This window comes from Homo sapiens, chromosome 1 (assembly GCF_000001405.40).
Source record: "Homo sapiens chromosome 1, GRCh38.p14 Primary Assembly".
NCBI classification, from domain to species: domain Eukaryota; kingdom Metazoa; phylum Chordata; class Mammalia; order Primates; family Hominidae; genus Homo; species Homo sapiens.
Window position 1 is genome coordinate 229,921,478 of NC_000001.11, and position 568,381 is coordinate 230,489,858.

The window sequence follows — 568,381 nt, forward strand, 5'->3', positions numbered from 1 at the left end:
AGTGCTAGCTACTAAAAAATGTAAATTAAATGCATAAAAGTCTGTGTTAGGAATTTTTAAAGAAAACAGAAGAAAGAAAAGGAAATAGTAGAGAATGAAGGCCAAACAGACCTAATGCTGACAATGAAGAACATTCTATACAAAAATGTAGTAGAAAGGTAGGACTGATGGAAGAGGAGAATGTGCCTGTCATTTCTCAGCTGGGGAAATGATGCTTTGCGGCACCTCGCCTGGTCTCTGCCTACCCTCGCCTGGGAGAAAAGACTGGTAGAGAACACGTTTGAGATACACATTTTCCAAAGGTAGGTGAGGCCTGGCGTGAGTTGTGTAACTCCCTGGGCATCAAAGTAACCTGGAGCCCCGGGGCAGAAGCCACTGTCCTAATGGGCTAATTCTTCCATCAGTGCAGTTCGCAGGATGCTGTGCCAAGTGCACTGAATCAGCAATGCCAAGTTCAAGCCCCAAGTCAGCTCCAAGGCTCCTCAGGGACCTTGGAATTGTGACCTGTTTTTAATCCTTTTTGCTTATTCACCTTTTGTGACTTCCGCACCATGGACATAACTTACCTGTAAAAATTTTTTGAAGTTATTTTTGAAGGAGAGACGTTCTTTGATTTTATTTATCATATACTTAAATACTACTAACCCTATGTCTGGCCATAGTCTAAGCACATTTCACACACAAACTCAAGCTTCACATTTCACACACAAAGTCAGTCTTCACTCTTAAGGAGCCATTATTTTTGCCCCCATTTTACAGAAGAGGAAAATGAAGCACAGGGAGATGAAATGATTTGCCCACGGTCACTCAGCTAGTAAGTCAGACTATGAATAGAGCTGTCTGGCTTCAGAGTCTTTGCTTCTAAACTGTAAGTCACGCTGCCTTCCATGTGAAAAGACTGATAACACTGGCTAAAAGGTTAATGGAGTAAAAAGATTTTCAAGAGATTGTAACAAATGAGTGAATTAGAGCCAAAGCAGAAAGAGCACGTGGAGCATTTTATATCACAGCACGCTGGTGAAAAGCAGTCTGGAATGGCACGGGGCATCTGCCCGCTATCAGGTGTGGTCAGGAGAAGACACAGCAGCGCACAGGCTGTTGGGCACCAAGAGAGAAAACATTTGGTGCAAATTGGCAAAAGTGATGAACAGTAGAGAACATGGCCAGGTGAAATACTGTTTCCCAAAGAAAAGGACAATAGAAGGACCCCATCAGGATATGGGCCTCGAAACAGTTGGGGATGTGTCCTGTGAAGAGCTGGGAGGGCCGGTAATGAGAAAACAGGCTGGAGAAGAGGATAGAAAAGAAGAGAATATAATGAAGATTTAATTTTGGTGTTCATGAGGAATAAATGCAACCAAGTCTGAAAATGTGTGCTTTGATCTGGAAGTTGTTTATAATCTCGTTCAACTTCTGAGTATTGTCAGGATTCGACTCTATAAGGATCATTGAGTTCACAGCAGCAAAGCCCTTCCAGCTACTGAAGTGACGAAACAGGAGAATATGACCTTCATTAACTCTTCCCAGGGAGAATGGTGCCTGGGCACTCTTAATAGCACTGGGAAGGCCCGCCTGGTAAATGAATTAGACGCCACTGAGCATTCACCAGAATAAATTTCTTTTTTTTCTTTTTTCTTTTTTTTTTTTTTTTGAGATGGAGTCTTGCTCTGTCACCCAGGCTGGAGTACAGTGGCATGATCTCAGCTCACTGCAACCTCCACCTCCTGGGTTCAAGCCATTCTCCTGCCTCAGCCTCCCAAGTAGCTGGGATTACAGGTGCCCACCACCACGCCTAGCTAATTTTTGTGTTTTTAGTAGAGACGGGGTTTCACCATGTTGGCCAGGCTGGTCTTGAACTCCTGACCTCGTGATCCACCCACCTCGGCCTCCCAAAGTGCTGGGATTACAGGCGTGAGCCACCACGCATGGCCCAGAACAAATTTCTTTTGCCATGGCTTCCACCAAACGTTTTTCATGGCCCCTGTATCCCTCCCTTTCCTCCCTAGTCTTAGGGTCACTACAGTAGATGAGTCATTAAATCTTTTCCAGTAGGAAGTTAAAGGAATAATCGATTCTTCATTTCCACTCATTAAGGCAATACTATGTTATATTATAAGGACTAAATGAGGACATTTGCAAGCCTGTTGGAATGCCTTCATCTCATGCTCCCTTTTTGGTTGTTAGCAGTTTTTCCTGGAGTTTTTGCTTCCCTTGTCCTTGCCAACTTCCATTTATTCCTTTTTATTCTTTGTCATGTTATAGCTGAGTTTGGGGACTTAGGTTATTCACATATATTTTTAAATCAATATATGGTTTTCTGCTCTAAACAATATCAAAAAATAGATTTATCTTTTGGCAAGAGAACAAAATGTGATTTAGTACTGGCGCTTGATAAACTACATACGTTTGGCCATAAAGGATAACATCTATGATGTTCTTGGCTAATAATTTGTCTCAAGTGGAATTCACAGCTTTTGATAAATTAATAATCTTGTTTGACAGATTAATTATATTGCCACCCCTGAGCTCACAGAAAAACAGGTTTATCCAAATGCTTCCAGTGTCCTTTGTGGTTCTTACAAACCAACAATTTCCTTCTTTCCTTTTTCTGGAAGAAAAAGCAAACTCTTGGGGAAGGCAATATATATCTCTGACCTTTGGATCCTAGCAGCCCTTACACTCAGGAGGAACTGAGTGGCAATGCAGGTGACAGACACAAGGCTGGGTTATAAGGATTAGCATCTCAGATTGTTGGGGAAATATCTGTGAATCTAATCCTTGGTTAGGAGACCACGGGTGCTCCCATGCCAAACCCTCAGAAGAAGAGGCAAAAAAATAAAGAGCAGAAGAAAACAGAGACAAGACCATCATAACTTTCAGACAAATGCTCTATGGCCTCCTGGGTTAGTTCAACATCGAAAGATGGTACTGGGAGGATGTCTGAACCTTCACCATATTGGATAGCAAGAAAGCAAATGCATGCCCAAGCAGACAGTCCAGAGGCCTTCCACACTCCTCTATTGTCACAGAACTGCCGTAAGTGCCACTACCATCCCCAAACCACTCACCGCCAAGTACCACCACAGTCTAGAAACCCAGAGGAATAAAACACATGAAAAGAGAGCTGCCAGCTTTGCTGGAAGACATGCTTAACCTAGCTACGGGGGTTACGATGAGTATTCAAGAAATCCAGCATAGTTGGATTTAATTAATACCTCCATTTAACTCAATTTGAAAACATCTTACTGGGCTCCAACTATATACCAGGCACTGAAGGTCTAGGGGAAGGAGATGAACTACGCAGGTGTTTGCCTCACATCCTCCACAAGTGTAGAGTCACTGCGGGGGTTTATACTCGCATGCTGTTTGTCTGCCCCCTCCCTTCCCCTTGAGGGAAGGCCACAGGATCCGGGCAGCCGCCTTCAGAGTCTTCCCTGAGGTTTCAGAAGGGCAAGGTCTCACATCCTTTTGAGTCCCAAGCAGTAATAATGTCGACCTGGAGCTGCCGGGAGACAGCTTTCAAGAGCAAGAGCATGAGAGAACAAGACAGCGAGGAAGAGAGAAAGACTAGAATCACACACACACACACACACACACAGAGAGAGAAAGACTAGGAATAGAGACACACACACATAGAGGGTGGGGAGGGTGGGGTGTGGAGAGAGAGAAAGAGAGAGGAGAAAGAAAGACTATTTGGGCCTCTGGATTAAGCTTTTCCAAGCCAGATACACATTCTGGATTTGCCAGTAACTTGAGCTGGTGTAACCTAAGTTTGTAAAAAAAACCACATACATAGTCCTGACTGCTGTAGTCACTGAGTTTCAAGAGACAGACAAGACCATTATGAACTCATGAGTGGAGCTCATGAGAAATACTCTGGGCTTTCCAGGGAAGAAAGGAGGAGCGTGAAGATTTCATTTGTAGGGAAAAGCAAAGGAAAATGTAAAGAACAGCAAGCTAAGAAAGGAAAGATCGGTACCAGGAGCTCTGGATGTATGCTGGCTGCGACGCATTTTTTTTTTTTTTTTTTTTTTTACGGTGTCTTACTCTGTTGCCCAGGCTGGAGTGCAGTGGCATGATCTCAGCTCACTGCAACCTCTGCCTCCTGGGTTCAAGCAATTCTCCTGCCTCAGCCTTTTGAATAGCTGGGATTACAGGCATCCACCACCATGCCCACCTAATTTTTGTATTTTTAGTAGAGATGGGATTTCATCATGTTGTCCAGGCTGGTCTCGAACTCCCGACCTCGTGATCCACCCACCTCAGACTCCCAAAGTGCTGGGATTATAGGCATGAACTACCATGCCTGGCTGACTGCGGTGCTTTTTTTTCTTTTTTTCTTTTTTAGGAGAAAAGGCATATAAAGTTATTAACATGCACAGGGGTAGGGTCTGAATCACAAAGTGATGACTTTACTTATGCACTGGGGTACAGATGCTTATATACCCTTCTTCTTAGAGGAAAGGGAGATGGGGAAGTGTGGATGATTTTAGGCGGCTAGTAAATGACTTTTAGGGGAATTCAATGGGCTTTAAAATCATACAGTGGCCTGGGACACAGTCTGCTGGGCCCACAGAGCAGATGATAGTTTGTGACAAGTCTGTGCTGGTATGCTGACAGACTGCAGCCTTTCTTCCTGCAATGTGAGTCCAGCTTATGAAAACTCAGAGGAGGAACCAGAGCTTATGAAAACTCAGAGGAGGGACAGGTCTGGACTTCAGGCACAAAGAGACTTTCAGGGAACATCTTCATCTTATGCTTTGAGAGAGACAGAGGATTGAGAAGCAGGAGGTGGTGCATGCCAGAGAGACCTTGTGGCTGCTTCTTCATGTCAGCCATACGTGGGGGTAATAGTTTCTGAGCCCCATTTCAATCTTACTATTCTGCTTCAATGAATTACCTTACATGTGAATCACTGCACACATATTCAACTCTATTTGTAAAGTAAATGTTTTGTTTAGAAATAAAAATTGAATGAGTTAGCAAAACTATGATCCTTTAGACCCAGTGAAATATTTGGAGCTGTTTTCCTGTTTAATTTTGATTTTTCATCAATCTGGAGCTAGATTCATCTATGTTTAAAACCAGTTTTTGAGTGATGTATGTGTTAGTATTTATTTATCATTTAACTTCCAGGATACTAGAGTAGAAATAAAGATACAGCAAGAGGAACATGCCTGTAGTCCTTCCCTGAGAGGCAGGAGTACAGTGAAAAGACTTGGCCTTGGCACACAACATGCCCCAACTGTTGGGGTCACCCACGTGGTGTTGAGGCTCGATAACTCCAAATTTGGGATATCTTTACTATCCTTCTAATAGTCTACTCTTCTTCTATTAGCCTCTCATCCTATTATTCTATTATTGTGTTTTGTCCAGACCCCAGAGACTAAAGATATCCTTCTTTTAAAATTTTTTGATACATTGTATTTGTACATATTTATGGGGTGCATGTGTAATGTGAAATTACATGCATAGAATGTGTAATGGTCCAGTCAGAGCATTTAGGGTATCTATCGCCTGAGTATTTATCATTTCTCTGTGTTGGGTTATATTTCAAACCTTCTCTTCCAGCAATTTTGAAAACTGCAATATGTTGTTGTTAACTCTAGTCACCCCACTCTGCTATCAAACATTAGAACATTCCTCCCAACTGTATATTCATATCTATTAATCAAACCTGTCTTCATCCTCTCCCTCTCACCCCTATAACCTTCCCAGCCTCTGGTATCTATCATGCCACTTTCTACCTCTATGTGATCAACATTTTTAGCTCCTAAATATGGGTGAGAATGCACAATATTTTTCTTTCTTTGTCTTGCTTATTTCACTTCACATAATGATGAAGATGCTTTGGCACCTTATGCCAAGATCCCCAAATCCCACCCTGAGATGTCAGTGTGTTGATGCCAACCCCCAAGTGAGGCTTTCCAGCCCATCCTTTTACCTCAGAATATATCTGACATTACAGAAATTCAGATGTAAGTTCTGACTCAGACCCCCAAGATCTGGTGACATTGAAAAACCAGATGAGGACTTTGTATACACGTGTATACACGTGGCCATGCCTGACTATCCGTTTAGTCAAAAACGCACACTGGTGGTTTAATTGAATTGACCTTTTGGTTATATGACAAAGTTAATTGGGGTTACAGACAATCCAATTATACATATTGACACAGCCTATAATGAACTCTATTTTCTGTGGTGGTAAGGAGAATTTCAAATAAGTTACCTAATTCTTCTTGGCTCCATTTTTGTTTTCTAGATCTGGAAAGGCAAACAAAAAATATCCGGCACAATCAGAAGAGTATACAAGGATGTTCCAAGTAGCATTTTGTATAATGGCAAAATATTGTTAATAACCTAAATCTGTATCAAAAAGATTGAATGAAATATAGTACATTCAGAAGCAGCATTAAAAAAGATACACTTTATACACTGTCCACCATTCATATTTATGGGTTCCAAATTTGTGGATTCAATTAACATAGCTCAAAAATATTTTTAAAAAACAATACAAAAATAAAATATTACAAGTATGAAAACAATACAATATAACGACTATTTACATACCATTTAGATTGTATTAGGTATTATAAGTCATCTAGATATGATTTAAAGTAAATGGGAGGGTATGTGTAGGTTATATGCAAATACTATACCATTTTATATAAGGGACTTAATCCGTGGATTTTGGTATGTATGGGGAGTCCTGGAACCAATTCCCCACAGGTACCAAGAGATGATTGTATTGGCATGGAAAGCTGTCCATGATATATCTGTGAAATGGGAAGAGAACTAGGTTTTATGACAACAAGTACATCAGAATTTCATTTTCTATGTATATGTGTAAATATACATTACAAACTCATAGAAGGATGCACCCAGTGGTTAATGAGGCTATCTATGGTTACATGTGAGGATGGAGAGAAGAGACTAATTACAGGAGCATTTTTACCTTGTATTTATATGTATTTCTGTATTGCTTTATTTTTGTTCTATAGCCAGCATGTGTTATTTTTATAATTAAGAAATCCAATAAATATATTTCCATTTTAGAAAAAAACATAACTTTATTTGTTTTTTGTGAAAATAATATACATAAAGCCCTTATCAAAGGTCTGGACCATAGAAAGTGTTCATTCATGGTACTATATTACTGTTTCTACTATAAAACACTTGACAACTCTTTCCTCCATGTTTCATTTCCTAAGCTTCATCATGTCTTTATATAAATGTTACCTTTTTAGTAAAGCGTTCCCTGAGCTTCCCATCTCAATTGTCACCCTGTTCCACTACAAATACACACATGCACTCACTCTCTACCCTATTTGCCTTTTGCCTTTACACCACTTCTGTCTTATATGCTCTATTATTTACTTGTTTGCCTGGTGTATGCTCTTTCCTCCCACTGTAACATCAGCTGTAAGAAGGCAGCGGACGTTAGTCAACTTTGCTGTAGTCAACTTTGTTTACAGATGTATTCCCAGCACCAAAGATAGTTTGGCATACAGGAAGCCGTCAACAAATATTTGTGAAACGAACAAATGAATAACGATGCCAATCTTAAAATGTTATTGCAACTTTGGGATAGGCTTATGTATGCAGATTTCATGGACCACAGAAGCAGCAGAACTTAGTGATTCTTAAACGTATGTCTCTGGCACGGAACTGCCCACATGGGTTCACGAGTCTGCTTATTATAAGTTGAATTATCCTGCGGAAGTTACTTAGTCTCTCTAAGTCTTGGATTCGTTATCTATAAAGTGAAGATAAAAAGTAAAACAATGATTTCTGTTCCTCACTAAAATGGATTAACAGAGACCAGGTTTACCCTTCCAAAAGTGGAATATATATACCAATCGCCATCAGGCACCAAAGGGCAGTCATCCCTGAGAGACAGGAAACAATTGAGGGAAACCCTACAATTGCCCCAGCTTACAGCCTGGAGAGGTTGATAGGGTGTGGCACGTGAAGGTAGAACCCAAGCAGAGCCTGGTGGATTTCCTGAATCGAGGAGCAGAAGTTGAGAGTAGGAGCCCACAGTGGCCAGAGTTACAGGACAGAGTACCAAAGAGGAGAGAGAGCCACACGGAGGGAGAGCTCTGGAGTCCTGCAGAGGCTGCCCCACAAGTATTCAGCAGAGCACTGATCATGCAAGGGAAAAACACCTGAGAAGACTAGGGAGCGCAGTGCCCATGCTCACATGGGGTAGGGAACAGTGTTTATTCCCACACATCAAACTGGAAACCTCATGATTCACAGGGCATCAGATAGAGAATGCAGTCTTGCCCTTTTTGTGGAGAAAATAGGCCTACACTGAGCACCACTCCAGTCCTGCCTAACAAATATTAAAAGCAAGACCTGAAAGGATCCTACTGTTTCCAAGTAACTTACCTGTATTCCAGAACTCATCTTAGAAATATTTCTAGAAATCCAAATTTATCCAGCACCCAATAAGGTAAAATTTACGATGTCTATCATCCAGTAAAAGATAATCAGATATGCACAGAAGCAAGAAAATATGATTCACAACAAAGAGAAAAATCAATCAAAACTGATCCAGAACTGACGGATTTTAGAAATAGCAGGCAAGGACATTAAAACTGTTATTATAATTCTAACCCACATGTTCAAAGTTAAGTAGAGATATAAAAGATATTTAAAATAATCAAATCAAATTTTATTGTATTTTTCAACAAACTACATCTCAGAGTTTATAAAACAAGCAAAATGACACCAAGTTGCCTCTTAATCGAACTGCAAGAAACTAGTAATAAAAGGAAAGTTCTAAAAGTAGTCAGAGGAAAGACAGATGGTATGTACAGAAGAACAAAGAGAAGGATGACAGCAGTTTTCTCATCAGAAAAAGCACAAACAAAAAGACAATGGAACAACGTGTTAAAAGAAAAAATTTCAAACTAGAATTCTAGGCCAAGCAAAAGTATCTTTCAAAAATGAAGGCAAAATAAGGACTTTTTCAGAAATACAAAAGGTGAAAGATTTCATCACCAGCAGACGTGCACTACAAAAAATATTAAAGGAGTCATTCAGGCAGAAAGAAGTAATGCCAGATGGAAATAAGGATCTACACAAAGGAAGAATAGTGGAAGTGGTAATTGTAGGAATAATTATGTAAGAACTTGTAAAAATTTTATTTAGAATTTTTTTTTTTTTTTTTTTTTTTTGAGACGGAGTCTCGCTCTGTCGCCCAGGCCGGAGTGCAGTGGCACGATCTTGGCTCACTGCAAGCTCTGCTTCCTGGGTTCACGCCATTCTCCTGCCTCAGCCTCCCGAGTAGCTGAGAGTACAGGCGCCCGCCACCTCGCCTGGCTAATTTATTGTATTTTTAGTAGAGACGTGGTTTCACCATGTTAGCCAGAATGGTCTCCATCTCCTGACCTCATGATCCGCCCGTCTTGGCCCCGCAAAGTGCTGGGATTACAGGCGTGAGCCACTGTGCACGGCCAGAAATTTTTAAAAGATAATTGATTGTTTGAACAAAACTAACCACAATGTAGCATAGAGTTAAAAACATTTGACAAAGTAAAACGCATGACAACAATGGCATAGAGATTGGGAGGGGAAAAATAGAAGTACACTCATTCTTATACTACAGGTAAAGTGAATAAGGTCACTTCAAGTTAGGCTGTAATAAGTTACAGATGTATACCTTGAACTCTAAATCTACCACTAAAGTGACCAAAGAGTAATTTTTTGTTTTGTTTTTTTTTTTTGTTTTTTTTTTTTTTTTATCTTTGAAGGCCATTTAATTATCTTTTTCTTTTAACTGTCTTTTCATGTGTGTTTCCCCGTTTTCTATCAGGGGAAATTCTATCCTCTATTTTTTTTTTTTTTTTATTGATCATTCTTGAGTGTTTCTCGCAGAGGGGGATTTGGCAGGGTCATAGGACAATAGTGGAGGGAAGGTCAGCAGATAAACAAGTGAACAAAGGTCTCTGGTTTTCCTAGGCAGAGGACCCTGCGGCCTTCTGCAGTGTTTGTGTCCCTGGGTACTTGAGATTAGGGAGTGGTGATGACTCTTAAGGAGCATGCTGCCTTCAAGCATCCGTTTAACAAAGCACATCTTGCACCGCCCTTAATCCATTTAACCCTGAGTGGACACAGCACATGCTTCAGAGAGCACAGGGTTGGGGGTAAGGTTATAGATCAACAGGATCCCAAGGCAGAAGAATTTTTCTTAGTACAGAACAAAATGAAGTCTCCCATGTCTACCTCTTGCCACACAGACACAGCAACAATCTGATTTCTCTATCCTTTCCCCACCTTTCCCCCTTCTCTATTCCACAAAACCGCCATCGTCATCATGGCCCGTTCTCAATGAGCTGTTGGGTACACCTCCCAGACGGGGTGGTGGCCGGGCAGAGGGGCTCCTCACTTCCCAGAAGGGGCGGCTGCCGGGCGGAGGGGCTCCTCACTTCTCAGACGGGGCGGCTGCCGGGCGGAGGGGCTCCTCACTTCTCAGATGGGGCGGCTGCTGGACGGAGGGGCTCCTCACTTCTCAGATGGGGCGGCTGGGCAGAGACGCTCCTCACTTCCTAGACGGGATGGTGGCAGGGAAGAGGCGCTCCTCACTTCCCAGACTGGGTGGCTGGGCAGAGGGGCTCCTCACATCCCAGACGATGGGCGGCCAGGCAGAGACGCTCCTCACTTCCCAGAGGGGGTGGCGGCCGGGCAGAGGCTGCAATCTTGGCACTTTGGGAGGCCAAGGCAGGCGGCTGGGAGGTGGAGGTTGTAGCAAGCCGAGATCACGCCACTGCACTCCAGCCTGGGCACCATTGAGCACTGAGTGAACGAGACTCCATCTGCAATCCCGGCACCTCGGGAGGCCGAGGCTGGCGGATCACTCGCGGTTAGGAGCTGGAGACCAGCCCGGCCAACACAGCGAAACCCCGTCTCCACCAAAAAATACGAAAACCAGTCAGGCGTGGCGGCGCGCGCCTGCAATCGCAGGCACTCGGCAGGCTGAGGCAGGAGAATCAGGCAGGGAGGTTGCAGTGAGCCGAGATGGTGGCAGTACAGTCCAGCTTCGGCTCGGCATCAGAGGGAGACCGTGAAAAGAGAGGGAGAGGGAGATGGTGGGGAGACAGAGAGGGAGAGGGAGGGAGAGAGGGAGAGGGAGGGGGAGAGGGAGAGGGACAGGGAGAGGGGGAGTAATTGTTAATAAGCCAAAAAGGAACTTAAAATAAATAACAAAATTATTCAATTAATCCCAAAGAAGGCAGGAAAAGAATGAAGAGGAACAAAGGACAGTTAGGACAAATAAATAAAAGGTAAGATGATATATTTAAAGTTAACCATATAAATAATTACATTAACTGTAGTGTAAACGGTTTAAACACCCCAATTAAAAGGTAGAGATTGTCATATTGGCCCAACTATATGCTGCATACATGAAATACAATTAAATAATAATACACAAATAGGTTAACTGAATGAGAAGAGATAAACTGTGATAACACTGATTAAAGGAAAGATGGAGTACCTATCTCAATATCATTAATATAACACAAAGTATATTTCAGAGGAAATAATATTATCAGGGATAGAAAGATTGTTTCATAATGATAAAGGAATCAATTCATCAAGAGAATATAACAATACTAAATATATATGCACCTAATAAAAGATCTTCAAAGCATACAAATCAAAGATTGATGGAACAACAAGAAGAAATAGAGAAATTCACAATGATAGTTTACTATCCCATTTTTATCTTTGATAAAACAATAGAAAGAAAATCAGTTAGGATATAGAATAGATTATGCAAACACTATCAACCAACTTGACCTAATTGACATCTAACACTCCATCCAAGAATAACAGAATATACATTCTTTTCAATGCACACAAAACATTTACCAAGATAAGTCATATTCTGGGCCATAAAATAAGTCTCAATAAATGTAAAAGGATTTGTTATAAAAAATGTATTCTCTGGTCACAGTGGAATTAAAACATAAATCAATTACTGAAAGATCACTGGCAAATCTCCAAATATTTGAAAACTAACATATTTCTAAATAACCCTGGAGGTCAAAGAAGAAATCATAAGGGAAATTAGAAAAGTATTTGAACTGAATAAAAGTGGAAACATAACATATCAAAATTTGTGAGATGCTGCTAAATAATACTTCAGAGGAATTTTATTGCCCTAAACTAAAACATTAGAAAAGAACAAAGGTCTCCAGTCAGTAACCTCCATTCTTACATTAAGAAACGAGAAAAAAAGAGAAAATTAAGCATACAATAGTAGAAGAGAGAAAACAATGCACATTAGGGTGGAAATCAATGAAATAGAAGAGCAAAGCAAAAGAGACAAATCAATGAAACCAAAAGCTGTTTCTTTGAGAAGATCAATAAAGTTGATCAATTTCAAGCCAGACTGATCAGGAAAATAGAAACAGAAGACACAAATTACTAATATCAGGAGTAAGAGAGGTGACATCCCTGCAGATTCTACTACTATTAAAAGGATAATAAGGGACTAGTACTGTATTAATTTCCTAGGGCTGCTGTAACTAAGTACCATAAACGTATAGCTTAAACAACAGAAATTTATTCTCTCACACTTCTGGAGCTAGAAGTCCAAGATCAAGGTGTCAGCGAGTCATTTTTCCTCTGAGACTCTGGGTAGAATCCTTCCTTGCCTTTTTCTGTCTTCTGGTAGGGGCTAGAAATTCATGGCATTACTTGGCCTGCAGCTGCTTCACTCCAATCTCTGCCTCTGTTGTCTGTGGGTTTATGTCTCTGTGTCCATATTTCTCTCTTCTTATAAGGACACCAACTATATTAGGTGTAGGGCCCACCCTAATCCAGTATTACCTCGTCTTGATTAATTATATCTGCAAAGACCCTATTTCTAAATAAGGTCACATTCTGAGGTGCTGGTTGACATGAATTGTTGGGAGACACTACTCAACCTAGTACAATTATGAACAACCTATACCAATAGATTCAACAATTTCGAAGAGCTGGTCAAATTTCTTAAAAGATGCAAACTAGTGAATTTCACTCAAAAAGAAATACATAACCTGTCTCACGAAGAAATAAATACCTGAGTAGTCTCATATCTATTAGAGAAATTAAAGTCATAGTTTAAAATCTTTCCACCAGGAAAACAAAAACAAAAACAAAAAACCACTCAGGACCAGATGGCTTCACTGATGAATTCTTCCTTGAGGAAGAAATAATATTGATTTTACAAATTCTTCCAGAATGCCAATTGTACCAATTCTGCAAATTGAAGACAAATGAATACTTCCCTCTACTCATTCTATGAAGCCAGTCCTGATACTAAGCCCTAATACCAAAAACAGGTAAAGAAAAGAAAGCTACAGAAAAGTATCTCTCATGACTATGATGCAAACTTCTTAACAAAATTTTAGTTAATCGAATCCAAAATATCTAGAAAAGATCATTCATCACAACCTAGAGAGGGTTCTGGGAATGCATGATTGGTTTAACATTTGGAAAATGAATTGATGTGATTTACCATACTAACAAACTAAAAAAAGGGAAAATAGTCATATCATCTCAAGAGACATAAAAAGCATTTTCCAATATTTGACATCCATTCCCAATAAAAAGTGTCAGCAAACTAGAAATAGAAGGGAACTTTTTCAATCTGATAAAGGGCACTTAATGAAAAAATCTACAGCTAACTTCATACTTAAAGGTGAAAGACCAGCCTGACCAACAAGGAGAAACCTCATCTCTACTAAAAATATAAAATTAGCTGGGTGTGGTGGCGCAGGCATGTAATCTCAGCTACTCAGAAGGCTGAGGCAGGAGAATCGTTTGAACCCAGGAGGTGGAGTTTGCGGTGAGCCGAGATTGCGCCACTGCAATCCAGTCTGGTCAACAAGAGTGAAACTCTGTCTCAAAAAAAAAAAAAAAAAAAAAAGACTGTTTTCTCCCTAAGATCTGGAACAAGATAAGTAAGACTTTCTGCTCTCACTACTTTTATTCAACATGGTGCTGGAAATTCTAACCGATGTAATTGATCAATAAAAAGAAACAAAAAGCATCCACATTGATAAAGAAGAAACAAAATTGGTTTTATTCACAGGTGACATCATCTATGCAAATATGATGCTATATGTAAAAACAAGGAAACAGAAACACAATTACTACAACTAATAAGTCAGTTTATTAAGGACATGAAACACAAGGTCAATTTAAAAATCAATTGTATTTCTAAATCCTAGCAACAAACATCAGAAATATTAAAATAACATTGACAATAGCATAAAAATATGAAATTCTTAAAAATAAGCCTAAGGAAATGCAAAATATACACACTAAAACTACAAAATGTTGCTGAAATAAATTAAAGAATAAATAAATAGAGAGACATACCTTTGTGGGTTGGAAGAATTAATTTTAAGATGTCAATTTTCCTCAAATAGATGTATGTACTTAATGCAATCTCTATAAAAATAGAAATTGACAAGCTGATTCTAAAATTTATATGGAAATGCCAAGTACCTGAAGTAGCAAAAATAATTTTGAAAAAGAACAAATTTGGTATTGGCGTAAAGATAGATAGATCAATGGAATAGAATAGTCAGAAAAATTCACACACGTGAAAAACTGATTTTTAATCAAAATAGAATCGTAATTCAGTAGAGAAAGCATAGTCTTAGGAACTAAATAGTGTCAGAACAGTTACTGTGCAAAAAAACCCTCAATTCAATATTTCATACTATATATAAAAATTAAATGGTTCACAAATCTAAATGAAAAACCTACAACTATAACAATTCTGGAAGACAATGGAGAAGAAAATTTTTGTTACCTTAGGTTAGGTAAAGGTATTTTAGATATGACATCAAAAACAAAGTGTATATGAGAACAAATTGATAAACTAAACCATCAAAATTAAAAACGTTTTCTTTTCCAAAGACATTGTTAAGAGAAAGATAAGTCACAGATTGGAAGAAAATATTTGCCAATCATATATGTGATAAAGGACTAGTATCCGGAATATATTGAGAACTCTCTAAACTTAATAGTAAGAAAACAAACAACTTAAGTCTTAAAAGTGGGCGAAAGATTTGAATAGGAACTTCACCAAAGAAGACACATGTGTAGCAAAATGCAAAGATGCTCAACATCATTAGTTATAAGGGAAAGGCACAGTAGAACCACAATAAAATATCACTGTGTATGCTCCTTGATTTGCAATGGGGTCACAACCTAATAAGCGCAACCGAAGTTATTTATTTATGTATTTATTTATTTATTGAGACGGAGTCTCACTCTGTTGCCCAGGCTGGAGTGCAGTGGTGTAATCTTGGCTCACCGCAACCTCCACCTCCTGGGTTCAAGCAGTTCTCCTGCCTCAGCCTCCTGAGTACCTGGGATTACAGGCATGTGCCGCCACACCTGGCTAATTTTTGTATTTTTAGTAGAGACGGAGTTTCGCCATGTTGGCCAGGCTGGTCTTGAACTCCTGACTTCAGGTAATCTGCCCACCTTGGCCTCTCAAAGTGCTGGGATTAAAGGCATGAGCCACCGCACCCGTCCATAAGTTTAAAATATTGTAATTCAAAAATGCATTTAATACCCTGATAGATATATCATAAAGTTGAAAATTTATAAGTTGAACAGTCTTAAGTCTGGATGTCACTTGATTTACAATGGAGTTGCATCCTGATAAATCCATTGTAAAGTTGAACATTTCTAAATTGAACCATTGTAAAGCAGGGACTGTCTGTACATACCTGTTAGGATGGTTAAAATTCAAAGGACTGACTATATCAAATGTTGACAAAGATGTGCAGAAACTGGATCTCTCATATACCACTGTTGGAAATGCAAAATGGTACATCCAGTTTGGAAAAAAATTGTGCAGTTTCTTCAGCATACATCTATCATATGATCCAGCCATCCTAATTCTAGGCATTCACTCAAGAGAAATGTATATATTTATATAGAGATGTGTATAAAGATGTTCTAAGCTACTTTATTTGTAATAGCCTCAAGCTGGAAACCACTGAAATGTCCATCAACAGTTGAATGGATAAATGATGGCATATCCGTATAATTGAATACTTTTCAGCAATTAAAAGGAATGACCATTTATATAAAACTTGAGAAGCTGGGTACAGCAGCACGTGCCTATAGTGCCAGCTACGTGGGAGGCTGAGGGAGTAGGGTTGCTTGAGGCCAGGAGTTTGAGGCTGCAGTGCACTATGATCACATCTATGGATACTGCACTTCAGCCTGGGCAATATTTCGAGACCCCTTTTCTAAAAAAAGAATAAATAAATAAATTAGAAAATGCAAACCAACGTATAGTGCCAGAAAGCAGATCAGTGGTTGCCCGGGGATGGAGAAGGAAGCAGGGAGGGACAGAAGTAAGACGTGGGTTACAAAAGGGGCATGAGGAAATTTCTGGGGTGACAGAAATCTTCATTATCTTCATGGCCATGATGGTTTTATAGGTGTTTACATAGGTCAACTTATTAAATTATATTCATTAAATATATGCAGTTTATTTTGTCAGTTATACTTCAATTTAGCTATTTTAAAAAAAAATCAGAATCTTAGGATTATTATTAAGTGAGATTTTATATATACATATAAAGTTCTAGAGCATAAGTGGTTTTAAAATGCTAGTTATTATGTCAATAGATAGTGCATTTGGCTTTTTTAACCTTCATCTTTGTTTTCTCTTAACCTATTTGCAGAGGAGGGGATGTAACTTACATACCGTAAATTGTACAGATACTAAGTATATAACCTGATAAATTTTTGCATATATTTCCAGAACCCCAAGAAGTACCCCATGTCCCCCGCCGGTTAATAATCTCCACAACACAACCATTCTCCTGACAGCCACCACCATAGATTTGTTTTGCTTGTTTCTTTGCTTGACATAAGTGGAATCATAGTGTGTGCTCTTGTGCCTGCCTTCCTTCACAAAACATTACGGCTGTGAGACTCATCCTTGTTGCATGTGATCATTGTTAAATCTTGTTCCTTACTGTGTCATATTCCACTGTGTGAATATACTATGGATCATTTATTTATTGTACTGCTGCTGGTGGACATGTAGGTTGTTTCCAGTTCATGGCTACTAAGCTGCTATGAATGATCTCATATGTGTCTTTTGGGGAGACAGAGGCACCTGCATCTATCTGATTGACAAGCGTGGTCCCTAGTTGCAAAAGAAGTTGGGAAAGCGAGCGGCTCACACTTTCCAAGGGGGAAGTTTGGCTCAGCTTGCTGCCAAGACTCCTTCAGTGGGGATTTCCCCAAGACCAGGAAAGGGGTTCAGCTGCTGTGCGGCCAAAAAGAATGACAAATGTCCTCCATCTGTTTCTTGGTGGCTTATTCCAGCAGAGTTTATAAGAAGCAGTAATTAGAAGGGCCACACCTCCTAACAATCTCCCTACCCACCTCAGTTCCAATTAAGTCAGCAAAGTCCAACTCCTAACTCCATCAAACCTACCTGTTGTAGCAGTGCCTACACTTAAATTATATGGAGGATCGTCTGAACCACCACTCCCTGAAAAAGAAAGGAGCCCGAGGTTCAATAATTTGGGGATTACTGCATCCTCTCCCCCCACTGAAGATGTACAACCTACATTAGTATGTTAGAGATTATGCAAAGTCCCATAGGAATAAAACTGTTTTATTCTAGCATTTCTTTTTTCTTTTTTTTTTTTTGAGATGGAGTCTCGCTCTGTCACCCAGGCTGGAGTGCAGTGGCCTGATCTTGGCTCACTGCAAGGTCTGCCTCCCAGGTTCATGCCATTCTCCTACCTCAACCTCCCCAGTAGCTGGGACTACAGGTGCCCACTACCACACCCAGCTAATTTTTTTTTTTTGTATTTTTTTAGTAGAGACGGGGTTTCACTGTGTTAGCCAGGATGGTCTCGATCTCCTGACCTGGTGATCCACCCGCCTCGGCCTTCCAAAGTGCTAGGATTACAGGTGTGAGCCACCGTGCCCAGCCTTATTCTAGCATTTCTAAAACTTATTTTCAGGTTCCAGCCACAGCTTTCTGCGGAGCCAGTGTCTCTGGGAGTGTGGCATAGGAAACAGTCCTTCTTGAGATTGTGGAAACCCTTTCCCGTGTTCTTCAGGTTTTCCTTCTTACTATGTAACAGCCAGACCATCCCACCGGCCAGCACATGTGGGATCTGAGTAATCTGGGAATACTTTTGCCCCAGATGCTTGCTCAGGGATATCTGAAAATCTGCTTTCAGAGATTAGTCTGCTTTTAAAAGCACAGCTTTCACACTGAGGTCTTCTCAGAAAAATCAATATTTTTTGACTGGGTAACAAAATCCCAGCTCCTCAGCTTTGAGACACTGTAGCAGGTAGATAGAGGGTAAAGAACGGAGAGAGGGAATCTTTCAAGAAGAGGGAATCTGGCACTGAAGGCAAACCCCTTGTGCCAGGTAGCTGCCGGAGACCATGAAGAGGAGCAGAGCCTTTGGCAGCTCTTGAACACAGGTACTGGGACAAGAGGGGATCTTTTAGGAGTGGTATTAAGACCTGGGGAGGCTCAAGGGGAGGTGGGGGGGAAGTCAAATCCACATAGGAATTCATTTGTTGTGAGGCTGAAAACAAAATCTGGTTTGTACCGTATTTACTCTTAAACTCATGATGCTAAAGCTTCATGACCCACACTTGCAGGACCTCTCCCAAGACACTGGACATGAAGTTATCATCTTCAGGACTGTATTTTTCTTATAGAGAATCCATAATTTTGTTGTTGTTGTTGTTTTGTAGAGACAGGGTTTCGCCATGTTTCCCAGGTTGGTCTCGAGCTCCTGGTTTCAAGTGATCCACCCACCTCAGCCTCCCAAAGTGCTGGGATTACAGGCATGAGCCACGGCACCCAGCCTGAGAGCCCATAACATTTGGATCTGCCCAGTCTAGGTATTTGTACTAAAGACATTGTTTCCTTGATATACCTTTTCCTCCTTTTTCTATCCTTTTCTGACCTTTGCGTCCCCATCCACTTGGGCAAAGCACTGTGTATGCGTGTGCACGTGTGCACACGTGTATTGTGTGTGCATGTGGTCTGTGTGCACCTGTGTAAATTTGTGAGTGCATGCTTATGTGTGTGGGTGCACGTGTGTGTATGTGCCAGAGGGTCTCTGTTTTCATTGAAATTGCACACATTTTCAGGGCCTCACGTTGTTCTAAATGCTTTTTCTTCCAACTCGAGAAAGTCCAACCGTATAGCACAAAGCTCTCAGCCCATTTCCCCAGAACGGCTGAAACTTATTGCAGTCATGCTGAAAATGGCTCTAAACATAATTAAGGCGCTTTTTTTTTCAGCACCCTGAACATTTTTCTCTCTCCAGATAATGTCTTGGAAATGGCCCAGAACCCTATGGAGTTGTAAAGGCAACAGGATCTTTGGTATGGTTACATTCCAAAGATGCCTACACGGGTTTATCACATCAAGAGGGGAAGAAATAAAACCTCATTTCTGCAGCCCCCTCCCTATCACAAGCTCCTCCATGGACGGTGTCATGCAAAGCTGGAATGAGGCCTGAAGTAACTACAGCAACACAAATGCCCTCTCTCCAGGCAGGCTCAGGGTCTATCCTCATATTTATTTGGGGGCAACATTTTAAATAACTTTCCCTACAGCAAAATCATTCCAGCATTCCTGGTTTGTTAAAATACACTTCATCCCAGGTTACCTTTTACCAAATGAGAGCCGATGAAGGGTGTTTCAAAATGGTCAATTCAAGTGTATTTCTGCTGTGGCAGGCCCCTCTCTGGCCGCTATTGTTGGGGTAATGGAAGCGTGAGCCTGTAAATCCAAGATTAGCCCTGCTTGTGCTCACCTTGACGCAGTCTTTGAGTCTAATTCTGCTGGGCTGGGAACTGATAAGAGGAAAAAAGCTTTGCTCACGGGTTTAGTTCCTGACTCTGAAGGACTGGAAAATGTGACGGATATGAAAGTAAAAGTGTCCCTGAAAATGTCTCAAGGATGGGGCACAGCCTCGTTGGTAGGGACTGATGGAGAGGGGTTGAATGGGCAAGCTCAGGGCCTTGGTGCAGGGCACAGGTGGGGACGGAGAGGTTAGACATGACCACTGGGAAGAGGAGTCAAGAGGAGAGAGCAAGGGGTGCTCCATGGCTCACCCATTTTCTGTAACTACCACCCACAAGGATTTGAAGTGGCTTCCAGTAAAATTTGGTTGACAAACCTGCAAAACTAAAGAAGTAAAAACGTTGCTTGTGTGACAAAAGGGGTAGGGGATCATTACATCCAAAAATCAACCATAGGGGAAGCTACTAAAAATAAAAACAAACTTCAGCTCTGAGCTTCCAGAAATGCTGGGGGGGAAGGGAAGCATCAAGTGTCACATAGTTTTTTGCTTAGCAGGACACCGTGGGAGCAAGCAGCATACCTGAACCCCCGGAGGCTAGCACAGTGCCCAGCACATAGTACGCTCCTGGAAAGTATTTGTTGATTGAATAAATGGGCCAAGAAGCCTGCAGATTGCGCCTACGGGGAGCCTGCCAAAATTGTCATTGATGGCTGGCAAACAAAGCAGTGTTGGGGAAAGCGAAAAATAAGAGAGTCCTCAAAGGGACTGGCTGCAGAATTGCAACTAGCACGACTTCTTTCCACTTAAAAACACGTCATGAAATATAACATAGAAAAAGAAAAGTGCACAAAACATATGCGGTCAATTATAACCAGCAGGCAGATTAAAAAGTAGAATAGAGGCAGTCTCTGACTCACGATGCCTTGACTTACGATTTTTTGATGGTGTGATCAATGGGGTTACAATACTTACAGTGGGGTTACAACACAATCAAGGAACGTTTGTGTTACCACGATGGCAAAAGCCCCCAAGACATCCTTCCCATCCAGAGCGATTCATTGTCTTGTTATTCAGCCCAATAATTTCCTTGCTTTTCTTTGTATGTTTGCCACCTATGTATTTCAAACCTAAAAATATGGCTCTGTGTTTTCTGTTTTAGGATGAATGGAATTACACCAATGTATTCTTTTTTCCTGATTCTCTCACTCAGGATAATGTTTGTGAGTCTCTCATGTTTGCACAGCTGCAGTTTGGCCATTATTGTTGGATTGTGTGAATTACACTTTATCCACACATGCTCCTGTCAGTGGACATTTGGGTTTTATTCCAGTCTTTGGCAGCCTGCGTGGGCTTTCAGGCCAAATCTGAGGTACATACCCATGAGCTCTCACTTCTGGTTGACATGTGCTCAAGCTCTTTTGGCCAGCAGGCCATAGCTGCCCCATGAAAAACACCTTGGTTGCTGCCCAGCAACTCCAGGGCTCTTGTGAGGCTCTAAGTCCCCACCTGTCCCAGAAATCTGTGTTCTGGGAACCCAGTGACTGTCCTATGGCCCCACACCTGCAGCTGTCTTTCTGGCTCAGACACTGAATTCTCTTTCACTCAAGTTTTACTCTATTTTCTTGTGTCTGGATTTCACCTCTGCTGTGTTTTCTAACTCATGGGCTAATGCTATCCAGCCCACCTGACAACAGTGGCTGGGTTGCCTTCCCCTAAATTTGAAAGGGAATTCCAATTGTTGCCCCAGTGCCCGCTATCCGCCTGGGCTCTCTGAATCTGATCAAACATGTTTATTGGTTTTGAGGACATGAACAGTGTCTACTGCATCTTTACAGCCAACTGAGGAATGACCAATCGGCCAGCTTCAATGAATCCAAAGTCAAGGGATACAAATGTAAAACTCTCCCACTATTTGATGCAGCCACTGTCTCTCAATTATTTCATTAAATGAGTTACAAATACTGTTTTATCTCAACCCAAATTGAATAATGAAGGAAATCAGATTCATCAATTCAATTAACCAACATTATTGTGTACTTAGCATGGCCCAGACACCCTTGTTGAGTGCTTTGAATTTAATAATAAGACAAAAAAAGACAAAATGCTGGGGAAAGTGTCGTTTTTAAAGTGCAGCCTGTCCCTGTACTGTAACGGTGGCACTACAGCTCATATTTAGAATGTCCAGTAAGGGCTTTTTGCTTGTGCAAAGGTATGGCAGAGAGTGGTGGGGGGCGGCGATCATAACAGAGGGTGGGGAGCACCCTTAGCAGGAGAGTGGCCGTCTGCATCACCAGGGGAGGGAGGGCTTATAGGGCAGACTTGTTTGGCTGGAGCAGATCTGCCAGCCAGAATTAAGAAGACTGATGGCCAAAGGAAGACCCCGGACAGAGAGAAGGTGGGAGGACGTGGGGAGTGGCTTTTCTGAAGCTTTCTCTTTCTAAGTTGTTATTCACCCCATGTTACCCTCAACCTTTCGTAAAACTTTGTTGGACAGTGTGGTTTACTGTTGGTGGGGCTGGGTAGCAACAAAGATTGTGCCTGATGGGGACAAGGGACAGGGCAGCCCCACTGGTGCGAACTCGCCCAGAGCAGCTGTGGGAGGAGGAGGGAAGGGGCCTGTGAGAGAGGAAGAGCAATGGGGCCCTGCCTTTCTCCGTCACACCAGCAAGGGCTTGGGTCAGGGGAGTTGACGTTCCCGAAGCGGTTAACCCAGGAGTGCGGAGAGCTTGGGACCTCTGGGTTAAACATAATGAACATGGTGGAGTCCCTGCTCTCAAGGCATTCCGATCCAGATAGAGGAACCAGTCTGCGCACTGATGTGTAAAGCACCATGTTGAGCTCCTGGAGGAAGAGGAAGTTGCACCTGGGGAAGGCTTCCTGGAGGAGGCAGTCTAGAGGCCTTGAAGAACAAGACATCTGGAGGCCAGGCCGTGTGCAGGTCGTTGTGACGGGTGGCACCTAGGGCGTATGGGAACAGCAGCAGTGGGAGACAGGTGAGCATGTCAGTGCCAGGCCACTGGTTCTCTGATTGCCCGGGTTCTGTGTTTCTCCTTCTCTCACTGTTCCTTGCTTCACGGCTTCTCACGGTGCTGCCCCAGAGGATTCGCACAGGGAGCAAAACTGGAATCCCTGGGCTCAGCGCCAAATGTGCAGCCCCAGGGAGCTGCTGAGCGGTGCCAGGGGCCCACCTTGGCCCAGGAACGTCTTTGAACCATGTGAGGCCATGTGTGTGTCCGGCGTCCCGCTCGCCTGCGGTAGCCACGTAGACTCCGCGTCCCCCCCAGGCTGGATCCTCTCCAGGCTGCAGTGGGCTTGTTCTGGCAGTGCTGTCCCATAGGCTGCCCTTAAAGAGGAGGCCTCTGAGCCGGCCCTGACCAAGTCACCAACCCCAGCTGGAAGACCCACCAGGTGCGGTCGGCTGGTGCCCGCCCTGTTGCTCATGGAGGCAGCAGCTTCCTCACTGCTCCTCTTCTAATCGGTCAATGATTTCCAGAGGCAACAATAACTCATGTTTTTACTGCTTGCTTGAAAGCCTGAGCCTCCCCTTCCCCATGAGCGAGACTATGACGTAACGGAGGCACGATTGAAAGGAAAGTTCGGTGAAATACAGCCTTCCCTGTATTTCAGTGTCCTCATATTTTCAAAGAGAATAGAAATGGAAGTTTTTAAAGTTGGCCATTCATTTCACGCTGCAATGGGGAGTCACGAGTCCTTAATTTTTGCATAAACTCTGTTAGAATTTAGTGTTTTCAATTTAGACAGGTCAACTCATCTTTTTTTTTAAACTTAATTTTCCCTTTTATAAAATACAGTATTGTCGTTCCCAACCTCTTTCCCTAAAAGGATGTTAAAATCCAAACGTTTGGTCAGCTTCACCCCTCCTCACCCCAATTCCCCATTTCTTGACATACATGTTTCAGACAATGATGTTAAGGCTCCCCTGGGCACCAGCCTGGGGGCCATCTTTGACTCTTTCCCATCTCCTGTCATCTGCATTCCATCAACCGCAAGTCCCATCCACTCTTTCCGCCTCCCACTGCCCAACCACCCATGCCCTCCCCAGGGGCAGCTAGCCTCTATTCCCCATCTGCTTCCTCCCGGGCTATCGAATTCACCTCCCGAGCAGTCACCTCCTCAGCATGTGTCTCCTCCAGCCACCTACATACTGCTGCCGGGTCAGCTTCCCAAAATGTCCTTCTCCACAGATGGTCCTCTATATCAGTGGTTCCCCACCAGCGCGATTCTGCCTCCAGAGATGTGATGGTGTCAGGAGATGCTTGTGGGTGTCACGCGGGCTTGTGTGCTGCTCCTGGCACGTGGAGGGTAAGAGGCCAGGGATGCTTCTGGACATCCTGGAATGCATGTTGCACACAGCCCCTTCCACAAAGAATGAGCTGTCCCAGAATGTCAGTAGCGTCACGGCTGAAAACCCTGCTCTAAGCGAAACCCTTTCATTGGCTTCCTAGAACTGATTAAAAAAAAAAAAAAATTACCCTGGAATCAAGGCCCTGAGCAATCAGCCTTCCAACCTGGCTCCAACTTTATCTTCTTTTAGCTCCCAACATCCATGTCCTGCAAGACAAATACTCAGGTTGAGACTAATGGGTTCTTGAAGACTCCCCAGGTCCCCACTATCACCCCCACCCTCAGCTCACAGAGAATGTGAAATGCTTTGTGTCTGTCTCTGCCACCTGAGCAAACTATGCATTCCCTTGGATTGCTGATTGCCTTTCCACCTGTAATGAAGACACTATGAATGGCCTCCTTGGGGTCAGAAACACTCTCACTACCCCAGAGACTCAGTGACTGCTGAGGAAGAAATTCCTAGAAAGAGGAATGAGGCCGGGCGCGGTGGCTCACGCCTATAATCCCAGCACTTTGGGAGGCCGAGGCAGGTGGATGGCTTGACGTCAGGAGTTTGAGACCAGCCTGGCCAACATGGTGAAACCTCATCTCTACTAAAAATACAAAAATTAGCCAGGCATGGAGGTGGGTGCCTGTAATCCCAGCTACTCTAGAGGCTGAGGCAGGAGAATCGCTTGAACCAGGGAGGCAGAAGTTGCAGTGAGCCGAGATCGCGCCATTACACTCCAGCCTGGGCAACAGAGCGAGACTCTGTCTCAAAAAGGAAAAGGAATGAGCCCTCTGGAAGAACATGCTATTTGAGTCCAAGACACTGTGCTCAAAAGAGCTCTTGAGCTCCTAGCAGCACTTGGTATACATTAACAATGAGACCACCCAGCTCTGCAGACCCCAGACACACTTTGGGATACACCACAGTGTCCTGTATTTCTCATCCAAGACCACCCTGGCGCCTGTACAGAGCACTGGGTCTGAGTGTATGTTCCCAGCACTCTGGGAAGACAGGCACTTGAGATAGATCCCTCTTGGGGGCACAAGCCCACCAGTCAGATGTCCACACATTCCTTTGCATGCTTCCTTGCTGCACTTCATGGAATGATAGACTGTAGACAAGATTCAAGTCCAATCTTATTTTACATATCAGGAATTTCTTTGAACTAGAGAGAAGTGGGGTCATTTAACCCAATATCCTGCCCTTGGACAGCATCATCATTGTCATCATCATCATTACCATCATTGTTGTCTTTACAAAAATCATTAATACAATCTTTCGTGGTGCACAACAGAACTAGGACTGATACAACTAAACAACCCTTGTTTCCTTGGCGCTTATAATCTAGGGCACACATGGATACTTAGGACTTCCAGAAGGCAGAAAAAGCTTAGTATATGGCTAAAATAAGCCTAGGACAAGGCATTTATGTGTGTAGTCAATCAACAAGAATTTATTGAGCTCAGAAGAATACAGGGTCATGTTGGAGCATAAAAAGAGAAATGAGATATGACAATAAAAAAGCCACTGATTTTAAAAAATAAATATCAAACTATGTCATCAAATTGACTGTTACCTTTCAAAATAGTCACCTTAAAATGGATTCCAACATTACTGTTATTTTTTTAAATGCTTGCAGGTTGCCTGCTTTAGGACTTTGTTTAACGCAAATTTTTAATAATCTGTATGATTCTAAAACCCTGCAAAAATTTGCATCATCTAACTTAATCACTCATATTAGGCACCTCAGATCTCCAGACAACTTAGCAGTTCCCCAGAATCAAAGCCATTCCTCAAGGAAGATTTGTCACTGTACGATTTTGGAATATTTTTGGATGCAAGTGACAGAAAATCTCACCTATAGCGGCCTTAAAAAATACAGGTTTCTTTTTCTTGATAGCAAGTCTGGAGCTAGGTCGTTGCTGGTATTCATGCCATATTCACTCCCTAAGTGAGGCCAGAACCAGAATCTCTGTGATTATCTTAACCCTTTTCTCATGTTGGCAAGAGGGTTGGTCTGTGCCCCAGGCTCAAATCTATGTTCGAGGAAGGAAGAAGGAGGGACGTGAGAAGCTGCAAATAGCCACTTTCAGCAGGAACATAATGATTTTCCCAGAATATCCCTCAGAATAATCCTACATATATTTCACTGGTCAGAACTATACCCCATGGCATTTATAGCCTCTTTAATAGAGATTGTCAAGAAAGAAAAGATTAGGAAGCAGTGCTGGGTAGCAATTTACAGGGTTACAGTGCCAGAGCGCTTCTGAAAATAGGTGAGACCTTGCCAGAAGCTCCCAAATGAGGTCTAATGGTAATTTAAAATGTAGGATTCAGATCTGTACTTTGTTTTAGAAGCTGGTTTGCCTAAAGACTGTTTGGTAAATCAGAATGACATACACATACACACATCCATACAGCACTGCATATGTTTTATTAATAATAATACGTCAAGGGTTCTTTTCATCAGGCAGTGGGAACATGAGTCACTCTTGTCCTCTCAAGAAGACTGGACTTGCTTGCTAAGCAAACCGGAATGTCTATAGGCAATGCTAGAGACAGAAAGAGAGATGAGGAGGGCAGCAGGGCTGCCTGCCTGTCCCTTTACTGGATTTTCTCTGTGTCGTTGTTTCTTGGATTACCTTATAAAAATAATACAGCACAGATTTCTAGGCTGTGTGACCAACAGCATATAGCAGAAGTAATGGTAAGTCACTTCTGGTATTGGATTCTTAAAATCTGTCACTACCAACTAGGGTGCTCCCCCCATCCCACTCTCCGTCCTGTCTCACTCCAGGGAAAACCTGCTACCACACGTGAGCAGCCCTGGAGAGGGCTGCATGCCACCGAAGCCTCCAGCCAGCAGCAATAAGCTAAGACTTGCAACAGCAATGTGAGTGAGCGTGGAAGCCGACTCTTCCACCCCAGATGAGTCTTGCGATGACTGATGACTGCAGGCCTGGCCACCAGCTTGACTGCACCCTCCTGAGAAGCCATGAGCCAAAGCTATCCAGCCAAGCCACTCGCAGACCCCCCACCCTTAGACGCTATGAAAGATAATAAATGTTTCTCGTTTTAAGAGGCTGAGTTATGAGGGTCATTTGTTACACAGCAATAATTAACTAAAATACAACTCTAAAGAAGAAAAATCATGTAATCATTATGGTAGAGGCAGAAAAAGCATGTAATAATATTTAGCACATACTTATAATTTTTTTTAAAAAGCCTCCCAGTCAGCTAGAAGAAGACAATGTCCATATCTATGAGAGCCTCCTCACCACAGAAAACTAAAAAGCTATACTTAGCAGTGAAATGTTAAAACCTTTTCCTCTCAAATTAGAAACAACACAAGGATGCTTGCTATTGCCATTTTAATTCAACATTTTATCAGAGGACCTATTCAGTGAAGTAAGGAAAGAAAAAGAAATAAAAGAAGGATTGAATGGAAAGAATTAAGCTGTCATTATTTGCAGATGCCATGCTTGTGTTCACAGAAAATCCAAGAGTCTACACAAATAAACTATTTGAATATTTAGCAACGTCTGGATAAAATGTTAATAAAAATCATTGTATTCCTATATACCAGTAACAAAAAGTAGAAAAAGAAATTTAAAATTTATAGCATCTATAATAGCATTTAAAAATCAAACACCTGACAATAAATCTAGCAAAAGATTTGCAAGACCTTTCCACACAATGAATTATAAAACATTATTGAAAGAATTTAAAGAAGACATACATACATATGTGGGTCATGTTTATGTATTAGAAGGTGCATGTTAGTTTTCCACAAATGGATCTATAAATTCAACACATGCCGGTTAAGATCCCAGCAGGAATTTTTGAGAGACTTGATAAGTCAATGATAAAATGTACCTGGAAACACGAATGGCTATGAGCAAGGCAATTTTGGAGAAAGAGAAAAGTGGGAGAACTTAACGACCCAAAATAAAGACTTCTTATAAAACTGCAGTAATTTAGATGACTCATGGTGAAAGGATAGACATATGAACAATGGAACAGAAGAGAGAGCCTAGAAAGAGACCCACATGTTTAACACTTGATATAACAAAGATAACAGTACACACCAGTGTAGAAACGACAGCCTTTTCAACAAATTATACTAGATCAATTGGTCACCCATATGGAAATACACAAAATTGACCCCTTCCTCAAGTTACACATACAACTCAATTCTAGATGGGTTTTAGATGTGCATGTGAATGGTAAAATAATAAGTCTAGAACAGCACTATCCAATAGAAACATAATACAAGCACAAATCCGAGCCACATATCATTTTAAGTACTCTTGTCACATTTTAAAAATAAGAAACAGACTAAATCTTAATTACATTTTGTATTTAACTCAATATATCCAAAATATTATCATTTCAACATGTAACCAATATAAACATTACTGAGATATTTTACTTACATTGTCTTTGAATTCTAGTGTATATTTTACAATTACAACCCATCTCAATTTGTGTATTTATTTCAATAGCCTTTGGGTACAAGTGGTTTTTGGTTACATGGATGAATTACATAGTGGTGAATTCTGAGATTTTACTGCAGCGCTCACCCGAGTAGTGTACATTGTACCTAATGTGTAGTTTTTTTTATCCCCGGCCCCCTCTCACCCTCCCGCTTCTGAGTCTCTACAGTCCATTATATCACTCTGTATGCTTTTGTATACTCATAGCTTAGTTGTCACTTATAAGTGAGAAGATACGGTTTTTGGTTTTCCACTCCTGTGTTACTTCACTCAGAATACTGGTCTCCAGTTCCATCCAACTTGCTGCAAAAGACATTATTTCATTCCCTTTAATGGCCAAGTAGTATTCCATGATGTGTATACACCACATTTTCTTTATCCACTCATTAGTTGATGAGCACTTAGGTTGGCTTCACATGTTTGCAGTTGTGAATTGTGCTGCTATAAATGTATGTGTGCAAGTGTCTTTTTCATGTAATGACTTCTCTTCCTTTGGGTAGATACCCAGTAGTGAGATTGCTGGATAGACTGGTAGCTCTATTTTTACCTCTTTAAGGAAACTCCACACTGTTTCCATAGAGGTTGTACTAATTCACATTCCCACCAGCAGTGTATAAGCATTCCCTTTTCCCCATATCCACACCAACATCTATTATTTTTTGACTTTTGAATAATGGCCATTCTTGCAGGAGAAAGGTGGTATCTCACTGTGGTTTTAATTTGCATTTCCCTGGTGATTAGTGATGTTGAACATTTTTTCATGTTCATTTCTTTTGAGAAATGTCTATTCATTTCCTTTGCCCAGTTTTTAATAGGATTATTTGTTTTTTTCTTGCTGATTTGTTTGTGTTCCTTAAAGATTCTGGATACTAGTCCTTTGTTGGATGCATAGTTTGCAAATATTTTGTCCCATTCTGTGGGTTGTCTGTTTACTCTGTTGATTATTTCTTTCGCTGTGCAGAAGCTTTTTAGTTTAATTAGGTCCCATTTGTTTATTTTTGTTTTCATTGTGTTTGCCTTTGGGGTCTTAGTCATGAATTCTTTGCCTAGGCCTATGTCTAGAAGAGTTTTTCCAACACAACCCATCTCAATTTGGACCTGGCATATTTCAAGTGATCAACAGACACATGTGGCTAGTGGCTTCTGTAATAGTGCAGTTCTAGAATACAATTAGGATAATATCTTCATAACATTTGAGTAGGCAGAGGCTTCATAAACAGGACACACACACAGAGTTTAAATATTAGTGGATCTAGATTAAAAGGAAGGTTAGTTTATCAACTTGTATGGCTTAAACAACATTTATATCTCACAGTTCTGGAAGGTGGGAAGTCTAAGATCAAGGTGCCAGCAAATTTCATGTCTGGTGAGGTGTCTCATACTGGCTTGCAGGTGATGTCTTCTTAGTGTGTCCTCATATGATGAAGAGAGAAGAAGGGAGGAAGGGAGGAAAAGAGGGAGGGAAGAAGGAAAAGAGATATCTTGTCTCTTCTTACAAGGGTGTTAATCCCATCATGGGGGTTCCATAGTAACCTCTTCTATACCTAAATATGTCTCAAAGGCTCCAACTCCAAATACTATCACATTGGGAGTTAGGGTTTCAACATATGAATTTGGGGGGTGGGAGGTGCTATGGTTTGAATGTGTCCCCCAGATTTCATATGTTGGAAACTTAATCCTCAAATTCATACATTGATTGGGGGTGGCCCTTTGGGAGGTAATTGGGATTAGATGACATCCTCAGAGTAGGGCCCCCATGATGGAACTGGAGGATTTATGAGGAGAGAGAGACCTGAGCTCACACTCTTGCCCCTGCTCTCTTTGTCTTGTGATGTTGTCTGCCATGTAATGATACAGCAAGAAGACACTCACCAGATGTTGGTGCCATGCTTTTGGACTACTCAGTTTCCAAAACCACAAGTCAGATAAACTTCTGTTCCTGATAAGTTACATAGTCTGTAGTATTGTCTGTTTTGTTTTTGAGACAGGGCCTTGCTCTGTTGCGCAGACTGGAGTGCAGTAGCACAATCATAGCTTACTGCAGTCTCAGTCTCCTGGGCTCAAGCAATCTTCTCACCTCAGCCTCCCAGGTAGCTAAGACTACACATGTACACTACCAACCCTGGCTAATTTTTTAAGTTTTTTCTTTTTCAGACACAGGGTTTTGCTTTGTCCTGACTAGTCTCAAGCTCCTGGCCTCAAGTGATCTGCCTACCTTGGCCTCATAAAGTACTGGCATTACAGGCATGAGTCACTGCACCTGGCCTAGTCTGAAGCAGTCTGTTATAGCAATAGAAGATGGAATAAAAATGAGGAGAACACAAACATTCAGTCCATAACAAGGATTCGCAGAATTGGAAGCATGTGAGTGAGAAATGAGTGCTATACCTTTATTTCAATTTCGGTAATTGAGATCTTAGGTGAAATATAAAGTTAAGTGAGAAAATTTACTAGAATGTCTATAGCACTGTCCATTATCCATAATAGTAAAAACCAAAAATAATTCAATGTCCATTGACAATGGAGTAGATGAATTACTTGTTGTACATCCATGCAGTAAGAATGAACACTCCACTACAAGGACAAAATAGATAAATCTCTCAAGCATCATGTTGAGCAAGAGGAGCTAGACACAAAGAGTACATTCTGTATGATTATTTTTATACAAAGTTCAAAACAGGCAGAACAAACCTATTGTGTAAGAGGAAGAGGACAGTGATTACTTCCAGGGAGAAGGGAGGGAACAGTGATTGGAAAGGGGCATGAAGGGAGTCAGGGGGTACTAGTAGAGTCCGTTTCTTGTCTTGACCAGTGGTGGCATGGTGTGTGTAATTTATGATAATCTATTGAGCTGTATATTTATGATTTGTACATTTTTCTAAATGTTTATTTAAAATAACACATATTTATACTTCTCTTCTGAGAATCTCCTTAAAAGCATAACCTAATTTAGCTAAAGTCAGGAACTGGCAGTCTTCCTCTGAGTAATCAGAGGAAACTCTAGCATTTGGCATTTGCTTAACCACAGTAATGCCCATTCATGATTGCTGTAGGTCCTGCAGCTTTACAGTGAGTCCATCTGTCAATAGACGTTTATTAAACACCATCCTATACCCCATTCTCGTGGCCTTCAGGTCCAGTCAGCAGTTAGACAGCAACCTGGTCAAACAGCAGTGTGTAGAGCTTTCAGCTGCTAAAGCCAGGGAAGACATTCTACGGCTGTCCCAGATACCCCTTCAGAGATCTTTCTCATCATGGACCTCTACCCTGAAATGGACTCTAGAGTAATGAAGTCCATTCCCCCTCTGGGGAGGGGAATGAAGCAAAATATCCAGAGGAAAGGCAGAGGCTAGAGAAGGAATCTTACAGGATTCCAGAGGAGAAAGACAAGTTACGTGTAAGGAAAGAGATTCAGATTGGCCTCAGATTTCCTATCTTGCCTAGAGACTAGAATATTGTAATTTAACAACTGTAGACTGTGAAGAGAAAAACGCTTTGACCCAGGAATGCTCTTGTCAGCCAAGATATTATTCTCTGATTAATACAAAAGAAATATCCTTGAGAATTTGGAATATAATCACCCATACACCTAGAGCTGCCATATTGTACACACTCCAACAGTCAAACCCACATTTACCTTGTATAACCAGAAACAGCTGAGAGTCCACTAACAAAAAAAAAAAAAAAAAAAAAAAACAGAATCAAAACAAACACCTCAGTTTTGGGAATAGAAAAACAAAAGTGAGCAAGATTTGCCAAGGCTTATGTCTTTTCTCATTGGTCATGATAGAAATCTTAAAAAAGAAAAAGTAGAATTTTTACAAGCCATTTAATCTAGTCACAAGTCAATAAAACTAGAAAAAAATGAAGAGCAAGAAGGAAGCAAAAAAAAAAAAAAAACACCCTTACCTATTATAAAAAATTAAGAAGCACACCCATGGATCAAAGAGAAAACCAAAAGTGAAACTACAAATTGTCTAGAAAGCAATAGAGAAGAGTATATCTTCTGTCAATTCTATGCGCATAGCAAAAGCTATTTATGATTTCCAATGCCCTCTTTTAAAAGAAAAAAGAAATCTAAAACTGGATGTTGTATTTATCTATTTAAGAGATGGAAAAGTATAGAAAAATAATCTAAAACAGAAAGAAGGAATTAAAAACAGTACAAACAAAAATTTTGAATGGATAAATACTTTCCAGTGTTAGTCTTTGAAAAGACCAAAAAATGGCTAACTCTTATTAACCTGGTTTAAGAGGAAGCAAGGAAGGAAGGAAAGAAGGAAGCAATTAAAGAATTATAATACTTTGACAACAAATTTGAATCCCTAGGGGAAATGGGTGATTTTCTGTGAAATATGTATTAACAAAATTAACCAAGAAGCAGAAAAGTTGAATGGATGAATTACTGTAGTAGAGATAGGAAAGGCAAGTAAAAATCTACCACTAAAACATCACTGAAAACGAATTTTTAAAAATTCATTTTATTTTTATTTTTCCATAGGTTATTGGGGTACAGGAGGTATTTGGTTACATAAGTTCTTTAGTGGTGATTTGTGGGATTTTGTTACACTCATCACCCAAGTAGTATACACTGCACCATATTTGTGGTCTTTTTTCCCTCACCCTCCTCCCACCCTTCCTCCCAAGTCTCCAAAGTCCATTGTAACATTCTTATGCCTTTGTGTCCTCATAGCTTAGCTCCCATATATCAGTGAAAACATATGGTGTTTGGTTTTCCATTCATGAGTTACTTCACTTAGAATAATAGTCTGCAATCTCATCCAGGTCGCTGCAAATGCCATTAATTCATTTCTTTTTATGGCTGAGTAGTATTCCATCATATAAATATACCACAGTTTCTTTATCCACTTGCTGATTGATGGGCATTTGATTTGGTTCCACAATTTTGCAATTGTGAATTGTGCTGCTATAAACATGTGTGTGCAAGTATCTTTTTTGAATAATGACTTCTTTTTCTCTGGGTAGATACCCAGTAGTGGGATTGCTGAATCAAATGGTAGTTCTACTTTTAGTTCTTTAAGGAATCTCCACATTGTTTTCCACAGTGGTTGTACTGGTTTACATTCCCACCAGCAGTGTAGAAGTGTTCCCTGTTCACTGCATCCGCATCAACATCTACTGTTTTTTTATTTTTGATTATGACCATTCTTGTAGGATGAGGTGGTATTGCATTGGGATTTTGATTTGCATTTCCCTGATCATTAGTGATGTTGAGCGTTTTTTCATATGTTTGTTGGCCATTCGTATATATTCTTTTGAGAATTGTCTTTTCATGTCCTTAGCCTACTTTTTGATGCTTTTTTCTTACTGATTTGTTTGGGTTTGTTGTAGATTCTGGATATTAGTCCTTTGTCAGAGGTATAGATTGTGAAGATTTTCTCCCACTCTGTGGGTTGTCTGTTTACTCTGCTGACTGTTCCTTTTGCCATGCAAAAGCTCTTTAGTTTAATTAAGTCCAACTATTTATCTTCGTTTTTAGCTTTGCATTTGTTTTTAGCTTTGCATTTGCTTTTAGGTGCTTGGTCATGAAATCCTTGCCTAAGCCAATGTCTAGAAAGGTTTTTCCAATGTTATTTTCTAGAATTTTTATAGTTTTGGGTCTTAGATTTAAGTCCTTAATCCATCTTGAGTTGATTTTTGTATAAGGTGAGAGATGAGGATCCAGTTTCATTCTCCTACATGTGGCTAGCCAATTATCCCAGCACCATTTGTTGAAAAGGGTGTCCTTTCCCCACTTTTTGTTTGTGTTTGCCTTGTCAAAGATCAGTTGGCTGTAAGTATTTGGGCTTATTTCTGGGTTCTCTATTCTGTTCCATTGGTCTATGTGCCTATTTTTTATACTGGTACCAAGCTGTTTTGGTGACTATGGCCTTATAGTACATTTTGAAATCAGGTAGTGTGATGCCTCCAGATTTGTTCTTTTTGCTTAGCCTTGCTTTGGCTATGTGGGCACTTTTTTGGTTACATATGAATTGTAGAATTGTTTTTTCTAATTCTGTGAAGAATGATGGTGGTATTTTGATGGGGATGACGTTGAATTTGTAGATTGCTTTGGCAGCATGGTGATTTTCACAATATTGATTCTACCCATCCATGAGTATGGGATATGTTTCCATTTGTGTCGTCTGTGATTTCTTTCAGCAGTTTTTTGTAGTTTTCCTTGTAGAAGTCTTTTGACTCCTTGGTTAGGTATATTCCTAAGTATTTTAGTTTTAATGCAGCTATTGTAAAAGTGGTTGAGTTATTGATTTGATTCTCCGCTTGGTCACTGTTGGTGTATAGAAGAGCTACTGATTTGTGTACAATAATCTTGTATCCAGAAATTTTGCTGAATTCTTCTATCAGTTCTAGGAGCTTTCTAGAGGAGTCTTTAGGGTTTTCAAGGTAAACAACCATATCATCAGCAAACAGTGACAGTTTGACTTCCTCTTTACCAATTTGAATGCCTTCTCTTTCTTTCTCCTGTCTGATTGCTCTGACTAGGATTTCCAGTACTATGTTGAAGAGGAGTGGTGACAGTGGGAACCTTGTTTTGTTCCAGTTCTCAGAGGGAATGCTTTCAACTTTTCCCCATTCAGTATTATGTTGGCTGTAGGTTTGTCATAGATGGCTTTTGTTACATTGAGGTATGTCCCTTGTATGCCAATTTTGTTGAGAGTTTTACTGAAAAAGGAATGCTGGATCTTATTGTGTGCTTTTTCTGCATCTATTGAGATAATCATGTGATTTTTGTTTTTAATTCTGTTTAGGTGGTGTATTACATTTATTGACTTGTGTATGTTAAACCATCCCTGCATCCCTGGTATGTAACCCACTTGATCATGGGGGATTATCTTTTTGATACGTTGTTGGATTCAGTTAGCTAGTATTTTGTTAAGGATTTTAGCATCTAGGTTTATCAAGGATATTGGTCTGTAGTTTTCTTTTTTGGATATGTCCTTTCCTGCTTTTGGTATTAGGGTGATGGTGGCTTCATAGAATGAATTATGGAGGGTTCCCTCTTTCTCTATCTTGTGGCATAGTGTCAAAAGGATTGGTACCAATTCTTCTTTGAATGTCTGCTAGAATTCTGCTGTGAATCCATCTGGTCCTGGACTTCTTTTGTTGGTAATTTTTAAATTACCATTTCAATCTCACTGCTTGTTATTGGTCTGTTCAGGGTATCTAGTTCTTCCTGATTTAAGCTAGGAGAGTTGTATTTTTCCAGGAATTTACCCATCTCTTCTAGGTTTTCTAGTTTATGCATGTGAAGGTGTTCGTAGTAGCCTTGAATGATCTTTTGTATTTCAGTGGTGTCAGTTGTAATATCTCCCCTTTCATTTCTTAGGTTATTTGGATTTTCTCTCTTCTTTTCTTGGTTAATCTTGCTAATAGTCTATCAATTTTATTTATCTTTTCAAAGAACTAGCTTTTTGTTTCATTTATCTTTTGTATTTTTTTTTGTTTCAATGTTTCAATTTCATTTAGTTCTGCTCTGATCTCTGTTATTTCCTTTCTTCTGCTGGGTTTGGGTTTGGTTTGTTCTTGTTTCTCTAGTTACTTGAGGTGTGACCTCAGAATGTCAGTTTGTGCTCTTTCAGTCTTTTTGATGTAGGCATTTAGGGCTATGAATTTTCCTCTTAATGCCGCCTTGCTGTATCCCAGAAGTTTTGATAGGTTGTGTCATTATTGTCGTTCAGTTCAAAGAATTTTTTAATTTCCATCTTGATTTTGTTTTTGATCCAGTGTTCATTCAGGAGCAGGTTATTTAATTTCCATGTATGTGCATGGTTTTGAAGATTCCTTTTGGAGTTGATTTCCAGTTTTATTCCACTGTGGTCTGAGAGAGAGTGCTTGATATAATTTCAATTTTCGTAAATTTATTGGGGCTTGTTTTATGGCCTATCACATGGTCTATCTTGGAGAAAGTTCCACACGTTGTTGAATAGAATGTGTATTCTGTTGTTGTTGGATGAAATGTTCTATATATATCTGTTAAGTCCATTTGTTCCAAGGTATAGTTTAAATCCATTGCTACTTTGTTGACTTTCTGTCTTGACGACCTGTCTAGTGCTGTGGGTGGAGTATTGAAGTCCTCCACTATTATTGTGCTGCTGTCTACCTCATTTCTTAGGTCTATTAATAATTGTTTTATAAATTTGGGAGCTCCAGTGTTAGGTGCATATATATTTAGGATTGTGATATTTTCCTGTTGGATAAGGCCTTTTACCATATATAATGTCCCTCTTTGTCTGTTTTAACTGCTGTTGCTTTAAAGTGTGTTTTGTCTGATATAAGAATAGCTACCCCTGCTTGCTTTTGGTGTCCATTTGCATGAAATGCCTTTTTCTGTCCTTTTACTTTAAGTTTACATGAGTCCTTATGTGTTAGGTAAGTCTTCTGAAGGCAGCAGATGGTTGGTGAGCTCCTATCCATTCTGCAGTTCTATATCTTTTAAGTGAAGCATTTAGGCCATTTACATTCAATGTTAGTATTGAGATGTGAGGTACCATTGCATTCATTGTGCTATTTGTTTCCTGTGTACCTTGGATTTTGTTTTTGCTTTTTAACTAGTATTTTTGTTTTATAGGTCCTGTGTGATTTATGCTTTAAAGGGGTTTGAGAACAAATGGTTTTAGTATTTGGTTTCATCCACACTTTAAAGAACAAATAATTCCAAACTATAGGAAAAGTTGTCCTAATTTATTTTATACAGCTAAGACAGAAACTTGATATAGTATAAAAGGAAAAATATAGCCTAATTGCATTTATGAATATGAAAATAAAAATTCTGATAGAATATCAGCAAATAAAATACAGTAATGCATCAAAAGAAATATACTATGACCAAGGAACTTTTATTCTAGAAATGCCAGGTGGTCCTAGTATAAGGAAATCTATATGAAATTGATTATGACAACAGATTAAAATAGAAAATCCATGTGGTCACATTTATAGATATTGAAAAAGCACTTAATAATGTTCAGTAGCCAGTTTTCAAAAGAATTCTAAATAAGATAAGAATAAGAATCAACTGAAATATGTTACAAGCTGATTACAAAGTTTCATTGGCCAATATCATTCTAAATAGCCAATAGCTAAAGCATTTCAATTATTCTCAGAAACTAAGCAAGAATGTCAGCTCTGCCATTTTTCTTGAACAGTATCTTTCTTGGAAGTATTAGCAAATGCAATTAGACAAAAAAGTAAAACAATTGGCATAATTATTAATAAAAAAATTCTCTTGCTAATGATATAATTTTATGTCAAGAAAAACAATTTAGCAAAATGACTAGATGTAAGATAAATATACAAAAATCAATAGTTTTTCTTTATGCTGTTTGTCACGTAGAGGAAAAAGTGACTTAAAAATACTTTCATAATAGTGACAAAAACTATTGGTGTAAAATTTATGTGAATATAATAGTGAAAGCATGCTACGTATACAAAGAAAACTTTTTAAATGTACTTAAAAGATACAAAATGAGTTCTGAATAAAAGAAAAGATACGGGCAGGCATAGTGGCTCATGCCTATAATCTTAGCACTTTGAGAGGCCAAAGTGGGGTGATTTCTTGAGTTCAGGAGTTCAAGACCAGCCTGGGCATAAGAGCAAGAGCCCATCTTTACAAAAAAAAAAAATGAGCCAGGTATGGTGGTGCACGCCTGTAGTCCCAGCTACTTGGGAGGCTGAGACAGGAGGATTGCTTAAGCCTGGGAGATTGAGGCTGCAGTGAGCTATGATTATGTCACTGTACTCCAGCCTGGGTAACAAAGTAAGACCCTGTCTCAAAAAAATAAATAAATAATAAAATAATAAAAGTATGTCTTTTTATGGATGAGAAGACAATATTATAAAAATTAATTTCTCTTCAAATTATTATGCATTGTGTAAAGTTAATGGAATTTCTATTAGAATGTTGGCAGAATTTTCTTCACCTTAAATATGACTAAAATTATCTTAAAGTTCATTTGGAAAAATAACAAAGAGGAAGTTGTAAACACAAAGGACTTGTTTATACCAACTATTCAAACATACTTAAAAGCTACTGTAATGAAATCAATTGTATTGGCGTAAGAATAAGCAAATACAGTTGTCCCTCGATATCCACTAAGGATTAGTTCCAGGAACTCTGAGGCTACCAAAACTCATGGATAATCAAGTCCCTGACATAAAATGGTAAGGCATTTACATATAACCTACACACATCCTTCCTTGTAATTTAAATCATCTTTAGATTGCTTATAATACCTAATACAATATAAACATTATGTAAATAGTTGTTATATTATATTGGTTTTTTAATTTGTATTATTTTTTCTTGTTACAGTGGTTTTTTTTTTCAAATATTTTCAGTCCGTGATTGGTTGAATGGAAGGCTGAGTGCAGATCTATTAAACAGAACACATGGTCTAGAAATAGACTTTATTTTGAAGTAAGAATTTAATGTATAACAAAGTTACTATGTCAACGATCATGAATTTTTTTTAAAAAAGAAGATTCTCAAGTTGTTAACATGAGTTATCATTGGAAGATTGGGTGGGAAAAATAGGACACACAGTCGAAATGGGAAAAAAGACAGGGAGGGATAAGAAAAAGCAAATATAACAATAATAGTAACAACTAACACTTACTTAGCCCATACTAGGTCTCAGATGCTGTTTATATATGTATATACCAAAGATACCAAAATCTGAGAATGCTCAAGTCTCTTACATAAAATGATGAAGTGTTTGCATATAATTTACACACATCCTTCAGTATACTTTACACAATCTCTAGATTACTTATAATACCTAATATAATGCATACACATAACTTCCTGTGAATTCAACATAGTACTCTCTATGTGGTAAATTCAAGTTTTGTTTTTCCCCATATATTTTCAGTCTGAGGTTGGTTGAATTCACAGATGTGGAGCTCACAGATACAGAGGGTTGACTGGATTCTCTCTACATGTACTCTGTATATTACGTACCTATATATGAGCACACACACACACATATATATATATATGTATTTTGTATACACACACACACATAGTATGTGAATATTCCCCCCTTCTCTCCGTAGACATACATAAAAATTGATCTAATTCCTGTAGCAAACCAATAGGATAGATACTGTCACTAACCCAATTTTGCCAGATGCTGTAACAGGAGCACAGAGAGCAAAGTTGCCTGGATTTGCACAGCTAATGAGTGGTAGACTAAGGATTCCAAACTAGACTGTCTCATTCCAGAGTCTGTGCTTTTAACTACTATAACACACTGGCTCCTAAAAAAGCAGGGGCTTGGGGAGGGTTTGCCTAAATGACAGAAAGTATGATAAGGTCCTGTTCACTGGGGCATGACCCTGACAGTGAGTGCCTCCTTAAATTTTGTGCCTAGGCACCCTGCTTGCCCACCCCAGACTCAGTTATTACATTTACATAAACACTTATATATGCATATGTGCAAAAGGAATTACCAAAAAAGATAGAATTAGATCTGTATTCATGCACCTGTAGAAATACACATGATGTTGACAAATGAAAAGGGCAAGTTATAGCATAATAATTCTATTTCAGTGAGAACAGATACATGCAACAAAATGTTAAATGAGGTGCTTTGTCGCATACTTTCAAATGATAGATATTAGAGGACAAGAACCAGTTAGGTAACAAATTCACAAGGAAGATATTTTTTAAAGTTATAGAACTCATAGAAGGGGAATATTTAAGTTATTTCTTTGGAGAAGGCTGCTGTCTCTGTGAGTCCCACCTCCCCATTTCAAGGGGAGGACATGAAAGTGTCACTTTGTCTTCATCACTCCTAAAGAAAGGCAGCTTCAACAGCCCTCAGGGAGCCTGAATATCTGCCCATGGAGATAGAGAGGCACATTGGACTGGCCCAACAGACACCTGAGCAGATTGGCTGCATCGCATAGGGACAGGGAACACCATTCCCATAATATATTATGTGAGTAGTGCCTCTCTACTTGAGACCTTGGCCATCTGCCTGAAGGAGATAGGAGAGAAAAACAGACACACACAGAAAGAGAGAGAAAGAAAGAGACTGAGAAGAGAGATCCTGAGTTGGGAAGTAACTGCATTCCCCTATAACAAAGACAAGGGTACTACAAGAAACCCAGGGATTTCTTGGGTTTGAAGCCTGCAAGGAGAATATCAGCCTGGAATTTTTAAAACAGGAAACCTGTCCAAGAGTGTATTTCTGAACTGAGTGGTCCTTGTTGCAAACAATCTGTGTGATGGATGGCTAGCAAACTTACCTGAGGGGGAACTGGGAACAGCCAGCCCGGGACGGAGGCCATGGGGCTCACAGTCCAAGGCAGCAGGGAGGCCTCGGATGAACCTACAGACATGCACAGGAAAGAAGCCACTTTCAACACCCGCCAGAGCAAGGGAACACATAGCTGTCTCACAACAGCACCAGCCAAGTTAAGAACTTTGCCCTCCTGACTCCCACCCTAGAAGGGTCAGTAGCAGCAGCTAGGAGTGGAGGGAGGAATGGAGAAGGAATGAGAAGAAGTGCCATCGCCCCCTCCTCCTGAGGACAGACATCCCACCCACAGGCTGGAGGGAAGGCGGGGGTGATAAATGGAATGAGTAGAAATCTGAATGTTGAATGAAAATGTATTAAATAGGATATTCTCATTTTTGAATAGAAGCTGAGTTTTTCTATGAAAAATGACTAAGACTTTCTATTTCTATGTGAGACAAGCACAGCCCTGCAGCCTGCTGGAGTCTGCATCCAGACAGTGGTAGGGGACAAAATTCCCTCACTGAACATATTGGGAAGGGACAGTGGGATACTAAAATGAATACACTTGGACTATATCCCACAGGTCATGCTTGCACAGCATATCAGTTGCACAAGCAGGACCCTGCCCTGTTCATCTCCCTTAAGATGTGCCTATGTCCATGTGTTGTGTAAACAAGGAGAGAGGTGGGCAGATATACGAAAAGCTGGTAAAATCAGTTACCTTAGTGGGTGGTGGGACAGGAGCACCTGAGAGCAGGGTGCTGGGTGTGGGTGGAGAGCTCCAAGCAGAGAGCAAAAGGTGGGTGAGCTCTTCAGAAGACACACTGAAACCGTGTCACAGTTTTGCCCAGGTTCCTGTCAGTATTTCTGGAACCGCTGATAGCCCTAAAGGCTTGCAGGAGAGCTGGGGTCCTGACATTTGCCCAACAGCTCCCCAGTCTCTGTTGTCAGCCTCAGCCCAATACAAAGACTACTGGGTACACAGGGCCTCAGCCCTTGTCGGGTAGAATGAGATGATACCGGGTCATGGCCATATTGCACATCCAGTCTTCCTGTCTGTAATCCTGGTAAGGGCAGACCAAAAAAGTCTCTAAATGTCCTCTTGCGCCCCTCAGCACTTTGATTGCTAACGTAGACAGCACTTTCCATATTTTATTAAAATGTTGTGTTTTTATGTCTGTTTCTTAGAAACAGAAAGCAAGTCCCTTAAGGTAAGGACCAATTCATATGCATCTTTGCATACTCAGTAGTTAGCTTGCAGGTACTAATAAATGTTATTTGTACTGGACTATACACATACAGGTTCCTTGTTGAAAGATTCTTAACTCACTCAGTGACAGACAACAGTGACGATCATTGTTTGTGGCTGAACTTTCTGGAACAAGTAACAAGAACATAGTGCTTTGCTCTTCCATGAAGTCAGAATATCCCAGGGCCATGTGGGCATTTGCCTAGTGCCTGTGCTGTTTATTTTGGGTTGTCTCTCCTTTCCACTGGAATATAAGTCTAATAACATTGCCTGATTTGTCTACCACTATCCCTAGTACTCAGAATACTGTATAACGGAGTTGAATGAATGAACAAAAGAAAGGATCCATTCTTTCAGGTGAATGGTTTGTTCATTGCTAGCCCTGGTTACCAGGGCCTGTGTAAGGTGTTGGGGATTCAGGAAGAGATAAGATGTAATCCAATCCATAGCCTCAAAAATCTCACCTTCTGGGGTAGGAAAAAAAGATGGAGACAGACAGCTAAACAAATAATTCAAATAATTATGGAACTGCGTAGAGTCTTCTGACAGTAGAGGCTTTAAGAAAGAGGGATGTAAGCATCTTTGTCTCCAGGGTGGCAGGGCACACAGGGAAGGAGAGGTCTCAGGTAGGCTGCAGCATGGTGGCTGACTGATAAATCCTGCCTCATTTCCTCCAGTTCTATGCCCAGGGCCATGCAGATTTGAGGGCCTGCTCTGGACAGAGGTGGCAGCTCTGTGCTGTGATTTGAGCGTGCTACCAGAATCCAAAGCATCTCACTTCTGGACTGCCACACAGCCACAGATTCCTGCCATCCTTGCTCATTTCTGTGGTCAAGACAAGAAAACTCTGTTGCAACAGTCATTCCATCTGAGAAGGCAGATAGAACAGAGGCAAATTCTGCAGAATTGGAAACCCAAACCAATCAACATGTTGGTAGTTTCTGAGGAAAGTTCAATGCTAAAACTCTCAAATCCATAGCTGCACTATTCTCCTTATTCTTCGTCAGTCAAACAATAAAGGAATATATATTTATTTGTATATGTAATACATATATTTTAATCTTCGTGCTTGGTTGATAGTTTGGCTAATATACATGGAAATGATTTTCCTCCAAATTTTGAAAGCACTGCTTTACTGTCTTACAGCTCCTGGTGTTTTCATTGAGATTTCCAATTTCCAGTGTTTTGAATGTGGCCAAGTTATCTCCTCCCATCCTGGAAATGTATAAGTTCTTCTGTCTCCAGTGTTTTGAAATGTGACACAAATACCCCTTGATGAGTGTTCACTTTCATTCATTTTTCTGGGCACTTGGTGGCCCCTTTGAATCCAAAATGTATATTTCCATCTCTCTTTTTCTCCATCTTCCATGATATTTCCACAAGTAGATCTTCCAGTCTTTTTATTGAGTTTTTAATTTCTGCTACCATTTACTTTGGTTTGTTGTTTTAATTCTCAGAGCTTTTTGTTTCCTGAGTGCTCTTTCTTTTACTTTATTTATATTTTTTAAAGTTTTTTGCGAATCTTGTTTTTACTTCAGTTTCAATATATTCTCTACTATCTCTCAGGATACTAAAGATAATTTTTTGAAGATTTTTCCCACTCTGAAGTCTGTCTCTTTCAAGTTATATGGTATGTGTTTCCTTGGTTTCACACTTATTCATGGCTTGTAATACAAGTTTTCCTTGGGCATCTGGTACTCGTTGGCTGTGTGCTTGCATTTAAGAACAAGGACTACAAGTCTGATTGGAAACTTTGGGCACATAGTGAGCATACCCTCAGTGGGTTCACTCCTTCCCTCCAGGGTGTTCTGGCAGAGTCATTTCATTAGGAAAGACACTTCATTGGGGAAAAAAACCTTTAGCGTTCTGCTAGCGTTGAAGAGGGCAGGTATGTGACTGAACAAAAAGTTGCAAAAGGTTTGTAGGACTTTAATTGCTTCTTAATTGGTGCTTAACCAATATACCTTACATTAGCATCTCATGTTAACCACACTACCAGGAGTGCTTGGAATCAATTCTCACACTTTAATCTATGCTGGGTTATTTTCTCAACTTTTCCCATTATTGGTTTAAGAATTAGCCTTTTCTAGATCAGCAAACCCTTTACCCATCATCCTTCCAGCTTCCAAAATTTTGTTGCCATTGCCTTCTCTACAGTACTCTCTCTCCTTTCAGAGAATTATGCTTATTTATAATTCCAGACTCTTACTTTCCAACTATAATTGGCAGAAGAATGACCCCCTAAAGATGTGCATATCCCAGTCCCTAGAACCTGTGAATTCACAAGTTACATGGCAAAGGGAACTATGGTTGCAGATGGAATTAACTTTGCTACTCAGCTCCCCTTAAAATAGGGAGATTATCCCGGGTTGTCCAAGTGGCCCCAGTGTAATTGCAAGGGGCCCAAAAAGTGGAAGAGAGAGGCAGAAGAGGGGGCCAATGTGGTGCAATGTCAGAAGGAATCAACCTGCTATCGCTGGCTTTGAAGGTGGAGAAAGGGAGTCCACAAAGGGTGGGAGCAGCCTCTAAAAGCTGGAAAATACAAGAAAAGGGATTCTACTCAGAGCCTCCAGAAACAAATGCAGCCCAGCTGACACCTTTAGGTTAATCCAGTAAGACCCACGTTGAACTTCTAACCCACAGAACTGTAAGAATAAATTTGGGTTGTTGGTGTTTGCTCCACTCTTTGTGGTAATTTGTACAGAAGCAATAGCAAACTAATACACAAACCATGAAAAATTAATTTACCCTCCATCTGTAAATAGCTAGAAACTGAACACAATATATGAAACAACTGTTTTTAGATGTTGGCAATGGCAGCATAGGGCTGTGATCCTCAAAACATGGTACACAAACAAAGTGAGCCCTGTGAGTGTCCCCACTTTTTGTCTGGAGACAATTTATAGGCTTCAGTGCACAGAAGGAAACTCAACAGAGCCCAGTAGTTTCACAAAGGTGAAAAGTCAGAGATCTTAGTTTAGGGAGGCCAAGGAGACTAGAATTTCTAGGACTGAGTACTAGAGAGTTCAGGAGCTACACAGAGAAAGAGTCTAGGAATCAGCATGGGGATCCCTTTTAGTGTTTTTAAGAATATCAATCTGCACATAAATAGGGTTAAATCCCATTACACCCTGCCAAATCAACTTTTGGAGAAAAATAATTTCTGGGAAGCTGTAACTGAACAATTCCCAGAGCTCATACAGGAATCACACAGGCAATAATCATCATTAAGTTCCCATAAGGAGGGAGACCTAAGAAGACACAAGACTCTGAAAATAAAATTCTTTAGTAGTGGGACTAAACTAGTCCTGGAATAAAAAATTTTCTAGACCTACTCAAAAACAAAAACTTAAAAATAAAACTCAAAATGATCCAATACTTTCTTACCTACAGGGTAGAACTAAGTCCAAAACCTTTAAAAGAATATTATACACAAGCATAAAACTCATAGGCACAGCATTCAATAACAATAATTAGACATGTGAGGAAGCAGGAATGTGCAATCCAAAACCAGGGGAAATGATCAGTCGATAGAGATATATCCAGAAATAAAAGAGAGGATGGAAATAGCAAGACTAAACTTTGTTATTTATATGTTTTACATACATAAAAGAAGGTTTAGAAAAACCATAAGCATATTGAAGACAGAAATTAAAGATGTTAAAAAGTAAAAACCAGATTGAATTTTTAGAGTTGAAAAATAGAGTGTCTGAAATAAAAAAATTCACTGCCAAAATTAACAGAAGATTAGATACGGTAGAAGAAAAGATTAGTGGACTTGAAGTAATAACAATAGAAAACCACCCAATGAAACATGCAGAGAAAAAAAAAACTGAAAGCAATGAACAAATTATCAGTGACATAGGAAAATTAGTATAACATACAAGTAATTCAAGTCCCATTCAGAGAGGAGTAGGAAGGAACGGAAAAAAATGCCAAAAAAATTTCAAATTGATGAGTTATAAGCCCACAGATTCAAGAAGAGCAAGAAAACTCAAGCAAGATAAACACAAAGAAAACCACACAGAGACACACCATAATCAAGTGGCTGAAAACCTGTGATAAAGGGAAAACGTTAAAACCAACCAGAGAAAAAAGATACATTATGTACTAAGCAATAAAGGTAAGAATGACTACAGACATTTTTGTCAAAAATTGTGCAAATCAGAAGACAATGAGAAAACATGTGTAGAGTGATTAAGGAAAATATTGTCAAATAGAATTCTCTTCTCAGAAAAAACTTGTAAAAGTGCAGGTGGAATCAAAATTTTTCAGATGATAAACAAAATCTGCACTATTTCTTTGCCAACAGACTCACTACAAGAAATGTAAAAGGGTCTGTTCAAATGTAAAAGGAAGTTCTTCAAGCTGAAAAAAATACTTATCAGCTTGAAGAAAATATTTATCCAAATATTATTGTGTTGGGATCAACACAAAAGAGAGTAGGAAGGATGCCTTAAAATCTGGACTGAGAAAACATTGGAAGGTGGTAAACATGTTCATTACTTTGATTATGATGATGGATATAATCATACTATGATTTTAGTTTAAAAAGTAAAAACCAGAATACAAAATACAAAATTAGCGAGGTGTGGTGGCACATGTCTGCAGTCCCAGTTACTCGGGAGACTAAAGCAGGAGAATCACCTGAAACTGGGACTTGGAGGTTGCAGTGAGCCAATATTGTGCCACTGCACTCCAGCCTGGGTGACAGAGTGAGACTCTGTCTCAAAAAGTAATAATAAGAAGAAGAAGACAAAACAACAAAACAACCAATTTAACAATGGGCGAAAGATAAATAGACATTTTACAAAAGAGGATGTACAGGTGGCAAATAAGCACATGAAAAATGTTCAACGTCATCAATCATCAGAGAAATGATAATTAAAACCACAATAATATATCACTACACACCCACTAAAATGGCTGAAATTTAAGAGACTAGACTTACCAAGTGTCAGTGATGATGTGAAGCAATTGGAATTCTTGTTCACTGCTGGTACAACTGTTTGGGAAAGAATTGTGCTGTTTCTTTGAAAGTCATACATACACTTACCATATGACCCAGCAATTCCAGTTAGGTGAAGGAAAACTTATATTCACATAAATACTTGCACATAAATGCTTATAGCAGTCTTATTCTTAGAGCCAAAAAATTGGAGACAATGTAAGTGTCTAGCAACAGGTAAATGGATTAAACAAATTGTCATCTATCCATAGTATGATATACTGTTCAGCATTAAAAAAGAAGAAACTGTTGATATATGCAACAACTTATGTGAATCTCAAAATATTATACTGAGCAAAAGTTAGAGCCAAAAGACTTTATACTGTATGTTTCCTTTTTTATGAAATTATTGAAAGCACAAAACTAATCTATAATGACAGAACACAGATTAGTGGCTTCCCGGGAACAGAGTTGTTAGTGGATTGCCTGTCAAGAGACATCTTGGGTAATGGAATTATGTAATATCTTGATTGTGATGGTGGTTACATCAATATACAAATTTATGAAAACTCATCAAACTTTGTCTGTAAAATGGGTGCATTTGATTGAATTTAAATTATACCTTAGGGAGGTTACAAAGAGATAAACTTGTTGTTTTTTTTTAAAAAAAAACCTCTCTATTGTCTGTTTAGTCAGATTTATGGAGGGAATGAAATTATATGTGTGTTTTCAATCTATCATCTTGACTAACAAGTTTTTGGTAATTTTTGAAGCATCCCTACAGGGCTTGGCTGCATGTCACGTACTCAAGAACTTACATAACAGCTAATATTTTTATACTACTTCATAATTTACAAGGAATTTCACACATATCATATCTCATTTTATCTTAAAAAAATACCTCAAGAGATCTGGCAATGATTTCTTGGATACGACACCAAACCAAAGGAAACAATAGTAAAAATAGATAAATTGGACTACACCAAATTAAAAACTTCTGTGCATCAAAGCACACAATCAATAGAATAAAAAGACAATCTATGGAATAGGAGAAAATATTTGCAAATCATATATCTGTTAAGGGGTTAATATCCAGAATATACAAAACACTCCCACAACACAACAACAACAGAAAAATAATCCAACTAAAAAACGAGCAAAGGACTTGAATTGACATTTCTCCAAATAAGTTACACAAATGGTTAATAAGCACACAAAAAGATGTTCAATATCACTAATAATTAGGACAATGTAAATCAAAGCCATAATGTTATCTCATACTCATTAGAATAGGTACTATTTTAAAAAATAATAAAAAATAACAAAAATTAGTGTTGGTAAGGATGTAGAGAAATTGGAACCCTTGTGTGCTGTTGGTGGGAATATAGATGGTGCATCCTCTTAAAACAATATGGCAGTTTCTTAAAAAACTAAAAATAGAATCGCCACATGATCCAGACATTCTACTTCTGGGTATGCACGCAAAAGAATTGAAAGCAGGGACTCAAAGAGATATTTGCACACTCATGCTCATAATAGCATCATTCACAATAACCCAAAGGCAAAAGCAACCCAAGTGTACATGGACAAATGAGTGAACAAACAAAAGGTGGATCGTCCATACAATCGAATATTATCTAACTTTCAAAAAGGAGGAAGTTCTCTCACAGGCCAACGTGGATGAAACTTCACTTACGTTAAGTGAAATAAGCCAGTCACAAAAGGGCAAATACTGTACGATTTCATTTAGGTGAGGTTCCTAGAGGAGTCCGATTTCTAGAGACGGAAAGAAGTGGTTGCCAGGGGCTGGGGCAGGGGAGAGATGGGGAGATGTTGCTGAATGGATACAGGGTTTCAGTTTGGGAAGATAAAAAGAATTTTGTGGATGGATGGTCGCATAACATTGAGAATGTCCTTAACACTACTGAATTGTGCACTTAAAAATGGTTAGGATGGTAAATTCTATGTTATGTGTATTTTACTACAATTTTAAAAGCACCACGAGAGGCAGATCTTTATCTCCACTGTACAAATGAAAAAAACTGTGGTTCGGAGAGGTTAAAGAACTTGCTGAACGTCCCATACCAAACTGGTAGTGGGGCCTGAATATGAACCGAGATCTTCTTACCATGAACTCTGTGTCATTTCCACTTCCTATCAAGTTGGCTTTTTTTAAAAAAAAAGATTGATTGATTGCAGAATGGCTGAGCTCTGGCATACCTTTCCCAGGCGTGCTAATCGCTAGCTTTGCCTTTCATTCTCTTCCTCCCACACTCTTCAAAACAGCCCCGAGTGAGCTCTCCGCACCCACTTGAAGAACATTCATGCAGTGATTCACTCTTCATCAACAACAAAGTGTCCTTCCAGGGGCCACAGACCACACTCAAAGCGTCTGGATTAGAGGTCCCCAAATCAGGAGGCTGAATCTAACGGTGGGTCTGGCCAGGCTAGTGGAGGAGAGGAGGCTCCCAGCCAGGGCAATTGCCCGTTTTCTCTGTCCCCTGAGTGCTACGTCTCGGTGGTTCTCTCTCCTTCCACGGATGTGTTGCAGGTGCCTTAGTAAAAGCCCTAAGGACTCGCCTCCTTGCCAGCGGGACTGTTCAGGTCCTGATTCAGAGCACCTCACCCTGTACCCCAGTGTCTAAATCCCACACTGACTTCCCGCCCTTCTGAGCAGTCCTGCCTGCTTCCCGGCGTCACCCTGGATCTTCCTGATTCTGTTCTGCAGCCCCCACACTGTGCAAGCGGAGGCCAATCCCAGGTGCCCAGGCCTTTCACCCACACCCAAATGCTGCCTAGGTCTGGCCCGCGCCAGTTCTTTCTTGTCTAGAGGGAAGAAGCCATCTCCTGGCTCCCGGCTGGCGTTCCAGGAACAGCACCGGCTTTCCCCGTCCTCCTCTCCTGGGTCTTTCTGCCAGCATTTCCCACCTTGAGGATCTGGGAAAACGACAAGACACTTTTGCTCATAAAATGCTGAGGCCCTTTCTCCAGAACCCAGACTCCCTTCCTGTGTCTTCAGTGACATCCACAAAATGCCCCTCCCTGCTCTGTGTCGGCCTAGGACACACACACACCAGACACACATATGTGCATGCACAGCCCCCCACATTACATCCATACCACACACAACACACGCATGACCCCCACACAAATATACAAATCACACACACACACACGCATACACACACGCATACACACACACCTCACACACATACAGCCACACCCCCTCCACACATAACTCATACATGCTAACTCCCCCCACACTGCACACATATACCACACACACATGCATACACACACCTCACAACCCCACATATGCATACACGCACACACCCCACCATGTACATACACACAGCCCACAAACATACACACACCCCATCCACATACATACATCCCACTCACATGTACATACACTCCACCCACATACACACAGGCACCTCATACACATACATACATATACTCCCCATGAGTACAGACATGTACCTCATGCATATACACACACATGCATGGACCCCCCCACACTACATATATACATGCATACACATGCCCCACACATATGCACAACCCACATACCTGCATATACATACACCCCACCCACATACATACACACCTCATACACACACATACATGCACACACTCTATGCACACATTATATATATGTACCCTGTGCATGCACCCCACATACTACCTGTGTGCGTGCATGCACACACCGCACACATCTACACACACCTACACACCCATACATACACAATTCACACACATATATACATACATACCACATACACATACATAATGCATACAACCCACACCCATACACATATACCACACATGTGAGCACACACATACCGTGCATGCATGCATACATGCACACAGCATGCTAAACACACACACTCACACACACACCCTCCTCTCACTTCATCACCTGCCTGCTAGTTCCAGAACTTGCCACAGCCTGGAAAGGCTGACAAGCACTTGTACGTCAGACTTCTCTCCCCTTCTATCAGTCCCTTTGAGACTTCCTAGCATGAGGGCTCAGGCCTAACAACTAGCTTGTATTTCAAAAACACACCAGTCTCCACAGGAGAAAGAACATGAAACATTTTTATTACCGCAGCACCTATTTGGTAGGGGCGTGACACAACTTACAGCCAGCACCCAGCACGGGCCCTTATCACACAGCCTCAGAAGCCATTGCTGAGACAGCGCTGCCTTTTCCAGGCCACATCCTCCACTCAGAATTTGAGGCCTGAATGATCATGCAAAGCTCCTTGAAGGAAGTCTGTTCCCTACCCAAAGGCCAGGGCCTGCAACCTACTGTGTCCTCAGACAGGAAATTGTTTTTCTGTCCCAATGAATAAATAACAAACTCAACCTTCCTCCGAGCAATCAAAATTGATTAACTTTGGAATTGCAGAGGGGGCTAGGATGGCAAGCCCTGAAATTGCCCAGTCCTCCTGCTCCAGGGCCAGCATCAAGGACTAGGAGCTTCCAGAGGGTGCTGCTGCTGCTGCGGTCTCCTGGGAAAGGCTCTCAGCCCCCACTTCCAGCAGGGGGCAGCTGTCCTGGCCCCACAAATCCTCCAGGTGACAATGCTACAAACTCCCCAAACTGCCCGCAGGGCCCCTCTGAGACTTCAAGCCTTGCCGGGGTGCCCTGGGCCTGTAGTCTTCCTCTCCTGTGCTCATGCAGTCCCCACACCTCTTAAGCTGTGTGTTTGTCACATTCCTAGTAGGCACCAACTCCTTCCTGGCAGTTCACACTAAGGAAGAAATCGCCATCCCACTGCATAGGGATTGGCTGGCCACCTCCTCAGTGCTCCCTCACTCCACGCTGCAGGAGGACATGGGTGCTTGGAAGCCTCTGTGTTTACTGAGTTTTGCCTTCCGGAGACCCCAGGAAGGCTGCACAGTCACAAATTCCTCCTCACGTCTTATCTCTGTCTCCCTAATTCCCAACCAAGGGCACAAGAATGTGTGCCCAATCAGGACCTAGCTGGCGCTGGCTATTCCAGAACTCCCCAGGCTGAACGCTACTAGTGCCCAGCACGCTACCAATCTCCCAGGGGCTGCAGAACCTGACTCAGGAAAGTCACCAGCTCCAAGCACAGCAATCTTTCCCGATGCTGTAGGCTTTCATAGTTTTTCTTGCTTGTCTTTTCAACAAGCAACATCAAGATCATTTAAAACACACATTTTTAATATTCCAGTGCCTTGCTACAACACACAGAGCAACAGTTCCAAAATAACTCAGCATCTGTAATCCATAATTTATCATCCAAATTTGTTGTGTTCAATTATTCATATCCTGCAACAGTGTGTCCCCAAAGAAGCAAACAAATTCAAAAGAAATCTCAAAAAATGCAGAAGATGAAAAAATAAACCAAGTGTTGCAAGGAAGGTATCAGGATGGGGTGGGGAAGGGCTGCGGGAAATGCAGGCGTGATTGGAAGGAATTTCACAGAAGACTTTTCTTCAAGACCTGACAACACTGGTGTTTGTTGCCATATTCTCTTTATCGGGAGAGGAGTAGTGGTGGTCATACACCATTTTTTATTCCTAGCACAGATATCACCAATGTTTCTTCCAACCATTTTGGGGGAAGAGAATTCAGTCCACATTTCTACAAACATATATTTGTTTGTTTGTTTGTTTGTTTGTTTTAGAGTGGGGGTCTTGCTACTTTGCCCATGCTGGTCTTGAACTCCTGGCCTCAAGCGATTCTCCTACCTTTTGGCCTCCCAAAGAGCTGGGATTACAGGTGTGAGTCACCACACCCAGACTCTACAAATATCTATTAATCATCTATGATGTGCTAGGCACTGTGCTTGGCACACACACACACACAAAAGGTGAATAAGACACAGCTTTTGACCTTGAAGAACCTTCATTCTCACCGGGAAGGCAGAAAGGAAAGAAGTTCCACCCACAGGAGTCTGGTAAATGCTAGAAGAGAGTGACCTGAACTCAAGATGAGGGATCCATTGGTCCTGCCAGCAGGAGGGTGTCAGACAGCTTCACACACAGAGAGAGAACTTTTCATCAAGGCTTGAAGGTGAGAGTTTTTGGTTGGATAAAGTCAGGATGGATCATTGGGTAAGGGAGAAGGATAACCTAACAGAAACCCAGGGCAAAGAAATACAGAATTTCTGTTGGTTTCCACTTTAGATTACATAATCCATGTACTTGAATTGAACTAATTTCTTTTGCCAAGCTGTTATAGCCTAAGAACCAGACTGAACTACTTGAGTATTGGCTGTGTTCATTAAAGTGTTTTTATATTAAAAATATAGAGGCAACTTAATGTTAAACAACAGGGAAGAAATTAGTGAAGCAATCCATGCATTTAGTGGAAAATAAAATAGCATCAAAACTAACAGCATCTAAATTATTCATTTCATTCATTCAGCAAATCTTTGTTGAGCCCAAGGAGCACAGCATTGAGCAAACCAGCACAGTCGGGAGCTTGTACTCTACCAAAATAGAAAGCCAATAAACCACTAAGTACACTATACATTATCAGACAGTGATGGACAGATATGGTGGTCAGGGAAGTCTTTGGAGAGGCAACATTTCCGCATAGACCCGAACACAGCATATTCAGTGCAGACAGCACAGTAGGTGCAAAGGCCCTGTGGCTGGAATGTGCCTAAAAGGACCATAGCAAAGCAAGGGGGGCTGGGAAGAAGAAAGTTCAGGCTGATAGGCAGGGACCGGAGGACCTTGAAAGGAATTTGATTCATTCTGAGTGCCAAAAGAAACTTGAGTTTAAAGAAACTCAAGAATATGACATTCTCTTAGGTTTTTAAAAGATCATTCTAGATACCATGAGGAGACTTTACTGTAGGGGACAAGCGTAGAAAACAGGGGACTAGTGAAGAGGCTGACTCTGTGGTCTAGATGAGAGCTAATGGTGACTGGACCAGGAAGGAGATGTGAAGGTGGTAAGACATGATCAGATTCAATATGTAATTTAAAGGTACAGCTGTAATTTTTGCTGCTGGTGTGAATGTGGGGTGTGAGGGAAAGAGAGGGGTCAAAGTGACTCACGGGATCTGGGCCTGAACATTTGGGTGAACGATGGTGCCATTTACTAAAAAGGAAACAACGGGGGCAGATCCGATTCTGGCATGAAATTAAGAACTTTGTTTTAAATGTGTTAAGTTTGAGCCATTTATTAGTCATCCACGTGGAGATGTTGAGGTGGCCTTTGTGTATAGGAATCAGAGCGTCTGGAGAGAAGTCAGGGCTGGAGATAGAAATTTCTAAGTGGCCAATTTATAGATGGTATTTAAAGCCCTGTGAATAATTGAGATGACCTAGGAACTGAAAGTATTTGAGAACTGAGATTTGGACACGTCCCATATGTGCAGGAAACAAAGAACAGGAATATTCCACCAGTTGTCTGTCCTCTTTCGAGATTTCCTAAAAGTATCATCCAACAACTCAGTAAGTTCCACTTTCAGCTCATATGGGGCCACACTTAGCTGCAAGGGAGGCTGGGCAATGAAGTCTTGTACCTGATAAAATCAAGAAAGAAGGAGGCTAGATATTGTGCAGGTACCTAACATTGTCTCCCCTTCACCAACAGGACTCTGCCCACCCCCTGTTCAGACCCATTCTCCAGCCCCAAGCAGGGATTCCACACTGTAGGAGGAGAGATTGATGACCCAGAGGGCAAGAAAAGAAAGTGTTTCAGAAGACTCTCAAAATGCTCTGCCCTGAAAACGAGGGGTTATGATGGAATAGATTCAGTGCCTGGCTCATTGTGGGATATCAACAAAGAGCTGAAGAAGGAAGGAAAGAAGAAAGAAAGGGGAACAGACAAGAGATAGGGACACAGGGAAAGAGGAACTCAGCAACAATATAATTTTCCCAAATTTATCAGCAAAAGAGCACCTGGAGTTTGGAGTCTGGAGATTATCGTTCACCTACCACACGTAGGTTGCCCACTTAATCCACCTGAGCCTCTTTTTACGAATCCAAAGGCAGAATATTTCCAACACAGATTTGGTAATAAACTGGGTGCTCTGACATATGGTTAGCAGTATTGTGAATTGGTACATCTCACTGGAAAAGCAATTTATCAGTACAAATCAAGAGTATACAAAAATATGCACACTTTTGACTGAGTTCTGAGTTTCTGTTCTACAAAATAATTCCCATATATTAAAAAAAAAAACACTTGTACAAATATTAAAATAGCCTGAGTCCCTGATGACATTGTGGTCTCTGAACTGTTTTATATGGGAGAATAAAGCATTAGTTGTTTAACTACTGTAGTCTGGTCTCTATTACTAGTGTCTGGACACAATTCCTAACTGATACCAAGCAGGGGAGAGTCTGATTGATTGGGGCTGACCTGGAAGTCAGGTTACTTCTGGTGGTGACAGAGGGAAGTAGGAAAATAGCATGCAATAAACACTGAAATTAGTCCTGCTGATCTTTTAGGGGGAAGCGGATGATCCATTCTAATTTTGGTTTCAAGTGTGTGATTGATATAGATGCAGTATATATAGATACATATAGATGCCAGAGAATGACTATCTTTCCTGGAATATAAGGTGCTTTTAAATGCTACAGCAAACGCTAGTAAGAACTCTTTGGTGTAATACTGTAAACAAAAAAAGCAGGCCAATGTATATAGTATTCATTCTGATTATAGCTCTGCAAAGATGTGATTTTTTAACTTTTGAGACTTTTACTATGTTTTTATTAAGCTATAATTTATGTGAGGAGAAATTTGCTTGTTTTAGAGTACAGTTCTGTAGGTTTTGTGACAAATGCCTGTAGTCATGTAACCATTACATGTATAATCAAGACATAGCATTGTTCCCTCACCCCATAAGATACCGTCATATCCCACTGTGATCAGTTCTCTGCCCCATCCCAACCCCAGGCAACCAATGATCTGTTTCTTCCCCTGTAGTTTTTCTTTTTCCAGAACATCAGAACATCCTGTAAATGGAATCACACAGTATATAGTCTTTTGAGTCTGGCTTTCCTCATTTAGCATAATGTGTTGAGATTCACCCACATTCTCCAATGTATCAATAGTTTGTTCTTTTTATTGCTGTGTGGTATTCCATTGTATAAATGGACTGCAGTTTGTTCATCCATTGAGGAACATTTCTGTTGTTTCTAGTTTTGAAAATGAATAAACAATAAACATTTAGTGTAGGTTTTTACATTTGGTAAATGTAGGTTTAATTTTAAAAGAAACTGCCAAAAACTTTTCCAAAGTGGCTGTATCATTATCCACTCCCACCAGCAGTGAATGGGAGTTCCAGTTGCTCCAAATCCTCTCCAACACTTAATATTGTCTTGTTGTTGGTTGTGTTAACCATTCTAAAAGCTGTGTGGTGGTATCTCAATGAGTTTTAATTTGCATTTCCTTAATGACTAACAATGTTGAGCATCTTGTCATGCTGGTACCAGCTTTACTCAAATACCAAACCAGACAAAGACATTATAACAATGGAAAACTGCAAAGCAATATCTCTCATGAAAATAGATGCAAAAGTCTTCAAAAAAAATTAGCAAATCAAATGCAACAATACATGAAAAGAATTATACACCACAACCAAATGGGATTTATTCCAGGCCTGGTTAAACATTTGAAAATCAATATAATCTATTCAATGCAGTATAATTCATATAACAACAAGCCAAAGAAAAAAATCATATGATCACATCAATAGTTGCAGAAAAAGCATTTGACAAAATCCAACACCTATTCATGATTTTTAAAAAAACCAAAAACGTCTCAGCAAACTAAGATTAAAGAGGAAACTTCCTCAACTTGATAAATAATATTTACAAAAAATCCATAGCTGACATCATACTTAATGGTGGGAAACTAAATGCTCTCCCACTAACATTAGGAACTAGGCAAGAATGTTCATTCACTCTTCCCACTCCTATTCAACAATATACTGGAAGTCTTAGCTAATGCAATAAAACAAGAAAATAAAATGTATACTGGTTGTGAAAAAAGAAAATTACTTATGTTTATAAATAACATAATTGTCTATGTAGAAAATCCCAAAGAACCAACAAGAAAACCTCCTGAAACTAGTAAGTAGTTATAACAATGTTCCAGACACAAGATTAATATACAAAAGTCTATTGCTTTCTTATGTACCAGCGATGAACAATTAGAATTTGAAATTAAAAGCACAATGCCATTTACATTAGCATAAAAAATGAAATAGGTATAAATGTAACAAAATATTACAAGATCTATATGAGGAAAAGTATAAAACACCAATGAAAGAAACCCAAGAAGATGTAACTAAATGGAGAGATATTCTATGTGTGTGGATAAGAAGACTCAATATTATCAAGATATCAGTTCTTCTCAATTTGATCTATAGATTCAATGCAATCCTAGTCAAAAATCTAAGGAAATTGCTTTGTGAGTATGAACAAACTGATTCTAAAGTTTATATGGAGAGGCAAAAGACCAGGAAAAGCCAACACAATATTGAAGGAGAAGAATAAAATCAGAAAACTGACACAGCCTGACTTTTATTACTACTGCTACTTCTACTAATTCTAATTCTACTATAATCAAGACAGTGTGTTATTGGCAAAAGAATTGACCCAAAAAACATCAGTGGGATAGAATACAGATGCCAAAACTAAACTCACACCAATCTAGTCAACTGATTTTTGACAAATAAGCAAAGGCAACACAATGGAGAAAGGCCAGTTTTTTCATCAAATATTCCTGGAACAATTTGACATCCATATGCAAAAAAAAAAAAAAAATGAAACTAGACACAGATCTTTTGCCCTTCACAAAAATTAACTCAAAATGGATCATAGACCTAAATGTAAAATGTAAAATTATAAAAATCCTAGAAGATAACATAGAAGACCATCTAGGGGACCTTAGTTTTGGTGAAGACTTTCTAGATACAACATCAAAAGTTCAATCCATGACAAAAATAATTGAAGTTAGATTTCATTAAAATTAAAAACTACTGCTCAACGAAAGACACTGTTAAAAAAATAAGACAAACCAGACAGGGAGAAAATTCTTGCAAAACACACATGTAATAAAGGACTAGTATGCAAAATATACAAAAAAAATTCTTAAAACTCATCAATAAGAAAACAAACAACCCAATTTTTTAAATGGGCAAAAAATCTGAACACACACCTCACTGAAGAAGATGTATGCATGTCCTGGGCAAATAAGCATATGAAAAAATACTCATGATATGTTGTCAGAGAATTGCAAATTAAAACAACAATGAGATACCACTACACACCTATTAGAATGGTTAAAGACCAAAACACTGACAACACCAAACACCAGTCAGGACCTGGAACAACATTGCTGGTGGGAATGGGAATGTAAAATGGTACAGCCACTTTGGAAGACAGTTTCTTACAAAACTAAACATAATCTTTATACAGTCCAGCAATCGCACTCCTTGGTATTTACCCAAGGAGTTGAAAACTTATGTCCACACAAAAACCTGCACACAGATGTTTATAGCAGCTTTAGTCATAATTGCCAAACCTCAGAAGCAACCAAGATGTCCTTTAGAAGGTGAATGAGTAAACAGACTGTGGTACATCCAGACAATAGAATTATTCAGCAATGAGTAAACAGACTGTGGTACATCCAGACAATAGACTTATTCAGCAATAAAAATAGTTCAGCTATTATGCCTCAAAATAACGTGGAGGGGGCTTAAATGCATATTGCTAAGTGAGAGAAGCCAACTTGAAAAAGCTACATACTGTGAAATTCCAACTATATGACATTCTGGAAAAGGCAAAACTGTGGAGACAGTAAGAAGAGCAGTGGTTTCCCAGGGTTAAAGCGAGGGAGGGATGAGTGCATGAAGCACAGTGGATTTTTATGGCAGTGAAACTACTCTGTAGGATACTGAAGTAGTAGACACATGTAAACCTAAAACTAAACTGCTCTAAAAAATAATGTCAATGAATTTTTTTAACAAGATGGAATGACCACTTCAAACAAATTTCCTTAAAAGAGAGACCCCATCCTAGAATGACTTAGTCACAAAGACCTAAAAAAGGATCTAATTCACCATCTTCATTTTATCTATGAAAAACTGATATTTTTATGAACGTAGGAATTGTTTGTCCCAGATTACATACATTTGGATCTGCCAAGATGAATTCAGATAAGTGGTGGAGAAGGGTCTGGACTGGGCAGAGGACATTCCATTTCTAATTAGGGCTCAGCCACAGTCTAGCTGTGCATTTCGGGTTTTGACATCAGAATCTGATTGCAGGATTCCATATATGTGCTAACTGAAGAGCCACGTTCCTTTCTCTGGGAAGGTCATCTTCGACTGACGCATATGGATGCACGTGTATGATGCATGAAACAGAGAGGGTATCAGTGGGCAGTACTGGATTCAGGATCATTGCCGTCAAACCCAGTTTGCAGTTTCATTCTATTATCCATTCTCTGGTGTACTAAATATTTATAGAGATCTGGGAATACACTCTATCTGACTCTATGGAAATTTCCTAGAGGCAGAGCTAAGACCAAAACTCATGTGTTCTGGCTCTTAGCCTAATTTATTTCACATAAAATGTTTCAATTTGCATGTTGGATGTTTACACGGGTTTTTATGAACTATACCTGCATTCAGGGTTCCAAGTTGCAAGAAATAGTGAGGAACTCCATAGCTTCAGCCCCTTCTCTTCTTCTCACTTTGATAGCTTGTGGGCCATTTGAACACTGCAAGGTCTAGATGGACAGCTCAGCCTTCTGCACTCCCTGCACCATGTACACCAACATTTGCCAAATACAACCACATTTGGGTCTGCCAAGATGAATTCAGATAAGTGGTAGAGAAGGGTCTGGACTGGGCAGAGGACATTCCATTTATAATTAGGGCTCAGCCACTGTCTAGCTGTGCACTTCGGGTTTTGACATCAGAATCTGATTGCAGGATTCCATATATATGTTAACCGAAGAGGTACATTCCTTTCTCTGGGAAGGTCATCTTTGACTGACGTGTATGGATGCATGCGTATGATGCATGAAATGGAGAGGGTATCAGTGGGGACCGCTGGATTCAAGATCATTGCCTTCAAACCCAGTTTGCAGTTTCATGCTATTATCCATTCTCTGGTTTACTAAATATTTATAGAGATCTGGGAATACACTATATCTGATTGTATGGAAAGTTCTAAATAGTTCTCAAACATTTATAATCTGGATTAAAAACCCTTAGTAATCACCCACAGTGCTATTCACAAAGCAGGTTGCTGAAGGTTGGATTCCTCAGGCAGCAGTTGCTGAGTGGGAGTTTCGCATGTGGGATGTTTTTAAAGAAGTGCCCTGGGTATCATGCGATGAGATGATGGATGAGAGGGGAAGGAAACAGCATGGGGCAGAGGAAAAAATCAGGCAGTGATTCAAGTCCAATGACAAACTCAACCAATCCTACAGGGAGTTCTGGAACTAAAATGACTCTTTGGATTCGTCCCACATTGGGGCAAAATGGCCAGGCCTTCATACACCCAAACTCCATCCATCACCATATGTGGCTGCCCTGGGAAGGAGCATGATTTTGGGAGAGGTGGTTTTCTGCAGCTGAGGGGATGCTGAAGAGGCTGACAGCTGCAGGTATCTGTTGATGACCCACCCCCAGCCCCAGACCCATCCACAGACCTTTCATGGAATGAGGGATCTGGGCATGCATCACAGTGCCTGCCACACAGGCACCCAATGGGTACATATGGAAGAGATGTTGGATACTTTTCCACTTTGCAGAGTAATTCACAAATCTGCCACTCTGCCAGTCAGTCACCACTCTCTAAAACAGAGATCCTTTTCCAACCCCAAAATATGTCTCTGTCCTTCCTTTGGAGGGCCTATGTGTTAGTCCATTTTGTGTTCCTGGAATACCTGAGACTGGTATAAAGTAAAGAGGTTTATTTGGGTCACGGTTCTGCAGGTTTTACAAGAAGCATGGCACCAGCGTCCGCTTCTGGTAAGGGCCTCAGGGAGCTTCCAAACATGGCAGAAAGTGAAGGGGGAGCAGGCGTGTCACATAGTGAGAGAGGGGTCAAGAGACAGTGGAGGAGGTGCCGGGCTCTTTTTAACATGTGAACTAATAGAGTGAGAGCTCACTCATTACCACGGGGAGGGCAACAAGCCATTCATGAGGGATCTGTCCCCATGACCGAAACACCTCCCCACCTCCAACACTGGCAATCAAATTTCAACATGAGATTTAGAGAGGACAAAATCCAAATGACATCAGCCTACCTGGGGATTCTAAAATCTCTCAACTAAAGACACAGTTCTCAATGTGCCTTTGGCCTGGAGACCAACAAGTCAATCCATCACACTAACTTTATCATACAACCTGCCTTAAAGCCAAATGCTCTCTCCGGTTTTGATTTATTCACCAAGAAAACTGTCCTCTAGTGATTAACTGACAGCATGTTGTTGAGCCCTAGGCCTTATCTGTTTGATCTCCAAGACCAAAACCACGGTCAAATAAATCCCCTGAGTCCCCTGAGGATTCCCAAAGGGAAGGAGGTGGGAAACCTGGGACTGTAATTAGAACTTTGTTGTTCCCATGACCCCACCACCCTATTCCACTCCTGGTTGTCTAAGAAAGACGGCAGGGAATCAGGAGAACATTCTGAAAGACTCCGAACATTTGCATGAATGCAATGGCTTTTGGAGGAATAGTGGAATTTATAAGCCTAATGATGGGGATGGACTCTTCCAAGCAGAGGAAGAGCTTGAGCAAAGTTGGGAGGACAGAAAACATAGGGCAGGCCAGGGAAGGTCATTAGTTCAGCTCTGTCAAGGCACTTACAGCATAGAGAATGTTTATGGCAAAAGGACTTTGAATGCTATGCTGAAAACATTTATTCTGGAAGCAGTAGGAACACATATACCAGATAAGTGATGAGGGTAAGAGATATTTTCTACAGTCGTGAACACCAGGAATGACTGGCTGCCCCTTGAGCGCTGGATGACAGGCTTTGCAATGAACCCCAAGGGCAACAAAAGTGGAAGCTCCCTTTGGTTAAAAATAAAAAAAATCAAAGGGTTGACAACAGAAAAGCAAGGGTACAGTTGGGCCTCCTGTATCCATAGGTTTTGTGTCAACGGATTCAACCAACCTTGGAAGATACATCGAAAAAATGGATATTTCCATCTGTACTGAAAGTGTACAGACTTTTTCCCTTCTAATTATTCCCTAAACAATACAATATAACAACTATTTACGTAGCATCTACATTGTATTAGGTATTATAAGTAATCTAGAGATGATTTAAAGTATATGGGTGTATGTGCATATGGTATATGCAAATACTACACCATTTTATATCAGGGACTTGAGCTTCCATGGGTTTTGGTATCCAAGGGGATTGTGGGGTCCTGGAACTGATCCCCCACAGATACCAAAGGATGACTGTATTTTCTAGGCAGAAGAATTATTAGTACCAGAACTGATAAATACCAAGCCACAAAAGCCAGCTTTGAAGTCTAGACAAGCTATTTCCTTCTTCTACTGGTTTCTATTTATAATACTTCTCCTGCAGGAGGGTTTTCTGCTCTCTGATAGCTATATGATGGCACAAACATGCACACACACACACACACACATCCCACCTTGGAACTCCATCCAAAAAGCCTGTGGCAGTAGTGGCTCCACCTCAGCAGGCTAGAGCTGCCACCACCAAGACCTCTTCCCCTAGGGCTGATCCTTCCCGCTGTCAGCCCCACATAGCGGCATTTCCCTAACAGCCTCTCATCATCCCATCGGTGGCTGAAAGCAAGTCACCAAGCTGCTGTGTAAGCTGCACAGGGAGTGCTACTTGTCCCTGTGGATTCAGTTTCTGTTTCTTCTGTTTGTGGTTGCTCCTTAGGATGCTTTGCTCTCTTGTGTAGCCTGAGATATGAAGAACAAATGCGGGGCTCATTCTCCACTCCCCTCCTGCACAGCCCCTTAGCCCAGCCAGAGGAGCCCATCACCACCCCCAGGACTCATGCTTGCTCTGTGCCTCCTGCCTTCACTTGCTGTCTTCTCTCCCCACTGGCCCATTCTTCAGAACCCTTCCCTGCTCCCCCAGGTCTACCTCGAGTAAGGCCAGCAATTCAGAGCACATGTCTAGTCTTTACAGGGGCCTGGAGCAACGATGATCAACACAACCCACTGGACTTTGTGCAGGACCAGGGCAGAAGCTCAGTCCTCAAGCTGATCAGCAGGAGGGGCAGGAGCACTGTGAATTCAGGCAACTCGGACGCCTGGGGTTGATGAAGATCCAACCCCTGCTCATAGCCAAGGGCAGATCCCAGTGTTTGTGGTGCAATTTTGAGAGCCTAAGAAAAAGAACACGGAAATATCTGTGTTTGCAATTGTACAAAAACACGTGATCATATGAACACACTGCTGTGACCCCTCTCAAAGCCAGAGAAGGGTCTGAAGCTCAGTCTTCAGTCCTTCCCAGAAAATGCACCTCTCTTCATAGCACTAGCCACCCCACCCCCACAGCACCTGTGCTTGGCAGGAACAGAAGTATTAGGTAGGGAGAAGGCAGAGTCCGTGGGTCATCACTGGACCGAGAGTAGCCATTCACTCATTCATTCACCACCATGTCACTCACAGCCAGGCTGTGCTACCCACTCCTGCTCCTGCTCCTTGCCCAGGCACGGTGTGCACATAGTGCCTACAGTGAAGGATACCTCCATGTGTCCCTTCAGGCAGCACATACAACTTGGCACGTGAAGCCTGACCTGGATTTCAGCCCCAATTCGCCCCCTCCCCCTCCACCATGTTCAAGCTCAACCCTACTCATAGCCTCCTAATGCACACCTGCTGCCATCCGCTGGGTCTGGAATGCCTCCCACGCCCACCTGGCAAACTCTTTCGAGACTGGGGCCAGACCTTTTTTCTCCAGGGAGGCTTTCTCTGACCTACCTAAGCAGTTAAAACATGACTTCCATGTATCCTTGTATGTGCCTATCATCCTACCTCCTGTGCGACATCACTGTGATTTGTACTGCTTTCTGCCTCTCATTCACTCTTGGACACCTGAACATACCATGGACTCATGCAAACGTCCCTTGTTGAACGTGCATTCTATGTCAGACGCTTCTAAGGCTTTGCACAACATCCCACATGCATTGGAAGTGAACAGGGCTAGGGTTATTTATACACTTCCTGCCTGTCAGAATTGACTCCAGGCCTGGAGTGGGACTGAAACTGCAGTCAGGAATCAGAGAGCTGGGGAAGGCAGAGACGGGGCGGTGGGTGGGAACCAGTGTATCTTCGGCATTTACCACTTACTGCTTCATATGCTCTATCCATATGATGTGTTCCTTTGGATGCACAAGCTACATACAGGCAGTGGCTGTGTCACACAATTCATTATGTAAATATTCTTTCATAAACAGCATGGGCCTTGCACACAATGTTTGGTAAATAAATATTGTGGCATGCTTGGTTGTCATGATTCAAAACTGGACAGTATCTACTGAATCACATAGCTGAGAATTTGCTTTGTCCGTCTTACCACCTTCAAGCAACTGTGCAAAGATGGCTCAGTTTGGCCTTCAGTTCTCTAATGAGACTCCCCAGCATTCATTAGAACTCCATCCCGCCAAGAGATACTCACCTACAGATCTTCTGAATGAAATGACTGTTGCAGCACAACTTCCTATGATCTTCTACGCAAAACCAAGTGTCTGGCCTCATGTTCGAAGTCACCCTTAGATTTGACACAAGTAACATTTGATTCTAGTAAACATATACCTCTCTACAACTTCATGTAATCTACAATCTGCAAGCATAAAATGAAAAGTACTTGGAATTGAGTATTAAAGAAAATGTACATGCATATTCTAAATTGTGCCTTCAGAGAGATTATGCTTTAATAAAAAGAATTCTGGGGTGAGTTCAGGACTGGTTCCATGGACAATTGGAAACTCCACACTTAGTAGAATTGATGAAGTGCTGCAGGCTTTATGTGCATTGTTAACTAACGAGTAGTAAATTCAGTTAACTTGATAAAACAATTGGAACACTAACTGCACCTTCTTTGTAAATAATGTCTTTATCCTTCCAGTAGTAGTTAAGCTCACCCTCCTGCTAAATTCCACAATACTGTGTATCTTTCTTGTGTCTCCCTGTCTTTTCCTTTAGATTCATTCAACAAATCAAGCTGAACATCTGTTACTGCTTGCCACTGCTCTGAATGCTAGCAATACTGCAGGGAACAAGCCAGATCAGTCCTGCCCTCTTGGAACTTATGTTGTGGTGATGAAGACACACAGGACACAGATACAAGAGTGTGTTTCCTCTGCCCCAGGACTGAAAGCTCCTTGAAGATAGAAACCACGTCTGAAAAATAAAAAAAAAAGTAATAGAAAAGTCTTTGAAATCTTGGCTCCTGCTATACAGTTTGCTTATCTGGTGGAATTTGCAAGTTCTAGCAGCTAAGATGTTGTGCCCACACCCTGTAACATCTGTCTGGTGTCTCCATCACACACCCCAGATGTCACACCCAGTCGTACCATGCACCAGGTAGCCCAAGCTGTTCCCAGCACTTACGCTCCTCCCCTGCCCTAAGATGAGAACATCCAAGGCTGAATTAACAGGGCAGAAAGAAAGGAGCTGGGGGACATAAAAGTAACTTGTTCACTGGCCTATTAATATCTAAAATCTTCCTGTCATTTACATGAAAATAATTAAGGTTTGGGGAAAATATCAACAAGCTTAAATGTCATCACATGGGCTGTTACCTCTTCTAATAGGCACCAAAAATAAGAATAACTCTCCCCTCGCTCCCATCTTTTTCAACTTCCACTCTTTAAGGAATCCACCAATAACGTCGCTGGCCCCAACTAGTGAGTTTGGGACCCCAAGGTGGATGGCAACTCACAGTGTCATGATAAAGGTGGGGCAGCCAGAAACCAGAGCCGGCAGGGCTTTGCCTCCTAAATACCCCCTTGTGCTTTGTTGGGAGTTCTTTCAGCTCTAGAGAAGAAAAAAGGAAGACAATGGGCTCTAGGACATTCCCGCTGGCGCAGAACCTGGGCCCACTCCCGGGGCTCCCAAGGGGTGGGTCCCAGAAATCTTTCTGTGAATCCCCTCTGCCTAGAAGTCTTCCTCCGTAAGACAAGGCAGCTCTGTTTAGGATCTGACTAGCCCTTTCTTCTGTGGGAATCATAGAGCACCTGCTAGCAGCACAAATCCTTCCAGACTAATCCTCTGCATGCATTGTCCAAAAGCCTCTCAGAACAGATTATATATAGTGCTCCTCTAGGGAAACTCCTGGTTCTGAGCTCATCTAGAACCTTCCTTCCCAAATATCCACCAACGTGGGGGGGAGCTTCTTGCTTTGCGAAATTTGAATGTGAAGTTTTTCATCCCTTGAGCATCGTGAAGATGTGGAGGATGAGCCTGTTTAAGGATTCTGCCACGGAAAAGAGTTTCATAAATGTTCCACCTTGTGAGCACCTAGGGGTATGGTAATTAAGAGTTATTTAACCTTCTGACTCTCTCAGTACCGTTTTTCATTTCCTCCAAGCATTAACGTCTGCTATTGAAGACACTGGGGACCCCTCTACAGCTATTCTAGTTTTCCAAATGTCCTCTTTTTTAGCTGGTTGAAATCCCTGAGGCTCCAGAAAACCATGATTTGTTTTTGTTTTTGTTTTTTTTCATTTGTGAATTCTTTTCTCTCTCTTGCCTGGATCACTAATCCCAGCCTCAGCTGGCAATGAATGTTGGGGTCTCAAGCAGATTGCCCTCCCTTTTGGACAGCAAAACACGGCTGCTCAGGGCTTCCTCTAGAACCCATTAGAGCCCAATTCCTCCATAGACTGCGAAACTCCACCCACGAAACTTTGGTTCCCTGGCCTCCTCCTACCTTCCCAGTGCCCTCAGGAAACCCTCTGTTACCTCAGTTGGCATATCTGTATAATGGGGATAAAAACATAGTACCTAGCTTCTGGATAATTGTGTGATTACATGAGATAATACGTATGAAGCACTTTACCCAGAGCCTGGGATGTAGCTCTCAATAAATGTTAGCTATTACTTTTATGGCTGATTGGTATCGATTCATGTTGGCTCACGGCATGCCACTCAAATAGGTTTGTTCCTGTTCAGCAAGAAGTCAGTACACATTCCTAAGGTGCCCAGTGCTCCCTGAAGAGGGGTATTCTTGATTGTAACTTGAGATTGTGCGAGACATGCATAAAACACGGAGCTCCTCTTACCTTATAAATAGACAGTGTCTATTTCCCTTGCAGTTTTTCCATATGTTCTTTTTTGAGTTTGTTTTATTTCCCTCTTTTAAAGTCTAGAAGAGCTGGATGCACAAAATACATTTTGGAACTCACTTATCAGAAGAAAGCCCATCAGAAAGACAGCATTTGCTTTCCTATTATTGATACTGATATTAATAAATAGTGAAATAGCGCTTGGCACTTAGAAAACAATGCTTTCCACCTCCAATAGCATTTGCAAGCATTAAGGAGTTCTTCTAAGCATTGCTTCTATAAGGTAGGAAAGCACTCACTCTCTTCCATTCATCAAAATATCACACACATCTACTACAAGAACCTATGTTCTATTGTTCTTTTTTGTTGTTGTTTGATTTTAACACAGAAGAGTTACTTCTTGGCCATTGTATATAGTCAACATTAAAAATTTGATTTTTTTTTTTTGAGATGGAGTCTCACTCTGTCACCTAGGCTGGAGTGCAGTGGTGCAATCTCGGCTCACTGCAACCTCCGCTTCCTGGATTCAAGCAATTCTCCTGCCTCAGCCTCCTGAGTAGCTGGGGTTACAGGCGCACACCTCCATGCCCGGCTAATTTTTGTATTTTTAGTAGACACGGGGTTTCACTATGTTGGTCAGGCTGGTCTCAAACTCCTGACCTTGTGATCTGCCCACCTCGGCCTCCCAAAGTGCTGGGATTACCAGTGTGAGCCACTGCGCCTGGCCAAAATTTGATTATTTTTAACCATTGAGTCTCCCTACTTAGGAGAGAGACTTCCTATTTCCCTATTTAGGAAATATTAGTTAAATCTGAGACAGAGAAGTCTGACTCTAGCACTCTCGGCCCTTTGATGGGAAGGGGAAATGTTTTTTCTGTTTTGTTTCCACACAGAGCACCAAGCAAAACCCCAACGCTGAGCTGTCTGATGGAACTTTCCACAGTGATAGAACCGTTCTACAAGGTGCATTCTTGAGCATAGCAGCCACCAGCCACATGTGGCAAATGAGCACTGGAAATATGGCTAGTGTTATTGAGACACTGGATTTTTAAGTTAGTTTAATATTAATGATTTTGAATTTACATTTTTGGTTTTTAAGAGACAGAGTCCCTCTTTGTCAACCAGGCTGGAATGCAGTGACATGATCAAAGTTCATTGTAGCCTCAAATTCCTGGGCTCAAACAATCCTCCCACCTCAGCATCCCAAGTAGCTGAGACTATACCATCACACCTGGCTGATTTAAAAAAAAAAAAATTTTTTTAAAGACCAGCTATGTTGCCCAGGCTTGTCTCAAACTCTTAGCCTTGCACAGTCCTCCTGCCTCAGGCTTCCAAGTACCTGAGAGTAGCTGGGACTACAGGCTGAGCTATGGCACCTAGTTATTTTTTTTGTTTGTTTATTTATTTTGAGACAGAGTCTCTCTCTGTTGCTTAGGCTGGAGTGCAGTGGTGCCGTCTCAACTCACTGCAGCCTCAGCATTCCCAACTCAAGTAATCCTCTCACCTCAGCCTCCCAAGTAGCTGGGACTACGGTTATATGCTACCACGCCCAGCTAATTTTGTTTATTTTTTGTAGAGACAAGGTTGCATTATGTTCTCCAGGCTGGCCTTGAACTCCTGCCCTCAAGCGATCCCCTGCCTAGGCCTCCCAAAGTGCTGGGTTTGCAGGTGTTCCAGCTCCTGAATTTAGATTGGAATCGACACACGTGGCTGGTGGCTACCCTATCAGACAGCACAGCTCTCACACCGCAGGAAAATGTTGTCTCTGCATGCAAGAGGGATTGCGGCCATGAGGAAAACATTCATATGGCCCTATTTTAAAACTTGGCCTTTGAAATGAGTTTTTAGATTTTTAAAATAGAAATATCTGGCTACTCTGACAAGTCTCTAGAAAAGTCAGGCTTGAAAACTGCCAGCACCCTGGTAGCGTGGTTCATCGCTCATCAATCTTTAATGCTCTGTTCAAAGTAACCTCTATATCAAGGTTGCTTGAGTGAAGGGAGTGTGTGGATATTGACAAGCAGGCTGCCACGGGCTCCTGAGAAAACTGTGGGCACATTCCTCTTTTGCATGAGGCTCTTCTATAACTGAGATTTTTTTTTAACTGCAGAATGTGGCTGTAAATTAATAGCTTTCTTGACAAAAGAGCCTCCCAATGCCAACTACTGATTTTCTGTTCTCTATCCATTTTTTGTTAAGCTAGACACATTCGCATAGAACACCAAGGACAGCTCAATGCAGAGGAGACCAGAAAGGGCAGGTCTTGGGCCGGAGAAGTGGGTCAGGTAGGAACAAAACAAAACGAAATGTTTGTCCCATTTGGAAAGGAAACAGTCACAAGCAATTTGTGCCACTGCCAGAACGCAAGTCCAGAAATGCTTGTACCCAAAATACATGTTCCACTGAATACAGCCCTTAGAATAAGGATGGAAGCTCCTCTTGGCCCCCGGCACTTACATCCAAGGAGGCAAACTGACGCCTGCTGTCAGATCAGGGGAAGTCAGGAGGTTAATAGTCTTGATCCCAAACCTCCTGGGAAAGCTGAAAAGTTGAATCCAGCTGCAACAAACAGCTTGGGACTCAGGAGTGATATGCGGCTGTCTGTCACTCACAGACTGTACGCAGGCATGCCAGTAACGTCTCCTTAAAGCAGAAGAGGGAAAATGAGAACCACAGCAAACAATTACCAATAACAGTGAAAGCTGAGATAGAAAGCACCATTACTTTTGTAATTCCTTTTGTGTCAAGGTGTGTGTATTTATAGCTCGCTCTCTATTAAACCATTTAAGAGTTAGCAGTTATGCTTTGCACATTGATGAATATAGTAATTATCTATCACTGCATAACAAATCACCCCAAAACTTAGTGGCTTAAAACAACAATCACCATTTTTTTTACCTCTCACTGTTTCTGAAAGCTGCGATTCAGGAGTAGCTCAGCCAGGTACTTTGGGTGTAGGGCTTCTCCTGAGATTGCAGGCGATGTCAGCTGGGGCCACAGTCATCGGAATGCTTGACAGAGTTGAAGAATCCACTTTGGAAGTGGCTCACTCACACAGCTGGTGAGCTGGTGTTGCCTAGTTGCTTTTTGGTACATGGGTCTCTGGACAGAGAGTCTTCATGATAAAGCAGCTGGCTCCCCCTAAAGCAATTGGTCCAAGCACAGGTGGTGCCTGGCCCTGGAAGTCATACACATCACTCCTGCTGAGCTCTGTCGGGTACACAGGCCAGCTCCGATTCACTGTGGGAGAAGAACACACCAGGGAGGCCTGGGGCCTCATGAGCCATCTTGGAGGCCGGCCACCACTGTGGAAAGTGTATTTTTAGAGTAGAAGTATAATTGACCCTAAATTGAAACAACAATGATATGTCACTTTTTATTCTTCACATAAGTATAAAATTTAAAAAAAATATATCCTGCCCCAGAGGGGAACTGGGGAGAAGGGTCATCTCCATTGTGGCTTGTGATAAAATAAATTAGCACCATCTACCTGGAAAACAAAGTAACTATCAACATTTTCAGTGTGTGTGACATTCAATCCTTCTGCTCTTTTATCTCCGTCCTAGAGAAGGACCAAGTATGTGTACAAAGAGGCAAAACCCAGAATGTTTGCTGCAGCTCTCAGGGGTGGGGGTAACAGTAACAGACGAGAAGTAACCCAAGTTGTTTCTTCGAGGTAACTGGTTAGAAAGCTATGGTCCTGTGTGATGGTTGTGCATCTCTGAATATACTGAAAAAAAAAACCCTCTGAATTATATACTTTAAGTGCATGAAGTTTATGGTAAGTGAATTATATCTTAATCAAGCTGTTAGAGCAAACAAAAAACAACTATGGTACATTCACAGAAGGGACTACATATAATGCAGTTGTAAAAAAGATAATAATAAAGAATAAGCTTTCTAGGATTTCATTAGTGAAAAAACAGAGAATAGTGTATTCAACGTGCTACCTTTGGGAAGGGTGCAAAATAATGATATGCATTTATATTTGCTTATATCTGCAAGAAGACAGGCTAGAAGGATACCCAAGAAACAAAGCTGAGGGTGGGGCAGATGGGGAGGAAGGAGGTAGACGGGACAGAGGCATACGCAGGCTTCTCAGTATATATCTTTGTTATATCATTCTGATGTTTGAACCATGTATATTACCTAATGAGAAATACGATAAAGTAATAAAATACAGTAAAAAATTCTACACATTCTAGTTCTAACTCAATTACTACAATTAACTCTGTAGTTATAGAGATATAATTGTACTTTTTTTTTGAGGTGAGGTTTTGCTGTGTTACCCAAATTGGTCTTGAACTCCAGTGCTCAAGTGATCCTCCCACTCCAGCCCCCCAAGTAGGTGGGATTATAGGTGTACATCACTGTGCCTGACTTTCATTTTCCTTTTCTGAGTTTCAGTTCTCTCTTCTCTCAAATGGATTCATTGTTCTTTGATCTCTTGGTGTCTCTGAAAGTCATTATATATGACTTTGTATAAATTCATTATATATGAATATATGTCTATATTCATTGTTGTTTGAATATATGTCTATATTCATATATAATGTGTATGTATATGTGTATGTCTATATATGTATGTATGTCTATATACATACACATATACATTCATACATGTTTTAAAAGAGGGAAGGAAAAAGCTTAATTGATTAGATGGTATTCCAGCCTGTGTTTCCTTAGTTATATGTGTGTAAAAAATGCTTTGCCTGGTTGTGCCCCACAGCCACACTTCACCTATTACCTGAATTATGGGTCTAAGAGATGACGGAAGCTCTTGGAGAACTTAATTCATAACCCACATCTCCATGGAATGTTCCCACCATGTGACCACAAAGTGGAGAGAGACATCGATAACTAAGAACAAGCAATGTCTGATCCTATAGATAAAATGAACAGGAATGGATACTGGGGCAGGAAACCCAAGTTTTCAACAGAGAAGTGGTTAGAACAGGGGTAGAACCAAGACAACTGGAATATTAGAATGATGAGACAGTGATATGCAGGCATCTTTTTTCATCATCTCAAATTCAGAATTTATTGTAGATATGGACACTGTACTAGAACTGCAGGTGCCCTCTCCGGCTCTTCCACAGCCCAGTGTCCCCTCCAGTTGCATGCCACCAGCAGATGACATTCTCACCATCACAGCAACCATTGGATTTACTACCAGAAGACGCCAGTTAACAACATATGTAGAAGTGCAGTGATACATCAATCCACTAGCACTCCTGAACACATCAGCCTGGCGTGAGCAGAGCCCTGTAGAGCCCTGACATGGAAGAAAACAGGCCCCTGAATGAAATGAACAAAAAGATGTGGAAGCAAAGAGAGGAAGCCTAGGTAGGCACTGCCATAAGGGCAGCTGGGAGGTAGAAGAAGGCTCTGGCCTCCCAGGAGGAGTTTGGGGAGCCTGTCTGACACTGTGGATATACTTGCCTTCAAGTGCTTGCAAAGCTGTCACGTTGATGAAAGCATTGAGTTTTATTTTTCGAGACGGCATTCTGAACTGGTGGCAATTCAAGTGAGAAGGACCGTGGCTCCAAGGAAAGAGCTTTCTACTAGGGGCTTCCTATCACTCAGCTCATGCAGCCTGGACCACTGTCTTCCATCCAAGATGCTGGAACATTAGTGTCCACACCCAGATACAAATAGAATCACACAGAGCAGCTTGTTCCAAATCAGCTTCTCAGGCCTCATCCCAGACACTCAGAGTTAGCAAGTCAAAGGAGGACCCCAACTTTGGGTTCCCAACAAGCACCCCAGGTGACTCTGATACAGCAGCATGTGAAATGAAATTTGGAAGCCACTTAGATAAATAATCTAAAAATGGTTCAACTCAAGTTTCATGTTATCCAGAGTCTGGCCTGCCCCCAAAGAGAGGTAAATTATAATAATCCTTTCTATTTCTTTCCAAGAAAGAAAAAGTCTTGGTTCTGCAACCTTGTTGTCTTGGCAACATTTCTTGTTGAAGTCTGTATTTCATCACTCAAATCCTTGCACCACAAGAAAATACAAGGCACCTTTAGAATTCTGCGGCAGGGAGAACATTGTAATCCCCCCGGGGACAGGCTGCGACACTATGTTAATGGGCTGTGTGGAACAGTGCTCAACCTGGAAAGGACACCTGTTCCCTGAAAGGGGGCCTGTCACTGCCCCCAGGCATCTGGAGACAAGGTCAGCAGGGTGAAAACACACCCTGCTGGGGTTGAGGGGATAATGGTTCACATCTTTTGTGGCCTGACCCTGGGCATATCACCTGACGATCTTGAGCCTAGTTTTCCATCTGTAAACTGTTGGCTACAATGTTCAGATGCATTTTAATTAATTCTGAAACTATATAGTAACTGTCACTTATGGAAGACCTACTGATATGGTTTGGATATTTGTCCCCTCCAAATCTCGTGTTGAAAAGTGACTCCCAGTGTTGGAGGTGGGAGGTGTTTGGATCACGGAGGTGGCTCCCTCATGCATGGCTTAGCACCATCCTCTTGGTGATAAGTGAGTTCTTGCTCATTTAGTTCACCCAGTGTCTGATTGTTTTAAAAAGGCTGGGCCCTCCTCCTTGCTCTCTTGTTCCTGCTCTCACTATGTGATGTGCCTGCTCCTGCTTCACCTTCTACCATGATTATAAGCTTCCTGGGGTCCTCAGCAGAAGCCAAGCTGATGGTGGTGCCATGTTTGTACAGCTTGCAGAAACATGAGCCAAATAAACCTTTTTTCTTTATAAATCATCCAGCCTCAGGTATTTCTTTACAGAAATGCAAAAACAACCTAACACACCTACGAGAAGCAAAGTGTGGAAGTGTTCTCTCTAATATACGTGTGTGTGCACATGGTAGAAGGACCACTACTTATACCTATGAGTAAAAGCTTCTGAGTCCTCCATGAAGCTGAGCAGATGCTGGTACCATGCTTGTACAGCCTGCAGAACTGTGAGCCAAACAAACCTCTTTCTTTATAAATAACTCAGCCCCAGGTATTCCTTTACAGCAATGCAAAATGAACTAATACAATGCTCATACATGTAAGTATGCATACATGCGTGTGTATACACATATGAATGTGTGTGTGTGTTTTTCTCATCCTTACAATAGCCTCAAGGTTGTTGTTATTCCCATTTTTCTGGTATAGAAAGTGAGGCTCCAAGAAGGTAGGTATCTTCAGGCAGGTCTCAGTTCAAGGGGAGCTATTTGCCAGTATCTGTCCATGCATGTACTCTTTGACTCAGCTATTCTACTTGTAAGTAATCAGCAGTGCTCTAGTTTTCTATTGCTTCTGTAACAGATTGCCACAAATTTCGTGTTTAAAAAACCACAAAGTTATTATCTCACATTTCTATGGCTCAGAAAGCCAAATGGCTCAGCTGGTTTCTCTGCTTTGGATCCCACAAGGCTAAAGTCAAGGTGTTGGCTGACCAGGGCTCTTATCTAGAGGCCCTGTGAGGAATCCAGTTGCAGACTCATTCAGGTTATTGATAAAACTTGGTTCCAAGCAATCATAGCACTGAGGTCCCTGATCCCTTGCTGCTGCCAGCCAGGACTGTTTCTCAGTATCTGGAGGCTTCCCACACTCCCTGGCTCAAGGATCCTTCTTTTTCAAAGCCAGCCATGGTGAGTTGTCTTTCTCATGATTCAAATCTCTCTGGCATTCCCTCATCCCTCCTGCCTCCAGCTGGAGAAAGCTCTGTGCTTTGAAGGGCTGTCTTAGTCTGTCTGGGCTGATATAACAAAATACCTGAGACTTGGTAAAATAATTTGTAAACAACAGAAATTTATTGCTCACAGTTCTGGAGGCTGGGCAGTCCAAGGTCTTCCTTACCAGCAGATTCAGTGACTGGCCAGGGCCTGTTCCTCAGAAATGGTATCTTCTGTGTGTCCTCACGTGGTGGGAGGGGCAACCAAGTTCCCTCAGGCCTTTTTTTTTTTTTTTTTGAGACAGAGTCTCGCTCTGTCACCCAGGCTGGAGTGCAGTGGCCTGATCTCGGCTCACTGCAACCTCCACCTCCTGGGTTCAAGCGATTCTCCTGCCTCAGCCAGCTGGGACTACAGGCACATGCCACCAAGCCCAGCTAATTTTTTGTATTTTTACTAGAGAGGGGGTTTCACCATGTTGGTCAGAATGGTCTTGATCTCCTGACCTGGTGATCCACCCGCCTCGGCCTCTCAGTGCTGGGATTACAGGCATGAGCCACTGCGCCCAGCCGTCTCAGGCCTCTTTTACGAGGGCACTAACCCCAAGAGTGCTCTACCCTCATGACATCATCATATCCCAAAGGCTCCGCCTCTTAATACCATCACCTTGGGGAGTAGGTTTCAACATACGATTTAGGGGCCATGCGTATATTTAGACCATAACAAAGGCTCATGTTATGAGGCTGTTCATCCAGATAATCCTGGGTAACCTTGGTTTCTTAAGGTCTATAACCTTGATTCCATCTACATAATCCTTTTTGTCATATAACATAACATACTCAAAAGTTCCAGGGATTAGAACGTGAATATCTTTGGGGCAGTCATTTTGTACAAACTGCACTTAATGCAAAATGATATATCTACAAGAATAGTCATTGCTGTATTCATTGTAATAGTAAAATAATGAAAATAACCTAAATATGCATCAGGAAGTGAGTTTATACATTATGGTTTATATGACGGAATATACTATGCAGTTGTTAAAAAGAATGTGGCAGCTCTATATGAGTTTATATAAAAGGATCATGTTATTGGCTGGATGTGGTGGCTCACGTCTGTAATCCCAGCACTTTGGGAGGCCAAGGCAGGTGGATCACTTGAGGTCAGGAGTTCAAGACCAGCCTGGCCGACATGGCAAAACCCCATCTCTACTAAAAAAACACACACACACACGCACAAAAACTAGCCGGGCATGGTTGTGTGGGTGCCTGTAATCCAGCTACTTGGGAGGCTGAGGCGGGAGAATTGCATGAACTTGGAAGGCGCAGGTTGCAGTAAGCCAAGATTGCAACACTGCACTCCAGCCCAGGTGATGGAGTGAGACTCTGTTTCAAAAAAATAAATTATGTCATTGTATTTGGTGCAAAAAGGAAGAGTATAAATGCTACAATTTGTATTTGTGTCTATTTATATGCATCAATGCCATGCAACATTTTTGGAAAAGATGCACAAAAGACTATTGACCCCAGTAGCCTCCCAGGAGGGCAGATGGGAGACAGAGCTATCAAGCTAGAGGACAGAGCTATCAGGGCAAGGTACTGACGCTGGAGCCAGGCTGCCTCGCTCAGCTCCGCACTGTAGTGTGAGTTTGGGAAGGTGATCTCTTTGTGCATTAAACTCTTAATCTGTTAGTTTCACAATGTCTTTGTGCCTCAGTGTCCTCATCTGCAAATGGGAATGTTAATACCACTACTTGTTGTAAGGTTAAAAAAAAATTCATGCATATATGCAAAGGTTTAGTGTACAGCCTGACACAGAGTAAATGCCATAAAAGTATTTGCTATCATGATCTGTCCAAGAACACATAAGTGAATTATGGAGGGCTGAGGGGAGGTGGTGCCACATTGCTATGACCAGCGACTATCATGCAGAACTTTTGAGCCCTCCCTACTGTGAGGGTCCAGAGAGAAGGGGCAGTTACTCGCCCGAGTCACTCTGAGAAGTAGAGGTTAGGCCTTGGAAGCCAGGCCAGGCTGAGCAGGGTCTCCTGGCTTTAGATCTAGTGGTTCCTTTTTGAGACAGAGTTTCACTCTCTCACCTAGGCTGGAGGACAATGGTGCAATCATAGCTTACTGCAGCCCTGAACTCCTGGGCTCAAGTGATCCTCCTGCCTCAGCCTCCCAAAACGCTGGGATTAAAGGACCGAGCCACTGTGCCCAGCCGGGTCTAGTGGCTCTTCCATGGCCCCATCAGTGGCAAGAGTGGTCACCAGGGAAGCAGCACATCTCTGCCCTGTTGCTTGCTCACCAATAAGGTGAGAAATAAAGGCTTTAATAGGTGCGATAACAATTTTTAGGAGATGCCACCTCAACCCAGGGTCTGTTTTCTGTTCCTTCCCTATGTACTCCCCTTAAATCTCCAGACCCCATGATACGTGAGCTAGAGCTATTTGAATTGGGCCTTTAACCTCAGTTCATCTCTTGTTTTGCAGCTGTGAAATAGGAGAATTAATATTACCCAGTTTCCCTGAAAGAGGCCTGAGTCACTTTGGTTATGCACCATTTTCCAACGCTCTGAGAAGCAGCCTCAAAGAACTACAAGAACCTTTTTAGAAGCAGTTGCAACTGACTGCCAAGGAAAGTTCTGGGCCATAATTCTTTAACGAAAACATTCAGACCTTTCCATGATTAATCAAAAGGGAAATAAGGAAAAGGGAAATCATGAATTCGTACTAAATCGCTACACTTGGAGCAGACGCTGCCTCTTGGCAATTCTTTCTCAGCACTTGTTCTGCCAAAGGGAGAAAAGGAAATAATGCACTGAGAATTTCTTCCCCTCTCTTCTGTCTCCTGATCTCTTATTTTTTTTCTTCTAAAGGTCAAATGTATTTGCTGAGCTGCCTCGACAAATACCTGCCCTCCACTCAGAGGCTGAAATGTCATTGCTGAAAATGAGGAAATGGAGTGACAGTGGAAGAGCCGTGGAGTGCGGGCTCCTAGTGACCGGCCCCTGCTGGGACACCCACCCCATGCAGACTTTACTACAGCCTTCGCAGAAGCTAACACTGTAATCAAGGCTGCAGGATTTCTGCTCCCTTGCTTTCCCTCTCTTTTGACTACATATTTTATTTCAGCCCCGTGGTGAATTATTTATTCGGAGGGGAGGTGGGAGAAAGTGAGGAGAACTCAGCCCTTTGGGAATAATAAGAATATAAGAAGACACAGCGGCCTTTCTCAGCCGGGAAACAGGAAGCACAGGTCTCCTTTTTAAATCTAACTAAGGAACTGGTAGAGTCGGCGGATGCTTGTTGAGTGTGGCTTTTGTGATGCTTCCAGTATGTAGCAGCAATGTTCCCAGATGTAGCCAAGGCCCAAACCTGGGGGAACCGCATGCCAGTCAGAGGGGAGGCTCAACCTCCCTCACTGGACGGGAATGCCTCCTTTGTGAAACCCACTTGGTAGGGCTAAGGAAAGGCTTGGACTTTGCTGATGTGGTCACTTCTCAGCTCCCAAACAGAGTGGGATGTAGCATCTGAGTAAAGGCTTACCCTGGCTTCAGAGGAGCTAGATAGAGATTCAACCCAGGGCCAGGCTTGTTTCTAATTAAAGTGGGCTTACCTGTCCCCAGCACCTGCACAGGTAATGAGACTCACCCAACATGCCCACCACTGCTATATCAGGTACCTCTGTAATGCTCCATCAGAATAGTCTACAAGAGTTCACAGGTTGGGCATGGTGGCTCACACCTGTAATCCCAGCGCTTTGGGAGGCCAAAGTGGGACGATAGCTTGAGGCCAGAAGTTCAAGACCAACCTGAGGAACATAGCAAGACCCTGTCTCCATAAAAACTTAAAACTTAACTGGCATTATGGCATACACCTATAATCTCAGCTATTTGGGAAGCTGAGGTGGAAAGGATCGCTTGAGCCCAGAAGTTCAAAGTTAAAATGGGCTATGATTGCGTCGCTACACTCCAGCCAGAGCAACAGAGTGAGAATGTCAAAAAACAAAAAAAAAGAGTAACACAACTTCCAGAAACTCATATGCCTTAGGAGCCATGAGAGAAACTGCTTCCATTTGACACATGAGCAATGTCCAGTGCTACTTTGGGTCCCATTGCCAATGTTTGCCTAACATTAGTAAATCATTCCTGTTTACACCGGGGTTTTGCAGTTATTTTCTCTGGAAGTTCTGTGTTGTGGATTAGCTGGAAGGCAGCGGAGGATTGAGTCTGGGGAGCTCCTTATGAGACGCAAATAGCTGAAAGAGTGGGCAGACAGCCACAAAGCCCTCCTGCTCCTCCAGGGCTCGTTGGCCAAAGAAAAGTCATGTTCTGGCTACAAGTGACATCCAGAGAGCAATTTTACTTTTATTTCTACATTTTTACAATGTTCATTTTTTATTGACTAGGGAGATACAGTTTATGATTAAACAATATTGACTTGCCATAGAGTCATTCTGGTTGCATTCATTTTGGCATTGGATTACCTGGGATCAAATTCCCGCTCAGACATTTGCTAACTCTGCCATCTTCAGCACTTAATGTACATGAGCTCTCTAAACGTCCTAGCAACCCTGCAAGGCAGGCACAATGAGTATCCCCATTGCACAGACTGGACAACTAAAGCTTAGAATAAGTAAATGCATGAGCAGGCATTTGATCCTAGGCAGTCTGGTTCCAAAATGAACATAACCAGAATGGGTACTGAAATAGTTATGATTCTAAACACTCCCTGTGTCAGCCAGCTCCAGCTGCCATAACAAAGTGCCACAGATTGGGTGGCTTAAACAACAGACATTTATTTTTTCACAGTTCCAGAGGCTGGAAGTCTGAGATCAAGGTGTTGGCAGGGTTGGTTTCTCCTGAGGTCTCTCTCCTTGGCTCGCAGATGGCTGTCTTCTCCCTGTGTCCTCACGTGGTCTTCCCTCTGAATGTGTGAGCATCCCTGGGGGCTCTTTGTGTGTCCCCATCTTCTTACAAGGACACCAGACATACTGGACTAGGGCCCACTCCAATGATCTCATTTTAACTTGGTTACCTTTTTAAAGATCTTGTCTCCAAATATGGTCACATTCTGAGGTGCTGTATGTTGGGGCTTCAACACGTGAATTTTGGAGGGACATGATTCAGCCCCTCACACCCCCATTTCTCAGATGAGGAAACTGAGGCACGGAGCAGTTAGAGCATGCAGAACGTCAAAGGTAGAGCCAGCATTTAGACCTTGGGCAGACCAGTCCGAGGGTCCTGCTGCCAACTTCTACACCACAGTTTCCCAGGCTCGAGTGCAGGGGTCAGACCATTGCTTTACATCTTGAGACCATGATGCTGGCTGTTAGGAAACGAAGGTGCTGGGATTCAGGAGAGCTGGTAGAGTGCTAGCATCAGCGCCCTATGTCCAAGGCAAGAAAATAAAGGTAAATTGGAGATTGAGTGTCTGATCTCAGGTCTTGCAATACATCTGCAGAGAGAAGAGAAGTTTCTAGAAGGCAAGCCCTCTGGCTCTGATCCCTCCAAGGGAGCCTCTGCACTCTGGCCCTAAAACCTGGTCCCATTAAGTGCTCAGGCCTGGAGTCAGACAGAATGGGCTTCTATGTGCCTTGGGTAAACCACTTAACAATTTGAACCTCTGTTTCCTCAGTGAGAAACATACACAAGGCTGATGGTGAGTTTTCTGAGACGAGACATGTTTCCAGCACTCCCCACAACACCTGGCACATAGCAGGCTGTCCGTAACTGCAATCATGATTGGGGTCCCACCTCCCAGGCCCCCCTGCAGGTGCAGCAGGAGGAGCAAGGACACAGGTCATGCCCAGTCTGTGAGGAGGTGGCACCAGGCTGCAGCCATGAGTCTTAAGCTGAGCTACAATCTCCCCAGGAACAAGGAGATTGGAGCTCGATTCTACTCCTCCAGGTTGCAGGCAGAGCCAAATACACTGAGAGGCTTAACATTCCAGATTAATTCTTCCCTCCAGTGGTTTGCAAAAGCTGTGAGTTTGAAAAGAAACAAACTCAAACTTTGAGAGTAAGAGTAGGGAAGTGGGAGATGGTACTGTTTCAGACAAGGGTGGGGTTGGTGGACATTTCGCAACAAAGCCCCAGTGGCACAGGCTGTATTTGGGCTTTCCTGCTGCATTGAGAGGTCAGCAAGATTGCCTTGGCTGGGAACCAAACTCATCCTGGTTTCCTGTCTTGGGATCTCAAGGGGCTAGAATGAGCTGCTATTCCAAGGGAGAGAAGAAAGCAACCCCAGGAAGCCTGGCCCCGAAGACTGTGAGGTATGGTGGGGCCTTGCTGTGCTCTGGACTGGACAAGAGGCACCCTGGGCTCTGGACACAGCCAGATCTTCAGCCAATTGCATCTCCGGCCCAGGGCAGGCCCTTTATCTTATAGCCCAGTGGTGCCTCTCTCCTCACCTAGGAAACAAAGCCAACAGGATCTGCACCACCTCTGCCTCCCGGACATTGGAAGGACTAAATAAGATCAGGTACGTGCAAAGAGTTGCAAAAATAACCAAAAGGTAGGTGCTGCGTGGAATCCAAGCTGCTCATGTTATTGTGCGTTTGGCATCCTCCAGGAAAGCAGCCAGGCAGCGGGGCCATCTCGTGTGCCCCAGTGCAGGTGACAGAGCTCTAAACAATTCACACCATCTGAAATATGCAGAAAACATAACTGCAGAAAGCTCACGACAATAGATTTCCCCTCATTCTTTTTTTGTAGAAGGTGTAAAAATAATGATATGTGATTATTATAATCACAAACTCCATGAAATTAACAATTTAGCCAACATTTATTGAGAAGTGACGAGGTGGAAGACCATGCTGGCTACTGTGGAAGCGTTCAGGGTAACCAAGCATATTTCTTATTTCCAAGATGTTTATAGACGAGAGGCGGAAGAGCAGTTTTCACTGTATCTGTGTGCTCGCTCTTCCTTTTATTCAATCAGTAAGCATCTATTTAATGCGTATCGTCAAGCACTATGCCAAGTTCTAGGGGTTCACACAATATAAAAATACATGAACATCATAAATGGTTTGATAGAACAAAGTATACAGGGAGCATAGGGAAGGAAAGGTTAATCCTGACTTAAGAAATCAGAGAAAGCTTCCTGGAGGAGGCAACATATGAGCTGTCTTTAACTGATGGCTGAACTTCTAGTGCTTCGAGATGGGAGAAGAGCCCTGAAGAGAAAAGGAGGTAAGAATGCAGGCAACAACTCAGGGGGGCCCCTGCTGGCCTCAGTGTGGGTGGGTGCTTGTCTCGGTGTAGCTGGAGTGAACGCAAGAGTGGTCCCAGCTCAGAGCCGTCGGAGGGCCTAAGCTCCCCACCCAAGCCCCAGAGCTGGCCCCCCGTCTCTCTTTCCCATGATTCGGCTTTGCCCTGTTTCCCACAGCAAACCAGAGGTGAAGATGGGAATTCTTAACCACAGTCACTTTCCAGCTCGCCACCACTGCTTTCAGGTGGGGACCCTGGGACCCTCTTGCTGGACTTTCACTGCAGACCCCGACTCGCCTTTGCATCAACACCCACCAGGCACTGCGCCCCTCACTTCCCTGAGCTCCTCCCCCAGCTAGCTCTCCCATTCTCCCTTAGGTGTCTCTGAGTGGAACAGGGACAAGATAACGTATGTTTCTACTACAGCATAATCTCAGGGCAGTATTGTGCAAAGGGCTAGGAGTTTCTTTCCTTCCTCTTGCCAAACTTTCCGACAGGGGTGGTGCGGAAGGTGCTGGAGATGCGGGGATCACTGCTCAATTCCGAATCCTCGACTGCAGAGCCGTTGAAAGGGTCAGAGCTGGGCAGCTGTACTGTCTTTTTTTTTTTTTTTTTTTTTTTTTTGAGATGGAGTCTCTCTCTGTCACCAGGCTGAAGTACAGTGGCGCAATCTTGGCTCACTGCAACCTCTGCCTCCCAGGTTCAAGTGATTCTCCTGCCTCAGACTCCCAAGCAGCTGGGACTACAGGCGTGTACCACCATGCCCAGCTAATCTTTTTGTATTTTTAGTAGAGACAGGGTTTCACCATGTTGGCCAGGATGGTCTGTATGTCTTGACTTCGTGATCCACCCGCCTCAGCCTACCAAAGTGCTGGGATTACAGGTGTGAGCCACTGTGCCCGGCCCGGGCAGCTGTACTTTCTGAAAGAGACTCTTGGGTCAAGGGCACAGGGATGTGGGAGAGGAACCAGGCAGCAGCCAAGTCTGGAGGCTATGGGGCAATGTCAGAGAGATACAGGGAAGACCTGGACTCCGGATGAGCCAAATGGAATGGAAGAAGTGAAGACATGTGAGAGAAGTTGTCAAAGAGACCCAACAGAATTTGCCAGTGGCCTGCAATTGGCAGGCTTGAGTGAGGCAAGAGGGACAGACTGTGTGGAGGTCTTGAGGCGGGTGACCAGGAAGATGACTGTCCAGTACTCCCAGCTGAGGAAGGAAGGAAAGAAAAGCCATTCTGCAGGCTGCGGGGTTGGGGGTGTGAGGGGGGCAAGCTCAGCTGGGAGCCTCTGAGTGGAGCAGCGCTGAGTACCTCTGTGTGGCCCGAGGAGACATTGACAGGCTGGACGCTCACCTCGGGCCACCTGGAGGGCATCAGCCCCCAACACTCAGCACAGGGCCCAGCCACGGGCCAGGGAGGGAGGAGGACATGAGGCCCACCTCACAGGCTTCAGCAATAGCAGCAGAGTGTCCTGTCGGCGCTGCCTGCAGGCCTCCTTCTGCCCTCCCATCATGAGGAAAGCCCCTAGGAAAGTCCTGGCAGCAGTAAAGAGCGCTCCAACGTGCTGTGTTCTCAGACTAGAACCATTTCTGCCCATTGTAGATACTTGTCCTGTAGGTAATCCTATTAAACATTCTGGGATTTTCCCACAGGCTCTAGCATGAAACCACAATCTCAGAGGCAGTGAAATTTAGCTCAGGGAGATTCTTTGGAAAAATAATGATCACAAGAGTTTTTCACATGGTGTGGGGACCAAAACTCACCCCAAATCCTACAAGAAGGCAGACTGCAGGCAGATAAAATACTAACTTAAAAAAATTGTATTTCCATAGGTTTTTGGGGGAACAGGTGGTGTTTGGTTACATGAATAAGTTCTTTAGTGGTGATTTGTGAGATGCTGGTGTACCCATCTCCTGAGCAGTAAACACTGTACCCAAAGGGTCGTCTTTTATCCCTCCCCACCTTCCCACCCTTTCCCCCAGAGTCCCCAAAGTCCATTGTATCATTTTCATGCTTTCGTATCTTCATAATTCAGCTCCCACTTAGGAGTGAGAACATCCAATGTTTGGTTTTCAATTCCTGAGTTACTTCACCTAGAATCATGGTCTCCAATCCCATCCAGGTTGCTGCAAATGCCATTAATTCATTTCTTTTTATGGCTGAGTAGTATTCCATCGAAAATACTGACTTATGCCAAAAGTAAGGCTAAGCATGACAGGAGTTCATATTTCCTTCCAGTGGCTGGTGTCCTGTCTCCATCCTGCCTGGGATAACACTGAAAATCGCCTTAACTTCCTACGTCCTGGTATGAGCAGATGGCCTGCAGGAGACTTGAAGGAGCTTAGCTTTCTTTTCTATCTTGAACACACATGCAGACAGGTGAATCGAAGTGAGAGGAGGCAAAAATGTCTCCCCCGACTCCCGTGGAGAAGCGGAGCTGTCCTGGTTGGACTAGGCATAGTTATCATCAGTTGCCAGTCCCTGGGCATCTGCCTGAAGGCCCCAGCCTTCCTGGAGGAGTCTTTTTCCTCACTACGTGTCCCCACCATAATCCATGTCCCTTGTATTAGTTTGCTAGGACTGCTGTGTAACAAAGGACCACAGCCTCGCTGGCTTAACCCACATAAACTTATCATCTCTCAGTTCTGGAGGCTGGAAGTCTGAGATCAAGGTGCTGGCAGGGTTGGTTCCTTCTCAAGGCAGTGAGAAGGCATCTGCTCCACACCTCTCCCCTAGCGTGTGATGGTTTGCTGGCCATCTTTGGCATTCTGTGGCTCATGGAAGCAGCACCCTCATCTCTGTCTTCATCTTCACATGATGTTCCCCTGCATGCGTGTCTGCCTCCAAATTCCCCCTTTTTATAAGGTCTCCCTTTATAAGGACTCCAGAATGACAGTATCTTAGCTAATCAAATCTGCAACAACCCTATTTCCAAATAAAGGTCTCATTAAGAGGTGCTGGGAATTAGGACTTGAACATGTCGGTAAGAGGGTGGTACACAATTCAGCCCATCCCATTCCTCCTCTCTCTCTCTCTTCAAAAACCTTTCACAGAGACCTCATTCCTAGATGGAACGAGGAATGGTAGCGACCACGATCCTCCCCTCCCAGGATCTGCGCCACAAGGGAAGATCAGAACCTTCAGCTGCCAGAAGCACTGTGGCGGAAATGTAGGTCCCCATCCAGGCTGATCTGAGCTTGGCTTTCTGGAGCACGCAAACCTCGATGCACTGAACTGCTGCCGGACCTCACCTTGCCAGGCCCACTGTGCTCACACTCACACATCGCTCCATCCACTGGAGGCTGCAGAGGCAAGATCCACCAAGAAGATGGTCTTCCTGTCCAGGATGCCCTTCCCTGAGAGAAGTGTATTTAATCTTAAATTCAGATGTTTGTTTGTCTACCCACTTAAAACACCCTGTTGAATAAAAATTACTCAAGGAACACATGGAGGCTTTGTCCATGTAAAAGAACAAATATCATTCTCTTCCTGGAGCTGTCTCCTCATAAAATTGTCTTCCCTTGCTCTTCTAAATTGCCTTCCCCACTTTGCACCCTTCTCTGACCTCTTACCCATGAGACTTTGGAAGGACCCCGTGGTTCAAGGCCGGGAGCTTGTGTCTGGCTGCAGCAGTCATCTTAGGCTCCCAGAGGCTACCTGCAGAAAAGTGGAGTATGTGATGCCTGCAGCCCGAGGGGCCATCCCCAGGGGAGTCACAACCAGGAGTGTTTGATGCCTGCCACTGAACCCACAGTTCTTTTAAAGGGAGCTTCAGATTATCTATGGGGAAGGGGAATCTTTGAGTGGTATTAGGGCCGGAAGGGGAGAGCTGGGAATTCATCTGGAAGCCAGATTTGCATAGCAAACACAATGGCTTTGCAGGAAGCATATCCTCATTTAGATGACATTTGATTACAAAAGGTGTTCAATGCTTATACACTGTTGGCGGGAATGAAAATTAGTTCAGCCACTGTGGAAAGCAGTTTGGAGATTTCTTAAAGAACTAAAAATAGACCTACCATTTGAGCCAGCAATCCCATTACTGGGTATATACCCAAAGGAAAATAAGTCATTCTACCAAAAAGACACCTACACTCGTATGTTTATTGCAGCACGATACACAATGGCAAAGACATGGAAGCAACCTAGGTGTCATCAACGGAGGATTGGATAAACAATAAGCAGTACATATACAACATGGAAAACTATGTAGCCATCAAAAAGAAGGAAGTCATGTCCTCTGCAGCAACATGGATACAGCTGGAGGCCATTATCCTAAGCAAATTAATGCAGAAACAGAAAAATGAATGATCACATATTCTCACTTAATGAGTGGGAGCTAACCCCTGGGTACACATGGATGTAAAGGCGGGAACAAAAGACACTGGGGACTCCAAACGGAGGCGGGAGAAGGAGGGGCAAGGGCTGGAAACCTTCCTATGGGTGCCCTGTTCACTATCTGGGTGACGGGATCAATGGAAGTGCTGCACCAAACCTCAGCACTATGAAACATACCCTTGTAACAAACCTGCGCATGCACCTCTTGAATCTAAAATTTAAATTTAAAATTTTTTAAAGATTTTTTTTTATTTGTAAGTTACTAACTAACTTGAGAAGGGGTCCGTAGCCCACATCCGCTCTAGTGGGCTCCCAACCCCTCCTCAAGTTAGTACCCCAGTCCTGGGTTCTAGCTCTTCCCTGAGCCATCCCCTTCTCCATTCTTCTTTGTCTTGGTCTATTTGGGCTGCTGTAACAAATTACCATAGATTCGGCGGCTTAAACAACAGAAATTTATTCCTCTGGGTTCTGGAGGCTGAAAATCCCACATCAAGGCATCGGCAGATTTGGTGCTTCATGAGGGCTGCTTCCTGATGGCCATCTTCTCATTGTATCCTCCCAAAGGGGGAAGAGAGATGGAGAGCCGTCCCCTGTTTCTCTTCTTTTAAAGGCACTAATCCCATTCACAAGGACCCTGCCCTCATGACCCAATCACTGTCTAAAGGCCCCACCTCCTAACACCATCCGCTTGGAGGTTAGAATTTCAACACGTGAAATCCTGGGTGGACACAAACATTCCATGTAATGCCTGTCTCCATGGCCAGGCTGGTCAACTGTATCTCCTCTTGCTTCCTGATAAGAAATACCTTCTAGCCACGTGCAGTGGCTCACACCTGTAATCTCAGCAATTTGGGAAGCCAAGGCAGGTGGATCGGTTGAGCCCAAGTGTTTGAGGCCAGTCTAGGCAAACCAGTCTGGGCAACATAGTAAGACCCTGTCTCTACAAAGAAGAATTTTTTTAATTAGCCAGGTATGCTGATGCAGGCCTTTAGTCTCAGCTACCCAGGAGGATGAGGTGGGAGGATCTCTTGATCCCTGGAGATCAAGGCTGCAGTGAGCCATGGTTGCTCCACTGCACTCCAGCCTAAGTGACAATGCAAGACCCTGCCAAAAAAAAAAAAAAAAAAAAAAAAAAAAAAAGGAAGTATCTTCTTCTACCTCTTTACCCCTTGATTCCCAAACTGCTTGACTCTTTGCATCTTGATATCTTGGTCTTGTTTTGCCCAGTTTAGATTTGTTCATCTGGCTCTGTACAAGTCACCTGATTTCTGCTGCTCTGGAAAGCCTGCAGGACTGTGAACACCATAGCCTATAATCAAGGGCCCAAGGAGCATGAGCTGGCCCTGTCAGAAGCAAGGACTCTGCCTATTTGTCAACCCAGTTCCCTGAGACCTGGACTTAGGGACCCCCAGCTATCTCTGTTCTCTCAAGTGTAAAATGAGGGTCCAAATGATCCACTTTGCAGATTGCTAGGATGATGACACGAGGCAGCCATGCAAATCCCCCAGCACAACGCCTGACATCTCCCCTAATCTCTTAACCATTACTGCTGCCATCAGTGAGGCTCCTACCCTCAATGTGGCCTCACCTGAGCCTTAGGGCAGGGTGGCTTTCAGGAACCTGTGGTTCTGAAGAGGTGGCTGAGTTTGGGTTCCCTGCAAGGTAGGTATCTGAGTGAAGTAGTTTATGTGGGTGCTGATCCTGGAAGCATGAGGGAGGGAGCGGGGCAAGGAGACGGAGAAGAGTGTGCTGTCAAGATCATCACTTCGGAAAAGGAGGGCGGGACCTCACCAGGTCCTCTGAGAAGGGTGCAGGACTCCTTGCAGCGCTGCTTTGAAGGGTGGGGCTGAGGCCTTTATCCCTACACTTCATCACCATTAGTGATTGCTCCTGAGAGGCTGCATCTCCTGTCCTTCTCAGGTGTCAGACTCAAGGGACATCAGTAAAGGCCCTGGGGTAGACAGTGAAAGGACACAGGCTTGTGGCAAGTGCTAGTTGCTGGAAGGGAGTTAAGTTCACATGGACTGGCCCATGAGGCTGCAGTGAAATTCAGAGGTGGGCGCAGGAGGTGTGGCCCCCACCCTAGGGGCATCTGCTCCAGGGAGTGAGACCAGAGAGTGAGGTAGTCACCGTACTCATAGAGGCTGTGTATATGTATGTTTTAACTTCTTTATTTTAGTGCATTTGCTTTATTTTGTTTTACAAAGGTAATATATGCTCATGGTAAAATTCAAATAATTCATAATGTTGACAAGTGAAAAGTAAATAAAAGATAGTTTTCTCCCCTAAACCTTTATTCCCACTCTCCAGAAGTAACTTCATTTTATAGTTTCCTGAACTTCTTTCTCAATATTCTATCCACATATACGCACAAATACCTATTTCTACCTTTGTTTTGTTTTACCCAAAATGGATTCCAACCATACATAACTTACATAACTGCTTTTTTTTTTTCCCACAAAGTAACATCCCCCCGAGATAGGTAGATGTAAATCTAGCCTGTTCTTCTTAACAAATGAATAATAATCATTGTGTGGTTGTACCATAATGTGTAATTGTCTGCTATTAGTGGCGATTTAAGTTGTTTCCAGTCCTTGCTATCACAAGCAATGCTGCAAGGACCATGTGTGTACATGTATCTTTTGCATGCTGCTTCAAGTATCTCTGCAGAGTAAAATCCTTGAAGTGCTTCATCAAAGCTACGTTCATGTAAAATTTTGACAGAGATTGCTAAATTGCTCTCCAAACACATTGCATCAGTTCACACTCCCACCAACAGACAAGAGTGTGGGTTTCCTCTTATCCTGCCACGCTCAGAATTATCCAGTGTTTAAGTCTTTGCTAATTGTTGTGCAAAAACAATTACATCTGGTTGCTTCAATTCTTTATTAGTGAGGATAAACATCTTTCCATGTAGCTACTGACCATTGCATTTCTTTTAAGGAAATCACTTTTGTCTATGTTTCTGTGGGGTGCTTCATATTTTTCTTATTGATTTGGAAGAGTTCTTCATGTGCCGATAGGGTTTTAATGATTGAATCACCACAGTGAGAATTCTTTTCGGGCTCCTTATATCAGATTTCCCCTGACCTGGTTTATCATCCGAATCATCTGGGAAGGTTCACAAAGTACACATTCCTGGACCCCATCCCAGAATTCCTGACTCAGTTTGTCTGCAGTGGAGCCAAATATCCGCATCCTTGTATTTTTTAAAGCTCCCTAGGTGATTCTGGTGACCAGAATCCTCAGTGGCTGGCTTAAGGGACAGCAGAATTTACCACTTTCAGGCTGCCCTTTGTGTAAGACAGGTTCCCATCTTCTTAGGGCAAGTGAGAAGAGCCTGCAGTATCAGGTGTCTGCTACTTTCTCACAAGGTTTCAGAGGACAAAGAGAGCAGAGACTGAAATCAGGGCCAGGTTGAGCATGGTTGACTCTGACTCACTAGGCCTTAAACCCTTCTCCCCCAGAGGGAAGCATTGCCCAAAACCAAGAGAGGCAGCTAGCCTCCTGCTTCAGACCTCCCAAAAGGGAAATAGCAGGTTGCTTGCTTAGGGTCGTTCAGGATGTGGCTCACCCTTTTTGTTTGGGTAGATTGTTTCCTTAGGGCACCGGTTGCTGGCTCTGGTCCTCCATCAGTGTATTGGTCACTTTCAGGGCAAGTGCTGTGAGCTTCTTCCCATCCCCCACCCAGAGCCAAGTTCAGCCTCCCAGATGAGGCTGAGTATTCTGGGGGTTGAGAGCAGAGCTTCTTTCCTTGAACAAAGCAGGGTGTCTTCTTTCTGGTCCTATGTCATTGTCATTCTCTTTGGCATCCCTCCCATGTGGATGTGACTTGCAAAATTGGATTAAAGTCGGCTGTTTGTAACTCAGAATTCACTTTTCCATGGAGACTCTGTTTGGATGGAAGTTAACTGCCAGCGTGGTTGGTGAAAGTCCACTTCACCCGCGAGGTGGGTGGGTGTGAGTCCCAAGGGTGCCATCCCTCTCCCTGGCTCTGTCCTCAGCCAAGCATAGGGGTGACCCTCACCTTCCTCAACCACAGTAGTGGCCTGGAAGGCAGGGCAGGGGAGCCCCCATTGTAGAAAATTCTTTAGAAATATTCTTTATAAATCAGACAACTCTAAGTTATACAAGTTGGGGACCTCTGATATTGCACAATTGTTCTGCTTTACTGTCCAAAGAACACCAGGGAAGCTTGGCCTATTTTATAAAAATAATAGAAAGAAGAATAGATCAAGTTCAAGTTCATAAATAAAACTGATTTATAGATTGTAAAATCCACTTCTTAAAAACTCTGGCACTAAAACAAATTTACAGCTGGCTGCAGCCTGTAAAATCTGTTTCTTACTTTCCCTCAAAAGAGTTTGATTTAAACTCATTTCTTCCCAAACCCTTCCAAGCACTCAATTCTGATAACACTCCGAATTACTGAGACTCTCTCAGTGTAATGGTGCTAGGTTCATTGCCTGATGCACAGTGAGTCAATATACTGAGACACCGAAGTTTGCAGCAGAGAAAGAGTTGAATAATTGTAGGGTAGCTGAATGAGGAGATGGGAGGAAACCTCAGTTCCAACTCCCTGACAGGTTTGGGGATGGGTTTTTTCAGGGGTCTGGAGGGTTGAAGGAGTAGGATGTGGAAGTGGTTGATTGGTTGATAAGTGAAGGGGGACATTGATGATGAAACCACATTTCTGTGCTGAGTCAGTTCTTTGGTGGGGGTCCTCAGACCGATTGGCGTCAATCGTTCTGCTGGAATTCAGAATCTGAAGAACACCTTAAGCAATTCTCCAGTATAAAGGTCCAGCGTCAGAAATTCTATCTATAGGAATGGCAGGGAGCAGGTGGCCAGCATGCTACATAGCTCTTGGTTAGTTAGCAGCTGCGGGGAAGGAGGTTGAAGGGCACAAGTGCTCCCTGGTCAATGCTTAACTATAATTCTGCCTAAAGCCTGGCTTGTAATTCTCATTAACCCTGTGAGGGCAATTTCCTCAGTCCCAAGGACCCCTGCTCAGTTAGATTGTCATATTTTCCCTAAAGCTGTGAGTTACAAGATTGGCTGCAAGCAACCCTCTACCCCAAATTGCCCAATGGTGATTTCTTTTTCTTCCCATGACTTTGCCACTTGCACTGACCTTCACAGATTGTCCCTCTTGGAAGAAGTCAGGGATGGTCACTCATAGGATCATGCCTTTCTCATTTATCAGATATATATATATGATATATATATTTCTCATTTATTTTATATATATATATATCAGCATGACTTTATGTATGTAAAGTTACTTTGGATTAGAAAGAAAAGGGGAAGAAAAGGCAGCCCTTCTTCCAAGATGGTGAAGGCAGAGATGAGAACAGAGAGTCTCTACACCCAAACCTCAGGGTACCTACATTGCAGCTATGAAAGTTCAATTATCCATTTAGTTGTCTAGACTCACACTGTAAGGGCAGAGCTTTATTTATTCCTGTCCTCCCTTCCAACCCTCCTTATCCCCCGCCCCTGCTTCATTTTTCTCCACTGCATGTGTCATTATATGGCATACTAAATAGTTTACTTATTTATTTATAAACTTCATAAAAGCAGGCATTTAAAACATTTTTTTTTAAATTCACCACTATATTACCAGCATGTAAAACCATTGCTGGCACATTTTGAATGCTTGATAAATATTGGTTGAATGGATGAAGGTTGAGAATATTGCTCAAACCCTATCTAGGTTTGTTTTAAACTGTCAACATCTCTGTAGATTTACTCCTGTGTTTATGAATTTCCTTCTTCACCCTCCTTCCTTGCAGCCCACTCTTTCCTTCTGGGTTCAGTCTCCTTACTCCTGAAATACACACTTAGTAGTTCTTTCAGTGTGGTTCTGCTAGCCAAAAATTATTTTAATCCTTGTTTGAAAATACATTTGTTTTCCTCTGATTCTTGAATAATGTTTATATTGCCATAGAATTCTAGGATATCATTTATTTTGAAATGAAATTCCAGTGTATCTAATAGCATTTACTTTTTATGCCATCTTTTTCTCTGTGGTTGTTTTTAAGATCTTTCTTTTGAGTATTCTGTAGGTTCACTGATGAATCTACATGTGGGTTTACTTTTATTCATGTTTCTTGGGATGCATTGCACTTCATGAATCTGAAGATTTGTGTCTGAAATCCATTCTAGAAAGTTCTTAGCCATTTTCCTTCAAATATTAATCTTCTCCCATTCTCTCTATTCTGTACTGGAACTTCCATTAATAGATAAGGTGGATTCTCATAATTTTCAGTAGTTATGTTCCATAAAGCCACCTCAGATATTGAATCAAGAAATACAGAAACATGCTCCTGGTGGAAATATAGGGTTAGATTTCTACAAATCTTCAGTGACAACATTTTCACCAACCGATCAATACATAACCTTGTTCTGTGTGTGTTTTTTGGTTTGACTGCACAGTCATGAGCTATGTAATGACATTTCAGCCAACGATGGACCATATATATGACAGTGTCCCATAACATTATAATAGAGCTGAGAAATTCCTATTGCCCCATGACATCACCCTGAGCAATTGACTACTGAGGAGTTGTTGGAGCTGGAACAGGAACACATATCTGAAGAAAAGTCAAGTAAAAGGAATCAGTAGAAGAACAAGAAGGAAAACACCCACAAAAATTCAGTGCAGGGTTTAGCAGAAGCATTTGCAGATCCCAACAAGCTCCTTAAAAAGTTGAAAACATTAACCCCAACACTGGAAAGTTTTCATTAGTAGACAGGAATGTTCATGATGCACTATCTCCTTACAAGCAAATCTATGATTAAGAAAGAAAGCAAGAAACCAAGCAAATCACCATGGCCATATATGTCTGAAAAGCGTGACATCCCAATAAAAGCCTCAGGCAGGTCCTCCAGGAAATGTTCCAAAAGGAGGCCTTGTTACCATAGGAGATAGTATTATGTTATTGCCCCTGAAGCACTTCCAGTGGGACAAGATGTGGAGGTGGAAGGCAGGGATATTGATGATCTTCACCTTGTGTGGGCCTAGGCTAATGTGTGTGTCTGTGTCTTAGTTTTTTTGTTTGTTTGTTTTTGTTTTTTTGAGACACAGTCTCGCCCTGTTGCCCAGGCTGGAGTACAGTGGCATGATCTCAGCTCACTGCAACCTCTACTTCCTGGGTTCAAGCGATTCTCATGCCTCAGCCTTCCAAGTAGCTGGGACTACAGGTGCCTGCCACCATGCCTGGCTAATTTTTGTATTTTTAGTAGAGATGGGGTTTCACCATGTTGGCCAGGCTTGTCTCGAACTTCTGACCTCAGGTGATTCACCTGTCTCGGCCTCCCAGAGTGCTGAGATTACAGGCATGAGCCACCACATCCGGCCCAGTTTTTAACATAATTTTTTTAAAGTTTTTAAAAATTTTAAATAGAAATAATCTTATAGAATAAGTATATAAAAGATTTTGTACAACTGTACAGTGTGTTTGTGTTTTCAGTTGTGTTATTACAAAAGATTCAAAAAGTTTAAAAATTTGGAAGTTTCCAAAGTAAAAAACTTACAGTAAGCTGAGGTTAATTTATTATTGAAGAAAGAAAAGTTTTTAAAATATAAATTTAGTGTAGCCTAAATATAAAGGGTTTATAAAGTCTACAGTAGTGTGTGGTAGTGTCCTGGGCCTTCCCATTCACTCACCACTCACTCACGGACTCATTCAGGGCAACTTCCAGTCCCACAAGCTCCATTCATGGTAAGTGCCCTAGACAGCGTACTATTTTTCATCTTTTATAGCCATATTTTTACTGTACCTTTCCCATGTTTAGATATACAAATATTTACCATGGTGTTACAGTTGCCTACAGTGTTCAGTAAAGTCACACTACACAGATTTGGAGGCTGGGAGCGATAGGCTATACCATATAGCCTAGGTATGTAGTAGGCTGCACTGTCTAGCTTGGTGTAAGTACACTCTGTGCTGTTCATACAACAAAAGCACATCTAAAAGCACATTTCTCAGAACGTATCTTCATCATTAAGCAATGCACATCATTAAGCGATATACTTTTGATGTTATTTTTGATTTTTTACCACCGAATTCAGAGCCAATGGCACTACACCTTATGCATAAAGGAAACTTCTCTACCGTGTATTTTCTCCACAAGGCACATCACAGCCTTGCAGTGCATAGGAAAGCTGGACAGCACTTCAACACTATCCTTGGAGGCCATTTCAACAGCAAAGTCACAAACAAAAAGCACAGAAATGTGGAAAGCGTGGCATTAAATACACCACCACAAGAACGCTTGTTTGCAGCCTGAAAGCTGAAACAAGAAGGCAGATTATTGCCTCATTCCACCTCAGCTGGAAGCTTCTCATCCGGCCACTGAGATTTTTCACCACTCTGTGCATGGCTGCTAATGACTGTGAAAGTACTGCAAGTAATTAATCTTGGGGTTACAAATCAATTTTAGCAAGTAGGCAAATGAGCAACATGGAATCTGTGAGTAACGAGGGATAACTATCACTATTTGTTTTTGCTGCTGAGGAGTGTCCTTACTTTCTTAAAAGCTTAGCTGTGCATTTCAAAAAATCAATTGTTACATGTTGATCATTACTTCTAGGTATTCTACAAACAAGAAAGTTTTCAGGTTATCTAATCCAGAATAGTGCCAGAAAAGAAAGTCCTTGTCACAAGTGAGAAATGAATAAATGAGTTGGTAGTTTGTGGGTCGAGGGTGTCTTGGTTTTGCTGTACATATTTCTTTTTTCTTTTTTTTTCCTTTTTTATTTATTTATTCATTTATTATTTGAGACAGGGTCACAATTTGTTGCCCAGGCTGGAGTGGAGTAGCATGATCATGGCTCACTGCAGCCTTGAACTCCTGGGCTCAAGCAATCTTCCCACCTCAGCCTCCCTAGTGGCTGGGACCACAGGCCTCACCATACCTGGCTAATTTTTGTACCTTTTGTACAAATGGGGTTTTGCCGTGTTGCCTAGGCTGGTCTCGAATTCCTGGGCTCATGCAATCCACCTGCCTTGGCCTCCAAAAATGCTGGGATTACGCATGAGCCACCATGCCCAGCCTGGTTTTTAAAAAAATATTTAAAAATTTTTTAAATTGACGAATAATTTTTTTAACTTTTATTTTAGGTTTGGGGGCACATGTGAAGGTTTGTTACACAGGTAAACTCATTTCACAGGGATTTGTTGTACAGATTGTTTCATCACCCAGGTATTAAGCCCAGTAGCCAATAGTTATCTTTTCTGCTCCTCTCCCCCCTCCCGCCCTCCAGCCTCAGGTAGGCCCCAGTGTCTGCTGTTTCCTTTTTTGTGTTCATAAGTTCTCATCATTTAGCTCCCATTTGTAAGGGAGAATACGAGGTATTTCGTTTTCTGTTCCTCTGTTAGTTTGCTAAGGATAACGGCCTCCAGCTCCATCCGTGTTCCTGCAAAGGTTAGGATCTCATTCTCTTTTATGGCTGCATAGTACTCCATGGTGTATATATACCACATTTTATTTATCCAATCTGTCATTAATGGACACTTAGGTAGATTGCATGTCTTTGCTTTCATGAATAGTGCTGCAATGAACATAAACGTGCATGGGTCTTTACGGAAGAATGATTTTTATTCCTCTGGGTATATACCCAGTAATGAAATTGCTGGGTTGAATGGTGTTTCTGCCTTTAGGTCTTTGAGGAATTGCCATACTGTCTTCCACAACAGCTGAATGAACTTCCCTCCCAGTAACAGTGTAAAAGCGTTCAATTTTCTCCTCAACCTCACCAGCATATGTTGTTTTTTGACTTTTTAATAATAGCAATTCTGAATGGTTTAAGGTATCTCATTGTGGTTTCAATTTGCATTGCTCTAATGATCAGTGATATTGAGCTTTCCTTTATATGCTTGTGGGCTGCGTGTATGTCTTCCTTTGAGAAGTATCTGTTCATGCATTTTGCCTACTTTTTAATAGGGTTGTTTGTTTTTCTCTTATAAATTTGTTTAAGTTCCTTATAGATGCTGGATATTAGACCTTTGTCAGATACATAGTTTCCCAATATTTTCTCCCATTCTGTAGGTTATCTGTTTACTTTGATAGTTTCTTTTGCTGTGCAGAAGCTCCTAAATCTAATTGGATCCCACTTGTCAATTTTCGCTTTTGTTGTGATTGCTTTTGTTGTGTCTTTGTCATGAAATCCTTGCCCACTCCTATGTTCCGGAATGGTATTGTCAGGCCTCTGAGCCCAAGCTAAGCCATCATATCCCCTGTGACCTGCACGTACACATCCAGATGGCCAGTTCCTGCCTTAACTGATGACATTCCACCACAAAAGAAGTGAAAATGGCCTGTTCCTGCCTTAACTGAAGACATTGTCTTGTGAAATTCCTTCTCCTGGCTCATCCTGGCTCAAAAGCTCCCCCACTGAGTACCTTGTGACCCCCACGCCTGCCCGCCAGAGAACAACCCCCCTTTTCCCTTTACCTTCCCAAATCCTATAAAACAGCCCCAGCCCATCTCCCTTCGCTGACTCTCTTTTCGGACTCAGCCCGCCTGCACCCAGGTGAAGTAAACAGCCATGTTGCTCACACAAAGCCTCTTTGGTGGTCTCTTCACACGGACACACATGAAAGGTATTGCCTAGGTTGTCTTTCAGGGTTTTTATAGTTTTGGATTTTACATTTAAATCTTGAATCCATCTTGAGTTGATTTTCTTATATGGTATAAGGAAGGGTCCAGCTCCAATCTTCCACATATGGCTAGCCAGTTATCCCAGCACCATTTATTGAATAGGAAGTCTTTTCTCCATTGCTTGTCTTTGTCAGCCTTGTCAAAGATCAGATGGTTGTAGGTGTGTGGCCTTATTTCTGGGCTCTCTATTCTGTTCCATTGGTCTGTGTGCCTGTTTTTGTACCAGTACCATGCTGTTTTGGTTTAACTGACAAATAATAATTGTACATATTCATGGAGTACATAGTGATGTTTCGATACACTCAATGTATAGCGGTAGATCAGGATAATTAGCATATCCATCACCTAAAACAGTTATCATTTCTTTGCTTGGGGAACATACAAAATTATAGCTAGATAGGAGAAATAAGTTCTGGTGTCCTATACCACTGTCAGATGACTATAGTTAATAAATGGTTTCAAATAGCTAGGAGTATGACATTGTACGTTGTACACATTTCTTAACAAGCAGCACAGGAAAGTGTCTTGCAAGTCACGTGAGCCCAGCAAAAAAATAATTGCAGTCCAGTCCCCCACCTCTTCGGGTTGCATCCATACCTCAATCCTGCATGAATTCCAACAAATATTTGTGGAGTATCTACTATATGCCAGGTGCTGAACTAGGAACTAAGAAAACAAAGGTGGAAAGAAATGCTCTGCACCCTCTGGGTCTTCACAGCCTAGCTGCCAACTTGTCGTGCAGACAAAGGTGAACCAAATCACTTGGGGAACACGAGGCATGAGCAATTTACTTGGTGACACTCGGGGAAGCTTAGCAGCATTTGTCACATATGAACTTGGTGCATCAAGGCAAGTGTTCAACACCTACTTTGTGCCAGATGTTCTCCTGGACCTGTACAATCTTCTTTCTCCTTCTGCCCCCTTAGAAGTGAATATTTCTTGTCTACTTTCATGACCCCAGCTACCATCTATTTCCTTAAAATTTTCCAAACCTCAGTGTATTACCTGGAAGCTGTGGACACATTATTAAAACAGGCAGGCAAGGTCTCTACCTCCAAGATGCTTCTGGTCCAACGGGCGACCAGTAGGTGTGATCCATGTAGGAACTGCCGTGTCAGAAGTATCTTCACATCTCTTGGCACCAGCATCTCCTGAGCCTTGTGCAGCTTGCTTCACCTCTGCCACTGCCATGGCCAGCTGGACCCTCTTAGGCCCATGCAGTTCTGCTCCTGGGGCTGACCTGTCACCTGTCCTGAGAATGTGGGTGTCTGTCCTCTGGCTGCCAGCCAGCCACGTGCTCTGAGTGGATGTCTCCTGTAGACATTTCCAGACTTTAGTTAAAATGCCGTCATTCTGGTCTTGACATCCGACTTCCAAGGGGTGAGCTAACAAAACCCAGGGAGTGAAGCAGAGCAGGAGAGGAGACACATGCCCTCTGCTTCCCTGTGATTGTTCTCTGCAGTCATCTCAGGGAATCCTGTCCAAGCTGTGCCAGGTGGCGTGTGGACGCTCCTGCCCGGTGACCAGCTGTGTCCCTCGAAGCACATGAGGAAGCAGGAGCCAACAGAGCAGCCCATCACTGTGCACAACGACTCCTCTCTCCCCATCATGCAGGTCAGACCTCCTGAATAAAGCACTGGCACTAGATCCTTGCATCACTTTGTTTTGTAGGGAACCACAGCTGACATGACAATTATAAAGTATGAGTCGTTCTTTGAAAGAAACCAATGGAAAACCCTTCCCTGACCATTGCCTTCCCCAAGGAGATGCTCTCTAGGCTGAGTCTTGAAGGAGGAGAGGATGTCACCAAGAGTCCTAGCAAGGTTGAAGAGCTCTCCTAATGCTGGAGGTGCCATGTTCAAAGATCCAGAGGATCGAGCAGCCTGGTAGGCTCCTGGAACCATCAAGCCAGTGTGACTGGAGCAGGGAGAAGATGCCCTGTGGTCTTGCTGTCCTTGGTGTGCTGGTGAGCGTAGGGTGAAATGAGACCAGGCAAGGCCTCCAGTACCAAACTTGTTCCCTAGAATCCCACCTTGTTGTGGATCTTCCTACTCTTTACCCCAACCCACCCCTGCATCCCCCCATAAAAGTTCTATGATCTTCGTCCCACTGCTTGCCTGCTCTCTGATTTCTAGTGTAAATTCATCCAGGTTAGTTTCTTGTTGGATAAAATTATGTTACTATAACATCTAATTCCAGGAGACACAGCCATCATTTCATTCAAATAGTACGTATTTATTAAACACACAGTGAAAGAGGGCTGTGTTACACAGATACAAGGCAATAGAAGACTTTCCAGGAAAAAGCCATTGAATTCAAAAGAGCAACCTCAATGGGAGAATATGAGCCATTGGAGCAGATACTTTGGAGGAAAACAGCCACATACTCACATATGCTGAGTCTGCCCCAAAAACCTCTGTGCCCCACTCATTCCTGCATTCTTCCAAGGCCCAGTCTTGTCCCCTGGTTGTTATGGATTTTCTATATCTTACTTATCTCCTTTATTTAAAAAAACAAAACCAAACTCTGTAGACTCTTGATTTTGTTTCTAGACAACTTGGACCAAAAGTTGACTGCCTGGTTTGGGTATCATGGGGTCTCCTGTCTTTTCTTCTTGTTCAGATCATGAATAGCCTCTTGGCCCTGCAGAGAGATTTGGATTTTATATTGACCCAAGTTAGAATAGAATATGTTGCAGGAGACAGTGATGAGGCCTCAAAGGAGGCAGGTGCAGTGTAGATAAAAGGAAGTTGCCTTTGTAATCACATGTATGATGGAAGCATTCATTAACAGATAAAAATATTGGCTGGGTGCAGTAGCTCACACCTGTAATCCCAGCAATTTGGGAGGCTGAGGCAGGTGAATCACGAGGTCAAGAGTTCAAGACCAGCCTGGCCAACATGGCAAAACCCTGTCTTTACTAAAAATACAAAAATTAGCCGGATGTGGTAGTACATGTCTATACTATTCCAGCTACTCGGGAGGCTGAAGTCAAGAATCACTTGAACCTGGAAGGCAGAGGTTGCAGTGAGCTAAGCACTCCAGCTTGGGTGGCAGAGACCATCTTAAAAAAAAAAAGAAAAGAAAAGAAAAAAAGAAACCACTTTAAAATAAATTACCTGGCCTCAAGCATTCTGTTACAGCAATACAAAATGGGCTAAGACAGAAAATACTTAAAGAAGAGGGTACTGATTGAGGTTGAAGTGCTTGATAGACATTTGATTGAAGATTTAGTAAGCAGTGAGCAGTTTGAGCCTTGCGTTCTATAAGAAGGTTCCAGGTAATACACTGAGGTTTGGAAAACTGTAAGGAAATAGATGGTAGCTGGGGTCATGAAGGTAGACAAGAAATATTCACTTCTAAGAGGTAGAGGATAAAGAAGATTGTGCAGAGAATTCCAGGAAGGAACAGCTCATAAATGAGAGGAAAAGGAGGATGGCTGTGGCCTGGGAGCTGGAAGAGATGTTCTCTGGAATAGTAAGCAAAAAAAAAGAAAATCAAAACTACATTGGATTTAACAACTGGAGGGCACCAAGAACCTTGGGTAGGACCATTTTAGAGGAATGTCCAAAGGCAGAGTACTATGGGCTGGTGAGGAGCAGATGTGGACCGAGCAAGAGCAAAGGATAGCAGATGTGGTCACTTTTCCATCTGGAAGGCGGAGAGGAAGGGAAGGAAGGGGAGAGTGCATGCTATGGGCAGACTAACAGGATCAGAGGGTTATTTTCCAATGATACTGGAGAGATTTCTCTAGCATAGGGCAGAGTTTTCTTTCTTTCTACTATGCCCTGGGGATGTACTGAATCCATCCTCATGCCAAGCAAGGATAATAAAAAAGGAATCTTTGATAAAATAGAGAGAAATACAGCCTCAATGAATAAAATTACACTACGAATATGAAGGAAAGAAAACTTGGTTTCTCTTGCAGCTGTTTTCTTTTGGGGCTGGACCATGAGGGGCCATTTTCCTCTGTTGTCTCCCTCCCTCCTGCTTACCAACTGGCAGGAAGGGGAGGAGGTGGCCATACCAAGGCAGGGCAGGAGATAATCCACAGCTCAGGCTCCCAAGGTGGCAAGAGAAAGAGGGGTCAGAGCTAGACCGGAGGACACCATGCCCTGAGGCAGGAAAGGAGACCAAGTGGGGGGCTGGTTTCTTTGGGGAGCCAAGGGAAGGAGGATGCTGCTTGCAAACAGGCTCTGCTTTCTTTATGGAGTAAGAGGCAAGGCTGTTCTGTGAAGGTAGCAGAAGGAGGTTTGAGAAACGTGATGAAGTCTGGAAATACGGATGGGAAGGTGCTAGAGGAATGATTAGAAACAGGAAGAGCAGGCCTCTCAAAATCTGATAAGGCACTGTTTCATTTTAGCTTGAGTCCTTTTCCCCAGCAGTGCACAGTGGCACTGGGATAAAGCCTTTGGTCCCCCAGGCAGGGCAGGTGAACAGCAGATAGGAAGGGAGGTGAGAGCAAAAAGGACAGGGTAGAGAAGCGTGGCTTCAATAATGGATCACGTTGGGAGAAGGAAGAGGCCGGTGGAGGAAGGGGAGGGGCTGGGCAAGCATGGACCACACATGGGTGAGAGCTTGAAAAGGGAAAACTGGAATCAAAGCCTGAGAGGAGGCCAGAGTCTAAAACTTCCCCTCTCACTCTCATTTCCATAAAACATTCTTATGGTAGAAGTTTCTGGAATTTTCAGTTTAGTGTCTGGGCAATCCATGTAATTGCTTCATTTACAACTTTATGGAGACATGCTGAAATTTGGGAATTAATGGCTTGTATTTCAGCATCCTCACAGACTAAAGATTTAGCTATTTCCTGTAAAATTTCCCTCCTTTGTTGATTTCCTTCTTCCATGGAGACAGGAGATCAATTCTGCTTCACTTGCCTTAGGGATGATAACAATCAGGTATGAACCAGGCCTGGCATTTAAAAAGTCAGTGATGGATTTCAGGACATCAGGGTGAGGGGGCCAGTCTCCTGAGGGCCCTAACTTTCCAACTTTCATCCAGCCAACAGCCATTTCTAGCAACATCCCCATTCAACCTTAGGTGGGAGGAGTTAGTGAGTTGAGTAGGGGGTTGCCAGAGAGGTGAAGCCAATACCATCAAAATTCCAGAGTGGGATTTTAAATTTACATACGCCTACTACCTTGGTCTATTCAGGCTGTTATAACAAAATATCATAGACTGGCAACTTATCAACAACAGATATTTCTTACTGGAGGCTGAGAAGCCCTAGATCAAAGTGCCAGCAGATTCAGTGTCTGGTGAGGACCACTTCCCGGTTCATGGATGGTACCTTCCTGCTGTGTCTTCACATGGTGGAAGAGCTCTCTGAGGTCCCTTTTATAAGGGCACTAATCCCACTCATGAGGGCTCCACCCTCCTGTCCTAGTAAACTCCCGAAGACCTTACCTCCTAATACTGTCACTGATATGGTTTAGATGTTTTGCCCCGTCCAAATCTCATGTTGAAATGTGATCTCCGATTTGGCAGGTGGGCCTAACAGGAGATGTCTGGGTCATGAGGGCGGATCCCTCGTAAACAGCTGGGTGCTTTCCCCACAGTAATGAGTGAGTTCTCATTCTATGAGTTTATGTGAAATCTGGTTGCTTAAAAGAGCCTGGCACCTCCTTTCTCTCTCTTTCCCTTCCCTCTTGCTCTCGCTCTCCCTCTCTCTCTCGCCATGTGATATATTAGCTCCTCTTCCCCTTCCACTATGATTGTAAGCTTCCTGAAGCCTCACCAGCAGCAGATGCTGCACTATGCTTTCTATACAGCCTACAGAACTGTGAGCTAAATAAGCCCCTTTGCTTTATAAATTACCTAGGTATTCTTTATAACAATGCAAATGGACTAATACAATGACCTTGGGGCGTAGGATTTCAACATGTGACTTTTGGGGGCACATGATCATTCAGTCCATATACTTAACTTTCCATTTCCCCTAGGAAGCTGATGTAGCTATCTGCTAACACCCACCTTCCAGGTGAGGACCACAGCTCTAATCCCAAAACATTCAGTTTATAAGCGAGTGAACCGAGATTCAGACAGACCAAGTGACTTCTCAAAGTCCTATGACCAGCCAGTAAGAGAGCAGCAATAGAAACCAGGCCACCAGATTCCCTGCCAGCCTCAGGCCATCTCTACCATCACACAGTTCATGCAACCAACCTTCTACCCAGCAGTATGTGGGGAGGATGAAAACATAATAAAGGCTTGGGTTTGTAATCATCTTCCTTGCGCACTCAGAACACATTGGAAGCAAGTGTGATGAAAGCCCCTCCTCCACATCACTGGCTCCTTAGCTGCAGGTGACACTCCCTGGCCCAGCCATCCATCAGGGCCTTGTGTTTTGCCTCACAACAAAGTGGCTCCCCTATGGACCTCTCCCAGGATGGATGCATTTTATTCCCAGGAATCTTCTGCATCCTAAGGGGCTTTGAACAGTCAAAGGCTTCAGGGAGCTAGGAATAGGACTTCCCTGCATGTAAAGGAACTGCGGGTCATAGAGGCAGGGACCAGGTTTGAGCCAGCCATGTCCTTTTGTAATTCAGATGCCTGGAACTGGCACAGCTCTGGAAGCTCACAGGCTCCTAGAACTTAAAAAGCATCTCTGATCTGGGCAGTCTGCTGTTCAATGCCTCCTAATCTGCTCCTTAAATATGGCTCCATTCATAAGGTGAGCATCCACTGAAAACAGAGGGAAAGACTTATTCATTCTCCTTGGTCTGTCTTCAAGGGCAGTGACTCTGCACCTACTGAATAAAGCCATGCTTTCATGCAGAGCATGCCGCAATCTGGCCACAGCATGCCTTTAGCTCACTCTCTCACTTTCTCTCTCCTCTCCTCCCCTTTGCCTTTCTCTCTGTCTCTCTTTTTCTTTCCTTTCCAAGCTCTATTCAGAGGCTTCAAGTATGCACTGCATATTCTTTCCTTGAGGCATTTGCTTCTATGCCTGATACAGATCAAACACACAATAGGCATGTGTTGGGCAAATAATTTTGAAAATGAATGAATGAATGGTGTGATTCTGTCTGCCTAGAAGATTTCCCTCCTTGTCCTCACTAATTCCAAATCCTTACTCTCCTCTTACTTCATCGAGCTCTTCTCAGAACTCACACAACACTCATTGCCCAAACCTCTCCTTTGACCTCTTTCCTGTGTTACTACACACACCACCAAGTGTGTCCTCGTATGTCCTTGTGTTCCCTGTGCTTTGCTGGCATGATATAAGTTGTTGATTAGTTTATTCCACTATTTTCTACAATTGTTTACTATGTAATTCGTCTCAATAAATATAACATCTATGCCTTGCTTTACAGCTTATAGTGTTCTTGGCCTTGTGTTACCCCAAGTGGTACCTATAACAATGATGATGAGTTAGAGATCGGGACCCCATTGACCCAACAAGACAACCAAGGCTCCCACAAGGAGCTGTAGATGATGAAACAGACCTCCAGAGGCAAAATCCACTGCCCCTTCCACTGGTCCAGTGCTGCCAGATCAAGCCTGTTAAGGACAGACGGTCACTGTGATGATTAATTCTGCATCAACTTGACTGGGCCAAAGGGTGCCCAGATAGCTGGTAAAACATTATTTCTGGGTGTGTCTGTGAGGGTATTTCTGGAAGAAGTTAGCATTTCAATTGGTGGACTTGTTACAATAGGTATTTAGGCAGACATAAGCAGGGCAGGAGAGTCTCCCCCCAACAACCAGGAATGTTAGGCAACCATCAGGTGATGGCCAGACAGTTGTTAACTGTCTCTCTAAAATAACTTTTGGGCATGGCTGGCACCAGGGAAAAGCAGTCTCCCAATAAGTAGAAAACACCTGAAGCTGGTGATCAGCCACTTCCTGACAAGATCTCAGGAGGTGGGCGAGTAGGCTAAGCATGCACACCAAGAGGAAAAATGGTGGAGTTTAACTGCTATGTGACCTTCCTCTAGGAACACTCAACTGGTAAGGGAAGAATGCCTCAAGCAAGCATGTGTACAACTTCAGTAAACACACTGCACATGAGGCCCCTCCCAGTGCTGGCAGGCCATCGCTCATGCGAGATAGCTCACCCCAAGGGAAGAATCCCAGGAGAACTGACGCAGACCACAGAAGTGTACCAACATACCAAACCCCAAGCCAAAGGTCAAACCGGGCACTTGAATCTCTCAAGTCACTTGCTTGGCCCTCTTCCAAGTGTTCTTTATATCCTTTTGTTCCTGCTCTAAAACTTGCCTCAGTCTCTCACTCTGCCTTACGCCCCTCGGTCAGTCTTTCTTCTGAGGAGGCAAGAACTGAGGTTGCTGCAGACCGTATGGATTTGCCGCCACTAACAGACTGAATGAAAAAGATCGCCCTCACCCATGTGGGCAGGCATCCTCCAATCCTTGAGGTCCCAGATCCAACAAAAAGGCAGGGGAAGAGTGAATTTGCTCTCTCTGCTTGAGCTGGGACATCCTTCCTTTCCTGCCTTCAGACATCAGCACTCCTGGTATAGGACCAGGACTTCACCATCAGCCCCCTGGCTCTTAGGCTCTCAGACTCGGGCTGCAACTACACCACCAGCTTTCCTGGTTGTCCAGCTTGCAGACAGCAGATCAAGGGACTTCTCGCCTCTGTAATCACATGAATCGGTCCCTCATCATACATCTCTTTTTATATATCTGTATGTCTATCCTATTGGTTCTGTTTCTCTGGAGAACCCTGAGTATCTCAGTCCCCCTAGACCCAGGCTCAGTGACCTTGCCAGAGTTTTGCCTTCCCTCCAGGCCTGCCTGAGCCAGGGGTTCTCAGCAGTGAGTAGATGCCTCATGGTTCCCAGACAACTGGGTCATCAATAGCACATTCTTGATCTGTCCCCTGAGTTAATTCCACCTTCCCTTCTCTCCAAGGGTTTGCTCCCAGCTGGGTGTAATTATTAGACACTTTGAAACTAGTAATTATTCTAGTAAATATATTTTATTCTTATTTGTACATGAAGCAGAGGGTGGAAATCCTGGATTCCCATATTGTATTAATTGCTTCACCTGATTAAGTTTTAAATTAGATGACGTTTTGCACTAGTTGGATGGAAGGCAGAAATAAATGTGCCTCAGATGTTCAGGTTTGATTATAGCTGGATGGAGAGAAGGAGAAAGAAAAGGGCATAAAAAATGACATTCATTTATACTGGCTTTAGTGAGCCTCTCAGAAAAGGGGCTCCCAGTCATTTTTATCTAGAATCATCCTAGGTCACAAAGGAGTTGGAGCAGCAGCTCAGGAATCCTGGTCTTTCTTCAGTTTGGTACATGAGAGTACTGGGTGCCTTGGGGGTTTGGGTGATAAGGGGAGTCTGAACCATAGAATGATTAAGAACCGGACCCCAATTAAGCTTCACTTTTTTTTAGGTCTGGCTTCTTCTTCTTCAGTGTTTTCATTTGTGCCTAGAGAGGTGAGGGGAAATGTCACTTTGTGCTCATGTCTCTTCCAGAAGCAACCTGAAACAGTGCCTGGCTTGCTCAGTTTGTATCCACCTGTGTCTTACTGGAGCTCAACATGCATGGACCTTGCCTCTAGAGAAAGCCTACTTCTCTAGAAGGTTCCATGTGTATTCAACCCATTCTATTTACCTGTCTCTCCCTCTAGCTTTCAAGGCCTCCAGAGTAGAAGGGGAAGAAATCAGACTTTCTTCCCTGCCCTGGGTGTCCCAGAGTGCTGATGATTTTGTCAGCAAATGAACAGAATGGAGGTATCATTCCCTGGGAACTTCCAGGGGCTCCCAAGTGCTGGATCTGGAAACAAGGGTCACCAATTTGATCTTTATTTACGTATTTAATTATTTTGAGACAGGGTCTTGTTCTGTTGCCCAGGCTGGATTGCAATGGTGTGATTATAGCTCAGTGCAACCTCCAACTCCTGGGCTCAAGTGATCCTCTTGCCTCAGCCTTCCTTCCAAGTAGCTGAGACGGCAGGCACACGCCACCATGTCTGGCTATTCTTTTTTTTTTTTTTTCTGGTAGAGATGAGGTCTCACTGTGTTGCCAGGCTGGTCTCAAACTCCTGGGCTCAAGAAATCCTCCTGCCGAATGGCGGGAACCCGGGAGGCGGAGCTAGCAGTGAGCCGAGATGGCGTCACTGCGCTGCAGCCTGGGAGACAGAACTAGACCCTGTCTCAAAAAAAAAAAAAAAAAAAAAAGAGATCCTCCTGCCTTAGCCTCCCAGAGTGCTGGGATTATAGGCATGAGCCACTTCACCTGACCACAGGTCTCCAGTTTTAAAAGCCTATGCCCAGCAGGGGGTTTATCTTCTTTTTCACCTGTCACTCAACATGCAACTAGCCTTGTTTTCTCAGAGTCAACTTCACACCACAGTAATTTAAGGAAATCTGACAGTGACATATTCATCATCAGAAGAAACAAGACCCAGGCCTTCTAAGGCCGCTTCAGGGCTGGGCCCCATCCCTGCATCTCCCACCCTTGTCAGTGGGACAAGTGTCCTACATTGTATTCATAGCAGTGTTGCGAGATTTTTCCTTAGTTCAGCTAAAGACGGGGTCCTTGTCCCACGGCCACGAAAGATTAGGCTCGCAGACAATTTTAAGGGTGAGTAAGGCAGGGTTTTATTGGGTGAAAAATGAAATAAAGGGGAAAAAGAGACTCTTAGCGAAGCCAGACTCCCTGTCAGTGTGCTTCCCACCTCGCAAACTGAATCGCAGGTGCCACACAGGAAGGGGAGGGGCCGGGCTCCTCCCCGTCAAACAGCACAAACTTCTGTGGCTCCACTCCAGGGTGCACTCCTTCCAGTGTGCAGGCTGGTTAGAGTTTCTCTGGGGACCCCTTCCCACCTGGCTGTCTCCGCAGTGAGCATTTCTTTTTGCTTGGGTGTTTTCACTCACCTTTCTGTTTGGTTTTCTCCTGTTCTGATAAATCTTTCCATTTCCCTATTGAGATGGTGACTAGCCTGGTATAAGCACACGTATCACATCACTCACAGATCTCCATTTGTGGGGTGTGCCTTCTCACCAGGAATGGACCTCTGGGCGTGGGGTGGTCCTCCTGCTTGGAGATCATGTGCGTTTACTTTGCAATGCACTACAAGTAATCCAGGAAACTCTAAACCCCTGGGGAGCCTTTGGGTTGCTAAAGTCTTTCATTGGCCGGGCCTGATTAATCTCAGATCCAATCCCTGATTTCTACTGGGCTCATCCTTTGCTTACAGAACACCTTATGGCTCTTTTTTTTTTGAAACCCCCTTCTGAACCTGAACATTGCCTTAGAATCCTTCCCAGAACTCTGACTATTACAAATTGATTGATGTTGGCCTGGAAATTGAAACCTGTTCACCTCCGTTAATGTAGCCCATTTAATAGTGGAAGGGCTCAATCACCATGGTTGGAAAAATTGATTTTAGCGCTATGTGGTATAAAACAGTAATTTTTGCAGTGAGGCAATATGTTATCCAGAAGGAAGGTAAAGGCAGATTAACGTTAGCTTTTGATACATTAGAAGCATATGTTGTGATTCTTAGGGTATTCACTGAAAGAACCAAAACAGATTGCTGCCAAAAACAAAATTTCAACAAACTGAGTTTAAACATCTAATTGGCTTTTATTAATGATTCATGAATTGGGCAGCATCCTGTCTAAAAAAATAGAAAGAGCTCCACTAGGCCTAGCAGAACAGTCAGTTTTTGTAAGGTAACTTGAACAGAAACAAGGAAACAGCTTAATACAGAAAAAGAGGATTGGTTAACATCAGGTTACTTCAGGTTACTTTCTTTAAAGGGCTAAAGCAGAGGAGACTTCCTTATCATGCCAGCTCAGATTGACTGGGCCCTTATAGATTGGTCGTCCTAAATCTTCTGTTTTTTTGGAAAAAACTGGCCAGCTTGGGGATTTTTTCTGTTTTTTTTAAAGTTTCAGTTTGATTATGTGGCACTTAACACAAGTGACTCCATTTTGGTTGGTCTGTAGGGGCTTGGCACAAGAGCTTAGCTCAAAACAATGGCCTCCCATACATTTTATTTAACACTGTATACCCCCAACTAAGAGAGGGAAATTGTGAAAGCCTGAGCATAGGAGAGTAAGCTCAGGTGGGGCCAGAGGTCAGAATGTGAGTAGGCAAACAGGACCATGGGTGGCCCTGTTGTTCTTTGGGATTGAGCGAAGAGTTCTAGGGAACCGCAAAATGTCACTGGACAACCACAGCTTCCCTCGTGCCTGTGTATATGCTTGATCTCCTCTTTGGATGCTGCCCTCAGAGCCCAAGCTCCTATTCCTGTAGCCCAAGGTACCTTCGGCAGGGCAGGTGGGTTGAAGTTGGCATCAGAGGGAGTGTGTGTTCCCAGAACAGTCTGACATCTGGAGAAATTTTAAAGAATTGTCTGCCAGAGGGCTTTTCCCTTGTATTTCCCCCAAGATTTACCAATATCTTCATTTTTTGACCCAGAGATTAGAGCTTAGCCATTACCTCTACCACTCTCACTCCCATCACCATCTCAAACAAGACTAGTCTTAGGCAATAATCCCTAATCATACCAGTTAATAACCAGAGAGAGTCTACATAGCTTTATGAGCAGATACAAAAGAGGAAACCACTCAACAAATGTCTAGTGACCCAGCATGAGTCATGAGTGCCTGCATTTCACTCAGCTAACATTTCCTCAGTGCCTACTATGTCACCTTTGATTACTAGCATTTATTGAGCACTTACTGTCATCCAGACATATTACTCATGTTTTTTTTTTTTTGAGACAGCGTCTTGCTATTGACCCAGCTGAAGTACAGTGGTGCTATCATAGCTCACTGCTACCTCGAACTCCTGGGCTCACGGGATCCTCCTCCCTCAGCCTCCCAAGTGGCTGAGACTACAGCTGCATGCCACCACACTCGGCTAATATTTGTAGGGGCTTTTTTGGTTTTGTGTTTTTGTGTTGTGTTTGTTTGTTTGTTTGTAAAGACTGGGTCCTACAAAATGTTGGACCTGTTAGTCTTGAACCAACCAATGTTGCCCTGACTGGTCTTGAACTCCTGAACTCAACCAATCCTTCCACCTTGGCCTCCCAAAGTGTAGGGCTTATAGGCATAAGCCACTGCGCCTGGCCTATATATGTCTTTGATCCTTCCAATAATCCCGCAGAGTAGTTCCCAATATAATGTCCACTTTACAGGTGAAAAAAACATGACACAGAGGAGTGAAACAACTTTCAGGAGCTAGAAATGGGGCCAGTAAAGGAACAGAGCTGGATATTACACATGCTCTATCTGGCTTCACCTCACAACAATACGTGACAGTTCCCAGGACAGCCTCAGCCCTCAGTGGGCTTTTGGTTTAGTAAGGAAGTAAACAGGTACACTCAAGACTCCAAAACAGGACAGATAGGATGAACAACATAAAAGAATGACAAGCGGTGGAAGAGAAGACGGAGAGACCAGGCAATGATGAGGAAGGGAGTGGTTGTGGAAGGATAGGAAGAATTTGTTTCATCCGTTTCATCAAGAAAGACAGCCACAAAGTTAGTCATGTGAAAAGATGGGACAAGTATGCCAAGAGTAGAAAATAGTGTGAGCAAAGACGTAGATTTAGAAATGAAGTTAAGCTTGGGAAATGGATAGAAAGACTGGTTTGCCTGGAGTGTAATAGTAACACTTATAGTAACAACAACAGTAATGATGATGATGTGTTTTCATACATTGGTGCTGGGAGAATTAAGTGCTGTCTGTACCACTGCACCAGTGAAGAATAACTAGGAGCTCCTGCTGGTTTCTCCTGGACTCTGCCATATGTGTCTTTTGCTTTACTCATTTTAACCTGTATCTTTTCACTGCAACAAACTACAACCATGACTATAACAACAACAACAAAAAGATGATGATGATGACGATGAAAGTAATTAATACTTCCATTGTACCAGGCACAAATCTGAGCACTTTATGTATATTCAGCAATTGAATCCTCACCACAGCCCTATGAGGTGAGTACTATTATTATGCACATTTTACAGATGAGGAAATGAATGCAGACAAGGACAATTACTTGCGTGAAGTCACAGGCTAGATTCAAATCACTGAGATTCAAATCCGGGCAGACTGTCTTGAGCCTGTGTGATCTAAACCACGATGCTTCTGTTGCAGTTAGACAGAACATTAGTGAAACCCACTAAGGAAAAGAATACAGGCTTTGCACACCGGGATTAAAATAACCATTTATTAGTGATGTGACCTTGGGCAAGTTTTTGAACCTCTCTCAATATCAATTTCCGCATTTATCAAATGAACACAACACTACCTACATCAGGGCACTGTGAGGAGTAGAGATATATGTTATCTCTACCAGTGTATACCAGATACACACTTATATACCTGTATACCAGATATATAGGTATATCTGGTATATACTTATATACCAGATAGTACCTGGTATATAAGTGGAAAAAGGATGTAGGAATGACAGATGAAGAAATAAATATCTGATTCAGGAGATGCTGTTAAAGGCCTTCAGCAAGTAACAGGATTGCAGCTGAGCTATAAGAACTATCTGAAAGGAGTTTATTGGAGGAACAGGTTCTTGACTGGAATGCCCAAGACATTCTAGGGAATGTCAAAGTCCTAGGTTTATCTCCTCAGAAATTATAAGTATATCATCTAGGAATTCATCCTATGAAAACAGAGATGTACTAAAGATAAATATATAAGTATGCGTTATTTAAATGCAAACAAATAGAAACAACTGAGATTTTTATTAGATTTTTATTTATTTATTTATTTTTTGAGATGGAGTCTTGCTCTGTTGCCCAGGCTGGAGTGCAGTGGCATGATCTCAGCTCACCGCAACCTCCACCTCCTGGGTTGAAGCAATTCTCCTGCCTCAGCCTCCCGAGTAGCTGGGATTACAACTGTGCGCCACCACGCCTGGCTAATTTTTGTATTTTTAGTAGAGACGGGGTTTCACCATGTTGGCCAGGCTGGTCTTGAACTCCTGACCTCGTGATCCGCCTACCTTGGCCTCCCAAAGTGCTGGAATTACAGGTGTGACCCACCACACCTGGCTAATTAGATCTGGGTTATATAAATGATGCAACGCATATGATAGAATGCTACAAAAAGCATTAAAAATACTATTTTGGAGGACAATCTGATGACTAAATGCTCATAGTAAATTATTAAAAGTAGAAAAAGAAGCAGCCTATAAAAGAGTGTATACAGTATGTTCTTATAAATATACCTAATCTGTGTCCATATGCATTAAAAAAAAGCTATTAAAAAACTGCTAACAGTAATTCTTGGCCAGTGGAATTATGGGTAATATTAGTTACCTTCTTCATCTGTTCTCTATTTTCCAAAATTTTAGAGTGGCTTTATATGTATTACTTTCTATATACAAATTTTTAATTTTAAAATATATTTTAAAATATTGGATATATAGCTTTAAGTGGAAAATTTTAGTAACAATAATAAGTCCACCAGAGAGCTAATGATTGTGAAACATGTTATATCTGGTCAATATGGCAGGTTACTAGATGTTTGGTTTGGTTTGGTTTCCATGTTATTACATGTTAGTTGATTTTGCTTTTAAAATATGGATCCAGAATTTAAAATAAATTAGACCAACTGGAAATACTGAAATCCTTTTTCTTTGCTAAACATTTTAAGAACTGGGGCCTTTATCCTGCTTAGCAAGAGGAGACAGGCATCCCCAGTCAGGGCGCTGGTGTGAAGAGACATCTATAGCCAGGCATCGTTAAGAATGGCAGGAGAATCGCTTGAACCCAGGAGGCGGAGGTTTCAGTGAGCCGAGATTACGCCACTGCGCTCCAGCCTGGGCAACAGAGTGAGACTCCATCTCAACAACAACAGCAAAAAGAATGGCAGGAGAGACATTAGTTCTGCTGCCATGAAAATGGAGGAAGATGTAGGCTTTATCTTACTGCTGGCTTTCTCTCTCTCTCAGAAAATCTTAGTGTCACAGCAGAAAAAAAATATTAAATTATTAAAGTCTGTGCTTAAGAAGCTGAGGTGTTTTATGAACACGACTGTGACCATTAAATCCATTTTACTGTGGTCTGTGATTTTGTTTTCTTAAATTCATGGTGACATGCTACTCTGAATCATGGAGGATGGCAGGCACATTGCTTTAAAAGGTAGTTTCCTTGGTTTGAAAAGTAGCCTAGAACCTTCAGGAGAATGAACAGCAAAGGGAGGATCACCTATCTGGAAAATTACCCCAAAAAGTGGATTTTGGATTTTGTCTCAGTGCCATAGACCTGCACACTTAAACATAGTTAACATGGTAAATTTCATGTTTATGTATATTTTAACACATGCAAAAGTGTTTTTCATAGAGTTTGGATTAAAATCTTTTATCAGATACATGTTTCACAAGTATCCTTTCCCAGACTGTGGCTTGCCTTACCTTATCAGTGTTTTTTAAAGAGAAATATCTTACATTTTGATGATGTCCAATTTATCAGCTTATCATTTTATAGTTGATAGGACAGCGCTTTGTGTCCTATCAAAAGATATTTCGTGCAACATGAGTCACAATCTATTCCTACTTTTTCTTCTAAAAGTTTCTTCTATGGCTTCAGGTCTTAAGTTTAGGTCTATGGTCCAATTTGAGTTAATTTTTATATATGGTCTAAGGTTCATTTTTAGAATGAACTTAGTCCATTTATTAAACAGGCAATCCATTCCCCATTGAATTACCTTAGTATCTTTGCCAAAAATCAATTGACCATATATGTTATGGTCTCTTTCTGGACTCTCCATTTTGTACCTTAGGACTAATTATTGATTTATGTAATTGTCTTTTAAATCAGTTAAGAGGAAAAGGGGCTAAAACAAAAAATACATTTATACTTTATTTTATATTTACCTATGGAGTTAACTTAATTGGTGTTCTTTATCTATCACATGGATTCAAGTCACTGTCTAGTGGTCTTGCATTCTAGCCTTAAGTACTCCCTTTAGTATTTTTTGTAGGACAAGTATGCTAGAAAGAAATTCTCTCAGTTTTTGTTTGTCTGGGAATGTCTTAATTTCTCTTTCATTGAAGGAATGTTTTTGCTGGATATAGAATTCTTGATTGACAGTCATTTTTATTTCAGTACTTTGAATATATCACCCCACTGCTTCTGGCCTTTCTGGTTTACAATGAGAAGTCAGCTGCTACTCTTATTGAGGTATTCTTGTACCTGATGTGTTGCTTGTTTCTTACTGCTTTCAAAATTCTGTCTTTTTGTTTGACTTTCAACAGTTTGATTATGATGTGTCTAGATGTGGCTCTCTCTGCATTTATTCTACTTGGAATTTGTTAAACTCCTTGGATGTGTAGATTAATGTTTTTCATCAAATTTGGGGAGATTTTCTTTTTTTGTTTGTTTGTTTGTTTGTTTTGAGACAGAGTCTCGTACTGTCACCCAGGCTGGAGTGCAGTGGCGTGATCTTGCCTCCCAAGTTCGAGCAATTCTCCTTCCTTAGCCTCCCTAGTAGCTGGGACCACAGGCGTGCACCACCACACCTGACTAAATTTTCTTTTCTTTTTTTTTGTATTTTTAGTAGAGAGGGGTTTCACCATGTTGGCCAGGCTGGTCTGGAACTCCTGACCTCAGGTGATCCACCCACCTCGGCCTCCCAAAGTGTTGAAATTACAGGCATGAGCTACCACGCCTGGCCCAAATTTGGGGAGTTTTCAGCCATTATTTCTTCAAATATTCTTTCTGCCCATTTCTCTCTATCCTCTCCTTATCTGACTCTCATTGTGAGTATCTTGATAATTTTGATTGAATCCCACAGGTCTCCAAGGCCTACCGTTACTGTGGGCCATTTTGTTGTTGTTGTTGTTGTTGTTTTCAAGGTTATTGCAGACATGGCTAGACGGGATGGGAATAGGGAAAGTTAAAACATCACAAAGCTCAATGTTCTTACTGAGATTCAGATGTTTTTCTTGATTGCTATTGAGATGAAGCAAGGACCCCCTCTTAGGGGCCTGGGAGCCCCCTCACCTCCACCCCCCTCAAGCATGGAAATTAAGGAAAATCTTGAGTTCCTTTAAGGGAAATTCCAGGTACCTAGCTAGCCTTGAAAAGTAAATAATAACTTGATAAGCAAGAAAATGATAGTAGCTTGAAAACAATAGCCAAAGAAGTTAGAATCCAGAGATGTTTGGTTCCCTGTGGAAACTAAAGCTAACATCTTAACGTGTGTCTGTTGAGTTGCTTTTCAGAAACCTAGACCCCCACCAAATAGTTCCACTGGCACATGGACCTCAGATGAGAGGAAACCAAGGACTGAACTCTGACCTCTGCTGTTTGTTCTAAATTTCTTCAGGAGGGGCCTGGAGGGAGTCACACCCACAAGCCAGTTAACATTCTTTACTGCTGATTCCAAATTTTTGGACAAAGCTTTGCTTTCTTAACCAATTGCAAATCAGAAAACCTTTGTATCTGTCTATGACCTGTAAGTCCCCACTTCAAGATATCCTGCCCTTTTTGGCCAAAACCAATGTATAACCTCTATGTATTGATTTACAAATTTGCCTGTGACTTTGCTATCCTGAAATCTACCCCTGCCTTTAAAAACTGTCACCTGCAAGCCGTAGAGGAGGTCAGGATTTGAGCACTAGCTGCCTGGTTCTCCTTGCTTGGCACTGTGCAAATAAATGCCTTCCTTTCTACCACTGCAAAACCTCAGTGTGCATATCTGGTTTTGCTGCACTGAGGAAATGGATCCCAGTTTGGTTCTATAACACTACAAGCTTTTGGTTAACTTCCAGAACTGAAAAAGTTGTTCTGACAAATTTTGTCAGCACAGACAACCCCTGATATATAATGGTTCAACTTAAGATTTTTCAGTTTTACAGTGGTGTGAAAGCAATACGCATTCAGTAGAAACCACACGTGGAGTACCCAAGTAACCATTCTGTTTTTCATTTTCAGTACACTCTTCAACAAATTACATGAAATATTCAACACTTTATTATAAAATAGGCTTTGTCTTAGATGATTTTGCCCAACTGTAGGCTACTATAAGTGTTCTGAGCATGTTTAAGGTAGGTTAGGCTAAGCTATGATGTTTGGTAGGTTAGGTGTGTTAAATGCATTTTTGACTTACATTTTCAACTTACAATGGATTTATCAGGACGTAACCCCATCATAAGTCAAGCAGTCATCTCATTGTCCTGGAGGAAAGAATTTTCAGAGGCGCTTACTCTGCCATTCTGGCTGACATCCTGTCCCTTTGATCTATATGTCTATCTCTACACAAATACCTTTCCTGAATATTGCATAGCAAATCTTAAATTAGATAGTGTAAGTATTCCAACTTGGTTCTTATTTTTCAAAATTGTTTTGTCTATTCTAGGTTATTTGCATTTCCATGAAAATTTTAGGAATGGCTTGCTATTCTAGGCCAGGTGCAGTGGCTCATGCCTATAATCCCAGCTCAAGACCAGAATGATATAGTGAGACCTCATCTCCACAAAAAAAGAAAAAGAAAGAAGAAGGAAGGAAGGAAGGAAGGAAGGAAGGAAGGAAGGAAAGAAAGAAAGAAAGAAAGAAAGAAAGAAAGAAAGAAAGAAGGAAGGAAGGAAAGAAGGAAAGAGAAAGAAAAGAGAGAGAGAAAGAGAGAGAGAAAGAAAGAGAGAAAGGAAGAAAGAAAGAAGAAAAAGAAAGAAAGAAAGAAAGAAAGAAAGAAAGAAAGAAAGAAAGAAAGAAAAGAAAAGAAAAGAAAAGAAAGAGAACAAGGGTTTGCTATTCTAAATGTCTACCCAGGGAATCTGCTGGGATTGTGATTCTTGTGATTCAGATTCTACAAATAAATTTGGCAAGAAATGACATCAAAAACTACTGAGTCTTCCAACCTATGAAATATCTCTTCATTTGTTGACATCATCTTTAATTTTTCTCAGCACTCTTTTGTATGAAATAGTTTTCAGTGTACAGGTCATGTACATATTTTGTGAAATATATCACAATATTTTGTTCTTTTGATGCAATTGTAAATATATTGTATATATTTTATATGTATATATTTATATGTATATATTTTAATCTAATTTTCGAATTGTTCATTGCTAGTAGATAAAAATGCAACTCATTTTTATATATTGGCATTGCTAAGCTCACCTATTCTGCTACCATTTTTGTAAATTCATTACTATTTTATACATATATAATCATGTCACATCATTTGTGAATATAATCAGTTTTATTTTTCACTTTTACATTTATGCATATGACTTCTTTTTCTGGTCTTATTTCACTGATGAAGACCTCTGGTACAAAATGAAATAGAAAGGGCAAAAGCAAATATCCCTCCCTTGCTCCAGATCTTAGAGGTGGAACATTCTGTCTTTCATCACTAAGCATGTATCTATCAGGCTGAGAAAAAATTACCTTCTATTTTTATTCCATTTCCCTTCTATTTGTTGAGTGTTTTTAATCATAAATGGGTATTAAATTTCATTAAATGGTCTTTCTATAGAGATGACTATATTTCCTGTCTTTCCTTCCTTCCTTCCTTCCTTCCTTCCTTCCTTCCTTCCTTCCTTCCTTCTTTCTTTCCTTCTTTCTTTCAGACAGGGTCTCACTTTGTCACCTAGGCTGGAATGCAGTAGCATGATCATTGCTCATTGCAACCTCAAACTGCTGGGCTCAAGCAATCCTCTGGCCTCGGCCTCCTGAGTTGCTAGGACTGAAGGTGTACACCACCACACCCAGTTAATTTTTTCATTTTTGTAGAGACAGGGTCTCACTATGTTGCTCAGGCTGGCCTCAAACTCCTGGCCTCAAGAGATCCTCCTGCCTCAGCCTCCCAAAATGCTGGGATTACAAGCATAAACCACCACCATACTCAGCCTAGTTTTTCTTTTTAAATCTGTTAATGTGATGAATTACATTAATTTTTCACATGTTAAACCAACCTTACATTCCTGGTAGAGATCCTACTTCATAATCATGTATTCTGGATTATATTACTAAATTTGATTTGCTAAACTTTTTGTCAAGAATTTTCATTAACTATGTTCTTGAAAGATGTTGGTATGTAATTTTCTTTTCTTCTACTGTCTTTGTATAGTTTTGGTATCAGAACAATATTGTCCTCAAAGAATGAGTTGAAAAAGTTCCCTCCTCTTCTATTTCTGGAAGAGTTTGTGTAGAATTGACATTATTTATATTTTAAATATTTGATAGAATTTAGCTGTGAAGCCATCTGGGCCTGGAGTTCTCTCTCTCTCTCTGTCTCTCTCTCTCTCTCTCTCTCTCTCTCTCTCTCTTTGTGTGTGTGTGTGTGTGTATGTGTGTGTGTGTGTGTTTCAGTAAACTTTTTATCATAGGATAGTTTTAGATTTACAGGAAAGATGTGAAGATAGTATCAAGAGTTTCCATATACTTCATACTTGGTTTCCCCACCATTGATATTTTGCATTGTATATTTGTCACAACTATGACCTGATACTGATGAATTATTATTATTATTATGTTTTTAATTGAGATAGAGTCTCGCTCTGTCCCCCAGGCTGGAGTACAGTGGTGCGATCTTGGCTCATTGCAACCTCCGCTGCCCAGGTTCAAGTGATTCTTCTGCCTCAGCCTACTGAGTAACTGGGACTACAGGTGCACACCACCACACCCGGCTAATTTGTTTGCATTTTTAGTAGAAATGGTTTTTTGTCATGTTGGCCAGACTGGTCTCGAACTCCTGACCTCAAGTGATCCACCTGCCTTGGCCTCCCAAAGTGCTGAGATTACAAGCGTGAGCCACGGAGCCAGGCCTGATGCATTATTATTGACGAAAGTCCATATTTCATTCACCTTTTCTTTTTACTGAATGTCTTTTTTTCTGTTGGGATCGCATCCTGGGTAGCACATTACCTCTGGTCATCACGTCTCTTTTGATTCCCCTTGGTCGTGACAGTTTCCTCACACTTTCCTTGTTTTCGATGACCTTGACAGTTTTGAGGAATATGGGTTAGGAATTTTGTAGAATGTCCATCAGTTGGGCTTTGTTTGATGTTTTCTGAAACTATACTGGGACGATGGGTTTTTGAGAGGAAGACTACAGAGGTAAAGCGCCATTGCCATCACATCACACCACGGTATGCACTATCAACTGGAATCACTGTTGATACTAAGTTTCTCCTGCTGAGGTCAGGCTTGCCAGGTTCCTCCACTGTAAAATTACTCTCTTTATTCTAAGGAAGTTTTAAACTATGTATTTAATTTCCCTAATAAATACAGGGCTATTGATAACATTTCTTCCCAAGTGAGGTTTGTGTCTTTCAAGACATTTTTTCATTTTATTCCATTTGCTGAATTTATTGACATAAATTGTCCACCCCTTTCCCTTATATCTTCTTAATATTTATCAAAGGTGAAGTGGTGGCCCTTCTCTTATTCCTAATATTAGTAACTTGTGTCTTCTCTCTTTATAAATTTTTTTCTTTATCTTTTCATCTCTTATCTTTTTTATGTCTTATTAGTTTCACAGGGGAAGGGTCTTATAAATTTTATTTATCCTCTAACAAAACTAGCTTTTAGGTTTTTGTGGGTTTTGTTTGTTTGTTTGTTTGTTTTGAGACGGAGTCTCACTCTGTCACCCAGGGTGGAGTGCAGTGGCACGATCTCGGCTCACTGCAACCGCCTCCCATGTTCAAGCAATTCTCCTGTCTCAGCCTCCAAAGTAGCTGGGTGCACACCGGCACACCTGCCTCATTTTTTGTATTTTTAGTATAGACGGGGTTTCCCCATGTTGGCCAGGCTGGTTTCGAACTCCTGACCTCAGGTGATCCACCCGCCTTGGCCTCCCAAAGTGCTGGGATTACAGGCATGAGCCATCAGGTCCAGCCAGCTTTTACTATCATTGATCGTTCTTTATTGTTGTTATGTTTCCTATTTCGTTAGTTTCTTTTTAACTATTTACTATTTTGTTTCTTCTGATTAACTTAGCCTTAATTTGCTAAGACTAAGTTTTAAGCTATAAATTTAGTTTCCCTAATACATATAGGGCTATGTGGAGAGCTAGTTCATTCATTTTCAAGCTATCTACCTACATTCGCATAACATGCTACAGATTTCTAAGTACTGTTTTAGCTGCAGCCAACAAATGTTTACATGTTACGTTTTCATTTTGTTCACCCTCAGAGATTCTTCTTTGTTTATTGTATATATTTAAGGTGCAAATAATTTCATTTTTATTTAGTTCAAATATTTTCTAATTTCTCTTGTCATTTCTTGTTTGACTCATGGGGTTATTTAGAAGTATGTAGTTTAATTTCCAAACATTTGGGAGGATTTTTAAGGTATCTTTCTGTAAGTGATTTCTAGTTTAATTCCTTTGTGGTCAGAAAACATACTTCGTATGACTTAAATCCTTTTAAATTCATTGAGACTTATACTATGATCCAGAATATGGTCTATTTTGTTAAATGATTCATATGCACTTAAAAATAATGTATATTGTGCTATTCTGAGATGGAGTGTTACATAAATGACAAGTTGGTTGATAGTGTTGTTCAAATATTCTATATTTTTACTAATTTTATTTCTTCCTGTTCCATCAGTCATTGAGAGAGATGTTGAAATCTCTAACTATAACTGTGAACTTGATTACTTCTTCTTTCAGTTCTATCAGTTTTAATTTCTTTTGAAGCTGGGATATCAGGTTAATACATATTTAGCATTTTGATATCCTCTTGATTACTTGATCTCTTTATTATTATGAAATTATCCCTTTTATCCCACTTAATGTTTTACTGTATTTATATTTTAGATATTGTATTCTTCATCTTTATAAGCTTCACTCATGTCTTTTTATTCTTTCATTTATTGCTTCATTGTATCCTTTTCCTCTACTTTCTTATACAATGGAACTTATTTGTAACCATTTTAATATTCTGATCTGCTAATTCTGTCATCTCTATCATCTCTTTCATTTCTGGGTGTTTCTATTGGTTACTTTGTCTCCTGATAATGGTTCAAATTTTCTTGCTTTTTGCATTTCTAGTAATTTTTTATTGGATCATGAATATTTTGGGATTTACATTTTGGGGGTGCTGAATCTTTTGATTCCTTTAAAAAGTGTTGGACTTAGTTCTGGTAGACAATTAAGTTATTTGGAATCAGTTTGCTCCTTTCAAGCCTGCTATCAAGCATTTCGGGGGCATGTCTGAGTCAGCCTTCAGTCTAAGGCTAATAATTTATCCCAACTAGTAAGATGGTATTTTCCTGTCTTGTGTATTTATTGCAAGGTCTGTCCATTTGGCTAGTGGGAACACAAATTATTCCTGCTTATGTGCGAGCACCAGGAATGTTTAGCCTACTGCCTTGCAGAGTAGTTACCCAGGTCCAGGTAGTTCCCTTTCACACGTGGGCAGGTCAGTGTTCGTCTAAAGGTGTGCCTGGTTTCCTCCACAGGTTTCTTGAGCTATTTCTTGGTGCAGCTCCTTCTTTTTTTCTTCAGTATTCTGTTCCACAAATTCTAACCACTTTGGCTTCCTCCCTCCCACTTCTGATCTCTTTCTCCTGAGCTCAGTGTAATCCTCAGACAGTGTGGGAACTGCTTCCTGCGCTACAGCCTGGAAATTGCCTCCTGGCACTTAGCTGGGGCAACTGTAGGGCTATCTTGTTTGTCACCCTCGCTCAGCAGTCTCAATCTTGTACTGCCTATTGTCCAATTTCTGAAGAAAAAAAACATGATTTCTTATCATTTTGTCCAGTTTTCAAGTTGTGTAAAGTGGGAGGGTAATTCCGGCCCCAGTAGTCCTTCATGGGCAAAAGTGGAAGTCTCAGATGCTCTTTTAACAAGTTTTGTGATAGAGAGCAAGAGAGAAGTAGCTTGAAGGTCAGGCAGAATCAAGTGAATCTTTTTCTTTAAGTTGGAAAAGAGATTTTCTTCTGTAGACAAGAGAGAATGAGCAAAGAATAAATGCCATTAGAACTAAAGTTTGTGATACTTGGTAGAAAGCTTCAAAAAGCTCATTTCTGGTGACATTTATGTTTTGTATATTGTGGGAGGTACAGTCATCCAGTAAAAATGGCATGTGACAAAAGAAAATGGTGAAAGTTTAAAGATCAGCTGGAGGAGGCAGGGAGGGTAAAGTAGAGCTGATTAGGGAAGAAAAAAAAAACACTGGTGACCAGGTGAGAGGGGACATATTGTAAGCCGTAGGTTAGTCATGATGTCCCTCAAAGAAATACGTAACTTGAATGGCAGCACTAAACATGTCTGAAATGATGCCCTTGACCATGAGACCTATAAGACCATGTTCTATAAAACCCAAGGTTCACAGACATTGAGCACTGTTGAAAAGTCATTCCTCTGGGCAGTCTCTAAATATCATTAGAGCAAGGTGCTGCATTTCCAGTCCTGTTCCCAGGTCTGGCTGTAAAGGCTTCCTTAGATCCTTGGCTCTTGTTACTCTATTAAAAACAGAGAAGAGGCTGGGCGTGGTGGCTCACGCCTGTAATCCCAGCACTTTGGGAGGTTGAGGTGGGTGGATCGCCTGAGGTCAGGAGTTCGAGACCAGCCTGGCCAACATGGTGAAACCCTGTCTCTACTAAAAATACAAAAATTAGGGTGGGCTCGGTGGCTTATGCCTGTAATCCCAGCACTTTGGGAGGCCAAGGTGAGCAGATCACCTGAAGTCAGGCATTCGAGACCAACCTGACCGACATGGAGAATCCCAGTCTCTACTAAAAATACAAAATTACCCAGGCGTGGTGGCACATGACTGTAATCCCAGCTCCTCGGGAGGCTAAGGCAGGAGAATTACTTGAACTTGGGAGGCAGAGGTTGCAGTGAGCAGAGATCATGCCATTGCACTCTAGCCTGGGAGACAAGAGCGGAACTCCATCTCAAAAAAAAAACCGAAAAACAAAAATAAAAACAAACAAAGAAGAGGTCACACATGGTCAGATGTGTAGGTCAAAACCACGCCGTCAACCCTTATGAAAGAGTACCCAAGGGCGGAGACTTGGAGCTTTCAAAGAGGCACTGTTAGGACAGTTGACTTCACCTGGGCTGACTAGACCTGAGTCCTTTTCTCTGTGTCTCGTTTGGCTGCCAGCCCTTGCCAGCTTGGGATTTTTGGATTTGCCTACAGTGTCAGTTTCTTACCCATGTTTTGCCCAAATTTTGCATGGCGAGTGTGCTGAAAGACCCCAGCCAGATCCCCCTGTTCCTTTCACTTCACAAGCTAGCGTTTGGCATCCAGCGCATCTGGGTCCCTGTCAGACTTTGTGTGAATTAGTAAAAGCTTCCTTTTATGTGTAGTCCCATGTGAGGGCTTCTAGCCTGGCAGATGGAACCTAGGTTAGATTTTAGCCCTTGCTCACCCCCTTGACCCGCTCCCCGTATAGCGTACAACCCACATGACTGTACACAGCTGGCACAGTGCCCTTCATTTCCTTGCCTTGACTCCCTACCTTCTCTCTTGGCATTAGCAATTAATAGTGACTTTGTCTGCCAGGCAGGCTCCTGACCTCTTAATTCACTGCTTTTTATGTCAGTACAGGTGTCCTTCCAGGTGGTCTCAGTCCCACCCAGGTGTCTGCAATGGTGCCTGACAGCTATCCGCTTCACACTGTTAAGCCCTGAGCCAAGGATGATGATGACACACTGTGTATTAGGAGAAACATCCTCTCTATTGGGGGCATAGAATCTACTGCCACTGTCTTCTATCCAGATTTGCCTGAGGTGACTTGAGTTTCCGGAGCCCCTCATGGGAACAGAGTTGTGGCTTTCCCACACACCCCATCGAGGGCTGTCAGTCTACACAACCAGTCAGGCCTTCTCTCCCGCCATGTCCCTGCGAATCACTCTCATTTCCACCAGAGTCTGGGCCATGATGCCCTGGGAACCCCACACTGATCATCTGTAGCCTTGTTCTGACCCCTTGTCTAGACAGTGCTGGACTTTTCCCTTAATGCGAGGCCTGACTTGCAGGGTCTTTTCAAACTTTACAGTGGTTCTGTTAGAAAGTCTTGGGAGGAGGCCGGGCGCGGTGGCTCACACCTGTAATCCCAGCACTTTGGGAGGCCGAGGCGGGCAGATCACGAGGTCAGGAGATTGAGACCATCCTGGCTAACACGGTGAAACCCCGTCTCTACTAAAAATGCAAAAATTAGCTGGGCATGGTGGCGGGCGTCTGTAGTCCCAGCTATTCGGGAGGCTGAGGCAGGAGAATGGCGTGAACCCAGGAGGCGGAGCTTGCAGTGAGCTGAGATTGCACCACTGCACTCCAGCCTGGGCGACAGAGTGAGATTCCATCTCAAAAAAAAAGTCTTGGGAGGGGAAGAGTCTGAAAGTGGTGGCCAAATTGAAACCTGAAAATGAGGCAGGGCAGTGTTTCTTAAATTGTGTGCTAGGAAATGCTAGTTCCACAGGATGTTTTCTGGAGTAAAAAAGAAAATTGTCTGGCCAAATATGTTTGAGAAATCTGGGCTTAGCAGCAGTTAAACAGGTTCTTCTATTGCAGGACTTCTCAGGGCTTTTGACACGCCAAAATCTCTAATGTACCTGTAAGGGGATTTAGAGTGTATAACGTTTCCCAAACGTATTTGATTACAGAGCATCTCATGATTCAGGTGCTCCACAGAATACTCTTGGGAAAAGTTGGGGTGTGGACCTTTCTGTTCCGTTTCCCGGTATGGTGCTGCTTTCTCAGGTTATTGGGAGGACTGCGGGAGCTCCTCCCTCCTGGGCATCCACTCGCGTTTCTCAGGTGAGGAGTTGCTACCTGGGCCTCTCTGTAATCATGTCAGCTGCAAAGGAAGCTGAGAAACAATCAAGGAAAACGCCTGCTGCGGATGTCTCTGAGTTCCAAGCCCCCTGCACTAGGATCTGATTGATCTCCTCTGTTTAACTTACAGTGTTTGATTTCTCGTGCTTTTGAGCTCTCAAGGCTGCTTTAACAATGCTGTTCTTGAAATATGCTGATAATTTCCTTTGAGACAACTGGCCTGCTCATTTCAAAATGACAGGTTTTCTCTTTCAGTACTTTAACTGTGAGCTCTCTTTGATTGAAGAAGAAAAGTTATCTTCTCAATTCTCATCCCCACATGAAAGAACATGATGGGAAGAAGCCTTTGAATAATGAGCCATGACTTCTACTTCAAACTGCTTGCTCTGTTGATCCAAGTGGAGAACCTCTTTCCATATCAGAAGCCAGTCTTGGCCATCCCCCTACCTAACCTCACTCAGCCTTTAATAAGCAGGTAATGGCATCTGCTTCCAGGGAGGAAGATGCTCCGTGATGACTGGTCTTTAAGGACAGAAGAGTGGGCCAACGTGTTGATGTTTTAGACCATTTGTGTTACTATCAAGGCATACCTGAGGCTGGGTAATTTATAAAGTAAATAGGTTCAATTGGCTCGTGATTCTGCCGACTGGAAGATTAGGCATGTGGTGAAAGCCTCTGGCTGCTTCCACTCATGATGGAAGCTGAGGGGCAGCCAGCCTGTGCAGAGATCGTAAGGCAAGAGAGAACGCAAGAGGTGCGGGGGGAGATGCCAGGCTCTTTTTTACAACCAGCTTTGTGGGAACTCATACAGCAAGGACTTACTCATTACCTCGAGGATGGCACCAAGACATTCCTGAGGGATCCGCCCCCAAGACCCAAACACCTCCCATTGGTCTCCACCTCCAACACGGAGATCAAATTTCAACAGGAGGTTTGAGAGGACAGACATACAACAATAAGGTGAAGATTACTTGGAGAAAGCTGGAGGCCTGAGTCCTCAGCACTGTGCAACTGACAAAGAAGGAGGGGGAGAAGGAGAAAGAGGAAGACGAAGAAGAAAAGAAGAAGAGACGGAGATGTTTGTATTTTTGTAGTCCAAGTTCTTACAGAACAGAGTTCCTGGTTAGGCAAGGCTTTAAACACCCTGAAATCAAGGACTGGTCATTCAGTAACGCTGTCTGCAATGCCTGTGATGCTGGGTATGAGGTTGCATGCAACCATAGTTTGCTGGAGAACAAGAGAGAGATGTATGAGGCAGGGCTTTAGCCCTTCATGACCTTACAGGATAGTAGGAGTGACGGATGGGTACAAGAGTCATTACCATGTAATAAGATATGGGATCTATGTGTGCATGGTGTACTCAATAGTAGAGCAACACTTAGTGGAGAGAGTTTCTGTGGGCTGGGTCTGCAGAAGGCTTTATGCTAGTGGTCATCTTTGAGCGAAACCTTAAGGTTTTACAGATAGTAAAAGCAAGATGTATGTCATGACATTCACTGTGATCTCACCAGTGTCTGTTTCCTTCCACCTCTCCATTGCCTAACAGAAAACCAATTTTAATTCTGGCATCTACCTCTTTCCATCACAGGCTAAGCACTTTTGGAAATGCTTGACTGACCTTAAGCCAGTCAGCACTGTCCATTCCTCTGGCCATTTCATTATTTTGGTGAGAGTACTATATTAATTGTATTTTCTTATTTTCTGTATTCTTGATGCTCTGACATCTAGGTCCTCACTGACTGGAGAGAGACTGCCTCTTCCAGGGCTCAGAGATAGAGTAGCAAAAGGTCCACCCAGGTCTTTCATAGGCAAACTAACAAATCCAGAGCTCATACTCTGAGCCACCTCTCCTATCTGGCTCTTGCACTCCAGGAAGCAATATTCCTGTGCCTTAAATCATCCCAGGGCCTGGTACAGCCAACCTGGGCCAGCCCCTACACTCCAGAGCCCATTGAAATTATTCATACTAGCCAGTCCTAAGCCTGCTTACTGTGCCTTGCCTAACCTTTCCTGTGGAAACCACAGTAAAGGGTCCTGGTCATGCTTTTCCCTCTCTCCCATTGCCCTGAGATCCAATTTGGTGTTTCCGCCTGCACCAGCAGGGATTGCTTCATCTCAGGAACTGTGAGTAACAAACTATCTTTTCAGTGGTGGTCATTGCATGACCTGTTGGCCTCATCATACCTGAATAATAATAAAGCCTACACTTTAAAACAAGTATGACTTAAGTCCGTGCAATCAGGGTAAATTTCTGGGGTCTGCTTGGAATTATGACCCAGAAGCACTCTCTCTCTTCCACTGGATATCAGTGAGGAAAGGTTATGGCCCTTGTTGTACATGGCAGGCATCCAAAAACCACAAGAGGAGCCACCTGAGCTGGACAGAAGACTAGAGAGGCAGACACAGCCTTCTAGGACATCACTGAACCTCCAAGCCACTGACCAACTACACCTGAAGTCCGCCTGTCTTGTCAGTCAACAGAGCTCCCTTTAGGTAGTTTAAAGCCTGTAATACAATAAAGACTATTCAGAGGCTCAGAGAATGGTGGGAAGTAGTCTCTGGGCTGCATTTACAGGGACAGCTTCCAGCTCTTCTTTGCAGAACTGATGTGAAATGGAAACTGTTGCTGCCATCAACCTGAGCAGCCTCTGCTTGGGCCAACGCAATGGATGCCCCTGGCCCTTGTCTTTTATAGCTGGCTTCAAATAGAGTGATCAACTCAGCTCAGGTTACCCAGGACTTTGCCAATTTTAGCACAGAAAGTCTCACATTCAAGACTCCCTCAGTGCCAGGCAAACCAGAATGGTTGGTCACCCTACTTCCCAATAGAAGTTATAGGAGAGTGCAACTGAGTGATAGAATCTATTTCCCCAGCAGCAAGAGGGACTGGGTCTTTTCATTGGAAAGGAGGAATTTACAATGTGGGGAATGACCAGAAATGTGGAGAGGATGTTTAAGCAATTTTGAGCAGTCAAGAATGACAAATGTATTTAATACAATAAAGCATCATACCTAGACTTTCCAGGTCCATGAGCAAGATGAGGCACTTGCAATTGGGCTTGCAACCAGAGCTCCCTACTTGATACAGAGGCTTTCAGCAGCTTCTACTAGAGAGCTGCTGTGCTGAACTGAGAGCGAGTACCCTGGTGTTATTCACAAGAGAATGAGGTCCGATGTCTAGGGCTTTTCTCATAGGATTGCAGATTTACCATATTTTACCTTGTGGTGCCAGGGACAAAGACATGAAAAATAAGCAAATAGATAGGAAGGGGGGCAATAAAATCTACTGTTTATTAAATGAAAGAATGAATTTAATTTTTTAACCCTTGATGACAATGAGCTATGCCACCTTCTTGAGAATGTGGCACCAAAGTCCAGAGGACAAAGTAATAAGACTAGAAGTCCCTGAATACATATCTGAATGAAGTAATGAGGGAGAGGCATAGAAGATGGTGTTTCACGAGTCGTTTATCAAACTGTCTGCACTGCAGCATTCAGCATCTGGACCAGCTCTGTCAACATCACTTGCAGTTGTTGTTGAATCACATGTGACATGACAAGTCCCCAACAGGTCTGGGCTGACAGCCAGCCTGCCTCCACTGCAGTGACACCTAGTGCAAAGCCTGTATTTGGGACTCAGCCTATAAAAGAGGACCACCCACCCCTGTCCACCACCACCACAGTTGCCTGCCACCATTGTAGAACAAACTACAGGAGAATGTCACACATACCCTAGGGGATACGTTCACTCTGCTCTTTGAAAAGTCTTTGCATACACTGTGTTTCAGGTGAGCCCCTCCTATGTCACCTGGAGAGATAGGCAGGATAGGCATTGTGATGTCCATGTTAGAGAAAAGCAAGCTCAGATCCCAAGAGAGTACGACACGCCTGCTGTGATACCGTTTGTCACAGGTAGCTCTTTGCCTTTGATGGGTGAGAGAGGCAAAGAAGGTGGCAAGACTAGTCTCATCTGTTAAATGTCAGTCATCAAAACCAAAGCTGAGGCCAGGTGCTGTCACTCACACCCATAATCCCAGCATTTTGGGAAGCCAAGGTGGGAGGATTGCTTAAGCCCAGGAATTCCAGACCAGCCTGGGCAACATGGTGAGACCCTCATCTCTACAAAAAAAAAAAAAAAAAAAATAGCCAGGTGCAGTGGTGTGTGTCTGTGGTCCCAGCCACTTAGGAGGCTGAGATGAGAGGATGGCTTGAGCCTGGGAGGCTGAAGCTGCAGTAAGCCCTGATTATTCTACTGTACTCCAGCCTGGGTAATAGAGCCAGACTCTGTCTCAAAAAAAAAAAAAAAAATGACAACAACAACAAAAAACCAAAGTTGATACTTTTAAAATATCAACTTTGATATCAACTTTTAAATATTTTAAATATTTTTAAAATATCGACTTTTAAATATCTTAAAAATATTTCTAAATATTCCCCAACTTTGGGCAGATTCATTTCATTCTGTAGCAAATTGGTTTCTGCATTTGGGCTGAACCACTTGATAGACATATACTCTGCAGTTATATATATAATATATATTTTACACTCTATAGTAAGTTGCCTGAAGTGCCCAATATATTCTAAGAACATGAAAGAAACGATACCAAAATAAATTATTTCCATCAGCCCCTTGAAAGTGTCTGAGACCTCACTTATTTCTCTATTGTTCTGCCTCATTCTGTGTAATTGCACTGGATAAAACATTACCTGGTCTAAATTGTCTTGTCAATAGAACTTTCACTTTCTCTTTTTTGTGCCTCTGCTTCTCATACTCCTATAGCCATTCAGACCCTGGCTTTGTTTTCTCTCATCTCTCCTGAGCCCTCGGCTTATGTCCACAGGGACTGGCTCTCTGTGGAGGAGAAAGGACTGGCTCTCTGTGTGGAGATTTCTGGCTCTCTCTTCAAGCTCCCAACTCTGCTCTGTTCTACTCACCCCAGCCCTCACCTTCCAGCAGTGCATCTAGAATGGGCCCTTCTGCCATATTTGCATTCCACGGCTCTCTCATTCAGTCCCCCACTGACCTCCCCCAGCCTTCACTATTTGAAGCAGGGTAGGCATTTTCCTTGATTCCGCCAAGCAGATTTTCAATTCCTAGGATTCTGTAGTTGAGCCTCAGGGATCATTCCTAAAATCTTTTAGGTGGTGAGAGTGAGAAGCCACCTGAGACCAGGCCTGGGAGGGCCAAGGTTGACCTTGTCAGGGCTGCAGTGGAGAAAGCCAGATGTTTTAGATGGCCATGAAGCCAAGGGAAAGAGATCGGGAGGCTCTGAGAGGCCGCGTGGGAACCTGGTTCTTGTGGAGATCCCAGTTCTGGGAACCAGCCCTTTGGAACCTGACCAACTTTCCTGTACTTGCCCTATTTTGCTTAAGCTGGGGAGTTCTGTTTCTTGTACCTCTAATCATGGCTGCCTCCAATCTCACCTTTAATTTGCTGGGAAGCTTTAGCTAACGGCACCTGCCCCACCTTCACTGCAGCTTTATTCTGCCTCTAACTTTACCATGTCAGGAAGAAATCTGATCTAATCTCATCTCTCTGTATTATGGGCTGAACCGTCTCCCTCTAAAAATTCACATGTTGCAGTCCTAACCTCCAGGACCTCAGAATGCAACTGTATTTGAAGATAGGACCTCTAAAGAGGTAAGCAAGTTAGAATAGAATGAGCTCATTAGGGAGGGCCCTACTGCAATATGAATGCTGTCCTTACAAGAAGAGAAGCCCGGGACAAAGATGCACTCCAAGGGAGGACCATGTGAGGACACAGAGAGAAGATGGCCATCTGCAAGCCAAGGAGAGAGACCTCAGGAGAAACCAACCCTGCTGACACCTCAATCTTGAACTTCCAGTCTCCGGAATTGTGAACAAGTAATATAGCTGAGAGCAGCCACCAACTTTTCATTGCTCAGGGAAAAATCTTGGAACCAAACTTACCTCCTTCTTTCTCCCAAACCCTACCTCCCACCCATCAGGAAATACTGCTGGTTCCACCCTCACTGCTGGCTCTTCTCTTCTGCTTGCTCCCACACTGGTCTCAGCACCAGCAAGCGGAAGAGTTTCCCAAAAGGTCGGAAAGACTGCTTCTGCCCCTGCCTTGTGTAATCAAACTCAACACAGCAGCCAGCATCAGATGTGTTTGCTCTTCTGCCCAAAACCCTCCACTCAGAGTAGAAGCTAATCCTGAAAGCACCCTGCAGGATCCTACATTCTCCAACTCACTGTGACCTTCTGACCCAGCTCCGACCTCTTCCTTCTTATTCTCAATTCACCATGCAGGCTGGACAAGCTCTGCCTCAGAGACTTCGCCTGACTGCTTTAGCTCCTGCATGGAAGGCCCTTCTCCCAGGTGCCTGCTTGGCTGATTCTCTCACCTCCCTCTAGTCTGGGCTCAGATAACCCCTGCTCACCATATCCAGGGTGGCCACTGAGTCCGCACTCACTGTCACTCTCCCCTTCCCTGCTCCACCTGTCCTTGTGTGCAGTGTACATGTGACCTTCTAACACACTACAGGGGACCCTTGAACAACATGGGGGTTAGGGCACTGACCCCCTTCGTGGTCAAAAATCCACGTATAACTTTTGACTCCCCCAAGACTTACCTACTAATAGCCTACTGTTGACTAGAAGACTTACTGATAACATAAACAATTACCACATACTGTGTATATGTCTTAAATACTGTGTCCATACAATACAGTAAGCCGGAGAAAAGAAATTATTAAGAAAATCATGAGGAAGAGAAAATACATTTCCTATTCATTAATTGGAAATGGATGATCATAAAGGTCTTCATTCTCATTGTCTTCATGTTGAGTAGGCTGAAGTAAAGGAGGAAAAGAGGAGTTCTTCTTGCTGTCTCAAGGGTGGCAGAAGATCCACATATGAGTAGACCTCATGTGGTTCAAGGGCCAATTTGTATTTACTCTACCTACTCATTGTGTTGAATGCTTACTGCCAGTCCCTCCCTTCCCCATCCACCACTGCACTACAGTAGGAACCCCAGGAGGGCAGGGACCTAAGTCTGGTTTTTTTTTGTTTGTTTTGTTTTGTTTTTGGAGACAGAGTTTCGCTCTTGTTGCCCAGGCTGGAGTGCAGTGGTGTGATCTCGGCTCACTGCAACCTTAGCCTCCCAGGTTCAAACGATTCTCCTGCCTCAGCCTCCTGAGTAGCTGGGATCACAGGCATGTGCCACCATGCCCGGCTAATTTTGTATTTTTAGTAGAGACGGGGTTTCTCCATATTGGTCAGGCTGGTCTCGAACTCCCAACCTCAGGTGATCCACCCACCTCGGCCTCCCAAAGTGCTGGGAATTACAGGCATCAGCCACTGTGCCCGGCCTGGTTTTTTTTGAGACAGAGTCCACCCTCTCACCCAGGCTGTAGTACCAAGGCACAATCTCAGCTCACTACAACTTCCACCTCCCAGGTTCAAGTGATTCTCGTGCCTCAGCCTCCTGAGTAGCTGGGATTACAGGGGTGTACCACAACACCCGGCTATTTTTTTTTTTTTTTTTTGTATTTTTAGTAGAGATAGGGTTTCAGCATGTTGGCCAGGCTGGCCTTGAACTCCTGACCTCAGGTGATCCACCTGCCTTGGCCTCCCAAAGTGTTGGGATTACAGGCGTGAGCCACCGCACCCAGTCTAAGTCTGTTTTGTTCCCTGATGTAACCCAAGTTTCTAGAACAGTGCCTGGCACAAAGCAAGCGCCTAATAGAGAATGGCTGATGGAATAAATAGAACTTCTCACTAAAGTCCACCCATTTCCTTAAGTCTGGGGCTATGGGGGCGTCTTTAACCATGAGTCTCCTTTCCTGCCTAAACCTTCCCACTCAAGTCCAGCTGCTGCTGCTTCCCAGCCAGCTCTTGTTTGATTCCTCCCTGCTCCCTCAGAGACCTGACTGGAGCTCAGATCTGCCCCACCCCATCCAGCTGCAGAGCATGGACTCGTCCCCTTACCCCAACAGGTCCTGAAATCACCTATTAATCTTTTAAAATGTTGCTTTTATCCTACCACTCCCTTGCTCTAAAAAACCCACCACCCCTCTGTCAGCTGTTGGATCAAGTTCAGGTATAGCAGCCTGAGAGCCAAGCTCTCAGATCCAGGGCCTATCCTCCTCCACCACAGCTGTCTGCGGTCGAGAACGCCTCCCAGAATGCTCACCCTCATGTCTGAACCATACCCATCCTCCAAAGCCCAACTCAAACCCTCCCCTCGACCCTTCCTTGGAACTCCAGCCCACACCGATGGGTCCATTCTCTGACTTCTCCCCACAACAATTGAGGGCAGCTCCTGATTTAAAAGTTGGATTAATGCAGCAGGAGATTAAGGACAATAAACCTTTTATCATTTGGAAATCCCCAAGAGATTTTGATAGCAACTAGACTTGCTCCCCGCCATATATATTACATTTAAAATTTTCTGTTAACCTCTTAAGTGTCCATATCCAGCATTTGCCACTTTATTTATTGCCTTACTATCTATTTCACATGTGCGTGCTCTGTTTGTCAAACAAGGGAATAAGTTCCTTGAGGGTAAAGGCTGGTTTATACAGTGATACGTTGATTAGAAATTCCTTGGGAACAAGGCTCATTTATTCAAAATCGACTATGCTCAAAAATAAAAACAAAACATCTTCATAAGTCATTCTAAGCAGAGCTGCCAGCTTACAGCTGCATGTCAGAAATATTTCAATGCACAGTTTCTGTTTGTCTCTACCGATTCTGAAGTTAACGAGACCCGTCTTGGGGAGAATCTGCAGTCTGAGAAGTTTGCTCTTGGCATGCAGAGCCTCCTCATTTCCAACTTGAGCTTCCGCAGCACCATTGTCAGGCCCCTGAAAAGCGCACATCTCCACCTCCCCACCTCGCCAACCTCCTGCAGAGTGGATAGACCTAGGAGACTGCCCTTTATCTTCATGGATGCATTGAAACTGACTCCCTCTGGACTGTGTGCACTGCACTCACTCTTAGAAGGTGTGAGATTTTTCTGAAGGCAGAGATGTTCTTCACCTTCTTCATCCGTGCACTCCAGTAATCTAGAATAGAGCTTGGCAAAACGTAAATACTCAATAAATATTTGTGGAATCGGTGATTGTTATCTCAATGGGCATTTATACTTTCAACCTTTTATCTCCAGTTGTTTCATAAATTGTTGAGGACTTGTCAATTACCTACATGGGAGAAATGTTCTCCCTCCCCACACCTTCTTAAGCAAAAATGCCCCTGATGTTTCAATTAGGCTGGTCAATCTGACCTGTAGCTGGCCTAGCCTCCCTCAGGAGGAGGTGATTCATGGAGACTTTCCCATTGTCTTTCCAGCTCACTGCCTGGTTCTTGAAGAGGACAAGCTATGGTGGGATCCCTTTCTCATGGCCCATCGTCATCATGTCTACAGACTCATCCAGCCCCTCTTTTGAGCCCCCTTCTCTCCAGGGCTCTCCTCTATCACTTACCTCTGCAAAGGTCAAGCATTCATCCTTAACAATGACCTAATTCTGCCCTCCCGTCCCCTCCCTAGGACTTCCAAATGCACCATTTTATGTTGCTCTATTTGGGATCTGATTTAAGGACTTTTCTTAGTAAAAACCTCTCTTTTCCGACATCCTGAAGAGTCCCATATCATTTCTCTTCCTGGTTCAGAAGTTTCTAACAAAGATAATCTGCCTGGTAAAGAAACCTGCTTGCTAACGGAGCTATAATTTGGGGTGCTTTAAAAAAACCTCCTAGTGAATTATATCCAGGACAAAAAATCTTCATGGAGCTAAATTTAATCATTAGCAGCTCAAGGACAGGAACCCATAGTGTACATTTTCATTTTTTTTTCTCACTGTTTGTAGAAGTCCTAGGCCCAGCACAGACCTGTAATAAACACCTGTTGAATAATTGTTGAATAACTGATTGATTGACAGCCTGCTGAGCATGCCAGATGTTTCTGTCTGGCTACAATGTCTGGGTTTTTCTTTTCTTCTATAAAAATTGTTATGATTTTCAATGCAATTATTCACCAGATTTTCCTCATGTGCCTTTATTTTTCTTTTTCTCCCAGCTTTTCATTTTGAAAAGTTTAAGTTACAGATACAAGTTGAAAGAACAGAATAATAACCCCATTATGCTCTCTACCTGGATCCAACAATGAGTGTTTTCCCACATTTGTTTTTATCTCTTGCTATATCTATGCCTATATTTGTATAACTCTCTACAATATAAATACTTTCATTGCTAGGTCATTTGAAATTAAGTTGTAGACATCAAGAACTTTACCCATAAATACTCCAGCACACAGCTCCTAAGAATGAGGACATTTTTCTAAGTAACCACAATAGCAATATCACAGCTAAAAAATTAATAATAACTCCAAAATATAATCTAATACCCCTTCATTTATTCTTAAATTAGAAAAGCTTGCCTTTTGATCAGACAATGACTTTGCTTTCCAAAGTGGAATTGTGGTCCTAGTTCCCTACAGATCCATTAGGATTTATAGGTATAGTCAAGATGTACAGTTCACATAAGATAGTTGCATTCTCTGGTTCTGGGATGACAAAGGGATGTTCAGGCCCCCAGAATGGGCTGTTTCTAGGGTAGACCAGGTCCATCATCAAGTGGGACCAGGGAGATGTTGCTTTGGGACTCTGAGGGTTGCCATGAGCCCTACATACCTGTTAGAGTTTTTAACCCCACAGCTCCACAATGTATGCTTGCTCTGTCTCTTTCTAAAATCCCTGTTTCTACTCTCCTTTGTCTACTTGCATTGGCAAATGGAAACACTATACACTAGTCAGCTCCACTCTTGGCAGTTCTGATTCAGTAGGTCTGGGATGGGAATCTCGAGAAATTTTATTTTTAAAAAGCTCTCCAAGATCTGCAATCTGGCAGGGGGAGGGGGGAATGGAAAATCCCTCATGAGTTACGTGGTCTGCCTACACAGCTCTGCACATCTTATGTATATGTGTTTGTGGGTTTCTGTAAAATGTCTCCAATTATCTTTGGAAGTGAGTGGAGTATAAACTATAAATAAACGAGAGACTTTCTCAGAACATCTATGTGCGGTGGGACCAGTCTTGGGGACTCTGCAGCTGAAGGTGGGGGACGGTGGAGAGAGACTGTGAACTTGAAGGGAGATGACTGGCTGGGTCTGTGTTTGGTGCTGCCATTGGCTAATTACATGGATGGTTTTGGACAAGTTGCCTGACTTTTCTGAGCCTCAGTTTGTCATCCTCTAAGATGAGCAGAGTAATATGCACCTCATGAGACCTTGAGGTCGTGCATGTGAAAGTGCTTTGTAAACTACCTGCAGGAGTCTAAGTTGAGCCAGAGATAAGTTCACCCAAGAGCCCGGATCTGCCTGGGGGCAGGGGCAGGCACACAAGGAACTGGCTACCGGAGGAGCTGCGGGGCGTCTTGAGAAGAAGCTTACCCTAAAGGAAGGTAGCAACCACAGGCAGGAGGGGTAGGAAATGGGAAGGGGCATTGCTGGGGTTAGGTAAGTGTCGTCCGGGGCTAGGAGGATTCCGCTGGCTCCTTTCCCCAGGACGAAGGGAGGAAAGGGCTCTGATACAAGAGTGTACACGAACGAAAAGCACTGGCTGGAGATCATCTATGTGGAATGTGGACAGGGCAAGGTGCCCGTAGCCCCTATGGCTGACAGAGTAAGTAGAACTTCTCACTAAAGTACACGTATGTCCTTAAGTCTGGGGCTATGGGGGCGTCTTTAACCATGAGTCTCCTTTCCTAGCACTCCTGACACTGGCCTCCTCCTTCCTAGGCCCAACTCTCAGGCTCACTCAGGGGCAGCCTGGGCTGGTGAAGCATCAGCAGAGGCCGTAGTGCTATGAGTGCTGGCTGGCGGCACGGCGACATATTCCCTGGGAGCCTGAGATGAGAGGGTTACACAGCGGGGAAGGTGGGAACAAGAAGACTGCCTTTCAGCAGAATGTCCCCAGGATCCCCTAAGCCCCCGTGATGCTGTGCTCGGTCGCTTTCCTGCCCCACCCTCTCCAGATAGCTGCTGTCCTGCCTAATGGGAAGATTCCTTTCCCCCACCGGCAAGTGTGCCAAGTGCCTCCTAGTGACTCAGTCTCCCTGACTCTGCTACTCGCTGAGCTGCCTTGGGCAAGGCACTTAACAGCACCCTGCTATAAAACTGAAATAGTGAGAGCATTTACTTGATAGGACTGTTGCGAAGATTTAATAAAATAATACACAAACAGTGCCTGGCATATGGTAAGCACATCATTAATGTTTATATGTTCAGGGCAATCGATTCCTTTAACCTAAATCACATTTGATAAACTATTTCTCAGTCACAATTCAAGCCAAGCAATTTCTGGGAAGACAGCAGCAGGTGGTTAACACTGTCCCCGGGGTGTGGGGATTTTGAGCTTAGTGTCACTAAGAGCTGCTCACTGAGGATAGAACTGTAGTACTTCAAAGTGTCCCCTCTCATTAAAGACAGCCCATTGTGGGTCCTGGGAGTATGACAGGGCCTGGGCAAGCTCTTCCATATCTTCTTTTTATAATAACCTCCATAGAAATGTGCTTTCAGTTTGGTGGGAGGGGCGTGCGAACGAGTTCCCATTATCCAATTTCAGTGTTTAATATTTTGTTCCTTTTAAGCAGTCATAATTTTGTTTCTCCTTTTCTCCTGATTGGGTATTGTCCCCCTTTAAAGTATTTTAGAAAAAAGGAAATTGGACAATCAGATTATAAGAAAGGTTCTATTGTGCAAAGTCACAATGTATCATTAAATTGTACAGGGCTCCCGACAACTCTGACAACAGTAACTGGTACAGTGAATTGGCAGCAGAAACGCTGAAGCTGTATTTATGTGCTGCTACAAATATGTAGCTATTCTTACTGTACTATACAGTCAGGAAAAAGCCCTAAGGGCTTCTGGCATGAAAATGTTACATTGATAAATGACAGCCACGGTGCTGAACAGTACTAGGGGCTGACAAAAGGCAAGTCAATGTATATAGAGTTTCCTACTCATTACCTTACCTGTAAACACTAGAAGTCATGCACAAGTGTTTGAAAGTGTCTGTGGAGATGTGTTAGGAAAGTAAATGAAGGTAGAAGAAAGACAAGGAGCGGGTGTTTATATGCCAGCCGTCTAGGGAAGCAAGTTGTAGTATCTTTTAGACGCTTGGGCTGTGGGGTTGTTGCAATGGAATGTTTTTAGGTTTCTGCCTTTTATCTAATCAGCAGAATGAAACTTCAGGGTCACCATATTGCATGTAAAACCACTTTTAAAGAAAACGATTTCAAACTTACCAAAAAAGTTGCAAAAATAGTGCAGAGAATTCACCTATGTCCTTTACCCAGACTCGCCATTTTAAAATATTTTGCCACTTTTTTTTATCATTCTCTCTCTATATTTTTCTTGAATCTTTTGAAAGCAGCTCGTGTATGTCATGCCCCCTTAACCCTTGATACTTTAGTTTATATTTCCTAACAAATATCATATTTCCTAACATTCTTCTAAGCAACTATAGTACAGTTAGCAAAATCAGAAAATTGGACATTATACTATTTACCATAGTGTACCATGGTATATCAGACTATGCTATAGTCCGTAGTCCTGTTTTATTCATTGTCCTACTCATGTTCTCCATAGTATTTTTACTTTCCACTACAGGGGCTTTATTGCATTTAGATATCATGTCTCTTCAGGTCCATTAATCTGGGACATTTCCTTACTCTTTCTTTGTCTTTCACAATAGCCAAAGTGACATTTCTGAAGAATACAAACCACTTACTTTACAGAATGTTCCCCATTTTTTTCCTGATATTTATTCACATCCTTGGCCAGAATACATATTTTCATTTGAATATATTCTCCCTTGGACACCTTGTAATTATTCTTTGTTTCTGGGATAGTTTTTGTCATTATTTTCAATTTCCTTCTTGAATTTGCTCAACCCTTGTTTATATACATCCTTGGCCAGAATACAAAAACCATGATGCTGTCACCTTCTCAGAGTCTCTCCGCAGACTCAGGATATCCATCTGACCCTCATAAGTGATGCTAGTTTTGGTCACCTGGCCAAGGTGCTGCCTATTTCTCCACCAGCTACTAAATCCCCCATCCCCTCACCACCACCACCCCCACCCAGCAGTGAATAATATGTCTATTATCCAACTAAGAAATGTCTGTTGAAAGACATTTGAAGACCTTGTAAATCTCCTCCTTTTCATCAAACTCTTCCTCCCCTAACCACTTCAGCATCCATTCAGGTGTCTTCTCCAAACAAACCTTTACTGCGATGGTTGTAAGATGGTGATCCACTCTTCCCTGAATGTCTATCAGTTGGCATTCTACTCAAAGAGTTCTCCTTTTGTCCATTTATTTATTATCATTGTGTATGCCTAGATTTCTACTTTATTCAGTGTTTATTTTGATGCATATATGGTCTTAGATTTAGCCAGTGGGGCCCCTTCAAGCTGGCTCCTATGTCCTTTTAACATTGTGCTCTCTCTCTCCTCTGCTTCTCTCTTTCTCTCTCTCTCGCTCTTTCTGCCCTTCCTTACTTTCTAGTACAACAAGATGCTCCAGGCTCATTTAATACCCTCTCAACCCCAGTCCTGGAATCAATAATTTCTCCAGTGAACTCTTACAGTGGAGAATGGTATTTAGAAACCAAGATCTGGGTGCAAGGGGTGCTCATTGCTACTGGGATATTATTAATCGGGGCCCTTTAAGTGGACAGATCTAGGAAATATGTATGTATATTTGTTTAAATATGCATACATATGAGCATAGATGTGTGTGTGTGTGTGTGTGTGTGTGTGTGTGTCTGTATGAAATAATGAGTTCATACCGCTATCTCTAATTACAAATCTACTCCACAGGAATCTTTCTTGCCTTCTTCCATCCCATTCTGTATCTCCCTTCTTCCATAGTGAAAAGCCTAGCTCCCCAAAACAATGTATTTCCTGATTTGCTCAATTGCATACCATGCATAAAATAATACAATTGCTATACCCATAACACTATGAAAAAAATAAAGGGCTTTAAAATTCTTTCCAGTTCTAGGCTGAGAGCACATAGCTGGCATACTTTGTTTAAAGTTATGAATATTTTTTTAAGCTTTATATTATTCATTTATAATATAATTGGATTCAGATATTTCTGTTTGGATTCAGTTTTTATTCCTCTCCCCTCAGCTTTCTTGATTTTATTTTGTTTTTTTAATATAGAGAACACTATCATGTTTCCAAAATTTAAGCCTGGAAAAACAGTATACTCAGAGAAGCATCAATTCTTCTCCTATCCCTTCTACCTTTCCCTCCCACCCCTTCTAGGTAACCAACTCAATTGTTTTCTGGTTTACCACTATTGTGTATGTGAGTGTGTATGTGTGTTTTGCCAAAATATGCAGATACATGTGTCTTTTCTTTTCTGCATGGAGTGCTTTCCAGTGAAAACCAGCAAACCTTCTACACAAGTTCTAAAAGAGCTATAACACTTACATGTATGTTTTCTTCTAGTCCCTTCTTTGTTACAGATAAAGTAGCAGATGATACATACCCTATTGCAACTTCCTTTTTTCATTTAACAAAATATCCTGGATATTACGCTATATGTGTTCACGGACGTCTTCCTTATTTATTTATTTATTTTTGTAGTCTTGCCAACAGAATGTTTTGTCAAACTTTTGATTTTTTACCGGTTTGATGGGAGGATAAATAGTATGTTTGTAGTTTTAATTTACAACTCTATTAAGAGCAAAGTTTAATGTCTTTCCATATGTTTATGGACTCTTTGTAGATCTTTACTATGAATTGTCTGTTTATGCTTTTCGCCATTTTTTATAGGAGATTTGGGGTTTTTCCTTAATGTTAAGTACTTTATATGTCAGAGATATTACCTTTTTATCTATAATGTTGTGGAAATAATTTCTCCCAACTTGTCATTTGTAGTTTTTTCAAATTGTGATGAAATATACATCACATTAAATTTACCATCATAACCATTTTAAGTGTATAATTCTGTGCCATTAAGTACATTTACCATCCATCTCCAGAATGTTATCATCTCAAACCGAAACTCCGAACTCATAAATAATAATGGGAACTCCTAATTCCTCTCTTCCTCAAGCCCCTGGTGACTGCCATTTTACTTTTTGCCTCTATGATTTTGGTTACTGTAGGAAACTCATATAAGTGAAATCATTTGGTATTTGTCTTTTTGTGTCTCGCTCATTTCATCTAGCATATTGTCCTCAACGTTCATCCATGTTCTGGTATGTGTTAGAATTTTCTTCTTTTTTAGGGCTGAATAATATTCCATTGCATGGATATACCACATTCTGCTTGTCCATTTATCTGTTGATAGATATTTGTGTTGTCCCACCCTTTGGCCACTGTAAATAACACTGCTATGAATGTGGATATACAAATATCCGTTTGAGTCGCTGCTTTCAATTCCTTTATGTATACAACCAGAAATGGAATTGCTGGATCATATAGTAGTTCTAAATTTAATTTTTTGAGGAACCACTATACCATTTTCAACAGCAGTGCGTAAGGGTTCCAATTTCTCTACATCCTCACCAACACTTGTTATTTATTTATTTATTTATTTTAAAAATGTTTTATAGGCTGGGCGCGGTGGCTCACACCTGTAATCCCAGCACTTTGGGAGGCTGAGGCAGGTGGATCATGAGGTCAGGAGTTTGCGACCAGCCTGGCCAATATGGTGAAACCCTGTCTCTACTAGAAATACAAAAATTAGCAGGGCATGGTGGTACATGCCTGTAGGCCCAGCTGCTTAGGAGTCTGAGGCAGGAGAATGGCTTGACCCCAGGAGGTGGAGGTTGCAGTGAGCCGAGATTGTGCCACTGCACTTTAGCCTCGGCGACAGAGCAAGTGTCCACCAAAAAAAAAAAAAAAAATTTTATATAATAGCTATCCTAATGGATATGAAGTGGTATCTCACTGTGGGTTTTTGTTGTGTTTTGTTTTTTATTTCCATAATCAACACTGGAGGTACATTACAGTTTGTCCTCATGAATTCTAGTTGTTCTCATGAGGTACATTTTGTCCTTGCAGTTTTGACTTTGTCTTTGAAATGCCCCATGTCACATCTAGCTATTCTTCTGATTCCCAGGTCTAGAAACTACAGTGACTTCAGACCTGCCCCATGTACAATGGAAAGACTTCCATAACCTTTTTTCTTCTACCTCTAACATTGTCTAAAGTTTAATCTCTATCATACATCGCTTATTCCATCAAACTAATAATGATTTTACTTTGCAGATCAAATCCTAATGATATACAATTGATAAGTGTTTAGGAAGGGAAGTTTTGGGCTATAAATTGTCCCTCTTCATCTCATTTAATGCTTTTTGGCCTACTCTGTTTTGTTTGATATCAGAATCACAGCACCTGCTTTTTCAGAGTTGGGGTTTCCGTTATGCCTACATTTGAAAATCTTTTATTTTAAAGGGTGAACTGAGCCCACTTATAAATTGTTATATCTGATGTGGGTTGGTCTCAGCTGTGTCATATTGTTTCCTATTATAACTACTGCATCACTGTGCCACACTTACTGTGTTTCTTTCATTATTTGGTATGTATTCTTTGCTATTTTTAGAACTTTTGGGGTTTTGGAATAGGGTTTCCAATATTTGGGAATACATATATTTTGTTGTAGTGATTTTTATTTATATTTTTAATATATTACCCTTAATTCCTATATTTTGTTTCTAACCTTTTAACATCTGGTCTGTCTGTTTTATATGGTATCCTTTCACTACTACCTGCTACTGATATTGCAGACAATGATATTATTCTATTTTCCCTTCGCTCTTCCCCTTCTCCTCCAGTTGTCTTTAGTTGCACCTGTTCTAAGTTTATCAGAAAGTATAATGTATATACACTAGTCTTTCACCTTCTGAATATACAAAATGCTCTCCATTAGTCACTCTGCTGGCTTCCTCAGCTGTCTCTTGGTTGGAGGAAGCTCATTCTCTAAGATTCCTCATGAAAGGCCCATGTGAGTCACGTTCTCTGAATTTTTGCATTCAGGTCATATCTGTTTGCCTACAACCTTGACACTTGAGGGCTGGGTATAAAAATCACTGCCTGGTACTTTTTTGTGTGTGTGTCATGGAGTCTCGCTCTGTCACCCAGGCTGGAGTGCAATGGCATGATCTCAGCTCACTGCAACCTCTGCCTCCCGGGTTCAAATGATTCTTCCACCTCAGCCTCTCGAGTAGCTGCGATTACAGGCACCTGCCGGCTAAGTTTCATATTTTTTTTAGTGATGGGGTTTCACCACTTTGGCCAGGCTGGTCTTGAACTCCTGACCTCAGGTGATCCACCCACTCTGGCCTCCCAAAGTGCTGGGATTACAGGCATGAGCCACTATGCCCAGCCTGCCTGGCACTTTTGTTCCTTGTTAATGCTGCTCCACTGTTGCCTGGCTTTGCATGTTGCTGTTCAGAAGTCTGATGCCAGCATAAATTTTTATCTCTATAAGCAATTTGATCTTTTTTGCCTTTAAAATCTAATCGTTTTACTAAAATATATTTAGGAGTTGATAATTCCAGATCATTTCCCAAGGTACATGGAAGTCACTTTTGACATGTACATTTAAATTTTCCCTTATTCCTGGATTATTTTCTGGGGTTATAGTTTTAATATTAATTAGGTTTTATTGTTTAATGTTTGTACTTTAGGGACTCCACTTAACATGTATTTTGGTCTTCCTTTCCTGGCTTTTATTTTAACCTCTTCTCTCTGAACCTTTTTACTTCTATCTTTATATTATTTTCAATTTCTTGATTGTTTTCTTGCCATTCTTCAGTGTCCTTTTACATATTTTCATTTGAATATATTTTCCCTTGGACACCTTGTAATTATTCTTTGTTTCTGGGATAGTTTTTGTCATTACTTTCAATTTCCTTCTTGAATTTGCTCAACCCTTGTTGCATTTCTTCCTAATTTTTGTCTAGTCTGTCTTCAGTTCTTGAAATTTCTTATCCTAGATATGTGTGTGTGTGTGTATGTGTATACAAATACGTGACACTTTGTTCAGTTTGACATGTGGTATTACAATTTTCTTATGCTTCATGGTTTTTATTGTGGGGGTTTTCATCAGCGAAAATGTTATGATTTATTTTTTATCATCAGAAATGTGATTTCTGTTTTCTTTTTGCAGAATCTTTAAATGCAGTTGATTTGATGTTTTTCTGTTACTAGGCATTTTGAGGCAGGGTTCCCGGTTCAAGAGTGTTTTCTTTTATCTGTGTACTGAAATGCAGTTTTTAATAGATAATGTTGGTGTTTGGGGAGGGGACTGGCTGTCTTCTCTTTCATTTCTGCAGGATTTGTAATTTTCCCTTCTGACTTCCTTCTTTCCCTTCATTGTCAGGCCTCTGAAGGACATTATCTTCTTTTCGTATTTATCTGACTTTTTCCCAGAAACAAGGCTCCTTCAAGCCTCTCACCTCTTGTCCCATTTTCTTTCAAATCTCTTCCCTTGATCAATAAGGCACCTGACCTCTGTTCAGTTTTTAGTTCTTGGTGTTGGACTTTCTATTTATAAAGAGGTGACAACCCTGTACTTCACTTAAGTCCTTGGCAATAGTGGAGGGAGCTCAGTTGGAATTTGGTATCTTTTCTTTCTTCTACTTAAGTAATTTAATGTTCAGTTCATGGCATTCTCTCTAAGTAATGCTGAAGGCTTGTTTTTGTTTCGTTGAGGATATGGGTACGGACTTATATCAGGCAGCTGCCATTATCCTCTGACCGAGAAGCTCCTGAAAACATTTAATATATCAAGTTCTAAGTAAAATTTCTGTCTTTCTTAGGAACACTGGAAGCTTTGCGTGTTGCAAGGGCATCACCAAGGTTACATAGATTATGTTACAAGACAGATCGTTTTCTTGTATCGTTAAAGATGCTTAATGTGCTTTTTAAAGAACGCAACGAATGAGAAAGAAAAGATTTTAAACAATATATTATTGCTTTCCTTCTTCCTCATTTTGTGTTTATTGAAAAGAACAACTCTACCATTGATAGCTCTGTCACCCACAGAAAAATGTTCTTTTGAAAATTACCTTCTCAGTTCCTACCAACTCAAAACCTCCACATCTGCCTATATAGATAAATAAAATCGATACCAGCGGGTCAGGAATGTTTTGCTGCAAGATTAGTGAGAAAACTGCAGCAAGCAGCAGCAAAGTCGGGTTCAAGCGGGCGGTTTGCACCAAAAACTCAGGTCAGTTGGCCAATAAGAGCAAGCCCGTTAAGGGTCTGAGGTGGCCCCAAAGACCAAGGCTGAAGAGGTGACAGTCTGGGCAGGAAGCACCGAGGCCACTACCGCCCCCGTAATCGAGAGGCCCCGTGTGCGTGAGCAAGGCTCTTTGCCCACGTGTGCGCGCGCTCCAGTCGGGTCCCGGGGCAGCCACCTGTCACTCACGGGGGAGGGGGCGGCCGGCGGGGGGAGCACGCTGAGGGGCGGGCGGCCGGGGGCGGGGCGGCGCCCAGGCCCTCACGGCGGAGCCCGGCGTGCTGCAGCCATGGAGACGCGGCAGTCCCCTCCCGCGGCCCGCGCCCCGGCCCCCGCAGCCGCCGCCGATTGGTCGCCCTTTGCTCCCTGACCCCCCTCGCCGCCTCCGAGGCCGCTGCTTCCTGCTCTGGTGCCGCGCGGCGCCGCCGGCCCGGGGCGGAGCTCGGGCGCCGAGTGCGCGCCGCCGCCGAGCAGTAGCACCGCGCGGGAGGAGGAGCCGCCGCCGCGCCCTTCCCCTTCCTCCGCTCCTCCCCCGGCCCCCACCGCGCCCGCGGCCGGCCCAGGCAGCACTCGCGAGCAGCGGCGGCCCCGCCGGCGGCCGAGTTGGGAGAATGCGGCGGCGCTCGCGGATGCTGCTCTGCTTCGCCTTCCTGTGGGTGCTGGGCATCGCCTACTACATGTACTCGGGGGGCGGCTCTGCGCTGGCCGGGGGCGCGGGCGGCGGCGCCGGCAGGAAGGTGAGTGGAGCGCCCTGCCGCGGCCGGGCCCCTGCGCCCACCCCCCACCCTGCGCCCCTGTCCCCTGCCCTCTCCGCGCCGCCCCTGCGCTCCTCCGCCCGGACCTCCGCTCGCGTCGCCCGCCCTCGTCCCGGGCCTCCGCGCCGAGTGCCCAGGGCAGGGGTGCACCCGGCCCCTCTGCGCACGCCGGGCTCCGAAAGGGCGGCCCCCGCAGCCTTTCTCTGCCCCCTCTCGTGGACGTCGCCCCTCTCTCTGCTCGTCGTAATTCGAGTCTTGTCCGGCCGCCGGGAGCCCCATCCCCTGCGGTTGGAAGTTTAGGGATGGGGGTGTTGGGAAACACAAAGGGGGTGGGGAGGAGAGGAGAGAGAGGCGACCGCTTTTCCAACGCGTCATGTACAGCAGGAGAGAGGAGTCCAAGTTTCTTTTCAGCCCTTTGATACCAGCGGCTGCAAATCCTCGTCCCTTTCCCCCTGTCACTCCGCGGGGCGTGGGTTCCGTGTTTCTGCCACCTTCTTTGCCCTTTACCTTTGGGGGGCAGGGGCGGCCGCTCCCGTGCCAAGTAAAGCCCCAGGGCCCGTGCGAGCCAGGGGCCAGTGCGCCCCTGCGCCCCGAGCGAGGCCAGTCCCGGCCGTTCCCTTGCGGCCCCAGCGTTACCCTCTGCCCAACCCGGCCCCCGGCCCTCCCGCGCGAGCCGGACGTGGCCTCCTGCGCTTGCATTTTCCATCCCCACTCCCCGCTTCAGGGAGAATCCCTCTTCTGTGGCTGTGTTTTTAACATGCTCCAGGGGCCGAGTGATCTGGCTGTGGGGACCGTGTGAGCCGCTCTGCGGTTCCGCGTCCTCGTGCCGCCGCTCCGGACGGCCGGGCCCTGGGCATTCGGGAGGATGGTGAGCGCCGAGAGGAGCCGGGACAGCGCGGTCCTGCGGCCGAGCGCCGGCCGGGAGAGCAGGGCGTCGGGCTGTGTGCTGGAGCATGCCGGCAGGGGACGTTTGTAGTGTTTTACTGGCTCCTCGGCTTTGAAAGCAGCGTTATCTTTTCCGAATTCCTGTAACCCTCGTTACTGTGACATTTAGTGTCACCGCAAACCCAGAAAATTCTGAGTTAATGGAGATGGACTACGGGTGGTTGGGTTGGAACAAGAGAGTGGTATCCTGAAACAAGCCAGAGGGAACTAACTAGATGAACAGACTTCAGTTCTGAAGTCAGACCCCTAAATGTCCACGCCGGGGTTTGGCTGCTTCAGAGGTTTTTTCTTTGCTTCATTCATTCATTCATAGCCGAAGATGTTAGGTGGAATGGGTGCCTTATGTGGTTTCTGGTAAATTACGTGGATTTGTTTTATCTAGAAGGGCAGAAATAAAGCCCTCTTTCCACGTGCTGAATCGGCCTAGCTTCTGAGCTGACATTGTACTCTTAGCGTTGTTTTTGTAAAAAATGGTATAGGTAGTATATGTACGCGAAGACTTGGTTTATTCTTGAACAGCAAAGAGCATGCAGGCAGCAAAAGCCGTGCAGTCCATTCAGAGATATAATCGTGTAAAACTGGAATGATTTTTAAAACTTTGCTTCCCGGTAAACTGTGCCTTGGCCACTCTGCATAGCCTGGTGTGCTGGTGAGACCTGGCAAAGCTTTCTGCCTTTCATGCAAAGAAAACCAAACACATAAGCCACCCTTGGCGTTTCTCTTTCCTTAGTCTGCCACTTTCATTAGTACACGTGATTAGAAAGAGCAAGCGTGCTCGTTCGCCTCCCGGAGGCTGATTCCTCACTCTGGTGGGCTTCAGTTCCTGGATGGTGTGAGGGGTCTTCCATGCAGAAGTCTTCAGACACTCCTGAAGTGTGTGATTCTTAGTTTGTTTTTTTTTGTTTTGTTTTGTTTTGTTTTGTTTTTTTTAAAGAATTCCTGGTGGCAATATAGACAGGTACGGAGACCAGGTAGAAAAAGTGGGGGAAATGAACAATTAATTACACATGGATTGGTGATTTGGGATTCTATTCTTTCTGTCAACGAACCATAAAATTTAATGCTACCCCTTAGGATGCTTTAGTGATTTGTCGGTTGAGGAAGAGGTGTGTAAATGCAATAGCTTTTGAAATTGCAGTGGAAGACTCATTAACTTCGTGTGGTGGACCCAGGGTTAAAGAGAAGCCTTAAGATGGTTTCTGAAGGAGGTAAATAGAGCCCTGCTGTCACGAATGCCTGATGTATAGGAAAATCGTGTAGTCTTCTTTCTTCCCCAATTGTTTCCATGGATTTAGACACTAGAAGTGTCTCTAAATTTATTTCATTCTCATACCAAAAAAAAAATGTGGTTTGTTTGGCTTGTAAAGTATGGACATAAAAAAAGATAGCGGGCCATGCACAGAAAGGCAGAATTTAAAAGCTAGCTATAGTTTTTTTAGAGATAAGTGGACCTATATTTTTTCTCTTGCCTCATACTGTTCAAGTCAGGGCTTTTATTCCATATTTAGCCAGTTTCTGCACATCCTGACGTTTTTCATAGGGTACTAGGCTGCAGTATTGGGCTTTAGGGATCGTCTGAGGGGAGTCCAACTAGGATTTCTGCTGCTTCAGCAGCCCAGCCCAGGCTTGTCATTGTGTGCCCTGCCTGTTAAGTAACTCATCACAGAACTGTTATTCTCCACTTGGCAAAACCCAGAGAGCCAGCTCACCTCAGATTGCAGGTTTAGTAAACTAAGCAGGAGGGAGTGCTGAAGACCAATCTCAGGCACTGCCGCACAACTCGGGACTCAACACCCAGGCTCAGGACATGTATGTTAAAGCAGTTTATTCAAAATATTGTTTAAAATTATGTTTCATTTACATTTGTGTCCATACCCTTTCCCCCCATATTTTGCTCTTTCCCCCTAAATTGATGATTTGCACTTCAAGCGTGCCTTTCCTTTGAGCTTCTTAAATGCTTTAAAATTTTAACCATGTTAAGTCTCCCCTGGGCTTTGGTACGTTGGCAGTGGATGGAGCCGCAGAAGAGAGGAAGGGATTTCTCTGGAAATGAAGCTGCCTGTGGGTGAAGTGTGGCTGTTTAGGGTGGAAAGGGAAGGGTTTTCTCTCTGCTGTAAGAGTGTGTGGAGCCTGAGACCCCTTGCCTGTGTGCCTGCATGCTGGGAGGTAAGGGACGGTGTTAGTTGAGGGACATGATCCGGAGCCCTGGGAGCCTGTCCACTTTGCACAGTAGCATCACCCTTATTCCCTGAGCTGGCACGAGTCCTGTGGCCCTTGCCCGAGAGTCCAAGGGTGGGGGACTTTGGGTGGGATCTTCTAGGAATCATGCGGGGAGGCGGGCAGGTTATTTCTTGGAACAGTGAAGGACCTTGCCGGGCTAGACCATGGTACACATGGAGGGGAACGTTAGGGTGTAAAGTTGGAGAAATTCAGAACTAAATTGTAACGGGCTTCAAATGCCAAGCTGAACCATTTGGGAACTAGTAATGTTTTTGAGCTAGTAGTAGACATTAAAGGGAAATGGCACAAATCCACTTATTGGCATTGAGTGAGACCTAGCTGTTTACCTCTTTGTGCTTAGTGACCTTCACTGATGCATTGAACCTCTCTGACCCTCAGTTTCCTCATCTTTGCAGTGGGAGTAATCATTCTTACCTCATGGCCTTGTTCGGAGAGTTAAATACTGTTAGTGGGTGCTGAATAACTGCTATCTCTAAAAGAGGAAAATGAAAAAATAAAAGCCTAAATATCCCCTTGAAAGTGTAGTGAACCAGGAATCTTAAGTTCACGGTATTCCTGATACAATTCTTGATTTCTGGAAAATAGTCGTCTTTCTTTTTTTTATCCGTTACCCCCACCTCTGAGATTGATCTGACTGGTTCATTTGGGGTTTGGGCTATGAATCTTAAATGCTGTTAGAGACGGACTTTTTGGGAAGTTGTCCAGACACCATGCCAGCTCTCTTGTACCCAATTGTGGTGTCAGAATGGGGATCCCAGTAGTGGGCAGCCATCGGGAATGTGGGTGGAGGGTGCAGCTTGCCTTGGCGGTTAGGCAGTTGTAGTGTCCAACAGTGGACAGACGTGTCCCTGAACGAGGGGTTCCTGTGGTGGGATCCCAGGTTCTGAGCTCCACTGCTCTCCCTCTGTAGCCCTGCCCCTCTTGTTAGAAGGGCAGGTCGCTGTGATCCCTGGAAGCATGCATGACTTGAGGTGGAGCATGGGGCCCTCACGTGGTTTAATGGGTGCCAAAAATCTGTGAGCATCTTGGTGGATGCGGAGGGGAACACCCATACCACTCCTTGCCACCTATCATCAGTTTGGAGTTTAAAGAAAGTCCACTTCAAATGAGAGTTTGAAGTTGACACAGGGAGGACAGTAGCAGGGAAAACCACTGTATAGCCAGATAATCCGACAGTGGCACTGTAACATAAACTTCTCTCTTTAAAGAAAATAAAGTTTCCCAATTCTGGAGTGAAGCTGTGGCTGCCTCTGGGTCAGCAAACATAATGGAAACAGATTGTGTGACTGCTGAACAGTGCAAAAGTAACGAGCTCTTCCCTAGACCCTTGAGCAAAAATGAAAAAGCAACTGCTTTACCCAGCACTGAGTGGGGTCAGCTTGCCCAGGCTCTGTTGGACCTTGGGGTGGGGGACACCTGGGAGGCTGGTGAAGGTTTTATGAGTCTTCAGACCCGCTGTCAGTTTCCCCACCCTAGCTCCTGTTTGGATGAATGATGGGTGAGTGGTTGGTCTCCTGTTTGGAACAGAGGAAGAGGTGGTCAGAAAAATGATGGGAGAGGGGGTGGGGGAGATTGGGTTGGGGAAGACATAATTTCTTCTTGCTACTGCTCATGTTTCTTAGGGCTTTGGGGAGAGGGAAGTCAGTTTGGGAAGATACTGATTTTAGTGTCAAAGCAGGCAAGGCCACTGTCCTGCCTAACTTCTAGCAAGTCCAGAGGCAGTGGGCTTAGTGAAAGCAGGTGTGGTGGGGCGGGGGTGGCGGGGGGTGCGGTGAGGCTGCCTGGGACAGAGACACAGGTGTAAGCAGGAGTCGACTGTGAGGCTCTGGCTGAGATCCCAGGAAGGGAAGCTAGGTATTCCTGGGAAAAGCCTGTGAAGTCTCCTGGAGTGCCCAGCAGAATTCACGTGATGAGAAAACACACAAACCTGGCCAAGTCTATGCTCCCTGTTGGTTTTTGTGCTTTTGTCCTTGTGAAGCCTCTTCTGGAAGCTCTGCATGGGTGATGCTGAGCCGTACAAGTCAGTGGATATCCAGATGGAAACACACTGGCTTAGCCATGCCACTCACATGTAACAGTGGGGCACTTCCATGCTGGTTGTTAAATATGCTCTGCCTTGAGACCCCCTGAGTGCCCTCCGGTTCCTAGCTGCCCTGGTCTTTCCTTGGGATCTCTTTCCCATGTTCAGCAATCAAAGGGTTGAATCCTGACACTTGAGGGGCCTCTTGGACCCACTTCTGTGCCTGTGCCATAGTGAACATGCTGATTGTCACCCCTGCAAATGTGCCACTTGGATAGAAGGAGGCCTAGCCCCACTTCCATGATGGGAACAATCCCTTTTCCCTCTGAGTAAGTCTTGATTCACTGTTACTGTTGAGAGTTCTGGTTCCACCATTGTAATCTTGTGGCCTTGCCTCTAGACTGCCTTATGGGTGAGGTGTTTTTAAGGAGGAGGGATGTCTTGGTACTTCCATATGCAAACCCCCCTGAATGGGTCTGGGATAGGCTGGGCCTGGCGGGGAACTCTCCTCTATGGAGAATTACATTGAATTCATTGATGTGTGCTCACCAGTGATCACTCCTGTCCTTAGAGTGGAACTTGACCTTGTTCTCTTAACAGTGTGAAGATTCCTTTACCTTGGCCCTGTGCTTGATCTTCATGATGAACCCAGTATGGAGTTGGCAGGAAAGCTGTCTTCAGATTACCTGCCCAGTCCAGAAAGCCTCTCCCACCTTTCTCTATTGTAAACCATGGAAATAAAAGGGGCTCAAGACACTAATCCATCTTCCCTGATGGGCCCCCACCTTTCTAGGGTTCCCTGCTCTAAGCAGGTGGCACTGTGCTCCTGCCTGGCTCTTGCCTCCTGCAGCACAGGGTGAAACACTGGCATTTTTGCACTTAGTCATGTCTACTAGTATGGGCCCCAGAAGCATGGGGTGTTTTATATGGATTAGGTTTCTTAGCATGCTGAAATGTAGATGACAGTGATTCATCAGGGCCGGATTTGGAGATAAACAAAAACTGTCACATAGAGTCTCACTCATAGGCTTACATTTAAAAAGCTTTCCCAGGCTATGGGAGTTATATGAGCCCCTTGTCTCACTGAGGCGGGCTGTCACAAAGAAGCAGTTAAGGGCTGGCTGCCTGGGGGCTGGGAAATGGGCCGATCCCTCATGGCTCAGCCTGCCCTTGCTGGCTGCTTGCCCTGGTCAACTGTCCCTTCTGCCGCAGCCTTCCAGGAGCTCCCCATGGAACAGAGAGTCTCTCCTAGGCCACTCTGCTGACCACCTCCTCCTGCCCATGGCTGGCAGTTTTCTGTCCCTAACTCTTAGGGAAGAGGAATGGCCAGGAGGGTTGGGGGTAGAGTTACTGAATTTCCAGAGTTCAGGTCAGGACATGCATTTGGGCAGGGACAAGGGTACTTTCGGGACTGTGGTTGCTCTGGTTCAGTTTCTTAACTCTGGCACCATTGACATTTTTGGCTGGCTTTTTTTTTTTTTTAAGACAGTTGTACTCTGCCACCCAGGTTAGAGCTCAGTGGTACAACCAGAGCTAACTGTAGCCTCAAACTCCTGGGCTCAGGTGATCCTTTCACCTCACCCTACCGAGTAGCTAAGACTATAGGCATGTGTCACCACAGCAGGCTAATTTTTAAATTTTTTGTAGGGACAGGGTTTCACTATGTTGCCCAGGCTGGGCTCAAGCGGTCCTCCTGCCTTGGCCTCCCAAAGCATTGGGATTCCAGGTGTGAGCGACTGCACTGGGCTGGATCATTCTTTGTTGTGCAAGGCTGTCCTCTGCATTGTATGATGTGTAGCAGCTTCCCCAGCCTCTCCCCACTAGATGCCAGTAGTTCTCCCACCCCTGATCTTCCAAGTTGTAACAACCAAAAATGTGCAGACATTGCCAAGTGTCCTGGCGAGGGTGGGAGGTGGGCAGAATTGCCCTTGGTAGAGAACCACTGCCTTAGTCCGTTAATTTTGATTTCATTCCTTCTGTCTGAGCCATTATGGTTAGACCTTCTTGTAATGAGACTGCCTTTCTGTGTGGTCTGGGGTGAACCACTGTGGGGAGGGCTAATATATTAATACGTTTTAATTTTCAAAATTTAATAAACACTTTCATGGCACTCACTGTGCATAGAAATAAAAGGGCTGCATTTCATCTCAGCCCTTTTATTTCTTCTAGTGTACTGATGAAACTGAAGCACAGAAAGGTTAAGTGACTTTCCCAAGGTCACAGAGCTCACAGGTGGCAGACCCAGGGTTGTCTGGTGGAAGAGATCTCCTCAGGGCCTCTGGAGGCAGTGGGGTTTTTCTGCAACTCCTGGCCGAGGGTTTCTGCCAGCCAGCAGTGAACCTGGCTTGCTCCTGCTCCCTGGGCCTCCCATGCCCCTTCCTTGCATTGGCAGTGCCCTCATACTGCGGCCTCATTTGGAAAGTTCCTGGAAGGCATCTTGGAGCAGATGCACACTTGATAATGCTTTGATAGTAGTGCTGGTCTGTTTTGCTTTTTTTTTTTTTTTTTTTTTTGAGACAAAGTCTCACTCTGTCGCCCAGGCTGGAGTGCAGTGGCACAATCTCGGCTCACTGCAACCTCCGCCTCCCGGGTTCAAGCGATTCTTGTGCCTCAGCCTCCTGAGTGGCTAGGATTACAGGCACCTACCACCATGCCCAGCTGATTTTTGTATTTTTAATAGAGACAGGGTTTCACCACCCAGGCTGGTCTCAAACTCCTGACCTCAAGTGATCCACCCACCTCGGCCTCCCAAAGTGCTGGGATTACAGGCGTGAGCCACCGTGCCCGGCTGCTCTTTTCTTCATTTTTACCTTTTGCTCCATGGAATTTGTGTTCCTACCCTCCAGGCCTCTGCCTGTCCTGAAGGCCGCAATCCTCAGCTGCCCCTCCGGAAGGAGCAGAGATGAAAACTGGCTCTGGTTCTTTTCATTTATTCTTTCAGTGAGTATCTCTTGAGACCCTCCTATGTGCCAGGCACTGCTTGAGTGTTTGGGAGTACACCAGTTGTTGTAGCAGACACGGAATCCTTGTGGTCTTGGAGCTTTCATTCTAGTGGGGGGCTGCGGGGAGCCAGACAGTAGACATGAAGTCAGTTACGTCGTGTGCAGAAAGGTGCTGTGTGCTGTGGAAAAAATAGAGCAGTGTATGGGGATTAGGGATGAGGGCGGAAGGATAGTTGCAGTATTAAAGTGGTGATCACGTAGGCTCATGGGGAAGGCAGGATTGGAGCTGAGACTAAGAGGGAGCCATTGTGGTTCCCTCTGCTTCAGAGGTAGCCCCTGGTTTCATCTTCGTCCAGCCTCTTTTTCGGTGATCTCTCTACTCCTTGGTTTCTTTTGCTAAACAAATGAGCCAGTTTTCTTTCCCGAAGGATGTTGCCTTTGGTTGGCTAGTGGTGGAGTTTCCCTCCATGCTGTAGACATCTTGGTCACCTGTTCTTGTTCTGGTCTCCTCGATGAGGCATGAATGCATCCTGGTTAAAAGGTTGTGTGTACTCTCATAATCGCTTCCCTTACTACAGACCTGCAGCTGCTCGAGGCAGTTTTAATTTAGACTGCTCCAGCAGTTTAATTTGCTGATCAGCTTCGTGGGATATGCTTGTGGAACAATCTCATTTCTTGATTCCTGAGCTGACTTCTGTGAAGCACCAAGCATCGGGTAAGTCATTCATTGTTAGGTGCACCATTGAAGAACAGTACACATTCTTAAAGTGCTTTCTGCACATATTGCTGTTTAACGAGAAATCCCCCTGGGTCCCTGTGCACCTTTTCCAGCACAGGATTTCCGCTGTGATGTGATCTTTGGGAGTTGCTGCGGGTGGGAGTGGGGTTTGTTGATTCATATTTGCAGGAAACCAGAGATCAGATGCCTGCCTGATACCCAGGCTTTGGAGAGGGGGGTTATTCTTGGCAATGTGGGTAACACTGAGCTTCTGTGATAGATAGTATTGTACTTGGGGACAGTAAAATGGAGATGTGACTTCATGGCCAATCTCAGGGAGGCGGAACTGTGGGAAGTTGTGGCTGGTCCTGGTTCTCAAGGTGAGGGCATGCAGGTGCTTTTCATAGAGGCCATTCTCATTTATGAAGGGTCATTAGATATTTTATCGGATTGGTAGGTACCAATCCCATAAAACCATTGGGATGGTTAGGCACCGTGCGTCCAGTGTACTTCTGGATAAAACAACTGGAGCATTTACATGGCGGGAAAAAGAACAGGTAATTTGAGAGGCCTTCACATTCAAGAGTGGCCATCAAGGTTTCTTCCTCTCTGCGTCAGAGACCAGTCCAGGGAGTGAACTCTTTTCTTTCTGACAGGCTGCTGCCCTAGAAAAATGACGCACTTCAAATGAAGGGTCTTTCTTAGCTAAATTGCCCTGTGAGAGCTTGAGGAGCCGGTGCAAATTAAAGGCCTGTGTTTTGGAGATGCCCATGAATTAAGTACTCTGTTATCAGTATTTGGGTAAGTGTAGATGACTGTTGGGTAGGGGCATTTGTATGGCTGTCCTGGATGATGAGAGGGTTGGCCCAGTGTGGGATGCCTCCCAGTCTCATTGTTTCCTCCTTGCTGCCTCTGGGGCTTTCCCCTTGACCTAGATGTTGAGCTTTTGCTCTGTGACCTTCAAAAGGCCTGCCCTGCCGCACTCTCCTTCCCCTCCTGCCCTTGTCCTGCCCCATCCCCTGTGCCAGGGAGCTCACTTAGTTGTCTTCCTGTCTCACTTTTGATCATCACTAATTTCCCCTGTGTCTGGAATACAACTTTTTCATCAATTCCGAGAGGCCATTATTTGTCAAACATGCCATTATTTTGTGGACCACTAGGAAAGAAAAAACACTGTCCATTGACCTGTGACACAACGGGTTCTTATCAGTTGGCATTCTTATTTTCTACTTATTGAAAGAGCTCTTTCAGACCGAGACATCAATTTTTCCATATATCACTCTCGGGCATAGATAGATACAAAGGAAAATACAAGTGAAATACATTGAGCAAAGTGTTCTAAAAGTTTTTCAGAGTCCAAGCACTCTGAGTCACTTTTTGACTCAGATGTTAGTGCCTATTTTCTTCAAACAGAGTCATCCACTGTGCCACCAAAAGCGCTGGTGATGTAGCATTTCCTAAGGAAAAAAATCCATAAAAATACTAAGAGCCATTGGTTCTGGACTTTGAAGACAGCTTGGCAATGAAGTCGAGGTAGCCAGCCTTTGACTCTTCTGGGAATTTTGCCTAACTCCTCAATTCACCATCCATTCCTATCCCACCATGATTTGGTTTTTAGGGATTAAGAGTGCTTGCTTCATTGTCGTTTCTTGGATTTTCTTCTAAGCCATTGACGTATATGTCCTGCAGATGTGGATGATTGAGCATGGGCTGGTAAGAATGCATCATGGGCCTTGCCCAGCCCATAGCATTGCCGACGTCATTGATTGTGAGCTGCATTCCAGTCGGGGGTGGTGGAGGAAAGGGCATCTTAGAATTGACCAATTACAGCCTTTCTTTTTCTCGTGTGTCACATTGCAGTTGGGCCTTCATATCTGCGGGTTGCACATCTGCAATTAAGGCAATTCCTACTTTATTAGTGGTTATATTATTAAAAATCCTTATTTTTTGAAGAACAATACAAACTGTGGATACAATGTGTCGTATTTGGGGGGGGATCATGGAAGAAGCCAGATGTGCTGTTGAAGTTGACCAGTGGGTTCATGGAGTTCATTCTACTGTTTTATTTTTGTGTACTTTTGAAAAGTTCATTTAAAAAATTTAAAAAGATATTTACTCATGTATGCAGCATAAATTAAAGAAGCAGCTGAAAACTAGTATTTTTGTAAAAAGCAGCTCAAAGGGTTTGTGATCGTATTAGTCCAGAGGTGCTTCTGCCTCACAGCTCTTCTGTAGTTTGGGATATTCCACAGTGATTCTTTTCATAGGGAGCATCAGAGATCACGTTAGATCCTGACTTAGTACCTGTATCACCAGGGAAGCATTCTTACATTGGTTGCTGTTTCTTCTGTGAGGAGTATCTACATTCTTTGGAAATTGCTAATCCTGGTGCAGTTTCTGGTGGTAGAGGATGAGCTCAGGCGGTCTGTGAGGTCATTTCTGCCTAAGCAGACTGCCCGGTGGACCAAAGACCCTGTTACCCACCAGAGTTCACTGTAGATGTTTTATTTTATTTTATTTATTTATTTTTAGAGTCAGGGTCTCACCCTATCACCCAGGCTGGAGTATAGTGGCATGATCATGATCATAGCTCACTGCAGCCTCAAACTCCTGGGCTCAGGCGATTCTCCACTTCAGCCTCCCAAGTAGCTGGGACAACAGGCATGAGCCACTGCGTCCAGCCAGATGTTTTATTATCTTGACTACACCCTTCTCATTTGCCAGGCACCTCTTTATGTTCAGTCTTTCTGCCAGATTTTTCACTCATGCTAGGCAGCTTTGCTTGTGGTTATAAGCTATCCATCAGGAGCTGTGGATGACTTGGGAAGCTGAGTGGGAGACCGTTAATAAATATGTGTTAGTCCTTTTGGTTCTCCCAACAAGATATTGATGCTAAAGGCTATTTTACGTGGTATTTGTCAATAAGAGATTTTGGCAAATTATGATACTGCGTATCTTCTGTAAGGTATAATTCCTGGTACTTCAAATTTATGTCAGCTTTGTCTCTGAGATGTCTGAAATGCTTTAGAGCCATTGCTCATTTGTCTTGCTTTTCAGCATGCCTGGGAGAATGAACAGCTGGGGAGAAAGAACAGCTTTTCTTCCCACATTCACACACAGTTTCTGATGGACCCACAGGTTACTAGCCTGCCCCACGGGTCATGCAGTAGCAAAGTTGGGACTAGAATTTCAGTGTTCCTCCACCTGCCTAAAGTACGGCTCTGGAGAAAGTCAGCCCTGGCTGTCCTGGTCTTAGTAAAGCTATAGTTCGTGAAACATCAGGTTACAAATAGCAGGTTTCCCTCTTGCTGACGCAGAGCTGCAGCTTCAGGCTTGGAAGGTGCTGATTACTGGGGCTGGTGATCTACTAACCCTTTATTGAAACTGCTGATGTGGATGATCGAGAAGCAGAGAGCCGGGAGGAGAATGTAATTCAAGTCTGGGTTCTTGGATGGTCTAAGCTCCAGGCCTGAGGCTGGCCGTCATGAAAGGAACATAACTGTGGCTGTCCAGGCCTCATAATTGGGCTCATGGAGGCAGACGGGCTCATGAGGAATGTCCCTATGGAGAGGGTTGCTGAGGCTCAGCCTCCATCTGCACTTCAGTAACTTAGGAGCTCACACATTCTTATGGGTCAAGAAGTAATCTGGGTCACTAAGCATTTGCCTAGGAAGATGTGAATTTGGCGTCCTTTGTTTTAGAAAGAAAAGGGATAGAGGTAAAGTTTCCCCTCTTCCTGGTAATAAATGTGACTTGGCATATGTCATAATTGCAGTAGTGTTTGTACTTAAGACATAGGTTTTAGTTTAGAGGATTTTTCTCCCTAACTGGCAGTGGAGAGTGTGTGGAGTCATTTTCCTTGTACTGGCCCTGGAAGGATATTTTTGGTGATCTAATTTTTTTATTCCAGTGTTGCAAAGCGCCGACATCATTATCAAATGTGCCATAGTTGTTTGGAAGCGAAGCTCTCATCAGCTATGTAAGTTTTTATTTTAGGTTACTGTGGAGAAGGGGAGGCCTCGGTGGAGGACTGATGTGTGTTCAGAGTCGGAGCTTTCTGCAGAAATTCGAGTCCTGTTGACCCAGGGAGCAGGCCTTGACATCAGGCCCCGTGCATGAAGCAGTGTGATGTCCCAAGCAGTGGTGCTCTGACCACTTGCCATTTAGGTCCTGGTGCCAGCGGGAAGGTCTAGCATCAGCAGGTTGCCAGGGTGACTCTGTAAATCCATACTGGGGGCTTTGGAAACAGTTTTGCCTGTTTCTGGCCCTAGCCTCGTTTGACAGCAGAAGCCCAGGAGGCTTGTGCATGGGAGCTCTTGGTGGACAGCTAGCTCTGGGTGTCTTTCTGGGGCTGCTGTGACATGGCAGAGAGGATGCATAGCACAGGGGCCACTGGCCTGGGCTCCGGAGCAGACTCTGGGTGTGCATTCTGGCTTATCCAGTTAGCTCTGTGGCCTCAGGCAAGTCACTTAACCCTTCAGTGCCTCAGTTTCCCCATTCACCTATCATCAGGTTGTTCAATGATGAATAAATTAGTTTATGTAAAATGCTCAGAATGGTGCCTGGTACATACATAGTAAGTGCTTAAAAGTGTTAACTGCTGTTGCTAATGTCAACTGTCACTTTGAAGGCGGGGAGGTGTTGACACGGGTTCTTGGGGAAGCTGCATCAGTGTGCTCTCACATCACATGTGACACGTCGCAGGCATTCACGAGCCCAGAGGCTCCTGTTCCCCAGCCAGAGCCAGCCTCCTCTGCCAGGTTTGAAGTGAACCAACCTACTTTCCTCGAAAGCGCCTCCAGCCTCCGCAGACCATGCCTGAAACTGTCATTCCTAGGTAGGTGGGTTGTTTTGGAAGGAGTGTGAGGATGAAGGGGCTCCTGCAGCCCTTTGCTTCTTCCTTGGGTGGGGAATCTGAGCCCCAGACAGCATGAGGAAGCTGGTCAGGGTCCCCCCCAGCTGGTGTGAGGACCGAGTGGCCCCTGGGGTTCTGCAGGTAGCTTCAGGCCAGAACCCTTTCCCCATCCAGTGTTCAGTGGCCAGGAGATTATTTCCCAATTCCACCCTTAATCTTTTCCAGCTTGTCTTTGAAAAATTATACCGAGATATGGTTTTAAGTGCGTGCTGTTTAATTTTTTAATACTCTTATTGGCAATTGGATTTTTCAACATCTTGAGCTGTTACTATCTGAATATAGCGTGTTAATTTGAAAACTTTTCTGCAAGGTTTTAATTAGGAAATGTTCTTTCATTAGTTCAGTTTCTGGCTTGCTTTTGAAACTGCAGATGAGTGACAAGTGGAAGACAAATTAATAATTGTGGCAATGCAACAAAGCCCCCCTGTGAGGGCTGAGGACTAGTTCTGTCAATTAGAAAAGTGCTCACGTGGCTTTGCTGATGGCTCTAATTAAGACAACTCACAACTGGATTGCAGATCAATAGATACACTCTGTGATGATTTTAAGGAGGAATGACCTGTGTGAAAACCCACGTTTGGTCATGCTAACCATGACGAGGAAGGATGGCACAGTGGTTGGGAGCCTGGCCTGTCATGTTAGACCTGGTTCAGATCCTGCTGTTACTACGGAGTAGCTGTGGGACATTGGCTTGCGTTTCCTTGTCTGGAAAAGAGAGTTAGTGAGTTGATGAAGATGATGCTGACGAGCTTAGTGAGGACGTTTATTTGTGCTTGCTCTCCCTTCCTGCAGGTACTTCTGGGGCTGGTCTGGCTTGACTTCTCTGACCCAGGACGGGTCTTGCTTAGAGCAGACCTGCAGGTCAGTGGTGACATCAGGTGTGAATTTTTGGACTAGGAGTGTCAGTCGGGGTGCAGAGGCACCTGGTGAGGCAGGCTTTTCCATCCTTCTTCTCTAGTCCGTGTCCCTCCTTTGGGCAATGTGGAGTTGCCTTCAATCTGGGAAGGTCTCTGTTTCTTTGTGTAAGGTGAAGCTGTGGTGCTGAATGAAGCAGGTGTCACATTTGGGTTACATTTTTAAGGTTCTCTAATCGGTCAAAGTGCTGTGTAAGTTTCCAGGGGCACCGTAGAACAAAGCAGGCTTAATGGATTAATGGACATGATTGAGTGAGCTGATGGGTTGGTGATTTCATAGGTGTCTGGCTTTAAGCCCTGCCTTGCCTTTGCAGTTCCACAGCCATTCAGGCTGGTCATCTCTTCCTAGGGCCTCTGGAGTTGGCCTACCTTGGAGAGATCTCCAATGTGCCATTCCTCCTGCAGCCGACTCTCCTTATCCCTACTTCCTCAGTGCTGAGCCAGAGGAGAGTACCTTTTATCACTTCTGTATCATTTATTTATTTCGGGAAGGGAGTGTAGTGGCTGCCAGGAGAGGGAGGCACACATATAAATTGTGGACAAAGCCTAGAAACCTAGGCATTGCCCCTGCTCATAGGAAGTCATATGCATGGAACATACGCACTGGAGTGCTAGTTAGACAGCTGGGATGATAGAGCAGGGGATCCAGGCTGATACATCAGGGGAACTTGCAGAGAGAATAGGGGATCCAGGATGATAGAGCAGGATAAGGACAGCTGTGGATGGAGCAGGACGACTGGATAATGGAGCATGGAGCCAGGATGATGGAACAAGCAGCCAGGATGATGGACAGGGAGCTGGGATGATGGAGCCGGGAGCTGGGATGATGGAGCAGAGCAGCTGGGATGATGGAGCAGGGCAGCTGGGATGAAACAGCAGGGAGCTGGAATGATAGAGCACGGCAGTTGGGATGATGGAGGAGGGAAGCTGGGATGATGGAGCAGGGAAGCCGGGATGATGGAGCAGGGAAGCCGGGATGATGGAGCAGGGAGCCAGGATGATGGAGCAGGGAGCCTAGATGATGGAGCTGGCAGCTGGGATGACAGAGTGGGGAGCAGGATGATGGAGCAGGGAGCCAGGATGATGGAGCGGGGGGGCCAGGATGATGGAGCGGGGAGCTGGGATGATGGAGCAGGCAGCCAGGATGATGGAGTGGGGAGCCCAGATGTTGGAGCAGGCAGCCAGGATGATGGAGTGGGGAGCGAGGATGATGGAGCAGGGGAGCCGGGATGAGGGAGCAGGCAGCTGGGATGACGGAGCAGGGAGTGGGATGATGGAGCAGGGAGCGGGATGATGGAGCGGGGAGCCAAGATGATGGAGCAGGGAGCTGGGATGTTGGAGCAGACAGTTGGGATGATGGAGCAGGGGGCTGGGATGATGGAGCTGGGGGGCCCAATGATGGAACAAGAAGCCAGACTGATAGAACAGAGGAAATGATCTGAGAAACAACTTTGAAAGGTCACCTGCAGCCCCCTGATGCTTGCATTATGTTAAAATGTTTGAAAATTTAGAATCCTCATTTTAAGGCATTGATCTTTCCTTCAGAAAGCTGTCCTTGCTGTTAAACGGTGTCCGGAGAGTAAGGAGATGGTCAGCACTGAGCATTTAGTTTCTTCAGAGGAATGACAGTGGGGGTTACTCTGTTTTTACTTGGAGTATCTGGATTGTTCAGGACCAAGTAAAACTCTGTAAGAAAGGGTTGGAAATCCTGGTGGGCCTCTGTTAGCCCTTCCAATAGAAGGGGGCCGGAGGGGGCCCACTGTCTGTGTCCTTGGACCTGCATGCAAGCTGAAGGAAATGGTGCCTGCTGCACATGGAGGAGCTGGAGCCGTGGACAGGCCTGAGCTCATCTCCATCAGCACCCGGATGTTGGCGTACATGCCTGTGAAGGTGAGGGTCTGCACTTCCAGCAGCCCTCCCCCTTTGTATGTCACTTTGGACACCCGAGATTTCCCTGATTTGCCTGGAGCCTCTGTGTAATTTTTAATTTGATCCCCTGCGTCCCAGTGGACTGTGAGTGTCTTGAGGCCAGCACAGGCTTGGCCCCTCCCACAGCAGGGAGACAGTGGGGAGCCAGGCTAACATGGGCCCAGGGATGTATATTCTGGAAGGAGGGCAGGCTGGGGGACGGTCACGCCAATATCAGAGTGTGAAGTGGGGCTCCATGAGAGGTGAGTCCTCATCAGGAAGGGCCGAGGAGGGGACCTGTGGGCGAGGCCTGTTGACCAGAATGATCCAGTGTGGCAGAAGGCTGTCTGGGCTTGGAGAAGATCCTGTGCAGAGATCCTGGGGCCAGAATGAACTTGGCATGTCTGGGCAACCAAAGGAGGAGGGCAAGCTGGTGAATGGGACGTGAGGTCAGAGAGACAGCCGGGGGATGGTGAGCATTTAGGATCTGATTTTGTCTGCCCTGGCACTTCCTGTGTCTGGCTCAGCACCGAGACGTTGCTAGGTGAGGGAGATGAGGCTGAGACTGGTGGGCTCGGGGGAGAATGGCTGAGAGCCAGGGTTGTGGAGGGTCTGCCACATGGGGGACCATGCCTCACAGGTTCAAGGCATCCCTGGCCCCTGGCTCCCTCCTACTCTCCTTCAGCTGTTTGCCTGCTGGGTGACTCAGCTATGGGCTACCAAGTCATTTTGCCCTTTTCTGCTGGGATCTGCGTGCTGAGTCTCTGACTGGTAACATGCTGTGGTTTGGCAGCATGCTTGGGAGTTGACATCATTTCTGGGTGCAAGTCTGGCTTTTTCTCCCTGGTGCAGGGTGAACATGGGATTAGGGGAGACAAGAATGTCTGCTTTTTCGTCCAGACATGCTGCCTTGCTCTTGCAGCTGAACAGACCCCAGCTGTATTTGTAAGTTAAGCCCTTAAATCCTGTGCCCTAAAGGTGGAGGTGCCATTTCATCTCCGAGAAGTGGAGAAAGATTGTGCAGTGATGCTGAGGTACAGGAGAGAGCTGATGAGGAATAGAATGATCAGTTGTTTGTAAGCAATCTCCTCTCTTCTGGCTCTCTTTAGCAAAAGTTTTTATTATTAACTCTCCTTTCACCACTGCGGATGGCAGACATACCTGACGGCAAAACTGAAGCATACCCTGACAGTGACCCTGTGGGGCAGACACACCTGAATGTGTGTTTGGAGTTTTGAGCTAAGGAATCCGGGAGTGGCCAACCTGGAGATTCATTCCTTGTTTATGAGGAACATCTGAGCCCCTATCCTGTCCCGTGGAACACTGGGCATACAGATGAGCGAGGCCCTTTGTTTTGGGTTAAATGAAGGTTGCCCCGTGGAGGCTGTTAGAGGATGCTAGGTGGAAACTCTATTTATAAACCACAGGCTTCAAGCAGTTGCAGTTTTCCTGCCCAGTCCACTGCCACTGGGCCATCCCTGTGTACAGGTTTCCCACTCGTAAGCCCCTGTGTCTCATTTGCTGGCTCTGGGTCTCCTTCAGCTTCTTGGACCTGGTGCCGTCCCTGTAGGAGTTCATTAGGGGTCTGGCATGATCCAGTTCATCACTGGAAAATGGTTCTGAATGTAGGCGGTAATGTTTGTGATTGTCTAGGTTGAAGTCCGGGGCAGTCTACCTGTTTAGGCAAGATGCAGGATTAGGCATCTGAGGTTCTCTTATTCATTGCATTTTGGATCTTCTGGAGCTCCTCCTGGCTGGTTATTTTAATGCTCTATACCTTAGCCAACCACTTACAGAACTGTTTTGATAGGCCACTGACTTCTGGTGTAGACGTTGGGGGTGAAGGATGTTTGACAGATGGGACGGAGATGGATTTATGTTTGTGAAATGTTGGGGAAACCCGAGGCAATACCTGGAGCCCAGAAGAGTGGGCTCACCGTATGTCCACAGCTCTATCAGTGCCCCTAAGGTGATTGGAAACTGCTTGCTGACCTGCCTGGTTAAGGAACGAACTCGGGTTCCACCAGAAACGTGCTGAGAGATTTCCGTCCACCTTCATGGAATTCACAGAACAAATGACAAGATTTTAATCCAGGTCTTGGTATTCCTAGGGTGCCAGAGGTGAAACTGAGAAAATTTTGCTCTCAATTATTTGGCGAGTTTGTAGGTAGAGAATAATACGAGCTCCTGGAGGGCTGGAATCTGGAGGCATTTCAGCAAGGGTTTAGAAAGGGTGGGTGATGGTGACTAGGGATACAGCACGTTGCTCAGCTCTGGGCTGAGAGGTGGTTAGTTCAGCCTGACGACCCAGCAGAGCACCTCCTGGTCATTCTGCCGGCCCTTTATCTGGTGAGGTAGGGCAAGGAGGGAGTTGGAGTGAGGAAAAATGCCTAAGTCAAGGGAATAGAGGGAGGGCAAGATAAGAGATGGCCCTTGTGCGAGAACTGTCTGCATTGCTCACTCTTTGGAGATTGATGCTTTCTCCATTTTACAGTTTTTAGGGGGATGTTCTTACTGGCAAAGGAGGAAAACAGCTGTAAAGTGAGCAGTTTTTTTTTCCCCCGTGTGTTAAGGGAATTTATTTTCCTTTTCATTCTTTGTTCCTCCTTGGCTCACCCCTGCTCAGGACATAACTTTTGCAGAAATGAGGATTTTGCTGCAGCCTGAATCTCCTGGGTTGGATCTCTTAGAGCAATTAATAACTTGTTATTCATGTGTTCGGGGCACAGCCCTTTGTACTCAGTGGTGCGTCCGTCATGCTGTTTGTGCTATTGGGGACCACTAAGAGTGCTCTAGAAAGTTGGTGTGGGCAGTGCTGAGCTTTGGAGTCATGGAGTGGCTCAGGTGTCAGCCCTGCCACTTACCTGTGTGCCCTTAGACAAGTACCTTTCTATGTCTCTGTTACTCCTCTACGAGATGGAGTTTATCACAGGGTTTACTGCATGAAGCTGTCACAAGGGTTCAACAAGATGTTGCCTGGTGAGCACTTAACCCACACCAGGCACGTAGGGAGAAAGAGCTCAGTAGAGTGTGTGTGGGAGGGGTCTTCTTCCATCCCAGGGAGGGAGGTATTTCACCTGGGAAGGTCCTGGCTGGGAGCTGTCTTCTACCCCTTCTTTATGCAGCGGGCTCTAAGCCAGCATCTGGCACCGCCCTTTCCAAACCAGTGCACACTCTCCCCATAGGGAAGGGGCCTGGCCTGCTGGGGCATGCTTAGTTTCTGTATTTTAAGAGCTCCCTCATCTGATGACCGGTACTAATTACCGAATTTCACAAATGAAATATGTGCAGGGTGAAGGAATATGCCTGTTGATTGCACTCGAATTACTGCAGTAAAATTAAATTTCAAGGACTGCAGGAGCCTAAGATCCTTCTGCTGTCCTCCACTTCCCCCATCTTAATTGGTTTTCCTTGCCATCTGTCTTTCTTGCCTTTACTCCCCCATAACTGCCAGCCCGCACTGTTAACCAGCGGTTTTCAATCTGGCTGTACGTTAGGAACACCTGGGGAAAACTTTGAGCTGTAGATGCCTATCACCCACCCTAGACTGATTCAGTCAGAATGTCTGGCTGTGGGGCCCAAGTGTGTTTTAGAAAAAGCTCCCCATGTGTGAATGACTCTCACGCAGTCAGGTCTGGGGACAGCTGGTTAGGAAGGCGTCGCTGAGAGTCTCCATCTTTTGGGAGTAACTGCTGATGGTCATGGAGCCCTTGAATATCTGTTTGGACTTTTTGAGGGCTCTGAGCTTGAGCTTGGTCTTCTCTTTTGGAATACTTGGGTGTTTGCTTTAATATTCAGAGTTAAATATTGATGGGCATATAATGAAATGCCTACTGGATTACTGGACGATGCTTTTAGCTATGAGTACTTACTCTGGAAGCTCTGAGAATAATAAAAACGATGAACAGCAGATATTAAGTGACAGTTTAGAACAGAAGAAAAATACAAGTTTTCTTACAGGCTCTTGGCTAAATGAATATGGGGGTGGACTGGGGTATTCAGTAGTTGAGCAATCCTGGATTCTATTTTTCCATATTTGCATCTCCCCCCGCCCCCAATGTTTTTGCTTTATTTAACAATTTTTGGGGTAAAAACCATGTAACATAAAGTTTACTGTCTTAACCATTTTTAAGTGTACAGTTTTGTAGTGTTAAGTGTAGTCCTGTTGTGAAACTTTGTCATCTTGCAGATCTGGAACTCTGTATCCATTAAACAGTAACTCCCATTCTCACCAGCCCCTGGCACCCACCATTCTGCTTTCTGCCTCTGTGCACTTGACACCTCTAGGTGCTTCATGTAAGTGGAATCTTGTAATATTTGTCCTTTTCTGATTGGCTTGTTTTCACTAGCATGATGTCTTCAAGATTCATCTCTGTTGTTCTGTGTGACAGGGTTTTTTTTTTAATTCATTTTTATTGAGGTGAAATTCATGTAACATAAAATTAGCCATTGTAAAGTATACAGTTCAGTGACATTTACTACAGTTGTACAGCTACCACTTCTGTCTAGTTTTTTTTTTTTTTTCTTTGAGACAGAGTCTTGCTCTGTCACCCAGGCTGGAGTGCAGTGGCGCTATCTCGGCTCAGTGCAAGCTCCGCTACCCAGGTTCACCCCATTCTCCTGCCTCAGCCTCCCAAGTGGCTGGGACTATAGGGGCCTGCCACCATGCCTGGCTAATTTTTCATAGTTTTAGTACAGACGGGGTTTCATTGTGTTGGCCAGGCTGGTCTTGATCTCCTGACCTCATGATCCACCTGCCTCAGCCTTCCAAAGTGCTGGGATTACAGGTGTGAGCCACCGCGCCCGGCCACTTCTGTCTAGTTTTAAAACATTTTCATCCAAATGGAAACCCTATGCCCATTAAGCAGTTGTTCCCCATTTCCTCATCTCCCCAGTCCCTGGCAACCACTAGTGTACTTTCTGCGTCTGTGGATTTATCCATTCTAGATATTTCGTATAAATTGACTCAAGCACTGTGTGTCCTTTAGTGTCTGAGTTCTTCCACTTGCCATAGTTTTTGAGGTTCATTCAGGTAGTGGCATGTATCAACTTTCCCCCCCGACAGTTTTTATTATGGTAAAATACATATAACAAAACTGACCATTTTAACCATTTCTTTCTTTCTTTTTTTTTTTTTTTGAGATGGAGTCGCTCTGTGGCCCAGGATGGAGTGCAATGGTGTGATCTCGCCTCACAGCAACCTCCGCCTCCCGGGTTCAAGCGATTCTTCTGCCTTAGCCTCCTGAGTAGCTGGGACTACAGGTGCACACCACCATGCCCGGCTGTTTTTTGCGTGTGTGTGTGTGTGTTTTTAGTGGAGATGGGGTTTCGCCATGTTGGCCAGGCTGGTCTTGACCTCAAGTGATGTGCCCACCTCGGCCTCCCAAAGTGCTGGGATTACAGGTGTGAGCCGCAGTGCCCATAACCATTTCTAAGTGAACAGTTCAGTGACATTGTGTTCACATTGTTACCACCATCCGTCTTTAGAACTCTTTTCATCTAGCAAAACTGATACTCTGTACCCAAAAAACAGTAACTCTCCATTCTCCCTCCCTGCAGCCACTGGCGGCCAGGGTTCTACCTTCTGTCTCTGTGAATTTGACTCTTCTAGGTAGCTCATGTAAGTGGAGTCATTCAGTATTTATCCTTTTGAATTGGCTTATTTCACTTAGCATAATACCTACAAGGTTTATCCATGTAGCATGTGACAGGATTTCCTTTCTTTTTAAAGCTGGGTAATAGTTCATTCTATGGACATACAACGTTGTGTTTATACATTACGCTGCTAACACGTGCAACACATTTGCTATTCATCCTACTGTGAACACAGGTGTGCACATTTCCCTTCGAGACCCTGCTTTTCATTCTTTTGGGAGTACACCTGGTGGAACTGCTGGATCATATGGGAGTTCTGTTTTTTAATATACTGAGGAACCTCCATACTGCTTTCCACAGTGACTACACCAATTTTACATTCCCACCAACTGTACACAAGGGTTCCAGTTTCTCCACATCCTCACCAATACTTGTTATTTTCTGTTGTTTGATAGTAGCCATCCTAATGGATATGAAGTGGTATCTTGTGATTTTGATTATCATCTTTTTTTTGGATGAGGGAAAGTTTGACCCCATATGTGGGTGTCTGTCACCAAGATAGAATGAATGTAATTTCCAAGGAAAAATAATCCCAGGCAACCTCTTCTGGATTATGTCCCAACTGATTGGAAATGCTGGGAACTTTCTGTGGTTGAAGGACCTTGACATTTGTTGTCAAACTGCCTGTGAGTCACTTATCTTCTGGGGGAAAATAAACATAACCGTGTCTTCCAGTCTGAAGTGGGGTGGGTGGGTGATATGAAGCATTGCACACAGCAGAGCCTGCTGCCCCTCCACAGCCTCTGCAAATGCCGTGTGAAGGTGGTGGACCTGCTACCAGAACTGGTGTCCTGCTGTCTCTGTAGTTAACTCTTAGGAGAAATAACGGTTGTGTGTGTGGAGGTGAAGAATGGGAAGGGAAGGAGGGGTGGGGAGGGCTGGTGCTTCTGAGGTTCCCAAAGTTCCTGGACTCGAATTTTCTGTTGGCAAATAAGCTGGTCAGAACTTAGGAATGTGGTAAGTTGATCCAGGAAGAAGTTGAAGGTTTCTATCTGTGTTTTTCTGTGCGGTTGTGTATGTGTAACACGTTTGCAGAAATAGTTGAAGCTTATTATTTTCTTCAAAAGATCTTATTTTCTAGTGTGTAAATCACAGGTAATTAAATATGAGTTAAAGTAAGAGAGAGACCCTTGGGCTATCTCAGACTTAGCTTTGAGAGAGAGAATGATCATGGGTCTAAGGCATCACTCTTGGTTTTATAGGTTTGGAAACTCAATGTTATTAGTTCCATCTAGGAGTTATCAATGGGGGATTGGGGTTTACATGCATCAGAATTGTAAGATACTGCTAAGAATGACAGTTCATTAATTGATGAGAACTGTGCCTCGCTGAGAAAGCCAGCACTCCTGGGGTGTGTGTACTCCGCAGACCTTTTCTTTTGTTTGTTTCTTTCTTTCTTTTTTTTTTTGAGACGGAATCTCTGTTGCCCAGGCTGGAGTACAGTGGCACGATCTCAGCTCACTGCAGCCTCCGCCTCCTGGGTTCAATCTATTCTCCTGCCTCAGCCTCCCAAGTAGCTGGGATTACAGGTGTGTGTCACCACATACTAATTTTTTGTATTTTTTTTTTTTTTAGTAGAGACAGGGTTTCACCGTGTTGGCCAGGATGGTCTTGATCTCCTGACCTTGTGATACGGCCACCTTGGCCTCCCAAAGTGCTGGGATTACAGGTGTGAGCCATTGTGCCCGGTCCTCAGCAAACCTTTTCTATCGGCCTATTTCTATCTATTTTCTATCGGCCACCTTTTCTATTGGCCTATTTCCATCTGTCTGAGGAATCTTGATGCATCGGCCTTCTCGTTCTGGGGATCTTTCTGTGTATAGAATCAATACCCTCTCCTTAGGGTAGTGATGGAGATTGATTTTTCAAAAATCCCAACATGTAATTTATGAAATTATTGTTTCAGCTCCAGACTCTGTGCTCTGTTCTGCAGTGTTGGAGCTAGGACCGCACATCCCAGCTGCTTTGCCAGTGGCTTCCGGGCCACCTCCATCAGCAGGAGGCGGTAGAAGCACCAGCAAGATGGGGCTTTGGTCCTTCCTGTTGGCTTCCTGTTGCCCCAGCTGTAGCTGTTGAATTCAGTCTTCAGTTATCCCAGCACTGGCCAGCCAGCCTCATCGTCCACACTCCCTGCAGATCCCACCACTCCTCCAAGGAAGTCTCTACCTCAGGGCCCTTTGGCTACGCTTCTAAGGTTAAGTCTAACCGGTTCCCTCAGGCCTAGGGGTGGTGGCTGCTTCCTGTCGTTGCTACTTCCCTGATATCTAGAATTTTCCTTTTTCTACCCAGTTACCTGGTTACTGACTTTCTACCCAGTTAACAATTTATATTAAAGCCCTTCTGTTCAAAAAGCTTATGTAGTTTCTGCGTTCTAATTGGATCCTGACTAATACATCTGACTTTCAACATTCTTTAGTAATCAGTCAGCAAAATGATTTCATGAGATAGACGTATTATATTTAATTGGATTACAGTTCACCTTATATTCCTTTAGTTTTTTTTTTTTTTTTTTTTGCACTGATCTTTCTGATTTTCGTTAGGCTCGTCTATGTAATTTGAGACATAACTCCTCTCATTAGCTACTTTCTAAATCATCAGACTTGAGTTCTTTCCTGGAAAGATCACCACAGATGGCTAATGTCATTCATTTTGTTGGCTCTTTTGGCTTTATAGTAGAGGGTGACAATTCTTTTGTTTTTGGTTTTTTTTTTTGAGCTGGGGTCTTGCATGACCTCACTGCAACCTCTGCCTCCCGGGTTCAAATGATTCTTCTGCCTCAGCCTCCTAAGTAGCTGGGATTACAGGCACGCGCCACCAAGCCTGGCTAGTTTTTGTATTTTTAGTAGAGATGGGGTTTCACCATGTTGGCCAGGCTGATCTCGAACTCCTGACCTCAGGTGATCTGCCTGCCTCGGCCTCCCAAAGTGCTGGGATTACAGGTGTGAGCCACCGCACCTGGCCAAGGGTGACATTTCTAAACCTTATCTCTAAATTCTGTGTCCATTATTCAGTATTCCTTTAACTTGTAGAGCATGGCTATTACGTGTTTAAGCAACATATATCTCTAAAAAGATTCGAGGCCGCTTATAAGAGAAAGTATATTATGTGTAAGCACAGATTCATTAAAATAAGAGTTTAAAAATCTGGGGTCAAATTTAGGGGGTAGAGGGGATGAGGGATAAAAAGGTGAAGGAAAAAAGAAGTGGATGGAGAATTAAAGAATGAAGGAGAATTAACACTGAACACCCACCCCCATGGAGCCGGATCCTGGCTAGGTGTTTGCCATCTGTGTTTAGTTTAATGCTCAGCATAATCCTGCGTGGCAGGTATGTTACCCCCATCTATAGGTCAAGAACCTGAAACCCAAAGTGCTGGCCGATTGTGCTCTAGTCCCCCTATACATTTCAGCTTACGTCTACTGACACTAAGCCAAGGGGAGCTCCTTCAGTTGAACGTGCAATTGTATCTTGGTAGCCAAAGCAAGAAAGGAAGCATGTTGGGTTGCATAGTTCTCATTTGATAATACAATGAAACATTTTCTTGAGAGAGAGAAACATTTTCTTAGCCTTCAAGCTTGATAAGAATCTAGTGGATATTAACTTAAAGGGCACTGAACATGATAATAGTGTCCGTCAGGGGGAGAAATAACAGAAACCAAAAGCAGAGATGCACACGTGGCCGTTTATTTAAATCAAACCTGAAGCAGAAGGAGGAGCATTAGATCACAGTTGTGTAAAGGCAATTCTAGGAGAAAACGATGGACTGTAGCTAGCTTTCTGCAGTCCTGACCTGGCCAAGGGTAAAACTAGATCGGCTGCGGGCTGTGTTCCCTGGGCTTCCTGCTGCTTCACTCCTGGGAGGCAGCACAGAGTGGTTGTTACGGGGAAGGTTTTCATAAGTGCTGTGAATCCACCCTGGGCCGTTTACTGGCCTTGCACATGTGGGCAAGGTACGGTCAAGCTCAGCATGATGACATTTTAGCCAATGACAGATCGAATACCCAATGGTGGTCTCATAAGATTATATACTGTATTTTTACTGTACCTCTGTGTTTAGATACACAAATACTATTATGTTATAGTTGCATACAGTATTCAGTACAGTAACAAGCAGTCCAGGTTTGCAGCCTAGGTGTGTAGTAGGCTATACCACCTCGTTTTGTGTAAGTGCATGCTATCATGTTGCCACAATAATGAAATCACCTAAGGGCACATTTCTCAGAAGGTATCCCTGTCATTAAGCAACACATGACAGTACTTAATCTCTCTAAGCCTTAGCTTCATCCCTTCTTAAATGAGGGTAATAATACTGTTTCGTCCACCTGTGTGTGTGTGTTTGAGATAGGGTCTCGCTCTGTTGCCCAGGCTGGAATGCAGTGGCACAAACATCACTGCAACCTCGATCTCCTGGGCTCAAGCAATCCTCCTGCCTCAGCATCCTGAGTAGCTAAGAATACAGGTGTGTGCCACCATGCTGGCTAATTTTTTTTTTTTTTTTTTTTTTTTTTTGGTAGAGATTGGGTTTTGCTATGTTGCTCAGGGTGGTGTCAAACTCCTGGCTTCAAGTGATCCTCCCACCTTGGCCTCTTAAAATGCTGGGATTACAGGCATGAGCCACCATGCCTGGCCTTATTTTTATATATTTAAGAACATATGCTTTCGGCCGGGGTGGCAGCTCATGCCTGTAATCCCAGCACTTTGGGAGGTCGAGGCGGGTGGGAGGCGGGTGGATTACCTGAGCTCAGGAGTTTGAGACCAGCCTGGCCAACATAGTGAAACCCCCCTCTCTACTAAAAATACAAAAAAATTAGCCAGGCGTGGTAGCAGGCACCTGTAATCCCAGCTACTTGGGAGGCTGAGGCAGGAGAATCACTTGAACCCGGGAGGCGGAGGTTGCAGTGAGCTGAGACTGCATCACTGCACTCCAGCCTGGGCAACAAGAATGAAACTCCGTCTCAAACAAAAACAAAAACACCATATGCTTTCCCAACACATCTGGACAGCTGATATTAAAAAAGGGTGTATGTAGTAGAATTAAAACTATTACAAGAGAAACAGAGCCAGACAGTTTGGGGAAGGGAGAAAACAGAGAGGTTGTGGGGGCACTTACCTTGAATCTTCTTAGGTCCCTTGTGTGTTGTTTTGCCTAATCCTTCCCACACGTCTGCAAAGAGGATGATCTCCCCACGTAGAGACAGGAAGCGGATTCCGATACCTCGCCTTCCCTGTGTTAGATGTGCCGTAGCTCCTACTGAGGGTGAGGATTAATTGGAGATGATGCAAGTGGACCTCTAAGCACGGGCCGCGATGATGTCGTAGTTCACGGTCACAGGACTGTCACTGCTGTTACAAACTGGCCCTTCTGCTCCGAGTCTGCTGGTCCTCATACGGTTCCTTTCTGTCTCTGGTTGTGTTGGTTAAGACAGAGTAGCTGCAATCAGGGAGAGTGTCGACCCTGACCCCAACAAGCAGGGAGAGCTAGTGCAGAATGTGGGCAGTGGCAGCAGACCCGCGGGGCTGTGACACTGTCCTTTCTGTGGCTTGGGTGGACTTCAGGGTGACCCATCTAGCAGAGTAAAAATAGTAACCCCACATGCTGACCATGTACCCCCTGCTTTCACGCACTTTTATGGGTGAATTCACCTATCCGTTATAGAAACTCCATGAGGCGTTTTTATTATCCCCATTTTACAGATGAAGCTGTCAGGGAGAGAGGTTGAGTTGCCGGCAGTCTCACATGTAGAAGTGGTGAAGTGGGAATTCAGACCCACCCCTGCGGGCTCCTCAGCCAGGCCTGCTCTTAGCATCCCAGTGTGCTGCTCTGTGACGAGCCCCAGTATTGGGATCCACTCTCCAGATGAGGTTTGAAGAGTTCCGAAGTGGAACGTCTTTCTGGGTTGGCTGGCTGTAGAGGGGTTGGTGACTCCAGTGTCCTGTGGTGGTAGACAGTCTCCAGCCAAGGGCATGTACTTCTCACCTCCCTGCCTCGTGAATCTGGTCAGTCTGGTGTCAAACTTGAACCAGTAGACTGCTGTGGATGTGACACTGGGCGTGGTGCAGGCTCTGTCCTTGAGGGGCCTGGTAGCCCCACCTGGGTCCCCTGGGGCCCAACTGCCATGCTAGAAGACGTCCAGGCTGCTCTGCTGGAGAAAGAAACCGTGTGGGGTTGCCTGGAGGGTGAGACATGTTGGAGGGGAGGGAGGGAGAGGCCAAGGCCTCAGACAGGTGAGAGAGCCCCAGCCGCGAGGCACCTGTGGTCTCACCATGGGACATAAGAACTTGTTTAAGCCATGACGTTTTGGGAGGGCTTTTGTGCAGGAATGGCACCCGGAACTCCTGCTTCCCATGAACCCAGGGCTGTGGGCCTGGCTGCTGGGAGTGAGCCATTTGCTGGGCCAGGGATTTGCCCTGCTGCAGGGACTTTTCTAACCCAGCCGGGCCAGGCTCACCTGGGGGCCCTTTTGATTTTGAGAGGACGCATACCTCAGCCTGCATTTTGGTGTCCTCTTGCTAGCACCTGCCAGCTGAGGTTGAGCCATGGTGGACAATTTTTCCTTTTAAGACGATTCTAGTTACTGAACCAAAGATATTAATTATGTGCTTATCTGTGGTAATTACAACTAAAGCATTCTTTATCACTGCAGCTTAGTCATTTGCTTACGTGATTTAAATGTGATATATGTTAATATGCATATCTCGTCAAAGGGAGTCATGGGGGTGGCATGGTTAGAGCATGCTGGCTGAGGGCAGGAGGCCAGAGGTGTCTGCGTCTCCCTCGTCCATCTCGTTCTCCCCTCCCGCCTTCCTTCCCCTTTCCCCTCTCTCCCTTCTTTCTGTCCCACCAGGATTTCTTTAAGGTTTGTGTTTCATCACCATCATCCTGTTTGAAAGTTTTTTTTTGTTGTTAATCCATCAGTCTTTCTCAATTCATAATTAATTTCTTCCAACCTCCCTCCCTGCTCCCATCCTTGGCAGCCTGGGGGCAGCAGGTTGGGAACTACCACCAATGTTGCACCTTCTTAATATTCTTTTATGTATCTCTTCTCAAAGATAGAATTAGTTTGGTCTGAATTATACATACAATCATAGAATCAAAGTGACTTGAAACTTAGAAGGTGCATTTTCTTTTAGGGTTTAATTCACTCAGAGGTCCTCCAACCCAGCCTCTCATTCAGTAAAGACTTCCCTTCAGCAACAGATGGTAAATAGATTCTGCAGAATGAGTAATTCCTTCATTTCTGTCTGAATGGTTTGTTTAGAAGCAAACACAATGATTCCCTCTCCTTATTAAATTTGTTGGGAGAACATCAGGATCATACTAAGTTACTGTCCAAAGCTACAACTGTGAAGAGGGGGTGCACGGTGACAAAAAAGAGAAATGTCGCTTGACATTTCAGAATTCAGGCCCAGTATCATCGGTGCCCTCATAACATTACACGCCAAACCCTTTAATAAAACTGTCAATCCAGATTGTTAAAACACTGAGCGGTTTGCTCAGGAGATAGAATATTTATCATACTGAGGTTCCCAGTTTTTAATGAGCCAAATATATTTCCTTATTTTTTTCATGATCTTTAATTTATCAACTTAACCATTTTTAAGTGTACAGGTAAGTGGTATTAAGTACATTCATATTATTGTGCAGCCATGTCCACCGTACATCCACGGAGCTCTTTCAACTTGCAGAACTGAGACTCTGTGCCCATTAAACACAACTCCCACTCCCCACTCTCCCAGCTCCTGGCAACCACCATTCTACTTTCTGTCTCCGAATCTGACTACTCTAGATACTTCTATTAGTGGAATCATACAGTATTTGTCCTTTTGTGACTGGCTCATTTCACTTAACATAATGTCCTCAAGATTCATCCCTGTTAGAGCGTGTGTCGGAATTGCCTTTTGAAGGCTGAGTAATATTCCATTTTGGAGGCTGAGTAATATGTACATGTGCACATTTTGTATATCCATTTATCTGTCAGCTGACTTTTGGGTTGTTTCCGCTTTCTGGATATCATGACTAGTAATGCTGTTCCTCACATTTTAACATTCAAATGACACATCATAATTTCATTTATTCTTGATATCTCAGGAAAATTTTAAATACCGTTTAATAGTGGAGAATTATGGTAACACGCACCAAATGTACATTATATTTTTAATTGCTTGGCAATTTGGGACAACTTACAAATTCTGTCTTTAGGTTTGGTCGCTATACAACAGATAATGCTGCTATTTCTGCTTTAGTTTCAGGGATCAAAATGAGTTAATACGTATGAATGTCCTTTGTAAAGAGAGAATGTAAATGTTTGTCGATAGAACCAGAATACATTCTGAACTTTCTTGCTTGTATTCTGGGTAGGTAGACATTTAAAGTAGAGATTTGGCATAACTTAGTTCTTCCAGAAACTTCAAGCACTTTACACTCACTCTTTTTAGCCCAGGTTTGAATTATGTGGGGTCATTCATGGGGTTTATGAGGTTTGAAGACATACTTAAATAACATGTGGGTTCTCTAGAATGAATGTGGAAGGAAACATTGTACTCCTGTGGAATGCTGGCACCCTAACAGGAGTGACTTTCTCTTTTCTCTCTCTTTTCTCCTTTTGGTCAACTCTGTTTGTATGTAGTGTGAGCTCTATACTGTGGGATAGCATTCTTTTTAGAATGCATGCATGTGAATTGTGTAGTGCAGAGATTTGCTATATCCATTTCCAGAATGTACATATTGAACACTGTTTTGCGAAAGGCAGGTCTATGCAAACTACCCCAAAGTCCGAGGAAGCTGAGAGGCTGAAGGAAGAGCCTGACAAATCCCGTTTCTTAGAAAGAAACATTTAATAGAGACCTACAAGCAGAAGCCGCATCTGTGTCTAGGGCAGCGGTAAGACGAGATGGGGGAGCCCCACGCCATTACCCCCCAGACCCAGGGCTTCTATGCCATAGCGGGGAGGGAGGAGTGGTTCCAAAGGGATACGTAGGACAATTGAAGTAAGATAACATCAAGGTTGTTTGATCTGAGGGCAGGATTTACTGTAAGCACCTGCTCTTACACAGGAATAGTAGATAAATGGGAAGTCTTAGAGGCCTTCTTGGATAGGGGGTTAATCAGAAGCCAACGTGGCAGATTAGCATCCAAGATGGAGTTGCTTTAGCCTCCACAAGCACTGACTGTATGCCAGGAGTTGACCATGATGTGTTATGAGGCACTGGGGAATTCATTCCTATATGAATCTGGGTGATTGACAAGAAATTCTAGTGGAAGTGACATGTAGGTTGAGCTGTGCATTGAGCGGGCTGGTCACGTGCCCCCCTTTAGATGTTCCCGATCGCGCGGAATCACGACATGAGAGGATGAGATCAGAGTTCTGTCAGCTTCATGTAGCCAAGGACTTTCAAGTTCTTCCTTGAGGAGTTGGCCCTCCCTAGTCTCCTCTGTTACACCAGTCATTGCTACGTTAGCAGCTTTGCAAAGTAGGTATCACGCTCCATGTGCTCTGTGCCTGCTGTTGGCCTGAAGCATTGTCATGGCCTTGCCCAGGTTTGCTTTCCTTAAGGGCACCATTTGGTCCCTTTTGTCAAACCCATTTGCTTACACAGGCTGCTGCACTATTTCTATGATTGCAATTCCAGAGTTTCCGAGTCCCGGGATGGGGGTGTCTGATGTTAGTAGCATGCCATGGTCAGATGTCTTGGGGAATCTGGGGGTAAGCATAGTTGAATACACTCTCTGCTGCAAGTTTCTCAAAAATGTGAATACACCAATGGTGTTTCATGAATCCACCAAGACCATACAGCACTATAGCTTTGCCTGGAGAGTTTTCTCTCCTCAGCAAAGCTCTCCACCTGTCCCAAGCTGTGATTCCCAAGAAATGCCAGCTGGGAAGCCTGGTTTGAGGGTAGCATATGCTCCATTGCCATGGCCAAGTCAGTACAAGCCTTTTAGCAATGGTGCGTTCCCTCAGAAGGTTTGCTGTGGCCCATTTAGCCATATTTTGGCTTTGGTTCCTGGAAGGGAGGTGTCTGCCTTCTTCCTAGTGGTGTGCTGCCCACCAGGCATGCCCAGTGGCTCATCTGTCTCTGCAGATAGCTTGGCTGAACCCAAAAGGGCTCAGTCCTTCCTGTGGGCTTGATGCCTGTAGGAAGGGCCAGTCTTGTCCCCATGTCTGCAGTGTGCCACAGCCTCCTTTCCAATTTGTTTCCATTATAGGATTATGAGACCTCCTGACTCTAAGGAACTGTTTTATCTGGGGCTTGGTGTTGCGGGCACAGCACCTGTGAATAGTTAATGACATTTTTTATTCCCAACCAAGACCTAGGCTCCTTTAGGGCAAGGGCCAGTGTTGATCTGAGGATATATTCCCAGCTTCTCACACAGTCTGTGGTGCAGACTAGGAGTTCCATAGATCGTTGAATGAATGGTTTAAAAAATGAAGGGATCAAGTCCTGGAAGTGGTTTTAATTTGCTGTGACTCCAGGTAGCTTGCTTAAACACTCTATGTTTTCTAAATTTTAAAATAGAGCTAATATTTCTCAAATGGCTCCATAGGACATTGGTGACACTCAGTTCTGCACCAGCTCTTTGCCTGGTAATGTGCAGGATGGGGGATGCCCAGGGTATCTTTTTATTCCTTTTTTTTTTTTTTTTTTTTTTTTTTGAGATGGAGTCTCGCTCTGTTGCCCAGGCTCCCAGGCTGGAGTGCAATGGCGCGACCTCGGCTCACTGCAAACTCCGCCTCCGGGTTCAAGTGATTCTCCTGCCTCAGCTTCCCGAGTAGCTGGGATTACAGGCACCTGCCACCACACCCGGCTAATTTTTGTATTTTTAGTAGAGACAGGGTTTCACCATGCTAGTCAGGCTGGTCTCGAACTCGCCACCTCAGGCGATCTGCCCGCCTCGGCCTCCCAAAGTGCTGGGATTACAGGCGTGAGCCACAGCACCCGGCGTTTTTATTCTTAAAATAATCCTGTGAGGCGTATGTAGTGTTCACCTGATTTTGTAAATGTGTAGGCACAGGGAACCGAATAACTTGCTCAAGATCACAAAGGCTTTAAGTTTGAGAAGTGCAGTGAAAATGCGGGGCTGCTTCACTCCAAAGTCGATGTGTGTATATGTACATATAAGTGTATATGCATGTGTACATGTACATATAAACAAAAGTACACATTTAGGAAGTGTATGGGAAATATACATGTACACATGCGTATACAGTCATAAGGACGTTTCAGTTAACAGTAGACTGCATATATCACAGTGGTCCCGTAAGATTATAATCTTGTATTTTTACTGTATCTTTTCTATTTTAGATAACAAATACCATTGTGTTACCTACAGTATTCAGGACAGTCACATGCTATACAGGTTTGTAGCCTAGAAGCAGTAGGCTGTACCATCTAGCCTAGGTGTGGAGAAGGCTGTACCATTTAGTTTTGTGTAAGTACACTCTGATCACACGAGCAAGAAATAGCATAATGATGCATTTCTTAGACCAGATCTCCATTGTTAAGTGATGCATGACTGGATATACACATACACATATGTGTATGCCTGTATAGATGCGTGTATTCTACATACTCCTAAATGTGTCATATGGCAAGGGTGCCTCATTGTAATTCTGGCTTTTTCCATAAATGTTAAACAAGCATCTTCTCCCACCGCCAGTCCTTTTCTTCCTTCAAGGGGACAGGGCCTCTGGAGCTTATGCCCAGCTCCTGTCGGATGCCCCCGTGTTCTGGTCACTCGTGTGCCCGTCTCTTCACACTCAGTTTTCCCACCCCTGAGCACCTCAGGTGCCAAGGTGTGTTTGTTGAACTGAAATTCTTAAGCCTGCTGAGTACATTCTCAGTTTGTCAAGACAGATAAACAAATACCTTTTTTAGATGATTTAAAAGATTCTTGACACAGTCCCAGTGGTGTTTTAACAACTTTTCAGGTCCTGATCAGCCAAACTCTGGGCCAAAAGTAAATGTTTAATAAACAACATAAGAGTGATGGAGGAAAAATGTATCTTAAGTGGAACTGTGTGTTCTGTAAATCTATGACAGATTACTGTTCCTGCTTTTGTTGTGTATAATTATTCTTGTTCCTCCTGAGAATTGCCCTCTCTTTCATCATGAAACGTATAAGATGGCCTCCTCCTCTGGTAATTTGGAGCAATTGGCCTGGGAGAGGATTGATGTGTAGTAAGGACAGTCCGTAGGAGAGATTTAGTGGGGGCAGTTTCCTTATCTTCTATTCTGTCCCTTTGCCAGACAGAAGCACAAAAAGTAGTTGGACTGAAAATGCTGCTTCCTAAAATTAGCTCTCCTCTTTGTTTTCCGAATGGTTTTACTGGTTGATGCGGGCACAATTTGCCCTTCTTGGGGAGCCTTCTGCATTGTGTAAAGTGCAAAGACACATCTATCAGAGAAGCTAATTTTAGGTGCTAGTAAGTTTTAAGGGCATGCAAAGCTCAAAACTTTGCCTGTTCTCTTGGAAGAAGATTTTTCCCTCCTGAAAAACAAGCTTCCTTTCAAAGTCAGAAAAGGGGAGCTTAGACGAAGCCCCAGGAGGGCAGGTATGTCTTGTTCACTGCAGTCTCCAGTGCCTTGCGAGGGCCCGGCATGCTGAGCGCTCAGTAACCCTTGGCCTAATGTACAGTTTTTCATTCTGTGAATCAGGAATAGAGCAACATAAGGGGAGCTTCTGCTTGAGACAGCAATGGCAGCATCAAAATAAACGTGGCAATTTTGGTCTTCAAGAGTGAAGTTGTGTCTCTGAAATTGTAAGCCCAAATGGATCATTTCCTTTTTTAGGTTTTAGAATTCCAGGTTTATTTTCTGGAAGAGCTTGCAGCAGATGGGCTTCTGTAGGGGAACGTTTATACCTTGGGGGTTCCGTTTCGAGAGTCCTTGATTTATTATTGTTTACAAATGGTGGTTGGAAATTGTTCATTGATTTGACATAAAGCTGCCCAGGCTTATTGTAAAAACACCTCTGCATCCAATTAGAATGACAGACACTTAGTGTGATGACTCAGGACAGTTGATGGCCTTAAAAAAAAAGCGAACAGATTAAATCACTCTCTGTTTTTTCATAGCCATTGATGGAAACAGATTCTGTGGGGTAAATAACAGAGTCTTGGGTGGTGGAAAGGTTGAAGATGTCCAGTAGTTGTGGCAGGGCAAGGATGGAGGACTTTTTCTTTGCAGGGGCAGTGGAGAGGCGGGGCCATGGGTGAAGACTGGAGAATACTCAGAAGGTAGCATGGACGAGAGTGTTGTTTGATGACTCTGCATGTGACCAGTAGTGACATTTTACTCACTGAGGCTCATATTGAGGTTAAGCCCGAGGTCCATTGGCCTTGCTGAGATCGTGTTTAGAACACAGCACTGTGCAGTAAGAGACTCCTATAACTCTATCAAATTTGCATTTGGAGGAATTGTAAAGAGCCTCTGTTACCTCCTAGGTGAGGCAGTCCAGGAAAACAGTTGCTAGAAGGAGCTATCTGCAGAAATAGACAGTTGTGGTCCTTTCATGTTTTAATAATTGTTCCCTGGATTTCAAGGAGTCAGTCCAAAATCCCCGTAATAGATTTTAGTAACGTTCATGGAATCTCAGTTTGCACATCATGAGACCTTTAGTGTGGTGTTTACTGTCTTCACCTTAATATACTTTGTATCCATGAGCAACCTTGCTACAGTCATGCAAAGATGATTATTTTTTATTCAGCAATAATTAGCCACAGTGTTGAGCACCCAGATGCCTTCCTGCAGCAGCCCCCCTTTTCTCCCCAGCCAACATCTGCAACTGTGAACAGATTTCCATCTTCAGCCTTGGTGGTTGGAAAGAAATGTAAGTCACCTTTTTTTCTGGTTGGTTCTGGGGCAGATGCCACCAGGCTGCAGAGGCAGTCTGTGTCTGTGGGGCTCACCAGGGCATGAGTTCTGCTCCCAGGAAAGAGATTCTTGCAGGATTTTGTCTGTGGTTCTAAGGAGACAAGTAGGTGGCACACAAAAACAGAAAATGAAAGAACCCATCCCTCCAAAACCACACACACAAAGCCAAAAGGAAAAAAAAAAAGCACATAATTATCATGTAGGCACTGTTGCAGCTAACCCTGATTTTGGCCTCAATTCTGAAACAAGTTAGCTGGTTTAGACAAACCCCTTATTAGGTAATGGATTGTTATTCATTCCTCCCCTTCTCCTAGTCATTTACTCCGTGAGAGCTGCTCCTACCTGACCTTCCACTGATTTTGGTAGCAGCATCTCCCAGAGCGACTGTTTCCTTCTTCAGCAGTGTTCCTTACTCAGGGTGTAAGATCTTAACCCCACAGAGCCCCGTATCAGGTTTAATTAACTAATTGATTCAGCTTGTGCTTACTGAGTGCGAGGCAGTCATGTGCTTCTGTTTGGTAAATGGCTTCATTTTCCCTCTAACTCCTGAGCGTCCTGAAGCTTCTCTTATGGTTCTCTCCAAAGGAGTCAGCAGGCTGGCTCTGCAAGGGTCAGTAGGTTCTGGGGTGGTGGGGGGCCGAGGGAGGCAGGGAGGTTGGCTCTGTCTTTATTTGGCATAGAGCTCCCCGAACAGGGTCTCTCCTCCTTTCTCCAAAGGTTAATGGAACCACTATCTTAAAAAGCTGAAATCTTATCTTCTGGGGTATTTGGGTAGAGAAGGCTAGGGAATCCCTTTTCCATGGTGGTGCAGTAGGTTCTCAGAACCAGCTGGTGGGCCTCAAAGAGAGGCGGCTGTATTTTAGCCTGATAATCTTGATTCCTGGTTTCCTGGCTCTGTAGCATCAGAAATGGGAAGCTTTAAAAGCCGTGCCTTGTTGGATGCACCGAGTCATAAAATAAATGTGATGTGCTGGGTGGGGGAAATGCGGGAGGAGGGAAACAGGTGGTTGGAGCTGCTTCGTGATGGCCGCCCACCCTGGCTCTCCTTTCTTAATAGGCTTCAGAAATCCTGGAATGCGTAATTCACCAGCTCACAGAGTTCCACCCATGTCCCCAGTGGCTTCAAAATGTAAATGACATTTGCAGTGCTGGGAGGTAGGAGGGCGATCCCGTTCCTTCCCTGGATCTCAGTCGCAGAGGTGCTGGCTCATGTGCCTGAGTGCAGCGGCTGGCCCGTCATTACTGGTCTTTGCAGGAAGCCACTCTGAAGGCACCTGGGCCCTTGCCAGGCTGAGTCACAGCTGACTTAGGGAAATGCCACACAGGACGCTTGCAGTCCCCCCGTTCTAAGCGTAGGTTTTGCAACTGCATACTCGGAAAATGAATCAGAGTGGGGGAAAGTGTCAGAGAAACAGCAGAAATGGAATGTAGGCAGGAGGGCCACAGTGGCGCTGTGGATTCAGACCACACCTTCGGCTCTGTTTGGGGCCCTTCCTGTAAGGAGCGTACTGATGCCAGAGGCTGGGGGTGTGGAAGGGAAGCTGCTGTGCTGTTAGATCCATTCTGCTATTTAGCCAGCCTTCCTTTTCCCAGCTGGCACAGACAGGATGTGTTAGAGAGGTGCTCAGACCTCCTTTCAGAGCAACTGAATCATTCTCCAGGAGGGACAGGGAGTCTGAAATGCAAACAGGTTCCCAGGGTTATTGAAGAGCAGCCAAACTGAACACCCACTGCTCTGTGGACTCAAGCTGGTTTTAGACATTGTTTGGTCAGGACCAGAGCCGAGCTCTGGGGCCCACTGGGGGCTCTTGTCGCACCATATCATTGATTCTACAATGCACATTTCCCCCGCCTCTCATGTTTTAACATGTCTGAAATCAGGATGCATCTTCCATGGATGGTGTTTCAGGGTTTCATTGATCGTGTTTTTCTTCCTGAGTGGCACACAAAATTAATGGTGCTCCCTAGAGTTGATGGTCCCTGCGGTTCAGTGAACCGTGTTGCTCTTGTGTAAGCTCCTGTGGGAACATAGAGTCTCTGTGTCCCACCTTCTTCCTCGCAGTGGTCAGCACGGATGAGGTGGGAGTTGCATAAATGTCAGCATTCGAAAGTGAGGGCGTCTGTCGGTGCTGTCTCACTGTGGGGCTTCAGAGAACGTGAGCACCTGTGTTTGCATTCTCCATCAAGGTTCATGTCCTGTTGGCTCATAAGCATGATTATATCCATTATACAAACTGGGGCACAGGCACCCAGAGAGAAGTCAAAAGACTTGTTCAAGATGGACAACTAGGAAGTGGTGGGGACAGACCAGTCCTGTCTGATGCCAGATCCAGCGCTGTATCTGCCAGTCAGCATGCACACTTTCATCTCTCCAGCCTCTTCCCACTCACCTTTACTCAACATTTCTGGGCCTCCATAGTGATTGTAGTAATTCGGTAAAGATGATTCATTTCTTTAGTCCGGTCTTCGGACTTGACTTCTTAGAAGCAGGTCTTGTGCAATAGTTGCATATTAACCACTTGGTGACACAGTGCATGAGGGTATGCCAACTCTTTTTGCTCATGGCCGTGCAGTGCAGAATTTCCAGGCATTGTCCGCTCTGTTTCCTGGACTTCGGAGTGATAGCAAAGTTTTGTATTCCCTGATCAGCTGTGTATCTCTGAGCAGCAAGTTGATCTCTCTGTATAAGGGTGACTGTGCCCATGGAGGATGGCATGCAATTGCCTAAAGATTTCAGTCTGAGAATCTGAGAAACGATACTGAATGGAGATGACAGGCTTAGTGCCTGCTTCCAGGAGCCATGCCTCCTCCTGGCCTGGAATGAATACCTAAACACCTGAGGCTCTGAGTTCCGGCAGTGTGCTGAAACTGCTGTTGGTCTGGCCCACTGACCCGGAAACCCAGCCACCTGAGGTTGTGACTTTAGGGCTTCTAGTTTTGTATTTAGCTTTAATTCCATCTGTGAGGCAGTGGAGACTGTTCATTTTATTTTACATCAAAGGCTTTTGGAGGTTGAGATGGGAACAGGATGATAGAACAGTAATGCATAATTATGGAGCATTTGCTGTATGGCAGGCATTCGTAAGAGTGCATTTGTTGATATTATTGTTTGGCCTCTCCTGTCATTAGCCCTAAGCAGCTACACTTGCTAAGCTCTGTGCTAAGGCTGCAGTAAGCAGGCAGGCAGTGCGTGCTGGTGAGCTTGGGCAGTGCTGGAGTGTGTCTTGCCCAGTGTGGGGATGAACATACACCCTTTCATGCTCACAGGTGCCTTAGCCTGGATGATAATGTTTAAGTTCATTCTGTTTATATGCACCGTGTCATTAAACAATGCTGTGAAAAGGGCACTATTATTTCCCCCATATTTTCAGTGATAAGGCAGAGGCCCATGGGCTCCTTGTAGCAATGGAGGCATTCCTTGAGGATCCAGGCAATCTGACTCCCGAGTCCCGGGGCTGGACAGAAGGAAGCTGGCTCCGAGAGCTAGACTGCAGTGCAGAGGAATTCCACGCTCCGCAGGTGCTGTCTTCAGAAGTTGCATCTCGTCAGCAGGATGAGTGCTTTTGGAATAGACAATCTTAAATGTCATAGTGAGGTGACTTGCAGAGATAAGGAAGGACGCCAGCCTCAGGCACTGACTGATGAATCCAGATGGTGACTTCCTCCTTGCAGGAGAATCAGCCACTTACACAGACTGGGAGGGATTCTACTGAGGGAAAAAATGAATTCGCAGCCAGGGACAGTGGCTCATGCCTGTAATTCCAGCACTTTAGGAGGCTGAGGAGGCAGGAGGATCACTTGAGCCCAGGAGTTCGAGACCAGCCTGGGCAACAGAGCAAGATCCTGTCTCTACAAAAACAGAACAAACCAACAATTAGCCAAGTGTGGTGGCACACACCTGTAGTCCCACCTACTCGGGAGGCTGAGACGGGAGCATTGCTTAAGCCTAGGAGTTTGAGGCTGCAGTGAGCTATGATTGTGCCACTGTACTCCAACCTGGGTGACAGAGCAAGAATGTTAAAAAAAAAAAATTCTCATTTCTTCTCATGGACTTTGTGTGTGTGTGTGTGTGTGTGTGTGTGTGTGTGGTTGGTTGGTTGGTTTAAGCCATGGATTAAAGAAAGGAGAACTATTTCCTGTGACTAAAAGTGGTTTACATATTGGTGCTTTAGCAGGAATTTTGGAGGGTGGCTTAAGTGAATAATTAAAACAGAAATCTTCCTAGACGATGTTTATCACACTCAAGACATTAAAAATTAGAGTCAAGGGACTGCTAAGACTTGGGGTGCTGGTGGGTGAGGCTGCCTTTCAGGGAGGCCATGCTGTGAGTTGAGAATCCTAGGCCACCTTGCCTGCACTGCCAGCTTTGCAGCTGTGGGCACATCTGGATCCCCATTTCTGTGCGGGTGCAGACAGGTGAATGTTACCTGCGTGCATCATAAAATGCTGTGAAAGGGGTCACAGGTATTGCCCAGGCTTGGGCAGACTCATTCATAGGGCTCACTGGCTTGCATGAGAAGGGATGCTGGGCACGGTAAACACAGAAGGAGAAGGCAGGCTCTGCTGCCAGGAGCTTGCACCCTGAGCCACGTGGAACTGGTTTGCCTGTGAAGCAATAGGCACAGTCCTGAAAGAGCACAGTCCTGAAAGAGCACTTCTAATTGGGCATACAAGCAAGCTCATAATAAAGTTCTCCTAGGAAGTTTTCCTCATGTTTTGAAGATGATACACTTAGTCCCTGACTGGGGATGGTTTCGCTTACACTTTTTCAACTTTACGATGGTGTGAAAGTGATACACGTTCAGTACGTTCCTCAATTAACAATGAAGCTATGTCCCGATAAACCCATCATAAGTTGAAAATATCCTAAGTCCATAATGCACTTCTGATATAATGGTATTTTCAACTTACAGTGGCTTTACCAAGATGTGGCGCATTGTAAGTCGAGGAGCATCCATCCCTGATGGGATATATAAGGATGAGATTTATGCACAGATGTTCCTCAGCTTATGATGGGATCATGTCCCAGTAAAGACACTGTAAGTTGGAAACATCTGAAGTCGAAAATGCATTTGATATACCTAAGCTATCAAGCATCATAGCTTAGCCTCACCTGCCTTCATTGTGCTCAGAGCACTTAAACGTTAGCCTGCAATTGGGCAAGTCATATCCAAACAATGCTGACAGCACCGCACACTGTAGGGTATCAGTTGTTTAACTTCGTGACCGTGTGGCTGACTGAGAGCTGTGAATCACTGACATTGCCCGGCATTGTCAGAGACTATCCGACCGCATATCGCTAGCCCAGGATAAGAGCAGAATTCCAGATTTGAAGTACAGTTTCTACTGAAGGCATATTGCTTTCGCACCATCGTGAAGTCAGAATTGTTAAGTCGAGCCATGGTAAGTTGGAGACCATCTGAATAACAGGATGAGATGTAGAGCAGGATATATATGTTAGAAACAAAGTTTCGCGAACAGTGCAAACGTTTTCTAGATGGACTATCCTACTCTTCTCTATCTCATTAAACACTTTGCTGGCAGCAACTCACTGAGTTGAATTCCCGCTCCACCAGTAGCCTCCCCTGGGCGTTGGAAGGCTCTGCCCTCTGATGGGGGTCTCCCTGGGAGCTGCGGCTGCGGACCCCCGTAGATGGGATGCAGCTGCCCAGTGTGGTCCTTGCCTTTGCAGGTGAGCGGGTGCAGGGAGGTGCGGGGTGGGGTGGCGGCTGCAGCAGTGGTGGTTGGGGGCCCTGCAGGCTCCCTCGGGGTGTAGCAGGGACATGGTGTGGTGGTTAACAGGAGTAGGCCACTCATGTGGGACGTCAGGACTAGTGCCACAAAGGCAGCCCTGTCACACGAACAGGTTCTTGGGGGACAGAGGTCTGTCTGGGACTGGCTAATGACCTGGAAAGACTGGAGAGGCACCATTGTCCACCACCAGATGTATGGCTGCAGGGTAGGAGTAGACTTAAGAAGGAACACTGTTGGCTGGGCGCAGTGGCTCACGCATGTAATCCCAGCACTTCGGGAGGCCGAGGCAGGTGGATCACCTGAGGTCAGAAGTTCAAGAACAGCCTGGTCAACATGGTGAAACCCCATCTCTACTAAATATACAAAAATTAGCTGGGCGTGGTGGCAGGTGCCTGTAATCCCAGCTACTCTGGAGGCTGAGGCAGAAGAATCACTTGAACCTGGGAGGCGGAGGTCGCAGTGAGTTGAGAGATCACGCCATTGCCCTCCAGCCTGGGCAACAAGAGCGAAACTTCGTCTCCAAAAAAAAAAAAAAGAAGGAACACTGTTAGGGAGGCAGTCAGTGAGCCTCAAGTCAGAAAGACAAACAAGCTCATTTTATGCATTTGCTAACATTTGACCTCTTCTGGGACGCGTAGGTCTCTCAAGTTCTGTTTCTGTTTCCTGTCACGCAGATCAGAGATGTGAAACAGACCTGGTGTACACCCGTCTGGGGTAGCACTGGGAGCCACGGCGTCCTGGCAGAGCAGGTGTGCCTCCCACAGGCTGATGCAGCCGTTCTCTGTGCAGAGGCTGAGCCATCCTAGGAGCAGCTGTGGGGTGAAAGTGTCCTTCCTTAAACTTAGTGCTCCTGCTCATTCTCTCAGTATGGCTAATAGCTCATTTAAATATACTATGGTGGTTTTTAATTTTTGTGACTCATTCCCTCCCCTCCTCACCTGTGTTTTTCCTGTGTGTCAGGGACATTTTAGGGGGACCAAAAGGATCTCTGTCTCTGCTCTGTGCTTGCTCTGAGGTTGAATAGAGAATGTTCAGGGCTGTTCTTATTTGAGTCACTGGAGCTGTTGTGAGCTCTGACGGCCTGGGAGCCCCACTACTGTCACATGAGGACAGGGCGTGGGGTGGCTCAAGCATGGCCGCTTGGGGTTGGGTCCTAGTGCTGTCATGTTGGAGGTGTCTGACCTTTGCACTAAGTTTCCCCACTTACACTAAATGGGGATAATCAAAGCTTTGTGTGGGGATTAAGTGAGTTAATGTAACCAGAACACTTAGAATGGTGTGCTGCATACAGTGATAATGCAGAACTACTCACTGCTGCTGGAGTGCGCTGTTATATTCTTTATTAGGTCCTCAGACTTTTTCTATGCCTAAGCCTTGAGGGTCTCTCTCAGCTGTGCTTTTCTGTTTTTTTTTTTTTTGTCTTCAATAGATTTTTCTAGGGTCTTTTCTGGTAAAAAGAGACTGGGAATGCAAATACATTGAGCATGAGTTGAGAGGAGTTTGGACATCAGCCTGACCGTGGAAAACTGGGGAGGCGTGGAGTATATAGTTTCCTCTGGGTGGGTTACTGACAGACCATGGGAGTTCTGGGGAAAATGTATGCTCTTCTCTTTAAGTACAAGCCACCATTGCCAGGCAGAAGCTGATAAAGTAATTAGAATTGTTGTTCATACCTGACTTGCAGGAATGTGTGTGCGTGTGTCTGCATGCGTGTGTACGTATATATACTGTGCATGCATATTTGTGTGTGTGTACATACATATGTACACACTGCATGTGTCTGCATTTATGTACATATGGGCATGTGGCATGGGCATATGGCACATGCGTATCTGTGCATGCACACATGTACACAGCACACATGCACACATGCAGTGCATAGTATGCCTGCATGTACATGTGCGTACCATGCATGCATGTACCTACACGTGTGCATACTAATTTGTGCACACGTGCACACTGCAATGTGTACTTACATGCAAGCCTACGATATGTGTTTGCAGGCACATACATGTTCACACACTGCCCATGCACATTTGCATACACATGTGTGCATGGAACATATGCAGTACAACACAAGTGTGTTTGCATACATGTACAAACACACATGTGTATTTACCTACATTTCAAGGTGAACCCTCCCCAGAAGGCTCTGCTCAATGAGACTCTGAAAGTGTTCAAAAGCATGGTCTGAGAAAGCATCCCTCCTTCAGGGCATGTACCCAAGTAGTCTTTCTCTTGCTGGCTGAAATCATCAGGGATTGTTTCCAAGTTTTAACTTCTGATTTTCACTCTTTTAAATCCCAGAGCCGATACTTGAACAGAAGTAAGTTTGCTGTTACACCTCTCACTTTGATTAGCTTGTTGCGTTAAATTAATTGTCAGATTGCCTGAAACCAAAGCTTCTTAAAATGAACACTGGTTCACTCGGGAAATTTTTGCAAGATCAAAAATGGAAGACTGTGTCACTGATGAAAGGGAGAGATAGCCAGAATACAAAATCTAGAGCTTTGGACCTGAAATCTGGCTGCAAGATGGTTTTTTCCTGTCTTACCTAAGAAGTGGCCCCCAGGATTCACATACCAGTAGCCTCTTTTTGTTATTCTTTTTTTTTTTTTTAAACATATCCCCTTGTTAAAGATCCTCTTGATTGCAAGCAAAAGCAGCCTACTGTGCAGGCTGGCTTAAGCAGAAAAGGGAATTTATTGTGGGGACATGGTGGGGAGGTGTCTCATTACTGAGAGGAAGAAGGCTGGCTGGCCTCAGAAGGCATGAGAACTGGGACCTGGGTCCAGCCCAGTCCATGGTGGCCACAGCTGGATCTCAGCTCTGCTCCTCCAGGCCAGGTGGCTGCTTTCTCCTCTCTCTGCAGTGGGATTTTCTCTGCCCAGGACTCATGTGTCTACCTGTGGGTCTAATCTCCTAGCATAGGCTGAGCCTGCACCTCCTTGAGAAAACAGATTAGCTTAGCTTAGTCTGAGTGTTCACTCCAGGCGCACCCTGAGAGGGAGTGCAGCCTGCACATGGGGTGGGTAGTTCTTAAAGGGAGCCTGCCTCCAGAGGCGCCGGGGGAGGGGGGGGGCCTGCATTTAGAGTGTGTGCGTGGAGCATGTAGCTTGTTCCTGTTTTCATGGAGTCGCAGAGATCAGAAAGCATTTATGCCTGTTTCTGACAGAGATGCACACAGCTGGTCTGAATGGGCAGGATTGGGGTGAGGGCAGTGGAGGAGGGATCTGGCCACACAGGCAGTCTGCTGTGAGGGCCACTTCAAGCCACTCTTCCCTTGCTGAGCTGTGATTCGTTCTTTTCCAAGTGACTTAAACAGAGGCCTTTTCTCTTGTTTGTGGGGATGAGGATGGCGAAGGGAGGAGGAGGGAGAGGGTGGCTGAGTGGAGGAAGCGCAGTTGTGCTGCGGAGATTCCTGCTCTGCAGCTTGTCTGCTGTGGATTGGCCCAGGGGGTAGGTGGCACAGTGTGTGTGGCAGGGGGGTGGGGGGGACCAGGCCTGGCTCCGCTGGTCCACTCTTGGGCTGTGAGCCAGGACAAAATCTTATACCAAGCAAGCATCTTTTCCAGTAAAATAGAGTGTCTCCATGCCCTTAGGAACTGCCTGGGACAGCCTCATTCTGTCCTGGATTTTGTTCTGGGCTCTGCTGCCTGTTGAGCGTGGACCAGTGACCTCGTAACTGTGGCAGAGGTGAAGGTCTCAGCACCTTCTGTGTGCCCTCTTGCATGTGTGTTTGCCAGCATGCTTGGGGCTTTCTTCAGGTGTTTCTGGCCTGAGGAAGTGTCTTACCCCCATGTTATTTGTGTGGCTGCACAGCATCTGGAGGGAGGGATAGAGCCCCAGCGCTGGGCACATCGGATCTGTGCTCTGAACAGCTCTGTTGATGCCAGAGCTGCCTGACTTGCTCTGTGTGGTGCTGTGAAGGTCAGGCTTGGAGAGTGAGGAGCTGCTGAAAAAGGGTGAGTTTTGTTCTCTTCTTCCAGGGCTCAGTCTTCCTTGTACCAGTTTCTTTCTCTGTTCTTCTCTCCTTGACTCAGGAATCCAGTTTGCGCAGCACTTACATGGCGGGCAAACTCCAGTTTATACCTGGAGCTGCAGGGCGGAGCTGCTGTCAGCTGGGAGCTGTTATTGAGGAACAGCTGTGGTAGAGGTGGATAAGAAGAAGACCTGACCCCACCTGCTGGGGCAAGAAGCCTGCATAGCACAGCTAAACAGCCATGTGGGACAACGGCTGAGCAATGACAGTGGAACCCAGTGTCCCATGCAAAGTGCTCAAGAAGTGGACGGGATGGATCGCTGCTGAGTGGCTCTTGAGGAGCTCAGAGTATCTTGGGGCTGATGTTGCCTGTTGGGACTTTCCCCAGCACAGACAGCGTGCGGGATTTCAGATGCTCTTCTCCTTGCCTTCAGAAGCCCAGGGAGTGTTGGCAGCTTGTTTGCACCTGATCAGATAAAAGAGGTCATGATCTCTGTGAAGGTCTTTTCGGGGAAGGGGTCACTGGCCTTGCCAAATGTGGGAAGCGAGGCCTCTTCCCAGTTCTGCCTGTGACTCAATGGCTGTGGCTCAGGGCAAGTCATTGGATTTGTTTTTTGTTTTTTTTTTCAGAATAACGTCAGCATGTGCTGAGCATCTGACTCACGGGGTGAGGCAGTGAATGAAGGACTTCATCTCCGTGAAGTGCTTGACGTGATAGAATGAAAACCCTTGCGTTCCCAGCCTTGGCTGTCAGAGTCTCATTTTAAGGAAAGCCGTTTTTGACGTGTGTTTCCTTTCAGTTCGGAGCTGGCTTCTGTTAGGACAGGGGGTTTCTGCCCACTTAGCTGTGTCTCTGGTAATCTGAGATTCTTGGAAACGGGCCACAGTGATTCCTCTGGCCACATTCAGGGTCAGGTTTTCAGTTCGTCTTCCTGGTGTTTCCGCGCCTCATTCTAGGGGGAGGTTTAGTCGTTCCTTTCTCTGCTGTCCCCCAGTAGCTTCCGGCCATTCCTTGTGAAGGAATCTTCCTAAGTCAATTTTCCCTGGTGAAGACTGAGCCCTGGAAGAAGAGAACAAATCTCATCCTTTGTCACTTGGGAATTTCACTGGCGAAATTCAGTGAGGCACTTGAGGTTTGTAAATGGGCAGACGTTTCCCACACGATTACGTCTGTATGTTGGAAAGATATTTCTAAGTTGTAGTGAGGTAGGAGGGATTCTCAGCGAGAGGAGGGGCTTGGGCTGAACCCGGCACTGCTGGGACATGAACAGGGGAAACAGCGTTGGCGGTGGAGCAGGTAGACATTCCCTTGACCTCGTAAGTCCTGGATGCCACCCGGCGAACTGGCCTGCGGGCTGGAAATGATGCAGCTGACCCAGTAAACGCACTCAGCTCACCTTTTAGTCTGGTCCAGAACGCTGAATTGAGCTCTTGGATCTTGGTGCTAAATACGTGGTGTGGCATTAATGGCAGTAAAGATGGATGGTTATGTACCATGTAGAACGTGCAAATCTGTTTTCAATAGGCTTTATTTTTTAGAGCAGTTTTGGGTTCACAGCAAAATTGAGCAGAAGGTACAGAGAGTGCCTGTATACCTGCTACCCCAACATCCAGCTTCCCCTATTAGTTTCCCTTCGCAAGAGTTATAGTCCACAAACCTACACTGACACATCCTTAAGTCTCCCAAGTCCACAGCTTACATTAGGGTTCACTCTTTTTTTTTTTTTTTTTAAGATGGAGTCTCACTCTGTCACCCAGGCTGGAGTGCAGTGGCATGATCTCGGCTCATTGCAACCTCTGCCACCCGGGTTCAAGCGATTCTCCTGCCTCAGCCTCCTAAGTAGGTGGGATTACAAGCTCCTGCCACCACACCCAGCTAATTTTTGTATTTTTAGTAGAGACAGGGTTTTACTATCTTGGCCATGCCGGTCTTGAACTCCTGACCTTGTGATCCACCTGCCTCGGCCTCCCAGAGTGCTGGGATTACAGGAGGGTTCACTCTTGCTTTTGTACATTCTATGGGTTTGGACAAATGTACAGACACACGTCTGAGAAAATTGTGGGTTTGATTTCAGGCCATCACATAAAGCAAATACGGCAGTAAAGCAAGTCACACACAGTTTTTGGTTTCCTAGTGCATACAAAGTTATGTTTACACTGTATTGCCGTCTGTGAATAGGGCAGTAGCCTTATGCCTAAACAATGTACGGATCTTAATTTTAAAATATTTTATTACTGAAAAATGCTAAGGATCATCTGAGTTTTTAGCAAGTCGAGTCATAGTCTTTTTGCCCAGATGTTGATGGCTGCTGACTGATGACGGTGGTGGTGGTTGAAGGTTGAGGTGGTGGCTGCGACAGTTTCTTAAAAGAAGACAACAATGAAATTTGCCACATTGATGGACTCTTCCTTTCACAAAAGATTTCTTTGTAGCATGCGTTGCTGTTTAGCATTTTGCCCACAGTAGGACTTCTTTCAGAATAGGAGTCAGTTCCCTCAAACCCTGCCACGTCTTTGTCAATTAAGTTTATTCTGAATCCTTTGTTGTAATTTTGACATGCTCACAGCATGTTCCCTAGGAATAGATTCCATCTCAGGAAACCACTTTCTTTGCTCTTCCATGTCTTTTTCCAGGTTCTATCATGAGTTTGCAGCAATTCAGTCACATCTGTCGTCTCCACTTCTAGTTCTCTTGGTGTTTCCACCACAACTGCAGTTCCTTCTCCACTCTAGTCTTGAACCCCTCAAAGTCATCCATGAAGGTTGGAATCAGCTTCTTCCACGCTCTGGTTAGTGTTGATATTTTGATCTTTTCTGTGAATCACGAATGTTCTTAATGGCAACTGTAAGGGTGAATTCTTTCCAGAAGGATTTCACTTGACTTTGCCCAGATCTATAAGAGGAGTCACTATCTATGGCAGTTATAGTTTTACAAAACATCTTTCTTTTTTTTTTTGAGACAGAGTCTCGCTATGTCACCAGGCTGGAGTGCAGTGGCACGATCTCGGCTCACTGCAACCTCTGCATCCCAGGTTCAAGGAATTCTCCCGCCTCAGCCTCCTGAGTAGCTGGGATTGCAGGCACACACCACCACGCCCAACTAATTTTTGTATTTTTAGTAGAGACGGGGTTTCACCATGTTGGGCAGGATGGTCTCGATCTCCTGATCTCGTGATCTACCTGCCTCGGCCTCCCAAAGTGCTGAGATTACAGGCGTGAGCCACTGTGCCTGGCCACAAAATGTATTTCTTAAACAAGACTTAAAGGTTGAAATTACTGCTTGATCCATGGGCTGCAGAATGGCTGTTGTGTTACCAGGCATGGAAACAGTATTCACCTCCTTGTGCATCTCCATCAGAGCTCTTGGGTGACCAGGTGTGTCATCAGTGATCAGTAGTAGTCTTTTGACAGGAGTATATATTTTTTTTCCGAGCAGTCTCAACACGGACTTAAAATCTTCAGTAAACCGTGCTGTAAACAGATGTGCTGTCATCCATGTTCTGTTGTTCCATTTATAGAGCACAGGCAGAGTAGATTTAACATCATTCTTAAGGGTGCTAGGAGTTTCGGAATGGTAAATGAGCATTGGCATCAATGTAAAGTCACCAGCTGTATTAGCCTCTTACAGGAGAATCAGACTGTCCTTTGAGGCTTTGAAGCCAAGCATTGGCATCTCCTCCCTAGCAATGATAGTCCTAGATGGCATCTTCTTCCAATAGAAGGCTGCTGTAGGGTAGCCACCTTCATCAGGGATCTCAGTTAGATCTTCTGGGTAACTTGCTGCAGCTTCTCCATCAGCACTTGCTGCTTCACCTTGCACGTTTATGGTATGGAGGTGGCTTCTTCCCTTAAACCTCATGAGTCAACCTCTCCTAGCTTTCAGCTCCTCTTCTGCAGCTTCCTCACACACGGTTAGCTTTCATAGAATTGAGGAGAGTAAGGGCCTTGCTCTGGATTAGGCTTTGGCTTAAGGGAATGCTGCAGCTCATTTGATCTTCTATCCAGACTGCTCACACCTTCTCCGTATCAGCAATAAGGCTGTTTGGCTTTCTTATCGTTCATGTGTTCACTGGAGTAGCACTTTTAATTTCCTTCAAGAACTTTTCCTTTGCATTCACACTCAGCTAACTGGCCTTCCTCACTAAGCTTAATCATTATCAGCTTTTGATTTAAGGTGAGAGATGTGCCGCTCCTCCTTTCACTTGAACACTCAGAGGCCATTGTAAGGTTACCAATTGGCCTAATTTCAGTATCGTGGTATCGCAGGGAATAGGGAGGCTTGAGGAGAGGGAGGGAGATGGCAGAACAGCCAGTGAGTGGGGGAGTCAGAACACACACCATGTTTATCCATTAAGTTTGCCATTTTGTATGGTTCATGGTGCTCCAAAATGATTAGTATCATCAAAGACCACTGATCACAGATCACCATAAGATATAATAGTGACAAAGTTTGAAATATTGTGAGAATGGCCAAAATGTGACATATAGACATGAAGTGAGCACACGCTGTTAGAAAAAATGGCAGTGATAGACTTGCTCGATGTAGGGTTGCCACAGACCTTCAGTTTGTAAAAAACACAGTATCTGAAGCATATCAGTGTGAAGTGCAGTGAAGCAAGATATACGTGTCTGATGAAAGCATCCGCCTCACTCTGTTCTGGGCAGTGTCATATGGAATAGCTTCGCTGCCCTTGGAATTGTCTGTGTGCTCCCTGTTCATCCCTCCCAACCCCGATAACCACTGATCTTTTTACTGTCTCCATCACTTTGCCTATCCCAGAATGTTGGAATCATTCAGTATGTAGCCTTTTCAAATTGGCTTCTTTCACTTAGTCCTATGTATTTAAGGTTCTTCCATGTCTTTTCATGACTGGAGAGCTCATTTCTTTTTAGCACTGAATACTGTTCCGTTGTCTGGATATACCACAGTTAATCCATTTGCCTAGATGTGTCCATCATGACAAAGGACATCTTGGTTGTTTCACATTGTAGCAATTATGAATAAAGGTGTTAGGAACATTTGTATGCAGGTTTTTGTGTGGACATAAGTTTTCAACTCCTTTGGATAAATTCCAACGAGTGCGCTCACTGGACTGTATAGAAAGTGTATGTTTAGTTTTGTAAGATCCTGCCAAACTGTCTTCCAAAGTGTGCAAGCCTATTTTTTGACCAGGGCGGTTAGTCACACATAGCAGCCACATCTGTTGTGGTGCCTTCCTGGGAGGCCCCTCTCTTTTATAGTCCCATCAGTGCCACCATCTGCAGGGTCACCAGAGTCCCTGTAGGGCCAGAAGCACAAGTATGGCTGGTTCCTTATCTCCCTGGAGCCCTGGCTTCTTCCCACCTCTCTCCAGCCTCAACTATTTTTTGCCTTTGCCCTACGGGGACTGGCTGTCGGTTCTTCCCCGCGTGGCTCCTCCCCGCACTGTCTCGGTGGGAGCATCGTCCGGCCTTCATGCCCTGTAAGATGCGGTTCAGATGGCACCTCCTCTGTGACGCCCTTCCTCTCATCCTACTAGCCCAATTAAAAAAAGTTATTATAGTAAAGTTCAAATATATGTAAGTAGACTCAATAGTATAATGAACTCTGCCTGCCCCTCACCCTGCCTTTATCCGATCAGCCTATGGTCAGCCCTGTCCTGTCCATGACCACCCTGGAAATGGGCCCCAGAAATCATCTTATTTTACCTATAAATATTTTAGTGTGTGTCTCTAAAAGATAGTTTGAACTCACAGTACCATAAATCATACTTAAAAACAATTAACAAGTTCCTTAAGGGCATCCATATTTAATTATCGCTCAAATCTCCATTTGGTTCCTAAATGTTATACCTGTATTTATAATTTTTCTTAATTCAGGATTTATATAAAGTTACCGACTGTGGTTGATTCATACAACCTCTGGTTCTTGGAAAATCGGAGTTTTCTTTTTTCCCTCTGCTTTTGGTCATTTCATTGACTTGTGCGTACAGGTTTTTGTGAAGGGAGCTGGGAATCGCCTTACTGTTTTCCAGCCTGGATTTTGTGGCTTGCGTCTCCGTGGGGTAGTTTTCCATGTTCCTCCGTGCTCTGTTTCCTGCAAATGTGAAGTCGGGTGTAGAGCCTTGATGAGATTCCCATTTGATTTGTTTCTTCCTCTTTGAGGGATGGGCGAGGCTGCTCGCCACGTGGGGTCTGTGCTGCACTCTTGGACCTGGAGGCACAGGGCACTGGGTTTCTGTGGTGGAGGCAACCATTGATACTCAGTGTCTGTATCTCCTAGTTCTTTAGGCTTTCAACATTGTAACATTTTAATTCTATCTGCGAGTGTAATTTCTTTGCTAGGCTGTTTGTATAAAGAGAACTCCCCCCACCCCCACTATTTGTTTACCTGGTGGTACTGTCCATGGGGGAAAGATAACACCCATGTCAGTTTCTTCCTTTTATTTATCAGTTTCTAGTCAGTGGTAACCAGATAGGGCTTTTTGCTTGTTTGGTTTTATGGCATTATGTGGACTTACACATTTGCATTTCAGCTTATTCCAGTTATTATTATTAGGGTTCACATTTTCCCAGCTTTGGTCAGTGAAAGCTGCTTGAGGTGGGCCCTACATCCCATTGGCGTGATTGTCATGGCCTTTGAGGACCGTGTTGCTGTATACTGTGGTAAGATTCCCGGGGTCACATTGTCTGTTCCTGCCCCAGACCTGGAGTCAGCCTTTCCCAGAGAGCCCTGGTTCTCTGTGCTGGGAAGCGTTTGCGGTTCGCTATTGGGCTCAGGGCGGCCTGCTTTCCTGTTCCTCCCCTGTGCCCTCGGCACCTGGCCGGAGCATCTCCAAGCGTCTGCCACCATACACTGCAGTCCTCACTAGCCTCTTGCATGCGTTGGGGGTGGGGGTGGGGGTGAGTGGGCGGTGTTAAAGGCTACACCTGGGATTCTCCAGGCCTCAGCAGCTGGTGTTGTAAGGTTACATAGTAACAGTGTTAACCAGCTTGCCCTGTCTTTTCTCAAAGTTCCACCCATTCAGTTCCAGGGGTCCAGGACGTGCCTATCAGGAACAGCCCTTGGATGCCCTTGGATGCCTGCCTTGTGGATGTCATCTGCTCCCATGTCAGCCATCTCCAGGGCTCTTCCCGAGAAGAGGGCAGTCCCCGCCAAGGGTGTTGCCTCTCAAACCTGCCAAACTACAAACCCTCTTGGTACCTCCACACATCCCTGGAGTCGGCTTTGGGGAACACTGTGTTCCATGTCTAAGTGGAGTCCCGGGCCTCTCCCCTCCAGTGTCGCCTGTGCCAGCTGGACACGAAGCAGCAGATCAGTCATGAAAATGGCTGCTCAGCTCCGATCTGCCCTTCCTTCCGCAGGACTCAGGGACGCACAGCTCCCCAGGGCTGGTCACCCAAACAACAGCATTCCTTTCTCCTCGGCCTCTCCCCAGGCTGCTTGGGAGAGAAAACTTCCCTCATCCTCCTCCGCACACACTAAATGCCCTGCCGGTATCTTCTTTCCAGTGACTGTGGCCCCAGGTCGTCACACATGGCCAGACACAGCTGAATCTCAGGCTAGATCATGTTGGCACTGCTTCCACCCCTTGGATAAAATAAAATTCCCAGTGACTTCCTTAATATTTTGATAGGCTGAGTGGCTTATATGCAAACTTTGATGTAAACACTAGGCCAGAAATTGGTTAACTGTGGTTTAGGACTCCTAATCTTTCTCCGGATTTATTGAAAACATGTCTTAGAATGGTACGCACCAAGTGGTTCTCCCTGGTACTGCATCCTGCTGGCCACGTACCCTTTCCTGATGCTCCTCTGAAGGGAGGATGTTTAACGCAATGATCTCCAGCCAGTGTCCAAATGGCATAGAGCCACTTCCTTGTTGACATTCCCTGGGATCTGGAGGTCACTTCCAGCTCTTTCCTCTTTTCTGCAAGAGCCATGGTGCTGCACCTGCCTGCTGTGTGCTGGCACATGCCTGTGGGGTTGTGAAGGCTTTGTATGGGTCCCTGGACCACACCTGAGGAGGCGCTGTCTTAGTCCCGTGGCGGGCGGTGGGGCAGGCTCCCTGCACTGGAGGAAGCACCAGCAGGCTTTTGTGCGTGAACAGACAACTCTGTTGGCTTTCCTGCCCTCCCCTGTTTGCCTTCTTGATTTTTCCCTTCTCTTTTTGTTTCTGTCTCCATCCTGGTTGCATTCCCTCACTCCCCTCTTCTTTGTCCCTGCCAGGTTTCTGATGGGTTACTTCTTTGAGGAGGAGAACCCTACCACCATTCCAGAATACTCAAGGCAAGGTTTGAGGGGAGAATTAGGCGGATGTCCATTTCACAAGGCTTTGTTTTTGCCGAGGAGAACATCAGTGTCTGCCTTTAGTAGGTTGCCATCATCATAAGCAATAATAGCTGACTGTAACTCAGGGACTGTGCTGGGAACTTTCCATGCCCACGGAGTCAGTCCCTTCAGCAGCCCCAGGAGGATGAGTGCTTTTGCATACCCCACTTTGCATAGATCCCAAAAAGGGGACATTGGGACATTGGGAGCATCAGTAACTTGCTCGAGGTCACACAGCTAGAAGAGGGGAGGAGGGATTTAGAATGTATTTATTTATCTTATAACGTTTATTTTTTGATATATAAATTTATATTTCCCTTTGTAGTTTATTTAAATACTGTTATGCTTTTTTTTTTTTTTTTTTTCAAGGGACAGGGTCTTACTCTGTTGCCCAGGCTAGCCTTGAACTCTTGGGCTCAACCATTCAAGCCTCAGCCTCCCGACTAGCTGGGACTGTGGGTTTAGAATTTGAATCCAGTGTTCACCCTTCCTCCTGAGCGGTGCTGTACATTATGAACAGGTTGTTTGCCAGGAACTGGGATAATGCCATTTTCCTCATAAACCTTTGCCCCGCAAGCATGGGTAGACAGACAGCTGGTGCTTTCCTTGGTTATATTTGGCAAACTATATAACCAAACCAAACTTGATTATATTTGGCTAGTGGACCAGTTCTTTTGTAGTTGGTTAGAAAAGAAAAGATATCGCTTTCCCTTGAAAGAATTCATTCTCCATGAGATTGAGGTTCAGAAAATCTGTTAAATAAATCCCAAGCCCTGAGGCCTCCAAATCAGTGGCTGCTCCGCTGCTCCTCTCTCTCCCTCGACCTGGTCTCTCAGTGACCCCCTCATCTTTTCAAATCATAGCATGTTGGGACAAGTGTTCCAGGGAAGGCCTCTGTCAGTGTTTAGCTTACATTTCTTGGGTGTATCTTTTTGACAAAATTTTCCCCCCAGGGATAAGGAAACCAGAAAACCACAGTGGATCAGCGTGCAGGAATGCATAAGGGTGGCTCTGTGTGTGTGTGTGTGTGCATGTACATACGTGTGTGTGTGTGTTCATCCGTGTGTGTGTGTTTTCCTTCAGAGCATTTTAAAGGTCTCAGCTATTATTAACATGAATTTATTATCTATATTTAGGATAAGCCCACTAAGGATGATTTGGGATGAGCTGTGAATCTGTGGTGTATATATAGATCTCTGCACACGCGTATAGTGCATATTTATGTCTGCACGTACTCCTGGGCGTTGACATCTGCCTGTGGAATGCAGACATCTCTGTGCAGGGTTGTGGCCTGTCGTCTCTTGATTGGCAGTTGAAGTGTCCCGCATCCCCTTGTTATTAATAACTTGCTTGGGGCTACATTGAGTTGGGGATGTGCAGTAGTGATTTATCAAGACATTGTTATAAAGACACAAGGCTGGTTGTAATAGTCTAATCAGAACAAGTGTATTCAAAGTGGCGAGTTTCAAGCATGCTGTTTAGGAGACTTCACACTTATTTTCAGCGTTCAGAACATTGTTGAACCTCTGCTTTTGGCATCGTGGTCACAGCTAGTCTATGAGCCTTAGGAGAAATTATACTTGCCATTTGGTGCCCACTGTGAGTTTCTGACCAAGAACAAAATTTCCAAGCTTGATCACCTGCCTTATTCGTGACGCTTGGCTCCAAGTGGTTGTTAGCTGTTTCCAAAAAACAAATGTGCTTTAGAGGATGAACATTATGCTGTTGTCTCTGGGGGCCAACCCGTTAGGGGAGTTCCAGAAATATTTTGAATGATGACAGCATCATGGGAATACCAAGGGTCTCCCCAGGGGACTACTTTGAAGAGGGGCACATGCAGGTTGGTCATGTCTTTGTGTGAGTTCCAGGGTTCGAAAATAACTGACGTATACTGGTTGTGTATGTCTGTGTGTGTGTTGCCCGCACAGCTAAGTTTAGACACCGAGCTTTGGAGACCTCTGAGAGCCGACTCCACCTTTGATTTTCAGTTGTCTTTCATTTTGTACCCATTTGGTATTGTCTTGCTTGAGCCTTTGTGGAAATAGACCTTGACTTCATTTCTTAAGTCTTTTTTACTTTCTACGATTATGGAAAGGAAAAATATATATTTTATTTAGAAGGCAACAGGTGTACTTATGTTCTTCTCCTATATGATGGGTAGTGGAAATGTTTTAATTGCCTTCTTTTGTCTACTTTAACCTCATGATCATTGCCTTTGTTTGCTAGTCTCTCAGCATGCGTGGTTTTGAAAATGACCTGCACACTTAGCAGATGTGATACAGAAACCAAACCCCCGAACCACACTGTCAGGGGACTCTAAAAATGTGAAAACACCTGGTTTTGGTTTCTTAGTCATTCTGTTTATTTGGTGAACTCTGTAGCTTCAAACGTACAGCTTTGACCACTTAATGAAAGCATGTGGATAGTGACGTGAGGATGACCTGAAGATATGACTCCCTGTCCTTTGGACTAAGTGGCCTTTAAACCAGTCACGTGCCTGGCTCAACTTTAAAAAGAAGTAAAGACATTGTCATTAGATCTATACAATGTCAAGAATATTACCCGGCCTGGATTTAGGTGGAAATGAATTAAGTGCAAGTACTGATAGGTACTTTCTGGGGGTTAATTTTATTATTTTCTTCTCTTTAATTTTGATGTAGACATGGAGACAGCAGAGGGAGAGACACCAATTCTTAAGCATGTTGTGTGCTGGTGTGTTGCAAAACATTGCTGCAAGAGCTGTCTATCACCCGCAAGAGCCCTTCTGACCTGATCTGTGGTCGTACTGGACTTGTGGCAAGCTGGAATGTCCCCTTGTCACCAGTGGCGTGTTAATGTTACTAAAAAGCAAGGAAAATATAATTGAGTTCTCCCTAAATCTACCTGTGGCATGAAAAAATCTCTCAGGTTGCATCATGTCCAGAAATAACTATGGTGGGGCCTAATGGGAGTAATTCCCTGGCTCCAGGTATTTGGAGGAGGCAGGCAGCACTTCTCATTGGAGTGATTTGGAACCAAGGCAGTACATTTTCCTGCTGTTCCTGAACAATCTGAAGTTTTGCAGATCCTTGGAGAAATAAAAGCCACAGTCTTGGAACCTCCCACCTTCTTTTGGCCTGAGTCCTTCTCATGAATTCAGCAACCAAAATGGAGTCATGGGGACGGGTGGGACCTGCCGTGATGGTCCCACCTGCATTACCCCCATGGCAGACTAGGGTGGTGTGGCCTGTCTGGGAATGTGGTCTTTCTCTCTGAGAACCCAGCTATGTGGTTAGTAACTCAGGATTGTGGCCCTGTGGTTACTGTGCACTAATCAGCCCTCCAAACACTGGAGGAGCACACCCTGGTGTCTGCACCGCTGGCTGTTTTCAAGAGTGTTGTTCTCTTCCACCAAACAGCCTACACTCAGCCCTGCACTCAGATTTTGCTTTATTTGTTGATGAAGCTGGAAAGAGTCCATTTGACGTGTAACCTGGTCTCCGCTAAGCGGTTGTTCTCTATTCTTGTCAAATGTGAAGGCTTCCCAAGCCTGGTTATGCATTGTTGGCTGCCAAAGAGGGCCAAGTGTTTGAAAGTGAATACCAGATTAGAGAATTCATAAATGAAGATGCAATAACCCATCACACAATTAGAGTGCAGGATCCCTTTCCCACAATCAGAGTAACAGAGATGGGACTAAGGAAGTTGTACAGGCCAGAGAAGGGAGGGGGCTGTGGGGAGAAAGAAGGAATAGCTGGTTAGAATGTCCCTGTGTTTCTCAAATTCTGCAGTTTCCTAGCGACCCCTCCCTCAGGAGTGTAGCGAGGCCTGGCTGGTGTTTGACAGCGTCACATATTTTAAATTAAAGGCAGAGTGAATAAGGAGAGATGAAAGGTTTACTGCGTTTGGATCGTGAGTCTTTCAGCCAAGATCGTGTCTTAAATTTTGTATCTTGTAATATCGTATCTGTGGGATTTCGTCAATAATGCTGACAAAATCTGAAGTTGTACAAAGGGATAGTGGGAGTTTCTCATCAGAGGTCATAGATTTTGGTGGGTAAGAGTGCTGCTTGCTTAGAGGGGTTTTGGCAGCTGCCTTCAGGCAGTGAGAAACTGTTAAGGTAGGAAGGAGAACAGACAACTTCGGCTTAGATGAGAAATTGTGAGCACTTTCCAACAGTGACATCCCAGTACTCTGTTTAAGTGAAAAGCTGAACTCTCTTAAAACTCTCTTGCCATGCCTCATGTCATCATTTCTCCAGGATTGGAATGTGTGCCACTCCTAGAAAGGATTATTGGCAGAGTTTCAATGTCTCTCTCCTGTCTTTCTTTTCCTCTCTTCATTCCATGTGAATATACGAAGGAAGGTGGCTCCCCACCCAGTGCTCAGAGGTTGGGTGGAGGCAGCACACAGACAGGTAGTGACCCTTCAAGCATGGGGAGGCCAGAGTTCAGAGGACGGTGTGTGGGCTACAGCCAAAGAGGAGCGAGGAGCAGGGAGGCCTTTTGGAACAGAAACCCTGAGCCACACTTGAAGAATGATGAGGTTCCCTAGATGAGTGTGTGGGGGCAGGGGTGTGGGGGCAACCCCAGCAGAGCTGTGGAGATGGTGATGGGAACTTCCCAGAGCAGGAGTGTGGGGTTGCTGTGCTAGGAGAGGGCTGTAGGAACACCCAGAGTGGAGACACAGGCAGGGCCAGTTCGGCGGGGGCAGGCACCCCTCTGCAGAATGTGGAAAGGGCCTGGTGATGAGTATAGCTGAGAGAGGGCAGCCATGCACTTTTTGGGGCCCGCTGGGGTGCTCTGAGAGGGAGGGATGGAAGGTTGCAAGCCTGGATTCTTGAGACCTGGAGACCAGGGAACAGAGTGACCTTTGTCTTATATCATAAGGGGGTTGCAGTTGAGGACTAACGGATGCCGATGCCTCGAGAGGGTTTGGGGTGTGGGAAGAGAGGCCCCCGCCTCCATCCTGCCTCGCGGGTAGAAACATGAGCGGGAATGAGAGTGGTTCAGAAGGCCATCCTCCCGCAGGCAGCCTCACTCACGTACCTCAGTCTCTCCTCGGAAAAGTGTGTGCATGGGATTGTAATATCGCATCTATGGGAAATGTCAATGTTGACAAAATCTAAAGTTGTACAAAGGGATGGTGGGAGTTTCTCATTGGAGGTCATAGATTTTGGTGGGTAAGAGTGTTCCAGCCCGTATAACCCCACGTGCACACTTTGCTGAGGAGAGACTGAGGCACGCCAAGGAGTGACTGCACCCAGCGCAGGTTCAGCAGTGGCCAGGACGATAGTCCCCTTCAGGATTTGGAGTGAGGAGAAAAGGATTTATGGGGCTGACATTTGTTTTCAGACCTAAACCATTCCTGTAAAATTGCAACCTAATTGCTCAGTCTGGCGGTTTCCTCTTCCTGGTAGTGGGTGAATGGAGGTGGGGGGAGCGTCTCCCCTCTTTTTTGGATAGATGTTAATATTTTGCACTGCTTTTAGCACCTGGGGAAAACCCATTAAACAAACGTCCCCCCCTCCCATTGCTGCCTGAGGCAGGGGCATGTGACCCACACACCCTACTTTACTCGGAAACAGTGACTTTGCAGCAACCCTAAATCCTGCTGTGAGCCCCGCCTGCGCTGGTGCTGTGTGATAAACTGACACCTCCCCCTTCTTCTCTGTGGAAGACTCTCTTAATGCTGTGAGCCCCGCCTGAGCTGGTGCTGTGTGATAAACTGACACCTCCCCCTTCATCCCTGTGGAAGACTCTCTTAATAGTGTAGTTTGATTTCAAATTCATTATGAATAGATTTTTTTTTTTGAGTTGGAGTATCGCACTCTCACCAGGCAGGAGTGCAGTGGCGCAATCTTGCCTCACTGCAACCTCCGCCTCCTGGGTTCAAGTGATTCTCCTGCCTCAGCCTCCCAAGCAGCTGGGACTACAGGCATGCGGCACCATGCGCAGCTAATTTTTGTATTTTTCGTAGAGGCAGGGTTTCACCATGTTAGCCAGGATGGTTTCGATCTCTTGACCTCGTGATCCACCCACCTCGGCCTCCCAAAATGTTGGGATTACAGATGTGAGCCACTGTGCCGGCCGAGGGTTTTTTTTTTTAATTTTAAAGAGCTGGATCTATGTGAGCCCCTCGCGGTGGTGGTTGCTGTAATCCTCCTCAGTGATACGCTCCCGTGCTCAGTTCATCAGAACACTCCTGGGTGCGTGAACTCTTTTGAGGTGTGAATTGTTGCACTGTAACTCATTCCTCATTACCACGGTATTGCTGACGTGGCATGTAAGATGGGATGTCTTACAGGCCAAGACGGAACCTCCCCTCAGTCCTCCCTGTGAAGCCAGCCGCTGTGGCCCTTGGTGCCCTCTGAGGAGCCATCTATCCCAGCGGCCCCCAAGGGCTGTGTGGGGGATGCAGGCACAGACTGAATGGGATGATTTGTCCCAAATGCAGCTTTTCTTTCCTTCTCTAGAGTTTCTCATCACCAGCTGGGTGGCTGCAGGAAGGGTGTCTGAATCCTTACCAATACCCATGAGGCCAGGGATGGTCAGGCCCCCAGAAGGCCTCTTAGTACTCTTCTGGCCATCTGGGGCCATCTGTCCTATAGCATAGCCTCTCTGTCACATCGCACTCACCATGTGCAGGTACTTCTAAATGCAAGTGCGCTGGAGAATGTGTGTGTGTGTGTGTGTGGTTATGAAGGAAAACAGGACCTTCGCTTGTCGTGGTGTGTACAAGGGCAGGCGTGTGTTCTCCGATGTTATATGGATTTTGTGGCCCTGAAGCCGTCAGCCACTTGGAGTTTTGGGGGGCTCTGCCTCTTCCCCGAAGCTCTGTTCTGTGGAGGCCACAGAGCCCAGCGTCTGCATGGCTGCTTATTAAATTCAGTGGGCCACTTGGGTCTTGTGCACCAGGGATGGAGCCACTGGCTTCTGGGTTGCCTCTGGAGTTGCTGGCTTTTGGATAGGGAGGTAAGGGAGAAAGTAAAACAGGAATGATCTTAGAGAAGGGACTTTCATAAGGGTGTGTGTGTGGCGGGGGCGGGGGTGGTTGGGGGGAGGTAGGCTTTCCTTTTTTCCCCCAAGCTAGTCTCTCCTGAGTGTCACAAGAGCCTGAGTGTTGGCTGGGAGGCATCTGTCTTCAGGGCCTTCCTTGCTCCAGTCTCCTCTTCTCTTGGAAGTTCCTCTTTCTGCCAGAGCATCAGCTCAGGACAGCCTTCCTAAGCCCCCATCTTCCTATATGTGGGGTGCCCCGAGCCCCATCCAGGGCACCTGCGCTTTCTGGTTCGGGGACATCTCATGCCTCAGCACTGTTGAGAGCAGCTCAGCCTGGCACTTTGTGGATGTTTGAGTCAGTGGAGAGGATTTTCTGGATTATCAGCAATACTTCCACCAGCTCCTTCTTCCTGAAGCCCCCGCGACACTTGTGAAGCACACACCCTGCTTTTACTCAGTGGCCAAATGCCGCCGCTAGCGACGCATCAGTCATTCGGTGTATTTCGGGCTCTCTCATAATTTTATGATGAGTTTGCTGTTCGTTTGTAGTCTGTTTCTAATCTGGCTCATTAGGAATTAGCAAAACTTGTCTCTTGCTCAAAATAGATTGTGTTGCCAGGATTCAAAGCCAAATTCTGACTGCAGATATGCTGCGAATTTTTCTGTTTCTTTAGACTTTTTTCTTTCCTGTCCTATAACCTGTTTGTTAGTGGGGTAGAAAATCCACAAATTTAACTCTTACTATTTTATTTTTTAGAGATGAGATCTTGCTCTGTCACCCAGGCTAGAATGCAGAGGCGTGATCGTAGCACCCTGAGGCTTCAAACTCCTGGGCTCAAGTGATCCTCCCTCCTCAGCCTCCTAAGTAGCTGTGACTATAGGTGTTTGCCACCATGTCTGGCTAACTTTTTAATTTTTTTTGTAAAGATGGGGTCTTGCTGTATTGCCCAGGCTGGTCTTGAGCTTCTGACCTCAAGTGATCTTCCCCTCTCGGCCTACCAAAGTCCTGGTGTTATAGAAGTGAACCACTGCACCTGGCTCACAAATTTAACTCTTTCAAGAGGAAACAATACACCCAAGGGTCCTTACTTTTTTTCCCCCCAAAATTCTGTCACTTAAAAATAAAAGTTCAGCTTTCGTTTTAGACTCAGGGTGCATGTGCAGGTTTGTTCATGGGTATTCTGCATGCTGCTGGGGGTTGGCCGAGTGTCCTTCTGCTGTGACTGGTTGACCTGACACTGAAAAGGCTGCTGAGTTCTGTTAGTCACTCAGCATCAGTGCATTGGATCTGAAAGGACCACAGGTTGTCCCCAGGCCAAGCTCCTGGCTCCGCAGAGCAGGCATTGCTTCTGCAGCTTCCTGTGGACAGGCATCACCCGTCTGCTGAAGTACGCTGAACGGGCACAATTGCAGGATTACTGCCTTGAGATCTGCATGACCTCCATGTTCTTACTTGTAGAACGTGGAGCCCAAGTCTACCATCCCTGCAGTCCTCTCTTGTCTCTGAAGCTTTGAGTGAGCTGATGCCCATCACTGTGGAACTTTGTAGTCCTAATACCTCTTGCACATGAAAATCTCTCTGCTATTTGAAGACCTTTCTCATCCCGCCTTCTACTACCATCCATATCTTTCTTCTGTAAGCTAAACCTCTCTAATTGCCTCACATGATAAGATTTTGAGGGATTTCTTCACCTACCCACAGCGCTGCCGCAGCCAGGCCTCATGATACCTTAGCTCATAATAGCCACCGAGTGGCTTGGGAGAAGCACTTAGCATGGGGTCTGGCACTTAGAAAGCACTCACTAGATGCTCGTTTCTGGACACTGCTGGGCACTGGCTGATGTTAAGGACTCCCTGTGCTCAGCCGGTTGTGAAGGGTTTGGGAGCCTGGTGTTTACCCCCACTGTTGGATGAGGTGCTTCAAGGAACACCAGTTTGATACAGAGGCAGTTTGGGGTTTACTAGGGAGTCAGCCAGCGTGAGTCACGTGGTATCAGGAACACCGGGCCCTGGGGACCGACCCCTGTGTCTCCCCTAAGTAGGATGCTCCCATGCAGGAGCAGAAGGACAAGCAGCCCGGAGCTGCTGCCCGGCTGTGCCCAAAGTGGGATTTCTGCTGATCAAGAGTCTGGAATTTACACTCCAGCAGGTTTGGAAGTCTCGGCGACAGCTCCTGTATGTTCAGTCAAGCTTGGCTGACCATGGCTAAACCACTTTAATGAGTTTATGGGACACCAGCGAAGCTGCAAACTGGGTCGGGATGAAAGCTGAGTGGGCGGGTGGGGGCTTAAATGGGAAAGCACTGGGAGGGCTGGCCCACACCCGTGACTGCCCTGCGTCTCATGGGAGCAGAAAGGTGGAGGCTGAGCCTGAGACAGGGTAGGAACCCCTCTTAGGAGCCTGTCAGGCACCCTCCAACATAAAAATTTTAAAAATTTAAGTATTAAAAAAACTAGGCATCTCGCTAGCCTTGAGAAAGAAATCAACAACCTAATAAACAAGATAGCTTAAAACAGTATCTAAAAAGCTAGGCACAAAACGTTTGTTTTTTTTTTATAAAAATTAAATACCTTAACATATGTCCCTGAGTCGTTTTTTAGAAACCTGGACCCCCACCAAATAATAAATGCTGTCTGCAGCACATAGACCTCGGGTAACAGAAAACTGAGGACACAACTCTGACCGCCAGTTTTAATTTCTTTCTGAGAGGCCTGGAGGAAGACACTTCCACAGGCCAGATGCTAACATTCATTTCTGCTGATCCCAAATTCCTAGACAAAGCTTTGCTTCCTTAACCAATAGCAAATCAAAAAACCTTTGAATCCACCTTTGACCTGTGGGCCCTGCTTTGAGACATCCCACCTTTCTAGGTCAATCCCATGCAGAGCTTTCATGTATTGATTTATGACTTTGCCTGTAACCTCTGCCTCCCCGCCTTTAAAAACCCTTACCTGTAAGCCATCTGGGAGTTAGGTCTTAAGCACTAGCCACCCAATTCTCCTTGCTTGGCACCCTGCAATTTAAACCTCGCACTGTCTCGCTGCTATCCTGATGTCAGCGTTTAGCTCCGCTGCACCAGCCAAGTAGACCGAAGTTCGGTTTGGTAACAAGCCCTGGAGAGATAAGGCAGGGGCTTGGCTGGTCCAGGTATGGGGTCCTGTTGGAGGCCGAAGAGTGAGGGTCGTGATCAACTCAGTATACCACTGGAGGCTATGTAAGTAAGCAGCGAACTGTTTCTCATAAATGCAGAATGTTGGCAAACTGACAAACTGCGTCTGCCACCCAGAAGTGATGCTGAGGGCAGTTATGACCCAGACGCAAGTGTTTCTTATGATTAGGCATCATTGAAGCCTGTTAGTAACAGTATGAACCTGTGATCAATTAAGCAGCTGACCAATCGTTACCTCCTTCCTGCTCTTGTTACCCAATAAATAGGAAGGGCTGTAGAAGCTTAGGGGGGCTGCCTTTGCTCACTAGAAGCAGGGTGCCTTTTTCCTCTTCTTCTTCTCTCTTCTTCCCCATGCTAGCCTTCCCTTAAAATAGTTACTTTTGTTTTTTGTTATTTCTACATTCATCCCTTCAATCAGTCTCGTAATGACGGTCTCAAGTAGCAGTAACAGTAGTAACTGTGGCGGTCAGCAACAGGGTCCTGGGAGTAACTCTCTTCTGATTTGGTTTTCACTGCCCCGAAATAGATAGGGGTAGGGGAGACCAGGACGTCCAGCCTGAGAACTGTTAAATCACCCAGATTTCCTAAGGGAAGAACACACCAGACTCCTTTTCTGTCCAGGGGCTTGGTGGCCATCTCTCCAGCTGATACTGGGAGCGTCACAGTGGGATGAGGCTGCCTTCCATCACAGCTCCTTGAACCCTGTGAAAGCCCGCAGAGGCTGAGTCCTGCACCCCCTCTAGTTGGGTCTGTCTCTTCCTTTGGTTTTCCTGCAGGGCCAGGCCTTGCTGAGAATGTGAGATTGGGAGCCATGAGGAAGGGACTGTACTAGAGAGGTGACATGCAGACTGTCTTGGAACTTGCTTGGGAAGAGGTGGAAGATAGTGGTACATAAATGGAAAAGGTGATCTGTGCATTTCTTGAAGCAGGTACAAACCAGTGGTTGAAAGAATTAAAACAGCCATTTAAAAAAATGTGACTATTTTGTTGCAAAATAAAGGACTGCTATATTAGTTGTTTCTCTTCTTTCTGAATTCCTGTAAGAATATCCGAGTGTCTATTGTGCTGTGTTCCTTTTGCCCTGGAATTGTGTTTCTTGAGCGTGGGATGAGAGGGTAACATTCTTCCTCTGTCATCCTCCACCCTATTATAGAACTGATGCATATTAATTATAAAAATACAGCCTAGCATAAGGAAGCAGGAAGAAGGAACACATAATTCATGCCGCGTAAGCATCCCCACCACGGTGCCTTCTAGGCTTTATTCTGTTTGGTTTTTTAATATACTCGTGGTAACAATGTGTTGCAGTTTGGTTTTTTTCCCTGCCTTGAAAGTTTTAACACTATATTGTATTTTTACATGATCTAAAAAGCTTTTATTAACATTGTATGGATATGTCCAATCTACCTAGCTAGTTTGGTTTTGTAACTTATGATGAACCTTTTTATGTAAACCTTTGCAATACATTCTTTACTATGTCCTTGGAATAGATTTCTAAAAGTGGAATTACCGGGTCAGAGAGTTTGAACATTTTTAAGGCTTTTGATAGATGTTCTCAGCTCTTTTCCAGAAAGGTTGTACAAGTTTACACTCAGACCAGAAGACTCTTTTGTACCTTTGCCACATCGTTAATATTTGCAAATAAAATCTTTGTTTATTGCCTAGGTGGTAGTTGACGTTTCTGTTTCGATTTCTTTTTTCTTTTTTTTTTTTTTTGAGACAGAGTCTCACTCTGTCGACCAGGCTGGAGGCTGGAGTGCAGTGGCATGATCTCAGCTCACTGCAACCTCCACCTCCCGGGTTCAAGCAATTCTCCTGCCTCAGCCTCCAGATTAGCTGGGATTATAGGCGCCCGCCACCGCGCCCAGCTAATTTTTTGTGTTTTTGGTAGAGATGAGGTTTCTCCATGTTGGCCAGGCTGGTCTCGAACTCCTGACCTCAGGTGATCCGCCTGTCTTGGCCTCCTAAAGTGCTGGGATTACAGGCATTAGCGCCACACCTGGCCTTAATTTTGATTTCTTTAGTTCCCTTGAACTGAAAAGTGTCTCATGTGTTACCTGATCCCGTAGCCTGCTTTTCTCATACTTTGTGTTAGCTGTTTAATAAATATTACAAATTGCAACCCTTTGTCTATTTTTAGGTAATATTTTCCCCACACTTTTCCTTTTTTTTAAATAGAGAGGAGACTTAACTTTATGTAGTTAAATTCTCATCCTTTTGCTTTCTGGTTTCCTCCATTTCTTTTAAGCTTAGAAATGCTTGTCTCAACCAGAGATCAGGTAAGTAATACTTAATTACATATTACTCTGATACTTGGTTGGTTTGCTTGATTTTGATATTTAACTCTTCATCCACCTGAATCTGTTTTTTTTTTTTTTTTTGGCAGAGTCTCACTCTGTCACCAGGCTGGAATGCAGTGGCGCAATCTCAGCTCACTGCAAGCTCTGCCTCCCGGGTTCACGCCATTCTCCTGCCTCAGCCTCCCGAATAGCTGGGACTACAGGCTCATGCCACCATGCCCAGCTAATTTTTGTATTTTTAGTAGAGACGGGGTTTCACCACGTTAGCCAGGGTGGTCTCAATCTCCTGACCTCATGATCCGCCCGCCTTGGCCTCCCAAAGTGCTGGGATTACAGGTGTGAGCCACTGCACCTGGCCTATTTGGTATTTTTGAGAAGTGCAGCTCTAAGTTGGTTTTATCCCCTTCCCCCAATTCCTAACCAGTTGTTCAGGTGAGACAACCATTTGTTATTTCTTTGGTTTCAGAGAAGCTGTATCTATCTATCTGTGGTGTATCCCTCTCAAACCTCCCCTCATTCTGGGTTGGGCCCAGGAGGAGGGTATCCAACCCAGACCTGGTGGAGAGGAGCAGCTTTTTTTAAGGCCAGTAGTGCTCAATATTTATAAACTCCTTCTGTATCAGCTCATGAGACATTTCACAGTTGTACTCTTCGCCTGCTTGGCTGTGTGACTGAGAGGAGCTGGGCGTGGGGTGATACAGCAGCGAGCAGGTGAGGTATCGGGGCAAGCCCACCAGCATCTCTCCCGTGTCATCTGCACTTCAGTATTGGATTCCTCCCCGTGGACCCAGTGCTCAGAAAATCCAAGGCCAGTCTTGGTGCTACCACTTGCTTAGACAAATCACTGAGTTGTCTGTGTCAGCCAGTTTCTCCGCTGTATTTAAGTATGATCAGTGTGAACTAAAAACCTATTTGGCCTGCCTGTTGTGAGGCTTAAATGAGAGGAAGTATCTGAGAGTGTTTCAAATCATCTAAAGCATTGCCCTCACATAATTTCAAAGCAATATTAATGTATTAATTTGAGCCTTTAGGTGCTAAGGGTTGTAAGATGCACCATCATTTTGTCAATTTTAAGATGCATTCCCCATTTCAGAGATGTCGGAACAGGAAAAGCCATGCATCCTGGAATTGGTGTTTGGTCCTGACTCTCATGGGGGGTGAGAAATGGTAGAGACAGTGTCCTAGACTCGGGGGTGGGGATGCGAGGGGTGTAGAGGAAGACAGTCATGGATACCCATATTTTATTCTCTAATGATACAGAATCTTCATTTTGGGCCGATTCCTGTGGCTCTATTTTCTCTTTGTAATTCTACTTTGCGATGCATGTTTCAGAAGAGAAACCATTTTCCAGCTTTCTTCATCTCATTTCCGTTGTGCTAACAGAGAAACTCTGAATTCATCTGAGGTGCTTTTTACTTTTCTTTCGGTGAATTGTCAGGCATGAGCCACAGAAGCCATCCGAATCAGGTTTCTGTGTGGAAATCACACGGCGGGGAGGTGGAGGCACAAAATGATCTTAATGACATGCACATCTTCCTGCTCCCTTGTGGAGCTGAGTGTGGGGGGCCCTTTGCAGTCTGGCAGGCTCGGCTCTGGATTTGAATTCAGTCTCTGCCATTTATCACTTGAGGGATCTCAGATGAATGCTCTTTCCCTTTCCCTTTCCTTGAGACACAGTCTCCCTGTGTCACCCAGGCTGGAGTGCAGTGGTGTGGCAGCCTCGACCTCCTGGGTTCAAGCAATCCTCTTGCTTCACCCTCCTAAGTAGCTGGGACTACAGGTGTGCACCACCACGCCTGGCTAACTTTTTCATTTTTTTTTTTTTTATAGATGGGGGTCTCACTGTGTTGCCCAGGCTGGTCCTGAACTCCTGGTCTCAGGCGAGCTCCCCACCTCCGCCTCCCAAAGTGTTAGGATTACAGGCGTGAGCTGCTGTACCTGGCCAAGTGCTCTCTTTCTGATCCTTAGTTTTCTCTTCTGTAAAGTGAGGATAAAAGGATATATTCTGGAGCGTTGTCAGGAGAATTGAATGAGCTGCATGTGTAAGCCCTAGCAGAGTTTCCTGGGTATAGAGGAGGCACTTAGTCAGCGTCACCTCCTTCCCATCTTCTCAGGAGTTGGAGGGTGACAGAGCAGAGGAAATTTAGGTTTTCACTCTTCTGGGGGTGGGTCAGGTAACTATGATCGAACCTGCACGCATTGTTTTAGTGCCACGTTGATTGGGTCGCGCCTGATCATTTGCTTCTGGTCTGACTGTCCCAGATCCCTGTCAGCACATGTCTGGCACCAGCCATCCTCTGATAACCCTGCCATAGAGCTCCAGGAGAGAGTGGGGCCTGTTCCTGGTGGCCTGAGTTGTTGAATTGTACTCTTTAGACATCGAACCTAATGTTTCAAAACACACATTCATTCGTGAGGCCTGTCTGCCGCGCTTTCTCTCCCGGATGTGAGTTCCAGCACATGCATGCACCCCCTCACTGCCCCCCATCCAGAGCCACAGCCTGCCCTGTCGGAATATGTCCAGCCCTAATGAGGGAGGCGTTGTCTTCAGATCACACACTCCGCAGCGGCTCTGCTCTGCCGCGCCCCTTCAGGAGCGCTGGGTCTGAGAGAGGACTTCAGAAATAACGGGGGCAACGTTCCGCTTTGATGCTATTATTAGAATTTTCCAAACACCGCTTGTTTGTAGCTTCACAGGGACTTGGAGAGAGGCGAGTGGGAAGAGGTTGCTGCTAGTGCCATTGTACGGGAAGCTCAATGGCATTTATCTGGTCCAAGGTCATTCAACAAGAACAGGTTGAAATCACCCTCAGACCGAAGAGCCGGCCGTCTGTGCATTTTGCTTTTCCCGCAGTTCAGCCGGGACTCTGCTTCACGGATGCTTTCACCTCACGGACAGCGAAGCCAGACACACAGGCCCTGCGTGGTTGGGGGCGAGAGCATTTTTCCATAGTCAGTGGGCTATTCCGAAGCTAAGAGACCGTTTCCTTGAACCAAAAGGCTGATTCTTTCCTGCTGGAGCTCCTGTTTTCATACTCATTTCCCTGGGGAGTGGAGCTGAGGCGTGTGGACTGTTCCCACCCCCGCCTGCACCCAATAAGCTTTGGGGGAGCCAAATAGTGCTTTTCACTGGAGCCTGAGTGGATGCAGGGAGGCACACATGCTTCATAGAAGGGAATCAGTGATCTGTCCCGCTGCTCTGGGGCTCCAGCATGGAGCTTCACGTAGGCTGGGGTGGGGTTGGTTCTGTGTGACAGCCTGCACAGAGGTGGTGGATATGGCCGAAGCCACTTCTGCTTCATGCTGTGTTTGGGCCAGATGTCCTTGGTGGCTGGGAGGGTCTGCTGTGGAGGTGCCCATGGTCAGAGAGCCTGCAGGCTGCAGTGGCTGACCTCTCCCCTCCCCACCTGGCTTTGCTGAGAGGGTGCTTGCTGGGTGTTCTCAGCTGGGCAGCCAGCCGAGGCTGTCACAGTGACAAGGGAGGAATTATTTTCTCTTCAAGGGGTGGATGTGAATTACTTAATTATTTGCAGAAGTTTCATTGCTTTTTACTTACATTCTCCTGATTCCTCCCCAGTGGAAGCATCAAGACCCCACTGCAACAGGCTCGTCAGCATCTTGTCACAGCTGTGGATGTTTGCCAGGCTTTCTGGACGAGTCCAGCTCTAGATTGCAACCTGGTTTAGCTACACACGTTGAAAAGGAGAAGAAAAAAGTAGAGATAAGATAGGATTTGGCTCAGGATTGATGTTGTATAGGGTTTGACTTTTATTATCTTTCACTCTTGAAAAGTGAAATATATTCTCCTTTGATTTCTGTTGACGTTGTTGGAAATAGAGATTTCCTTCAAGTCTTTAAACAGCATTATTATCGTTTCCTAGGTTCTTAGTTTTGATTTGTTTTACAAGCAGTAGTGCTTCATTCTAATCCTCCTGCATCCATTTTACCTTTTTCTCCTTGGAATTTGTTCAGTGATGACTTAATAGAAAAAACACCTTGCATGTCGTTGCGTGCGTCTTTTCCAGACCTCTGTCTGTGGCCTCTTCTCCTTTCATCTGCCATTGCCCAAGTGTTACTGGAAAGGGGTCCTCATCCAGACCCCAAAGGACGGTTCTTGGATCTTGCACAAGAAAGAATTCAGGGTGAGTCCATGGAGTAAAGTGAAAGCGAGTTTATTAAGAAAATAAACAGGGCCAGGCATGGTGGCTCAGAGCGCCTGTATTCCCAGCACCTTGGGAGGCCAAGATGGGCGGATCACCTGAGGTCAGGAGTAAGAGACCAGCCTGGTCAACATGGTGAAACCCCATCTCTACTAAAAACACAAAAATTAGCCAGGCATGGTGGTGCGTGCCTGTAATCCCAGCTACTTGGGAGGCTGAGGCAGGAGAATCGCTTGAACCCAGGAGGTGGAGGTTGCAGTGAGCTGAGATCACGCCTCTGCACCCCAGCCTGGGCGATGCAGCGAGACTCTGTCTCAAAAAAAAAAAAAAAAAAAATGAAACAGAAGAAAGAATGGCCACTCCATAGGCAGAGCAGTGGCATGGGCAGCTTGACTGAGTATACTTATGGTTATTTCTTGATCATATGCTAAATAAGAGGTGGGCTTTTTATGAGTTTCGTGGGAAAGGGGCAGGGATTTTCCTGGAACTGAAGGTTCCTCCCTCTTTTAGACCATCTACGGTAACTTCTTGACGTTGCCATGGCATTTGTAAACTGTCATGGCACTGATGGGAGCGTCTTTTAGCTATTGTGTTATAATTAGCATATAATGAGCAGTGAGGATGACCAGGTGTGGCTTTTGTAGCCATCTTGGTTTTGGTGGGTTTTGGCAGCTTCTTCACTGCATCCTGTTTTGTTTATCAGTGGGTTCTTTATGACCTGTATCTCATGCTGACCTCTTGTCTTATCCTGTGACTGAGAACGCCTAACCTCCTGGGAATGCAGCCAGTAGGTCTCAGCCTCATTTTACCCTATTCAAGATGGAGTCACTCTGGTTCAAACACATCTGACATGAGCACTCAGTGTCTACCCTCACGGGGGTTATGGTGTGAGGAGACCAACAAGAGCTTCTGGCTTTTTCTAGCTGCTACTTCCTGTTGACCATTGACAGCCACTTTACCCGGCTTTGGTCCCCTCACCTTACTGTTTGAAAGGTATCTAATAATCCCCATTTCAGAGATTTATATTTAAATGAAGACATTTAGATGAGAACAATCAGGGTCCTCTTGCTAAATCTGAAGAATCCCGATGTTATCGTTGAAGCCAAGTGCTCCTTCCTGGCCACATGTGTCCCTTCTGATGAGAAGTTTATCCCTCTCGGTTCCCTGCCACAACTTCCAAGCTGCATGGGACACACCAAGACCCCTCTTCTAGGCTAAGACAGCACAGTGCAGCCTGGAGTTCAGGGTCTCAGCCTCTGCCTTCAGCAACGCCTCACTCCTCCTGCCCCATGAAGGGAGGACGGTTATTCTGCAGCAGGGCTGCTGGCACTGGGCCTGGAGGGGAGCCACTGTAAGCCTATCAGGCAGTCCAGAACCAGCACCTGTTCCACTGACAACAGCTAGAATTGTAAGAAAATGGCCACCAATGGAAAGAGCAGTAGAATAGTAAGGGATTTTTTGTTTTTTGGTAAAATTCCAAGGAAAATACAAGCAAAGCACTGCGAGCGTAATAATTTGCCGTTGCATGGACTAAGGGGTAAGGAAGGATGAACTGGTGTATTAAAGGAAATCCAGTTTCGTTCCCACCTATGAAGATTACTCAGGTTTATGGAGAGTTGTTTTGCTTTGGGCTGTTGCGGAAATAATCTACTTGGAATGAAGTTCTTTCAGCTCCTGGGAACCTTTAATTGTCCTGTGGGCTGGTCATTCAGGTTGTACATCCACAGACTCACAGAATTGCGTAGCCCTGGGAGGAAGGGACCATAAAGATGAATCAGCCCAGCCTTCCTCAGACATCCTGCGACCACCCCAGGCCCAGAGAGGCTGTGCCTGGTCCAGGCTGCCGGGTCCCTGCGTCAGCTGTACTGGAACTGTCTGCTGAGTGCGCCCTCCCCCACGGGGCTTCTGTCTGCTTCTTGGACACCCCTTTCTTCCCCTTGGGGGTCGGCTTTTTAATGGCCAGCTCACCTCTGCCTGAGAGGAGGAATGAATCCCAAGGCTTGGGTTTAGGGGATGGCTCACCTCTGCCAGCCTGTGCTTCATGTTTGGAGACAGGTGATGGTTAACCAGGCAACAGTCCCTGCCAGTAGTGTGTACACAGACAGTAGTGTGGCTGGTAGGTTTGGCCAAGGCCTGGAGTTGGATTCCTACCCCTGCCACTGCCTGGCTCCACTGCCCTGGGCCAAGTCCCTGCCCTTCCCAGTGCCCCAGCCCCTGGACAGCAGTGCCTAGGTGACAGAGAGTGGTCCCTGTCCTACTGAGGGGATGGGAGCACAGTGGAGCGTGACTTCCCGTGAAGCTGCTGTCCGTTGCTATAGAAATCCAGCCTCGGAACCGGGAGTACTGTCAGTGGTGCTCGGGAAACTTCCCCCTTCCTCCAGCCTGTGCTTCCTGGAGTGACGCGCTGCCACAGCTGGAGGCTTCTCTGCAAACGTGTATTATGGTTTTATCTTCTCCCCTCCCACAATGAGTTCTGTCTGTGTCAAGTGTTTAGAGATCATTCGAACCTTTCTCCTCACCCCTCCCTTCCCCTTTTCCTCAGGGAAAAGCTTGTGCATAACTCAGTAGTAAATGAATTGTCTAAATCATGTAGCAAAACACAAAATAATGTGACTCCCAGTAGTATATGCCATTATACAACCCAGCTGTACAGTATTTCAGTGTATTCAGAGGACCTCTTTTCCATTACCAAGTGATAGTGTGGAAGGGAAGATACGTATCCTTTCTAGTTCTGAAATAGCTATATTCTTATTTTCTCTGCTTTTGTGTCATCATTGAAAAATTCCAGCATTCGTTGCAAATGTGTGTCTATTTTGAAACAAATGACAAACGAAACAAGAATGCATAGATCTGTAGGTAACCATGCTTAAAGACATTCTGTTTCTTCAAGGGGAATGTGAGTGAATGTGAATTGGATCACCCCACAGGAGATTAGTAGGAACTGATTTATTTTGTTGGCAACATTTGTTGACAGTGTGTCCTGGAGTCTTAATATTACAGCTGAAAGGAGAGATCCTGCCCATCTTAACACTGCGCAGAAGGGACTCGTACAGGCTCTGGCTCCAGACCCGGGCTGGGTTCCTTACTTTGTTTTTAATCCTTAAAAGTTGGTAAAATACATACATCATAAAATTTGCTGTCTTAACCATCCTTAAATTTACAGCTCAGTATCCTCACGCATCCACAGAACTCTTTCATCTTGCAAAACTGAAACTCTGTCTCATTAAACACTGACTCCCTTCTCCCCTCCCCTCCCCCTGGCAACCACCATTCTACTTTCTGTCTTCATGAATTTGACTCCTCTAGGTCCCTCATGTTAGTGGAATCATCCAGTATTTATCCTTTTGTGACTGGCTTATTTCACTTAGCATAATGTCCTCAGGGTTCATCCATGTTGTAGCGCGCGTCAGAGTTTTCTCCCTATTTAGGGCTGAATATTCCATTTTATGGTTAGGCCACATTTTGTTGATCTAGTCACCCATTGATGGACACGTGGGTCCTTATGGCTATTGTGAATAGTGCTGCTGTGAAATATGGGTATACAGATATCTCTTCAAGACCCCGCTTTCTTTTGTTTTCCTTTTTTTTTTTTTTTTTTTTTTGAGACAGGGTCTCGCTCTATTGTCCAGGCTGAAGTGCGTGCCACAATCATATCTCACTGCAGCATCAAACGCCTGGGCTTATTTTCCCGCCTCTGCCTCCCAAGTAGCTAGGATGACAAGTGCTTACCACCATGCCAGGCAAATTTTTTGTTTGTTTTTTTGTTAGAGACGAGAGCCTCACTGTGTTGCCCAGGCTGGTCTTGAACTCCTGGCCTCAAGTGATCTTCCTGCCTTGGCCTCCCAAAGTGCTGGGATTACAGGTTTGAGCTACCACCCCTGGCCGAGACCTTGCCACCACACTGCTTAATAAAAGGCTGGGCTGCATTTTGGGATTAGGACCTCCTGTGGAGGTGGGGGGAGGGTGGGGAAGGAGAACGGTGGCATCCCAGCCAGGAAGCATGAGGGATGGCATCCGTCCACCAGGCCACAGGAAGCATAAGGGATGGCCTCCATCCACCCGGCCACTTCTTTCCACATCAGCATTCTTCCGCACTTGGGCCACACAGGGTCTGCGAGAACTCCAGGTGGCTCTTAGAGTGGCACTGACCAAGTAGTCTGTGTAGGGGGACTCACTGTGCCCCCCATGCTCAGAGGCTGTATGGTGAAGTCGTTAAGGGCCCGGGCTTATATCCAGCCCCGCCAGCTGATCACTCTTGATCTGGGGCAAGTAACTTAACCTCTGTGTGCCTCTGTTTCCTCCTTTGTAAAATGGGGAAAAAAGTAGTACCTACCTCCTAGGGCTCTTCTGAGGGTGACCTGGGTTAATATAATTAAATATACCTAGTACGTGCATAGTAAGCACCATTTAAGTGTCTAGAACATTATGGGTAAAAATACGCCTGTGCTTTGGTGAGTCTGGAAGTCTAAAGTGTAACTTTCCTAAGCTGGTCGTTGCCTGCTCTGTTCACCTAAGTTCGCATGCTCATTTGCTGAATGCTGTCTGCATACTTGCTGGTCAGCTACTTCTTGTCCTCTGTCTTACTGTGGGGCCTGCGTGGGAAGGCTGGGTTTTTCTGAACACTTGCTTATAAATTATCCTCCTTCTGTTCATTTAAAGCCAGATGCTCTCTATGTGAGAATTGGCCCGTACCCTGGGAGAAGGTTTGAGCTCTCCTGGGTCCTGGGGGCCAGCAATTCCAGGAGAGCCATTTCCTTCCTGTGGCTGCTCTTCAGAGCAGCAGCCTGCAGGCTGGGCCCATCCCTGGTTCAAACTGTTTTTAGGGGAGTGGGCTGGAGAGCTGCCCAAGTCCATGTCTGAGCAGCTGGTGAAGAGAATGGTGCTGGCTCCTCTAGGCTTCTGGTACTCCTGGAGCCTGAGTCCAGAGACTGAACCTCCTAGTCCTTCCCTTGCAGTGGATTCTGGGAATTGGGGTACTGGGCACTGTCAGCCCCATTCCCTGTGAGCATCTGGGCTTTGGGCAGGGTCCTCACTCTCTCTGGCTTTCAGTTTCTGCGTGTGAAAAATCAGGGGAATCCGCAGCCTGAGAGCTTCTCTGGAAGGTGTAGTTAGTTTTTGGTAAGAGATGTCCAGTTGTTTGCAGCAGCTGCTAGGAATGAAATGCAGAACTGGAGACATTCGAGAGCAGAAGAGCAGAAGCAGCAACAAGGTGTGGTGTGTGCAGGTTCCACAGTCACACAGCACCGCTGCCCATCCTTCATGGGGTCCTGAAGTCCCATGCAGAACTGCGGGGTGGTCCTGCTGAAGTTCTTGTGGATGCTGCTGCTGACCTGTAAAGAGGCATGGCAGGTGCAGTAGGGGCCAAGGAGAAAGAGGTCGTCTGTCGGCCTGAACACTTCCTTGGTTTTTTCTTGGCTTTACGCAGCATGTTGCTTTTCACATGGGAAAGTGTCAGCCCCACGCTCTTATTAAAGCATTGAGTTCTTCCAGGCCTCTGTTGCTGCTCTGATAACTGAAAGGGTATTGTGCTTGTCTTTATCTGCCACACGCACGTGGGTGACATTGATGCGCCAACCAGATGCCCCCAGCTGTGACAGGCAGAATTTAACTGTCGCCCTGCTCAGCGATCACCAGCTCATCTTGTTTGTCCTGATGATGGTCCCTCCTGTTATTTGGCTGTTTGTCAGATATCAAGAATTTTCTTTGTAATTAGGCTTTAATTGCTAACTTTTAAATTCTAATCACTTTCAAAATAGCACTCTTTTAAATGGAGGTGACACATCTTAGGACATTCAGAACGATACCTCCTATATTTGCCAGAACATATTCCACTTACAAAAGCAGCACCTGCGAGTGCTTGACAGCTGTGTCGTGGGAGGTGGCTTGATGCAGATCCTCCTGGCCACACCTGGATCGGGAGGCAGAGCAGGTTGGGGTAGGAGACGTCTCCGTGCTGCCTTCTGGGCCACATGTCAAAGAGTTGACACTGTTATTTCACAACCCTCTCCCTGTATCTAGAGTGACCATGCTATTTAGTGTCCAGACCTGAGTGCTTTTGAGAATGAAAGGGGAAATGTTAATAATTACATGGAGACAGTAGTTAGTATCCAGAACATTTGTCCTGTTTTGTGCCTGAAACCAAGAAAGACTACTACACTCGGCTTCTCTATAACCAGAGGATCACAGAGCCAGCGTCACCCGCAGCACCAAATGATAAAAGCTCAGAGTAGCCGGTGCCTGCATGTGAAGGGCGGTTTGTGTTCCTCGCTACTGGAAGTAGGATTATGGTTGTAATAATTATGTCGACTTCAGTATTTTTTCCTTAAGAAAGTTTTATTGTGCCAACATCTGCAACAATAGACGCTGTATACTCTTAGGTACCAAGCACCCACCAGGATTTCGCCATGCTTATTTTGTCTTTTCCTGTTTATGCCTGTGTGTGTGTGGTGGGGAGTTAGGGGTGGTAGTGGTGTGTTTTAAAGCAAATCTCGGATGTTATTTTTCTTCTTGTGATGCTTACTTCAAAGTAAGTACCACTAACCTTGTGCCAGTGTTCTTATGTGGGGTGAGGATTAATTAAAGACTAAGGGATTTGAAGAGCAACTATAAAGTATTAAAAAGCCTGGGAGTAGGTGGTTGATTTGGGGCAGAGGTTATGGTGTTGCTGATACAGTGGCTTCTAAGCTTCTTGTGGGAAGGATGAGTTTATCTTTGGCAGCCTTCAGTGATCTCCCCGCAGGCCTTGAGGTGAGATGTGTAGTGATGTCAGGCTCCTCTCTTGCTTGGTAACCTACAAACCAAGCAAGGTGAGAGGCCCGGCGGAGCATCCCAAGGGTCTCCCGATGGCCACTCCAGAGCTGCGTCATCTGTTTTCTGCTGCAGCATCTGCAGGCTCTCACTCATCCCGTTACACTTAGAGCGACCCATGTGCCTGTGGGCCCCTCCTGCCTCAGTACCAAGACTGTCCTTGGCACCCCCTCCCCAACCCCATTCTCAGATCGCCCCCTGTGTTGCTTGTTAGCAGGCAGGTTCCAGTGCAGACTGGCCGAATCTGAATTTCTCAGTGAGCGTCTCAGAAATCTGCACTGTCAGCTCCCCTGACCCCTAAGTTTGTGGGGTTTCCTGGCCAGGCCTCAGACTCTGGCAGTCGGGCCTGGGCCTTCTGAGGGGGTTTGTCCTGGAAATCCTGTCTTCCCCCAAGGGAAGCTCCCCCAAAGGAACCCTTTTAGGTGTCTGGTGTTTGAAGCCAGTCCCCCATTTCCCTCTGTTTTTGTTGTTATCACATACTGTAGGGATGGTTGTAATAAATACAGACTTTTAGAGAATGCAGCCAACTTGGTGGTTCTCTGGGGATTCCTCCGCTGAGGTCGGGGCTTAGACATTTACACGGTTTTCTTTTGCCTTTTGAGATTCTTATCCACAGCTAGTTGGTTGAAAGCCACCCACCTTGGCATAGTGCCAATGGGGGCCTTGCCCCGTGTGGTGCCTGATGCAGCACAGCAGGACGTCAGGCAAGCCCAGACGTCAGGCAGGCCCAGAACGTCACCTGTCTTCTTGGTGGCAGTGGTTCCATCTGGACTTGGAAATACCATGTTTGAAACAAGGTCCCTGTAATTACTTAATTGTAAAGAAATGAGAGGTAGCATTTCGGCTTGCTTGCCTGCCTGCCCAGCCCCTCTGGGAAGTGTGCCTTTCAAAGATGCTCGCCGCTTGCATTTTTATTATCCTGTGATTAAGAGAGAAGACGTTGGTCCACTCCTTGTCCAGGCTGCTTTGGGCTGTAGTGGACCTGCTTCTGGTGTTCCTTGAGGTTCTGCTTTCTTGTGAGGGTTCTTTTTTCTCTCTGCTTCTTATTAATCTGTAGCTGCTTATGTTTTTTGGCTTGGCTAAAAATAAGCACTTTTCCTTCTTCCTCCTGGGTTAGGAGTGAAAAAGACAGTCTTTGTATTTCTGCTGTTTGGAGTTGGATGTGAGAAATTGATAAGCTAAAAGACTGTAGTTATTTTTCCCCTCCCTTTTCATGTATCTCGTTAGGGAGCCCTGGAGGAGGAAGCTTTGGGAGGAGTCCCGCGCCTTCTCTCCCGCACCAGGTCTGAGAACTTGTTCGCAGCTATTCATGTCTTATGTGTGCCTGGTCACCCCTCTTCCTCTTTCAGTTTTGTTTTTTTGTTAATAGCTAAATCACATTTCTGGTTATTTCCTTAATATGGACAGTATTTTCATTTCCTCTGGAGGTGTTGATCGGAGGCCACTGCCTGCCTCCCTTCCTGACCCGGTTGGAGTGAAGCAGGTGTGGGCTCAGAAAAGCCTGCTTGGGAAGCACTCCTGTGTTCATTTACAACTCAGCCACCTTATACCAACCATACACTGCACACTCAGTATTAGATGAGAAAGGAGCAAACTCGGCTCTCAGGGAGCTGGGGCATTTAGGAAAAGGAAACAAATTAGTATAGTAAGATGCATTAATGAAACGGCATTGGGACTAACCTGGAGGGATGGCCCAGGTTGCAGGGGGAGGGGTGGGAAGGAGAGAGGGCATAGGGTGGGTGTCGTGCATGTAAGTGAAATGGCATGCCAGGGGCTGCACGCACCTCAGAGCGGCCCCACGTGTTGGCGGGGAGGCGTTATGCTGGAAACGTGACCTGTGAGGAGGTTAGGTAAGAACCACGCAGGGTCCTGTATGCTGCAGTCCAGAGCTGGCTACCGCCTGCACTGTCAGATCTCGGTGTCTGTCCCGCTGGCCGCACTGTGTGGGAGTCGTGGCAGGGGACAGACAGGAGGCAGGTGGGCCACTAGAGCCCAGGTGAGAAGGGAAGCAGGCCTTCAGCTGTGGCAGGGTGAATTGGGAAGGAGGGGCCAGAGTTAGAGAAACAGGAGGCAGTGTCTGCATATCTGGCCAGCTGGTGAGATGTTGGGGATGAGGGGTGGGCAGTGCCAAGCTGGGGGAGATTTCAGACCATGATTCTCAAAAGAATGCTCTCTGATTTGACAGCATCCTCAATTTGGAGGAATTACCTTTGTGTTCCTTCCAAGATGTTGTCCCTGGACTGATGAACTGAAACCCTTTCCTCTGGCATTTTCTAGTTTCCAAGATCGACCGTGAATTATAAAGACTTCATTTTATTCAACATTCATTGTGTTCAAACCTTCTAGCTGAAAGCCGCCTACTTTGGGGTTAAGGTGTGGGTTTGCCTATATTCACTTTGCTGTCCTTGACTCTTGGCCAACATTCCTAGAGCCCCTGCCACGGGACTGCTGTGGGCTGAGACTGGTGTCGCCTCTCCCTTGAAAGCATGGCCTGCTCTGCCGTGTGCCTGGCTTGGCCACTGGTTCTCCTTTCCTGGTCCCGCGGGGGCTTTTCTTTTCTTCTCTGTTGTAAAATAATCTCAGGCCAGGGCCACTCCTGGCCTACTCTTCGATTCTGCGAACAGTGGCTGGCTAGTGGTGTGGCCACATTCCCCTGCAGTGGTTGAGGCTAAACAGTCACTGTTGAGAGAAGCTGCCTTCCTCCTCCAAGAGTCCCTCCTTCCTGCCCTGTTGCCCTCTTCCCGTTGAAGGAGAGCTTCTGTCTCCTGAGTGAGGGCCTCAGCTCTGCCTGTGGGTCACCTCTGGCTCCCAGCCTGGAAGGCATTGCAGGCTTCATGAAGAGAGCTCGTCTTTAGCTGCTATTTCTAAGCATGATTGCTTGTTGGAGGTTGGCAGTGGTAGATGCTCCTAGCACACGTCCACACCTTCAGGGCAAACGCTCTGTCCCCAGACACTGTCCCTGTTTAGTTAGTTTCCTAAACTATGATCACTCAGCAACCTCGAGGATAGTCACTGTATTATTACATACAGGTGCAGCCCTCTTACATACCTGTGTGTGTGTCCAGCCCCACTGGACACATGCCTCCCACTTGCCCACACTCTTCCCCATCCCGCTTTAAAGCTTCAAATCTGAAAAGACAGTGGCGCTGCGTGGCTGAGAGCCACGAGGTGGACTTTAGGTGAAGGGCTGCCCACCGGCACAACCAGATCAGTGGCCAGCTCGGGGCGTGCACAGTGCACTCAGAGGGAGAGCCCTGTGGCACTGCGTTATTTTCCTCCTAGAGCTGAAGCCAGAAACCTGATAGGGAAAGGGGGCGTTTTCAGGGCTGGAGTAGTTCAGCACAGTCCCTTCCTCACTGTGGACTCCTTTTCTAAATCTGCAAGTCACAGGTAACCTGGGTGCATCCAACAGGTCCCACAGCCCTGGAAAGCCCTCGTTTAACACAAGTGCTCTCTGTCCTTGCTGCAGAGGCGGCTCCACGCCTTGCTTCTAGCGGTCCCTCACTCGCCTTCCGGAGTTAACTCCAGGGTGTGGGTCAGCCTTTTCAAGGGGTTTTGTTTTCTTTTTTTTTCTTTCTTTCTATTTTTGTTTTTGAGACAAGGTTTGTTGCCCAGGCTGGAGTGCAGTGGTGTGATCACAGCTCACTGCAGCCTTGATGTCCCTGGGCTCAGGTGATCCTCCCACCTCAGCCTTCCGAGTAGCTGGGACTACAGGTGTGCACCACTATGCCCAGCTAATTTTTGTATTTTTAGTAGAGACAGGGTTTCGCTCTATTGCCCAGGCTGGTCTCAAACTCCTGGGCCCAAGAGATCCACCCACCTCACCCTCCCAAAGTGTTGGGATTACAGGCATAAGCCACCATACCCAGCCCCACTCCTCCCCACCTTTTTTTTAAACAGGGCCTCGCCCTGTCACCCAGGCTGGAGTGATCACAGCTCATTGCAGCCTTGACCTCCTGGGCTCAAATGATTCTCCTGCCTCAGCCATCTGACTAGCTGGGACCACAGGCACGTACCACCACGCCCAGCTAATTTTTGCATTTTTTGTAGAGACGGCGTTTCTCCATATTGCCCAGGCTGGTCTCGAACTCCTGGGCTCAGGCAGTCCACCTGCCTCAGCCTCCCAAAGTGCTGAGATTACAGGCGTGAGCCACTGAGCCTAGCCTACTTGTTTAATTCTTGATTGCTTGATTTCAGAAGGTGCTGCTTCTGCTTTTATGGCTCCTGAAGTCATTTTATGGTCTTGACCTTGTCTCTCCTGGAGCGGGTGGGAGGACATTGCGAGGCCACCTAGATTGGACTTGTGTGGTTGAGCACTGGGTTCAGGAACATCCCTGGAGGGTGGGTGATGGTTGCTGCCTGCTTGCTGTTTTATAGGGTGTTTCTCTTACAGGCTGCCAATAGCTTGGTGGTTTGAGCATCCTATTATTGCAGTGATTCTTAGGTCTGGCGTTGAGGGCAGCAAGATTTCTGCCTAAACATAGTCCTTCTCTGTAGTAGTGATTCTAGGATGAGCCACTGTAGACAGGGGCATGTATTGAGTGCAACAAGCGGTTGAGGGACCTTAGATTTTGAGGGTTTTTAAAAACCGCCTGATTGGTTTGTGTGCGTCCTGCCACAGTGTTACCTAGGTGGGCTTAATGAGGTGGGAGTGGGCTTTTTGTTTTGTTGTTTTATGCCTCAGCCATGTAAATATAAACAGATACATTGAATCATTCAATGTCCAGAGTGGGAAATTACAGCCAAGCCCTCCTCACTTTTAGAATAGCATGGCGTGAATAACTGCAAAACCTCCCTCTGGTCTTTCCTGCCTCTTTAAGAGTTCTGTCTCCAGAGACTGGCAGAGCCGTCTCTGGGCAGATTTGCCGAATTGTTTCAGCAGGGCTTCTCCGGTGGCCATCAGATCAATTGATCTTGACACATGGGGTGCCTCTGAGGGCTTCTCACTCTTGATTTAATTCTCAGAAACGCTTCTCAACACCGTTGGTGTCTTTCTTAATTATACCATAATAGAGGTTGACAGCCACACAGTATGATGGACCCCAGGGTGAGGATGGCTGGGTGGGCTTGTGGGGCTGCTGAGGCAGAGACCTAGGAGGGTGCTCTCCATTCCTGGATGCGGAGCCCATGAGTGGCTTAAAAGACATGCACTGGCTCCGCCCTGGGGCCAGGAGAGCCATCGCCTGCTTGGTGACTGCAAAGCTGCCTACCTCCGTGTGCTGCCGTTTTTCTGTACCGAAGCTTCCCTCTTTACCTCACCATAGGAAGCCTGAGATGTAACACTCAGAAGAGGCTTGACAGGCTTGGAATCAAAGGCATGACTTCATACATCACCCAAGGTGTCATATTTCTTCTCAGAAACTTATATTTGGATAAAACAAAAATCCTTTTTCAACCTTTGAAACGGTTTCCAACAGCTGCTTTAAAAAGACATAGTACAACAACTCCTTCCACTTCCTCTTTCTGCCCGCTTTGTTTTTGTCCGCAACCTTTGCAGAGAAGTGAATGTCTCTGTTAGAGTTGGAGTTGGAAATTGGGGAGGGATGTGTGACTTGATTCTGAAAGGAAAGTCTCATCTCTTTGGTAGAGCATTTTTGTTTTGTTTGTTTGTTTTTAGACCTTAAGCTCTACTTATAATTCTGTCTAAGACACCTTTGTGGAGCAGTTGGAGTGCCTGGCTCCTCATTAGAGAATGCGCTGCGACATTCAGCCTCTCCTTGGCCTTCTAGGATGGCGGGAGGCACAGACACACACTCCTTTTCCCACCCAGGGATTTGGCGTTCAGAATGGGGGCTTTGACTGCTTGGCCCTGACTGTGCAGTTTTCTGGATGGAAGCCTGCTGTCTTCTGAGCACAAAGGAATCCATCGTTTTCTTTGCTTCCCTAAGGAATCTATTTTCCCAGTGGCAGAGCAACTTAGAGAATTCCCAGCCAGGGCCACCATTCTCAACTCCTCAGGACGAGGCTGGTGCACCCGGCATGCAGGTGTCTGTAACTTTGTGTGACTTGTTGAACTCTTTCCTATTTAAGGTGCACTACCTGGGTTGCCTGGAGCACAATATTCTTCCTCTTGTGGAAATATGTTCAGGATCTTGTGTGGTGTCCTGGGTTTGATTTTATAGCTTTGCCAACATAATGATTACAGTTGACGATCACCGTGGCCACCGTTGTCTTTTCCCTCCATTCCCCTGCAGCTTTCTGGACCTCCGGGATGTCCTCCTGGAGGGAAGGCCCCTGGAGAAGTGTCCCAGTAGAACGCACTGTTGTGTCACTTGCTCTGACCACCGTTGACATCGCAGCACAGCGCTGCACACCCGTGACAGGGTGATGGTAGAAGATGAGGGTCGGATTGTCCACGTAGTGCCTCCAGGAAGCTCAGGATGATGGCCAAGCCAGATATGTAAGGTGGCTTTGGGGCACAGGATGATGCCCTCGAAGTAATGCATGGTCTAGTTGTTTTGTAAACAGTGCTGTTTCCTGAAGAAGCAATGATTTTCTGACTACCCGGCCTCCCCAAGATAGCCCTGGGAGGAGAATTTCTGATTCTCTCTACAGCAGTGCCTTCTTCTGTAGGATCTCCCCACATGTCCCTGTGCCCACCACGTAAGCTAAGGAAGGAAAGCAGAGCTCCTCAGTTCATTGATGGCTTCAACTACAGATGAACCAGTGTTACAGGAAAGGGGTCCCGATCCAGACCCCAAGAGAGGGTTCTTGGATCTCGCTCAAGAAAGAATTCAGAGCAAGTCCGTAGTGCAAAGTGAAAAGTTTATTACAAAAGTAAAGGAATAAAAGAATGGCTGTTCCATAGACAGAGCAGCCTCGAGAGCTGCTGGTCGCCCATTTCTATGGCTATTTCTTGATGATATGCTAAACAAGGGGTGGATTATTCATGCCTCTCCTTTTTAGACCATATAGGGTAACTTCCTGACATTGCCATGGCATTTGTGAATTATCATGGTGCTGGTGGAAGTGTAGCAGTGAGGACGACCAGAGGTCATTCCTGTGGCCATCTTGGTTTTGGTGGGTTTTGGCCGGCTCCTTTACTGTAGCCTGTCTTATCAGCAAGGTCTTTATGACCTTATTTTGTGCCGATCTCCTATCTCATCCTGTGACTTAGAATGCCTTAACTGTCTGGGAATGCAGCCCAGTAGGTTTTAGCCTCATTTTACCCAACTCCTATTCAAGATGGAGTTGCTTTGGCTCACATGCCTCTGACAAAAGTAAAGCTCTCAGGGGGCTCAGGCTGATGGGTTCCCTTTTACTTCTTTGAATCCCCAGTCGGGCTTGGAACCATGGCCTGTAAGCGCATCCGACACTTGGCTAGAATCTCGAACCTGACTCTTTCAAAGATGAGGGCAAGGTTTTTCAAATTGTAAGTTGTGACTCAGTAGATCATGAAACTAATAGAGGAGAATAACATCAGTATTCATGATGAATAATTAAATAGAAAATACTGGAGCACATCATACATGTAAGAGTAGGTACCCTTTTATGACACCGTATGTGGATGGATGGGCGTGCATGTATTTATATAACGTATATATTTAAATACATGGTTTGGGGGATGGATGTCTACATCAAATTTATTTGTTACTATGGGTTTTGGCAAAAAAGTTTGAAAGCTGCTAGGATAGTGCATAGCCAGGAGGGAAATAAGAAGAAGCTATGAGAGAACTAGATAATCCTTCTCCTACACAGACTCGTGTTTTGTGTGAGTGGGACACTCCTCAGCCTGCGTCCACTCTCAGGTAGCTTCCTCTTTGAACCGCTTGTCATTGTGAGGCAGTGACCATCTGCGCCAGCCCTGTCCTTGGCTCTAACGTGATGTTCATTTGCTCACCTTTCTTGGACTTCCTTTGCTTCCTCAGGCTTTAGCTTCTTGCCCTGCTGCCTGTATCTATGGCCTTCTCTCTGGCTGTGGTTTAGGGAAAATCACTCCATCTTTCTGTGCCTTCAGTGTGTTTGTCCACTGTGAGTGAAGCATAATCAATACTTGGTGACTTGGCTAAACTGCGTTCAGTCCTTCTGAATACTTATTTACATTTTATTTATTATTTTTATTTTTAGAGATGAGGTCTTACCGTGTTGTCCAGGCTGGAGTGCAGTGGCGTGATCATGGCTCACTGTAATCTCAAACTCTTGTGCTCAAGCGATCTTCTTATCTCAGTCTGTGGAGTAGCTGAGACTATAGGCCTGAGCCACTGCCCCTGGCCTGAATACATTTAAATGAGATAAAATTAAATGAGAGAATGAAAATGAATAGGCCCATTGCCATGCCTGAGACAAACTCAGATGTCTGCTAATGATCGGTTCTTTTCTCCTTACATGCGGGAGTGTTTCTGTAGTCAGACTGGACACCTACACACTTAAACAGTCATTGATGGGGGGTCAGCCTTCAACATTTTAAGGGTCTCTTTGCGTTTTTAGTTTTATTTTTAATCACAGTAAGCACATTTTCATGTATTAGAGAAAAAGAAAAAACACCCATAATGCTTTCTGTGTAGAAGCAAGCATTACAGTGGCCTTGGTGGTGTTTTTTGAAAGGGCTGGGGAATTAATTCATCGAGAACATCTGAGGACGCCTTCCAGATTCACCAATCATCAGGCCCCTAAGTACCCTTCCAGCCCCACGCCCCTGAGTTCTTTTCATGATTCCAACCCAGAGGTCTCAGTTGTGAAAAGTTTCTTTTGTCAGACACAGTGAGCTCAGTCTGTCTGGCCGAGGCCACTCCGCTCTTGGAGATGGATTACAGCCTTTGTTCCCACTCCTGGGCCTCCTGGCGTGGCCTCGGGGGCCCCTGGTTGGTGGCACTCACCATTCACTCTGTGGAGGGGTCTGGTGGAACTGATATGTTCATAAAAGCTACTGGTAAAAACAAAACAACAACAAAAAAGCTACTGGTGCCCAGTGCCTCTTACAAACTCTCATGCAGATTTATCGTGTGGGTCTGTCTGCGTGGGTGTCTACCTTATAAAGACTCAGAAATGGTTTCTCTTTTCACCCATTGTTTGGAGAATAATAAGTCTCTGTCAGATTAGCTTCTTGGGGCCTCAGTGCTTTTTGAAAAGAGCTTGCATAATCAGTGTCTGGTGAGCTGTGAGGCCAAGAGCATATTGCCATTGTGCAACGGGGATGTGGATTTTGTACATTTTCAATATTTCACCATTCAGTCTTGTCAGAAGTCAAGCTGCCGTCCACCCTGCACTTGCAGTGGAGACATAGGCCCTTCGTCCACAGTGGATAAGTTTTTCTCCACGTGGGCCACATTCTTACTAGAAAAGAAACCCCGGCCCTTTAGCTCATCACCCTCTGCTCTGGCTTTCCCCGAGTTGGTACAGAGCTGATGCCGTTGGTATTTTTAAGAAATAATCTTGAGTCAGAAGGAATGTGCCAAACCGGCACAGGTGAGAGATCTCTGGACCCCCTTATATTTGCCTATTCTGCCCCTTCTGAGAAATTTCTGGGAGAGAAGGTAGTATTATGGGACAATGAAGCCCTAACCCCCAGGACCTCAGAATGTCACTTTATTTGGAGATAAGATCTTTATAGATATAATCAAATTAAAATGTGGTCGTCAGCATGGGCTCTAGTATGACTGGTGTCCTTATGAAATGGGGGATTCAGACAGAGCCAGACACACGTGGAGGGAAGACAGTGACAAGAGAATAGACAACAGGCACCACCTCTAAGCCAAGGAGAGAGGCCTGGAACAGCATCTTCCCCCATGGCCCTCGGAAGGAACAAACCCTGTCGCCCCTTGAGCGCAGACTTCCAGAACTGTGAGAAAGTGTGTTTCTGTTCCTGAAGCCTCCCAGTTTGTAGTACTTTATTATGGCAGCCCTGGCATACTTACTCAGGTAGTCTCTGTCAGGTTATTTATAACTCACCTTATCACATTGGTAACTTGTGGTTTTATCATTTGGCATGACATCCAAGGCCCCTTGCAGTTCTAATATTTACGTACTAGCACTTAAAAAGACTTTCTCTGACCACAGGGTCTTTGCTGGATGGGGTCTTGGTCTGGGGCTGGGGCTTTGGTTTCCAAACATCAGGGTCCTCCCAGATGAGGCTGCCCCGCGCCGCATGCACCCCCCACCCCGTTTCCGCGTGCAGTTTTCTGCGGAAGTATTTCCCAGGTCCTCGGTTTCCCTTCTGTGTGAGAGCGTCACTTTCTCTCACATCTGTGGAGCGGAAGTCCTGAGGCAGTCACCGTTTGGGGCCTGCATGGGGTTGTGAGAGCCCTTGTGCTGGCTCCTGCCCGCCCTGTTCTTCGTTGGCTGCCTAGGGCTCCCTGCAGGTTTTCGCTCGGAGGTGGGCCCTGCCTGCAGCCGCTGACCTCCGGGAGAGACCGGCCTCTCCCTAATTATAGCTCATCTCTTAATCCCGGTCATCATTTCAGCTGGCTGTCCTTGAACTGAAAATTGGAATACAATTCAACCTGTAGCTGTTTTAAAAACTGCCTTATTCAGAGAGGGTCAAGATAAAGAAATTTTAGCTTCTTTCAGGATCTTCCAAAACAGATCAGGAATGACTGAATCAGGACAGGGTCTCCTCCTTTGGGGCTGGGAGGGACAGGGCAGGACTCTCCCAGGACAGTCCCATGGGCAGAGCTAGGTTTTGTGAGGACTGGAGCTTTTGTCATTTGAAGACCATTTCTAAGAGAAAGAGTGATTATAACCCCAAAACTGGGCTCCCAAGTGCATAGCACAAAGGACCCCACAGAAGATCACAAATGGCCCATCCTGACTGGAAGAGAGAGATTAGATTGAGGGCCAGGTCGTGAGGGCACTCTGAGGGTCGCTAAGACATTCGGCGTCAACCTCCAGTTCACTCAGGAGTTCTGAGTGGAGGACAAAAGCCTTGCTTTAAAAGGACTAATTCTGTAGTGATTTTGCCACATGGAGAGGGGAGGGAACTATTGTGTCAGATCAGGAAAACCATGGGATCAGTGCTAAGGGCCTGTGTGGTGGGCTCTGTCTGGGTGGGAGAGACTGTGTCCTGGTCATGGGGCTCAGTCTGTGGGTGGGTGATAGAAGAGTAAAGCTTTTGTGTTTTTAGGGTGGGGAAGAGAAGAGAGAGTCATTGATTTTAGATACAAGTGGAATACCACGTAGACCTGGCCTCTGGGTGGTGATGACCTTCTGGGGTTGATGTCTGGAGACGGTGCGGTTTTGGGATGGGGGAGCAGACGAGGGAGAGAGAGAGAGAGAGAGAGAAAGAGAGAGAGAGTGTGTGTGTGTGTGTGTGTGTGTTTTACAGCAAAGACCTGGATCCTGAATCTTGGGGAGAAAACTCCTTGCATTGTACATATTGGGCTGGTTACATGGCTGAAGTTCACCGTGTCATTTTAGGCCTGTTTCTGGCTTCCACACTGGTTTGCAATGTCATCCTAGGGAAGTCAGCTTGTCCTTGGTAGGATATATTCATTGGTGAGTTCACTCAAGAGACTCCTTTTTGCGTTTCTTTACCTTCAACGTTCGTTTCCTAAAATTGATTATTCCTTCATAAAGTTGCCAGCATTTTCAACATGCTTCCTAGATGCTGGATATTTTATTATCGTTTGTCACGGATCAATTTATTTTTTTGGCCCTTAAACTATCACATTTTCTGCAGTTAAATTTGCTTAACTTTCTAATGCAGGGGCAGAATGTAACCTGCAGGTTGTGGCTTTAGAAAGCAATGTGGAACTCGGGGCCATGGTAAGCAAGTTGGTGGTGGTTTTTTTTAATAGCACATCTCATCCTTTGATGTCAGAACACTGTCTACACACTCTGATTCATTTCAGTCAGTCCCTAAAATGTGAAGATGAAATGTTGGGGAGACAGATCCTCTGGCCTGAGGAAGCTAGCCGTCTTGTTTGGGAGATAAGAAACATCAACTGTTTTGAAAATACTTTGGTTCTATCATTAGAGAGCTGATCAAGTGCAGTAAGAGGCAAGGTCAGACTGGGCTGTATTATGTTTTGATTTGGAGAAACTATCACGAAAGAGGTAACATTGAGTCAGAGCCTGAGAGAATTGTGGAGAATCCCTGCAGGAGTAAATAAGACCATCCCAGGAGGGCTCTCATTTAAGGCCTCGTGTACTGTGGTCATTTGACCTTGGTTCAGATGCCACTTCAGTTTAGATGCATTTAAAAGCAGAGAAAACATTGGAACTTACTGTGTAGTATTGAGTGAGCATTAATTGAGATGTGTGTGAACCATTGAGCATGATACCTGGCGTGTCGTAAGCACCATTATAGCAAACTTATAGAAAGCTGCATTATGTCACTATACACCTAGGGGAGTGGCTTTGGGGGGAAAAAAAGCAAAAATGCCACCAAGTACTGGCAAGGACATAGAGCAGCTGGAACTCTTATCCCTTGCCAGTGGGAATGCAAAATGGTACAACCACTTTGGAAAATAGTTGAGCAGTTTCTTATAAAGCTAAACACATGTTCTCATACAACGCAGTAATCCCACCCTTAGATATTATCCAAGGGAAATGGAAATTTATGTGCTCTTGGGATTCATAATGGCATTATTCATATTTGCCAAAACTGGAAACTACGTAACTGTCCCACGACTGGGGAATGGATGAACAAGCTGTGGTTTGCGTACATGGTGGAATGCAGCATGTGGCGGGATACCTCCTGCAGTGGAAAGGAGACAAGCACGGTTCACACAATGTGGATGGATCTCTGTACATTATGTGCATTAAGAAGCCAGGTCCAAAGGCTACATACTGTATACTTCTATTCATATGACATTCTGGAAAAGGCAAAACTACAGAGAAAGCAGATCAAGGATTGCCAGGGGCTGGAGAAGAGAGTTAACTACAAATGTACTCAGGGGAGTTTTGGAGGATGGTGGCACTGTTCTATATCTTGATTGTGGTGGTGGTTGCATGACTATATGCAGATGTCAAAGCTCCCAGATCTGGATACTAAGAAGAGTGAATTTTACTGTATGTAAATTATACTTTTAATTTAAAAGCAGAGAAAAAAAATCATAAGCCAAGTCAGGGAAGTGAGAAGGATCTTGTTGTATGTGGAGAACCGTCATGGAACAGGCCAGAACTGAGCACAGATCAGGTTGAATGGGTAGGATGAACTGTGACTCCAGAGGCATTGAAAGGGAAATGTTTGCATGGGGCGTGGTGGAACACAGAGAGCCCTCGGGAGGCCCGGGTAGCAGGGGGGCAGGATGAAGGGGGCATTTCGTGTTGTGTGAGGGATGAGTAGCGTGGGGAGATGAGGCCAGAGGTTCCAGCCAGGAACTAGTGCAGTTCTCTAGTCTGTAGATAAGGCCTGAACACAGCAGTTGGTTGTAGGATTCTGGAGAGACTGGAGCTTAGACCTGATTACATTATATATGCACTGTCTTTTCTCAGAGATGGGGAAACTAAGGCATGAAAACATTAACTTTTATTTTGGAAAAAAGCTAAACATAGAAGTAAGAGGGAGGCCTCCTGAGGCACTTTGCCAAACTTTATGCACAGCAACTATGACCTGCAAAATCTTTTTAGCCTGGGCTCCCTCTCTTGACCTGAGACTCTTCCAGGGAGCCTGGTATCCACAAGAGTGGAAGCAGCTGGTCAGGGCCACGGAACTGGAGATGCCCCATGGGACAGAAGGCCTGGGGCTCTGGCAAAGTGTCTTGTAAGTGTTCCTGTCATTTCCCTCCACGTAAACCAAGTCAGGCTTGCAAATCAGCAGCCTTTCAGGTCCTTTCTCTCCTTCTGGAAGCTCTTGCATGTTGCAACCCCCTACCCACCCCGCCACCTCCCATCACAGATAAAGATTTTGTACCATCAGCCTGCAAGTGAGTTGGATGAATGCCATCTGAAAGGCTTTGTTCGTTTGCACACGAGGTCGTGAATAGCTGGCAACAAAGAGGATTGAACCTTGGACCTAGTGTGTCTGAGCAGTGCCCCAGCCCCCATGCCGCTTTGGATTTCAGTGGCCTCTGCAGCAATTTATTATTCTTACATCAGATGTTTGAAGTAGGTGAAGGGGCAGGTGGCATGTGTCTGGTGAGGTTGCTGACACTGCTTTTGGATGAGAGAGAGAGTAGTGGTTGAAACAGAGCATTCAAAAAAGCGTACACTTTAACCTGTAATCCGCAAACATTCCTTTGAGTTTACCCAGCCGTGGGAAAGGACGCTGTACCCCTGCCCTATTGGCTGCACCCTTTGCTGTTGATGTGAGGCTTTATTTACCTGGGAATTGACAGGGTTTTGGTCCATGATTGCTCCTTTCTCCGCAATCACATTTAATGCCCATGATATCTCATCTTTGCACACGAAGGCAAAGCCTTCTACTGCTTTTTCTCTTAAAGTGTTCAGCACTCCCCTGAGTTTATTAGAAGGATCAGAAGAAAGAGACCCTGAGTGTGAGGCTAGGTCAACCGGAGAAATTCACCCAATTATTTCGTTTCTTTGTTTGGATCCCTGCTTTTCATTTCTACCTATTCTGAAAGAGAGGCTTAAAACTAAAGTCCGGTTAGTTGAGGATCAGATGTGTCATACTTTTCTCAGAGGGGAGGGGACGGTCACTTTGCTCTAAGTTTGGGCCATGAGGTCCACACTGAGCCTACATGGGGTAGGGGGAAACCGTGAAGTGTGCAGTGACCTGAGGGTGCCAGATCACCCCGAGCCGTTGTGGTTCCCACTGGGCAGGCTGTACGTGGTGAAGGTGATAGACTGCATGTCTCATGCAGGCCAAGTGCCTGTCGGTCAGCTTGAGGGAGAAGATACCTTGTCTACCTCCCCCCACCTGCAGGCTGGCTGGCTTTGGGTGCAATGACCCTCCTCTTCCTTGAATCGCTGTTTCATTGTGGACCTGTTGGAAGTGCCAGCTTGGCTGGCCTTTGGCTGGATCCCTGTTTGCTAGAGCTTTGTTCCTACTCTGGAGGAGTCAGCTGCTGTGCCTTCTGGGACTGCCAAGAGTTGCCAAGGGGAGTGGGGAGTCCTCTCTGTGGGGTGTCGTCTGAATCCAGCAGCCGCACCACCCAGGTGCTTCCCTCCTCCCCACTCCTAGGCCAATGTCCTTAGTTTCTGCTCACTGATCAGACGATTATCCTTCTCCAGGATGACCACCATCATCTCATAGTCCTTCCTCACTCCCTTCCATGAAGTGCTTCTCCAACCCATTGTCTCTGTCATAGTGAAATGATTCTACTGTTAGTATCAAGATTTTCCACTAGTGCTAATAACAATCCCTGATGTTATCAAACATGTAGGATGGGCCAGGCATTGTACCAGGTGTCTACAGAAATCCTTTGTGCTGACTGTTGACCACTATCCCCATTCTGTAGGCGAGAGTGAGCCTTAGGAAGGGCGTTGGACGTGGCCAGGATCACACACCATGCCTTGCACTCACCTCTGATCTCTGAGGGCCAGGGCCTCCCTGTATACAATGATCTCTGCATCTCTTCTTCCTAGCAGAAGACTCAAAAGAACTTTCAGATGTGGGAGGCCAAGGCAGGTGGATCACCTGAGGTCAGGAGTTTGAGACCACCCTGGCCAACATGGTGAAACCCCGTCTCTACTAAAAATATAAAAAAATTAGCCGGTCGTGGTAGTGGGCGCCTGTAATCCCAGCTACTCAGGAAGCTGAGGCAGGAGAATTGCTTAAACCCAGGAGATGGAGGTTGCGGTGAGCCAACATGGTCCCACTGCACTCCAGCCTGGGTGACTGAGTGAGACTCCATCTAAAAAAAAAAACACGAAACTTTCAGATGAATAAGTTGGTTCTATCAGAGATGGCTCTTAAAGCTCAAAAGCTGTTTTAAAAAGCCCTGTGGATGCGCAGGCTCTCTTAGACCCTTTTTCTGTGTTACAGAAGGGGATATAATACCCCAAATAGGGTTTTTTTTGGTACAAACTGTGGATAGTACTAGATTTTGCTCCATACAGAGTCCTGTTGACTGAACTGCCCTTTCATGTTGTGTCTCCAGTGTTTTTATGGGCAACAGCCATATACAGTCTACTTCCTATCTATTGTGAAGTTGTTGTTGAGGATTTCCTGTATTATTTCACTCTGCATTCATGTCTCAGTTACCTTTGATCCCTAGCAAACTGTCCCAAGTGGAATGGCCTAACCCAGGAATGATGTATTATTTCTTACAGTCCTGTGACTGTCTGGGCGGTCCTTTTGCTAACTTCCCCAGGGCTCACGTGTGCCTTGTGGTCAAGTGATAGCAGCGTTGGCTGGCTGGTCCAAGGTGGCCTCACGTGTCCTATAGTATTTGCTAGCTATTGTCTGGGGCTCCTCAACTCTCCACATGCCCCAGTAGCATAGACCAGCTTCCTTACACCATGGTGGTCTCAGGGCAGCATTCTAAGAGGGCATGTCCAATGTGCAGGTGTGTATTAAGCCCCTCCTTGCCTCGTGGTTGCTGGCATCCAATTGGCCAAAGCAAATCACATGGCCTAGTCCAGAGGCCGACTCCAGCTGTCTGTGCAGACGTGGCAAAGAAATATGGCCACTTCCAATCCACTGCAGTCCAGTCCCCAAAATCCATTCTTTTCATGGCACATTTTGGAATCTAGCAGCTGAATTTCAGTCTCTCTTAAGATACTCATGACTTTATTTGGATGGTGAGCATATGGTTGGTTGGAGCACAGGCTTCAAAGTCCAGCCTGAATTGAGATTCTGACTTGCTCTCTGACCATTGTGCCTTTGGCGGGTGACTCACATCCATTTCTTCATCTGTGAAATGGATATGATGATACTTGCCTTCCTGAGATTGTTGTGAAGTTAATTGAGACTATACATGAAGTCTCTGGGCCATAACTGATCTCATTACACCTTAATTCTTGTTTCTATTACTTATTTTACTTCTGTCTCTGGGAAGTTCAGAGTTTAAAAATTCAACTTGACCACAGCATCTTTACTTGGTCATTTCTGCAACCACCATGTTCCATTTCTTTTGTGTTTCTATTTAGATCTTTTGTTTTAAGCTACCCAATCCTTTTTGGAATAATATGGGGTATTATTAAAGTAAGACTAACCAGCAAAATTCTGTAAAAATTAAAAAAAAAATCTTGGCGCTTCCAGTTCATTGGTTTTGCTGGTAAGATTCAGGATTATAGTACTGTTGAACAAGCTTGTATAGACGTGAATGAGTTTCCACATTCTTATAGATTTGACTCAAGTGATCTTTGCAGATTTTCACAAGCACTGAAGACTAACCAGCCTTCCTTTAAGTCTCCCAGCACTTAATTCATCTGGTCCAACACATGCCGGGTTCTTCAGGGTGTTAGGATGAAGCTCCTGTATCTGATCACCTACCATATTCCACACATTTTCCATACACTCTTTCTCATCCTCTGAGAATTTAGCATTCCGGGTGATGCTACTAAGATGGATGAATAATTTATAAAGTTTTAGAATTCTAAATATAGTTCTTTCTAGTTTCCCTTAGGGTTCAGAAAACAATATCCCAAAATGAAGGCCTCAGAAGCAAAAGTTTTTCACTTTCTCCTGCCCTCCAGCTGCCAGTCTCCTTCTCCCCAAGGCTGCCCTTAGAAGCTAGATTCCCTCCATAGAAGCTAGAATCCCTCTTCCCTAAAACAGGTCCTAGGAACCAGAACTTGCTTTCCCCAAAGCCAGCCATCAACCCTGAAAATGCAGCTCTAACTTTCCCTCTGCCTTGCTATGTAAATACTGTTTATAAAAACAGTATGTGACTTAACTGTTTGACTGTAGGTCATAAGACCCACCCCTCCACTCCATTCCAGAGAGGGTCTTGCCCCAACCCAGAATGAAGGAATGCTGCTCAGAGAGGCTGAGAAGAATCTAGATGGACAGGCCTTGCTGGGCTTCCCCACTCGGTCTGTTGGCATTGGAACCTACCATTTTTGTCCAGTCACATTTCCACATGACTGTCCATACTGTGTTGAACTTAAGCATGAGAATGGACAATTTCCCCTGTAACTTTGGGTCTTCATTCTGATGGCTCCTGTGTGTACACATTAAATCAATGTGTATGCCTTTTCTCTAATTAATCTGACTTTTTCGAGTTGAGTTTTCAGTGAACCTTCAGAGGGTGATGGGGAAAGTTCTCCTTGACCCCTGCATTTCTAAGTCAGTGGACACGTGAATCTTTGGCTTACAGAAAGATAAGAATCAGCTAAACATGTTCTTTGAAACTCCGCATTAAAACAACAACAACAACAACAACAACAAACTTTTGTCAAAGGAATTGTTAAATCCCCCAACCTTCATGTGCAGTGAGGTGAGATCCAGGCCCCACTTGGAACAAGTTCCATGGAGTGCGCACATCTTGTGGGCCACTGGCCACTCCTGAATTCCATGGACTCCGTGGGGCTGAGGTGCAGTGGAAAGATGAGCAGTGACTGTTCCCAGTGCTGTTGCTCATCAGAGAGCATGGGATGAGGTCACTCCGGCGATCTCTCATGCTTTAGCGTTTCCAGCTGTATGAGGGAGGTGTGGTGTAACTTCTCAGGCGGTTGTGTGGCTCTGGGCTCAGTTTTTGTTGAGAGCCTTCTGTGTGTCAGACACTGCTAGCATCATCATGTATGTCCTTTTATTTAATTCCTCCACATCACAGTGGATAGAAAACATGGTTCCTATTGCTACGAGCTCCAGAGCAGGAATTTGAATTTGCCTTCGAAGCCCGAGCTGCTCACAGCAGCTCACTGTCTTTTCAGCTTTCCCATCAGGATCAAATGAGACGAAGTGTGTGGAAAGGAGAAGCAACCTTTAAAAGTAGATCTTGGTAAAATTACTGTTTTCTGAAGTTGGACCAGGGAAGCTAAGAGGAAAGAGGGACAGTCCCCACTGACTGTCTTGGCTGCTGTGGGCCAGGCCTGTGCCAGTCACTTGGTGTCAGTGAGCTTATTGGATTTAGCTTTCCCAACCACATGGACACGGGGTCAGTCTGTCTGTCCCAGAACTGGCCGGGGGTGGTGGATGGAGCCTGGACTCTGGGCCAGTCACAGCCTGATGTGACACTGGATACACTGCCTGTTAGCTGTGTGCTCTTGACTTTGTTTTTTTTGGGAGGGTCTCAGTTTTGTCATCTTTTTTTTAATAAAAGGGGTATTAAATACCATACCTCAAAGATACTGTGAAGAACACATACGTAACTGCAATCGCACACGTGTAGCTCCTCTACAATGCCTGGCACTTGGAAAATCCCTGGTAAATGCCAGTTCTGTGAGGGTGGCATCACTGTTGCTGTTATTTCCATGTTCTGGGTTGGGGGCAGAAGGGCCGTCGGGCCCATGGGGAAGTACCCAGTAGAGGCCGGTGCTTTGCTTTCTCTCCTTGTGTGTGTGATTGCCCGTACATGCACTGTCAGCACCCGAGTTCCCTGTACACATTTACTGCTAACAGCGGTGATAAGCGCACAAGATCACTTTGGTGTTTGACCCGTTTCTTGGAGAAAGCAAAGATTCAGTAGGGAAAGTGATGTACATAGAGGAGATGAGCCTCTCAGCAGGCTTGGCGGACTGCATCCGATCATGTGATCTCTTTCTTGCCCAGGACAGCACGGTCTCTGGGCCCTTTTTCTTTTTTTTTTTTTTAGACGGAGTCACTCTGTCGCCCAGGCTGGAGTCCAGTGGTGCGATCTCGGCTCACTGTAACCTCTGCCTCCCAGGTTCAAGCGATTCTTCTCCCTCAGCCTCCTGAGTAGCTGGGACTACAGGCGCCCGCCACCACGCCTGGCTAATTTTTTGTAGTTTTAGTAGAGAGGTTTCACCATGCTAGCCAGGATGGTCTCGATCTCCTGACCTTGTGATCCACCTGCCTAGGCCTACCAAAGTGCTGGGATTACAGGTGTGAGCCAGCACGCCTGGCCTCTCAGCCCTCTTTCTAATTCCAAGGGAGAAGGGAGGCTACCTGAGATTCTACAGTAGTGCCTGGACCCCAAACCTTAAAAGCAGAGGTCAGCTCACACCTGTTTCTAGAAACAGCTTTTGTGTCCCCTGCCCCATAGGTTCCTGTAGTGGCTTTGGGCAGCATTTGGAACCACTGGCCAGATAAGATCCCTTAATGATGTGAAATACTGCATAAGGTCGAAGTTCCAACTTTAACATATCTGGGCTAAATTTTTAAAACTATTCAACAATTCATGAAGATAATTAAAGAACATGTGAAAGTCTGAGAAGGAGAGCCAACACTCATCATTCTCCACTCTTAACACAATCATTTTTATTCCAGTGCCTTTCATTCCAGGCTAATCCATATGGATACAGATTTTTATATAGTTGTTTCATTGTGTACATAAAACTTTGTCTCCTGCTTTTTCATTTAACGTAAGCATTTTGCATGTGGCTCTGTGATCTTTATAATTTTAATGGGCGCATAGTATTCTTTGAAGGGGCTGTTAACAGAAATTAACGTTGTATTGGTGAATGTTCTAAGTTTCTTCTGTTTTTTCTCTTATAAATAATGCTGCAGTATTTGTGCATAAGATTTATTCCTTATTTTAGGTTAGTTCACTGGGATAAATTTACAGAAGTGAGATTTCTTGGCTTAAAGATTTTCAGTCGCTTTCTAGTTCTTGATGTTGGATGCCAAGCCAAGTTGCTTTCCGATAAGGTTTAATTTACACTGTGTCCTTTTGCTTTTAAAATAAGGTAGTGAGACATCTGCAGCCTGGTTGTGATGCCAAGTATTGAGATAGTATGGAGAATGTCCCAGCTGTTGAAGGCAGAGAATGGACTTACAAATAAGTGGCGCCAGAGGTAGGGGATCTCACAGCTTGTCCCTGGGTGGCACTGGTCAACCTGTCCCAGGGCAGCACTCGAGAGGGAGGGAGGCCCTCGGAGTAGCCAGAGCCCCTGGAGAGGGCTGATAGATGCCCCACAGGGCTGGAGGTTTCTGTATGGAGTCCTGCTGTAGGTCACTCATATTAGGCATGATGTGAATGTGCTCCACTCAGCTACTGTGATCTGATTGAAATAACCTTTTAAGAAAAGAGCTTGCAACTGTGGAAAGACCACTGTTTTGGATCAGGTTGACATGGAGTCTGGGCTTTGATGGGACTGTATGAACCGCCTTAACCCCTGTGTTTACCTGTCTTTAAAGTGGTCTAATAAGCCATGACAGTGTCCTCTGCACAAATCCTTTGTGAAAGAACAATTTGTAATTAATAAAAAAAAAAGACCTTTTGAAAAAAATAGATTAAGACAATCCTTATAGGGTTTTGGGGTAATAGTCACACAGCTAATAGCTGCTGAACCTTGAGCAAAGAAAATGTTAATGAGAAAATGTACATTTTAAATGAATAAAAAGAAACATACAGTCCCTATGTATTTCTTGTTTGTTAGGAACTTTTTCAGGCACTCCTCCCCGCAGCGTCACTCATGAGTTTCTTTTTCTTGGGTGCAGATAGCACACATTTTGCATGGTGTGCCTCACACGGTGTTTCTCATCTCTAGCTACTTTCACCATCTTTCTAAATATCCCACGTGGGTCATATCATTTTACCAACTTTGAAAGGATTTGTCAGGCCTTTTTCAAATGCCTGCTTTATCAGTCCTGAGGCTGCACAGCCTTGGCCTTGCCATGGAGAGATGGCAGCAGGACAGTGGACTCCGGGGATTCAGTGAGCACGCGGACATGTCTTGTCTCTGCCTTCTTGCTGTGACCAGTGGGTGTGATGTGCTGGTCTCTGCCATCTGCTGTCTCCCAGGGCAGCTTGGGAAAGCCTCTCCTTTCCCCCAACTTCCTTGCTTTCTTCCCTTTTCCCAAAATCCAGATCTAATTCTAATGGTACCCAAAGAGAAGTCAACTGAAGTTTGAGGTTTCTCCCTTTGAAGATAAGGGGTAATTGCTGTACAGAGAACCTCAGAATGGGGGAGAATTGCTGTAGTGGGGGAGTCATGAGGAGTAAAAGAGAGAACATGCTAGTGCTAGGCCTGGGGTGGATGTTGAATAAACATTAGTCCCTCTCACTCACACTTGGGTTGGCTGTACCTGGGCTGTACTGCCAAGAATTTCCAACTCTGTAATGATTTGTGATGAGATAAGTCAGGGGAGAAGCTTAATTACAAATTTTCCATTTCGTTTGTAACCCTCAGCCCTCTTGGGGCTCTTTGCATATCATTCTGAGACTCTTTTTTTTTTTTCTTGGAGATGCTCTTCAAAACAGAGTCAAGTGTTTTATTTTTTTGGTGGTGGGGGGTGACAGAGGGTCTCTTACTCTGTTGCCCAGGCTGGAGTGCGATGATGCGATCCTGGCTCACTGCAGCCTCAAACTCCTGGGCTCAGGTGATTCTCCTGCCTCAGCCTCCCAAGTAGCTGGGACTACAGCTGTGCATCCCCACACCTGGCTAATTTTTAAAATTTTTTGTAGAAGCAGGGTCTCACCACGTTGCCCAGGCTGGTCTTGAGCTCCTGGGCTCAAGTTGTCCTCCCACCTTGGCCTCCCAAAGTGCTAGGATTACAGTCGTGAGCCACCACTCCCAGCATGGAGCCAGTTCTGACTCAGTGGTTACAGAGCAGGCCTAGGAAGGAACCAGTTGTATGGAAGTTAGGCCCTCATGGGAAGGATTTAACCAGGTGGTCATGGGAGATGGTGGCACCTACTGGTGACAAGGAGCATTGCACTTTAGTTCTGTGAGACCTGCTTGTGGGCTGAGGTGAAGTGGGGAGGAAAGCAGCCTTGCGGGGATATTGACATGGAGGTCAGGGAACTGCCGAGCGTGGAGGAGCGCCGTGGTGATGGGAGGAAGGGGCGGTGGAGCAGCACGGGTGTGAAATGTGCAGGGCTGCAGCCTGGCCGGCTGACGAGGCTGCCTCCTGCTGGCCTCCCTGCGGCTGCTCCACTGTGGCCCTTGGGCCCCGCTCATCACCAAGTGCTGCCTGAGGGCTTCACCTCTCTCCTCCCACCTTTTTTTCTTACCTATTGGCAATGATTATTTTTAAATTTTTAAAATGCAATTGATTTTTACATAAATCACATGGGAAATAATTTTCTAAAATACCCCCCCCTTTTTTTTGTAAAGAGACATTTTCTAGTCCAGTGTGCAGAAATTCTTCATTTTTCTAAAGTAAAAGAACCTGCTTCAGCTGTGGTTGGGAAACCCAGAACAAGAAGTGAGCTGCAGTTGAGAGAGGGCTTTGTGTGCCACCCCCTGACTGGGGAGGCGGTGGACTCGGAGCAAGTGTTAGAAAATGGAGCCATAAAAGACTCCTTAAAGTGTCGGGCGCTCAGCTAACTTAGGGCTAGAATTATATATCATCTCTTAAAGGACCTGCTGTTCTTGCCTTCAGGAATGGGAAGTTATCACCAGGAGCTAAGAGCTGACCTGCTTCATAAACTCTTACTTAGACCTAGGAATGAGGAAAAGCTGCATGCGAGTGGCATCCCTTGTGCTCGCTTTCTCTGGGCTAAAACGTTTAGGATGGTCTGGCAGCTCTTGAAGAGAGGATGGTGGCGTGGAATAGATTCCTCTGAGGCCTTGCCCCTCCTGTCCCCGGAGCTGAGCTGATTATTCTCATTGGAAGATTGGCTTTCGAGCATTTATCAAGAGATTTGTACCTGAGTTTTCTTGAACGAAGAGGGAGGCAAGAGGGCTTAAAATTTCCATTAAAAATGAACAGGCACCCAGGAAATACATGATTGACGGATGTTGGCCCAGGAGTTTTCAGTGTAGTTGCTTTCCCTTTAGGTAAATAGGATTATGCGCACATTTTTGTAATTTTTTACAATTTTATTTTTTTCTAGAACAGTTTTAGACTTACAGAAACATGGGGAACATTGTGCAGAAAGTTCCTATATATATCATACCAAGTTTCCCTGTTATTAAAATCTTACATCAGTATGATTCATTTATTGTAAAGAACCAGTATTGATATGTTATTAACTAAAGTTCTCTCTTTATTCAGATTTTTTACAACATCCCCTTGTGTTCTTTTTCTGTTTTAATATGTTATCCAGAATACCACATTCCAGTTAGTGATTATGTCTTCTTACTGTGACATTTTTTTAGACTTTCCTTTTTTGTTATGACCTTGACGGTTTTGAGGAGGCTTGGTCAGGGATTTTTTAGAATATTCCTCGTCTGGGGTTTGTTTGATGTTTTTTCTCATGATTAGATGAGAGTTATGGGTTTGGGAGAGGAAGACCACAGAAGTAAAATATGCATAAATTTGTAAACAAGTTGTTGAATGAGTTAATTATGGAGAGAAAGGGAAGTTTAGTACCCCTGAATAGTAACTGGAAGAGGAGTAAAGGCTGGACCCCCAGATTGGAAGAAGGCAAGTTTAATGTTCTTAATGATGGGACTTAATGTCTAACTTGTGTCATGCCTTATAGTTCAAAGGGGATGGGATAGAGTGGTTCTTACATTTTCATGTTATATCTTGGGAAACTGAGGCTCAGAGAAGCAGCCTGAGTTGCCTAAGGTCATAGAGATAGACCAGGATTTACTGGATATGCCAGTGCATTTGCAAACTATTCCTAGTTGCATTTTCTATGCCCAGAGGTTCTAGACTCAACTGGCTGGGTCACCGATGGCCATTTCATCTGTGCGTAGCTATAGGGATTTAAATAGGAGGATTTTTGTTAAATGAAGACAATTGACCGACTGTGCGTGGAATCAATGTGCAGGATGATTCACCAGGCTTTCTGCCTGTTAGAGAAGTTAAATGGTTGAGAATTAATAATTATGCGATTGTAGTTCACGACTTCAGCACAAGTCATTGTTACAGTTCTCAAATGTTGAGCAGCCCCACGTTATTCCCCACCAGTGTGTTTTTCTCTGAGGTTACACAGTAAAATAAGTGAAGTGCTGACCTTTATCATAACATATTTTTTATTTGTGAGCAAGTGGAGTATGTATAAAGCAGTTTGTGACTTTGAATCCAAAATAGAAATTTGCCCTCCTCTCATTTTCGCAGCATTGAGTTTCATAAACTAAGTTGGAGCAGTGAAAGTGAAACTGGAAATGCATGGATGAAGCCAGTGGTTCTGAACACTGAGAACTGCCTGGGAGCTTCTAGAAAAACCCCCAAGGCTGGGTCCCATTCCCTAAAGTTGTAATTATATTGGCCAGGGCAGGAACAGGCCTTGGGAAATCCAAAACTTGGCCTTTCTGTCTTGTTCCTCACTCTGTACTCTACCCAGGTCTTCATTCTTAAACCTTTCATATCTTTTGATTCTTGCCTAAGTAGAGGTTTTGGGAGCTGTTGGGCTGGAGCTTTCAAAGCTTGCAGTAGGCTGATCTTACTTCTCTACCTATATTTTACCTGTTCTCCCTAGGTGATGAAACTAGGAGGGCCCATGGCTACTTCTGCTACATGGGGCACAAAACATGCTTCAGAAATATTTGAGAGACTGAATGAAGCCTGTCTCTGGTCTCTAGGGTATATTACGTTCCCTTTCTATTCTAATGATGAGTAGGAGGAAAGATACCACTCTTTCTTGTAAACCAAACTGTTCTTGCTTTCAATGGGGATTTTTATTAAGAAGCAAAAACTGATCTCTTTTATAAATGCATAGATACCAGTGTTTTACACAGTACAGGCTTCTGGTTTTAAGAGAACTTTTGCCATGGTTCAGAGTGATCTTACTAGCCTAGTATATTGGTTTGTTTTACATTGCTATAAAGGAATACCTGAGACTGGGTAATTTAGAAAGAAAAAAGGTTTATTTGGCTCACGGTTCTGTAGGCTGTACAAGAAACATGGCAACAGAATCTGCTTCTGGTGAGGACTTCAGGAAACTTTTCATCATGGTAGAAGGTGAAGGGGAGCAGGTGTGTCACATGGCAAGAGAGTGAGCAAGAGAGAGAGGGGAGGAGGTGCCAGGTTCTTTTAAACAATCAAATCTGTGTGAACTCTTTCCTTTACCATGGGGAGAGCACAAAGCCATGCATGAGGGATCCACCCCCATGACGCAAACACCCCCACCAGGCCTCACCTCCAACATTGGGGATCACATTTCAACATCAGATTTGGAGGAGACAGCTATCCAGATGAAATCACCTAGTTAACTCTGGTGTTCTTTTTTCAGGACCCTTTCCCAGTGAGTTAAAATTAAATTTGTGAGTTTATTAATAGGTCACACAGCCTATTTGGAAAGTAAGTTTTTTTGCCTTCTTGTGAGAAGACCTGAAGATTATTCCTCTACACTACCCTGGTGGAACGCCAACCTTGAAGAATTAGAAATAAGTCCTTCTGCTTCTCCCATGGGTCACTTTATAGGGAAAATGCTTGATCAGGGGAGGTCTTGGTCTTTAGCGGGAAACTAAGTCTACTCTGTAAAAATTTGCTTTCGAGTGAACAGTATTTTAGTTAGTTTGTAATGTCTTAGCTTTGCAGCTTAGCTTAGTCTTACCTTTTGAGAAATGGGCTGTGAAATATAAATTATTACATCATTTAAAAATTTCTGGCAACCTGTTTTTTTCCCCAAAACTTGAGGGTTGCTGTGTGGATTGGCTGTAGTGGTAATTACTGAAAAGTCATCAAATAACAGTGAAAACTAGACAACTGATTAGAAGGGAATCAAGTAGTCATTCAGATGGTATTTTCGGTAATTTAATCTGCCTCTGACCATATGTTCTAGTCAGCTGAAATAATTTAACAGTGACAACATATATTTCAGCAAGCAGAGATTAAAAACAGCCCATTTATTTTCTGTTTTCTCCCGCAGTAATATTTTTATGTCTCCGTTAACAAATATGATGTTCGCCATTTAAATTATATGGAAGCAGCTTTGGATGATTTAGCAATATACATAACATTTATTCTTTGTTATTATCTAGTTTTATGTATGTAAGCATGTTTATTTTAGTGGTGTTTCATAATTCAAAAATGTTACCAGAGGTGGTAATTGTATTTATATTGGACATGGGTAAGACATCAGCGTGAGATGAAGCCACATTTTTGCTGCTTTTGTGACTCAATTCTTGGGCTTCCAACACCTCACAGCCCCTGCCCCCCACCCCTGTCCCACACAAATGACTGGCTGGGTGCAGCAGTCTCTGCCACTAGCAAGCCTTATGGCATTGATAAATGTAGTGGTTTTAGAATATTCTAAATATTAACCAATTTTTTTTATTATCCTCCTCTCAAAACTGGAGGCTAGTCTCAGCTCCACCAAACCCGATTTCACGTGAGCTGGACATGGTGACATGGTTCATTATTTCTTATGAACAGACTGTGACAGGGCAACAGTGAGTGATTTCCAAGACTAGGCCATAAAAGGCATCACCGTGTTTCCCTTGCTCTTGTATGTGCCCTCTTCCTCATATTCACTGGGGAAGCCAGCCGCCTCTTGGGAGGACACTTAAGCAGCCCTACTGGATGGGCCCCAGTGAGGAACTGGGGCCTCCTGGCCACGTGAGTTACCCATCTTGGAAGCAGACCCCAGCCCTAGGCAAACCTTCAGAGAACAGCAGCCCTGGCCGAAATCTTTGCAGCCCCATTAGAAATCGTGGGCCAGAACCATTCAGATTCCTGACCCTCAGACACTGTGTGAGGTAATAAACATTTATTGTTTTAAGCTACTGAGTTTTGCAGCAGTTGATAAGTCAGGTAGCCCTTCTGGATCCTTTTTGCCAATCCTCTGGGAAACGAATGGTTGGACTGCACAGTGCCCTGCACGCATAGATTCGATCAATAGTGCCTAAGGGGCTTGCTCATCTTCCAGCCACTGTACCTCCTCATCCCCACGGCGCCTTTCCTCCTCCACTCCCCTGACCACTTGCCTTTGGCAACTGAGCCAAGAACACTTCTTATTTTTTTCTTATTTGGATCAGAGACAGATTATACTGGGAATATTCTATTAACAACGAAACCTATATTTACACTTAATTAGTTTCCATAACTATTTAATAAACTCACCTATTGGGTTTACTGCTTCTGAAAATAGTGTCATAGTATTTAGATGTCATTGCTATTTTATGTACTTAGAGATAGGATGAATTTGAGCTGCTGTGCTCTCTGATTATGGCAGGTAAGTAGACGTCGCTCAGCCATGGATTCCCGTCTGATTACACTCATGGCCCTGGTTTAATTCCATTTGTGCCTCTGTTGTGTGCATTTGTAAGAACAATTTGGGAGATACATATTTTGAGGTTTTAGGATACATAATTTTGAACCAGATTAAAATGTCTAATAACAATAATCACTACCATCTGGGGTAAGTTAGTAAGTAGGAGAAGACTTAGAGTTCTCTTTCTCTGGCCCAGATGCCATTTACAAAGGGAGCGAAGACCACAGCGCTGTACTTTAGGGCATCTAGGTCTTTCCAGAGGCTGCGTGTGGATGCATCCAATACTCTAGACCAAGGGGTGATGCCAGGCAGGGCAGCAGCGTTCTCCTGTCCCATGTTTCTCATTTGGTTGGCAGGGCATCCTAGACCTCTGGTTAAACTTCCCTGATGGAATGCAGTATTTGGTCAGAGCTGCTGAGCCCTCCCTTGTCTACACTTTCCTGAAGCACCATCTGTCTGTGGGGTAATCATTCTGCATTCACTGTCAACATCCCTCCTTTGAGGGTGGTGGAAACAAAGCAGAGATGGGTCTGCATCCTGGGAAATCAAAGCGGGCTTACAAGATCACAGGCTTTGAATTCTCTGCAACTTTTGACCCAGCATAAACCACATCATGACTTGTCTAATCTCAGTAGTTTATACTTGTCACTAAAAAGAGGACCTGTCTGTCACTGCATCAGTTTCCCCTTAAAAGGGAGAAAACACACAGATCTGTTGGTAGCACAGCCAGGATACCAGTGGCTACTGGGCGCAAGAGCCTTCTTCATACATTTGCATTCAGTACATTTCCATTTTTGAGCGGCACTGATGCTAGTGTAAATAAGTCTTATAATGTATGTAAATGTATGGGAGGGGGATTGTAACGAAAAACTTCCACTGCAGAGTAGGCGAAGCCAGTACAATCAATCTGAGTAAGTAGGGCGAGGATTTTTTTTTTTCAGCTGCATTTATTATTGAGCAACTATTGTAAGGCCACCAGCGCACTTGGTACCATAAGGATACAGAAGGAATATGACAGCTTTCCTTACCCTCAAAGAACCTGAAATCTTTTTGGATATCAAACATGGGCGAAGCAGGTAGCAAATGTAAAAGACCCCCAAGTGCTAACTGAATGTATCACCTACACAAGAACACTGGGCAGGCAGGGACCCGCTGTGCAAGAGGCATTGAGCCCAGCCTCCTAATCTTAGAGAAGTTAGACTCCAACACCCACTGCCATTGGCAGAGGCGTGGCTGGAACCCAAGGCTCTGGCTCCGAGGCCAGTGCTGCTCCCCACGTGTCATGCGGGGTCTCCTCCTTTCCTACTTGTCCCTGCAGCATTGGCCTCTCCTCTCCCCTGCACTGACACCTCACCTTCCCTGAGTGGTCTCCCTCCTGCTCACCAGTAGCTTTAATTACCCGGGGCCTTTTCACAACCCCAGATTTGTGCCTCCATCTGTTTGCAGATGCCTCCTCTTGGTATCTCACAGTAGCTTCATCATTTCCAAACCAAACTCCTCTATATTTCCTAGCACTGCTTCTTACCCTCCCCAGCAACTGTCTTGCATTTCTTCTCGGTGGACATCACACCTGTGTAGGAAGTGCTGCAGTCAGAAACCTGGGGCCGTCTTTGATTCTTCTTCCCCTTCGCACTCCTCCTGCTGCATTGCCAGCCCCTCCTAGCTGCACCTGTCTCCGCTCTGTCCCTCCGGGACCTGGACTGGGTCCAGCATGCCATCTTCCCATTGCTGCATTACTGAAATGGCCTCCTGGGCTCTCTTGTGCCCTCTAGTCTGCCCCCACCTTATAGCCATAGTGATATTTCTAGAATACAGGTCTCAGACTATCCTGCCGCTTCCGTGCCCTCCTGTTTTTGATCTTTCCCTTGTTCCATCTGTCTGGTACACCCACCACCGCTAGTCCCCATTGTTCCTTCTTGCCTCCCTTAGGTCTCCACCGAGGTACCACTTCCGTGTACAGCCTTCCTGGGGGCCCTGTTCTACGCGGGGCCTGTGCCTCTGGGCCGTTGTTCCCCACGCTTGTCTGTGGGTGTCTTTGCACAGCACAGGCCAAGATGCCTGGCCCCTGCTGTGTCTCTAGGAGCTGACTTTCTTAATACCAGGCCAAGGCCTTCGGTAGGGGTGGAGAGAAGAGAGTGGGACAAGACAAGCATCTACAGACCAGTGGTGGGTTGAGTGTGGGTGCTCCATCAGCCAGTGAACCTAGTCAGCCATCTTTGTAGGAATTTATTTCTAGTGACCAGACATATTCTGAGATGAATGGTTAGTACAATGTCTTAATTGAACTTTGGCTATTTAGTTGAGGGAGGGAGGAAGCTATCTTATCTAGAGGCAGTACAGCTAAATGACTGAGACCATAAACTCCAGCCCTGAGCTCCCCAGGGTGTGGATCCAGCCTCATACGAACACTAAATGTTCAGTGCCTTGGCTTCCTCACCTGTAAAATTGGAATAGTAATAGCATTGCAGGAAGATGAGCATATGTGCAGTGTCCAGAGTGGGGCTTGGCACCTCGTAAATACTGTGTTAGGCAGCAGTCACCATGGTGGTTCCTCCTTTTCATTGTCCTCCCCTCCCCCTCCTTCCCCTCCTCCTCTGCCTCCTCCCCTCCTCGTCCCCTCCTCGTCCTCCTCCTCCCCCTCCCTCTCCCCTCCTCCTCCTTTCCCTCTCCCCCTCCTCCTCCTCACTGTCCTCCCCCTCCTTCTCCTTGGGGGCTCCTCTTCCCCTTCCCCATTTTTACTGTAGGAGCAGGTATTTAAGATGATAATCTGCAGGTTTTGGCCTGGGAGTCCAGAACAAAACAGTCCTATGTGAGTGACCTCCTAGAAATGTATTCTTGGGTTTTTATGACATTTTGAGAATCAGGCTCTTATAATTTAGTTTAAATCGAGCCCTAGCCTGTCATTCCCACTCTGACTTACATAAAGGGCCAGATTTAGCTTTTTACCAGCTGCGTAACCTGGACAAATTGCTTAGCCTATCTTATGTGTCCTCATTGTAAGACAGGAATTATAAAATGCAGGAATGAGAGAGGGTCAATGCACAATGCTTGGCGCATAGTAGGTATTCGTAAATGGCAGGGCTTGTTCCATCTGCTTGGTACCTTGTCATGCCCTAATTATATGGGCATGAACTCACCCTGCACTAGTTTTATAGTAGGCATCGTTGATTGGAAGGAAGAAGGGAGGTTGAGGAGTGCTCACCCTGCACTAGTTTTATAGTAGGCATCATTGATTGGAAGGAAGAAGGGAGGGTGAGGAGTGTTACCTGTGGGCAAATCAATCTTATTTGTGGGCACAAAAAAAAAGTTTATTTTCTGGGAAAACACTGATGGTTGACCTGCAAATGTCAGATAATGACTACAGATGATGACTTTATTTTTACATGTAGAAAATATGCTAGAGTCACCAGCCCCACTGGCAGTGTTCACTTTTGATTTTATTCAGCTACAAGTTTAAATGATTTGATCCATTAGCTGGTGTACATAGAAGGCCAGATGCTGGGGTGGGGGTTGAGAGGTGGGAATTATCAGCCACAATGCTACAATCAAGCCTCAAAATAAAAATTAATGCGTAATTAAAAGTCTGCAGAGTGTGACTGTGGTAATTTCATTACTTGCTGATTTCGTATTCACATGTATCTCCTTACTTTGTAAAGCCAGTTGGTGGGTTAAATTCTCTCACCGTTGCCTATCTGCCAGGGTTCCCGCAAAATCAGTGCCAGTAGTAAATTGAAAGTTTCTTTATAGCCAAGTAATCTCAAAAGCCAAGTTATAAATATATCTTTTCAAAACTTTTTTGCAGTAAAAATTATTTAAATTGGGATACAGCTGCATTCTAATACATTTGTTGCAGCGTGGGGTAAGACTTGCAAAAGTACATGGGGCACTTAAAGGCCAGGAAGGTGTTCTGCTGGGTGGGTGGGGCTTGGACCCCCGGCTGCAGAATGGTTTCTCTCACCAGCCCGCCAAGGCTACAGTTCCTCCCTTCCTGCCATTTTCACGGCAGCCCTGATGTGATAAACCCAGCTGTATCGCCTCATTAGAGAAGCAACGGAAGCAAAAGCTAGCCAAGAGATGGGGGAGTCTTAGGCACAGTTTCTGTCTAATTACCGCACCTCTTGAGTAAAAATGCAGATTATTGGCAAAGCAAGTTGCATTTGGAAAAAATGTGTCATTTGGCCCAGGCCCTGAGGTTTACCCTTCTGCAGATCTCACTTTACGTTTTAAGTAAAGAACCAAAACGTCTCCAGTGGTGAACGTGCGTGCAGCACACAGTCCGCACTGGTCCAGAGGAGTGCTGGTGGAATAAACCCGGGGAGAGCTGGGTTCCCCGCCCCGCAGGGAGGGATTACTGTTGCGTATCCGCCTAATCGCATCTGCTCAGGAAAATGGCCAGCTGACAATGCTTGGCTCACAGGAGTCTGGTGGGAAAATTACTAGCCATGGCTTATTTCTGATTTGGGTTATATACAGAAACCTTTCTTATTTTAGTCACAGAAATCAGATTCCCAGTGGTGGAAAATATATATTTAGCTCTGTGGTCGTGCAGTTGTTATTTAGTCTGATTTAATGTTGATAAATTAGAGTAAATTGTTTGCCCAGATGAGTTGAATAAATTCTGCCAGAGCTTATATCTTATTCTGTTTTCACATTGAGTCCTTAATATGTATCTCTGTTTCATTGGCAGTCCTATTAGAGTAAGTCCTAGAAAAAGCTTGGTGGCCCTACCCCCTGCTCCTGTGTTAGTCAGTGGAATTAAATCATTTAACACTCTCTGAGGGGAGCTCAAAGGAGCCCTTAGGGAGAATCTGGTCCTAAGATGTCCATAAACCACCTAAGATGTCTGGAGAGCTACCTTCATTTTAATGGCTTTAATTTAACCACTCTAGAATTATTTCATTTAATCCACTTTCCCTATCTCGCTTCCCCACCCTCACAAATCCCCAAAGCCCTGGGAGTTTTTGGAGTATTTCCTTCCCACAGATAAGCAATACAAATATAAAATGAAGAGAGAAATGCAAACCCTTGGGAAAGGTCATGCCCATACTTTTCTCCCCTTGCATCTTGACTCCCTAACAATTTCTGGTGTGTGGGGTCTTTAAGATGTGCCCTCCCTCCTGCTCATCAGTGCATCCCCAGGGCCAAGTGTTAACTCTCCTAAGACTCGGTATGTATTGAACTGATGAATGAAGGTGTGCTTGAAGAACAAGTCAACTCATTCAGTGTCTTTGTTCCCCTAGGAGGACTGGAATGAAATTGACCCCATTAAAAAGAAAGACCTTCATCACAGCAATGGAGAAGAGAAAGCACAAAGCATGGAGACCCTCCCTCCAGGTACTGCCAGGGGCCAGGAAGCCATCTTGCTTTGAGCACGTGATTGGGAGTGGACTGAGCATGGCTCTTGGAGCAGGTGGTCTGTGGGGAGAGGCTGGATTCCATAGGTCAGCAGGAGACACCGCCCTAAAGCACTGCTTTGCCAACTTCCATCGGACCCATTAGTGGGTGGTCAAGTTAAAACTTTTATAGGAGGTGACCAAAATGTGTTGAAAAGAAAATAAAAATAGACTAAAGTAGAAAGTATATATTAGTATATATTAGTTCATGAAATATTTTTAATAGACTTTATTTTTTAGGGCAGTTTTAGCTTCAGAACAAAACTGAGGGGAAGGTACAGAGAATTCCTGTATACCTCCTGCACCCCCACCCCCAACACACATACAACCTCCTCCATTGTCAGTATCCCCCAACAGAGTGGTACATTTGTTACAATCCATGAACCTGCATTGACACGTCATCATCACCCGAAGTCTGTAGTTGACATTAGGGTTCACTCTCGATGTTACACATTCTGTGGGTTTGGACAAATGCATAATGGCGTTTAGCCGCCATTGTAGTATCATACAGAGTCGTTTCACTGCCTTAAGAGTCCTCCGTGCTCTGCCCATTCATCCTTTGCTCCCCCCAGCCCCTGGCAACCAGCGATCCTTTTGTTGCCTCTGAAGTTTTGCTTTTCTAGAATGTCAGGCAGTTGGAATCATAGGGTATGTCAGCTTTTCAGATTAGCTTCTTTCACTGAGTAATATATATTTAATATATATTTATTTTAATATATTAATATTTAATATATATTTAAGGTTCCTCCATGTCTTTTCATGGCTGGATAGCTCATTTCTTAATGAATTAACATTCCATTGTCTGGGTGTATTAGTTTGTTTATTCACCTAGTGAAGGACATCTTGGTTGCTTCCAAGTTTTGGCAATTATGATTAAAGCTACTATAAATATCTATGTACCAGTTTTCGTGTAGACATAAGTTTTCAGCTCATTTGGGTAAATACCAAAGGGTATGATTGCTGGATCATATGGTAAGAGTATGCTGAGTTTTGTAAGAAACTGCTAAGTTGTTTTCCAAAGTGGCTGTTCCATTTTCCATTCCCACCACAGTGAGTGAGGGTTCCTGTTTCTCTACATCCTCACCAGCATTTGGTGTTGCCAGTGTTCTGGATTTAGGCCACTCTAATAGGTGTGGAGTAGTATTTCACTTTTGTTTTTATTTCCAATTCTCTAATGACATATGATGTTGAGCATCTTTTCATAGGCTTATTTGCCATCTGTATATTTTCTTTTCTGAGGTGTTCACTCCTTTTGCGCATTTTTAATCCAGTGGTTCATTTTCTTATTGTTGAGTTTTAAGAGTCTGTATACATTTAGGATAATCGTCCTTTATCAGATATGGGTTTTGTAAATGTTTCTCCTAGTCTGTGGCCTGTCTTCTCATTGTCTTGATAGTGTCCTAGAAGATTTTAATTGATTAAAATCTGGCTTATCAATTATTTCCTTCATTGTCACGCCTTTGGTGTTTTCTCTAAAAAGTCTTCACCATGACAAAAAGGTCACCTAGATTTTCTTCTATGTTATCTTCTATGAGTTTTATACTTTGGTGTATTTACTTATTTATTTGAGACAGAGTCTCACTCTGTTGCCCAAGCTGGAGTGCAGTGGTGAAATCTCAGCTCATTGCAACCTCCACCTCCCAGGTTCAAGCGATTCTCCTGTTTAAGCCTCCCAGTAGCTGGGATTACAGGCATCTGCCACCAAGCCCAGCTAATTTTTGTATTTTTAGTAGAGACAGCGTTTTGCCATGTTGGCCAGGCTGGTCTCAAACTCCTGACCTCAGGTGATCCGCCCGCCTCGGCCTCCCAAAGTGCTGGAATTACAGCGGGAGCCACCACGCCTGGCCTACTTTGGTGTTTTACATTTAGGTCTGTGATTCATTTGGAGTTAATTTTGTGAAAAGTGTAAGAGCTGTGTCTAGGTTCTTTTTTTTTTTTTTTTTTTTTTTTTTGGCATGTGAGTGTCCAGGTCTTCCAGAAACATTTGCTGAAGAGACTCTCTTCTCTCCGCTTTATTGCCTTTGCTCCTTTGTCAGAGATCAGTTGGCAATATTCGTATGGTTCTATATTGGAGCTCTTTATTTGCTTCCATTGGTCTATTTTTCTGTTATTTTGCCACTACCACACTGCCTTGATTACCATGACTTCATGTAAAGTCTTGAAGCCGAGTAGTGTTAGTCACCTTTGTTTTCTTTCAAGGTAGTTTTAGCTATTCCAGATCTTTTGCTGTTCCATATAAATTTGTAAATTTTAGAATCAGTTTGTTAATATCCACAAAACAACTTGCTGGGATTTTGGCTCTAATTGCATTGAATCTATAGATCAAGTTGAGATTAACTGACATTTTGACCATATTGTCTTACTCCCCATGAATGTCAAATATTTTTTCATTTAATTCTTTTGATACCTTTTATCAGAATTTTGTAGTTTTCCTCATACAGAATTTATACATATTTTGTCAGATTTGTACCTAAGTTTTTCATTTTGGGAGTTTCTAATGTAAATGGTCTTGTGATTTTCACTTCACATTCCACTCCTTTGTTACTGGTATATAGGAAAGCAGTTGACTTTTGTATATTGACCTCACATCTTGTAACCTTGCTGTAATTGTTTATTAGTCCTAGGAAATTTTTGTTCATTGTTTCAGGTTTTCTGCACAGACAATCATGTGATCTATGAACAAATAGGATTTTATTTATTTTCTTCCAATCTTTATACTTTTTTTTTTGTCTTATTTCATTAGCTAGGACTTCCAGCACAGTGTTGAAGAAGAGTGGTGAGGGGTCATCTTTGCCTTGTTCCTGATCTTAGTGGGAAAGTTTCCAGTTTTTCACCATTAAGTATGATGTTAGCTGCAGGATTTTTGTAGGTATTCTATATCAAGTTGAGGAAGTTCTCATACATTCCTAGTTTGAGAATTTGTAACATGAATGGGTGTTGGATTTTGTCAAGTGGTTTTTTTGCATCTATTGATATGATCATGTGATTTTTCTTGCTTAGCTAGTGGACATGATGGATTACGTTAATGGGTTTTCATTTGTTGAGCCACTGTTGCATAACTGGCATAAATCCTACTTGATCATGGTGTATAATTCTCTTTATACATTGTTGAATTTGATTTGCTTTATTTTGTTGAGAATTCCTGCATATGGTCATATGAGAGCTATTAATCAGTACCTTTCGTTTCCTTTTTTTTTTTTTAGAGACAGGGTTTCACCATGTTGGCCAGGCTGATCTTGAACTCCTGACCCCAGGTGATCTGCCTGCCTCAGCCCTCCCAAAGCGCTGGGATTACAGGCGTGAGCCAGCACACCCAGCCATACCTTTCTTTTCTTAAATGTCTTTGTCTGGTTTTTGGTATTAGGGTAATGCTGGCCTCATAGAATGAGTTAGGAAGTATTTCTTCTGCTTCTGTCTTCTGGAAGAGATTGTAGAGAATTGGTATAATTTCTTTCTTTAAATGTGGGTCAGAATTCATCAGTGAACACACCTAGGCCAGGTGCTTTCTGTTTGGGAAGATTATTAATTATTGATTCAATTTCTTTAATAGATATGACCAGTTCAAATTGTCTATTTCTTCTTATGTGAATTTTGGCAGAGTATGTCTTTGGAGGAATTGGTCCATTTAATCCAGCTTATTGAATTTATGGGAATAGAGTTGTTCATACTATTCCGTATTGTCCTTTTCATATCCATGGGATCTGTAGTTATATCCCCACTTTCATTTCTGATATTGGTAAAATGTGCCTTTTTTCCTTTTCACTTAGTCTGGTTAGAGATTCATTGATTTTATTGATATTTTGAGAGAACCAGTTTTTGTTTTTGTTTTTTTCTGTATTGATTTTCTGTTTTCAATTTTATTGATTTCTGTAATAATTTTTAGTATGTCTTCTACTTACTTTGGATTTAACTTTCTCCTTTTTCTAGTTTTTTCAAGTAGAATCTTAGATGATTGCTTTTAGATCTTTCTTATTTTCTAATGTATGCACTCAGTACTATAAATTTCTTTGGAAGCACTGCTTTTGCTGCATCTCACAAATTTTCATAAGTTTTGTTTTCATTTTTATTTACTTTGGAAATTTAAAATCATTTTTTCTTGAGATTTCTTCTTTGACCCCTGTGTCATTTAGAAGTGCGTTGTTTAGTCTCCATGTACTTTGGGATTTCCCAGCTAGCTATCTTTCTGTTATTGAATCTAGTTTAATTGTATTGTGTTCTGAGAGCACACAGTCTGATTTCTGTTCTTTTCAATTTGTTAAGGTATGCTTTGTGGCCCAGAATGTGGCCTCTTTTGGTGAATGTTCCATGTGAGTTTGAGAAGAATGTGTACTCTGCTGTTTTTGACTGAATTAGTCTATAGATATCAATTATATCTAGTTGATTGATGGTGTTGTTGAGTTCAACTCTGTCCTTATTGAGCTTCCTCTTGCAGGATCTGCCCATTTTTGACAGAGGACTATTGAGGTCTCAAACTATAACAGTGAGTTCATTTATTTCTCCTTGCAGTTCTATCTATCATGAACTGCATGGACATTTTTATGCCTCATGCATTTTTATGCTCCTTTTAGGCACATACACATTAAGGATTGTTGTATCTTTTTGGAAAACAGACTTTTAAAAAATCATTGTGTAGTTCTGTCTTGATCCCTTAAAAATTCCTATGATCTAAAGTCTACATTGTCAGAAATTAATATAGCTATTCTTACTTTCTTTTGATTAGTGTTAGCATGATAGATCTAACTTTTCTTGGTAAAGGCCATTCTTTATCATTTTACTTTTAATCTATGTGTGTTGTTTTATTTATAGTGGATTTGTTGTAGACAACATATAATTGGGACTTATTTTTCGATTCTCACAATCTTGGTATTTTCTTTGGTGTATTTAGACCATCGATGTACACAGTGATTGTTGATATATTTAAATTCATATTTACTATATTTGTTATTGTTTTTTATTTATTGCCCTTATTCTGTGTTTGTACTTTTACCTTTCACACTTTTTCTGCCTTTTGTCGTTTTAATTGAGCTTTCTGTATGATCCCATTTTCTCTCTCTTCTCAGCATATCTATTATGTGTCTTAAAAAAAAATTAGTTGGTCTTCTTTCAGATAACACTATACTTTTTCACAGGTAGTGCACGTATCTTATAACAACAAAGTATTCTTGATTCCTCCCTCCCATCACTTATATCATTGCTGTCATTCATTTTACATCCACATAAGCATATGTATATAATATATAAAAGAATACATGATGGAATATATTGTTGCTATTATTATTTCAAACAACCCATTATATGATAGTTCAATTAAGAATAAGAAAAATAGGCGAGGAGCAGTGGCTCATGCCTGTAATCCCAGCACTTTGGGAGGCCGAGGCAGGCAGATCACCTGAAGTCAGGAGTTCAAGACCAGCCTGGCCAACATGGTGAAACCCTGTCTCTACAAAAAATACAAAAATTAGCCAGGTGTGGTGGTGCGTGCCTGTAATTCCAGCCACCTGGGAGGCTGAGGCAGGAGAATCGCTGGAACCTGGGAGGCGGAGGCTGCAGTGAGCCGAGATCGTACCACTATTCTGAGCCTGGGTGACAGAGCAAGACTACAACTCAAAAAAAAAAAAGGAAAAGTTTTTATTTTACCTTCACTTATTCCTTCTTTGATGCATCCTTTCTTCATGTAGATCCAGGTTTCTGATCGATGTTATTTTCTTATGTTAAAAGAGCTGCTTTTAACATTTTTTGCAAGGCAGGTCTACTGGCAACAAATTCCCTCAACTTGTGTTTGAGGAAGTCTCTATCCCTTCTTCATCTTTGAAGATCAATCTTTTTTTTTTTTTTTGCGACAGAGTCTCGCTCTATTACCCAGGCTAGAGTGCAGTGGTGCTATCTCAGCTCACTGCAAGCTCTGCCTTCTAGGTTCATGCCATTCTCCTGCCTCAGCCTCCCGAGTAGCTGGGACTACAGGCGCCCAACCACACCCAGCTAATTTTTTTGTATTTTTTTAGTAGAGATGGGGTTTCACCACATTAGGCAGGATGGTCTCGATCTCCTGACCTCGTGATCCACCCACCTTGGCCTCTCAGAGTGCTGGGATTACAGGCGTGAGCCACCGCGCCTGGCCTGAAGATCAATCTTAAATGGTACAGAATTCTAGGTGGTCATTTTTTTTTTCTCTGAGCCCTTTAAATATTTCCCTCTCCTCTCTTCTTTCCTGCATGGTTTCTGAGAAGACATTAGTTATAATCCTTCTCTTTGCTCCTCTATTGATAGGTAAGGTGTTTCTTTCAATTTTTTTTCTTTATCTTTGATTTTCTGCAATTTGAATATGATATGCCTCAGTGTAGTTTTTGGAGCCTTTATACTATTCTGTGTGTTCTCTAAGTTTCCTTAATTTGCGTTTTGGTGTTCAACATTAATTTGGGGAAATTCTTAGTCATTATTGCTTCCAGTATTTCTCCTGTTCCTTTCTCTCTTTCTTCTCCTTCCGATATTCCCATCATGCATATTTACACCACTGTAATTGTTCCACAGTTCTTGGATATTATTTCAATTTTTTTCATCTTTTTTGTCTTTGCATTTGAGTTTTAGAAGTTTCTAATGTCATGTCCTAAAGTTTAGAGATTTTTTTCCTCAGCATGTCATGTCTGCTAATGAGCCCATTAAAGACATTCCTCATTCTCTACAGTGTTTTTGATCTCTAGCATTTCCTTTTGATTCTTTCTCATAATTTCCATTTCGCTGCTTACATTATCTGTCTGTTCTTGTGTGTTACCTACTTTTTCCATTAGAGTCCCTAGCATATTAATTATAGTTGTTTTAAATTCCTGATCTGATCATTCCAACATTGTTCTATATCTGAGTCTGGTTCTGATACTTGCTGTGTCTCTTTAAACTGTGCGTGCGTGCGTGTGTGTGTGTGTGTGTGTGTGTGTGTGCGCGCGTGTGTGTGTGTGTTTAACCTCTTAGTGTGCCTTGTAATTTTATGTTGAAAGCTGGATGTGATGGACTTGGTGCACGGAACCCTGGTAAACAGGCCTTTAGTTGTGTGGTGTTAAGGTGTAGTGGGAGGGGAAGCTTGCTATAGTCCTATGATTTGGTCTCATTCTTTTAGGGAACCTTTGTGTCTGGGCTGTGAGCCTCACATTTGCTTCTCAGCTTCCCCCTCTCCACATCCTTAGGTGATACTAAAGTCTAGCAGAGGCTGGTTATTTCCTGTTCCTCAGATTGGACAGGCTCTGATAAATGCTAGCAGTTTAGTCCCTGTTTAAATAGTTTCTCCCGATGGCAGGCCTTATTAATAAGAACACAGTGCCCTGGCTTCTTTCAAAATGGTTATTTTCCCCTCTCACTGTTGTAAGCATGAGGGGATATTTCTTCAATATTCACTGTGAGGATCTGGTAGAGCTCCAGGAGGTAAAACTCACACAAATATAGCTGCCACACCCCCATGACTGGGTCCCCCTGGAGTTTTTAATCTCTTAGGCTTGTCCACAGTGAGCCTCCAGGAATTTTCCACTACAGTTTAGGTTTTCCTACCCCCGTAGTGGATCTTCAGGGGTTTCTACTTACAGGCTTCTGCTCCAGTGAATTGTGATTCCTTGTATTCACCTGTCCAATTTGGGGGGCTGTGGCTTGTGACATTTCTCCAACAGATCCAAGGCAGATCTCTAAGAAGTGCTGATTTTTCATTTTATTCAGCTTTTTACTGTTAGGACGGAATAACGACTTTCAAGCTCCTTACATGCCTATTGGGAACTGGACGTCCGTTTATGAAGTGTTTGCTTTGCTGGCAAGAGTGTTTGCTGGTGAGAGTGTTTGCTGGTGAGAGTGTTTGCACGTTGTGTTCTTGACTGTGGTTGGACAAGCGTCACCCCAGGGAGTCCAAGCCCCTCCTTTGTGCCCTCCCCATGCGTTGTCCCACCTACACCAGATGCAGGTATGTCACTGTCTCCTCCAGGAACTCTGACTGGACGCATGCATGCAGTCAATTTGTGTGTTAAGTCGGCCTCCCTGTCATCTTTCCAGCTCCTGGATGAGTCATGAAGCCCTGAGCCACAGTTCTTTCATATGTAAAGTAAACATTACCCACACAATGGGGAGCATCTGAATAGAATAGTTAATATTCCTTTATTATAATAATAGGAAGCTAGGATACACACTTCTGTTGTGTGGATTAATGAGAGACTTCCTATGGATTATCTTCTATTAAAAACATACAAGTGTTCTGATGGTTTTCAGGCAAATAGAGAGAGGGAGGGAAAAGCCATCTTCAGGTCATAGGCTGGATTTGACCATTGAGAGTCATACCTTACTTAAAATCATTTGAGTGCTCACATTGACTCTGCCTTTCATATCCTTAACTATTGCATACAGTTGGTTTTCTTATCTTCAAAGAGATCAGAATGTACTGATTTGCCTCTCTTTTGAGTTATTAGTAGTAATTTTTGATAAATGCACAATGTCTTTTTATTTTGCCAAAGGGCTTTCTTTCCTTTTTATGTTGAAACCATTTTTCTTACTAAACCAACATACACATAATTTTTTTGTTGTTAGAAATTATTTTCTTGTGATTGAAAAATACATTTTCCCTAAGCATGAGGAACACAGCTAAAGTTTTATGGTTTGCAAGAAACCGCTGGCCATGGCACTTCCCAGTGTGTCAGTGGTGTGTTCAGGAAGCTCAGTGGCTTCCTGTGTTCTGTGTGTTGGGCATGTAGCAGTTGTAGACAGATGGGCGGGAAGACATGACACCAAGCTGGATGCTTTTATGGCCACAGAACCCACTGACAGATGAAGGAGCCAGATCTAACAGGGCAGAGCAGTGATGTTCCAGGCCAACAGTCTCCAATTTTCTGATCGCACACTCTATGAACAGACGTATATTTAGACCACCTCCCACACACATATGTATTAAAATGCTTACTTAGGAATTACATGCATATTGCCGTACAGATTTATTGATACATTCTAAATGAAATGGGATAGTTCCCTTGACCCCTTCACAGGACTCAGCCCACAGCTCTCAGCCCCTCATGGGAGGAGCAGCATGCAGGTGAGTGGGTGCAGGGGCTGGGGTGAGTGCTTTTGGGCATCGGCAGGAGTAGAACTCTGTGCAGCCCCCCGGCAGCATCTGGGTGGGGCTACCTGTGACCCCTGGAGCCCTAGAGGGCATATGTTACAGTGTGCTCTTAGATTTGCTGTCCACAGATGACTTAAGTGTTAGCTCAGTGCAAGGTCAGTGTGACAGCCTTTTGCATCCACCCTCTTGGTACCTGAATTCTCGTCCGGTGTCCAGGAAGAATCAAGTTGTGCAAACAAATTGAAGGATGGTGAATGTGGAGGACTTTATTGAGCACTGGAAGTGGCTCTCAGTGGGATGGGAAGCTAGAAAGGGGGTTAAGTGGGAAGATGGTCTTCCCCTGGAGTCCTGCTGTCCCCAGCCAAACTCTTCTCCAAAGTCCTGCTGTCAAGCTGTCCCTCTGAAATCAAGCTGATTCTCTCCAACATCCGGCTGTTTCTTCTCTCCTTCTCTATTGCTTTGCTGGTAGGGCCTGGGGTTTTTATGGGTACAAGATGGAGGGTGGGGCGGGCCGGGGTGGTTTTGGAAAAGGCAACATTCGGGCAGGAAAACAGAAATGCATGTTCTCACTTTGGGCCCTACGGTTCCAGGCTTGAGGGTGTGGCGTTTGCTAGGGACCACTCTCTCCTACCCAGTATTTCCCTGCCTCCTGTTTGTATCATAAAGTGTATTTAAAATAAGCTATTATAAAGGATGAGGAAAATACTTGACAATGTCTGTCATTTTCTTTCTTTGCCCCAGAAGATTGTCTTATGTGGCCCCACTTTGGAGACTACCACTCTTGGGGCTGCCGTGGTCACAAAAACCCAGATTATTGTTTTAACTCTATTTCTTGCCTTGGTTCATCGTACTTTGGGGAAGAATCTGGAATTTGTATAAAGTATACCACCCAAGTGGCAGTCCCAGCTGGAAGTCATGGAATGGGGGCAAGAACAATAACCTGGGAGCACGGGATCTGGGTTCGGAACAAGGATGATGGCCGGGAGCTCTAGGCTCAGCTGTGCCACCAGTCCTGTGGCCTTAGACAAGTTAAGGAGTATTTGGGTTTTGTTTTCCTTGTCTGTAAAATTTAGATACATTCTTGCTCTAAAACTCTTTGATTCTGTTAACTGTGTCTTACCATTTCCCTTTAATCTCTATTCTCAGATTGGAATCACCAATTTTATTTTCTTTTACATGCTGTAAAAATATATCTCTGTAGTTCCCCCCACCCTCATACCACATTTCAGGTCTACTGTGGATGAGTTTTTGCCCATAAACTCTGTGACCCTTGCTTCTATTTCAGCATCATGCTTTCTACTTGGAACCACTGAATTTTTTTTTTCAGTGTTGGTTTTTAAAATATTGTCTTCAAATAGAGTATGTATATTAGTCAATATTTTGTATTTTGGAAATCTATCTGATAGAGAAGAATGTCATTTTTTCCCCTTGGTGTGGAAAAACTTCTGGATTGAAAAATAAGTTTCTCCCTGTAATTGTCTCTGAATCTGACCAGCCAGCCAGCTGGCAGAAGGACTGGCAAAGGAGCGGGGGCCGGAAGAGGAGCAGGGGCCAGTAGAGGAGTGGGGCCGGAAGAGGAGCAGGGGCAGCTGTAGGGGCTAGAAGGCCGAGGTCTGCCTCTGAGGACAGCTGTTGATGAGGTTCTTGTTGGAGATCTCTCACCCTTTGGTCAACGTGGCCTTTTGGAGCAGATTTTCTCTTTGCCTTTATGAGACCTTAGTGTCATTCTTGTATTCCTTAGTAACCTTGTGTAAAGGGCTGAGGCTTAGGAGAGACGAGGGTAGGGAGAGAGTTCAGAAAGGAGAGTCCTAAGGCCGTCTGGATTCTCCTTGAGCCCCCTCCCCATCCTGGTCCTGGGCTGTGTCTTCATCACAGCCACCCCTCCCCGATGTGCTGTTGGTTCAGTTACCCCAGACAGTGGATTTCTCAGAACAGAAATTGCTAATGTTCACGTAAAGATGAATGAAATGGGAATGATGAAATGTGTTAAGAGAACTTAAATCCAGGGTGTGAATTGCCACTGATCCTAACAGAGACGTTTTAGCTTTTCTACTTCCCACCTGCCGGAAGAAAGATGAGATAAACCACTTGTGTTATTTGTTCAGCATTGCTGCAGCATCAGAGAGGAGTGTTCCCCGACCCTTTGTTTTTCTAGGTGACTTAATGGGTTCTGGCATTGTGCATTTATCTTTTTAATTGTGGTAAAAGATGCGTAACACTAAAGTTGCCATTTTAAGCGTTGTTAAGCATACAGGTCCGTGGCATTAAGCGCATTCACAGTGTTGTGCAGTCATCACCACCATCAATTAGAGCTGTTTTCATCTTGCAAAATGGAAACTGTACCCATGTAGTACCAATGTCCCATTCCTCCCTCTCCCAGGCCCTGGTATTCCTGTTTCTATGAATTTGGTTCCTCTGGGTCCCTCATATGAGTGCAGCCTTACAGTACTTGTCCTTTATTTCTGGCTTGTTCACTTAGCATAACTCCTCCAGGTTCACCCATGTTGTGGGTCAGAATTCCCTTCCTGTGTCTCTGTGAACCATGTGCCCTGTGATACATGTCGTGTGAGGTGGAACCGTGTGACACTTGTGGGGAGCGAAGTCTACGTAGTTCTTCATGAGCCAGGCCTGAGGCCAGTGATCTGCACAGTGTTGTCATAAGGAAAATAAGTGGCTGTCAGTGTCTTTAGGGAAGCATCTTTTAAAAAGCAAGCAATGTGTGTATTGTACGTTTTAGAAATTCAGATAAGCAAAAATAAGAAAATTATATTCATACATAATTCTACCATCCAGAAACAACCACCATTCCTCTCCCACTGCGTGTTCCTCCATACTTGCCCTGGGCGTATACCCAGGTGGGTGTGCTGCCCCCATAGCTGAGACGAAGGGGTCTCCTCTGCATGGGATGCGCCAAGACCCACGCACTTGAAGCCTCAGGCCTTGCACAGTTTCTTAGAGTTGGCTCCTGGGACCAAATGCTCCTGAAGCATCTGGCCTCTCTGACAACAGGTCCTGAGTTTTATCCCACATTCAAAGTTCAATCTTTTCGTGAATTTCTATGAAAATTCAGGTCATCCACAAGGTGACTAGCATTTCAGTAGATTTGGGGGATTTGCTGAGACGTCTCTCCACACACGCCCATCTCTCTTTCAGAGCCCCCTCTGGGCTCTGACTCCCTGATCGGGGGCCACCCTCCTCTCTCTTCTCTCCTGAAACGGGGCCTTTTTCTATGGGCAGTTCCCTACCATCTGCTTACAGCTAGATTTTTACAAATACAGCACTGTGGTGTACCATCTCTGCTTGGGCGATATATCGGGAACTCCTTTTCACATCCATAAACATCTCCTATAGCATTTTAATGGCAGCAACATCTCGACCGCCATCGGCTCATTGAACTTATTTTTTGTTGTGGGACATAAAGAGGGGTTCCAGCCAGTATCCTGAGAGGTAAATCTTTGTTTAAGTCCATGATTATTTTCTTGAAATGAATTCCTAAAAGTGAAATTGCAGGGTCAATGGCAATGCATGCATTTTTTAATATTAGTTGCCATTTTATCTTCCACAGGGGGCCTATTTTCTTACTCTAGCCAACATTAAAAAATCTTCATTGTCCTTCTCCTGTTCCAACAAGCAAGAAAGTGGAGACCAAGGGCTGAGATCAGTAGCCAGAAATGTAATGGAGCTGTTTAAAAATAGTTATCTTAAGCTTTATTAGTCGAAATACAGTGTCTAGAAGCAGTCACGTGACATCCAGTGTTCTCTGGGCTCCCACCCCATAGCTGAAGTGTTTAGTTCTCTTCAGAGCACAGAGTGTTCAGGGATGCTGATAAACTAGAGTTAGTCCGGCTGACAGTGACTCAGATTTTGAGGAAGCGGAAGCAGTGTCCGATGAGGAACATGTGCAGTAACTGTGGATGTTTTTACAGAAGGGCTTCCAAGGGGAAGTGGGATCATGATGTCTGAATATTTGAAAGGCTACCATATAAAAGAGGCTGAAGACTTTTTTTCTCTTTTTATTTGAGACTTCTGTTTCTTTTATTTGAGCAGAAATTAGAGGGAAGCATTTTTTTGTTTCTGTTGTTGTTTTGAGACAGGGTCTCACCAACCCAGGTTGGAGTGCAGTAGTGCAATCATAGCTCACTGCAGCCTCAAAGTCCTGGGCTTAAGCAGTCCTCCTGCTTCAGCCTCCCACACAGCTAGGACTACGGGTATGTGCCACTATGCCAGACACATTTTTAAAATTTTTTGCAGAGACAGCATCTCGCTATGTTCCCCAGGCTGATCTCAAACTCCTGAGCCCAAGTGATCCCTATTCCTTGGCCTCCCAAAGTGCTGGGATCATAGGCGTGAGCCACCGTGCCCATTCAGGAAGCAGCGTTTGTTTTTATCTGAGGAAGCCCCCACCAACAGTTCTCGCTGTCCAGTGAAACAGCTGCCTTTTGAAACGGGGGGCTCCCCATGCTCAGCACCTCTTCAGCTGTGGCTGGACATTAGGGACTGTAATGGAAAGATTTTCACACCTGGAGAGATGATGTCCACAGTTCCTTCTGAGTCCAACAACAGGTGATGCCAGTGTTTCAGAGACAGGAACACCTGCTCTCAAAGTCAGAGACTCAGTCACTCCAGGGTGGAGACAGGACTGGCACTGCCACCTGAAAGGGGGCTGGGCAGCTGAGAACTGCACAGGCATGCAGGGTTGCTTTTTGGTGTTTCGCTTCAATTTTCCCCACTTAAAAGTGAGTTGTCGGGTGCAGTGGAGGGAACACAGACTGGGCATAATTAGGACCTGGGTTTGAGTTGTGGTTCCATCGTCTTACAGCTGTGATATGTTGGATAAGTTTAACTTCTGTGCCTTAGTTTCCTAACTTGTAAAGCAGAAACCCTCATATTTGACATGGTTATGGTATGGTGTGGACAAGGTCTTGTATGAAGTAGCAGACCAAGTAGTCACTGGTTAACAGATGCTGTCTTTCTCTCCTTCTGTCTTTTTCATCTGTTGGCTGGGATTCTGGGCAGTAGATTCACTTTGATATTATTACTGATATTTAGGATGAAAAAGAAGATTGGTCAAGACCATGTACAATAGGCTAAATTTATTATGGTTAGGTAGTACAACATATAACGAAAAATGAAGAATTTTCATTTCAAATTTGAAGAAGAGATATAGGATGATTCATACATGAAGATTTATTGCACTTTATCAATTTGATACTGTTTTGTGGTATATTTTTAGTTGTTTTGATAGCACAGATAATTTTAAACAAATGAAAACTATTTCCTCTATAACATCTGATATTTTCTTAGGTTTTCTTTTAAATAGCTTTTTATCACTTCTTTGGATTTCCTGGTTTTTTTGTCCTTAATCATGGATGTGTGGGATTCCCTATTTCAAGAGACGGTTTCTCACAGGTGAAGAAAATTTCCTGTGATACCACATATCCAGTGACAAATAATAAAACATAATTTATGGGCCTTTGTAATTGAAATGGATCTATTTGTTTGTAATCCTGGCCTTGTCCTCGTCTTTTCTTTCATGGTGTAGCATTATGACCTTCTAGAGGAAGAATATTAGGATTTTTTTTCTTTTAAGCACAGTAAAATTACATTCAATTTGAGATCAACCAAATAAATCTGAGAGCCTTGTCCTTTGATATTAAATACATTCTGTTTCCCTTCCTTGGCTGCTTTCCCAGCGGTTGCTCTGTTTTACGTGGGGTAGCTTTAGATTTGTTTAAGCTGTCTTTCCTGGGGAGGATTTGAATGAAGAGTTGCAGTACAGCAGTGAATACCTGTATAGAATCCTGAAGCCTCCTGCAGCCTGAATCCACTGAGACTCTCAGTTTCCTGCACAACGGGACCTGCATCCAGGAAGATACCTCCCCTCCCCTTGTACACCTGCGGGTGGTAGATGACAGCTCTTTGCCCAAGAGCATATGTCCTGATCTGCTGCTGAAGGACAGTCGCAACTGAGAGTCCTCTAAAGACCGCATTTGTGCATGTGCCTGTGCGTGAGCCTCTGTGTGCTGGGGTTTGCATGCGCCTCTCTGTGCTGGGGTGTGCGTGCGCCTCTGTGTGCTGGGGTCTTCATGTGCTTTGTGATGTTAATTCTTTGAAGGGTCAGTTTTATAGGTTTCTGTCATCTTTTTTTTTTCAAATATAAGGTTTAGTAAAAACAAAAATTTTAAGAAAGAAGTGGCATTGTTTGGAAAGGTAGCATTATTTTAAACCAACATTTATTTGAACAAGTCATCCAAATGCAAGTAGTCCCCTGATGACAAAAGCGTCTTTTTCAAAAAGTTCACTTGAAGATTGGTTATTAGGATCCCAGAATGAACTGTCCCATGGAAATGGTGTCCTGAGTGGCACTTAGGAGCGCTGTCTGGCTGTGTCTCTGGCTGCAGCCAGGTCCTAGAGTGTCAGCCACAGAGCTGATGCTGGCGGGGCCCCGAGCAGCCTTCCCGGGGCCTCAGTGCCTATGCTCAGCCTCCACTCCCAGGCACCATGGACCGTTACAGTCGCCAGCCACTCTCTGCTCAAGGGACACTGTCCTGCTCTCCAGCCTCGATAAGATGGGGAGAAAAGTTCCCAAAACTAAACCAGGAAAAAACAGATTCTGAAAAGGTAGCTATAACTCAGAGCCTGGTGGATGGGTTACGGGAGGGAGAAGAAATTCTGTACCCAAGGAAGTAGCAAAGCACAAAACCTTGTGCCCTGAATGATAGCGGGTGTGATGAAGAGTATCAGTGGGGAGGCATGCCGACTAAGTCAAAGATGGGGAAGAGAAAAAAGAAAAAGTTGCTGGGCCTGAAGTCTGTGTAACCCAGGGAGCAGTGGCCGGGTAGTGGCTAGTCAGGACAGTGGGCAGGGATGCGTCCTGCAGAATGGACCGGCAGACAGAAGTGGTGGGAAGTTCACCTCCCACACCAGCCTTAGGGCCCCCTTCTCCTGCAGGGGTCCAGAGCCAGGACTTGTCAGGCCACCGTAGGTCTGCTCTGTCTCTCCAGGTCCTGGCCCTTCTCTCCCAGAGGCAGAAGAATTAACCTGGGCCCATCCCCTCTCTGACTGTACACATTGTTTTTCATGGCTACAGGGATAAGAAGGGAAGGCCTTAGGGCCATCAGTCCAAAGGTAATGGACAAGGAATCTCCCTTCCTCTTGCGGTTAGCCCAGCCCTTCAAATGGACTGGCCTCCATTTGCCATCAGACATCAGATGCAGCTGCGAGGTGGCCAGGAGGGGAGGGACACTCTCCCCACAGTGCCACAGGCCTCTGGGAACAGTGTCAGAACAAGTTGCAGGAACGCCTGTAGGGCTTAGCAGGATGTTCATTTTCATTACTGAAGTGCACTGCTTAGCAGCTTCCGGGCTGGGCCCCCATCCACCATAGAGGGGAGCAGAGAGAGCTGTGGCAGCCTATTCCAGTGCGTGCGGAGGGGTCAGTGCTGAAGATGACAAGCATAGGTCTGTGGACACGAGGGGAGGAGAGAGAGCAAGAAGAGCATCCCAGCTCTGCGGGGAGAAGAAGTGGAGCCTGCCCGTTCCCATTGGGCCTCCATCTTCTCTGTCCAGACTTGATCTCCAAACTGAAAAGGGTACAGCAAACAAGGTTAGAAGGGTATTGAAGTCTGAGTCAGGTGGAGAGAGACAGGACTCATTTTAAACGGCTTTCAGTGAATGTGTCTCCAAGTCCGGACCAAGGTCAAGACAGGGAGGGCACAGCCAGAACCCGAGAGGTGGCTATAATTTCTGGGGAGTGACTTGGGAGTCACTGAGGTGCCGGCAGAGCAGGAACAAACACCATTGTCTCTGTGTTTGTTGCTGTGTTCAGTGGCAGTTAGATGTGGTTAAACTTGAGCTCTAGCCTTGGTGGAATTTCAAGTTATTAGACAGAAGAGTGGAAGCACTTATAAGGCCCCCTGGCAAGAGGGTTTTAGAAAAGCTGTGGTTGGGATAGAGCTCTGCGTGAGGGGGCAGGAAGAGGCTTGCAGAGAGAGGAGAAAGAAAAGAGAGAGGGTGCAGAGAGGCAGCAGCTAGGGACCCCAGGGAGGGCTCCTGGAGGAGGTAGCCACATTGAGAGGCAGCTCAGCTGGCAGGAGGGGTAGACACATACATCGCAGTGGCCCTGCCTTATCTGTAAGTATGCACAGCATCAGCGGTGCGGGCATGGCTAGGAAGACCAGCTTTAGTAAGAGTTCCCAGGTACACCTTCTGGGGTTGCCGATGGGACTGACAAAACAGTAATGAAGTATTAGCCAGGTTAGTGGAAGCATGGCAGCCTTCCTGAGAGGTGCTGTGCCCGCACCGCCACAGATTCCACCGTGGCTCCTCCTGGAGGAGGAGGGAGCGCTGGGGAGGCACCACTGGCCACACAAGCCGGAGGTGAGCAGAGACCTGGACGTGAGTTTGGGGCTTGCAGGGGCTGGGCTGGCTTGGAGGTGACATGGCATTTGGCTGGGGACAATCCTCAGATAGGGGCAGGGCCTTCCTGAGCAGGGGGCAGATGTGCACTAGGCTGTACACACTTGCACCAGGGTCGTCAGCCTCCTCACTTTCGTCTCCTGTCTGAGCATCCTTCGTTCCACAGCCAGAGGCACATTCCTGGAGTGCAAAGTGGATCAGCACTCATTTACTCCAAATATCCTGTGCACTCTAGAATGTGGGGAGTAAGGTTCAAGTACTTCAGCCCAGGCTAGAGGATTTGCAGCCACTGGGCACAGGGCCCCCTCACCTCCTGCCTGCCGTCCCTCCCTACTGGGTCTCTTCTGTCTCTGGGTGTCTTCTGTTACATGCCTCCTGCATCTGGCAGGCTCCTGCTCACGCTTCAAGACCCAGCCCAAGTGCCCTTTCTCCGGGGCTTTCTTGGAACCTTGGCTTGGTTATGGAGCTATCCCATCTCCTCCTCACTTTTGGATGGCGGGTCTTTCCAGTGAGGTGTTTGTTAATTTCCGTACATTTGCTTGGGCTTGGCATTTTCACTGTACTGGGCTGTTCTGATCAACTTGGGGAAAATAGAGGGTGGTGGACTGTTTTTCTCCAAAATTAAGACCCAAAATAAAATGTCTGTCTTATGAGGTCACCCATACATTCCTCAGGACGGCAAGTGCGAGACGTCCCTTTAGTATTCTTCCAACCCTAGGATTGAGAGAGGGTGGGTGTGGGTCTTGACAGGAGATGGGAAGGTACAGCTCCACCTGGGGACACAGGCTTCTGCATTCTTGCCCCGTCCAGCACACAAGCTGCTGTCAGCAGGCAGGCCCCGCTTCTCCTCATCCCATCCCCACTGAGCAGGAGAAGTTCCGCATCTGAGTGGGAGCCCCCAGAGGCTTTGTGGCCCTCAATAGCCCTCTGGGTGATGCAGAGAGCAGGAGAAAATGGTAAAGGAAGGTGCCCATGGCATGCACAGGTGAGGGGCAGAGGGCTGGTGCTTCCCGTCTCTGCACAGTCCTGAGAACTGGGTTTCTCAGACCCAGTACCGCCAAGGAATGTGAAAAACAGCTTAAGTGGAAAACCTAGGGACCTAACTGATCATGATATGGCTGATAGTAAAACTAATTTTCTCTTAGAGTAGGCCCCTGGCACTTCCATTTTGTAGTGGGCTGTGTCTGGACTATTCCTCTTTCAAGCACTAACACCCCTGGCTTCAGAGCAAGCCTCTCTTCCTCCACACTCCACCTGACATGGGACCTGTCTCGCATCTCCCCCTGCCTGAAACAAGCAGAGAATGACATTGAGTTGTTATTTCCAGGTGTTTCTTGGGAGCAGCAGATGGAAATGAAAGGATACAAGTGTAGACGTAGGTGAAATCATCCACTGGCCCCGCCTTCTCACTTCTCACAGCGCTATGGGGAGGGCGGGAGGTACTCGTGGGTAACAGCAGGGCATGAATTCAGTGCATCCGCAGGTCTGTACCCCTGCTCGCCTGGGCAGTGCCCACAGGACCCCCATAAAGAAAGCAGGGATTCCCTCTATGCTTCCTGCTCGCCCCCCCGGGGTCAGTTGCAGAGTGGGACACCCCTCATGGGTGTCACAGAGGGCCTGGTGGCTGGGTGGTTCCCAGCAGCCCTTTCTGGGTGAGGGCATAGGGGGTTACATCAGAGAGGCAGGGACATTCTGTTTGTGTTCGGTCATTTCTGCCTGTAAATATCAGTTAATTTTATAGTTAGTAGTGTAGGACTTTTGCTGTGATCATCTCATTTAGTTGTTATAACAACCCCAGAAGTGGAATATTATTTCCATTTTATACAAACCAGAGTGTCAGAGGGAGTCAGTGAGCCAGGCTCACCCTCATGCTTGGATTTTGTGCTCTGTGTGTGTGTGTGCATGCGTGCGTACATGCGTGCGTGTGTGTGTTCTGCTGCTCCTCTGCTCAAGTCCTTGAATCCTTATCAGTGACACAGCATTGGCCTGGACCCCTGTTGGCCAGCTCTGCACCCTCTGTTCCCCCGTGCTCCAGCCAGCGATCTGACTGATGGGGCAGGCAGGCTCGGGAGGGCTGACAGGCTTTGCGGTGGAACACATTTAAAAAATGCCTGCAAACGAGCGAAAGAGGCGTAGGAGTAAGCGTCCGGCGCAAGACCACAGCACGTCTCATATGCGGCTGTATCGGCACGCAGCGATGAGATGTGTAAGAACTAACACGAAGCTGCGTTCCTCCCAGTCACGCGCAGGATTGGATTCCTTTTCACGGTCAGCCTCCGGTACCTTCGACCCAGGACGAGACCCTCAGTAGTAAAGCCCTTAACAGGTGCTTGTGGACTGCGCATGTGGGATGCTGAGGTGCTGCGGGCGAGGCTGAGTCTGTGAGGTGAGGAGCTCCATCTTCACCTGGGTAGGAAAGGGAGCCTGGAGCAATACGAGGAGTGGCGCGGGCAGGACAGCAGCCCAGGAGAGTACGAGGAGTGGCAGGGGCAGGACCAGCAGCCCAGGAGCGTACGAGGAGTGGCAGGGGCAGGACAGCAGCCCAGGAGAGTACGAGGAGTGGCAGGGGCAGGACAGCAGCCCAGGAGCGTACGAGGAGTGGCAGGGGCAGGACAGCAGCCCAGGAGCGTACGAGGAGTGGCAGGGGCAGGACAGCAGCCCAGGAGAGTGAGACCCTTGTGGGCCCAGTGCTTCTCAGAGGACATGGCCATGCATGTGTGGAGCAGGGCAGTCTGTGGGACCACCTGAGGGTTTGACTGGGACTAGCGCAGACCTCATTCCAGCCCAGGTAGGTCGGCATGGGGTCGCAGACAGGTGACTTGTTCTGTCTGCGGAATAATCAGCTGTAAGCTTCTCATTTTTACTGAATCAGGGGTTTCAAGGCTGGTAAGGTCAAACAATTCCTTCTTTGGTTTCAAAGACCACATCTAAGAGAAGTCTATCTTCTGGAAAGAAATTTCCTCAAAAATATTTTCATAACCTTATTTAATAAGCAAACTTTTCGCAGCCCTTTTTAGGATAATGCTCTCTTTCTTTTCTCATGTTATTTAAATACCTTTCTCATGTTATTTAAATGTATGTTTTATTTTCCTGTCATCTTTGGTGATGAAGCTAGTTTCTGCCTCCTCATGTAAAATGTTATATCTTTGAAGTATTTTCCGTCAGCTGCTTCTGCTTAGCCAAGTCCACTTTCCCGAGATTCTCATATATTTTTATTTTCTAAAGCTGTTTAATTTCCAGAACTATTTTTAAAGATTTTTAAAAAGATGATAAAAGCACAAGATGATGTATGGATGACATGTCATATTTTTAGGAAGGCAATATATTCAGACGTTTTGTTGGTTGTTTTGTGGCTGTTTCTCTCTAACCTCTGACTCATACCCTACTCTGTGTACCTCTCGCCATGTCCCTGTTTGCGTGGGGTTGGGCTGGGACGCGTGTGCCCTCTGCAAACCTTGTTCTCCATGGATTTTCCTGCCTTTGCCTCTGGGGGTAGCTTCAAACCTAGCAATTCTATATAGTACAGAAATAACCAATTTTAGTAATGGTTCTTTAGCTTAGCGTTTTCCAAATTATGGGTTGTGACCCATCATTAGGTGGTGAAGCCAGTTTCGAGAGATACCTAAAACAAAAATAGAATAGATCTGTTCCTCGCATATAGTGAGGGTAAGTTTGGTATTGTGAGACTTTTGTATCAGTTGGGTGTGTATGTTTGCATTGTGACACCTGGGTCACAGTGTTAAAAGTGTGTCATTGTCAAGCAAACTTGAAAGCCCCTGTAGTATTCCAGTACTGCTAAGCTTTTATGAAAGAAATACTGTTGATAGTCTGTCTCTAGTAAAACAGCTGTGTGTCTCAGGGAGATTGCCACAAGACAAGGCAGGGCCCACACCAGGGTCCTGTTGAAGACGCTCCTGTGTCAAAGGAGGCGGCAGGGCAGGGTACCGCTCAGTAGGCTCATGTAGTCTTTGGGTGCTGAAGAAAGATGATATTTTTGTGAAGTTTCAAGGGCTTCTCCAAGTTCATTTTTACTCATGATTCAAATCTCAGTTCAGATATTCTTTCTGCAGGGAAGCCGCCCCTGGTTTCCCAGTCTAGATAAGATTGCTCCATTAGATGCTTCATTCTTCACCCTCAGAGCACTTAGCTCAGTTTTTATTGATACATTTATTAGTATGGTCATTTAATTCTTTTTTTTCTTTTTTTTTTTTTTTTTTGAGATGGAGTCTTGCACTGTTGCCCAGGCTGGAGTGCAGTGGTGCAATCTCGGCTCACTGCAACCTCCGCCTCCCAGGTTCAAACGATTCTCCTGCCTCAGCCTCCTGAGTAGCTGGGATTACAGGCGCCTGCCACCACGTCTGGCTAATTTTTTGTATTTTTAGTAGAGATGGGGTTTCACCATGTTGGCCAGGCTGGTCTCGAACGCCTGGCCTCGTGATCCACCTGCCTCGGCCTCCCCAAAGTGCTGGGATTACAGGCGTGAGCCAGTGCGCCCGGCCTAGTACAGTCATTTGATTCTTGTCTGTCTCCCTCTACCTCCTAGAACATGAAGTCCACAGCATGGGTCACGGGCCTGTGTGTGCTTATTCTCCCTGCAGGATCTAGCATGACACCTCATGTGGAGTCACCTAGTATGCACCGCAGGCCAGGGTCTGAGCTGCCCTGTGAATGACTGGCATTAGACATCTTGCAAACCCTGTGCTGTGATGGTCTTATTCCAGAAGGGCTGTGGGGGTGTGAGAGCACAAAGAGATGTATGGGTGGAAATGGGATTGAAGCTTCTAGAGCTGTGCAGAGGCCTTATCCCATGGCCACTGCTCTCCTTGCACACAGGCCCACACCAACCAGAGTCCTCAGACTTTGCTGTCCCCAGCACGCCGGTGAGAAGCAAGTAGGCTGTAAGCAGAGTTACATGGTAGGATGAAACCTCTCTCGGGTGGTGGTCTCTTCTCTGGCTGCGCATGGGACTCCGTCATGGTTCTTTATTCCATAGTTCAAAGTTCCGTGGTGCAGGGTATTCAGGACATTAAATACGTTTGTTAGAACCAGCTCATTGGAATTCTGCCGTAGGTGCTGCTGGTTTAGATTTTAACAAAAGCTTCAAAGCCTCTTTTGTATTAGTCCGTGAAAGGATAAACTCACTGGTGAGGAGTAGAAGCTGCTCGCTCTTGAGCGCAGGTAGGTGTTATTTTTCTTCTCATCCTTGAAAATATATGAGGGTGAAGGCAGGAAGATGAGGAGAGAGTGGAGGATCAGTAAGTATTTTTAGGATGGTCTTTGCACGGAAAACATGTTTCCAGTAACATGTTTTGGAAACATTTTATTTGCGGCATAAGAAGATGCTGACACCTTGGCCGGCTCCCACAGGCAGCTGTTTATTGGGGCCGTGGTATCATCGCTGTAGCCAGGCTCGTGGGTTTTGGAACTGATTTTCGATTTGAGAGGCCAGACTTCTGTGACACCCCCCAAGCATCATTTCCACGGCAACCAGCTGTGATGAGATGGGGGTTCTGACCTCGCAGGACCATTGCAACAAGAAGCAGATGAGCTTTTAGATAGAAAATTTACTCTTCTGTCTTGAACAAATTACATGTAACTGATTCTCAGTTTCCTCATCTCTGAAATAGAGAAAGGAACACAATGGCCCTTCAATTGTGTAATGAGGGATTTCTGTTGGGAAAGTAGATATGGAGGTACACATGCTATTATCATACCGTGTTTTCAAGGTCAACTGCACGACCCAAGGGTTGACACGCTGCAAAAGAGCTGTCTCCCCCTTGCTGCCCTGTTTCGTGTAGCTGCCGGCAGCCCTGCCTTCCCCTCTCCAACCTTGGCTCTGACGGCCAGGCTCTTGCTTGCTCCTTAGTCACACTGGCCTCCTGGCTGGTTCCTGAATGGGCATGCTCATGTCGACACTAGGACCTTTGCACTGCGGTGCCCTATTCTCCCGGAGAGTTGCATGCCCACACCCTGCCTTTGTTCAGTTATCTGCTCAAAATCATCTTGCTAGGCCTTACCAGACCACCCCATAAAGAACAGGAACCCTGTACTCCCTGCCCCCATAACAGCCTTATGTTTCTTCATGGCAGTTCCAACCACTGGAAATTGTATGAGTTTCATGTGAGCAGGGTTGTTGGTGGTGTTTATTATTATTTTTTAGTTTGTCATATCTATGAAGTGGAACATTGTAGGCCATTAAGTCCTCGTGAAGAACCTTTTGTTATTCTATTTACTTATTTTGTAGGAAACTTAATTTCAAACAATGAATAGCGTATCCGAGATCATATAGGTGGCAAATGGCGAATGGTGCTTGATTGAAACCCAGGTTGACACAGAATCATAAATGTTCTCCTTGCTTCAAGTCTGCCTCTCCTTCCACCTGTCTTCTGCTGTTTGAGCATCCTGCCTTTGTGCATTTCTCTGGCTCTGCCTTTATTACACCTGGGCTCATCCTGACTTCACTCGCCTAGCAGTGCTCTCCTCTCAATGCTCCTTGGTCGCCAACACTGCCTCTGCCCTAGGGTAGAGCTCCTCAGTGCAGTGGTGTGTTCTTGGAGAACCTTGTGCCTGGCATTCTAGGGTTCAGGCCAATGCCAGGGGACAGGCAGGCTGCCTTGGCTTCCTTTCTTCCAGGAAGAGAACAGGTATGATGTGTGTGTTAGGAATGGCCAGGCCCCTGCTGTGCATATGAGGACACCTCTGAGAGCCACATCCTTCACTTTCTCCCCGTGGGGTCAGGCATACTAACAGCTGCAAAAAGGACCCCTTGACAAGGTCTCACCAAAGGGTATTTTGATATCCTGTTCTTTAGGGGTTATTTTTTGTATAAACATTTATTTTTGTGTTACCTGATGTTACATGATGGAATACCTTATGTGCAGTTTATACATGATCTTCTTCACCCTACCTGAGATAATGTCAACATTATAATCCCTGGAAAGGTGGGACAAGCTGAGAACATCTCCTTTTATAGAAAACATGAATGATGCCACAGTTACAGGTACTTTGATCTTACTTTGTTCACTGGACAGATGCCTGTACACCAGGCCTTTAACTTTCATGCTGTAAATGGCAAACCTGCAGTTTCCTATTCTCTGGGTTGTAGACAGGATGATGCTTGCTTGTGCTGTTTTCAGCTAGTTTGTTGTTTAAAATGGCCACTATATAAAGAAGCCATGGATGTGATTTCTGGAGTTAACACTTACTGCAGTCTCTGTGATGAGCACTTGGTCACATTTTCCCTCATCCCTACCCTCTGCTCTGCTCTTTTTAGGGAAAGTACGGTGGCCAGACTTTAACCAGGAAGCTTATGTTGGAGGGACGATGGTCCGCTCCGGGCAGGACCCTTACGCCCGCAACAAGTTCAACCAGGTGGAGAGTGATAAGCTTCGAATGGACAGAGCCATCCCTGACACCCGGCATGACCAGTAAGTACCCCACTAAGCACCTGCTGCAGCTTCATTTGCTTTCACACAAACCAGTACGTCGCTTTCACCTGTGACACTAGAACTTCTCCATTACTCTGGGAAATTGAATGTGTGTTGTAAAACTAGGAAAAATCCTGAGGTATATGGCAATGGAACTTCATCCATAGGCAGTGGAAGGATGGTTCTAGATTCAGCTCTAGTCTTTAGGTGCCCTGTGGCAGTGTGCAGAGGCTGTGGGTTTCTGGCCAGAGCGTGGAAGTCAGAAAGAGAGTTGTGTGACTGGCTTTATATTTAGTGATCACTTGTTATTTTTATGATCCATTCACAAAAATGCAAAATTTGTCATTGTTCCCAACCTTGGAGGAAGAAAATCTAAATTCCTGCTTATTGTGACAGCTTATATTGGAAATGTTCTAAAGATTAGAAAGGAGAAATGAACTACCCAGCACAATAGATGTTAAATTGAGCAGAAACACAGGAGGGACAGGTGCCACATCTCCACACCCTGTACTAAAGGAAGGGCTCTTGTCCACATCTTTCTTTCTATTTTTAGAGATAGGGTCTCCCTCTATCACCCAGGTTGGAATGCAGTGGTGCGATCATAGCTCACTGTAACCTCAAACTCTTGGGCTCAAGCAATCCTCCCATCTCAGCCTCCTGAGTAGCTAGGACTACAGGCATTCACCACTACATCCAGATAATATTTATTTAAAATTTTTTATTTTTATTTTTTGGTAGAGGTGAAGTCTCTCCATTTGCTCAGGCTGGTTTTGAACTCCTGGCCTTAAGTGATCCTCCCGCCTTAGCCTCCCAAAGTGCTGGAATCACAAACATGAACCACTGCTCTCCTGACCTCCTTCTTTTTCTTTTTCTTTTTCTTTTTTTTTTTGGAGACTGAGTCTTGCTCTGTTGCCTAGGCTGGAATATAGTGATGTGATCTTGGCTCACTGCAACCTCTACTCCTCTACTTCCCAGGTTCAAGCAATTTGTGGCTCAGCCTCCCGAGTATCTGGAATTACAGCTGCCTGCCACCACACCTGACTAATTTTTGTATTTTTAGTAGAGATGGGATTTCACCATGTTGGCCAGGCTGGTCTCAAACTCCAGACCTCAAGTGATCCGCCCGCCTCGGCCTCCCAAAGTGCTGGGATTACAGGCATGCTCCACCTTGCCCACCCCTTTTTATTCTTCAAAGATCTTGAGAGTGGAGGGTACTTTGGGGTCTATGAAGCTCAGCTCAGGAGGTTGGTAGGCATTTTAAAAAGAGTATTTGTCACCACTTATCAGGAAAGTGATATGCATAACCCTCATTGTTATCCCATACCTGTAAGTTTGCTGATAAGAACCTTGATTGGGAGGTCTTTCACATTGGAATTCTCAGTGAATTAGTCTTGTTTCAGATTATTAAAAAATAAGGAGCTGCATTTTGAAGGCAGCTGTTTTCCTGGGTGCTTGGTATATCTTCCTGCTAAGTTAGAGTCATTCATTCATCAGTGAATGGAATATAGATTACACATCTACCATATGTCAGACTCTGTGCTCGGATCCTAGCATTTCACCCAGAAAAATCTGGTCCCATTCCAGCTGCTAGGGGTGGCAGGTGCACCAGGAAGTGAGGTCGTGTAGCTCCATGGGTTGGGCAGTCTACTTTGCATGAATACTTTTGAGGCACTCAGGAGGGTGGGAGGGTCAGGACAGGTCCCAAGAGCGGTGAATTGGGTGGGGACACCCAGGAAGAAGGAAGTGCAGAAGCCCTGCCAGGAAAGCATGGGGCTCCCAGAGAGCCAGCAAGTGTCTAATTTCACGGGCTGGAGTTTCAGGGATTGATGGGGGAGGGAGAGCTGGAGAGAGACAAATGGCCAGTGAAACTACATTCACACACACTGCATACAGTGAAAGAAGATTTTTCTCTCTTACTCTCAAGGACTTTATGGACAGTGTAGGTGCCAGTTAACTGCCAGGAGCTTCCTTTCTTAACAGCTTTCTTTGGGTTCTAGTCAGCTCTGTTCACCTATTCCAGCTCATATTTAAGAAATATGTAGCTTTACAGTTTTTTTAGGGCCATGGAAAAGTGTGTGTGTGTGTTTGTGTGTTAATATCTGATACATATGAGTATATGTAAACATACATATCTTATATAATAGTAAGAATCTCATCATTTTCCTAACTCCACTCCAAAAGATTGTCTTTGATTAATGTTTCCTGTCATCCATTAATTTCTTTTCTAAAGCCAGCTCTACTCAGTCCTTATGCTGTCCTGGTTAAAGTCAGCTTGACTAACTGTTTAGTACTGTATCTAAAATAAGGGGTGACAACCTGGGGTCCAAGGACCTCCAGGGAGCCATGCATGGGCTTTGGGATGTTGTGAAAGTGTTGAGGCCGAAGCTGTGTGCAAGATCGCAAGTGTATATGTAGGTGCGTTTCTGGGGACAGGGTCCTTCACTTTTTCCAGAGGGTCCCAGGTGTGTACTTCCCCACCACCAGCCCATCCCCAGGCTAACCAGGCCAAGCAGCCCATGCCAGGTGCTTCTCCGGCCCCCACCCACGTAATCCACACAACCCTTTAAGATAGGCTTGAAGCTTATCTTCATACACAGAGAGGAAACGGAGGTGCCCGGAATGTTGATAACTTGCCCAGTGATTAAGAGCTACTGACTGAAGACCAGAAAGCGTCCGTGTAGCTTTTAAGAAGGGCTTGGCCTAAACTCAGGGGAATAAAGTCTAGCAGAATCTAGTGCAGAAATCTTCCCTGATGACTTCAGTCGACTGCTTGGCATGACATCTCCATGAGATGGTCTGAATTTCTTTTCACCATGTGGGTTAAGAGCTAGTTTTCCCACAAGATTTTATCTTTACATACTTAACTTACCCTGTGAGCTGAGAGAAGAATGGTGTTCTTTCTCATGGCTCATCAGCATGTGGGCTGGCTTTCTCATCTGCCTCCCTTGCAAGTCCCTACAAAGTCCCCAAAACTATATGTACGTATATTTTTTTTCAAAGTTTTTGAAATATGAGTTTGTCCAAACAGATGTTTGAATATTCATCCCACAGTGTGGGATGCATTTTAGGTGGGTTTAATTTTAGTTCCAGCCAGTGTGTCATGTTCATTTGCATGTGTTAAAGGGGCAGCTGGGATGCCTTCCACATTTGTTGGATTTGGGCTAAATTAAAGTCTATCCATAGTCAATTGGATGCCTAGAGCTGAGCCGATTTAATGTCTCAAAGTGTAAGCTCTAGAATTACCATTCTTGTTGAATGTCAGGTTAAGAAGATTGGGTTACCTCTTTGAATTTCTCTCCCAATATATCTAATGGGGAGCTATTTCAGAATTTGACCTTTCTGTATAAAATGTTTTTTGTCTCTGCAGTATCTACCTTCGTGTTGATCAATAGAAATTCTTGCACAGTAGAATTCAGTCTTTAGTTTTGATAAATCTGAAAGCAGTACAGGTGGAGGGTAATTAAGAATGAGGTGTTTGGAGTCCTACAGACCTGGGTTGAAAATCTCAGACCCTCCAGTTCTTAATTCTGTGACCTTTATCATCTATAAGATGATAGAACATTACTCCATCTGTAACCTATGAAGATTAAGCAACATGTTTACATGGGCTGGTTGCCCCTCCCCTGAGCCACCTCAGTGAGGTATCCCTTGACCATCTTCCCTAGGAGTTCAACCCCCTGACCCCCACTCCAAAACTTCCCGTCCCCCTTTCCTGCTTGATTTTTCTCCACAGTTCCTCTCACCACCCACACACTGTGTATTTTACTTATTTTTTTCTTCCGAATAGTGAGTTATTGTATCCAGGGTTGTTATTCAGACACCTCCGGGCACTCAGTAAATTCAATAAGTATTTGCTGAGTGAGTGAATTGTTTAGCAGAGTGCCTGGCATATATTGAGTGCCCAATAAATCATGCAAGATATGAAGAATCATAAAAGAATACAGGAGAAGGAAAGGGGGATATTTAAGTATAAAGGTCCTGTGAACTCAAGATGGGCCACACACAAATAACCTCATTGTGTTTGTGTTCTCCCAGGACTGGAAAACTGCGATTATAATCCACCCCTTATTACCCTGAAGGATAGATACAAGGAATAAGGCTTCAGAGCCTCCCAAACAAACAGACAAACAAAAAACTCTGGGCTATGCTTTATTTACCTTTCTAGATGTATATATTGTACCAAGAAGAAATATTTACATGGAATCAGGAAGCACACAAAAGCCAGCTGTGAGTGAAATACTAAATACTATGTATAAGATATATTAGGTCCTCTTAGATATTAGAAAGATGATAGCCCATCTTATTTTTTTTTTCTTTTCTTTCTGCAAGGTCTCACTCTGTCACCCAGGCTGCAGTGGTACAATTTTGGCTCACTGTAGCCTTTCCCTCTTGGGCTCAAGTGATTCTCCTGCCCCAGCCTCCTGAGTAGCTGGGACCGTGGGTGCGCATCATGACGCTAGGCTAAGTTTTTGTAGAGATGGGGTCTTACTGTGTTGCCCAGGCTGGTCTCAAACTCCTGGCCTCAAGCAATTCTCCCGCCTTGGCCTCCCAAAATGCTGAGATAGTAAGTGTGAGCCACGGCATTCAGCCCCATCCTAGTTTTGAAAGCACCATTTCTTTTCTTTTTATTTTTAAATTGATATATCATAGTTGTTATCTATCTTGGCGGTACATGTGAGATTTTGATACCTGTCTACAATGTGTAATGATCAAGTCAGGGTAATTGGGATATCCCTCACCTCTAACAGTGATCTCTGCATGGTTTCTCAATTTAAAAAAATAATCTTCTTGCTTGGAAATTTCAAATAAATTATCAAGACTTAAAAGCAAATTAAACCAATGGGAATTCTGAAGTTTCTTTTTTGTAGTAAGTGTTTGTTTTTTCTCTCTCTCTCTGCGTTGGGAAGCTGTTCTTACTGTCCAGGCAGAAGGTAATGGAAAGTAGCATTGGTGGTGGTGAGAAGTGGTCTGGTGGGCTATATTCTGAAGGTGGGGCCAACAGGATGTGCTAATGGACTGGAGGGGGGTATGGCTTGGAAGAGGGTGCCAAGGATTGTGGCTGGCACAAGGGAAGACCTGCAGTCTCCTCAGCTGAGATATAGGGAGGCTGTGAGTGGAGCAGGTGTAGGGAAATGTGGACATGTTAATGCTGCTCAGTGTAGGTGGACCTGTTTTGTAGGTGGTGGGATATGTGTCTGGTGTTCAGGAGGAAGGTCTTAGCGGGAATGTAAATTTGGAAATGTTCAGCGTATGGATGGTATTTAAAACCGTGAGGCTGGGTGTTAAGCCCAAGGGAATGGATGCAGACAGAAGAGGCCCAAGGCCTGAGCCCTGGACGATTCCAACATTGAGATCTTTAGCTGTGAATCTGGAGCCAACGGCTGACACTTGAGGACAGTCTAACACTGTAGATTGCGTACTATTTTAGGCTGTGTTCCCGTGATCAGGAGATATAATTTTATGAAGCTATGCGACTGTGAAGCTAAAAGGAGCCTCAGGGGAGTGTCTAATTCAGTGGTTCTCAGCCTTGAGCTGTGCCACCCACCCAGAGCGAAGATGGAAATGTGGGGGTGGAGGATCGGGGGTTGTTAGAATACCCGTGGGGTGCTCCTGGCATTTACCACCAGGGCCCAATGAAGCCACATATTTCGTATAGCCCAGGTTGGTCTGGCACATTGAAGAGACTGTCCTACCCAAATGGCCACAGGGCTTCCTGTCAAGCCCTCATTTACTTATTTCCCCCCATTAGTTAAAAAAAAAAAAGCATGTTGAAGTTGTTTTTTTGTTTTTTCTGTTATTGCTCTGAGTCATACCTGCCTTCTCCATCAGCCAGCCCTCAAAAGCAGGTTGAAAGCCATCACCTCCTGAGCCTTGTAGCCCATACAGGCCCCACAGGAAGTCTCTGTCCCTCTGACTAGCAGCCGCATGGAAGTATGAGTGTGTTGTGGACTGAATTGTGCCCCCTCAAGTTTCTTACGTTGAAGTCCCAAACCCCAGAGTGACTGTATTTGGAGACAGGTCCTTTGTGGAGGTGATTAAGGTTAGAGGAGGTCCTAAAGGGTGGCGCCCTGATCCACCTGTCCTACAGGACAGGTGTCCTTATAGGAGGAGGAAGATGGAAAGAGAGATTTTTTTCCCTACCATGTGAGCACACAGCAGAACAGGGCCACCTGCAAGCCAGGAAGAGGCCTCACCAGGAACCAGATCTGCTGGTACCTTGAGCTGAGCTTCCAGCCTCCAGAGCTGTGAGAAATACAAATCTATTGTTGGGCCAGGTGCAGTGGCTCATGCCTGTAATCCCAGCACTTTGGGAGGCCAAGGCGGGTGAATCGCTTGAGTCCAGGAGTTTGAGACCAGCCTGGGCAACATAGCGAAACCCCATCTCTACAAGAAAATACAAAAATTAGCTGGGCATAGTGGCTCACACTTGTGGTCCCAGCTACAAGGGAGGCTGAAGTGGGAGGATGGCTTGAGCCTAGGAGGCTGAGCCTGCACTGCACTTCAGCCTGGGTGGCAGAGCAAGACCTTGTCTCAAAAAAAAAAAAAAAGTCTATTGTTTAAGGTCCCGTCTGTGGTATTGTCAGCCCAGGCTGACTAATACAGAGTGGAAACGATACAGCATGACCGGCAGGCCAGTGGGAGGACCGGCCAGCCAGATCCTGAAATGACTTGGGTAACACTTGCCTTCATTTTCTCTTAAGCTCTTCTGAAGCCTCTCCCCAGTGTTGTCTGGTTCAGAGGTTCCTGGGGTAACATCCCCTTGATGCCTTCTTTAGAGTGTGCTGCGCTTAGGAAGTGAGTGTCGTCAGGCTGGAGCGTTTCCGGGATCCAAACTCCTTTCCAGGAGGGTTTTGATTGTTTTTGCCTGGAAATGCATCTGATAAGAAAATAAAGTAGAGGAACCCAGGAAGTTTATGAAATCTCTTTCTCTCTACTAGGGAAAACTTGGGACAGTTTACATTGAAATTATTTACAGATGTAAAATGAAATCAACCTTTAGGGGGGAAACCATTTTCTTTGTTTTCTTCTTTCCCCTGTCAACTAGACACCGTTCCTTTTGACTTGTTTCATTAAATCCTTTAAAAACAAGAACTGCTTGTTAAAGAAACAGGTTTCCTTTGGGTTTCAAACGTTTAGTTATTAGAAAGCTTTTCTCTGCCTTGCCACCACTACATTTAAAATGTGGGGTTTTGAAACATTTTTGTGTCTCACGCTGAAATACCACTGCCTGAACCATTTCCCTACAAAGGAACCTTCTTTGAGAGGAGTGTGTCCAAGTTGTACATCTAATCGGTTTATCTTTAAGTCAAGAATATGTTGTTTTTACTCTAGTTACAGATTATAGTGGCTCACCCTTTGTTTAGAAGAATTACTAAAGAACTCTATTTTGACCACTTTTGAAATGTCTGCCTTTAACACAGCCAAAACATAGGTCAAAGCTCTTAAGGGTGTATTCTTTTATTTATTTTTTAGGGGCATTTAAAGAGGGCAGACATTGAAGGCCTGGGTTGTGCTGTTTACTCTCACTGGAATGTCAGTATTGATATCAGTTGTTTTAAGAGTGGCTAATCAGGATTAAGGATTGTGGGGAAAGATAAAATCCAAACTTCCCATTCTTATTCTGGAAGAACAAACATTGCTGAAGCCAAGTGAAGGTTTTCAGCATTAAGTCAGCCAGCTTGGAGGGAGGCTTTGGCTAAGGCAACTATTAGGGGACTCAGAGTTTTCTTTTTAGGGGGGCAGAAGATCTAGGGAAATCCACACAGCTCCCCAGTGGGAGTGTGATTGGAGACCCAGGCAGGGCTGGAGCTTTGTCCTTATGTTGTACTTCTCGGCAGCTCGCGGCGTCTCATAAACATGCGCCGCTGGCCTCCTGAGATTCTTGTGACGGAACCGCTGCTCCATGGTAGAGCTGGCCCGAGCACCCACTCCTCCCGCATCAATTTGCTGCCCAACTCCAACTCTGTATGCCGCACCACAGGGTCCTGGTGGAGGAGATGGGAGGCCACACGGGGTGTCACAGGTGGGGACAGGCGCTTCTCTAGGCTTAGCTGTTCTGGCTTTGTTGGCATTTGTGGCCGTGGGGCAGGTGGAGTTTGGGTGTGGTGTAACAGTGAATGTTTAAAAGCTTGTTCAATAATCACAGTAACAAAGCAGTTCATTGAACATTTTTTGGTATCAAGGCCCATGCTCAGCCTTTTGTGTGCATTAATTTTATTTAAGGCTGGGCACAGTGGCTCACACCTGTAATTTCAGCTCTTTGAGAGGCTGAAGCAGGAGGATAGCTTGAGACCAACCTGGGCAATATAGTGAGACCCCATCTTAAAAAACAATTACTCTAGTGTGGTGGTGTGCACCTGTACTCCCAGCCGCTTGGGAGGCTGAAAGGGGAGGGTCACTCGAGCCCAGAAGTTTGTGGTTGCAGTGAGCTATGATCATGCTATTGCACTCTAGCCTGGGCAACAGAGTGAGACTCTATCTCTAAAAATAAAAAATTTTATTTACTCTGCATCACACTCCTGTAAAGTGGGTAGGGATGCTATACTTCTGATGATGTCGTATACCAGTTCCCAGAAGGCTCGGAACTCAGACCCCACTTCCAGAAAGTAGAAGAGTTGCACACAGGAGTCAGGTTCGGCAGGATGTGAGCTCAGTTTGCAGAGCAGAGGTTGTTTTTCTCATTTTTCACATTGTCGGTTGGAACATGTTTGGGGAGAGGCAGGCAGCTAGGATATCCCGGGGCCTCATAAGGCACCACCTTGTATCTAGAGAGCCTTAGTCCCCAGGGATTTTACAGTTACTAAGCCATGAAGTTTTATCACTTGTCTATGAGGCAGACGAGAAAGGTGAGCCACTTGCCTGAGTTCTAACAGGGCTCACTGGTGGAGGAATTGGAGCACTCTGTATCCTGGGCTCAGGGTTCTGTCTAACAGTTGTGGCTCCCTTACTGTCCGCTCTTCAGAGGGTCTTTCATACTCCCGGCTTTTAGGCATGAGTCTTGGCATGAGGCCTGAATGCACCTAAAAAATGGAAGAGATGGGTGTTGGTAACTTGCAGCCAAACAACCTCCTAAGGGAAGCTGGCCACACGTTGATGGGATGCTGAGAAATGGAGAAGAAATGGGGTTGTTTTTCTTTTTCCAGCTTCAGATTCTCGAAGAAAATGTATTGGAAGAGTGCACTCTATTTCTGTTCCCTTGGAACATTGCTGATGCCGTTCAGGAAGTGAGACTGCTTGTGTGTTCAGTCAGTGTGACATCTCTGCCTGTCAGTGTGACATCTCTGCCTGCTGTTGGAAGGGTGCTGGCAGGCTCAGCGAGATATACGAGATGTGGGGAGTGGGAAGTGGCCAGCAATAATGGCTCCTTGCTTAACGGGTCCCCCACCAACTCATCCCAGGTTGTAACTTGCATCTGATATGCACAGTTCACACCAAAGCCATGTCATTATTCATCAGCGTGCTTGTTTATGTTTTGTTTTTATTTTTTGTGTCTTTATAAAACCAACTTCTGGTTTCAACCACAGACCGTTCTTTTTCTTCCCTTGATATGTTTCCTCTTTTTTTTTGGTCTATTTCAGGCCTTCTCTCTGTCTGAATTAAAGAATGCATTGAGACTGGTATAAGTAGACTGTATTGATTTGACTGTAGAGATTTCGTTTGTGTCGATGTTGGCATCTCTGAAGGGCCCGTTTCAAGTCTCCTTTTCAAAGATCATTAGCAAACGTATTCTCAAAGCTTAACCCCTGAGTGGCTGCCCACATGTGTGGCTCAGTTTCCCCATCTGTAACTCTGGGTTATGGTTTGGGCAAAAGCACAATGATGCTAAATGAGTTGTGTGATTTGCTTTCTTTACTCTTTAGTCTTTTCTTTCTGCCATCATCCTGGGAATGCAGTGATGACCATGAGGATCGTCTTTGTTGTCAAGAAACTGTAGTCTTCCCGGAGAGGCAGACAAGGAAACAGGCAATTACGTAGCCTAGTAAGGATAACCTAACCACCTCTAGACCATTTACAACAGAGCTCTGTTCTTTCTATTTTAGACCTGTTTGTGAGTTTCTGTTATTTTCTTAGTAGACTGGCCCTTTTATCATTATGAAATGCACTTCTTGTCAGTGGTAATGCTTCTTGTTTTACAATATCAGTAGAGCTGCACCATCTTTCTTTGGTTTCATGTTTTTGCATGGTATACATTTTCCCATGCTTTCACTTTCAAACTTTTTATGTCCTTATATTTAAAGTGTATCTTCTGTAAGTAGCCTATAGTTGGATTTTGGACTTTCATCTGCTGTGACAATCTTTATCTTTTATATGGTGTATTTAGTTCTTTTACATTTAATGTAAGTACTAGTTTATTGGGGTTTAACACCAACATCTCACTGGTTGTGTTCTCTTAGTTCCACCTGCTTTGTGTTTCTTTTTCCCTTGCATCCTCCTACGTTTTTTCTTCTCTGTTGGTTTGCTAAATTCTTGACTAGTAAGTCCACATGTAGAGCCTAATGTAAATGAATAATTTTATTACTTCTTAGACAATGCACAGACCTTCTAATAATTTACCTTCCACTTACCTTCAGCCCTTTGTGCTCTTGTTGTCATTTAGCTTAATTCTTTCTTTATAAACTCTATAGGATATCTTTTATTGTTTTATGCAGTAAATATCCTTTTGATTTATTCACATATTTATATTCCCATTGCTCCTCATTTCTTATATTTCTATTTTTCTACCTAAGACCATATTCCTTCTGTATTTCATTAGTATTTCTATTAGTCCCAGTATGTTGGCAATGAATTGTATCCTTTTGTTTGTCTGAAAACATCTTAACTTTACTTTTTTTTTTTTTTGAGACGGAGTCTCGCTCATGTTGCCCAGGCTGGAGTGCAGTGGTGTGATCTAAGCTCACTGCAACCTCCGCCTCCCCAGTTCAAGTGATTCTCCTGCCTCAGCTTCCCAAGTAACTGGGATTACAGGCACCCACCACCATACCTGGCCAATTTTGTATTTTTAGTAGAGACTAGGCTTCACCATGTTGGCCAGGCCGGTCTTGAACTCCTGACCTCAAGCCATCTGCCCACCCCAGCCTCCCAAAGTGCTGGGATTACAGGTGTGAGCCACCACGCCCGGCTTACTTTTGTTTTTGAAGAGTCTTTTCACTGACTGTGAAATTCTGGGTTGACAGTGACTGTCAGCACCTTTACGTTGTCTTTCAGTTGTCTTCTGTTTTTTGTTGTTTCTGGCGAAATGTCTACCGTTAGTCTTGTTCTTTTTGAAGACATTTGACTTTTCCTTCCAGCTGCCTTTTCAGATATTTCTTTTTTTCAGCAATTTTGCCATAATATGCCTAGCAGTTGTTTTCCTTGTGCTGAACCTGTTTGGGATTTGTGGAATTTCCTGACTCTTGAGCTTCATGCCTTGTCAGTTTTGCCATGCTGCAGTTCTGTCTCCTCTTCCTCTGAGACCCTAATTTCATCTTTGTTAGATAATTCTGCGTTTCCTCTGTCCCTCATAAGCTCTTTTCTGTACTTTTTATTCTTTTTGATTCCCTGTGTCTCAGTCTGGATATATTTCTGTTGGCCTGCTTCCTGTTCATTGATCCTTTCCTCTGCTCTGTCTAGTCTGCTTTTAAATCCACTGCTGAATTCTTCATTTCAGTGATTGTGTTTTGTTGTGTATGAATAAATACCGAGATATTTCAGGGCTCTCACTGACTTTTTCCTCCAAAGAGGATTTAGTTTTGTTCTCTGGCAGGCAGTTAAAATAGGGCAGGTCACCTTAATCAAGTCTGGAATTGAGCTGGTATAAAGCTGGGTTTCGGTCTTTTGTGAGAGAGCTGGTGAGTTTCCAGTTCTCTTTTGCCACTAGGAAGTAGCCCTGTGGGATTCGACCTGGAAGTCTGGGATATGTATCAGAGCCCAGTTTCCTCAGCAAGCCCTGAAGTCCATTTCTGGCCTCCACAGCTCCACAGCACCTCCAGAAGCTTTCACTTGGCTCTGCACCTACAAGACCATCGCTTCTGCTCGGCTCAGTCGGCCGTTTGGCTCTATGCCGTTTGAGGGGAAGAGGATCAGAGAATGTTGGCCTTCCTCTCTAGGTGCTTCTCCTTTCTGGAAACCTGACCTCACACCTGGCTGCTTTGCTAGCTCTCTAGTGCCTTCAAATAGATTCTTCAGTGTATTTCATCCCGAATTTCTGGTTGCTTTTAGTGAGTAGGTTGGTCTACAGCAAGGAACTTTACTGTCACTGGAAGCAGGAAAAACACCTGAGTGTTTTATTTGGAATTCAAATCCACTCTGAATTTGGCAGTTTATAAATTTTGCCCTGAGCAATAATGTCTATCTCGAAGGAGAGTAAATGGAAATACAGGCTTGAAGTTGGGATGTGTTGCTTTTATTAATAGCTCAACCAGCTGTTAGCTCCCAGACTGAGGTTAAAATAATCTCTGTAAACCCTGGGTTTCTTATCTGTAAAACAATAATCATGCTTGCCTGGCCTGTCTTACAGCATTTTTATTAGGCTCAGATGTACACATAAACTACATACATTAATTACACAAATTCAGGACATTAATATAGTGACTAGTGGCTTGTATATATATCAGCTTTAAGTAAAGAATGAACTGTTATTTTGTTACACTTTGCTCTCAAAATGTGTGTGACATGGCTGGCAGACTTTCAGCTTCCAGTATGTGAATGCCTCTGTCACACTGAGATGGTATTGGATTGTTTTATCATAGAACCAAAAACAGTTGTGGAAATAGCTGTGAAGCAGTGATCCTACCTATTTCAGAAAGAAATTAGACCAGGAAAAATGGAGTCAACAGAGTTTTGCTTGATAAATGAGATCAATCTTCGAGTCCTAACAAACTGTCCTACTTCAACTATCCATTTAAAACCCATCACTTTGCCCCCCGTCGTGGAACCATGAAACTGAAAGAACAACTTTCTTTTTCAGTGGAAGGGTTTTGTATATTTTAGGAAACAGTCAAAATACTGTAAAATTTATTTTAACTTTTTTTGTCATTTAGGCTACGTATTTCACTTGAATATGGTTTCGGAGATTACTTGTGATGTTTCTAATGAACTTAAAAGAAGCAGCATTGTCAGTTTATGGTACATTCATTATTAAGTCAAAACACCGATCTGTTCACTGGTGTAACTGACAATTCACATATACTTTGGAGTTGTCTCACCCCGTTGCCCAAGCTGGAGTACAGAGATGTGATCATAGCTCACCGTAACAAACTCCTGGGCTCAAGCCATCCCCCTGAGTAGCTAAGACTACAGGTGTGCGCCACTGTACTCAGCTGATTTAAAAAATTGTTTAGTAGAGATGGGGTGTTGCTATGTTGCCCACACTGGCCTCAAACCCCTGACCTCAAGTGATCCTCTTGCCTTTACCTCCCAAAGTGCTGGGTTTACAGGCATGAGCCACCATGCCTGGCCTGTACTCTGGAGTTGTTAAATGTTAATGGTAGAACCTATGAGGGCCCATAATCTCCACTGCCATCTGTAAAATTTAAAGTTCAGACTTTTATAGTAACGACTATCTTAACTATATTGAATAAGCCATGATTTTCTTCATCTGACAATAATGTGAGAAAATCCACACCTCTTTGGAAATTCAAGTTATTTAAAAAAGGAAATATCCCAATAGGAATATTGTACTTGGATTTAAAGTTTTATATTCACTGAAGATTTATTTTTATTCTTGGATTTATGCATTTATTTAGCAAAGATTTGAGTGCTAACTACATGACAGGTGTTTTTCTGGTCACTGGGGAAACAGCTGTGAACAAAACATTAAAAAAAAACTCTGCCGTCATAGAGCTCACATTAAGAGGATGGGGGAGAAAACAATAAAATAAATCATTAATTATGTGGTTTTTAAAAAGCATGTTAAATACAGAAGAGAAAAAAAAAGCGGTGGAGGTTAGGAGTGTGAAAGAGTCAAGGGTTTTAGTACTAAACAGGTGATCAGGGAAGATCTCACTGACAGGAAGGTGTTTAGGCAAAGACCTGAGGGAAGGGACGAGGGAGTGTGCGTTTGAATAACTGGGAAGAGAGTTCTCATCAGGGGAGGTGGCAAGGGCAAAGGCCCCAAAGAGGTAGTGTGCCAGGCCTATCTAAAGGACAGCAGGAAGCCAGAGTCGCTAGGCAGGTGGCCATGAGGAAGAGTAGAAAGAGGTGAGGTCTGAGAGGAGTCAAGGCACCAAGCCCTAGGAGCCTGGAGGCGCATGGTAAGGGCATTGGCTTTGTCTCTGTCATAGTCCGTTTTGTGCTGCTATAACAAAATACCTGAGACTGGGTAACTTACAAAGAACAGAAGTTTACTTCTTATAGTATGGAGGTTGGGAAGTCCAAGATCTTTAAGCTGGCAGGGCTCACATTGTCTGGTGAGAATCTGGTTTCTGCTTTCAAGATGGCGCCAAGAACAGTGGATCTTCCAGAGGGGACAAATGCTGTATCCTCACATGGCAGAAGGCAGAAAGGCAAAAAAGGGACAAACTCCCTTCATTAAGCCCTTTTAAAGGGTCTTCATTCCTTTCACAAAGGAAAAGCCCTCATTATCTAATCACCTCTTAAAGGTTCTGTCACCACTACATTGGCTGTTAAGTTGCAACACCTGAATTTTGGAAGAGACTCATTCAAACTGTAGCAGCCATTGAGTGAGATGGAAGCCATTGTAGGTTTGGGAGCAGAGGAACAGCATGACCTGAATTAGGCCTCTAAAGGGTCAGTTTTTTAAAAGGTTGCTGTGATAAGACCAGGTTTACTGGGGGTGGGGTGGGAAATACAAGGCCAGAAGCAGAGAAACCTGTTGCCGTGATCCAGCCAAGATGACAGTGGCTAAGAACAGGGGACTAACAATGGAGGTGGTGAGAGGTGGTTGGATTCTGGATGCCTTTGGAAGGTAGAGATGACAAGATATGCTGAATCGGATGTGGAATGTGAAGAAGAGAGGGCTGAAGGATGCCACTGAGTTTCTTAACCAAGCAACTTGAAGAATGGACTTGTCCTTTGCTGAGCAGGGAGCAGTACAACCTCCTGGTTAAGGTGTGGATGCTGGCACCAGGTCTCCCATGTTGGAATCCCAGTTATCCCTTTAGCAGCTGCACGATCTTGGCGTGTCAGTTAGCTCCTTCGTGATATAAGTTAAGGGTGATGATAATACTCATCTTATGGGCTGCCGTGTGAGGACTAAATGGGTTAACACCTGTAAGTGACTTAGCACAGTGGCTGGCACATAGTCAGTACTAAACGAATACTAGCTGCTATTCAGGAAGCATTGCTGGAAAGATTAGGAGGGAAGTTTTCATCCAAGTGGAACTGTCCAGTAGGTGGATGAAGATATACAAAAATCTGGAATTCAGGAGGCAAGCCTGGGGAGAAGTTACACAGTTGAGATTGTCAATGTTTATGGATGGTTTTAAAATCACTTTGTTATCTATCCCTGAATGTGTATTTTTAAATGTGGAGGTATTTCTGGTTACCAAAATAGGCTTAAAGCAGGAGTCCCCAACCCCTAAGCCGTGGACCAGTGGTGACACATGGCCTGTTAGGAACCAGGCCACGCAGCAGGACGTGAGCAGTGGATGAGCAAACATTACCGCCTGAGCTCCGCCTCCTGTCAGATCAGCATGGGCATTAGATTCTCATAGGAGCACGAACCCTATTGTGAACTGCACATGCAAGGGATCTGGGTTGTGTGCTCCTTATTAGAATCTAATGCCTGATGATCTGAGGTGGAACAGTTTCATCCCAAACCATCTCCCCTCTCCACCATCTGTAGAAAAATTGTCTTCCATGAAACTGTTCCTTGGTGCCAAAAAGGTTGGGGACCGCTGGCTTAAGGGACACTGGGTTTGTTATCTGTTGCCTCTTCTTTATGATGATGATTGAATTTCCTCTGGCATCTTTGCCATGGCCCTTTAAACCAAATCTTTTTTATTCTTGGTAATTCTTTAAGTGCAAAGGCCAAGGTACTTGTTCTTGATATTCACATATAAGTGTCACCTGTTGAAGTTGGAAAATTCCCCGTATGTTGCTCTGGGCTAGAATAAAGCAATGCCCTGGTTGCCTAATTCTGCTTGGCCAACGTGTACTGGCGCGTGGGACCATGAGCTGCCCAAGTGGCCTTGGTGGCTTTCTGTTCTGGCATCCCTCTCAAATTAACCCCTTCCTCTCATTGCCACTCTTGGTCCAGTCCCTTGTCCTCCCTTCTGAGTCACTGGACCTGCCTACTCAGATCTCTCAGTACCTCTCCCAGGCTTGTATTCTGCATGCCCCTCCCACACAAGAACTAACCTATGGTGAGGACACCTGGATCCCCCTCCTGGGCCCTGCATAGATGGCCTGCAGTAGCCGGTCCTGCCTCCGCCACCCACTTACCTTTCTTGAGACTTCTGACGTGGATGCATTCCAGATGTGGGGGCATTCTTTGCAAAGTGCTTGTGGCTGTCTTCATTCATGGTATTCTCCACTGCCCTTCTAAACCTTTCTAAATGGGTGTGTCCCTTAAAACACAATTTGCCTAGATTCTTCCAAAGAACTGCTTCTGACTGGCCCCCTGCCATGGGATTGCTGCCCTTGCTTGAGACCTTGCCACCCCCAACCAGAGCCTCTGTGCCTGGGCTTTCTTGTTTTGTAGCTGTGCATGATTTCTCCAGGTATTTCGTAAGTTGCTTTGGGACAGAGACTATCTGTAATTAGACAGTTCTCTAATTCCTCACTTAAATTCTTAGGGAATTCAGATTGTTAAAAAAATATCTAGAGAGCTATTAATGACATATACACAATTTGTGAAATAATGTTTTTAATCTTGAGACAGTACCTTGTACTCAAACACACTAATGTTTTTGCAGCAGAACATGAATATGCATACCAAGTGGGATAAATCAGGAGAACAGTCATCAGGTCAGGTTTTACTGCCACATAATTCAGATCATGGCAGGCTTTGCCACCAAATATGATACAGATTTTTTTCCAAGGTGTTTTTGTTTTTTTTTTTAATGTTGGAATCAAAGATTAGGAATTATGGACCCTCGCTAGGTAAATAAAGAAGAATACCATTGATTCTGCTGCCACATGATAAACAGCCCACTCCGGAGGCACCAGAGCCTACTTTTGGGTTGCTATGCTGTAGATGAGGGGAGCAGGGCATAAAGGGAGTTGAAACTCCCGGGATGGTCTTCAGCTTGATATCCTGCAGGGCCTCTGGTGCACAGGTTGCCCTTGAGATTGGTTAGCACCCAGCGTAGCTCCTGGTAGGCTTTGCCACTCCCTCACTGTCACCACGTGCTGGGTGGGCTGAACTAGATCTCTCTCGGTAGCTGCTTTTATGGAATCACTCAGTTAACCCAGTTGACTGTAGAATCCTGTCTGCAAAGAGGCATCCCCTGGAGGCCAGCGCATGGTGGTGCCATCAAACGAAGGTACTTTTGTTAGGGTTGGTCCATTCTTGGGCTTAATCAGACCCGCCCTAAGGAAATCATGGTATGATGTGACGGTGATGCTAATGATCTGCCTTCTATTGTTGGCAAACCTTATCTTGGCCAAATATTAGCTAAAATCTCTGAATTGGTCTGTGTTTCACCTAGATACTAATGGTCTACGCAGTGGGCTGTTAGCAAGCTTGTATCATGAACTCCCCAAGTTCTCCTTTCTTTAAATACACCGAATTACTCAAAACTGGTTTTTTCTTTAAAGAAAAAGCTTTTTAAAAGTAGATACGTGTTTGTTGCACACAGGAAGAAAAGTCTGAAAGCTTCACATTGTCTCTGGTGAACATCCTTCCTAATTTGTCTCATACCCTCTGATGTTCGATGTATGTCATTTTCTATAAATACAATGACAGTAAAATGACACTGTATTTGCTGTTTGCCTGCCTACTTTTTTTTCATTCAGTAATACATAGGAAATATTTTCTAGGACTGTTAAATATATAACTTTCCCTTATAAAAGCTGTATATATCCCATTTTATGTTTATTTAGCTAGCTCTCTGGTAATGGACTGCTAGATTCTTTTCCTTTTTAATGCTAACGTTGGGATGAATATTTTCGAATAACCTCCTTGCTTACTCATTTAAAAGGAGATGCTATTTGAGATGACAGTGTGTTATTTGGTTCTGAAAATGTACCAGAATTTACTCAATATATTGCTGAGTTTGGCTACTGCTTTATTTTAGGTTTTGAATGAAGATTCATAGCTGAAAGTGTCTGTGGCCAGCCAGCCTGCCTGCCTTCTTTTCCTCCTCTCTCCCGTCTTCCTTCCTTCATCTAGCTTTGGCTTCAAGATTATGTTAACTTTGTAAAATGAATTTAGAACAAATTCCTAAATTTCTTTAGATGCTTCAGAAAAACTGATTTGTAAAGGAGTTATTTGTTTCTTGGAGCTCACCTTTCAAAGTCATCTAAACTTAGAGCTATTTTTATTTTCATTACAGTAATCCTTTGATAACCTTTTAAAATTCTTCCATGAATATTGACATGTGTTCAGTTTTTCTATGCTTTACTTGAATTAATTTGATTTATATCTTCCCAGAAGAATAAATTTCCCTTGGATTTTCAAATTTATTGGCATAGTGTTATATGTATATGCACTTAAATCTTTATTAATTATAAACTTTTCATTTTTTTCTTCTTTAAAAATGCCAGTGATGTGTCTCTGGTTTCTCCTCCTTACTTCTGTCTTCTTTTCATCCTTGACATCAAGTGCTGGGATTTTATATACATTTCACTGCTTTTCTCTTTTTTTTTTTTTGAGACAGAGTCTTGCTCTGTCACCCAGGCTGGAGTGCAGTGGTGCGATCTCAGCTCACTGCAAGCTCTGCCTGCCGGGTTCACGCCATTCTCCTGTCTCAGCCTCCTGAGTAGCTGGGACTACAGGCGTCCACCACCACGCCCGGCTAATTTTTTGTATTTTTAGTAGAGACGGGGTTTCACCATGTTAGCCAGAATGGTCTCGATCTCCTGACCTCGTGATCCGCCCGCCTCGGCCTCCCTGCTTTTCTCTTTAATGCATTCATGTCTGCCTGTTGCCTCTGCTTTCCTCTGCACTCCCCCTGCCCCATGAGAGTTGAATGTTGAATGTTTACTTTATGTCTACTTAATTGGTTTCTGAGTGCAGCTTTGGCTGAGTCTCATAATACGAAATATAGTGTGATAATTTTGGTTATTTTTAAACCTACTTGTAAATGACCGCTATTATTATTTCTCACCACTCTGGAATTCTGTTTTTGGTTTCTTTTTTGGTACGTTGCTTATTTAGGAAAGAGTTTCAAAATCGTAAGAAACTGATTTTTTTTTCTTTTTATCTTTTTAAACTTAGGTCATTGGAGATTTTTTTCTCCTGACTTTATTGCTGTGGAGTCAGACATTACAACTTTATAATTTTACTATTTTGCATATATGGAGGGTTTTACTTTGGGCATGAGATGTAGCTACCTTTAATTGAGATTTTCGTTCCAGGTGCTATGCTAAGCAATTTACACACATTACTCATTTAATTCTCACAGCAACCCTATGAGGCATAGGTACTGTTGTTATTGTTACTAAGATTTGATAGTTAGAGAAACAGAACTTGCCCCATTAACCAGGCTGTGGTGAGGTCTAAACAACAGCCTGCCCCCAGAGGCTGCAATCTTTACTTCTCATTTCTATGAATATTTGATGGGTATTTTTTAAAAGCTAGTAACATCTATACTCATTTCCAAATTCAAATATACATGTTCAACCAACCTGATCGATTACATTCAAAACCTTTGTTATTGATAAAAGCATTTGAAACTCAACATTACAGTGCTAGGAGTTTCTGCTTATTTCTAAGCATGAGGGGCTTAGAAGATATATATTCATGGATTATACCCTTATTGACATAAAATTACCCCACTTTATTTGTTTTTCTTTTCTTTTTTTTTTTTTTTAATAGAGATGGGCTCTCACTGTGTTGCCCAGGCTGTCCTTGAACAAGTTTTCCTTTTTTGCCATACATTTTGCTTTGCATAAATGTTAATCTCCTACTTTATTTCACTTACTCTTGATACATTTTTGTATCTTACTGATTTTTTTTCTTTTTTGGATGCCATTTTGTCTTAGGTTTATCTTTTGTAACACATATATTTTGATTTTTAAGCCAACCTGATGGTCTAAAGTTTAATAGACTCTTAGCCATTTTTTTTTTAATTTTATTCATTTACTTTTTTTGAGATGGAGTCTTACTCTGTCACCCAGGCTGGAGTACAGTGGTGTGATCTCGGCTTACTGCAGCCTCCGCCTCCCAGGTTCAAGCGATTCTCTCCTGCCTCAGCCTCCCGAGTAGCTGGGACTACAGGCACCCGCCATCACACCGGGTAAATTTTTGTATTTTTAGTAGAGACAGGGTTTCGCCATATTGGCCAGGCTGGTCTTGAACTCCTGACCTCAGGTGATCCTCCTGCCTCGGCCTCCCAAAGTGCTGGGATTGTAGGCGTGAGCCACTGTGCCTAGCCGAAAAGTTCGTCTTTTTAACCACAGGCCAAAACAGAGCAATTCAGTGTATCTGAAAAGAGTGGTGTCCTAAAATGTCACCCTCCACAGAACTTAAGCTTTTCTCCTGTCCACTTGGGACAATCAGAACTGCTCAGGGGTCCCACAGACTCCATTATCTGGCCCAGCTTTTGTGGGGAGAACTGCAAGAGTAGGGTAGGAAAGAAAACCAACTGCCTGAATAACCTCTAAGAAGGGTGCTCTAAAGGATTCACCACTTTGAGACAGGCAGAGCAGATAAAAATGAAAGCACATCTCTTCATGGAACAATGGAAGTAAAAACTAAACCCTCAGCTTGGAAACCAGAACTCACGTATCCAAGAGGACGATGGTGGGCACCAGGAGGCAGAGGGAGTTACTGGAGTTACTCTAGCAGGACCAAGGGTGCCACTTGTCCCAGGGGAGTAGCAAGAGGGAAGAAATGGAATGTGCAGTGTTCACATTGTCTGATGAGCAGTGTGAGCTTCCATCCAGAAAAGGCAGCTTGTCCCCTGGCATCGGGAGGAATGAAAGTTTAAAGGACAATAATAATTTAGTCTCTCTGAAATGACTCTAGCCTTAAATGGTGAGTGGGACCTGGCAGCTGAAGTGCAGCCCTCGGAGGGCATGACGAGAGAGTTCAGACGGCTTCATCCAGGGCTGTTATTTTCTCAACTTTCAATAGCTCTTGACTCTTGAAAAGTTTTCAGCTAAAATGTAGTGTCTGTAAAACTGGAGGCACTAAAGGGCAAATGGTGCTCTTTGAATGAAAAAACATTTTTATTCCATCAAACAGTGGCTTGCTGAAAGCTTCAAGGGGAAACCTAATGTTTTTCCCCTTCTGTTGGAGAATACTCACGTATTCTGGGCAGCATTTTCTGTGGCCGGTGCCGAAGCGTGGAGTGTTTGGTGAGCGAAGAGTGTGTTTTTGGATTCTCCGCTTGGCCTGAGTGTGTGTGCATGTTTTTTGCCTCTGGAACCCTTGGCTTTTCAATGAGATTAGAGGACTTCAAAGGGAGTACAGTAAATACGATAGGCTTGAGTTTCCTGTGTCACAGGGAGGATAAACATTTTGTTTTAGAACATGCTTCCGACTCCTATACGTTGCAGAATGCAGAAGCCTGCGGTATTCAAGAAAGCTATTTTAGACGAATAATTTCGAAGTGAGACAAACCTAAAGTTATTAATTGAGCTAATTCAAATCTCCTGTTGACCAGATTTTTAAGAAGCTTGATTTCACAGAGGTCCTGCAGAGGTTTTTTAATGTCTTAGGATTTGGTTCTGTTTAGTTTTGAAAGACCTCTATAGAAATAAACTCTGTAGCTATTAGGACTAATCAGAAATTAGTGGATTTGGTGGAATATTATGCCATTATGACTGTTTGGAGGATTATTAAGGGTATGTTTTAATTAAATGAACATTATACAACAGCTAATGAACTTTTTTCCATTTTCCTTTTTTTGGCTTCCATTTCCAGTTTACATTCTATCCAGTAGCCTGCCTAGACTTTCTGTAGACACCATAGCAACACATCTTGAAAATGTGAAGCTGAACATCTTGTTTGGGATGGGCCCTAGTGGAAGTGCCCTGAGGTTGAGAGATGCATCCGCAGCCCAGTTTGGGGTTGGACTGAGGAGGGCCTGTTTCCCGTGGCCCCTTCTGCCTTGTGGTGGATCCAGTCTCCAGCTTGGGCTAGATCTTTTCAGCCTGGTCATGTTGGGCCTTATTCCCAGTGGCTTAGGCTTGACTCTCTCTGTGTTAGGCTTCATAGTCATGGTAGACTTTGAGGAACACAGCGTGGGCTGGGCCACTTCATGTATGGTGACCACAGGGGGTCAGATTGTGGTAGAGAGGAGGAATGGGAAATCAAAATCTGGAGGAGGCAGAGTTTTTTTGTTTTTTTTTTTTTAACCTCTGTGCTATATGGTCCATACCAGAGTTCCAGGTCTAAATTCAAGTTATCCAGATGAGTCTAATTATGGCTCCACATTAGAGAACTGTTTCACTAATAACACCTCTCACTTTTCTGTGTGTTTCTTAAAATGAAGTCTAAGAGCAACCTGTATAAGCCTTGCCTTCAGGGGCCTTTTCGAATTCAGATTCCCAGGTATCACCCAGACCTACTTATTCAGAATGGGATGGGAGAAGCAGTCAGGGCCTAGGCATGTTCATTTTCATAAGCTCCATGAATGAGTCTTATGCTCACTAAACTGTCAGAGCTTTGTGATAATCAGAAGTCTGTGGCCTTAAAGCAACTGCCCTTACCGCAGAAGCAAATCAGAGTCCTGAATGAGGAGCATGCGCCCAGCCTGCGGTTGGCTCTAGCCTGGCTGGAGCCCCACCTTCACAGCAGAGGCATATATGGACATTCTGTGTCCATTCTGTGTCCATGGGCAGCTGCATCAGGCTGCCAGGATGGTCAGTGAAACAACAGACCTTCCTGCCCTTTTCTTTCCCTTGAAATGGGAATGGCGTAAGCATTTTCTGTGGATGAGGGCAAGGAAACAGAAGGCATTCACCGCCTCTATTGCATCACCAGCTGTGTCCAGAGCCTTGATTCCAGCATCCTGAGGTGCTAACACCCTCCCCCTGCCACCGAATATCTGTATATGAATGGAGAAATGGGCTAGCAAGCAACAGACTGTATTTTAATATGTTCCTTTGATTTTTCAAACTTCTGGCCCTGCTGGCTAATTTAACGCCCCCACAGGCTCTCTCGGCTCATCTCACCTGGCTGATGGGTGCACATGGAGACTCGCAGACTTTCAGGTGCTGTGTTGGCTGGAGAAGGAAAGGTCCACGTGGCTGCAGGGCTCCCTGGGCTGCTCCATCTTTCCGAACACATGCGGAGGCAGGTGCCTTGACCTGGCTCAGAGGCAGGGGCCTCGCCACTCTCTCCCAAAGTTAGGGGAGCCAGTCATCGCACCCGCGGACATTTCTCCCCCTCCCCATTTCACTCACCCATCTCATGGTTGAGAAAACTGCCTGTGTTTCTCCAGCTGTAGAATTTGCTTGGATTTTTAACCATTTTTCCTTATGTAGGGTAGCTGAAATCAATCACTCTGTGACTGAAGAAGGTGGAAAAAACTGCAGGGTGTAAACCTAAAGAAAGCAGAAGGAAGGAAATAAGGAAGGTAAAAGAAGAAATTAATGAACTAAAAATCCAGTGGAGAGTATATATAAAGCTTCATCTTTAAAAAATATAAATCTCTAAAAATGCTGATTAACAAAAATAGAGAAGAAACATTAATATTAGGTGTAAAAAAGCAGATATAACTAAGATCATAAGAAAATTAAAAGTATACTTTTATGTAAATAAATTTGAAACTTACATGAAATTGATAATTTTCTAGGGATATTTAAGTTACCAAAGTCTCTTAAGAAATAAAAAAATGAATAAGTGCAAACCATCAAAAGAAATTTTCAGCAATAAAAAATTTGCCTTCCCAAAATTTCACAAAGCTCAAATGGGTTTGCGTAAAACCCAGACTGTTTCAGAGAATAGAAAAGGAGGAAAGCTACCCTATTTCCTTCAGTAGTATCTAGCTATGAAACCAGAAAAAGAAAGTATAAGAACAGCAAATTGTTCAATTTATGGTTATAGACTCAGAAAATCCTAAACCAAATACTAGCAAATCTAATACAGCTATATATATATATGCTATATAATACAGCTATATATATATATGCTATATAATATAGCTATATATGCTATATAATACAGCTATATATGCTATATAATACAGCTATATATATATATGCTATATAATACAGCCATATATATATATATACAAGAAGAGTTTGTTTTAGGAATGTAAAAATGATTGAATATCAGAAAATAATGTAATATATCTTCTCAGTGAATTAAAGGAGAATAGCTGTAGGTCATATTAATGGATGCAGGAGGGAAAGCAGTGAAATTCAGCACTTGTGAGGGAGTTTCCTTCACCTGATGAAAGGCATCTGTAAAACATCTATGGCAAACACAAAGCTTAATGATAAAAATCTGCTTGTGTTCAATTTAAAGATAGGATCAAGGCAAGGTTGTTTTTTACCACTTTTAAAAATTGTATATTGTGTTGCAGGCCATAATCACTGCCATCTTAAGAATTGCAAGATGTGTAACGAATGGAAAGACAGGGACAGAATGTAGATGTATTGATTTGTGGAAAATCTAAGAGAACCTGCAAACTGACTATCAGAACAAATAAGAGAGCACAGTGAGGTGTTGAATACAGAGTCCACATACAAAAACCGGTATCAGTAACGGCCAATTCAAAAATGTAATAGGAAAAGAGACTCCTTTCACTGTAGCAAGCAGAACTGTCAGATATGGAGGAATAAATGCAACCAAAGATGTGCAAGACTTTCATGGAGAAAATTGTAAAACATAACTGAAGGATATTTTAAAATATCCAGTATTGTAGAAATATTAATTTCCTTCAAATTAACTCATAAATTCAGTGCAGTGTCATGCAGGGTTTTTTCATGGAACTTGAAGAGCTGATTCTTAAATTCATCAGGAAAAGCAAATGGTCACAAATATCCACTGGCATCTTGAAGATCTTCGCCTAGTAGGGGCCATGAAGAGTTACTGCTGAGCCACATTCATTAAGGCAGCATGGTACAGGTGCGGGGTTACACACATAGATGACCAGAACAGAAACGGATGTAGACATAAATAAGTGTTTGGCGTGACAGCAGTGGCGTTACTCATCAGTGATGAAATAATGAACTATTAAATCATGCTGGGGACAATGGATTATCTACACAGAAAAAAAAAGAGATTATGGATCTCCTTCATCTATATATGAAGGATAGCATGGAACTTGTCTACATCCATTTCTGTTCTGGTCATCTGTGTGTGTAACCCTGCACCCATACCACGCTGCTTTAATCACTGTGACTCTGCAGTAACGCTTCATGGCTCCTCGGGCATGTTGCCCTACTATGTGTTGTTCTTCAAGACTCCAGTGGATATTTGTGACCATTTGATTTTCCTGATGAATTTAAGAATAAGCTCTTCAAGTTCCATGAAAAAACCCTGCGTGACACTTCACTGAATTTATGGATTAGTTTGAAGAAAACTAATATTTCTATAATACTGGGCACTTTTTAATGTCCTTCACTTATGTTTTGTAATTTTCTCCATGATATACATGGATATACATAATCCTTCAATATTTATGAAGGATATATAACCTGTTATAACCTGTTAAAAGCATTTGTAAAAGTTTAAACATTTGAAATAAAATTCACAATATATTAATGACCTTCGGTTAAGAAAGCTTTTCCTGAACATTGTTACCCCAGGGTCACAGTTTGAAAACTCAAAATTAAAACGTAGGTTTGACAAAAAGCATCATAAACAAAATTAAAGCATCTGCCACAGAGATTTTTGCAATGCTTCTGGCTGACAAAGGATAATGTCCAGAGCATATAAATTCCTACAGCCAAATAGTAGGTAAAACCTAATCAAAAAATGGACAAAGAACATGAATAAACAGTTAACAGCAGAAACCATCCAGTCAGCTCCTAAGCATATAAGATGATATGTGGCCTCTCTAGTAATCAGGTACATGAAAGTTAAAATGATGACTACTTCATACCAATCTGGTTGGCAAAATTTTAAAACATGGTGATACCTAGGGATGGTGAGAATACAGAGCAGGATGATCTCATGCAGGTCCGGGCAGGAGTGACACTAGGTCCAGCCACTTGAGATTAAGTTGGCTATGTCAGGTCAAGTTGAAGAGGTTCATAATGTATGACCAGTAGTCCTACTTGTGGGTAAATAATGCAGAGAAACTTTCTCTGCTGTGTAAAAAGACAGTGTCCACTGCAGCGTTGTTTCTAATGGAGAGAATTGATAATCAGCAGAAAAGGGATGACGTGTGGTGTGTTCCTCCCTACAATGGAAAGCAGTGTAGCAGTGAGGGTGAATGAAACAGAGCTGTGTGTGTCAGAACAGATGCACCTCCCAAAAAGTGAAAACACCAAGTCACAGCACAGTGCCATCCCTGCAAACTTCGAATAGGTGCAGAAAAATGCTTGGTATAATTTATGAATACATACATGGGTAGTTTATTTAAAATACACATAGTAACAATGAAGCACCAAATTCAAGATAGTGATTGCCCCTGGGGAAGATGAGGATTGAGGTAAGGGCTGTAATTATTCCCTGTCATCCTGTCATGTGTCATTTTATTTAAAATTTTTTTAATCAAAGGCCAGTATTGCAAGATATTAAGACTTGGCAAGCAGAGTGGTACATGGATGCTTCTATAATATCTCTAAACTTTATGCGTGAAATATTTCACTCACATAAACACACAGTGATGTCAGTTGCTGCCAAGAGGCCACAGGAGGCTCATTGCCTTGGTAAATTTGTTGCAGTCTAAGACTTGCCCCTCAGCTTTGCAAACCCAGAAACTTTTTTTTTTTCTTAGTTTTTTGCCTGCAGATGAAAACTAGGTTTGTATCTCAGGGGCAGACTCAAACTCAATTTACAAATCGAATGTATCCAGACTGCCAGTATGATAATTTGTAAATACATAGCACAGTAATCAGGACCTTGGAAATACCACGACCTTGCATGATCCTCGTGTTGTTTGTCCTGGAGTTTTTCCACGGGAACCTGAGCCACAGCCCAAATGCCTGCTCATAGACACGCAGTTAGACGTAGCTGCTGTGGAGACCAGCATTTCGGAGCCCCATTGCCAGCAGATTTGCTCCTACACAGGACTCCAGTCCTAATCAGAACACACAACTCCCTTAGAGGGACTCCACTGGAAGTGCCTGCCTCCTTCAGGGAGGAACTGAGCATGCCCCTTAGCACTGGATACCCAGAAAGTGCCTGTGGAGGCTTGGCATTGTTTATAACTTTCCTTTTTTATTTTTGACAGTATCTATTCCCCATCTCTTCCGTGATAGAATCCTGTCTTTGTGTAGGCATAAACTAATGCTTACTTAATAATCAGTTAAGTTGTGTAGTATTTTCCTTACAAAATCCGAATTACAAGGGCAGTTCAGGGAGATGGTGCATATTCATCTAGGAGTTTTTCCTTCCCATGACCCTCTGTTTGGTCTTCGTGGCTATCTCATAAGAAGTGTGGTCTTACTGTTGGCCACATCCCCTCTCTGGGCCTTGTAGAGGTTCTTGAACTCTCCTTCTTAAAGAGAGTTTATTTAAATATGTTTCCTCATCTTCTCCCACCTTTGCATCTCCTGAGCCCTTCTTGCAGGCCTGGGAACCCTTGTCCCTTTAACTGACAGTGTATTCTCTACTTGGAGCCGCTGCTGCATGTGGACTTGGAAGATGTCTCAGAGCCTGTCTCATCGGCTGCCTCTCCAAGTTGCTAGAGAAAGCTCCACTCTGACCTCCCAGTCACCATTGACACACAGCTGCCAAATGCAAATTATAAGCCTGCATTCATTAAAGTGACCTTGACAGTTTTCAGAGTCCTTTTTCACACGTTTTTATTTGGTGTTCCCAATAATCAGGCAAGATCGTCAGGGCCATTTTCACAGATGAGGAGTGATGTTAGTTGTCACACATTACACAGTAACCAAGGTTACCAAGGGCCCTTTGCAAAAACACTAGGTCACCTGGGGTGAGGGTGGGGCATGGCCTGCCCAGGGTAGAGAAGGAAACCTATTTCTTTGTTCCTCCCAACACCGTGAAACAGCCTTCTGTGTTATTGGACAGAAGCTGGAGCTTCCCAGTCCAAAGAGCTTGCGTTTGGTTATTTCATCAATGTCTTGATCAAGCCCAGGTATAACGTCTGCCCTAAAGACAGAGTCATTCTTCTACCCTGAGAGACTCTCTATACAATGTGGTGGTTTAGATTCACCAGTTTTTTCCATTTCCAGCTAACCAAGAGTTCAGGTACTGAAAGCCATCTAATCTCAGAGAAATTTAAAGCTAAATAAAGGATTCTTAAAACAGATCTTTACATGTCCAGTTTTTAAAGCCTCCATTTTACCGAACAGGAAGTTTGCAGAATGATCACATTAGCACCAGAGCCTTGGACACTCAAGTGAACTTGAGCCCACAAAGTCAGCCCGAAACCCCGCCCACTCTTCTCAGAGTCACTGCTTCTAGCCTGCGTCGTCTGGTAGAACAAACCTTACTGCACACTGTTCCTGCCGCTGACTTCAAATAAACTGCAGTTTCTACTCGATTCCCAAAGAAAGCTCAAGTATGAAAGTGCCCCTGGCAGCCAGCTCCCCTGTTGAGTTACTATATTGGGTGTTCTTTCACTAGTTCTGGAGTAGTGAAGACTGGTTGGCAGGGATATGGCTCTTTAAATACAAAATTTATTCTTTTTCTTTTTAAAGACATGTTTCAAGCCGACCCCACCTTCTTGGCTCAATGTGAGGACTTATTATCTAAATTCATGTACATACACACACTCACTCTAACTCTGGGATGTAAAATATTTCTTAGTTTTTACTTTTTATCTCTCTTTGCCTTAAAAAATGGGATCCCTCTTAAGTTTCCTGAATGCCAGTTCTCAGCAAAAATGGATGCCTTATGAATATGTAGATGAATTTTAATAAAATGATACGAATGCAGCAGCTCTGCGTGTTCTGAAAAACGTTTCCAGAGCCCCGTGAGACTTTCAAATGCTCCTGGGAGATGAGGCTTCCTGCAGAGAAAAGGAAACCGAGAGAATAGGACATGATTGGATCGGTTCCGTTTACTATGATGTAGCATGAAAAAATGCTGCCTTATGTCTCTTTTTAAATTCTCCTATAGCTGCATAAGCTCATGTTCAGTAAGTCATTCAACCTAGGTCTGCTCGTCTCAGCAATTCCCGCTGTGTTAAGTGGGACCTAATTGCAGAGGATAGCTGCCTCCTAACGCGGAGTCCTTATTTCATTAGCATTACAGATTGGGTTCTTGGGAAGGACATTCTTTGGTAATTTGTTTACAGATGAAGTCTTGCAGATTCTCACTTCCTTAATCTAACAATCTGCTAATTCTTAAAATTGGAAAAAAGAAAGAAAAACCAGCCTGTCAGTCTACTTGTCAGGAAAGACTTAGATGTCAGGAGCTCTAATGAGGTGCGATATTAATTCCTGCCTGCTTTTTTCCCCCAGACAACCGTGAACAGTTTCCCCCCAAAAACTAGTATATTATGCAATTTCTCATGATTAATTAAAACAATAACTATAATAAAAGAAGCCCATTTTGTGATTCTGACCTAATTGCTTTTTAATTGCACTGCTTTTCATGTTTATTTTCAAAATTCACTTCTCTGAAGTAGTCACGAGGGAAAACGAGTGTCTGTTGAGCACTTTCTCTGAAGGTGCGGCCATTGCTGTGAAATTGCTGGTCATTGTTTGGCAGCTGCTAGACCATCCACTTTAGTTCTTAACTCCTTAAATGTTTTTAGCGATGGCTGAGTTCCAAATATATATATTTTTAATCTATCTCCTTCGTCCACTGATTTCCCATCTGAGATATTATCTCTAATTTTGGGGGCAGATAATTCATGGCTCTGGCAAACAATATTAAGAGCTACAGTGGGCTTATATTAGGGCCAGGCACAGTGGCTCACGCCTGTAATCCCAACACTTTGGGAGGCCAAGGCAGGCAGATCACGAGGTCAGGAGTTCGAGACCAGCCTGGCCAACATGGTGAAACCACGTCTCTACTAAAAATACAAAAATTAGCCAGGCATGGTGATGGGCACCTGTAGTCCCAGCTACTCGGGAGGCTGAGGCAGGAGAATCGCTTGAACCCGGGAGGCGGAGGTTGCAATGATCCGAGATTGTGCCTCTGCACTCCAGCCTGGGTGACAAGAGCAAGACTCCGTCTCAAAAGAAAAAAAAACCTACAGAATAATTTTTTTTTAATGTATTGGTCCCCTGGAAGGCATAAGAGTGAAGGGAATGTTTCCCTCCCCATCTGAAGGTTTGAATCTTTATGTCAGCTGAAATAAACTGACAATAGATTAATAAATTTGTTATTAATGTGCAAATGTGCACAGGAGCCACACAAAATATGAGACTCAAAGAAGGGCCAGATGGTTGAAGCTTAAATACTCTCTGCATAGGGGAGAGGCAAGTGAGGGATGTAGGCAATTTTAGAAGAGTAAATGATGTTTAGGGGAGATGATTAGGATGGAAATGCAGACAATAGCCGGGAACAAATTTCCTCCACAGGGTCTCGGGGAGGTGGCAACAAGTTATGGGAAGGCGAGGGGCAGAACTCTATTGTGAACAGAGGTTATTTTATCATGCAGATAAATCTCTCAGGTGACAGCCTTTAGAAGAATAATTGAAAGAATACGTGAAAAGGCTCTCCAAGAGTGGGGTCTTGGTGTGGGCTTTTAGTTTCTTCTGCTATATGAGTTAATCTCTGGTTAATGTAGATTCCAGAGAGGGGGTCCAAGACAATTGCACATCTTCTGGATGAACTTCCCTCAGTCAGATAAGAGAACTTGAGACAAAGTCCCTCCCTGTGCTTCTGAAGGGAAGTTGGAGGGGGTGGGGAGGAGAAGGTCAGAGAGAGACCTTGGTTCTGAGGCTTATTTCTGAGGTCTGTGAATCTCCTTCTTTCAAAGCACTCAGCATGCCAAAGCAATATAATTTGGGGTATCATTTTCGGAGCCCCAGCAAAGATTTTCTGCTGCTTCAATTCCGGTGCCAGTGTGTTTAACTGCTAGAGTTGCAGGAACATTGTGCAGATAATAAATGCCAGCATGGAGGAAACCTTGGCATGGGACAGACAAACAGGCCCCTCTTGCCGCCTCACAGGCAAGACTGTTCATCCTCAAGACCACGGGGCATCAACATCACCATTTAAGAACCATTTTTCTGAAACCAAAGCCTCTTTTCCAAGCTGGTATCAGTAGTATTACCAATTTAGTAACTCTGAATGGAGTCAAACCAGAAATTAAGTGTTTCTAGAAGTCCTCGTGGGCTGTCAGTCCTGCCCAGGTGTGTTGTTCTCTCAGGATTCTCTGGGAACATTGCTCTGTACTAGGATGCTCTTAGGTCTGTAGACCCTGCTTTGAAGGGTTCCTCCTGATGGGTTCTGCTGAGCCCGGTAAACCTTTACTGCTTATTTCTAGTATATGATACTTTAGCATCTTCCACCTATAGCTATCAGCTATTTTTTAAAACAGCTATTCTGACTGAGCACAGTGGCTCATGCCGGTAATCCTAGCACTTCAGAAAGCTGAGGTGGGAGGATTGCTTGAAGCCAGGATTTCGAGACCAGCCTGAGCAACAGAGTGAGACCCCCATCTCTACAAAAAATAAAAAAAAATAGCTGGATGTGGTGGCACACCTGTAATCCCAGCTACTTGGGAGGCTGAGGTAGGAGCATCACTTGAGCCCAGGAGTTCAAGGCTGCAGGGAGCTATGAACATGCCACTGCACTCTAGGATGGGTGACAGAGTTGGACCCTGTCTCAAAAAAAAAAAAAAAAAAAAAAAAGCTACTTACTGTTCTTCTAGTCTTGTGTCTGTCTGTAGAGCCCAAATTTGAGAGGTGCCATGTTGAAATCTGCACCTGCTTTGTAGGTCTGGCCTCTGAATCAGCTTCTGTGCAGAGGTGATCCCAGGGTTCTTCCCTACTGCTGGAAGAGGAGAGCTCAGGCAGGCTCAGGGTCCCATTGACTGTACCCTCACTCCATCTCCCCATCTTCATCTCACCACTGCCCTTTGGGGTATTTGGGGATGGCCTTCCAGGGCAAGGGACATGCATCCCTGCTGTCCCAGGAAGGGAAAACCTCCAGTGGGTCTGCTGTTCGTGGTGAGAACCAAGTTCCAAATATCACCGGAGTACCACATGCTTGTTGTAGGCAATGTAGAAAACAAGAAAAGAGCAGTGGCGCACAGTTGGTTCTGCCCTTCGGAAATTACGACTGCAAATTGTGAAAAGCGCATCTCTAGAGGTGTATCTGCTTGAGAGTAGAAATGGGATTTCACTGTTTTAAAACACTTTTTTTTAACGTGTTAGAAAGATGTTCTCAATATGTTACTTTTTGCCGAAATCGTTCATCTCTCAGAACGTAACTCCGGTTGTGTTTTTCTGTTTCCTTATGTCCCGTTGGCAGTTCATCTCAGAACAGGCCAGGAACTTCTGCAGATAACAAGTTAATCATAGCATGTCCATCCCAGTTGGTCAGTCTGCCTGTTCTCTGAAGGGCTAAACAAGCTGTGGCTGCTCTGGGGGTCATTGTTCAGAGGACCATCTTTCTCTTCCTGCAGGTGTCAGCGGAAGCAGTGGCGGGTGGATCTGCCGGCCACCAGCGTGGTGATCACGTTTCACAATGAAGCCAGGTCGGCCCTACTCAGGACCGTGGTCAGGTGAGGCCAGGAGATGCATTACCTGTCAGGGGTGTTAAGACATTAGCTGTGTCCCAGGCACAGTCAGACCAGGGCTGTCAGTGGGGGCTGCAGACAGGGTCTCCTGACTGCTCAGCACAGGGTGCAGTGTGTAGCTCCTCCAACCAAGGGTTAGGACCAACATATGAGAATTTTCTACCCCAGGCTAAAAGTTTATACCCCTAAAAGACCTATAAACTTTATCTTCTTGTCTTTTCTTAGCGTGCTTAAGAAAAGCCCGCCCCATCTCATAAAAGAAATCATCTTGGTGGATGACTACAGCAATGATCGTGAGTACTGACACTGATTTTATCCCTGTGTCTGGCTCTTCTCTGGGCACCAGTCTTCCTGTAGTGGGGGTGCTAATGAGGCGTGAACAAGCCAGAAATCAGATCCACAGAAAGAAGAGGTGCCTCTGTGATGCCCCAAGGAGATAATCGGCCCTTAGATGATTGAGAATACTATGGTTGAATGCAAAGCCCTTTATGAACTCCAGGTTCAAAATGCTCTGCTTCTTTTCTTTTCCTAGCTGAGGACGGGGCTCTCTTGGGGAAAATTGAGAAAGTGCGAGTTCTTAGAAATGATCGACGAGAAGGTAAGATTCTTCTTAATTCAGCGCCAAGACAGTTGAATTCTGACTTTTCCTGTAATAACATAAAGAAGTGCTTTAGCTCAAAGAGCAATTAATTGTCTAGCTTTTTTCTGTCTCCCTCTACCAGAGCCGCTTGGGAGACTTCTCCCAGCAAACACAGGAAAGACATTAAAAGCTTGACTAATTGAAATTATTAGTATATTAGAGCAGGATCAAATTACATTTTCATTTATGTATTTAGAAAATTGGCTTCTTTCTTTCACAACCTAGGAAGTCTTATCAGTCCCTTGAATACAAAAGTTTAGAAGAAAAACAAAGATTTAGCAATAAGAAGTTGAATGACTCCATGCTCCAGGCATCTGATAAAATAACCGGGATTCAAGTTTGACAGCCTGCTGAAGGTGAACCATCCAAAATGGGGAGACAGTACTGCAATTATATGCTCATGCGATTTTGCAAATGCCAACCTCGGAACCTTCTGTCAGTCTTATCTGTGCTGGAGCTGAGCTCATGAGGACTCTTTTATTGGCAGTTAGAAGAGAGGCTGTAAAGGAGGAAAGTAGTACACTGGAGTGTCTGGGAAGGAAGCTCCAATCACAATGTAATTAACATCCAGTGTGTCAGTGCTGTTAGAGACCCTGAAGACTGAATTGTTAGGCTCCTCCATGGTTGGGAGAAATCTTTCAGTATAGGAAAATCACAGAGCTTTGGAACCCATGCCACATTTGCTATTTAAGTCTGACTGTTGATCCAGGGGTGGTGATTGTATTCCTTCATCAGTGTAAAACTCTTTCTTCTCATTACATATGCACTCCAGCTGGAGTCAAGGAGTGAAGTTTTTCTTACCAGGAATCTTATTGGCCAACACAGTGATTGAGCCTGTTAGAACAGCATCATATTTTAACCAACTAGGGTCATCAACCTAGACATTCAAGATACATAAACAGTGGGATAAGCCTTGCCTTCTAAACAAGCTGTTTGCCAGACTCACATCAGTCCACCAAGCCTGGAATAAACCAAAAAGGGGGCAATTTGCTGCCCCCTAAACACCTTCAAAATAACTTTATGAATTTAAACCCAAAGTATCTGCCATCCTACCCCATCACCTGGCACAGGCTTTAAAAAAAAAAAAAAAGAGAAGTGGGGAAGGAGGAAAGAGAGATAGTGTTGGCACTGTAAATCACTTATGAGCCTTATCTAACAGTGTCTTTGTCTTTAAACTGCTTAGAAATCAGAACAATGCTTCTCAGTATTAACTTTCCGCTAGAATGTTCATTTCGGTTGAACCCGTGCTGATACGTTGTTTCGGGGAAGGCATGAGAAGGGTGGGTTGGGAGAAGCCAGATTATGGAAAGCCTATATGGAACAGCTGAAGTCTGTAACAATTGAATGAGAAAATATGTGCACACTTGCACACACACTCATGTATATATGTACCCATGTGTGTGTATAAGATCCCATCTATGTAAGCATACACACAAAGTGCTTGTAGTGATGCTACTAGATGACAAAGTAAATTAATTGCCTAAAATATTATGGTAGTGAAAGCAGTCTTAGGATCATTCTTCTGTGGATTTTATTGTGCATTGATTCTTAACCTAGCAATTTATTAGAAGCACCTAGGGAATTTAGGACCATGTCTTGCCCTCATTCACAATTAAATAGAAATTTCTGGATTTCTCTGGGTGGGGTGTGGGCAGCTGCATTTTTAAAAGCTGCTAAAATGATGCCGATGTACAGTGGAAGTTGAGAGCCTAGTACTTTCATTTTACAGATGGAAATACTAAATCTAAAGAGGCTAGGTGGCTTTCTCAAGGCCCTTACAGCTATTTAATGACAATAGTAGGACCAAAACCATGTTAATAATGAGATAAATCTTTTTCTCTGCATTTGTGGAGATAGTCAAGTGGTATTTCTTTTTTTAATCTGTTAATATGGTGAAATACATTGGTTGATTTTCAGATGTTAAACCAGCTTTGCATTCCTAGCATAAGCCCCAGTTGGTCATGATACAGTATCCTTTTAATATATTTTTGTTAAGGATTTTTATACCTGTGTTCATGGGAAACATTGGTCTGTAATTTTCTTAAAATGTATTTTTCCAGTTTTGGCATTATGGTTTACTAGCCTTATAAAACAAGATGGAAAGTGTGCCCTTCTATTTTATTTTCTAAAAGAGTTTGTATAATATTTTAATTATTTCTTTTTTAAATGTTTAATAGAATTAGCCAGTCTGGACCAAGAATTTTCTTTATGGAAAGATTTTTGATAACTAATTCAATCTCTTTAATGGATATAGGCGTATTCAGATCTGCTGTTTCTTTTTGTGTCTGTTTCAAGAAATTTTGTATTTTATCAACGTTTTTATATTTATTGGCTCAAAGTTGCTTATGATATTGTCTCTTTTTTTACTGTTTGTCGGATTAGTATTACTATTTTATTGATTTTGGTAATTTATATCTTCTTATTTTCTTTATCTGTCTGCTGTTCATCGACGCTGTTCATTTTTTAAAAGAACCAATATTTGGCTTTTGTATTAGGATTCTCCAAAAGGACAGAACTAATAGGATAGATGTATATATAAACAGGAGTTTATTAAGGAATATTGACTCACACAATCACAAGGTGAAGCCCCACAATAGGCCATCTGCAGCCGAGGAGCAGGGAAGCCAGTCCAAGTCCCAAAACCTCAAAAGTGGGGAAGCTGACAGTTCAGCCTTCAGTCAGTGGTTGAATGTCCAATAGTCCCAAAGCTGAAGAACTTGGAGTCCAATGTTCAAGGGCAGGAAGCATCCAGCGTGGAAGAAAGATGTAGGCCGGGGGAGACCAAGCCAGTCCAGTCTCTCTACATCCTTCTGTCTGCTTTTATTCTGGCCGTGCTGGCAGCTGATTAGATTGTGCCCACCCAGATTGAGGGTAGTTCATTTACATGTGGCGTAATCATTGGTGTGACTAGGTTTGGGTCTGCTCTTCGGCTGTTTCTTCTCTATTTGTACCATGTGCATTTTGCTTTTTGTAACTGTGTTCCTGCTTTCTTGCCTTCTTTTGGATTCAGTGATTTTTTTAGTATTCCATTTGAATTATTCTTGTAGCTTTTCAGCAATACTTTTCATGTATGCACAGTTGCCCTGAGAATTACAACATACAGCTCTAACTTACAACAGTCTGCTTAAGAGTCAACATCATACCACTTTAAATTTAAGAATTTTACAATAGTTAAATTGCATTTCCATTTCCCTTCCTATGTACTATCGTTATCATGCTTTTCTTCTACATACATCTTAAACCCCACAATACACTGTTACATTTTTACTTCAAATAGTCAGTATCTATTAAATAAAGAGAAGAATATGTGGATATGTTAAGCTTATCCTCATATTTTCCATTTGTAGTATCTTTGTTTCTTTCCATAGATTGGAGTTTTTATTTAGCCCGAATAATTTTCTTTAGAATTTTTTCTCATAGGCAGCACAATCTCAGGTTTTATCTGAAGAATTTTTTTCTCCTTTGTTATTGGAGGCTATTTTCTTTCAGTGGAATCTGAGTTGACAATTAATTTTTCTTTCAGCACTTTAAAGGTTTCACTCCAGGCAGGGCACAGTGGCTCACGCCTGTAATCCCAGCACTTTGGGAGGCCGAGGTGGGCGGATCACGAGGTCAGGAGTTTGAGACCAGCCTGGCCAACATGGTGAAACCCCGTCTTTACTAAAAATACGAAAATTAGCCGGGCATGGTGGCATGCGCCTGTAGTCCCAGCTACTCGGGAGACTGAGGCAGAAGACTCGCTTGAACATGGGAGGCGGAGGTTGCAGTGAGCCAATATTGTGCCACTGCACTCCAGCTTGAGTGACAGGGTGAGACTCTGTCTCAGAAAATTCATACTGTTGTTCCTTTGTATGTTATGGGTCATTTCCTCTGGCTGCTTTTTGTCTCTATATCTGTTTTTTTTTTTTAACAATTTGATTATGATGTGCCTAGATTTAGTTTTCTTTATATTTATCCTGCTTCAAGTTTGCTGATGTAAATTGAATATGTAAGATGATGTTTTCCACCAAGTTTGGGAAATGACTGGCCTTTTATTTCTTCATGTATTTTTTTCTGACTCATTCTTGAACTTCAGTTGCACATATGTTATACCACTTGTTATTGTCCTATAGATGACTAGACTTTTCCCCCTTAATTTTTTCTCTGTCCACCAGATGGATCTATTTCTGTTGTTCCATCTTCAAGTTCACTAGTCATTCTGCCATCTCCATTTTGCTACTAAGACCAGTCAGTGGATTTTTCATTTCAGATAATTTCATTTTTAAGTTCTGGAATACCCATTTGATTCTTTTTTATAGTTTTTATTTCTCTGCTCAGATTCCCCACCCATTCACTCATTAAAATTGTTGCCTTTGAGTTATTAAACATATTTATAATAGCTGCTTTTAAATCCTCCCCTGCTAATTCCAACCTCTGGGTCATCTCAGGGTGAACTTCTGATGACTTTTTTTCTCTTTGATGTGGTCTCCATTTTCCTGTTTCTTCTCATGTGTAGTGGTTTTTTATTTTATAATTGACATTGTGGATGATATGTTGTAGAAACACTGGATTATGTTATCTTTCTCTAAAGAGTATTCATCTTTGTTATATTGGGCAGTTAAATTACCAGATGATGATGCTGAACTTCTGTAGGCTCTTTTTGTACTTTGCTAGGATGAGTATGGTTTTTTTTTTTCGTTTGTTTGTTTGTTTGTTTGTGACAGCGTTTCTCTCTTGTTGCTCAGGCTGGAGTGCAGTGGTGTGATCTCAGCCCACTGCAACCTCTGCCTCCTGGGTTCAAGCAATTCTCCTACCTCAGCCTGCCGAGTAGCTGGGATTACAGGCGCACGCCACCACGCCTGGCTAATTTTTTGTATTTTTAATAGAAACGGGTTTCACCATGTTAGCTAGGCTGGTCTTGAACTCCTGACCTCAGGTGATCTGCCCACCTCAGCCTCCCAAAGTGCTGGGATTACAGGCGTGAGCCACCACGCCCGGCCATGAGTTTGTTTTTATGAGTCCCTTATTCTTGATACATAGTCTATATTCCTATGTGTGGTCTTTCTGAAGTTCCTGTAGAAGAACTGAGATCTTTACCAAGCATGTCACACTTGGCAGAACTCAAATTCCAAACTTTGTTTTCTCTGCAGTAGATAGCAGCTGAAACTCAGTTTTTTCTGCCTTCTTAACTGTTGCTTTTCATGTTGGACTTGGTTCCTGTGTGGTTCAGAAGTCAGCCAAAGATTTAACAGGAGGTTATTGCCAGATTTGGGTCCTACCTCCTTTCCAGGATCTCCTTCAGTTTCCAGATACCAGAAGCTCTGAACTCTCTATCCTCTAACAACTCAAGCCAAAAAAGGCTACATTGCAGTGGATTGGAGCGCATCCTCGTGGAAAACGCCGTATAAACACGGAGCTTACTCAGTGTTATTTTCTTATTTTAAGGGGTTGGATCCTATCTAGTTTCTGTCTGCTTCTGGCTTTCAAATTGCTGCTTTTTATATTTTGCTCAGAGTTTATAATTGTTACTGGAGCAAAGGTTTGCCCCATACAAGTTGTTTTGCAATTATCACAACTTAAAATCTTTAGTCTTTTTCCCTGTTCTAGCATACAGCCACATAGGAATCACTGAAAACCCATTTTGACTGTGGAAAAAAGTACTTAGCAGACTTGTCCTCACCGGTTATGAATAGTTGCATCATCTTCACATAGAAAGCCCAGCATATATAGCAAAAGCCATTTATGACCACAACATCCAGGGATAAATATACTATTATTTATTTTATTTTATTTTTTATTTATTTTGAGACAGGGACTCACTCTTATCACCCAGGCTGGAGTGCAGTGGCGCAATCATGGCTCACTTCCCAGGCTCCAGTGATCCTCCCACCTCAGCCTCCCGAGCAGCTAGAACCACAGGCGCACGCACAGGCCACCACCCACGGCTGATTTTTGAAATACACTATTTGTATTTTGTGTCATAATGAACGTGCACATTATTAACACATCACAAGTATATAAATTGTAGAATTTGACCAATAGTATAACTAATTTTGTGTAAAAGGCAGACAGCAGGGCTTTGCAACTTATGTTATTTAGCTCCTGATAAGTCTTAGAAGACAGAGATAGTCACAACACTGTTGCAAATATTATCACCACTAAAATCAACACCATTAGCACTGGAAGTCTCTGGGTGACACCTTCCTTAGCCCAGTTAGTTAGAAAACTGCTGCTGTGTCAGAGGAATGTAGTTATAAAAGTTCCACATTTTGGTTAGTTGATAAAGGAGACTTCAGTAATGTAAAGGGCCTTTCTCAGAAGACGGTAGTTCTAAGAACGTTGTCCTCCCAGTCATCCAATATAACTATTAAAATTAAAAGTTCTGACAATAGTCTGTCTCATGGAGCAGTTTTGATCTCATCCAGCAAGTTTACAGTAATGTCCGTGCCCAGAAAGCAGGCTGCAGAGCTGCGGGCAGGGAGGCGTCGCCGGTTGGCATGGGGTTGTGCTGGCCCTGTGGCTTCTCTCTCCTGACGTGCTTTCCAACTCGCCTCTGCAGGCCTCATGCGCTCACGGGTTCGGGGGGCCGATGCTGCCCAAGCCAAGGTCCTGACCTTCCTGGACAGTCACTGCGAGTGTAATGAGCACTGGCTGGAGCCCCTCCTGGAAAGGGTGGCGGAGGTGAGATGACGGGGGCTGGGAGGGGTGTCAGGTCGTGGGTGGTTGGTAGAGGGGACAGAAGGGAGCATGGTCCAGGGGAGGTGTAACGCAGGGAGTAGGGCGTCAGGGCTGGTAGGGGCTGAGCTCGCCGTCTGCAGTTTTCCTTGATAGAAGGAAAATGCCTTTGGGGCATTGTAGAAAGACTGTTTTACTGGCTGTAGGAATCCATCAGTAGGAGGAACCATCCGTTGACAGGTAGGAGGCGAGGATCAGCAGAGGCTGGTGAGAGCCTGATTAGTTGAAGGCAGCCCTTTTCATGGGAGCAGTTTCCTTCCCCGCCTACAGCTTCGCAGAGTGCTTAGAACATTGCCCGGCACCTAGCAAGTGCCATCTCTTGCAGCTCGCAGAGCGGGGCGTGCTGGGGAAGCTGTCCCTGGGGCCACCTCTCTGCTCTTAGTGAGTAGGGCAGGTTAGCCCAGCAGGCTTCCAGGCTCCTGTGGGAGAGGGTTGTGGCTAGGAAGCATACAGGGACCGGTGGGGTTGTCAGAGGGTGATCCGCGGCTCCACTTCTGCACCTTCTGCTTTCTAGAAACATCATTGCTAATATTACATTTGGCCTTTTTTCACTTCTCTCGCCTTCTGCTTGTTTTATTGACTTTTCTTTCCTTCCTACTAAGAAAGCACTTCCTTGGGGGCGATAAAGCAAACTTAATGAAAGGAAATAGAAAATGAACAAGTAGTTCTGCCTAAGCATAGCAAGGATAGCTGATGGGCTGTGAGTCATGGAATACTAAGTAACCACAAGCTACTAGGAATTATGAAGATCATATTCATTACCCTTTATCAAGTTGGGGCTAGGCCTTTTTTATATGTTACCTGTAATGCACTTGTTATCTCCGTTTGACAGGTAAACAGGCTGGGGTTCAGGGAACTTTAATAATGCACGCAAAATCATACAGGTAGCAGAGCCAGGCTTGCAAAGCCAGTTTCATTAAATCCCTATCTGAGCCCCTCTCTTAACACATGTGCATACAGCTATATCCAAGAAGAACCCACCCTGGAATCCCCACCCACCCCAACCCCACAACTTCTTGCTCTCCCTGGCTACGCTCCGCCAGGCTGTCTCTCAGGGAAGCGCAGTCAAAACCAAAACTGCCATGGCAGTGTTTGGGTGTGCGAAGGTCACCGAGCTCAGTGGTCAGATTGTCAGAACTGCTTCGAACGCCTGCTCCTAAATTAAGGAGAGAAAGTGCCAAGCCTATTAACTTTCACTAAATTGAGCCTTATGAAACAAAATGTAAAGTAGATTATATCCTTTAACTCATACACCTAGAACCAGACTGAGCCAGGCAAGGAAAGTTGTGTTCTTCTCTGCCCTCAATGCACCACACAGCCTACTTTTCCCTGTAGATTTGCACCTGGGTGTTACAGAGCTTTGCAGTGTTTGCGTGTTCCTAATTAGCATGTTCCTTCACCTGTTCCTCTGATGTAGTATGTTCTTAGCTCTGCTGGTTCTGTTACTAAGTTGTATTTCTAAATCTTTCTTCTGGCTAATAAGGGTTCTCTAAGTGGCTCAGGGAAAACACTTGCTCTTTGGTTAACTGTCAGCATGGGGCACAGTCCAGGGTCTCTCACCAGCATCCGTCATTTGAGCTTAAAGAGGTTAGAGATGTTAAAAGGCCTTATGTTCACAAACTCTTACCAGAATGATGGCAATGTGGCATAAAGACATGGCTCAATCTAGGGGGATTTTTTTTTTTTAATAGAATCACAGGGGCTGGACGCAGTGGCTCACGCCTGTAATCCCAGCACTTTGGGAGGCCGAGGCAGGCAGATCACCTGAGGTCAGAAGTTCAAGAATAGCCTGACCAACATGGAGAAATCCCATCTCTACTAAAAATACAAAAATTAGCTGGGCGTGGTGGTGCATATCTGTAATCCCAGCTGCTTGGGAGGCTGAGGCAGTAGAATCACTTGAACCCGCGAGGCGGCGGTTGTGGTGAGCCAAGATCACGCCATTGCACTCCAGCCTGGGCAACAAGAGTGAAACTCCGTCTCAAAAAAAAAACAAAACAAAAAAACAAAAAAGATAGAATTACAGATGAGGCAAACGTAGAATCTGGAAATCTCTGGTTGATTTGGTTAACCTTCTGCTGTGATAATATTGATACTTACCACATCTCTCTCACACACACACACTCCCACATAGAAATATATTCCTAATTTTGATGTATGAGCATTTTAGCAGTGACTCCATTCCTGAAGTTTACTGCAGCTCACAAATCACTAATGGTATTTGGGCAAACAGAAAAGGACCCTTGGGACACAGCAACACAGTTTTTGCCTTTAGCTGGGTGAACTGATGGCTACCTGTCCCATAACCATGGGTGTCTCCACTCCTAGAGTGACTCCTGCTACGCACCCACTCCTGACCTCCCTCCCTGCCTCCCAGCAGGCCACAGCACATCTGTGGATGGCCAAGAGCAAGACCTTCTGGGTCTGGGTGGGGAGGCTGGGTTCTTGAGGGCCTAGGGTAGTAGGTAGTAAGGGCCAGTTGGGTTTGCCCTGTGCCTGCCTAATACTAATGCCTTCTGTGGTTGGGCAGGTTTTTTGTTTTGCTGGGATTTTGATAACTACTCCTCTCTTTGTATTTTAGGACAGGACTCGGGTTGTGTCACCCATCATCGATGTCATTAATATGGACAACTTTCAGTATGTGGGGGCATCTGCTGACTTGAAGGGCGGTAGGTGTCTGTCATGGTGCCCCTGCCTAGCTCGTCCCGTCTACACCAGCATCTGATCACCACTCCCTCTCATTGTCAGGAGTGACAGTGACAACAGTGTTCACGCCGTAGTGTGTGTTCTGAGTAAAAACCACCTGTGTGCTTAACGAGTAGGACTTCATAAAGAGAAAAAAAAATAGGCTTGCTCCCTTAAAGAGCTTCCTGGGTTTCCCTTTCTCCTCTTCCTTGACCTTCTGTCACTTTTGCGAGCCATGTGGTTCCATGAACAGATATGGCGTCCTTTATGACCAGAGATGATGAAGCCCTCCTTGCAGGAATCTGGGGTGAGAAGCTTCACGGAGCTGAGGCTTTGTGGGATTCAAGGGGCTGGAGCCTGTCTTTGCCTTCTCTGCTCACCCTGGCTATTTCTCTGACAGCCTGGTCTCTTTCTGGTTGCTCAGATGGAGACCTGTGTCATCCTCAACCCCCTCGCCCTCACCAAGCCCACGTGTGACCCTGTTCTGCTGATACAGCCCCTTGCATGTATCATGGTTTCTTGTACCCCTCTTTCCCAGCCCAACACCTGTGCCTACATCACCCTGGTCCCCTTCCGTTGGAATGACCACACCAGTTTCCTGTATGTCCTCACCGCACCCACCCTGGAGCCCCAAGAGCACTTTGTCTGTTTACCCTCTTAAAAATTATCAAAGACCTCAAAGAGCTTTCATCTGTGTGAAGATGAACTATTCTAGATAGACACTGGGCAGAGGGTTAACTGATGGTCTAACATCAAAAAAGAAGACAGTAAAACTATAAAATAGGGCCTTGACCAGGTGCAGTGGCTCACGCTTATAATCCCAGCACTTTGGGGAGGCTAAGGTGGGAGGATTGCTTGAGCCCAGGAGTTCAAGACCAGCCTGGGCAACATAACAAGACTCTTGTCTCTATTAAAAAAAAAAAAAAAAATTAGCTGCGTGTGATGGCATGCCAGCTACTCGGGGCTAAGGTGGGAGGATCACTTGAGCCTGGGAGGTCAAGGCTGCAGTGAGCCACGATCAACCCTGGGAGACAGAGTGAGACCCTGCTTATTCATACACACACACATATGTGTGCAAGCAAGCCTTAACCCCAGAAAACAGAATACTTGGACTTTTTAGGGAGACTCAGCCACGGTCCTAGACATTGTGGGCTTTGGCCCCACCTGCCTCTTGCAGGCCCCGTCATCATGGGCAGGCCATTTTGCCTCTGCTTCTCAGCTTCCCCCTCTGGGAAATGGGATGATAATTGTGCTGGCCACACAGGGCATAATGGAATTAGACATCAGCGGGAGGGCGGGCATGCTTGGAGGACTGTACCTAGGGTGGGAAACATAACATTCAGGAACGATTCCCAGCAAATGGTGAGAAGTAAAATGTTTGGGGACATTAAAGAGGAGGGATCCTTAGATAGCTAGAAAGCCTGGCTTTCAGAATGTTGTATTTCCCCAAGTATTCGAAGAGCTGAGATCTACCAGGCTCTATTTCTCCCAAAGCAGCTGCGTATGTCAGAGCAGGGGCAAGAACAGCCAGGTGTTCCGTGTGGGGGTGCAGGTCTTCTGGGTCAGAGGAACGGGGCCACGTTCACCCTAAGAGCATTTTATGAAATTCCTTTAGAAAAAAAATCAAGGATGCCATTCTTAACAGATCTTTAATCTGCTATAGCCTCTCTCTTTGGACCAAATTAATAAAATAAATAATAAGATAATAGTAAACATCAAAAAAACAAAGGAAAGGTTATGTCAGCTAATCCTTAACCTTCTCTGTTAGTGAAACAGCCAGGACATTGTTTTTCTGGTTTTCCTTCGTGGCCTTTGAGGCACCATGATAAGAGCCAGCTCAGGGGCCCGCAGGGGTCTCCTCTCTGTGCATTTCTGTCCCCACTGCCTGGGCCCCTGTCCATTTCCCTCTCTCTTTGCCTGAGGCCACTCTATCCTGCAGTGAGGGAGCTGGGAGGCCTCTTTGTCCAGAGCCATAAATTCTTGGCCAGCCCAGGACACTCAGAAACCCTCACCCGCCATCCTTCAGTCACTGGGGCTGTCAGGGCGGACAGACTATGAATTCAAAGCATGCAGACAAATCCAAACTTAGGCATTGCAAAAGCCCTGTTGACAAAAAGCCTGATGGCAGAGAGCTTAAGAGGATTGAAAGATGCATGCCCTAGAGTCATTAGGTTTTGCTGTCAGACCCTTGGAATTGGAAATGCAGCACCATGAGCCATGTGTTTGCCAAGAAGTGGCCTCCTGATGCACCAGGACAGCTTCCGCAGGTGGAGCCTGCTGGCCTCCAAGAGGCACTATGTGTGTGACCCTGGGAGCAAGAGCGAGACCTGAGGCCCTGCAGATGCCCACAACCAAGTCCGGGTACAGGGTCTAGGCTCTTCTATCCTCAGGGGTCTGTGGATTCCAAAAATGAAATGCAACAGGTGCCAAATATATCTGAAATTGAAGCTTATTTGCCCAGCTTGGCAACTTCCGCTGGCTCATTTTCCCTTAAAGTTTTCATATTCCCAGCATGTTCCCACTCCATTCTTGCTGCAAATACAGTCTGAAGTTTGCTGGCCCAGGGAACTGACAAAGCCTCGTTCCCTCCCCAGCATTGCCTTCCCCTGGGGCAGTGTTGGAGGTACCACGGCTTGATTTTCATGTTGGATGCTCTTTTTCCTCACATCCTTACAGCCCTTGGACATGCCCTGGTTATCACCACACAGACCCCAGTTCTCTCCCCATATTTCATTTTTTCCTATGCATTTCAATATTAGAAAAGCCTGACTCACATTTTCTTTAGGGAGGGGCAGGGAGAAGATTTCAACATTCACCCTCACTGCCGGTCTCTCTCTTCAGCTACACCCACGCCCCCAGTCCCCTTCTCTCTCCTCCACACCTTCTTTTTTGGCTTTGTTTTGGTTTTCATTGAGTTCTGTCCAAACATCGAATATTTTTAAGCTGTGAGGAATGGGGGTGTCGGGAGGAAGTGGCCAGTCTCTTGTCAACACCCTGTTTCTTTTCCTGGCTGGCAGGTTTTGATTGGAACTTGGTATTCAAGTGGGATTACATGACGCCTGAGCAGAGAAGGTCCCGGCAGGGGAACCCAGTCGCCCCTATAAAGTAAGTGCCAGCATCCTTCAGGGTGCCCCTCCCAGATGAGACCCCAGGTTCCAGCTTCTTTGCTGGGCCCGCACCGCCTGGAGACCCAGTGGGGGCTGTTCACCTTCTGCCCTCCGGTTTCCCCTCGTCTCAGCTCAAAGATGAGCACCTTCCACCAGGTCATAGAATAAAATCCTTGGAGATTTCTTTTCCACAGTTGAAGTCTCACATAGGTTTATAAGGCCTATCTGCTAGGTCTGTGCATTCCTGTATGTTGATAATGTAGAGCGTTTCTGTAGCAGAGCAGGATCTCCGAGCTGACCCCAGGCCCAGGAAAAGGGGCTTGGTGGGCAGCAGGAGGCTTACTGCTGCTACTGCCCAGCAGGCCTTTGCTCTCCTGCAGAGGAAGGAGCCCATGCTCATGAAGCCCATGCTTTTAAGATTCCCAGGCCGGGCGGTGGGCTTTCTGGTTGAGAGTCAGGATGCCTTCTCTAGCTGGGGAGAGAAGGGGGCCACCTCTTCCAAGTTGGCACACGGTTAAGTGAGATAGCATTCACAGAGTACTTAGCGCTGAAATATATTTGCTGACATTTAGCCAACATCTGCAGTGTGCCATAGACCTTCCCAGCACTTTACACTGAATTCGCACAGCATCGCTTCTGGGAACAAAGTAGGGAGCTCAGTGTACATCTGTTGTCAACCCCTTCCTGGGATGATGAAGTGAGGAGCATGGTGGGTTCCCTTGTAGGAGGTGGAGTCTCATCTATGATAGTGATAATGAGAGCTGGTGCTGTGGAGCATTTCCTAAGCGTGCTCAGGGCTTTATGCCCATGATTTTTTGCAATCCTCGTAGCTACCCTATAAGGAAACTGACACACAGAAAGGCCGAGTTCTTTGCCTATGGCAGCATGTCAGTGAGTAGTGATCCAGCCCCAGCAGTCGCTCCCACATAGGGGAGGCTCAGTCCAGCCCCTGGCACTGTGGGAACATCCAGGCAGGGACAGTGGGGGAGGCATTTGAAGGCAGCAGTGGTGAAGCAGAGAGAGTGGCATGCTGGGCACTGAGCAGAAAACAGTGGCAGTGTGGCTGTTCTGAAGATCAGCTTATTGTTAGGGAATCAAGGCTTGGCCTTGGCGCAAGGGTGCTGGCAATCTAACCTTGACTTTGCCCTCTCCTCCCTCCCCCCTCTTCTTTCTGCCTCTTTAGAACCCCCATGATTGCTGGTGGGCTGTTTGTGATGGATAAGTTCTATTTTGAAGAACTGGGGAAGTACGACATGATGATGGATGTGTGGGGAGGAGAGAACCTAGGTATGTACAAGCCTCAAATCTCAGGACAGAGAAGTGCCTCAGCTCTGCAAAAGGCAGGGTGCCAATTGGAAAAAAAATTTAAAAGGCTTCAGAGTGACCATTCACTGGGCTTAATCGATCCTTGCAAACACATATGTAACACCCCTTTTGCTCTTGAAAGTCTCATGAGTTGGGCATTAAAATGTGCCTCCCTAGGTTAGAGTGGAGGATGCCAGAATACGGATAAAGTCTTTGAAGGGAAATGCAAACTCTTTCAAGGCGTCTGAACCCAAGTGTTTGGAATGTTGCAGGCTTGCAAAAACAGAGGGAAACAGTCCAGGAGCTCAGATTCATGCTGAGTGGTGGAGAGTGGAAAATGAACCCCGGCGAGGCTGGTGGGATTGATTGAATTGAAATCATGAAAATCCGATGGGGCAGGGAGGCCTTGGCACTTAATCCCTTCTCGACTACCTTTGCGAATGGTTCTCATTTGTTTTTCTGTTTGTTTGTTTTTTTGTTTTTAAATACCCCATGCAAATTATTTTTACCCAGGTTTAGGCACAGCAAAATTTTGCACATTGTGGTCTATATTGGTAGCCTTATATTTACTGCATAAAAGATGAAAAGATGTGTTTTGTTTGTTTAGGGTTTGGAGTGGGGGAGATCTTTTTTGCTTGTTTCAATTAAAGCCTTTTGTTTCAAATGCTTGACATTCTGAGCGAATTCTCCTGGGCTGCTGAGTGTTGTTAACTTACATTCGTCCTTGGGTGAGTGTACCCTGGAGGACAGGGGAGAAGGAAAGGGGAAAATGAGGCCACTCATTTTTAATAGTTTTGAGACTTTGAAAGTTTTTGTTACTTTAAAAGAAAAGACTAGCCTAGCCTATTATTTTTCCATTGTTTTATGATGTTGAAGTCAGTGATACCATCTCATCTTTGAGGATTTCTCTGCCTTGGTTTGATGTTGAAAGCTTCTTTAGGCTCGATTACTATACTGCACGGGTGGAGAGACCGTGAGTCAAACTCCTTTTGGGTTGTTTTAAAAAAATGATACATTAACCTCTAGGGAAAGCTTGGATTGAAGTCACTTGAGTACAAAAGGCTTCAGAATTGTTAACCCTCTAAAGAGAGTTCTGTCACCCTGTTCCATGGGTATCCCCTAATGGTTTAGTGGAAATCCAGCAGGCCAGGGTCGCCCAGTAGGGCAGCGTATCGTGTAGGTGGCCATTTCTCAAAAACAGTGTGGTTTTCAGAAGTTTGCATACTATTAGCTGAAATGAGACATCAGCCAGCATTTTGTGTCATCGTGTAGGAAGAGTGTTGATTTACATATCTAAGGAGGCATTCACCCAGAGACTGGGGGGTAGATTTGTTGTAAGGAGCTGCTTTATTGTGGTTTGGTGTTTGTATTTATTATGTAGCTGTGCTAGAAGGTTCTAGGGTCTGAGCGGTTCAGGTTGGGGTGAAGATGAACCCTGCAAGCAGGAGCACATCTCTGCCCAGGAAGGCTGGGGCATCTGTCCCTCCGTGAGGGGCTCTCCTGGGTTATGCCAAGGACTTGGACTCCCAGTGAGGTTTGGAGGGCTCAAGAGCTTCACGTGAGAAGGCCATGCCGTGAGCCTTTCTCCTTAGCACTGCTCTAGCTTCTGCTTCTGGGGGCCGTGCACACTACTAGCCATTGCCAACCTGAGGGGCCTCTGTGGGTGTGCATTGGGAGAGGTGTATGGTGCAGAGAGGCCCGAGTAAGATCCAAAACCACCTCCTCAACGTGTGCCCCGCTGGAATGACCAGAGCTTCCCATTTTCCTAATCATGTAAGTCCTTATGTCATTTAAGCAATTAAAATGGAGGACCAAGAACCTAACCCTTAACTCTAACAATGGGGGTAAGGCTCCTTGGGGGCATCATCTGTGTTTCTCTACATCCCTGTCATGCAAGGATGATGCTAAGTACTTCCAGGGAATCATCTGTTTGTGCTTTCTTAACGGAGTGTGGTCTGCAGAGGTCATGACACCTTGCCCAGGGTCTCAGAACCAAGATGTAAACACTAACTGCCTAATTAAAAAGCCATTGAGTTTTACTGAGTAATTATCCTCAAAGTTATAGGGTTCAAATGAAATCAACGCTGAAGATACTGTAGTTATACTTAGCCTTGAAAATCTCCCACAAAAGCCCTGGAAGGATCCCTTGTTGGCTTAACAGATTCCCCATAGAGAAGCCAAGGGGATTTCCTAGCCCCTAATTCTAAATCTTGTGGTGAGGCAAATGGATATTTAAATTTTATTTTCTGAAATAGAGACAACTTCTTTTTTTTTTTTTTTTTTTTTTGAGATGGAGTCTCGCTCTGTCACCAGGCTGGAGTCCAGTGGCACATTCTTGGCTCACCGCAACGTTCGCCTCCCGGGTTCAAGTGATTCTCCTGCCTCAGCCTCCCAAGTAACTGGGATTACAGGCATGTGCCACCGTGCCCGGCTAATTTTTTGTATTTTTAGTAGAGACAGGGTTTCTCCATGTTGGTCAGGCTGGTCTCAAACTCCCAACCTCAGGTGATCCGCCTGCCTCGGCCTCCCAAAGTGTTGGGATTACAGGCATGAGCCACTGCGCCCAGCCGACAACTTCTTAGGTTGTGTTGGGAACTGTAAAAAGTAAAGTCGGAAACTTTCACTGCTTATGCTTATGTGATTGTAACCATACATTTTCTATTAGTACAAGAGAGTTGCTTATTAAAGCCCCGTAACAGCTGCATGGATCACCCATTCCTAGTGAGTGAGGCATTAGTTTGCTGGACCCAAGTAGAAACTCATGGTGTTCTGACCCCTGTGTTGTATTTCCTGCCATGTGCCTGGCATTCTGGGCACCTGTTGCCATAACTAGGTTGACTGCCTGCAGGATTTGCCATCAACTCACTGTATGGTCTGTGATGGACCCACCCTATTTCTGATCAATCTGCATTGGTGACAGTGACTGCACACTCTGTAGATACTATATGTGTATATTTTTACTTCTTTTAATTTGTTAATTGACAGATAATAATTGTGCATATTCATGGGATACATAGTGATGTTTTTAATACATATAATGTATGGTGATCAGATCAAGGAAATTAGCATATCCATCATCTCAAACATGTAGCATGTTTTTGTGTTGGGAACATTCAGTATCCTCCTCCTGGTTATTTGAAACTCTGTATATATTATGGGTCCCTAGAGTCACCCTACCGGGCTGTAGAACACAAGCAAGATCCCTCTTCTCTAGCTATAATTTTGTATCCTTGAAAAAATCCCTACTCCTTCCTTCCCAGCCTTTACTATCCTCCGTTATACTTTTTACTTCTATGAGATCAGTGTTTTTTAGCTTCCATGTATGGGTGAAAACATGGTATTCAACTTTCTGTTCTTACTTCACTTAATTTCCTGGGAATACTATCCAGCCAGAAAAAAAAAATGAAGTCCTGTCATTCACAGTAACTGTTGATTTTTGTCCTGCCTCCCTAACATGTTCTTAGGGATCTTAGATAATACAGAGGAAAATTCCCTTTTGTATTATACAAACCTGGTAAAGAAAAACTGTTTTTTGCCTTTCAGAAAATTCTTAGTTTTTTTGTTGAATCTGTTTCTTGCATTCAGTCGGACCCCTGACTCAGACTCCAGTCACTCACCTAGTCAGTGGTGATAAGGGCAGGTACCTGGTTGGAAGGTACCTGTGTGTCACAAAAGGCACACCAGTCAGTCTAAGCTTCGACTGAGTTCCAATGCTCAGGGCAGTCTGTGTGTTTAAGTAGGTGTGGGTAGTGCCTAGACCTACACATCTCATTCCTCCTGCCGGTCAGTTCTGTGTTGAAGCAAGTCAACAGCAGCCTTCCCCAGGGAGCATTCCTACCTGGGCCAGCTGGTTACTGACTGGTCCAAGCCTGTGAGCAGCGTGCAGATATCAATCAGTTACTTGACTGTCCTTGGTCACTACCATAGTCCATAAGGCAGTCCCTAAGTCCATAGTCCGTAAGTCCAAACTCTGCCTGGAGACTTGAGCCTGCTAATACACAGGGACTTGTATTTAATAAACTTTTCCATTTGAGGGAAGGGATTATTTTTCCCTGGATGAGAAAAGCCAAGATGCATCCTGGGGTTCAGTCTGTTAAAAATAAGTTTTAGAGAAAGATGGCATATATGGTTGTCTAGAATATGTAACAATAAAGCTTAATTGTACATATTTATATACCTTCAGTGTTGCCTTTTCCCACGGTGTTGATACGAAGCAAGTGCAAATGATCGTGAGCCAGCTAGTGAAGAATTCAGCACAAGTGTTTTGTCACTCAGTAGTTACGATGATACTGGGGTATACATGATCTTATGCCAAGAGGCCTTTATATTTACAGTAGACCAAGAAGCATTCTTGTCTCAAGGTGTCTACTCCACATCTGAAAAATATTTCCCCGTGAACATTTTTTCTTGATTGTATTGTGGTCCAGAGATCCAAGTGTGTCAAATGTCTCTCCTTTAGAGAGTTCTGCATCAGGTTCTGGAAGGAGGAAGGTCCTTATCAGATCTCCTTCAGCAGCAGAGGGCATGGGAGCCCCATGATGGGATGGTCAGGGGGCCTCTGTACCTGCTTGGTGTGTCTGCTGTTGCAGAGGTGCGTCCCAGGCTCTGTCAGTCACCTGTGTCTTGTTCATCGTCTCAGAGATCTCGTTCCGCGTGTGGCAGTGTGGTGGCAGCCTGGAGATCATCCCGTGCAGCCGTGTGGGACACGTGTTCCGGAAGCAGCACCCCTACACGTTCCCGGGTGGCAGTGGCACTGTCTTTGCCCGGTAAGTAGTGAAAGGCTGAGCGGGGTCCAAAACATTGATGACTACCCTGAAAGCAGGACCTGACCTTGGGCTGTTTGAGGACAGATGTCCTTCAGTGGGTGTGGTGCATTTATACAATGGAATACCACTTAGCAATTGAAAGGCGCATTCCACGGATGCAGGATACAACCTGGGCGCCTTTCCAGGGCATGATGCTGAGTGAGAGAAGCAGTTACATACATGATTCCACTCATGTCACAGCCTCATAAAAACACAGCTTTAGGGATGGGGCCAGACCAGTGGTGGCCAGGAGCTGTGATGGCAGGAAAGCGGGGAGTGTGACTGCAGAGGGGCAGCACCAGGGATGTTTGGAGGAGGGACGGAGCTGTTCTGTCTCCTGGTTGTGGTGGTAGTTGGACAAATCTTCATGAGTGTGAAGGCTCTTAGAACTGTACACCACCCCCCAAAATGTTATGGGAAAATTTTTTAAAGAAGAAAGTTCATTTTATAACCATTCAAGGTGCAATTAAAAGCAACATTGTCTTAGTCCATTTTATGCGTCTCTAACCAAATACCACAGACTGGGTAATTTAAAATGAACAGAAATTTATCTACTCATAGTTCTGGAGGCTGAGAAGTCCAAGATCAAGGTGCTGGTGTCTGGCGAGGGTCTTCTTGATGTGTCATCACATGGTGGGAGGGCAAAGAGAGGGCAGGAAAGAGCAAGAGGGGGCCAAATTCTCCCTTTTATAATAGCATCAATCCCCCCCATGAGAGTGGAGCCCTCATGGCATAGTCACTTCTTAAAGGTCACCTCTTAAAGGCCTCACCTCGGCTGGGCATGGTGGCTCATGTCTGTAATCCCAGCGTTGCGGGAGGCCGAGATGGGCAGATCACCTGAGTTTGGGCAGATCAGGAGTTTGAGACCAGCCTGGCCAACATGGAAACCGCATCTCTACTAAAAATACAAAAATTAACCGGGCATAGTGGCAGGCGCCTATAATCCCAGCTACTCGGGAGGCTGAGGCAGGAAAATCGCTTGAACTCGGGAGGTGGAGTTTGCAGTGGGCCAAGATCGTGCCTCTGCACTCCAACCTGGGCAACAGAGCGAGACTCTGTCTCAAAAAAAAAAAAAAAAGCCTCACCTCTTAATACTGTTATAATGGCAATTAAAGTTTAACATGAGTTTTGGAGGGAACAAACATTCAAACCATAGCAAATATTAAAGTCAAGCTGTACTAATTGTGTATACCACAAGACATCGTGACACAGAGTCACGATTCTTGATGGAGAGTAGATATATTTTAGTAAACATGAAGATGCCAACGGAAGGGCTTTCCGAAAGTAAAATAGCAAATAGCCGTTCTATCAAGCCAAGTGTCCTTCTAGGGAATTCTCTTACATGCTAAAGATAGAACAGCGTACAAGCCAGATCTCAGGGAGATTGCCTTCTCTTGAGTGTAGACAGCAAAACACACAGCTAAATAAGGTATTTTCAAATAGTAATCAATGCTGTGAAGAAGGTAAGATGCAGTCATGTGGTCGGGCATGATTAGGACAAGCAGTAGGAGAGGTTTTCATGGTCAAGAGAACCTTTGAGGAGGTGTTATGTGAGTTCAGACTTGAAAGGTGGGAGGAGGTCCCTCTGGGACCCCGAGGAATCAGACTACCTGCAGGAGGAGCAGATCCAGGCTGCTGAGGTGCGTTTGGCATATCAGCCAAATGGAAGCCAAGGGTAGCTGGAACCTAGAGAGTAAGGGGACAGTGCACAGGGGCAGAAGAGCTAGACAGGCCCGGGCCATGCACCTTTGCAGGTCATGGGAAACGTTGGATGTTATTTGATTCTGAAGGAAAACACTGGGGCTTTTCAGCAGTGCCTGATGTCTGTTTTATGCTTTGGAAAGGTCCGTATGGTTGCTGGGCAGAGGGTGGCCAGGTGGTGACCCTATGGTGAAACAATGGTACGAGTGCCCCCTCCACTCTTGGAGCCAGAAGCAAGGGTCCTGTGAGCACTGTTGCAGTAGCCCAGGCCAGAGATGTGATACAGTCATGCACCTGTAACAGCGTTTCGGTCGGTGACAGTAGTCCCATAAGATTATAATACCGTGTGTTTACTCTACCTTTTCTTTGTTTAGATACACAAATACTTACCATTGTGTTACAGTTTCCTCCAGTGTTCAGGACAGTCATGTGCTCTACACGTTTGTAGCCTAGAAGCAATAGGCTGTACCATGTAGCCTAGGTGTATATTAAGGATACACCATCTAGGTTTGTGTAAATATACTCTATGATGTTCACACAACGACAACATCGCCTAAGGATGCATTTTTCAGGTTGTATCCCTCTCATTAAGCAGCACCTGGCTGTACCTGGAGCAGGTGTGTAGCAGTGGAGATGGGGTGAGATCCAGCTCCATGGTGAAGCAGGCAGCTGTTTGCTAATAGGGCGGCAGAGAGAAGGGAGGTAGAGCGGGAAATTAATTTAGGGTGATGCCCAGGAGCTTTGTTACACAACTGCGCTGGCGTGCTGCCCCTACAGAAATAGGGAAAGCCTTGGGGTGGGTGTGGGTGTGGGGATTGCTAGCTTATCTTTTGTCTAGTTTTTTTCTTGAGACAGAGTCTTGCTCTGTTGCCCAGGCTGGAGTGCAAAGGTGCGATCTCGGCTCACTGCAACCTCCACTTCCCAGATTCAAGAGATTCTCCTGTCTCAGCCTCCCAAGTACCTGGGCTTACAGGCATGTGCCACCATGCCCGGCTAATTTTTGTATTTTTAGTAGAGACAGGGTTTCACCATGTTGGCCAGGCTGGTCTCAAACTCCTGACCTCAGGTGATCTGCCCACCTCGGCCTCCCAAAGTGCTGGGATTACAGGCGTGAGCCACCGTGCCCAGCCATTTTTAAACTTTTTGGTTTTTTTTCTTTTTTGAGACGGAGTTTCGATCTCGTTGCCCACACTGGAGTGCAATGGCGTGATCTCAGCTCACCACAACCTCCACCTCCCGGATTCAAGCGACTCCCCTGCCTCAGCCTCCTGAGTAGCAGGGATTACAGGCATGCGCCACCACACCCAGCTGATTTTGTATTTTTAGTAGTACATTTCTCCATGTTGGCCAAACTGGTCTTGAACTCCTGACCTCAAGTGATCCACCCGCCTCAGCCTCCCAAAGTGCTGGGATTATAGACGTGAGCCACCGTGCCTGGCCATTTTTAAACTTCTTAAAAGTACAGATTATACAATACACCTATTATACAGAAGTCAGATTTTTCACATAGGGAATCTGATTTCTGAGAAAACTTTAATAGAAGGCAAAATAACAAGTAATGCTTCTGACCAAATTATCTTCTCTCAAAAACTATGTTTCTTCACAAATGTTGAAACTTCATTTTTGTTCTTTATTAAAACAAAAATGTGATCTTGTACAATAAGCTTTACAAAATCAAACAAAAATATGGATATATGTGCTTTTTCCTGGGGCAGCATGAGATTCTTTATATAGACATATCAGACGCCCCACACCAAAGCCATTGATACCTACCAGCAAACAGTGAGATTTCAGAAAACAGTATGTTAAAGTACTCAAGACATTGCACTCTTTGTTAGAAGAGAAACATTTTCAAATTGTATTTCACAGCCCAGGAGCCTGTATTCTCAAGATTTGGAAAAGAAGCTGATCCAGGGTTTCATTATTTTGGGGCAGCATGGATCTGATTAAAAAGCCCTGCTGTTGACCTTCAGCCAGGTTGCTCTTTACCTCAGTTGACTCATCTGAAAGATAAAGAAGTGGAATTATATCACTGTATTTCTGAGGTCTCTTTCCAGCTGCAGTTTCTCTTAATCTCCTATACAGGTTGAATATCTTTTATCCAAAATGCTTGAGACAAGAAATATTTTGGATTTTTGACTTTTTCAGGATATGGAATATTTATATGTACTACCTAATGAGATATCTTGGGGCTGGGACCTAAGTCAAAGTACAAAATTTGTTTGTTTTATATAGACCTTATACACATAGCCTGAAGTTAATTTAATACAATACTTTTCATAATTTTCTGCATGAAACAAAGTTTGTGTACATTAAACCATCAGAAAGCAAAGGCGTCACTGTGACCGCCCACTGGATTCACCTTGCCCGCTGCCCAGATGGAGCTGACTTACCAAGATGGGAATTGCAATAGAGAAAGAGTTTAGTTCACACAGAGCTGGCTAAGTGGGAGACTGGAATTTTATTACTTAAGTCAATCTCCCCCAAAATTCAGAGGCTAGGGTTTTTCAAGGATAATCTGGAGGGAGCTGGGGACTAGGGAGTGGGTGCTGCTGATTGGATGAGGTGCAATCATAGGGGTGTGGAAAATGGTCCTTGTGCCTGCCGAGTCTGCTTCTGCATGGATGGGTCCACAGGACAAGCTGGAGATCTGGATGGAGTCATCAGAAGTGCAGAAGCCTGAAAAGACATTACAAAAGGCCAATCTTACGTTCTGCAATGGTGATGTTATCTGCAGGAGTAATTGGGGAAGTTGCAAATCTGTGGCTGATTTGTTAGTCCAACAAAGGCAGTCTGGTACCCAGACAAAAAGAGGGTTTGTTTGGGGAAAGGGCTGTTACCATCTTTGTTTTAAAGTTAAACTATAAACTAAGTTTCTCCCAAAGTTAGTTCTGCCTATGCCCAGGAGTGAACAAGGGCAGTTTAGACGTTAGAAGTTAGATGGAGTCAGTCAGGTCAGATGCCTTAAACTGTCAATTTTGTCATTGTTAAATTTTTTGCAAAGGCAGTTTCGTCACTATCTCATGTTGGTGCTCAAAAAGTTTTGGATGTTAGGACATTTTGGATTAGGGATGCCCAACTTGTAATAGATGACATTTAATATTTATTTAATACTTATTTAATACTACCTAAATACTTGCAAATACCTGCAAAAACAAGGAGGGCCTGGACAAAAGTGAGTCTCCCTCGGTGCCACTGTATCTGCAGCACTGAGACTGTTTGGTGTAGATACCAAATAAATACCTGAGTGAACCAATAAATAAATGAATAAAAGGAGCTAGCACTGAGTAGCACATGGAGATCATTCCTTGGGGCTGCCTAGTTATCCTTTTCTATTACAAAGACAGAAAAGAGTTGCTTTGCGTTTAGGAATTTTTAAGTGATTTAGTCACTTAAAAACTTGAGTGATTTGAAAACAGTATGACTGGAGTTGATAAAACCTTTAAATCATTAAGGCTGAAAGGAACCTAGGACATTCTGGAATCAAATCCTTTCATGTCCCTGTTGGGGAAATCCAGGTGCCAGATGTTACAAGTATTTAAGTTAATAACTGGTTAAAAACTGACTAGGCATAGGTTAAGGCATAGGTCACTTAGCAAAACCCCACTAACAATGTTTAGTGGCTCTTCTGAGAAATGATATGTATGATCCAGTATCCCCCAGCACTTTAAGTACTCATTGTTGTATCTGTATATTTTTTAATAGAGAGAAAGTAAAAATTCATCAGTCTCATCACCAAACCAGTTGTGCCATAACACTCTCATAATTTGATGAATTCGTCTGTCAGTATCTATTTCTGTCTCTCTCTCTTGTTTGCTCACTGGCTCTCCTTCTGCCTCTACACACATATCCACTATATGCAATTCTGCAAACTATTTTATTTTCCCACAAGTCCAGGACATCATTTCTGTCAACATGTAAGATGCACACTCATGTTTTTAGTGGTCACAGAATATTTCATTTGATTCCTTCCTCATATTTAGTCATAAAGTTTCTCTTTTTTTTTTTTTTTTTTGCTATTATAAACAAAGCAGAAGTGAGCATATTTTCACATGTATATTTCATTCCTAATTGATTGCTGCCTTGAGATAAATTTCTAGAAGTAGAGCTGCTGGGTCAGAGAATAGGTGCATTCATATGTTCTTATCTGTGTTGAATGGCATTATGGATAATAGTCCATATTCTACTTACTAAAATGAAAAAGTATATATATCACCTTATATGAAAGATATAGGCCCCATACAGAAATTATTTTAATAATGGTATCTCAGATCAGTTGAAAGTTTCGCCATTTTAAGGAATTATTTTAAAAGGCGAGCATTACCTCCTTACTGTATTTATTTTGGAAGAACACAGTGCCTTCCTATGGGGTTCTTAAGGAGGGCTAGCTATAGCCTGAAGTGGGAGTCCACCTTATAGCCGAGACCAGAATATGGGAGCAAAGAGGTTAGCTGTGTGCTTGCTACTTCATGGATGCTTTAAGATAATTCTTGGCAGAATACACTGCTGATACCTATGCAGATGATAGCTTTTAATGCATGTCAGACATTCAAGAGTAGCTTGTCCCAGGGGCTTTATTTATGGCAAATCATGGTTCTCTCTATGAGATTTAAGTACATGGTTTTCTTTCCTTCTAGAAAAGCCGGCTGGGCGCGGTGGCTCACGCCTGTAATCCCAGCACTTTGGGAAGCTGAGGCGAGTGGATCACAAGGTCAAGAGATCGAGACCATCCTGGCTAATGTGGTGAAACCGTCTCTACTAAAATTACACAAAAATTTTAGCTGGGTGTGGTGGTACATGCCTATAGTCCCAGCTGCTCAGGAAGCTCAGGCAGGAGAATCGCTTGAACCCGGGAGGCGGAGGTTTCAGTGAGCCGAGATCTCGCCACTGCACTCCAGCTTGGCAGCAGAGCGAGACTCCATCAAAAAAAAAAAAAGCTAGTGCAAACATGGCAGTCTTTCAGCTTAGCCCCGCAGAAAAGAAAGTGATTTTCCCAGGAACTCTTATCTTATGTAGTCTGAACTTTAATGCAGAGCTGTCTGATAGTGTCGTAGCCGTGACGGAGAAGGCCGTGGGGCCTGGAATCTCCTTGCTGTGCTCTGTGGCCCCGGCCCTCTGTGGACGCGTAATGTGAGAGTTTTTAAAGAGTAACTTTCTTTTGTCCTTCTTTAAGATATAGACCCCAGTCCCTCCTTTAAAATATTGGCTCGTGCTGTAATTTCCACTTTGCCTTTTGCCCTTTGACCATCTGTGTGACAAGAAAGCCATTCCAATGGTTCAGTAAGCACCCGCTGAGGCTGGCTCCCCACAGGTCCAGCTCGAGGTGCTGGTGGGGACAGCCCACCCTCTGCTGTGTGCCGTGATCCCAGCTGGAGCTGCTGCACACCCAGAGGGAGCCGCCTCAGTCACACGCCAGCAGACAGGTGCAAATGGAGTGATGCAGACAGAAAGAAAGGAAATCACACCTCAAGATTTATTTTCTTTCTAGAAACACCCGCCGGGCAGCAGAGGTCTGGATGGATGAATACAAAAATTTCTATTATGCAGCAGTGCCTTCTGCTAGAAACGTTCCTTATGGAAAGTAAGTGGCAGTTCTGCCTTCTCACAATTACTGGGGATTCTTGGGGTGTGGGGGTGGGAGGTAAGGGGCTGCCCCCAGCGTTGAATTCAGCTACCCAGGTGCCAAGGCGGGAAGGGGTTGTGGGCACAGGAGCATGGGCAGTCCACACCACACCACCTGCCCCAACCCTGTTCTCCTCAGCAGATTTTCAAGTTTGATGTAGAAAGCCCATCTATTCTTAAAATTTATAAAGGAATCTTATTTCCCTCTTCTCCAGTATTCAGAGCAGATTGGAGCTTAGGAAGAAACTCAGCTGCAAGCCTTTCAAATGGTACCTTGAAAATGTCTATCCAGAGTTAAGGTAAGTCCCCAGGGATCTGGGGTTTCACTTTGTAAGGGCTTAGAAGCCAGTAAGGCCATAGAAGCAGCAGAGGGGAAATGGAGGTGGGGCTGCAGGCATGAGATTGGGCACCTGGGCCCCAGTGAGAGCCTGTGGTCTCACTCCATGGTGTGGAGCTGAGAATCTGCTCCCAAGTTGGCCTGCTGCTGTCTCTGTCCTGCAGAGCTGCCCTCCCATGCTTCGGAGTCCCAGAGGCAGTCCCCCGGGCCTCACCTTGTTTTTGGCTTGTTCTCCATTGGCAAGGTGATGGGCTGGGTGACCTGAAGGACTGGTGTCTGACAGGCTCTTCGAGTGACCAGGAGCAGTCCCCAGCCTCCGCAAGCATGCAGTGTCTGCAGCCAGCCCTCGATCCCCCCGCCAGGCGCCTTTGCATGCCTCCGATCTGCTGCGCTCACCCTTGCTGCTCCTGTGGGCCAGCAGATAACAGCCCCCACGAGGCTCCCTCCTCCCAGCTAGGTTAATCACATGTGAAACGGAAGTAATAATGCTGCTGCCCCACGTCCCTCCGGAGGATTCATGGCAGAAACACCTTTCTGAGCATTATTTCCACACCCAGCCTCTTGTTTTAAGCGAATACGAGCTCCCCATCTGGAGGGACCTGCTGATAACCTCGTGAGAAGACCTATAGATCCGCTGGGGTGGAGGAGCCATCTGCACTTCATCTTCTTAAAGGGACTGTCAGGCAGGTCGTGCCTTAATGCGGCACATTCCTTATTCTAAATATTCCCAGAGCATTTTACAGCGGCTCACATATCTCCAGCACAGTGCCTGCGAACGCAAGACTTGCCACCATTATCTTTCCGCTAACAGCTCCTTCAGAGCCCTTGTCACGGAGATTTGTTGGACAGTTAGGTAATGCGGCCTCTCTCTGTTGCTCCTGTTCGCTCACTTGGCTCTTTGGAACCGTTTCCTCTGCTTTTCAAGTAACATGCCAGGCGCCAGGTGGCCCATGCCCCCTAGGAGGAGAACAGGAGAGAACACAGCGTCCTTCTCCCTCGGATCCCTGCCGTGCAGGACAGCTTTTGCTGGGGATTGAGAGCACCAGATGGTCACCAGCGATGGTCACCTGCAGCGGCAAGGGTGCACTGGTCACAGTTGCTGGTTGCAGGGCCCTGGTCTTCTTCCTGCCAGCTCTGTCCTCTCGGCCATGTGCACTCAACCCAAAAGAACCCATTCTGCCTCTGTGTCTGGCCCCAGAATATGATGTCTACACCTCCTGCCTGGTGTCCCTATACAACAGATTCTTGACTGTGGGCACTAAGGCGGCTGCTCATCAACTCTCCGTCAGCCAAAGAGGGGCTTCAATTCAGTGGATTTTAACCCAACCATGCCACTCACTTTGCTTTTTCAGTCACAGTTGACTGCCATTTCTCACAGAGGTCACCCATGGTTTGTAGTGACACTGGGCCCCGCACCCACTGAAGACCACATCTGAGGCACTGAGCACCATCCTGGCTGGCAAATCTGCTTCCCCTGTCTGTGGGGGGTGAGGGAGACATCAGCCTCGTGTTTTGTGTCTGTAATATCACCGCCGTTTACTGAGTGCCTCCTACGAGCCAGGCACTGGGCCGTGTGCTTTACACGAAATGTTCTATGTAACACTTGCAGCAGATCTGGGTAGCCCATAGCCTACCAAAGGGCAAATCGAGCTTCAGAGAAAGTGAGTCTTGCCTGAAAGCCAGCACCTGGCAGAGGTGGGCTGAGGTTTGGATCTGGTTCTGAAGCACGTTGTTCTTCCCCGTGGCTGTGGCTTTGTTCACATTAGACCACCTGACAAGTCTGCCCACCTTTCCCGTCTTTACTGGATAAAGGTCAGATCCTAAGTGTATTGGAAAGTTCAAGGCAACAGGATCTGACCACATTGATTTTCTAAATGACTTCCAATAAGACTAACATTGAAGAGTATCAGGAGCTTTTCCTTCCTTTCCAAAAAAAAAAAAAAAAAAAAATGACCTGATATAGAATATAAAGAATACTTCTGCAACATACAGTCTTAAAGTGTTGGAAGTCCAGAGCCTGGGAGAAATGCCGTGTCCCTGACACACACTACCTGTGGTAGGAAGAGGCACGATGCCTAGTCACTGGGTCTTTCTCTCGTTCCTGTCACCTGTCATGAGGCCACTGAGCAAAGGGGCTGGTGGACGGGAGCTGGTGGTCATGTGCAGTGAAGCAGGTGATTCTCACGTTGTTTTTCAGGGTTCCAGACCATCAGGATATAGCTTTTGGGGCCTTGCAGCAGGGAACTAACTGCCTCGACACTTTGGGACACTTTGCTGATGGTGTGGTTGGAGTTTATGAATGTCACAATGCTGGGGGAAACCAGGTATGTGCATGGGGAAGCCAGGTCACCTGCAGGCCCAGAGAGAGCAGGAGTTGGGGGGGTCCTGATGTTAGAAGTCCCAGCTGCCACCTTTCTCCTGGGATGGGTGATGTCTATGAGGAAGCACCTGGCTCCTGCTGGCCACAGCCTCTTTGGCAGCCAGCACCAGGGCCAGATAGAATGTCACACACTTTGGTGCATCAGCTCTGTCATCAGCTTCGGACCAGGCTCTGCTGCAGCGGCAAGGGTGCACTGGTCACAGTTGCTGGTTGCAGGGCCCTGGTCTTCCTGCCAGCTCTGTCCTCTCGGCCATGTGCACTCAACCGCAAAGCACCCATTCTGCCTCTGCGTCTGGCCCCAGAATATGATGTCTACACCTCCTGCCTGGTATGCCTATACAACAGATTCTTAACTGTGGGCACTAAGGCGGCTGCTAGTTATAGCCCCTGCCTGTTAGATAATAGCTTAAGATAGAAGATACTCAGTATTAATTGCTTCCATTGCACACATACACACCTTTTCTGAGAGGCATAAAAATGCACAACCGCCAGGCGCCGTGGCGCACGCCTGTAATCCCAACACTTTGGGAGGCTGTGGTGGGTGGATCACCTAAGGTCAGGAGTTCAAGACCAGCCTGGCCGACATGGTGAAACCCATCTCTGCTAAAAATAAAAAAAAAATTAGCCAAGCGTGGTGGCGGGCACCTGTAATCCCAGCTACCCGAGAGGCTGAGGCAGGAGAATTGCCTGAACCCGGGAGGCAGAGGTTGCTGTGAGCTGAGATCACACCATTGCATTCCAGCCCAGGCTACAAGAGCAAAGCTCTGTCTCAAAAAACAAACAAACAAACAAACAGAAAAACCCACTACCTTCTCTTCTCCCATCATTGCAAAGGAGAGACAAAATGAAGGCTTGATGGGCCCAGCTGAGACTTCGGATTCTAAAAACAGTTTTCCCATGAGATAATAATAGGAATTGGGTGAAATGTGAGCTTCATGCACCAAAGGGTAATCCTGTGTGCTCTTACCCCCTTCCTGAAAACTTGCCTGGCACTGGGAGAGCCTGCAGTTTTAAAAAAGGCAGGTTAACTCCGTGTGTGTATCCTGAATGTATTGATTTCTTAACTTTCTTTAACTGGAAGTATTTTTGAAAGGGGGCATGTGCTTTTGTGTAAAGCTGGGTCCTCCTCCCAAGTGAGTGTCCAGGCAGACTGCAATCCACAAATACCTTGACTCCTTTCTTCACTTGGTGATGTGGTTTTAGCAGTTACTTGCAATGGCCTGGACATCCTAAATTAGAAGAGAGAGAGGAACCTGCCTGCCTGGGGCTTGACTGGGCCAGTCCCCATCCAGCATGGGCATGGGGCAGGTAGCCAGGGCCTGGCCCTGGTTCCCCTAAATCTCCAGCCCTTAAATAGAAGATACTTGGCGTTGATGAGTTAGAAAATGAGAGAGAGCCTCATTTTCTCGTGTGGTTTTGGTAGAGTTGATCCTGGATTCTCCGTATCAGCGTCAACAGTCTCGATGGTTCAGAATAGCTAAATGTGATGCTATGTTTGGGTAAGAGCCAATGGGTCAGGTTTGCCGACAGATATGAGTGTGCTTCCAGTGCCTGTGCACGTGTGTGACACACACACACACACACACACACACACAATAGCACATATGCTCATCACGTTCTCACACAACAGCTCTCTTCTCCTGATTCCCGGGCTCAGTCCCCCTCTCTTCCTTGTGCACATGCACCTAGACTCATGTGCTGCTTCTTTCTTCTTTTTCTGTTACTCAGATGCAGAGCTTGTTTTGCTCTCTGTTTCGTGTACATGACTTCATATCATTGATCTCTGTCCTTTTGATAAATATTGTTGGAGGGTTTTTTACTTGGCAGTACTATTTTGCTAGAGAAAGGGATTAGAAGGCAAACAAAGCAATCCCTTGCCTTCCAGAACTCACAGTTGAGCAGAGGAGCCACTGTGGGTTATGAAACAGAGGAGGCACCTGCTCACCTCTGTGCTGTCCAGGTGGCTGCGCCTCCTGTTATTCCGGCTGCCCTCACCTCCATGTTTAATCACTGGGCTTCCCTCTGCTGTGTGGCAGGACTGCATGCCATTCCCAGGCTCCCAGGGCCTGGCGTCTGTGTGTAGCCTCTGGGCTGTGAGGACACTCCCCAGGGAGCAGGCTTCAGGTGTGGGTGCACACACAAGCCAGCCTTCAGCTATAGCCTGAGGGACCAGTTTTAGGTATTTCACACTGTAGCAGGTCAGCCCCCCTGGGTACTCGTCACAGGCCCCACCCGTGTCAGGAGTCACCTGGAGGGAGGAACCCATACAGGGGGAGGGAAGAACAAACAGAGTGGAAGACGAAGCGGGTGAAAGGAGGAGGAGCCAGCTGGTATTGGTGGGGTGGGCAGAGGCGGAGGGGAAGGTGCCATCCCCACCGTGTCCATGCTTCTGTGTCCTTGTAGCTCCTCCATCCAAGACCCTGCTGTTAACTGTGTTCTCAGTCACTGCTGGGAAGCGGGGGGCCCAGGGGACTCACTCAGAGGTGATGGAGGGCGCCGTGCGGTGCTGCTGTGGGTCCCGCTGTGGTCCAGGTGTGACTGGAGGAGGCGTCTCCGCTGGCTGTGTTCCTTCTACACTGATAACAGCGTGTTTATTTCCATGGTTTGGGCTTTGTTCTTGAGATCTGGAAAGCAGTGAGCTTGGGGAGAGATGTTTTATGTGTTTCCATCTAGAACCATAGTGAAAATCCACCGAAATGCCCTCAGAAAAGTGGAGCTCTGTGAGGGAGGGGGAAATGATGGGTCTCATTCTCAGCAAGCTGGGTTTCATCTAAACCGGACAGACGGTGCTGCAAGGCTTGGTCGATCACACAGCATTAATGCAGATTTCACCAAATGCAGACATGTGGATAATTCGTGTAGGGTTGGGTGAAGCTTACCTCTGGTCTGTGGATGACAAAACGGACGAGGTGCCCACCCAGGTTCCGTACTGTCTGGGTGTTGGGCCTCTTGTGATCCCTGGCCAGCCTCACCTCCGTGTTTAATCTCTGGAGTTCCCACTGTCACTCTGCAGTGTTCTGATGATTTATGGAAGGTTGGAGAGGTCACTCCTTTCTGTGTCAGCGCCTCTGCTGGAAAGCGACACACCTTACGCTACAGCACATTAAACAGAAGCGTGTGCTCAGGCCCCGGCCGAGAGAGTTCGTCATCAGAGTCTCGGGCCCCAGCTTCATCCCCTGTGCGTCAGGCTCTGTGACTGGCTCACCCCCCGCCAGCATTGCACCTTAATTACCGCACAGCTAGTAACACGAGACAGAGTCTGGGCCCTGTGGAGGTGGCAGGTCTACGGGAACCAAAGACTTTGTCTGTGTAGCTGCTGCCTGTGACCCTCCTCACCTGCCCTCAGGAGGACAGCCTGTGTCCCGCCTTCAGGGCTGTGGCCCTCACCCCCCGGTCCTGCCCAGTAGAGAGTCTCCAGGATTCCTCTCTGCACAGTGCTGAGGGCAGCCACAGCACAGACCTTTGACACAGAGCGCCCATTCCTTGCCTCTGCACCAACTTCAGGGGTCAGCAAAGGGCTGTGCCAAGGAGTGAACAAGATCGGGTCTGCAGGGTGTGTCTCCCACTCTGCTTTTGCTTTTCCTTCTTGCTGTTGTGCAGCCATTACTGTTCTCACATGTGGGCTTTCCCTTCCTTTCCAGCAGTAAGTGCTGACTCCCTGCTCACTCTCTGTCCCCCTCCAATGGCCACATCCTGGGATTGCTCAGAGAAATTTTTTTTTTCTTTTTTTTTTTTTGAGACGGAGTTTGGCTGTGTTGCCCAGGCTTTTTTTTTTTTTTTGAGACGGAGTTTGGCTGTGTTGCCCAGGCTGGAGTGCAGTGGTGCAATCTCGGCTCACTGCCACCTCCGCCTCCCAGGTTCAAGCCATTCTCCTGCCTCAGCCTCTCAAGTAGCAGGGATTACAGGCACGTGCCACCACACCCGGCTAATTTTTGTATGTTTAGTAGAGACGGGATTCCACTATGTTGGCCAGGCTGGTCTCGAACTCGTGACCTCAAGTGATCCACATGCCTCAGCCTCCCAAAGTGCTGGGGTTACAGGCGTGAGCCACCACAACCAGCCTGCCCAGAGAACTTTTACAAAATGCTGATGCCAGGTGCTATGCCCAGAGAGCCTGATCTAATTTGTCTAGGGTCAGAGGGCACCACCAGATCTCTAAGAGCTAACAAGTGATTCTAAATGAGGATTTGGCCTGCTGTAGTGGTACACACCTGTAATTTCAGCACTTTAGGAAGCCAAGGCAGGAGGATTGCTTGAGGCCAGGAGTTCAAGACCAGGCTGGACAACATAGGGAAGCTCCGTCTTTACAAAAAAAAAAAAAAGATTAGCCAGTTGTGATGACCTGTGCCTGTAGTCCAAGCTACTCAGGAGGCTGAGATGGGAGGATTGCTAAAGCCCAAGAGGTCGAGGCTGTAGTGAGCTGTGATTGCACCACTACACTCCAGCCTGAACAACAGAGTGAGACCATGTTCCTAAAATAATGTAAAATAAATTAGGGCCGGGCACGGTGGCTCACGCCTGTAATCCCAGCACTTTGGGAGGCTGAGGTGGGTGAATCACGAGGTCTGGAGTTCGAGACCAGCCTGGCCAACATGGTGAAACCCCGTCTCTACTAAAAATACAAAAGATTAGCTGGGCATGGTAGTGGGCACCTGTAATCCCAGCTACTCGGGGAGCTGAGGCAGAAGAATCACTTGAACCCGGGAGGTGGAGGTTGCAGTGAGCCGAGATCGCACCACTATACTCCAGCCTGGGTGACAGTGTGAGATTCTGTCTCAAAAAAATAAATAAAAATTTTTAAAAAATAGGAGTTGAGGAGCAAGCGTTTTCTAGTGGAAAGATGAACACATCAGCACATACAATGTGATGTGAGATGGCAGGATGACATGATGTATGTTACACCCTCAGCTTGGGAGCACCTTACTGCCTGGGCCAGTCTGGGGCCAGTGGGCTACTATCAGTACTTTCCAATAGAACCATGTGCTATGATGGGGATGCTCTACATCTGCCATTCAGTATATCAGCCACATTGTGGCAACTGGGCACTTGAAATATGACTAGTGTGAATTACAAGTTTAATTTCATTTCATTCTGGTGAATTTAAATGCAAATGGCCCTGGGTGCCCTGTAGCTAGCACATTAGACAGTACGGCTCAGATATTCCAGCTCACAAACCCACTGTGCGTGAGTCCTCTCTGAACCGATAGAAAGTGATGCTTTTTTGCATAGCGTGTGACACGGATGAGAAACGAGAGGGTAAGTAATATTTCCCAACTGAAAATAGGGCCTGGTGCTTTGGAAGAGTGAGGTTTGTTATCTGGTTTCCGGCTGAGCCTTGGCAGACACACAGGAAATGAGAAAATTAATGGCCATGCCTTTTAAGAGTGGCAGCTCAAAAAAGCATTTCTTAAATATTTATGAACTTTATTTTACAAATTCAGATAATTGAAATGCAACAGAAGAACAAAACGGCAACTAGCTCTGTTGTTTGCCCAGCTGAATTAGTTTTTCTGGAATCCTGTGTAAAGTCTGCTTTACAGTAATTAAGCACACAATAGCAAGGAGGTTGTAAAAACATTCAGACATGATCTTTAACTGGGTGTCAGCAGACCATCCAGCATCCGCCAACACCTGCTGCCAGGGACAGTCTGGAACCCTTCTCCATACCAGCGTTGTCCCTCTTACTCAGGACTCTCCTCTTCACTGTGAGTGGGCGTCTCTGTGTACCACAGTTTCACACATCCTGGTGGTGTCCCCAGCCCCTGTGAGTGCAGGGACGGAACAATGTGCTTCTTCCTGGCCCTCTCCATCCTGAACGCCATCTGCCTATGGGAAACACACACGGCTTCCTCTCTACACTCCACACCTTCCATACTCTGTGACCCAGTGAATAGGAAAAAAGCTGCTTTTCCTCCTTTATACTCTCACAAAACTTCTCACCTCTGACACCAGCCCTGTGGGCTTTTCCCCCCACACCAAGCAATTCTCCAATTCTCCAATTCTCTGCGGACACTGAGTGTCATGCCTGTCAACTCAGTTCTGACACTGCCTACCCAGAGTTAGCACAGACCCCACGGGTTATGGGCTTCCTCCCACAAGATGCTTCTACTCCAGATGCCAGTCACAAGTCCAAGTTGTCACCTGCTGTCTGACTGTAAATCAGGGCTCCCGCGACCTCGCCTTGAATTCATTCATTTGCAAGAATAGTTCATAGAACTCAGGAAAACGGTTTACTTCGTGGCTTACCTGTTCATTAGGAAAGACTGAAACCCAGGAGCAGCTGGACGGGAGAGATGCATAGCACGCGGTGTGGAGGTGGGGTGTTGGAGCTTCCACGCCCTCTCCAGGTGTGCCGCTCTCCCAGCGCCTCCGCATGTCCGGCAGCCACATCCCGGAGTGCAAGGACTTTGACGGAGGCCTCATCACATGGGCATGATCTCCAGCTCCTCTTCCCTTCCCAGAGGATGGGGTGGCGGGGGACTGACGGTTTCAAGCTTCTCAGCATAACCTGGTCTTTCTGGTGACCAGCCCCGTCCAGGAGCCCATTAGAGTTGCTTCATTAGAACAAGACACTCCCATCACCCAATAAATTCCAAGGGAGTAGGAGCTGTTTGTTGGGAACCGGGGTCAAAGACCAAACACTAGAATGAAAGATGCTCCTAAAACCCCTGTGGCTCAGGAAATGACAAGGGTTTTAGGAGCCTTGTGATTGTGCCAGAGACCAAATAATTATTTTTATGATGTCACACTGTCCTAGAGTATGGGTGACGTGAGTGCCTGTGGGTGCTTGGAAGAGCTGGCTGGAACTCACCCATGTTGAATGACAGCATCATAGAATGTTGGGATTCGACTCAGGGTCGGGTGGCCTTCCCCAGAGAAGGTGGCCGGCAGGGCTGGGTGGGTCAGGGCTGCCTCCATGCCGTGTTTGGAATGCTACAGTGCACAGGCCAAGCAGGTGCTTCTACTCTAGGACTCTTCAGAGCCTTTAATAGACTGAATTTCCGAGAGATAAACACAGCACAAAGTCTGTTTCCCAAATTCATTTGACCTAGAATCCGTCTTTCCTAGGATTCCTCACAGAGTAGAATGTGAGGAACACTAATTAAAAGGTGAGAAAATGGAAGACCCGGGAAGTGAGCAGGCTTGCCCAAGCCTCCCTCCCTGTTAGGGGAGGAGGAAGTCTTCAGACAGGTGAAGGTGTCTTCACTGATTCCTAGACGGGTGTCCGTGCCTCTGCATCCCCTCTGCTGATGCTGAGAGCTGGAGATGGTGCATCCCGCCAGTGGTTGTATAAGGTCTGAATGCTAGAATCTTTAGGGTTTGGTTTGGTTTGGTTTGGTTCGGTTCGGTTCAGTTCGGTTTGGAGACAGGGTCTCGGTCTGTCACCCAGGCTAGAATGCAGTGGCACAATCACAGTTCACTGCAGCCTCGGCCTCCCAGGTTGAAGCAATCCTTCCACCTCAGCCTCCCAAGTAGCTGGGACCACAGGCATGCACTGCCACACCCGGTCAACTTATTTTTTATTTTTAGTACAAACAAGGTCTCGCTATGTTGCCTAGGCTGATCTTGAACTCCTGGCATTAAGCAGTTCTCCCGCCTTGGCCCCCAAAGTGCTGGGATTATAGATAGGCCTGAGCCACCACACCGGGCTGCATCTTCACCTTTTAATGTTTTTCTAATGACGGACTATTTGTTCCAACATGATACAGATACTAGACAGTGAGGCTTCTTTAAACACTATTTGTTCCTTTCCTTACCTCTGTTTCCAAGAACCAAGAAAAAAACAGTGTCTTCATAGCACATAATAGTGCCTGAAGTTGCAGAATACATTTATTTGTGTGTCTTTCATGTTCCCCACTAGAAAGGGAGCCTGGCTCTGTGACAGCGCCGGTGTCATACAGGTGTGCAGCAGGTGGTCATGGGACAGACCGATAGAAAGACAGACAGACAGACGGAGGGGAGGGCCACTGCAGCGTGCTGGGGCTTAGAGAGGAAGGGGATGGAAGTGGATAGTGAGTCCCTGTGGGGTTTTAAACTGGAAAGGGCCTTGCTGCCCCTCGATATTAAGGGGTGTTCATCCCTTTGAGTGGGACAAATGGAGAGTGATGGTCAGAAGCCTCACCTTCCAGTCCCTGCTGTGGCCCTGCCTGGAACAGGCTCCGGCCTCCTCTGCCACCTGGGACCATGTCTCATTTAGTATCCAAAATGGTTGTCCTCTCACCCTGTCACAGCCTTTAACTTGTGTGTGTTTGTACATATATGTGTGTGTTTGTTTGTTAACATCATGGTGTGTTATTTAAACACTCTCTAGCTCAGTTTTCTCATCTATAAAATGAGAATAATAATAGCCCTCATGGAGCTGTTGTATAAAGGGCTTAAAATAATGCTTGGCACATAGCACCCCATTAAATTTAGCTGTAATGTATTCAAAGAAATTCATAGATCTATTCCTCCAGTTTTCAGAGGGCTTCATGAGCACCCATAGATCAATTAGCATTCACTTAGGAGGCTATACACGATATATTTTGCTTACATATGCAATGTGTTATTTACTACAGTTCACATTCATCAATGCTGTTTGCAGGCCATACCTGCATGAGGGCAGAGTCATTCCAAAATAGCATGGGTGGACCAGTTGCCAACTGTCTACCTGGTGTATAACCAAGCTTGTGCCACAGTTTTTACAGCTCACATTGAATTATAGAAAAATGAACAAGGCAGTCTAACTTGTATTTGGGGCTAAAATAGTTAATAGTTTTATTTTAGTTACTGAGGTCCTCAAAGCACTTCTGCACATCACTCAGCCAACTTACTGCTCAGTTGTGAGGTTCTCCCACATCTCTGATGTTATAAATTTGCCCTTAGGCAAAAAGTAATTGTTTCGTTCTCAGTTGGCTCAGGGGTTCTGAATCTAAGCTCCACCCCGTGACCCATTTCCTTTTTGAGCCCTCATCGATGCCCCTTCTTTCCTTTCACAGCCCGGTGCATAGCACGCCTCTGACTTCTGGTTTTGTGTTCCAGGAATGGGCCTTGACGAAGGAGAAGTCGGTGAAGCACATGGATTTGTGCCTTACTGTGGTGGACCGGGCACCGGGCTCTCTTATAAAGCTGCAGGGCTGCCGAGAAAATGACAGCAGACAGGTACGGCTTGCAGGCACCCGTGGGTGCCCGTGATTAACCCAGACCAGGGTAGCCACGGCCTGCGCCCTCTTGCTCTGTGCTGCCTCTCAAAGCATCCATCTCTGCGTGTACTTATGTGTTCTTTTGCATCACTGTGAATAATGTCTAGCTGCCCTATTAGACTTAAGCCACAAACCTAATGTTGCTTATTTCTGATTATATTCTCATTCTCTTCCCTATGCCGCTGAAAATTTAAAGAGAAATTATCTACTTTTGTTTATTCATCAAATACTTTTTTCTATTTCAATTTACAAAAATTCTAAATGATTAATGTTCACATGGATGGTACTCGATACATAATGCAAGTGTGTGTGTCTATGTGTGTATATATGTGAGCATATATATACACACATATATACACACCACATATATATACATGCTACATATATACATATATACATGCCACATATATACATATATACACGCCACATATATACACATATATACATGCCACATATATACGTATATATATACACACCACATATATATACATGTATACACACCACATATATATACATATATATACACACCACATATACATATATACACACCACATATACATATACCTGCCACATATATACATATATAAACACCACATATATATACATATGCATGCCACATATATGCATATGTAAACACCGCATATATACATATATACACACCACATGTATACGTATATATAGATGCCACATTTATACATATATAAACGCCACATATATATACACACCACATATGTATACATATATATACATGCCACATATACATCTATAAACACCACATGTATACACGCCACATATATACATATGTAAACACCACATATATACACACCACATATATATACACGCCACATATATACATATATACAAACACCACATATATATACATATACACACACACACCACAGATACATACATATATATACATGCCACATAGATATACATATATAAACGCCACATATATATACATATAAACACACCATATATATACATATAGATACATGCTACATTTATATAAACACCACATATATATACGCCACATAGATATACAAGCACAACATATATACATGCCACATGTATACATATGTAAACACCACATATATATACACACCACATATACACACCACATATATATATACAAACACCACATATATATACATATATACATACACCACAGATATATACATATATATACATGCCACATATATATACAAATATACATGCCACATATATACATGTATATACATGCCACATAGATATACATATATAAATGCCACAGATATATACATATATAAACACCACATATATACATAGACACCACAGATACATACATATATACATGCCACATATATATACGTATATATACATGCCACATATATATACGTATATATACATGCCACATATATATACGTATATATACATGCCACATATATATACGTATATACATGCCACATATATATACGTATATATACATGCCACATATATATACATATATAAACACATATATACATATATAGACACCACAGATATATACATATATATACACACCACATATATATACATATATACACACACACACATATACACACAGTTTCTTTAAACATTTCAGAATAGACTTTCTACCTGCCTTGTAAGCCGGTTTTCTCTGACGTATTCCCTTGTGGCAGCTTGTGGACACACCCTTTCTCAAGGCATGGGGTAACAGTTAGTGTCAGGAATAGAAATGCAAGCACAAAAGGTCCTCCCTGTATGCCCATACTTGGAGTGCCTGCCCCTGTTCTTACAGTCGGTCCTTAGAGATAGATGGGATGTAGGGAAACTGAGGCACAGAACCTACTGGAGCCAAGAGCCTAAGCCAGCTTCTAGTCTAACCCTGATTTCACAACAGAAAAGTCTCAGAAAGTCATTGCCTCCACCCTGGAGTCATCTGGGAAGACCAAGGCCAGGACCGAGTCCCCGGTTCTGACCCCAGTTGTCAGGGAGACGCCTGCAGAGGGCCCTCTTTCACCTGTCTGTCTCCAAACCCCTGCGCCAGCTCTGGGTGCTCCTCCTTCCCTGCTCTGCAGAGTCCCAGCCTGTCCTGGCAGTGGGAGCCCCTCTCTAGGGTTCTGCTCACAATCCGCATCTCTAAATGTCCATCTGTGTTGATGACTTGATACCAAAATGTGTAAGGGAGTGCCTGTTAAACAAGAGAAGGCTAGCACCGCTTGGACCCAAACCACCTAGAAATTGCCTCACTCATTGGCCCCTCGAGAGGAAGCTCCTCGAGGGCAAGGCTGGCATCTGCTGAGCCAAGTACTGGGTGAGTCTCAAACACATTCCCCTGGGATGTAACGGAGCAGAGATGTCTTTGGATGTAATGGATTGATAAAGTGATGACTTTAGTTGACACCTTTTTAAAAAACAAATATTACTTCAATATTGCTTAATTTCAAGAATTGACAGGTGTTTCTGCTTCAGTCCCAGTTTTGGGGAACCATAACTGACACGGCTTAGGACCTTTGTGAAGCATGAAAAGACCTATAAATAATAAGTTTTTCTGGATGTATGGCATGTATAAATGGGGATCTGTTAGGTTTTAAACCCCAAGACTCAGGCTATTAGAGAGGATGTGGGGGCTGTTTCAGTAGAGTCTGACTGCCTTGAAAATCTGCGCTCCCCACCCCCAACCACAATCCCATCAGACAGACAGATCAGAGCCCACAAGGCCACCTGTGCGAGACGGAGCTGGGGTTTTGTTGTTGTTTTTCTAAGGTTCTTGATTTAGCTGATGCTTTGACACATGACAGGCAGTCCCTCCAGTGGCCAGAATCAGATTCCGTTCATTCCGAATTCTTTGTTGAGAAGATTCCTGGCTGCTCAGAGTAACAGGGCAGCCTCAATACATACACACTTTACATGACAATGGGGAAAAACAGCATGAGGGGTGATTGACAGCAACGAGGGAGCTGGAAATGAAAGAGGCAATGACAGGCACTTAGCAAAAGCCTCCCCGGCTCCTCTGATTGCACTGTCTTTCCCTGCTGGCAAGAACTCCAGGTGAGCAGGTGGACGGAAATAAGGAAAGCAGGGTACAAGTGACAACATCCTTGTGGTGTTTCGCGCAGGTCGGGTCCCCAGCACTGGGCTCCTCTGCCTGCACCGGCTCCTCCCTGCCTCACTCACTGGCCCCTCAAGAGGAAGCTCCTTAGCAAATTTTATCTTGGAACTGAACTGGCTTTGCCAGTTGGAACATTTGGTTTCCAGGCACGTCCATGTTTTCATATGTTGTGCATATTTGCAGAGTCAAAGGGGAAAGGGAGGCAGGAGTGAGAAAATTTAATTCTGCAATGTCAAAAGGATTTGCAAAAAATACTTAGGTGAAGGAGCTTTCGTGCACACAGTATAAAAAATTAATTAGAACCACAGACTTCATTATTTGAAACGAGCTTTGGGGAAGAAAAAAATGTTACTTTTTTTTTTTAAGAACAAACATTAGAGATTTTTAAAGGGGGATTTTTCTGTTTTTCTTTCTTTTTTTTTTTTTTTTTAAGAGACAGGATCTCACTCTGTTGCTTAAGACTGGAGTGCAGGGGTGGGTATGACCATAGCTCACTGCAGCCTCGAACTCCTGTGCCCAAGCGATCCTCCCACCTCAGCCTGCAAGGAGCTAGGACAACAGGCATGCACCACCATGCCCTGCTAATTTTTTTTAAAAAAAATGTTTGTAGAGATGGGTTCTTGCTATGTTGCCCAGGCTGGTCTTGAACTCCTGGCCTCAAGCGATCTTCCTGCCTCGGCCTCCCAAAGTGCTGGGATTAGTGTCGTGAGCCGCCTGCACTCAGGCTGAAAGGGGTATTTATGTTACTTGCTAAACAGGGCTCCTCAGATTTCCTTCAGGCTGGGTTGTGCACTTTGATTCTGGCTTAGTTGGTGGGTAACGGGTATGTGGGTTGAGTTTGGTTGTTCGCTTGATTTGAGTGTTAGTAAAGAGGCATCGTACCCTGTACTTTACAAGCGGCATGTTCAGAACTCAGCAAACATTGGTCCCTGCCATACAGAGCACCAGGGGGCTCAAGGGTAGCAGAGACAAGTTTCTCATATCCACCAAGGAGCTTGCACACCAGTAGAGAACAGACTACATAGAAATAGGCTTCTCAATGCTATGTTCTGTTCAAACAACCATCTCTCTTCCTGACATTTGGCCTGACACCGTTCCTCTGGCTCCCCCGAGCAGAAAGCCCTAAGTGGGAGCATGGAGGTGCCCAGACCAAGGCCTCCAGGCAGGGCTGCTTTCCAACAGCCAGGGGAGGATCTGGCCCTGCATTGTGTGGATCCCTTCTTGGGGTGAACCATCACTGGATCAAGCTTTCATACGAAGGCATGCAAATTCCCCTACATCAAATCCTGTGTTAATGACGAAGGGGTGGGTGCCCAGAGCTCTGGGGCTCAGAGGAGGGGACACCCACAGAAAGTTTGGGGCAGGAGACGTTCTGAGTTTTGATCCAAGGCAGAGAATATGTTTCCTTCCTGGGTCCCAGCAGCACCTGTGGCTGGTTTCCTGTGGGGCTGCTGCAAGCTCCTCGGCCGTTCAGATGAGAGGCTGGGAAAAACGTGTCTATCTGTGAGTTTTTAATGCAGCCACAAGGTCCTGAATTCACACGAATCTGTTTGTACTCCTTTGCTTGTGCCCACACTCTAAGGCACTCTCCTGTGTCTTGCAGAAATGGGAACAGATCGAGGGCAACTCCAAGCTGAGGCACGTGGGCAGCAACCTGTGCCTGGACAGTCGCACGGCCAAGAGCGGGGGCCTAAGCGTGGAGGTGTGTGGCCCGGCCCTTTCGCAGCAGTGGAAGTTCACGCTCAACCTGCAGCAGTAGGAGGGTCCGGGAGGCCCTGCCGTCCTGTCTCCTGCACCATTGGGTGGAGTCTGGTGATCACATTATTGATTATGTTTCTTAAACTTTCCGCGAAACTAATATACCTCAGTATTCCATCATGGTCTGAAAGTCAAACTTCGGCAAGGCACGGACGACTGTGCAGACACAGCAGCGGCAAGAAGCGAGAACTGCCCTCCCCCTCCTCTCGGTGCAGCCCAGCCGGGCCCCCTTCCCCAGGCCGGAGCGCCCCTCTTCCTTCCAGCTTTCACTTCTGCCGGCTCCGCAACTGAGTGACACCCAGCGACAACCGACTGGGGAGTGGTAGAAGCAACTGAACGGATGCGTGCGAGCTGAGGACAGGGCGGGAGGAGGGGGCACACATGCCCCAGGGGAGCGAGGAGAACTCTTGAAATCTCCATTTTCAATCCCTTCGAAATCACGTATGGTTTCCACAAAGCCGAGTCGTGTCACGTGGCAGGTTTACGTCAATAGTCCCTCTCTCTGCTCCTCCATTCGCAAGTGTCTTCCTGGGCCAGACTCCCCTCCACCTCATGTACTTGCTATATTGAGGATGAAGTTTTCTATGGTGGGACACTAAATATAAAGCTATATAGAGAAAGAATGTACGGTCAGTTCCCTATGGTTTCTGTAGATCATCGTCATCTTGTATATTCCCCACAAAGCCGTTCGCAGCTTCCGGGAGAAGGGGCCAGAGCCCGGTGGGGCCAGTTTCTCACAGAGGGAGGAGGTGGCCTTTGTCCCCTGGAGCCCGATCAGCCAGTTGGTGCTACTGCTGTGGCCAGCTGGGGGGCTTCCTCCAGACCACCGGCCTCGGCCCCGGCATCCCTGTTGGGCGTCAGCCTGAGAGTCCCTACTGTGCGTCAGAATCCACCTTGCGTGCTGTGCGTATCTGTGAACCTGGAGCGGTTACTTATTTTGACAGATATCACTTTGGGTCTTTTTACATTAAATTTCTTTTCTCTAAGGAATATAAGACATACCCCATAGCTCTGTGTGAGCCAGCAATACCGCTGCCCCCTGGCGACAGGGCAGACCAATGATGCCAGGCAGCTGTCACACGCTAGTATTGGCTTCATTGTGATCTGAGCCCTGCACGCTGGGCCTTCAGAATTAATGGCCAGCAGTGTCAGGGATGAGCCCGTCAGCCAGGGCACAGGCCTGGCTCACAGTCCTGCACACCTGCTGGCCTGGGGAGCTCCAGCCAGGCAGCGAGTCCTGCCCCGCCCGCAGCTCCCTCCCACACCCCGCCTGGCCAAGATGACTGCTTCAGGGGGCTTTGGGGAAAGAATTAGGAAGGGTCAGAACCAAACAATACCTGCTCATTTACACTGAGGATTCAGGGCGGGAGACAGGAGCCTTGGGGTCCTGTTAAACCACAGACAGTTATGAACTGAAAGTCATAACGGGGAGAGGTGCCTGGCTTCTACCTGGGTGCTCAGGAATGTTCCTCGTCACCCCTGCCACTCTGTGGTCGGTGCCCTGCTTCCTCCTCCACTCCTGGCCGCCTTCTCCAGCGCCGCACACACAGATGCTCAGTCTCAGAGAGGCTGGCACGGCCTGGCAGTCTGAGAAAAGCGTCAGTTAGGCACACCTGCAGGCCCCTCGGTGGGACAGCGGCGGCCTTGGAGTTAGGAGCCACCCTGGGAGGTTGTGCCGGTGCCATGCTCCTCCCTGTGTCTTGTATGAAAGGGGCCACTGTGTGTCTTCCTCCCCGGCGGGAGCCCCACATGTGTGCACTGTAGGACAGCGGCCCCGAGGTGGAAGCCTGGCTGGAGGGCTGCCCTATAGGTCTTCTCTTCCCGCCTCCCCTGCCATGCAACCAGATGTGTTGTGAGTGGGCAGCGTGCCCCCACGCTGGAGTAACTCCGCACGCTTCTGTCTTTCACGGTGGGCGCTCGGGGGGAGCCTGAGGAAAACCCCCTTAGGTACCTGTGCGAGGCTGTGGAGTGCAGGCCAGAGCAGGGTGTGCGTAGCCCCCAGCACCCAGGTTCTTCTGTCAGACCCTGTGACCTGCGAGCTGCTACTACTGTAAGGAGGGAAATGGATGAATCTGGCTCGTTTTAAAATCACGTTTTCTGACGAATCCTTTGCCCCTTCACCTTTACCCCGCCCGCACCCCTAGGCCCTCTCAGCCTTCCTATCATCCCACGTGTCTACCCAGACCCTTGTGCGGCCCATGCCCTGGGGGCGGCGTCCTGTCCCTGAGCTGGGAGGCGGCTTTGGATGGTCCGGGCGTCAAGAGCAGGGGTGGGCCGGGGAGGGGTCCTTTGCGGTGAGCTATGTTTACATGACACAGTGTGCCAAAGTGACTTACTGCGGTTGCGTTAGTTTTTAATCATCAGGACTATCTCACCCTCCCACTCCTGTTTTTAAAACTCAGAATTCTTTCCTAAGAGCCCTTCGAGCAAAGCGTGCCGAAGTTAGTTGTCTTCTCTGTGCTGGTCCTTTCTTATGTCCTCATAAAAGCTCAGATGATGGTATCTGTGAGTATGTTTTGCAAATTCAAAATATAGTTTGGTAATTTTTTTTTCCAGTTGATTTTTAAAAAGAACTGCTGTACAGAGCTTGTACTTTGTCCATTTTATAGATGGAAACCATCCTTGAAAATTGTTTAACTTAAATAAAGAGAAGATACTTTCTAGATACCGCTCTTTGCTGGCCAGAGTCTGTCCTGGTGTGTGAGGGCTGGGTGGGGTGGGTGTGGGGACTGGGATTGGGGTCAGCCTTCTGCAGCTCCTGCTCAGTGGCTGTTTCTTATCACCTTTTGCAGATGCGCTTTTATTGCTGTGCCCTTTGGTTGGTTATTCTTACTTGTAATAATAATCATTATCATTTGTGGAGTGTTTATGATGTGCCAGGCACCCAGCCAAGCCCTTAAATACATTTGCATTTTACAGCCACAGGGGAAGCTGGTGAAGGAAGTTGCTAGCCTGCTCAAGGTCACGTCCTTCCTGTGTACCTGCCTGGAGCCAGCCCTTGGCACTCGCACCCAGACCCTGTGCTCCAAACCAGGGGACAAATATTTTTACAGTTTTTCAAGTAGTTAAGATTTATAGACTTGTTTACCAGTTACCTGGGGCTCTTCGGTTCCATCCAGGCGTCTCTGAGGTTCTTCAGATACTATTTGTTTTATTTTATTTTTTTTGAGACGGAGTCACCTAGGCTGGAGTGTGGCGGCGCAATCTCGACTCACTGCAACCTCCGCCTCAGTGATTCCAGCGATTCTCCCGCTTCAGCCTCCAAGGTAGCTGGGATTACAGGCACTCACCACCATACCTGGCTAATGTTTTGAATTTTTAGTAGAGATGAGGTTTCACCATATTGGCCAGGCTGGTCTTGAACTCCTGACCTCAAGTGATCCGCCAGCTTCGGCCTCCCAAAGTGCTGGGATTACAGGCGTGAGCCACTGCACCTGACCTTCGGTACCTTTTAAATTCCTGCATTTGAGCCAGGCCACAGTAGTGCGTGCCTGTAATCCCAGCTATTCAGGAGGCTGAGGCAGGAGGATCGCTTAGCCCAGGAGTTTAAGACCAGCCTGGGCAACGAAGTAAGATTCCCATCTCAACAACAGAAGCAAAAGTACCTACATTTGAACAGCCCCACAAGGGTTCAAGGAAACATAACCTTGACCAATTATTTAACAATTTTTTTTTCAAGACAGAGTCTCACTTTGTCGCCCAGGCTGGAGCGCAGTGGTGCAATCTTGGCTCACTGCAACCTCTGTCTCCTGGGTTCAAGTGATTCTCCTGCCTCAGCCTCCCGAGTAGCTGGGATTACAGGCCCCCACCACCACACCCGGCTACTTTTTTGTATTTTTAGTAGAGACGAGGTCTCACCATGTTGCCCAGGCTGGTCTCAAACTCCTGACCTGAAGTGATCCACCCGCCTCGGCCTCCCAAAGTACTGGGATTACAGGCATGAGCCACCGCACCTGGCCCAAATTATTTAGCAATTTTGATTGACATTGGGGTGAAGTAGGAGGTTGGCCACTGGCAGGACTGGCCCAAATGAGTGTCTGAAACCTTCTAGAGACCACATGTAATCCATTTTCTTTCCCTATTATTTGGGACACCAAAAATTTGCTGCCATCTGAGAAGACTAAAGGAACTCTCAGCATCGTTTTGTAGCACCCACTGGAGCCCCTTAGGGATCCCGTGTGTGGTGCCTGCTCTGGCAACAGGGAGAGGTTTATTTATTCGGTAACTATTTGTTGAAAACCTGTGTTGTGCTGATAGTCCCAAAGAAGACCCAGGCTGAGGAGGAAACACGTTAAATGGTGACAAATAGGACAAGCCAAATGCAGGCTCTCGGCCTGGCGGGTGCTGCACCCTTGTTGGAGCCGTGTCTCAAAGGTTCTGTGGGATTCGGACTTGGCGAGGGAGAGCGTTGCCGGCAGGGGCTCAGCGTCTGAGAAGTCCCATCACCAGGACATAGCAGCAAGATCCCCTGATGGGGACAGCCTGGGAGGAAGAGGACAGACTGGCAGGCGGGCCCGTGTGTGAGCATTGTGAATGCTGGGGAAGGCTGTGGGGGTGGGGAATGACAGGAGTTCCTGACTGGAGCAGAGAGGGTCAGACTTGCAACGCTTTTCAGAATGAAATATCCAACCCAACTCAGTGATTGGATTCTGCGGTATAACTTCACATTGTCAAGAATATTCAACCAGAAAAATAAAATGCCTCTGACACACTCTTCTGTTCATGGACTTACCTACAGAAGAGAAGAAAAAACTCTCTTCTCAGCAGTTCTTGCCTATTTCTCAGCAATCTCCTAATACAATTGCTGTATTTGATTTTATGCATTGTTTGTGCCTGCAAATAACATACATCCTGTTTCCAAAAGCTGTCGTCTCCCCTAGGGTTCCAAAGAGGAGTGTTCGCTTAGCAGTTTCTGCCTGAGCTCCTGGGGTCCCAGGCTAGGGTGGTCTGGACAGGGGCTACAGAGAAGACCTTTTGGTCCTCAGCCCAGGTGACACCCACGGGTGAGTCAGATTTGAACCAGACTCTGGATGCAATTATAAGGAGCATTGTAGAGCAGTAGCCATGATTTCCTCTTCAGGAATAAAGACCCAGTCTCAACAAGGTGCCAGCCTCCTGAAGGGCGTGGAAAGAACCCTTGCGCGGCACCGAAGCCACTGATTCACATTCGCTGCGGAGTTTCCCTGAGACTGTCCTTCTTGCTCTCAAGTTGGCAGAATTGTCTATTGGAGAGCTTCCATAAAAAGCCCACCTAAATGGAGGCGAGATTAAAAGAGATGTTGTCTTGTATAACAAGAAATCCAAAGGTGATGGGATTCCACGTTGATCCTGGGGCTTGACATTGCTGTGGACAAACTGCTCCCTATCCGAGCGCCCCTCCCCTCCATCCCCTCCCACCGTGGTTCATTTAGTACAGTGGGTGCTCGGGTCTCCGTCTGTTCACGTTGCTGTAAAGGAATATTGGAAACGGTAGGTTATTTGGCTCATGGTTCTGCAGGTCGTACGAGGAGCATGGCTCCAGCGTCTGCTTCTGGGGAGGCCTCAGGAAGCTTCCACTGGTGGTGGAAGGCAGAGGGGAGCAGGCATGGCATGGCGAGGGGGGCGGGAGGAGCCAGGCTCTTTTCAACAATCAGTTCTCACTCACTCCTGTGATAATGGCACCAAGCCATTCAGGAGGAACCCACCCCCACAGTCCAAACACTTCCACCACGCCTCACCTCCAACATTGAGGGTCAGAGTTCAACATGAGACTTGAAGTGGACAAACGTCTAACATTTATCACTGAACAGACCTGGAGCGTGCTGCCTCCTGTGCATCTTTGTTTTTTGACTTAGGGAAGATGCACCTTTGCCAGTGACCACCCCACCCCTTAGTCTCCCCACCCCTTAGTCTCCCCACCTCTTAGACTCCCCACCCCTTAGACTCCCCACCTCTTAGTCTTCCCGGGTCGCACTGCCCAGAGCCGGGTCCTTGGGAAGCCGGGAAGCAGTCACCTCCCACCTCCTCCCATGTCATGGAAGTGGGTTTTGCTGGCAAGGAGGACAGGGAAGGGATGACTACTCATTGAGCAGCCCAGTGCCCACCACACTTGCCATCACTGGAAGAATTCTGGCAGCAGCAGATGGACAGGGGTGGCAGCGTGGTCTCAGGATTCCTTCATCCTAAGAGAGGCAGTCGCAGACCCTGTTGAGCCCCTTCACCCTGTTGATGCCATGGACTCCTTTGGCGTGAGCCATCAACTCAGGGCCTCCTCTCAGAAGGTGTTCAAATGAATAAAACACATTGATTACATGGGATTATAAAGAAGTCTAATTATGCCAAGACACAGTTATCAAAATATTTTCCTAATATGTGCTTCTTAATGCATTAAATAACAAGTCTTCCTGTCTAATTGCTGCCATAATTTAAAGTAGTGATGAGCATAAACAATGTTTTGAAAAAGCTACAATAATTAATGTGATGAAAATATCTGTGATTTTTTAATTAGTGACAAAGTTCCTATTTTGTTGTCGACATTCGTTGTAGAGTGTTCCATTTCAGTTGGAGGTTGTGAAAATAACAATATCATTTTTCCCATCTAAGTTGCTGGACCCCCTAAATTCTAAGCATCTCCATGTCGGTGAGATGCATGGTCCCCACTGTCCTGGAGCCTCCGTGACTTTGTCATCTCCCTGCTGCAGGGTCAAAGGGGTGTTCTCCAGCGCCCAGGCAGCTGCCCAGAGCTCTAATCCTGATTCCAAGAGCAAAAACGGGAACAGACCGCCCTTGAGGACAGGCGCTGCTGGAGCCAAGAGACTCACAGTCGGTCACCTGATTTGCATTTATATTGAGAAATCACAGCTGGAGGGTACCCTGGCAGATGGGTGAGGCTGAGCCACTCAGGCTCTAGGGAAGCCACGCTGTCCTCACAGTGCCCACCCATTGATCTGTGACACGTGGGCCAAGGGGCGTGGGATTTTGCTGGTCAGCTTCTCTCCCTATTGAAGCCGCATGGGAAGGAAGTGGGCAGAAGACTGCTCGGCAAGCAAGGAGCCAGAGTACTGAATGCAAGGACCTTCACAAAGTGCCTCTTGAGGTGGAAAGACGGAGGCGTTTCTGCGCCGCTGCGTGGCCTCAGCCACGAAACTGTCATTCGGAGACTGCTTGGCCTGGACTCCAGCTCAGGATATGCAGAGTGGGTGCTGCCTGATGCCTCATCTGGGCCTGCCAGGTCTGCGGCAGGAGGGCGGGTAGGATGGGAAGGAGCCCATCCTGGGACAGAGCATGTAAATGCATAGCCACCACTGTCGGGTGCCACACAGGAGTGAAGTCCAGGAGTGAAAAGAAACACTTGAGGGAAAGGAAGAGGGGCGAACAGAGGAGGTGGCACTGGGTGCGGCTTCTCAGGCCCTGGAATGGGTGTCCCACCCTTCAAATAACCTCTCATCTCTACACAAAGACGTTACCCCATTTTACCCCTGGGGAAACTGAGGCTCTGATCAGCTAAGTCATTTGCCTAATTTACCCACACAGTGCCAAGTTAAGCACCCAGGCTGTGACTGTCCTCTTCCTGGTCCGGTGGGGACACGGGGACAGGAGGTGATGGGAAGTGAAATGGGCCTTTGGTCGTAGCCAGGGGAGGGGCAGTGACTCCCGTTGCTAACAGGGAAAGCTGGAGTCGCCTCCGCCCGCCGGCTCATGAGGGCTGGAGGGGAGGAGTCAGGAGACTCAGGGGTGGGAGAGATGGGCTCCACCGCTGCATCCTGCCACCCACCACCTGTGTCACCATGGGATGTCACTGAGCCTGCTCTGTGAAATGGGAACCCTTCTGTTCACCCTGGAAAATCATTGTCAAGATCAGAGAGGAAGCACGAAAAGTGCCTCCTGGCCATGCAGTGGCTCCACCTGCAATCCCAGCACTTGAGGAGGCCAAGGCAGGAGGATTGCTTGAGTCCAGGAGTCTGAGACCAGCCTGGGCAACATAGTGAGACTCCCATCTCTACAAAATAATAATAATAATAAGCTGGGCATGGTGATGCACCCCTGTGGTTGGGCTACTCGGGATGGCTTGAGCCCAGGAGTTTGAGGCTGCAGTGAGCCATAATTGCACCACTGTACTCCAGCCTGGAGCAAGACCCTGTCTCAAAAAAAATTTTTTTTAATTTGCGCTCTGATCTAGGCCAGCCCAGAGCTGCAGCCCCGGCCCATGAGCCTCCCCAGCTTTCCCGGCAGGTCTGTGGGCCGTCCAGAAGGAAAGGGACTGGAGCAGGGGAGCCAATGGGATTTCCACATCTGCCAAGTCTTCAGGGAATGTGGGATGGCACGGGGACCCGGGAAATAAGGGTGGAGGTGTCAGCCCTGCATTTTTACAGCCTAGAAGTGACGTCAGAGACCACCAGAGAGGGGGACGGCAGAGAGAGGGAGGACAGGGGCCTGGAAACACAGATCCACACACAGGCTGGAAAGGACCGAGCAAGACACTGCTGGCTGGGCAGAGGCAGCTGGAAGGAAAGGAAGGAAGGTGCGGGACAAACGAGGCTGCCCCACGGCCCGAGCCAGAGCACAGTGAGCTCTGGGAAGAGGTACCTGGATTTTTGGCAACAAGGAAGTTGGTCCGATGCCAGCAGGTGAGGAGCATCCTCCTCATGTGAGGAACACGGGGCTGGAGCAGGGGAGGACAGGGTGTGTGGCCACTGGTTCAGGTGGGGATGTCTGGGACGGACCTGAGAAGCTGAGGCTGATGGGACAGCGAGGGGACAGAGAACTCTCCGGAAACTTCTGGCTCCGGGGCAGAGGGCCGAGCTAAGGGGTGGCATGGGTAGCCACTGTTTCCCTCCCACTCCCCCAGCCCCCTGCACTGGGGATTTTGAGGCTGTCTGCACTTCATATGTTTGAGAGAAACCCACGATTGTAGAGCTGAAGATGTAGAATTTGGCCCGCAGGTAACTGCACACCAACCAGGACCAGCCCTGCTCATGAGCTTCACTGCGGCACCCATTTCATCACACAAGGGGCCAACCAGAGGCCAATTCAGGAGATGTCAATGTCTGTGTGCCTCCACCCCAAAATTCATAGATTGAAATCCTAACCCCCAAGGCAATGATATTAGGAGGTGGGGTCTTAGGGAGGTGGGCAGGTCATGAGGATGGCCCTGATCCAGTCTGACTGCTGTGCTTATAAGAGATGATGACACAGACCCACACAAAGGGGCGGCCACGTGTGGACGCAGGGAGAAGACAGCCGTCCCACGCCATGGAGAGGCTTCAGGAGCAACCAACCCTGCAGACACCTTGATCCTGGACTTCCGGCATCCGGGGCTGTGCGTTGTGCAAGCCCCCCCGAGCCTGCACTGTTTTGTTCTGGCAGCTCCAAGCTGACTCATACAAGCCCAGAGCCCTCGCAATTCCCACACGCCACATGCATGGCTCAGCTGCACCTCCTGCCAGCTCCAAACCTCACGGCACAGGGTACACACTTGTGTGTCCATATGGTCAGCTTTCAGCACTGGACAGGGCTTCTAAGGTCCCATCCCATGACATGCTCCCCTCACCTGGGTCCTCCTTCCGACACTCCCAACATGTGTTCTGGCATCAGCTGGGGGGCCATGCTTGTGCTGGGAGCTTAGAAGATGAGAGCTAATGTTCACTGGGCACCTGCCATGCTCCAGAAATGATGCCAGCTTCTCATTCAGGGCTCACTTCCACCTTTCAACAGACGGACCAAGTAGGACTTAGAAAGCTTAAGGCATATGTGAGTCATGTCAGAACAGGAATTTGAACCCAGCTCTCAAACTTCAAAGCCCTGTTCTTTGTATGACACTTGTGCTTCTCAAACCTTGCTGCATATTCCAATTACCTTGGGAGTGAAACAACAACAATGCAATCCTGCAGTCCCTGGAGCTAAGGTCAGCTGTGTTTGCAAAGCTCCCCAGAGGCTCAGAAAGTACAGCTGGGTTGGAAACCAAACCAGCGCTTCCCCAACCTCAGTGCACAGCAGAGTCTCCAGGAGAGCTTGTTAAAACCGAGTCCCGGGGCCCAGTCCCCAAGTTCCTGATTCGGCAGGACTGGGGTGGGATTTGAGAATTCATATTTCTTCTCTTTCTTTTCTACTCCTTCTTCTTCTCCTTCTTCATTTTTTTTTCTTTCTTTCTTTCTTTTTGAGATGGAGTTTCCCTCTTGTCCAGGCTGGAGTGCAGTGGTGTGATCTCGGCTCACTGCAACCTCTGCCGCCTAGGTTCAAGTGATTCTCATGCCTCAGCCTCCAGAGTAGCTGGGATTATAGGCACCCACCACCATGCCCAGCTAATTTTTGTATTTTAGTAGAGATGGGGTTTCACCATGTTAGCCAGGCTGGTCTCGAACTCCTGACCACAGGTGATCCATCCGCCTCGGCCTCCCAAAGTGCTGGGATTACAGGCATGAGCCACCATGCCTGCCCTCATCTTCATTTTTTTTTAGAGACAGAGTCACCCACACTGGAATGCAGTGGTGTCAATCATAGCTCACTCCAGCCTTGAACTCCCAGGCTTGAGCAATCTACCCACCTCAGCCTCCCGGGTAGCTTGGGACTACAGGCACACAACACCATGCCTGGCTAATTTTTTGTATTTATTGTAGACACTGGGTTTCACTATGTTGCCCAGGGTGGTCTCAAACTCCTAGTCTCAAGTAATCACCCACCTTGGCCTCCCAAAGTGTTGGGATTACAGGCATGAGCCACTGTGCCTGGTGGAAGTTTATAGTTCTAATGACTCCTAGGTGATGCTGATGCTGCTGGCCTGGGAACCACACTTTGAGGAGGCACAAGGCACTTAGTTCAGGCCGTGGCTAGTTTAGACAATAGGGATTGCCCACACTTCATACCAAAGGGTTATTACTGAGTTGCATGGCGGCCTGGAGAAGCGGTAGTGGGTAGGGCTCAGGTTGTGGTTCTGGGGCCGGACTGCTTGGTTCATGGCCTCAGGTCCGCTATTCCTGTGCCCTTGGATGCTTCATGGCTCGGATGTGGACCCTGTTACATGACCTCAGTCTCACCATCTCCGTTCTCTGTGCTCAGCTTCCTCCTCAGTTAAATGGGGAAATGAAATTCACAAAGTTGGCCGGGCGCGGTGGCTCACGCCTGTAATCCCAGCACTTTGGGAGGCCGAGGCGGGTGGATCACGAAGTCAGGAGATCGAGACCATCCTGGCTAACACGGTGAAACCCCATCTCTATTAAAAATACAAAAAAATTAGCCGGGCATGGTAGCAGGTGCCTGTAGTCCCAGCTACTCAGGAGGCTGAGGCAGGAGAATGGCGTGAACCTGGGAGGCGGAGCTTGCAGTGAGCCGAGATCGCGCCACTGCACTCTAGCCTGAGCAACAGAGCAAGACTCTGTCTCAAAAAAAAAAAAAAAGAAAAAAAAGAAAAGAAAAAAGAAAAGAAATTCACAAAGTTAGAGCCTTGGGGTGGTGAGATTCTCTCACTCCCCCTCTACCATGACCTGCTTCGTCAGAAAACCATTCCCCCTTCTGCTGCTTGAAGGGGTTTAATACCATGGATCTGCACCTCGTAGTTTCAATTTGGAATTTTTTAGTTCAGAGGACTTTGAGTGACAGACATTCTAAAAATCAAAGTAGGTAACAAAATGAATAAGGGTTGCAGAGAGTATTCAAATGCAGACAGTGAGAGCTCATGGAGGTGAAGAATCAGGCCTTGATCTGCACAGTTACCCAGAAAGTAGAATCCCTCATGGATGCTGAGCTTGGGGCTGAGGCTGCCAGCTCCCTCTCTGCACTTTAGAAACAGGTCTGCATGTAACCCACCTAAACACAGCCCTCTAACCTCTCTGTTCTTCTTCTCCTGGATGAAAGATTTGGGTGATGAATAAAATGATAGTCTGGGCCACCCTTTTCCACCTCACCTGAAAGGCCAGGAAATAGAACTAAGAAGTGTGTTTAAGGAATCATTTTAGGCCTGGGGCAGTAGCTCACATCTATAATCCCAGCACTTTGGGAGGCTGAGGCGGGAAGATGACTTGAGCCCAGGAGTTGGAGACCAGCCTTGACAACATAGTGAGACCCTGTTGCTACAAAAAATTAAAAAATTAGCCAGGTGTGGTGGTGTGCACCTGTGGTCCCAGCTACTTGGGTGGCTGAGGTGGGAGGATCGCTTGAGCCTAGGAGTTGGAGGCTGCAGTGAGCTGTGACTGTGCCACTGCACTCCAGCCTAAGTGAAAGAGTGAGACCCTGTGTGTAAAAAAAGGAAGAAATCATCTTAGTACAAGTTCTTCCTTTTGAAGAATTTCAGACACTTAATTGCTTTGTTTGTGCTAACTCTTTAAGGAAGCGGCTGGGTATAGGGCCAGCTCCCTGGGGGGAGCGGTGAAGTGGGGAGTGGTGAAGTGGGGAGCAGTGACGGTGAGGGGGAGGGGGGAGCGGTGAGGGAGGGAAGCGGTGTGGGGGGAGCGGTGAGGTGGGGAGCGGTGAAGGAGGGAGCGGTGAGGTGGGGAGCGGTGAGGCGGGGAGCCGTGAATGGGGGACCGGTGAGGGGGCAAGTGGTGAAGCGGGGAGTGGCAGGTCCTCCTCTACGGTGGCTGTTCTCTGCCCCTCACCCTGGGGTGCTGCTCTGCCGCCCGGCTCCTCACACTCTCCCTTGGATTCGAATGACAGCGTGACCTCAGGTCCCCTATTCCTGTGCCCTTGGATGCTCCAAGCAGGTGAGGAAAGGGAGGAAATAGGTTCTTGGGGCTCTAGCCACGTCAGGTGAATAGAATCAGGAAATGTCCACCATGTCCTCTTCCTGCTGCCAGGGATAGCAGGGCTCCTGAGAAGGACACCGCATCCCGGCGAGGCGAGGTCGGAGAGGGGGCCGGGGCACAGCTGCCAGAGTGATGGGCGCTCTTGTCTGTCAAAAGCCCCTTTTCATAATGGCCGTTCTGGGAGAAGAGAAGCTCAGGCTGGCAGCTTGGGTCTCACATACCTGACTGACTGTCATTAATTGCCTCTCGCAGGCTCTTGCCCTCTCCACCTCTCTCTCTTTCCTTCTCCCTCCCTCTCTCTCTCAACCTGCCTCTCTCTTTCCCTCCTCTCTCTCTCTCAACCTGCCTCTCTCTTTCCCTCCTCTCTCTCTCTCAACCTCTCTTTCCTGCTCCCTCTCTCTTTCCCTCTCCCTCTCTCTCTTTCTCCCTCCCTCCCTCTCTCTCTCAACCTGCCTCTCTCTTTCCCTTCCTCTCTCTCCTTCTCTTGCTCTAAAAATTCAGATGTTTTCTCCCCAAACACATTTTTTCTTTGTTTGTTTTTGTTTTTGTTTTAATTTTAGCCAAGTTAGTCCCAGAGGCAGCAAATCCAAATCGTGAGGCCGTCTCAGGGGTGCATTATTCTAGGGAGGGCCTCTCTGACGTGTCCATGGGAGACACCCTTAGAGCAAGGAGCGGATGGGAAAGCTCATGGACACAGCCTGCATGTCAGCGGCCTTTCCAAGAGCTGTTGCCTGGGCAATGAAATGGAGAGATTTTGAAAAGCCTCTCTCAGCGTGTCCACACCTGTCCTGCTAGCACGCCACCTGTGGTGTTATTAAAATCACTTGTCCTGTGGCGGCTGCTGCTACAATATGTGTCTCCCAGAGGGGAGAGCCACAGTTCATTAACCTGATTATTAAGCTTCATTAACTTGACTCATCCACTACTAACTAACCCTGCACTGCCCTGAGAATCAGATGATGGCCTCACAGGCAGCAAGAGAAGGCAGAGACCCAGAGAGCCAGATGCACCCGTGTCCGTGTGTGGATCAGGCAGCATGCTCTAGTGGAAGGCACCTGTGCTCCCGATGCCTGGCTGGACTCTTCGGGTGGGTCACACTGCCATCCTGGAGATGAAGAGCCCCCTCCAATAAGCTTGTCAATGCTTTTCCCTGAGAGCTTTGTATGAAGGCATCCTCCTGTTAGGAAAACACACAGATGTTCACTGCCCTCAGGATTAAACCACGTGCACGCTGGCATCCAGGCTGGGACACACTGGCATTCAGCCTGGGAGGCTCTGAGCACCCAGGACGTGGGATTTGAGGCAGAGGAGTCAGTGAACAGGGGGAACCAGCAGATGGGCATCAGTGAGCAGCTGAACGCAGCTGGAGAGAAAGGAGAAGCTAAGCCCGAGAATGGACGCCAGCCCCATCACCCTCTCGGCCTGAGGATGCTGGATTTGCTGTGGTGCTGTCATTGTGGAAGGAGACAGATCCCAGGAACTTTCATACCAGGAGGCCTGTGTCAACCTGCCTCTCTCCTCCTTCTGCAGGGACTATGCTGGCCTCTTCAAAGTCTAGGTCTTTCCAACCATCGTTTGTGGAAAGACTTTATGGCAAGGAGCACGCAAGAGGCAGCAGACAGGGACGTCATTCATGTGAGAATCTGTAGTGTCTCCCCATGGGAAAGCCTGCTCTTTGGAGAGGGCAGGATGACCATAGAATTGCTCAGACTCGGTGGCCTGGCAGGTGCTGTGAGCAAACAGGTAAACAGCTTCAGGACAGGAGCCTTCAATCCCTTATCCTGCTCCCAAGCATTCGGGGAGAGGGGCCCTAGAGAGAGACTGGAAAGGGTACAATGTGCTCAAGGAATGAAATGGCTTGTGGAGGGCTGCCCAGAGATGGTGGGTCCAGTTCAAATCAGTTCTGCCTCTGTTCATAATCCCACCCACACCAGGCATCAGCCGGAGCTGACCTGCAGGCCAGAAAGAAAGAAGGGGCCAGAAAGTTTAGTTCCATAAGGGCCAGATGGCCTGAGCAATGCCCATCAGTCAGACTTGTCTTGGGGATTGCTAAGATACAACTGTGCTGAAAGTGTTATACTTTTAGTAAAAAAAATACATTCTGAGGCTGGGCGCGGTGGCTCATGCCTGTCCTCCCAGCGACTCAGGAGGCCAAGGCAAGAGGATCACTTGAGGCCAGGAGTTCAAGACCAGCTTGGGCAACACAAGACCTCATCTCTACAAAAATAAGCAAACAAATAGATACACTTTGATACAGTTGATACAATAATATCAACTGACACTTGGATAGTATTAGGTTGGTGCAAAAGTTATTGGGGTTTTTGCCATTATGTTTAATAACTTTTGCACCAACCTATATTTATAGTAGACTGAATAATTGCCACGCAAAGATGTTAGGTCCCAATCTCTCATATAGAGCCATGAGCCCATTGGGTGGAGCCCAAGCCATAGACGGTTATCACCAGCCCCGAGCCCTAATGGAACGTGCCCTAATGGAACTCCTGCCCTGCTGGAGTCCTTCATTGCGTGAGACTCATGACTCCTTTCTTCCTTTCACTGTTCCCTTTTGGAATGGGAGAGTCTATCATTGTTTCGCTGTTATACCACACCTGTTATACCACATTGCTTTTGGAATAAATTGATTTTCTAGTTTCACAGGTCCAGAGATAGGAAGGAATTTTTTTCCAGGATGAATCAGATCCAGAGTCTAACCCATATCTTAATCAGATGCTGTGATTTGGAATTTCTGAGTTAATGAGATTTAGATGAGATTTTGGACATGAGTTGATTGTAGTGGATTGAGACTTTTGGGAACATTGAAATGGGGTAAATATATTTTGCATGTGGAACAGACATGAATCTTTGGAGACCCAAGGGAGGACTCTGGTAGGCTGAATAATGGCCTGACCAAAGATATTAAGGTCTGTTATCCAAAAGGCCATCAGAATGGCTCACTAGTAGGAAGGAGAGCTATATTGGTAGCATCAGCTTGCAAACTGGGAAGAGATCATCTCCAGTGTGGACTGAAGGTGCGCTCTTCAGAGGGGAACGGAGAGGCTGGGTTTTATGCCTAACGAGGTCTGCATTACCCCAAAAAACAATACATATTCAGCAGGTTTGGGGGAGACGCTATGCATGTTTATGAGGGGAGTTGAGCACATGTGCAATGGGTAACCATATATATAACATACATCCCATGCTCATTTTGGGGCAAGGTTTTAGCATTAAAATGAGGTGGCATTTGGCTCAAGTCAGAAGGTGAACTATATGACACAAAGTTTGTGCGCAGCCTCTATAAGCTGCTGAAACTGGCTTCAAGTCTGCAGGTGTTTATCAGAAAAGAACATTTGTAAGGCTGGTCCTCTGTCCAACAGAGTTGTTGTGGTCTGGGGTATAAAGCCGAGTGAGGCAGGATCTGATCATTTGCCTGATAGCTTCTATTGTTAGGGAGTTTTGCAAGACAGTGGTTTTCCTTGCAGCCATAAGAATTTAGAAATTTTCCATGCCAGCTGGGCCCCGAACCCTCAACTCCTAGGTACCTTTTGTTTCTTTAACCTCAGGGTCTGTCTTAGTTGATAAAGGGGTGTCTATTTTGGTTTCTCAGATCACAGGTCCTAATTTCTAGAGCCTTAAATGTTATCTTATAAGGAAAAATATTCTTTGCAATTATTATTAAGTATCTTGACATGGAGAGATGATCCTGGATTATTCAAATGGGCTCTCAATCCAACCATAAGTGTCCCTATAAAAGAGAGACAGGCTGGGCACTGTGGCTCCCACCTGTCACTCCCAGCACTCTGGAAGGCTGAGGAAGGAAGATCACTTGAGCCCAGGAGTTCGAGACCAGCCTATCCAACACAGTGAGGTTCCTTCTCTACAAAAAAATTAAAAATTAAAAAATGAGCCAGGTGTGGTGGCACATTCCTGTAGTACCTACTACTCAGGAGGCTGAGGCAGGAGGATCACTTGAGACCAGGAGGTTGAGGCTGCAATGAGCCACGTTTGAACCATTGCCCTCCAGCCTGGGCAACAGAGCAAGACCCTGCCTCAAAAAGAGAAAGACAGAGGGAGATTTTACACACAGAGAAGAGAAGGGAATGTGAAGATGGCGGCATAGATTGGAGAGATACGTCTGCAAGCTAAGGAACACCAGGAAACGCCGGCAGCCCCTGGGAGTGAGAAAAGGTGAAGAACAGATTCTCCCTGAGTCTCTGTAGGGAGTGCAGCCTCAGAAGCCTGGCCTCCAAAATTGTGAACATTTCTGTATTGGTTGTCTCTTATGGGTTATTGTTGGTTATTGTCTCTTATGGGTTATTGTTGTCTTATATGGGTTGTTGGCACCCAGCAAGCACCCAGGCCCTTCCAGCCACTCTTGGCAGTCGGTCATTTCTTTCCATAAAAGATAAAGAACGCTTCACATCCCTTGTAAGTTGGATTCCTAGGTATTTTATTCTCTTTGAAGCAATTGTGAATGGGAGTTCACTCATGATTTGGCTCTCTGTTTGTCTGTTATTGGTGTATAAGAATGCTTGTGATTTGTGTACATTGATTTTGTATCCTGAGACTTTGCTGAAGTTGCTTATCAGCTTAAGGAGATTTTGGGCTGAGACAATGGGGTTTTCTAGATATACAATCATGTCGTCTGCAAACAGGGACAATTTGACTTCCTCTTTTCCTAATTGAATACCCTTTATTTCCTTCTCCTGCCTAATTGCCCTGGCCAGAACTTCCAACACTATGTTGAATAGGAGTGGTGAGAGAGGGCATCCCTGTCTTGTGCCAGTTTTCAAAGGGAATGCTTCCAGTTTTTGCCCATTCAGTATGATATTGGGTGTGGGTTTGTCATAAATAGCTCTTATTATTTTGAGATACGTCCCATCAATACCTAATTTATTGAGAGTTTTTAGCATGAAGGGTTGTTGAATTTTGTCAAAGGCCTTTTCTGCATCTGTTGAGATAATCGTGTGGTTTTTGTCTTTGGTTCTGTTTATATGCTGGATTACATTTATTGATTTGCGTATATTGAACCAGCCTTGCATCCCAGGGATGAAGCCCACTTGATCATGGTGGGTAAGCTTTTTGATGTGCTGCTGGATTCTGTTTGCCAGTATTTTATTGAGGATTTTTGCATCAATGTTCATCAAGGATATTGGTCTAAAATTCTCTTTTTTTGGTTGTGTCTCTGCCCGGCTTTGGTATCAGGATTATGCTGGCCTCATAAAATGAGTTAGGGAGGATTCCCTCTTTTTCTATTGATTGGAATAGTTTCAGAAGGAGAACTACAAACCACTGCTCAATGAAATAAAAGAGGATACAAACAAATGGAAGAACATTCCATGCTCATGGGTAGGAAGAATCAATATCGTGAAAATAGCCATACTGCCCAAGGTAATTTATAGATTCAATGCCATCCCCATCAAGCTGCCAATGACTTTCTTCACAGAATTGGAAAAAAACTACTTTAAAGTTCATATGGAACCAAAAAAGTTGGCCGCATCGCCAAGTCAACCCTAAGCCAAAAGAACAAAGCTGGAGACATCACACTACCTGACTTCAAACTATACTACAAGGCTACAGTAACAAAAACAGCATGGTACTGGTACCAAAACAGAGATATAGATCAATGGAGCAGAACAGAGCCCTCAGAAATAATGCCGCATATCTACAACTATCTGATCTTTGACAACCCTGAGAAAAACAAGCAATGGGGAAAGGATTCCCTATTTAATAAATGGTGCTGGGAAAACTGGCTAGCCATATGTAGAAAGCTGAAACTGGATCCCTTCCTTACACCTTACACAAAAATTAATTCAAGATGGATTAAAGACTTAAACGTTAGACCTAAAACCATAAAAACCCTAGAAGAAAACCTAGGCATTACCATTCAGGACATAGGCATGGGCAAGGACTTCATGTCTAAAACACCAAAAGCAATGGCAACAAAAGCCAAAATTGACAAATGGGATCTAATTAAACTAAAGAGCTTCTGCACAGCAAAAGAAACTACCATCAGAGTGAACAGGCAACCTACAAAATGGGAAAAATTTTCGCAACCTACTCATCTGACAAAGGGCTAATATCCAGAATCTACAATGAACTCAAACAAATTTACAAGAAAAAACAAACAACCCCATCAAAAAGTGGGTGAAGGATATGAACAGACACTTCTCAAAAGAAGACATTTATGAAGCCAAAAGACACATGAAAAAATGCTCATCATCACTGGCCATCAGAGAAATGCAAATCAAAACCACAATGAGATACCATCTCACACCAGTTAGAATAGCAATCATTAAAAAGTCAGGAAACAACAGGTGCTGGAGAGGATGTGGAGAAATAGGAACACTTTTACACTGTTGGTGGGACTGTAAACGAGTTCAACCATTGTGGAAGTCAGTGTGGCGATTCCTCAGGGATCTAGAACTAGAAATACCATTTGACCCAGCCATCCCATTACTGGGTATATATCCAAAGGACTATAAATCATGCTGCTATAAAGACACATGCACACGTATGTTTATTGCGGCACTACTCACAATAGCAAAGACTTGGAACCAACCCAAATGTCCAACAATGATAGACTGGATTAAGAAAATGTTGCACATATACACCATGGAATACTATGCAGCCATAAAAAACGATGAGTTCACGTCCTTTGTAGGGACATGGATGAAATTGGAAATCAACATTCTCAGTAAACTATCTCAAGGACAAAAAACCAAACACCACATGTTCTCACTCATAGGTGGGAATTGAACAGTGAGAACACATGGACACAGGAAGGGGAACATCACACTCTGGGGACTGTTGTGGGGTGGGGGGAGCGGGGAGGGATAGCATTAGGAGATATACCTAATGCTAAATGACGAGTTAATGGGTGCAGCACCCCAGCATGGCACATGTATACATATGTAACTAACCTGCACATTGTGCACATGTACCCTAAAACTTAAAGTATAATAATAATTAAAAAAAAAAAGATAAAGAACCCAGGGCTCAAGGGGAACCCACGATTGCTCAAGATCATCGTCAATAACAGAGCTTGGTGGAAATTCACAAGTACTGACTCCACGGCCAGAGATCGTCTCTCCACTGGAGAGCGACTTCCTCCCTCTGGGTATGTGGCCTGTCAGTTTGACAACCAGGCCCTGCCTCCACTCCTTTAAATGCAGGGTCAGCCTGAGGGAGGGAAGAGGCAGAAAAAGGGCCCAGAGGTGCCAGATCTTCCTACAGTGGCCCTGTGCCAGGCCGTTCACCCAGAGGGAGGGTCTGCCTTCCATGTGCATCCCAACTGTCCTTTCTTTCTGTGTCTCCACCCTGGCTGTGAGGCTCTTCCCAGCAGACAGATCACAATGGACCTGTCCCTGTTATGATCCTTTGTTTGGTGACAGATAAACTGGGCAAAGTCTAAAGGCTGCCCCTGAGACAGTACTCACGATTACAATGATTTTTCCAGCCGCGTCATCCTTTTAAACTTTCATTTGACTTCCTGTTCCTCACGAGCACAGGGAGAAATGAGGGCTCCGTTCCTTGAACCAGAAACACAAAAGGGAGTTCTCCAAGCTGATCTGTGCCTGTGCATTTGGCAAGGACAAAAGCAGATGCTCTGATGTGACTGTTTCCTGGTTCTTCCTCTTTGCATTGAAACCTGCTCTCTCCGCTCTTCGGCAAATTCGCCCCGAGGAAGTAAGGTGCTGGGCACCTGTCACCACTGTATTGACTTGAAACTCCTGAATGTGCCCACTGCCCTCAGAATCCCTCCGGGGCCTGAAATCACCTCCATATTGATTTCTTGTTGCTGCTGTAACAAATGACCTCCAACTTGGTGGCTGCAACAACACAAATGTAGTACCTTACAGCTCTGGAGGTCAGAAGTCTGACACGGCCTCCCTGGGCGAAAGTAAAGGTGTCTGTAGGGCTGCAGTCCTTTCTGGAGGCTCTGAGGGAGGATTCCACTTCACACTGTGCCCAGCTTTTAGAGGTGTCCATGCCCCTTGGCTTACATCCCCCCATCCATCATCAAAGCCAGCAACGTTGCACCTCCTGCGTTCTTCACAGCCGTGTCTCCGCTGTAAACACAGCTGGGAAAGGTTCTCACTCACAAGGACCCTTGTGATGACACTGCACCCACAGGATATTCCAGGGTCCTCTCCCTGCCTCACAGACAGCTGATTGCAACCTGAACTCCTCTGCTACCTGAATTCCTGTTTGCTGTGAAAAGTAACATAGGCTTAGGTCCTGGGGATTAGGAGGTGAGCCTCTTTGTTTCGGGGTCGGGGCTCCTCGTTCTGCCCACCACACCTCCCATTAAGGCTTGCCATCATGATGGGCCATTACTGAAATGAGGGTGTTACCTGGGCAGTCGGGGTTTAAGGCCATCCCCACCACTGCGCACCAGCCCGCTGATCATGAGCACGGTGCTGGTCATAGTTTTTGAGACAGGGAGGTCCTAGAAGGCTCCAACAGCAGGAAAGGTAGGTTTCTCTAGCACTCATGGGTGGATGCCTTAGAAATAAGAGAGAAACAAACAGCCTCTGGGCCTTGAGAGGTTTAGATTTCCCATTTGAAGCAGAGGTGGTGTGGAGGGGAGGGCCGGGGCCAGCACCTGTTCAGAAAATGCATTCCCCAGAGATGGAAGCAGGTGACAGTGTTCTCACATTAGTTGTGCTGAGAGAAAAAGTCCTTCGTTCAGCTGCGCCCAAGGCTTTATTCACAGACTCCCGTCTCTCCCAGGGGTGCTGGAAAGACCTTGGGGACCTCCTCACCCTTCTTGCTGGAAGATGCCCGTACCGCAGCGCACGAGACCCCAGCTTTTCCGGGGCGGCTGCACTGTCAACTCAATGCCTAGCAAGGATGCGTCCGGCTGGGCATAAAGACAGCCCGGCCCGCTAAGCAGAGAAAGCTTCCCCTTCACCACCAGGCTGCTGACAGGTGTGAGTGGGGCAGGGCAGGGAGGAATCACTGAGGCACACCCAGGAAGCCTGACGAGAGGGGCCAAGCTCTGTCCGGACGTGGTGGCTGAGCACCCTGCAGAGGCTCAGTGGCCCTGGCAGCCCCTCGCCTGCTCTCTGGAGGCCTTTGCTCTCTAGTCCCCTCCCTTGAACTCTGAACTTCCACGGGTGAGGGGGGTGATAGAATAATGGCTTTATTTTCCCAGTCTGAAAAAAATAATATAGAAGAAATAACAGCTGGGCCTTCCTCTGCATGGAGTTTCCGCTCCCACGAGCATGTCCGTGTTTAGCATCGGCAGCCACCTGGCCATGCTGGACTCGGTGTGGCTGTGTCTGCAGTCGCATAGACATTTATGGTATTTCCAGTGGCCTGTCAACAGTGCCTGGTGTTCTCTAACAAGTGCTGTGGACTCCAAGGGCCTGACCACCTGCAGGGCTTGAGAACCACAGTTCAAGCAAGGTGAGACAGGGTCGGCAAGGCTGGCCTTGGCGTCTCCACAGGTCAGTTGGTCCTCAGCCAGGCATGCCACCCTGTGGGCTTTGGGGCTGCTTTCCCTCTGGAGTCTAACTCAAAGCCTTTTTTTTTTTTTTTTTTTGAGATAGAGTCTCGCTCTGTCACCCAGGCTGGAGTGCAATGGTGCGATCTCTGCTCAATGCAACCTCTGCCTCCTGGGTTCAAGCGATTCTCCTGCCTCTGTCTCCTGAGTAGCTGAGATTACAGGCACCCGCCACCACACCCTTTTGTATTTTTGGTAGAGGCCAGGGTTTCACCATGTTGGCAGGCTGGTCTTGAACTCCTGACCTCAAGTGATCTGCCTGCCTCAGCCTCCCAAAGTGCTGGGATTACAGGCATGAGTCACCACGCCCAGCCTGGAAGCCTCTAAATGAGCCAGGTGTCCCTGTGTCTTTGAGAGCACTGAGGGCTGGGCTCCAGTGGGCAGGGCAGCCCATCCGCGATGTCAGCACATGGATCTCTGGCTCCTTGTTAGACAGGAGCTCTGTACAGTAGAGTGGCGGGAAGGTCACAGAGCCCTCTCTCTCTACAAGGTCTCTGAGTAAAAAGTGCCTGAAGTGTCCACCTCCAGCACCGCAGCATGCTGGAATTGCCGGCTGTCTCTCGAGTTTCCTTTTAGAACCTTCTCTAGAGCTCTGCGATTCACAGAATGGATTCACAGCTGCTAGAGTGGTAAAACCCATTGCAGATTGTTCAGACGATTAGAAAAAATTCTCTTGTATGGAGCCCAAATTTGCCTCTAATTCTGACCCCTGAGCTATATTGAATTAGTTCAGTCTTCTTCTCATGGCAGGTTCAAATCTTTAAAGCTGATTGGAGACCTCAGCAAGGCCCTTCCAGTTTCCCCACTTCTTTATGGAAGCTTCTTCCCAGTTGGGATGCACCTGAGACAGCCCCTCCTCTAGATCCGGCCTTCTTTACTCACTCCTCCTACAAATCAACTCAGGGGGGGCCATACTTTGAGCTCTGTGCTCTCTCAATTCAAATTGCACTTTTAAGAAGTGACAACAATGACCTCTGAATTTCACGTTGCCTTGTGTATTTTCTAAGTGGTTCCATAGAATGAAAGCAGGTTTTTCCAGGTTGGCTAAAATCTACCTGCAGCCACATCTTAGCCATGTGGTATAATAACTAAAAGTATGGGCCATGGAATCAGGCTGCTTGAATTCACATCCTGGCTTGATCACTTACGAGCTATGTGTTTTTGAGCAAGTTACTTAACCTCTCTGTGCTTCAGTTTTCCATCTGCCAATTAGTGATAATAAGAGTGCCTACCTCAAAGCGTTGTTGTTAGGATTAAATATTTTTAATCCTAAATTAATGTGTGTTAAAGCCTTTAGTAGAATGTGTGGTTCTTAAAAAGTGGCATTAAAACGATGTCAGCTGTTGTTATCCTTAAGCTTCTCTGCAACCCCAGAGTACCCAGAACTGTGTTGAGGACCCACTGTCTCCCAATCAGTAATCATTAACGGGTCCAGATACTGTAGCACCATATGAAAGCACCCGGGTGTCTTAATACAGTATCTAGTCTCAACTTTCATCCTAAGGATGGTGAGTCTGGGGTCACAGTAGACCTCACCATCCATCAAGTTGGCCATCACTTCCTTTGAGGGCAGCCCCTCGAAAACACACGGACAGCTCACCATCTGGTGGACAGATTCACAGCTGCTGGAGTGGTAAAGCTCATTGCAGATTGTTCAGACCATTAGACAAAATTTCCTTGTATGGAGCCCAAATCTGCCTCTAATTCTGACCACTAAACTGTACATCGAATTAGTCCAAGTCCTCTCCTCATGGCAGGTTCGAATCTTTGACACTAAGGAACTCTTCTAAAAGCCCTCGGTGGTGCTCTAAGTGACAAGGCAAGACGAAGTGACTTAAATAAGAGTAAAGGACACTGTGCCACTCTGGAAGTGAGGGACTCAGCTTCTGACCCCAGCCTGCACAGACTCCCCAAGGCCTGGGAATTGCCCTTTCTTAACTCTTTCCTACAAAATAGATCCTAATTTATGAGTTTCCCCCTCTCTTCCTCAGTGAGTCCAGACCCGGCACTGGCCTTCTCATGCCTGGTGGGGGCAGGTTGGCTTTTCTGCAGCCACACTTGCCTCTGTTCCATACTTTCTCCACCTAAGAGTTAAAGTAAGGTTTGTTTGTTTCAGGTGGGGTCTTGCTATGTAGCCCGGGCTGGCCTTGAACTCCTGGGCTCAAGTGATCTTCCCGAGTAGCTCAGACTACAGGGATGCACCCTGCACCAGGCTTAAAGTGAGTTTTTGAAAAGAGATCTCACATGAAAAGATGCTTGACATCATTAGTCATCAGAGAGGCGCAAATTGAAACCACAGTGAGACACCACTTCATACCCACTCAGAATCAAAGGGACAATAACAACTGTTGGCGAAGATGAGGAGCAATTGGAACCCTCATTCATTGCTGGTGAGATTGTGAAACGGTGCATCCGCTTTGGAAAACAATCTGGCAGTTCCTCAAAAGATTAGCTGTGGAGTCACCACATGACCCAGAGATTCCACTCCCTGGCCGTCTCCCAAGAGAAATGAAAATATATTAAATCCACACAAAAACTTGTACACAAATCCCATAGCAGCACTATTTGTGATAGCCAAAATGTGAAAATCAACCAAATGTTTATCAACTGATGATGGGTGGATAAATAAAATGTGATGTATGCCTACCTGGGAATATTATTCAGCCACAAGATTGAAGTACTGATGCACGCCACAGCATGGAAGAATCTAAGCAAAAGTAGCCAGCCACGAAAGGCCACATGTTATACAATATCACGTATATGAAATGTCCAGGATAAGCAAATCCGCAGGGACAGAAAGTGGATGAGCTGTTCCCAAGGGTTAGAGGGCGAGGGAATGAGGGGTGAGGAGTGGCTGTTGACGGGGATTATTTGGGGAATAAAAAAGATGTTCTAAGATTAGATTATGGTGATGATTACACAACCTCATAAATATACTAAAAACCACTGAACCTTACGCTTCAAATGGGTAGGCTTTTTGGTTCCTAAATCATATCTCAATAAAGCTATTATGTAAAAGTGAATTTTTAAGCTATTTTTTATTTTACAGTTTATATGTTTGATAGTACAATTTACATAATTTATCATGCATGTTTATATCTTAATAAAAAAAAGAAAGAAGAACATATTGGGCCAGGCTATTAAGGAGTAGCATAAGGGAGTTTCTTTGGGGAGATAGGACAGTTTCACGTCCTGACTGAGGTGGTGATTACTGGAGTCTACAAGTGTGATTAAATGTCATATATCTATACACCAAGAGGAAGGGACGGAGTCACTTGAACCCGGGAGGCGGAGGTTGCAGTGAGCTGAGATTGTGCCACTGCACTCCAGCCTGGAGACAGAGAGAGACTCCATCTAAAAAAAAAAAAAAAAAAAAAAAGCCAGACATTCTAAAAGCTTATCAATGGGGGAATAATTTTGTTATCTTTGTACATATATACTATGGCATATATTACATCATTTAAAAATAGCGTAGACACATGTAAATAAAGATCAATGATAAGAGAAAAAGTGACAAATATGTATAATCTGATCCAATTAATGTTTTTAAAAAAGAAAAAGGCTGCATGTATGTAAAAAGGCCTAGAAAGAGCTCTGAATAAATTTATTTTGTATTGCTATAAAGGAATATCGGACACTGGGTAATTTATCAGTAAAAGAGGTTTATTTGGCTCACAGTTCTGCAGGCTGCAGAGAAGCATGGCACCAGCATCTGCTTCTGCTGAGGGTCTCAGGGAGCTTCCAATCATGGTGGGAGGGGAAGGGGAGCTGTCATGTCATATGGCAAGAGAAAGGGAGCAAGAGAGAAAGGGGAGGACATGCCAGTCTCTCTTTATTTTATTTACTTGTTTTTGAAATGGAGTCTCACTCTTTCACCCAGGCTGGGGTGCAGTGGCGTGAACTTGGTCCAGTGCAACCCCTGTCCGCCTCCCAGGTTTAAGAGATTCTCAGGTCTTGGCATCCCAAGTAGCTGGGATCACAGGCACCCACCAAGAAGCCCAGCTTATTTTTGTATTTTTAGTAGAGATAGGGTTTCACCATGTTGGCCAGGCTGGTCTTGAACTCTTGACCTCAAGTGATCCACCTGGCTGGGTCTCCCAAAGTGCTGGGATTGCAGGCATGAGCTGCCAAGCCTGGCCCCAAGCTCTTGTTTTTTGAGACAGAGTCTCGCTCAGTCACCCAGGCTGGAGTGCAGTGGTGCAATCTTGGCTCACTGCAACCTCTGCCTCCTGGGTTCAAGCGATTCTTGTGCCTCAGTCTCTTGAGTAGCTGGGATCACAGGCACCTGCCACCAAGCCCAGCTAATTTTTGTATTTTTAGTAGAGATGGGGTTTCATGATGTTGACCAGGCTGGTCTTGAACTCCTGACCTCAAGTGATCCTCCTGCCTCAGTCTCCCAAAGTGCTGGGATTACAGGCATGAGCCACCGTACCTGGCTTCAGGCTCTTTTTAAACAACCAAACCTAAAGGTAACTAACAGAATGAGAGCTCATTTATTGCGATGGGGATGGCACCAAGCCATTCATAAGGGATCCACCCCATGATCCAAGCACCTCTCATTAGACCCCACCTCCAACACTGGGGATCACATTTCAACATGAGATTTGGAGGTGACAAATATCCAAACTGTACCAAGCTCTGAAAGTAAAACTAAATTGATGCACAGTGCTTACCTCTCCTAGACTCAGAGGGCGGAAGTCAATGCCCTCTCGTGGTGGGGGTGGAGGAGGGAAGGAAGACATGTGAAGGTCAATTTCATCATTTTATGAAAAGCATGAATACTAACGAGAATTTCTTATGATGACATGTCCAAGTATCTTTTGCTATTTTTTTTTTTTTTTTTTTGAGATGGAGTCTTGCTCTGTCACCCAGGCTGGAGTGCAGTGGCATGATCTCGCTCACTGCAAGCTCTGCCTCCCAGGTTTACACCATTCTCCTGCCTCAGCCTCCCCAGTAGCTGGGACTACAGGCGCCTGCCACCATGCCCGGCTAATTTTTTGTATTTTTAGTAGAGATGGGGTTTCGCCATGTTAGCCAGGATGGTCTCAATCTCCTGACCTCGTGATCCGCCCGCCTCGGCCCCCAAAGTGCTGGGATTACAGACGTGAGCCACTGTGCCTGGCCTTGGTAATTTAAAAAAAAACAAAAAACAAAACAAAACAAAAAAACAGGTTGTGCCAACAGCAAAATGGGAAAGGCAAGGATGTTTATTGACAGTCATCTACAATGACGGGAGTTTCACTCGTTGGTATCACGGGGACGACATCAAAAGCATCTGTAAGTAGAGTTGATACAGCCTTCCAAGGGTGTATCCCCAAACCTCACCTCTAGCCCAACGTGAAGCATCACAAACAAGTCAATGCTTTTACAGTAAACATCCCTTAGTTTACTGAGAAAGAAAAATTTAAAGTCTGGGGCAAGGACACTTAAGCTTAAACAGTTGCAGGTTGATGGAACCTTTGTAACTGATGAAATCTATGGACTTCTTGCCAGAAAGAAAAAGAAAGTCACATATACATACACAAAACAATATTTTCCTTACAAGTGGAGCCCTGAATTCCTGCCCTACAGAAGAAATAATGATTTTCCTGCCCATGAGGCCCTTCAGCACTGGGGCTTAATCCACTTTTTTGACTCGTATCCAACTACTCCCCCCACCACCCAACCCCATTCATTCATTGGCTCCCTCCCAACACCTTAGCTCACTCCCTGTCTATGTCGAAGGCCTTCCCTCCCTCCACTTTCCTGGCTGGCTCAGCTTCCCTCAAGTCCTAGTTGTCTTCTGGTCACCCCCCTGGAACTCACCGCAGCACACTCTAGCCAATCATTTCTGCCTCTGCCTGGGTCTTACTGGTCACGGCATGCTGGCATTCAGGAAATAGTTAAAGCTGCTTCTTCCTTGAATGACTAACCAGGTGAATGAAAATGAATGACAGCAAGCAACTAATTGTCATTAAACAGTTAATAGAAGAAAGTTCATCTATGTTACCTTTGGGGATAGTTTTAAATAAGAGAGGCTTAGAGAGTGAAAGCAGAGAGGATCTAAGGTTGGGGCAGTGGTGGTAAGTGTCTCTTTTGGGTAGAGAGGATGCTCAGGGTCCTTCAGATCCCATCAGGGGAAGCAGTGCCTGCTGCCTGGGGTTCCTTCCAGCAGGCACTTGATCACAATGTCAATCAAGTCTACTGTCTGCAGGAGCAAAGGAAGAATCCATTATTTGTAACTCACCCCTCCTGTGGGAGCCAATCCTCAGATAATGCAGAAGCCCTGAGGGGTCCCTCTATCTGGGCTGCTATTTCTTGGCAAGATTCACCTGGACCATTCTGGAAAGAATGCTGTTTGCCCTCGTACCAAAAAAACATTCAGAAAGAAAGATGCACCATCCTCCCTGCAAAGTCCTCTTGGGCTAACCACCCTGGGGCCTGTTCCTCGCTCTGTCTGCCTGGCGTTTAGACCTGTGCAAAGGCAGAAGAACCTTGTGATTTACTTGCAAGAGCCAAGCAGTGACTGGAGGAGTCTAACATCCTGCTCAGTGGCCAGCTGCCAGGTGGCCAGCAGCCAGGTCGTGTTTCCTGATGTCCACTCCCTATTGTGGTACAGTCTTAGTCATCACACCTAGTCAAAGCCTTCTGGTCTGACTTGGAGGCAGTGCCTCCTGGATAATCACTCGGACGCAGACAGTCAGCTTTGGGCCCGCTGGGTGTGCTGTACCCCTCTCCCGAATATCTAGCGAATTCTCAGCTCCTACTCTTGAACCAGGAGATTTGCAGGCATTAGTGAATCACTAAGTAGCAAGTGTTCCTTATTACCAAAAGGAAGGATGGACCCTCCACAAAGAGGGGCAGCTGGTGGCACACACAGATTTAAGAGGAGAGGGATTTCTTAAGGTTTAAGTGATCTTGAACCCTGCAGGGCTAGGGGTGGGGAGGCGGGAGGAAGGAGGGATCCAGGACTGGCTCCCGAAATCTACTCTGCACCTCCCAGCAATCCCAGGCCCTAGAGGAGGTGCTTTCAGTGAGGACTCTAGTACCTGGGTACTCCAGTTCCTGATGTCTCACAAGGACCCTGGGAAGAAAGCTAGGCAGGTATTCTTAGGCCCACTGTATAGCAGGGGAAATGAGGCCCAGAAAGGCTGTTGACTCCTTTAGGGTGCAGAGCATGTGCGGTGAGGCTGAACCTGAACTCAGGGCTACAGATGCAGTCTTGAGCGTGCCACCTGCACGCCCAGGTCGTCCAGGTATCAAAAGGCAAGTGCGAAACCCTCGGGGCACCACGAAACACTGGGAGTCAGCACTGTGGCTTGACAAGGCCCCAGGCCGCCTGTGCTCCGTGCCCCATGGTTTCTTGGGCATGGCCAGAGTCACCAGAAGCGGTGCGGGTCCTCGGAGAGCCCTGCAGCCCCCAGCCCGGCTTTGCTTCTCGCCATCTCACAGCAGTCTGTGGGTGCCGCCAGTCTCCCGCACATGCCACCACATTGGCCAAGGAAAGGCTCGCAAGTGAGACATGAATTCCCCAATTAAGCTTGCTGGAATTGTGCCCCAAAATAAAGAAATTAATTAAAGTCTTTTTGCCAGCATCAACTGGGCCGGAGGTGGGCTTGGACGCCCCATCTTGGAGCTCACGCCTCCTTCTGAGAGCGCATCCTTAGCTCCCTGGCATCTTGTGCATTGGAGGCAATAAAGGTCCAAGGCAGGGAAGACCTCAGAAGCTTGGGTGGCTCCACTGTGTCCCTGCTGCCTGTTGGTGACCCACAGCGTCCTATGGGTCAGGGGAAGGCTAAGCTGTCCCGGGTCAGGAGGCACAACCTCCTTACCACCTTGACTGTGTCCCTGCAAGTTAACCAATGACACAGAACAATCCAGATGTTTGTTGGGTGTAGTGGCGGGAAGAGCCATTTGCTCCTAGATATTTTCCAAAAGAGAGACGAGTCACGTGGTCTGGGAGACGGTGTGATGCTGAGGAAACATGGGAGTTTTGGGTTCAAATACTTCTGGGTTCAAATCCTGACCGTCCTTTACTTAGGGAGGCGTGAGCGTGTTTGAGCGTCACTATTCTCATTTGTAAAATGGAGAGGAAGGCATAAGGGGTGAGAGACAGGGCTGCCCAGAAACCTTGCTCTAGGCCAGAGGTCCTCAACCTAGGCCTCGGGTGGAACCCAGGCACCCGCAGTGATTCCAACATAGAACAGCTGTGGACCAGACTGTGGTGGGTCCTCGGAGTCACCTGGCAGTCCCTCTTGTCAGACCTTGCTCCAATCTGGCCTCTCAGGGAGCGTGGCTACACCAGCCTGCTGCTCCCCACTCCCCGACACTCCCCAAATCCTGCTCTATGTTTTCCTTTTCCGTAACACTCGGTGTCCTTTAAAAGATTCTGCTGAGGCCGGGTGTGGTGGCATACGCCTATAATCCTAGCACTTTGGGAGGCCAAGGCGGGTGGATCACCTGAAGTCAGGAATTCGAGACCAGCTTGGTGAACATGGTGAAACCCTGTCTCTACTAAATATACAAAAATTAGCCAGGCGTGGTGGCACGTGCCTGTAATCCCAGCTACTCAGGAAGCTGAGGCAGGAGAATCCAGGAAGCTGAGGCAGGAGAATCACTTGAACCCGGGAGGTGGAGGTTGCAGTAAGTCGATATCGCGCCATTGCACTCCACCTGGGGGGACAAGAGCGAAACTGTCTTGAAAAAAAAAAAGATTCTGTGACCCTTTTTGTGTTTATGGTGCTCTCTCCTCCTGTGGAACGTAAGCTCCATGAAGGCAGGGGCCTCTGTGTTGGTGACTGTCCCCAGAAGTGCCCGGCCCCTAACAAGTACTGGTAAACACTGGCTGGAAGCCGAAATGTGGAATCAGCAAGCCCCTTTTCCATTCCTGTCCCCATCACTTTACGGTGCTATAGTCTCCATGACTTTGCTTATTGTTCTCTCCCCTTGCTCTGGACCAGCAGAGACCTCGTCTGTCTTATTTAGGGCAGTGTCCACAGTGCCTGGAACACTGTCCACTCCAAACTCCGAAGGCATTTGTTGAACGAATGCGCTATTGTGTGCAGGGGACGGAGGCTCATAAGGTGTCCTCTGCTGCCCTCTGCTGGGCAGCCATGGGAAAGGCTTCATCTCAAAGAAGGTGGACAGTCCGAAAAGGGGGAGGGTGAAAATTTGGTTTGGGAGCAGGTTGTTAATTACATATTTTTCGTTTTAACTCTGTTAAAATCAGACAAATCTGCCTACACCTTCCCACTCTCCTAGGCCCTTCTTCATTCCATCCATGCCAGGACAACAATCCTGGATTTTTATTTTTATTTTTTTTAATTAAGATAATTTTTAATTGATATCTAATAGATGTACATATAGTTTCAGGGCATCCTGGATTTTGAAGTATTCCATCCTGTTAACTCCATGAACACACTTATTCTCGCAGGCACTGGCTCTCCTTTTTGGGGTTGGACTCCCCTCTCCTGGTCTCTCGACGTTTGCTTTGCTGGAGGGTGAGTGTGAACAGAGCCGCTACCAGCATTGGGCCTCACTCAGGCCGCATAAGGTCAGACTGCTGCTAAGGGTTGGGGCGACTCAGGGAAGGACAGCTCTCCATCTTTTTCTAGTTCCTGGGACTGAGGAGAGTGTGAGAGGGGGACAGAGAGGGTGAATCAGCCACAGCCTAACTGGGAAATGCTTGGCACAGAAAAATCTCGTGTCCAGTTACCTTTGGCTTCTTCGGGATCGAGAGCCTCCTCCCTCCAGACTGGTTACTGTTCCTTTAGGCAGGTTTCTTTTTTAATTTTTAAGTTTTAGAGGCAGGGTCTCACTGTGTCTTATCTAGGCTGGAGTGCAGTGGCGTGACCATAGCTCACTGCAGCCTCGACTACCTGGGCTAAAGTGATCCTCTTGCTCCAGCCTCCCCAGGAATTGGAACCAGAAATTTTTAATGTGTATAGACTTCACATTCTCTTGCCTGGTACTGTCAGGGTGGTTTAACCTGGGCAGAATTTTCAGACTCATGTCTATTGGCCCAAGATCCTCCCAGTGACAAATCCCTGAGCTTTTTGGCTCTAAATCAGCTAGTGTCACGTGGGTTTGTTCCAAAAAACGAGTCTACTCATTCTGTAGAATAACATCCACACCTGACCTCTCTCTGGCCATGTCAGTCTCCCATAGCAATTACTTTTAAAATATTCTGCCCCAGAGACAGAACATGATTCATGTATCCCCATTTGTGGTTGGGAAAATACGGGCTTCATTCCTTGATTAATTTTTACATACTATTATCACTCTGGCCACATGAGATATTGCGTTTGTGTCTCTCCCACTATTTGACAGCCCTTGATGGCAAAGACTGTCCTTGCTTATACCCTTAGTGTTTAGCATAGTGCCTACTGATTTGGAAGAGCTCAATTAAAGTGTTTTGAATGAATGACTTAGTCCACTTGCCCTGTACTATTCTTCTGCTCAAACTAGAACATGTTTGTCTTTTTTTGTGTGTATTCCTGTGCATGTCCCCAAAGGCCCACAGCCCTGGGAGATGGTTCTGTTTTTTTGTTTGTTTGTTTTTGTTGTTGTTGTTATTGTTTCAAACAAACAGCGTCTTGTTTGGGCTAAAGTGATCCTGGGCTAAAGTGATCCTTCAGCCCAAGCTGAAGTGCAGTGGTGCAATCAGTGCTCACTGCAGCCTTGAATTTCTGGGCTTGAGCGATCCTCTGCCTCAGCCTCCCAAGTAACTGGGACTGCAGGCTGCAGGTGCATGCCACCATGCCCAGCTAATTTTTTTTTTTTTTTTTTTTTTGGAGACGAAGTCTTGCTCTGTCACCCAGGCTGGAGTGCAATGGCGCTATCTCGGCTCACTGCAACCTTTACGTCCCGGCTGCAAGTGATTCTCCTGCCTCAGCCTCCCTAGTAGCTGGGATTACAGGCGTGTGCCACCAAGCCCAGCTAATTTTTGTATTTTTAGTAGAGACAGGGTTTTGCCATGTTGGCCACGTTGGTCTTGAACTCCTGACCTCAAGCAATCCACCCACCTCAGACTCCCAAAGTGCTGGGATTACAGGTGTGAGCCACAGCACCCAGCCCAGCTAAATTTTTAAATTCTATTTCTCAGAGACAGGGTCTCACTATGTTTCCCAGGTTGGTTTGGAACTCCTGGCCCCATGTGATCCTCTTGCCTTGGCTTCCCAAAGTGCTGGGATTATAGGCATGAGCTACTGCGCCCCAGCACCACTGGGAGATGTGATCAGCATTCAGTCAATGTGGCAGGGAAGGCTGGGCCCTGGGATCAGTAAACTAAATCCCATTATCCTATTCATCTATAAACGGTCTTTTGAATCCTCCTTGTTGGAGTTTTTCCTCGTTATGGATGTCTCTACCCTCAAAATGTCTTGGATACAAAAGGTTATGTCCTCACCCTACTACCGTTGAGAGGGGAAGGTCCCTGTGCACCGTGGGAACCCTGAGGCTGGAGAACCTGTATGCCAGGTGATGGGCTAGGGGACGGGCATCCAGAGGGGGACATCTGGGGACATGGATTATCTGTGCTCAGCAAAGGAATGTGGGGGAGGGGAAGAGGAGAAGGGAAGAAGAGAGGGAGGAAGAGGAGGGAGGGAGAAAGAGAAGGAATAGATATTTGTAAAGGACAGAGTCAGAGGCCATGAAATGTGGAAAAGAAAATGAGGGGAAATCATATAAAAGATAGTGGTAAAGGGAAGGCTCTGATTTTATAAAATAAATCATTACATCAGGGATAAACACAACAAAAGTAAAGGTAAATTTAGTGCTTACTAAAGGGTCTGCAAAGATTTGAAATCGTTAACATTTTAAGAGTGTTTGAAAATTATTTTTGGCTTGTAGAAAAACAAGGCATGTTTGTTATAATGTGCTGTAAAAACACTTGAATTCCTATGTTAGATGGAGAAGCACAAGCTTCTCAAAATCTTCTCTGTTTTGTAGATATGGGGTCTCACTATGTTGCCCAGGCTGGTCTCAAGCTCCTGGCCTCAAGCGGTCCTCCTGCCTTGGCCTCCTAAACTGCTGGGATTGCAGCTGTGAGCCACTGTGCTCAGCCCTCAAAATCATTTGTGATTAAAAAAAAAAACAACCTTGGAAAGTGGGATCCGTCATCTCATTTTATACAGAGATTTTCTACGGTAAGAAAAACAATGTCCACATTGTGACTGTCAGGATAACGCTGCTAAAGCCAATATCGTGCCCTTTTTGTTTTCGTTTTGAACTGCAATCATGAAAGCATCTGACTGGGTGGTATTTGCTGGCAGAGCTGGGGACATGGTGATCGTCCACAGTCACGAGCGGGCAGTTGCAGCTCTCCTGGGGTCCTTGGCATTCTGCACACACCAGTGCTCTTGAACATTGCTTCCTCCTGTTCCAGCTTCTGACAAGAGCGCTCACCCCAGATTCTGGAACCTTTTGAGGAGTGCGAGGAGAATGGTGGAGGCCCTTAGGGCTGTGGTAATAACAGCAGCCAATACAGGCTGCAGCTACAGGCTGCAGAATCCAGTCTGACGGTGGAGGGAAGATGGAAGGGGAGACGAGGAAGACCGCTTTGGGGATCCCCTTGACTTTTCCCAGGATCGGGGGCAGGGTTGAGGAAGCTAAGGTGTTAGCACAGGCCTGAACCCCCTGAAGACCCCCCTGCCCTGTCATTCCCTCTTCATCTTCCAGAGAGCCCGGCGGTGGGTTTCTCAGGCCTGGCCGACCTCCCTTGCTATTCATTTCCAGCAACAGACCCCATCATACTTTCATGAGCGTCCTGTCCTGTATCCTCCCTCCCTCATCAGCCACCCACAAAGAAAAACCACCAGAGAGAAGCAAACAGATGTATTTGACTGTATTTCAAAGGCAGTGACTGTAAACAAACTTGGTTGAAGAAATAAGAACCACATGACAAAATGCTTGAATTAAATCTTTTTTTTTTTTTTTTTTTTTTTTGCCACATTTCACATTTGAGAACCCAGAATTCAGCTCCTGTTATACAAAATTTGTAAAAATTTATTGCCTTGGCGTAAAGTGACAATCATGCCTTGGCGTAAAGTGAAAATCTTCACAGAAGGGTATGCTTTGTGTCACCAAATGGGGGTGCAGCTGTGTGATATCTGTGCAGTTTGTGATAAAATTAAAAATTTTCTGTGAAAGATTCTTAACTGGAAATTGGAAGGGAAAACAAGAAGAAACAATGTAATGTAGCAGTGGAAACAAAATTCTCACAATGAATAGCAGTCTTTCCAGCTTCTTTGACACGGATTTCCTCATCATCAATGGCGGCTCTCCTGAACTAGGGATGAGTGTGAATCTCCATTTGAGGAAGGGGAAGAAGAGCTTGGAGGGTGACAGCCTCCCCCTGAGAGAGCCAGTTGTGTTCATGATTTTGGTTCCTTCTTCCTCCTAATTAAGCATCTGCCCAGGAGCCCAGGAGCCAGGGCTTAGCTTCCTGGCTATTTTCAACTCTTCTTAGTGAAGACCAGCATTGCCAGCCCACTGACCCCAGTAGGGTCACCCCTGCCCACTGAGAACCAGCCACCCCCTCACCCCCCACCAGAGTTCCCTGAAGGAACCAGCTGCCTCTAGTGGGAGACAGAGTAAAGGCAGAGGGGCCCCTCCTTTCTCAGGTGCCCTGTGCTAGTGTTGGGCAGCTCTAAGGTTGGAAACTGCTTTCCCCACTGAGCTGAAGGCTGCCTCCTGGGATATGCACCCGGCGGTCCCCATTCAGCCCCGGGAGCCACTCGGATCAAGTCTGGCTGTATCCCGAGGGCGACCAGGACAGCCCTGTGAGCAGCAGTTCCCCTCCTGGAACACTGCTTCACCAGCCCATCACCCCAGCCCTGTGGACTGCTCCTCCCTCACCTGGTTTCTACGTGGACCCACCATTCTTGCCCTCCTGGACCCCTAAACTGGCCCATGTGTTTAGTTGTAGAATGGGGGCCAGGACTGGACATGTGGTTTGATTGCTAAGGACCTAGCAGAGGCTCATCATGTGGTAGACTCTGTATTTTATCGTGTGTGTATGTGTGTGTATATTTACACACACATACACACAAGATAGATATATATATTAAGTGGACACTGTATGTGTATATATACACATACATATATTATAGATGTATGCATATATGTATATATGTATACATATATGTATATGTGCATACATATAGAGGTATACATATAGATGCATATCTGTATACATGTGTATATATATACATATATGGATACATACATATTTATGTGTACACATATATGTATATGTGTATATGTGTACACATATATGTATGTGTATACATACATAAGTATATGTGTACACATATATGTATGTGTATACATACATAAGTATATGTGTACACATATATGTATGTGTATACATACATAAGTATATGTGTACACATATATGTATGTGTATACATACATGTTTATGTGTATACATACATATGTTTATGTGTACACATATATCTATGTGTATACATACATATGTATATGTGTACACATATATGTATGTGTATACATACATACGTACACATGTGCATGTGTATACATACATATGTACACATGTGTATATGTGTATACGTACATATGTGTATATATGTATTAAGTGGACATTGTACTTCTGATGTGGATACGGTGATGAAGCTACAAAGTCACACTATCCTATGGCCTTGTGTTTAGATGGAGCAAAGCAACTAAAAATTGCCTCAACAATCCTGCAACTCCAGATCTTCAATTTACACTGAACACCGTACGCAATTGTTCTGGGCCCATCTTTCCAATCTATTGAAATAATAGGGACTGCATCCCCTGCTTCCATCCCCTGTTCATTCCTTCCGTGGTCTACCCACTGGGAGGGAGCGCTCAAGGGGGAAACTAGAAGTTTTAAAAAGACAGGAAAGTCTAGAGAAAGAACTAGTCAAAAAGTGAAAAATCCTCATCTGCCCAATTATTGTTTTTTTTTCCTACCACGACTCTTGCCAAAATTTGGCTGTTTCTTAGTGGAGAAAGGTGGGACATGAGAATTGGGCTGGGAACAAGGAACCCTCACATGGATCGTCAGGCTGGAGGAGTAGGTGGGCACCATACTTCCTTGGAGAAAACAGAAGCAAGCATAAGACACTGTGGAAATGAAAGGAATAAACTTATTCATGTTTAAGAGCTAGAGCCTTCCTTTTGGCTTGGGCATGACCTCTCGGATAGCTGGGAACACCGTCCCTGCTCATGTTTGGGGCGTGCTCCCCAGATACACACACGCATACCTGGCTCTCAGGGCAAGTTGCAGGTTGGCAAGTCCTGGTCAAATGCAGTGTGACTGCAGCCTCTTGAGGAGGCTCAGACTCTTGTGTTTGCAGGGATGTGCTAAGCCAGGTGCATGTGATGCCTGCCAAGCAAGGTGGAGGGTCTGGGGGTTGCTGAGTCCAGCAGCAATGGTGACTGCCACCTCCCCCACACGGGGTCTCGGCCTCTGGCTGGAGCCTTCTTTCGGCGGAGAATCAGCCTGCTCTGTGCCCCCAACGTGTTTCAGTCATGGCACCCTCAAGGGCACAGACCACGTTGGGGTAACACGTGCCCAGTTCTTAGCACAATGCCTGGCCTGTAGCAGTTCAGAAGCAGCAGTGGCTGAGAACCAGGAAGCCCTGGAGCAGACAGAGTGAGGGTCAACCTGGCTCCACACCCTGTAGAGTCACCACGGCTCTCAGAGTGTCACTTTCCCATCACAAAAGGGGGACCGATGGTTGTCAGCTCCCAGGGCAATGCTGAGGACTCAGCAAAGGAACCATACAGGGAGACGTGACCTGCTGGAACAGAAATGCTCCATGTGCATTAACTGTCACTCTTTAGTCCAGCGAGGCTTGGGTGAAGACGGCAGAAGAATGAATCAAAGACTAGCGAGACGCACCAAGAACAGAGGTGCGCTGCCGGGGGCTGACCCTTGGGGAGGGGAGGGCCGAGGCTGATTTATCTGGCGGGCTCAGCCTCACCCTTCACTCCTCACTGAATTTCCTTGGCCATAAAGTGCCCCTTCCACCTGAGGGAGCCAGGAGGCTTGACACGTGAGGGAAGCCGCACACACTCCTCCATCGTCTTCCTAGGTCTTTCACACAAGCCGATGTCCTCCCCGCCCTTTCTGTTTTCATCTCCAAATACATGCACACAAGGTCAAGCTTCCAGGCAACTAAGGAAAAAACCTGAAGAATAGTATCTGCTTGTAGAGTAGCTAGTGACATGGAGCGCACAATCAAGTCTCCCGCAGGAGTCTCCTCATTACGACCGTGTATACATGGGTATACACGGAAGGGTGAAGGTGCCCCACCCTCCCCGGAACACAGTTCACACAGAGCTGCCACCAGCGCCAGCACCACCGCCCTACACTCAAGAGAGGCTGCCCGGCCCCCACCAGACAGGGGTCAGAGCTAGGAGAATGTGCCTGGGCTGCTGGAGAACTGGGGTGCGCACTGGGCACCCCAGGGAGGGAGGGACACAGAGATGGCTAAATGGCAGCGAGCTGCGTGGCCAGAGGGCATGCTTACTCTCTGGTGCTATTTTATGGCAACAGCTCTAAGTGCCACTTTGGTACCTGATACTCTTTATTTCTTATTGGGAGAGAATAACATACCTGCAAAGAAGGCTGAGAAATATTCTCGAAGATGAGACACACAGAAGCCACGGAGAAAAAGGGATTAAGTGATGGAGTCAAAAGTGAGAAGCCTCAGTCATGTTCCTGATAAGAACGGAAGGTATTTGGGCAGACAGCCAAGCCCGCATTGACTGACACAGGGCCGTAACAGGAGAGATTTCTTCACAGACAGAACTGTTTTCCAAAGCAAGCTGCAGAGGCCACCGGTGGGGAGGGGGCACTGGGGACACTTTCCCTGGCCACTACCTTGTGAACTTCTGGGGACTTCTTTCGTTTGGAACTCCCACTACACAAGGCTAAGGCTTTCCACAGCCAAAGCTTGGCAAGCCCTCGCTTAAGGAAGAGGGACCAGAACCACAAAGCTGGCATGTGGGTGAAGACGGCGCCTCTGGCCTAGATCCCAGGGCACTCTGATGAGACCCCACAGCTGGCTCCACTCCCCCACCCCATCCCACTCTCCCCATACTGTGAGCTGGGGCCATCTGGGTGAGGAAATCGCTATGGTTCTTTCTGGCTCAGGGTCTGGTGTGGCCAAGGGCTTGCCCTGTCCAAATGCCCCCCAGAATAGTGGCTCCCTACCAGGCTAACTTCAGCTTCAGTAGTTGTTAAGCTCCAAAACACCCATCTCCATCTAGGACAAGAAAAGGACCCAGGGGGAGGGTGATGTCCCGGATCTCATAATGATTGTTTTCAGTATTCGGATCAGCAGAGAGGATTGGATATGGAAAGGAGAAAATCCCCCACAAAGTTGTCAGGTAAGTCAGGGATAAAATCCCCCGTCCTCGTGATGAATCAGGACAGCCAGTGCCCACAGCAGTTAGGACGCGGCCTCCTGCGTCAGGCAAACCCGGGTCTGCTTACCTGGGCGAACCATTGCACCACTCCATCTGGGCGTGGTGACAGTCCATGCCTAACCCACAGGGATCCCTGTGAGGAGTAAGGCTCTGGGGCAGAAGGGCCACCCCAAGCCGCCTGGAAGTGTGCCTGCCTGTTAGCCACCGCTGTCATACCTTTCAAACACAGCACCTGCGAGGATGCAGGAGACAGATCTGGGAGGTACCACACCCAAGGTCACCTTTCTCCCCCATCAGTGTCGTTGACTTGTTCTCGCCCCAATCCCAGGCAAGTGGGGAAATGTTTTTTTTTTGCCATGAATGCAGACTGGAGGAGAATGTGTGAGGCTTGCGTAGTTGCAAGGCCCCATGGCCCTCCCGGGTTTGCCCTGCTTCCTCTCAGCCTGATGCTTGGTGACCCCCCCTCACTGTTGGGGGGGCTGAGCCTGGGTCCCTGGGGAGGATGGTGACACACGGGCCACACAGGAAGGATTCAGAACCTTCCAGGCTCTGTCCTGGGGACCTGCAATCTTCTTGCTTCTTGCACGCAGCAGAGTTAACTCAATTTTGGTGACCAAGCCTCATCTGATTTAGTCAGTACTGGATGTGTTTGCTCAGAATGACCCAGCCACCAAGACTTTTCCATATGACTTGCCTGACTTTTGAAAGATGTCCCTAGTATAATGTCCCATGGACCACGGGAAGACGTTGTTCAAACTCGAGGCTTTTTTTTTTTTTTTTTTTTTGTGGCGGGGTGGGGGTTGGAGTCTCGCTCTGTCACCCAGGCTGGAGTGCAGTGGTGCGATCTTGGCTCACTGCAGCCTCTGCTTCCCGGATTCAAGATATTCTCCTGCTTAGCCTCCCGAGTAGCTGGGACTACAGGTGTCCACCACCACACCCAGCTAATTTTTGTATTTTTAGTAGAGATGGGGTTTCACCATATTGGCCAGGCTGGTCTCAATCTCCTGGCCTTGTGATCCGCCTGCCTCGGCCTCCCAAAGTGCTGGGATTACAGGTGTGAGCCACCGCACCTGGCCAAAATCGAGGCTCTTTAGGGAGCAGAGTGTGGGGAAAGACAATGAAAGTCGAATATGGAACCTGATCAAGTAGGCACCAAACAGAAACAGACATTCACTCAATGAAGTTAAATTTGCCTAAGAAGGACCTCACGGGACGCTCAACACAACTGCAGTAATGGGAAGGTCTCATAAACTCCGTGAAGCTCAGTGCAGGTTCAATTCCCTGTGAGTTGCAGGGAAATGCAGATTCTCTTTGGAGAAGCTTGGAAGTTTTTGTGGGTGTTTTGTTTTGCATAAGGCTGGGAAGCTCATTGCTCCATCTTTTTTTTCCAGAGCCTGCAGCAGAGACATCCCTCAGGGGATCGGCTTGGCTTAGTGGCTGGATCTGAGTGGAATGGGCTCTCACTTGCCATGTGTGCAGTGGTGCTTGCCAGCCCCATATACTCAGCCAGGGCCATGCTGGCTCCCTCTGTCATAAGACCACTTACGATGCTCTTTCCTCATCCCCAGGGATGGCCAGCTACTCCAAAGCCAATCAAGAATCAACCTGAGGGCTGTTGAACCCAGGGAGATACTGGAACCAGATGCACTTCAACTAGAGTCACTCCAAAAAGCCACTTTGAATCACATCTCTAAGGCAAGGTCCAGGTCCCTGGAGGTTCTGTCAGTCCGTCCTACATGCTATTCTGTCCTTCTGGATGGAGAAGAGAAACTCTTCTCAGTCAACAGCATTCCTCCAGAGACCTGAAGTGGCCACTGAAGCCTCCCCTAGACCCGGCTCAACAGCTGCCTTTTCCCATCATGTATCAGACAACAGGTGGCTGCCATTTTAGAAACAGAGTGTTACAATGTTACAATTATTCTCTCATGACTGGGGAATGCAGCCACCCACTGCCTGTCAGAACAGCACCTCTTCCTGCTCATCTGGAATGACACACGACACAAACTAGAAGAAAAGAGGGAAAACCACCAGGCCGGAAGGCAGGCCTGCTAGTGTCTTCAATGAAACAGGCACCTCAAATACAACTGCACTCATACAACTGCAACATCAAGAGGTATTTCTATTAGCCAAACTCAAAAACATTTCTTTTTTAAACTGCTCAGTGGTTTGAGACACCAAGAACAGTTAATATCATACACACCAGATTATATAACAAAAAAAATCAAGTATTTAAAAGAGTAGCCTGTATTTTTGTTCCTTCACCTTGTTTTTTTTCTTGATACAGGGTCTGGCTCTGTCACCCAGGCTGGAGTGCAGTGGCTCAAGAGATCCTCCCACCTCAGCCTCCCAAGTAGCTGGGACTGCAGGCATGTGCCACCACACCTAATTCTTGTATTTTTTGTAGAAATGGGCTTTCGCCATGTTGCCAATGCTGGTCTCAAACTCCTGGACTCAAGCGATCCGCCCGCTTCAGCCTCCAAAAGTGCTGGGATTACAGGCATGAGCCACCGCACCCCGCCTGTTCCCTGACCTTTTAAACGAATTCACGTATTAACGGAGAATCAACATCTAAATAGACTTTTATTTTTATTTTACTTGTTTGGACAGAAAAGAAAATTCATCAGCTTTCATTAGAGTCTCCTTAAGTGTTGGAAACACATTAAACTCAGAAATAGTGGACCTTGTAGAAAAGCATCACAAATTAAAAATATATTTCTCCATGTGGTAAAAGTGCTTTCAATCCCATTAAAGGGCACAGCAAGGGTGTTTGGAAACACGATCTGAAATTTGGCCTGCAATCCGTGGCATCGATTCCAACCACAGGGCGGGGGAGTCACCATGATCTAGAGCACAGGAGCCACGTGGGGCCCGGAGCATGCGGACAGCAACACTCGCAATAACTGAGTGAGGACGAGGCCCATAGCCTGAGTAGAATAGATTCTGTATTTGTAAAAAATGAGGTGGTTACATCAACTGGGTTGAAGGGGGACTGGGTAATCCCAGAAATTCCTTGTTTCTGGTCTGTGGGGATGGTCAGATCTGCCCACCACTCTGGCACCGAGGCTTCCCTGGAGACGCATAAACCTGGGTTGGGAAAGTGCCCAGATCTGCCTGGGGGACACACGAGCCTCGCTGCCAGTGCCGGGCACGCAGCCTCTCCAGTCCTGCCGTCAGCAACCGCCTCCGGCCCTCATGTCAAATCACACCTGACCAGAGTTGTCACCACAGTCCTGTTTTGGGGTTTTTCCAAGGCCAGCCCTGTTGTTCTGAGGGGCCACTCTGAGCAGGCAAACACTGCCAGGGTCACTCACTACACACAGAGGAAAGACAATGAGCAAATGGCCATCGTAGAGAATTCGGTTGTGTGTTTCAGCAATGCTACTTATTTTTCAAGACAAGTAATTCTGCCAATGATGACATCTGCGACAAAGCTTAGGGCCCGCGGGCTCCCCATGCGCCTCGTGGAGAGCAACCACGTCTGTTCGGAAGCCAGCGGCCCTTCCCGGCCCTGCCACAGGCCAGAACACAGAACTGTGATCATGCAAAGAGCCGTGACTGAGGCCGGGGTCAGCGTCGGGGGTGGAGAGGAGGGGACATCTGCCTTTTACATTAGATCTGAAGCAACAGTAAGAAAATAACCTGAAGATATATTTAAAAATAAAAAATAGCATCATCCTTCACTCCAAGTTTTTGGCATTTCCCTCTCTCCCCTGCCCACCAGCTAAGCAGAGGGAATGAGCAGGAATGCCTCGTTTTTCAGAATGGGCACCCACTCCCCATTTCACCACTGTACACCCAGGATGTGTGTCTTCTTCTAAGAGACCGGTTCAAAGGTGCTGGCATGAGGCAAATGCTGGAAAACCCTCCGGCCTCCCCTGACACCTGAGCCATTGTAACCATGCAGGGCGTCTTTGCTTCCTTCAAGTCTTGAACTTGAACCACGTCCCAGATTGCTGTAGATCTTTAGGAAGCAGGCATCTCTCTTAGAGCGTGCTCCAGCTCATTCTACCACGGGGGCCTTCCTTCACAGTCACCAGTCCACGCTGCCTCGCAAGCTCCACGGATGTCATGAGAGAATCTGCCCTTGAGAACGTGGGTGTAAGTGCTCATCACACCGGCGGCACTGTTTCTCGAGGGAGGACATGCTCTTCTTGGAATGCAAATGAGGACAGCAACCGTCCTCTGACCAGGTCCATCCTGTCCCTCCAGAGGCCCTGTGCATCCCTCCCAGGCAGCAAGCCACACACCAGGCCGTGTCCGGGTCTCTGATGGGCAAGTTGGAACGGCAGGCTCTCCTCCTCCTCTTGCCCCTCCCTTGACCGAGTCCTGCGCCCCCAGCATCAGTGGGTCGGAGAGGCATCCTCCAAGCCCAGCAGCTCTCTGACGAGTCTCTCTCCAAACTGCGCCCGGCTGTACCTCTTCACGTGGTAGGCGTCTGACATTTTGTACAGGATGTAGGCATTGTTGATGGCGATGCTGATGGCGAACCAGAACACCTGCTGCCAGGTCTTGTTTGGTTTATGAGAAATGAAATACCTGAGGACAGAGGGAATAAGAACGGCTGACCCGATGGTTCATGGCACCCGGAGATGCATCCCAAAGGCCCCCCCTCACCACAGCCCGTGAGACGCTGCAGGTTCGCCCCCGACAGAAGCAGGAGGGCTATGGGGGCAGGAGTCAGGCTTGGGATGTTAGGTGAGTTCCAGCTGGGGGTTTTGTCACAGTGAACTTCATTTAAGACCAAGGAAATGAAAACAACAAGGTTGCTGGAGTAGACCCTGAAAGCCAGGTGCCAGGTGTGCTGGGGTGGCGCACAGCCCCGGAGTGGACAGGCGCCTGCCAGCCTCTCCAGCTTCCCTGCTTGCTGAATGCTCCTTGCAAAGCTGTGCTCTGTACGTGCTGTGCAGCTGACACTCCCCCAAGGCCAAGCTCTTCCTCAGCTCCAGGCCCCTGCAGGGCATTCCCCTGCTCCCGAATGTACCTTTGCCATCCCCACCATCCCTGCAGATGAAGGCACACAGGTCACCCCTCCGGGAAGCCCACCCAGACCCTGAGAACACTGGCCTTCTTGGGAGCACTAGCCTCAGGCCTCACTCACTGCACTGTCTTCTCCATTTGTGAGTTTGCCTCTGCACCCTGTATAAAGTATGGGAGGATCGGTATCCTCAATATCTCACTATGTCTGAAATGCCCAGCACAGAGCAGGCACGACAGACATCTACCCCACAAATGCCAGCTGCTTTAGAACAACCTCATAGAACACAGCAAGGTGCCAGTACATAGTAGGTGCTCAGTGAACTGAATGCCAATGTCTTTGTAACAACCTCATGGAATTTAGTAAGGTGCTGAGCACATAGTGGGCGTTCAACAAAGACTTGTTCAATGAATCCCCAAGGAGTGGGACTACCTTTCACACACAGGCTGAGTTTTCCAGAGAGAACCAGGTCCTTGTTTTTCCCTCTTTATCATGAAAAAGGCCAGGAAGTACAGGTTACCCTCAAAGAAGGTTCAGTCAATATCTGATTTTGAGTTAGCCCAACCCTGTTCTAAGTGGTAAGGCTCAATCCCAGTAATTTAATAGTTTCAATGTTCAATAGTCGTCATTTTTTGAGTTCCCATCATGGTGGCTATAATGGCACGAGGTCAGGGGTGGCATCGTGGGTGTCTGGACGTCCGCACATTGTGGATCTTGTCTATGCTGTGTGTAAACTATGCATACTATGTGTATATTGAACATGAGACCACATCTGGTGATCTAAATAGGCATCCATATTTGAGAAAATTAAGGCACCCGTGCTAGAACACATGTGACTTGGGGTAGAAGTGCCCGAGCTGATGCCCAGTGTGTTAGGGGTGTGGGGAAGGAGGACAGCAATTCAGAATAGAGGACTGGGGCAAGCGATGCCAACGGCTGGAGTTTGAGCTCACTGCTGAGGGACAGTTCAGTTCAGTAAGCAAAGGAAAGGGTGCCTCTGGGCACAGGGAATGTGAACCCAGCATTGGGAGAGTGGAGGACACAGAGTACCTGGGCAGAGGACTTCTAGGTAAAGCCATGTGTGCACAGGCGAGGCCCAGAAGCCCAGGCTGAGGGCAGGATCTTACCTCCCAGGGTCTTCATCCTGCAGTTCTTACACTGGGGAAACTAGTGATCATCTGCCATTACATCTCTTCCGAGACGGCACAACTATGAGAGCCCTTCTGTCATGGAGGTGCCCAGCCACTTACTTGCTGTATTTGTCATCGTATCTGCAGATGTAGCTCAGGTGAGCGGCAAACGCCTCCACGGCCAAGGGGCATGGGATCTCCCCACTCTTCCTTTTGATGATGACTCCTGAAGGCGAGAGACAAGATAAGCCCCTTCCTCAGCACCTCCTCCTAATGCCACTTTATAAATGTGCCTATCTTCGTCCAGCTTAGCTGCTCCCAACTTAATAATGAGCAGAGGAGGAGGAGGGGAGGGAAGAGTTGAAGAAGAACAATCAGCACCAACCACCAGGTGCTTCAGAGGGATTGAGGAAAGCATCAGTCAGGTGAGTGCCATGGTATGCGCTGGCCCAGACACAGCACCCCAAGTCATGGGGTTTACAGGCCTCTAGGATCCTGGCAGGCCTGAAGGGGCTCTAAGCAGCATGGGGAAGGGTGCTGCATCCGACTGGGCCTTGAAAGAGTGAAAGCGGAGACAGGGCTCACTCCTCCCTCCCTCCCCCTTCTGCCAGGCTGGGTGAGGGATGCTAGGAAGAAGAGGTGGTGGCTGAGGTCAGACAGCACCATGGAGCCCTTTCCACCTGCCTTCATCAAAGCCAAGGGGTGTCGGCAACTCGTCACCCCACACAGGGTGACTGCAGAGTCACCCCGCACAGAGCACTAGACCTCACTCCTCCCATCTAGGCTGTGGTTTTGCATCCTTTAATAAATCCCCCGATAAGTGTGTGAGATGATGGATATGCTAATTACCCTGATCTGATCTCCATACATTATATGTAGCAGAACATCACTATGTGCCCCGTGAAAATGTGTAATTATTGTTTGTCAATTTAAAAAAGCAAAAGGAGGCTGCGCACGGTGGCTCACGCCTGTAACCCCAGCACTTTGGGAGGCCAAGGCGGGGGGATCACCTGAGGTCAGTAGTTTGAGATTAGCCTGGCCAACATGGCAAAACCCCATCTCTACTAAAAATACAAAAGTTAGCTGGGCACGGTGGCAGGCGCCTGTAATTCCAGCTACTCAGGAGCCTGAGGCAGGAGAATCACTTGAAACTGGGAGGCCGAGGTTGCGGTTTGCTGAGATCGCTGCCATTGTATTCCAGCCTGGGTGACAAGAGCGAAACTCCATCTCAAAATGAAATAAAAAATAAAAAAGCAAAAGGGTGGAATTATTATCATTATTTTTTTAGATATGAGGTCTTGCTCTGTCACTCAGGCTGAAGTGCAGTGTCATGATCATAGCTCACTGCAGCCTAAAATTCCTGGGCTCAAGGGATACTCCCACCTCAGCCACCCAAGGAGCTGGGATCACAGGTACATGCCACCATGCCCAGCTAATTAAAACAATTTTTTAAAACAGAGACTCACCATGTTGCCTAGGTCTCACCATGTTGCCTAGGCTGGTCTCAAACTCCTGGCCTTATGTGATCCTCTACCTGGGCCTCCCAAAACTCTGGGATTACATGTGCGAGCCTCCACGCGCAGCCAAAAGGAATTAGAGGCTCAGAAGAAGGAGGAGGTTGTCCTTTTCAACCCTCCCATCCCCCAGCTCCGTCCTTTCATGCCTCCTCGAACTTTGGGGGCCCTACACCCTCAAACACCTTTTCCTCTACTAAGTACAACTGGGAATGCATCCCAGGGGCACCGCAAAGGTCATGGCAAGATGAACAAATCCTACCAGCAGGGCCTGAGAAGCACACGGAGACCCATGAGCCCTCCTTGCCCCGCTGCCAAGCCACTGCTGGTCATTCTGGCTTCCCAGGCCTGCCCTATGCGCCACCCACCGCAGACAACACGGAAGATGAGACGGACGCCTTCTTCCTAACAGCCGCGGCCATTCGAGAGTGGCTGGAGTTGACCTACTGTTTCCTTGAACTGGCCTTCCCTCACAGCAGCAAGGGACTATGGGCACAGTGCCATTTTTCTGTATTTTTTTTTTTAAGGCATTGGCTCACAGGATTGTGAAATTTCAGCAATACTTAAATGGACAAGGTCAAAGTCAAACGGGCATGTCCTTTGCAGGTCCACAGGAGCTTCATCTGGGGCCAGCCCCCTCCCACCCCCACAACTCTCACTGAGGGACCGTGGCTGAGGAGACCAGGGTCGCGCAGATCTGCTTACATACACTGAGCCGGACTCTTTCCTTCTTTCCTCAGAAACAGCAGCATTTCGCATGGAAGAAACACTGGCCAGCTTGTGGGAAATTGAGCTGCCAAGGCCTGCCCTAGAGACGCAGGACCGGGGAAGGGGCCCTGGCAATGAGTTTCCTAAAGCTATCCAAGGGCCAGAAAACCATGGCGGCCCCCACACTGGAGCTTCCTCCTGGCCGGAAGACTATGGCCTCCTTCACTTGCTTATGGAGCCCCTCCTCCTGAGAGATGTTCTGCTGTCGGGAGCCTGCAGAGGGGGCGTTCTCCAGGGCTCAGCGCACCAGGCGCCAGGGAGGGCGTGCGGGCCTGCAGTGCCCAAGGACTGCCGTCTCTCTCCAACGCCCCTCCTGAGGATTCCTGTCCCCGGCCCCTTATCTCAGCTGCCTCTGCCTCCAAGACCGAGTAGGAGTAACCCCTTGTCACACTTGGGGCCACAGCATGTGGCCCGTGCAGGTCTCCCATCTCCAGCTATGTTTTGATTTGCCTGACCTCCAATGACAACCTTCTCTGGGTCACAGGAGGCTCTGGCCTCTGTAGGGTTCCACTTGGATGTGAGCAGGTGAGACCATCCCTATAAAGAAATGCAAATCCCCTTAGTTCTTTTCCCGGAACTCAGGATGCCCCGCTCTGAGTCATTAGTGTCTCCGGTGAGTCATGGCCGCTCTCCGAAGATCTCGGGGTTTCCCATAGACCCGTCCCCATAGCCACCGACCTTGCAGCTTTTCACCTCCTGATTTCAGCCCAATAAGAGCAGAGGCTCCTGGACTGTCACTGTCCCAATCTACCTCACCACGGGACATGGGAGACCTTCTTTAACTCTTCATTTCTTTCCCATTCTTTTTCATAATTTTAAATTTAACATGGGGGTTTCAGCTTGAAACTGAGCTGTTTCCACACCAGATCTGCATCCTCTCCTTGAGCATTTCCCCAGTTTATAAACCAGATCACCCTCCTCTCCCTATGATATTTTGGATTCTGAGGTAGTACCCCAGCTGAAAAAGGCAAGGCAGCTGTCCTGTGACATCTTCTGATTGCTAACATTGGCAATATTAGCAAGAGGGAATCTGATAGTGACTGTCTTGACTGAGTGAATCACTGAGAATGGCGTGTATGTCATGCACAGATTCGTGGTGGACGCTGTATTCAGAGCTATATGGATCTGCACACATGTCTATCTTCTCCATGTCTGTCTCTGTGATGTTCAAGATCGACATGGCCCTGTCTTCCCATTCTAACAGTTGTTCTGTCTTAGCACCTTCCTCGGCTGTTAGTGGCTTGACTGACATTCCTGCTACCTTTCTGCAAATTTAAGTGAATGAATCAAGACCTGACTCATATTCATATGCAGACATTCTGCCTTCCCATTAGTCTTAGTGAATGTGAATCCTAAATGGGCAGACTCCAGGAGGAAGATGACAGACCCAAGGTGGATTTCGAAAGAAAAGCAAAAGGGTTTGGTTCACAATGGGAATATCCCTTGACATGTGACAGCATTTAACATTTTTTTTTTTTCTTGAGACAGTCTCACTCTGTTGCTCAGACTGAAGTGCAGTGTCACGATCTTGGCTCACTGCAGCCTCTACCTCCTGGGCTCAAGTGATCCTCCTGCCTCAGTGCCCCACCAACCCCCACCCCCCAGTAGCTTGGACTACTACAGCTACGCCATGCCCAGCTAATTTTTTTTTGGGGGGGGAGGTGGTATTTTTTGCATAGATGGGGTCCTGCCATGTTGCTCAGACTGGTCTCAAACTCCTGGACTCAAGTGATCCTCCCAACTTGGCCTCCAAAAGTGCTGGGATTATGGGCATAAGCCATTGTGACTGGCCTGCATTTAACTTTTTAAAAAGCCTGTACATATGCTCATACTCTGTGACAAAAAGGTTCATGATTCCCTAGAATCTGGAGTAAAAAAAAATTAACCAATTCCTAAAATGTTCATACCTAGTTACATATTTCCTAAAATTGGAAATTCTGCTCAACTACAACCAGAGTATATATGGTCATAGTAGAACAGAATATAAGATAGAGCTGAGAAGTAGTCTCTAGAATATATGATGCTTCAGTTTATCATCTGATATATACATATATATTTGAGACAGAGTCTTGCTCTGTCGGCCAGGCTGGAGTGCAGTGGCACAATCTCGGCTCACTGCAACCTCTGTCTCCCAGGTTCAAGAGATTCTCCTGCCTCAGCCTCTTGAGTAGCTCAGATTATAGGCATGAGCCACCACACCTGGCCCTGAATGAGATTTAAAATAAATAGGAAAAGGATGAATTATTCAATAAATGGTTTAGGCACAGAGGTGCAGCTGCTGGGTCAACCCAGCCTGGCCACTAAACAACAACAAGATAGTAGAGGCCCACTTGATGCCATGCGTCAAAATAAATTTGAAGTGGATTATGGTAAAGAGCACAAAATTACACCATAAAACAGCCAGGTGAACTTATACTTATCTGGCCTTGGGACAGAGCAGAGACCTAAAGCATGAGAGCAGAGAAGGTATCAACAGATCCGCCTATGAAGAAATGAAAACTTTTTTTTATGTTAAATAATACTAATCACAAATAAAAACAAAAGGAAATGAAATACAGAAAACAATGTGCTATAGGCAGAAAACTTCCTTTCAAGTGAATGAGAACGTGACAAATATCTCAAAAGGAAAATTGTAAGGAACATAAAAAAAATCACTCGAAATTAGCCAATCAACACATGGAGAGATGTGCAACCTCTCCAGCAGTCAGAGTGATTGATATTTAAAATCTGGGGGCATCTTCACCTGTCAGAATGACAAATAAAAAAGTAGTGCCGGTAAAGCTGGAGGCATCTGTGCCCGCTGCGATGGTAGAGAAGTACAGCCTGCGGCAACCCATCACCAGAAACCTTGACATCGTCCCACCCTTTGACCCAGCACTTCCGCTTTTGGATTTACCCAGAGGAAATGATCAAAGATGTGCCCAAATGTTTATGTATGAAGACATCACTGTATCATTATTAACACTGAGAAAAAGTGGATCATTGATAAGGGCACTGGCTGAAGAAATTATGGCACATCCAAAGGGAAGGAATACTAGGTACAGAAGACGATCTCTCTTCATGCAAAAAAGAACTCTAAGATGTGAACCCCAAAACAGATTTCCTGGGGAGGAGCAGCTATGAACTTTACCTTCCCCCAGGCAATTTCCCACTCATTCCAGCTACACCCAGGTCTGTGCCCACCTGAAGCACCCACCTGAAGTGCTCACTGAGCAAGTGTGAACTTCCCTGGGAGTGCTTTCTAGAGGTACTGGGGAGGGGACCAGGGTCCCTGGAGTGGGGAGGGGGGCTACAGTGATGCTGTGGTCATTCCTTGGGATTTTTAAGGGACGCTAGGATTCTGAACTTTATGATGTAAAATAGAATACTTTGGATCCAGAAATTGTAAGTACATTAAACATGAACACTAAATTTCAACAGATTTAAAAATCAATTGCCCATCAATATCCTCCTTACATGCTCCTTTGGTGTCTGCTTTAAGAGCTCCAACCCTTAAAATTAGCCTTTTAACATTTGTCATCTTAAATCCTGGAGAGGATTTTGAACCTCTCCAGCCTCATTCTTTTCTCTTCATTATCTGCTTTCACTGAGCTCAGATGAATGTGATGTCCTGCCTTGAGATACCTTTTCAGAGGTCATCACTTAAAATAATTTGGTGGGGCTGGGCATGGTGGCTCATGCCTGTACACCCAGCACTTTGGGAGGCTGAGGCTAGAGGATCACTTGAGGCCAGGAGTTTGAGACCAGCCTGGGCAACATAGTGAGACCCTGTCTCACAAAAAATACAAAAAAACATTAGCCGGGCGCAGCGGTATGCACCTGTAGTCCAAGCTACTTGGGAGGCTGAGGTGGGAGATTTGTTTGTGCTCAGGAATTCAAGGCTGCAGTGAGCTATGATAGCACCACTGCACTCCAGCCTGGGCGACAGAGCAACACCCTGTCCCAAAAATAAATAAATAAACAAAATAATTTGGTAGGAAGCAGTTCCTGCCCCTGACTCTCAAACATGTTCCCTGGAAATTCCCTCGTCCTGCACCAAGACCCTCATCACTGGAGTCTGGAAGTTCAACCCAAACTCTAGCCTTCAGCTTGCAAGGCCAATTCCAAGCCTTTCTTTTCCTTCTTCATCTCCTTTCTTCTTCCTCTACTTCCTCTTCCTCTTTCTTCTTCGTTCTTCCTCCTCCTCCTTTTTTTTTTCTCTCTTGGTAGATGGGGATCTTTCTATGTTGCCCAGGCTGGTCTTGAACTCCTTGGCTCAAGCAATGTCCTGCCACAGCCCCTTGAGTAGCTGGGACTCCAGGTGGGTGCCACCAGGCCTGGCTCAAACCTTTCTTCAACTGATCCTAGACACAGCACTCAAGAGCACAGCTCCCTGCAATCCTCTACAACCAAATCGAGTATTGATGCCCATCTGCTGGGGTCCCTTGATCGCAATCTCCACTGAGGCGTGATGCAACTTAAGCTGGCGGGAGGTGAAGGATGGGAATAAACTAGCAACATACATTAAACATAGATGCACAGACTGTACCGCAGAAACATACACACCACACACACCACACACACACCACACACAGCACACACAACATGCCAGGCAAGCTTACACACCACACACACGTACATGTGAGAGCACAAATCTGCACACAAACACCTGGGCTCCTTAGCAGTGTTCCTTTACAAGTGAAGGGGAAAGAGGCCTTTGTTTTCTACCTCATTCGTCGTCATTTGTCTTGAGGAAAGCCTCCGTGTGAAGGCAGGGGAGGCTGCCCCCAAGCACAGCACAGCTGGGAACGCCTTTGCAAGGGCCCCTTTGTCCTTTCAGTGTTCTTTTCAGTGGTTTAGTGATGATTTCACTGTACGGTACTTTAAGTATAGGCTCCTTGCTAAGTAAGTCCCTTTGTTAAGAATGGATTTTAAATCCTGAGTAAAATCAATGAAGAAATCAGGGAACAGCGGATGAACCAGACAGCGCATATGCTTTACTTCTAAGGAAGACGTTGAAAGATAAGAATGGTGGATTTTTCCTTCCATCAGAACGGATTTTTCACAGAATCCCAGACGACAAAGTGAAATGCCATTCAAATGCAGCCATTATCATACCCCGTGGTGGCTTGAGCCACCTGCAAACCCCGTCAGCATGCACCGCTCAAAAGCTTACAACGAACAGGGAGCTCTTTCCTCGCTGCTTCCCCGCTGCTTCCACACAGCCGCCACACTTAGGAGCGTGGCCCCAGATGCTGGGGAATAACCGAGGGTAGTCTGACCCCAGAGCAGCACAGCCCACAGTGGACGCCACATCCACCGCAGCGGTGGGCTCGGCCAAGCTCAACCAATCCCCGCGCGCCCCACTGTGTCAATGGCGGACCCGCACTCACCCTGCTGCACCGGGGAGTAGGCGTTGGTCAGGAAGCGGAAGTGTCCTTTGTTGTACCAGCAGATCAAGGACATGTTCCCCTTCATCTTGATTTGGTACTGGCCCCGGGCCGGGGGTGTGGCTGGGTTGGTCAGCATGGACAGTGGGAGGCCGGTGCAGTCACTCTTCCGCGCGCGGAGCAAGCCGCAGCAGTAAATCCCTGAGGGGAGAGGGAGGAAGGATCGCACACTCACCACCATCGGAGATGCCGGCGGCTCCTCCGCCCTGGGCACCCCCAAGGAAAGGACGGGACTGCCCGGTTCTGAGGCTGATGCTTGGGAGTCAGACCCTCTAGAGACCCCTCTAGAAGAGACTGCTGAAGTTTTGAGGTCTCGTATCCCTCTGTTGTCTCTCCCCGTGACAATCTCCCCAGGTCCCTCCCTAAGAACATACAGTATGCTAAGACTGCATGTAGGGCTACAGCACAAGCAATGGATCGGCAGCAGCAGCAGGAGCTGTCACCTGGACCCTCACTTGGGTGTCCAGCACAGCACTACGCACGTGTACTCATCATCCCATCTACTTCAAGAAACTTCTGCACTCCATAGGTTATGGCATGCACATTAGAGAAGAAGAACTGAGACTCGAGAAGGGCGAAGCCCCCAGACTCACAGCTGGGAGGGCAAAGACAGGCATGAAGCCCAGGACTGTCCAGCATCCAAACCTGGCCACGGTTACATCATCCTAATGGTCTCACCAGGACGTGGCTGAACGCGAGCCCAGTGCTGAGCCAGTCCACACTGCACCCCAGGAAGCTGTCAGACGGAGCCCCCATCTCCTTGGGGAGCTATATTTGATGCGAAGGAAAGAATAATCCAAGAATGTGAACTAAACCAAGTGTCCTTCCATGAGTGGGTGGAGAGCTTCCTGAGGGAGAAGGAGCTTGAGCTCGGTCTTTCAGGCCTGGAAGACTGGCATGGGTGGCTGGTGGGCGGTAGAGACCAGTATGAACAAACACCCACCGCGGACTTGCTCACTTCCACTCTGGACTCAAGGCCTTTCAGGTCCTTCCACTTCATGGGCCTGCCCCACCCTGCTGGGACAGAAGGCCACAGGGGCCACAAGCACTCAGCTGCTCCCCAGCAGCCTGGAGGGGACGCAGAGACCCTGGGAGCAGTCTCAGCCTTTACTCTCTGCTCAGCTCCCGGAGGACCGACAGTGCCATCGGTCACCTGAACACATCCCATATCCCATGCATCTGCTTTCCTCATCCCCGCATCCCACCCTGCACTGGAAGAAGGACAGTTGAATGAATCTTTTCCTCTTCCGAATTCCTTTCCTTGTGGCAGGTGGGAAGGAAGATGCACCCGGAGGTGCTTTTGAGTCTCGCTGCTGAAAAGAGGAGGGAGCTGCTGCTCGCAGCTCCATTCCTAGCAACCGCACGTGACCACTCAAGCTACTCTCATCTAGAGATGTAAAAAGGAGAATCTGTTCTTAGAAACAGGGAGGAGGATGACATGAACCAGGGTAAGGATGTCCAAAATCACCCATCTGGGGCTCAATCTACACCACCAGCCAAAGAGAAGCTGCATGTTCGTAAGAGGGAAAGAACATTCCAGCAGCACTCAAGTTTCCATGAATCTATCCCTTTATAAACACAGAAATTATTCTAGGAATGTCCTTTCTGGCTTTTGACAATGGTCTGTGTGGCCCTAGGAGGGACAACCAGACTCTCAGCTCTGATTCTTCTCCTCAACCTTGGCTGCCTGAGAATCCCCCAGGGTGGGGGGACAGTGGCCCAGACCAATGCAATCTGTGTCCTGAGGAGGCACGGTGCAGCCACCAGTGACCCTCCCTGTGGACATGCTGGAGGACACTACCCTCAGTCACGGCAGAGGAGGTACATGATGACGCCCTGGGTGAAGAGCTCAGTTTAGATGCTTCTAAAAATAGGCAAGGAGATCTTTTTTATCTCTTACCTAACCTTCTCTTGAAAAAAATCCAAATTCCATATCTAAATATTTTCTTCCAGCTAGAAGATTCTTTTCCCATCCTCCTAATTCTCTGAGCCAAGAGGCATCCCCTCCTCAGAACCACAGGAGCAGCACACTCAGCTCTTTGGGAACCATATCGATGGCCCGGGATAGTCCTCTAGCATCCCCACTCCACCTACCTTATCTCCATGGCATCTACCCCACTCGACACAGACACACACACACAGGTACACACACAGACACAAACACAGATGCACACACAGACACACACAGGTACACACACAGACACACACAGATACACAGATACAGACACATACACATACATACACAGGTACACATACAGACACACACAGACACACAGACACACAGACTTACAGACACACACAGATATACAGACAGACACAGATACACATACAGACACAGACACACACACAGGTACACACACAGACACAAACACAGACGCACACACAGACACACACAGATACACAGATACAGACACATACACATACATACACAGGTACACATACAGACACACACAGACACACAGACACACAGACTTACAGACACACACAGATATACAGACAGACACAGATACACATACAGACACAGACACACACACAGGTACACACACAGACACAAACACAGACGCACACACAGACACACACAGATACACAGATACAGACACATACACATACATACACAGGTACACATACAGACACACACAGACACACAGACACACAGACTTACAGACACACACAGATATACAGACACACACAGATACACATACAGACACAGACACACACACAGGTACACACACAGACACAAACACAGACGCACAAACAGACACACACAGATACACAGATACAGACACACAGACACATACACATACATACACAGGTACACATACAGACACACACAGACTTACACAAAGACACACACAGATACACAGATACAGACAGACACACACACACACACAGGCACAAAGACACACAGACACATACACTGACACAGACATACACATACACACACAGACACACAGATACACACACAGATGCATACACGGACACACAGATGCATACACGGACATACAGACACAAAGACACAGACACAGACACACACAGACACACAAAGACACAGAGACACACATACACCCCTTCTACTTTCAGTCCAGGTTGATGGTGTGAGGCAGGGAACAGGCCCTGGAACACACATAAACATCACACTCGCAGTACCCACGCTCGGCCTTGTACGAGTGGGCAGGAGAGATGGCAGTCCCGGTTCTCACCCTGTGCTCGAACAGAGAACCCCCCATTCTTCCAAAGCAGCTGGGTACTGTGCTTCAGGGCCAATTTTCTCTTGCTTTACTTTCACAGCCCCACTTCATGTCGTCGAATCTCTCTACCCTTGATTCTTCCAACAAATAACTATTAAGCCCTGGGCTTTGAAGATGAGTAAGATGCAGCTGAGGCCAGCAAAAAGTGAAGTCCAGGGCTGCGGCCTCACTGCAGCTGCCAGGGCTCCAGGATGTCAGCTGTCTACACCTCATTACTTAAGAGGGTCTAGTTTTAAGGCCAGATGTCTGACTGCTGCTGAGCAAACGGTCTGCAATTCTAGTCTAGTGGCTGCTGCAGGGGAGCAGGCACTTTTTGTGCTGCTTCTGAGTGGACCAGATCTAAATCCCCAAAGCCAGGACAAAGCAAAGGCCAGGGCAGCTTGCCACAGGGCTCCCTGAACTGGTCCAGATCTTCTTTTTCTATAGCCCCTATTTCTTCCAAAGCCATAGAAGGCTTGCCCAGTCTTTGCCATGCATGCACCAAACACCTGAGCACCCGGAGTACCTAAGGCTTTTCTGAGGCTCATTGTACTGTTGTTCCCTGTCTTCACACAATTCTTGCCTGTCTCCTGGGAAGGGGCCACATTATAGATGATGGGTGAGTTCCAGAGACTTCCTAGAGCCTTACTAGAAGCTGTGTCCAGGGGACGCAGGCTTTTCATGGCTACAGATTTCCAACAGGGGACACACAAATGCCCCGAAGGCCAGGCAGAGCTTTGCGCCGACATGTCCTCTAGACCTTGAGCCCGTGGCTCACACACCTTGCAATCTCTAGTGCCCAGCGGGATCCAGCACACAGGGTGGCTGAGACGCATCTGTTCCCTCAAGGAAGGGCCTCATCACCTGGCATCCTGTGGTTTGTGGTGGCCACCACGTATCTGCACCCCCACCTGGACCTCTCCCACCACTTTCCCAGGGGAGGCTGGGCCGTATCCTCACTGGCTCCCCACTTGACTAACCTTGCTTCTCAAACTCTTCAAACAGCGTCAGGCTGGTGATGCTGGGCCCCGTGAAAATGATGTAGTTCTTGCCTGCCGCGTTCCGGCACAGGCTCCTGGCCACCATGCTGTGGAGCTGGGGCTTATTCTTCAGCGCATCCAGGCCATCTGGGCCCCCACCTTCCTTCAGGTGGACATAAATCTTTAACAGAAACACACAGAGGTTAGCGTGCTCACAGCAGTGTCAGGCTGGGAGCCCGAGTATTCAGCAAGCACAGATCTCATGGGTCTCAGTCATCCAGTTGGGAGCCCATGGAAAAGCCCCCATCATCTTTTCAGCTCACAGGGACTCTAGGTCACCCCCAAGCACACCCCGTGGCCTTGGCGATTGGTGACTCAGCCCCAGATGCTTCAGTTTGGAAAGGTCAAGGCAGAGGAGGAAAGGAACAAGCAGCCATGGGTAATGGGATGGTGCAAATACATTCCCCGGCTTTCAAACACAGGAATGATTTAAATTCACTATAAATAAAATTAAAGGCAACCTCACCTGTTAGGAATACACATTATCTGTGTACTTTCCATTTGAATACAGCTTCTTAATTTACAAGGTATGTTCATAATGACTGTTTAATTTGTTCTTTATAGTAACCCCCATCAGGCAGGCAGAAGAGGTATGATTCCCCTCACGGTGCAGAGGAGACAGGACTGAGGGCTAAACATTTGCCCAAGAGTCCAGGGCCAACAAAGAGGATGTGTGGGGACTCAGTCAGCAATTTTTAAACGTCGTTTCATGCTGCTTCCATGAACATCACCAAAGGGGTAGAGGCAGGAAAGTTAATGGATTGAAGAAGAGCATGTTCAAAAAAATCAACTGCCTCCAGTACAGGTGCAAGAAATGTGACTTAGCGAAAATATCTTAAACAAACAAAACACAACACAAAATGTGGTGTTGGACGACGGTAAGTCACTGCAAACCAGAACTGCTAGAGAAGTTCATAGATCTGAGCCTGCCACAGATTATTTCTACATTAACACATGCAGCTCGCATGTTGCCTGTGGTTTCTATGCAGACATCTACACTCAAATTTTTAAATGCTGTGTATTATGTTTTTTAAATTGCTGCAGCACAAATGACCACAAATTCAGTGGCTTCAACAGCATCCGTTTATGAGCTCATAGTTCTGTAGGCTGGAGGTCTGAGCAGGGCACGGCTGGCTTTTCTGCTTAGGGCAGCACAAGGCTGCAATCAAAATGTTGACTGGTGGGTTCTCATCTGGTGCTTGGGATCTGCATTCCCGTTGTTTCCTTACGGCTGCAGGACTGAGGTCCTGTGTCCCTGCTGGCTGTCAGCCAGGGACTGCGTTCAGCTCCTGGGGGCAACATGTAGTCCTTGCCACATGACCTCTTCCATTGTGAAAGCCGGCAATGATTGGCCAGGCACGGTGGCTCACGCCTGTAATCCCAGCACTTTGGGAGGCTGAGGTGAGTGATTACCTGAGGTCAGGAGTTCGAGACCAGCCTGACCAACATGGTGAAACCCCGTCTCTATTAAAAATGCAAAAAAGTAGCCAGGTGTGGTGGCAGATGCCTGTAATCCCAGCTACTTGGGAGGCTGAGGCAGGAGAATCGCTTGAACCCAGGAGGTGGAGGTTGCAGTGAGCTGAGATCGTGCCATTGCACTCCAGCCTAGGCGACAAGAGCGAAATTCCATCTCAAAAATAAATAAATAAATAAGAAAAGAAAAGAAAAAAAAGCCCGCAATGGGGCCTCTTCTTGAAGCTGCGTCCCTCTTGTGCTTTCTGTCAGGAAGAGCCCGGTTCCTTTTCTAGGGCTTTACTTGGGTAGGTTGGGCCCATGCGAGATAAGTTCTCTTTAACAGATTTAGGACCATAATACATTTGCAAAATCCAAATTCCTTCTCATCAACACCCACATTACTGTTTGAGCGAATAACGGGGAAGTGTGTGCACACCAGGGGCAGGAAGCCTGTATCTTTGAGTTCTAACACACATTGGGGCACACTGCTTCCACACCAGGCACTTCTATGCATCTGAAGAACTGCAACGTGATAGCTGAGAAATGGAGTGCTTCCCCACTTTATTTAATGCTTCCCCACCTTTTTTAAACCAGCGGAGTGAAGATGACGTCAGTTTTATTCCCTGGGAAACAGACTGATTCAATGTACTTTCCTGAAGACCAACAGTGAACAACACCTTCCCCGTCCAAACACTCAGTGTCAGTGAGGATGTAGGGAAATGAGCACTGTGCTGATTTGGTATAAATACGCATAAACTTTCCGGAGGGAAATTTTGCCCATGAATCAAAGACCTTAAAGTATGGCTGTTACGGCAAACAGTATGGAAGTTCCTCAAAAAAATTAAAAATAGAACAACCATAGGATCCAGTAATCTTACTTCTGAGTACACACCCAAAGGAACTGAAATCAGGATCTCTAAGAGATACCTGCACTCCCACGTTCACTGCTGCATTATTCACAATCGCCAAGATATGGAAACACAAGTGTCCATCAGTGGATAAGTGGATAAAGGAAATGTGGCATATACACAAGATGAAATACTATTCAGCCTTTAAAAAGGAGGAAGTCTTGCCATCTGCAACAACATGGACCTGGAGGACATTAAGCGAAGTGAAATAAGCCGAGCACAGGAAGAGAAACACTGTATGATCCCACTTGCATGTGAACTTCAAGTTGAACTAATAGGAGAGAGTGGAATGGTGGTTACGGGGCTGGGGGATGGAAGTGGGAGTGGGGAGGTATTGGTCAAAGAATTCAAAATCTGTTAGATAGGAGGAATAAGTTCAAGAGATCTATGGTACCACATGGTGACTAAAGTTAATAACAATATATTCTTGGAAATTGCCAAGACGGTCGATTTTAAGTGTTCTCACCACAAAAAATGATAACTATGTGATGTAATGCATATGTCAGTTGGCTCGATTTGGCCATTTCAGTGTCTACATATTTCAAAATATGTTGTACACAATAAAAATATACTATTTTTATTTGTCAATTAAAAAATAAATTTTGTAAAAACCTTAAAAATATTCATGCTATTTTACTCATGAGTTTCACTTTTAGGAATTCAATCCAAGGTAACAATCAGAAATGTGTTAAAAGGATTTATATATAAAATACCATGTCCATTTCAGGGTTTTTTATAATGGTAAAAAAATTAACAATGACCTAACTACCTTACATGAAGAGCAGACTGGTTAAAATTATATATGTAGGTATAATGGAATGTGATATACTTTAAAAAATCATCATGTAGAAAAAGTGTTTAATAACATAGAAAATGTTCACAATATCCTTGTAAGTAGCCAGATTATAAAACAGTGCAAGTGTGTGTATATGTGTGTGTTTATAAATATATGTTGACTATACACTCAAGCGGCTATTTCTGTATAAAAAGTATTTATCAGAATGACAGATATGCTGGGCTTTTAATGTTTTTGATGCTAAATATGTAATACAACTTAATCAGAAAACAACCCACTAAAAATAATTATAAAATAACTTCCTTATCAGGATTACCCAAGCATAAGACTATTTGGAATTTGCAGTATCTTTGGGTCTGAGTGAACGGTTATTCATCATCTCCATGCCTGGAGATGACGATGACTCTGAGAATCAGGGTAGCCTCTTGCTGTCTTGGAATTAACACATTTTCCCAAAAGCCAGTGATGTGCAGCTGAGATTTTACAATCCCTGGGTAGAATACGGAAGGCAGTCCTGCCGCAGGACTGCCTTGAAATTACTCAGCCTCGTGTCCACACATGCACCTCTGAAAACTGCCATTTTTCCAGACTCCAGCCAGCCTCTTCTGAAGAAGTGGACGCTCAACTGGGATGTCACAGGAGAAGGGGACAGGCACTGAGCTAAAGGCACTGAGCCAGAGGAGACAGGCACTGAGCCGAAGGTCAAAGATTTCTTATTAGGAAATCTGGAAGAAGGATGCAGCCAAGAAGTGGCACCAATGAGAGTCCAAAGAGAGTCCCAAATGTGTGGCACTCATTGCTATAAAATAATGAGTTTCTAAAAGTGAATATAAAATAGGACCTTCATTTAAATAAATACAAAAAAGAGGTAACCTTGAAAGTCTCAGTTGAGGGCATGATTTAGGAAAAACTGTTGGCAAGGCAGTCAAAATCTGGCCAGGAAAAGGCCCAGTCTAAGAGGTACTGCTTGGTCTGATGGCCAGGCAGGTCCGGTACCTGACTGGTCCTGGTTTGCTTTGACAGAATAACGTCAGTGGTCAAAGGTAGTAACTTGTTTCCCTTAGCTGGATGAGCAACCTCCAGTGAAGTCTTATCCTATCCATGCTCTGTTGCTACAAATGCTTAAGCTATACAAGCTATGCTAATGATCTCGTCCAGGTTTAAAAGACAATCCTAAGGAATCCTGCCAGTAATCTGAGAAACAGCAGAATCACTGGGAACCCACACATGTATTCAGACACTGGGTTGGGTACTTTCTACAAGAGCTCCCCAGACACGACACGGAAGGAAATACCATTCACTTAGATGTGTGACTACTTCCTGGTCTGCTTTTCAAAAAGTCAGATATCTCCCTAGACATATCTAGAGAAAGCACTATCATACTAATATGGTTCCACCAACGTGTGTAGACATAGGTGACTTCCTATCACTGGGCAAAATGCAGCCAGTTATAGACACTTCTGAGCTACAAGACTGCTTGACAAGTATCTCTAGAGCAGGAAAATGTACCATTTGGTGGTTGCCAAGCTTTTCACTTTTCCTAAAAAGTTTTTTTGCTCCTATGATTTTTAAATATATATATATTTAAGAAAGTAGGCATGCAAGTTTATTACTATATGGCATTATACTTTGCCCCAGGGTATTATTCCTAATGTTGCATATTTTATACTGACATTACAACAAAAAGGATCTTAGGAATTATGGATTATAGCAGTTAATACCCTGGGGGACACATACAGCACATGGGATTTATCTTAGCTCTCCTGAAATGCCCCCACGACCTCCAGAGACAGGATCTAGTTCATCTTTTCCCTCAACTTCTCAAAAGAACAGTAAGGCTAGTGGCAGTAGCTGCTGACTCACCAGCTGATAGTTCCACTAAGCTGTTGCTGGGATCCGGGCACCCTCCTGCCTCTCTAACACAAAGAACTGGAGAAAGCCCAGTTCAGCTATACTGGTCTTGACCAATGAATGACCCTACTTCTTTTTCAGCACAGAAGAGAATCAATTTTCTCAGTGAAGAGCATATTTGGGGGAAGGGTATCACATCGTAGGGACTGGTGATCCTTTGCTTGAGTCTTATCTCTAGTGTGCAAGGAGCTATGAAGGTGAAAGTAATTCAGCTGTGGAAACAGCACAGCAGTGCACGATCTGCACTCACTGAAGACGCAGAATGAGATCACGGGGTGTGTGCGGCTGTCACCTGGGACATCTGCATGGGACAGCCACTTGAGAGAGTTGTGAATTGTAAATGACAGTCACTTGTCATGAGAGGAACTGAGGCAGGGAGGGTGAGTGCCAGGATACATGGGCACGGGCTCTGTCATTCACTGGCTTGTGGGTTTGGGGGCAAGTTACTTAATTGCTCTGAGCCTTGCTTTCCTTATCTGTAAGGATAACGTTGCCATATGCACCTTGCAAGGCCCTTGTCTTTAAGTGAAAATTGTGCACATAGAAGTGATTTTTTAATATAGCAAAGCTCTGTAACTGTGCTCCCAATGTGGTTGCCTTCAGCCACATATGGCTGTTTTCATTTACATTTAAATTAACTAAAATGAAAAATTCAGGCCCGCAGCCACACTGGTCACAATGCAAATAGTCAACAGTCACATGAGGCTAGGAACTGCCATCATGGAGAGCAGATATGAAACATTTCCATCATTGCAGAGAGTCCTGCTGGACAATGCTGCTTGTGTCATCTTTGTGTATTAGCTGGGGCTTCTAGCAAAGTCTCTAAGCCATCACCATACTGATGACTTTCATCTCTCATTGCCCAGTTTCTCTCTCAGGCCTCTCACCATGACCATGCCCAGGAAGAGCTCATGTGCTGAGTCTGTTCTTGGTCCTTCTCCTCTCTGGCTGCACCTTCAGCACCGCTGACCCCTGTGGGAGCCTTGCCTTCATCTCATCCCAAAGCTCAAAGCCTGAGGTGGTTCTTTCAAAATGACAGGTTGGAGGAGGGACATGTATCAGCATGTGGGCTCTCTGTACACACTCATGTCTGTGCAGTTGAAGAGTCGAAGTTCTTTAGGGAGAGGGTTGAATCTGATCCACACAGTAGCTGGTGCACTTACCTGGGCACTTAATAAATACTTTATTGTCATCTTTGAAGTCCTATACGGTAAAGAGGTGTGGGTGGATTAACTTCATTCAAAAGTGGAGAAAGAAGGTAGTTCTCAGCTACTTGCTCAAGGACACAAAGAGGTCCACGGTTATGTCTTCTGCCTCAGCCAATCCCATCCTCAACTTACCGTGTCCAACCTGGACAGGATCTCATGCCAGCATCCTCCTCACTGCACGATTAAACAGCTGGACACATGTCCTGCCCTGCCCAGCTTCTGAATCCACAAGCAAAATTCACTCCAGCCAATTAATTCCATAGTGGTCCTCACTTTTAGAGCCAATTCAATTAGTTATAGGTCAAGAGCAAAATATTTCACTTAGTATGTAAAAAGACTGAGTCAAATAAGGAAAAAAACACTTTAGTGCACCTTCTTTAAATTCTTTCAACATAAATAGTATGTCTCAAAATAAGGGAAATTAGTGACGTGGATGCTAGACCACTGTCCTACCAACAATCAAGCTGGATAAAAGATACTTGGCTTTTTGTCTAAATCGGGAAAAGTTCTCTCCTTGGAGGAGTCAACATAGCCTAGTGGTTAAGAAGGTGGGATCCAGGCTGGGCACAGTGGCTCACACCTGTAATCCCAGCACTTTGAGAGGCCGAGGCGGGCAGACCACGAGGTCAGGAGATGCAGACCATCCTGGCTAACACAGTGAAACCCCTTCTCTACTAAAAATACAAAAATTTAGCCGGGCGTGGTGGCGGGCACCTGTAGTCCCAGCTACTCGGGAGGCTGAGGCAGGAGAATGGTGTGAACCCAGGAGGTGGAGCTTGCAGTGAGCCGAGATCACGCCACTACACTCCAGCCTGGGCAACAGAGGGAGACTCCGTCTCCAAAAAAAAAAAAGAAGGTGAGATCTAGAGTCAGAATGGCTGGGTTTAATCCCAGGTCTACTGCTTTGTAGATCTAATTTTAGGCAAGGCAGCAAATCTCTCTGTGCCTCAGTTTCCTTACCAAGAAACAGTGGCGGTGACATTACTTGCCTCTTAAGGCCCTTGTGGAGAAAAAATGAATCCTGCATGTGAAGTGCTTAAGCACAGAGCCTGGCCCACAACACACACTCTGTAAGTGTTCGTCATTCTTTCCTGAACGCCAGAAGCAGCTGCCAGAATCCACAGATGAGACTGAGGGAGGGAAGGGGCTTCCAGGTCAGCTAGCTTAGCAGCACAGGGCACACGGACCTCATTCAGAGTGTCCCTCACAGATGTCATGAGGGCTCTGCCTGGACAGATTCCATGATGTGTGCAGGGGGTAGGAAGCACGGGTTCTTTTGCTTGGGGGTTACCATCTTGAATTCTGGCTTCTAATGCCCATCTACTTCCGGAGTATGTCAATGCCCAGCGTGAACCTGAAGCCCTGCCTCCACTGAGCAGGGCTGTCATCCAGAATTGCCTCCTTGACATGACAGCCACCCAGCCCTCTGAAGACGGTCTGTCCTGTCTTCTTTAGATGACACCTCCCTATGTCTCTCCAAGCCCCACTCAGGATGCCACTCAGGACACCTCCCAGGCATCTGCTCCTCAGCCCCTCCTCAGTGTTCATCCATCTGTCAACATCCCTTGCTGGGAACGTTGGTCTCATGCTGCAGAGGCAGGTGCCTGGCCCAACGTGTTCAAACAGGAGAAATCTGCTCTTTTAGACTATACCATTCAAAAAAATTAGTGGACCTTTTTTTTCTCCTCCAAAGAATCTTGGGGTTCCATTAATCACTAAAGGTCGATGAACATTAACCTGTTGGCCAATTTTTCCCGCTGGAGCCTCGATCTTTTTGACATTGTGGAGCCTGAACAGCAATCTCTGCAGAGAACTGCTTCAGAGTTTTCTTTCCACCCACATAGAGGGCACAGGCTTCCAGGATGAGCAGCCTCAGCGTCTTGGATTGAGGAACTCCAATCGCTCAATTAGGTGGCTTTCCCCTACACTGGAAGAGTCATCATCTGTATAAATCTCTCCTTTTTCTCCTCCTTGGCTCACAGGGGAGCCTGCAGATGAGGGGAGAGGAGGGGAAACCTGGCTAGCTCCCATGCTCACAAGCCCTCTGCAAACAGGGTAGGGCTGGAGGGTATTCTGGGGTCTAGGTTAGTCCTTAGCAGGCCTGTGACACAGAATAAATACAGACAGTCTCCAATTTACACTGGTTTGACTTATGATTTTTGACTTCATGATCATGTGAAAGCAACAGGCATTCAGTAGAAATTTCTTCAAATGTTGACCTTTTCCTTGGCTAGTGATATGCTGTGCAATGCTGGGTGGTGGCAGTGAGCTGCAGCTCCCAGTCAGCCAGGCGATCACGAGGGTAAACAACCATGAAATATTCAACACTTTATTATAAAAGAGGCTTTGTGTTAATTTTGCCCAGCTGCAGGCTAATGTAAGTGTTCCAGGCATGTTTAAAGTAAACTAGGCTAAACTATGCTCTTTGGTAGGTTAGGTGTATTAAATGCATTTTTTTTAGAGGCAGGGTCTCACTATGTTGTACAGGCTGGTCTCAAACTCCTGGACTCAAGTGGTCTCCGTCCTCAGCCTCCCACATTGCTGGTACTACAGGAACTCGCCACTGCACCCAGCTTTAAATGCATTTTTGACTTAAGATATTTTCTTTTTTTTTGAGACAGGGTCTCGCTCTGACACCCAGGCTGGAGTGAAGTGGTGCAATCTTGGCTGACTGTAGCCTTGATCTCCCAGGCTCAAGGGAACCTTCCCGCCTCAGCCACCCAAGTAGCTGGGTCTACAGATGTGTGCGACCACACTCAGCTATTTCATATTTTTTGTGGAGACAGGGTTTTGCCATGTTGCCCAGGCTGGTCTTGAATTCCTGGGCTCAAGTGATCTGCCTACCTTGGCCTCCCAAAGTGCTGGGATTACAGGTGTGAGCCACTGTGCTTAACCTGACAAGGTATTTTCAATTTACTAGGGGTTTATCACAGGGACGTAACCCCATTATAAGTCGAGGAGCTTCTGCATGCTGTCTTAAGTGCACCATCGTATCTAGCAGTGGGTAACTAGCAGTGGAACCCGACCAGCCTGGGTAAATAGCAGTGGGAAAGCCAAATAAGAAGGCATTGGCTGTGGCCTCATCTATACCCAGCATTCTGCACCTAAGGAGCAAGCATATCGCAAGATTTCCTGAGCCCTACCTTATAAATAATTCCCTGCCTGCCTACTTTTGTCTTAAGTGCTGCTATTAAAACATTGGGTGTCTTGGTGCTTGGCCTGTGGCAAGAGCTCATGGCTACTCTCTTCTTTGCCACACCACATACCCTACTGTATATGACTCTGGGGGTGTTTCTTACCCCTACAGGTGCCTTCCTGTAGTCCTGCGACGTACAGACACACCTCCGGTATTGCACTTGTCACGCTATGTCGATGAATATTTTTAACGTGTCCATCTCTCCTACTGGAGAGGCAGTGAGGGCTCCCTCTATCTCTAGTTCTGAGGGGCCAAGCATGAAGCTCACTCTATGGTGGTGTGGTTAACCAAACAGTCCATGCCTAGATTTGCATTGGTGCAGGTCTTATCTTCCCAACTCTTTATTGTAAAACTTCTTGAAAACAGGGACCTGTCCAACTCTTACCAATAAATAAATAAATAAAATAAAAATAAATAAGTATTCTTAGGCTCTAGAAAAGAACACTGAAGAAAGCATTGCCCCAGCCCTCTAGTTCAGACTCCCAGGTGGTCAACAGCAGTGAGAATCAGAGAAGCAAACAGGCCTGAATAAACCAGGTGGGCCAGAGGAAGCCCCCTGTAGTAGCCAGGATTCTCCCGAGACACAGAAGCACGAGTGTGTGTATATAAACACAATTATCTATGGAAGATGGGAGAGTGGGAGAGTGGGAGGAAGAGGCAGAGGTATTTATTTTAAGGAACTGGCTCATGCAAATTACAGAGGCTGGCAAGTCCAACATCAGAGAAGCCCAGCAGGCTGGGCGCCCAGGGACAAGCTGCTGCTAAAGCCCAAAGGCCTTCTGCTGGCAGAATTCCCTTTTTCTCGGGGCACAGCAATCATTTTCATTTTCTTTTCTTTTTTTTTTTTTTTTTTTTGAGATGGATTTTCACTCTTGTTGCCCAGGCTGGAGTGCAGTGGTGCGATCTTGGCTCACTGCAACCTCCGCCTCCCAGGTTCAAGCAATTCTCCTGCCTCAGCCTCCCAAGTATCTGGGATTACAGGCATGCGCCACCATGCCTGGCTAATTTTTTTTGTACAAAGCTGGGGCAACAATGTCTATGCATAATTTGGGCTCTCCTGGAACACACCTGGACCCCCACCATCCCTTCAACACCTTATCTTGGTCCACAGTAGATAGTGGCTGGAAGAAAGTTACCTGGTCAGCTGTGCAGACCTAACTGATAGGCTCCTGGGTCAATTACAGTGGGTCTCAAACAGCTACAAAATCGATGTGCCATATAATAAACATTTACTAAGCTCCCAGGTTTTCAGGACCCAGGTGATCCATCCTGGTCATTTTCTCATGGCCAGGGCAGAGAAGCCAAAAAAGGAGAGGTATGCACTTGCCCCTTCAAATCTTTTCACATACCACAGCTGCCTACATCCTACGGGCCAAAGCCAGCCTCAGAAACAGGAGGGCGTGGGGCAGATGCTACGCTAACGAGCGGCACAGCACAATGGGAGAGGACCCTTAATACGGTCAGCTGCAACTGAGCTTCCCCGCTAAGTCATTCAGGAGAGCTCAATGCATCTGAGGAACTACAATGAAGAAAATGTCCTGTGTACAGAACCCTACATATGACATTTACAAAGAAGAGAGTCATACACTGGCAGTAGAAGGGACCTCACTGGTTACCTAATCCCATCTTTAATTTCTAGATCACAACTCCATATTCCAGAGCAATGACTGAGCAGCTAGTTCACGTGGGAGGTAAATGCAAGAGCAGGGGCTGCCTATGCCTTGGGGATGGACGAGGGAAGAGGCAGGTTGAGGCCCAGGGGAGAAGCCAGCTCTGTGCTGACCAGCTGTCTGGCAGGTAACCCCTGTGAGCCAAAGCCACCTCATGTAAGAAATGGGATCAACACGGCCTGCTCTCTATGTCTTACAAGGCTGTGGGGAGGATCAGGGAACTGCAGTGTGAAAGCTCTGACGGTGTAAGGTATTATTCTGCCCCAGGGCTGTGCTTGCCCAGGCTGCTGACCTTCAAAAGCTGTCAAACCAAGATTAGCACCTGGAGAACCAAGAAAAGGGGCAGGACTCTAAAAAAACAACTGTCCCCGGGTCATGTGGCTCCTCTACGTCTCCTGGCCCCTCACAGGCAGAGATGTCCTTTCCCTGCGCTGTGCCTGCCACAGGCACCTTCAGTTGGACCTAGGAACAAAGAGAGGGACTGCGGGGGCTGAGAAAGTTCTCATGCCAGTCCTGTCACGGCACAGCCTGAAACTGAAGGGTAATTAATTGCCTCCTTGGCTCTGCACCTCTGAGCACATTTTGAGGGCTGCCCCTGGCAATGGTGGAAGCTACGCTGCTTTTGACTGGGAGTTGTCAGCTTCAATTCTGGCTTCTAAAAACAAACTTTCACGCTGCTGCAAAACCTCCTAGAATCAAGAGTTTTAGAAATGAAAGGAAACTTCAAGGTACCAACCCAAACTTCTTATAGATGTGGATTTTACAGATTTTATAAATTTGGGAACGAATCTGAACTGAGAGAGAGAGATCTGTGGCCTTGGCCTTGCCTGGTGACAGATGTGATTTCTAGCTCCTCACTAACTGTAGAGGGAGAAGGGAGTGGTGCCAGATGCACACAGGATCCGCATGTAAACATTTATTCCAAAGCTACACAGGGCCGGTATGGTGGCTCTTGACTGTAATCTCAGCATTTTGGGAGGCCGAGGCGGGATGATCACTTGAGCCCAGGAGTTCAAGATCAGCCTGGGCAACACAGTGAGACTCCATCTCTACCAAAATGAAAATAAAAATAAATTAGCCAGGAATGGTGTCACATGTCCATGATCCCAGCTACTTGAGAGGCTGAGGTGACCAGATCACTTGAGCCTGGGAAGTTGAGGGTGAAGTAAACTATGATCATGCTGCTTTACTTCAGCCTGGGTGACAGAGTCAGACCCCGTCTCAAAAAAAAAAAAAAAAAAAAAAGCTACCTAGGCAGATCTCAAGGATGGCAGGACCACGTTTGCATATCCCAATGCCTGGCACAATTGTGTGCAGGTAGCAGGTGCTCAATAAATATTTACTGAAAGAATAAATGAATGTCCCTTGGGAAAGTTTACATAAAATGAACCCGACGCACCTGTACCTATGGGAGTATCATCACAAAAGGCACTATAGAGATGGCAGAGGACTCTGGAGAATGTGAGGGGACAAGGAGCTGAGGCTGCACCTCCAGGAGTGAGGGAATTCTGCTCTGGGATAGGTCCAGTCTGGCAAGACCCCAAACAATGCCTATGCACAAGCAGAGCCCCAGAGTCTGGCTGGAGATCCTGACCCCAACTCAACCTGAAGGTCCCTCAGACCTGCAGAAGGAGCCGAGATGGTGCTTTGGAGGGAAGACATTTTCCCGGAGCAAGCGCACTTTCCCCACTGTGGTTCTGGAGTGGATGTGGGGAGGAGATGTTCGGCAGAATCTTCCTACGAATCCTGCTGTAGTTCAGGGAAAGATGGAAGTGCAAAAACCCTGTGCCTTGGGGCCTGGAGATGCGGTCAAGCGAGGGCAGCAAGTGAGCGTGCGGTCAGCAGTCACCACAGGGCTGGCCTGCCTGTCTGATGAGAGAAGGTGTCGCTGCGCAGCACGCATGAAAAACTAGACTAGGCAGGGAGACGTCACTTAGGAGCCACATTCTGGTGTGTATCTGTCCCCACCATCTCCCTTTGTGTACCCTACTGCTCCTGGCAGCTCAACCTCAGATGCTTTTCCTGGGAGTATCATCACAAAAAGCAGAGCTCAGGCACCTCTTGTGAAACATGCACCCATGTTGGCCATGCTGGCTCCAAGGTCCTATGACTCGGGCACGTGCTCCTGCTGAAGGTTATTCATAATTTCACCAGCAGGCTGTTGGTGGAGGTCTGTGAAGAAGGCATCCTGGAAACAGGAAGGTTGGGCAGATACCTGGTGGGAGTGGGGAGGCCTTCTGGGACAGCCTTAAGTTTCAAAGCCACAAGTCCAAAAGTCTTGAGGGACAGCCTCCAGGGAGATGGTAGAAACCTCGTATGACCCACTGTTTGGGTGACACTTCCAGCCAACATTGCTACGGCCTGAGCCTTGATGAGTCATTTACCCAGATGGGCTTGAGTCTGGAGGAAGAATGTGCAGGGAACGGGGCCAGGGGTGGCAGCAGCCTCTCCAGGGCTGGCTACCCGCTGCCTCGGTGAGGAGGGAGCAGCCCAGCCCTGGCCTCCGCAGGAGCATCTGGGTGGACTTGGACCCACAGTGAAAAGGGTATGTGAACAAGTTCTTGGGTATCAGATGAGCCCAAGTCGCCCGGATTTTCTTCCCCGACCCTCTTCACCGACCCTCCCCGGGCTCAGCCCAGGGCTCACCTGGATGATGAAGCCAGTGGAAGAACATTGTCTGACCCAGAGGCTGAATTTCCGCTTTTTCCTCTTTCGCAGCTCCCGCTCTGTGCACGTGGCAATGAATACAGGATCCTCATCGATCAGGGGTTCATGTAGCACCTGCCAGGAGGGAAAAAGCAGAGGCTCTCACGGAAGGCAGCATGAGCTTGAGGGCTCATCAGATTGGAGCTCAAATTCAGCCTCTGCATTTGAGCAGCTCTGTGACCTTAACTAAGTTACTTTACCTCTCTGATCCTGACCCTTCTTATCTATAGGAGGGTGGTATCATTATCTATACTACTGTTTCCAGAAAGGATGCAGTAAGAAAGGATTCAACATGCAAAATAGCACCGGCCCTGATACACAGTAGATATTTCATCAATGGAATTTATTATTATTGTTATTATTGGCCTAAGGTCCCTTGTCCCAACTCTCACTTGGTTGAGGGATCTCTGGCATGGGTCCTGTGTCCTCTGGCTGGACATGCCTGGTGATGGGCACCCACTTCTTTTCATGGAAGCCCCTTCCACTCATGGAAAGTTCCAACTGCTAAAAAAGTCTTTCACTGATCCACAATTTACCTATATTTAACTGAAACCTAGGGATGTGACTTCTGTCCAGTGAGAAACAAAGAAAAAAAATGCTATTTTTTTTGGATTTTCAAGACAGCCCTCGTGTCAGCCCACGACCTCCTTCTTCCAGGCTGAACCTCCTCTTTTTATAAATCATTCATCAAATGACCCAGTTCCCTGTTGGCCTGTTGCAACACACAGCCTCTGGTTCTCCTCTAGGTTGTCATGACCTTTCTGACAAGATTCCCAAGGCAATTTTGAAACTAATTTCATCTATTTCAACTTTTTGATAACATGATTATATGACTTTTCCCAATGATAAGACAATAAAGAAAAAAGAGATGGCATAATAAAAATAGGCTCCAAGGAGTGGCCACAGATCTGCTTCTTCAAGGTAAAGCTCTTTCGGGAGGCTTTAGGATAAACTTCAGGAACGTGCTACACTTCCCTCCCTGATCCTATCTCAAGCTTAATTATGAATTAGATTGTGCATCTGTAGGGAACTGAAATGAAGAGTGCAGGCAATGATTCCCAGAACTCTACACGATGCCCTAGATCGGGGTCAGCAAATTACTGCCTAGTCTGGCCCACGTCTGTTTTTGTAAATAAAGTTTTATTGGAACACTGCCATGCTCACTCATTTAAATATTGTCTGTGGTTGCTTTGGGGCTACAATATCAGAACTGACAACACGCAACAGTGACCACACCGATACAAAGTCTAAATACTTACCATCTGGCTATTTACAGAAAAAGTTTGAACAAATCAGTCACCTGAGGATCCTGCTAAAATGTGGATTGTGATTCTGTGAGGCCGGGTCTGAGACTGTGCATTCCCAACAAGCTCCCAGGTGATGGCAGAAAAAGGTCTTCCAAGGACAGAAGGGAGGATGATACTTACCATGTGTGATGTGGACAGCTGCCTTCCATTCTTCTAGGAATGGAAGGTGGGCTGAGGTTGAATGCAAATTGAATGCAAGGTTACCGTGCATTCAATTTTCGAAAAGTGACAGCCCTGCACTGTTCAGTCTTAGCAGTGCATATCTGCCTCCTCAGTTTTTCTACTAATGGACACATGGGGACATCACATGTGGTCTCCCCTGTCTTGTGAAGGGGAAGGCTGGGAGGCTGGCCTAGCTGCAACGTCTCCCCTGGCCCTCACGCCTGGCTTCTTGCACTCGCTGGCTCTTTGTAGCTCATAAAACATTCAAAGCCCCATTTGGAACTATTCAAGTGCAATGAACAAGTCCCCCACACAGTGGGAGAATGGGAGGGGATGGAGAAGGGAAAAGATGGCATAAAAAAGCCCTCTGCCTGTCCTTTCCCTGCCCAATGATCCTTGCCGAAGACGTGCATCCTACTCTGTCCTCTGAGGCCACAGCAAATGAAAATTGCCCTCTCTCATTCTCTTCAGAAAGAAAGTGCACCTCTATTCCACTTGCATTGAACATATGATCAGTTGCAAATTTATATTTAATCACATGCCTTATCAAAGCAAAAGGGCCAGCAAGAATTTCTGACCCTCAATGATCTTTTTCCTTTTCTATCATCATTAAATGAATTATGAATATGTCATTACTAAATGCAGCACGGAACAGCATGCTCCCCAAAGCTCCAAAAACTTTGCCTGCCAGAAAAACCACTTGCTTCTCCTCCAGGCTACACATGGGTCAGCATTTCTCTGTTACATGACTGTATCTCCTGAGCCTCCTCCTGTGCTTGATGAGCTCGTTTTGAGGTGTGGAGGGTGGTAGGTATGGTAGGGGAAAGACAAAACATCCATTTATTGATTTGCACAATCCCTCCCCGAAAATATTTCTCTAATTAATCTGGCTCCAGTTTTGAGGAGATGCAGTATCTCCCCATTTTGTATTTGTGTAGAAACACACACACACACCCCAGCTGCTTTGGTCATTGCTACATTCTGGGAATCCTCTGAAGACTCTAAGACCAAACTCGTACCAAAGGGTCACAGCTGCTGGAATAAAACGGCTCCCAAGATTGCAGGCTGGAGGGTGCGAGTGAGCTGAGTGTGTGAGGTGAGTGTGCTGTGTGTTTGGAGTGCAGCCCTGAAGGATGGTGTAAGGGACGGGTGCAGAGTGATTCCTGGGAATCTGCAGCTAATCCATCCACACACACACCTGATGAGGGCAATGGGAAGAGAACTGTTCCAACTGGTGTCTGCAGGCAGAGACAATGACCCTCCAAGAAAGCCCTGAGGCTTACAAGCAAATCATTGCCTCTCTGTGAGCTGAATGTTCCAGGGTCCAACAGGGATTTTCACAGAGCCGGAAAGCTGCGAATCCAAGGCTCCTTTAGAGCCTCCAGCTTCTCCAATCAAGCATCAGGAGAAGAACTCTCTTCCTTCTTTAAGTGGCAGATGCGTCTCTGAGAAGAGCATAAATGCAGGAGCCGAGCAGGGCGGGCCGATGCTGGCAACCCAGGGAACAGCAAGGCCTGCAAGCCCCTGGGAGAGCCAGGCCCACCCCAACTGGAAAGCCCGGGGCATCCTCAGCAGATGGGGCAGGCTGCTGCTCCAGGGAATGGAGGGGCACAGGTGACATACAGGAAGCCCCAGGAAGCATGAGGTTCTGGTCATAGTAAACACCCAACCGTACTCTGTGGTTATGACTTCATCTCCTTTGACTTACCTTGCTCTACACCTACTGACACGGAGCTGGTGCAACAGGCTGCGTGGCACCAGTCAGACCCTTTGACTCTCCTGGAGCCACATGCCCCAGGCTGTATGATGGAGTGTGCTGGGTGTTCTCTGTTTGCCCCCCAGGGTCACTTTCCACCCTGCAGACCCTGAGCTGAGGCCTGGAGGTCAGCTTCTTATAAATTACCCCACCCAGCTTCTCTGCCCCTAGTTTCTGGCTTGTTCAGCCAAGTGGGAGTCATCAGCAAGAGGCCAGAGAGCAAGGGAGTCAGGGGAGGGACCTATGATCAGCCCCTTAAACTTATTTCGAACTTATTTCATGTATTCAATTTTTTGATAACATGATTATATAACTTTTACCAATGATAAGACAATAAAGAAAAAAGAAATGGCATCATAAAAATAGGCTCCAAGGAGTGGCCATAGATCTGCTTCTTCAAGGTAAAGCTCTGCCCACCTGCCCTGAGGCCTCTCCCTGGGCTACAGCCTTCTCTGCTCCCTTCGGGTCTCCCTTAACCCGGATCACACCCCTAGCCAACAGTCCCTGCATCAACATCTCTTCGGCTGCCCTGCTAGATGGAGCTCAGCATCTGTGTCCTGCTGGGATCCTCACTACCACGTAGGGGCACCGAGTAGAAAACGTAGCAAGAAGAAAATGTAATTTCCCAAATACAGTAAAATAAAAATGAAATACAAAGTAATGGAAGGAGAGAAGAATGAGCTGGAGGAGAGAGAGGAGGAAGAGGTGGAAAAGTGAAGGCAAAAGTAAAGGGGAAAAAGCCCCAAACATGACCTGAGAGCCCTTCCCCAGATTGAGCCTCATCTCAGGCCCTGCTTCTGCAAGCCTCATCACCTGGAAGCAAATACAAGTGAGCCGCAGAATAACACGATCATCCTTCTAGGCTCTCCCTGTTCCTGGTACCCCGGTACTGCCCATCTGAGCCATGTGCTAAGGAGGCAGAGTTGCTCCCTTGGACACCTGCCTACTTGCCCACCTGCAGTCCAGCCACTGCCCACCCAGCCAGGCTCAGCAATGCTGCTGGGCCTCCCCTCAGGACACCTGTACCTGGGAGCTGCAGAGAGGTGAGCCCACAAGTCTCAGAATTCCTAGTAGGCGCTGCAGTGTGCCAGAGAGGCCAGGCACTCACCCTGGACTTACACTGCAGATACCTCTTGAGAGATACTTAGGCACAGCGAGCACACAGCCTTCTGCGGCACCTCTCCAAATGTTTGACCCCAGCATGGTCTGAATGTGCTGTTTATTTTTCCCTTGCATCCAGGCAATCGTCTCTCATTTGCTTCATTTTCAACCAAGCAAGTATTTAGTGAAAGAAAAGACAATGTGCTCAGGCCCGTCCTTGGTACCACAGGGCCTGTTACAGGGCAGAGCTCATGTCCTCGAAAGTCTCCACTTCTTGTTAGGAAGGTAAATGACACACTGGAGGATGAGGCGCAGTGGCATCTGGCTGCCCCATCAATAGTGGGGGGAATTCAGATAACAGGGAATCCACACGGGACTGTGGGCCTTACACTGGCCCTGGAGACTGGATGCATTTGCAAGGCAGAGAGAAGAAGGCGGCGTTCCAAGGGCCAGAAGGCACGCTGCAAACACTTGGAAATCATAACGAGCCTGACATGTTCACCAGACAGTGGGGAGAACGATCCAGAGAGAATGTAAGGCTCCCACAGACACGAAATAGGGCACTGCCTTCCCCACAAAAACCCTGTGATTTTCAGCTGTGTGAGGGGAAGGCACGCTATAGAGAGTTAGAGAGAGGACCTACAAGAGAATGGCAACAAGAATTGGAGGTTTATTTAGAAGAGCCTTAGAAGCAGCACAGGACAGAGAGATGTGCAGTGGGTCTTTAAATATATACATAAAATTGAACTGAACTTCTGTTGCCACACAGACCAAGTCAAAGGGAATGGGGCTCACATGGACCAAGAACTTCCTGGTTTGGGTTAGAGACATCTCTAGAAATTAGCCATCTCATCGGTTTGCTAGACCAGCCGGGCAAATTTTGAGGAAGACTCTGGAGTTCTATCTCCCCAGGGCCAGGTGCCATTGTCCCAGGTGCAAGTGGATACCAGTGGAAGGCAGGAAGGGGCTCGGGAGCTGAGAGTAGGCAGAACCTTTTCTTCTGGAATTGGTTGGGGAAGGTATTAGGGAATCAGACCAGAGATGCCTGGAGCTCTGCCAAACCCTCATCCAACAGCTCTGGCTCTGCTCTGTGTGGGCATAAGTAACCCCCGATGATCTGAAGAATGGTCCTAATTCCAGGCTCACTCCCTCTGCCACCCAGGAGGCTTCTAGCCTCCTTTCGTCACCAACAGGTGAGGCCACACTCAGAGAATATGACAATAAAATTAATATTCGCCTGAGCAAAACACCATTTGGAAAGTATAATTAAAGATAAGGAAGGAAAGGGAGAAAAGAGGCGGAAGATTGCCTCTCAGAGCAAAAGACTGAATTCTGACTTGTCTGAAGGCTGGAGCTATTATTATTACTCCCCTCCGATCTCATTTGGATTATGTGGATTAATGGAATGGAAGAATAGCAGAGGTGACCTTGAAGTGAACTCAGAGGGCAGGCAGGGCAGGAAGGACACCCCAAAGCCCTGCCAACAGACAAGGCTAGGCCGAGAGAGCGAGGACACCTGGACAAGCTCTTACGTCCTGCGTGGGCCTCACCTGGGTTTGGGAAGGCCTGAAGGCAGAGTCGAAGCTGTTCTGCAGGGAGTCGAGGAAGGGCTGGACCTTGTAGAGCCCGTGCGTGGTCTGGCTGGAGCGGAAGGCCACGACGTGGAAGTACTTGAGGATCTTCTCGAAGCGGGCCTGGCTCATGACGAGGGCGAGGCTGCGGTTGCTGTAGAAGCCTCCGCTCCAGATGCTGAGGACGGACTCGCAGTGGGAGATGCTGGTGGAGATCATGTAGCCCAGGAACGCCTTCATCTCCGTCAGCGTCACCTCCACCCAGGCTCCGTCGCTCCCAAACCGCTCCTGGAACTTCTTGGCATACATGTTTGTCTGCACCACCATGTTCTTGAGGACGTTGTCTGGGACAAAGAGCTGGAAGAAGTCCACGGCACTGGCGCTGGGGGGCATCTTTCGGGTGGGACCTGAAACCCAAAGACAGGTGGAGTGTTCCTTAGGACGGCCGCCACACCCTGACTCGACACGAGAACGGCTGCATTTCCAATCCCTGGGTCCCTGGCCGAGTGCCCCCGCTGCCTCCAGTGCTACCGCCTTCCCCTCCAACCTTCCAGAAGCTGCTGCAACCACCTGACAGTGCCGGCTCCCATAGCTTTTGTACGCCCCTTTGCTCCAAAACAGCCAGCTCTCCTGCTGTGTGTGTGGGAGCGCAGCTCCTCCCAGACACCACAGGAACAAACAGCCCTGACACCCGGAGTGCAAGCTGCAGCCTGCATCTCCACACCAGACCGGAGGACAGCCCTCGGGGGGCGCAGTCACGTGGAATCCCTGCTCTCCAGAACCCGTGTGGCACAGGGTGTCGGTCTAGGGAGTTTCACACACTCGGGGCACAAGCCGAGTCTTAACTAGAGATGTACACACACACATAAATGTATATGTTTAAATATATATATCATATAAATGTATACATCAACATGTAAGTTTTAAAATTAAAATGTGCATATTTATACATATAAATTAAAAGCACTGTCTGCCAGTCTGGGGTACTTCTCCGTACAAGGAAGAAAGCATGCATATACATACATATATATACACATGCATATATACACATACATACACACACATACATACATACATACACAGGCACACACACATATATACACATACATACATTTAAAAATAAATACAGATATTACAAATACATCGATGTATAAATGTTTATATATATATGTATATACATTTAAAAACAAAAGGCACTCCAACACTCCCCCCAGACAGCAGTGCACAGCCCCTCCTGTCTCCCGCCACGCCATCACACAGGGCTCCTCCCTCCCCTGCAGACCCCACGCTTTCCCTGGGAATGGGGGGTAGAATGCAAATTCTTACAAATCTGGCACATTCGGTAAATACTGATCTGAAGAGAAAAAGACACATAAGGGGAGGGAGGAGATGCAAAGACACGTGGTGTTTCTAACACAGGGGCATGGCTACGGCTTTCTGGCTTTCATTTTCTGGTAAGTTGAGGCGGTTTTGTAAGTAAAACGCTTTCATCACTTGGGGCCTGAAAAATTCCACCTAGGAAAAAGCAATTTTCATTAAACGTTCCCTATGTAGTCACTTTATGGTGACTAGGGACTACATCTGAAGGGGCTTATTCATATAATTTCACATATAGGATAAAACCTCACAATTTTTGACTAATGCAGCCCTTTGAATACACACACACACACCTCCCCGCCCCCCCACAAGATGTTTCAGTCAACAATGAACTGCATATAGGATGGTGGTCCCATGTAATTATAACACTGTATTTTTCCTGTACCTTTTCTATGTTTAGATATGTTTGGATGCACAAATACTTACCATTACGCTACACTTGCCTATTGTACTGTATTCAGTACAGTCACATGCTGCACAGGTTTGTAGTCTAGGAGCGATAGGCTATGCCGTATAGCCTAGGTGTGTAGGAGGCTGTGCCATACAGGTTTGTATAAGTATACTGCATGATGTCTGCACAACAAAATTACCTAATGATGCATTTCTCAGAATGTATCTCTGTCATTAAGTGAAGCATGACTCTGTGTGTGTACACACATATATTTTTAAAGAGCTATGGCTTACAATTCTATGTAGTAACCTAAGATACACTAACTATATGTAGAGATTTGTAAGAGACAAAATTTGCTTCTATTGCATCTGTATATTGATTTTTCTTTTCTTTTTTTTTTTGAGATGGAGTCTCTGTCACCCAGGCTAGAGTGCACTGGTGCAATCTCAGCTCACTGAAACCTCCACCTCCCAGGTTCAAGCAATTCTCCTGCCTCAGCCTCCTGAGTAGCTGGCATTACAGATGCCCGCCACCACGCCTGGCTAATTTTTGTATTTTTAGTAGAGACGGGGTTTTGCCTATCTCTGCCCAGGCTGGTCTCCAACTTCTGACCTCAAGAGATTGGCCCGCCTTGGCCTCCCAAAGTGCTGGGATTACAGGTGTGAGCCACCGCGCCCGGCCTGTGTATCGATTGCTAACAAAAGTTGTTCTCATTCTTCAGATTTTAATCATCACTCTCTCCAACCTTCCTTTATTACTGATTTAGACAGTTTCTGAAAAACAAGTTTCTGCAGAAAAATTAAGAGAGATAATGTGTATGAGACAGCCCAAGTTTTAGAATCAGAGTGATGGATGGGGCTCTGACACCCCAAATTTACTTCTAGCTAACTGCACAGTCTTAGAGGAATTTCTTAATCCCTCCTAGCTCTAGTTTTCTTGTAAAAATGGACACAGGAATACCTACTTTGAAAGGTTGTCATGCAGCGTGAAATAAATGAGATCATGTGAATAATGCACCTCACCTGGTGCCTGGCCCTAAGGGAGGTTCCTGAGGCTTGGTAACTTTTACCAAGATATCATCAACAGAAATTCATTGACAGCCAGGCCGAGGGCTTTCCAAGGAAGACTCTAACTATCTGCATTTTACAGAAGCAACAGTAGCCTGGAGGGTAAAGTGGCACCACATACATCACTTTCACCAACCATTTTTTGGGCACCAAACAGGTCTTGGAGGAAGAGGCCCTGGCTGGCATGACGATGAGGCCAGGATGAATGAGGGCCGATTCCGCAGGTGTAGCCTGAAGCTCCACACCTACTCCTAATGAAAATCATTTTATTTCAGCACAGCCTTGCAGCCTCCGGTGGGTGCAGCCGTCAATTATTCAAGGATAGTGCTCAAAGAGGAGGAAAACCAGCATTTTAATTGCTACATCATGCTGACGAAGCAGAATGGAATTTTCTCTGCTTAAAGTTATGTTTAAAGTAATTTTGCCCCCCAGGCCATTTCAAAATGAATTCACATGCAACCCCTGGCCTGGGCCAGCTGCTTCATGAAGGAACTGGGAAGCAGCCAGCTCCCTCTTAACTGTTTGGTTTTGATTTACAAGCATTCTCTAAGGCCTCTTTGAGTTGCTGGGATTACTGGGATTTGAGAAGTCCTGGCACAGGTGAATCACTGTGACCTGTGGAGGGAGGGAGGGAGGGAAGGAAGGAAAGAAATGCTATTCAGGAGTCAGTGATATGGTCTGGCTCTGTGTCCCCACCCAAATCTCATCTTGAATTGTAATCCCCACGTGTTGGGGAGGGACCTCCATGGGAGGTGACTGTATCATGGGGGCGGGTCCCCCATGCTGTTCTCGTGATAGTGAGTGAATCTCACAAGATCTGACAGTTTTATAATTGTCTGGCATTTCCCCTGCTTGCACTTCTCCTTCCTGCTGCTCTGTGAAGAAGGTGCCTTTCTTCCCCTTCCGCCATGATTGTAAGTTTCCTGAGGTCTTCGAAACCATGCGAACTGTGAGTTAATGAAACCTCTTTTCTTTATAGATTATCCACCCTCAGGTATTTCTTCATAGCAGCATGAGAACGGACTAATACAGTTAGTCCTTATCAACAACTTAATCACAGGACCATTGAACAATATGGCCCTGGCATGGGCAGCACCCCCAGCCAAGATAAGACTCGGATCCGTTTATGAGAGCTTCCCAGGTATTACCCATGTAATCCTCACAACATCTACGTGAGGCATCATCCCATTCGGCAATTGAGGAAATGGGACCTCAGAATTGGAAGGACGCAGCCCAAGGGCATCCACTCTAAGTGACTCACAGCTGGGGAGGCCTTCCTCCCAGGCCAGCCTGAGTGCACCTGCTGTGGTTACTAGCAGCAGCCCTTCTGTCCCTTTTACGTGGCTCTCCTACACATGGTACCTACATACGACTGAAGTCACGGGATGGTCTTCCCATCACCTCCTCCCTCTTCCAAACACAAAACTTCCCTCCACCTCCACAGTGCTCATGTGTTGCGGGGGATAACGCAGGATGAAAATGCATATCTACAGTAACTCTGAAGGGGAAGGGAGAACCTATGTGGGTTTAAAAAAAAATTAAAAAGCAAAGGCAGAATGGAATTGGGAAGGAGGAGGTGGAGGAGACCTAGAGGAGGAAGAGGAGGTGCTGCTTGGGTGTGCCTCGGTGTCTGGGCTAGGATGAAGGGTTGTGCATGCTGATGGTGCATTGCCAGACAAAACTCATACTGCCATGTCCTTTCCTTCCCCCACCGCACCAGGCCATTCATGTCAAGGCCCCCATCACACCACCTACCTGGGTTCCCCACTCCCTCAGACCCAGGGCAGCATGTATAGTGGCTTGGTAATGCCCAATCCCACAAAGGGATCCCCTCTCTCCCTGTTCCCAAGAGAGGAAACAGATTCCCTCTTCTCAGCAGTGACTAGAAAAGGAGATGTTCCATTTATAAAGGGGATTGTAACACAAGGGCAATTATGGAAACCACTCATTCAATGGACATTTGATCCTGAAAGTCGAAAGGAGTAAGACTTGATATTCCCTCCCCAGGAGCTGACTGGGAGTAAGAGCAGCAGGCAGCAGGAGCTGGGACCCAGGCTCAGAGGAGAGCTGTGCCTACAAGAAGGGCCCCAAACCCAGGCCTCAGGGTAGGCAGGATCCTGAAGGCTTCCTGGAGGCCTTGTCTGAGATGGGCTTAAAAGGGTGACTGGTAAAAAGCCATCAGCCCCAGTGGGGAGTTGCGGGGTATTTCCAGCAGTGAGAGCATCTCACGCAAAGGTCCTGTGGCCAGACAGAATGCCTTGAATTTAGTGCAACTGAGCAGGAAGGGGAGTGGGTGGGGCTGGAGGCATCAGTGGGGCATGAGGGTCTGGTCACTGTCACAGGGCTCACACTTGCCCAAGGGCGCGGGAAGCCAGTGAAGGGCTGTGAGCACCACGTGACCATGCTCTTGCAACTTCAGCAGGCTCACTCTGCTGCACGAGAGGGTGGGGGAGGATCTGATGGCTGTTCCCCAAATCAGGTGAGACCTGGCTGGGATTTAGCTTCCTCTACCAGCTCCTTCACCTCCATGCTCTGCACTGAGTTTCCCCACGGGTGTGCAGGGCACGAGGAATGGATTATAGGGCGGCCGAGGCGTCGACTCCATCCACAGCTGTCGCTGCCTCTGGCCTGGATGACAGACAGTTGTGGAGGCTTGCCGGGGAAGCCTGTGTCAGACCTGGACCGTGGCAAGCTCTTTCCCGCCTCAAGGCCTGATCCTCCTGGAAGGAAGCCCTCCTGGGGCTCCAGCTTCATGAAGCATCACCTTCTGGGGGAACCTCCTGACCCCCAGGCCAGCTTCTTCATCTCAGCCCTGACTCGGTGCCTCTCCTTGGGTTTAGCACAGTTCACAGCTGTCCCATCGGCCACTCATGCTCGTTTTTGGTCTGCTTGTGTGGCCCGTCTCCCGACCCCAGCTAAAGTGTGAAAGCAGAGGTCAGGGTTGGTGTGTTCTGTGTCCTTGGAGCCTCGTATACAGCATGTTTACCTCTTAAACCTGTTGACCGTTGGATGACAAAGGGGAGGGGAGAGGCCTTGGCCCACCCAAGGGGAGGAGCATCTTTTCTGTGTTCAGTGGGAAGCATTGGGTCTCTATGGCAACAGTCCCTGTGCTAATGCCTGGTGACAAGGTTAGGTCAGCCAGGGACACCTGTGCATATGGGGAGGCCTGAGTGGGTGGGTGGGACGAGTGGTGAAAGTACAGTGGGCACACCTCTCGGTCACATCCCTGAGGATGCCCACGCCATCTAGGAAATCAAGTGGGGGTGGGCCTACTGAGTCCCAGGTGAGAGATGGCCTGAGAATTCAGGACACACAACCTCTCTGCATCTCAGTTTCTTTATTGATCAAGTGGGAACCACCACCCCACAGCGGGTAAGAAGATCACATGACCTCGCACACACAGGCAAGAAGGCAGCTCTGGGCCTTAGCGATGCAGGTCCTGGGGGCCGCTCCTGCTCTCTGCCTTCATTCAGATCTGGAGGCCAGCTAAGCGCCCCACAGGTGGGACTAATCCCCACCCTTGCCCCATCAGGAAGAAAAGGATGGCTTTGGCCAGGCATGGTGGCTCATGCCTGTAATCCCAGTACTTTAGGAGGCCGAGGCAGGCAGATCACCTGAGGTCAGGAGTTCGAGACCAGCCTGGCCAATATGGTGAAATCCCGTCTCTACTAAAAATACAAAAATTAGCTGGGTGTGGTGGCGGGCGCCTGTAGTCCCAGCTACTCGGAAGGCCAAGGGAGGAGAGGTGCTTGAACCTGGGAGGCGGAGGCTGCAGTGAGCCAAGATTGCACCACTGCACTCCAGCCTGGGTGACAGAGCGAGACTCCATCTCAAAAAAAAAAAAAGTGGCTTTATGTGCCTTCTAAACTGCAGCCTTTTAGAGCCTCAAGCACTGGTTTTGCAGGGGTCAGTGAAAAGGGAATTTTGCATATGCTGATATTTTTTGGTGCAAACTGTCAGCCGTTTTGTGATATAGATAGAATCAATTAATATTTTAAATGAAGGGCTTAAGAGGATGGAATCATTTATCTCCAGGCTAAATCAAACAGGTACAAAAATATAACCAGAATGTGCTGCAACACCACAAAAATATTCCTATCATTTGAGACACAAAGTTACACTCCCTAAAAGGGCAATGTAGGAAACAGCCAATCTCGTTGTTTTCTCAATGCCAGCTGCAGCTGGTACTTATCTTCAGCTAAAGTAATCACCATTTCTCTCGCATCCCTTTTTCCTTCCCCCTTGTGGCTGAGATGAAGGACAAGCCTATTGTCTAGTTAGTAAACACCTGGGGTCCAAGTCTCAACTGTAGAATTCAGTCACTCAGTCACGAGTGCCTCAAAGACTTTTTCCCTTGCTCAATCTCTTTGTTCACAACTAAGTGACCAAAGTGAACAAACTTGATTCTCAGCTCTATTGGGGTACTCCCGTGGGGGTAGGTGCCCGTGGGGTTGAGTCCTGGCTCACTTCCGGACACCACTGGGTTTGGCACCCTTCGATCTGGGTAGCCAGGTGAAATAACTTACACCTAATTCACTGGATGGCTGTGAGGAGTGTGAAGGCTTCCCCTTTCTGCATAGGTCTGACCTACATGCCTACCAATATTCCAAAATTATGTTCAGATTAGTGTTAACCTCCTAAATGGTATCTTCCAAGCAAGGACATCTGAAGCTGCTAACCATTCCGTACAGCCCTTAGAAAACATGCAGAAACTGCCAGAAAACCCCAAGTATAGCTTCAGTCGCATAAATGTATCAAGCAGCAGGGCTTTCTTGTTAGGAATAGAGAAGGTACACTCTGCGTGCATGTGCACGTGTGTGTCTGTGCACTTGGAAGGTATTCCTCATGCTAACGCAACACAGTGGTTGGCAAAGAAGTTAGCAATAAAAATAAAATAGCTTTAGAATCAGCATCTGAGCTGAAGTTGTTCACAGGAAATATGAACCATAGAATAGTTGCACATAGTCCCTAAAGGTTTAAATAAAAGCTGGCCAGGCGCAGTGGCTCACACCTGTAATCCCAGCACGTTGGGAGGCCAAGGTGGATGGATCACCTGAGGTCAGGAGTTCGAGACCAGCCTGGCCAACATGGTGAAACCCTGCCTGCAATAAAAACACAAAATTAGCCAGACGCAGTGGTGTGTACCTGTAGTCCCAGCTACTCAGGAGGCTGAGGCTGGAGAATTGCTTGAACCCGGGAGGCAGAAGTTGCAGTGAGCTGAGATCATGCCACTGTACTCCAGCCTGGGCGACAGAAAGAGACTCCATCTCAAAAAAAAAAAAGGCCAGGTGTGGTGGCTCACGCCTGTAATCCCAGCACTTTGGGAGGCCAAGGTGGGTGGACCACGAGGTCAGGATATTGAGACCATCCTGGCTAACACGGTGAAACCCCATCTCTACTAAAAATACAAAAAATTAGCCAGGCGTGGTGGCGGGCACCTGTAGTCCCAGCTACTCAGGAGGCTGAGGCTGGAGAATTGCTTGAACTCAGGAGGCAGAAGTTGCAGTGAGCTGAGATCATGCCACTGTACTCCAGCCTGGGCGACAGAAAGAGACTCCATCTCAAAAAAAAAAAAAAAGCTAATCAATTGGCTAATATAGATATTAAATCCATAACCTTGACTAGAGGTCACATGACAAAGGGCTGGTGGACAGAAAAGGGGTGACAATGCCCCCAAAGCCCAATGTACCAACTATTTAAAGGCAGCTAACCTTCAAAACCATTTATCATACAAGGCACCCGTACACATAAAAGAGCCACTCTCAACACGACACGTGAGATTTCATTTCTGTGTGATGGCCAACTCAAGTGCCTTCCACCTGCAGATGACCTACTTAAAAACATCTCTCAGGAGTGCTCTGCTAGGCAGAGGTGGGCTTGACCATCTCTGAGGGCACGAAGTCAACCATGGAGCAGCGGAAAATAAAGGCTGGCTGAGTCTTCTCCAAGGTGAGCACTACACTGCCACACGCTCGGCTCGAGGGCCCTCCAGTCAAAATCCCCATCACATGTACCTCCTCCCATGGGGGTCCCACCTCTATGTGGAGTAGCAGCATTTGACATTCTATGTCATGTGGATGAATGACTCTTTGGATGTTGTCAGTGGGCAGAGATCAGGTCATGTATGTTTACACAGATGGAACAAAGGATTTTTACCCCTTCAGCCAGATCTGGGACTCAATGTAAACAGCAAGATAACAACACAGGAAGGGTTGCAAACATTGTGCCTAGCACAGGGATGACAGCAGGGCGAATCCTGTAATGTCAAATGTCAGTCAAATGAATGAACTCCTGCCAACAGAAAGCCCCATTGTGATTTGATTCCCTTACCAGCAATAAACTAAAAGGCCAGGAGGGGACAGGGCTAATCCATGGCAATTTGTGAGTCCTGCCATGCCTATGTGTGCTATGGTTCTCTTCAGTCCAGGCTGCTCATTAGAAAGCTCATCTGCTCTCCTCTTGACCAAGCTCATCCAGTAAGATATTAATACTTTGCTACCCAAACCATAGATTTCACTCATCCTTAGTACAAAACTAAAACATAGTGCTGTCTGTAGGGATGAGAGATGGATTACCTGCAGATGGGGCTGGGGGGTGGTGGGGCTGGATCCTGTTCCTGTTTTTTTTTCCACTATCTATCTGACTTCTGAGAAGCTGCAGTGTCTCTAGGTTTCAGTTTTTTCACTGGTAACTTGCCTATCTACCCAGCCTTATTTACCTTCTGAGACTAATTATAAGACAATCATAAGTACCTTGAGGAATGCAAATTATTATGCAAAAACCTCACATTATTATTCTGAACTAGTTGCTGTCCAGCAAAGCTGAGGTTCTGGACCAGGCTCCAACTCCTGGATTCATGAGATGTGTGACCTTGGCCAAGTTACTGTGTACCTCTTTCAGCCTTGGTCTCCTTGTTGGTAAAATGAAGACAGCCATGGTGTGGAATTCACAGAGCTGGTGTGAGGATTAAGTGGGATGAGGTGGCTTGCATGGTGCCTGATTTCTAGTAATGCCCCATAAATGGTATCTGATCACACCCACGACAGCATTGCTAATCCCTCATCACAGGCTTCTGTCCCCCTTCCCGGGAGCCGACGTACAGATGGCTGTTACGAAACAGCCGCCGTAGCCACCACAGTTTATATTTCATTTAGGCACTGTGTCTACTTCTCACGAGTTCATATTTTTAAAGCCTCTGCTTGGGTACCAAAAGGACGGCAGAAGTGTTTTTCCCACTTCCGTGGGACCTGACGAGGAGGAAGGTGGGGGTGAGGAGAGGCCCCATTTCATACACAGCGACCCACTGAGATGGGAGGGACCACCCAGGTAACTTGCTAATTTCTTCCACGACTTCTCAGCTTTCTCCCTCCCCGCTTATTGCTCCAGCTACACCCTCTGTAGCTCTTCAGTCGCAATCAAATTGGGTCCATTTCAGTTTTCCTTCTACTCGGGCCGCTGTTTCTTCAGGCTCCTTCCCCAGGCCTGCCTCCTCTTGTTCACTGGGCCCCAGCTGAGGCCACCGATGCCCCCAACGTGCCAAACCATGTACCATGGCACACGTCCTCCTGCCCTCCAGGGACCACCCTAGTCCTTCCTCCATGAAAGGCAATGGAGAAAGGGACCACGTCACCAGCCATGTAGGGAGCAATCTGAGTGATAAAAAGGATGCTGGCCGGGCACAGTGGCTCTTGCCTGTAATCCCAGCACTTTGAGAGTCCGAGGCTGGAGGGTTGCTTAAGCCCAGGAGTTTGAGACCAGCCTGGACAAGATAGTGATACCCCATCTCTACACACACACAAAAAGTCTGGTGTGGTGGCACACGCCTATAATCCCAGCTACTCGAGAGGCTGAGGTGGGAGGACTGCTCAAGCCCAGGAGGCTGAGGCTATAGTGAACCACGACTGCGTCACTGCACTCCAGCCTGGGTGACAGAGACCCTGTCTCTTAAAAAATAATAAAATTTAAAAAGGGTGCTCCGTCATCTAGGCTTCAAGAATTATACTCCAACAATGTCCTTGACAGAAAAAAACACTCCGGCATACTCCGTGGAGGCTCTTCATCATATCAACCACTACAAAGAGCATTCTCGCGTCCAATTTCATTCTCGCAACAGCCAAGCACAGGGCTACCAGACTCCCGCTCTGCAGGTGAATGCAGAGGCTCGGGGAAGAGAACTTGCTCAAGGTCACGCAAGCTGGCACACCAAGGAGCTCAAGGTCCTGCAAGCTGGACACCAAGGAGCTGGGGGTTCTCTTCCCCACGCCACACCACACCCCACATAGGCAGGAATGAATACTCCCTGGAAGGCTGGGTCTTTTTAGCTCTGTGGTTGCTTCTGATTTTCCACGGATGTGCTCAAGTTCTGACCACACAGATGGTGGTGGTGAGGAGGAGGCTGCGGAGGAGGAATAAGGTGGAGGAGAGAGAAGGCTTGGGGAGATGGATAAAAGCTGAAAGCTGACCACTGAAATATACATGGACTTGGGATTTTTTCCATGCCTAAAATAAATTCTTAGAAATGTGTGTTGCTGAGGCCAAGTGGCCCCTCCCCAAAAAGCAACCGGGAAGAGTGTGCGGCCCGGCAGGGCAGGACCAAGGAGTCTGACTGCTAAAGTGCAAACATGAAATTTTTAGAGGAAGTCAGCAGGGATTGGGATTCTGTCATTTATGGTGAATCCCTAGGGAGGGGTTAAAAGAAAAAGTGTGTGTAAGGTCCACACTGTCTGTCCTGTTCCTGGCTGCATCTTCAGGGCTTAGAACAGTGTCTGGCCCCTGGGGCGCCTCTTGCGGAGTGAGTGAATGAGTGGGGAAATGAAATGACGCAGGGGGATGATGACTCTTCAGGGCTTGAGCGTAGTCAGCAGCATCCCTGCAGCACACACAGAAAGTCAAAGGCATGAAGGTGCTTGCTAGAAAATGCTGAGGGAGAGAAGAAAAAGACACAGGGACAGGGTCGGTAATGCCTGGGCCAGGTCTAGGGTGAGGAAACCCTTCTGGCAGCCTGAAGTACAGGCAGGTCCTGCCCTGGTGAGGCCGGGGAAACGTGTGTGTATGTGAGTGAGCATGCACATGCAGAGGTAGGGTGTGCGCTGGGCCCAGGCCTCTTGATCCCCAAGATCTTGGAATGTAGGCCTTTGTTCTTATACACAAGTGAGGTTCAACACACAGTCTCAGGGATACACAGAATTGGTTGGACATAAAAACGTGCTACCATTTTTGTAACCCTATCTTAGCACTGAAAAAATATTGGGAGCCCAAAGAAGCAAATGAACAAAAAGGAAGTGGCACAAGCCCTGTCTTGACCTCTGGAAGGCCTTGGCCACAGGCCAGACAGAATGAGAGTCTCGGGTGAAGCCAGAAGACTGCAAGGCCCCAAAGGTTCTGGCTCTTTCCAACCCAAATGAAAATGTATGTGTCACATCACAAGGTGAACCCAGAACGTGGATGTGGAGGAGAGACCTGAAGACTTCCACCCCAGGACAGGAATCCCGCTTAAGAAGCAGCTCCTTGGAAGCAATGTCAAGGTTATACATTAGGACAATGATGAAGACATCAACGAAATCCACGTGGAGCCACACCTATAAGACAGGCTCATGGGTCAGGGGGACTGCTTGCCCTCTGCTCACCCCTCCATGACCAGGGGCATGGGCCAGGTCACAGGCACCCCTCCCCATCCCGGGCAGCTTGCTCTGCCTGGCAGGTGCATCACCCTGAGAAACACACTGCACAGGGCTGGAATCACTGGTGCAATCCATTACCTGCTTTAACAGCCATGCCAGTCACCTGCCAAAGGTGCGCAGCCCTGCTCTGATTGACCCCACACACCTGGCTCCATCTCTTCCCCCATCAGGCCCTCTGTGCTTACTCCGTGTCTGTGTGTGTGCTGGGGACAGGGAGAGTGTGTGTCACAATATATCTGGGGTCAGAGGCAGTAGGAAGGGTCCATGGGCAGGATCCTGATCCCTTTCCACAACCCTGGGGTACTCATGGCATCCCATGGACAGACAGTGCTGGTCCTATCTCGGCACAACTGGTCCAAGAAAAAATGAAGGCAGGCTGGAGTTGCTTTCTCCCTGGCTACTAATTATATCCCTAGAATTCCCTGCATACCCACCCACGCCAGGATGAGAGAGAGAAAGAATGAGAGAAAAGGAAGAGATAAGGAAAAGGGTAGCTAGGATGGAGACACAGATATCACGATGATGGAAAGGAGAGAAATAATGCACCCCAGCCACTGTCCGCCCAGGGGCAAATAAGTGACAAGGGCACAGGGCTCAGCTTCCTCATCTCACAAGGAGAGTTACGTTGATGACAGAGACGGGAGCCTCTGCAGATGCAGAACGTAACACGGAAAAGGAGACCAGAGGGAAAGGACGGGGATGGAGCTGCAGGGGAGCAGGAAAGATGCTCTGCGTTCCCCTCCAGCCACTGCAGTCAAGACAGGGCAGGGCGCTACCTGCCTTGCCCTGACACTGCTGGTCCCATCGTGGCCTCCAGGCTGTTGGCACCATCCTCTTCACATTCCCCATGGAAACAAGGGAAAGGTCAGCGCTGCGGTTCGTGAGCCGTGGGGACTCTGCCCTTCAGGTCCCACTGTCCCCTCCCCTTTCTCAAGGTCACGCTTCCAGAGCCCAGCTCCAGAAGTGTTGCCAAGGGAAACATCCTATTTATCAATAAATAGAAGCAAATCATGTGTATTTATTTTGTAGAACCAACATGCATATGGCTGTACGTGTTTATGTGCAGGCTTGTGTTCTGTCTGCTTTGCACATCACTTGATTCACTTATTCTTTGATGACAAATCTATGAGATCTGCACTATTCTTAACACCCATTTATCCAAAGAGGAAACTGAGTCAGAGAGGTTAAGGGATGTGCCTTAACTCTTAGCCTCTAATGAGGTCACAGAACTAGTAAGTGGTAGAACTAGAAATAGCCCAGATGGTCCAGCTCTGGAGTCTCTGCCCTTGACCACCACACTGTGGTCTTACTGGGAGACTGTGCTGTTCCAATGCCCTCACAGCCTCAACGCACATGGCTAAGAGCTGAAAGAGAACTCTATGGAAATGGCACGGAAAGCCAAGAGCCCCTTTGGTGTTCACCTCTCGAAGCTGCCCGTCTGTGATCTGGTCCCATGTATTAGATAGAATGAAAGCCCTCAGGCACAGACGGAGTAGGCACTCAAAACATGGTTGGCTGAATCACATTTCCTGGTGTGCCCTCAGGGCCTTCTTTTCTCTTCTGAGTCTGGACAGGACTGGGGCACTCATAGACCCTCTCCAGAGGGGCACAGTCTGGTCCCTGCTCACTTCAAAAGGAAGACTGATTGTTATTTGTCTAAACTCACCTCAGCTCCCGAAGACTTCTGTTTGCAAGAGAAGCAGCTCAGACAATTGTCTGTGCATACTTAAAATGAGTTTTAACTTTCAAACCCAAAAGCTATTCTAATTTTGCCCCATCTTATGGCAATTCTATTTTTTTTCTAAGCTTGCAATTATGCAGTTTCAGGATGGGGTTCTCACAAAAAGGAACACAGCAATGGGACAAGGTGCCCTTGGATGAGACCCAGTTGCTGGGCAGGAGGGGCAGCTTTCTTGAGATAGTCGGGCCAGGCCATCGAGCCAGTTCCAGGAGCCAGTTTCTGGCCAGTGGAAGGCAACCAGCTGGGACTTGAGTTCTAATTCAATCAGGGCTACTAAGAAACACCTATTCTTGGAAGAATTGAAGTCACAAAGGTTACTGCCACTTGGCTCCTGGACACAAGCATTTCACTGCTTAAAAGAGCAGACGAGCATAAACCCAGAGGCAGTTGTTTTGTTCCCAGTAAACCTGTTCAACTTGGACAAGAGTCAGATTATCCCTTCTGGAAGGCAGCCTCCAAGGTGGATTCTTTAATTCTACAAGGTACTAATTTTGAGGTGTCCGGTAAGTGAAGGGAACACTGACCTTAATTTGGAGCTGCCACACCACTGGGGATTTATGCAGGATAACATATTTCCAAGAGAAATTCTACATGTGAGGAAACAGGCACAGAGCTTGCACAAATCACTCAACATCATCTACCGAGTGACAGAGCCTGGGTTTGAATCATGATTCCTTCCCGCATGATGCTGCCCTACCGCGGAAGCTCGCCACCTCAGTGCAGTACCTTAAGTGCTAATAAAACCTGTGGGCAAGCTACCTAAGCCCAGAGGATGAGGAGGCTAGTTGGGAATGGAAGAGGAGGGGATGGGAATATAAAAGGTTCCCGTGGACAGGAAGCCCTACCCAACCAACACTCAGTGGCCCGTATCATCTAAGCGTTCCAATACAGTGCAAGTGATAGCAAGCAGGTCTTTTAGGCGATGCCCCAAGAGAACTGTCCATGACACACAAAGCAAATGCATTTCTAATGTCATCAGCCCAGAAAAGAACAAGCTGAAGGTGTTTATGATTGAAGAAGCAAGGTGCTCTGCAGCTCAGCTTTCACTTTCCGGCAAATCAAATCACCCAAGTTAGAGTGCACTGTGAGCCTGTTTACAGAGCAGTTTCGTTGCTGGTGAATTTTTCTGTATTCTCTTCCTGTTAAAGGGGATCCCACCTTAGACAGGTCAGTTGCAAAGCATAACACAACCGTTCTTGATCTTCATACAAAAAGACAAACAATCTAGAGTGAAACATCAAAAGTGAAAGCTGTTAGACGCAGAACACTATAAGCCATACCTAGCAACATGCAAGATAAACGTCCCCCCGCCATCATCCCACGAATGTTCTCTGATGTGATAAAGAGCTTGCTCCTGGAGAGCACCTCCACGTAAATGCCAAGAACACAGAATACTACTCTCCAATGGAAACCCTCCAACTGATGTGGATACAGTGGGAAAGGCTGCCCCACTTCTACATAAATCCTAATTATTTCACAGCCTCCTTAGAGATGTTCTCTGCTAACAGACTCCATGAGGGAAACAGTGATGGAGATGGAAGTTATTTACTCTACTCACCCTCGTCGCGCCATGGACTCATTTCCTGGACAGAAGATGATCAGAATAAATGATGTGTGAGTCCCTTCAGAGATCCTTGCTGTGGTCAACTGAGGTGCTGGGCAATGATGTTTCAGGGCCCTGCAGGTGGCTTTCTTCCTCCCACCTCCTCCCCTGGCCCAGCCTTCCTCTGTGGTGCGTCCCCCTCTCTACATATCACCTCCTCCCAGTCTAACTCTGCAGCTCTGCCAAGATCTTGACGGAGAATGAAACACCAGTAGATAAAGCCTTCAGGTCCCTTCCCAAAGGAGTTTTCACTTTAATAAAGGCTTCATGAATATCAAAGGCTTCAGCTTCCTAAATCACTCCAGTGGTAAGGTGAGAACAGAGTGGCCGCTAGGTATGGACAATGCCAGTGAGTAGGGTTACAATTCGTGCATTTCAGCTTTTGCTCAGGTGCTCACAGGAGTATCACTCAGGGTGTTTCCAAAACCACTCTGTGCAGGTGCAACCCGTGTCACCTGCACCTCACACACTCACCTCTTCAGGAATGAGCACAGCAGGACTTTGCACATCACTACACAATAGGTGTCAATCCCTGATCCAGAGATGGCAAATAGGTTTTGGGTCTTGTGTCGGCCCCAATAGTCTGTAGCTGCCTGCGCATGCTGTTGATGAGGGTTCTGAATCCCTGCCTGGGGCCTGTGACTGCTGAGCGATAACTGCCATGGGTGAGGGGGACGAGGGTGCCAAGGGCCATGGGGCTGCCATGCTCAGTGGGGGAGGGCAAACCAGGAAGACACTGTTTCTCCCCAAACATCTGAGCATGCTTAAAAGACCAGCTCCCAGTGTTATTCAGAGCTCAAGAAACATATTTTGTGTTTGTAGAAATATAAACAGGTACTAAATTTTTAAGGTGAAATATGACTTTGTAAAATGTTCATATTTTTTGAAGTTATTCTGAAGAAAACAATCAGCGATACATGTGAGGTTTTTTCTTTTTTGATTCAGTGTCTTGCTGTGTCACTCAGGCTGGAATACAGTGGCTCAATCATAGCTCGCTACAGCCTTAAACTCCGGGGCTCTAGCAATTCTCCCACCTCAGTCTCCTTAGTTGCCGGAACTACAGATGCACACCACCACACCCGGCTAATTTTTAGTTTAATTTTTCGTAGAGATGGTGTCTCACTATGTTGCCCAGGCTGGTCTCTAACTCCCAGACTCAAGCAATCTTCCTGCCTCAACCTCACAGGTGTGAGCCACCACGCCTGGCCACAAGTGAGTTTTATAACAGCAAAACAGGGCAGTAAATGAAATGCCCACAAATTGAGAATGAATAGAAAAAAGTCTGGAATATTCATGATATAGAACTCTCTCTACATTAAAAGGAATGTTCTTGAGGAATATTTAAGAATATAAAAAAACTTTTGGCCAGGCAGGGTGGCTCATGCCTGTAATCCCAGCACTTTGGGAGGCCGAGGTGGGTGGATCATGAGGTCAGGAGTTTGAGACCAGCCTGACCAACACGGTGAAACCCTGTCTCTACTAAAAATACAAAAATCAGCTGGGCATGGTGGCAGGCGCCTGTAATCCCAGCTACTCAGGAGGCTGAGGCAGGAGAACTGCTTGAACCCGGGTGGCAGAGGTTGCAGTGAGTGGAGTTCACACCACTGCACTACAGCCTGGGCAACAGAGTAAGACTCCATCTCAAAAAGGAAAAATAAAAAATTTCATGAGAACACCTTTACAGAGATTACAGAGCAATATGAATAGTATGATCCAAACTTAAAACTTTGTCTTGCAAATCAGAATGACTAGAAGAATCTAAAGCTAAGCATCAGCCATGATCCCCTTCCTGTGGTAGGATTATAGGTGATCTCCAGTTTGTTCTTTATGCTTTTCTCAATACAATTTCTGGAAATAATTGATACCATGAAATATATGGCTTTTATGAGTAGAAAAAGAACAACAGGTGCTATTTTAAAGAAACAAGCACTAGAGGTCCCAACAGTCTTCTAACCTTTTTCCAGGTAAAGGGCCAGTTTCATTTGCAAAACCAGAGAGCAGGATTAGGAAGTTTCTCTCCCTCCCACGGCTGATATTCTGTGTATTCCACCTTATCTGCCTCAGCGTCAACTTATACTCCTTAAACAACATTTAGTCCTTAAATAAGCTTCTTATTCCTTAAATAGGAGGCCACAGGAGCCCATGAGGAGAGAGCAGGCATGGGGTCCAGGCCGTGGCCCTCCTTGAGCCTGCAGCCCTCAACTGGAAGCAGCCCACTGCCCCGCTCAGGGGGTGAAATCTCTTCATACGTTTCCAAAGGATGCCAGGCCCTTTCTTCTTTGGAATTTCCCTCTTCCCTGACCTAAGTTTCCAAGGAGGAATAAGAAAGCAGACAAGCAAAAGCACCCACACTTGCGGAGATTGAAAGCAGTACAGATCTCTAACGATGAATTTCTAATCAGGAGATGAATGTCTAATCAGGCTGAAAAAAATAAAAGAATCCCCCAAATGTTAACACGGTAGTCAAACACTTGTTTGTCCTTTCCATTGGCTGTAAATGCTTCTCTCTGTAACACAGGGTATGGCCTGTCAAGTCTCTGGGAAGGAAAAGCAGCTGTTGGCAAAACACAAGCAAGGTCCCTGATTAGAGGGGAGTTTATACAGATGAGTTGCTGGTGGAGGGCGGTGGGGGGACAGCAGCTAAATGCCAGACACACAAGGAAGTCACCCCCTCCTGCACTGCACTCTCATCTTCCAATTAGTTGTGAGCTGGTCCTAAACCCAGAATGCAGCTGAAATTTCTGTTGGACTGGATGCTTCAGATGTACAAAGGAAAATAACTCAGCATCTTCCTAATCCCTTATATGCAAAATAAATAGATGGTCAGGTTAGATTTTGACTTTTTAAAGACACAAGGTCATCTGAGCTTCCTATTTGACTTTTTTTTTTTTTTTTTTTTTTTTTTAGTACATGGAATAACCTCACAAGGAAAGAGGAAAATATCCAGGAGGTCATTGGCAGACAGAAGAGAGCTTTTTTCTTCCATCCCCTAGACACGTACTAGTGTTGGCAGCTGTCAGGAGCACTTCTACAGTTGTTTTTTTTGTTTTGTTTTGTTTTGTTTTAATCCTTCCACCCTCCCACACCAGCTAGAGCAGCTGAGAGTGGATTCTGGCACCAACAGCCGGGGTGTCAATCTGGCCTTTGTTGGTTGTGTGCCCTGTGTGAGATGCCTCAGTCCGCCTACCTTGCAGAGCTGTAAGGATTGAGTGAGCGCATATCAGCACGTGCTTGGGAAACAGCAGCTATTCCTACTGTTGCTGCTGTTGTTATTTTCATGGTCATCCCACAGCCTCTTTGTTTGACAGGGAGCAACAGAGAGAGCCAAGCGTGGGCAGAGTCACAGGGTGTCCAAGGTGGGATGCGTGGAGTCCTTCCTTTCTATGCAGGCACAGTTCCAAGAATACTTGAGAGAGCTGATGTGCTGTGTAATTTATTAGCACACTTCACTAAGAAGAGGACTCCAAGCTGGCAGGAGGCTGCTCCCTGCCTCCCATCAAACCTGGAGCTTGTTTCACCTGTCTCAGAGGAGTCCTGTCGTCCTGGACTGAGCCCGCCTGACCTGCTGTATCCAAGCTCCAGAGTTCCACACTTGGAAGCCCAGAATTCTACAGAAAGTAGAATTATCATCCAACACCACCTCAGAATGATCCTTCCCACACCAGCTAGAGTGGCTGAGTGGATTCTGGCACCAACAGCCTGGGTGTCAATCGGCCCTTTGTTGGCTGTGTATCCTGCATGAGATGCCTGAGGTCCTGGCCTCTGGCTTCTTGTTGGATGGTTCAGTTGGATGGTTCCTGCCCTCTGCAGAGCTGCCCCCAGGGCAGTCACTGTCACTGAATGGTCCGCTCCTATCACCATTGTTCAGGATGTTCATTCTATCCCAAGGATCACTGCAAACACACAACTCCAGGGTCAGAGCCTGAATGCTGTGCCCGAGGTCTGGGGCTGAGGCAGGTGACTCAGTTTTCTCCTCTACAGAATAAAGGGGTTGGACTAGGGATGTCTAAGGTTCTTTCTGGCTCTTTAAAAAAAACTAATTGCTTTCTCCAGGCAATAAGCAGGTCCTAACTTCATTGCTACTATTCCTACTGTAAGAAAGGGATAATCCTCCTTTGCTCACAAGACTGTCAGAAGGAGGCCTGGGATGGCATTTGTAAAGTGCTTAACACAGGGCCAGGCACTGACTAAGTGCTTAATAAACAGCAGCTACAATTACGGTCAGCTAGCAAGTAAGGGCCCACTCACAGAGAAAGGGCACTTCTCTGGGCATAGAGCTTCCTGCCTTTGGTGCAGAGCAGAGGTCAGTCTGGCTGGGTGCAGAAAAAGGCCCTTCCTAACTCCAAGTGCATACAGCCCCTAGATGAATGAGCTCCTAAATGCATAAGTGTAAGGTGCTGAGATTGACTACCTTGAAGCAAATGCCTTGAGATAAGAAGGAATGGTGGTTTACCTCCAACAGAAGAGAGGGACAGATGTCCTGCAGATGACTTAACCCTGATTCCAACATTGTGTGCCACTGTGGTTTGCAGAATCAGAGAGGTGAGCAGTGACTGTCATAGGCACAAAGAAGCAATGGCCATCCAGGTGAAATGCTGACATCAACACGTGATAAATCCTTCATAAAGGCAGAAGCTGTGATGATGATGATGAAGATGCCAATAACACATGGATGAAAAGATCTCTTGCCCAGAGCTGGAAGGGCCTTACTAAGACAGCTGTACCTGTGAATGAATCGCTTGGCTGCAGATCCCGGCCGGGCACTATGCTGAGCAACTGCAGCTCAGGTCCTGCAGAGTCCCCGAGAGTACTTTGCACGAAGAGAGCTCGAGTTCTGTAGTCAGGCATATCTGACCTACCGAACAGGTGCCCTGGTCAAGGTACATAATCCCACACAGCCTTCATTTCCCCATCTGTAAAATGGCAAAGATTAGAGTATCCACCTCAAAGAGTCATTGTGAGAATAAAATGAAATACTGTGCATAAAGCACAGTGCAGCATCCGGCTCATACATTTGGGATAAGCACTGGCCATCATTATGAATGCCGTCTGATGCAATGCTAGCATTTTGGGCATGTGCCTCCCAGTGCAGACATGGTAATCAGGCTCTTTCTTAAAGACCAGTGAGGCCAAATAAGAATGCAACTCTGGCTTGAATTTGAGTCTGAGGAGGAGCAATGTGATATTTATACAGACTGAAAATAGAAAACATGCACTCCTCATTGAGATCCCTTTCTGGCTACTCCTTTGAGTCCAAGTACAGAAAGCTCAGCAGGTGAGCATGTCACACGTTAGCAGACAAATACCAAACATACTTTTACTTCTGGAATCAAGAGCAGCAGAAGTTATTCTGGGAATGTTCATGTTCCTCCTGGTGGTGATGAGGATTTTAAGCTACCACATGGGACCTAGTATTGGACTGCTTCTATGCCCACCTTCCCTGGCCTCTCCGGTAGACACAGGATCTAACACAGCACAAAGAAATCAAATCACTGCCATTGCAGGGATTATAATGAAATGGTCATCAGGTGGTTCCTTCATAAACAGGATTTGCTGTCAAGTTAATGCTGAGTACAAAGATAAAATAGCCTCCTCCCGTCTTCCATCCCCTAAGGTCATAACTCAATCCCTTTTCTCTCTGTATTCAGAAATCTCCCAGTTACCTGGAGCCACATTGCTAGTTCATATATGCTCACCTACAAGCACCTGAGCATGCCTTTAGGGTCTGGGAAGAAATGACATCAGTAGTATAGCTTGGAGATGGGAGCTGGGATTTCTCCTGATTGTGTGTAGTTCTCTGAAGGAAGGTGCCACCTCTCTCTCCACCTCTGTTTGAACCACCGCCTACTTCTTGCCTGTTCTCTGTAAACCCTGCAAGGACAAATGCCCCCATAAAAGCTCTTCTCTGAGCTGCAGTACAGCCCTGAGCATGGAAGCTTCCCTTGCAGCCCGTAGATCTCAGCATGGCCAACATTTCCTGAAATGGGCAAAGACCATAATGTCTGGATGAGATAAGAAACCCTTTCACAGGCCTTCAGTCCTTCAGTCTTCTCAATAACCCTATGAATAGGGTTGATATTACTGTCTTTCATAAAGACACTGATGAGTCAACCCAAAGAAAGCAGCCATTGCCTGAGGTCCCAAGGTGATGTATGTACAAGGTGAAAGGAGCTGATGGCCAAGTCACGAGCCTGCAGAGCTGCAGCCACCTTGAGGGGACGTTTTTCTGTTCAACAAAGCCACCCCAAGGACTAGGGGGAGCCTAAGGGAACCCATCTGATGCCTCACAACCAACCATGGCCTCACTCACATGACTTCCGATTCTTACTTCCAGTCCAGCCACTGTCCTGAGCCAATCCCTAGATGTCCAACTCTAGGGGAGGAAAGACTGCGCCCAGCATGCCAAACCTCACCCACCTGCTGCCTGCCCAACCTGCTCTCCTGCTTTGTGACCAGCACCCCATTCACTTAGTAATTCATGCCACAACCCTGGCGACCTCCTTTCAACCCCTGCTCCTCACCTCCACTTCCACATCCCATCCACAAGCTCCACGTTCAAATTACTCTCTCCAAGTCCCATCTGCCCATTCCAGGATGCCGGCTCTCCACCAGGTCCCCTCAGGATCTCTTCAGGCTGACTGTAGTAGCCTGCTAATCAGACTCTGTTTCCATCATTATTAGAATTAACTTTCAAAAACACAATTCTCATCATACCATACCCCTCACTGAAATGCCCCATTGGCTCTTCAATGCCTACCTCCACTTTCTGTACCTTTTCAGTTTCAGCTGTACTAAAATACTCATGTTCACCAGCATGCAATGCCCTTCAGGCCTCCTTGCTCTTGCATTGTTAACTGGTCATCTTCCACACACTCATTCCTACTTCAATACCCAGCTCAACTAGCCTGTTGGCACCCCAGAGGTAGTTCCTCCTTCCTCTGCACCCTCGTAGTGATCGATCCACCTCTCTGATTTGATAAACAGAGCCAACAGTTACCAACCATGTCCTCTACAGTGCGAGGTGCTTTTCTAGGCACTGACACATGTTGGCTCATTTAATCTGCATCCTCCCCTCTGAAATCTTATCATCATCCCCATTTTACAGATGAAGAAAACTGAAGCCAGAGATTCAGGGACTTGCCCAAGTGGCGGGATTTGAACCCAGGAAGTCTGGCTCCTGCACCTCATTTCTTCATTACTACCCTCAGCATACTGGATTGTAATTACTGATTTCATGTTTATCTACTGTGCAGAGCTGGACAGGGCTAGGCAATTCCACAGAGCAGGGGCCGTGTGCTATTTACATTTGCAGACCCAGAGTGCAGCAAATGTCACACACCTGGTAGGAGTTTGTGATGCATCTGTCCAAAGGCAGATAGGAGGCCAGCTCCAGATGAATGGGTCTGCTAGATACTTTCTAAGTTAATTAAGTCAAATGGACTTCCCTTGTAATCACAGGATAGAAAACAAAGCCCTGTGTGGAAGAGACAGGCAGTACTTTCATGCCATTTTCCTTTACTTAATTACACAGAGAAATTAATCCTACTGTGAGTTACTAATTCAGATGCCAGACCAGTGTCACTGGCAGCCACAGGGCGCTCTGCCTCCCTGTGCTGGGCCCTCTGGGCAGGGCATACCTAAGTGGGGCCCTGCAGGGTTCCTTCCAGGTGCTCACCCTAAAGGCTGGTCACTTGTGGTGGAAACTGACACCCACCACTACCGTCTTGGGCAGAACCAGCACCTCCTTCCCCTCCCGGCTCTCCAAGTGGACATAAGCAACAGCCCCTCACTCTTGCTGCCAAGAATCTGTGCATCTGCAGGAAGGAGAAAGGAGATGCAAGGTACTATCCATGCCAAGCCCAGGTTATGGCTTTAGGGTTTCCAAAGAAAACCCTGTAAGCAAATGCACACCTGGTGAAGAGGGAAGCTATACAGGTCAGCACCCACACCTGTACTCAAGAACCAGGTGCATCAATCTCTGCTTTCAAGACCCTGTGTCTTGGGCTCAATCACAGCTTGTGCAGGGCTCTGTCCACCAAAAGGCTCAACAGTCAAGAGAAAGCTTAAGTGGAATAAAGACAGGAGCAGCTGAAGTGGCCCAAGAGATGGCAATGGCTGGAATCAACCCAGAAACGGTAAAGGGAAGAGTCAGAGTGCTAGGCCCTGTGGACACGGATGGCTCTGGGAGCCCCGCTCAGGAGTGGGTGGCCGTCTGCGGCCGTGTTCTCCCTAGAGAGGAGTGACAATGAGGCAAACACCATCCACGTGCACAGTGCTTACAGTTTATAAACCTGCTGTCACACACACTTCTGCCCTTCTCCCAGTGAACCTCTGAAATACCTATTGTTTTGCCCATGTTATAGATAAGGAAACTGAAAGCCAAACAAGGTTGCGAAATTTACCTGGACTATAAAGTTAGAGCCAGCACTGAACCCAAGTTCTGTCTCCAAGCCCAGAGCACTTCCTTTCTCAGCATGTCCCGCTGCCAGGTTGTGAGCACACTCAGGTATAGTATAATCCTGGCACCAACAGACTGGCATCCCAGGCAACCAGCCTACTCTCTGGGTGTCCCTGGGGAACATGCACACGCTGCTGCTGCCTGCACTCTGGAGCAGCCTCCTTCCCAGATGGCCTGCCGTGATGGAGCTGCACTTCTCAGTCTCAGCATCTTGGCCAGGGGCCGCCACTGGATGTCTCACGCTGCAGTGGACCAGTTGTGCACCCCAACCCTGATCAGAGGCTGGACCCTCTGCCAGCCTAGGCTTACCCCATCCCTGCCTGAGCAGACTCCCTGGCTGGCCCAGGCACTTAGCAGTGGGATGAGAAAACCACCCACTACTTTCTTCTGTCCTATCAGTGTCCCTACTGCTAACTTGGCTGAATTCCTTGTTCCATGAGCAGGGGACCCTTTTGTGCCTAGTCCAAGTCCCAGCCACCCTCCACGCCCAGGGTTCCCGGAGCCGCCGTCTGTGTTCTCTTCCCTTGCAACTCCACAGCTGGGCATCCGGGACAGAGTGTGAGCCACCCCTCCCCTCATTTCCTTTCTTCCCTTCACCCCAGCATGCTGGGATCACTGCATGCTGTGCCCTCGGGCTACAGTACCCACTCCTGTCCCTCTCCCATCCTACATCCACTCTCACAGAGATGGCAAAATCTAGCTCAGCTGCAACCCTTTTCATGAAACTTTTGTCATTCACAGCTTTAAAAAAAATTGCTTCCTTCCTCTGGATTCTCAAAGACTTTACATCTTTCTCATGCAAAGTTTTAACTTTCTACTGTGGACTACTGTTGGACGTTAGTACTGTAAGCTTTAGTCCTGCCCAATTCTTCCCTGTCAGCCCACGTGGTTACTGCCTACTGCAGTTCCTAGGCCAGCAGGAGCCCAGCAGGCAACCATGGAGCGCGGACATGCTCAGAGACAGCCCTGAGTGTCTCGCTGCAGAATCGCCTGTGGTTGTTGATGAAAGCACTCACTAATGATTTGTTCCTCTACCTGGGCATTTTGAAGTATTTTAATTTTTAACAGGACACAAGAGTCCTGTAAAGGAATGACATCCTAATGATGGAATTTCAGGAATGTCCACTCATGGGGACTTTTCCATAGTCATGTGAGGAGAAGAGCTGTTGACTGCCAGGCCTGTAGCGGCCAACTGTGAGCACCTGAACTGCACTGAACAGGCCACACTGATGATGGGCAAGGGAAGCTCTGGCTTTTGTATGCTGGCCACCCCTGATCTCAGGGAACTGGCTCACTGATCCACTGGATATAGGGTGACCAGCTATTTAGGTTTACACAGAACAAAGGGGTTTCCTTAGGCCCCGGATTTTCAGCTCTGAAACCAGGGCAATCCTAGGTAAACTAGGGTGGTTGGTCACCTGAGAGGAGGTGAGTCTGTTATGAAAACACGTGCAAGGTGTTCAGGCATCTTTAGATTTTTATAGGAGAAAAAGCATACACATTTATTTAATGTATATATGTGGGAGTCTTCAGAATGAAGACCCAACATTTCAATGAGTAACAGAAGCTTATATACTGTCTTGAGGTTACAGAAAGAATGGGGGCATGGGTCCTAGGAAAAGAGGTTATGGGATGGGGGAGAAGAGGAATGTTCAAGGAGGGATCTTTAAATGTCAGATGTTACTACTTCATTGTAAGGATGCAGGCTCTCTATTTAAAACTTTCCCTGACTAGAATTTGGTGGGGCAGCTGTCCGGGCAATGGTTCTCTGCCATCTCGCTATTTATTTTCCCTGCCATCTCGCTGTCTCTGTTTTATGTATGTATGTATGTACATGTGTATGTATGTAAATATTTGAGACAAGGTCTTGCTCTGTCACCCAGGCCAGTGTGCAGTGGAGCAACCACGGCTCACTGTAACCTTGACCTCACAGGCTCGAGCAATCCTCCCACCTCAGCCTCCAGAGTAGCTGGGACCATAAGCATGCACCACCATGCCCAGCTAATTAAAAAAATTTTTTTTTGTAGAGACAGGGTCTCACTATGGTGCCAGGGCTGGTCTCGAACTACCGAGCTCAAGCAATCCACCCACCTCAGCTTCCCAAAATGCTGGGATTATAGGCCACCATGCCCAGCATTTTTTTTTTAATTTTTGAGAGAGTCTCACTCTGTCACCCAGGCTGGAGTGCAGTGGTGCAAACACGCATCACTGCAACCTCAAACTCCTGGGCTCAGGCGATCCTCTTACCACAGCCTCCTAAATAGCTGGGATTATAGGTGCACCACCAAGCCTGGCTTATTTTAAAATTTTTTGTATTTTTTGTAGAGATAGGGTCTCACTATGTTGCCCAGGCTGGTCTTGAACTCCTGGCTCAAGCGATCCTCCCACCCCACCGCATCCCCTTGGCTTTCCAATGTGCTGGGATTACAGGTGTGAGCCATCATGCCAACCCCACAGTCTCTCGAGAGACTCCCAATTCCTCAAAGTTGGAGAGCAGCAGAGACAGCACTGGGAGCCAGTGGCTTCTGAAGGGGCCTGAGCCCCATGAGCTTTGCCTGGCTTTTGCCTCTATTTCTGGCTTCCCAAACAAAACCTGTTCCAGCAAAAGTCACACTGTGCTGATGCCTTTGGACAAAGCTGTGTGGGTGGGCAGGGTGAGTAGAGGAGGAGATGAAGCCAGTGGTGAGAGAAGCCCAGGTGAAGGCAGTAGATCAGGCTCGGTCCTCCCCTGTGACTTCGGGGATAAGCAACAGTGGTGATGGAACCCAGAGAAACAGCGTGCTTGTCCCGTCCGTCCAAGCACAGTTGAAAAGCCTTCCAACTTAACACAAGCTGGTTTTCTGCACAGACGGAAAGATTCCTGATTTCTTTGGGGGAATACTTTTTGCAAAGAGGGTCGGAGCAACCGGGGAAGTATTGGATGCTATATATTTCAACCATTTAGGTTACATTTAAAAGTACTACTGAACGTCATGTTAACAAAAACAACAAACAGGAGTAGTAAAAAGAGGGAACATTTGCCAGTACTTTCAATGTTGTGACTCTGGATCACTGGGTGAAATGTACATTTTGACTGCATGGGGTGGGAAATAGGGAAGGGAGAGGAGATCTGAGGGATGTATGTGTGGAAACTTGGCCAGCAGGTACAGAAGTGTGGTGAGACTGTGTAGAGGGACTCTGGGGAGAGACCAACCCAGGTTCAAATTCTGCCCCTGGCATGTGAAGCTGAACGAGGTGTCCTTGGGCAAGATACAATCCCTCCTAACAGTTTCCTACCTGCTGAGCACCCACCGAGCACTGGGCACGCGCTGGACAGCAGCCATAGGTGCCCTCAGTTCCCTGCGGGAGCAGGGGAGGTAAATTTTATTATCCACATTTTACAAATAAACAAAACGTAAAGGATAGAAGGAACCCATTCAAGGCCACACAGGCAGTAAGGAGCAGAACAAGAGCACTAGGTGTGTTTGACTCTCACGACACCACGCGGCCTCTTACCTCAGTCTTCTCATCTATAAAATGGGCATTGTGTGTGTTAAATTCTCTGCACTCAGGTGCTTAATTAAATATTAGTTCCCTTCTCTACCTCCCTTCCTCCTTTTAGTAGTGCTTAACCCATTGCTCTAAAAAGCTGTTTCCAGAAATACTGGTGTTGGTCAAGGGCCTGCTGACTTCTTAGCTGCTGTGTTCACTTTTTCCTGGAGCTGTAGCAAGGCGGCTGGTTATAGAAGTATTTCAGTAAATATGTTTTTAATCATCGAACTCAACTTTGCTTTCAGCGAAGGTGACAGTTAAAATTGCTGCCTTTCATTTTGCCAGTCAGCCCAGCATGCCACATGAAGAGGCGTGTATTTTTTTTTTCCCCCTCATATGATATATTCACACCCAGCGTTGGGGCTGAAATTTCAGTCTCGCGCACGTGTTATTTTAGGATTTCAGTGTAGATCCCCCCATAACTCACTTTGTCCTCTTGTTTGCTGAATCACAGTGTCTTCTGGCTGTGGGGCCTTGACTTTGAATTGAGAGACAGATGCTTGGTAATTACAAGGTTTCCTTCCTACAGCAGGGGATTGGCAAGTAATTGCCTTGTTTTTTAAGGGAGAATTTTAAGCAGTATTTTAAAGAGCCAGACCCACAGCTTTTACGTGACGGGAAAAATGAAATAAGTCCTTAAAGTATTTCCACCTCCCTTCCTAATGCAGAAAGGTTTTTGGAAAAGGACCCACGACTGAGATTCCACTGAAATGAAGGCAAGATAAAAACGGCCTGTGTGGATGGGCACCAGCCGTTGCAGCAGTGCTGAGTCAAGGCTGATTTCTGCCTCAACTCCTTTTAGAGCACACAAAGGTGACTCACTTATTATAGAGAAAATTAGAAAATACAAATAAGCAAAAGGAAAATACCATAAATCCCCACCATGCTGAGCTATATACTGTTTGCATTTTGGTAAATATCTGTCCAGATAAAATGAGGGAGAGTGTGTGTATATTTTACATTTAAAATATAAAAAAGAGTTGGCCCTCTTTTTTATAACCTGATTTTGCCCCCATTTCACATCACATAGTACACAAGTGTTTTGTCAGTAAATGCACATCTCCTCTCCATCCTGGCTACTCTAAGAGTGTTCCCTCAAGCAGCAGCATCACCCGGGAGCTTGCTGGACCTGCAGATTCCCAGGCCCCACCCTAGCCCTGCTAAATCTGAATCAGCATTTTAACAAGCTCCCCAGCAACCTGTATGCACTTTAGAGTTTAAGGAGTATTGTACTACCTCATTTTAAGTGGCTCCCTCATATTCCATGTTATAAATGTGCTATGGCTATGTACAATGGCTCATACCTACAGTCCCAGCACTTTGGGAGGCCAAGGCTGGAGGATCGCTTGAGCTCAGGAGTTCGAGACTAGCCTGGGCAACACAGCGAGACCCCATCTCTACAAAAAATTTGGCAGGTGTGGTGGTGCATGCCTGTAGTCACAGCTACTCGGAAGGCTGAGGTGGGAAGACTGCTTGAACCTAGGAGGTTGAGGCAGTAATGAGCTATGATTGTGCCACTGCACTCCAGCCAGGGTGACAGAGCAAAACCCTATCTTAAAAAAAAAAAAAAGCAGTATAATTTAGACAACCAACCTCTTATTATGTGAATATACGAGTTTCACTTTTCTAATTAGTACTGTGATGTGTATTCTTATACCAAATGTCTCTGCCTCTCTGTCTGGTAATCTGCCTAGAGCACAGTAGAAGATGCTCTTCTTAAGAGCGTTTGATGGAAGTTGCCAAATTTCACTCTTGTCAGTACTGGGAGTGCCCATTTTCCACGCAAATCCTAGCAGTTGTCTTTATCAATCTTTGACAGTTTGATAGAAATAAATGGTACTTCATCGCCATTGGCTAACTTACCTGAATATTAGTGTGGTTAATCATAAATTCATTTACTTATTGGCCTTTTGTTTGGATTAAACAAATTGTTTAGGTCCTTTGTTGGTTTTGCCTTGGAGGTGATTGTCATTTTTCTTCTTGATTTGGTAAGACATCTCTATATATTTAGACATTATCTCTTTGAAATGTGTTATAAATATAGCCCCGATTTCAAACATGGTGTTCTGCCCAGCACTGGGCTACGTTTCAATGGCAGGAAAGGATTTTGGAAAAGGAAGCCTGAATTAGGGGAATATATATGGCATCACTATCTTCCTTCTACCCACATAAATAGCATCGCTTGTGGAAGTGAGTTCAAGTTCCTAACCTAACGTCTCCAAACTGAGATGATGTGTCCCTGCTACTTTAGGGGCCCGGAAGAGCCTCACTGAGCTCTGAAAAGGAGCATTCCCATTTCCTTCTATTTTTAGATGCTGGATTGTTTTAGAGCCTGGAGCTGGAAGCACTTCTCTTTAATAAACCTTATTGTCTAGCAGATAGGAAATGGTATGTGGAGTGTCACTTACATAAAATTTTAACTTTCTAAAGGGCAAGCAGGCAGAGACATAACAAGAGATGCGCTTTGAAGCTTTTCATGTTTCTAAATGGCCTTCCTCATAACCTCATTTCCAGGATTCATTATTTCTGACCCAACAATAAATTAGGCTTACTGATAGTACCTTTCTCTCCTGACCCTGATTCAATTACTTATTAAGGAGTCAGCATGGTTTAGATTTAGAAGCAGAATAAAGAATAAAGGGGGCAGAATACAAGGTGGCCCCAAACAGGCTGCAGGCTTGGGGAAGCGCCTGTGGCCTCACTGAGCTGTCTGTGCATACCCAGCATCCAGGAGGCCAGGCTGGGGGGAGGCTCCTTAGGCCATTAGGTCAGGTGACTGAATCCAGGCCTGGTGGGAAAAAAGAGACTCACCTTGTTTCTTGGCAGGTACCTGGCTGGGCTCTGCTCTATGCAATACTTTCCAGCTATTCAGAGACACAGAGAGGCCATGGCTTGTAGAAGGGTGGTGATTCGGGTTAAGGAGGTCCACAGCCCCCAGGGAAGAAGTGGAATAGCCATGGTCTCAGCAGCACCTTCATCATTACTTTCAAGCCTGAAGTGTCCAACAACCTCATTCTGAATGTTCCCACACGCTCCTAGGCTCGGGCCTGCAATTGCATTCCAAAAGGTAAGGAGGTATCGGCCAAGCAGATCACATGGTAAAGAACATTTTCAGGAATACGCCGTAGGGTTACATAATTGGAGGGGAAGTTACGTGGAGGGATGTGGCAGCAAAGGAGGGGCTGTGTATTTTGACCCAGGCCAGTGAGAGCAATGGGTGCCATCAAGGGGCTGCTCCCTGCGTCCCCCAGTGATGGACGTAACTCAGTGTGAAGCTCTCTCTACTGCTCCCAGCAGCCCCCGCCAACCAATTCATGTTGGCCCCAAAGCTGAAATGTGCATCCCTGCTCTACTGCAATGGAGAGCCACTGAAGGGCTGTGCATGAGGATGGCCAAGACGGTAACTGTAGTTTTAGAAGATCACAGACTTAGGGAGACTCGACACAGGGTGGCTTGGAAAGGACGAGAGCGGACACGCCTTGCCAGCTGAGGCGCATGGATTTCCCACAAGGCTGAGAGCAGGACCCTGGCCTCCTGGAAGCCAAGCAGCGATGGGGTTGAGTGAGACAGGCACTGCCCCCTCACTCAGACGCGCACTGAATCGTCCTCTGGCTGCACATGACAACTGCGGCCACTTCCCCTTGTTGGCCACATTTTTTTTTTTTTTTTTTGAGATGGAGTCTCGCTCTGTCGCCCAGGCTGGAGTGCAGTGGCACGATGTCAGCTCACTGCAAGCTCTGCCTCCTGGGTTCACGCCATTCTCCTGCCTCAGCTTCCCAAGTAGCTGGGACTACAGGCGCCCGCCACCACACCCGGCTAATTTTTTGTATTTTTAGTGGAGACAGGGTTTCACCATGTTAGCCAGGATGGCCTCGATCTCCTGACCTCATGATCCACCTGACTCGGCCTCCCAAAGTGCTGGGATTACAGGCGTGAGCCACCGCACCCGGCCTGTTGGCCACATTTTTAAATGCCCAAGAATGAACTGCAGAGAGGGTGAGGCTGGGAGCCTGCTTTCTTTGCAGGCCACGTGTTTTACCTCTCAGGGTGGCCATGACCCCCCTGGAAAGAAAAGCAGCAAAGGAGCTGCTAGCACCTTGGGCTCTGGTTGACTCAGGCCACAGAAATGGGGAAAGGAGGGGCCTCCTGGGCTGGAGACAAGAAAGGGCAGGAGCCAGGGGGGCCCTCAGACATGAGGTCTTGTCGAGTGGGCTCTCTCCTATGCCCACCACCAGCCCCAATGCCCTGGGAAGACTGGGAGGAAGCTGCCTTGGGCTCAGACCGCTGCTGCAAGGAGACAAGGTATGTGGGCCTAGCCCTCCCCAACTGACCATTTGACAAGGCTTCGATGCAAATCTCTGCTATGATGCAAAACCCTTGGAGGTTCTACGCAAGTGATGACATTTTCTTTCTTTTTTTTTTTTTTTTGATACGGAGTTTCACTCTTGTCACCCAGGCTGGAGTGCAGTGGCGCGACCTTGGCTCATCGCAGCCTCTGCCTCCGGGTTCAAGCGATTCTCCTGCCTCAGCCTCCTGAGTAGCTGGGATTACAGGCGCGTGCCACCATGCCCAGCTAAGTTTTGTATTTTTGGTAGAGACGGGGTTTCACCATGTTGGCCAGTCTGGTCTCGGACTCCTGACCTCAGGTGATCCACCCGCCTCAGCCTCCCAAAGTGCTGGGATTACAGGCTTGAGCCACCACGCCCAGCTGACATTTTTCTTATAAACATCAATGAGCATGTATACGTTAAACTTTCCATAAAATATGAAGGGCTCCTAGGACACTCAAACCTTGTCCCTGGACTTGTAGGATCTCGGCCTTCAGGATGTCTGCAGGAGAGAAGCAGGGCTTTTCCATTCCTTGGACACTGCAGGCACAGTACCCAGAGAATACAGTTGAGAGAGCTGTGGAAATGTTCAAGCCCGGAATAAGGTTGTATTAACCCCATAATATAAAAAGTAGGTTGAAAAATCCAATTAGTAAATGTTTCATTAAAATAGAGAAAGTTTAGCCTTATGCCAACTGGTCAACAGCAACTCAACTCATACACTATTTAGAATGTATAGGTGGTGTAGGATGTGGAAGAATGGAATGTTTGCAATGATTTGGGATGGGACCTGAGGACATCACCCTGTCCCAAAGTGACACTGCCTAGGGCAGAAAAGGTATCATCCTCACTCCCCTCCCTTTTATAAAGGAGGAAACGGAGGCCAAGAAGATAAGTGACTTGCCTGAATCACACAGCCAGAAGGTGGGAGGGTGAGAAAAGAGAACACAGCTCTGGAGTTAGAGGCTGCCAGTCAGATTGGGATAGGACCCAAAATGTACCAATCATCAGGCGAGGCTGCTTTGTGACATGGCGGGACACAGCAGAGAGTGGGGAACCCTGCAACCAGAAGAACTCAATACCCCTCGCTCTGCCCACCATAAGTGGGTGACCACTGCTTCTTTACTGCTGCCAATCCAGTTCCATGGTGAGCCTCTATCTTCCAGGTGAAAGGGACCCAGATGCTCTCTCACCCACCCATGCCTTTGGGTCTACACAGCCTTCCATCAGAGCTGGTTTCAGCTTCCTCACACCCTCCTTAGAATCACCAGCAGAAGCCCAAACCCCATTCTTGGCTCCTCCCAACCCCTCTCACCTCACCTGAACATCTCACCCCTCTTCTGGGGTGCATCCTCTCTGGCTGCAGCAAACCAAATCAGCCTACATTTGTTTGACAATAGTTGTGTTACTGGTGGGCTTTCAAAGGGTGAGGGCAAACTCAAGTCTAAGGTCGGGCATCTCACCCAGAGGGTGGAGGTGGTATCAGAATCACATGTAGCATCTCCAAGCCCTGCCGCCCATCCCTACCTGCCCACTCCAGGGAGCCTGGGTTGCTCCTGCAGCTCAGAATCATGGGGCCAGGGAAGGCTTCCTGGGACATCTCAAGAAGCCCACTTGTTGGGTGTGTGTTTTAGCAGAGGCTCATTGCCAGTTTTTTTTGTTTGTTTGTTTTTGAGATGGAGTCTCAAAAAAAGGCTGGAGTGCAGTAGTGTGATCTTGGCTCACTGCAACCTCTGTCTCCTGGGTTCAAGCGATTCTCATGTCTCAGCCTCCCGAATAGCTAGGATTACAGGAACGCACCACCACAGCCAGCTAATTTTTGTATTTTTAGTAGAGACAGGGTTTCATCATGTTGGTCAGGCTGGTCTCAAACTCCTGAGCTCAAGTGATCTGCCTGCCTTGGCCTCCCAAAGTACTGGGATTACAGTCATGAGCTACCACGCCCAGCCTCATTGCCAGTTTTTATCCACCTCCATTTCATAGTGACTAGTCATAGCGACTGAGCTCAGTCCATCAGGAAAGCACCAGGGCATGTCACCGAGGCAGGACAGTTTGCCTGAGTGTGGGGGGTGGGGCGGGAGGGAGCTGCTACCAGCCTGTCGCTGTGGCTGACATCTGGAACAAAGCAGATGGGGACTTCATGGTAACATCTCCGAGGGCCTGAGACATAGTCCCAACTCACCCTCCTTTTAGTCATCAAAACATTTAGGAAAGATTCAGAAATTGCGCATGGGATTACAGTTTAGCAATTTTCCGATTTTGCCCCCTCATTTTCTCCCCTAGGAAAAAATATGAGTTTGCTGTCTCCTTCCCTGCAGGGATGTAATAGAGGTTTTACGGATAGAGAATTTCTCAAATTGCATCATTACAAAATGGTATATGCTAAGGTGTACCTTATGTGTGAAATTTCCCGGAATCAGGGAAAAGTATAACACACAAAGCAAACGTCAAATCAGACCCTTTCTCCTCACCCCTCTCCCTCCTCCTCACACCTTAAGACCTCAGTGACAAGCTTTTGCCTCCTGCAGTAAAACAATTTCCAAGACCAAACTGTGAGGTACCAAGGAGAGAGAGACCTGTATTTGGCCATCCATAAAACACAGCTCCTACTGTATTTTGGTGCACTTAGGAGGATATGCTATTTCCAGAAAAATAAACCTCTTCCTCACCATTTCTAGTAGCCAATAAATAGCAGAGACTTTATAATTATTAAGCAGCCCCAAACACCTGGCACTGATCTTCGTTAAATTCAATAAAAAACGAGCCCCATGCTGCATTTCTTTCTTCCATGCTCAGCAGTGGCCCGAGCCTACGCCAGAGAACGGGGCCAAGCTGCCCTTCTCCCCCAAAGGGAGCCCGACACAGGAGTCCTGCTGGGCGTTTGCTCATTTTAATGATGCGGTTAGAAAGGAACAGAAGATGAAATGAACTTTTCATAGGAAAAGGCTGGACCGAGGCTTACTAGGACTGTGAAGCTTCACTACCAGATCTCCAAACGAAAATCCTACTTGCTTTGATTTTTTTCTCTTAAGAGTGCCTTGGTCATGTGTCATGGGGCTGATCCCCAGCTGCCACCAGCTTCAGATAACCTCAGTGCTTCCTGGCCACATCCCCCCACACCGGGGCTGCCCTGAGAGGCATGGGGAAAGTCACGGGTCCTTTGGGGATAAGCACTGACCCACGGCCCTGGAGGGGCATCCCTCCAGGATAAGAGGATGCCTGTGCCCCACGTACCCCTGCGTCTCCCCTCCTTCTATCCCATTGGGTGAGAATCAAGCTGGGGAAGGCCAGAGCCCGAGGCCCGGCTGATGAGCCCCAGGCTTTGATGACAGGCCTGCTTGACAGGAAGCCTTCAGATGTCAGTTCATTCCAGGCAGATCTTCTCCCCCTCCAAAGCTGAGTTATAAAGCACCCGAGCTTTGTTATTTTATCTCCGGCTCGCAGGAGCCCTGGGAGGGCAGCTGCTTTGGAACTTTGAGGCTGCTCAGCCCCTGCCTCCTCCGGACTCTCCTCCTTCCGGGGCTCCTTGCAAGCGTGTCCTTCACCAGAGGACTGTCAGGACTTCCCACCACCAAAACCTGTGCTCCACACCCGCTCCTCAGCAGCGGCCTGCTCTCACCCAAGGAAATCCCCCGTGCGGCCCTGAGGTCCACCTCACAATGGAGATACAAGCCCCACAGTGCTTGGCTCTCCGGCCTGGGAAGCTGGAGGGGCTGAGCTAGAAAAGTTCAGCCCAGCAGCATGAAGGCAGGCCTGGCTGACAGCACACTAGACCCCGTGGGGTTCAGCCCCAGAGCCTGGAGCAGCAGGAGCAGACAGCTCTCCAACCCCAGCTGCAAGAGAAGAGGAACTGGAGGGAGAGGCACAGGAAGGGGAGGAGGAGGAAAAGGGAGAGCAGTGGTGGGCGGGGGAGCAAATCAGGGAAAAGGAAAGGGGGAGAGGGAGAAAGGAAGGAAAAGAGGAGAGGGATAGGAAGGGGAAGGCGGAGGAGGAAGAGGAAGGAGGAAAGGGGAAAAAGAAGGGGAAGGGGAAAAAAGAAGGGTAGGGGAGGAAGAAGAGGAGGAAGGAAAAAGGGAAGAGAAGGGGAAGGGAGGGGGGGAGGAGGGAGGAGGCAGGGAAGCCAAGGGAAAGGAGGAGAGGAGGAGGAAGGAAGGGAGAAGAGCAGGGAAAAGGGGGAGGAGGAGGGAGGAAAAAGCGAAGAGAAGAGAAAGGGGAGGGGGAGGGGCGTGCTGTGCTCAGGGCCAGTGCAGCCACTGAACACAGGAGACCACTGGCGGGGATGCGAGGAGGAGGAGAGCAGGCGGACTCTAGGAGGCTCACCCTAGGACACTTCACCATCCCACCTTTAAGGAGGTGACTCACAGATTCTCACAGGACACGGGAGGGTCTCTGCTGCCAGAGGCTTCCACCCAATCTTAGCGCCTGCTTTAAGAGCCTCAGAAGGAGCTCAGAAAAGAAAATAATAGGCCGGGCGCGGTGGCTCACGCCTGTAATCCCAGCACTTTGGGAGGCAGAGGCAGGCGGATTATGAGGTCAGGAGATCGAGACCACGGTGAAACCCCGTCTCTACTAAAAATACAAAAAATTAGCCGGGCGCAGTGGCGGGCGCCTGTAGTCCCAGCTACTCGGGAGGCTGAGGCAGGAGAATGGCGTGAACCCGGGAAGCGGAGCTTGCAGTGAGCGGAGATCGCGCCACAGCACTCCCGCCTGGGCGACAGAACGAGACTCCGTCTCAAAAAAAAAAAAAAAAAAAATAATAGGCCCGGGGCCCGCCAGTCCACAGCCTGATTAGAAACATGTGGCTTCGCAAGGCTCTCCCTCACTGGCTCCCCGCCCTAGAGTCCGCCACACCTGCCCCGGCCTGGCATCCTCTGCAGGCTTCCAGCTCTCCCACTCTTCTGGCTCATTCCGCCCCTGACTGGGCTACAAATCTTACAGAAACATGGACTTCTTTTATCCAAATTCTACCTATGGCTCCTCAGAGAACGCCACCCCATATCCTATACTCATATTCAACAAACCATGCCTATTTTATCTCCCTGGAGATCAGCCACTCCTGGATGGGGATCATCCCACAGGGCCAGGGAGGGTGCTCCCTCCTGTCTCAGGCCTGAGGACCAGGGCAAAGCATGCTAGATAAACGTGCCCAGTACCCTCAAGAACCTCCGTTTCGTTTCCCCTAAAAAACTCCACAGGGACCAACTCTGACTCTGCCCTTCTATTGTGCTACAGGAGTGGCGGTTTTCGAGTATGAGGAGGGGGAGCCTGCTCCTAGGATTTGCTCATTGTCAGGCACTGCTAATGGTGCTCCTCCCCCGCTGCCCACACCCCACCTCTGCTCCCCAAGCCCCTCCCTGTGCTGCTCCTCCCCCTAGTTGGCCAGGGTCCTCCAATCCTCCCGCTGTGCTTCTTCCCATCCCCAAGCTCCTTTCACTCCCTGCCCTCCTCTCCTAACCCCAAGCTCCATTCATTGCCCACCCCCCTCCCCTCCTCTCCTTGTGCTCCTCTCCATCCCCGAGCTCCTCTCTCATTCCTACCCTCCTCCCCTCCACTCACGCTCCTCCCAATCCCCAAGGTCCTCTCATTCCCACCTTCCTCCCTTCCTCTCCTCACGCTCCTCCCTATCCCCGAGCTCCTCTCTCATCCCTACCCTCCTCCCCTCCACTCACGCTCCTCCCAATCCCCAAGGTTCTCTCATTCCCACCTTCCTCCCTTCCTCTCCTCACGCTCCTCCCTATCCCCGAGCTCCTCTCTCACTCCCTCCCTCCTCTCATGCTCCTCCCCCCTCTCCTCATGCTCCTCCCCATCCTCGAGCTCCTCTCTCACTCCTACCCTCCTCTCCTCCACTCACGCTCCTGCTGATCCCCAAGCTCCTCTCGTTCCCACCTTCCTCCCTTCCTCTCCTCCCACTCCTCCCCATCCCCGAGCTCTTCTCACTCCCTCCCTCCTCCCCGTCCCAGAGCTCCTCTCTCACTCCCTCCTCCCCTCACACTCCTCCCCATCCCCAAGCTCCTCTCCCTCCCTCCTCCCCTCACACTCCTCCCCATCCCCGAGCTCCTCTCCCACCCTCCTCCCCTCCTCTCCTCACACTCCTCCCCATCCCCGAGCTCCTCTCTCCCTCCCTCCTCCCCATCCCCGAGCTCCTCTCTCATTCCCACCCTTCTCCCCCCCTCACGCTTCTCCCCATCCCTGAGCTCCTCTCTCATTCCCACCCTCCTCTCCTCCTCTCCTCACACTCCTCCCCATCCCAGCTCCTCTCACTCCCAACACCCTCCCCTCCTCTCCTCATGCTCCTCCCCATCCCTGAGCTCCTCTCACTCCCACCCTCCTCCCCTCCTCTCCTCCCACTCCTCCCCATCCCTGAGCTCCTCTCTCACTCCCTCCCTCCTCCCCTCCTCTCCTCACACTCCTTCCCATCCCTGAGCTTCTCTCTCATTCCCACCCTCCTCCCCTCCTCCTCACACTCCTCCCCATCCCAGCTCCCCTCTCATTCCCAACCCCCTCCCCTCCTCTCCTCATGCTCCTCCCCATCCCTGAGCTCCTCTCTCATTCCCACCCTCCTCCCCCTTCTCTCCTCACACTCCTCCCCATCCCTGAGCTCCTCTCATTCCCACCCTCCTCCCCTCCTCTCCTCACACTCCTCCCCATCCCTGAGCTCCTCACTCCCACCCTCCTCCCCCCTCCTCACACTCCTCCCCATCCCTGAGCTCCTGTCATTCCCACACTCCTCCCCATCCCTGAGCTCCTCATTCCTACCCTCCTCCCCCTCTTCATGCTCCTCCCCATCCAAGTTCCTCTCTTACTCCCACCCTCCTCCCCTCCTCACGCTCCTCCCCATCCCTGAGCTCCTCCCTTTTACTTCCCACCCTCCTCCCCAACCTCAAGCTCCTCTTTCTTTTGCTTCCCTCTTTCTTCCCTTTGCTTCCCTCTTTCTGCTCCCTTGCTTCCGTCTTCCCTTTGCTTCCCTCTTTCCTCCATCTTCCCTTTGCTTCCCTCTTTCTGCTCCTCCTACTGCTCCACCCTCCACTCTCCTCCCCTTTACCCCCCATACTCATCCCTTTTACTCCCACACTCCTCCCTTTTACCCACATTCCTTTTTACCCCCCCACTCTTCCCTTTTACTCACATTCCTCCTTTTTACCCCCACACTCCTCCCTTTTACCCCCACACTCCTCCTTTTTACCCCCACACTCTTCCCTTTTACCCCCACACTCCTCCCTTTTACCCCACACTCCTTCTCCTCTACTCCCTATTCTTAAGTTACTCTCTTCACCCTCCTCCCCCTTTGCTCCCCAAGCTCCTCCCTTTCACTCTCCACCCTCCTCCCCCATCCCCACCATCCTCCCTTTCACTCTCTATCCTCCTCCCCCTCAACTTCCCCCTACTTCCGCAGCCAGGGTCCTCCTCCACTCACCCATACTATCAGGTTCTCCTTCCAGCCCCCTTGACAGCTAAGGTACATTTTGTTGCCCCCCCTCCCCCTGCATTCATCTGGAATGGACCACAAGCTCCTGAACATGAGACCACACTCAACCCAGAGACACACCTATCCTGAGGCACCTGAGGACGGCACACATGGGGGCATCATAGGAAGGGCCTGGCTTTGGAGTTACAAAACCATGGTGTCCGCCTGAAACAACACCGTGTACTGACATGAGATCCCGGCAGGCCACTCTGCTCTCAGAGCCTCCATTTCCTTGCATTTAAAACCGGAAGCATACACTGGCGGAGAGGCACCCTCCCCATGGGATTGTGTGCGGAGCAGACCAATGAGTGTGACAAGCCTGTTAGCAAGGTGCTATGTACAATGGCCACTCACATTTAAAATCACGCTGGAAGTCAGAGCACTCCTGGAAATGTCCCACACCTATGGCCCTTTCCAGGGGTTTGGAGTCACGCCTTGGGGGTCCTTTCTAAGGACAGCTGGGAGGTGCACTGTTGTCACTGGAGAGGGAGTTCACCTGGTTTATGCCGAATCCTCGGCTCTCTGTGACCCGATTCCAAGAGATGGGAATCAAGACTCCACTGAGGCCTCCCATTGCCCACCCGCACACGCGCCTGCATGCTCACACCACACCTTCACCCCCGCCACTGTGGAGGAATTCCTTCCCACTGTTCCCGCTCAGAAATCTGGATGCCCACCTTGCAAGCTGTACTGCTTTATCACGTGGAACTACAACCCTGGCTTTGCTAACCTCAGTGGCTACATTTTCTAATTGTCTCCCTAATTATGGAATTCAAAGTAAAAACACCACCATAGCATTCCAGTAGCAAAAGTAAGACTTTCATAATTTTGAAGTTCTGAAGCATAGCAAAACCAATACAGAATCAAGATTTGCTCGTTTCCTTAAATCTACCCAGTCTTCTAATTCCTAGTTTTTGACACATAAAGTGACATTTTTATAAAGATGAATCTTTAAATGGCAAATTAATCCAAGCAAGAGGAGATTTAAGAATATTTATCAAGTTCATGCCTGAGAACAATGATATAAAAGTAATTTTAATTACCCAAAGATGTCACTGACATAAAAATAGCTCTGGGATATTTTTCCCCAAATCTCCTCAAGGAATGCCTGGGCATACACAGAGGCAAAAATCGTGGGCCTGTGACTTAAGATGGTGATCTCTTCCACAGCTCAAACACACAGCGAAGTCAGACCTCCTCAAGGAAGATCGGCAGGCTCAGAGCTTCTGAATTGGATGACATCTTCCTTATGTGTCTTGCCTTCTCTAAAGCTTAACCACAGGATGCTGCCGGGAAGAATCCAGCTCTATGTGAGAGCACAGAGCTGGCTTTGGGGGTAGCGTCCCCTACATGGGCACAGACTCCTCTTGCTCAGAAGCTATCACCACCCAACTGGTGGCTGTGCCCTGGAGAAGGAGTCGTTCCCCTCTCACAGATCTGCAAGGCCAGATTTAATGGGTTACCTTCCAGTCTGAAATGGCACATCTGGCACCCAGGAACTCCTATAGGACCCTGAAACAGTCCCAGTTGGCAAAAGGCTGAGTGGCACAGAGCTGAGACCGCTCCATCTGAACCCCCAGAATCCAGCCTCCCTGCCTTGCTTTCCTGTCTAGCCTTGCACGTCTCATCTTGTAGGATGGTACATTCATTTGCTAAGCAACCATAACAAAGTACCACAGAACGGTGGCTTAAACAACAGAACTTTATTATCTCACAGTGCTGGAGGCGAGAAGTGTGAGATCAAGGTGTTGGCAGGCTTGTTTCCTGCTGAGGCCTCTCTCCTGGCTTGCACAGGGCGGTCTCCATGTCTTCGCATGGGCTCCCCCATGTGTGTCTGTGTCCTCCTCTCTTCTTACTGGGACACCAATCAGATTGGATTAGGGCCCACCCATATGATTTCATTTTACCTTAATTACCTTTTAAAGACCTCATCTCCAAAGAAGGTCACATTTTGAAGTACTAGGGGTTAGGACTTCGACATATGAATTTGGGGTGGACACAATTCAGCTCATGACAGATGGGAGGTGCTGTTCAGCAGAACTAGACAGAACTAGGCAGTTCTAGGACAGAACTAGAGACAGGGGTCTTGGGCAAGGCCCTCTCCCCAGCAGACCAGACCATAAGCCCTCAGTAGGCAGAGCCCACCCAAGACCTCTGGGCTCCTGGCAGTGACCCCACCCCACAGCTCCCAGAACTGGGTTTTTAGGGGGTGAAGATCTCGAGCATCAGTGCATTGCTCTCAGTCCTCAGCACCACCTCCTTAAGGGCCTGCACTGTCACATCGGTAAGATTCAAAACATAGCCATGGGCCAGCATGGAGTCCCCCAGAGCAGCTGGTCTGAAACAGAAGCGGAAGGGCTGGATGCAGAGTGCTCCAATGAGCTCGGGGCCAGGCTCCGACAAGAGGGAAAGACAGACCCAGGAGCCCGGCAGAACCTTTTCCCCACAAAATTCAATGGCTCTTTCAAAGTCTTGTTTCTTGGCAACCCTCACAGGTTACTAAGGGGGGGTGGCTAAGTGTCAGGTGCAGCTCATCAGTGAGCAAGAACACACCGAGACAGGAGCCTGAGTTGGCAAATTAAAATACAGGACAGCTAGCGCTATTTGGATTTCAAATAAACAAGTAATTTTTTTCATATGTAAATACGGCCCATGTAATGACCGGCAAGCTTAAGCTGAACAATTATTGTATATCTGAAATCTAAATTTTACTGGTGTCCTGTATTCTGTCTGGCAACCCTGCTTCATGAGAACAGTCCCCCACTTTGCTGATATACACTTGGTGTCTTCTCAGGGAGTCCGTTCTCCCACGGAGCTGACTGCTCAGAACACGAGGCCCAGGCCAGGGATGCCCTGGAGAGCTGATCCCCACAGGAGGGGGCTACCTGCAGACCTAACCCCTTGCCGTGGCCCCACCCTCTTCCAAAACCCTCCCATGGGTCTGGTTACCCATACGTTTACTTTACAGGAGAAGGCAGGTACATGCCATCTCCTCGACACCCCTGAATTCAGCCATCATGGACCACGTAGAGCCAGCCTTCTGGTCTGGTCCTCTCTCAGACATCTGCTACCAGTGCTGCTCCCACCGTCACCAGTCGTGACCATAGGAATGTGCAGTGGGAGTAGGGTCAAGTGGCTGAAGGACCCCCGCAGACCGGAGGATGCTGCTGAGGGCACATGATACTCAATCCAAACTCACAAAATGACGCCTATTTCTCCTGCCCACGTTGCCGCAGATCCTTCCAATACTCAGTTCCCACGGTGGAAACACGCGATCCATCAGGGCAGCCAGCTGGTCCTAGCTTCACAACACGTCAGGAATCTGAAGGCGTCTCATCGTCTCCACCATCTCTTGCCAGGTTATGGCGGGAGCCAGATCCCACGCTTGTCCTCTTAGGGTCTGTTCTCAACCTGGCACTCACAGCATCTCTTTAAAACTTACACAGGGCTATGTTATCCCTTTGCTAAAAATCCACCAAAGACTCCTCATCTCATTCAAAATGCAAGCCAAGTTCTTCCCACAGCCTGCAAGGCCCTCTGTGCCCCGCCTCCACCCTGCAGCTCTCTGACCGCCTTCCTCCTTCCTCCGCGCCTCGCCCACCAGGCACACTCCTGCCTCGGGCCTCACACTGTCAGGCACCTCACCTGGATGGGAGGGATCTCCACTTGCCAGAAATGCACTGGGCCAACTCCTTCACCGCCTGGGAGCTTTGCTCAAATCTTACCTTCTGAATCAGGCCTGCCCACCCTATTTAATTCTGCAACAGACGCCTTCCACCCCTCCCCCACACTCTCAAGCCCCCTAAACCTGCCTACTGTTTCCTTCTACAACATTTCCTTTTTAACATGCCATCTGCTTATTGGTTCACTGCTTATTGTCTGTTACCCACTCTAGAATGTGTGCTTCATGGAGGCCAGAATCTATTTGGTTCACTGATGTATTCTAAAAGCCCAAAACAGTGCCTGAGACATAATGGGTGCTCAGTAAAGACTTAAAACCTAGCTTCACTATCCACTGCGTGGTCACCAAAGAACAGTAGCAGGAGAAGTGCCAATACTTACTCAGTATTTCTCATGTGCCAGACACTAAGAAAGAGGTTTTCTTTCTTAGAAATGTTAAATGTTAAATGTTGCACAATTTAAGCTGGACACGGTGGCACATGTCAGCAGTCCCAGCTACTTAGGAGGCTGAGGTGTGTGGATCACTCACCAGAGTTCTAGGCTGTAGTGTGCTGACTGCACTTGTGAATAGCCACTGCACTCTAGCCTGAGCAACACAGCATGATCCCATCTCTAACAAAAAGGCTGCACAATTCAATGTTCACAACTGCCTTGCAGTAAGTCAGGTTGAAGTTTCTCTACTTTATAAATGAGAAAACGGACTCAGAGAACACATAACTACAAACAGGTCAGAATTCTGACCTAGATACTAAAGCCCATGAGATTGTATCACCACCCTGAGAAGCACGCATATTATCTACAGTTACCTGGAGACTGTCCTTGTCCCCTTCCTCATTCACTGTCCCTCCCACCTGATACCTAACATTTACCAGAAGGCACAGCCCTACGCAGATGGTCAGGACAGGCATTGGGCCGCATTCACCATTAGGAGAGCTGCGTGGTGGGAGTTAAGGACGCTGGCCTTGGCACCTGGGTCACCGGCTCCCTTGGGTCACAGGAGCACATCCTGGCTCCACCCCTCACATGCTGTGGGGCACAGACAAAGCACACTGGACACAGGTGGCGCTCATGGCGGGTCAGCATATGCGCATGTGTATAACACGGCCTCCAACAGGCAGTACGTGCTCCGGGACTGCTCATCCCCGTTGAGGTGGCTCTTCTCATGGGGAACTCCCAGCTTGTCACATGAGGGCCTGATCTGGCCTGTTGCTTGGGGCCAGGGAGAAGCGTAAATAGCAAACAGCACTAAGGAAAGATCCGAGAAACGACCCTTGAGCAGATCCTTGTCCTATGCCAAGATCAAAAGGCGGCAAGACCCAGAAGGAAAAAATAATTCTTTTATGAAATTTTCACTCACCTCTGACTTCCAGTGGATTAAAGAAACACTGAAAACACACTGGCCTCAGCAAGTAATCAGATTTTACCCTTCATAATCTAGGGTTTCTGCTGCCCGGCCTTTCCCCGCATCAGAGCCCTCAGGCCTCCGGCCACATTCGCTGACCTCTAGTCACTGGGCTTCCTTTCCTGGGGTTGGTTTTCTCCTGCCAGGGCTTGGAGGCGCCCTGGCAACACAGGCAGGCGCGCTGCTCACCTCCCCATACGACACACCTCCTGGCACACCAAGAGCAAACGGGGCTGACATCCACAACTGCTCCCAGGCAAGGAGAGGCAAGGCTGCTGGCCTTTGAGAGCTGACGGACTCTGATGAGCTGTGGGGAGGGAGGGCAAGGGCTCCTGAAGTGTCTCACACTGTAAGACAGCAGCAGCCCCAGATACCAAAGCTGCTGCCAGGAAGTGGTGGGTGACAGGGAGGGGGAGAGAAGGCAGTTTTGCCTTTGAGTCCAGATGAAGCCTTTCAGGCTCAGATTTTTCCAGTCTTTCCTTAAAAAAAAAGAAATGAACATGCCAAGCATTACTAAGCATATTCTGTAACCACATTTCTTGTGAGCTACAGATTCCATGTGAGTTGATTCTAAATGAAACTGACATCCGTGTTCACACACAAGTCATCACCCTAGAGGGAGTGGGCCTGGGAGTTCACGGCCTAGGCAGGCCCACAGAAGTCCACGTGGCCTAACGCCTCTCCTCGCTGCCCTCGAGGAAGGTCCAGGAACGCTTCTCCAGATAGAAAGTGAGAAGCTATCTCTACAGACCCAAACAAAAAGCTTTTAATGATAGCAATAGCAACATTTTAACTTTTTATTTTATAGACAGGGTCTTGCTCTGTCACTAAAGTTGGAGTGCAGTGGTGTGAAGAGAGCTCACTGTTGGGGGAGGGGGCTTTGCCTCTGAGTTTAGCCTCAAACTCCTGGGCTCAAGCAATCCTGCTGCCTTAGCCTCCCAAGTAGGTAGGACTACAGGTACATACCACCACTCCTGGCTAATTTTTAAAATTTTTTGTAGAGATTTTGCTGCCCAGGTTGGTCTCAAACTCCTTGGCTTGCCCTCGCTATGTTGCCCAGGCTGGTCTCAAACTCCTTGGCTCAAGCAGTCCTTCCACCTTGGCCTTCCAAAGCACTGGGTTGATAGGCACGAGCCCCAGTGCCCAGCCAGCAACATTTTAATATGTCTCAATGATTATATATTTAGTCTGGTAGAACACATGTGACTCTCTGCCAATGATATGGTAGCTTTGAGCAACTGCTTATATGACCATTGAACTTGATGTTCCAGAATGAGGTTTGTTAGGGAGACCTGCTTTTAATGGATCCTTGTCTTCATCCAAGCAACTACAAGATCAAGCCTTTGTGAACCGCACATCACTCCATCATTTTCTTCCCAGCTGCCCATCGGTGTGTAATTGTGAGGTCGTTAGAGTCCTATCAGACAAGAACAGCTAACACCAAGTGCTTAGTCTATGGCAAGCATGCCTCCAGGCCTCTTCTCTAACAGAAACATGGGTGGATGCAAAAGCACCTAAGAGTTTGACCAAAGCACACCCCATTCAATTCCTGACTCTACCACTAATACTTACAGTCGAAGTGTCTTAATCTCCCAACGTCTGTTTCATGGGGATAACAATACTTAAACCTAAGTGTGAAATAAAATAATTTAAGTGGAGTGCTGCCCTGTCAATGTTTACTCTTTTCCTTGAGATCAAGCCTTTCAGGTATCTGAGTGAAGATGGTTGAGCCCAACATCGCCTCTCACCCTCCACTTGTCCCCCTTCTGTCTCTACAGCACTGAGAAGAAGTGGCTGGGTGCACTCAGTGTAGTTCCCAGTGGAGAGGTCCAGTGTAGGGCTTCTTCCCTCTCAAGCTGGAGAGACCAGCACCAGAGCCTCAGGATGAGGATCTTAGAGCCAAAGGCCTCAGGGGAGGCTGGCCTGGAGAGACCTGCGGGCCCTGGAGGAAAACCAGCCCCATCCTGAGTGCTCCGCCTGGATTCCCAGGCTCCAGGGGCAAAGCAGCAGGTGGCGCTGCAAGTCCCAGAGCCCACAAGTAAAGGGAAGGTCATGCGGGGTCCGCTCTGGACACAGAAGAGCCGCCTTCTCTCCCACCAGGGCAGGCCCACTAACCCCATCAGTGCTCCACCAGACCCAGGCCCCCTGAGCCAACGAAGAGTGATAACCCCTTCCAAGAGTCTCAGCAACACACAAGGGGGACCGCCCAGAAGAAACAGACACACCCCCAGAAAGAGGGAGCTACTGGAGGATACATACAACTTGAATTTTAATTAAAATAATTATAGTGCTCAAGAGGATTCTACTGCAACATACAGAGGAGGAAAAAAAAAGATTTCCTGTAACTAGAAAACATGATTTCCCAACTAAACAACTCTTCAAAGAGAAGAAAGGTGGGCACATAGGATTCTTGAGTTACTCACTCAGAAGATCAAGACCAGGAAAGAACAGAGTGGAAGATGCCGGGTGGAAGGCGTCAAGCTATGAGACTGTGAGGGTGCATCCTGAGACCTGGGAGGAAAAGGGACGGATGAACAGGGGCAGTGAAGACCCCAAGCTCTAGATACATGCCATGAGAAAACATGCACACCAGCTACTCAGGGGCAGAGACAGGAGAACTGCTGGAGCCTAGGAGCTCGAGACTAGCCTGGGCAACACAGGGAGACCCCATCTCTACAAATAATTTAAAAAATTAGCCAGAAGTGGTGGCAGATTCCTGTGGTCTGAGCTACTCGGGGGACTGAGGTGGAAAGATTGCTTGAGCCTAGGAGTTTGGGACCAGCCTGGGCCCCCATCTCTAAAAATAATTTTAAAAAATTAGCCAAGTGTGGTGGCGCGCACCTGTGGTCCCAGGTACTTGGGAGGCTGAGGAGGGAGGGGAGGATCACTTGAGCACAGGAGGCTGAGGCTGCAGTGGGCTGCAACTGTGCTGCTGTACTCTAGCCTGGGTGAGACAGAGCAAAGTCTTGTCTCAAAAAAAAAAAAAAAAAAATATATATATATATATATATGGCCTGGCAAGGTGGCTTACGCCTGTAATCCCAGCACTTTAGGAGGCTGACGTTTGGCAGATCAACTGAGGTCAGGAGTTCGATACTAGCCTGACCAAAATGCAGAAATCCCGCCTCTACCAAAAAATACAAAATTAGCTGGGCGTGGTGGAGTAATCCCAGCTACTCTGGAGGCTGAGGCAGGAAAATTGCTTGAACCAGGGAGGCAGAGGTTGCAGTGAGCCAAGATTGTGCCATTGCACTCTAGCCTGGGCAACAAGAGCGAAACTCCATCTCAAAAAAAAAAAAAAAAAGGCTTCCCAAGGCAAGGTATCACTCAGCTATCAAGTTTTTTTTTTTTTTTTAAAAAGATATATGAAGAGGTGAAACCCCGTCTCCACTAAAAATACAAAAAAATTAGCTGGGTGTGGTGGCAGGCGCCTGTAGTCCCAGCTACTTGGGAGGCTGAGGCGGGAGAATGGCGTGAACCTGGGAGGCGGAGCTTGCAGTGAGCTGAGATTGCGCTACTGCACTCCAGCCTGGGTGACAGAGTGAGACTCCACCTCAAAAAAAAAAAAAAGATATATGAAGAAAAAAATTGAGAGTGCAGGTGACCCTTGAACAACACGGGTTTGACCTGTGTGGGTCCACTTATACCCGGATTTCCTTCCTCCTCTGCCACCCCTGAGACAGCAAGACCAATCCCTCCTCATCCTTCTCTCCTCAGCCTTCTCAACCTGAAGAAGGCGTGGATGATCCACCTCCACTAAACGAACAGTAAATATATTTTCTCTTTCTTATGATTTTTCTTCATAATATTTTTTTCTCTAGCTTATTTTAAGAATACAGTATATAATACACATAACATACAAAATATTTGTTAATTGACCATTTATATTATTGGTAAAGCTTCCAGTTAACAGTAGTCTGTTATTAGTTAAGTTTTATACACAGATTTTTGGCTGTGTGGGAGGTCAGCTCCCCTAAGCCTTGTGTTGTTCAAGCATCAGCTGTATATACCAGTAGCCTCCCTGGCTGAGGACAACAGTAAAAAAAGGTCTCTAAAAATATATGGACCAGAACCAAGACCCTACAGTGAGAAAAGAGGAGAAAGAACTGATGACCAATGAGCCAAACGGTCTTGGGCCTTCTCAGGGGTGAATAGTTGATGCCTATTTCAATGTTGTTTCTGACACCCTTGATTTGATGGGTGATTGTTGTCATTTAATAGTGTAGATTCCCATCATGTCTAAGCAGAATGCATCTCAGTGATATGCACAAGACATGCAATTCAGTTTTTAAATTAATGCCACAGTATTTACTTTTACAGATAATTCTAAGACACAACTCAGACTAAAAATATGCTAGGATTCTTTACAGTTTGAAATTCTGTTAGTTGGCTGGGCACAGTGGCTCACGCCTGTAATCCCAATACTTTGGGAGGCCGAGGCAGGTGGATCATGAGGTCAGGAAATCGAGACCATCCTGGCTAACATGGTGAAACCCCATCTCTACTAAAAATACAAAAAATTAGCCGGGCATGGTGGCGGGCGCCTGTAGTCCCAGCTACTCGGGAGGCTGAGGCAGGAGAATGGCGTGAACCCAGGAGGCAGAGCTTGCAGTGAGCCGAGATCACGCCACTGCACTCCATCCAGCCTGGGCAACAGAGTGAGACTCCGTCTCAAAAAAAAAAAAAAAAAAAAAAAGAAATTCTGTTAAAGTAGAAATATTTAGTTATTACTGCAAGAGTAAAATGTTGCAATAATTAAAGACTGTAATAGCTACTAATTTTATAGGCAAAAAAATATTAAGAAATTAAGAGCCTTGAAGTATATAAACTGAGAAACAGAATGACAGTTAACAGAAATATTATGAGTATGTTGTCCAGATAACTTTAGAAAGAATATTTATCCTTTTAGAAATGACAGTTATAAAATTTAAGTAATAATACAAGACAGAACAACAGAGTTTAGATTATATCATAATTATAATCTTTGGAGAATTATTTCATATATTAGCTTTCATAATACTAAATAGCCCTTAAGAACTTAGTGTAATTTTATTGTCATTTAATTTTATTCAGGCTATAACTATTTCAAGAAACATTCCTATTTGCAAATTCTTCATCTGGTGATGATGAGTTAAAAGCAAAAACTCAACTATACCACGTTAAAAATTCAGGGATAAAAATTTCACAATCAAGTTTGACAACATCACTTTTTTTGAGACAGAGTTTCACTCTTGTTGCCCAGGCTGGAGTGCAATGGCGCAATCTTCGCTCACTGCAACCTCCACCGCCCACGTTCAAATGCAATTCTGCCTCAGCCTCCTTAGTAGCTGGAATTACAGGCGTGCACCACCACACCCAGATAATTTTTGTATTTTTAGTAGAGACGGGGTTTCGCCACGTTGGCCAGGCTGGTCTTGAACCCCTGACCTCAGGTGATCCGCCTGCCTTGGCCTCCCAAAATGCTGGGATTACAGGCGTGAACCACCATGTCCAGTCCAGAATACGTCACTTTCAATCTAGGACTAAAAAAGAATATTCAGAGCTTGAAGAAAAGAGTTACAGAAAAATGTCTGTTTTCAATAATAGACCTCTTAAGAATGTCTTCAGACAACTCCTTGTAGTTTTAAGTCTATGAAGACTAAAGCGACACTCAAAATGGCTGTTAAAATGATTATCATGAACAAATTATCATTTTCAGTAGTTAGAAGATGAAGAATTGCTGAGATTTGCCCAAGCTATGAATCCTGATTATTAAGTTCCTCCTGGAAACCATATTACGGAAAAAAAAACTGTTCCCTGAATTAATGTGCTCCTTCTGTATCTTGTACAGCAGACATTTGGCTGTGCAAACACATCCAGGCCTTTGAGTCTGACAGCCTGCTTGCTGGATTAATGAGGAAATCAGCCATGTTTCTCCCTCCCTTTCTGGCTGGCTGTCCCAGGGAATTCTGGGTAATCAAACTGATGTGTCATGAGAGCGTAAGTGTTCCTTACATGATATCTATTGTCTCCTCAGGGAAGACATCAAAACTAATGTTCATAGAAAAAAAAATCTGAGATGCAGACAGAAGTTCAAAAATGATTTTATCTTGAAAGATAGACATATTGCTCCATTGACACACTCCTAGTTTTTCCTCAAGCGATTATGAGAGGAAACAACTGCATGCAGAAATATCACAAGTAAAAATTATAATCGGGGCAACATCTGAAATTTACTCCTAAAAATATTCAAAGAATACCTCTAAGCAGTGAACCAAGGATTTGTTCATGGGTTTGTGTCCATGAAACTGCATCATCCTGTGGATTGGTCAAATCCTCAAGTCTAGGAGATGAAAAGAAGGTAAGTCTTTACCTTAGAGAGCTACTGCTGGAGAGAATGGTGGAGACGTCACTGGCAGAAGTACCCTGTGTTCACAGTTGTAGCCCAAATTGCCTTGCCCAGTCCCCAGTCCCAACTGAATCGCTCTTAATTTTCACAAATGTGTGGTAGAGTGACTACAGGTACAATCAAGCCACTGACAGCATGAGAGGTTATTATATCTATACTACATTGTCAACCTTTATAATTTTGAATCTAATACAGTATAAATTTTTTAAACAAAATTTCAGGCAGTACTCTTGTATCCTAGAAATTCCTTCCATAATTGGCTTCGTCTTGACTTAAGCAAACATTTACCCACTTGGACAAAAATGTATATTTGATGTATCTTGTATGTATGTATGCATGTAATGTAAAAGAACAATCAATCTCTGGGACTGAGTATGATAAAAGTTAAATAAGAATTCCTGATATAGAAGGTCTTGTTGAGGGGAAAGTAGTCTTACCTGGGGAAATAGCATACTGTTTTCAAATGACTGTAGAGCAATACATATTTTATTGCGAAGTAGTCAAGAAGAAAGGGACAGTTATTAAAATAGAAAATAAATTACAATCGATTGATTTTTGACCATAGGTGTCAAAATAATTCAATGGGGGAAAAGCAGTTTTTTTCAATTAATGGTGCTGAAGCAACTGAATATCCACATGCAAAAGAAAAAATGGAAACCTTACATCATATACCAAAAAAACTCAAAATAGACCAAAGATGTAAATGCAAGCATAAAATGATCAAGCTCTTAGAAGAAAGCATAGGGTTAAATCTCAGTGATTTCAAACTTGTCAGTGGTTTCTTAGCTAGGACACCAAAAACAAGCAACCAGAGAAAAATAGATACATGGGATGTCACAAAATGTACAACTTTTGTGCTTCCAAGGACATCATGAAGAGAGTGAAAAGACAACCCACTAAATGGAAGAAAAAACTTGGAAGTCATATATCTGATAAGACTATATAAGGAATATTCGGAATATATAAAGAACTCTTACAACTCAATAAAAAGACAAATGACTCAATTTAAAAATGGGCAAAAGACTTTGATAGACAGTTCTCCAAATGGGATATGCAAATGGACAGTTGGCATATGAGAAGATGCTCAACATCATGAGTCATTCAGGAAACACAAGTCAAAACCTCAATGAGCTTCCACTTCACACCTACCAGGAAGGCTGGAATCAAAACAACAGGCATTAACAAGTGCTGACAAGAATATGAAGAAACTGGAACCTTCATACACTGCCACTGGGATTGTAAAATGGTACAGTCACTTTGGAAAACAGCCTGGTAGTTTCTCAAAACGTTGAATACAGAGTTATCAGATGACCCAGCAACTCCACTCCTGGGTATATACCCAAGAAAAATGAAAACCATGTCCACACGAAAACCTGTACATAAAGGTTTTGCCATTATTCATAATAGCCAATAGGTGAAAACAACCCAAATGTTCAACTGATGAATAAATAAAATGTGGTATATACACTCAATGGAATATTATTCAACAAGAAAAAGGACTGAAATACTGAGACATGTGACAACATGGATGAAGCTTGAAAACATTACACTAACTGAAAGAAGCCAGTCACAAAAGTCCACATATTATGATTCCATGTATATGAAATGTCTAGAATAGGCAAAGCTAAAGAGACAGAAAGGAGATTAATGGTAATTTAGATGGCTAAAGTTTCTTTATGGGGTGATGGAAATAGTTTCACCAACTGTGAATATACTAAAAGCCACTGAATTGTACACACTAAATGGCTGAATTATTTTATAATAAAGCTGTTACTAAAAAAATGGAAAGTGAAGAACTTCCATATTATCAAGTAAAAAAAAAAGGATAAACAACTTGATCAAAATATCAAAAATGGGGAAATGAGAAAAAAAGCTGAATCAATAAAATAAGGTGGAAGAAATAAAATCAAGCCTGTTTGTTATTACTTTAAATGTGTACATATTGATTTATCCAACTAAAGGGCCTATAAGGTTGTGTTAAAAATATATATAAATTTATGCTGTTCAAGAGACATACCTAAAAGGACAAATAGGGTTGAAAATAATACACAAAACAAGGAGATACCAGGCAAATGCAAAGAAGAAGGCAGGGATGGCAAAATTAACAGCAGACAAGCTGGACTTGAGCTTAAAGGCACTGATGGATAGAGTGGTATTACTAAATGCATGGTTTTGGAAGAAATATAAAAGGTAGACGTATGTGTGCACCAAATAATACAGCAACTAAAAATTCTTAAAATTCAAGAACATGACAAAAAGTTATTTCTCAAATGAGAATATTTCCCAGAGAGAAAATAATAAAGACATGAAGAAGAGAAATAGATCAACAGATACCCTTACTTCCCTCAAATAAGAATATATATTTTTTCTTACACCTATGCCACATTTTTAAAGATTAACTGCATATTTGGCAACAAAGAAAACCTTTGCAAACCTTTAAAATTAAAAATTTAAAGGATACTTCGTTGATCACAATCCAATAAAATGAGGATTAAATAATCAGGTAACCAAAAAATCTTAACTACTTAGAAATTAAGAAACATATTCTTAGATCAAAGAAGAAATCAAAAGGGGAACTGGAGGATATCTTGAAAGCAAGGGAAAAGAGAACACTTCATATCAAAATTTATAGAACACTCCAGAAGATTTACTCTGAGGAGACTTTAGTGTCAAATGCCTTCAATATTAATGAAGGTATTTTACAAATAAAAAGGAACTTTGCACTAATCTTAAGCAATTAGAAAAGGACAGCTTCTACTTCAAAAGGAAGATTTTACAAAAAAGATAAAAGTTCAAACTAATAAAAAATAAAAAAGGACACGTAAGCCCAAAGCTGGCTCTCTGAAGAGACCAATAAAATAGAAAAACCCCTCAAATGCCCAATTAAGCATAAGATAAAGAAAAGGTGAGTGTGGTGGGGGTGGTGAGGGGAAAGGTAGGGGAAGAGTAAAGGAAAAGGGAGAGAGGCCAGGTACAGTGGCTCACACTATCTGTAATCCCAGCACTTTGGGAGGCTGAAGTGGGAAGACTGTTTGTGCCCAGGAGCTCAAGACCAGCCTAGGCAACATAGCAAGACCCTGTCTACAAAAAATTAAGGAAAAAAAAAATTAGTCAGGTATGGTGGCACACGCCTGTAGTCCCAGCTACTCAGGAGGCTGGGGTGGGAGGATTGCTTGGGCCTGGGAAGTAAAGGCTGCAGTGTGCCATGATCGTGCCATCGCACTCCAGCCTGGGCAACAGAGCACAGACCCCCATCTCAAAAAAGGGCGGAGAGGGGAAGTGAGGGAGGATGTGCAAAAACAGACAAGATTATGATTGAGAGCAGGTATAAAAAAGCAAACGCAGTAGAAATTTTTTAAATCATTAAAAATATATACTGCATGGAACTTCATGTCAACAAATTTGAAAGCCTTAGAATAAACAAATGATTTCCTAAATATAAATCATCAAACTGATTCAGTAAGTGGAAAAAATCAGAAAAAGTCACCATGACCAGACAGGTTCACAGCTGAGTTTTATCTAACCCGTGATTCTACTATTAAATGGCAAAAGGCAATTAAGAAATAATAAACCAATTCATTTATGAAGCCAAGCATAATTTTAATTCCCAAACTTGAGAGATGAGAAATTATTAACAAATCTGGCTTATGATTGATTTGTTACAGAAACTCTGAACTAATATTAGCAAATAACATAATTCAGCTGTGTATCAAAGAGAACTACATACTGAGACCAACCTGGGTTTATCCCAGGAACATAAGGGTACCTCAGTACCAGGAAATCAATAAAATTCACTTCGTCAACAAATTAATTATGGAAAAGACTACAGAATCATAGGAATAATAGCAACAAATGCTAAAAAGGCATTTAATAAAAGTTTTTAAAAATGAAGTAAAATAGAAGATATTCATGAGAAGAGCTTGACAAAAGGTATATAAAACAAACCCGTATTTGTTAAACAATGAACTCTCCCCCCAAAAAGAAAAACCCTACACATGTACATGTATGCAAAAATGTGTTCATGTATGAGCACCAAGTTTTCTACATGGGTTATGTGGACAGAGATAGAGAAGGAGAAGGGAGGGAAATTCCAACAAAAAAGGGAAAAGGGTCAGAAAAAGGACTCCAGTCAAGAACCATGTATAATATTATATTAATGCTTATCAACGAAATTACAGTTGGCCCTTGAACAATGCAGGGGTTAAGGGGTTGACCCCAACCCAGTTGAAAATCTATGTATAATTTTCAACTTCCCCAAAACTCAACTACTAATAGCCTACTGTTGAGTGATATTAAGAAAATCATAAGGCAGAAAAAACATATTTTCTATTCATTAAGGGGAAATGGATCATCCTAAAGTCTTTTTTTTTTTTTTTTTTTGAGACAGAGTCTCGCTCTGTTGCCCAGGCTGGAGTGCAATGGCGTGATCTTGGCTCACTGCAGGCTCCACCTTCTGGGTTCACACCATTCTCCTGCCTCAGCCTCCCGAGTAGCTGGGACTACAGGCACCCACCACCACACCTGGCTAATTTTTTGTATTTTTAATAGAGATGGGGTTTCACCATGTTAGCCAGGATGGTCTCAATCTCCTGACCTCATGATCCACCCTCCTCGGCCTCCCAAAGTGCTGGGATTACAGGCATGAGCCACCGCGCCCGGCCCATCCTAAAGTCTTTATCCTCATCATCTTCACTGAGTAGGCTGAGGAGGAGGAGGAGGAAGAGGAGTGGTTGGTCTTGCTGTCTCAGGGGTGGAGGTGGAAGAAAATCTGTGTATAAGTGGACCCACCCAGTGCAAACCTGTGTTGTTCAAGAGTCAACTGTATATATTTTCGCATGCATAATTTTTTTAAAGATTGCATGCAATATCACAACGACTAATAAAAAGTCCTCCTTTTGTTTTTAAATCCACAACCACCACCTGCCTTCCCAGTCCAAGTTTCAGGGTAACATACAGTAAGTCATTAACAGGTTCTTGGAAATTGTGACTTTAAGCAAAATAATGTAAGAAAACCAGTATTTTTTCTCATCAACATTATAACAAAAAGACATTATTCAAGGGCCTGCGGTACATTGTTTTGCTTAAAGTTGCAGAAGAACCTACTGATGATGTTAAGTGAGGACTTACTGTGCTTTGTGGTAAATATTACCTTCAGTTGCACTCCCTAATGGAAATATGAATCAGACTACTGGTGGCATGCCGCTCAGAACTCAGGCACAGCCATCCACACTCCCACCCGGAACCAGACTCCCAGCTTGCCAACCTCCCTATTCTGTCTCAGAGGGAGATATTCTGGAGCTGTTAGGGAGCAGAATTTCGAGCAAAAAATTAGGTATGGTGGCACACACCTGTAGTCCCAGCTACTCAGGAGGCTGGGGTGGGAGGATTGCTTGGGCCTGGGAAGTAGGGGCTGCAGTGAGCCGTGATCGCATCATCGCACTCCAGCCTGGGCAACAGAGCACAGACCCCCATCTCATAAAAGGGCGGGGAGGGGAAGAGAGGGAGGATGTGCAAAAACAGACAAGATTATGATTGAGAGCAGGTATAAAAAAGCAAATGCAATGGAGATTTTTTAAATCATTAAAAAAATATACTGCATGAAACTTCATGTCATCCTTTGGTTTCCCTTGGTACCATCTGCATCTATCATGTTTTCTGTGGCTCTAAAGATGCCTTCACGCTGTCTCCTGCTGGGTGTTCCCTTAGGACCTAGGACAACCTGCTCGTGTCAGCACCTCTTACGCTGCATCACAACTATCTGTGGATCGGCCGTTTGTCTTCACCACCAGGAGTTATGCTGTTTGAGGGCTAGAACCTCTGCTTCTTATCAATCCCCAGTTTTTAACATAGTGCCTGGTGCAGAGTAGGCACTCTATAAATATCTGCCAAATGTATGAAATGTATTTGAAAGAAGATATGAAGCCTACACTCAAAAACTTCTCAGGGCTGTTCTACTTCCGTTTCATGTTAAAATTTCTACCTCTGCAGCTGATAAATTGATGGGGTGAAGGAACGCTGGCACACCCCAAGGTGCATGTGACTTAGGTTAGTCGTTTGGGATTACGAACATTGGATCACTCTTAGGAGCCCACCAGAGACAGTACAAAGGGTACTTGGCTGAATGTCTCCTGTGTAGGACCCTATATAATCCCATCTGGTGCCTGGAGTCACCCCTCTGGGAGATGACAATCTAGAGGCAGAGCTGGGACCAGTGTCTGTGTGTCTCCAAAGCTCTGTGCACATCGCAATGCCTTTCTGACAGGCAGAACCAAAGACAGCCGCGGATCTTCCCTCCTTCCCACCAAAGCATCCCACACACTACCTTCAGAAATGGGGGCTGCACTCTCTCAACTATTCCAATTTCCCCAGTGTCATTTGCCTTCTTCCTAAATTTACCTAATCTTTTTCAGAATGTTTGTATTTCTTCTCTGCTACACTTCTGGAAGAGACCGAGTCTATACATTTATAATACAAGGTGTGAGTTTACCCTTGCTATTATTTACCTGTAATTTACCTCTTTCGATCTTAAAGAAAAACAACTGTTGTCTCAATTTCCAATGAGGTTCTGTTCCAGGTCTCCACTGGCACTCTGAATGCACATCCCCCTAAGATGCCACAGGCTGTGCTCCAACACCCCAGCTCGCCTAAGAAAATGCAGCCAAGGAAAACACACAGGCAATTCAGCTGAAATATCAGCACTAAAGAGCAAACCAAATAGGACATTTGTATTCACCTTCGATGCTGGGACCTGAAGGAAGCAAATGTCATTACGTCAGATAAGGAAGGAGATGAAGACTGCTTTACATGTGCATTCTGAAGTGAATGTCTACTCACAGAACCTCACGTCTTCATGTGATCCACACCCACAAACTCAGCAGTGGAATTCCTGGGAACACTTATTTAAGATGGCACTGGTGGAAGATGTCACCTTCCCCAAACGCATAAAGTGCTCAAATAAGCCAGGTGCAGTGGCTCATGCATGCAATCCTAGCACTTTGGGAGGCAGAGGTGGAAGGATGGCTTGAGCCAGGAGTTTCAGACCAGCTTAGGCAACATAGTGAGACCTTGTCTTTACAAAAAAATTAAAAAGAATTAGGTGGGCATGGTGGCGCCTATCTGTAGTCTCCGCTGAGACTGCAGTCTTAGACTGAGGTGGGAGGACTGCTTGAGCCCAGGAGTTCAAGGCTGCAGTGAGCTGTGATCACACCAGTACACTCCAGCCTGGGTGACAGAACGAGACTCTGTCTAAAAAAAAAAAAAAGTGCTCAAATAAGAAAGATGCCCACTAACCACTCTGGGTGATTCCACTTGTTGACAGTCTTTCCTCCCAGAAAAATCTCCCTGTATCCTGATCCTTTATATTCTCTTTGTAACCCTGTTTCTCAAACTTGAGAAAATAGGTCTCTCCTTCTTCCCTATCTGGTTACTCCTAAGGTGACAGATTCCATTTGCAGTTGCTTTTGCCAGGGAAGCTTGCTGGAGGCTTTGAAACATCAAAATTGAATTTATCTACTGGCTTCCTGTCTGCTGCCTGGCAGAGATGAGTGCAGTGACCACTTCCCAGTGAGGCCTGTCATCTGCCCATGTGGGTCTCTCTTCCCCCATGGGCAGGCAGATGACAGACCTCAGTGAGAACGTCTGCTTACGTTGCACTGTTCAGAAACCAGGCAGCAGTCCCATCTCACTCCAAGAGGTGCAGCCATTTCCCAGAATACAAGGCAATGGGGGAAGACAGGTTTGCTATGCAATGATCATCTTTGGTTCAGAGCCCTTTGCAAGGGACTTGTTATAAATTAGTTGATCTGACCCACATATACCATGTTCCACACTCATTGCTCTAATATGATTCTTCCTAGTCCCTTAATCAAAGGGACCAGTCTACTCTTGAGCACTCTGTAGCTCCACTTCCTCATTTTAAAAATAGGGATAATGACAGTATTCACTTGACAGGATGGTTGTGAGGATTACATAAGTTAGAAAGTGCTTAGAAAAGCATCTGCATATAGTAAGTGATATACAAGCATTTGTTAAATGAATAAAGGGGTGCAAGCAGCTGGCTTCCCTGTAAATTCCTCATAGATTCCTGCCTATCTTGGGTGTCTCTGGGCCACCAGGAAGTGAGCAGGTTGTAGAAGCTCAAGACTGTATTAAATTCCCCAGTAGCCATCAAGTTTGGTCTTCCAACCAGGACAGAAATCCTCATATTTGGTGGCATTGGTGTCTCTGGGGTAAGAAACTCACTCCTTTGTGGAGCTGCCCCATTAACTCTTCCACTATTTTGGATGTTGGAAATGCTCAGCTTGTGAACATTTTTTACCGGCACCGAATCCCGTACCCACTTAAAAATCTACTTCTGCGTCCATCTATTCCTTTGTTCATTCAAGCATTCAAAAAAAACTGAGCACCTGCCACATTTTTACCATATACTGTGACCAGAATGTCCAAGGTCTCCACACATGATAAATAAATTAGCTTATGCAGGTGGCAGTGAGTGCTAGGAGAGACCAGAGGGAAGGTAGTGATTTTAGATGGGTAAAGACAGTGACACTGGAAACAAGACCAGGCCAGCAGGCAAGGGCTGCCGTTCGAAAGTCAGGAAGAACATTCCGGGCAAGGGCCTGGCAGACAGAAGATCACATGGCCAGAGACAATGGTAGGACGCGTGCTACAAGGTGACAATAGAGAGGAAGACCAGGGTGGACCTAGAGACCCGGAGGCCATGCTAAGGAATCTGGATTTCCCTTCGGTTTGGATGGGAAGTTACTGGAGGAGTTTAAGCAGAGAAGTGAGTATATGAACTTGTGTTTGTAAAACATCACTTTTCCAGCACAGCCTGGGGAAACTGAAACCGGGGCAGGGGCAGTCAACAAAGGTGGAGGCTGAGAATCCAAGCGGATGAAAGCCCCACCAGCCTGGCCAAGGGGTGATGCTGTCTTGGCTACGGTTGGCAGCAATGGCAATGATATAAGAAGTGGAAGGATTTGTAGTTCTAAACTTTTTCATGAAAGTAACTTCTTAAATATATGCCTAAATGTGGCCGGTTTTTCATTCTTTTGTAATAATTCTTCCTGCAACTCACAAATGAGGGGAAGGAAAGTTCTTTATACCCTGTGGGAGAATAGGCAAGCATTCCTTCTCCATAGTCAGATATTTCAGGGATTCCAGTATTCTCCCACCCCCAAGATCATGTTGTATTTCCTCTCACCAATAAAGGTCTTATCCCATTCCCTTCTGCTGTCATTTTCCCTCCTCCTTCCTTAAAGGAAGGACCCCGGTGCTTCTCCATGGATTCTGCCCTAAGTACTCATTTCTCAACATGCTTGGCAAATCCCCCTCCCTGTGGGATCCAGGGTTTGCTACGTAAATCTACATCCATGCCTGAACCTGGAGTTTGGATTCTAGCTACAGTTACTTGCAATAGTAATAATTATAGGTGTTAAATTTTAAGATATTTTCACTAAGAAAGTCTCAAGTAAGGAAGCTCAGTTTAGGGGCCAGTGCGACTGCCCACGGGCAAAATGGCACGCCTTCTCTCCCCTTTGCTCAAATGGCTCTCTTGTTTGAGACACTTTTCCTTCCTCTTCACCTGACTAGTTATTTGTTCTTCAAGGTGCAGCTCAGGGGCCACCTCCTCCAGAAATGCCGCCTCTTCTCCAACCCAGCTGGAGGAAGTGAGGCACCTCTGGAATCCCATAGAAATCCATGTTTTCCCTGATCACAGCATTCACCAGAGACACTTATCTCTTTTCCTTCACTCTGTCTCTCCTATTGAACCCCAGGGGACATGTCTAACTTCTCGTTTTATCCCAGCAGGGCTCAATGTGCTGGCTGAATTAATAGGAGGCACATCTCATCCATTGCTGGTGGGAGTGTAAATTGGAAAACTGCTTGGCAGCACTTCCTAAAGTAGTGGTTCTCAATACCTGGTGCTTTTGCCCCCCCAGGGGACATTTGGCAATGTCTGGAGACATGTCTGTTTGCTACAACTGGGGAGGAGGGGTGCCAGTAACATTCAGTGGGTAGAGGCCTGGGATGCTGCTGAACGTCCTGCAGTGCTCAGGACAGCCCCCCACCAGCAAAGAATTATCTGGCCCAAGTTGAAAGACCTTGTACTAAGGGTAAATATACAATGAATCCATGGCCTAGCAATCCCACTCCTAGGTATACATGGCCCAAGGAAGTGATGTATACAAACATCAAGAAAACATGTACAAGAACGTTTGTAGCAACTTTCGGGTTTGGAAACAAACCAAAAGTCTACCGATAGGACACCAGGTAAATAAACTGTAGTACAGTTGTACAGTGGCATACTACACTGCAATATAAAGATAGGACTGCTCTATGCGATATGGATGAATCTTACAGGTAAAACAATTAAGTATTGGTGATGAACTCAGAATAATGGCTACCTCTGGGGACAGGGAGGTACTGATGGGAAAGGGGCAGGTAGGAATCTTCAGGATGCTAAGAATGTTTTTCTTTTTTCTTTTCGAGATGGGGTCTCACTCTGTCAGCTTGTACCACAGTCTGGAGTGCAGTGGTACAAACACAGCTCACTGCAGCCTCACCCACCTCAGCCTTTAGTGTAGCTGGGACTACAGGCATTCACCACCACGCTTGGCTAATTTTTTAGAATATTTTTTAGGAAAGGTGGGCTCTCTTTGTGTTTCCCAAGATGGTCTCGAACTCTTGGTCTCAAACAATTCTCCCACGTCAGCTCCCAAGTGGCTGAGATTACAGGCTAGGCATGAGCCACTGCATCTGGAACTAGGAACACTCTTTACCTTGATCTGGGTGGTAGTGACACAGGTATACCCATGTAAGAATGCACTGTGCTGTGCACGAATGTCTCATGCAATCTATGTGTGCTATGACACACATAAGCTTCATTATATAAAGTAATCCTCTAGAACACTTAATCATTCCACTGTTGGTGGGAATGTAAATTAGTGCAGCCACTGTGCAGAGAACTTTGGAGATTTCTCAAAGAACTGAAAGTGAACAATTTGACCCAGCCATCCCATTACTGGGTATATACCCAAAGGAAAACAAATTGTTCTACCAAAAAGACACATGCACCCATATGTTCATTACAGTGCTATTGACAATAGCAAAGACACAGAATCAACCCAGGTGCCCATCAATGGTGGACTGGATAAAGAAAATATGGTGCACATACACCATGGAACACCACGCAGTTATAAAAAAGAAGGAAATCACGTCCTCTGCAGTGACATGGATGCAGCTGGAGGTCATTATCCTAAGTGAACTAATGCAGGAATAGAAAACCAAACACTGCATGTTGTCACTTAGAAATGGGAGTTAAACATTGGGTACACATGGACATGAAGATGGCAAAAATAGATACTGGGGACTCCTAAAGGAGGGAGGGAGGGGAGCAAGGTGAGAAAAACTACCCATTAGGTACTCTGCTCACCACAGGGTGATGGGCTCAATCAGACTCCAAACCTCAGCATCACACAATATACCTTTATAACAAACCTGGACATGTATCCCCTGAGTCTAAAATAAAAGGTGAAAAGTAAATACAAAATAAAATAAAACAAAATACTCCTCTAAGAGCCATCTTACTCTTACTGGTGGGCATCGCATACCGGTTTGCTGCCTTGTAAGCAGGATGTTCTAATGGACTCTCTGGGGTACTGCTGGCAAAGGCATAAAAAGGTACATTTCTGGAAGACTCTTTCACAACAGATATCAAAACCCTTTAAAATACGCAAAATCCTTACCTCAATATTGCTTTATCATTTGATGCTAAGGAGTAAATTGAGGATGTATATGTAAGCTTAAGCTTCAGGCCAGGCGTGGTTGCTCACACCTGTAATCTCGGCACTTTGGGAGGCCAAGGCAGGTGGATCACCTGAGGTAAGGAGTTCAAGACCAGCCTGGACAACATGGCGAAACCCCATCCCTACTAAAAATACAAAAATTAGCCAGGCGTGGTGGTGCGTGCCTGTAATCCCAGCTACTCAGGAGGCTGAGGCAGGAGAATCACTTGAACCCAGGAGGCAAAGGTTGCAGTGCACCAAGATTGTGCCATTGCACTCCAGCCTGGGCAAAATGAGCAAAACTCCACCTCAAAAACAAACAAAAAAACAAACTTAGGCCTCAACTATGTTCACCACAGCACTAATTTAACAGCAAACAAAGGGGAGAGAGAAGTGGGGCAATAAACTCAATCCTAACAAAAGGGAACCCTAGAGTATTATAGATTCAGTGAAAACATCTTTTTAAAATTTAAATGGAAAATGTTCATAATATATTAATAACAATTAAAAATCAGGTCCCTCAACAAAATGTAATGTAAGATACATGAAGCACATATTCTGTATGTCAACTGTGGTTATCTCTGGGAAAAGGAAGGTAATTTGATTTTTACAATTTTTGATGTGGTTTGGCTCTATGTCCCCACCCAAATCTCACCTTGAATTGTAATAATCCCCATGTGTCAAGGGCGGGGCCAGGTGGAGATAACTGAATCATGGGGGCAGTTCCCCCCATGCTGTTCTCGTGACAGTGAGTGAACCAAGATCTGATGGCTTTATAAGCATCTGGCATTTCCCCTGCTGGCAAATTCTCTCTCTTTGCCTGCAGCCATCCATGTAAGATGTGACTTGCTCCTTCTTGCCTTCCACCATGATTGTGAGGCCTCCCCAGCCATGTGGAACTATAAGTCCAATAAACCTCTTTCTTTTATAAATTGCCCAGTCTTGGGTATGTCTTTATCAGCAGCATGAAAATGGAGTAATACAATTTTTATCCTTTTTCTTATTTATTTTCTAAAATGAATATATGTAACCTGTTAATAAGAAAAAAACATACAATCACAGTCCTTAAAAACAAAGGCGTGAGCAAGGTATGGTGGAATGCACCTTCAGTCCCAGCTACTCAGGAAGCTGAAGCGGGAGGATCACTTGGGCCCAGGAGTTTGAGTCCACCCTGGGCACATAGTGAGACCGTGCCTCTAAAAAGAAGTCTACAAAGTGAGTTTTGGACTCTAAAACTAGGTTAGACCTCACCACCTGTTCCAGTGTATGCAAAGCCCCACCTCCTGAAAAACAGCTCTGAGTACTCATTAGGACAACTCGGGACAGCAAGGATTAAACAGGGAGCTAGAGAAAAATCCAGATTCTCCTCTTCTGGAAGGCAGCTACGCCAACCACTATACCACCAACACCCTGGCAAGATTCTACTCTTCTGTATCCTGTTTGTGGTATCGATTACACAAATCATGAGTTAAAACTCACAGAACTGTATCCGCTTCCCCCCAAAACTAAAAGCAATTCATGTATAACCATAAAAATAAATATTTTTTACTGAAAAAGGTTCTAGTAAAAGAAAAAAAAGGCACTACATTTCCTGAATTATTGAGTCTGACTAGTTAGATGGTGATCACTTAATCTGGTAATCTCATCACCCCCGGGAAAGTGAAGGCAGCAACTTCCTTCCCCAGTCACATGGCAGTGGCAACTTCTCGGCCACAGAGTCCTTGTGAAGACTGAGTTTGATAATAATGCATGAAAATGCAAGTGACAAATGAGAACTGAGGGTTAGCAGTAGCAGCTCCAGTTTCACCCCCTACATGAACAGACTCCTGGGAAAAGAGCAAAACAGCTCTCCCAGGAAGCTCCCTTCTCTGAATTCTGTGCAGCCACTGCAAGATGACACACAGTCTTGCACTTGATTACTATGTAGCTTTGCCTAAGATTATCTTGCAGCTCACCAAGCTTCAAAGTTCCTCCTGGAGCCACAGAATCCTGTACAGAGCTAAAGGTAGGAGCAGCTTCTTATACTTAACACCATAGACAGGGTTCCAGGTCTCTGAGTTCACAAACCCCTTTAGAGCCAAGGGTCTCAGTTTAATTCTGGTTTTGAGAGAAAGATTTTTCTTTTTATTAAAAAGGCTTTAAACCAACAACAAACTGTAAAGATAAAACATTCAACAATGTTAATTTCCAATGCTATATGTTTCTCTCCAGCTGCTCAAGGTCATACCTCCCCACTGAATGATTAGAGGGTTGCTGAGATGGTAAATGGGGGGAAAACACACACATACACACACACAAATATATATATATATTTTTCCCTCTCTCTCTCTCTTCTATGAAGTCTAACCTCTAATAGAAAGAGTGAACAGCTCAGATCCCAGCCAGCCATGACAAAGGACTGACAAACCAAACAGACGAGAGCCCTTGAGCATCTGTGAAATCTGTCTGTTCCTCTGCCTCCTCCGAGAAACGAATCACAAGACTGCTCAGAATAAGAAACCAAAAGGGCAGAGGCTCAAAAAGCAGCCGGGCCTGAATTTCATTCTGTTTCCAAAGAGTGAGCTCACATGCTGTGTTGGTTATTTGCACAGTGGGCAGGCAGGCTGACAGCTTGAGGGGGCTATTTTGGGGGGATATATGCTGCAAGTCTGGTTAAGAGAGGGTCCTAGGCTCTGCACTCCCAGTAGGCATTTCAGCTCCCAGGCAGATCATGCATCTCCACAGGGGTTAAGAGCCCAACAGCTAGCCCGACAAGCATAGCGTGTGCATTTAAGTCATCCCGAGGGAATCCACACCTCAATGCACAGCCAGAACCTAGGGGAGGTGAGAGAGGAGACAGAAGAGTGGGCAAGGGCCCTCTCCACCCATAACTACTGGCCGCACTTCCGGAGGAGCTGATCTAGGAAGCTAAATACGCTGAAAAACAGAAGGAAAGGGCTGGGAAGACAAGAACAGCCTGAAGAATGGCGAGGATTTCCCACCTTAACTACAGAAATGTTGCTTTTAGGGCTGGCACGGGAACTAGCACTGCTTCCTCCCTCTCCCAGCTGGGCACCAAGTATCTCCCTACTGTGTGCACTCCCTTATGGTGGGGGTGGGGGGATGTGGCAACTCCGACTACAACTCATAATGGTCCCCAGTGTCTACCTCCCTCATGCACAGCGACTCTGCAAAGGTTTCTAGGTCATCAGAGTTATCTTTCTGATTAAAAAAAAAAAAACCAAAAACCTAGCACAAGCAATACACATTTGCATACAATACCCAGTTACATACACACATTTACATACCCGCACATTTCCATAAAACACATTTATGTACATACACATATACCTGTTTTTACAGTTGCAGCAAGGCAGGAAGCCTCTATCAAATCTCGATTCTGTGCTTTCCTCATCTGATTCCAGCAGCAAGAGCAATTTGAATTATAAATTTTCCATTATAAAGCCTGATTAGAGATCAAAATGCCACCTGCTTACTTTCCTCCCTACCCCACTCTACCCATGCAGTGAGATTTGTTAATAAACAGGGAACAAAGATGGAAGAGAGATCCAGGCTGCATTCTTTGCAAGTGGGGAGCGCACGCTTGTCGTAGCGTTTTAGATACTGTGCTCTGGTAAACCCTAGCAGGCTGATCCTCTTTGCTCCCCAAGTGGCCAGGATGCAGCTCTCAGCCTCTTAATAAACACATCCATCTCCCTCCACACTGGTAGGCGCAAGGATTTTCTCTGACCAAACCCACACTTCTGCATCTATTTTCAGCCCCCATAAATCATATTCCATTGTTTTGGAGAAACTGAATTCAAGTTTAACAAGCCATCAACCTCATCCCTCCATTCTCCACCACTCCAAATTTCCCTCAGGGAGAAATTTGCAAAGAGGAAATTCTAAATCAGATGTGGAGTTAAAAGGCAAGCTCCCACACAGGGCAGGAAAACAAAACTGGGTAAAAATACCGGCAATAACCACTAATGTCTTTGGTTAAAGGACCTGATTCTTCGGTCCAGGTGTGAACTCAGTGGGCATCTGCAGGAAGCAGAATTTGAACCTAACGCTAAATGACACACGATCCTGCTCTTCATGACCGTAAGTGCTGCGGTGGCTGGATTAAATGGCTCTGCTGCAGAATTTCTCCCATTTCAAGGTTACTAAGAAATATAAGATGGATTTAAAATTTATTTGTGTGCTCACCCTTCTCACATCAGCACATTCAGGATTCTTTTTCATAACTAGGCTTGACCTAGCACAAGTTCTCTATTTCGCCCTGAGACACGCAGAGACTTGCTGTGCAGTCCCAGGTGGACCTGGATCTCAAATGTTCCAGGATCGAAATTACATCACAGATGCTCACGGCATAAAGTCTGCCAAACCAGGTCTGTGGACTGGTACAATTCTTAAAGAGCCAATAGGAAAACAGCTGTCTAGGGCCAGGAGACCTTAATGACATCCTGGAAAATATAGGACAGTATAAAAGGACTATAGAGAGTCAATGATTTTGAAAATTCCCAAGCTCTTAACTACAGCCCAAATGCACATGCTTTAAAATGTACCCACCCCCAAAGCAGTGCACAGCTAACTGTGACTTTGCAAGCCCAGCTTTAGCTCCGCGCATCCACACCGCAGCCTGCCAGAGGTCTGCAGACCACTCCCTACTCAGAGTCCAGCTAACCCTACCGGCCTCCCAGCAGGCTGCAGCATGATGCCCAGATCCAAGTCCAGGCACCAGCTGGAGGTCCCTTGGGCCTGCCTTCCCATGTGCCGTGTTCCTGACCGGTTGAACAATAATCAGAGAAGGCCACAGGAAAAGCCGCATCATGCCCACCGCGGCCACTCCCTGGCCCTCATCAACACCGGTTGCGCGCACTTCTACGGAAGAACACAGCATGCAGGAGCACGGGCCTGCTACAGAAGGCCGTGGAACAAGAAATACCAGCATGAGAGGGCGGCTGGTCTGCAGCTTTCAAAGAAGGCAGAGGCTGCGGAGCTTCTGCAGAGGAAGTGGTGATATTTCAACAGCCAACTCCCACAAAAACAGACAGTGAAGAGGAGTGGGGCAGCCGCAGCTGCCAGCACCCTAGCCACCTTCTCCAGGTATTCGGGGCTTGTCTGTGGCCACAGTGGTAAGCAGGACACACCTGAAAGTACCTTCTGGCGGAAAAGCAAGCACCTTAACGCTGCCCAATCGGTCCCTTCCTTCACTCCTCCCCATTCTTAACAAGAGATCTGGAATGGCGCGGACAGGGAAAGTTTCTCAGATTAAGGAGAAAACTAAGCCAAGTCAAGACGCCGCGGGTGGCCTCTCTCTCAACTCTCACTGGGCCAACTCCTACCTGCCTCGCCCGCGTCACCTGCTGTAAGGCTTGCTCTTGGGCTGTCAGTGAAAAAACGACTCCCCCTGCCTCCACCAGCCACGCCGGGCTTTCAGAAAAGCCCCCTCAACTAGGAAAGCCTAACTTCAATCCACCCCTAAAAGTCCGACCCACAGGTGTGACAGACTTCCCATGCAGGGGCTGGGGTGCTCCCAGGAAGTGAAGGAAAAGGTCCCCGACGACATTGTCACTGGAAAAGTGCTGGCCACGGCCTCCGCCTTACCCTCTCCACCCACGGGTTCGGAGCCCCCAGGAGCAGTCAGACCGATCACCGCTCCTGCAGCCTCATTTGTTTCCGGAGAGACACCCACAAGCCAGCCCACGGAGAGTCTGGACTCGCCCGCCCCAGCACCCACGCCTCCCCCGCGCCCGGTTCCAGCGCCGCCCCCGACATCCACCCGCGGGCAGCCCCTTACCGCCGGTATCCTCGAAGCGCGGGGGCGGGCGGTCCCGCAGCGCTGCGCTCCAGCCCGCGCCGGCCTCGTCCTCCTCCGGCTCCTGTGCGTCCGGGGCGCGGGGCGGTGGCGGGGCGGCCCCTGGGGGTCCCGGGGGCTCGCGCTCGTCGTCCGAGGAGGCGGCCGAGGAGGAGCGCGAGGCGGCCGAGGTGCTGTAGAAGGGGTTCCCGCCGCTGTCCGGGCCGGACTCGCCGAACACGTCGTCCGAGATGTGCAGGCTCTCGTAGCGCGCGCGGGCAGCCTCGAGCAGCGCCGGCGCCCTCCTCCGCGCGCCCCCGCCGCCCTCGGCCATGGCCCCGGCCGCCGCCCGCGCGCCCGCCCCCACAGTGCCTCCCAGCCGCACACGCCGGGCCCTGGGCCCGCGCCGCGGCCCGCCGCCCCCCACCAGCGCAGCCCGCAGCACAGCGCCCGCCGCCCCGTGCCCGGCCGGCCCGCCGTCTTGGCCGCCTCGGGCCCAGCGCCCGGGGAAGCGCCCTCGGAGCTCGGGCGCCGCAGGCTGCGGGCCGCGGCGGGAGGCGAGCCGCGCGCGGGGCTGGCAGGGGCGACCCAGAGCGGGCGGGACGCAGAGGCTGCGGCCGAGACCAGGCGCCGCCGCCGCCACCGCCGCCACCACCGCCACCACCGCCGCCGCTGCGTCTCCTCGGCGCCCGCCGCCTCCCTGCCCGCCCTCTCCACGGCCTCCGGCGCTCGGCTGCCGACCTTCCCGGGCGCGAGCCGCCAGAGGCGGGCCCTGCCGCCCCTCACCTCCCGCCCGCCGGCCAATGGGGAGCCCGGCCCGGACAGCCGCGGGGGAGCTGGGCGGGCCCGGCGCGGGGAACGCCCCCACCCTCCTCCGCGGGGCGGGGCGGGGCGCGCGGCCGGGGCTGGCGGTTAGGGGGAGGGCCGCCGGCGGCAGTGCCGGTCTCCTCCTACAGGGACGCGCAGCCCGGGACCGCCACGCGCAGCGCGGGAGGGGGAGGGCGGGACCGGGGAACAGGAGGGGAGGGGGACCCGGGTGCTTCCAGCGGTCCGGGCCCGCGGACGGAGTGCGGGCCGATCCCGCTCACTGTCCCCTTCCGCAGTCCGCGTGCAGCTCCAGGGAGCTGTCCGCCCCGGTGGTTCTGAACCAGGCGCCGCCGAAACGCTCCAGGTAGGCGGCGGGCCCGAGGTCACCACACCCGCGGCGGCGGCTGCTGCCGAGGTTTCCTGGGGGTCACTGCCAGCTGCGCCGCATGCTCCCATAAATACAGGGGCTGTCCAGCTTCTGGGAATCTCGCTCTAATTAGGAGCCCGCCTCGCCGGTCCACTGTTGGTCGCTGGTCAGATGCTAACTCCGTCTCGCTTCAGTATCCCTGTAATTTAAGGGTGCCAGCACTGGAGTTAAGTAGCTAGTCATTCCTCATCATCGTTGACGTGTGGCATCTTTTGAACTCAAAATATCCATTACTTCCAAATACTAATTACTCTCACACCTCTATTTTAATATCTCCTTCACACACACACTTGAAACACTCATGTACTGAAATATTGCATGATCACCCAGGCTTCAGTGCTCTCATAAACAATAGCACAGAAAGGTTGCATCCGCCCCTCTTCCTTGGGCAGGAATGTGTGGTGGTCATCCTGTTGATGGCGATACGCGTAACGGAGACTGCCTTGTCTTCTTGCTCCCCTCCTCCTCCTTCGAATAATGCAATAAGTCACACTAATGGTAAATGGGCCATAAAGTCACTTTCACTCTGAAATAAAATAAATCCTCAGAGATGTGAAGGGCTTACAAATCCTACTGAGCATTAACTAAATTGTAGTTACATGAAACAGAAAGGCATGTTGCGATTTCTACGAATGCATAAAGGATGAAGGACCATTTTGCCGCCAAGTGGGGTCACTTCTAGTGTCGAGCAGGAACCTTCACTCATGCCCTCCCCTCCCCAGCCCCTGTGGTTCCTCCTTCCACATCAGGGGCTCTGCACAGGCATAGGTTCATGATCATCACTAACAGACAATATATAAAAAGGAAAAGATTCATGGAACTTTCCTTGCTATGTGGATTGGCTGAAAAATGAGGAAGTGCTTGCAAAGCATTTTTACTCTCTTGGAAGAATTATGCCACGGAAAATATCTGGTTTCCAACATACCTATATACTGTGCTAACCAGCTGAAAGTTGTTGAAGAGAGTACAGGTAATCTGACTTATCAAAAAGGGTGATAGTAAAGCATAGGTTGAAGATGCAAGAAGAAGAGTAAGACTCCATAGCTCAAGTTCAAATTCTGCAATTAGGAATTGTGTGAGGCTCCTGCAAGATTTCATGTTATCTATTTTAAATAGTTGAATGGAAAAAATAATTGAATGGGATTCAGAGAGTTAAAATCTGTAGGAAAGAGTTCCTTCTTTTCTTCTCCAGCTAGCCAATGAAAAAGTCAACAGCTAAGGTACGTGTTTTAAAAACGATGAATTGCTTTGCTACCCATAAGGAACCAAGGAACAAAACAACAGCAGTGGCAAGGATGGACAGAGTCTTCCGGTGTCCCTAATTTGCATTTGTATGGTGCTAATTCCCAGGAAACCTTGGGGCCTTGTGCTTCCTAGGCTCACAAATGCTTGTAGCTCACACCACATGCAACACTGAGGAGAGGATTATATGGACACAAAAGAAACACTGAGAAGTCAAATTGTTACTTCAAAGCTTGTCCAATAAAAATTAGATGAATATTTCAACTTAGAGTGAAGTATTTTATAGCACTTACATTTGTTTAAGCCAGTTTCCAAACAAGAAAAGTAAAAACATTCCAACCTTTGAAAACAGATGACTGCTTCTCACTGTGGTAAGAGAAGGAGTGAGGGGACAAAACAATTGCAAAACAAAAGCTTTCTCCTCTGGCTGGCATCCTCCTATTTGATAATGACGATTATGATTCTACATCATTAACTTTTATTAGTAACATCATTTCTGAGAGTAATTATAGAATATATATCACACTGAGATCTTTTAACTTTGAGTCATTTGAAAACATCTTCCAAATAATTTAATTATAAAATATAATTAAATAATTTTAGATTAATATTGAGCTTTTGGTTTTATGGTTTTCCCAAACAGCTCAAGGTAGTAAAAAGCAATTCATTTGTGTAGTAGATTCCTTAGGTTTTGTTAAACCAATGGTTCATGCTTTTATGTAACTAGGGCTAAGCACCATATTTCATTAAGTCTAAACCTCCTTTCATGGTACAGTGAACCATTGTTTTATGTATCACTAAAAAAGAAAAAAGTGCTGCCATAGGAAACTATGATACAATGGTTCCTTTTCTGTTCTAATTATAATTTAAACTTATTGAAAAAGCTATTTGATCATAATTTTTGGACAGATTTTTATTACGTATCACTCTATTGCATGCATACAGATAAAATATAAATTAATTGATTAAAGTTTTCCGAATTTCACATTCAGAATCTCACTATCCTTGTTTACTTTCTAACTCAGAGCTGTCAATGCCCAGGTTTTCTCCAGAATATGCTCCTCCAAGTCACTCAGAGCATTTGGTATGCTGCATTTCTTACACAAGTGCTCCTAACTCATCCAAGCTACTGGCCTCCCACTCTATGTGTCCCCCAAGCAGGAGCATGCTAGCTGTGGTCAGCCAGCACTGAGGAGGCAGATGACAGAGCTGAGAGAGAAGTGGTAGCAGATGAAATCAAAGAGGAAGTTGGGTGGGTGTTAAATCTTGCAAGACTTCAGATTTTATTTGGAGTGATATGGGGAGGCACTGGAGAGCATAGAGCAGAGAAATAAGATCTTGATGCTGATGTTTTGTTTGTTTTGTTTTGTTTTGTTTTGTTTTACCTAATCCAAGGTTTTCATACAATAACTAGATTCAATTTCCTTCTTCCAGTGGTTCTCAGCAGGCCTGTGGCCTGGCACACCAAGGGGTATATGAGGTCAGGCATGTCCTAGGAATAGCAATGAAGTTGGCATAGACTCAGACTCTGTTAACTGCACAGGGATTTTCACTTGCCCAGCACCAATTATAAGACATTCCTGATGTTAGTGATGTGAAATATGAAAAAAAGGAAGTGGGCATCTTAGAAGCCATCGAATACAGTATATATATTTTTCCTCGGCAGTTTTACAAGTCTTGATTTTGCAAATAGTCAAGCTGTGGCAGGACACAGAAATGAACATGAATGCTAATGTGGCAGAGAGTGCCCTGGCCAGCTCCAGACTGCACAGGCCAGATGAGGCTTGAGAAGTCTGCGTGTTGCTGGTCACTCTGGATGGAGACGGCAGGGATGGTGTCAGTGAAGCTGCTGCTTCTCCCCATGTTGCCTTCATCACCCAAAAGGAGGGGGCTACAGCCAAGGAGAAGCTCCTGGGGCTGCGAGAGGGTAGGGGGAGAAAGAGTGCAGCTGCTGGACAGTGGCCCGCATGTTGGGGAGGAGGTCGGAGGAGAATATGCGTGGCACAGGGTGACATTTGGGGTCATATCTAATGCAGGGACCTAAGGGTCCAACCTCTCTCACAGTGCTTTTATGTGGTAAATTTATCTAGGAGCCAACACAGAGAGGCAGAAAGAAGGAAATAGGACAATCCTCTGGAAAACTCTCGAGAAAATTCCCTTGTGTTCAGATTGAGATGATCTGACTTTTTCATTGATTGATTGATTCATTCATTCACTCACTAATTCAACAAATATGTATTGAGTCCTATTATGTGCCAGGCTCTCTTCTAGGCACTGGAAATAAATCAGAGAAAAAGAACGAAGACCCTGTTTTTATAGCACTTACATTGAAATGGTGGCGGGGGGTGGGGAGAGAAGAGACAAAAAATAAACAACCCAGTAAATATGTATATACCTGTTGTTGATAAGAGATAAAAAGTAGAGGGACAGAGACTGATGGTGGTTGTGATTGTGGTGGAGTGTGTGTGTGTGTGTGTGCACAAGCTTGTATAAATTGGTTGGGAGAAGTTGCTCTGATAAGGTGACATTTGGGCAGAACCTTCAATGGATTAAAGAAGCAAGCCATGTGCATTCAAGGATGAGAAACAAGTGCAAAGCACCCAAAGCAGGAGCACACTAGCTGTGGTCAGTCAGCAATGAGGAGGCAGATGTGGTTGAGACAGAGATGAGAGGAAGTGGTAGCAGATGAAATCGAAGAGTTGGGTGTTAAATCTTGCAATACTTTGTAGTTTATTTTGGGTAAAATTGGGAGCCACTGGAGAGCATAGAGCAGACAAATAAGATCTGGCTTGCATTTTAAGGGCCTCTCTTTAGCTGCTTAGAGGGAAATAGATTGGAGCAGAGGAAAAGTGGAATCAGGAAGACCAGTTCAGATACTATTGCGATAGTCCAGGCCATAAAAGAGGGTATTTGGGACCAGACTGGGAGTGATGGAAGTGATGAGAATTGGTCAGATCAGAATATGTCTTGAAGGTAGAACCCACAACTTTTATGAAAGAATTAAATGTGGACAGTGAGAGAAAGAGATGAGTTGAGAAGGACTCCATGGTTTTGGCTTTGCTCTTGTTGTTTGCATGGGCTACTGCAAGAGCAGCAGGATTGAAAGGGAGGAACAATAGCTTGGTTTTCAGCTGTAGAGTTTAACATATCTGAGTGGGTCTGGAAAGCAGGTAGTTGAAAACAGGAATCTGGAGTTCATCCAGGTCTAGGCTGGAGGTAAGATTGTGAGTGCCATCAGCAGATAGATAGTAGATACATCTTGTTTGCTTTGTTGTTGTTGTTGTTGTTGTTTTGAGACAGTCTCATTCTGTCACCCAGGCTGGAGTGCAGTGGCTTGATCTGGGCTCACTGCAACCTCTGCCTCCCAGGCTCAAGCAACTTTCCTGCCTCAGCCTCCCAAGTAGCTGGGATTACAGGCACCTGCCACCACGCCGGGCTAATTTTTGTATTTTTAGTAAGACGGGGTTTCACCATGTTGGCCAGGCTGATCTCAAACTCCTGACCTCAAATGATCTGCCCATCTCGGCCTCCCAAAGTGCTGGGATTACAAGCCTGAGCCACTGCACCTGGCAGTAGATACATCTTGGATGAAACCACCGTGGATGGAGCATAAATATGGAGGAAATGGGTGTGAGGGGGATTCCCAGAGCACATGATTTCTAAACATGAGGCAGATGAATCACTCAAGGAGACTGAGAAGGCTGGAGAATTGAGACAAAGTAAAGTCCTGGTGGCTAAGAAAGTATTTCAAGGAGGAATACTTTCAAATAACTGTCAAATGCTGCTAAGAGATATAAGAAGAGGACTGAGAATTAACTTCTGGGTTTGTCAGTGAGCAGACAAAACTATGATTGGAGTGGATCTGAGAATGGGAGAAGAAATGGGGGTATTGAGTCAATATAAAGTTTGAGGAGTTTTGCTGAAAAGGGAGGAAGAAAGGGGAGGTGCCAAACAGGACTAAGGAGTTGAGGGAGGGATTTAAAAAAAAATCAGATGTTTGAATGATTGTGGGAATGTTTCAATAGAAAGGATATGGGAGAGATGCTGGAGAGAAAGGGAACAGTTGCCAAAGCAAAATCCTTGATTGCTTGAATGGTGGCGAGTTGGAATGCACAAGTAGAAGGTTTGTCTTATTGCAGAAGGCAGTGAAGTAAAGACTTCGTGCAGGCACATTCCTAGATTTAGTGGAAGTCTGCTGTGGTGTTCTTTCCTTACTGATTTGATGTTCTCAGTGAAGTGGGAAGTCAGGTCATGAGCTCTGCCTGATGAAGGGAGGGCGAGGAGTTTAGCTTCCGTTCTTGGCTGTACATTAGGATCACCTGGGGAGTTTCAAAAACACATATCCAGGGCCCTGATCCACACCAAGTAAATTATTATTATTACTATTATTTTTGAGACAGCGTTTCACTCTGTCACCCAGGCTGGAGTGCAAAGGCACGATCTCGGTTCACTGCAAACTCCATCTCCCGGGTTCAAGCGATTCTCCTGCCTCAGCCTCCCAAGTAGCTGGGATTGCAGAAGCCTACCACCACACCTGGCTAATTTTTGTATTTTTAGTAGAGACAGGGTTTTACCATGTTGGCCAGGCTGGTCTCAAACTCCTGACCTCAGGTGATCTACCCGCCTCAGACTCCCAGAGTGCTGGGATTATAGGCATGAGCCACTGCACCAGAGCACACCAAGTAAATTAGATTCTCTGGAGGTGGGACCTGGGCACTGGTGTGTTATAAGGTTTCTGGGTGACTCAACAGTGCAGCCAGAACTGAGGATCCCTGGGCTAGGAGTTTGAGGAAAGAATGTGTGGAATAGTCAAAATAGCTATCTAGGAGAGTTCAAGGATCAATGGACTAGAGAGAAACAATCTGGATTTGTGGTTGAGAATTTAACCTGAAATGGGCCACCATCGTTATGTTTCTCTCTAACTGCATTCAGTTGTCAGGCTCAGAAACAGGGTTGACAATGGATTGGGTTTTGCCAAAGTGGGGTTTTGACACATATGTATGGCGGAGTGGGAGAGTTTGAGAGATTGATCCTAATGATGGGCATGGAATCTGTGCCAGCAAAGGAAGCAAGTGAGGACTTGGGGGAAAGAATTAAAGTACATTAAATGGAGGTGGGTACAGTGGCTCATGCCTATAGTCCTAGCACTTTGGGAGGCCGAGATGGGCAGATTGCTTGAGCCAAGGAATTCAAGACCAGCCTGGGCAACATGGTGAAACCTCATCTCTACCAAAAAACAAACAAACAAACAAAAATTAGCCAGGCGTGGTGATGCATGCCTGTAGTCCCATCTACTCAGGGGTCTGAGGTGGGAGGATGGCTCGAACCCAAGAAACAGAGATTGCAGTGAGCCATGATTTCACGACTACACTCCAGCCTTCTAGCATGGGTGACAGACCCAGTCCCTGTCTCAAAAGAAAAAAAAAAAAAAAGGAAGTAGTTGGGAGATAGATAAATGGCTTCTTATCATGAGATTTTTTTTTCTATTTTAAGTTGTTTAGATAATTAACATTTTCACAAAGTAATTTAAGGCAGCTAGACACCTGCGAAGCAGCACAAATAACTCTGATTAATGTTTCAACCTACCTTTTTTTCCCAGGGTTTGAAATTAATTTTTTTTCAACAAGCAAACATCATGAGACATTTAGAGTGAAGAAAAAAAACATTTTGGAAAATATTATAGATCTTCCTATTCTTAGATAATGGGATAATTTAGTGAGCCACTGCTGATTCCAAAGCCCCTTTCCCAGTTTTGTAAGTTTGTCTTGTGTCTCTTCCCTGTCCCCTTGGCTACATCTTCCCACTTTAAACACACCCAACCCCCACTCTACTTGTTCCCCAACGAAATGAAGGGCTCTGATACAAGTACCACCCCTGAAGTGCATTTGCCTGTAAAGGAGAAATTGCAGGTTGGTGCTTAACACAAATGAACAAAGTGCTTAGCAGTAGGATCCCAGGTATTCTAAGAAGCGGAGAGGGATACTCCTAGCTGGGAGCCTTTCATAGCACTCCTGAATTCACAACCTCACGGATGGCACAAGTGCAACTTAAGGTCAACACTGGGTTGTTTTTGTTTGTTTGTTTGTTTGGTTGGTTGGTTGTTTTTTGTTTTGTTTTTTGTTTTTGAGACAGAGTCTAGCTCTGTTGCCCAGGCTGGAGTGCAGTGGCGTGATCTCAGCTCACTGCAAACTCTGCCTCCCAGGTTCAAGCGATTCTCCTGCCTCAGCCTCCCGAGTAACTGGGATTACAGGCATGAGCCACCATGCCCGGCTAGTGTGTGTGTGTGTGTGTGTGTGTGTGTGTCTGTGTGTGTATGTTTAATAGAGACAGGGTTTCACCAAGTTGGCCAGGCTGGTCTCGAACTCCTGACCTCAGGTGATTCACCTGCCTCTGCCCCCCAAAGTGCTGGGATTACAGGCATGAGCCACTGCGCCCGGCCAGTAGTGGGTATTTTTTAGAAACAACATTTGGTTCTTTACTGAAGGCTAACAAATGGAAGTCCATAAACATAATAATCATCTTTAGTCAGAGGCAGTGGCTTGTGCCTGTAATCCCAGGGCTTTGGGAGGCCAACGCAGGAAGATCCCTTGAGGCCAGGGGTTCAAAACCAGCCCAGACAACATAGTGGGACCTAGTGTCTAAAAAAAAACAAAAAAAAGTAAAGTTTTATGTATGCTTTATGTATACCAGAAACTGTGCTCAATGATTTACATAGAGTATCTGGTTTAACCCTCACAACAAACCCTACAAGATCAGTATGCTCGTGACCCTCATTTTGTAGATGACAACACTTAAGAGAGGTGAAGTCAATTTTCCAGTGTTGTTCAACTAGTAGACAATGCAGTCAGAATTAGAACTCAGATCAGGCAAAGTGGCTCAAGCCTGTGTAATACCAGCGCTTTGGAAGACCAAGGTAGGAGGATCAATTGAGTCCAGGAGGTCGAGGCTGCAGTGAGCTCTGATTGTGCCATTGCTCTCCAGAATGGGCAACTGAAGAGATCCTGTCACAGAAAAGGAAGAGAAAAGAAAAGAACATAGGCAGTCCAGTTCCAAACTGAGCTCTTAATGGAGGCTACCTATAGTTTTTTGACTGTCACCTGCTCCCTATCCCACTCCTACTTAGGGACTATCAGCAATCTCTAAATCACAGTGGCTGTGCATGAGGAGTAACTGCTGGCTTTAATAATTTATACCCAGGATGGAAGGGCTGACTCATATGTTCTGCTTCAGCTTTTTCCTCTGCCCAAGAAACTATCCATCCTTCAAACCATCAATATTAATTGTTGTTCAGGGATGAATTAAGCTGCAGCGGTCACACACAGTTTACTGTCAACCATGTTTCTTTCAGGAAACCTAAACATCACAGCATTCACTTGCAGATGAGAAGGAAGAATGAAGGGGGGATGTTAAGAGCAACTCCCAGAAATATTTCTGGTCCAATAATGATAGCTAGCCCTTACGTTACTCTTGGAGTCATTTTGCTGGTGCTCCAAATGTATTAATTTCTCTTAAGGTTACTTGCGCCCTCATAATAATCAACAGCTCTGGGCATGGGTCAATGCAGCATGCCATTTGCAGAATTTCTGCAGTTTGGATGCATGGGTCAGGCCTTTTCCTGAGAACCCTGTTTAAGGGGAAGAATGACAAGTGGGCAGAAAGCTATCAGGTGGGAGGGAGCCTACGACATTTGTAGAATGGAGAAGGCAGTGCTCCCTACTGGCCAAGCATTTCCCAGGAGAGCCCACCCCCAATCCACAATTTGGAGAGTTCTGCTCTTAGATTCCTGCCCACTCCGGACCAGTGGGATGCCTCCTTCTCTGGGTGACAGGACTCTTTCTAAGGAACCTTCGTTTAGCAGAAGAAGACCAATTCAGACTCCCCCCAACAACTCCACTCCAGTGTGTCTGCCTCTGCCTTCATCTTCTGGCTTTGTCTTCCTGGTCAAGGAGACCCAGCCAAATCCCCCACTGGGGCTGCTTAACCAAAGCTGGAGGCCACATACTGGGTGTATGACCTTAGGCAAGTGACTGGATCTCACTGAACCTTAATTGTAACATCTAAAGGGTAGGGATGTTGTGAGGGTTAATTAAGAGAATGTGGCTGGGTGCAGTAGCTCACACCAGCACTTTGGAAGGCCAAGACAGGAGGAATGCTTGGGCCTGGGAGTTTGAGACCCTTCTTCTACAAAAAAAAAAAAAAGTCAAGTACTTGGGAAGTTGAGGCAGGAGGATCATTTGAGCCCAGAGGGTCAGGGCTGCACTGAGCTACAATGGCACCACTGCACTCCAGCCTGGACAACAGAGCAAGACCCTGTCTCAGAAAAGAAAAAAAAAGAGAATGTTACATTGAGGTCATGAAGTTGGGGGCAGTGTTATCTTGACAAAATAGAAGGCGAATCAGTATTCTAAATGATATTCATATTTTATATTTATATATGTAAATATATATAAAAAGAAATTTAATATACATATTTATGTTTATCTCAAGATGCAGCACTGCCCTCCGGAGCTGTTGAAGAGGAGCAGGTGTTTGCAGAGACTCACAAAAAGGCCCGGCCCCAGTTGAAAGACCAGCCTTGCACTACTTTATAAGATGCTGCCAATGCAGAATTGTTCATGAAGCACATAGAGCTTTTCTACCTCAGCACAAACAGCATTCACTCTTCAGGTCACTCATCCAGGCCTGCAAGAGACGGTGAAGCAGGTTTATTCTCCAGGCCACTTAAGTCATCTAAAGTATCCCCTTTTTGGGCAGAAACAGGTGACATTAAGAGAAACTTGAAAAAATGTAGAGTGTGGGATCTTCGAAAGATTGGATAGCTCTGGCCTCCTCCTCTCCCAGCCACCCCCCACTCCCAGGCCCAAGTGTCTGCTCCACCAACATAAATCAGTGTTGAAATATAAAGATTGAGCTGGGCGCAGTGGCTCACGCCTGTAATCCCAGCACTTTGGGAGGCCGAGGTGGGTGGATCACTTGAGGTCAGGAGTTGGAGACCAGCCTGGCCGACATGGGGAAACCCCATCTCTACTAAAAATACAAAAAAGTAGCTGGACGTGGTGGCATGTACCTATAATCCCAGTTTCTTTGGAGGCTGAGGCAGGAGAATCAGTGGAACCCAGGAGGTGGAGGTTGCAGGGAGCTGAGATTGTGCCACTGCACTCCAGCCTGGGTGACAGAGTGAGACCTCCGTCCCAAAAAGAAAGAAAGAAAGAAATATAAAGATCTATGCATTCCTAAATCTGTTTGTTCCAGAGACTTTCCAAGGATCAAAGCAAGAGTAAACTAAAGGTAAACCTGAGAATGGAGAACAAAGTTACTCTGTTTCATCATTATCACCTCCCTTACACTCCTGGAGGTCAGCAGTCCAAAATCAGGTCCCCTACACTAACTTCAAGGTGTCTGCAGGGCTGGTTCCATCTGGAGACTCTAGGGGAGAACCCATTTCCTTGCTGTTTCCAGCTCCTGGTGGCCACCTGCATTCCTTGGCTTGTGGCCCCTTCCTCCATCTTCAAAGTGCATCACCCAATCTCTGCTCCCTCACCACATCACCGTCTCCCCTTCTGTAGTCAAATGTTCCTCTGTCTCCTTTTTATAAGCATTCTTATTATCATATTTATGGCCCACGAGGATAATCCAGGATAATCCCCCATCTCAAGATTCTTAATCATGTCCACAAAGTTCCCTTTGCCATGTAAGGTCTTATTCACAGGTTCCAGGGATTAGGATGTAGACACTCTAGAGGGTCATTATTAACTCACCACACAAGTATTCGAGAATTTTCTCTGTATTCTGGCTTTATCATTTGTTTTGATTAAAGAATATATATTTAAAATATGCTTTTATCTTAAATATAATTTCTATCTTTCACATTTATGACTGTTCTCATACAACTGAGGTTTTGTGGTATATATAAAATGATCTTTGACCAATCTTATTAATTCCCAAGGCTCAGCCCTGGGATTTAGGGATTTGATTAAGACCTATTTCCAGGGAAACTGCTGATGGCTGCCTTCTCTGGATTTCCCGCCAAATCTCCATGCTCCCTCTGCCTGGGAATTGTTTTCCAGTCTTGACTGATTATATTTTTTTTATATAGAGAAGGGGGATCTTGCTACATTGTCCAGACTGGACTTGAACTCCTGGCTCAAGCAATTATCCTAACTCAGCCTCCAGAGTAGCAGGGACTACAGGCGTGTCTCACCACACCCAGCAAGACAAATTTCTTTTTATCACCATGCTTTCTTCCAAATCTCTTGTCTATGCCACAACTCTTTTCCATTTACTGATGAGCTTTTGGAAATTTAAAAATTGAGAATAGACTAAGTTTTCTCTGCTCTCTCCCCTCACCTCTATTCCCTCAGTCCTTGAGCACAAAATGTTATATCTTGTGCAGTTAAATAAAGTAAAAAAAGTAAAACCTGGGGATTGTGAGGGGGTTGAAACATGCTGAGAAAAACCAGTCAATTGATATTGAAAACACGCCATCCACTGCAGTTGTAAAACAACTGGACACATTCCTTTAGTTTTGACTCTAGTCTCCAAGCCGAAAGGTGGCTGGGGAAAGAAAGTGGAGGGACAGGCGGGGCTGGCTTCGGGGTGGAAATCCGTAGACACAGAGACCTGCCCTCAGGAGTGCCTGGAGCTGGGTCTTGTGCTCTGCGGTGGATGGGTTGAGATTTTCAGTGATTTTATCTTTGAACTTGTGTTTTGTGAGTGAAGTTGGTGGGACAGAGGAGCATGTTTCTGAGCATAGGAGGTAGGATGACGGCTGTGTCCTGCACTTCTAGCCTCCTCATCTGCATGGAGCATTCAGGGTGCCCGTGAGCCCAGCATTACCCAGGACAATGTGAGAGAGGGCAGTGAATACAAGCAAAGCGAGTGACATCTGCCACTCAGTAAAAAAGGGCATGGGCCACCCACAGAGGCCACATGCTCCCCGCACACCAGAACTTGCACCAGATGCAGAAAGAAGGCAATGTTGTTCTAAGAAACATGAACAACCAGGAACCTCAGCATATCCTTCCACACCCCTATTACTTCCCAGGGTCAGCCAACCACTTACGCTGAGAATGGTGACATAGAAGGAAAGGAACAGATAGGGTAACCCATAGTTCCTTGTCTTTTCAGCCCTTCCTTACTCATCAGTTAGCCAGAGGAAGGAGTGTTGGTAGAATGTGTGTGCATCAAGAAGCAAAATAAAAGCAGTTGCGTTTATTTTGTGCAGGATTTCCACCCTTCTGTGAAGAACAAAATCCATATGCCTATACCAGTTTTGAGATTGAGTTGTGTCATTCTGGTGGGTCCACATATGAGTGATTCAAAGCTAGCATTGCAAACTCTAAAGATAAATGGTAAAATTCATCCTGATGATTAAAATTTCAAATACTTCTTTACCTAGGGCAGCATTAAATAGGAAATAAAAACACCATGACAAGCCAAGAGAGAGACCCCAGAAGAAAGAAAAATTCTTTCTATTTTAGTATCTTTAACAGTGCTTTTCTTTATGCTTTTTGACCAAAAGGTCCTATATTTTCCTTTTGCACTAAGGTTGCAAATTCTATAGCCAGCCCTGGGAACAGCTGTGCAGTAACTGGATGACCCTGTGGGGCAAATGCCAATGATTTCCTTCCCTGCCTCCTGCCCTGACACAGTAGCGCCACACAAACCCCCCAAACTGAAATAAAACCTTAGGGCAAAAGGAAGGACCCTCAATTTGAAAGAGATCATTTCTGAAACATAGGCGTATTAGTATACTAGGGCTGCCACAGCAGAGTCTTACAGACTGAGTGGCTCAGACAACAGAACTTTATTTTCCCACAGTTCAGGAATCTGGAAGTCCAAAATCAAGGTGTTGGCTGGGTTGATTTCTCTCTCTCTCTTTCTTTCTTTCTTTCTTTCTTTCTTTCTTTCTTTCTTTCTTTCTTTCTTTCTTTCTTTCTTTCTTTCTTTCTCTTTCTTTCTTTCTTTCTTTCTTTCTTTCTTTCTTTCTTTCTTTCTTTCTCTCTCTCTCTCTTTCTTTCTCTCCCTCTCTCTTCCTTCCTTCCTTCCTTGCTTTCTTTCTTTTCTCTCTTTCTCTCTTTCTTTCTGTTTTTTTTTTTTTTTTGATGGAGTCTGGCTCTGTCACCCAGGCTGGAGTGCAGTGGCACAATCTCGGCTCACTGTAACCTCTGCCTCCCGAGTTCAAACAATTCTCCTCCCTCAGCTCCCAAGTAGCTGGGATTACAGGTGCCCACCTCCATGCCTGGCTAATCTTTGTATTTTTAGTGGAGACAGGGTTTCGCCATGTTGGCCAGATTGGTCTCAAACTCCTGACCTCAGGTGATCTGCCCGCCTCGGCCTCCCAAAGTGCTGGGATTACAGGTGTGAGCCCCCATACCCGGCCTCTGGGTTGATTTCTTCTGAGGCCTCTCTTGACCTGCAGAGCACTGTCTTCTCCCTGTGTCTTCACATGGTCGCAGCTCTGTGTGTATCTGTGTTCTAACTGCTTCATCTCATAAATACATAGGTCATATTCGATTAGTACCCACCCTAATAACCCTGTTTTAATTGAATTACTTCCTTAATGATTCTATCTCCCAATTCAGTCAGATTCTGAGGTCTTACAGGTTAGGACTTCAACATATAAATTTTGGGGGGACACAATGCACCCCATAATAATAGGCAAAATTGCATTTGAAACAGAAATTTAGACACATTTCAGAAAACTAAAATTATATTTCTTGTGCACCTTAGTAGATAGACATATGGTGAGCCATCCTTTGCACTTCCATGTAACTCCACATATCCACAATCAAAACAACTCCCAAGGCTCCCTAGTGTGGGATTTGGCCCCTTTATGTTCAGTAGCAACATAAACCTCCCTGGGGCTTTTGTTTTGTTCTAGCAGAAAATTAACAGGAAGAGGAATTGAGCATTTGGGCATCTCGTTGGTGTTTGTTCTTAATCATACTCTACTCAATCATTCAAACCTAATTAAGCTCTTGGCATCATAGAGCAGGGATAAGTTTAATTACATGTCATTGGCCGCCAGTGTGCCTTTCTTATTTTTGTTACTATTTATGTTACTTTTAGATACAAGAGACAGGCTTCTTTTAAAATCCATAATTTATCAAATAAAAGACACTTGTTGAGCACCTTCTATGCCCAACACACTATTAATTGGCAAAATTAACCATTTTGCCATTTCCTTTGAAGAGAAAGTATAACTTCGTTTTGTCTTCCTTGAGAAAATTTCTCCAGGGAGAATCCTAAAAGTTCAGAAAGGGTTCCAAAGAAATCCACTGGCAGCTGGCTGAATCATTCTTCACAGTAGAGCAGAATCATTTTAAAACAGGTTAATCTTGAATATCCAGGCAAAGAGACTGTTTTAAAGTCATCTCAAACCATGGGTTCCATTATTATGAGGAATAGTAGTTGTAATCTCAATAGCTACTGTTAAGAACGACTCTGCTTATTGAAAGCTGCTGAGCTCCCACTGGCATTATCTCATCATCCTTAGGACAGCCCACTGGGGACACATTATTTTCATCTTCGTCTTATGGACGAGCACTAAGCCTTGGTGAGAAGTCACACAACTCTCCCAAGGGCCTGGAGCTATTGAGAGGGCAGCTGGAATCTCCGTCCATTCTGATTCCAGTGCCTGTGTTTGCAAACACTGGGCGACACTGGCCTTTCAATGTGTGGGACTGCTGATGGAGGCAGAGGTGAGACAGCAAAGTCACCTGGTCCACCCCCTTCCTCAAGATGATCTCAGCACAGCCTGCAGTGACTGCCTCGGATGGGAATGACAGCCAAATGCTGTAGAGGGCGTATTTCAGGGAGTGGATATGGTGGTAAAGGTATGCTAAAAACTCACATTGTGGACGGAGGGAAACGAGGCTTGGGGTCTATATTGCAGTGGTCTCCAAACATTTTTTATTGTGTATCTCTCTTTCCAAAAAACAATTTTTATTCAGAACATATGACCAATGTAAGTATATCTATATATATATTTAAATGTATGTTTATTTAATATTTATAAATTATTTACTTACACGATTGTACTAAATTATTGTGGGCATTATAAATGTTATGCAAAAGATAAACATTTAAAAGGGTGACATGAAAATTAAATAAACTTCTGTATAACTTCTAAATTAATTCAAAACTTCTAATATTTTCTTCCCACAACTCACTGAGTTATCTTTCAGGTGCTGCTTTGCAGGACACTTTTTGAAAGAGAAATATGGCTCTTTGATTTTTACCATTAAACCCCAGGATTCATTTCTAAAGTGAGAAAATAGAGATTTTTTTAAAAAAGAAATTTCTTCATGATGATTAGAGGAGACGGAAACCAGTTGTTCCTTGTCCCCTGATCTATAATTCAGCTCTATCAGTGTCTGGAAGCTACAACTCTAGGGCCCAAACCTCTCATCCCAGACTCAGTGAACCAAAACTTCAAAAATGTATTTCACTTAAAATCAGTCTAATCACATAATTCTTGTAGTCATTAATGCTCCAAAAATCAAAGTAAATGTTTGAGGCCTCCTTCCAGGTTAACAAACAAAACTGCGAAACCAACCTTTAGGGGAAACACATAACTTGACTGGGGAGGAGAAAACGGAATCATAGCGCATGCTAGCAGGATGAGTGTTAGAGAACTCTTTGCCACCCAGAGGGCTTAAGGTAGGGAGAAAAACAAAGAGTTATAGTGATCAAAAGCCAGCAGAGTTTTAGAATTCGACATAATCTACTTCCTGATGGAGAGAAGGAGAATGTTGTATGGGACTTTTTCTGTGGGAAGGAAAGAGAAAATGGATTTAGACTTCTGCAGGATTTTCTGATTATAAAAAAAATTAAGCATGCTGTAACACAGTACCTCAGACTGAGTAAATTATAAAGAACAGAAATTTATTTCTCACAGTTCTGGCAGCTGGGAAATTTGAGATCAAGGCACTGGGAGGTTCAGTGTCTGGTGAGGACTTGGTACATCCTCCCAAAATGGCGTCTTGACAGCTGAATCTTCCAGAGGAGAGAAACGCTGGGTCCTTGCATGGCAGAAGTACACAAGAGGAGCATAAAGGCTCTGCCCTTATGTCGTAAACACCCCCCAAAAGGCCACACCTCTGAACACTGTTACATTGAGAATTACATCTCCCTCACACGAACTTTGGGGACACATTTGGACCACAGCAGATGCCAATGAATTATTTACAGTGGGCTAGGAAGATGCCTGAAATAGGGAAGTGGGCTTTGTCACCATCCTGCCAGGTTGTCAGCATCTTATTGAGCACTTACCGTGTGCAAGGCTGTCTTTTACTGGAATGCCAAGAATCGATGTATGAATCTGATCGCTGGCTGCCATGTAAAATTGTTCAGATTGTGCACTGCACAAGGCCCCACAACTAAGAAGATAACCTTAATGTTACAGATATCTTTGTTATTTTGAACATTTTTTAAAAATTACTAATTTGTTGACTCCAAAGATGGGCAATTTATTGCTTATTATGACATTTTTCTTGGGTAGGTAGCATAAAACTGCCTTCTTTTTAAAAATTCAAGTCAATATGTTATAACAATTTTCTGAAAGGCAGAGATAAAGTGCTTCTTTCCACGTAATATGGTGTTCATAGTAGACTGTTGTATTCTTTAAGCCCAACTTTTATAGAATGTACATATTTCTCAATACAAAAATTTTAGCTGATGTTTATATAAAAATTAATTCCCAGTCCTGGCCCAGATTGCAGATGAAACCTCCACTATCATTGAGAAGCCATAGCAAAGAGTCTTTCTACAAACAACATGGGATTATGAAAGAAATTAGCCGTGCAATTTGTGGCTGATTTCAAAGACTCTGAAGAGGTGGTGGATGCCCAGGAAAGCTGTGATGCCTGCAAAAGCAGACACCTTGGAAGATAGTGAAAAGATGTCAAAGAGCTCTTTAAAAAATATATACTGAGGTATTATTGATCACTGAGTTTGAGGAAGATTAAAGTGAAGACCTGGAAGAGCATCATATCGACCCCTGAACATCACTGGTTTAAGTTAATGTAAGCAATGCTATCCCTATTCTTGATATGAAGCCATAGGATGGAAAGTCTTGCTTTTAAGAATGGCCTCATGCCTTGATAATACCCTACAATGAAATGTCTGCCCATAAGCTCTCAGTGTAAACAGAGATCCCCTGGGGAATTTTTTCATCCTGTTGTGTCACCAACTCCTTTGAAGATTTACCAGGATCCAGGAGCATCTACAGCAGTAGCTTCTCAAGTTTTGTCAGTTCCAGGTGTCTACCTTACTTGGCAGGTAACATTACAGGTAATATTCTTAATTTATTGTAATCTTCATTTGCATTTTCCCTGGGGGAACCATTTATTGCTGTATGTTATTTGGTGTGCTGTACTGCTAATGTAATGATGCATGCAAACCTCACCTGCTGTTGAATACAGAGCAAATGTTGGTTAACAGTGTATTAATTGTTTTGTGATCAAGAAGCAATATTTTAAGCATTTTATATTCCTTTTGAGTTTGTTACTTACATACAGGCATTTCATTGTTTTTGTTTGTCTTGTAAGTTGGTTAGAGATTGACATATACATTTCTGCTGACATATTCTGTATAATAAATTTGCCTTTTAAAATAATGGAGGAAACACTATTATTTTGTTGCTCAGAACATTTGACTTTCAAGAATGCATTAATTAATGCTAGGTGGGAAGTACCTGTGTGGTGTTCTGCTTTGATTGTGAAATAAAAGTCCAGTTAGATAAATGAAAGACCTTTTTGCCCAAACAATTTCTAAAATAAGCTGCTTCTAGACAAAGAACTGCTTTTCTGATTCATGTACTGATAACTTAAAATTAAAAACAAAACACCATTGTGGTATATCACATTAATAGAATGAAAGATAAAAACCACATACTCATCTCAATTGATGCAGAAAAAAACATTTGACAAAGTTCAGGATCCTTTCTTGATTAAAACCCCTTTCTTGATGCTTTGTACACTAACAACTATAAAAATTGATGAAAGAAATTAAAGAAGACACAAATAAATGGAAGTGTGTCTCATCTTCATGGATGGAAAGAATTAATATTGCTAAAGTGCCCATTTACCCAAAGCAATATACATATTTCATGCAATCTCTATCAAAATTCCAATTGCATTCTTCACAGAAATAAAACACACAATCCTAAGATTCATATAAAACCACAAAAAACCCCGAATAGCCAAAGCAATACTGAGAAAGAAAAACAAAGTTGGAGACATCACACTTTCTGATTTAAAATTACAGTATATTACAAAGCTATAGTAATCAAAACAGTATGGTACTGGCATAAACAGAAACATAGTCCAATGGAACAGAATAGAAAGCCCAGGAATAAATCCAAACATACGTGGTCCACTAATTTTTGACAGACACCAAAGGACACCATAGGGAACAGATAGTCCCTTCAATAAATAGTACTGGGAAAACTGGATTTCCACAAGCAAAAGAATGAAATTGGAACCTTATTTTATACCATACACAAATATCAACTCAAAATGGAAAAAAGTCCTAAATGTAAGACCTGAAATCATGAAAGTTATACAGGGAAATATAGCTCCGTGACATTGGCCTTGGCAATAATTTTTGGGGTATCACACCAAAAGCTTAGGCTAAAACAGCTAATATAAATAAGGCTACATCAAACTAAAAAGCTTCTGCACAGAAAAGGAAATAATCAACAAAATTCAAAGGCAACCGATAGATTGGTAAAAAATAATTGCAAACCACATATCTAATAAAGGGTTAATAACCAAAATTTATTTAAAAAACTCTTACAACTCAGTAGTAGGAAAACAAAAAAGCCCAATTAAAAAATGGGCAAAGGCCCTAAACAGACATTTCTCTAAAAAAGACACAAAAGTAGCCAACAGGTGTATGAAAAGGTACACCACATCACTAATCATAAAGCAAATGTAAATTAAAACCAGTATGAGATACCACCTCACACCTGTAAGGATGGCTATTATCAAAAAGACAAGAGATAACACATGTTGGTAAGGGTGTGGAGAAAAGGGAACCCCGGTACATTGTTGGTGGAAACGTAGATTGGTACAGTCATTATGGAAAAGAGTATGGAGGTTCCTAAAGAAATTAAAGATAGAACCACCATATGACCCAGCAATCCCTCTTCTGTGTATAAACCCCAAAAAGATGAAATCACCACCTCGTAAAGATAACAGCACTTCTGTGTTCATTACAGCATTATTCACAATAGCCAAGACATGGACACAACCTAAATGCCCATCTATGGACAAATGGGTAAAGAAAATGTAATATACATATTGTATATATGCGTGTGTGTGTTTATGTATGTATATATACACACACACACAGAGATACACACACAGTGGAATATTATTCAGCCTTAAAAAATGAAGGAAATCCTGCCATTTGCCACAACATGGATGGACCTGGAGGACATTATGCTAAGTGAAATAAGCCAGATACAGAAAGAAAAATATTGCATGATCTAACTTATATGTGGAATAAAAAAGTGGTCAAATACAGTTTTAATAGCTAATATTCATTAATCAATAAGCCACAAAGTATTACACAGACCTGTGAGAAATTACTATAAAATGGTCTGCTAATTATATTATGGCAATTACTTTCAATGATATGGAAATTTTATTGCTATATAAATTACATACTTATTATGTATGTATTACTTTAAAATTTTACATTCTAAGTTAAAATACTACAAAACACCTATGAAGACTGAATCCAGTAAAAAATAATTTGAGCCAGGAATACAGCTAAGCTGCAAATACGCATGGAAAACACAGTAGATTAAATGAAGGTATTTAAAAATATTCTGGGACATTCTACTTTCCTTCCCTTATACGTTATTTATTATTATTATTTTGAGACAAAGTCTCACTTTGTCACCCATGCTGGAGTGCAGTGGCACAATCTTGGCTCACTGCAACCTCTGCCTCCTGGGTTCGGGGGATTCTCATGCCTCAGTCTCCCAAGTAGCTGGGATTACAGGCACAAGCCATCACGCCCAGCTAATTTTTATATTTTTAGTGAAGACAGGGTTTCACCATGTTGGCCTGGCTGGTCTCAAACTCCTGACCTCAAGTGATCCTCCCGCCTCTGCCTTCCAAAGTGCTTGGATTACAGGCGTGAGCCATCTCGCCCAGCAGTTTTTTTTTTATTTTTAAACAGTCAAAATTCAGATAATGAAGAACTTTATTTTTCCTGAACCATTTGAGAGTTCATTGATAACCTGGATGCTCCATCACCTCCAAAGACTTTTGTGTGTATTTCCTACAAATGGGGATATTCTCCCACAGAATCACAGCACAAACATCAAAACCTGGATGTTTACATAGATGTGTTACTAGTGTTTAATCCATAGCCCCACGCATATTCTGTTGATTGTCTGATAACCGATCATGTGAGGCATGTAGTTGTTGATCTCTTAGTCTCCTTCAGTCTGGAACACTTCCTCAGTTGTTCCCTGACCCTCATAACCTTGGCACTTGTGAAGAACACAGGACACTTATGTTCTAGAATGTTCTTGCTTTGGATTTATCTGCCGTTTCCTCATGTTAGACCCAGGTTTTTCGTCTTTGGGAGGAATAGCACAGAAGTGATGCCGTGTTCTCAGTGCCTTGTCAGAGGTGACGTAGGATTTGAATTTGTCCCAGTACTGATGATGTAATTTGTTTTCTGTGACATTTCTTTCCACCTTAAAAATGTGTTATTTTTTAATTTCTTTGAAGACAGGGTCTTGCTCTGTTGCCCAGTGCAGTGGCTGTTCACAGGTGTGATCATACCACAATACAATCTCAAACTCCTGGCTCAAGCAATCCTCCTGCCTCAGCCCCCAAGTAGCTGTGACTACAGGTGTGCACCACCGTGCCCTGTTGGTATAATTTGATCACTTGATTAAGGTAGTGTGAGCGGGTCTTCTCTACTGCAGTCACACTTTTTTCCCTTTCAAAATTCAGAAGTATTTTGTGGGGTGGTACTTTAACACATGTAAATATCCCATTTCTCACTCAACTTCCCATTTATTAATTTCTCTTTGTATGGACTTAGGTTTTCCTGTTTTTTTAAATCTGTTACAATTTTTTTTGTTTGTTTTTTGAGACGGAGTTTGGCTCTTGTCACCCAGGCTGGAGAGCAATGGCATGATCTCGACTCACTGCAACCTCTGCCTCCCGGGTTCAAGCGATTCTCCTGCCTCAGCCTCCCAAGTAGCTGGGATTACAGGCCTGCGCCACCATGTCTGGCTAATTTTTTGTATTTTTAGTAGAGATGGGGTTTCTCCATGTTGGTCAGGTTGGTCTCGAACTCCCGACCTCAGGTGGTCCGCCCGACTTGCCCTCCGAAAGTGCTGGGATTACAGGTGTGAGCCACCGCTCCCAACCCTCCAATCTTTATTTATTTCGATACTCGTGTTATCCCCAGTTCGACCATTGGAAGTCCCATTTATGTTGATTTTGGTGTTCTTTTGACAAGTCCTCATCATTCTTTGAGCACTTTGGCACTACAAGGTATTCCGAGTTTATCTTGTACTTTCCTATCCAGCCCTGGAATCAGTTATTCCCCTGGTTCCCTTTAGCAGAAAATGGAACTTAGAAGCCAAGACCTGGGCCCTAGAAATACTCATTGCTATTGGGATGCCACTGATCTCAGGCAATTTAATGCATGTTGCTAAATATATATATGCATGCATTTATGTATACATGTACGTGTTTGAGCATACATACATTAACATCCATATTTATTTTTATACCTATATATATATTGAACTTGAGTTTGTGCAATTACTTTCTATGTCAATCCAATATACAGGTTAATTCTAATTTATTCCCCCTTTCCATATTTGTGACGACCTTCTCCAAACCTGATTAACCTGGTTCCCATTCTCCCTAGATGCTTACATAATTTGATCAGTTCCCCTGTACGTATCTAGTCTTGCATCTACCCTGCTGATGCCCTCTTTATCCTCACAGGCTCAGGTTCTCCGCCCTGCATTGCCCCTATCCGTGTTGGTACCCTCCTCACCCTGCTGTGCCTCCGACACCCTGCCAAGCTTCCCCTCAGCAGGCACTCTAACTCCTGGCACTGGGCTGCTGCCCCCAACTCCACCCCGTGGGGACAACCATCTCAGAGGCCCCATGCCAGGCTGCCCTGACAGAGGGACACCCTCTTCACTCTGTTTGGACACTGACACCTCACATCAGGTTCTGTGCCTTCTTTAAACTTGGTAGAAAACAATGCAGGAAAAAAAATATTTTGATACCACTTACACTTTTTGTGCTATCCCAAAATTATGCCACTATTTTCAACCTCAGTGAAAAATGTATTGAAAACACATTTACCAAACATAAATTTAAAATATTGTTGAATACACATTGGGAAAGTCAAATTGGTGCCTTCATGTCATGAAAATTCCATTGCTGTCAGCAATTTTGTTTTAGAGGTTCTTAATATTCAATAAAGATATATTCTAGATTTTAGCCAAAGGTATACCTTTTATTTATGCTCAAATACACATACATATACACACGTAACTAAAATATTTTTGCTGAGCAAATACACTTTAAAGGTATACCTTTGGCTAAAATCTACAACTTTATATCTTTATTGAATATTAAGAATAATATGAGTGAATACATTTGGTATAGTATATTAAGTAAAATTAATATTATTAACAAACAGTTACAGGAACCAAGATTCAATGTACATAATGCTCTTAAAAACATCAATGGGATTCAGAAATGTTTTGAAGAAAAATGAAGAGACAATATTTATAAGATATGTATTAGGAACACAAAACAAATTGCAGAGTCTCTTACATTGAAGCTAACTTCTCCGATGTAGAAAACACTTTTAAAAGACAAGGAAAACTCATTTAATCTTCAAATCCCATGATCAGCCCAACTATGATCCCAAATTAGTTGGAAAGTAAATTTCTTTTTTCTTTGTTACAACAGTGTCACCTTCCAAAGACAGGTTTATGATACTGCGCATCGTGACCTACCAGTGATCTAGATGCCATGTGCTTGAGAATCATCATGCACATGTGGCACTCTACTATGTGCAAATTTACAAAACAAGTATACTGTATATATATATAAGCAATGTGAAATTGATGGGATATTAACATACAAGGAGCTAAAAGCCTCAAGTTACTTTCTAACGTCTAGTATGTCCTGTGTGGATGTATTTTAATATATTTGCAGCAATGGCTTTATCAGACGCTTCTCTACATATTTCTGTACTTCTCAGGACTTATTTAAGTTTGCCAATATAGTTCCTCAGAATTCAAATGTATTGAAAAAGACTGAAGGCCTATAATGGCATAAGAAAGGCAGTCAAGTCTAACAATGACGTCTGTAGAAAACAGGGTATTGGGGCAAGTAAGCAATGAAACAATCTTCACATTGTTGTCATGAAAGCAAAATATGTAAGTATTTTATAGATTGGTGACTTTGAGTTTCTAATTATTGTGATTAAAATGTCCATTTTGTATAATTTAATTTGCAAAATCTATACAGATTAGTTTCATTTTGGTGATTATTGTTATTGAAAAACAAACAATTTAGTAACGCCAGTTTTTCCCTTTTTGGAAAGGGCATTCTTTTCTAATTCTCTGCAAGGTGTCATAGGGGCCTAAGCAGGTCTGGCATACTGGATAACCTCTGCCAGCTTCTGACTGTGCAACCTTCACAGGAAAGAAGGGAATCCCTGGGGGCGGGCAGGGGGTAGGGTGGAGATGATTAATGGATACAAAAATATAGTTAGATAGAATGGATAACATCTAGTATTTGATAGCACAACAGGGTGACTACAATCAACAATAATTTATCATACATTTAAAAATAAAAGAGGCCGGGCGTGGTGGCTCACTCCTGTCATCCCAGCACTTTGGGAGGCCGAGGTGGATGGATCACGAGGTCAGGAGCTTGAGACTAGCCTGGCCAAGATGGTGAAACCCCGTCTCTACTATAAATACAAAAATTAGCTGGGTGTGGTTGTGGGTGCCTGTAATCCCAGCTACACGGGAGGCTGAGACAGGAGAATTGCTTGAACCCGGGAGGTGGAGGTTGCAGTGAGCTGAGATTGCACTACTGCACCCTAGCCTGGGCGGCAGAGCAAGACTCTGCCTCAAAAAAATAAAATAAAATAAATAACTAAAAGAATATAATTGGATTGTTTGTAACACAAAGAAATGATAAATGCTTGAGGTGATGGATATATTTGCCCTGATGTAATTATTACACATTGTCTGCTTGTATCAAAATATTTCACATACCCCATAAATATATGCACCTACTATGTACTCACAAACATTAAAAATTTAATTTAAATTCAGGCTGGGCACAGTGGCTCATGCCTGTAATCCCTGTAATCCCAACACTTTGGGAGGCTGAGGAGGGAAGATTGCTTGAGCTCAGGAGTTCTAGATCAGCCTGGGCAACATACTGTGACCTTGACTCTATAAAAAATTAACTGAATATGGTGGCACGTACTTGTAGTCCCAGCTCCTCAGGAGGCTGAGGTGGGAGGATCGCTTAAGCCTGGGAAGTTGAGGCTACAGTGAGCTCTGATTGCACTACTGCACTTTCCAGCCTGGGCGACATTGCGAGACCCTGTCTCAAAAACATTTTTTTTATTTTAAATTTAAATTTTAAAAAAAGGCCAGGTGCAGTGGCTCACACCTGTAATCCTAGTATTTTGGGAGGCTGAGGCGGGTGGATCACCTTGAGGTCAGGAGTTCAAGACCAGCCTGGCCAACATGGCAAAACCCCATCTCTACTAAAAATACAAAAATAAGCTGGGTATCATGGCTCACGTCTGTAATCCCAGCTACGTGGGAGGTTGAGGCAGGAGAATCACCCGAACTCAGAAGGCGGAGGTTGCAGTGAGCTGAGATCGTGCCATTGCACTCCAGCCTGGGTGACAAGAGTGAGACTCCATCTCAAAACAAAATAAAATGAAGTAAATAAATAAGAAAGATGTAAGCCAAGGTGAGACAATAAATAAATAAATAAATATTAAAAATAAAAAGAAGGGAATCCCCGCAGCCCTTCTTACTGCCTTTAGGAGGTACTTATTTTAACCCCCAAGTTTCAGGTTAGACATTTCCCTACTCCTTTTACCTGGAAAATAACTACTTAATCCATGGGTCATAGATTTAAGTGCTTCCCTTGGGGCCTCCCTAACTCTTAGGCCAGCTTGGAGCTCTGGGTCTCTGCTCCCAGAAGACCCAACCTTTGGTGAGCAATTACACAAAAACAGTACTTACATGTGCTACCAGTCAGGTCTACCATCTGTCTGTCCTTTTTATCTCCAGAGAGTACTGCCTGGTTGTTCTGTGGTGAGCAGGTCTAGGCAAACATACTCCCAAAGGCTGAGGAAGTTGAGAGACCAAAGAAAGAGGCTGGCAATTCCAGTTTCTCCTAAAGAAGCATTTAATAGGGACTTATGAACAGAATTCTCAGCAGCAAGATGAGATGGTGGGTCCCCATGCTGCACTGTTACACCCCCCAGTTCCAAGGCTTATATACCATAGGGAAAGGGTACACATGCTTCAGAAGGAATTGTTATTTGTTGTTGAAACTTAACTAGGCATCATGGTTTGTTTGGGATTTTTTTGTATTTTGTTATTGGTTGTCTTGTTTTTTGCTAAATCTGGTAACCCTTTCTCTATGGCAGAGTGTAGTGTATAGGTGGCAGGAAGGTTTTGGATATTCCAGGTAAACCCACTGGATTGTGGGAGAGCCTGCCTGAAAGATGGGCTGAAAAGATGCAGGACAGCAAGGAAGCAGTTGTTCCACAACTCCTATTAACAAACGGTAGATCTCTTTCTATGTAACCACATTTAAATTGGTTTGGAAAAACCATGTTTGTTCTCTTCAGGCTGTCAAAAGACAAAATTACAACAAATTTAAAGATCTTAATTGGTTTTACTTATGATTCTAGAATTGGGCAACACCTTATTCTATACCAGAATGAATACTCCAATGAGCTGAGCAGAGAAGGTTGGTTTTTCAGACAGGAGAGGGCTGAGAAAGCAGAAACAAAACAAAAAGTGGATTGATTGTTTCAAAGATACTTTCCTTATAAAGATTAAAGCAGAGGGGACTCCCTTATCGTGCCAGCTAAAACTGGCTTGTTTGGGGATTTGGCTATCATCTCTCCCTCTCCTGATTTTTCAGGTCATATAAACAACTTAGTTTTGGGTTGGTGACATGGAACTTTAGCATGAGTGACTCCATTTTGGTTTGGTCTCTTGGGCTTAGTGCAGGAGCTCAATCTAAACCAATGGCCACCTATAAATTTTATTTCATAAGGCCTTGATGTCTTCATGTCTAAAATAAGAGGACTGAGTCACTGAATCTTTGAGAATCTATGAAAGCCGTGGATCTTTCTCTAAAAACGTGCTTATATGTTAAAAAGCAAAAACAGCAACAAACCAGGTACCATTTCAGTTTCACAACCCCAACTTGAGTGCCTTCCTAGGACCTGGGTCAGGGTGGTGTAAGGGCAAATAGAAACTAAAAATTAGAGGCTTAATTTCCTGTTGAAACTAAAGATAGAGACTTCTTCATTCTCTCTTTTCTTTCCATTTTTTTTCTGTCTTTTTCAAATGTAAGTCATTCTTTATAATGGCTTAATAAGCCTCTGGTCTGTCTCACAGCTCAGAAATATTTCCTCAGGGACCTGGGAGCTATTTTTGAAATGCAATATCAAGGGAGATAGCATCCCTATCTCCTAGTTCCTATGGGAAAGTAAGAACCTACTTGGGAGGGTAAAAGCCTCACTTTGCTGGGCTACTTGCTCCAATTCACAAAACTACCTTCTTTTTTGTTTTGTTTTGTTTTGTTTTTTGTTGTTTTTTTGTTTTTGTTTTTGTTTTGAGACATAGTCTCGCTCTGTTGCCCAGGCTGGAGTGCAGTGGCACGATCACGGCTCATTGCAACCTCCTGGGCTCAAGTGATCCTTCTACCTCAGCCTCTTGAGTAGCTGGGACAACAGATGTGTGCCACCACATCCAACTAATTTTTGTATTTTTTTTATAGAGATTAGGTCTTACTATGATGCCCAGGCTAGTCTTGAACTCCTGGGCTCAAGCCATCCACCTGCCTCGGCCTCTCAAAGTGCTGGGATTACAGGTGTGAGCCACCGCACCCGGCCTTACTTTCTGTTACAAAGATATGAGAAGTTTGTTTCTCCTCTGGATAAAGCTAACACAGGTGGACTCCCCATTACCATAATAAAGTTAGAAGGAACTATGTGTGATGAAAAATGCTGCCAAGCCCTGTTACTTGAAAACTAGTTATAATTTACCTTGAAAGCTTATATGTGTGAGCCAGACCTGCTTGGCTATATAATGGGGTGAGATTTCTTTGTCTTTGCAATCTTGTAGCAGATTGTGTTGTATCACATTCTGGTTTAATGCTTATTCAATAATAAAACTGTTTTCTGTTTCTACTACCTTTGTAGAGAGGATTTCTGAGTTGGGAGATTTTGTTTCTTTTAATTATATTTCCCCAACACTTTGCAGACTAGATATTCTCCATGGACCCTTCCAGCTCTATGACATTGTCATTCCATGGCTCTCATCCTGCTTAAGGAATAATTAACTCGTTTGCAGAAGTAGGAAATCATGAAACGCCTTGCACGTACCATCTTGGAACTTTTTTGTCAGGTGACTTCAAATGATTTTACTAATATTAACCTATTAGTTCCTGAATCTCTGCCCACCAGATAGGTCATAATTGGTTCTGCATTTGCTATTTATATGAGGAAATTGAGTCACAGGAAGAAAGGAGGATGTTTTAGGCTTTTGGAAGTGTTCTCTATGTACTGTATCTTATTAGATCCCCTTTTTCCATCTCCTTTGAAAGGGGATGAGCTCTAAGGAAGGGTAGGATTCTGTGGGAGGGGTGCTTGGGAGTGGCTGGGGAAAACCTCCTGGGAAGACCAACATGACTGAGACATCCTACATAATAGCAAAGGTTGGAGAGGATATTAACAGAGGACTATCACTAAGAGGGAGCAAGTTACTATAAAACATGTGACATGTTATTGTAAAAATAATTATGACACAACAATAGCTACCATTTGTTGAGCAGTCACTCTGAAGGCAATGTGCTAAGAACTAGATTTGTTTCTTCACTTAATTCTCAGGACAACCCTATGAGGTAAGCATAATCACCCCCATTTGATAGAAAAGGAAATTAAGGCCTAGAAAGAAAAACTCACCCAAGGCCAGAGAGTCTCCATAATATTCACCTTAATCTATAAATAGAGTACATGGCATTTATGAGATGGAGGGAAAGGAAGGTCTCACATTTCTACTCATTAATTCCAGTAAGATTGCATGTGCCAGGTCACAAAGAAAACATGTAGGTAGAAGGCAAATCTTGGGAATTTGGTTGGCAGAGTTTCCTGGGAACGCTGATGTAAGTGGAAGAGGCCACCAGTAGTCAGAACTAGGCAAGGGGTGGAGGCCAGTGTTAGCTGCTTCTTCCTGCTTCCATAATCTGTTCCCAACCTGGCTACCCTCTGATCAAGCCTAATCATGGTGGAAAGACCCTGAAGGAGATATTGTGCTGTCCAGATACTATTCTCCACATTAAGGCAGTGCCTTCCTCGACAGAGACTTGGAGAGTGGAGCTGTGTTGGTCTGGGACTCCTCTCTCTCTCTTTTTCTTTTTTTTTGCTTTTTTTTGAGATGGAGTCACACTCTGTCACCAGGCTGGAGTGCAGTGGTGGGATCTCAGCTCACTGCAACCTCTGCCTCCTGGGTTCAAGTGATTCTCCTGCCTCAGCCTCCCAAGTAGCTGGGACTACAGGCGCCTGCCACCAATGCCCAGCTAATTTTTATATTTTTAGGAGAGGTGAGGTTTCACCATGTTGGCCAGGATGGTCTCGATCTCTTGACCTCCCAAAGTGCTGGGATTACAGGCCTGAGCCACCATGCCTGGCCTGGGACTCTTCTTATATGCCCTCCAAAGCCAGAGAATTAGGACATCTCTGGTTGGCCTGGGGGATGATCAGATTCCAAGTCAACCCAGGTCCTTTGACCTCATGCTACCTGTAAAGTCCTAATTAGGGAAGAAGAGGCAGGCTGCTGGGACCAGGGGAAAACAAAGAGATAAAACAGATAAACTATAGGTCTGCCTTTCTTTCTGGTCCAGAGCATATAGCCCTCCTGCACAGATAATGTACATAACTCACACACTTTCTGCTTCTCATTGAGTGCTTCAATTTATCAAACACCTTGACTGACAGAAGAATGCAAGTTAGCTCCGGATACCTTGGTATTATCAAGCAACCCAAGTTCCATTCTGTAATTTCCCAAGCAAGCCTTTGCTTCCTTGCAGCCAGCTGCTCTTATGCTGATTCTGCCCATTGCAATGTGCAACGTATTTTCCTACTTTCTCTAATAAATCTGCCTTTCTTTACCTACAACTGTCTTGGTAAATTCTTTTACTCCTGCACCACTAGCCCAGATGGTCACTGCTCACCCGCGACACCATCCTCAGGTTCTCAGACGAGGGTTTTGAAGTCCTCAGACCTGGCTGCCAGCCACACGCGCCTAGAGTCCTCTTCTATCATCGTGCTTCCTGCAGGAGAGAAGAACTTGTTCTCATGGCCTGACTTAGAGCTGGCATCTGCTAACCTGGCTGTGTCATGCTGTCTCTTGGGGAAATGAGTTGAGGGAGCCACAGCAAAGATCTAACAACCACTCAGAATCCCTGGAACAAACTCAGCTGTGACTACGGAGCGACAGAGTTCATTATACAGGTCAATAATGCAAAATCAACCAATAATTATGTTTGTTCTGTACAATAATGAAATGAGAGCACCGAACAAATTCATAACCTTTAGCAGGCATTTACTTTGAGGCTCAAAATGACAGTTTTTAAAAGGTTTTGTCAGCGAGTAGCTCCTATAATTCACTGCTTTAACAATAAAAAGATAGATCTGAAGTTTAGGGAATAGATTTCAGAACTGACTTTTAACTTTGCCATTATCTAAATTGATTCCATTTGACCTAGTTTTGCTTTGCTTCAAGGTCAAAAGCACTTGTGGTCTTATAGACTGAATTTTTCAATATTTAAAGAACACGCTCAGAAAATTGCCAGTGGGCATAAAATATGGCCAAAACCTTGAATTAGTTGGAGCAGAGCAATCAGACTGGTGCCTTGTCTTTTATTTTTAATACCAAGACAGATAATTAATATTTATGGGACACCTATTTTGTGCTAGATACTAAGAAGCTGAGCATATTATATACCTTATCTTACTTAATCCTGACAAAAATTCTATTTGGTAAGCATGATATTCCTCATATGACATATGAGGAGACAGAGGCTATGACATCTCCTAGCTAGAAAATAGGATTCCAGGCCTGGCGCCGTGGCTCATGCCTGTAATCCCAGGACTTTGGGAGGCCAAGGTGGGTCGAGGTCAGGAGTTCAAGACCAGCCTGGCCAAGATGGTGAAACCCTGTCTCTACAAAAAATGCAAAAATTAGCTGGGTGCGGTGGCAGGCACCTATAATCCCAGCTACTCAGCAGGCTGAGGCAGGAGAATCGCTTGAACCCAGGCAGCAGAGGTTGCAGTGAGCCGAGTTTGCACCCCTGGGCGACAGAGTGAGACTCTGTCTCAAAAAAAAAAAAAGAAAAAAGGAAAATAGGATTTATTTTATTAGAGCTACCCAAGAGAAAAGAAACACTTCTCTAACTTTATCTGGCTAATATTTAGAAAACAGATTTTTTTTTTTTTTTTTTTTGAGACGGAGTCTCACTCCGTTGCCCAGGCTGGAGTGCAGTAGCATGATCTTGGCTCACTGCAAGCTCTGCCTCCCTGGTTCAAGCGATTCTCCTGCCTCAGCCTCCTGAGTAGCTGGGATTACAGGTGCACGTCACCACACCTGGCTAATTTTTGTATTTTTAGTAGAGATGGGGTTTCATCATGTTGGTCAGGCTGGTCTCGAACTCCTGACCTTGTGATCTGCCCTCTTCGGCCTCCCAAAGTGTTGGGATTACAGGCGTGAGCCACCGTGCCCAGCCTCAGAAAACAGATGTTTTAAAAATTGAGCTATAATCGATACATAATAAGATGCAAGTGTCTTGAGTGGCCCATTTGATAAGTTTCAGCATTGTTTACACTTCTGTAACTGCTTCCCCAAAACAAGATAAAGAGCACCTCCCTAACCCCAGGAAGCTCCCCACAGCCCTGCCAGTCAATGTCCAAGCACCCTGGGTGACCACTGCTCAGGTTTCTGTCACCATCGGTTAGCTTTTGCTGTTCTTTGAAGTCACATAAAATGTAATAATATAGTATGTACATCTTTGTATCTGGCTTACTTCACACAGCATAAGCTCTTGAGATTCATACATACTGCTTTTTGTATCAGTAGTTTGTTCTTTTATTGCTGAGTGCTATTCCATTTAAGGAATATACTGGCATTATTTACCCATTCTCCTGTTGATAGACATTTGGGTTGTTCCCAGTTTTTGCTATGTGAAAGAAAAACAGAAACTATGCCAAAGGGAAAGTTGAGCTTGGGAACTGAGTCACCAATACTGTCTTCCCTTTGTTCCCAAGCAGATAGCTGTAATTTCACAACCTATGTCATACTCTCACTTCCTCTAGTCCTTCTCTTCACTTGTTTACTTTATCTTACAAAAAAACATAGATTTACTGAGCGTGGAGGATGCATAATTGACTTTTCCCTCTATTTCCTCTTTTCACATGTAAAATGTAGATTCACTGAGGTTCATCAGAGCATCACAAGAATGTAACCATCTGCCTCATGGCCTGCCTCACTCCTTTTTCTCCTTCTCTTGCTTGCTCATTCCCCTTTAAATACCGAATTTCCAAAACCTCCTTTGGGAAAAAGCGTAAGTCACAGATGCTCCTACAATTTGTACTTTTTTCCCCAGGCATTTCTTCAACTTTGGCTAAATAAACCTCTAATCAACCGAGCCCTGACTCAGTCACATTTTGGTTAACAGCTACTAGGAATGAGGATAACATGAACACTTGTACAGGACTTTTATTCGACACGTTTTCATTTCTTTTAGGTAAATACTTAGGAGTGGAATTGCTGGGTCATAGGACAGATGCTGGTTTAACTTCTTAAAGAACTCCTAACACATCTCCAGATTATTGTACTGTTTTTGTTAAATATTAAGGCTCATTCAACAAATATTTATCAGGCAGCTATCATTTCCCAGACACTGCTACAAGTGTAAGCAGTAAGAAAAACAGAACAAAAATCTCTGCTGTAGGGGACAGCTACTTGGGGAAGATTCAATAAACAAATAAGCAAGTTAAATACAGAATGTCAAGTGGTGATAAGTGCTAAGGAGAAAAATGAAGTCCAAGGAGGGGAAGAAGCATCTGGCATGTGCTTTTTGCATGATTAACATTAGCTATTATCTTTTTTTAAAAAAAAAAAAAAAGAAGAAGAAGAAGAAACTGGATCTTGCTTCTTTTGTTACCCTGAAGTCAGATCATTGGATTTCACAATGGGGAAATGGTGACCTCAGCAAGAAGAGTTTTAGAGTTTTAGTGAATCACACGACCTCTTAATTGGTTTCGAGTCATTCTTGGCAGCTGACGCAAAAAATGGGCTGTAAACGATCATAGGTGAGTGTAGAGCTTTGGAGTCAGACAGTCTGGGCTCAAATTGTGACTTGGTCACTTACAGAGTGCCGTTGGGCAAGATATTACCTGCTCTCAGTCTCAATTTTGTTATTTTCAAATAAAGATAATGATAAGAATCCTAACCTCCTAGGGTTATAAAGTCAAAGGAAGATAATGTTTGTAAATTGCTTGGCACAAAGCCTAATAAACACTCATTTAACATTAGTTGTCATTATTTTAAAAAAGAGAGACTTGGGTTTGGTTTCTTATGTGACCTAATTGAGTACTTGATCCTCATAGCCTACATTTGACACAAGATGTCTGAGTATTCTCTGAAATATATATCTCATGGTCGCACCTGGCTTTGAGTTGCTGCAAGACCCTTTTGAGATCAATCATGTTTTATTTCCTGTGAGTTCTTTCTTTCTCTCCTCTGTTCTGACCCAGATGTGGAATTCACCTCTCTTTCCTTGATTTTCACCCAAAATCTTTATTTCACACAAAGCCATTGGGCAACCGATGAGGAAGATGAAGAATGGTTCAGTGTATGTGATAGCACCCAAAAGATCTTGAAACGCTTGCAAACACCATGAAATTGGGCATTTCCCACCATAGCCCACTCCTTCTGATACCATGCCATACTGCTCAGCCATCCTGTTTTTTTCTCCCTCTTTCTCTCCTCCCCTCTATTCTCAGCATTCCCCCATGCCAAAATCTATCTTTATTTCTCCAAAGGGCAGTTTAACTGTCTCATGTGTTTTCTTGTTTTCTGAAACTTCTGGTCTCAGAGTCCAACCTCTACCACCAAGCGTCTTGTTAAGAAAGACAATTTCTTCTCCTAGATAAGTTTTCATACCAGTTGTAACTTAGTCAACAACATATGGCACATGATAGCTCTTTCATCTTGGTTGTCCTCATGTGTGAGATGAGATGCATAATTTTGGTCAGAAATTGGCATTTCCTTATTATCTGTCCGAGGTTCCAAGCTTTCTCAGAACAGGTCATGTCTCAGATCCTCAACATGGTTTTCTGACCCATTCCGAAGAGACCTGGAGGTTTGTTGGACCCTGCTTATTCCTTTCCCTTCCCTCCCTCCCCTGGACTTGCCTGGGGCCGTTCTGGGATGTGGTGCCAGGTGTGTGAATATGGGCTCCTACAGCCTGGCACACTTTGCTCTCTAGAAAGTCAATTCTATTCCTGAACTGTGTTCTTGGGCTCTCCTTCTGAATCTCAGCTTGTTTCCCACATGTTTGTTTCACTAAGGAAGCCTTTGGGGTTTTCTTTATGCCTTTTTAGCAAACTGTATTCTGTTCTTTTGCTATTTTGCATTTGGAATTATGCCATGAATTATGCAGATTAATTGTTCTTCTTTTACTTTACATCTCTGTAATTGCTAAGCTTTCTAATTTTATTTTCTTATAAAAATCCTCTTCCCTTAGCACCAAAAAAAGAGAGGAATACTTAGGTATAAATCTAACAAAATATGCACAAGACTTACAAGAGGGAAACTACAAAGATCTGATGAAGGAAATCAAAAAATTAAGCAAATGAAGAGAGATTTCATGTACATGTGTAGGAAGACTCAATATTGTCAAGATGTCAGTTCTTCCTAACTTGATCTATAGATTCAATGTAATCCCAATCAAAATCTCAGCAATTTAGTTGGTGGATGTAGACAACAAACTGATTCTGAAGTTTATATGGAAAGGCAAAAGATCCATGTCAGCTAACACGATATTGAGGAAGAAGAACAAAGTCAGAGGATAGATACTCCCTGGCTTCCAGACTTACTATAAAGCTACAGCAATCAAGACAGTGTGGTATTGGCAAAAGAATAGACAAACAGATCAATGAAACAGATTTAGCAGTGGAACAGACTACAGAGCTCAGAAATAGACCCACACACATATAGTCAACAAATTTTGACAAAGGAGCAAAGGCAGTGCAGTGGAGAAAGGCTAGTCTTTTCATCTAATGGTGCTGGAACGACTGGACCTCTACTTGCAAATCAATGAATCTAGACATAGGCCTTACACGCTTCATAAAAATTAACTAAAAATGGATCATAGATCCAAATGTAAAGCACAAAATTATAAAGCTTCTAGAAGATAACATAGGAGAAAATGTAGTTGGTTTTGCGTTTAGCAATGGCTTTTTAGAACAAAAAGCACAATCAATAAAAGAAAAAAATGATAAGTTGTGCTTCATTAAATTAAAAACTCTTGTGCTGCAAAAGACACTATCAAGCAAATGAAAGACAGGCTACAGACTTAAAAAAAATTTCAAACACATCTGTGGCTCGCTCCTGTAATCCCAGCATTTTGGGAGGCTGAGGAAGACAGATCACTTGAGGCCAGGAGGTCAAGGCCAGCCTGGCAAACATGGCGAAACCCCGTCTCTACTAAAAAATACAAAAATTAGCCAGGTATCATGGTACATGCCTGTAATCATAGCTATTTGGGAGACTCAGGTGTAAGAATCACTTGAACCAGGGAGGTGGAGGTTGCAGTGAGCTGAGATTGCACCATTGCACTACAGCCTGGGTGACAGGGTGAGATTCTGTCTGAAAAAACAAACAAACAACAAAAAACCCTCACTTATATCTAAAACAAATAATATCCAGAATATACAAACTCTACTATAAGAAAACAATAAACTCAATTTTAAAAATAAGTGAAAGATCTGCAGAGACGCTTCATCAGAGAAGATATATTGATGGCAAACATGCACATCAAAGATTATCAACATCATATGTCACTGGAGATTTTAAATTAGAGCAACCATGAGATACTACTATTGTGGTACAATAAGAAATAAATTTGGTCTTTGTCCCCAGTTTCTGGCACAGAGCTTCTAAAACCCTCGAAATTCTTGAGTGATAAGAATGTCATTTGTTATTTATAAAAAGTCCCTTTTGATCATGCCTGGGTTTATAATGAGGTACCTAAGGGTAGAGCCCCTAGATAGCCTCAGGATGGGGCTGGTCACCAGAAAGACCAAGTGATTAGAAGGTTAGAACTGTCAACCCCTTACGCTGACTTCTGGGAAGTTGCAAGGGGAGTAGGGGAGGGACTGGAGATTAGGCTCTATACAAACTTTTGAGCATGAGATTTGATCAACTGCCAGGTTGATGCATATATCAAGGTGCTTGGGAGGCTTCCATGCCTGGAGAGGGCATGGAAGCTCTTTACACCTTCCCCTCCATCCCCCATAACTTGCCCTATGGCTATTTCTGTGTTGTATCCTTTATGATAAGCCAGTAAACATAAGCCAAGTGTTTCTCTAAATTAGAATGACCAAATAAGCCATTCTAGCAGGTTAATGAACCTGAGGAGAGGATTGTGGGAACCCCATGAATTTATAGCTAGTCAGTCAGAAGGCCAAGTGTTTGGGGACTTGCAATTGGCTTCTGAAGTGGGGGCAGCCTTGTGGGACTGAGCCCTTAACTTGTGGGTGTGATATTAACTTCAGGTAGATAGTGTCAAGATTTAATTGAATTTTTGTGTGGAAAAAAACCCACCTCTGGGGTCAGAAGTGAATGTTGTGTGAGTATAGAGAAACAGTTTTTGTTCTCAGAATTACACACCTATTAGAATGGCTAAAATCCAAAACACCGACAGCATCAAATGCTGGCAAGGATGTGGTGCAACAGGAATGCTCATTCATTGCTGGTGGAAATGCAAAACAATACAACCACTTTGAAAAAACAGTTTATTGGTTTCTTACAAAGTAAACATACTCTTGCTATATAATCCAGGGATCATGCTCCTTGGTATTTACCTAAATGAGTTGAAAACATGTCCACACAAGAACAACAAAATATGCAACACAAGGAGCCTAACCTATTGTAAACTTTGAGCCTTAGTTAATAGTGACGTATCCATGTTGGCTCACCAATTGTAACAAGTGTACCATACTAATGCAAGATGTAAATAATAGGGGAAAGTCTGTTTCAGAGTGCACAAGGCATTATACAGGAATGCTTCACTTTGTGCTCAATTTTTCTGCTAACCTAAAACTGCTCTGTAATAGTTTGCTAGGGCTGCTGCAGCCATGTACCTGGGTTGCTTCAAACAGAAATTTACTGCCTCCCAGTTCTGGAGGCTAGCAGTCCAAAATCAAGGTGTTGGCAGGGCCTGGGTCCCTCAGGGACTCTGGGTAGAGTCCTTTCTTGCCTCTTCCCAGCTTGCGGAGGTGGCTGGCCGTCCTTGACATTCCTTGGCTGACAGCTACATCATCCCTCTTAGGCTCTGTCATCACAGAATTATCTTCCCGTTGCCTTCCTTCTGCGCATGTCTGTGTCTGTGTCCAAATTTGCCCTTTTTAAAGAACGCCAGTCATTACTGTATTAGGGCTTACCCTAATGCCCTTATCTTAACTTGATCATGTACAAAGACTCCATTTTCAAATGGGGTCACATTCATAGGTACCAGGACCTTCCACATATCTTTGGGGGAGGGGACACAATTCAACCCATCACATGCTTTAAAAAATAAAGTATATTAATTTTTTAAAAATCCTCTTTTCTCCTCTGATAGAAGGAAGATAGGGAGAGATACAAAGACATGAATTTCTAGACTTCAGCTTAATTCTCTGTTGTAGATAGAAGACTAGTAATAACTATAAATTCTAAGACTTGATGGTGTTAATAATATGATTTTATTTCATTCTCAGTACTCTGTTGAAGTAGGAGAAACATTTAAATTGAAAGAAAAAGGATGTCATTCTTTTATATGACATATCTAAAAAGGGAAGAACACCTCCAAATAGAGTTACAATGGGTATCGATGTCTAGAAAGCAGCAAATTAAACTTGTAGAGTTGATGGCAATTCTTTATGTTTAATGGCATTAAGGTAAAGATGTCAGAATTTAGGGGAGAGAGGAATACAGTTTGTGACTGTGGACATTATTACACGAAGACTATAGCTGGTTAGCTCCTTTGGTTCAAATAGTGTACTAATGCGAAAGCAATCTCAGATTTCCTTCAAAGTCAGAAATGTCCCTCTGTTCCAAGCTGTAAGCTGTGATCTGGACTCCAGCCATGTCTCTATCTCATCCGCTGAAGCAGTGGCACTAGGACAATACAAATTTATCCCTGCCAGAGACCATGGAAGCCTGCTGCTCAATATCCATTCTCCCCTTCTCCTTAAATAATCGAACACTAATGTTTTTCAAGAGACAATGTGCCAAGTTAAAAAAAACATTCATCTCCATTGACTCACTTGTAGCTGGAGACAGGAAACCTAATACCACTCGAGTCAGGATTAGAAGTCCCTGAAAAGAGCTTCAAAACAGACAAAGCTTCCCAAGAATTGGGTGCTTTCCTTCTTCCTTCCTAGACGTGGAATACACACGGATACAGTATCTGGAGATGTAGCAGCTGGCTCTTGACCATAATGGTGGGAGTCTCACTGTAAGGACGATGGAGGAACAGAAAGATAGAAGAAGTTTGGGGTGCTGATGAAATTGTGGGGCTGCTGTCCCCTCTCCCCAGACTCCACTTTTTTTTTTTCTTGCAGTTTTATTTGTTGAAGAAACTGGGCCATTTGGCCTTTATGATGTACCTTGGTTTGGATTTAGCTAATTGCATCTCTGTGGTATTGGTTAATATGTTCTTCTGTCTCTGTTTTTCCTGTCAATTGATAGCTAGCTCTTAAGGCCTGTTCAGATTTAAGTTTGCCATTTTGTTGATGGGGTGGGAGGAATAACTTGACAGGTAGTCACAGAATACTTCCATCACAAGGCACGTAATATCTGGTTGTGTCTTTTTGTGATGTTAGCAACCACTGATGCTCATTAGGGTCTCCAAAAATAAGATATTCTAATTTTTTATTCCTTCACGTATAAATAGTAATAAAGGGAAACTTTTTCACATCAACTATTTGGTTGTTTTGAGGAAGAGGTTATTCATCACCTTTCAAATTAATGAGTTCCTAGTATCCTTAAAGGTGACCAAGGAAGGGGTTTTCCTATGTTCATTTGTGTGTGTTTTTTTAATCACTAATAGCTCATGAATTTAATATATGTGCTGTGTTTAAATCCCTAGTTGTTATTATATTTGGTAATGCTCAAATTGTTCCTTTGTTTGGCCCCTGGGGGTTTGTGCAGTTCGCTCCTGAGTCCCTTTTATGCAAACCCAGCTGTCTTTGACAGCTTTCTTGCTGTTGGCTGCCAACTTGTAAATTTCCTGGCCCAGAACTAGAATTACCCATCACCAAGGAGCTCTGGTTCTTGCTGGTCCAAAATGATATTTAAAGACCTCATTCTGGTGTTTGCAGCACTGATTGCTCATGGGTGGTCATTGGCTCAAGACCTTTTCAATGGACAAATCTAAGACTGTAAAAGATTAAATATTAAGTATGTTGCGAGTTAATTAACTTTGATTTTACATTTGACAGTGAAATCTTAGTTCCCAACCACATCTACATAGTTGCTTATTTGCTCGCTCTCTCTCTCTCTCAATTATCTATATTTGTTTTGGAGTGCCAATAGCAATATTTTTATTAGCCATGTGACTACATATTTTAGAGTTATTTTTTATTTATTTGTTTCTTTTGAGACGGAATCTTGCTCTGTCGCCCAGGCTGGAGTGCAGTGGCGCGATCTCGGCTCACTGCAAGCTCCGCCTCCCGGGTTCATGCCATTCTCCTGCCTCAGCCTCCCGAGTGGCTGGGACTACAGGGGCCTGCCACCACGCCTGGCTAATGTTTTGTATTTTTAGTAGAGACGGGGTTTCACCATGTTAGCCAGGATGGTCTCCATCTCCTGCCCTCGTGATCCGCCCGCCACAGCCTCCCAAAGTGCTGGGATTACAGGCTTGAGCCACCGCGCCCGGCCTGTTCTTAGGAAACATTTCTTTAGAAATGCACCATCAAATTACGTTTTAAAGTCAATTAGCATAATTTTTTCTAAGGATAATTTTTTTTCTATCTGGTTATACCAACAACTCAATATACAGTTAAATTTGTTTTATTTTGCTTTTGATTTCTAGGAATTATTTAATTTTGTTTCATAATTATGTAAAACGTTTCCACATTTTCAAAATCAAATCTACAAAACAACTTGTATTCAGAGAGGTCTAGTTTTCATTTTTCTTTTCCTCCTGTTCCTTTCCTTAGAGTTAACCCCTCTATTTTAGTTTCTAAATTTATCTTTCTTGTTTTACTTGAATGTAAGCTAACATATCTATGTAGTCATATCCACACAATGGTAGCATAATATACACACTTTTTTCCACCTTGTTTTTAGAAGGGTATGAAGACACATTTCATAGCAGGGTATAAACGCATATCTCATTTTTTTTTTTTTTTTTTTGAGATGGAGTCTCGCTCTGCCACCCAGGCTAGAGTGCAGTGGCGCAGTCTTGGCTCACTGCAACCTCGGCCTCCAGGGCTCAAGCAATCCTCCCACCTCAGCCTCTTGGGTAGCTAAGATTACAGGCATGTGCCACCGCGCCTGGCTAATTTTTTTGTATTTTTAGTAGAGACGGGGTTTCACCATGTTGGCCAGACTGGTATCAAACTCCTGACCTCAAGTGATTCTCCCACCTGGGCCTCCCAGAGTGCTGAGATTACAGATGTGCACCACCACACCCAGCCCTCATTCCTTTGTGTGTGTGTGTGTGTGTTGTGTGTGTGTGTGTGTGTGTGTGTGTTTGAGATGAAGTCTCGCTCTGTCGCCCAGGCTGGAGTGCAGTGGTGCGATCTTGGCTCACTGCAACCTCCACCTCCTGGGTTCAAGCAATTCTCCTGCCCCAGCTTCCCGAGTAGCTAGGATTACAGGTGCATGCTACCACGCCCGACTAATTTTTTGTATTTTTAGTAGAGACGGGATCCTCACCTCATGATCCACCTGCCTTGGCCTCCCAAAGTGCTGGGTATTACAGGCATGAGCCACCGCACCAGGCCCCTCATTTCTTTTTTAATGGCAAGTACTCAATGATGCGGATATGCCATATGCAACCAGTTTATTCAACCAGCTTCCTGCTGATGGACAATTGTGTTATTTCCATTCTTTTGCAAATAATGCTGTAATGAATAGTCTTGTGCATACTTCTTTTCATTTTGCTAGGTTATCATTGACATATAGATTCTGATAAAAACAGGATTTCTGGTTGAAAGGGTAAATGCATGTGTAATTTTGCACATGCAAAATTAAAATGTCCCTCACCATTGGGAAATTTTGTATACTAATTTTATTCAGCAATCCCTTAACTCTCTTATTAGTTAAAATAATTTATCTGTGGTTTCTTTTACATTTCCTACTTATACAATTGTATTATAGCAAAAATGACAGTTTTGTTTCCCCTTTTACGTATTTATATCTTTCCTTTTGCTTGCCTTATTGCTTGTTCTAGCAATCCAGTAAAATATTGAATGGAAGTGGGCCATTTAAATTTACCTTTCTTGTTTTATTTGAATGTAAGCATTCATTCATATATAAGCATGTCATATCTATATAGTCATATCCACACAATGATAGCATAATATACATAAGTTTTTCCACCTTGCTTTTAGAAGGATATGAAGACATATTTCACAGTAAAATGTTGAACGGAAAGCTAACTACTTTTGTCTTGCTCCTAATCTTAAAGGGAATGTTTTCAACATTTTGCCATTAGATATGACGTTTGTTATTTATTAGGTTGTGACAGTTCCCTTCTCTTTATAGTGTGCTAAGAGATTTTATCATGATTAGACATGGAACTTCCTCAAGTGCTTTTCTGTATCTGTTAATATGATTTTTAAACTTTTGATCTGTTACTGTGAATTTCATAAATCACTTTTCTAATATTAAACTAACCTTTTATTCTGAGAATTAACCATTAATTGGTCATGACGGTCATGATGTATTCATCTTTTTATATATTGCTAAATTTCATTTGTTTTGTTGAGGATTTTTGCATCTATGCTCACAGGTGAGATTGACCTACAATTTTACTTTCTCATATTGTTCTTTATTGGATTTTTGGTATCAAAGTCAGGCCCACCTCGCAAAGTGAATGGAGATTTTTTTCCCTTTTTTAATGATTTGGCAGAGTTGTAGTAAGATTGAAATTCTTTTTTTTCTGTATGTTTGGTGAAACTGCTGGTGAAGCCAACTGGGACTAGTGTTTTCTTTGAGGAAGACTTTTCAACAACTGATTCAATCTCCTCAATCATTTTAAGACTCTTCATATTTTCTATTTCTTCTTGATAAACTGTATTTAAAAAATATTTGCGGCCAGGCGCGGTGGCTCACGCCTGTAATCCCAGCGCTTTGGGAGGCCGAGGCGGGCGGATCACGAGGTCAGGAGATCGAGACCATCCTGGCTAACATGGTGAAACCCCCGTCTCTACTAAAAATACAAAAAATTAGCTGGGCGCGGTGGCGGGCACCTGTAGTCCCAGCTACTCGGGAGGCTGAGGCAGGAGAATGGTGTGAACCCAGGAGGCGGAGCTTGCAGTGAGCCGAGATCGCGCCATAGTACTCCAGCCTGGAGACAGAGCAAGACTCTGTCTCAAAAAAAAAAAAAAAAAAAAAAAAAAAAAAAAAAAAAAGAATATTCTCTTATTATATTGTCTCAGCAGTGTCTGTAGTTGTGTTGTCCTTTTTTTTCTAACTTACTTCACTAGAGCCTTCCTTTCCTTTTCTCCCTCCCTCCTTTCTTTCTTTCTTTTCTTCCTTCCTTCCTTCTTTCTTTCCTTCCTTTCTTTCTTTCTCTTTCTTTCTTCCTTTCTCTTTCTCTCTTTCTCCCTTTCTCTCTCTCTCTTTCTTTCTTCCTTTCTTTCTTTCCTTCTCTCTCCCTTCCTTCCTTCTCTCCTTCCTTCCTTCCCTTAGTAAATATCAACAGAGATTTTCTACTGATTAAACTGTTTCAAACAACTAACTTTTGGTTTTATGGTTCCTTTCTAAGGCACATTTGTTTTCTTTATCATTACTGTCTGCTTTATCATTCTTTCCTTCTACTTTCTTTTAAAAATTTTGTGTAAATTTTTGGGGTGCAAATATAATTTTGTCACATGGATTTATTGCATAATGATGAAGTCAGGGCTTTTATGGTATCCATCACTCAAAAAATGTGCATTGTACCTATTGAGTCATATCTCATTATCCACCCCGCCCCTTCTGAGTCTCTACTGTCTGTCATTCCACACTCACATCTATGTATACACATTATGTAGCTCCCACTTCTAAATGTGAACATGTGATATTTGTCTTTGTATTCAACTTGTTTCACTTAAAAAGTAATGGCCTCCCATTCCATCCATGATGCTGCAAAAGACATGACCTCATCTTTTTTATGGCTAAATAGTATTCCATTGTGTATATATATCACATTTTTTTAATCTAATCACCCATTGATGGACACTGAAGTCAATTCCATATCTTTGCTATTGTGAATAGTGCTATGATAACTTTTTTTCTACTTTCTATGGATGTATTCTGCTGTGCTCTTTTTCTTAAAGTTAAGTTGTATGCTTGTCTCCTTATTTTAGACATTCTTTTTTCTAGTTAATACTTAAGTTAATAGAGTACTGTTTTTGCTGTCTCACAAGTTTGATATGTATTATTTTTATCATTATTTATGTCAATATTTTATCATTTCTTTTTTTTTAATTGGACAAGGGAGTGGCTCAGAAGTCTATTTTGGACACCAAAATATCATGTTGTATACCATAAATATACACAATTTCTTTTTTTAAAGAAGCCTGTTTTTAATGTCTAAATGTATAGTTTTCTCTGGGTGCTTCTTATTGTTGTTAATATTCTCTAATATAATTGCATGTGCTCAAAGAAAGTGTTCCCGTAAAATGCAATCTCAAAAGTTGATGGGAATAGCGTTATAACCTAGGAGAAGGTGAATTTTCACAGGAATTCTGTATGTCTATTTTGCGACTTCTTAAAATGTTCATTTTACTTCTTTTTAACTTTTTTATTATACTTTAAGTTCTAGGACACGTGCAGAACATGCAGGTTTGTTACATAGGTATACATGTGTCATGGTTGTTTGCTGCACCCATCAACCTGTCATCTATATTAGGTATTTCTCCTAATGCTATCCCTCCTCTAGCCCCTCATCCTCCAACAGGCCCTGGTGTGTGATGTTTCCCTCCCTGTGTCCATGTGTTCTCATTGTCCAACTCCCACTTATGAGAGACAACATGTGGCATTTGGTTTTCTGTTCCTGTGTTAGTTTGCTGAGAATGATGGCTTCCAGCTTCAACCATGTCCCTGCAAAGGACATGAACTCATCCTTTTTTATGGCTGCATACTATTCCGTGGTGTATATGTGCCACATTTTCTGTATCCAGTCTATCACTGATGGACATCTGGGTTGGTTCCAAGTCTTTGCTATTGTGAATAGTGCTGCAATAAACATACCTTTGCATGTGTCTTTATAGTACAATGATTTATAATCCTTTGGGTATATACCCAGTAATGGGATGGCTGGGTCAAATGGTATTTCTGGTTCTAGATCCTTGAGGAATCACCACACTGTCTTCCACAATGGTTGAGCTAATTTACACTCCCACCAACAGTGTAAAAGCATTCCTATTTCTTCCCATCCTCCCCCACATCTGTTGTTTCCAGACATTTTAATGATCGCCATTCTAACTGGCATCAGATGGTATCTCATTGTGGTTTTGATTTGCATTTCTCTAATGAACAGTGATGATGAGCTTTTTAAAAGATGTTTGTTGGTCACATAAATGTCTTCTTTGGAGAAGTGTCAGTTCATGTCCTTCACCCACTTTTTGATGGGGTTGTTTGATTTTTTTCTTGTAAATTTGTTTAGGTTCCTTGTAGATTCTGAATATTAGCCCTCTGTCAGATGGATAGATTGCAAAAATTGTCTCCTATTCTGTAGGTTGCCTGTTCACTCTGATGATATTTTCTTTTGCTGTGAAGAAGCTCTTTAGTTTAAATAGATTCCATTTGTCAATTTTGGCTTTTGTTGCCATTGCTTTTAGTGTTTTAGTCATGAAGTCTTTGCCCATGCCTGTGTCCTGAAGGGTATTGCCTAGGTTTTCTTCTAGAGTTTTTATGGTTTTAGGTCTTACATTTAAGTCTTTAATCCACCTTGAGTTAGTTTTTGTATAAGGTGTAAGGAAGAGGATCCAGTTTCAGTTTTCTGCATATGGATAGCCAGTTTTCTCAACACCATTTACTAAATAGGGAATCCTTTCCCTGTTGCTAGTTTTTGTCAGGTTTGTCAAAGATCAGATGGTTGATCTTTGACAGATGTGTGGCATTATTTCTGAGGCCTCTGTTGTGTTCCATTAGTCTATATATCTGTTTTGGTACCAGTACCATGCTGTTTTGGTTACTGTAGCCTTGTAGTATAGTTTGAAGTCAGGTAGCATGATGCCTCCAGCTTTGTTCTTTTTGCTTAGGATTATCTTGGCTATATGGGCTCTTTCTTGGTTACATATGAAATTTAAAGTAGTTTTTTCTAATTCTGTGAAGAAAGTCAGTGGTAGCTTGATGGGGATAGCATTGAATCTATAAATTACTTTGGGCAGTGTGGCCATTTTCCAAATATTGATTCTTCCTATCCATGAGCATGTAATGTTTTTCCATTTGTTTGTGTCTTCTCTTATTTCCTTGAGCAGTGGTTTGTAGTTCTCCTTGAAGAGGTCTTTCAATCCCCTGTAAGTTGTATTCCCAGGTATTTTATTCTCTTTGTAGCACTTGTGAATGGGAGTTCACTCATGATTTGGCTCTCTGTTCATCTATTATTGGTGTATTGCAATAGTTGTGATTTATGCACATTGATTTTGTATCCTGAGACTTTGCTGAAGTTGCTTATCAGCTTAAGGAGATTTTGGGCTGAGACAATGGGGTTTTCTAAATATACAATCATGTCATCTGCAAACAGACACAATTTGACTTTCTCTCTTCCTATTTGAATACCCTATATTTTTTTCTCCTGCCTGATTGCCCTGGCCAGGACTACCAATACTGTGTTGAATAGGAGTGGCAAGAGAGGGCATCCTTGTCTTGTGCCGATTTTCAAAGGGAACGCTTCCAGCTTTTGCCCATTCAGTATGATATTGACTGTGGGTTTGTCATAAATAGCTCTTATTATTTTGAGATACGTTCCGTTAATACCTAGTTTATTGAGAGTTTTTAGCATGAAGGTGTGTTGAATTGTATCGAAGGCCTTTTCTGCATTTGTTGAGATAATCATGTGGTTTTTGTCATTGGTTCTGTTTATGTGATAGATTAGGTTTATTGATTTGTGCGTGTTGAACCAGCCTTGCATCTCAGGGATGAAGCTGACTTGATCGTGGTAGATAAGTTTTTTGATGTGTTGCTGGATTTGGTTTGTCAGTATTTTATTGAGGATTTTTGCATTGCTGTTCATCAGGGATATTGGCCTGAAATTTTCTTTTTTTGTTGTGTCTCTTCCAGGTTTTGATATCAGGATGATGCTGGCTTTATAAAATGAGTTAGAGAGGAGTCCCTCTTTTTCTATTGTTTGAAATAGTTTCAGAAGGAATGGTACCAGCTCCTCTTTGTACCTCTGGTAGAATTTGGCTGTGAATCTGTCTGGTCCTGGACATTTTTTGGTTGGTAGGCTATTACTTATTGCCTCAATTTCAGAACTTGTTATTGGTCTATTCAGAGATTTGATTTCTTCCTGGTTTAGTCTTGGGAGGGTGTATGTGTCCAGGAATTTATCCATTTCTAAATTTTCTAGTTTATTTGGATAGAGGTGTTTATAGTATTCTCTGATGGTAGTTTGTATTTCTGTGGGATTGGTGGTGATATCCCCTTTACCATTTTTTATTGTGTCTATTTGATTTTTCTCTCTGTTCTTCTTTATGAGTCTGGCTAGCAGTCTATTTTGTTAATCTTTTCAAAAAACCACCTCCTGGATTCATTGATTTTTTGAAGGTTTTTTTTTGTCTCTATCTCCTTCAGTTTTGCTCTGATTTTATTTATTTCTTGTCTTCTGCTAGCTTTTGAATTTGTTTGCTCTTGCTTCTCTAGTTCTTTTAATTGTGATGTTAGGGTGTCAATTTTAGATCTTTCCTGCTTTCTCCTGTGAGCATTTAGTGCTATAAATTTCCTTCTAAACACTGCTTTAACTGTGTCCCAGAGATTCTGGTGTGTTATGTCTTTGTTCTCTTTGGTTTCACAGAACTTATTTATTTCTTCCTTAATTTCATTATTTACCCTGTAGTCATTCAGGAGCAGGATGTGCAGTTTCTATGTAGTTGTGTGGTTTTGAGTGAGTTTCTTAATCCCGAGTTCTAATTTCATTGCACTGTGGTCTGAGAGACTGTTATGATTTCCATTCTTTTGCATTTGCTGACGAGTATTTTACTTTGTATTATGTGGTCAATTTTAGAGTAAGTGTGATGTGATGCTGAGAAGAATGTATATTCTATTGATTTGGGGTGGAGAGTTCTGTAGATGTCTATTAGGTCTGCTTGGTCCAGAGCTGAGTTCAAATCCTGAATATCTTTGCTAATTTTCTGCCTTGCTGATCTGTCTAATATTGACAGTGGGGTGTTAAAGTCTCCCACAATTATTGTGTGGGAGTTTAAATCTCTTCATAGGTCTCTAAGAACTTGCTTTATGAATCTGGGTGCTCCTGTATTTGGTGCATGTATATTGAAGATAGTTAGCTTTTCTTGTTGCATTGATCCCTTTACCATGACATAATGTCCTTATTTATCTTTTTGATCTTTGTTGGTTTAAAGCTGTTTTATCAGAGACTAGGATTGCAACCCCTGCTTTTTTTATTTCTATTTGCTTGGTAAATATTCCTCCATCTCTTTATTTTGAGCCTAGTGTGTCTTTGCATGTGAGATGGGTCTCCTAAACACAGCACATTGATGGGTCTTGATTCTTTATCCAATTTGCCAGTATGTGTCTTTTAATTGGGAGCATTTAGCCCATTTACATTTATGGTTAATATTGTTATGTGTGAATTTGATCCTGTCATTATGATGCTAGCTGATTTTTTTGCCCGTTAGTTGAAGCAGTTTCTTCATAGTGTTGATGGTCTGTATAATTTGGTATGTTTTTCCAGTGGCTGGTACCAGTTTTTCCTTTCCATATTTAGTGCTTCCTTCAGGAGTTCTTGTAAGGCAGGCCTGGTGGTGACAAAAGCTCTCAGCATTTTCTTCTCTGTAAAGGGTTTTATTTCTCTTTCACTTATGAAGCTTAGTTTGGCTGGATATGAAATTCTGGGTTGAAAATTCTTTTCTTTAAGAATGTTTAATATTGGCCCTCAGTCTCTTCTGACTTGTAGGATTTCTGCAGAGAGATCTGCTCTTAGTCTGATGGGTTTCCGTTTGTGGGTAACCCGACCTTTCTCTCTGGCTGCCCTTAACATTTTTTCCTTCATTTCAACCTTGGTGAGTCTGACGATTATATGTCTTGGGGTTCCTCTTCTCGAGGAGTATCTGTGGTGTTCTCTGTACTTCCTGAATTTGAATGTTGGCCTGTCTTGCTAGGTTGGGGAAGTTCCCCTGGATAATATCCTGAAGAGTGTTTTCCAACTTGGTTCCATTCTCCCTGTCACTTTCTGGTACACCAATCAAATGTAGATTTGGTCTTTTCGCTTAGTCCCATATTTCTTGGTGGCTTTGTTAATTTCTTTTTACTCTTTTTTCTCTAATCTTGTCTTCTCACTTCATTTCATTAAGTTGGTCTTCAGTCTCTGATATCTTTCTGCTTGATTGATTCAGCTATTGATACTTGTGTGTGCTTCACGAAGTTCTCATGTTGTGTTTTTCAGCTCCATCAGGTCATTTATGTTCTTCTCTAAACTGGTTATTCTAGTTAGCAATTCCTCTAATCTTTTTCAAGGTTCTTAGCTTCCTTGTGTTGGGTTAGAACATGCTCTTCTAGCTCAGAGGAGTTTGTTATTACCCACCTTCTGAAGCCTACTTCTGTCAGTTTGTCAAATTCATTCTTCGTCCAGTTTTGTTCCCTTGCTGGCAAGGAGCTGTGATCCTCTGGAGGAGAAGAGGCGTTCTGGTTTTTGGAATTTTCAACATTTTTGCACTGGTTTTTCCTCATCTTTGGGGATTTATCTACCTTTGGTCTTTGATGTTGGTGACCTTTGGATGGGGTTTCTGTGTGGACGTCCTTTTTGTTGATGTTGATGCTATTCCTTTCTGTTTGTTAGTTTTCCTTCTAAAAGTCAGGCCCCTCTGCTGCAGGTCTGCTGGAGTTTGCTGGAGGTCCACTCCAGACCTTGTTTGCCTGGGTATCACCAGTGGAGGCTGCAGAACAGCAAAGATTGCTGCCTGTTCCCTCCTCTGGAAGCTTCATCCCAGAGGCGCACCCATCAGATGCCAGCTGGAGCTCTCCTGTATGAGGTGTTTGTCGACCCCTGCTGGGAGATATCTCCTAGTCAAGAGGCACTGGGGTCAGGGACCCACTTGAGGAGGCAGTCTGTCCCTTAGCAGAGCTTGAGCGCTGTGCTGGGAGATCCACTGCTCTCTTCAGAGTCAGCAGGCAGGAACGTTTAAGTCTGCTGAAGCTCTGCCCACAGATGCCCCTTCCCCCAGGTGCTCTGTCCCAGGGAGCTGGGAGTTATCTGTAAGCCCCTAACTGGGGCTGCTGGCTTTCTTTCAGAGATGCCCTGCCCAGAGAGGAGGAATCTGGAAAGGCAGTCTGGCTACAGCGACTTTGCCGAGCTGAGGTGGGCTCTGTCCAGTTTGAACTTCCTGGCAGCTGCGTTTACACAGTCAGGGGAAAACCGCCTAATCAAGCCTCAGTAATGACAGACGCCCCTCCCCCCATCAAGCTCAAGCATCCCAGGTCGACTTCAGACTGTAGTGCTGGCAGCGAGAATTTCAAGCCAGTGGATCTTAGCTTGTTGGGCTCTGTGGGGGTGGGATCCGCTAAGCTAGACCACTTGGCTCCCTGGCTTCAGCCCCCTTTCCAAGGGAGTGAGCAGTTAGGTCTCACTGGCATTCCAGGCACCACTGGGGTATTAAAAAAAACTCCTGTAGCTAGCTCAGTGGCTGCCCAGTTTTGTGCTTGAAACCCAGGGCCCTCGTGGTGTAGGAACCCGAGGGAATCTCCTGGTCTGCGGGTTGCGAAGACGGTGAGAAAAGCATAGTATCTGGGCGGGAATGCACAGTTCCTCACGTGCACAATCCCTCACGGCTTCCCTCGGCTAGGGGAGCGAGTTCCCCGACCCCTTCTCTTCCTGGGTGAGGCGACGCCCCACCCTGCTTCAGGGTGCACCCACCGTGTAACCAGTCCCAGTGAGATGAGCCTGGTACCTCAGTTGGAAATGCAGAAATCACCCTCCTTCTGCATTTATCTCGCTGGGAGCTGTAGACCGGAGCTGTTCCTATTCTGCTATCTTGTCAGCCACCTCCCTGTATGTCTTTTAAAAGGATGTTTTCTCTAGTTTTGAGGTATAATGTTTCTCTCTCTCTATCAACAAGGTTGTTAAATCTTGTGAAATGTGCTGTTCAAATATTCTATGTACTTATTAACATCTGATTTACTTGATTTATCAATTACAATAATCTACAAAGAGATTTTTAAATATCCCATTTTTGAGACAAATTTTCATATTTTTTTCTTCCAGATACATCAATTTTTGCTTTATGTATTTTGAAGTTAAACGTTAAGGTCCTACAAGTTCATTTTTATGGATTGTACCTTTTATCATTATCTCTAGTAAAATCTCTAGCAAAACTTATTTTCTTTAATGTCTATTTGTCAGCTTTAGGGGGATAATATTCACCTTGCATATGTATCTCCACTCATTGGCTTTCAATAACTTGAGATCTTTATGTTTTAGGTATACCTCTTGTAATAGGTATATGCATAGAATGCTTTTAACCCAATCTAATACCTGCTTCCAACTATAGAATTTAGTCCATTTACATTAATATAGTTGCCAATGTACCAGATTTGGATTCTTTACTATAATTTTATCATATGCTTCTGTTCATCCACTTTTTTCTATTTGTGTTTTCTTTGGCCTTTTCTTGATGTCTTTTGGACTGACTGAGGGTCTTCTCCTCCACATACTGGCAATTCCATTTCTTCTTTCTACTTTGTTTGGAAATCATATTTTCATTCTTGTAAAGGAACTCTGTTGTGTGGATGTTTCATAGGGTATTCAACTAGTCATCTACTTACTACTGAACATATGGGCTGTTTTTGGCCTTTTGCTATTATTCATACTACTGCAATAAAGAGGCATTTGCTATTTCTATTCTTTTTAGAGCAGTTTCTAGCCTCATCATAGCTGTACTAGATCTTCCAATATATACTTTTAGCTTATAAAGACTAAAGCAGCATCTTTAACCTCCTCTTGAACAGCAGAACCTTAGAAAACTTTAATAATAATTAACATCCCTTCAAATTACATTCTATGTTATCCGGAATTTTAATAATAGACTATTTTTGACCTATAAATTAGATATTATTAATATTGCTTTGTATTATAGGTGTACATATTCACCAATTTCTTTGCTTATCTTTCTTTCTTACATAACAAGCCTTTCATATGCTCATTTTGGAACTCGTTTAGTTCCTTGGACCTGAAAACCGGTGTCCTTCCACAATTCTAAAAAAATTCTTAGAATCTTTTAAAATATGACCCATTCTCCCTGTCTCCTGCTGGTACTTTTTGTTAAGAAAGTACTGTGCTATAGCTTATCATTTTAGCCTCTGTTTTCTATTCCATCTTTCATGTTTTGTTTTCCTTTATCTTTCTAAACTGCATTCTGAAAAATATTTTTGGCCTATCTTCAAGTTCATTAAATTTCTCTCTAGCCTTATCTAATCTGCTGGTTAATCCATCCACTGAGTTTTCATTTTTCTTTATTGCTTTTTAAATCTTAGCAGTTCTATTTGGTTTTTAAATATCTTCATGGTCATTATGTGAAATCTATTTTCTAGCTCATATTTTCAAGTTCTTTCTGAGGACTTGTTTCAGCTCTCTGGAGCTGCTGATTCTCACACACAGTACCTTATTTCCTTACAGGTTTTGGTGTTGGTGCTGTGAGTGGCTAATTTCCTTGGATCCAGTGGCTGGATTTCCTCAGATTCTTAGAAGCTGGCTTGACATTGAAGTCTAGCAAAGAGAATTCACGTCTGCTTTTCACAGCATCCTAGAGGTGTTACCAACCTAGAACCACTTTGAATATATTTATCTATTTGTGATTTTTGGTGGTTGCAGAGGTTATGTGAATTTGGACCAAAAACTCTTGTAATATCTTAATTATGTATTCTCAGAGTAATTTTTTTGTTGTTGTTATTGTTTAGCACCAAGTCTAGCTAGGTAAGTTTCCTGGCTTTACTTTCTGCCCACTAGGGTTTATTTTTAGTTCACCCTAATACTTAAATTATAGCTCTTTGGGGTCTCAGGGTTATGCAGGTATTTTGCATCAGGTTCTTCACTGGGGTGGGCCCTAGGATTTTAATCCTGCCTTCCATGCCTATGTTGTCCTCAAAGCAGAAGCTCAAGTATTCCAGTTTTCAGCAGAAACCTTCAAGGTGAAAGCTAACTTTGCATTTGTCTGAGTCCCAAGGGTCCTGGTTATGCCTTGTTTTGTGTCTCTGTGGATTTCTTACCTCGGTTCCATGCAGCAATGCATTTTAAAGGAAAAATGTAGTGTTTATTCAACAATGCAGTTATTTCAATCAGAAGGGTTGTTCAGGACACCTAAATTGCCTTACTGACAGAAACAAGAATTTAGCCTTTGATTTTGATGGAAGGTCTTTGTGACTCAATGACTAAACCCAAGCAACTCTACAATGGCCCTTGGAACACTACTCATGCTTCACCTCCCTCCACGACAGGTGCCTTACACGAAAACCAAAACACTAAACTGCCATTTTTTTTGCAAATTACAAATGTTGGCGTTTCTGGTATGTTGCCTGTCACAAGTGAAGGATATGTTTTTCTAAGAGATTCTCTTGAGGAAAGAGTGGATTACTGTTGTGTAAAGGTTAAGATAACCAGATAAAACTGCTCCAGCTTAAAGATGAACTCTTCAGGACCATTTCAAAATGTTGCAAAGAGAATAACATCCAGGTTTATAATGAGCCCTCAAAGCAGCACTGCAGCTGCCAAGAATAGTTCAGAGCATGTTGAACCCTACAGTTTCCCTCTCTCCTGAGGCTCCATATTGCAGCCATTCACAACTGGAAGAGCACTATTTATTCAGCCCTCAAAATTATGAGAACCAAAATGGATTGCGCTCATTTGAAATGCAGATGTGACTGCACTGTAATTACAATTGCCCCTGTGATTTTTGCTATGAAGCAAAAAGCCATCAAACAGAGATGAGAAAGATCTGGGCACAACAACAGGGAAATACTTTGGTCCTGGATTGAAGTAAATTTTAAAGTGCACACAAAGAAAAGGGAGAAATATCCCAGGGTCAAACTTGGCTGACATCACATTTTTTTCTCTTATTTGAATTAAATATCTTGCTTTGGACCCCATGAAGGTATGTTCCTCACTAAACATAGAGGAAAAAGAAGGGGAAATGTTCACTATCCTGTAGACAGTGTCTCATTAAAAAAAAAAAAAAAAAAAACTAATATTTCTGAAGGATTCTTAGAGGCACATGGAAAAAGGCCTTTGCTTAAGTGACAAAGCCACATCTCCTTTTTAGGAAACACGGTCTACTTAAATGAGGTGCCAAAGATATAATATCACACCGTCTTATCCTAAAAATACCCACACACATACTGCATCTCACATTGCACACTCACTGTGGTCATTTCTTAGATGTACACACAATATTACTGTTAGAGATGTCTTTAGGAGGCAATGATAGCATCACTTTTCCTGAGCCTTTTCATAGCGTAGTGGAAAGACTGAGTTCAAATTCTTGGGGTTGAAATTTTGAGTTCACTTACCAGTTGTGACATCTTGGATAAATTACTACTTAACTTTTCTCCTTGTCAGTTCAGTCCACTTCTCTACATAGTGGCCATAATGATGCCTATAACATGAGATGTTGTAAGGCTCCCTGCATGTAAAAATAAGACATATACAAATGTTGGTTGAGATTATCATTAGGCATAAAGCACTATCTATTGATTTATCTATCATCTCTCATAGCTAAGTGAGTTTTAGAAATGGAATGTAGCATGTACAATAGGAGAAATCCCATGTCTGGAGTGGATAGACCCAAAATGCACTCTCCTCCTCTTTACTTTTTGTTTTGTTTTGTTTTGTTTTAGAGACAGGATCTAGCTATGTCGCCCAAGCTGGAGTGCATTGGTGTGATCAGGACTCACTGCAGCCTCAAACTCCCAGGCTCAAGTGATCCTCCTCCCTCAGCCTTCTGAGTATCTGGGATTACAGGTGTATGCTACCATACCCAGATAATTTTTAAATTTTTCTGTAGAGACAGGTTCTTACTGTGTTACCCAGGCTGATCTCGAACTCTTGACCTTAAGCCATCCTCCAGCTTTGGTCTCTCAAATTGCTGAGATTATGGGCATGAGCCTCTGTACCTGGTCCTCTTTTAATCTTTATCCTACTGACACGTCCTGCAAGTTACAATGCCCATGCTCTGACATGACAAAAGTGAGAAGACAATAGCGTTAAGGTCTTTGCTCAGTTGGAGTAAAGAATCCTAGGAGGGACTATGGCATTTGAGGCAGAAATAGGCCTTCAAGCCAGAAACTCATTTAGATTCAATGACCTTGTGCTTTAGGGGCTCCTCTATTTAAATGTTAGAGTATTCTTGGGGGGATATTTATTAGCGAGGATGACGATGGAGGGAGGGTCACTAATGGGAGAACCTTATGACCAACTTTGCCCAAGAAAAGCCTGAACTAGCCTGTACAACACTGTGCCCCCTCTGAGAGTTGGGGAGCACACCTTAAAGGTAAGGGCCCTTCCCTTTGGACTCCATGCCTGACACATGCGACCCCAACCACCTGCTCACAGGTAATTGGACCATGGGTGGGTGCCTCTTCCAGAGCTAGCTAATTTATAGGCTGGCCTTTCATCTATAAGGTCAAGAGTCTCAGGCAACTCGATGCAACTTGGATGACGGGACTAACTGAATCACTCATATCCTCGCTCAAGGCGTTTGAATGTGAAACAGACACAAGAAAAGTGTATTTATAGGGAGCAGCAGGAGCAATAGGACAGTGAAAGAGAGGAACTGATCCACAACATGAAGGAACCGGAGGGGAACAATGGAAGGCTATGATGTCCCCAAGGCTGCTGGTAAGCTGCAAAAACTCTTGTTGATCCTGAATGGTGTATCTGTCTTGAACATTTTAAATTCCTTCTATTCCCATGTTGTTTTTAGGATAATTGTGTTTTAAAGAAAACTGGTCCCTGATCTTGGTTCTCATTATCAGAATATGTGCTTTTGGTTGTAGCATTCCGCTTTGCTTTTCCTAATAACTTAGTTATTAATAATTTGCTCTGAAAGCTTGAAAATTTGAGTATATATGATGTATGACATCAGTATGTGAGTTACTGAGACAATGTAAGAGCTTATCAACCTTTGAAGATATTGGTACTCAACATCTTTTTTGACTGTAAATTTTCTAGATTTAACTTTTTCTGGATTAATTTCTTGGAAAGTCACCAAATTAATCATTTAGAAAAGAATTTAAAACTACATGGCTTCTTAAACTTTTGGTATGTTCATTAAGAATTGTGTACAAATTGCTCATAATGTCTGCACACTGACCTTCAACACGACCAAAATCAGCTGAATTATGAAAGAAAAAGTTTGGGCATGGTGGCTCATGCCTGTAATCCCAACATTTTGGGAGGCCGAGGTGGGAGGATTGCCTGAGTTCAGGAGTTCGAGACCAGCCTGGGCAACCTGGTGAAACCCCATCTCTACCAAAAACACAAAGAATTAGCTGGGCATGGTGGCATGTGCCTGTGGTCCCAGCTACTCAGGAGGCTAAAGTGGGAGGATCACTTGAGCCCAGCAGGCAGAGGTTGCAGTGAGCTGAGATTGTGCCACTGCACTCCAGTCTGGGCAACAGAGTGAGACCCAGTCTAATACATAAATAAATGTAAATAAGACTTGAACAGACACCTCACCAAATACGTACAAATGACCAAAAAAACCCCAAAAAAACAAAAGCACACAAAAAGATACTCAACATCCTTTGTCATTAGGGAAATGCAAATTAAGACAACAATTAGATAACACCACACACCTATTAGAATGACCTAAATCCAGAACACTGACAGCACCAAATTCTGGTGAGGATGTGGCAAAATAGGAACTCCCATTCGCTGCTAGTGGGCATGCAAGATTATATGGTCCCTTTGGAAGACAGTTTGGCAGTTTCTTACAAAGCTAAGCTATTTTACCATACAACTCAGAAATCTCACTCCTAAGTAACTGACTTGAAAATTTATGTCCACACAGAATCCTGTACATGAGTGTTTATAGTAACTTTTTTCACAATTACTAGAAACTGGAAGCAACCAAGACTAAGATATCCTTCAAAACAGATGTACAAACTGTCATACAGCCAAACAATGGAATTATTCAACAATAAAAAATAAATAAATATCAATAATACAATGACTAAATGGAATGTAGTATCCTAGATAGGATCTTGGAAGAGAAAAAGGACGTTAGAGAAAAACCTAAGAAAATCTGTATAAACTATGGACTTCAGTTAATAATAATATATCAGGACTGGCTCATCAATTCTAAGAAATTTATCAAACTAATGTAAAATGTTAATAACAAGATGATGGGGTTCAGGACACACTACTCCAAAGTACGGCATCTTGGCATTTGAGAAAACAGCAGAAACTGGAAGGTCACACTCACCTTCCCTCTGCCCTTCCCCCCGGAGCAAGCCATAAAATCTAGTGTCAGTGGGAAAAACTCCAATTGTTTTTTGCTCTGTTTTCACACCACAACAATTAACATAGAAGACTTTTGTGACCCCAAAATGTGGTGATTTCTCCCCACCAGCAAGCAAGCTATTTTGCAGCAGACACCAGTGGGGTGTCCTCCAATTTAGTTTCAAAACTATCTACCTGGAGATAGCAGCAGATGTAGCAGATTGAGGGCTCATTCCCATAAGATTGTCTCCCACTTTCAACTCCGATGGCAAGCCCAAGGTTGTTTTGCCTGTGGTTCTCAACTACTGGCTGCAAATCAGGGTTCCCACGACTCCCTCCATGAGTTTAATTAATTTGCTAGGCTCACAGAACTCAGGAAACATTTACTCACATTTACTGGTTTATTACAAAGTGTGTTACAAAATGAAGAGATGCATAGGGTGAGGTATGGGGGAAGGGGCACAGAGCTTCTGTGCCCTCCCTGAGCATGCAACCCTCTAGGAACCTCCACATGTTCAGCTATCTGGAAGCTCTCCATACCCTCTTCCATGGGCTTTTTATGGAGACTTCATAGCATAGGCTTTACTGAAGTATAAACACCCATGTAGAAATGTGACTGGCTGGGCACGGTGGCTTACACCTATAATCCCATACTTTGGAAGGCCGAGGCAGGTGGATCACCTGAGGTCAGGAGTTCCAGACCAGCCTGGCCAACATGGTGAAACCCTGTGTCTACTAAAAATACAAAAATTAGCCGGACGTGGTGGCGGGCTCCTGTAATCCCAGCTGCTCGGGAAGCTGAGGCAGGAGAATCGCTTGAACCGGGAGGCAGAGGTTGCAGCGAGCCGAGATCATGCTACTGCACTCCATCCTGGGCGACAGAGTGAGACTCTGTCTCAAAAAATAAAAATAAAAAAAAAGAAATGTGATTGGTCAAAAAGGGCATGATCTAACAGTAATAGATGGAGTGGGCAAACCCAGCAAGGCCTGTCCGTTCTGACTCCTCTTGGCTTCTCTGTGCAGTCTTCCTTCCTCCAGAGCATGCGGCAAGATCCCTTTTGAAACTGGGGTCTTATCGCCTGCAATTAGACAAGGTAGGTCTGAGAATTTCTTTATGGCCAACTGTAAGACAGAGAGGTGGGGGAAGATTAGAGTGCATTTTTAGTTTCTATGACCTGCCTTGGGGAGAAATTACAAGGACCATGGGAGTTCTGAGTCAGAAATCATGGATAAAAACCAACATAAATATGTATTTAAAATAATGTCACACCTAGGAAGGATTTTCTGACCTTCCCATGAAGCAGATCATAAGACCCTCATTAAAGAGGTGCCCTCCCTGTACTGGAGAAAAGGAATATCCCTATCTGTCAAGACACAGGGACTTGGAGAAGAATCTGAGCAAACAGGCCTTGCTAAGTTCCCCCAGTTTATGACCACTAGATCATACTTTTTCATCCAATCATACTTCTCCACAACTATCCACTTCTTCATCAAACCTAGCATTAAATATACACAGGTTTACCCATTTCTTGGGCTCTTTATTTTCTTGTAAAGGCTCACTATCATGTAAAACGTACACTAAATATCTGTCTGTCTTTTGTTATAGGGGCCTCAACCATGAACCTAGCAATGCCTAAGGAAAATATATTTTCCCTCCCTTACAAGGAGAGGCTGTGGAGAAGGGGTGGTACATGGAAACTCTGTACGGTCTGCTCAATTTCTTTGTAAATTTAAAAGTGTTTTAAGAAATAAAGTCTTTTTGCTTAAAAAAAAGAATAAAGTTCTCTTGGTGAGTTTAAGAAAAGAATGAGAAACATTTTAACTGAATTTTTAAAATTCATTGCTTTCTAATTCCCTTCAGTTATTTATTAATTTATAAAATTATTTAATTTATTAATTTATTTCATTTATTCATAAATAAAGTTAACTTACTTCATTGATGTCTGATTCTCTCTGATACCCTTTCCCCCTAGAGATCAGAAGCTTTTATTGAGTCTCCTTACTCCCCATAACACAATAGGTTCAAAAAGAAACTGTTTTCCCTTTTTCCTTCTCTTTTTTCATTTTCTTAAACAAGATATAGTTGGAAAAATTGATTGTGCGATTAGGGTCTCATCTGGAGATGTCATGTTAGAGAAGGATTCTTATTGAATCCAGCGTGACAAGCCACTTTAGGTAACACAAGTTGACTTTGTTTAGGGTGCCAATCAATGCCTAGAAAGCTCTCCCAGGAAAACGGGCTGGTACCTGGTTTACGGATGTGAGATGGGCCAACACCCTCAGCAAACTTGACAGGACTGCAGGGGAAAGCTGGAGAAAGAGTTTTCAAAGCTTAGTTTCCTAGCCTCAGGATGGCAAGTAACAGAAGATTTTTAAAAATCCGAGATCACTTAAGAAAACTTTAAGGCAAACATTAATTTGTGGCCTCAGTAGTTATTCAATAATATAAAGTTCTAAATATGCAAAAGCAAACTCAAGAAAGCATCTGTGGTTAAGTACTTTGCTACCCCATGGTAATAATTAGGCCAAAGCTAAGGAGACCAGTCTTTTTTGTGTGTGATCAAAAATATACTTTTTTTGAGATTATTATGATTACAGGTTGAGGAGAGGAGAGAAATACACAACCAGGAAAAACTGTGAATGACTTTGAGATGTAGGAAAAATTAGTGCCCTATCCAGTATACCCTTCTCTGACTTTCATCATCATAAGCTAGTTCACATACTATAAGCAGTTTAGCGGATTCATTTTTTTTAGATGGGATCTTACTGTGTTGCCCAGGCTGGACTTGTACTCCTGGGCTCAAGCAATCTTCCCTTCTTAGCCTCCTGAGTAGCTGGGACTACAGGCATGTACCATCTGGCCTAGTTATCAATACAAATGACTCTTGACCACAGACATGAAAATTAATTTTGTCCAATGGAAGTACAATTAATTTATTTTCCTCACCACGAAAGAAGCCAGGTTTGCGTCTGTTGAGCAAATTCATATTAACATTGTTGATTGCCTCTGCATGTGTCTGCTCTTGAGGTTTTCCTTTTAATTGATTGTAACTTGCTTCTGTTTCTCAGATTAAATAGTGAGCAAAATAAACTCTTTTTTCATTTTTTCATTTTATATTGGTATGAGAGTCATGATTTTACCCTTTAAAACAATGTGGCCTTTTATAATGTTATTAAATAGTATAATCTACTAAATGATTGATTTAATATAATCAAAATCTAAGATTGATTCATGAAAGTCTTTATATGCTAAATTACAGAACTTGGACTGTATTACGTAGAGGTCAGAGCTAGATTCCACTGTAGGAGATGAGGTGTTGACACCAAAAGGGTAGGTGCAATTGCTCAGGGAAAAGGAAGACAGTGGGCTAAGTCATTTCTCTCTACATACCAATGTTTGAGAGGCAGGTGGAGGAAGAGAAAGCTATCAAAGAAACCAAGAAGTAATAGCTGAAGAAGTAGGGGGAGAGAAGGAGAGGATTTCCATAAGATGGCAGAGGTCAGAGGAGTCAAATGCTGCGGAGACAAGGCAGTGCAAAGAAAAACACACCTTTAGGAGGCCGAGGCGGGTGGATCACCTGAGGTCAGGAGTTTGAGACCAGCCTGGCCAACATGGTGAAACCCCGTCTCTACTAAAAATACAAAAAATATTAGCTGGGCCTGGTGGCGCATGCCTGTAATCCCAGCTACTTGGGAGGCTGAGGCAGGAGAATCGCTTGAATCCAGGAGGCGGAGGTTGCAGTGAGCCGAGATTGCGCCACTGCACTCCAGCTTGAGTGATTGGGGGAGATTCTGTCTGGAAAAAAAAAATAGAATAAACACCCCTAAGCACACTCACTGGATTGGACCATGTGTGGCTCCAGCCAGCGCAGTTCTTGTCAAGTGATGGAGGCAGCCAAGGAATCAGAGATGTGAATGGACAGTGAGAATTTGAAGGATCAAGTGTGTACATCTTTGAAGAAGGCTTTGATTTGAGAGGAAGGACTTAGTTAAGAGGTGGCCGAAGGTGGAGAGAGAGGATCATTTATGGATGGAGAAAACAGTGGTGGTTGGAAAAAGGGATTTGGAACTCAGGCCCACTAGTCTGGGGCAGAAGGAAGGACCCTAGTGCTCTGACCTGGGGGGAGGAGTGAGGGTGGGCAGGGACAGACACAAGCTTGTGGGTCAGGAGATGGGTGGTGTAGAAGAAATTTAGAACCACTGGCCTCAATTTTCTGGATGAAGTCAGTGACAGGTAAGGTGAGAACTCCCCAGGGAGCTTAAGGTGAGGGGAACATTCAGAGCTGTCTCTGAGAGGGAACCTAGAAAGAATGTCTAAGCGCAAATAAAGAGAGCAAGGAGCAGCCCTGCAGGCCTCCCTGAGGATACACTTTGCAATGGATCTGGTGTGCATGGTCCTGAGATATTTTCCAGCAGAGGCCAACCACTTAGGAAAGGGACACAGATGACGCACAATGGAATTGATTTTCCAGGGCTGAGGTTTACTCAGGCAAGGGCAGAATAAAACGTTCATGGCCAGAACAAACTGGAATTTAGAAAGAGGCTGGAAGAGAAAGGTAAACTGTGTCAGCTGCAGGTGTTCTGGAATGATTTGTGGTATCTGTCCTCTATGACAAAGATTTCAGGGTGGACGAGTCCCCCTCAGAATGTAGGTTATTTTGTTAAACAGTAGAAAGGGCACTCATTAGAGAGTCAGGAGGTCATGGGTCATCTTCTGATCTGTGTGGCCTTAGGAAAATCACTTAACCTCTCTGATCTCAGTTGCCTCATCTGTCTAATGAGAGCACTCAGTCAGATCATTCCCAGGGTTTCCTCTAGCAAGTACCATAGTGTTTGTGTCCAGTGGAGTATTTAGGGATGAGCTGTCAATATCTGAGGTCCTCTCTACCATCTTTCTTATTGGAAAACTACCATACTTCCTCAACAGTCCTTGGTCTTTCCAGCAAGTTCTATCTTCCAGGCATCCATCCATCCATCCAGTTTTATCTCTGGCCACCCATCCGGTTTTATAAACAAGTTGTGAATCCCGTAGGCTCCATCTACACTTCCAAGACCAGATTGTCCTAGTGGGTGGCAGTGGGGCCAATGGTCAGAGCAGAGTTTCCCACCAGGATCAGCCAATTAAATGACCTCCTGCAGTGCAATCAACTTTGTTTTCAATGAGCAAACATATTAATGCCTATCAGTCTCATCTGCTATGTCTTTCCCTTGTAATTTTTTTAACTTAAAAAATTGTGGTAAAACATACATAACATAAAATTGACCATATTAAATATTTTAGTTATACAGATCAGTGACATTAAGTACATTCAGATTGTTGTGCAACCATCACCACCATCTATCTTCAGACCTTTTTAATTATCCTGAACTGAAACTCTACTAATTAAACAATAACTCCCAATCCCCCACTCCCATATCCCCTGGCAACCACTATTTTACTTTCCATCTCTATGAATTTGAGGCTACTTGTCTACTCCATGAATTTGAATTCTACTTGTCTCAGATAAATAGAACTACACAATATCTGTCCTTTTGTGTCTGGGTTATTTCATTTAGCATAACATCCTCAATAAATCTATATTGTAACATGTGCCAAAATTTCCTTTTTTTAAGCTGAATAATATTTAATAATTTGGAAAAACTACAGTTTATTCATTCATCTGTAGATAGACACTCGGATTGGTTGTATCTTTTGGGTATTAGGAGTAATGCTGCTGATACGGTTTGGCACTGTGTCCCTATTCAAATCTCATGTCAAGTTGTAATCCCCATGTGTTGGAAGCGGGGCCTAGTGGGAGGTGATTTGATCATGGGGGTGGTTTCTAATGGTTCAGCGCCAGCCCCTCGTGCTGTCTCTTGATAGAGTTCTTACGAGATCTGGTTGTTTAGAAGGTTGCGGCACCTCCCTCCCCTCCGTTCTCTCTCTCCTGCTCCACCACGGTAAGATGTGCTTGTTTCCCCTTCGCCTTCCGCCATGATTGCAAGTTTCCTGAGGCCTCCCAGTCATGCTTCTTGTTAAGCCTGTGGAACTGTAAGTCAATTAAACCTCCTTTCTTCATAAATTACCCAGTCTCAGGTAGATCTTTATAGCAGTGTGAAAAGGGACTAATACAGCTGCTGTGACCCTTAAACATTTTTAAATGTATACATGTGAGATAAAAAGGAGAGGAATGTAGAATCGTGGGATTTGGATATCAGAGAGACAAGAACTGCTTGCATCTGTGAGTCAGTAGAAAGGGGGTGTCCAGGTCAGACTACATCAATGATTTGGCTGGAAGAGAGCTTGCTCCCTAGCTGCTTGGCTTAAGGAGAGTTTTTTACCTCACCTTGGTCTTTCAGGGTTGTG

General features: G+C 45.2%; 3 protein-coding genes, 2 long non-coding RNA genes, 1 other non-coding gene and 1 pseudogene across 14 annotated transcripts, besides 64 other annotated features; 2 read left to right on the forward strand and 5 right to left on the reverse strand.

Moving 5' to 3' along the window:
• Window positions 9,971–10,171: a silencer, noted in NCBI's record as "peak757 fragment used in MPRA reporter construct". NCBI's record gives its function as "represses an SCP1 promoter by STARR-seq MPRAs in K562 erythroleukemia cells {active_cell/tissue: K562}" and the evidence as "EXISTENCE:reporter gene assay evidence [ECO:0000049][PMID:32103011]".
• On the forward strand, window positions 81,240–85,685 carry LINC01736 (long intergenic non-protein coding RNA 1736). The gene is made up of 2 exons (NR_135116.1): window positions 81,240–81,516; window positions 85,296–85,685. It is a non-coding gene; the product is annotated as a long intergenic non-protein coding RNA 1736 (long non-coding RNA).
• Window positions 96,611–97,182: an enhancer, noted in NCBI's record as "OCT4-NANOG hESC enhancer chr1:230153835-230154406 (GRCh37/hg19 assembly coordinates)". NCBI's record gives its function as "activates a minimal SCP1, AML or CMV promoter by ChIP-STARR-seq in naive and primed H9 embryonic stem cells {active_cell/tissue: H9 hESC(naive and primed)}" and the evidence as "EXISTENCE:reporter gene assay evidence [ECO:0000049][PMID:30033119]".
• Window positions 98,749–99,249: an enhancer, noted in NCBI's record as "H3K27ac hESC enhancer chr1:230155973-230156473 (GRCh37/hg19 assembly coordinates)". NCBI's record gives its function as "activates a minimal SCP1, AML or CMV promoter by ChIP-STARR-seq in naive H9 embryonic stem cells {active_cell/tissue: H9 hESC(naive)}" and the evidence as "EXISTENCE:reporter gene assay evidence [ECO:0000049][PMID:30033119]".
• Window positions 125,026–125,526: an enhancer, noted in NCBI's record as "H3K27ac-H3K4me1 hESC enhancer chr1:230182250-230182750 (GRCh37/hg19 assembly coordinates)". NCBI's record gives its function as "activates a minimal SCP1, AML or CMV promoter by ChIP-STARR-seq in naive H9 embryonic stem cells {active_cell/tissue: H9 hESC(naive)}" and the evidence as "EXISTENCE:reporter gene assay evidence [ECO:0000049][PMID:30033119]".
• Window positions 136,312–360,645, forward strand: GALNT2 (polypeptide N-acetylgalactosaminyltransferase 2). Of its 4 annotated transcripts, XM_017000964.3 has the most exons (17): window positions 161,092–191,292; window positions 191,877–194,604; window positions 256,741–256,834; window positions 281,660–281,813; window positions 314,537–314,635; window positions 314,876–314,943; window positions 315,183–315,248; window positions 321,829–321,950; window positions 324,586–324,673; window positions 327,707–327,794; window positions 328,980–329,083; window positions 333,741–333,867; window positions 341,096–341,188; window positions 341,445–341,528; window positions 343,764–343,890; window positions 352,968–353,087; window positions 357,826–360,645. In XM_017000964.3, exons 2-17 carry the CDS (start codon window positions 194,572–194,574, stop codon window positions 357,979–357,981), a joined length of 1,623 nt encoding a protein of 540 aa, XP_016856453.2. In that variant the 5' UTR covers window positions 161,092–191,292; window positions 191,877–194,571; the 3' UTR covers window positions 357,982–360,645. The 4 variants fall into 4 exon arrangements, 3 of the variants coding, with proteins under 3 accessions (NP_001278795.1, NP_004472.1, XP_016856453.2); NM_001291866.2 differs by lacking the exons at window positions 161,092–191,292; window positions 191,877–194,604 and adding an exon at window positions 136,312–136,601; NM_004481.5 differs by lacking the exons at window positions 161,092–191,292; window positions 191,877–194,604 and adding an exon at window positions 145,761–145,929.
• Window positions 136,799–137,299: an enhancer, noted in NCBI's record as "H3K4me1 hESC enhancer chr1:230194023-230194523 (GRCh37/hg19 assembly coordinates)". NCBI's record gives its function as "activates a minimal SCP1, AML or CMV promoter by ChIP-STARR-seq in primed H9 embryonic stem cells {active_cell/tissue: H9 hESC(primed)}" and the evidence as "EXISTENCE:reporter gene assay evidence [ECO:0000049][PMID:30033119]".
• Window positions 140,361–140,422, reverse strand: LOC124904748 (U7 small nuclear RNA). Its single transcript, XR_007067307.1, has one exon. It is a non-coding gene; the product is annotated as a U7 small nuclear RNA (small nuclear RNA).
• Window positions 144,977–145,136: an enhancer, noted in NCBI's record as "active region_2708". NCBI's record gives its function as "activates an Ori minimal core promoter by ATAC-STARR-seq in GM12878 lymphoblastoid cells {active_cell/tissue: GM12878}" and the evidence as "EXISTENCE:reporter gene assay evidence [ECO:0000049][PMID:35858748]".
• Window positions 145,267–146,076: a silencer, noted in NCBI's record as "silent region_1936". NCBI's record gives its function as "represses an Ori minimal core promoter by ATAC-STARR-seq in GM12878 lymphoblastoid cells {active_cell/tissue: GM12878}" and the evidence as "EXISTENCE:reporter gene assay evidence [ECO:0000049][PMID:35858748]".
• Window positions 146,517–146,576: a silencer, noted in NCBI's record as "silent region_1937". NCBI's record gives its function as "represses an Ori minimal core promoter by ATAC-STARR-seq in GM12878 lymphoblastoid cells {active_cell/tissue: GM12878}" and the evidence as "EXISTENCE:reporter gene assay evidence [ECO:0000049][PMID:35858748]".
• Window positions 147,491–147,570: an enhancer, noted in NCBI's record as "active region_2709". NCBI's record gives its function as "activates an Ori minimal core promoter by ATAC-STARR-seq in GM12878 lymphoblastoid cells {active_cell/tissue: GM12878}" and the evidence as "EXISTENCE:reporter gene assay evidence [ECO:0000049][PMID:35858748]".
• Window positions 150,021–150,201: a silencer, noted in NCBI's record as "fragment chr1:230207245-230207425 (GRCh37/hg19 assembly coordinates)". NCBI's record gives its function as "represses an EF-1alpha promoter that drives an FKBP-Casp9 reporter gene in an ReSE screen in both phorbol 12-myristate 13-acetate-treated (for megakaryocytic differentiation) and untreated K562 erythroleukemia cells {active_cell/tissue: K562 | K562(+PMA)}" and the evidence as "EXISTENCE:reporter gene assay evidence [ECO:0000049][PMID:32094911]".
• Window positions 162,786–163,327: an enhancer, noted in NCBI's record as "H3K27ac-H3K4me1 hESC enhancer chr1:230220010-230220551 (GRCh37/hg19 assembly coordinates)". NCBI's record gives its function as "activates a minimal SCP1, AML or CMV promoter by ChIP-STARR-seq in naive H9 embryonic stem cells {active_cell/tissue: H9 hESC(naive)}" and the evidence as "EXISTENCE:reporter gene assay evidence [ECO:0000049][PMID:30033119]".
• Window positions 182,950–184,149: an enhancer, noted in NCBI's record as "CDK7 strongly-dependent group 2 enhancer chr1:230240174-230241373 (GRCh37/hg19 assembly coordinates)". NCBI's record gives its function as "activates an origin of replication core promoter dependent on BRD2, BRD4, P300/CBP, MED14 and CDK7 cofactors, with strong dependence on CDK7, by STARR-seq in HCT116 cells {active_cell/tissue: HCT116}" and the evidence as "EXISTENCE:reporter gene assay evidence [ECO:0000049][PMID:35650434]".
• Window positions 182,950–184,278: a biological region, named in NCBI's record as "CDK7 strongly-dependent group 2 enhancer GRCh37_chr1:230240174-230241373".
• Window positions 183,521–184,242: an enhancer, noted in NCBI's record as "H3K27ac-H3K4me1 hESC enhancer chr1:230240745-230241466 (GRCh37/hg19 assembly coordinates)". NCBI's record gives its function as "activates a minimal SCP1, AML or CMV promoter by ChIP-STARR-seq in naive H9 embryonic stem cells {active_cell/tissue: H9 hESC(naive)}" and the evidence as "EXISTENCE:reporter gene assay evidence [ECO:0000049][PMID:30033119]".
• Window positions 184,209–184,278: an enhancer, noted in NCBI's record as "active region_2710". NCBI's record gives its function as "activates an Ori minimal core promoter by ATAC-STARR-seq in GM12878 lymphoblastoid cells {active_cell/tissue: GM12878}" and the evidence as "EXISTENCE:reporter gene assay evidence [ECO:0000049][PMID:35858748]".
• Window positions 188,331–188,390: an enhancer, noted in NCBI's record as "active region_2711". NCBI's record gives its function as "activates an Ori minimal core promoter by ATAC-STARR-seq in GM12878 lymphoblastoid cells {active_cell/tissue: GM12878}" and the evidence as "EXISTENCE:reporter gene assay evidence [ECO:0000049][PMID:35858748]".
• Window positions 189,021–189,080: an enhancer, noted in NCBI's record as "active region_2712". NCBI's record gives its function as "activates an Ori minimal core promoter by ATAC-STARR-seq in GM12878 lymphoblastoid cells {active_cell/tissue: GM12878}" and the evidence as "EXISTENCE:reporter gene assay evidence [ECO:0000049][PMID:35858748]".
• Window positions 189,091–189,170: an enhancer, noted in NCBI's record as "active region_2713". NCBI's record gives its function as "activates an Ori minimal core promoter by ATAC-STARR-seq in GM12878 lymphoblastoid cells {active_cell/tissue: GM12878}" and the evidence as "EXISTENCE:reporter gene assay evidence [ECO:0000049][PMID:35858748]".
• Window positions 190,208–190,874: an enhancer, noted in NCBI's record as "H3K27ac-H3K4me1 hESC enhancer chr1:230247432-230248098 (GRCh37/hg19 assembly coordinates)". NCBI's record gives its function as "activates a minimal SCP1, AML or CMV promoter by ChIP-STARR-seq in primed H9 embryonic stem cells {active_cell/tissue: H9 hESC(primed)}" and the evidence as "EXISTENCE:reporter gene assay evidence [ECO:0000049][PMID:30033119]".
• Window positions 191,773–192,972: an enhancer, noted in NCBI's record as "BRD4-independent group 4 enhancer chr1:230248997-230250196 (GRCh37/hg19 assembly coordinates)". NCBI's record gives its function as "activates an origin of replication core promoter dependent on BRD2, P300/CBP, MED14 and CDK7 cofactors, and independent of BRD4, by STARR-seq in HCT116 cells {active_cell/tissue: HCT116}" and the evidence as "EXISTENCE:reporter gene assay evidence [ECO:0000049][PMID:35650434]".
• Window positions 201,654–201,783: an enhancer, noted in NCBI's record as "active region_2714". NCBI's record gives its function as "activates an Ori minimal core promoter by ATAC-STARR-seq in GM12878 lymphoblastoid cells {active_cell/tissue: GM12878}" and the evidence as "EXISTENCE:reporter gene assay evidence [ECO:0000049][PMID:35858748]".
• Window positions 201,794–202,003: an enhancer, noted in NCBI's record as "active region_2715". NCBI's record gives its function as "activates an Ori minimal core promoter by ATAC-STARR-seq in GM12878 lymphoblastoid cells {active_cell/tissue: GM12878}" and the evidence as "EXISTENCE:reporter gene assay evidence [ECO:0000049][PMID:35858748]".
• Window positions 202,745–203,039: a silencer, noted in NCBI's record as "tiled region #12256; K562 Repressive DNase matched - State 5:Enh". NCBI's record gives its function as "represses a minimal TATA promoter and a strong SV40 promoter by Sharpr-MPRA in K562 cells {active_cell/tissue: K562}" and the evidence as "EXISTENCE:reporter gene assay evidence [ECO:0000049][PMID:27701403]".
• Window positions 205,525–205,819: an enhancer, noted in NCBI's record as "tiled region #1224; K562 Activating non-DNase unmatched - State 1:Tss". NCBI's record gives its function as "activates a minimal TATA promoter and a strong SV40 promoter by Sharpr-MPRA in K562 cells {active_cell/tissue: K562}" and the evidence as "EXISTENCE:reporter gene assay evidence [ECO:0000049][PMID:27701403]".
• Window positions 205,698–205,777: a silencer, noted in NCBI's record as "silent region_1938". NCBI's record gives its function as "represses an Ori minimal core promoter by ATAC-STARR-seq in GM12878 lymphoblastoid cells {active_cell/tissue: GM12878}" and the evidence as "EXISTENCE:reporter gene assay evidence [ECO:0000049][PMID:35858748]".
• Window positions 215,440–215,940: an enhancer, noted in NCBI's record as "H3K4me1 hESC enhancer chr1:230272664-230273164 (GRCh37/hg19 assembly coordinates)". NCBI's record gives its function as "activates a minimal SCP1, AML or CMV promoter by ChIP-STARR-seq in primed H9 embryonic stem cells {active_cell/tissue: H9 hESC(primed)}" and the evidence as "EXISTENCE:reporter gene assay evidence [ECO:0000049][PMID:30033119]".
• Window positions 215,941–216,441: an enhancer, noted in NCBI's record as "H3K4me1 hESC enhancer chr1:230273165-230273665 (GRCh37/hg19 assembly coordinates)". NCBI's record gives its function as "activates a minimal SCP1, AML or CMV promoter by ChIP-STARR-seq in primed H9 embryonic stem cells {active_cell/tissue: H9 hESC(primed)}" and the evidence as "EXISTENCE:reporter gene assay evidence [ECO:0000049][PMID:30033119]".
• Window positions 218,819–219,411: an enhancer, noted in NCBI's record as "H3K27ac-H3K4me1 hESC enhancer chr1:230276043-230276635 (GRCh37/hg19 assembly coordinates)". NCBI's record gives its function as "activates a minimal SCP1, AML or CMV promoter by ChIP-STARR-seq in naive H9 embryonic stem cells {active_cell/tissue: H9 hESC(naive)}" and the evidence as "EXISTENCE:reporter gene assay evidence [ECO:0000049][PMID:30033119]".
• Window positions 228,745–228,974: an enhancer, noted in NCBI's record as "active region_2716". NCBI's record gives its function as "activates an Ori minimal core promoter by ATAC-STARR-seq in GM12878 lymphoblastoid cells {active_cell/tissue: GM12878}" and the evidence as "EXISTENCE:reporter gene assay evidence [ECO:0000049][PMID:35858748]".
• Window positions 254,497–254,724: a silencer, noted in NCBI's record as "fragment chr1:230311720-230311947 (GRCh37/hg19 assembly coordinates)". NCBI's record gives its function as "represses an EF-1alpha promoter that drives an FKBP-Casp9 reporter gene in an ReSE screen in phorbol 12-myristate 13-acetate-treated (for megakaryocytic differentiation) K562 erythroleukemia cells {active_cell/tissue: K562(+PMA)}" and the evidence as "EXISTENCE:reporter gene assay evidence [ECO:0000049][PMID:32094911]".
• Window positions 264,229–264,967: an enhancer, noted in NCBI's record as "OCT4-NANOG-H3K27ac hESC enhancer chr1:230321452-230322190 (GRCh37/hg19 assembly coordinates)". NCBI's record gives its function as "activates a minimal SCP1, AML or CMV promoter by ChIP-STARR-seq in naive H9 embryonic stem cells {active_cell/tissue: H9 hESC(naive)}" and the evidence as "EXISTENCE:reporter gene assay evidence [ECO:0000049][PMID:30033119]".
• Window positions 264,968–265,706: an enhancer, noted in NCBI's record as "OCT4-NANOG-H3K27ac hESC enhancer chr1:230322191-230322929 (GRCh37/hg19 assembly coordinates)". NCBI's record gives its function as "activates a minimal SCP1, AML or CMV promoter by ChIP-STARR-seq in naive H9 embryonic stem cells {active_cell/tissue: H9 hESC(naive)}" and the evidence as "EXISTENCE:reporter gene assay evidence [ECO:0000049][PMID:30033119]".
• Window positions 276,785–277,478: an enhancer, noted in NCBI's record as "H3K27ac-H3K4me1 hESC enhancer chr1:230334008-230334701 (GRCh37/hg19 assembly coordinates)". NCBI's record gives its function as "activates a minimal SCP1, AML or CMV promoter by ChIP-STARR-seq in primed H9 embryonic stem cells {active_cell/tissue: H9 hESC(primed)}" and the evidence as "EXISTENCE:reporter gene assay evidence [ECO:0000049][PMID:30033119]".
• Window positions 278,894–279,393: an enhancer, noted in NCBI's record as "H3K4me1 hESC enhancer chr1:230336117-230336616 (GRCh37/hg19 assembly coordinates)". NCBI's record gives its function as "activates a minimal SCP1, AML or CMV promoter by ChIP-STARR-seq in naive H9 embryonic stem cells {active_cell/tissue: H9 hESC(naive)}" and the evidence as "EXISTENCE:reporter gene assay evidence [ECO:0000049][PMID:30033119]".
• Window positions 304,570–305,071: an enhancer, noted in NCBI's record as "H3K4me1 hESC enhancer chr1:230361793-230362294 (GRCh37/hg19 assembly coordinates)". NCBI's record gives its function as "activates a minimal SCP1, AML or CMV promoter by ChIP-STARR-seq in primed H9 embryonic stem cells {active_cell/tissue: H9 hESC(primed)}" and the evidence as "EXISTENCE:reporter gene assay evidence [ECO:0000049][PMID:30033119]".
• Window positions 305,072–305,571: an enhancer, noted in NCBI's record as "H3K4me1 hESC enhancer chr1:230362295-230362794 (GRCh37/hg19 assembly coordinates)". NCBI's record gives its function as "activates a minimal SCP1, AML or CMV promoter by ChIP-STARR-seq in primed H9 embryonic stem cells {active_cell/tissue: H9 hESC(primed)}" and the evidence as "EXISTENCE:reporter gene assay evidence [ECO:0000049][PMID:30033119]".
• Window positions 329,866–330,527: an enhancer, noted in NCBI's record as "NANOG-H3K27ac-H3K4me1 hESC enhancer chr1:230387089-230387750 (GRCh37/hg19 assembly coordinates)". NCBI's record gives its function as "activates a minimal SCP1, AML or CMV promoter by ChIP-STARR-seq in naive and primed H9 embryonic stem cells {active_cell/tissue: H9 hESC(naive and primed)}" and the evidence as "EXISTENCE:reporter gene assay evidence [ECO:0000049][PMID:30033119]".
• Window positions 330,528–331,188: an enhancer, noted in NCBI's record as "NANOG-H3K27ac-H3K4me1 hESC enhancer chr1:230387751-230388411 (GRCh37/hg19 assembly coordinates)". NCBI's record gives its function as "activates a minimal SCP1, AML or CMV promoter by ChIP-STARR-seq in naive H9 embryonic stem cells {active_cell/tissue: H9 hESC(naive)}" and the evidence as "EXISTENCE:reporter gene assay evidence [ECO:0000049][PMID:30033119]".
• Window positions 333,297–333,797: an enhancer, noted in NCBI's record as "H3K4me1 hESC enhancer chr1:230390520-230391020 (GRCh37/hg19 assembly coordinates)". NCBI's record gives its function as "activates a minimal SCP1, AML or CMV promoter by ChIP-STARR-seq in naive H9 embryonic stem cells {active_cell/tissue: H9 hESC(naive)}" and the evidence as "EXISTENCE:reporter gene assay evidence [ECO:0000049][PMID:30033119]".
• Window positions 333,798–334,298: an enhancer, noted in NCBI's record as "H3K4me1 hESC enhancer chr1:230391021-230391521 (GRCh37/hg19 assembly coordinates)". NCBI's record gives its function as "activates a minimal SCP1, AML or CMV promoter by ChIP-STARR-seq in naive H9 embryonic stem cells {active_cell/tissue: H9 hESC(naive)}" and the evidence as "EXISTENCE:reporter gene assay evidence [ECO:0000049][PMID:30033119]".
• LOC124904542 (uncharacterized) lies at window positions 337,180–350,633 on the reverse strand. 6 transcript variants are annotated; one of them, XR_007066927.1, is made up of 6 exons: window positions 350,193–350,633; window positions 348,158–348,248; window positions 346,826–347,039; window positions 346,424–346,585; window positions 338,001–338,286; window positions 337,180–337,610 (listed from the first exon to the last, which is right to left on the reverse strand). XR_007066927.1 is itself a non-coding variant. In XM_047439172.1 (3 exons), the coding sequence occupies exons 1-3, from the start codon at window positions 350,367–350,369 to the stop codon at window positions 338,105–338,107; spliced, it is 573 nt and encodes a 190-aa protein (XP_047295128.1). In that variant the 5' UTR covers window positions 350,370–350,633; the 3' UTR covers window positions 338,050–338,104. The 6 variants fall into 6 exon arrangements, 1 of the variants encoding a protein (XP_047295128.1); XR_007066928.1 differs by lacking the exon at window positions 346,424–346,585 and having other exon boundaries at window positions 346,826–347,017; XR_007066926.1 differs by lacking the exon at window positions 346,424–346,585.
• Window positions 343,639–344,139: an enhancer, noted in NCBI's record as "H3K4me1 hESC enhancer chr1:230400862-230401362 (GRCh37/hg19 assembly coordinates)". NCBI's record gives its function as "activates a minimal SCP1, AML or CMV promoter by ChIP-STARR-seq in primed H9 embryonic stem cells {active_cell/tissue: H9 hESC(primed)}" and the evidence as "EXISTENCE:reporter gene assay evidence [ECO:0000049][PMID:30033119]".
• Window positions 344,140–344,640: an enhancer, noted in NCBI's record as "H3K4me1 hESC enhancer chr1:230401363-230401863 (GRCh37/hg19 assembly coordinates)". NCBI's record gives its function as "activates a minimal SCP1, AML or CMV promoter by ChIP-STARR-seq in primed H9 embryonic stem cells {active_cell/tissue: H9 hESC(primed)}" and the evidence as "EXISTENCE:reporter gene assay evidence [ECO:0000049][PMID:30033119]".
• Window positions 345,729–346,239: an enhancer, noted in NCBI's record as "H3K4me1 hESC enhancer chr1:230402952-230403462 (GRCh37/hg19 assembly coordinates)". NCBI's record gives its function as "activates a minimal SCP1, AML or CMV promoter by ChIP-STARR-seq in naive H9 embryonic stem cells {active_cell/tissue: H9 hESC(naive)}" and the evidence as "EXISTENCE:reporter gene assay evidence [ECO:0000049][PMID:30033119]".
• Window positions 346,240–346,748: an enhancer, noted in NCBI's record as "H3K27ac-H3K4me1 hESC enhancer chr1:230403463-230403971 (GRCh37/hg19 assembly coordinates)". NCBI's record gives its function as "activates a minimal SCP1, AML or CMV promoter by ChIP-STARR-seq in naive H9 embryonic stem cells {active_cell/tissue: H9 hESC(naive)}" and the evidence as "EXISTENCE:reporter gene assay evidence [ECO:0000049][PMID:30033119]".
• Window positions 346,749–347,258: an enhancer, noted in NCBI's record as "H3K27ac-H3K4me1 hESC enhancer chr1:230403972-230404481 (GRCh37/hg19 assembly coordinates)". NCBI's record gives its function as "activates a minimal SCP1, AML or CMV promoter by ChIP-STARR-seq in primed H9 embryonic stem cells {active_cell/tissue: H9 hESC(primed)}" and the evidence as "EXISTENCE:reporter gene assay evidence [ECO:0000049][PMID:30033119]".
• Window positions 347,003–347,232: a silencer, noted in NCBI's record as "fragment chr1:230404226-230404455 (GRCh37/hg19 assembly coordinates)". NCBI's record gives its function as "represses an EF-1alpha promoter that drives an FKBP-Casp9 reporter gene in an ReSE screen in HepG2 liver carcinoma cells {active_cell/tissue: HepG2}" and the evidence as "EXISTENCE:reporter gene assay evidence [ECO:0000049][PMID:32094911]".
• Window positions 347,259–347,767: an enhancer, noted in NCBI's record as "H3K27ac-H3K4me1 hESC enhancer chr1:230404482-230404990 (GRCh37/hg19 assembly coordinates)". NCBI's record gives its function as "activates a minimal SCP1, AML or CMV promoter by ChIP-STARR-seq in primed H9 embryonic stem cells {active_cell/tissue: H9 hESC(primed)}" and the evidence as "EXISTENCE:reporter gene assay evidence [ECO:0000049][PMID:30033119]".
• Window positions 360,823–360,982: an enhancer, noted in NCBI's record as "active region_2717". NCBI's record gives its function as "activates an Ori minimal core promoter by ATAC-STARR-seq in GM12878 lymphoblastoid cells {active_cell/tissue: GM12878}" and the evidence as "EXISTENCE:reporter gene assay evidence [ECO:0000049][PMID:35858748]".
• Window positions 364,972–365,471: an enhancer, noted in NCBI's record as "H3K4me1 hESC enhancer chr1:230422195-230422694 (GRCh37/hg19 assembly coordinates)". NCBI's record gives its function as "activates a minimal SCP1, AML or CMV promoter by ChIP-STARR-seq in primed H9 embryonic stem cells {active_cell/tissue: H9 hESC(primed)}" and the evidence as "EXISTENCE:reporter gene assay evidence [ECO:0000049][PMID:30033119]".
• Window positions 366,656–367,155: an enhancer, noted in NCBI's record as "H3K4me1 hESC enhancer chr1:230423879-230424378 (GRCh37/hg19 assembly coordinates)". NCBI's record gives its function as "activates a minimal SCP1, AML or CMV promoter by ChIP-STARR-seq in naive H9 embryonic stem cells {active_cell/tissue: H9 hESC(naive)}" and the evidence as "EXISTENCE:reporter gene assay evidence [ECO:0000049][PMID:30033119]".
• Window positions 373,859–374,360: an enhancer, noted in NCBI's record as "NANOG hESC enhancer chr1:230431082-230431583 (GRCh37/hg19 assembly coordinates)". NCBI's record gives its function as "activates a minimal SCP1, AML or CMV promoter by ChIP-STARR-seq in primed H9 embryonic stem cells {active_cell/tissue: H9 hESC(primed)}" and the evidence as "EXISTENCE:reporter gene assay evidence [ECO:0000049][PMID:30033119]".
• Window positions 384,835–384,924: a silencer, noted in NCBI's record as "silent region_1939". NCBI's record gives its function as "represses an Ori minimal core promoter by ATAC-STARR-seq in GM12878 lymphoblastoid cells {active_cell/tissue: GM12878}" and the evidence as "EXISTENCE:reporter gene assay evidence [ECO:0000049][PMID:35858748]".
• Window positions 393,013–395,259, reverse strand: LOC124904587 (putative uncharacterized protein FLJ46204; annotated as a pseudogene).
• Window positions 393,013–504,855, reverse strand: PGBD5 (piggyBac transposable element derived 5). The gene is made up of 7 exons (NM_001258311.2): window positions 504,121–504,855; window positions 435,417–435,844; window positions 429,481–429,615; window positions 415,631–415,811; window positions 411,367–411,564; window positions 403,833–403,938; window positions 393,013–402,143 (listed from the first exon to the last, which is right to left on the reverse strand). Exons 1-7 carry the CDS (start codon window positions 504,449–504,451, stop codon window positions 401,948–401,950), a joined length of 1,575 nt encoding a protein of 524 aa, NP_001245240.1. The 5' UTR covers window positions 504,452–504,855; the 3' UTR covers window positions 393,013–401,947.
• Window positions 395,204–395,705: an enhancer, noted in NCBI's record as "H3K4me1 hESC enhancer chr1:230452427-230452928 (GRCh37/hg19 assembly coordinates)". NCBI's record gives its function as "activates a minimal SCP1, AML or CMV promoter by ChIP-STARR-seq in naive H9 embryonic stem cells {active_cell/tissue: H9 hESC(naive)}" and the evidence as "EXISTENCE:reporter gene assay evidence [ECO:0000049][PMID:30033119]".
• Window positions 395,706–396,205: an enhancer, noted in NCBI's record as "H3K4me1 hESC enhancer chr1:230452929-230453428 (GRCh37/hg19 assembly coordinates)". NCBI's record gives its function as "activates a minimal SCP1, AML or CMV promoter by ChIP-STARR-seq in naive H9 embryonic stem cells {active_cell/tissue: H9 hESC(naive)}" and the evidence as "EXISTENCE:reporter gene assay evidence [ECO:0000049][PMID:30033119]".
• Window positions 406,333–406,452: an enhancer, noted in NCBI's record as "active region_2718". NCBI's record gives its function as "activates an Ori minimal core promoter by ATAC-STARR-seq in GM12878 lymphoblastoid cells {active_cell/tissue: GM12878}" and the evidence as "EXISTENCE:reporter gene assay evidence [ECO:0000049][PMID:35858748]".
• Window positions 410,924–411,568: an enhancer, noted in NCBI's record as "H3K27ac-H3K4me1 hESC enhancer chr1:230468147-230468791 (GRCh37/hg19 assembly coordinates)". NCBI's record gives its function as "activates a minimal SCP1, AML or CMV promoter by ChIP-STARR-seq in naive H9 embryonic stem cells {active_cell/tissue: H9 hESC(naive)}" and the evidence as "EXISTENCE:reporter gene assay evidence [ECO:0000049][PMID:30033119]".
• Window positions 410,924–412,213: a biological region, named in NCBI's record as "H3K27ac-H3K4me1 hESC enhancers GRCh37_chr1:230468147-230468791 and GRCh37_chr1:230468792-230469436".
• Window positions 411,286–411,580: an enhancer, noted in NCBI's record as "tiled region #8330; HepG2 Activating non-DNase unmatched - State 22:ReprW, and K562 Activating DNase unmatched - State 4:PromP". NCBI's record gives its function as "activates a minimal TATA promoter and a strong SV40 promoter by Sharpr-MPRA in HepG2 and K562 cells {active_cell/tissue: HepG2 | K562}" and the evidence as "EXISTENCE:reporter gene assay evidence [ECO:0000049][PMID:27701403]".
• Window positions 411,569–412,213: an enhancer, noted in NCBI's record as "H3K27ac-H3K4me1 hESC enhancer chr1:230468792-230469436 (GRCh37/hg19 assembly coordinates)". NCBI's record gives its function as "activates a minimal SCP1, AML or CMV promoter by ChIP-STARR-seq in naive H9 embryonic stem cells {active_cell/tissue: H9 hESC(naive)}" and the evidence as "EXISTENCE:reporter gene assay evidence [ECO:0000049][PMID:30033119]".
• LOC124904543 (uncharacterized) lies at window positions 476,762–481,127 on the reverse strand. The gene is made up of 2 exons (XR_007066931.1): window positions 478,278–481,127; window positions 476,762–476,933 (listed from the first exon to the last, which is right to left on the reverse strand). It is a non-coding gene; the product is annotated as an uncharacterized LOC124904543 (long non-coding RNA).
• Window positions 478,523–479,156: an enhancer, noted in NCBI's record as "H3K4me1 hESC enhancer chr1:230535746-230536379 (GRCh37/hg19 assembly coordinates)". NCBI's record gives its function as "activates a minimal SCP1, AML or CMV promoter by ChIP-STARR-seq in naive H9 embryonic stem cells {active_cell/tissue: H9 hESC(naive)}" and the evidence as "EXISTENCE:reporter gene assay evidence [ECO:0000049][PMID:30033119]".
• Window positions 504,802–505,121: a silencer, noted in NCBI's record as "silent region_1940". NCBI's record gives its function as "represses an Ori minimal core promoter by ATAC-STARR-seq in GM12878 lymphoblastoid cells {active_cell/tissue: GM12878}" and the evidence as "EXISTENCE:reporter gene assay evidence [ECO:0000049][PMID:35858748]".
• Window positions 504,802–505,477: a biological region, named in NCBI's record as "H3K4me1 hESC enhancer GRCh37_chr1:230562153-230562700".
• Window positions 504,930–505,477: an enhancer, noted in NCBI's record as "H3K4me1 hESC enhancer chr1:230562153-230562700 (GRCh37/hg19 assembly coordinates)". NCBI's record gives its function as "activates a minimal SCP1, AML or CMV promoter by ChIP-STARR-seq in naive H9 embryonic stem cells {active_cell/tissue: H9 hESC(naive)}" and the evidence as "EXISTENCE:reporter gene assay evidence [ECO:0000049][PMID:30033119]".
• Window positions 505,478–506,024: an enhancer, noted in NCBI's record as "NANOG-H3K4me1 hESC enhancer chr1:230562701-230563247 (GRCh37/hg19 assembly coordinates)". NCBI's record gives its function as "activates a minimal SCP1, AML or CMV promoter by ChIP-STARR-seq in primed H9 embryonic stem cells {active_cell/tissue: H9 hESC(primed)}" and the evidence as "EXISTENCE:reporter gene assay evidence [ECO:0000049][PMID:30033119]".

Coding starts and splice junctions, on each gene's coding strand:
- PGBD5 (NM_001258311.2), bottom strand. CDS start 504,451: ATGGCCGAGGGCGGCGGGGGCGCGCGGAGGAGGGCGCCGGCGCTGCTC. Junction 435,845..504,120: donor GCGCTTCGAGGATACCGGCG/GTAAGGGGCTGC, acceptor TTTGGGTTTCAG/GTCCCACCCGAAAGATGCCC. Junction 415,812..429,480: donor CCACTGGCTTCATCATCCAG/GTGAGCCCTGGG, acceptor TTTCTGTTAAAG/ATTTATGTCCACCTGAAGGA.
- LOC124904542 (XM_047439172.1), bottom strand. CDS start 350,369: ATGAGGCCTCCGTCAAAGTCCTTGCACTCCGGGATGTGGCTGCCGGAC. Junction 347,040..350,192: donor CAGTCTTTCCTAATGAACAG/GTAAGCCACGAA, acceptor AATGTGCTGTAG/CGTAAGGTGTGTCGCTTTCC. Junction 338,287..346,825: donor TTGTCATCCACAGACCAGAG/GTAAGCTTCACC, acceptor ATGTCTTTTCAG/GCTTCTGCACTTCTGATGAC.
- GALNT2 (NM_004481.5), top strand. CDS start 145,804: ATGCGGCGGCGCTCGCGGATGCTGCTCTGCTTCGCCTTCCTGTGGGTG. Junction 256,835..281,659: donor CATGGAGACCCTCCCTCCAG/GTACTGCCAGGG, acceptor TGCTCTTTTTAG/GGAAAGTACGGTGGCCAGAC. Junction 315,249..321,828: donor TAGAAATGATCGACGAGAAG/GTAAGATTCTTC, acceptor TCGCCTCTGCAG/GCCTCATGCGCTCACGGGTT.